We start from the raw sequence: 519746 nt of genomic DNA, 5'->3' as shown, positions 1-519746 counted from the left end.
AGACAGATTTCCTTTGCACCAGTTTTGATAAATCTCCACCACTGACCTTACGCTGCAGTTTTTCCGCTCACAAATTTGCGCTGAAACAATATGTGCAAAAGTATGTAGGTGCCCTAAAGTTGCTGTCACACGTTCAGGTTTTTTATGCAGTTTTTGAAGCCAAAACTAGAGCTTGTATTACACCTGCCAATTTTTCAGCAGATGAGCGATCATTTTGCAGCGTAAAGCTGCCGTCGATTGCCCGATGAACAAGCAAACGCTTGATCATCGGGCAATCCAAAGGAGGAGATCGCTGCATGTAATAGCCGCTGTCTCCTCAGCAAGCGAGCAGGCAACTGCCGGTAGGGAACGCTTCCCTTCCGACAATCATCTGCCACATCAGGCTGGCTAATACATCCTTAGGGCTCATGCACACAAACATATTGTTTTCCCCTGAGTCCATTCACTTCAATAGGTCCGCAAAAGAACGGAAATTACTCAGTATGCATTCCGTTTCCGTATGTCCGTTCCGCAAAAGAATAGAACATGTCCTATCATTGTCCACATTACGGACAAGGATAGTACTGTTCTATTAGGGGCCAACTGTTCTGTAAAATACGGAATGCACACTGCCGGTTATTCGTGTTTTGCAATTTATGGACCTCAAAACACCCAACGGTTGTGTGCATAAGCAGAGTGGATAAAAAACTGCGGAGAAGTTATATCTGTCCTGAAAGGGGTTGTGCCAAGTTTTTGAGTTATTCTCTATCCACAGGATAGGGGATAATTAACTGAGTGGGTTCCAAACACTAAGACCCCCACAATCCAGAGAATGGGGGTCCTGTTTCCCTAATCTGGTGGAAAAGCAGGTCAGTCACGCACCCTGCCGCTCTATTCATGTTCTATGGGACCACTGGGAATAGCCAAGTGCTGTATTAGAGAATAAATATCCAGGTGGCAGTAGGGCTCCTGTGGGTACAGCTTCTGAGGGAGCCAGTTTACTGCATCAGAATCTTCAACATTTACACCTGTTTCTGGGAATACCGGTAAGTATTAGTAAATTTGCCGGGGCCAGAGTCTGCGTCCCAGCATTGCCTTCGCTCTGCCCCCGTCCCATCCAACTGAAGAACATAGCGTAAAACTGGCCATGTGAGGAAGGGGTCACTGTTACATCCCCGAAACGCATATGGGCTATACCTTGCACCGGCATGCTGGCAAAGAATCTACCATTTTTTAAGGACATTTGTTTCAGACAGCATTATCCCGCAGAATAGGGATTTCACATGCAAAGACCTATATATGGATTGCGGTCTGCTGGTTACTTATTGCTGCTATTGAACACACATGCACTTTCCATTGCAGTATAGGAGGAATAGTATATACAAAGACCCACATAAAGATTGCGGTTTCTCTATGGTTGAATTTTAATTATTGATACTATTTGAATGCACCATTTGCTGCATATTCACTGCTGCTAATCTATTTTTTATGCTATTGTATATGTCGATTTATTTATCATTGATGCCACTCGTTATTCATGCTGCTATGTCACATTAGATATTGCTGCTATCTATCTTTTTTGCTGCTATGTTATATATTTTTAATAAATAATCAAATATTTTAAATATATATGTCCCGATTTTGGCTACATATTTAGAGTGCCTGGTCTATCTCTCTATTTTCTCATTCCTATTCAAGTGTGTAAAAGTGAATGGGATGGCTTGTAATTACACTACTCACCGGTGCGCTGTCGACGGTGAGCAGGTAAACAAACAAGTGAAGGTTGTGCTCGCGCGGAGTGCTGCCTTCCTTTCAACCAGCTAATCGGCAGGGGTTCTGGTTGTCGGACCCCCACTGATATGATATTGATGACCTATCCTGAGGATAGGTTTTCAATATTAAAATCCTAGAAAACCCCTATAATACTGGTCTGAGCACTACAGGGGGCATTATAATACAGGGAGCACTACTGGGGGGGGGCATTAACATACGCCAGAACACTATAAGGGGGCATTATAATACAGGGAGCACTATAAGGAGGCATCTGAGACAGGCCAAAGTGCTACAGGGGGGACTACAAGTTGGGCTTTAATATAGGCCAGAGCACTATAGGGGGCATTATAATACAGGGGACACTACAAGGGGGCATTAATACAGGCCAGAGCACTACAGGGGGCATTATAATATAGGAGGCACTACAAGGGGGCATAATAATGTAGGGGGAGTTATAACTTCAAGTGGGACTGCAGGATGGGCTTGATAAATACTGAAGATGCTATAGGGATCATATTAAATACTTTGGCCACAGCAGGCAATTATAACTACTGGGAACAGGGGGCTTTATTACTACTGTGGGCTCTATAGGGGTGCCTTACAGAGGGTCTTGTTACTACTGGGAGCACTATGGTGCCATTATTAGTACTGGTTTACTGTGGGGCATTATTATTAGGGACAACATGGAGGGTATTGATACTAATGGGGACACTTGTGGAGTGTTATCACTATTGGGGGTACTATAGGGGCCACTATTACTAATAAGGGCAGTCTGGGAGCACTAATACTATGCGTGGACAAGCTGTATGGTACTATCATTTTTGCACTATAGTATTTGTAGGCATTGGGAAACATAGTGGGCACAGTATTGGTGGAAGCAGCCGGATAACAATGTTGGAGCACCAGGAGGGGGCGGATGATGTAAAAGTGAGGAATCTAAGATGTTTGTGTGTCCAACTCATCAGAGATGAGACACGTCAGAAAGAAGTTGTCATGGCAGTCTGGTCCAAATGAAGACAATGAGGAAAGAGAACATCTACTGTACATTAGAAGAGTATAACTTTTACCATTTTTAATATAAATCCCCAGCACCAAAAATTAACCTGTTTGACCTATTGTTTCCATTAAATCAATATACTGTATCAATTACTGGTCCTAGATAATTAAGAAACTCATGTAAAATAAGTTTCACTCCCCTTCCAAATACACAAATAATCATCAATAAAGTGCTCCAAATAAATTAACCCCTTCTACAACTTACTGTCAATAAATAGAGACTAGCAAAACTGGGAGCAAATTTCAGGGGAATTAGGTAGTTTATAATAAATGGCAAGGGATTCAAGTTATGCAGATTAACCAAAGGGAAGCATACTAGGTGAGATGCCACCCAGTATTAATGTAACCCTGCCTCAACATATGCCCTGCTGCAGGACCCAAAATAAAGGGTACAGTACCTTGGTTGGATGATCTTTCATCAAGCAACACTAGGACTTTATTCTTTGTCCCTCTCAGCACTATCGTTGTTTTCCAGGTGTTCTCTTTGATTTTCCACTAGTGTATTTTAAATTCTCTTGCCCAGCTCTGTAAAGCACTTTTGTTTTGATGCTGCCAAGGCTTGCTGCCATGATTTCTCTCACTTCTCAAAGGAATAGCTTCTATTTTAGCTGCCTGCATGCTCATCTACTAAAAGGATAAGGTAGGGATGTAATTATACTCACAACCCAGCTTGAAAACTAAGATGTTTTGCTGATATTGAAGCAATGCTACCAGAGGAGAACACCTCCACATACTTTTTCTGATTGAAAAAGCTGCAATTTTTTTTGTCTGTCGGATCTGTACTGAAAAAAAACCAAATAAATATATATATATATATATATATATATTATGGTCGTGGCTACGGATACTGGCGCTAGTAGTGAACCCAGGAAACCTGAACGTACCATTAACTAAGTAGGCTTGGGTTGTGCCCATAGGTGTGAAACGTGGGTAGCCTATAAGGGGCCAAAAAGCAAGGCAAAACGTAGATTTAGTATTTTATTGAAGGGTACATGGTTTACAATGCCAGTTTGCGGAAAACAACTGATATTTCCTGATGCGGAATGGGAATGTACCTGGTGAAGCAAGATGACTCCCAACGTCCCATCTTCCGAATGATATGACTGGGAACGTTGTGCTTGGAGGCTGCGGAAGCCGCCCCGATCCGAAAACGAGTGACCTGAAATGGTTTTGGGATCGACACCTAGGCCGGCGACTAGAAGGCGAATGTGGGAAATGAATTGCGTGGTCGTGCAGGGCTTGGATTTGAAGGGTAGCAGCGGGCTGTCTGAGGAGGAATGACCCAAGGAGCTAATTAATTGGTTGAAAACCTGGACTGGGCACCATTTATTGAAGGACCTGAAGTACTTGACTGGGACTGGAGGCCCTGATTGCGACGTTTTGGTGGAAGGTAATAGCAGGATGAAATGGTCGTGACTCCAAGTTAACTGGCTCTTGATCAGACCCTTGGATTTTGGGGAGAAACCTGTGAATTCCCCTGGCCGCAAAAACCCATAGAAACCTAAATACATGGCCGCTTTTATGATGGTGCTGGGATGGAGCCCGAAAGCGTTGCTGTCTAGGGAATTGGAAAGCTTCCTGAACAGATCCCCTGAGACTGGTTGCCTGGTGGGAGTGCATGGCAGACTGCTTTTTTTGAATTCCCCTAAGGTCAGCCCTGATGGCGGGGGACGCGAATATCGCCTTACTACCGGGATGTTTGAGGGTGGAGTAGTATTGCACCCCTGCCATGTACAATCTCATGGAATTGTAGCCAAGTTTGAGGTGATGGTGACAATAAGCTAAAAAAAAGCCATCAAATAGGTGGTCCTATCTGTGCCGCTCCTAGGATTGAGACGTGAAAATTTTTGGAAGCTGTTACAACCGGTTTTATAGTTTTTAGCTGTGTTGGCTGATAGTGATTTTTGCATGAGGGATTTGGCGGATGAAATGATTTGCGCTAGTCCATGCGTGGTGTGTTGAACTCCGGAGGGGACAATCCTGCTGGATCCGCCTCTGGCATGACCTGAAACGGTTGAAATGAAAGCGTGACAGTGTGTCTGCCGCGGCGTTCTGGACACCCTGGAGTTTGCCCACTGCCTGCCCCAAACTTGTGCGGCCGCTACAATTGGGTAGATCTCAAGGAGGGGGGAGGATCTGAGGTACTCGCTGAGTGAAGAGATTTCGGGGGGCCAGTGGCCCGCGAACCACTGGGTGTTGTAGATGGCCAGGCAGCGGCGTCAGAAAAAATTGTGGGCGAAGAGGGACACCATTGAGGGACGAATTGGGAGATCCCATTCCAGCGGGTCAGGAAGGAATTCCACATGGCTAGATACACCATCACGTGTGCGTCCAGGACTATCGGGGAGTCCTGCTCTGCGGCAGTTGGTAGCAGATCCAATAGTCTGGATAAGAAGGCCTTGCCCTGGGGCATGATCCTGGCCGCGAAGTTCAGCATGCCTAGCAGGGATTGTAATTCCTGCTTTTCATCGAGAACTCCTCCGACGGAACCAGGGAGTTGAGGCTGGGGATGTGAGAACCATGAGGAGCTGAAAGGTCATAAATTAATCATTTTTTATTGGCAAATTTTTTGGTAACGATGCCAATAGGGTTTATCCTCCAGTAATCAAACAGAATGTTGGAGAAAGGCCCGATGAGAAAACCCTTCTCCAGTTCCGCCTGGACCAGAGGACCCACTGAAGCGGCATCGGAAACGGCGGACCTGAGGTTGGGGCCTTCCCAAGATGATTGAGGAAGGGCCACGAGACCAATGTGGAATCCTTCCTTGAAACCGTCGATGAGGAAGTAAACCTGGTGGAGATTGTGATGGTCACGGAGAAGTGCGGCTAGTAGGTCCACGTTGATCACGCCTAGTCACTTGTTCCTGGCCGATCTGTTTGGGCAAACCGACAGGGGGTGGGCCCTGAAACAAGTGGAGCAGACGTGGAGTGCTCTGCACTGGTTGTAGTTGCAGGTTGCAAAATTGTAGTTGTTGCATACCTATTTCCTAGGAAAACTATGGGTCGACCCAGCTTGTCGGTGCCCAAGTTGTGTCTAGGCTGGGACCCCGAGGACACAGACCTGGGCAGGGACGATGAAAGGCTGGGGTTTGGACACAAGTCTGAGGCATGCAGAATGGATTGGCATGATGCGCAAGCGGGGGCTTTAAGACTGGCGAAATGTTGGCAAAACAGCTCCATGTCCAGGGATGCCCAATTGGTGACCCGTTGGAACTGGGCGAGGGCCGCTCCATACTTGTGCCCCAGATCCGTGACCCTGTACAGGTACAAATCCAGCTCCTCGCACCTTTTGGGGAAGGCGGAGCAGATTATGTCCCTGAACAGGCTGAAGGCCAGGACGAATTCTGGAATGGACAGTTTCCTGTTCAATCGGGCATCCCTGGACCTGAGAACTATTGACACATTCTTGCAGGCTATGGTCCTATTCTCAACCGTGCCGTGGGTGGCAATAAGGATGGCGGCCAAATCGACGTCCTTCCCTTGCAAGATGTCTCGTTTGAGGGTGTCAGTCATGAAATGGGACGGGGCTACCTCAGGCAAGGCGGGAACCCTACCTGAGGATGTGGATTGGGACGTGGAAGCGACCGGGAGAGGAGGGGATACTGGGAGACGGATCTCTGGATTCTACTGCCGACAGCCTGGTCTGAATGTCCGATACAGAGGTGGCTAGGGTGTTGATGGTGGCGTGCAGCTGAGTCAATGACAACTGCATAGTTGACATTGACACCTGTTCTTCAGAGTGGGATGAATCGGACACCAGGAGTCGATAAAGCTCCGCCTTCCTGGCCGAAGCTGGGTAACGAATCCCTCGTTTGGTTAATTCGGCTATAATTTGGGGGATCGTCCAGCTCCGGAGTGACCCCATGCTGGCGTGGCTGGAAGCCAGGGAATCCGGAAGGGAAGCGGAGTCATCGATTTCGGAATGATGTGACATGTTGGGAAGCTGAAAGAGAGAGCAAGGTTTTTTTTGGGGGGGGGTTAGCAGAGACGTAGTCTCTGAAACGTTAGGTCCCTGACACCCGAGGAGGTGCGTTGCGTTTGCTGCCCCCAGATGGACGCTTGGAGCGACCTGAAAAAGAGGTGACTATGCTTGTACCCGGATAAATACAGGGAGTGCAGAATTATTAGGCAAATGAGTATTTTGACCACATCATCCTCTTTATGCATGTTGTCTTACTCCAAGCTGTATAGGCTCGAAAGCCTACTACCAATTAAGCATATTAGGTGATGTGCATCTCTGTAATGAGAAGGGGTGTGGTCTAATGACATCAACACCCTATATCAGGTGTGCATAATTATTAGGCAACTTCTTTTCCTTTGGCAAAATGGGTCAAAAGAAGGACTTGACAGGCTCAGAAAAGTCAAAAATTGTGAGATATCTTGCAGAGGGATGCAGCACTCTTAAAATTGCAAAGCTTCTGAAGCGTGATCATCGAACAATCAAGCGTTTCATTCAAAATAGTCAACAGGGTCGCAAGAAGCGTGTGGGAAAACCAAGGCGCAAAATAACTGCCCATGAACTGAGAAAAGTCAAGCGTGCAGCTGCCAAGATGCCACTTGCCACCAGTTTGGCCATATTTCAGAGCTGCAACATCACTGGAGTGCCCAAAAGCACAAGGTGTGCAATACTCAGAGACATGGCCAAGGTAAGAAAGGCTGAAAGACGACCACCACTGAACAAGACACATAAGCTGAAACATCAAGACTGGGCCAAGAAATATCTCAAGACTGATTTTTCTAAGGTTTTATGGACTGATGAAATGAGAGTGAGTCTTGATGGGCCAGATGGATGGGCCCGTGGCTGGATTGGTAAAGGGCAGAGAGCTCCAGTCCGACTCAGACGCCAGCAAGGTGGAGGTGGAGTACTGGTTTGGGCTGGTATCATCAAAGATGAGCTTGTGGGGCCTTTTCGGGTTGAGGATGGAGTCAAGCTCAACTCCCAGTCCTATTGCCAGTTTCTGGAAGACACCTTCTTCAAGCAGTGGTACAGGAAGAAGTCTGCATCCTTCAAGAAAAACATGATTTTCATGCAGGACAATGCTCCATCACACGCGTCCAAGTACTCCACAGCGTGGCTGGCAAGAAAGGGTATAAAAGAAGAAAATCTAATGACATGGCCTCCTTGTTCACCTGATCTGAACCCCATTGAGAACCTGTGGTCCATCATCAAATGTGAGATTTACAAGGAGGGAAAACAGTACATCTCTCTGAACAGTGTCTGGGAGGCTGTGGTTGCTGCTGCACGCAATGTTGATGGTGAACAGATCAAAACACTGACAGAATCCATGGATGGCAGGCTTTTGAGTGTCCTTGCAAAGAAAGGTGGCTATATTGGTCACTGATTTGTTTTTGTTTTGTTTTTGAATGTCAGAAATGTATATTTGTGAATGTTGAGATGTTATATTGGTTTCACTGGTAAAAATAAATAATTGAAATGGGTATATATTTGTTTTTTGTTAAGTTGCCTAATAATTATGCACAGTAATAGTCACCTGCACACACAGATATCCCCCTAAAATAGCTAAAATTAAAAACAAACTAAAAACTACTTCCAAAAATATTCAGCTTTGATATTAATGAGTTTTTTGGGTTCATTGAGAACATGGTTGTTGTTCAATAATAAAATTAATCCTCAAAAATCCAACTTGCCTAATAATTCTGCACTCCCTGTATAGATAAAGAGAGGATCAGTACCTGAAAATTCCACCTGGTCTACCGAGGCCTCAGGTCCTGATGGTTCTCGGCGGCGTAGACGAAATCGGGTCTTTGACTAAGATAAAAGTTTTAGCGGAGGGCCTATGGCCAGTGAGCAAGATTGTTAATGAAATGACCTGATGCCTGGGTAGACCGCTAGACGAACATGGATGAGGGACCGAAATTACCTGCATGACGTGGCAGGTGTGAAACCAAGAGTGACCGGGGTGTGACCAGAATATTAAAAACCAGGGCGTGCGTGAAACGGAGTGGCCTGATGGAAGGTGAGGATGAAATACATGGATGGAATGAGCCGAGATGTGGCTAGAGACGAAAATGGAGGGGGATTTGAGAAGATGGGACATGGCCTGAATAACGAAAACAGGTGTGAGACGTAAATTACAGACGTGGCATGAATAACGAAAACAGGCGTGAGACGTAAATGACGGACGTGGCCTGAATAACAAAGACAGGCGTGAAACGTAAATGACAGACGAGGCCTGAATAACGAAAACAGGTGAAAAACGTAACTGACAGACGTGGGTTAAATGACGAAAAACAGGCGTGATACATGACTGACAGACGTGAGACATGGAAGACAGAAAAGGGCTAATTGATATGGACAGGCATGATAATGTAAAGTTTTGGGTTTTTTTGTGACGTGGAGCGTAGACAGAAGTAGCCTGGATGATGAAAACAAGCGGGAGACGTAAATGACAGACGTGGCCAGAATAACGAAAACAGGCGTGAGACGTAAATGACAGACGTGGCCTGAAAATGAAAACAGGCGTGAGACGTAAATGACAGACATGGCCTGAATAACGAAAAACAGGCGTGAGACGTAGATGACAGACGTAGCCTGAGTAATAAAAACAGGCTGGGACGTAAGAGACACAGGAGATGTGGAATGAAAATTGGCATGGCAACGTGGACAAACGTGGCCGGATAACACAAATGGAGAGAGACGTGACTGACAAACGAAAGCTGTAGTATTGAAAACAGGCGTGGACGAGCAGATGTGTCCAGACCAGGGCCGGCTTTAATATTGATCGGACCCTGGGCAAAAATTGACTTGGGGCCCCCTGGATCCCGCCTTCCCACACCTTAGCAGGCAATCACGCCCTCCACCACAACACACACACACAAAAAATCCACACATCTGGTAGAGTACAGTGAATGACTGTAAATACTTCCAGTTCTGAAGACTCCAGCGGCTCAGGATCAGTGCTCTGGGCAGCTGGGCTCAGGCTGGAAGTGGGCACCGCTCTGCAGGAAGGAGACCAGGGCTCGGCTCACCCTAGTGTTACAGTGCACCCCAGCACCCCACAGTATGCAGTATAGCACCCTATAGTATACAGCACCACACAGTATGCAGTATAGCACCCCCCACTATATAGTACCCCACAGTATATAGTAGAGCAGTATAGCACCCCACAGTATACAACACCTCACAGTATAGCACCTCACCGTATACAGCACCCCAAACTATACACGATACAGCACCCCACACTATACAGTACAGCAGTATAGCACTCCACACTATACAGCACCCACAGTATACAGACCCCCACAGTATACAGTACAGCAGTATAGCACTCCACACTATACAGGCCCCCCCCCCACACTATACAGGTCCCCCCACAGTATACAGGCCTCCCACACTATAAAGGGCCCCCCACACTATAAAGGGCCCCCCACAGTATACAGGCCCCCACACAGTATACAGGACCCCCACAGTATACAACCCCCCACAGTATACAGGCCCCCACACAGTATACAGCACCCCACTATACAGTAGTATACAGTATATTAACATAACAGCCCCTGTCACCTTTTTCTGATGTAATCTTCACACAAAAAAGCTCCACAGTTAACTTCTGCAACACTCCTGGTAGGACCTGTGATGGCCTCATAGCCATGTGACCAGTAATATTGCTAGGTTACTGGTCACATGGTGATGATGTCATCTAAGGTCCTAGATCTCAGCTCTAACACAGTACGATGCCTGGACTCAGTGCCGGCAGGCATGGCATGGCAGCACCCCCTGTGTAGCTGACAGCCTGACACCCTGGGCAGTGGCTAGCAGGGCTCAAGAGGCAGCTGCCTTTGGCCCCCCAGGAGCAACTTGGCCCGGGGCAGCTGCCCCTTTTGCCCCTTGGTAAAGACAGCCCTGGTCCAGACTACCGTACCCAGAGTGCGCCGGAGACTGGTGAGAGTAATGCAAAAATACCAACCTGCTAATGAAGATTTTGACAGACAAAAAGGGTCAGGCAAATTTCGTAATAAAACGTTTGGCGTACAACGGCTCTGTCAGAAGGAACCAGAAGGTAGTTCTGTAACGTAAAACGGGAGACATTGCGGCCTTTATACAATGATTGTTTTGTTTTGTTTTTTTAATGGTTAAGAAAAAAATATTTAAAAAGGTATTTTTTTTATTAACTACATTAGAATTTTTTTTTATTTTTTTTTACATAGCTGGCCCCTGACATGAATGGACTGTGTTACTGTGAAAAAGTAAATGTACTCTAGTGACTTGGTCCTGCATGCCTGCCGGGGAGCTTGCGCGGAGCGGCGCCGCCTCATTTGTGGCAGGTGTCGTGAGAAGGGGGCGTGTACAAGGAGGAGCTGGCCCCGCCCCCCGCCACCGGGGATTGCAAGGACGCCGGAACAGTGGTGGAGGGGCCGATGCACGCTGTCTGCCGGGCCGGCCGGCCCCTGGAGTGCCTCGGGGCGAGGTGAGATTAGAGATGGGCGCTGGGCTTGGGATGGTGCAAAGCGGTGACCGGGTGGTGAAGGCGGGAGGCGCTGGGTGATGGAGGACGGGCGGTAGGAGGGACGCGGAGGCTGGTGCCGAACCACCCGCCCCTTGACAACGTTGGAAGCGACCGTGGCAACCGGGATGGGGCTGGACACGAGACATGCGGGCGGTACGCCGAGCCTGGCCGGCGGGTGCCGTAGCCGAAGCTGCCGGCACCGTGGCAGCATTGTATTATAGGGAACATTAGGGGGATGTAATCCACTTGAGGCCGGACGGCCTGCTGGATCAGACGAGGTGGTGAGGAAGAGGCGTAGAGGGGTGTCAGGCCGTACATACTTACCTGGCCGAAGCCTCGTACATGCAGGACTGGCGAAACGAAGTGCAATGCACGAAATAACGCCAGCGTTGGATGACCGTGGGAGGGGAGCTTATAAAGCCTAGGCCCCTCCCACAATCACAGGCTGCAACAGCCTTGACAATATATATATAAACCTTCATATGCCTCTGTATGAAATCACAGGAATAGAGCGGTAGAGTAGAGGACCATATACATTTTTCATGTCAGCTGCATGAAGTAGCTATTGCATAGATTATTTCAGACTATTTTTAACCTATTTATTTGTTGTTTTTTTTTGTAAACAGGCATGGCACAATCCATACTTAATAGAAGCATTATGGCATATCACTGGGATACTGTATAACATTCTGATTTGAAAGAACCAATCTCTGGGACCACCACTCATCTGAAAACAGAGGGAGTTCTTCACAGTGTTTCAGTGGTACTACCAGCTGCCCATGATTCCCCAGGCCACCCACCGTGTATGACTCCATTCAAGTAAACGGGCCTGTGTTGGAACACTGCTTAGCAGGTGGCTGGAATCATCACAGTGCTGAGAAACACTATTAACTACTACTACTAACTTCTACTTGAACCACTAGATACTACTGAGTTGTGTTAATATAAATATGTATATAAAATGTTTTGATATTAGGAGAAATAATGGCTGAGATGACACTTTGTTGACACTTCATATCCATGGAGAGCTGAGAAGTCTGACCCTTTCGCTTAAGTAACTGCTTTTTAATGGGTTTTAAGGACACATGCTATAAATTTACAAATACACATCTTTGGCCTTTGGCCCATTGCAAATGAAAGAGGAAACTATTATACGCCCACAGAGATAATTTGATACACATCTTAAGATATTAATAGCATATATACTGTCCGTTTTTTGCCATACATCGAGAGAGGTGGAAATATAGCATTAAAGGGATATTCCCATCACAGCCAAACATAGATTAGAAGGGGTAACCCTTTTATGCCACAGTCAGGAGTGAGTGGAGTTACACTGTTTCTGTAACTCCTGTAAAAATTGAATGGAAGCTAAGGAAACACGCTAGCACAATAAACTATGCTGTTTCCATAACTAAAGAGCTATTGAAAAAGCATGCCCCAACCCACTTGGCTGCTTCCTTAACTCCACCCCTGGCCACAGCATACAGGGATTTTTCAGATCTCAGACATATTTAGCTGGGAATGACCTTTTGTAACAAAAATGGAAATGTGAATCCTTTTGTCTATTGACTTGGAACTACTCCTAAGTTTGTTATTTAAGTATCTAACCCCTGGTATTCTCCCTTGAACCCCTATACAGGGACCTAGACTTAGATGCAGGAAAACTACTAGGTTACTACCTCTTAGAGTAGTCTCTATTCAGTGGTTGCTGACCCATAGGGGTCAGAGGAGACCGATGCAGAGCACCAAGGGATCAGGCAAAACCATAGTCTGGAAGCAGGCCAAGGTCAGGTCAGAGAGTGAGCTTTTATCCAGTAACCAGGCCAAAGTCAATACGAGAGTCAGTGAGAGGTCAGGTCAGACAGCAAAGGATCAAATCTGGTAATCAGGCATATATGGAACATGGGTGATCAGAATGTAGTATATCCCACCTTCACAGAGAACTAGCAAGCTAGGAACCCTATTGCCCCCATGGGACGATGCCTTATACACTCAATGGAAGTTTGCCATAGGCAGTGAGCACCTGGGGATGCATGCAATTTCCTTTTGGTCTCTTAAAGAGGTTGTCCACTTTTTACTATTCATGACCTACCCTGAGGATCGGTCATCAATATTAGATCAGCGGGAGTTCGACTCCCGACACCCCCACTGATCAGCTGTTTGAAGAGAAGGCAGCGCTGCCTTCTCTGCTCGGTTTACCTGCTCACTGCAGTAATTGCAGTGGTGAGCAGGTGTAGTTACAAGTATAGCGTCCCCGTTCACTTCTATGGGACGGCTCCGTCCTATTCACTTTAACAGACAGAGCAGTCCCATAGGGAGCAGCTGAGAAAGTTCATGGGCTGGCACTTTAAAGAGGTTGTCCGCTTCACAGGCTGCCCAGGCCTTGCACAACTTGGGCCACAGTGGAACAGCGCTCTGGCACACCCCTAATCAAATTAACATGAACACAACCAGAAAACCTAACAGGGTATTACTGTGGCACAGGTGTAACATGTAACTACTGTACTCCACTATGACCATATTCAGCAGCAAAGCTTATGATTTATTTTGGCACCCACTGATGTCACGGTACAGAGATAATACTTATAGTGATGCCATAGCACAGAGATAATTCACACAGTGATGTTACAATAATGGAATAATATGTACAATGAAGTCATAGTAAAGGGGTAATACTCACCATTGTATTATGCCACAAGAATAACTTACGTGTACTGTGTGCAGCATAGGAAAACAAATAATTATGTCATGTGTCGTTAAATGAACACATGAAGTAACAATTCAATAATTGTGCAAACAGTAATGCTGTAAAGAAGGGATAATGCACACAGTAGGATAGCCATGAGTCTCCACAGTAAAATGGGATGAAGCTGCATTCAGTTTTCCATTATTCATCATCAAATGCACCTTATGAGTAAAGATTGGCCTCCGTAGTTGTTGGCCCCTCTGCAGCTTCTATGTCTGCTACCCTAGTAGTTATTCCCGTGCGCTGTGGATTTTCATATAAATATAGGTTTATTGTTTTAACTAGAGATGAGCGAATTTTTAAAAAGTTCGATTCGGCTGATTCGACGAATTTAAAAAAAAATTTTGCTTTGTGACAAATTACTTTGTCAGAAACACATTTTTGGGTAAGTAGTGGGTGCAATGACAGGGAGCTGCGATAGCGCCGCCCCCGTCATTGTACCCCTCAAATGCCGCGTTCATACATGATCACGGCATCTGAGTGTAAAAATAGTGTAAAATGTAAAATTCAATCATACTTACTGACTCCATTTGCTTGCGACGGGCCAGCCTCCGCCATCTTGCTAGAATATCTGGCGCAAAATCTCGCACATCGCAAGATTGTTATCACGCCGGCACGGGATTTTGTTCAAGATCTTCAGTCAAGATGGCGGCTGGCGGCCCGTCGCGAGCAAATGGATGAGGTAAGTATAATTTTTTACGTTTTTTTACACTATTTTAGGTTACATACATTCGCTAACACGAAGCACGAGGAAATTCGGCTTCGAGGCGAATCGAATTTATCCTGACATTCGGATCAAATTCCACTTCATGGGATTCGATTTGCTCATCTCTAGTTTTCACTCTGTTTAACTGGGTTTGCACAACTGTACGTTGTATTTGGTGTACTTTTGGTGCAGATTTTTTTGTTCATTTGGTATCAAATCCACAGCTCTTAGGTGACTGTATTGTATCTCTGTAATTTGGATATATACAGTGTTCCTAGCTTAAATTATTTCCATACTATGGCATCTAGTGGAGCATGCTATAATATGGCTCTGCACAACTTGAAGGCTGTGAGTAGTTTTAATTTAGTTGTGTGAATTTGGCCTAATGTTACTTCTTACATAGTTGTTAAGGTTGGAAAAAGACAAATGTCCATCAGTCTATTGTAAATAGGCAGTTTTGCTACAGTTTTGTTTTCTTACGGGAACTGGTAAGAAAAAGAGTTGTTAACGTTTATGGGGAAAACCAGCAGAATCTGCCTGACAAAATGACAACAGATAAGACATGATACATGACATGCCCTAAACACAATTGCTCCAGAAATTTGGGATAAATGTGCCCCTATATGACTACAATTTTTTATTTATTTTTATTAGAGCCCATGATTCATAGGGGATGTTTAGTTTATGCTTTTTGCTGAAGGTAATCACCTCTGAGGATAGTAATGTAAAGTGTCATGTTTTTCTGGGAATAGATGCAGGCTGCATTTCCTCCTGTTTCAGATTTGATGTGGGAAACTGACAGAGTACACTGGTTCTTTAAACTATGAGACAGCTGCTGTTACACATCATGGTATGCATTGAATGAGGCGTGGGAATGCAAGGATTGAGAATTATTTCACTCACACAAGAGGTGACATTGACTCGGACAATTTCTTATAAGCTACTTCTCTGGTGTAGGTCTTTTTCTTATAATATCCTATTCATGGCCTTTTGATCTTACTGGTAATGATGTCAAGTGATTTAGGATCCACCACTGGACAGATACAGTTCACACGTGCCATCAGTGCTGCCTATAGTTGACGTGCTTATCTGTCACATCCTTTGTTCTTTGTTGTGTTTCACTAAGGTACATATGTCTTCATGTATCCAAAGCCTTATACAATACAAATATTCGTATTCTGAATATAGGACAGGAACGTTCTAGTCCAAGGAAATAGGCACATAGTGTATGTTAATGTACACTGTGGTCAGAAATAAACAGGCACAGGTAAGTGTTGCACATGGTGCTGAAGAAGGATGTCAGTAATGTTTGGAAGTTGTATTTAGATATTACTTGCTGTTATTAGATCACTGGGCAGTAAAATAGTATTATACTGTATTGAGCACTGGTATACTGGTATTTATAATGGTATTTAGTCTAGCACTACTAGGAAGTAGGAAGTATCTATATAAGGGGCTTTTTGCATTTTGTTTTTACTGTATGTCAAGCAAATAAGTTTGTAAAAAAAAAAAAAACGTATTAGGCTACTTTCACACTAGTGTTTTTACTGGATCCGGCAGGGTTTAGCAAAAACGCTTCCGTTACTGATAATAAAACCAGCTGCCTCCATTATGAACTGATCCGGTTGTATTATCTTTAACATTGCCAAGACGGATCCATCATGAACTCCATTGAAAGTCAATGGGGGACGGATCCGTTTTCTATTGTGGCAGAGAAAACCGATACATTCCCATTGACTTGCATTGGGAGTCATGCCAGATCCATCTTGCTCCACATCCCAGGACGGAAAGCGAACTACAACATGTTGCGGTTTGCTCTCTGGTATGGGAACGGAATGCATTTTGGAGCATTTCCGCTCTGTTCAGTTCAGTTTTGTCCCCATTAACAATGAATGGGGACAAAACTGAAGCATTTTTTTCCAGTATTTAGCCCCTATGACGGATCTCAAAACCGTAAAACTAAAACGCTAGTGTGATAGTACCCTTACTTGATGTACCCATAGACTATAGTTGGACAAACATAGTTCAAAAGTGCATACTTTTGGCTTAATTTGTCATTGATTACGTTTCTGTACAACTTTCTTTTTTCAGTAAAGAATAGCGTAGCATAGACCAGGCTTTTCTGTTCTATGTAGTGAATGAGAGATAGAAACATAAAAAGTGCGTTATGCTTCCACCTTTTTAAATCTAGAGTGCTGATCGATTTTGTAACAATTTATGAAAGGAACATAAAAATAGTCGAGAACCATAGCAAGTAGAACCTGCTATTTTTAAAATTTTCCCCAAGAGGCATGCACATTTTTTGGGAATATTGCACACTGAAATTTATGGCAACTGACCCGCTTCCAGGGAAATTTGTCCAAATGGAAGGAAGAAATGATAATATCAGGAATGTAATAACTATTCAATAACGCTTATCAGAACAGCATTTTAAAGCTAACCTGTCATGTAGAACATTTTGTCCTGTTTGTGACCACCATGTAATAGAGCAGGGGGAGCTGAGCAGATCGTTATATAGTTTAATGCAGAAAGATTCAGTTAAACCTGTCTTTTTTTGATCTAAACATCATCCTGTGTTAATAGCCAGTCTCACTCAATGATTGCGCAAATAGACTATTTGGACTACTAAGCCAAAATTTAGCACAGATTTAAAGGCTATAAAAACCTTCAGGAACAATAATTTTTTTATCACTGCATTTTATTTAATTTAGGCTAAACTCATGTTTTCAATTGCTCTTTATTATTTTTTTTCAACAGATTTTGCTGTACAGCCTTCACTTTCACTGTATTTGCAAACTATTGCTTTCTGTTTTACACTGGATCCATGAAGGAGCTGCTGTGATGACTCAATGTGTAGCCCTTATCTCTGAACTCCTGACAGCTCATAAACAGTCATTATGGCTATATTTGTATGAAATTGATAAAGGTATGACTTTTAATAAAGACCAAAACTATTTTTAGTCCAAAATGAGTAAAATGTTACAAGTTATACTAGATATTTTCTTATAAAACTATGTATCAGTCTGCTCAGCTCCCCCTATTCTAGAACATACTGTGATGTGAGCAATATAATTGACAATACAAATCCACTTCATGAGTTAATTAAATGGGATGATGCATTGAATTTAAATGGGTTTTCAAAGGTTTAATAAATTAGCTGAGAACAGAGGCAGCATAAACTCTAACTCACTGTACAAAAGTTATGCAGCCACTCTTGTCCCCACTGGGTCTACAGCAGTCATGTTCTGTTCATCATTCATATAACCGCTGCATCGAACCGATGGTCAAAAGTGCTTGAACTGCACCTCACTGCTGAGGTCAGTAATATAAAGCAATGACAAAGTGAAAACTGAATGTTTAAGTTCAAGCTACTGAAGGACATTCACAGAGTTGTCCCTAAACCACTCCTGTGTTGTCTTGGCTGTGCGCTTAGGGTCATTGTCTTGTTGGAAGGTTCAGAGCACTCTGGATCAGATGTTTATTAAGACTATCTCTGTACTTTGCTCCATTCAGCTTCCCCCAAACCCTAACCATTCTCCCTGTCCCTGCCGCTGAAAAACACCCCTGCAGCATGATGCTGTCACCGTAATGCTTTACTGTAGGGATGGTATTGGGCAGGTGATGATCAGTGCCTGGTTGGAATTGAGGCCAAAATATTCAATCTTGGTTTCATTGGATGTAAGAATCTTATTTCTCACAAACCCCAGGCATGCTTATAACAGTGCTTTTTTTCTGGCCACTCTGCCATAAATCCCAGATTGGTGGAGTGCTGCAGTGATGGTTGACCTTTTGGAAGTTTCTCCCATCTACACATAGGATCTTTGGAGCTCAGCCACAGTGACCATTGGGTTCTTGGTGACCTCTCTTGCCAATGCCCTTCTCCCCAGATTTCTTAGTTTGGGGTCATTACTTAGGTGGGTTTATTGCAAACTTCTTCCATTTATCTATGCCTCCACACAATACTATCTCTGAGCTCTACAGGCAGTTATTTCCTCCTCCTGCCTAGGTTTTTGTTCTGATATGCATTGTCAGCTGTGAGACCTTATATAGACAGGACTGTCTTTCTAAATCACGTCCAATCAACGGAATTTACCAAAGGCTCCAATCAAGTTGTAGAAACATCTCAAAGATGTTCAAGAGAAATGGGAGTCCGTCAGAGCTAAATTTCCAGTATCACAGCAAAGGCTTTGAATACGTATGTGTCCATACAAAATTTTAGTTTTTCCTTGTTAATAAATTTGCAAAAAATTCTAAATGCTCTTGCACTGTGTCCATTTTTTTTTTCTTTTGAAAACCCTGTTAATACTGACGCAATTATAGTGGAAGGTCGGCTAGTTTCCTACACCAAATAAATAGTTAATATGTTTTTACTGCAGCTAAGCAGTGAGCATAAAACATTGGCTTGATGTGTATATTGCGGAATCACTGGTCATGTAAACAGGAGCTGCAGATTAGAAACTGTACAATTTTAGAATAAACTGAACAGAGAAACCACGACAACCAATGAGCAACAAGATTTATCGTATTGACATCACGCACCTTCAGTTATTAAGCATTTACTATTCTAATAGATTTTGTCAGCCAAAACAGAGCTTCCTTCCAATAGGGGGAAATAAAAAATCCTTCTAACTTTTAGGCTACCTGCACATGTTGAGGAATATGCACCGTGTTTCCTTGCAGATTTTCGTGTGGGAAATGCACAGAGCAATAGAGTACCAGTAAAGTGTATGTATTAGATATCACTACACCTTGCTAGTTTTCTGTTTGCAAATTGACCTGCCGTGTGGATTTTGAAATCTGCAGCATGTCACTTGTTTGTGCTGTTCTTTTGAACAGATTTCAATGCAAGAGTGAGATCTGCTGTAAAACCGCATCAAGTCGCGTTTTTTTTTTTTTTACGAAAAGGTGTGTATTGTTGGCATAAGGTAGTGAAGCGGTTTATGATTTTCAGCCTCTAGTCACTGACTTTATGTTTTTCATATTACCTCCCCAGTTAAATAATTGAGTATAAAATTTGGAGTTGTTAGTATGAGTCAGATTATAATTGATGTAGAAGTTAATTATTACAGTACATCTGTGCTATAAAAAAGTGTTTTCCACAGATTTAAAGTTTTTTTTTCTGAGGATAGGTCAGCAATATCTAAGTCCTAGAAAACTATTGGACTACGTAATGAGACTTTGGGACAGATTTATCATTAGCTCAGGTCAGAATAATGGAGTGAAAAAGTCCCAAAAAAAAGTCCCAAACGCTAAAACTGCGCACAAATTTCTGCTGCACTATGCTCGCCAGTTTTCTGAAAGTGAATCTCTAGACAGATTTACTATTGGGACTATTTAAAAAGTTGCAATTTCACTCCAGTGAGGACCATGCTTATCTTATGAGACTTTTTAATAGAACGTGCGACTTTTTCGTAAAGATGTGCGACTTTTGTAAAGCTGCTTACTGACGGATAAACTGCTACCGTCAAACCACATTTATTACAGTCTAAAAGGGCCGATCATAAATCTGACTTGGCTAAAACTGACTTTAGCCATATGTTAAAGTAGAGTCAGCTGTCAGAGTCATGATAAATCTGGCCCTTTCTGTTTTGGAGTCAAAGTAGAAATGTGTTATTGGCCTGTCTGGTACGACTGTCATAGAACTATCAGGACCAATGGCTGGATACATAAGGATCTGATGCTACTAGGGTCAGGATATGAGGACATTCGGGGGGGTCATTGGTCTTAATAAGGCCCTGCGGTGGTCTGCCGAAGTTACATAGAGGTGCTCGCCTCTATATAACTTCAGCGGATCCACCTCTGCTTCTAAAGCCATGCCAGCTCTATGCCTAAAACGAGCGTAGAAAATGATGAATGAGACTGGCAATCTATTCCATAAATATGCCTAATATAGACCTAATTCTGGTTAGTAATTGACCCCCTCAGTGTCTGCAGTCACAGTGGAGAGGTGGCGCTAAGGCTGACCAGTGACTAGCCTTACTGTTTTTGCACCATCTTCCTCTTCTGTGCTTCCTGTGCTGGGCCTTGTGTGTGGTGTGATGAACTAGAAAGAGGTCCGATGAGTGGGTCCAATCCATGGACATGTCCACACTGTGCACTGACCTGACCTCACTCCGACCAATACAAATTCTGTTTGTTTTCATCATCTCTTATATTGTCATCATTACAAACGGTGAGGCATAGGTCCCACTGCACACTTGCCAGAATTGTGACACTCTCTGTGGGAAGAGCTAGCATATGGCCACACTTGGATTTCCAATGTATAAAATTTACATCTTTCTGAAATCTGCAGAGACAAATTGTGTGGATTTTACTGTGGAAATTTGCAGAATTGCCACAAATTTCTCCCTTTGCAATAGAAATCTGCTGTAGAAATCCATAGCATAGCAATGTACAGTCAGGTCCATAAATATTGGGACATCAACACAATTCTAAGATTTTTGGCTCTATACACTACCACAATGGATTTGAAATGAAATTAATAAAATGTGCTTTAACTGCAGACTGTCAGCTTTAATTTGAGGGTATTTACATTCAAATCAGGTGAACAGTGCCTTTTAGGCCTCATGCACACGACCGTTGTGTGCATCCGTGGCCGTTGTGCCGTTTTCAGTTTTTTTTCGTGGACCCATTGACCTGTCCTATTTTTTTGACGGACAACCGTTCACGGACCCATTCAAGTCAATGGGTCCGTGAAAAAACACGGATGCACACAAGATTGCCATCTGTGTCCGTGATCCGTAGGTTACTTTCATACAGACAGATCCGAAGATCCGTCTGCATAAAAGCTTTTTCAGAGCTGAGTTCACTTCGTGAAAACTCAGATCCGACAGTATATTCTAACACAGAGGCATTCCCATAGTGATGGGGACGCTTCTAGTTAGAATATACTACGAACTGTGTACATGACTGCCCCCTGCTGCCTGGCAGCACCCGATCTCTTACAGGGGGCTGTGATCCGTACAATTAACCCCTCAGATGCCGCACCTGAAGGGGTTAATTGTGCGTATAATAGCCCCCTGTAAGAGATCCGGGGCTGCCAGGCAGCAGTGGGCAGACCCCCTTCCTCCCCAGTTTCAATTTCATTGGTGGCCAGTGCGGCCCTCCCTCCTTTCCTCTATTGTATTTATATCACTGGTGGCCAGTGCGGCCCTCCCTCTACTGTATTTAACTCATTGGTGGCACAGTGTGCGGCCCTCCTCCCTCCCTTTATTGTATTTAACTCATTGGTGGCACAGTGTGCGGCCCCTCCTCCCTCTATTGTATTTAACTCATTGGTGGCACAGTGTGCAGCCCCCCCCTCTATTGTATTTAACTCATTGGTGGCACAGTGTGCGCCCCCCCCGACCCCCTATTGTATTAAACTCATTGGTGGCACAGTGTGCGGCCCCCCCCCCCCCTCCCGATTATTGGTGGCAGCGGAGAAGCATCATACTTACCTGCTAGCTGCTGCGCTGTCTGTGACCGGCCGGGAGCTCCGCCTATTGGTAAGTGACAAATCATTAAGCAATGCGCCGCACAGACCTGTCACTTACCAGTAGGAGGAGCTCCCGGCAGGTCACAGACATCGCAGCAGCCAGCAGGTAAGTATGATGCTTCTAATATTGCTAAGTAACCATGGCAACCAGGACTGCAGTAGCGTCCTGGTTGCCATGGTTACCGATCGGAGCTCCAGCGATTAAACTGGGACTCCGATCTGAACTCTCGGGGGGGGGGGGGGGGAGGCCGCACACTGTGCCACCAATGAGTTAAATACAACAGAGGGAGGGAGGGGAGCCGCACAATGGCCACCAATGAGTTAAATACAATAGAGGGAGGGAGGGGGGCCGCACACTGTGCCACCAATGAGTTAAATACAATAGAGGGAGGGAGGGCGGGCCGCACACTGTGCCACTAATGATAATACAATAGAGGGAGGGAGGGGGGGCCGGGGGGGTCGCACACTGGCCACCAATGATATTTAAATTGGGGAGGGATATGATACGCACAATTAACCCCTTCAGGTGCGGCACCTGAGGGGTTAATTGTGCGTATCATAGCCCCCTGTAAGAGATCGGGTGCTGCTAGGCAGCAGGGGGCAGTCATGTACACAGTTTGTAGTATATTCTAACTAGAAGCGTCCCCATCACCATGGGAACGCCTCTGTGTTAGAATATACTGTCGGATATGAGTTTTCACGATGTAACTCAAATCCGATGGTATATTCTAACATAGAGGCGTTCCCATGGTGATGGGGACGCTTCAAATTAAAATATACCATCGGATTGGAGAAAACTCCAATCCGATGGTATAAAAGGGACTCCTGACTTTACATTGAAAGTCAATGGGGACGGATCCATTTGCAATTGCACCATATTGTGTCAACGTCAAATGGATCCGTCCCCATTGACTTGCATTGTAATTCAGGACGGATCCATTTGGCTCCGCACGGCCAGGCGGACACCAAATGACTTTTTTTCATGTCCGCGGATCCTCCAAAAATCAAGGAAGACCCACGGACGAAAAAACGGTCACGGATCATGGACCAACTGGAACCCCGTTTTGTGGACCGTGAAAAAAATACTGTTGTGTGCATGAGGCCTTAGTCTAACTAACAATCCAGCAGATGTATGGGAAAGCACCTGCTAATTATATCAGCTGTGGATTGCATTAGCCCCCTTGCTGTGTATTAGGAGCTGTTCAGCCTGTCTAGCTGAAGTAGAAAAGCTGTGTCATCAGAATGACATTATGAAGTCGGATTGAACGGACAACCAATGATGGAACAGCCACGGTTATCTCCCACAAATCCCATGGAGGCCAATGCATAAAAGGGCAGCTGCCCCTGTCATCAGTGGCTATTCTACAGGACATCAGCCTAGGGACTACAGTTCCAGTTGGTAGACTTCAGAACTACTCTTCTACCCAACCTTGCGCCTTGGAGAGTCCAGGTTGGAGAGTCCAGGTTGGGACAATCAGGTCCCCTAGCCACATGCCTTGCTGTGCATGGCCAACTCCCTAAGCTTGCCGCTACCTCCTCTCAGTGGGTGCCCACCCAAAGTGGGGATGCTACTGGCTGGATTAGTTGGTCCCAGCCCCCCCGAAGTCCCGGAGGTTTAATCTCTAGCAAGTAAAAGGACGGGGGAATCGCTGTCACATGTGCAATCCTGTGTACTTGCTGGGACTGTACTATATGCTGCTGACTGTTGGTTATCTAATAAAGTCTTCCTGGAGTGTTCAACCCTCACCCTTTGTTGTCTGACTAGTGTTCCACCCACGGTAAAGGAGCACAGGCATTCATTGGTATGATCCCTGGACCCGCGCGGTCTTTATAAAGATAACCAGGCCGGAGGACGAGAGCACCCACTGACCCTCGTGTCTCCACAACGGCAAGCCCCAATAGACACTGTTACAGATATATTCTAACCTAGAAACATTGTTTCATTATTTCTGTGCTATAATATCATTGTATGTATTATCCCTGTGTTGAGATATTACTATGTGCATTATTCTCATGTTGTTACATCACTTTGTGTATCATTTCCATGAAATTGCAATGAGCCCCTGGGGAGCTGGTGCAGAAAATGGTAGTGGTATTGGCCCTGATGAGATGTGTCTCGTGTACTCCCTCAGACTGTCAATGTGTTAAGTGCAATGAAATGGTGCTGTGAAGGAATCAGGCAAAGGAGAAAAATCAAACATCTCATCCAGCAATAGTAGGTACAAGGTGCAGTTTCCGTAAATATTTAATTAAGTATGCTGGCTGGTTAGATGCCAATTAATCGCACTCAGAAATATGCTAGCTGACAAAGTCTTTCTCCTGATTCCTCTTTACTACGGCTATAGATTGGCACCTGTGGCTGTAGGTGTCCACTATGTAATGCAAGCTTTCAGGATTGCTTGAATTTGATTATGGTGACGGGTGTCTTAACTCATTCTCCCTTACCTTGCAATGAATTGAAAACTATTGGAATAATGAGAGTTTGTTTTGGAGTCAAAGTAGAAAAGTATTATGGGTTAAAAGGGTTATGGTGATGGGTATCTTAACTCGTTCTCCCTCATCTTGCAGTAGTGTCTGTAAAGTTGTGACTGCTGGTCACTCTGCTGTCTGTAATGCCATAGCTTTGATGGCTATCTGCAGCCCTTGGACCTTTCCTTCTCCCTGGAGCAGCGTTCCTCACAGACAAGCATATTTCTGGTCCTATGGCCCTATGGAGCAGGAGCTGATGACATGCTCCCAGTCTTCTTACTAGCTTAGTTAGCTCTCTCCTGACAGGAAGTAGGACCAGCCCACTCCTATCAAGAGGCGGGGAATGGAAAGGTTAGCTCCATTCCCAGTGCCACCCATACGCCATCTGCTGGTGTAACAGTGTATCACATAGAAAAACTTTACAGTAGCATTATAAAACAAACAATTTGCAGATACCCAATCTGGGTATTGCAAAATCACTGTAATTTAAATGCTGTAACCTCATAGAGTATATAAATATTGCTCTAAACACCAATATGCAGATTATCCTATTACTGTGACATCACTATGTACATTAGTCATGTGCTGTAACTTAATGGAGCTCCTTATGTCCTCACTGTGATATTACCAAGTATGTTATCTCCATGTTGCAACATCACTGTGTTCATTATCTTTCTGACCTGCAATATTGCTGAGTGGATTAACCCTTTACTCCGACATTGCTGTGAGTATTAACACTAGGCTGTGACATCAGTGTGTGCATTATCCTTGTAATATGACATCACTTTGTGCATTGTCCCTGTAAGCATAACTGGAAACCAAAATAATCAGAGTCATTTCATATTTTGAACTTATTGCAGAAGGTTATAGTGGAATAGGATCCCATTCCAAGATTTGTTATCCATAAGTTTCCATGCATGTGGCTCTACCATGAGTTTCGCACAACTAGTAATGCATTATATATTTAGTATAGGACCATCAGTGGGCCACAGCTAGTTAAGATAAATGGTTTTAGATTGATACTTTTCATCTTCTTTAATGATGTGCCTAAAACATCATCATCTTTTTCTACATAATAGGGTATTTTCTGGTGTAAGGACAGATGTAAAATTACTATGGTGATCAGAATTATACACATATGGATTTCATACAAAAGCCTGAAAAAAAAGTTCACTGAAGCCAAGATATGAAGTCACACATGCTTACTTAGCTTTTTTAAGGTCAGGAAAGAGAAAATAAATGATTTTGGCCTCCAGACAAGTCTCTAGGTAACTGCAGTAAGCAAATCATCTTCAATCCAGTTACTGCAGCGATTATGAGAGAGAAACTTAAAAGGCATTGTTTAGCTGTTCTCTGGCAAATGCCTTTCAGATTCACAATCTCTTATTCACTTCCTCAAAAATACCCTGTCTTCTTCCTATCACTTATCATCCATATACCCACCTGAGAAGAATGGACAACACAGTCTTCATTTCCCAGTATTCTTCTAGTTACCACCATCATCACAAATTTACTTCCGCTGTCAGGAGAAACCTTTTTTAACCCAACTACATCCAATGTCTTTTTTTTTTATTGTCTGAAGGAACTGAAGGAAATACCCATTAAGCTGGAACATTCTGTGCTAGTCTGAAAATAACTGATGTCATCATAAGAATTTAACAAATCATCTAATTACTATGTTAATTTCATGTGACTAATGAAAAACAACATTTTATAATGTCCGCGTGGGCCCTATCAACATTTATTGGATTTTTTTTTTTTTTTTTTTTTAGAATGGTGTTAAATTTCTCCAGGGGCATCACAGCCAATCAGTGGTTTAAAATAAAATAAAAAAAATAATCTCTAAATTCCTGCAAAACATAATTACATACATGTGTGCGGGAATTCCATTACTCAAAATGTCTTGTACAGTTAGGTGTCAAGATGAGAAGTCTCACTGAACTATCATACAGGGATAGGACATGGTTTTCAGAATATGCCCCATTGGTTTTGTGAGTTTCAACATGTCTAATGGTGAATCATTCATAAAATTTCCCACTGGTGCATTAAAGGAAAATGCTCCTATGCACTTTTGGGGGAATTTTTTAAATATTTCATTAAAAGAAGTTTCCATTTGGTCATTATTAAAAATGTTGTCCTCTTTGGTCTTAACAGTCTGCCGAGTCAGTGAGAACTTCTTTTTGGTTTTCACTGAAATCCATCAGAAATCTGCTCTGATGGCGAGATCTGTAGCCCTTATCTCTAAGCTCATAAACATTCATTTAAGCTAAATTATTATTAGGCTACTTTCACACTAGCGTTCGGCTGTCCGCTCGTGAGCTCCGTTTGAAGGGGCTCACGAGCGGACCCGAACGCTTCCGTCCAGCCCTGATGCAGTCTGAATGGATGCGGATCCGCTCAGACTGCATCAGTCTGGCGGCGTTCAGCCTCCGCTCCGCTCGCCTCCGCACGGACAGGCGGACAGCTGAACGCTGCTTGCAGCGTTCGGGTGTCCGCCTGGCCGTGCGGAGGCGTGCGGATCCGTCCAGACTTACAATGTAAGTCAATGGGGACGGATCCGTTTGAAGATGCCACAATATGGCTCAATCTTCAAGCGGATCCGTCCCCCATTGACTTTACATTGAAAGTCTGGACGGATCCGTCCGAGGCTATTTTCACACTTAGCTTTTATATGCCAAAATAATGCAGACGGATCCGTTCTGAACGGAGCCTCCGTCTGCATTATTATGATCGGATCCGTTCAGAACGGATCCGATCTAACGCTAGTGTGAAAGTAGCCTTAGTTTGATCACAATTTACCTTAACTGAATGCTTACGAGCCGTCAGGAGTTCAGAGAGGGCTACTGATAAGGCTGTCAGAGCAGCTTTCTGAAGGATTTTAGTGGGAACCGAAAGAACCGTCTGCAGAGTTGGTGAGAACTGAAGGCTACAGTGAAAAAAACTGATGACATTTTTTTAATAAAGACCAATTGGAAAAATACATTTTTAGCTCTAAAATATGTAGAATGCAATAATAAATAAATACCCCAAAGGTTTCCACAGACTTTAAAGAAACATTGATTTTTAAATCTTAAATTATATGCACCACCTACACTGACTAGTCCTGGTCACCATAGCATATACTTACCATTTCCTCTAAAGGCTCATTCACATTGAAATACTTCAGATCTGTGTGAATACATTATATTGCATCCATAGACTGCTATGGGCCAAGCTGTACCTGCATCTGCCTTTGATTTTATGCAGAGGCAGATGAAGAGTTTTTTCTAATGACTTAATATGAAATCTGTGTAAAACTGGTAAGTTCCATCAGATGCCATACTAGAGAGTTATTCTATTCTTCCAGAGAGGAATGTCCAGTATCTCACAGATCAACCGCATGGTGTCACATGGAATGTCGTACAGGCTCCATACTAGCAGTGCTGCCATATACACAGCCCTTAGTCTTCGTTTTAGCTGCAGGTTGATTTACCTCTAGTCCTTTACAAGAATATTTTCCAAGCAGGATCATTATACCTGAATGTGCACATGTATTTCCCCAGATTCTCTCAACTTTTTGAGCTTATTCAGTGGCGTAGGGATCGCCATAGCAACCATAGCACTGGGGGCCCGTGCGGGCCGCCTTCTGTTGACACACACTACACACAGGCAGTTTATTTTCAAGTTAGTTAAATATGATTCTTGTTTCAGTTCAGGGCCCCCTCACAGCAGCAGCGGCAGCAGACCAGGCCCCCTCGCTAATGTGATCTAATCTTACTGTCTCCTGAAGTGTCTGGGATTTGAACCCACAACCTCCAATGTATCAGTGGCAAAGCATTTACCCACACAGCCATAAAGGCTGCATTGCAACTGACTGAAAAAATATGAGACTTCTACTGTTATAGTTGGATAAGTGTACATCTATACACATGACAGCTGCCCCAACACACCCAGCACTGCTATATCACTGCTATATGACAGCTGTCCCAGCACACTCAGCTCTGCTATATCTCTATATATGACAGCTGCCCCAGCAAACCCAGCTCTACTACATCTATACACATGACAGCTGCCCAAACACACCCAGCCCTACTACATCTATACACCATGACAGCTGTCCCAGCACACTCAGCTCTACTATATCTCTATATATGACAACTTCCCCAGCAAACCCAGCTCTACTACATCTATACACCTGACAGCTGCCCAAACACAGCCAGCTCTGCTACATCTATACACATGACAGCTACCCCAGCACACTCAGCTCTGCTATATCTCTATATATCTATCTACTGTATAGCAATACTTAGAGATATATAGATGTAGCAGAGCTAGGTCTGCTGGGGCAGCTATCATATATAGAGATATAGCAGAGCTGAGTGTGCTGGGACAGCTGCCATATAGAGATATAGCAGTGCTGGATGTGTTTGGCAGCTGTCATGTGTATAGATGTAGCAGAGCTGGGTTTGCTGGGGCAGCGTGCATATATAGAGATATAGCAGAGCTGAGTGTGCTGGGACAGCTGTCATATAGAGCTATAGCAGTGGAGTTGTGTTTGGGCAGCTGTCATGTGTATAGATGTAGCAACGCTGGGTTTGCTGGGGCAGTTGTCATATATAGAGATATAGCAGAGCTGAGTGTGCTGGGGCAGCTGTCATATATAGAGATATAGCAGAGCTGAGTGTGCTGGGACAGCTGTGATATAGATATAGCAGTGCTGGGTGTGTTTGGGCAGCTGTCATGTGCATAGATATAGCAGAACTGAGTGTGCTGGGACAGCCGTCATATATAGAGATGTAGCAGAGCTGAGTATGCTGGGACAGCTGTCATATAGAGATATAGCAGTGCTGGGTGTGTTAGGGCAGCTGTCATGTGTATAGATGTACAGTTAGCCAGCTATAACAGTAGAAGTCTCAAGGTTCGAATCCCAGCAGAAACTTTTCTGAAATACAAGCACTGACTCCATATATGGACATACAGGGCGGGACACAGGAAGAGGCTGCATCGCATCGCTGACATGGAGGTAAGTAGAAGTGTTTTTTTTTTTTTTTTTTTTTAATACCAGACTGTTACTGCCATGGGGGGAGCGGGAGGCACTTCATACTGGCACATGGGGGGGAGGGGTTGGCACCTGATACTGGCACATGGGGGGGGGGAGAGGCACTTGATACTGGCACTTTTTTTGGGGGGGGGAGATGGCACTATGATACTGGGACATGGGGGGGAGGAGAGAGGCACTTGATACTGGCACGTGGGAGGTGGGTTTGGCACTTGATACTGGCACATGGGTGGGTTTGGCACTATGATACTGGCACATGGGGGGAGGAGAGAGGCACTTGATACTGGCATGTGGGTGGGGTTGGCACTTGATACTGGCACATGGGTGGGTTTGGCACTGTGATACTGGCACATGGGGGGAGAGGCACTTGATACTGGCACATGATGGGGGGCATCTATGGGGACACTTACTGGCACATTATTGGGGGGCATTATGGGGGGACACTAGGCCGGCAGCCTATCAGAGGCCGGACACTGAAGGGCATCTACTGGGGCACTATATATGGGGCATTTTATACTGGTACATTATGGGGGGCACTATGGGGGAATTTACTGGAGGCACTATATAGGGGTATTTTATACTGGGACATTATGGGGGCACTATGGGGACATTAGCTCAACTAGGGGCATTACAAGGGGGTATTTTTGCACTGTCACATTATAATGAGAATTATTACTACTGAGGGGCATTATGGTGGGCTTTATTACTCCCCCATGGTATGACCCCCTAGTAGCAGCACCGGCCTCTCCCTGCTCTGCTATCCCTCTGCCCCTTCTCCAAATCCTTATTATGAAATCTTTCTCATAAGGATAAAGCACATCATCAGCTCCGCCGAGCCCCCGGCCAAAGTGTTGAAGTGGCGTCCGAGATCCCCAAGGGCCAAGCCAAGTAACTGTAAGTTTTCATATGAAATATGTTTATGTTATACACATATAGCCTACACTGTGCCCCACAATATACAGTATACCGCTACACTGTGCCACACAATATACAGTATACCGCTATACTGTGCCAAAGGAGTGGGGTTTACACAGGAGGAGGGAGGTGCGAAGCGTGCTGGGGGGCCCCTTACAAATATTTGCTGTGGGGCCCAGTCACTTCTAGTTACGCCCCTGCTCATACACAAGGCAGTTATGTAGAAACTCCCCAACAATGCTTGTACACAGGCAAACATGAAGCAGCAAGGAAAGCCCTGTTTATTGTAACAATTTCTTATAACTAGGATTAGGTAAGTTACGTAGTACAATGTCATTATACTCCTTTTGCATAAAAAAAAAATCTAAGCAGCGTGACGTAAATTTATGCTTTCCATCTGTTTCTATGATTTAAACATTACAGTAGTAAACATTTATATATCAAAGGTGACATGTCTTTGAACAGGCACAGAAAGCTAACTTTGTCTCTTGTCTATATAATCACCCCTCCCCATAATAACACACCAGTCACAATCACATATCCCCCTATTTCTATGCTCATAACGACCCCTATTACTCAACTGCAACTTTGGAATAAGCAAGCCTCATCCTGCATGGTTCACAGCTAAACAACTGAAGCTTAATATGTTAGCTAAGTTATCTCATACTCAACATTGTCTCTCTTTCTCCGAGTTTAATGAGTTTAGTATGAGTCTAGTATTTATTTTTTCCCCAGAAATTCGCAGCTTCAGCAAAGACAACCACCACCAAAATACATGTATACAGTGCAAATGGGTGGTTCAAAAATGTAAACTGCTTACATCAGAGATTGCAAATTCTCCCCCATTATAGTCACCTTGCTGTGTTTTTATAGGTACTAAACTAAAATGTATCAATAGGATGGTTTTAGTGATAGTATGTAATAATCCTAGTAGTCTAGGGGTTAAACTACACTTATTGACTCATTACCAAGATATGCAATCACTGTATGATCTTTGTAGATCCAACATCATCTGGTACCCCATTGATCCTGAGAATGAAGGGGCTGCTGCACTGATTTTGCATAGCATTATACACTATTTTTCCTTCATCGAGGTGTCCCATCCACCCATTGTGTAGGGAACTACATTACAATCACTTTCATGTTAGTGGGGCCATGGTGTAGTTCCCTGAACACAGGGGCATAGTGGGGGGGGGGGGGACACGTGCCCCTAGAGCTGAGGAATGATGGCAGTTCATTTACAATGCTGGCGTATCTACTGTGAAGGGTGCACAATGTTGGCGTTACTACTGTGAGAGGGGCACAATTTGAGGATTTATGTGAAGGGGCACCTTGTGGGCATAACTATTGTGAGGGGTGCACGATGTGGGCATTTCTGTGAGTGAGGCACGATGTAGGCATTTCTACTGTGAGCAAGTCACAATGTGGGCATTTCTACTGTGAGGTGGCACAATGTGGGCATTACTACTGTGAGTGGGGCACAATGTTGGCATTACTACTGTGAAGAAACCACAATGTGGGCATTACTACTGTGAGGGGCACAGTATGGGCATTATTACTGTGAAGCTGCAAAATGTGGGCAAAACTACTGTGAGGGGGCACAATGTGGGCATTAGAGTGTGGTAGCACTAAGGGGAAAGCAATGTCCTAGATTACACAGTTATAACATTGGTCTTCCAGGCCAACACAGTGCCCCTTTTCGGGATTTAACAAAGACAGTTACCATCCCCTATTTATTATTCTTTTTGCTGTATCACCAGAGACCTTGTTCCAGATCCAGCAGACATCACGCCAACATGCCAGCGAAACCCTGGATGTAGTAGGAACAGTTGGTTCTTTGATTTATCACAAGGTGTACTGGTAACACGTGTACCCTATGACAGATTTTACCATGCCAGTTGGACTAGGTGAGTATAGTTATGCATTAGGCGGAGTTAGAGGTGTGGCTTATATGTTTGAGAAACCTTTAGAGCTATCTATATATCTACAAAAATTTGATCTAAGACTACATCAGCTGACTTTCCAACAAATCATAAAAGTAGATAGAGATAACAAAATCAAACAAATGATTCAAAAATATTGAGGAAAATGATCCAATATCACATGTCTGTGAGTGGCAAAAGTATATGAATCTTTGTCTTCAGTATCTGTTGTAACACCCTTGTGCAGCAATAACTGCAACAAATCATTTCCGTTAATTGTTGATTAGTCCTGCACATTAGCTTGGAGGAATTATAGCCCATTCCTACATTTAAAACAACTTAAACTCTGTCATATTGGTCCGTTTCTTCCCATGAACTGCTCACTTCAGTTCCTTTGACAACATTTCTATTGTCTTGACCATGACCCAAACTATATTGAGGTTTAGCTCACAGACACATGTCCTGACAAATTCCTTTAGAACTTGCTTGTATACAGGTAATTCAGAATTCATTGTTCTATCAAAGATGGCAAGCCATGCTGGCCCATACCAAGATATTAACACCACCCTGTATCACAGAGGAGCTTTTTATACTGGAATCTAGAGTTTTCCTTCCTCCAAACATAGAAAGTCACATTTAAACCATAAAAGTGCTTTTTTTGTTTTATCCATTCCACAAAACATTGTTCCAGTAGCCTTCTGGTGTGTCCAGGTGATCTTTAATAAACTGCAGTCAGGTAGCATTGTTCTTTTTTGGAGAGCAGTGGCTTTCTCCCTGCAATGCACACCATTTTTGTTCAGTGTCCTCCTCCTACTAGTGGACTCCCTACAGGAGATCAAAGGGCAAATCTCCTGCGAGAGTGTAGGGGTTGTCTACATGCTGGACTGCCCGTGTGGCCTCTGGTATGTAGGCAGAACATTGAGAAAACTTAAGGTGAGAGTGCAGGAGCACGTTAGAAATATTAAAAAGGTGCTTGAGACCCATAGTGTCTCAATGCACTTCAAGATGGCACACCAGAAGGACCCAAGTGGTCTGGCCTTTATGGGGGTTGAACAGTTTAAACCACATTGGTGTGGCGGTAACACTGCTATGCAGATCAATAGGTGGGAGGTAGAGTGGATTTATCAGATAGGTTCAATACAACAGAGAGGGAAGAATGTGGAGTTTGATTTCAAACCATGCCTCACATACATAAGTATGTCCTTACCGGGTGTAGTAATTATAAAGTCTGTACCGGCTGTAGACAGCATCGTAGATCTAGGACCTTTGGTAGTAAAGAGAAAAATCTAGGGTTGGCTGGAGGGGATCATGTGGTTTGTGACGTGGGTGGAATTTTGTGAATGAAAGAGGGTGGGTCCTATGATTTGTGAATTATGATTGGTCTATAAGATGCCTTGAATGAGGTCACGTGAGGGAAGCGTAAGATTGAATGAAGAGTAATCGTGGAGGTTTCTAAAGTAAATACAGCATATTTTTTTATGAGGAGAAGATGTGTATTATGTATTTATATTGGTGTTTTTTAGTTTATGTTATGGTTTTAAAGGCAATTTTGTAATGATTATAATATGATGTTTTATAGAGGTGGGGTGTGTACCTACCTGCGGGTTTAAAAGACCGCCCCCAGAATGGAATGGAATAGATGCCCTGGGCCCTGACAAAGCTTTTCGGAACGAAAACTGGGTCGGGTGTATGATCTTTTATATATTGCTCTTTATCATTTTAACCCTGTGAGTATAATAAACCCTTTCCATTGTCTACCTATGTGACGGTGCTTCACTATTGTTGCTACTTTGGTTTTTGACAGAAGTTTGGGAAGAGGAGGAGAAGGTGGCTTTCTGTGGCCAGAGTGCTTTCCTATATCTACTAACATCTGAATGAATCCTGAGTGAGGAAGTTTCTGTTCCGTAGAGCAGCGCGGTACAATTGAAAAACGCACCCTTTAATGTGAATTGGACCCACTTCCCGATTGGGACCTGCGATCCACTAAAGGCAACGTACTTAAGGCTATTATATATATATGAATTTGGGAGGGCTGGGAGTAAAAAATACAAAATAAAAAACTGAAAATCACCAGGACTTGAAAGAACTAAAAACTGTATCTGTGTGGCATCCAATCTCTCCTTGAAAGCCATTCTTAGGTGGGTTTCACATGAGTGAGTTCAATGCGTTCAACTTGCAGAGTGTGTCTGCAAGAGCTCCCATCTGACATAATGCTGTCAGTGTTATTCAATACATTCCAGAACTCTAAGGGTTACATAGCATTATAAATCTATAATATACTATGCGATCCTGTCAGTGCTACGTAGGTCAGGACGGGAGCTCTCTCAGACGCACGCTGCGAGTTCAACGCATTAAACTCGCTTTTGTGAAACCAGCCTTAGAAGTTGGCAACAATTAGCTAATTTGGGATTTCAATTGAATGTAAACATGTGTTGGTCATAAATACACAGTAAATGTTTTGGTTACGATGTCCCTACATGTCAAACACAGAAGTATACGATCTAGGAAGTTCAGTAGCACAAAACTGTATTATTACAGCTAAGGGCTCTTTCACATCTGCGTTCTTTTCTTCCGGCATAGAGTTCCGTCGTCGGGGCTATATGCCGGAAGAATCCTGATCAGTTTTATCCTAATGCATTCTGAATGGCGTGAAATCCGTTCAGGATGCATCAGGATGTCTTCAGTTCCGGACTGGAACGTTTTTTGGCCGGCGAAAATAACACAGCATGCTGCGCTTTTTGCTCCGGCCAAAAATCCTGAAGACTTGCCGCAAGGCCGGATCCGGAATTAATGCCTATTGAAAGGCATTAATCTGGATCCAACCTTAAGCTAAACGTTGTTTCGGCGCATTGCCGGATCCGACGTTTAGCTTTTTTAGAGTGGTTACCATGGCTGCAGGGACGCTAAAGTCCTGGCAGCCATGGTAAAGTGTAGTGGGGAGCGGGGGAGCAGCATACTTACCGTCCGTGCGGCTCCCGGGGCGCTCCAGAGTGACGTCAGGGCGCCCCAAGCGCATGGATCACGTGATCGCATGGCACGTCATCCATGCGCATGGGGCGCTCTGACGTCATTCTGGAGTGCCCCGGGAGCCGCACGAACTGTATGTATGCCGCTCCCCCGCTCCCCGCTCCTACTATGGCAACCAGGACTTTAATAGCGTCCTGGCTGCCATAGTAACACTGAAAGCATTTTGAAGACGGATCCGTCTTCAAATGCTTTCAGTATACTTGCGTTTTTCCGGATCCGGCGTGTAATTCCGGCAAGTGGAGTACATGCCGGATCCGGACAACGCAAGTGTGAAAGAGGCCTAAGTATATATATGTGGCAATGGCAACTACTAAAAGTACACGAACAAATAAAGTATATAGAGAAACCACTGATGTTAATGACAGATCTCTTACATCAGCATATTTCTGCAGAAGAATATAAGGCAACTGGTAAGATGGTGGTCTTATGAATATTATCCTATCTGCTTTCCTCAGCATAATTTTCATGTGGTACAGCTTATATAAACAAAATGGTGGCTTTTCTGTGAGATGTCATCATTGACCAAAGCCCCTATATGTACAGCCAAACACCAAATACCACCAGCATTATTTAGGGCATGCACATTCCGACACATCTGCTGTGCAACCCTAATTAGCTTTTTATGTGGCTGTGCGATCGGCCAGGACAGGACTCATTCCAATAAAGGAGCCAGGTGAAGCTCGCTGTTATTTTTGTGTGTGAATTAACACCAAGTGACTGTTCTGTTTTTTCTGTTTGAGCAACTGAGAAATAAATGCTCTTTTTTTTTCATTACCTGGACTCCATTTGCCTTTATACTGCACCCGCACCCTGTCTACCAGAGTAATTCCCCACAATATATATATATATATATATATATATGTTATATAGAGCAGTATACTAATGTGATAAGCACAAGGTATAACAGTGCAGTGTGTACTGATATATGTATTTAGTTACATATTAAGGTCACTATGTGAGGTACATGAGGTAATAGTGGTTGTAACTGTCTGCAGTACTATATAAAATATGAGTAAAAAATAGGGAATGGGTTGCAAATGAAGAGAAAGGAGGAGGACCTCCCTTTACTGCTCCATTCTAGTCTCACTGGAGAGCTCATCTTCCATGCTGTTGAAGGACCTTGGATGATGCTCTGATGTCCAGTTTTTTTTACTAGATATACAGGACCTGTGATGATGATGTAATAGACAGGTCCTATCAGATGCTTCTATCTAACCAGGGAACTACACCATGCTCTGTGCAGTTCCCTTACTAGATGTACAATACCTGTGATGATGATATCATCACAGGTCCTGGCAGATGCTCCTATCTAACCTAAGAACTACACCATTGTTTGTGCAGTTCGCATACTAGATGTACAGGACCTGTGATGACATCACAGGTCCTTTAGCTTTCTCCACTGATACTAGATACACTGTACTGGAGCTGGACGTAATAAGTGTAATTAGGGGGGTGAGCTTATCCTCCACTGTGGGCCCCTTTTCCCAACAGATCCGATAGCAGATGCGTGTTCTGCCTCTATTGGAGGTATGCCACTGGAGGGGTTAGATGAGACCAGTCCAGTCCATTCCTGTGAGCCAGTGTGTGAGTCAAAACCCTGGACCTGTGATGCCTAACCTCTGGCACTCTAGCTGTGGTAAAACTACGACTCCCAAGATGCTCCCTTGCTTGGCTGTTCTCAGAACTCCATAGAAGGGAATGGAGCATGCTGAGAGTTGTAGTTTCACCACAGCTGGAGTGCCGGAGGTTAGCCCTCACTGCCCTAGACGGTGAAATTAGCACATACTAGGTGTGGTAGCTGAAAGAAAAGCCAGCCCTGGATTAAGCAAGGTGAGGTGTAGAGAAAATTTCTTTGGAGTACTGCTGTCTGAAAACAAAAACAAAAAAAAACACAGAATCTCCATAGCCATGTGTCAAAGAATAAAGTCTTACAGTGCCTAGAAACACCACTGGTGCAGATTGGCTATCTGAATAAGAGAATATTGTGGGAGGGGGCCCATTCAGTAAGCAGCTTTACAAAAGTCGCACATCTTTACGAAAAAGTCGCACATCTTTACGAAAAAGTCGCACGTTCTATTAAAAAGTCTCATAAGATAAGCATGGTCCTCACTGGAGTGAAATTGCGACTTTTTTAATAGTCCCAATAGTAAATCTGTCTAGAGATTAATTTACATAAGAAAACTCGCCCACTTTCAGAAAACTGGCGAGCATAGTGCAGAGCAGAAAAAAGTCGCAAATTTGTGCGCAGTTTTAGCGTTTGGGACTTTTTTTTTTTTTTTTTTTACTTTTTCACTCCATTACTCTAAACTGAGCTAATGATAAATCTGGCCCTATGTGTTAAAGCCTTCTGTGATGGATTAAAAATCACTAAGAACTGTAGAAAGTCATAGTCTGCTATAGACTAAATAAATACACCAAATTCAAGGTGACACTGTGCAGTAAATTTTTTGGCAAAACTGCATATGCAAGAATGAAAAAACACTAATGTGGTCCAGGCTATATTCAAATGCAAAAATACAAGAAGCCAAAGGCTATAAAGATTCTGGTTTTGATCATTTAAAATGTAAATTTTAATTGAATATATTATAAATTCTATGCCCTAAGTGTGATTAAAACTACAATCACACTGCTACTAGATAATTATATATTTTTCATAAAGTATTTGTCCAAAGGTATTAGTAGTAGGTATGGCACTGTATTTTTGCCCATTGATGTATTGGCTTTATACATCAGTATGGCACTTTATCGATATTTATCAATCTTTCCTACTGATGTATAAAGACAATACAGCAGTGGGCAAAAATACAGTGCCATAACTACTACTAATACCTTCGGACAAATACTTTCTGAAAAATATATAATTATCTAGTAGCGGAGTGGTTGTAGTTTTAATCACACTTAGGCCTCATGCAGACGACCGTTTTTCGGGTCCGCATCCGAGCCGCAGTTTTTGCGGCTCGGGTGTGGACCCATTCACTTCAATGGGTCTACAAAAGATGCGGGTAGTACTCTGTGTGCTGTCCGCATCCATTGCACCGTTCCGTGGCCCCGCAAAAAAAATATAGCATTCCGTTTTGCGGACAAGAATAGGCATTTCTACAATGGGCCGCCCGTTCCGTTAATTGCAGAAGGCACACGGGCGGCTTCCGATTTGCGGACCGCAAAAAACTGCACGGTCGTGTGCATGAGGCCTTAGGGCACCGAATTTATAATATATTCAATTACAATTAAGTTTTAAATAGTGAAAAACAGAATTTTTATAGCCTTTAGCTAATTGCATTTTAAACTGCATATGGTAACTCACGTGTGAGGAAGACTATTTGTATTATATTGTGGAGTACATAGCTGTGTTGCCAGGAACATAAGGGGCAACAATTCCCCTGAAATGTGGAGATGAAGGGAAATGGTTACACATATAACAATAAGGACATTTGGATAATAATGGTATGACAACATTTCAGTGGCAATAACGGAATGTGATACTAATAATGAACTTTAAAGAATCATTCAGAGCCAACTTATTCCTATTGATGTAAATTGGAACAGGTTGGCTCCAAATGATCCTTTAAACTTGAAATTTAGTATCGCATTCCGTTATCGCCATGTTATCATATATTATCTGAAAGTCCTTATTGTTAGATTTGTTACCATTTCCCTTCATCTCCACATTTCAAGGGAAACGTTGCCCCCTTATGGTCCTTCCTGGCAACACAGCTAACTTCTGGAGATACGATTATATGTTTTTATATTATAAATTGGCAGGCTTATAAGCATAATGCCAATTCACTAACAGTTTCTAATCTCTATCATGACTCTTTCATATTATATTGAGCCACAAACAAATTGCAACGCCACACTTCGGTGAGAAAGTGGTAAATACAAACTTTACTAAAGGTAAAATACTACAATACAGTACATATATAATTATTTTAGACAGCAGCCATAACAAAATGGAGGACACAAAACCAAGGAAAAGGCTGAAGGGTCAGCACATACGGGACACTGCGAGTATTTTACCTTTAGTAAAGTTTGTATTTACCACTTTCTCACCGTAGTGTGGCGTTACAATTTGTGGCTCAGTTTACATGTTTTTTTCCCCTCTTTGTAGTATTAAAACTATTGATCCGGTTATCATTTTGGTGGCATTTCATATTATATTGTTTATTTATTTATTTATTTATTTATTTTTTACTATGGATTTTTTATTTTTTTTTGCAAAGACAGGCATCTTGCTACATTATTATTTTGTGTGTTAATTGCATCTGATTGCCAGAAGAAGCGCCGTTCACACCCTCTATATCATTTGGGCTCAAACCTAGTCTTTAAATCAGTGTATCTTCCATTTGCTTGTTATGTTGATTTGAATCTGACAAAGGGGCCTGTCTTGACCCAAAATGTGTTATTCTTATATCAATAAAATACTTTTTACAATGCTTTCCTCCTGAGCTTTCCATCTACAGATCTGCACAGTGCCTCCTGGATTCCATGATAGCTCAAGGGCCAGGCAATGGCAAAGCACTGAGGGAGGGACTGGCCACAGAAAGGAACAGAATTCGGGTGCAACAAGAATGAACCGCTGAAGCACTCATTGCACCAAAAACCTAGTTTGCATATTACGGAAAAGTATAACTCAGGAATAGAGCCTCAGATCAACAAAAGAAAAACAGCACTGCAATCATGTGAACTACAGCTATGTATCTCTGCAAATAGTCAGATAGGTAGGTTTCTGGTGACATACAGACAGAGAAGGCAAGAAGGGGGAGTCGTGGCCCTGTATGTGAAAGATAGCATAAAATCTAATTTGATACAAGTTAGCGAGAACAATTTAGAGTCAGTTTGGGTTACCTTGCAGCTTGATAATCATAAGGTAACTCGTGTAGGTGTGATATATAGACCACCTAGCCAAGTCAAAGAATTAGATGATCTACTAGTTGAGGAAATAGCTAAAATGACATTGAAGGGGGAAGTTATCATTATGGGAGACTTCAATCTTCCAGATGTAAACTGGAAAACCAAAATAGCTAGTACAGATATTCTAAATTCCCTACTGGGATTATCTCTACAGCAAGTAGTGGAGGAGCCAACCCGGAAGGAGGCCATTTTAGATTTAGTATTCACAAATGGGAATTTGGTATCTGATATTACTGTAGGGGAAAGCTTGGGATCTAGTGATCACCAGTCAGTGTGGTTTACTATAAGTACAGTGACTGAGTCACATCACACAAAAACAAAAGTTTTAGATTTTAGAAAAACGGACTTTTCTAAAATTAGATTAGTGATATACGAGTCCCTATCAGACTGGAACAGTTTCATTGGAGTCCAGGATAAATGGGACTACTTAAAAGTAGCACTATTGAAGGCAACAGAAAACTGCGTTAGGCTTGTCAGTAAAAGCAAAAAAAGGAAGAGACCACTGTGGTACTCAGCAGAAGTGGCCAAAATCATTAAAAACAAAAAGATAGCATTTAGGAATTATAAAAAAAAATAAAAAATGAGGATGACAGGCAAATTTATAAGATTAGGCAGAGAGAGGCCAAACAAGTTATAAGAGCTTCTAAAGCATAGGCAGAAGAGAAATTAGCTCAGTCAGGGAAAAAAGGCGATAAGGCATTCTTCAGATACATAAATGAAAAAAGGAAACTAAAACAAGGAATTACCAAATTAAAAACAAAAGAAAGAAGGTATATGGAAGAAGATAAAGAACTAGCTGACTGCCTCAATGAATATTGCTGTTCAGTTTATACAAAGGAAAATGAAGGAGAAGGACCTCAGGTAGGAAAGAAGACTAATAAATCGTTTGATGCATGTGTCTTTACAGAGGAAGAGGTTCTAAGTCAAATGTCTAAAATTAATACAAATAAGTCACAGGGGCCTGATGGGATAAACCCAAAGCTATTAAAAGAGCTCAGCAGTGAACTAGCAAAACCATTAACAGATTATTTTAGCCAATCACTGGCAACAGGAGTCGTCCCAGAAGATTGGAAATTAGCAAATGTTGAGCCCATTCACAAGAAAGGTAGCAGGGAGGAATCGGGCCAGTAAGCCTGACATCAATAGTGGGGAAATTAATGGAAACCATACTTAACCCCTTAAGGACGCCGGGAGTACCAGTACGCCCTATTTCCCAAGTCCTTAAGGACTCAGGGCGTAACGGTACGTCCTAAGTTTAAATAGTGATTGCGGCGCCCCAGGGGTTAATCTGAACAGGATGCCGGCTGAAATCATTCAGCCGGCATCCTGTCACAATGCCAGGGGGGGGTCATGTGACCCCCCCGTGTCGGCGAGTGCAGCATACCGCAGGTCAATTCCGACCTGCGGTTTGCTGCGCTTTTTGCAGTAGTGCCTAAAATAAAGATTCTAAACCCCCCCCCCCCCGCACCCCTGCATGATTTTATCCTGGTGGGTGGTGCAGGGGGGGGGGTGTTGTGGGCGGTGGGGGCGTTGCGGGAGGCTCCCCTTGAAAATTTGTTGGTGTACAGTGGTATACCAGAGTGTCAGCACATTGCTGACACTCTGGTATAAACGGCTGACATCTGTGCAGATGTCATCCGTTTAACCCTTTCCATACCGCGGTCCGAATGGAAAAGGTTAACTGTCAGGGTCAAGTAGCTCCCTCCCTCTCCCATCGGGGGACTGCTGTGCCTTTGCAGCCCCCCGGTGGAGAGGGAGAGAGCCCCCCGACAGCCCCGTGCTCACCCTTCCCCGTCTGCGAAGTTGTGGCAGACAGGGAAGGTTCCCATGGCAACAGGACGCCTTCTCAGGCGTCCTGCTGTCCATGGTGCTGAAAAGATCTATGCTAAAGACATAGATCTGTTCAGACTAAGTGTAAGTAAAATACAGTACAGTACAATATATATTGTACTGTACTGTATTATACAGACATCAGACCCACTGGATCTTCAAGAACCAAGTGGGTCTGGGTCAAAAATTTTAAAAAATAAGTGAAAAAAGTTAAGATAAAAAAAAACATTTATCACTGAATAAATAAAAAAAATACACTACACATATTAGGTATAGCCGCGTCCGTAACGACCTGATCTATAAAATGGTCATGTTAATTTCCCTGCACGGTGAACGCCATAAAAATAAAAAAATAAAAACTATGAAAAAATTGAAATTTTGCCCACCTTACTTCCCATAAAAGGTAATAAAAGTGATCAAAAAAGTTGCATGCACGCCAAAATAGTACCAATCAAACCGTCATCTCATCCCGCCAAAAATGAGACCCTACTCAAGATAATCGCCCAAAAACTGAAAAAACTATGGCTATGGAAACACTAAAACATGATTTTTTTTTGTTTCAAAAATGAAATCATTGTGTAAAACTTACATAAATAAAAAATAAAGTACACATTTTAGGTATCGCCGCGTCTGTATCGACTGGCTCTATAAAAATATCACATGACCTAACCCCTTCAGATGAAGTTAAAACGGTGTAAAAAAAAGCAATTTTTTGCCATCTTACGTCACAAAAAGTGTGATAACAAGTGATCAAAAATGCACCCCAAAATAGTGCCAATCAAACCGTCATCTCATCCTACAAAAAATTAGACCCTACTCAAGATAATCGCCCAAAAACTGAAAAAACTATGGCTCTTAGACTATGGAGACACTAAAACATTTTTTTGGGTTTTAAAAATTAAGTTATTGTATAAAAGTTACATAAATAAAAAAAATTGTATACATATTAGGTATCGCCGCGTCCGTGACAACCTGCTCTATAAAATTACCACATGATCTAACCTGTCAGATGAATGTTGTAAATAACAAAAAAAAAAGTGCCCAAAAATCTATTTCTGGTGACCTTGCCGCACAAAAAGTGTAATATAGAGCAACCAAAAATCATATGTACCCTAAACTAGTACCAACAATACTGCCACCCTATTCCGTACTTTCTAAAATGGGGTCACTTTTTTGGAGTTTCTACTCTAGGGGTGCAACAGGGGGGCTTCAAATGGGACATGGTGTCAAAAAAACCAGTCCAGCAAAATCTGCCTTCCAAAAACCGTATATCATTCCTTTCCTTCTGCGCCCTGCCGTGCGCCCGTACAGCAGTTTACGACCACATATGGGGTGTTTCTGTAAACTACAGAATCAGGGCCATAAATAATGAGTTTTGTTTGGCTGTTAACCCTTGCTTTGTAACTGGAAAAAAAATATTAAAATGGAAAATCTGCCAAAAAAGTGAAATTTTGAAATTGTATCTCTATTTTCCATTAAATCTTGTGCAACACCTAAACGGTTAACAAAGTTTGTAAAATCAGTTTTGAATACCTTGAGGGGTGTAGTTTCTTAGATGGGGTCACTTTTATGGAGTTTCTACCCTAGGGGTGCATCAGGGGGCTTCAAATGGGACATGGTGTCAAAAAAACAGTCCAGCAAAATCTGGCTTTCGAAAAACCATACGGCGCACCTTTCACTCTATGCCCCGCTGTGTGGCCGTACAGTAGTTTACAGCCACATATGGGGTGTTTCTGTAAACGGCAGAGTCAGGGCAATAAACATACAGTCTTGTTTGGCTGTTAACCCTTGCTTTGTTAGTGGAAAAAATGGGTTAAAATGGAAAATTAGGCAAAAAAAATGAAATTCTCAAATTTCATCCCCATTTGCCAATAACTCTTGTGCAACACCTAAAAGGTTAACAAAGTTTGTAAAATCAGTTTTGAATACCTTGAGGGGTGTAGTTTATAGAATGAGGTCATTTTTGGGCGGTTTCTATTATGTAAGCCTCGCAAAGTGACTTCAGACCTGAAGTGGTCCCTAAAAATTGGGTTTTTGTAAATTTCTGAAAAATGTCAAGATTTGCTTCTAAACTTCTAAGCCTTGTAACATCCCCAAAAAATAAAATATCATTCCCAAAATAATTCAAACATGAAGTAGACATATGGGGAATGTTAAGTCATCACAATTTTTGGGGGTATTACTATTCGCAAATTATTTTTTTTACTTCATTTTACCAGTGTCATGAAGTACAATATGTGATGAAAAAGCAATCTCAGAATGGCCTGGATAAGTCAAAGTGTTTTAAAGTTATCAGCACTTAAAGTGACACTGGTCAGATTTGCAAAAAATGGCCGTCCTGGAGGTGAAATAGGGCTGAGTCCTTAATGGGTTAAGGAGAGGATTGTGGAACATCTAAAATCCCATGGATTGAAAGATGAAAAACAGCATGGGTTTACTTCAGGGAGATCATGTCAAACTAATCTTATTGATTGGGTGACTAAAAAAATAGATGGAGGAGGTGCAGTAGACATCGCTTATCTAGACTTTAGTAAGGCTTTTGATACTGTCCCACATAGAAGGCTTATAAATAAAGTGCAGTCTTTGGGCTTGGACTCCCATATTGTTGAATGGATTAGGCAGTGGCTGAGGGACAGGCAACAGAGGATTGTAGTCAATGGAGTATATTCAGACCAAGGTCTTGTTACCAGTGGGGTACCTCAGGGATCTGTTCTGGGACCCATATTGTTTAATATCTTTATCAGCGAAATTGCAGAAGGCCTCGATGGTAAGGTGTGTCTTTTTGCTGATGACACAAAGATTTGTAACAGGCTTGATGTTCCTGGAGGGATACACCAAATGGAAAAGGACTTAGGAAAACTAGAGGAATGGTCAAAAATCTGGCAACTAAAATTTAATGTTGATAAGTGCAAGATAATGCACCTGGGACGTAAAAACCCAAGAGCAGAATATAAAATCAGTGATACAGTCCTAACCTCAGTATCTGAGGAACGGGATATAGGGGTCATTATTTCAGAAGACTTAAAGGTAGGCAGACAATGTCATAGAGCAGCAGGAAATGCTAGCAGAATGCTTGGGTGTATAGGGAGAGGAATTACCAGTAGAAAGAGGGAGGCGCTCATGCCGCTCTACAGAGCACTAGTGAGACCTCATTTGGAGTATTGTGCGCAGTACTGGAGACCATATCTCCAGAAGGATATTGATACTTTGGAGAGAGTTCAGAGAAGAGCTACTAAACTGGTACATGGATTGCAGGATAAAACTTACCAGGAAAGATTAAAGGACCTTAACATGTATAGCTTGGAAGAAAGACGAGACAGAGGGGATATGATAAAAACTTTTAAATACATAAAGGGAATCAACAAGAGGAGAGAATATTTAAAAGAAGAAAAACTGCGACAAGAGGACATAGTTTTAAATTAGAGGGGCAAAGGTTTAAAAGTAACATCAGGAAGTATTACTTTACTGAGAGAGTAGTGGATGCATGGAATAACCTTCCTGCAGAAGTGGTAGCTGCAAATACAGTGGAGGAGTTTAAGCATGCATGGGATAGGCATAAGGCCATCCTTCATATAAGATAGGGCCAGGGGCTATCCATAGTATTTAGTATATTGGGCAGACTAGATGGGCCAAATGGTTCTTATCTGCCGACACATTCTATGTTTCTATACGTCCTTTACACTAGTCTATGTCATTGAGCTTATCATTGAGCTGACTATGTGGTTTGGGATCTGAGGCTCAGAATTTTCTGGTGGGGGTCCATATGGGGTCACTTGTCTGGGCAAGCGGGTTGGTTTCAACTGTGGGGCATCTCCAAGGGGGTCTCTCCTAATCACTGTATGAATAAGATGACAAATTGTCACAACCAGACATCTGAGAAGCTCTGACAGATGCCTTTCAGAACCTCCTCCTTGAGCTTTTATTTGTTTTGGTTTTCAGTTCCTTATCTCGTTAGTCTCTCTCAGCTATCTTGTAGTTGGACTGATTGCATCCCTTTAAATTCCTCCCCATAATGCATTAGTGTGCGGTTTATACAACTTCCTGGAGTGTGTGTGCATGCTGATCCTATTTCCCAGTCTTCTACAAGATAAGTATTGTACATTCATTTGTGATTTTATGTTTGCTGGATCCCAGGTGACCCTGACTCCCTCCGTGTCTAGTGTAGGGAGCTGGTGGTCGTGTCCCCTCACTATTGTAGGGTGTTCAGGTGTTATATAGTCGAGGTACGTGGATATGCGATCATCCACCATTGGAGTGTTCGCATAGGCTGAGCAGAGTCAGGTAGAGTGCCAGGTCTTATGCAGGGGTCTCCCTTTTGTTCCTTAGTTTTGGATCCAGTGAATCATTTATTCATTTTGCATTGTCTTGTTTCCTGTACACCTTCCGTGACACAAGTACAGTAAAACAGAGTCTCACCACCAGATGACTGTGTGGAGGCAAGAAATGCAAATGTCTCAGCGCTTAGACAGGTGTAAAAGTTAGATGACTTGCAGTTATAACAAAAATTGGTGAGCTGGGTATAGACACAGAAAATTAGGTGTGTATATACAGCCATAAATTATACAGCTTATAGCAACATACAAAAACTAGAAAAGTATATAAAATATATTTCCTAAACTAGCAGACACTAAACCTAACCTACAACATGCAAGACTTTAGCTGGTAATGCCTACATTCTGCAACACATGCCCATCTTGCTTATTATGTCTTCGTTATATAGTGTTCTCCCCAATACTGTGAAGTAAAATCCTTTACTTCCATCCAAATAGAAAACATGGTTCAGATATTGTCATAATCACGGTCTCCTTATATCTCCCCTTCTACTATTACACTATGTTTAAAGGTTGAAAACCCCACCCTCCTTACCACAAATTGGCACTACAGGGTATATCAAAAGTAAAGGACTTAAAGGGGTTCTAGTTTGTTTTAACTGATGATCTATCCTCTGGATAGATCATCAGCATCTGATCGGTGGGGGTCCGACACCCGGGACCCTCGACGATCAGCTGATTGAGAAGGCAGCGGCGCTCCAGCAGCGCCGCAGCCTTCTCACTGTTTACCGCAGGCCCAGTGAAGTCACGAATAGTATCACTGGCCTGGGCGCGACTAAGCTCCATTCAAGTGAATGGAGCTTAGCCCCGCCCAGGCCAGTTGATACTAGTAGTGACGTCACTGGGCCAGCGGTAAACAGTGAGAAGGCCGCAGCGCTGCTGAGTTTGTGTGTTAACCCTGCTACATCCGTACATTTATATATCTGCCTCTTCTAACGCAAGACCTCCCCCGTGAACACAGGGGAGGTGTTATCGGTGACTGACGGCTATCTATGTATACACATTTATACAGATAATGATATAAAAAAGAACCTGTCACCACAAAATGCAGTGCAGTCTGCAGGCAGCATGTTATAGAGCAGGAGAAGCTGAGCAGATTTATCTGCCCTGACAAGCAAAAGGGTAACAATGTTTTGAACGTTTGACTTTCAGGCTCCATATCTCACCATCCATTACGGCTTTGAACGTGAGACTACCATCATTTTATAGACAACCATCTTGGCTATCTCATACATAAATTGGACTTGCAATAATTTAGCATACGATTAGTTATGCAGATTCTTGTCATGTAACTGCATTGTAACTGTTTTGCTCCTAAAATTCAAAATTGTTATTTTTATTACTTTGTTAGTATTTTATAAATCCACCTTTGTCTTTCAACACTGCCTGAATCCTTCTGGGCATGCGCTCAATCAGATTCAAGCATGTCGTGACCGAAATCTGTTCCCAGGTCTCTTCTACACGTTCCCAATGTTGGTGCATAGTGGTCAAGTCACTTGGGTAGGAATACAGCTTTTTCTTCAACTCTACTCACAAGTGTTCGATTGGGTTGTGGTCTGTGGACGCCAATCCAGCACTTCTACTTCATTGTCATTGAACCATTTCTTCACCAATCTCAACATTTGCTTCAGGTGGTTGTCCTGCGAACACTATGTTGTCCTTTTCATACCCATAGTACTCGAGTGTACAAAGTAATTCGTCTTGTAGGATACCTACATACAGCTCAGCATTGAGACCACCATTAATCTTGGTCAAGTATCCAATGCCTTTGACTGTGAAACAACCCTATATCATCAGGCTTCCTCCACTGAACTTGACGTTCCTTCAATTTCTCAATCTGTTAGCCCCCTTTTCACCCATCAGAGCCCAGTCTATTAACTTTCGTCTCATTGCTTCAAATCACCTGTTTCCAATATTCTACTGTCCACTGTTTGTACTTCAGCCCCATGGGCCATAGCCACAATGGTCTGGACCCTATTGACTTCCATGGAAGAGTTTTCTAGGAGTGCTCTGTGCATAGGTCATTGTACAAGGAAACAATAGATAAACTTTGACACTCGCCTATTAGGGGCATCCTGTCTTATCTATACACAGAGGTAATATCATTACAGGCAGGATTAGAATGACAGATAAGCTGGTAACTGTACTAAAGTGATCAGTACAGACTAAGAAATTAATCTTATTATTAGGCTTAGTTGCCAGTGCGAAAACTGCAAGATTTTGTTTTTTCTTTTTAAATATAGCTATTGACATGGAAAATTAAAAATATCCCTACTACCCAACATAAATTAACATCGACAGAGGGGGTATTTAAATATGGCTCCCGCTCACTGGTTGCCTGCCGTTTTAAACTACGATCCCACACATTTCATCTCTCAGATCTCATAGGCAAATATGACCTCAGCATCTGGGAGCACAAAAACTCAGGAGCGCGTAATCCCAGGTGTGTAATGGCTCCCCCTAGTGGGGATCAGGGGAGCCGGAGGATTTATGCGGCATTCTCAGACTTCCTGAATGATCTGAGGTTGCCGCAGATAGTTTCCTATGAAGACTCCATAGAAACAGAGTGAAATTAATTGCATTGGAGTCTATGAGAGAAACAATCTAATGATTGCTTGTTCAAGTTCTCTAGTATAACTTTGAAAAAGTGTAAAAGTATGAAAAAAGTTTTAAAAATATATTTTTTAATTCTATAAAAATTAAAATCACCCCTCTTTCCCCAAAATTTAAAATAAATCGCTGCGTGCAAAAACACCTATACTATTAAAATATTTAGCTTATATGGAAATGGTGTCATGCAAAAAACAAACAAAAAAACCAAAACATCAACATCGTAGATTTGCCACTTCAGTTGCCCCAAAAAAGTGAATAAAAAAATGATCAAAAAGCCATATACACGACATGGTATCAATAAAAACTACAGATCGGCCTGAAAATGAAAGTTATGGGGATCTTAATATGGCAATGCAAAGAAAAAAATATTTTTTCCCCCAAAGTTTTTATTTTTGTTTCGAATATTAAAATGCAATAAAAACTATATACAGTTGTGTTCAAAATTATTCAACCCCCAATGCTGTAAAGAGTTTTAGGGAATTTAGTGTACATTTGTAATTGTGTTCAGAATGAAATCTTACAAGGACTTTTTAACGAACCAAATGCAACTAAAATGACATCAATTGTTTTTGTAATACAGCATTAAATGTTTTTTTTTTGTGATTTCTTCATTGACGCAATTATTCAACCCCTTAAAGACTACCACTCTTAAGAACAGAGGTTCATTCAAGTGTTTTCGATCAGGTATTGAAAACACCTGTGGATGTCAAGGAGCAGCAATCAAGCATAATAAGCACCAATTAGGCAGATTTAAAAGGACTGTGGTACTCAGCTCCTTCTAGACATTTACTGGTGTGTTTACAAACATGGTGAAGTCAAGAGAATGGTCCAGGAAGACAAGAGAAGAGGTGATTTCTCTTCACAGGAAGGGCAATGGCTATAAGAAGATTGCAAAGATGTTAAACATACCAAGAGACACCATAGGAAGCATCATTTGCAAATTCAAGGCAAAGGGCACTGTTGAAACGCTACCTGGTCATGGCAGAAAGAAGATGCTGACTTCGACTGCTGTGAGCTACCTGAAGCACAAAGTGGAGAAAAGTCCCCGTGTGACTGCTGAGGAACGGAAAAAAGATTTGTCAGATGTGGGTACTGAAGTTTCAGCTCAGACAATAAGGCGCACACTGCGTAATGAAAGCCTCCATGCCAGAACTCCCAGACGCACCCCCTTGCTGTCTCCAAAGAATAAGAAGAGTCGACTGCAGTATGCCAAAAGTCATGTGGACAAACCACAAACGTTTTGGGATAGTGTTCTGTGGACTGATGAAACAAAATTAGAACTGTTTGGGCCCATGGATCAACGCTGTTTGGAGGAGGAAGAACAAGGCCTATGAAGAAAAGAACACCTTGCCTACTGTGAAGCATGGCGGGGGGGGGGGTCAATCATGCTTTGGGGCTGTTTTGCTTCTACAGGTACAGGGAAGCTTCAGCATGTGCAAGGTACCATGAATTCTCTTCAGTACCAGGAGATATTGGATGAAAATGTGATGCAGTCCGTCACAAACCTGAGGCTTGGGAGACGTTGGACCTTTCAACAGGACAATGATCCCAAGCATACCTCCAAGTCCACTAGAGCATGGTTGCAGATTAAAGGCTGGAACATTTTGAAGTGGCCATCGCAGTCACCAGACTTAAATCCGATTGAGAACCTCTGGTGGGACTTAAAGAAAGCAGTTGCAGCGCGCAAGACTAAGAATGTGACTGAACTGGAGGCTTTTGCCCATGAAGAATGGGCGAAGATACCCGTAGATCGCTGCAAGACACTTGTGTCAAGCTATGCTTCACGTTTAAAAGCTGTTATAACTGGAAAAGGATGTTGTACTAAGTACTAAGATTGAATGTCACTTGGGGGTTGAATAAAACTGATAATGATGTGAGCACAGAAAAGACATTTGTGGTTATTTGATTATAAATGTTATGTTATATTTGTCTGACTTACAAGTGCCTCTTTGATTTAATTGTAAACAAGATGACTGAAATGATCAAAATCAATGTCAAACTGGCCAAAACACTCAATTTCAGTGGGGGTTGAATAATTTTGAACACAACTGTAAATGTGGTATTCTTGTAACTATACTGACCCAGAGAATGAAGATTAGGTCAGTTTTAACGCATAGGAAACTCTGTATTGTGTTGTTTTTTTTATTTTTTATAATTACATCCCATTTTAAAATGCATTTCCAGCTTCCCACTATATTGGGAAACCTCAGGCACTCCAGCTGTTGTGAAACACAACTCCCAGCTCGTATACTTGCTTTGCTCTTCTAAGAACTCTCATAGATATAGAGTAGAGAATGCTGTAAAATGCAGGAAAATAAAAATGGTAATTGCAGATAATAGTCAAGAATCATGGTGACAGATTCCCTTTAAGAATTCAAAAGAGAAAGAATACCGAGATAAAAGCCGCACATCTATAAAAGTATCAAATTTATTGGAGACAAAGATTGGATTAAAAACATTGTATACAATTAATCTGGGCCATGTAAATAAATCATATAACATGCCCTACCTGACTCACCACAAATCTGTAAGCAAACCCCCACACATACAGATGAACAAAAGAATATAATGCATGTAATCCATCAACAATGAAATTAGTGGAAAACTGAATACTTATCATTAAAGATGACAAAGTGGAAAGTGGGGGTTTGCTTACAGATTTGTGGTGAGTCAGGTAGGCCATGTTATATGATTTATTTACATGGCCCAGATTCATTGCATACAATGTTTTTAATCCAATCTTTGTTGTGTCTGTTGTCCCCAATAAATTTGATACTTTTATAGATGTGCGGCTTTTATCTCGGTATTCTTTCTCTTTTGAATTCATATAGTGTGTTTTATACCGTGTGCCGGCACTCTTACTTTAATCTTGATGTGCCCCCGTTCTTTTTGATTATAGATTCCCTTTAAGACCACCCCCACGTACAACTACCAGCTATCTTTGTATACACAGGGAATGCTTTAAAGCACTGTGGGGGGATAAGCTCGGGATCGCCTTTGCTGGGGTCAAAGGACACTTGTCTGTTTCACACAATTCCAACCAGCCACCAAGGTAGAAGTTTTAAGCTGGCCTGGAGCCAGGTTTATTGAGCAGGTTGCACAAATAAAATAAAACAAAAGAAAAGTCTTGCCTGTCCGGCACTTACTAAACATTAGAGGTTCCTATCTATCCGCTGGTGGGCTTCTCCCAGCCAGCTCACAAAACAAGGCATCAGCAACCTAGTACTCACAGTTTGCTCACTCACACAGACATGCTTTCTGTGTCCCCAGGCAGAGAGACTGACTGACCTCCTGGCTCTGTTATATCCCCACCCTCAGTGCTGCTTAATTAATTACCTCACAGGTGAGATTCTTTCACCTGCTACTTACATAGGAGAGGAATCTAGGGGAAATATACCTCCCTTCCACTACCAATCCAGCATTGGTATCACAGCACCAATAAAATCCCCCCCCCCCCCAAAATTAAGTAAAAAAAAAAAAAAAAAAAACAACACCATTAAATGTATAAATTACAAGTTTTACTGAACCTTTTCCCACAAAACTATGTATCAACTTTTTTTGAGTGACTGTTTCCTTTTTATTTCCACTTCTTTCCATGTTCGTTAAAACCACTGAAGTGACATCCTCATCTCCTCCCCATTCCCATATAGCCCACAGGTGAACTTATGGTAGTCAGGTTTTACCCTGACTGCCTAATAAACCTAACCACACTTTTTGACAGTTCACTGATGCTAACCCTTGCATTAAACTATCCAGCTAGTTAACTAAGCTGCAGCAGACACCTATCTAAACTTACAAAACTAATATTATTATTTTTTAAACCAGCCAACATGCAAGAAAATCCAGGACTAAAAAATATGGTACTGTAGGATGATCATTAATCATAAATCTGGAGGCAAGGAGGAGGGAAGCTGTAAAGGTAGGTAGGTAGGTACAGGTAGAGGTTATATGTTACAGCTCAAAGACACTCACAATGACTTTCTGAACGCACATGAAATGTTTAGAGTGGGGGCAGGTGGAAATTATGGCATCACTGATCACTTAAATTGGTCAATAGTCACTGACTAACAAATTGCAGCAATTGTGGGGGGTTGGAACCATGGTAATTGGTCTCTTGGGGATGAGCTGTAATAGGATGCTGTCTAGGACAGCGGATATCTCAATTCCAACACAGCGGAAGGGTAAATGGCAGCATGTATAAAGAATCAATTGCTGCAATTGGTCTGTAGAAGGGGCGGATTGGCCATAGACCTTACAGGGAAATTTCCCGGTGGGCCGATGCCCAGGGATCTGCCTGGGCACTCCTCACAGCTGGCCAGTGGAAGTTTTTGGGGATGTATTTTGTGCTACTTGCAGTATTCTGTGATGGACTGTGGTATTTGGCTTTTTTGTGGTGGTATAATGTGCCACAATATGGTATTGCTGGCCCTGCCTTCCATCAATTTAGACCCGACTACTAAATGGGGTTTCTAGTCTGCTCCTGGTCCGTAGACACATGAGCCAGACTAGGACTGAAATTCAGCCTTGGCATTTTAAAATAGACAGTCCAACTTGCTGTGTGGTAAATGTGATATGTTTGTTCACCCTGAAACCAACCCATTCCCCCCAGTGCTAATGGCCGATTTGGATGGACATTACAGTGCTTTCAGTGCTCTCACTCATACTGGAGAATACAGCACTACAGATCTATTAGATCCAGTGATGTCCCCTCTGATGTACAGTCAGGTCCATAATTATTGGGACATCAACACAATTCTAAAATTTTTGGATCTATACACCACCACAATGGATTTGAAAAGAAACAAACAAGATGTGCTTTAACTGCCGACTGTCAGCTTTAATTTGTGGGTATTTACATCCAAATCCGGTGAACGGTGTAGGAATTACAACAGTTTGCATATGTGCCATCCATTTGTTAAGGGACCAAAAGTAATGGGACAATTGGCTTCTCAACGGTTCCATGGCCAGGTGTGTATTATTCCCTCATTATCCCAATTGCAATGAGCAGATAAAAGGTCCAGAGTTAATTTCAAGTGTGCTATTTGCACTTGGAATCTGTTGCTGTCAACTCTCAATGAGATCCAAAGAGCTGTCACTATCAGTGAAGCAAGCCATCATTAGGCTGAAAAAACAAAACAAACCCAGCAGAGAGATAGCAAAAACATTAGGCGTGGCCAAAACAACTGTTTGGAACATTTTTTAAAAGAAGGAACGCACCGGTGAGCTCAGCAACACCAAAAGCCCCGAAAACCACAGAAAACAACTGTGGTGGATGACCGAACAATTCTTTCCCTGGTGAAGAAAACACCCTTCACAACAGTTGGCCAGATCAAGAACACTCTCCAGGAGGTAGGTGTATGAGTGTCAAAGTCAACAATCAAGAGAAGACTTCAGAGTAAATACAGAGGGTTCACCACAAGATGTAAACCATTGGTGAGCCTCAGAAACAGGAAGGCCAGATTAGAGTTTGCCAAACGACATCTAAAAAAGCCTTCACAGTTCTGAACAACATCTTATGGACAGATGAGACCAAGATCAACTTGTACCAGAGTGATGGGAAGAGAAGAGTATGGAGAAGGAAAGGAACTGCTCATGATCCTAAGCATACCACCTCATCAGTGAAGCATGGTGGTCGTAGTGTCATGGCGTGGGCATGTATAGCTGCCAATGGAACTGGTTCTCTTGTATTTATTGATGATGTGACTGCTGACAAAAGCAGCAGGATGAATTCTGAAGTGTTTCGGGCAATATTATCTGCTCATATTCAGACAAATGCTTCAGAACTCATTGGACGACGCTTCACAGTGCAGATGGACAATGACCCAAAGCATACTGCAAAAGAACCAAAGAGTTTTTTAAGGGAAAGAAGTGGAATGTTCTGCAATGGCCAAGTCAATCGCCTGACCTGAATCCGATTGAGCATCCATTTAACTTGCTGAAGACAAAACTGAATGGAAAATGCCCCAAGAACAAGCAGGAACTGAAGACAGTTGCAGTAGAGGCCTGGCAGAGCATCACCAGGGATAAAACCCAGCATCTGGTGATGTCTATGCGTTCCAGACTTCAGGCTGTAATTGACTGCAAAGGATTTGCAACCAAGTATTTAAAAGTGAAAGTTTGATTTATGTTTATTATTTTGTCCCATTACTTTTGGTCCCTTAACAAGTGGGAGGCACATATGCAAACTGTTGTAATTCCTACACCGTTCACCTGATTTGGATGTAATTACCCTCAAGTTAAAGCTGACAGTCTGCAGTTAAAGCACATCTTGTTTGTTTCATTTTAAATCCATTGTGGTGGTGTATAGAGCCAAAAATGTTAGAATTGTGTCGTTGTCCCAATATTTATGAACCTGACTGTAGGTGTTCTCTTTCCTCCATTGGGAGCAGACCACCTTGATCTTTAAGTCATGTCTCTTCCCTTCTCTAACGCGCCTGCACGATCAACTGCAGGGGTCCGGCAGTGACTGATAGCTGGACCCCTGCTATATGTGCCGGCACCAGTGAAAACACAGATGCTGACACATTAACCCTAGATGTGCCATGGTCAGTGCTGACCACGGAAAGTGCGATGTCCGTGCAGGGAGGGAGCACCCATTGGGTCCCCGCAGTGCTGTGACGGGGACCCGATGGCTTAGACGGCAGCCCGATGCCCTCTTTAGGCATCGTGGCTGCCTTGCCTGTATGCCGGTGAGATCCAGCCCCCTGGATCTCACAGGCAAGCTGGCTGAAGTGCATTACAGTGGAAATACACTTACAGCCAATGCATTAAAATATAGAAGTATTGTAATGCATTGTACAGGGGATCAGAATCCCAAAAGTTGAAGTCTCATAGTGGAACAAAAAATAAAGTGGAACAAAAAATAAAGTGGAACAAAAAAGAATTAAAAGTTTTAAGAAAAAAAAAGCGTCCTTCTCCCAAAATAAAGTAAATGTTTTTAATAATAGGGAAAAAGAAAACTAGACATATTAGGTTTCGCCGAATCCGTATCGACCAGCTCTATAAAAATATAACATGATCCACCCTTTCAGGTGAACACCGAAAAAAAAAAAAGAAGGAGTTTCTGGACACCTTGCCAAAAAGTGTAGTACAAAGCGATCAAAAAGTCTTACGTACCCCAAAATGGTACCAATCAAACCGTCATCTCATCCCGCAAAAAAAGAGCCCAAAGACAATCGCCCAAAAAATGAAAACCAATGGCACCCGTAAACCAATCCATCAAAATCTGCGCTGCAAAAGCCATATGGCGCTCCTTCTATTCTGAATCCTGCCATGAGCCCCCACAGAAGTTTACCACCACATATGGGGTGTTGACCTATTCAGGAGAAAATGGGTAACAAATTATGGGGTGCTTTTTCTCCTGTTACCCCTTGTAAAAAAGAAAAATTTGGGCTAAAGCAACATTTTATGTCAAGTGTTTCCAAATTCCTAAAAAAAAGCTTAGAGGGTCAAAGTGCTCAGTACTACCCTAATATATTCTTTAAGGGGTGTAGTTTCCAAAATGGGGTCACTTTTTGACGGTTTCCACTGTAGGCGTACATCAGGGATTCTTCAAATACAAAATGGTGCTTAAAAACATTCTAGCAAAATCTGCCTCCAAAATCCATATGGCGCTGCTTTCCTTCTCACCACTGGCACATGTCCATAGAGCAGTTTACCACAACATATGGGGTATTTCTGTAAACTGCAGGATCAGAATAATGCATATTGAGGTTTATTTTGCTGTGTTGCAAGTACCAAAAAAGTGAAAATTAGAAATTTAACCTCCATTTTCCTTTAATTCTTGTGGAACACCTCAAGGGTTAACAAAGTTTGTAACATCAGTTTTAAATAATGTATAGTAGACATAAAGCAGACATATAGGGAATGTTGATTGATAACTATTTTATGAGGTATTACTATCTGTTTTAAAAGTAGAAAAATTCTAATTTAAAAGATTGTGAATTTTTCTACATTTTGGGTGAATTTGGGATTATTTTATAGATAAAGGTGAAATATATCGACTCAAATTTACCGCTATCATGAAGTACAATGTATCACGAGAAAATGGCTTAGATTAGTAAAAGCGTTCCAAAGTTAACAGCAAGGTAAGAAAAAAATGTAGAGACCACTTCCTGCTGACATATAGAGGAGTCTTCAGAATTAATAGATATTCCTTTTAGTTGACGTGTTTCAAGGGCGAAGGGTCCACTTTATCAGGACAATTTACAGAACCTAAGTTATTACCACATAAAGTGACTAATGTCAGATTTGCAAAAATCCGCCTGGGATTTAAGAAGAAAAGTGGCTCCGTAGTGAAAGGGTTAAAGGGCTTCTGTCACCCCACTAAACTGTATTTTTTTTTTTGTTTACTTATAATCCCTATACTGCGATTTCTGCATACATAATCTAATTAATCATTTTGGTTCAGTAGATTGTGTTAAAAACGTGCTTTTAAAATATGCTAATTACCTTGCTACCAGCAAGTAGGGCGGCTACTTGCTGGTAGCAGCCACATCCTCTGATCCTAAAGACGCCCCCTCCTCATGTTAATTGACAGGGCCAGGGAACGGGATCGTTCTCTGTTGGCCCTGTTTGCATTCAAAATCTCGCGCCTGCGCCGTACCTGTCTTCAATCAGCGCAGGCGCACTGAGAGGCGGCCGCTCGCTCGCTCCATCCTTAATGCACCTGCGCCGGGTGTAGATGTGACGTCATCGGCGCAGGCGCATTGAGGATGGAGCGGCCGAGCAAGTGTCCGCCTCTCAGAGCGCTTGCGCCGACTGAATTCCGTTACGGCACAGGCGCGAGATCTTGATAGCAGACAGGGCTAGCCGGAGGACGATCCTGTTCCATGGCCCTGTCAATCAACATGCGGAGGGTGCGTCTTTAGGATCGGAGGATGCGGCTGCTACCAGCAAGTAGCCGCCCTACTTGCTGGTAGCAAGGTAATTTGCATATTTTAAAAGCACGTTTTTAACACAATCTACTGAACCAAAATGATTAATTAGATTATGTATGCAGAAATCGCAGTATAGGGATTATAAGTAAACAAAAAAAATAAAACAGTTTAGTGGGGTGACAGAAGCCCTTTAACTGCCTCCGGACCGCCTAACACAGGATCACAGTCCGGAGGCGGCTCTCCCAGGCTCAGCGACGCAGGCGCGCGCGTTCACAGGAACTGCAGGTAAGCGAGCTGATCTACAGCCTGCCAGCGGCGATCGTTCGCTCGCAGGCTGTAGATGCGATTTTTTTAACCCCTATCAGGTATATTAGACGCTGTTTTGATAACAGCGTCTAATATACCTGCTACCTGGTCCTCTGTTGGTCCCTTTTGCTTGGATCGACCACCAGAGGACACAGGCAGCTCAGTAAAGTAGCACCAAGCACCACACTACACCCCCCCTGTCACTTATTAACCCCTGATCACCCCATATAGACTCCCTGATCACCCCCCTGTCAGGCTCCATTCAGATGTCCGTATGTGTTTTACGGATCCATGGATATGGATTGGATCCGCAAAACACATACGGACGTCTGAATGGAGCCTTACAGGGGGGTGATCAATGACAGAGGGGTGATCACTCCATATACACTCCCTGATCACCCCCCTGTAAGGTTCCATTCAGACGTCCGTATGTGTTTTACGGATCCACGCATCCATGGATCGGATCCTCAAAACACATACGGACGTCTGAATGGAGCCTTACAGGGGGGTGATCAATGACAGGGGGGTGATCACCCCATATACACTCTCTGATCACCCCCCTGTCATTGGCACAAGTTAGCGGAAATAGATTTTTTTTGTTTTTTCTTACAAAGTCTCATATTCCACTAACTTGTGTCAAAAAATAAAATCTCACATGAACTCACCATACCCCTCACGGAATCCAAATGCGTAAAATTTTGTAGACATTTATATTCCAGACTTCTCACGCTTTAGGGCCCCTAAAATGCCAGGGCAGTATAAATACCCCACATGTGACCCCATTTCGGAAAGAAGACACCCAAGGTATTCCGTGAGGGGCATATTGAGTCCATGAAAGATTTAAATTTTTGTCCCAAGTTAGCGGAAAGGGAGACTTTGTGAGAAAAAACAAAAATAAAAAATAAATTCCGCTAACTTGTGCCAAAATTTTTTTTTTTTCTATGAACTCACCATGCCCCTCTTGGAATACCTTGGGGTGTCTTCTTTCCAAAATGGGGTCACATGTGGGGTATTCATACTGCCCTGGCATTTTAGGGGCCCGAAAGCGTGAGAAGTCTGGGATCCAAATGTCTAAAAATGCCCTCCTAAAAGGAGTTTGGGCCCCTTTGCGCATCTAGGCTGCAAAAAAGTGTCACACATGTGGTATCGCCGTACTCAGAAGAAGTTGGGCAATGTGTTTTGGGGTGTCATTTTACATATACCCATGCTGGGTGAGATAAATATCTTGGTCAAATGCCAACTTTGTATAAGAAAATGGGAAAAGTTGTCTTTTGCCGAGATATTTCTCTCACCTAGCATGGGTATATGTAAAATGACACCCCAAAACACATTGCCCTACTTCTGAGTACGGCGGTACCACATGTGTGACACTTTTTTGAGGCCTAGGTAGGCAAATGGGCCCACATTCCAAAGAGAACCTTTTGGATTTCACAGGCCATTTTTTACAGATTTTGATTTCAAACTACTTCGCACGCATTCTGGCCCCTAAAATGCCAGGGCAGTATAACTACCCCACAAGTGACCCCATTTAGGAAAGAAGACACTCCAAGGTATTTTATGATGGGCATAGTGAGTTCATGGAAGTTTTTATTTTTTGTCACAAGTTAGTGGAATATGAGACTTTGTAAGGAAAAAAAAATTAATCATTTTCCACTAACTTGTGACAATAAAAATAAAAAGTTATATGAACTCACTATGCCCATCAGCGAATACCTTAGGGTGTCTACTTTCCTAAATGGGGTTATTTGTGGGGTTTTTCTACTGTCTGGGCATTATAGAACCTCAGGAAACATGACAGGTGCTCAGAAAGTCAGAGCTGCTTCAAAAAGCGGAAATTCACATTTTTGTACCATAGTTTGCAAACGCTATAACTTTTACCCAAACCATTTTTTTTTACCCAAACATTTTTTTTTTTTATCAAAGACATGTAGAACAGTAAATTTAGAGAAAAATATTATATATAGATGTAGTTTCTTTTGGAAAAATGTGAAAATGTCATTTTTTTGCAAACATTTCGATTAATAACAAAAAAAGTAAAAATGTCAGCAGCAATGAAATACCACCAAATGAAAGCTCTATTAGTGAGAAGAAAAGGAGGTAAAATTCATTTGGGTGGTAAGTTGCATGACCGAGCAATAAACGGTGAAAGTAGTTGTCACGACCCATGGTCATGGTCGTGACCGCAGGCAGTTGCCTGCGGTCTTGGTGTTGTTGTCAATCACAGGTGAGGGCTATAGTATGTTGCCTCACCTGTGGTTGCCGCTGGCAACATTGGGTATGTGGCAGCAGTGCAGCCTGAGCGGTGTTAGGCAGCTTGCTGCAGTAGGCATGCGGTTGCACCTGGCAACCTCTCCTTATAGGTGTGCCTTTTATCGGTGTGCCTGGGGTGTTATGTGTTGTGTGCACTTCCCCTTTAAGTTGATGTTTTCCCTTCCCTGGTGTTGGAAGGGTTAACTTCCTTCCTAGTGTGTGTGTCTGACTGTGGGTGTGGCTACTTGGCCCTAGATAGCCTCAGTGGAAGGCAGTAGTCAGAGAGGGTGCTTCAGCCATGCTTGCTGGAGACATCCTCCTGGTTACTTTACCATCTGCCAGTGGGGGCCACTCTGGTGGTCATAAACTTTATGTCTGGTGTTAGTTTATGGTTTATGTGTTATTGCAGCATATGGTTTACTGGGTTCTCGTGTGATGTCTGTTGTGTGCTGTGTCCTTGGTGTTGGTTGGGGATAACAGCACTTGCACGTGGGTTCCAGGTTGTGTGTCTGTGGCAGGTAAGTGTGGTACTAGTCTCACTTACCTGTCAATGCCATATGTCTGTTTGTTTTCCCTTTCGGTGTAGCTTGGCCAGTGAGACTCCTGTTCCTCCGTGTCTAGGAGGAACGGGTCGTCTTACCCTGCTCCTAGTCCAGGGCCACCCTGAGGGTGAGCGGGAATATCAGGTTCCGGAGTATGAGCCCTCCTACCTTCAGGGTTGGCTCATACGGATAGGAGACAGGGTCAGTATTAGGGATTGTATAGGAGGTGACCTGATCCCTGTCCTGGCCATGCTCTGACCGTCCATCTTCTGATACCGCACGGCTGAGGGTTTTCCCCATCCTCAGCCGTGACAGTAGTGTAGTGCAGAATTGTAAAAAGTGGTCTGGTCATTAAGGGTGTTGGGGGCTGAGGTGTCCTTCTGCATCAGACAGCACATAGAAATTAAACTCCTAAACAGATAGGTAAATCATTTAGTTACACTGCTGCTGCAAGGGCAAGATGTTATCTGCTAGTATTTAGTGTGACAGTATTAGTGTAGAGCTGAACCCGGACATGCCCATATTTTCACCCAGGCAGCCCCGCCCCCCCCCCCCCCGACAAGAGCATTTCATGCTCCAATGCTCTCCTTTGCCCAGAAGTGTGTTATAGTAAATAAAAAAGCCCTTGCAAGGGAGAGCATTGGAACATGAGCTGCTCCGATGCACAAGTCAGGGGGGCTGCCTGGGTGAAATTATGGGTATATCCGAGTTCAGCTCTGAACCCAGACAACCCCTTTAATCCAAAGTCACTTCGTTCAAATACTCGGAATAATACTGTACGGAGATCCGTCTCCATACAGTATAAGCATGTATGGGCTCCGATGAGGTACTATTCAGAACCGAAGCAGAGTTCAGTTTCAGGTTTTAAAGTGGTTGTCGTGAATAAATTTTGGCTCATCTGAGCCCATACATTCTAATCCTATATGGAGATGAATCTCTGTACAGCATTATTCCAAAGTTTTGAACAAAGCGACTTCGGATTAAGCATCCGAAGCTTGCGTCGCTCAACTCTAGACAGAAGAGCACTCCACTTGTGCAATGTGATACTCTCACTGAGTTACTACAGGGCTCTCTTTCTCTCGGACCACAGTATATAGTCTAAGTAAAAGAAAGAGGCAAGCAAGCCCAGTGCAAAATTTTAAAGAGCCAGTGCATAGAACATAAAGCAAGGAGTGACTTAAAAATAAAAATTCATAATATATTCACATATCGGCAGTTAGTATGTGAGGCAAAAAACTTGATGGTAGTGTCCTTTTAACCCCTTTACAAGCAGCACTGTACATGTCACTGGCTTTAAAGAGGGCGGCCACTCGCATGCGTTTTAAACAGCAGACACTGGAGGCTAACGTCTGCAATCAGCAATAATGCCAATGACAGTCTTTTAACCCCTCAGATGCCAAGGTCAAATATGACTAAGACATCTGCGAGCTACAAAACCCAGGAGTATGAGCTTTTGGGGCTGGAATGACTCCCTCTGAAGGAAACTATGTTTCTATGGGAACTATGTTTCTATGGGAACATAGCGAAATTCTCAGACTTAAATGCTAATGCATTAGGGTCTATGACAGAAGCGATCTGATAATTGCATGTTCAAGTTCAACATTTAAAAAGCGTAATTTTTTTTAAAGATATATATATATATATATATATATATATATATATAAAAAAAATTAAAATCACCCCCCTTTCTCCAAAATTCAAATAAAGAATAACTAATAAACACTAAAGACATCACCACATCCTAAAAACACCTATACTATTAAAGTATAAAAATATTTATCCCATACGACACATGGCATAATGAAAAAAACATCAAAATGGACGATTAGCAGTTTTTTTGTCATTTCATCTCACCAAAAATATTGAATGAAAAAGCAATCAGAATGTTATACACACCCCAAAATGGTATCAATACAAAGTACAGATTTCCCCACTATAAATTAGCCAGGAGGAGTAAAAAAAACAATAAGGATCAAAATCTGATGATGCAAACAATTTTTTATTTTTTTTTAAGTATTAAAAAAAATAAAAAAAATGGCTCCAGGAAAGCACATAGTAAAGAAACAAATTAAAAATAGGAAAATCGCCCAGAATATAAAGGGTAAAAAGAGGGAGATAAACAGAAACGTGTAGTGTATTGAAATTAGATACTAGATATGAACATACAGTGGAAGGCAACATTTTGGGCACCCCTGGTCAGAATGACTGTGAATAGTTAAGGAAGTTGACTATGAAATGATCTTCAAATAGCATACCATTGAAGATGAAATACACTTTACAACATTTAATCTATATTACTGTATTATTTGGGTTTTGTACAATTTTAGAGTCAAAAAAGGAAAGGAGTACCCTGCAAAAGTATGGAAACACAAAAAGAATTGAGTGCTCAGATAATTTTGACAGAGGACGCAGACCTTAAATAGCCTGTTAGGGTTAAGTCTTGTTCACAACCATCTTTAGGAAAGGCCATGTGATGCAAATTTCAAAGATTTATAAATACCCGGACTCCTTGTTCTAAAATCAGCAGCAGCTGCCTAAGACTCTGAAAATGAAATGGGTTGAGGCCCACAAAGCAGGAGAGAGCTATAAGAAGATAGGAAAGCGTTTTCAGGTTGCCATTTCCTCAGTTCAAAATGCAATTAAGCAATGACATTTAACAGGAACAATGGAGGTCAAGAGAAGGTCTGGAAAAATTTCATAGACAGCTGCTTGTAAGATTGATAAAATCACAACCCTCACTTGATTGCAAAAGACCTTCAGGAAGATTTAGCAGACTCTGGAGTTGTTGTATATTGTTCTACTGTTCAGTAACACCTGCACTAATATGGCCTACATGAAAACCTCTCCTGCATCCTCACAAAATTTAGCATCAGAGCAAAAGAACATCTAAACAACTTGATGTATTTTGAAAACAAGTCCTGTGGACCAATGAGGTTAAAACAGTACTCTTTTGGCCTCAATTAGCAAAGGTACGTTTGGAGATAAAAGGGCACAGAATTTCATGAAATGAACATCCAACCATTAAGCATGGTGTTGTTTCAATCATGCTATGGGTTTGTGTTGCAGCCAATGGCACAGGGAACATTTCACAGGTAGAGGGAAGACTGTATTCAATGAAATTCCACTTTAACACCAACTATAAAAAAAAGCTTAAGCTGAAAAGAGGATCCTTCTACAAAGGGATAATGATCCTAAATACACCTCAAAATCCACAATAGACTACTTCAACACATTGCAAGCTGAAGGTTTTACCATGGCCCTCACAGTCCCCTGATCTAAACAAAATCTGTGGAAAGACCTAAAAAAAGCGGTGCAGGAATCCTATAGAACCGGAAGTCTTTGGCAAGGAAAAATGAATGAAACAAGAATTGAAAGACTTTTTGTGATACTTGCCAAAGAGGGAACTTCTAGGTACTAACCATACAGGGTGCCCAAAGTTTTGCTTCGGGCAATTTTCCTTTTTTGTTATTTTGAAAATATAAAAGATGAAAATTAATAAAAATATTTTTAATTTAAAATACAAAGGGAATGTGTCTGAACTTCATGCCTTTTGGAGATCATTTAATCTTCAACTTGCTTAACTGTTCACAGTAACAGTAATTTTGACCGGGTGGCCAAACTTTTGCATGCCACTGTAGATAGGCATTTGGACCTGTTACAATGCATCATGTTCAGTGAAGCTTAGTTCCAGTTAACTGGATGTTAATTTGCAATCTAGATAATGACATATAAAATTCACACATTTGCCCCAACAGCCACTTTATGATCCAATAAGAGGTTGGTGTATGGCAGTGGGTACATGGATTGCGAGAATATTTTTTTATGAAAATATGAATACAATCACGTTATTGGACATCTTTAGCAATTCTATGTACAGCATGTACACGGACCCATTCCTTTTTATCTGTGTGGTCGTTCCGCAAATTATAGAACATGTTCTATTCTTGTCCAATTTGCAGACTATAGGCATTTCTATAATAGGAACCAGGGAAAGTTTTAGGATGCACACAGCCGGTATCCATTTTTTGCTGATCTATAAACTGCTGAACACAAAATACATACGGTCGTGTACATGAGGCCTTATTCTATACAAACCACACAAGGAAAACAGGAGTTCTATTTTTCATGGCCTACCCCCTGTGTCTATGTATACGTGTGTAAGTATTATAGATATATATTATAGACCTTTCAAGAATGGAGCTTCCCTGTATGGAAATTAGACACGTGACCCCCAGAGTGCAACTGAAGATCAATAGTAGCTAGAAAAAAAAGATACTGATCAAATCGTACGTTTGTGCGATTCACTTTTTTTTACATGGGAGATAATGGCTATGTACAGGGTTATCTTGAATTAAAAATATAAATGGCTCTTGAATTTTCATGTGGATTTTATTCATAGAACGGTCCGCATGGACAAATATTCCTGAATAACCTAGTAGAATCTGTGTCATACTACATTTATGTCTCTAATAAAGGTGTGTGTGTGTTTGAGTGTACACATACATGTATATACACACAAAATACTCTATAATACGGTAGAAATGTTTTGAGGGTGTGAGGGACACTGGCCTAGATGTCTCTGTTTCTACATAGTAACATAGTACATAAGGCCGAAAAAAGACATTTGTCCATCCAGTTCGGCCTGTTATCCTGCAAGTTGATCCAGAGGAAGGCAAAAAAAAAAAACCTGTGAGGTAGAAGCCAATTTTCCCCACTTTAGGGAAATAAAAAATTCCTTCCCGTCTCCAATCAGAATAACTCCCTGGATCAACGACCCCTCTCTAGAAGCTATAGCCTGTAATATTATTACGCTCCAGAAATACATCCAGGCCCCTCTTGAATTCCTTTATTGTACTCACAATCACCACCTCCTCAGGCAGAGCGTTCCATAGTCTCACTGCTCTTACCGTCAAGAATCCTTTTCTATGTTTGTGTACAAACCTCCTTTCCTCCAGACGCAAAGGATGTCCCCTCGTCACAGTCACGGGGATAAATAGATGATGGGAGAGATCTCTGTACTGACCCCTGATATATTTATACATGTTAATTAGATCTCTCCTTTTTTCTAAAGTGAATAACCCTAATTTTGATAATCTTTCAGGGTACTGTAGTTGCCCCATTCCAGTTATTACTTTAGTTGCCCTCCTCTGGACCTTCTCCAGCTCTGCTATGGCTACCTTGTTTACAGGAGCCCAGAACTGTACACAGTACTCCATGTTTGGTCTGACTAGAGATTTGTAAAGTGGTAGGACTATGTTCTTATCACAGGGATCTATGCCCCTTCTGATGCAACCCATTATCTTATTGGTCTTGGCAGCAGCTGCCTGACACTGGTTTTTGCTGCTTAGTTTGCTGTTTATTAAAATTCTTAGATCCTTTTCCATATCAGTGTTACCGAGTGTTTTACCATTTAGTATGTACGAGTGACTTGCATTATTCCTTCCAATGTGCATAACTTTACATTTGTCAGTGTTAAACATCATCTGCCACTTATATGCCCAAGCCTCCAATCTATCCAGATCCCTCTGTAGTAGTATACTGTTCTCATCAGTGTAAATTACTTTACACAGTTTAGTGTCATCTGTGAAAATTTATACTTTACTATGCAAGCCTTCTACAAGATCATTAATAAATATATTGAAGAGAATAGGGCCCAATACTGACCCCTGAGGTACCCCACTAGTGACAGTGACCCAATCTGAGTGTGTACCGTTAATAATCACCCTCTGTTTTCTATCATTAAGCCAGTTCCTTACCCACATACAGATGTTTTCTCCCAGTCCGAGCATTCTAATTTTATAGAAGTCCATATATACGACATCTATCAATTCGCCGCTGTCAAGTCTAGAACTTACCTCCTCCTAGAAACTGATTAAATTAGTTTGGCATGACCTATCCCTCACGAAGCCATGCTGATATGGCGTTATTTGCTTATTTCCGTTGAGATGCTCTACGATAGCATCTCTCAGAAAACCTTCAAACAGTTTACCCAGGCTCTGTTTTTGGCCCCTTTTTGAATATTGGCACCACATTTGCCATGCGCCAATCCTGTGGGACATTCCCTGTCAGTATAGAGTCTGGAAATATCAGAAATAAGGGTCTGGCTATGACATTACTTAATTCCTTTAGGATACGGGGGTGTATGCCATCCGGTCCTGGCGATTTGTCTATTTTAATCTTTTTAAGTCGCTGGTGTACTTGTTCCTGGGTCAGACAGGACACTTTTAATGGGGAATTTATTTTTACATTCTACATGTCATCTGACATTTTCCTCAGTGAATACATTGGAGAAAAAAATATTTAACAGCTTTGCCTTCTCCTCGTCGCTCTCTGCGACTCCCCCCTCATTACTCTTTAAAGGGCCGACACCTTCAGATTTATATTTTTTAACATTTATATAATTGAAGAACATTTTAGGGTTAGTTTTACTCTCTTTGGCAATGAATCTCTCGGTCTCTAGTTTGGCCGCTTTTATTTGTTTTTTACATGTTCTATTTTTTTCCTTAAAGTTTTTCAGTGCTTCCGTGCTACACTCCCGTTTTAGTGATTTATATGCTTTATTTTTGTTATTTATTGCTTTCTTTACAGCTCTATTTATCCACATTGGTTTCTTTGTTCCTTAACCTTTTATTCCCATACGGTATGTACCTCTCACAATGAGATTTTAGGAGGTTTTTAAAGATATCCCATTTTGTGGCTGTATTTTTATTTTTGAGGACTCTCCATAGCTGTAACTGAGAGCTAATAAAAACAATTTTTTTTACCTTTATTTCACTGGAGTCATCACTGTGATTGGCTCACTGTGATTGGTAGTCACTTTATCAAGACCCAACATCACTGGGTCTAGACTGGTGCTCTAAGAACATGAACTATTAGCAATCGCTCTTTACATAGGAATAACAAGTGAATGCCTGTCACAGTGATCACATGGCACAGACCCAATAGTTGCTAGACCTCATCAGTGATCTAAGAACCTGAGAAGATGCTGATGGCAGGTTCTTAGATCAAAACCAAACATGGCCCTCTAAACTCCTCTCTACTAAAGCGACACAAAAGGACCAGCACTGCTTAGAATCAAAACAAAGCAGGTGGTTGTTAAGGGGTTAGGTTAATCAGTGTGCATGAAGCGCAACCAAAACTGCAAGTCAGTGGGTGGCATCATTATCCTAAAAGCTTATAGAGAAGTTGATACAGTGGGAGGATCGGTCAATCAGCAGCACTCAATACGGTTCTTTATCATACAATAACTCGACAGTTGCATTTATTACTTCATTACTTTTTTTTATTTCTGTTTTCATGCAAAGGAGTAGGGTTGTAGCGGGTATCGAATTATCGATACCCAATCGATACTTTTGTACCAGTATCAATCCAATACCGGGATTTGACATTTACAGATACTAGGCCATAAATGATGATAACTCACCCATGAATACAAATATAGGTGGCGGATGCCGGTGACAGAATCACATAGCCGGCACCCGACCTCTATTACAGGGTGCTGTTAACCCCTCAGGTGTGGCACTGCATTTGTTTTAAAAGGTAACTTATCTTCATTGGTGGCGCAGTGCACCCTCCCACCCATTCTCCAAGTACTAAACAAATTGGCTCAGTGCGTCCCTCCCAATATTAAAGTGACTGGTGTCAGTGGCCACAGGGTCCCCTCCCCTCCTCCAAATTGGTGGTGCAGTGGCAGCTTCTGATCGGAGCCCCAGCAGTGTAATCATGGGGCTCCGATCAGTTACCATGGCATCCAGGAAGCTACTGAAGCCCTTGCTGCCGTGGTAAGCTCCCTGCTGCTGTGTGTACTATGCACAGGGCAGCAGGGAGATTGTAATAGATCTCTATTAGGGTGAATAGAACAAGGGATGAAAAGATCCCAGGTTCTACCCCCTAAGGAGGGAAATAGTTATTAAATAAAATAAAAAAGTTTAAAAAAACAAACACCAAAATATTAAGTTTAAATCACCCTCTTTACCAATTTTACATATAAAATATATAAGTAAATAAATAAATACACATATTACATATGGCCACGCCCCAAAAAAACAAAAACGCGCGATTCGATATTTTTTCGGTCACCTTGTCCCCCCCAAAAATAGGATCGGACTGTTTGACTATGGGCCGGACGTACCATAAAATGCGGAATGCACGCTTTTTTTTGGTGATTTTTTTTTTTTGGGTGTGGTATCAAATGGTATCGAGTATCGCAATACTATTTTATGGTATCGAAATAAAATCAAAAGTTTGACAATCATTTTAATTTTTAAAAAAAATCCACTTCATGTCATAACATTTTATTATTCAAAATTATTTCCAAAACTTAAAAAAGATTTAATTTAATAATAATTGTCTTTGAAAATTAAGACATCTTTTTCTACCAAATGAGTAGAGATGCAGCATTTCTTGTTTTGCTAGTTTACTATTAATAACCTAAATAATGTAAAATAAGACAAAGAAACAAGAGTCAGGAACTGAAACAGAACAAAACCTGAGAGTTTTAAACAAAACTTTTAAATACTTGTGCTTAACCAACATTATCTAAAATAATAAATGCACAGATACAGAAAATGTGAAGGTTTTCATTCATCCACGTAATGGTATATCAGCAATAATAAGTCAGAGCAACTGGACTGGTATTTTTTCTTTAAAGACAGAGGAAACAATGGTGTCCTATGACTTTAAGGCCGAATGCACACGGCCGTGAGCGGTCCGTGGTGACATGGACTGGATTCCTGCTGAGAGCAGGAGCGCATGGCATCATTGGTTGCTATGACGCCGTGCGCTTCCTGCTGCTGCTGCTGCAGTACAGTAGTGCACTGGTATAGATCATACCAGTGTATTACTGTACTGCAGCGGCAGCAGGAAGCGCACAGCGTCATAGCAACCAATGACGCTGTGCGCTCCTGCTCTCAGCAGGAATCAAGCCAGTGTCACCACGGACCGCTCACGGCCGTGTGCATTCGGCCTAAGTCTGTTTTCACATGCATATCTACTACAGATACTAGGAAAACATGGAGACCCTGCAGTGTAAGGGAACAGCAGTTGTGTGTCATTGATCTGTCAAAGTTTCCCTTACACAGAGCAGTGCAGTGAGACTCCATAAGATGCCTGTGTATAAGGGCTAATTCAGATGGCCGTATGTACAGGTCCGTATCTGTTCCGCAATTCTGAGGAACTGGTGCGGACTCGTTATTAAAATGCTGTCCGCATCCGTAGTTCCGTTCCACGGCCCCGCAAATAATATAGAGCTTGTCCTATTATTGTCCACAATAGTGGACAAGAATAGGCATTTCTATAAAGCGCTAGCCCTGTGCGTTGTACAAAATGTGAGAGGCACACAGCCGGTATCCGTGTTTTGCAGAACCGCAATTTGCAGACCGCAAAACATTCACGACCGTCTGAATGAGTCCAGTTGCTCTGACTTATAACCAATGAATTGGTACAGAAATACTATATGTGATAGTATTACAAAAATAAATGTATTTTTTTTTTCAATATTGCCACCAACAAAAAACAGTAGACATCACTGTTAGTGGCATATTGTAATGTAGTATAAATATGTAATTGCTAAATTATAACATAATAAAATATCTTCTGTAATAAAAGTATGGGCAAGTTGAATTTATTTCTTGCTTTCACAAATTCTAGATATGTACTTTACCTTTTATCAATTCCTGCATAACCTTTTAATAGCAGATTAGAACAGGCAAAGTAAAAACTTCAATACAGAAAAGTCTTTTGTACACAGTATACCAGCATGACCAGAATTAATTTTTTCACTGCATACATACTGACTTTCCATAGATGCTAGCCACTTGCAATGTAAGGCATCAGATTTACAAAACAATCTATACAAAAAAAAAGAAATCTGTTTCTAGATCTTTTCTACAAAAATACTGAATAGTTTATATTACAAAGTTGCCAGCTGAAACAGATGTCAGAAACAGGTCTAGCATTTTTCCTAAAACTGTCTCTCTTCAAAACGTAGTCAAATTTCCATTTCGGCTCTAATCTGTAAAGACAGAGAGGAGGGGGGTAAGAAGTGAAATAAACATTAAAGGAGTTTCCAAGGTCAGGAAAAAAAAAAATGTGCAAGGGGGAAGGAATTTCCATTAGATACCAAAGGAACAAATCTTACAAATCCCCTGCAGTTCCAGCACTGCTGCTCCAGTAAACCCTGCAGACCTCAGTTTATTTGGGTACCTGCCTGCCCATGTGACCTCCGAGTTCAAAACTGCACATTTAGATCAGATCAATAGATGAAGCACAGATCCCGGCCGTTTAAATCCTTTAGATGACGCAGTCAGTAGTGACCACAGCATCTAAGTGGTTTCAGAGGGAGGGGACTCCTTATGCTAGTCATCGGCACCGCTACAAACATCAACTCTTCCTGCCCATACACAAGACGATCGGCAGAAAAATAAAAATATGGCTTTCAGAAAATGCTTCAATAACCACCTCCCAACCGCCTAACGCAGGGATGCGTCCTGCGGGCGGTCGGGTTATTCCTCCTTCACGCATCTACGCATTTTTTTTTCCTGATCACTGCAAAAACACTGTAAAATCGCTGCGGCACTATAAAGATAACTTTTGAGGGCCAGGGCGAGTTCATAGAAGATTTTTTTTGGGGCACAAGTTCGCGGAAATAGATTTTATTTTGTTTTTTCTTACAAAGTCTCATATTCCACTAACTTGTGACAAAAAATAAAATCTTACATGAACTCACCATACCCCTCACGGAATCCAAATGCTTAAAGGGCTTCTGTCACCCCATTAAACCGTTTTTTTTTTTTTTCTTTACTAATAATCCCTACACTGCGGTCTCATCATACATAAGGTAATTAATGATTTTCGTTCAGTAGAATTTGTTAAAAATCGATTTTTGAAATATGTAAATTACCTTGCTACCAGCAGAGGGGGCGTCATTACCATCGGAGGACGCGGCTGCTACCAGCAAGTAGCCGCCCTACTTGCTGGTAGCAAGGTAATTTACATATTTCAAAAATCGATTTTTAACAAATTCTACTGAACGAAAATCATTAATTACCTTATGTATGATGAGATCGCAGTGTAGGGATTATTAGTAAAGAAAAAAAAAAAAAAACGGTTTAATGGGGTGACAGAAGCCCTTTAAAAATGCCCTGTGAAATCCTAAAGGTACTCATTGGAATTTGGGCCCCTTTGCGCATCTTGGCTGCAAAAAAGTGTCACACGTGGTATCGCCGTACTCAGGAGAAGTAGGGCAATGTGTTTTGGGGTGTATTTTTACATACACCCATGCTGGGTGAGAGAAATATCTCTGTAAATTGACAACTTTGTATACATTTTTTTTTAAAAGTTGTCATTTACAGAGATATTTCTCACACACAGTATGGGTATATGTAAAAATACACCCCAAAACACATTGCCCTACTTCTAGGCTGCAAAAAAGTGTCACACATGTGGTATCGCAGTACTCAGAAGAAGTAGGGCAATGTGTTTTGGGGTTTATTTTTACATATACCCATACTGTGTGTGAAATATCTCTGTAAATGACAACTTTTTGTATAAAAAAATGTAAAGTTGTCAATTTACAGAGATATTTCTCTCACCCAGCATGGGTATATGTAAAAATACACCCCAAAACACATTGCCCTACTTCTCCTGAGTACGGCGATACCACATGTGTGACACTTTTTTGGAGCCTAGGTTCGTAAAGGGGCCGAAAGTCCAATGAGTACCTTTAGGCTTTACAGGGTTGCTGACAATTTAGCCCTGCTCAAAATGCCAGAACAGTAAACACACCCCACAAATGACCCAATTTCGTAAGTAGACACCCCAAGGTATTCACTGAGGGGCACAGTGAGTCTGTGGGAGATTTTATTTTTTTTGCCAGACGTTAGCAGAAATGGAAACTTTATTTATTAAATTTTTTTCCTCAGAAAGTGTCATTTTCCGCTAACTTGTGAAAAAAAAATCATACATGAACTCACCATGCCCCTCCGCGAATACTTTGGGGTGTCTTCTTTCTAAAATGTGGTCATTTGGGGGGTATTTATACTATCCTAAACAAAACAAATCCTTACTACAAAACAAAAACAAATCAGTGACCAATATAGCCACCTTTCTTTGCAAGGACACTCAAAAGCCTGCCATCCATGGATTCTGTCAGTGTTTTGATCTGTTCACCATCAACATTGCGTGCAGCAGCAACCACAGCCTCCCAGACACTGTTCAGAGAGGTGTACTGTTTTCCCTCCTTGTAAATCTCACATTTGATGATGGACCACAGGTTCTCAATGGGGTTCAGATCAGGTGAACAAGGAGGCCATGTCATTAGATTTTCTTCTTTTATACCCTTTCTTGCCAGCCACGTTGTGGAGTACTTGGACGCGTGTGATGGAGCATTGTCCTGCATGAAAATCATGTTTTTCTTACCTTGCAGACTTCTTCCTGTACCACTGCTTGAAGAAGGTGTCTTCCAGAAACTGGCAGTAGGACTGGGAGTTGAGTTTGACTCCATCCTCAACCCAAAAAGGCCCCACAAGCTCATCTTTGATGATACCAGCCCAAACCAGTACTCCACCTCCACCTTGCTGGCGTCTGAGTCGGACTGGAGCTCTCTGCCCTTTACCAATCCAGCCATCTGGCCCATCAAGACTCACTCTCATTTCATCAGTCCATAAAACCTTAGAAAAATCAGTCTTGAGATATTTCTTGGCCCAGTCTTGACGTTTCAGCTTGTGTGTCTTGTTCAGTGGTGGTCGTCTTTCAGCCTTTCTTACCTTGGCCATGTCTCTGAGTATTGCACACCTTGTGCTTTTGGGCACTCCAGTGGTGTTGCAGCTCTGAAATATGGCCAAACTGGTGGCAAGTGGCATCTTGGCAGCTGCACGCTTGACTTTTCTCAGTTCATGGGCAGTTATTTTGCGCCTTGGTTTTTCCACACGCTTCTTGCGACCCTGTTGACTATTTTGAATGAAACGCTTGATTGTTCGATGATCACGCTTCAGAAGCTTTGCAATTTTAAGAGTGCTGCATCCCTCTGCAAGATATCTCACTATTTTTGACTTTTCTGAGCCTGTCAAGTCCTTCTTTTGACCCATTTTGCCAAAGGAAAGGAAGTTGCCTAATAATTATGCACACCTGATATAGGGTGTTGATGTCATTAGACCACACCCCTTCTCATTACAGAGATGCACATCACCTAATATGCTTAATTGGTAGTAGGCTTTCGAGCCTATACAGCTTGGAGTAAGACAACATGCATAAAGAGGATGATGTGGTCAAAATACTAATTTGCCTAATAATTCTGCACGTAGTGTATATATATATATATATATATATATATATATATTGTAAAAACAGACATTTTTGTCACCTTGCCTCACAAAAAGTATAATACCAAGTGATCAAAAATTACATATACGCCAAAATGGTACCAAATGAAAATGTCACCTTATCCTGCAAAAAATGAACCCCCACATAAGACAATCACTCAAAAAATAAAAACCAATGGTACCCGTAAAACAATCCATCACAACCTGCATTGCAAAAGCCATATGGCGCTCATTCCTTTCTGAGTCCTGCTATATGCCCCCACAGCAATTTATTACCACATTTGGGGTGTTGCCGTATTCAGGAGAAAATAGGTAACAAATTATGGGGTGCTTTTTCTCATGTTACCACTTGTGAAAATGAAAAATTTTGGGCTAAAGCAACATTTTATTGGAAGAAATGAAACTTTTCATTTCAACAGTAAGTGTTCCGCTTATGGGGTCAAAGTGCTCAGAACACCTTTTAATATATTCTTTGAGGTGTGTAGTTTCCAAAATGGGGTCACTTTTTGAGGGTTTCCATTGTAGGGGGTACGTCAGGGTCTCTTCAAATACATAATGGTGCCCAAAAACCATTCTAGCAAAATCTGTCTCCAAAAACCATATGGTGCTCCTTTCATTCTGACCACTGCCATGTGCCCCTACAGCAAATTACCACCACATACTGTATGGGGTATTTTTGTAAACTGCAGAATCAGACTAATGTACATTCAGGTTTATTTTGCTGTTAATCATTGCTGTGTTGCAAGAAAAACATTGATTAACAAAAAACAAAAACACCTTTGAAATATCACCTCCATTTTCCTTTAATTCTTGTGTGGAACACCTATTAAAGATTCCGGCGCCCCAGGGGTTAATCTGAACAGGATGCCGGCTGAAATCATTCAGCCAGCATCCTGTCACAGTGACGGGGGGTCATGTGACCCCCCCGTGTCGGCAATCGCAGCAAACCGCAGGTCAATTCAGACCTGCGGTTTGCTGCGCTTTTTGCAGTTTCTGATGCCCGCGGTCCGGAAGGCGGGCGGTTGCGGGAGGCGGGATCGCGATCCCCCGCCCGCCTCCCCTTGAAAATTTGTTGGCTTCAAGTGGGTATACCAGGGTGTCAGCACATTGCTGACACCCTGGTATAAAAGGCTGACATCTGTGCAGATGTCAGCCGTTTAACCCTTTCCATACCGCGGTCCGTATGGAAAAGGTTAACTGATGGAGAGGGAGAGAGCCCCCCGACAGCCCCCCTCAGCCATGTGCTTACCCTTCCCCGTCTGCGAAGTTGTGGCAGACGGGGAAGGTTCCCATGGCAACATATTGTACTGTACTGCATTATACAGACATCAGACCCACTGGATCTTCAAGAACCAAGTGGGTCTGGGTCAAAAAAAATTTAAAAAAAGTGAAAAAAGTTAAGATAAAAAAAACATTTATCACTGAATAAAAATTAAAAAAGTAAAATACACTACACATATTAGGTATCGCCGCGTCCATAATGACCTGATCTATAAAACGGTCATGTTACTTTCCCTGCACGGTGAACGCCATAAAAATAAAAAAATAAAAACTATTAGAGAAAATTGAAATTTTGCCCACCTTACTTCCCAAAAAAGGTAGTAAAAGTGATCAAAAAGTCGCATGTACGCCAAAATAGTACCAATCAAACCGTCATCTCATCCCGCAAAAAATGAGACCCTACTCAAGATAATCGCCCAAAAACTGAAAAAACTATGGCTTTTAGACTATGGAAACACTAAAACATGATTTTTTTTGTTTCAAAAATGAAATCATTGGGTAAAACTTACATAAATAAAAATAAAGTATACATATTAGGTATCGCCGCGTCCGTATCGACCGGCTCTATAAAAATATCACATGACCTAACCCCTCAGGTGACCACCGTAAAAAATAAAAACGGTGTAAAAAAAGCAATTTTTTGTCATCTTACGTCACAAAAAGTGTAATAGCAAGCGATCAAAAAGTCATATGCACCCCAAAATAGTGCCAATCAAACCGTCATCTCATCCCGCAAAAAATGAGACCCTACTCAAGACAATCGCCCAAAAACTGAAAAAAATATGACTCTTAGACTATGGAGACCCAAAACATTTTTGGGGTTTTAAAAATGAAGTTATTGTATAAAACGTACATAAATAAAAAAAAATTGTATACATATTAGGTATCGCCGCGTCCGTAACAACCTGCTCTATAAAATTACCACATGATCTAACCTGTCAGATGAATGTTGCAAATAACAAAAAAAGTGTCAAAAAAGCTATTTCTTGTTACCTTGCCGCACAAAAAGTGTAATATAGAGCAACCAAAAATCATATGTACCCTAAACTAGTACCAACAAAAGCTGCCACCCTATTCTGTACTTTCTAAAATGGGGTCACTTTTTTAGAGTTTCTACTCTAGGGGTGCAACAGGGGGGCTTCAAATGGGACATGGTGTCAAAAAAAACAGTCCAGCAAAATCTGCCTTCCAAAAACCTTATGGCATTCCTTTCCTTCTGCGCCCTGCCGTGTGCCCGTACAGCAGTTTACGACCACATATGGGGTGTTTCTGTAAACTACAGAATCAGGGCCATAAATAATGAGTTTTGCTTGGCTGTTAACCCTTGCTTTGTAACTGGAAAAAAAATATTAAAATGGAAAATCTGCCAAAAAAGTGAAATTTTGAAATTGTATCTCTATTTTCCATTAAATCTTGTGCAACACCTAAAGGGTTAACAAAGTTTGTAAAATCAGTTTTGAATACCTTGAGGGGTGTAGTTTCTCAGATGGGGTCACTTTCATGGAGTTTCTACTCTAGGGGTGCATCAGGGGGGCTTCAAATGGGACATGGTGTCAAAAAAACAGTCCAGCAAAATCTGGCTTCCAAAAACCATACGGCGAACCTTTCACTCTACTCCCCGCTGTGTGGCCGAACAGTAGTTTACGGCCACGTATGGGGTATTTCTGTAAACGGCAGAGTCAGGGCAATAAATATACAGTCTTGTTTGGCTGTTAATCCTTGCTTTGTTAGTGGAAAAAATGGGTTAAAATGGAAAATTAGGCAAAAAAATGAAATTCTCAAATTTCATCCCCATTTGCCAATAACTCTTGTGCAACACCTAAAGGGTTAACGAAGTTTGTAAAATGAATTTTGAATACCTTGAGTGGTGTAGTTTATAGAATGAGGTCATTTTTGGGCGGTTTCTATTATGTAAGCCTCGCAAAGTGACTTCAGACCTGTAGTGGTCCCTAAAAATTGTGTTTTTGTAAATTTCTGAAAAATTTCAAGATTTGCTTCTAAACTTCTAAGCCTTGTAACATCCCCAAAAAATAAAATATCATTCCCAAAATAATTCAAACATGAAATAGACATATGGGGAATGTTAAATCATCAACATTTTTGGGGGTATTACTATATATTACAGAAGTAGAGAAACTGAAACTTTGAAATTTGCAAATTTTTCCTAATTTTTGGTACACAGTAAAAATAAGTTTTATAACCTGCTTTCCTGGCGTTCAATCTGCCCAAGGGGCGGTGCTTCATATCAATTTGCGCCCAGCCAGCCTCGCCACAACTGCCGTTTGAAGCGCCGCCCAGCTCATCAATATTCACTGGCCATCTTCAGCGCATGCGCCCGGCACCCTCACTGGCCGGGATCGCATCGCGCGTCTGCTTTATGCGCATGCGCCGGGCACAGCGCATGCGCATAAAGCAGACGCGCGATGCGATCCCGGCCAGTGAGGGTGCCGGGCGCATGTGCTGAAGATGGCCGGGGACACTAGTACAGCGCTTCAGAGTAGCCGCCCAGCGAAGTGAATATTGATTAGCTTGGCGGCGCTTCAAACGGCAGTTGTGGCGAGGCTGGCTGGGCGCAAATTGATATGAAGCACCTCCCCTTGGGCAGATTGAACGCCAGGAAAGCAGGTTATAAAACTTCTTTTTACTGTATTTATGAGGTGGACAGGGGGGATACTTAGATGATTCTAATACCCTTTATAAGACCTATACTGTCATATATACCCCTAAATATGCTTTTTGGGCCTGTCAGTGTCCCTTTAAAGTGACACTGGTCAGATTTGCAAAAAATGGCCAAGTCCTTAAGGTGAAATAGGGCTGAGTCCTTAAGGGGTTAAAGGGGTGTAGTTTCTAAAATGGGGTCATTTATGGGTGATTTCCATTATATAAGCCTCTCAAAATCACTTTATAACTGAATTGGTGCTTAAAGCACCATAAAAGAAGAGAAATTCATATTTAGAAAATAGTGATTTTTTCTAAATAAATCTTTAATAAATAAAGGTTAAACATATTGACTTAAATTTATCACTACCATGAAGTACAATGTGTCCCGAGAAACCAATTTCAGAATGGCTTGGATAAGAAAAAGCTTTCCAAAGTTATCACAAAAAATGACAGATTAAAAAAAAAAACAGCCTGGAATTTAAGGTGAAAAGTGGATCGGTACTGAAGGTGTTAAGATTAACAACTACTTAAATAAAATAAAAATAAACTTCAACAAATACCTTTTGGGTCATTAGCTTTTCATGTGGAGGTTCTTCTTAATGTATCTTTTTTTGCTCGTTTTGAAGGAACAGGACAATCAGACATGCTGAGATAATCTATATAAGCTTCAGTTCTCTTGTTTTGATTTTTTGGGGTCATACCTAAGAAAACATTTTGGAAAAACAAAACAAAACAAATGCAACATATGTTAAAATTCTCATTTCTAAAAATACTATGCACTTTTCAGCAGCAATTACGGTATGTTTTCCGTTTGCTGCTTTTACCGTAACTGCACACCTTGGTAAAAGCTTTCTAGGAAGGGGATAAATCAATATTTTATATGCCACCTACAATGAAGTAAGTAGGAGTGCTATTACAGTCCCCACATCATTACTACAACCCCTTATTGTGGTTCCCTGAGTGGTGGTTGTATTGTTTCTCTGTTATACACTGTCTTTTCCCGATTGAGTGGAATACTGAACATGAGTTTTCATTAGAGATGAGCTTGTCGATTCTAAACAAATCAGATTTGTTATGAATTTCGCCTGCCAAACGAATCTGAACTATTATTTTTAAAATGTAAAATTTTACTGTGAAAACTGGCGGGAAAAAAGGAGGGAGGAAGAAGATGAAGGATCACATAAAACTGGGAAGAAGTGTGTGTAGGGGGGACATATAACCAAAATGGGGTCTGCACTACTCTTCTAGAGAAAAGACTTGGTAGTCAATTCAGCAGTTAAAGAAAAATCAGTACACTCCAATGAAACGCTGCAATTAAAGTGTCACTTTATTTGACAGAAAACATAAAAAAATTCTGATCCAGACATATACATATATATACACACACACACACACACACACACACACACACACACACACACACTTATATATAGTACAGGGTGGGCCATTTATATGGATATACCTTAATAAAATGCAAATGGTTGGTGATATTAACTTCCTGTGGCACATTAGTATATGTGAGGGGGGAAACTTTTCAAAATGGGTGTGAAGATACGAGATGTGCAGCACCTGAAACTACGGATGCTGGAAGCCTGTGCTAGCATTTCTCCTGCGGTGTTGCTATCAGTGTGTGAAGAGTGGGAGAAGAGGGTTGCATTGACAATCCAACACAATGGGCAGCACATTGAACACATTTTATAAGTGGTCAGAAACTTGTAAATAACTCATGAAAGAATAAAGTTACGTTAAAACCAAGCACACCATTGTTTTTCTTGTGAAATTCCCAATAACTTTGATGTGTCACATGACCCTCTTCCTATTGAAAAAACAAAAGTTGGATTCAAAATGGCCGACTTCAAAATGGCCGCCATGGTCACCACCTATCTTGAAAAGTTTCCCCCCTCACATATACTAATGTGCCACAAACAGGAAGTTAATATCACCAACCATTCCCACTTTATTAAGGTGTATCCATATAAATGTCCCACCCTGTAGATCTATCCACAGTATAGGTCATCGGACGGTTTGGCCCAACAGTACCTTCCTCAGCGGTGTAATCTGTGGTGTGAAAATGGCGTCTGGGGAGCATTCCCAGACGCCATCTCCACGCCACAGATTATACTTCTGAGGAAGGTACTGCTGGGCCAAAAACTATAAAAGTATATATATACTGTATATACCATACTGTAGATAAATCAACTATAAATATATACATGTCTGGATCAGAACTTTTAATGTTTTCTGTAAAATAAAGTGACACTTTAATTGCATCATATTATTGTAGTGTTACAGATTTTACAGCCGGGGGAACCCTACCCTGGGACCGATAGGCCATGGCAATAGCCGACCGAATCCACCGAGCTACGGTGACCTTGGAGCCGCCAGACCCTTACGAGGCCCCTCAGGAACCACGAAAAAAGGGAGTCCGAGCGGCGAAAGGGGGCAGTAACCGACAGGTACACCCGCAAAGCACGGATAACATCTAGGAGAATGGAGAGCACTCTCCTTGGGGTTCGCCGGGTAGGGGCAAAAGGAGGGCAGGACTATGTCCTAATTAAGGTGGAAGGCGGAGACCACCTTGGGAAAAAAAGAAGGGACTGGTCGCAGTACCACCTTATCCTTGTGGAAGACTAAAAAGGGGTCCTTAGAGGAAAGGGCGGCCAGTTCCGATACCCTCCTGATAAAGGTGATGGCCACCAAAAAGACCACCTTCCAGATGAGAAGACTCAGGGAAATTTCCCACAGGGGCTCAAAAGGAGCTGCCTGGAGGGAAGACAGAACCAGTTTCAGATCCCAGGGGGGCAGGGGAGGAACATACGGAGGGACCGAATGTGCCACCCCCTGTAGGAAGGTCCTTACCGGACCGAGCAAAGCCAGCGACCTCTGAAAGAAAATGGCCAGAGCGGAGACCTGACCCTTCAGAGAGCTCAGGGACATTCCCAACTCAAGGCCCGACTGGAGAAAGGAGGACCACTGGAATGGAGAAACGAAGGGGAAAAAACGCCTATCTTCTCCCAAAAGGTAAGAAAGGCCTTCCAGGTACGATAATATATCCGGGAGGAAGCTGGCTTCCTGGCCCTGATCATGGTCTTCTCGACGGAGTCTGAGAAGCCCCTCTTCTTCAAAATTGTGGTCTCAACAGCCACGGCGTTAAACAAAGTGGCTGTAAATTCTGGTGGAAGAGCGGTCCTTGAGACAGCAGGTCCTCCCTGAGAGGAAGAGGCCATGGAACGTCTGCCAGCATCCGGGAGACCTCCGAGAACCAGGCGCGGCGAGGCCAATCGGGGGCGATGAGGATGGTCAGGATTCCTTCTGCCGCCACCCTGCGAAGAACCTTAGGGAGTAGAGGCAGTGGTGGGAAGACATAGAGGAGTGCGAAGTCTTGCCACGGAGACACAAGAGCGTCCACCCCGTACTCCTCCGGATCCCGAGCTCGGGCCAGGAACGTGGGAACCTTGTTGTTGAGCCTGGACGCCATTAAGTCCACGTCCGGGCGGCCCCAACGGCGACAGACGTCCTCGAATACATCCGGATGCAGAGACCACTCTCCTGGATCCACCCTGTTGCGACTGAGAAAGTCCGCCGTCTAGTTTTCGACCCCTGGGATGTACACTGCAGACAGTATTGGAACATGAGCCTCCGCCCACTGGAGGATCCTTTTCACCTCCTGCATCACCGTCCGGCTGTGGGTCCCGCCGTGATGATTGATGTAAGCCACGGCTGTGGCATTGTCCGACTAAACCCTTACCGGGTGACCCGCCAGGAGAGGGGTACAATGAGACAGAGAGAGGAAAATTGCTCTGAGCTCCAGTATGTTGATCGGAAGGCGGGCTTCCGCCTCTGACCACACCCCCGAACCGTCCATGCCCGGAGAACGCCACCCCAACCCAGGAGACTGGTGTCGGTGGTGACAACTGACCAAGAGATTGGAAGCAAGGATCTCCCCGAAGTCAGATTCTGAGGGGACAGCCACCACGGGAGTTCCATGCGAACCCGAGGAGGTAGGCAGATCCGAAAGTCCAGACCCCACCATGTCCTGTCCCAGAAGGACAGGATCGCCTGCTGCAGAGGCCGAGTGTGAAACTGGGCAAAGGGGACTGCCTCGAAGGAGGCCACCATAAGCCCCAGAACCTGCATGCACTCCCGGATGGAGAGACACGTGGAGCGCAGAAGGCGAGACACCGACTCCCGTATCCGAGAGGACTCCGGAAGGAATACCCGGGCTGCAGTGTTGTCCATAATCATCCCCAGGAAGGTTACCCTCTGGGAAGGTTGGAGAGAGGACTTCGGGAAGTTGATCAGCCAGCCGAACTGTTGCAGAGTCTGAACAGTGATCCTGACGCTGTCTTCGGCCTTCTATCAGTATGTCGTCCAGGTAGGGCAACAGAGATATGCCCCTGGTACGAAGAAGCGCCATGAGCGGCGCCAAGATCTTTGTGAATACCCGAGGGGCTGTTACCAGCCCAAAGGGAAGGGCGACGAACTGATAATGACGGCTGCCAATGGCGAATCGCAGGAATCTGTGGTGAGATTCTGCGATAGGGACATGCAGATAGGCGTCCCAGATGTCCACCAATGCGAGGAACTCCCCTGGAAGAAGAGAAGCAATAACGGAGCTTAGGGATTTCATCTGGAACCTCCGCACCCGCAGGGACTTGTTTAGTAGCTTCAGGTCTAGGACCGGACGCACTGAACCTTCCGCTTGGATCTAGATTGGGGCAGGTGGGTGCTCTTGCCCCCCAAAGCGTCCGAGATAATCTCGTCCAGCTTAGCACCGAAGAGCCTGGAGCCCGCAAAGGGGAGGCTAGTGAGGGAACGCTTGGAGGAAGCGTCGGCGTCCCAGACCTTCAACCAGACCTCCCTGCGCTGCGTGACCGAGAGGGCCAAAACACGCGCAAAGAGAGTGCTAACGTCCAATGATGCCTCACAGAGGAATTTTGTCGACTGAGACATCTGTAGGACGAATTTCAAGGTGTCCGCAGAGGCATCCTGCTCCGCGAGGTCCTGATGGTGGCGCTGCAACCACACCGAAAGTGCCCTGGCTACCCAGGCCGAGGCGAATGCAGGCTGCAGGCCAGTGCCCGCCAGAGTGAATATGGCTTTGGAAATATAGTCCAAACACCTGTCAACAGAGTCCCGTAGGGAGGACCCATCCAGGACAGGTATTGCCGTGTTCTTAGCCAATCTGGCCACCGACAGGTTGACCTTAGGAGGTGAAGACCACTGCTGCACGTTTTCTGCCGGGAAAGGATAAAAAGTATCCATGCGCCTTGTGGCAGAAAACCAGTGATTAGGGCGCTCCCAGGCCTTAGAAAGGACCTCGGCAAACTCGCCATGAATGGGGAAAGTGACTGCCTCTGGTTTCCTGGAATGGAACAGGGGGAATTCCTGGCTACTAGAGGAAGGAGGTTCCCCCTGGATGTCAAAAGTGTCACGGACCGCCGTGACCAAGTCTGCCACCATGGTGGAGAGCTTAGGCGAGGGTTCCAGCTCCGTGTCCTCATCCGAGCTGGACCTCTCCCCTTCAGACCTGTAGTCCCTGCGAGGGGAAGAGGCTGAACACGCCTCCAGGCGAGGGGGAGAAGCAGAGTCATCCGAGGAGGGATGCTGCTGCGTACGCTGCCTCTTAACGGTCGAGCGTCCTCTGCGGGGGGCACCGGGAGGTGGAGCGGTGCTAAGCACAGGATCCATGGCCGCCATGCATTTCATAAAGGCCATGGAGGCACGCGAGACTTGGGCCGCCCGCCCTAGATATGGCCAAGGCCCAGGAGGGCTCCGAAGGGGGACTGGGCTGGTTTGGAGCAGAGGAGGGAGGAGGAGGATGATCCTGTCCCAAGGCAAGAGTCACAGCAGCCTGTGACCGATAGTGGCAAGCAGCATACCTTACATGGTCCTAGTGGGGCCCGAGTTGCCACCTTAGATTTTTGGGAGGCCCCAGGTTTTGGCATGATGGCGACAATCCCGGAGTCAGGGTCTCCTACCGTTTTGCAGAACGCTAAATCTGTCCTACCGCGACCTGTGAGGAGCAGCCACGCGTGGAGAAGCACTGAGGCAAAGCGGAATCGCCGGAGCTGATGCGATAGGCTCCGCCCCCAGGTCACGTCACAGATCGCGCGGGAAGTTTGAAAAAGGCAGACCCCGGCTCCGAAAATGGCGTCCACCCCCAGAGGGGGGTTAACAGGCCCTCCGAGCCAAACGGGGGAGAACTGAGGGGTGTGGCAGCCTGGCGCTGTGGAGTAAAAAGAGGAATAGCCACTGCCCCAAGAAGGAATCCCGCCTCCCTCTCAACCCAGCAGGTCCTCCCTGATCTACAGGCAAGCCCTAAGAAACCGTGTCACACAGGGAGCACGGGGGGGTTTGCAGGAGAGCCGCATGTACTTATCTGTGTCCTGCAGTCTTCACCCTCTGCTCCAGACCAGTAGGGTTCGCCTCTTCTGTCAGCTGGCACAAGGAGTGGCAGTGATCTGGATAGAGGGTAGGAGTAGGTGACCCTGGAATCTGGTAGGCCGCCGGAGCTGCAGGTCGAGCCCGGTTCCACTTATCTTCTGGGGGGGAAATGGAGGTGGCCGGGGACGTCCATTTGACCCCGGCGTTCGCTCCACTGAGAGACCAGGGACGCACCATGCGACCCTGCGGCCTCTATTGAGAAAAAAACCCAAACAGGAGTAGAAAAGAAACTACAGGGACAATCCTGCAGGAGCAGAAGTGTCACCTCCTTATCCAACACTAAGCTAAAACGGAGGTCCTCCTGTTGGAGCATGGGGGTATAGCTAGTGGAGGAGGAGCTGTTTTCTCTTATTTGCATAGTGTCTCCTCCTAGTAATGGCCTAAGCTATACCCATGGTCTGTGTCCCCCAATGGAATGGGCGAGAAAGAATTTTTTGTATAAAAAACAAAAACAAACAGCTTTTTTCCCTCAAATGTTTCAATTATTATACCCATGTTTTTAAACACATTGTAAATCACTGCAAGATACAGTTCAGTGTTACAGGAAAAGCAATACGGCAATAATCTCATTATTGACATGTGCTATTGTATATTATATTGCAAGAGACCATTACCATTCAGTATTATAGCAAAAGCAATAATGCATTATTATACACGTTATTTAATGTGTTGCACATTACTACAAGATATCGTTCAGTGTAGTAGTAAAAACAATACTGCCATTATTAGGCTAGGGCTACACGACGACATGTGTTGCACAACATTTTTTATAATGCTAGTCTGTGGTGTCGCACTGTGAAATACTGCGACAGTCGCAAAAACTGTTTTCATGTTCTTCTGCTTTCCACAACCACCTGATGATGATTGTCAGTTCTCCACTAGTGAAAAACTAAGGAGATAACTGACAATCATCAGCAGGTGGGTGTGAAAAGCAGGAGATCATAATAACTGTGACTCTTCTTACGTGAACATGACTCTTTTCAGGCCCAGGCTGATTCGATTACAAGCTGGCTCTCGGCAACCACATACTTTTAGCTCATGAGTGACACAACACTGACATCAGCATGTCTGTCACTATTTTAGGCTGCCATCATTAAGGGCAGGATAAAGTTGATGACAGGTTCCCTTTAACAAAAAATAAATGGCAGTTACACTTCAGTTAATAGTCATTAGGGGCTGGTGAACTGCAATTGCTTTCTCTTCATCAATATACAGTGGTCGCTCGAATTACAACATTCATTTATTCCAGGTTGACCACTGTAAGATGACATTTTTTCCAAATTGTAGCAGTTGGTTGTGAAGTCCACAAAATGTCAATCCAATATAAGAGAAAATGAACGTTAAAGAAAACTAAGCAGATTACCTGTATGTAAGGACATTGGCATTACAGTACATGTAGCACTGCACAGTTCGTTAGTCGAATTTCAGATATTTTATGACTACGGTATTTACCTGATTGAATGCATCTAGCATGTAACATAAGCTAAAAACTCTATCAAGAAACATATCTTTTTATAGGATCAATAACAGAGCAATTACCAAGTTTTTTTTCAATCTCCTGCAGAGATCTTTCTTTTTCCTCATACTCCTTTTTCTTCTGTTTCATATCTGGTGATTCCAAGCTTTTAATCTGCTTCTCAAGCTCTTCACTTACAGTCTGGGACCTTTTTACTGCATCACGATACTGCTTTAAGAGTTCTTTATGCAAAAGCAAAAATATATTAGCATTTACTGTAAAAGTGACTACTCTACAAAGATTTATACCGAAAATTGACACAAACGTGAAAAGAAATCCAACTGTCCTGAGTGTATGATACAAAATATGTACATGTTACTTGTTCACTATTGAAGCGGTTATTGACCAAATGAAAGATGTCCTTGAGGCCCCTTTCAGACGAGCGAGTCTCACGCATTGGACTTACAGCCATGAGTATGAGACAGCTCTTGCCCTGCCCTCCCAGCACTGCCGGGTCCGCATAGCATTATATTTATTTATGATGCTATGTAACCCTTACAGTTCTGGAATGTATTGGATAACCATCAATTCACAGGAGAGGGTAATGATGGCGGTACACGTTCAGTGGAATTATTCAATCTCAGCCTGATAGAACGTTAAATGTAAAAATAATAAACTCTTTATTTAAACTCAATCAAGGGGTATAGATAAAATCAGGCATACAGGAAATCAGAAGTGCGGAGAGGGATCAAGTAATAGACTATCCGAAACTCTGAGAGCCTGACTAATAACCTGTGTGTCAGGCTAACACCCAGTGTTGGAGCACACTGTTTGGCGTATAGCCTGTGCCAACAGGATAATGTAAACACTACACTCAGTACAGGCAGGGACTGACAATATTGATCTAATCCACTTAATAATTGCAATTGCTTTATGTATTATAGCAGTGGTGCCCAACCATTTTTCGTCTGAGGGCCGCAATAGACTTGGTATAAATTTCGCGGGCCGGAACCAGGTAGCTTTGCCAGAAAGAAATGCAAACGCTGTGAGGGGGCACGTGTGAGCATTACTACTGTGAAGAGGGCACATATCTGGCATAACTACTATGAGGTGGCACATATCAGGGTATAACTACTGTGAGGAGGGCACATATTAGGTCATAACTACTGTGAGGAGGGCACATATCAGGGTATAACTACTGTGAGGGGGCACATATCTGGGCATAACTACTGTGAGTAGGGCACATATCAGGGTATAACTACTGTGAGGAGGGTACATATCAGGGCATAACTACTGTGAGGGGGCACGAGTAAGCATTACTACTGAGGGGGCACATATCTGGGCATAACTACTGTGAAGAGGGCACATATCTGGGCATAACTACTGTGAGGGGGCACATATCTGGGCATAACTACTGTGAGGGGGCATGTGTGAGCATTACATCTGTGAATAGGGCACATATCTTGGCATTATAGCTGTGAGGGGGCACTTATCTGGGCATATATAGTCGATTGACATCGCTATGAAGAATTAATCTGGATGTATAAAGAAGGTCTGTACAGGAGAAGTAACACCAATTAGTGCTTCGATTACCAACACAGACTGCCATGTAGATTGGAAAAAGCATCTATAATGAGAGTTACCATCCCGTAAATAATGCGGGATGGTAACATCATTCAAAAAACACTCTGCGTAAATGACAACCAGAACATCTGGTTATGACAAAGTAATGGACCACGTCTACTAGCCCATGGTCTCTTAAATGAAGCAGGAGAATAAATCTGCCTCATTTAATCCCTTGGGATGTACCGTGTCCAATTTAAAAATCCATTTGGTTTCTTTGCGGAGCAATGGCACATCAATGTCCCCACTGCGAATGGATGTCACAATGTGCTCAATCCCCTGGACCCTCAGCACATCTGGATTGCCACCATGATGATCACAAACATGGCGTGCCACAGATGTGTCACACTTATTTTTTATGTCAAGTAGGTGTTCGCCAATAAGTCTCCGTAGTTTGCATCTGGTCTTACCCACTGTACACCACATTGGCAAGTCAAAAGATACACCACTCCCACTGATGTACATCTAATGAAGGATCTGATGGAAAATCTTTCCTTAGTCACTTGGCTAGTGAAGTATGTCCCCTTTATGATGTTACGACAAATGATGCATGCTCCACATGGAAAAGTCCCAGTTAGTGTATTTTTAAGCCATGTGTCAGGTGTTGGGTGTAGGTAAGCACTATGGACCAGACGATCGTGTATGTTAGAACTACGTCGATATGTGATGGGGGGACGGTCTGACACTAACTCGCCAATATCTGACTGCAAGATGGGCCAATGTCTCTGAAGGATCTCACGTACCCGTTGCTCTGCTTTATCATACGTGGCTATGATCCTTGGAGTGTTCTGACCCTGCGGCCTATGTTTGGGAACCAGTAGTTGGTCACGGCTAACACTCAGAGTGATGATATGCTCTTTTGAGTGTTTGCTAGGGATAACCCGTGCGCGTGAACCGTGTCCTCAGATCATTGGCAGCCACCTTGAAATCCCTAATTTCTGAGAAGTTTCTCCTAGCCCTCAGGTACTGGCCCTTAGGAATGCCACTCCTGAGGGCCAGGGAATGGCCACTATCCCACCTCAGTAGGCTATTAGTGGCAGTCTGCTTATGGAACAGATTAGTAGTGATCTTCCTATCTGTCCCCACAGCAACATTCAGGTCCAGAAATGTGATTACCCGCTCGTCAATTTCAGACGTAAAAAAATAGACCTAGCTGATTGTTGTTAAGTTCAGCTATGAATTGGGTGAACCAATCCTTGGTTCCCTTCCACAATATAAACACGTCGTCGATATATCTGATCCAGATTATTATCGACGACGTGTACTGCTCTATGGTATCACTGAAGACGACCTCTATTTCCCACCAGCCCAGGTAGAGATTTGCGTAGGTAGGGGCACAAGGACTGCCCATCGCAACTCCCCTGAGCTGGTAGAAAATTTGACGATTAAGAGGAATACATTGTGACTCAGGACAAAGTCCAATAGTTCCATTACAAAAGCATTGTGTCAGTTAAGGTGTTCACCCCTCTGTTGAAGGAAGGCCCGCACAGCTAAACAACCAGTATCATGTGGAATGGAGCTATACAAGGCCTCCACGTCTAAGCTAGCAAGCCAGATATCTTCAGCACATTGAATACCCTCCAGGCGCTATAGGACATCTATGGTGTCCCGGGCAAAGGATGGTAAACTTGCCACAAATGGCCTCAGTATCACGTCAATGTATGTACTAACATTGGCCGTGAGACTGCCAATACCGGACACAATGGGCCTGCCTTTCATCGGTGTGCTCTGTTTATGAAGCTTAGGTAAGCTGTAGAACACAGCCCGAACCGGAAACTTAGGTAGCAGAAAGTCCAATTCAGCTTTATTGATAAGCTTATCCCTCAGGGCTTCATTCAGATAGTTGTTTCCTAAAGATAGAAGTCGGATCAGAGGGGAGGCGTCTATATGTGGTGGTGTCTTGTAAAATTCTAAGGCACATGTCACAGTATGTTTCCTATATTGGATAACACTGACATAATGCTGTCATTGGTATACTACAACACATCCCAGAACTCTAAGGGTTACATAGCATCATAAAGCAATATAATGCTATGCGACCATGTCAGTGCTGGGAGGTCAGGACGGGAGCTGCTGCTCACTCACGCTCCGGAGCGTGACACTCGCTCGTCTGTAAGGGGCCTTAAGGTTATAAGCTTGTCTCTCTTACCTGACATCTGTGTGGCATATGTACATGGTAGTAAAGAAGCAAGTAGATTGAGGACAAGTATATTCTTTGTGAGACTGGGAACCCTCCTTTCTTATACGTGGGCACACTGTGGCACAGCGGCATTCAGATAGGACACCTATTTTATCCAAAATGCATGGTAAATGTGTATCTGCACTGAACGGTAAAGTGCTCATGGTGTTTCATTTTTATTTGAGAACCTGGCACTCACAAGTAGCACCATGTTTCCCATTTTAATGACAAACACATAATTATTTCACTTATTTCTCAAAGTCAACTTTCAAAAGCAATCAGCCATCAAACTGACTTAAACATACACACTGAAGAGTAGAAAGCGGTATCTTGTAGCAAAGCATTTGGGGGCAAAAACTGCAATCAAGAACTTTGTGTATTTTGAAATGAGTTTTCCATATTGCTTAGCCCCATCAGGGCCAAGCCAATTTTTACGGCAATGTTTTAATTTTTTTAATTCCCCACCTTCCAAGAGCTTTAACTTTTATGCATTTTCCACTGACAGCAAAATTAGGCCTTGTTTTTTGCAGAAGTTGTATTTTTGAAGGAAAACAGAAAGCAAGCATGAGACCGATGTTTTACATACTGGGTCCCAATGACCATAATCAGATCTGTCGGGTGTCCATTGTCCGAGGCCCAGTAAACATGGCATTAGCCCGGTAATTTACATGTTGTGGTGGGAAGGGGATATTAGAAGTGCCCAGTGATGGCACCAGGACCGGTGGCTGTTACATCACAACAATACCTGCTCCCCCCTCTCCCTGAAGTAAAAAGAACTCTGTGATCATTGGGAAAGGGTGACCATATATTTTTATCGTATACGTTGCACCGGATAGTTGAATAAAGGAAACACATTTTTTTCATCTGACTGGAGTGCCGTCCATTTTCTGGATTTACACATATAAATATATATATATATATATATATATGTGTATATATATATATATATATATATAAACATCAAAAGGATGAGGCAGCACTCCAGATAAAATGAAATGGTGGATCTTTTATTCCCTCTGCAACGTTTCAACCGTCTCAATGCGGTCTTTCTCAAGCATATCACAAGGTGTCATACAAGGGTATATATACCCACAATACATAGCAAGCAATTATAGTGCCAATTATTCCATATACAACATGATTAGTCCATACAAAATATAATAAAGTGCATAGAGCAATCTACAGTGAATCTATCAAATATTTTTTTTCCAGTTACAAAGCAAGGGTTAACAGCCAAACAAAACTCAACATTTATGGCCCTGATTCTGTAGTTTACAGAAACACCCCATATGTGGTCGTAAAAACTGCTGTACGGGCACACAGCAGGGCGCAGAAGGAAAGGAATGTCATACGTTTTTTGGAAGGCAGATTTTGCTGGACTGGTTTTTTGAAGCCCCCCTGATGCACACCTAGAGTAGAAACTCCAAAAAAAGTGACCCCATTTTAGAAACTACGGGATAGGGTGGAAGTTTTGTTGGTACTAGTTTAGGGTACATATGATTTTTGGTTGTTCTATATTACACTTTTTGTGAGGCAAGGTAACAAGAAATAGCTGTTTTGGCACTTTTTCTTTTTGTTATTTATAACATTCATCGGACAGGTTAGATCATGTGGTATTTTTATAGAGCCGGTTGTCACGGATGCGGCGATACCTAATATGTATCCAATTTTTTTTTATTTATGTAAGTTTTACACAATAATTTCATTATTTTTTAAAAATATCATGTTTTAGTGTCTCTATAGTCTGAGATCCATAGTTTTTTCAGTTTTTGGGCGATTATCTTGGGTAGGGTATGATTTTTTCAGGATGAGATGACTGCTTGATTGGCACTATTTTGGGGTGCATATGACTTTTTGATCGCTTTCTATTACACTTTTTGTAATGTAAGGTGACAAAACATTGTTTATTTAGCAGAGTTTTTATTTTTAATGGTGTTCATTTGAGTGGTTAGGTCATGTGATATTTTTATAGAGTCGGTCAATACGGACATGGCGATACCTAATATGTATACTTTTTTTATTTACAAGTTTTACACAATAATATCATTTTTGAAAGAAAAAAAAATCATGTTTTAGTGTCTCTATAGTTTTTTCAGTTTTTGGGCCATTATCTTGGGTAGGGTATTGATCGCTTGCTATTACACTTTTTGTTTATTTACCACAGTTTTTATTTTTTATGGTGTTCATCTGAGGGGTTAGGTCATGTGATATTTTTATAGAACCGGTCGATACGGATGCGGTGATATCTAATGGTACGGCTACGGTGATCAGAAATACACAGGGCGTACAGGTTCTTAAGTACCAGGACATCAGGGCCTACCTGTATGCCCTGTGTCCTGAAGAGGTTAAGGACCCTGGGAATTTCCATTTTTGTGGTTTCATTTTTCACTCCCCGCCTTCCCATAGTGCTAACTTTTTTATTTTTCCATTCACATAGCCTTAGGAGGGCTTATTTTTTGCGGGACAAGTTTTACTTTCTAACAGGGCTGTGGAGTCGGAGTCGAGGAGTCGGAGGCAATTTTGGGTACCTGGAGTTGGAGTCGGCAAAAAATGAACCGACTTCGACTCCTACTAGATTTAAATTGGAATAAATAAAAAAAGCAAGTTTAAATATCCCAAATCAGAAAAAGTTACAATTAATTACCGTAGTTTTCACCCTATAAGACGCACCTAGGTTTTTAAGGGGGGAAATAAGAAAAAAAGAAATTGAACCAAGAGGTGTGCCTTTGGTGGGTTTTGAACTAATGGTGGTCTGTGGATGACACTATTATGGGGGCATCTGTGGATGGCACTTTTATGGGGGCATCGGTGGATGGCACTGTTATCGGGGCATCTGTGGATGGCACTGTATGTGGGTATCTGTGGATGGCACTTTTATGGGGGCATCTGTGGATTGCACTGTTATTGGGGCATCTGTGGATGACAAAGTCCGCTATAGTATTGCTAAAGCTAGTAACTATAGCTATAACTTTTTTAATTATCTTTATTTCCCTTTTAGTTTTTTTTTATTATTTTTATCAAAAGGGTTGTGTCACTTCAGCAAATAACATTTATTATGTACAGAAAGTTAATACAAGGCACTTACTAATGTATTGTGGTAGTCCATATTGCTTCCTTCGCTAGCTGGATTAATTTTTTCATCACATTATACACTGCTTGTTTCCATGGTTGCCGCCACCACTACTGGATTGCAGGGAGGTCGTAACTAGGGATGAGCGAATCGACTTCGGATGAAACATCTGTAGTCGATTCGCATAATTTGTTAGAATACTGTAGGGAGTGAGTGCTCCATACAGTATTAGACTGTATTGGCACCTATGAGCCAAGGTTATTACTTTGCAAAGTCTTGCGAGACTTCAGGTAATAACTTCAGAAATTAATTTCTACTGTTAATAACCCTTTTACCGAACTCTGTTTCGATTCCAAATGGTCGATTCGCTCATCCCTAGTCATAACTATGAAAACGAGCAGTGTATAATGTGCTGGAAAAATTAATCAAATTAACAAACAAAGGAAGCAATATGGATAATCACAATACATTAGTAAGTGGCTTGAATTAACTTTCACTACATGATAAATGACACTTGCTAAATTGTTTAATTTTTTATTAAAAAATTAAAGTGAATTAACCCCTTCCTGCTACAGTTAGTTCACAGACTGCAGGCTCACTGGTAATTTTACAGCCAGCATGGTGTACTCACATATCAAGAAGAGCACTCCTATGCCTGTTTTTTTAGTTTAAATTGTGGTGGATTTCTGTACATAGCAATGTCATACAGGGAGACCACTTTACCTGATCTCCGGGATCCATACTGTGACCGCAGTTGTCTAATGACAGCACAGTCACAGCGTTTTGCAGAGCCTAGGCGCACTGGAAGATTGCTATGTAACCCAGCGCTTTTATACCTCAGGTTACAATTAAGAGCTTACCGCCGCAAGGTATATGAGCAAAAGATTAAAGCCAAATTGTCATTGAAACTGATAAAGAATAGACATTAATTTCGAGACAACTGGAAACCAATGTATATATGTATTTACACCTACAGTTTATACTACTTCACTTTGTACATTTCTGTTGATTATGTCCCAGGAGAGATCAGCACTAAACTACTCTGTTCACTGGATATGAACTTACTAAATGTAACTGAAACAGGCAAATTGTTGCAAAAAAAGGCTATCATTTTAATACAAACCTATTTCCGCGGAAACAGTTTCAAATTCACTGGGCCGTGGAGCTCCAAACACCATTTTGCCAAGCTGGCGTATAGAGGGTGCTTTATTTTGCACTCCACCAAACTTTCCATTGCCGCGGATTCTCTCTCCATCTCTAGTCAGCAGTGTTGGGCACTGACAAAACTGAACAAGCTAAAATGAAGAAATTAATTAAAAAGTAACATAGTAACATAGTTTGTTCTGCCCAGCAGGGTTAGACATTCATTACAGATCACGTCTGCCTCAGTCTTTGTAGTTTTGAAGTGTTTAGTGTGGTTATAGCACCATCTAGCGGTGTTAAGTTGTATTACACTTTGTTCTTCCTGTTACGAAGACTACTGCATTGTGTGTGGTGCACTGCATTGTGCGAGTGCAAAGCATTCTGGGAACGAGAAGTCTCCAGTCTCAAGGACACAGTACATAGCTGTCCTATCCATGTCTTTTTCTCAAATTCCACCATCCTTGCATAATCATATCTGGTGAGAGATCTACCTTTGTTTCAGGGACATGATATTGTGCAGAGCTGTTGAGCTAGTTGCAATTGTTACTCAGGGATTTGTTATTACTGTTAGCTAACCATGCAATCTTATGTACAGGCAGCCATTTTACCATGTGCCTTCGCTGATGATTGTAAATGTTATAGTACATGCTATGCTTTATACTTAATACATTCTATTTGTATTCTTGTAGTTTTACCATGTCATGTTAGTAGTAAATTTGATTCGATACTGAAAACTTGAAAAAATTATCTACTTCTAAATTTGAATTTCTATACTTTTAAGACAGTGATACCTGTAAAAAGTTATTAACATTCCCAATGTGTCTACATTATATTGGCATCATTTTCAAAATGTAATTTTATTTGTTAGGAGGATGTTAGAAGGCTAAGAAACCACTAATATATTTTTGAAAATTTTCTTGAAAATTTAAAAACCAACTTTAAGGACCAGTTCTGAAGTGACTGAGAGGCTTAAATAATAGAAACCAACCATAAATGACTCCAATATTAGAAACTACATCCCTCAAGGTATTCAAACTGGATTTTTTTTACAAACTTTGTTAATCCTTTCCACAATAATTAAAACAAAACAGAGGTGAAATTTAAAAGTTTCATTTTTTTGCAGATTTTCCATTTTAATCAATTTGTCCTGTAACACAGCAAGGGCTAAGAAAAAAACAAACCTCAATACTGATTACCTTGATTTCAGAAACACCCCATATGTGGTCATTAACTACTGTATGGACACATAGCAGGGCTCAGAAGAGAAGGAGCGCCACATGGCTTTTGAAGAGCAGATTTTGCTAGAATAGTTTTGTGGCACCATGTCATAATTGAAGAGACCCTGAGGCACCCCACAGTGGAAACCCTTCAAAAGATTACCCATTTTGAAATCTGCACCCCTCAAGGAATTTATTGATAGGTGTAGTAAGCACTTTGACCCCAGTGGCGTTTCATAGAATTTAGAAACCTATGGCCGTAAAAATGAAAAGTTTAATTTCTTCCAATAAAATGTAGATTTTGCCTCAAATTTTTCATTTTCACAAGGGGTAACAGGAGAAAAAGCCCCCCACAATTTTTTACCCATTTTCTCATGAATTCAGTAACATCCCATATGTGGTCATAAACTGTTGTATGGGCACATGGCAGGGCTCAGAAGAGAAGTGCCATATGGTTTTTGGAGGGCAGATTTTGCTGGAATAGTTTTTCAGGCTCATGTCACATTTGAGACCATGAGTGACCCCATTACGCTCCTCATGGAATTTATTTAGGGGTTCAGTGAGTTCTTTGAACCCCACAGGTGTTTCATGGCCATGAAATAAAAACTACATTGCATTTCAATTATATGTAGTTTTAGCCTGAAATGTTTCATTTTCACAAGTGATTATAGGAGCAAAAGCACCCCACATTTACTGCTATCTGGGGTTAGAAAGGAATAAGCACCATGTGCCCCTCAGGCCTAGTTTAGCGATTTATACAGCACTGGCCAACAGCAGCAGAGGCGCGGAGGTGAAATCAAATAAAAAGGTTGCCCCCCCCCAAGAAGTGGCTCTATTTTAAAAAAAACCTCCTAGCGATCCCTAAAAGCTTTCCCTAAACTGCTGTGCCCATGTGCACACCCTTAGGGTGGATATGCACATGCCCTTGTGCCTAAACCTAAACACTCTGGGCAAATTCTTGGCAGCAGGGAAAAGGAAAGAGGCAACCTGCTTCTTTAAATCAGGAGGAAGCAAGCGTCTCCCTAGAGGCATAGATAAAACACACAAAGGGAAATGAAGGAGAGGACTTATCTTGAGCAGAGCTGGAGCAGACGATCCACCACAAATCAAGAGCTCCCAGGAAAGAACTATACCCCGCACAGGCCACTGGGGAAGGAGGGATAAATAGCCTCACTAACAATGAAAACTGCAATTTTTCCATGCCATTTCAGTGCCCAATATGATGTGTCCAGTGGGTGCCAGTTTGAAAAGTAAGTCCTATTATTATGCTGTGCTTCCTGGTTTTAGAAACACCCTACATGTGGCCCTAATCTTTTGCTTGGACATACAACAGGGCTCAAAAGTAAAAGAGCACATTTTAGGGCCAATGTGGTGATTTGCAAGGCTAGTGCTGACAATTGTAGAGGCTTTGGGGTGAAATAATAAATGGCATCTGAAGAAGTGATCAAATATTGGAAACTTTATCCCTCAAGGTATTTATTAAGGGCTGCAGTGAGCATTTGCAAAAATGAATGCTTTGCGGACTGTGCAAAGTGAAACTTGCAGTCTTTCCTCAGATATGGTATTTCAATGCCCAATAAGTTGTGCCCAGTTGGTGCCAACCGGTGTGGTACACCACACTTCTTCAAATAAAAGGCAGGTTCTACTGGCTACAGAAATGCCATAAATGTGGATGTAAACTGTATGGACTGGCTTTTGAAGCACTGTTTTTGCTGGAACTAATTTTTTTGGGTGGTACAACACAATTGCAAAGACTCTAAAGTACCTGTACATTGGAAACCCCCAATAAGTGGCACAGTTTTGGAAACTATGGCCATCAAGGTATTTATAAAGGGGTGGAGTGAGCATTTTGACACCACAGGTGTTTTAGAGAAATTAATGAGCAGGGGCAGTGCAAAATGAAAATGCCAAGTTTTCCACAGTTATGGAATTCCAGCAAGTGTCATCTGAGTGTTACACCACACGACTTACATTATTAGGTAGGTTCTACTGGATATACTGCCATAAACGTGGACGTAACCTGCTGTTTGGGTACGCTGCAGTGTTCAAAAGGGAAAGACCACCTTTTGGTTTTGCAGCCTAGATTTTGATGAATTGGTTTATGGGCACCATGTTGCTTTCAAGCAGCCGCTGGGGGACTAGTACAGCCATTTTCTGACCATACAGTTTTTTCTTTTTCACTCAACAGTAGTATAAGGGCTTATTTTTTGCAGCATGATTGGTACAATTTTGAGGTACATACAACTTATAGATTGTAAGCTCTTGCCTCATAGATTGTAAGCTCTTGTTCTAATTAATGACTTGTCTGTTGCTATGCTATTTATGACTGTTTGTACATGAACTCCTGAATTGTAAAGCGCTGTGGAATATGTAGCTGCTGTACCTCAATCAGCTGACGCACTGTCATCCACGAAGATGAAATTAGGTCTGTGTTGTTCATGCAGAGGCACAATGACTGGATTAATTATGTTATTCAAGTAGTATAGGCTTGTCACTGTAACGCACCAAGTTGATTAGTTAGGATCTCAACTGCAGAGTCAATGGACATCAACTATTTACCACACTGCCTAAGTGCTGGCTGTGTGTTTTGTGGCTGCTCAATTTGAACCCCAGGCGGCTCTTTCAGTCTTAGGCGGAGAGGTTGGGGTTACCAAAATCATGTACCGCAATACACAAACGGATTAATTAATGGGGAGGAAGATCTCCTCTTAGTTGCAGAGGTCAGGAGGTATTTTTATAGCAATTCCTCAGGAATATATATTACTGCAATATCAACTCTCACCACCGGGTGGCAACAACTCTTCAGATTAGTATGTAACTGCAATATCAACTCTCACCACTGTGTGGCAGCAATTCTTCAGATTAGTATGTAACTGCAATATCAACTCTCACCACTGTGTGGCAGCAATTCTTCAGATTAGTATGTAACTGCAATATCAACTCTCACCACTGTGTGGCAGCAATTCTTCAGATTAGTATGTAACTGCAATATCAACTCTCACCACTGTGTGGCAGCAATTCTTCAGATTAGTATGTAACTTCCACATAACCAGCGGAGCCTGTTAGCAGGCATGTACTTGCGATTTAGGAATCCTCCAAGAGGAAGGCAGCAGTGTGGAAGTCCGTAGCAGATGGTGGTGAATCCTCCAAGAGGAAGGCAGCAGTGTGGAAGTCCGTAGCAGATGGTGGTGAGTCCTCCCTGAGCTGCAGGGTTCCAGACCCGCATCAACGATTCTGTCCTCTTGTGCAAATGGAGCTGACAGGGTGCGCACTCCATTAATGGAACACCCTGTACAGCCCCTGACTCCTATTTATTGGCCAGAGCGTGAGTGGGCGGCGCCATTAGACAGCCCAGCGGCAGGTGTGTTCCATCACAGTCACTGTACCATTCACAAAGTGTAGGGCAGTTTTGTACTGACTAGACAAACCTGCCCACACTGTAACACCAGTGTTGTCTGGTGACAACAGTGGCTGATGCATAGCGCTCTCCTTGACGTCTCCAACATCATTGGCGGACATCATTTCTGCTCAGCGTGAATTGACTCATCAGTGAACAGCACTGAGGCCCGCTGGTCCCTCGTCCAGCGTAGATGCTCCCTGGCCCATGCAAGATGATTACGCCTGTGGTCAGGTACCCTTGCAGGTCGTCTAGCATGCAGACCACGCTGATGTAAATAGTTTTGAATGGTTTGACGCAACACTTGGGTATCTCACCTCCCTTAAATGTGCCTGAAGTTGTGTGGCATTCCTCACCGGGTACTGCAATGCATTGCTCACAATGAAGCAGTCATCAGTGTTGGATGTGGCCAAAGGATGTCCACTTCTATGCCTTTCTTTAACTCTTCCAGTCTCTCTGTATCTCTGCTGCAACCTGCTGATGACACTCTGTGACACTCTAAGTTCAGTGGCCACTTCCATCTGATAACATCCTGCTTGAAGCCTCGCAATGGTGAAGTACCGATGATCAATAGTTAGGTGTTGTCTTGGTCTCATGATGGATGTCAAAATGTGAACAGCATGAGGAGGAGGACTGCTTAAATACCAATTCTAATTTAACCAGGAAATGTATTGGGCTATTCATGGATCAAACACCTGTTGTGAATTTTAAGCCGTTGAGCTCCTTGTTAGAGAAGAGCAAGTTGTGCAAAAAGTACTGAAACTTCGAACATGTGCATTCAATAGTTTATAGAAGGTCACATTAAGTTAACCTGTAAAGGTTAGAGTGCATTTTAGGTTCATCCTGAAATTTTCACCCACAAGCCAAATACCCCCAAAGTTTTTGTACTGTAATACATTATACCTGTCGGTTGTGGCTTGGCCTCACATAGGCCTCTTTCACACGGGCGTCGCGTGTGAGGGCCGGATGGGATGTGGGTGCGTCGCAGGAAAATACAGGATTTTTCCGTGCGAGTGCAAAATGCGTTTTGCATGCGCGTGAGAAAAATCGGCATGTATGGTACCCTGACCCCAACTTCTTCACAGAAGTTCGGTTTTGGGATCGGTGTTGTGTAAATTTTATTATTTTCCCTTATAACATGGTTATAAGGGAAAATAATAGCATTCTTAATACAGAATGCTAAGTAAATTAGGGATAGAGGGGTTAAAAAATAAAATAAAATAAAAATTAAATTAAACTCACCTCAACCACTTTTTCGCTCAGCCCGGCTTCCCCAGGACCTGGGAGAAAAGGACCTTTGGTGATGTCACTGCCCTCATCACATGGTCCGTCACATGAAGAAAGAAGAGAAGCCGGGCTGCGCGAACAAGTTGATGAGGTGAGTTCATTTTAATTTTTTAACCCCTCCATCCCTAATTTACTTAGCATTCTGTATTAGGAATGCTATTATTTTCCCTTATAACCATGTTATAAGGGAAAATAATAAAGATCGGGTCCCCATCCCGATCGTCACCTAGCAACCATGCGTGCAAATCGCACCGCACTCGCACTTGCTCGCGGATGCTTGCGATTTTCACGCAGCCCCATTCACTTCTATGGGGCCTGCGTTGCGTGAAAAACGCACAATATAGGGCATGCTTCGATTTTCACGCAACGCGTGAAAATCACCGCTCATGTGCACAGCCCCATAGAAATGAATGGGTCCGGATTTAGTGCGGGTGCAATGTGTTCACCTGACCACGGAAAACTCTCCTTGTGGCTGCCCCATACAGTGTAATGTCTCCCTGTGGACCCCATACAGTATAACGTCACCTTGTGGCTGTCCCCATACAGTATATCGTCTCCTTGTGGCTGTCCCCATACAGTGTAACGTCTCCTTGTGGCTGCCCACATACAGTGTAACGTCTCCTTGTGGCTGCCCGCATACAGTGTAACGTCTCCTTAGGGCTGCCCCCATACAGTGTAACGTCTCCTTGTGGCTGCCCCTATACAGTGTAACGGGGGGCACACGGTCGTATGCCATGTAGCCTTACCCCTAGGTAATTGAATCCCTTAAAGTGTGTAGTGCAAAAATGTTTTTGGAGAGAGGGCAGTTGTTTCTTAGGGTTTTACACATCAAGAGCTCTGCCAATGTGAAATGGTGCCTGAAAAACATTCTTAAAAACGGGGTCCCCAAAATCTACACCTTTATTTCTGAGGCTGGTATTTGATTCAAGTAGCTTACTAGGACAACATATGGGATATTTAAAAAAAACTGCAGATTTAGGGTAAAAGAGTTTTGTTTTTTAAAACTTGCTTCAGTTAAAAAAAATAGAGCAAAACTGAAAAAATGTTTTGAAAATGGGGTGACTTATGGGGTATTTCTAATATATAAGCAAGTCAAAGGCACTTTAGATCTAATTTGGCCACCCAAAAAGTAGGCTTTGGAAATTTCTTTAAAAATTTTTTGCTTAAGTTACCTTCTAACAACCACCAAAAAATAAAAGTACGCTTGAAAAATTATGCCAACATAAATTTGACATATTGTAAATGTTAAATGGTTTGTGCAGCCTGTTTAAATTGATGACCTATCCTGAGGATAGGTCATCAATATCTGATCGTCAGAGGTCTGACTGCTGGCACCCCTGCTGATCAGCTGTTTGAAGAAGAGGCAGCACTCCATTGTGAGCGCTGCTTCCTCTTCATTACACTACACGTCGTCTCCCCTGTAGTGGTGGCGTTGTGTAATTACAAGTACCCACTCTATTCAAGTGAATAGAGTGAGGGCTTGTAATTACACTGCGCATCCGAGATGACGGGCAGTGTAATGAAGAGAAAAAATGGAGTGCCGCCTCCTGCACAACCCCTTTAATTAACTTTAATTAAGGTCTAGAAAGCAGAGGAATTAAAATTTTTAAAACCGATAATTTAAAAAAAAAGTTCTATAAATTTTCTATATTTGTAGATTAAAAACAAAGTATATTAACCAAAATTTACCACTAACAAAGTATAATGTGTCAACAAAAAAAAAATGACACCTCTGGATAGGTCATCAATATCCGATTGGTGGGGTCAGACACTGTGGACCCCTGCCGATTACTGTTAGACAAGGAATCGGCGCTCAGTAGCACTGAGGCCTTCTCTCCGCTCACCAAACACAGCTCTGTACATTGTATAGCAGTTGTGCTTGGTATTGGAGCTCAGCCCCATTCACTTCAATGGGGCCGAGTTGTGCCTAGGCCGCGTGACCGATGATTGTGATGTCACATCGCCTAGGCTAAGGTGTGAGAAGGCCATGGTGCTACTGCGAGCGCAGATACTGTCTAAAAAACAGCTGATCTACCAAGCTCTCAGGACCCCACAGGATAGGTCATTATTATAAAAGTTTCAGAAAAACACCTTAAGCCAAATATAAATACGGCAATGAATTTGGTAATTACCTGTTTTCTGTAGTTGTTGGCTGCATCAAGGTTATCTAGAATTATTGTGTCACCTAAAAGCATTCCAAAGACTAACAAAAAAGGAAAAAATTACATGACAAACATTTAGAAAATGGTGAAACTTTCTCATATTAAAGGGAATCGCTTTTTTATGTCTAACATATTTTTAAAGAATTTTTGAATTTTCCATATTTTTAAATAAAAATAATAATAAAATCCTGCAATTTTTGCACTGACCACTATGTCTAATAACTGGCACAACCTACTGGTTTACTGCAGTTAACTCATTCTAATCCTGCCTGTAATTATATCATCTCAGTGTCTAGGTGCCCAGGCTGCTCTGCCTAGTTTTCACTTTACTCCTCCCCAGTCTCTGCCTTTGCCCGCCCTCCAAGTCTCTTGCCTCATCGAGAGGCAAAGGCAGAGGCTGGGGAAGAGTAAAGTGAAAAGAAGGCAGAGCAGCCTGGGCACCTAGACACTGAACGCGCCACTGGGCACTTGCAAGTGCTCATTTGCATATGAATTAAACTTCGTTTTTCCTGCTTGTGCAAGTCTAAAGAAAAGAACAAAGGTACCATAAGAATCCTGTATAGGTTTGCTACAGACCCATGTAAGCACTGTATATATGGCCATATGGAGGTGACAGACTCCCTTTAAGATGAACTGGATGAGAAGAAGGGAGTGCACGGCTCTTTTTCAAGCTTTGCTTTCTCTGAAATGCTGCAGCGTTTCAGAGTGAAAAATTGTTATTTGTCAAAAGGCAGCCTGTCGCTGTTTCATGCTGCCTGTGGTTAGTGCAGCATGAATCTGATGACCAGCTCCCTATAAGATAAATATTGGGGAAACACTACCATGAAAAGTATTTAAAATATAAACCTGATTTAAATGTTTTTGACCTTTACATAAGGGCAACAATAAGATGCCCATAGTCCTTCTGAAAAGCCTACACTGTATACATATGTATCCACCTCTAAGCTGACAAATCATAGGTCTCTACTAGTTTTCAGGACATAAACCAAAAAACCTCCAAACACTAACAACAAGCAGAGAAAGCATGAGAAATTGTGATAAAACAAGGAGAACAATATAAATGTATATGAATGTTTTCACATATATTTCCAGCATCCATAGAAAAAACATGTTTTTGGATTGCAAACTAAAGGCAGATTGACACACAAATGTCAGGCTAAAACAATCATTAATACAAACGATCAGTCGCAAATAATCAGTCTGCGTAAAGGTTCCACAGATCACCTGATGAACAACAAAAGCTCTTGTTCGTCTGGTGAAATGATCTTTTGTACAGACACCTCAATCATCATTTCTGGACAGCAGATTGTGCTACATATACCGTTATGTGCTGCCTACAAACAATGAATGTCTATGAGGACGAGTGACTGCAGCAGCTATGGCTCATCCCCATACAGTGGAGGTGATTGCTGCATGTAAATGTATCTTTTACCTCCACCGATAAGTTAATTAGGGTACTTTCACACTAGCGTTTTTCTTTTCCGGCGCTGAGTTCCGTCCTAGGGGCTCAAATCCAGAAAGGAACTGATCAGTTTTATCCTAATGCATCCTGAATGGATAGCAATCCGTTCAGGATGCATCAGGACATCTTCAGTGCAGTCTTTTTGACTGATCAGGCTTTTCAGAAAACCGTAGCATGTTGTATTTTTACCTCCGGCCAAAAATCCTGAACACTTTGACTGAACGCCTGATCAGGCCTTTTTCCCACTGACTTGCATTAACGCTGGATCCGGCGCTGTGTGTTCAGTCAAACCGGATCCGGCTTTTGCATGTTAAACTCGAAAAATGTGAAAAAAAAGTTAAAGCCCATAAATGGCGGATCCGTTTTTTCCAATGCATTTTTTCATTGTGAACAAAATCCTGATCAGGATTCAAATGTAATCCGTTTTCACGCGTTTTTCTGGATCCGGCGGGCAGTTCCGGTAGCGGATTTGAACGCCGGATTTAAACAACGCTAGTGTGAAAGTAGCCTTAAATCAAATTACTTCTGCATTTTTCTACTAGACTAGACTGCCTTCCTGAAGCTATAACATTTTTTTCTCTGCATTGCCATATTCTGAAATCCGTAACTTTTTTTTCAGTTACATCTATGGAGCTGTGTGAGGGCTCATTTTTTGTGGACTGACTTATAGTTTCTATTGATACCACTGTGAGGTGTGCATGACTTTTTGTTAATTTTTTGGGGTAGGAGGTGAAGCAACAAACAAACTGCAAATGGCAGTTGAAATGGCTGTTTTGATTTTCTTTTTTTACACTATATGGCATTTTTACTGGGCGTAAAATAGGGGCATATTAATGCTGGAGGCGCTGTAGGGGCCAGTGCTGTGGACCGCAAATTGCTGTCTGAAATCATTGGGCACCAACCGTGTACCCACCGTCTGCAGACATATTCACTTGAATGGGGTCCGCAATCCACATCCGATGATCCACACCGCCCAAAATTAGTGCATGGACAGAAAACGGAACAACTCCTTAGTGCTTACATTCTATACTACCATATCACCCGGATTGCGGACCCATTCAAGTGGCTGTTTGCGGGCCGCAATATGGGCACAGCTAGGTGCATGAGCCCTAAGGCTAGGACTACACGACAACATGTGTCATGCAACTTCTTGTCAATGAAGAGTAGCACAACTATTTTTATGATCGTCAATAGTGTCGCAAAAAAAATCCAAGATTTTTACTTGCAGCATGATGCATGTCGCAATGTAGTTGTTCCACCTTTTGTCGCTATGTAGCCCTAGCCTAAAACTAATTACCAGTCTCTCTTTCTCCACCTCCCTCACAAAGTCTGTCTACAACATGTTACAGTTTTTTTTATATGGTGCAGTCACACTGATTTTTGTGGCGATTAATCTTAATGCACTGTATGAATATACCCCAATATGCTCAGTGAGAAACTCAGGAATTTTATAGTCATAATTCTTTTCATACCACACAGATTCTGATCAGTTACAGACCATGCCATGGCCAGCTATAGAGGCAAATAAATACTTCTTTCTCCACTTATCAGACACCACACTACTCATAGGTCTGTCTGCATGCAATTATCCACAATTGCTCTGCCAGCCACAGGAGACAAAAGGCACAAGCCTAGCCCTCTAAGTCCCCTGAAAATGTTTTCTGCACTATGGGTGACAGATTAAATAGGGAAATATCAACACTCAAAGTTTGAGGTGATTATGTATTATGTTTGAATATATTTATAACTATATGTTACCTATTTCACATTGTTCCTTGTTTTCTGAGAATACCAGAAGGTCTCTTGCATAAACTGGATTGCCCGTAGCTTCAAAGCAACTTGCTCCATTACGTATGTGTGGTAAAGGCCTTTAAAGAAACAAATATTATGAGCTTTATTTTCAAGTAGAAAAAATATTGATATACACACAGAGGTGCACCTAGCCTTCCGGCTGCCTGAGACGAAGACTGAATTGGCCTGAGCGGCAAACACCAAATCATACCTTTTGTACCGTTAGAGACCAGCGGGTTGGCTAGAACGGACAGCATCATATGTGGCAAATATAGAACACGGCCACACACAGGTTCAGTTGAGAGTAGTCTTAACTAGACAAGCTTGTATTCAAAGTTACACATAGCTGCATCAACAATTGGTCACTGTTGTACAAGAATGCTGCTACATTTTTCACCAGCAGAACATTAATCACAGTCACACATGGTCGCAGCAATTCTTTTTTCTCCTACACATACAGCCAACTCTTTAACACCTCTCTTATAAGCACACTCTGTTGAGTCTGAGCATGTACTAGCCCCCATGCAGTCACCCCTGTGGTTGCAGTAAAGCTCAGTATCAAGTGGTCAGAGTAGCAATCGATACAGACTACAAATCTTCACCACCCTAAGGCCTCATGCACACGGCCGTTGTTTGGGTCCGCATCCGAGCCGCCGTTTTGGCGGCTCGGACGCGGACCCATTCTTTTCAATGGAGCCGCAAAAGATGCGGACAGCACTCTGTGTGGCTCCGTTCCGCAGCCCCGCTAAAAAATTGCGATTTGCGGACAAGAATAGGCATTTATATTGCCTTCCGTTTTTTGCGGATCCGCGGTTTGCGGACCGCAAAAAACGTCACTGTTGTGTGCATGAGACCTAACCTGTAGCTTCCTTTATGGTATAGCTCCCCAGCACCAGAGCTCCGTGGTGTAAAACAAAACTACATTACTGAACACCATCCGAAACAAAAGACAATTCCACCGTAAAACAATAATTATATGCTGAATAAATTTACACTCCTGTTCTTTATCAAAATTCCTATTCCTGGTCTTGCAGTCATATGTGCTAGTAGTAGCAAAGCATAAGAAATGATTTTACCTTCCCCAGCTTTGCAAACCTTTCCGATAGATTGAATCTAATGGTAGGACTTGTTGTTGACCCTTAGTCTCATCATAAATACGACGGGCAGCCTCAGTCGTCAGTGTAACCACACAGTCCATATCACTAACTAGGTGCCATGAAATTACAATTGCAGCTTGTTCATCTTCGATGCATGCCAAATGAGCAATCTAAATGGACAAAAGCAAAAAACAACTACAATTTACAAAATATTTTACACAAATATTGGTGAACTGTAAGAATGAATGTAAGACTTTGCTCCAAAATACCATTCAGAGATCTGTCAGTCTGAATATAGGTTTGGTGGATGCTGGAAAAAGATACCTACTGGAAAACATAGTGCCTACAGTAAATATTTGTTGGTGGACTGTTAATGGTATGGGGCAATTTTATTCTGGGTTTGGACAAGGCTCCTTATTTCCAGTGAAGAGTAAATAATGCTACAGCATACAGAGACACTGTAAACAACTGCACGCTTCCAACTTTGTGGGAACAGTTTAGAGTAGGCCCTTTCCAGCATGACTAGAAAGTGAGGTCCAAAAAGACATGGTGTGATGACGTTGGTGTGGCAGAACTTAAGTGGCCTTTAAAAAACCCATAATGCAAAATTACGTAACTGTACATCATTTGCATGTAAGAGACGTATGAAGCGGGCTCAAGAGCTTAGCCCGTTCCTTATGGGGCAGGAACCAGCTGTGTAATACAGTTGACAATCAGTCACAATGACTACGACAGGAGATGACTGGGGCCCTGTGGACACGGAAATTCATAGGAAGTCTTTAAGAATCACATAGACAGCAATAGTGTTCTATTGCACTCTATGGTACAATCAATCAAAAAATCGCATATTTAACAAGAAGACTAAAAATTGAAGCAAAATAAAAGTTTTTAAAAATATATAAGAAACAAAAAATATTAAAAATTCAAAGTCTCCTTTCCCAGTTTTAGTGTGAGACTTGTCTAATGTGGGAATCAATACTTTATTGAAGTCTCCTATGAGTATTAAAGCCAAAAATAAACAAAATTGGTATTGCTGCGTCCAAAAATGTCAGAACTATAAAAATAATTTTTACTTTAAAAGAAAAAATTTTTACAGATTAATTTGCTGTTTTTGGTGTCTGCTTTCGGTGTCCCTCCCCCCCCCCCCCAAAAAAATAAAACTAAAAATTTTATAAAAAGTTGCCAAAATTTTTAGATACCCTAAAATGGTAACAATACAAATTACAGCTTGCCCCACAAATAAACAAGGCCTCAAACAGCTGTGTAGAAGGAAATACTAAAATGTTATGGGTGTCAGAAAAATGACTCAGTGCTGACCTGACCTAAAGAAAAGAAAAATGTACGGCTTTTATTCTTTTTAAAGTAGCAAAACATATAGCGCCCCTGTAATCGTACTGACATGCAAAATACGGTTACCATGTCATTTGTGTGTTTCACGGTGGAATAATGTTATTTATGCCAAAAAATGAACGCTGCAAAATTTATTATGTAAAAACTCAGTGGCAATATTGCTGTTTTTTCACATCTCTCTCCCAGAAAGAGTTAATAAAAGTTAATCAGAAAGTTATGTGTAGCCCAAAATGGCACCATTAAAAACTACAACTTGTCCCGCAAAAAAAAACAAGCCCTCACACAGCTACAGTATCTCGCGAAAGTGAGTACACCCCTCACATTTTTGTAAATATTTTATTATATCTTTTAATGGGACAGCACTGAAGATATGACACTGATACAATGTAGTCAGTGTACAGCTTGTATAACAGTGTAAGGCTACTATCACACAAAATTTTGGGGTTTCCGTCTGTGAGATCCGTCAGAGGCTCTCACAAGCGGTCCAAAACGGATCAGTTTTGCCCTAATGCATTCTGAATGGAAAAGGATACGCTCAGAACGCATCAGTTTGCCTCTATTCCGTCTCCATTCCGCTCTGGAGGCGGACACCAAAACATTGCTTGCAGCGTTTTGCAGTCCGCTTGACCAAACTGAGCCAAATGGATCCGTCCTGGCGCACAATGTAAGTCAATGGGGACGGATCAGTTTTCTCTGACACAATCTGGTACAATAGAAAACGGATCCGTCTCCCATCGTGACAGATCCGCCCAAAACGCGAGTGTGAAAGTAGCCTAAATTTGCTGTGTCCTCAAAATAACTCAATACACAACCATTAATGTCCAAACCGCTTGCAACAAAAGTGAGTACACCCCCTAAGTGAAAATTGCCCAATTAGCCATTTTCCCTCCCCGGTGTGATGTGCCTCGTTAGTGTTAGAAGGTCTCGGGTGTGAATGGGGAGCAGATGTGTTAAGTTTGGTGTTATTACTCTCACACTCTCTCACTGGAAGTTCAACATGGCACCTCATGGCAAAGAAATCTCTGAGGATCTGAAAAAAAAAAGAATTGTTGGTCTACATAAAGATGGCCAGGGCAGTGACCCTTTTAGAGATTGAGTGCCCAGACTGCAACCCAAAACCCACTTATTTATCGCAAAGTGCCAACACGGCAATTTAACCTGAATACTACAGTACAGTATAGAATATCCTCCATGTACTATAATATCCTGCCAGCATTCAATGCTCTGCTTGTGCTGTTCATAGTGCGCCCTGTGCTGATAAATGTCAGGAAAAGGCTAAGGCTTATTGGTACACCATAGACGTTTTCCAGGGTGCGGGTGTGGGTGCCCACAGAGAGGGCTCTGCCATAGGTTCGCCATCACTGGCCTAGGTTATAAGAAGATCACCAACACCCTGAAACTGAGCTGCAGAACAGTGGCCAACACCATACAGCGGTTTAACAAAACAGGTTCCACTCAGAACAGGCCTCACCATGGTCGACCAAAGAATTGAGTGCACATGCTCAGCATCATATCCAGAGGTTGTCCTTTTAAAATAGACATATGAGTGCTTCCAGCATTGCAGCTGATGTTAAAGGGGTGAAGGGTCAGCCTGTCAGTGCTCAGACCTTACGCCACACACTGCATCAAATTGGTGTGCATGGCTGTAGTCCCAGAAGGAAGTCTCTTCTAAAGATGGTGCACAAGAAAGCCTGCAAACAGTTTGCCTAAGAAAAGCAGACTAAGGACATGGATTACTGGAACCATGTCCTGTGGTCTGATGAGACCAAGATAAACCTATTTGGTTCAGATGGTGTCAAGCGTGTGTGGCGGCAACCAGGTAAGAAGTACAAAAACAAGTGTGTCTTGCCTACAGTCAAGTATGGTGGTGGGAGTGTCATGGTTTGGGGCTGCATGAGTGCTGCCAGCTGTGGGGAGCTACAGTTCATTGAGGGAACAGTAAATGTATATTTTGAAAAGGAGCAGTAGTATTGAGCAAAAAAGAGGAATAAACAAAACCATCCTCTAGAGCATGAACCCCCCTATTGAAATAACAAAGTAGTCCAAAATGGACCAAAAGCACGCCACATATAAGCTAAACAGATAACTCTGTGTAAGGAGGTCATTAGGGTCTCATAGCTTTGCCAGGGCATACTAGGGCCAGTGCAGGACTAGACCCTATATTTACAAGGTGTGAGGCCAGTTGGAAGACAACATCTATAATTCCTGCAAAATTGAATTGTGATCTATACAACCTGTTACGGAATTTGATGCATATCCTGCCATGTCCATGAACTGATGTGATACTGGATGACAGATAAAGGCACGGCAGCAAGAGAACAGAGCCACTACACACCTACCCTGATCTAAAGCCACGTCCATACTCTATTGAACCAATGGACCCGTAAGAACCATTTATATCTTTTACCTACACACCTTACTTAGAGTTATCTGTTTAGCTTATATGTGGCGTGCTTTTGGTCCATTTTGGACTACTTTGTTGTTTCAATAGGGGGGGGATTGATGATCTAGAGGATGGTTTTGTTTATTCATCTTTTTAACTACTATAATATTAACAGCTTATTAACAGCTGAGTTTTATTCAATACTACTGTTCCCTTTCAAAATATACTTTAGTCAATTGCGGTAGACTGAGGGAGGTACATCTTGTACCCCCTCAGAGGGGCACATCTTTACAGATTTTTGGTTCTTTGTACAGGACATGGCTGGATTTCTGACTGCGGGTCTAGACAAGAATGTGTGGCTAACCAAAGCCAAAGTGTTTTTTATCTGAAAATACATTTATTCAGAAGAAATATACCCCAACATTGAATGGAGCTTTTTATAAACTGACTACACTGTATAAGGAACATATTATTACCTGGTGGGAGGTGCAAGGCCTGGAAAGTTACATCAAACAAGGCATTGTACCTTGTGGCCTGCAGTTTACTCTAACTCCAGCTAATCGCTGTAGAAATCCCGAACTTATGAAGAAACGGGAGAGGGAGGGCGACTAATAGCTCCCTCCGATTTATGCAGCTATTACTGGAGGAAAAGAGGATTACACTAGAGCAAGCAGAAAATACATTACATGAGCAAATAGGAATAACCAGGAAATTTAGTCAGGAACCCAAATTTTTTATTTTTTTTTTATTTCAAAAATTTATTGGGAAAACTATAAAACATTTACAATAGAAATTTTTACAATCTCTCAATTCTTAGTGACCCAACTAATTATATATAGATATAAATATATTCAACTCATCTTTTCGTTACATTTAGAAAACCCTCCCCTCCCTCCCCCCTAGTCTGTGGTGCGTCAAAGTAGGACCCCTATAAATGAAACAACTTGACCTCAGCTAGTCAATCCTCCAACCACCCCATATCCTATTCCACTGGTCCTCAATTTCCCTCCGTTTATATATAATTTTCTCATAGTTTTTTACCTTATCAGTTAAATTTATCCATGTATTTATGTCTGGAGTGGATCGGGCAAACCAGGTCCGACTGATCAAAACTCTAGCCAACATCAGTATTCTGCTCAGGAAGATCTTTTGATACTTGTGATTTTTTAGTTTGGAAAGATCATTAAGCACAAATACTTGTGGTTCAAAAGGAATTCGAATTTTTAGTTTATACATAATACAATTATTAATACTATTCCAGTAATTTATAAGTTCTGGACAGGTCCATATCATATGGAGAAAGTCCGCTCCTGCAGTGTCACATTTGGGGCAGTTGGACGTGTCTCTTAACCCGCATTTATTCATCCATAGGGGAGTAATATATAATCTGTGACAAATATAGAATTGTATTAGAACATGGTTGAAGTTCTGGGATAGTGAAACCAAATTCCCAAAAATATTCTCCCACCCTTCTATTTGTAAATTCGGACAATCCGCCTCCCACGCTTTTTGTCCTGGTGAGTGTGTATCACTAAACCGTGCCTTAAGTAATAACTTATATATATTTGAAATTTTTGTTCTAGAAGGTGTACCCCCTACCCAATCATTCAAAAAAGATAAATTATCTATATCCAACAGCCGCTTATCATCCAAACTGGATAGTACAGATCGCAATTGAAAGTACCTAAACCATGAAAGGTTTCTTATATTATGTGTCATTTCTATAAAAGATTTAATTTCTCTATCTTTAACTACCTGTGAAATATATAAAATTTTATTCTTCTGCCAAAATGTGTCAGCTGCAATTTCATCTAGCCTTTGTAAATACAAATTATGCCAGAGGGGCGTAAATGTAAGTGAACCCTTAACCTTCAACCATGTCCTAGTTGTAGCCCACACTTTCAGGAGTAGTTTTATAGTCTCTCTGTAGCCTTGCTCATAACTCTTCAATAGGCCAGATTCCAACAAGGTAAAAATATTATTGTGGGCATGGCTAGTTACCAACTTCCCCAGGAGTGTACTGTTCTCTGATTCATAGCACATCAATAACTGGGCTGCAATAAAGTACCCTTTAAAGTAGGGGAGATTTAAACCCCCACACTCCACTGATTTATACAAATATTCCAGCTTAATTCGAACTCGCTTTCTTCCCCATATTAAATCATTAATTATTCTTTCCATAAGTTTAAAATGTTTGTCTTGTATCCAAATAGGTGTATTCCTGAGCACATAAAGAAATTGTGGTAATATCACCATTTTAACTAGTGAAACTCGATCAGCTCTAGATAGGGGAAGTTTCAGCCAGATTCCTATTTTAGCTCTAATCTTTACCATTATGGGGATCAAATTAAGTTGTACAAAATTTTCGACCCGAGGCGATATAGTCAAACCCAAGTATTGAAAAGTATCAACAATATCTAACTGTGTGACAGGAACCTCTTTCTGTGGCAGGGGGTCTATTGGGAGCAGACTGGTCTTGGCCCAGTTTATAAGAAGACCAGACACCTCACCAAATACTTTAACCATTTGAATAATCCTAGGAAGAGTAATTTCCGTATGGTCTATAAAAAACAGAACATCATCTGCATATAATGAGATACGGTCTTGTGTTCCTAGCGTACCGAATCCTTTAACCTGATCATCCTGCCTGATGGCCATCGCAAGGGGTTCGATATAAATATCGAATAACAAGGGAGATAATGGGCAGCCCTGGCGGGTGCCTCTGTTTAAATCAATACTACTACTCAGAATTCCATTAAGACTCAATTTTGCCCTTGGAGATCTATACAGTAGCTTAAGAGTACGTATAAACCTTTCTCCAAAGCCCATCCTGGCAAGAACCTTCCAGAGGAAACGCCACTCCACCCTGTCAAAGGCCTTAGAGGCATCCAATGACAGGATGGAGCGGGCGGTCCCCCCAGGGGCCTGGATATTAGAAAAGAGCCGATGTAAATTATGATGTGTACCCTTATTTTGGATGAAACCGCTCTGATCCGGATGGACAATGGAGGAAATGACCCTAGAAAGCCTTGTAGCCAGGACCCTCGCAAGAAGCTTTACATCTGCATTGAGCAGTGAAATTGGTCTATAAGATTCTAAATCTAAAGGGTCCTTGCCTTTTTTTGGAATTAATATTATTGTAGCCTCCATCATTGAATCTGGCAGCATCCCATCCTCCATTGATTCAGCAAAGACCTCCAACAGTCTGGGAAGAATACAGTCCCCATATTTACTATAAAATTCATATGGAAGCCCGTCTGAACCAGGAGTGGAGTTAGCTGAACATAGTTTAATAGCTCCCTCAAGTTCCTGAATTGAGACCTCCAATTCTAGTGCTTTCTTTTGCGTCTCAGTAATAGTTGGAAATTTGATCCTGTCTAGATAGAAATCTATCTTATCATCTGTAATGTTGGGGTCAGCTTTATACAGATCAAGGAAGTAATCAAGAAAGGCCTTCTCCACCGGGCCCTGTCTGGTGACTATCCTACCATCACTCAATCGAACCTTATCTATATGTTTTTTGGGTTGTTGATTGGAGATTACTCTGGAGAGGAGTTTACCAGGTCGCCCTGACTCTGTAAAATATTTTTGCCCTTTAAAGAAAAGGTTCTGTTGGGCCTTATCCAATAAAAACTTAGCATATATTTGTGTGGCTCTTTGCATATTTTCCCTGTTCTTCTCCGTCTTGTTCATGTGAAAGGATTCTGTCGCCAACACTACATGTTTTTCTAGATTTTTCAGTTTTTTTCCATATTCCCTTCTAAGATTCTTGATATTACTAACCATCAATCCCCTCATATACGCCTTAAAGGTATCCCATACCACTTGAATTTTTGCTGAGCCATAGTTAATATCCCAGAATCGGCCTATTTCATTTCGAATTATTTCATGTGTCTTTATAACTGATAGCCAATAAGGATTTAGTCTAAAGGGAGGTTTTGGTGTATATCTTTCCTGAGATAAGCATAATTCAAGTAATAGTGGAGAGTGATCAGATATTGACCTTGTTTCATATTTCATTCGCTTTATCAGTTTCACATGTTTACTATTTATCAATACAAGATCTATTCTGGACAACAATTTACCTGCTTTACTAAAGCATGAAAAAACCCTTTTCCCCTGTCCCAGATGTTCCCAAGCATCCTCAAATCCAGCCTCCAGGCAAAACCGTGCCAGGGGAGACCCCTGGACCGGACTGTCACTCCTGGCACTCGTAGAGACCCTGTCACGTAGAGGATCGATGACACAGTTAAAGTCGCCAATAATCAATGTTGGACATTCTGGCCATTTATCCATGAATAATAAAAGAGAATTAAGAACCGAAAAGGAAAATGGCGGTGGGATATAGACAAAGGCCAAAATACATATCTTCCCCCCTAACCTACAATATAAAAAAATAAATCTCCCCTGTTGGTCGACAGAGGATGCCTCACAAACGAAATCAATAAGTCTATGTATCAACACCGTAACACCTCTCGAGTAATTGGAGAGGGTAGAATGATACGTGTGCGCAGCCCATCCCCTGTCGACCACTCTAGTGGTCTCCTCAGTGAGGTGGGTCTCTAACAGGCATACTATTGCTGGTAAATGGGCCTGAGTCAAGTCAAAAACCGCTTGTCTCTTACCTCTATCCCCCAGACCACGTATATTCCAAGCAATAATTCTAGTCAGCATCATCAACAATGGTTAAATGAAGAAACAGGAGAGAGGGAAAAAAATAATAATAATAGACTAAAAGAAGGGAAACCACACCTACTTTGACGCACCACAGGCCATTTTTTTTTTGTGACAAGTTCCTTTTGTCCGCCCCTCGTATTAACCCTCGGAGACCTCAGGAACTGGTCTATTTTTGTTGCTTCAACAGTTTTGGACCCGTGTTTCTGACTTGAGAGATCAGTCGAGCGCCTACTAGCTTTTGGGGCCATATCTTATTCCTGCTTTTTTTTTTCCCCTCTTTTTTCTTTCTTTCCCCTTGTTCCGCCTCTTTCTCTCCTTTTGAGTATATATCTCTTCTTCTTCGCTCTCCTTCTTTCCCTTCTCTTATTTTATTTATTTTTTTTTTTTCGCCCTTTATTTTTTTTTTTTCACTCCCTTCTTGTTTGTTCTTGTTTTTTTTTTTTTTTCGCCCTTTATTTTTTTTTCCCTTTTTTTTTCACTCCCTTCTTGTTTGTTCTTGTTTTCTTTTCCTCTTTTTCCCCTTTCTTCCCTTTTTTTTTTTTTATTTGTCCACTCTTCTTTATACTCTTTCTCCTCCTTTTTTTTTTTTTTTTTCCCCTTCTCCACCTTATGCTTTATATTCTATAGTTCACTTCTTTTATAATCATAGGCACCTCACTTTTTTTTTTTTTTTTCCCCAAAAATATTAACACCAGCAGCCTGTCAGAGTAGGGTCAATAGAATTAGTCCCAGCAGTATAGAGGAAAAAAGGGGAAAATAATTAAAAAAAATACTGGACAGAATCTAAAGGCACAAAACGGGGTTAAATATATCATGGACTTCATACAAGCCCCCTGAAGAGTCCTCCAGCAACTTATCGATCTCCACTCAGGGTTAGTTAGAGTCAGCAATCATAGGGAGGTTAGTCACCACGACATCAAAGAGGAGAGAGAACAAATCGAGAAAAGCTGAAAACACGAGGAGAGGGCCAGGTCATATACAATAACATGAGGAGAGAGGAAGGAGAATCGGCAGCAGTCCTAGGTATGATTCTTCAACTTGTCAGCTTGTCCAACAAACCATCGGGTAAGGGAAACACAGAGGTGTTACTCACACTGACACCAGGAGGGGAGCATCAGATCAACAGGGACCGGAGACGCACTCCACGGAAGAACTCCACATAGCGAACTGTTCGCGACGGCACGGAGGGTAGGAGAGGAGGAAGCGGCAGGAGCGGCAGGATCGGCAATAAGCAAAAAGCAGGCCCCACGTCCGAGCTCAGCAGTCGGTGGCAGTAGCGTAGTAGGCTGTAGACGAGAGGCAGTAGCGCTGTAGCGCGATAGCGCTTAACACACGGTCATAGAGAGGGTGCGGGGAAGGTTCGGCACGAGAACGCCAGCATGTTCAAAGCAGCGGGACAGCTGAGCCGGGGGGAGGCGGAGAGCGCGACGTCCTCTACGTCATCACGTCAATGCCAGGCAGGAACCCAAATTTAGTAACAAGGAAAACCATTTACAGAACACCATTGAACATTTTCAATATGACCTTAAGGAACGTAAGACACTATCACTGATAACAACTACCTAAAACGTAACTTTTATTAAAGATCATTAAACACGGATCCCTTAGAGGGGACCAATAAAACAAATGAACAAACACACAATAGAGCTATTCAAGGCTAGGTGGACAATGATTGCTGCTGGATGGAGGAGTGGGGCAACACGTACAGGTTCCTAGTGTCTGTCCCTAAATATCCCTCAGCATATCCTCTGCCCAGAGATGCACCTGGATGGTAGGAGCACTCTGTCCGCGTGCCTTTTCTACCTGTCCTTATAAAGCCCTTGCTTTACGTATAAATACACTATACGTAATCTACCAAGAAAAATTATACCTAGGTCTCAATCTACACTAGGTGTGATACATGCGAGATAAATGATTTAACAAGAACAGTATAGATATACAGTCCCTGATCAAAACGTGATGTTACACTACTTGTCCCGACGCGTTTCCCCTTCTTATTCAGAAGGGTTATCAGGGGACGCAAATATCCAACAATCTTTTGTCAAGGCATACGTGTCACAGATACGTGTCACAGACGGCACAGATGCACAGACAGAGACCGACCAAAATCAATAATGAAGCAAAACAAAAGTGGAGCACACACAAGCCAGCACTGGTCTATAAGAATGAACACAAAATGTGTGTAGCTACTATGTTAAAATAAACCGTACTGAATACCAGTGAATTACTTATCTGGTCATGAACTTCAGTTTCAGCTCACAGACCGGTGGTGCAGGGCTTGCGGTGCTCCAGGGGGCAAAAAAGATGTGGCTCCAATTAGTGCATTCACCCATACTGACTTTTAAACCCCAAAGAGGGGCGGTCCTGTGTTGTCATCAGCCTATCCTGAGCTACACATCTCGTCATGTGGTCAGGCTATCTGGGCAGGTAATGGGAATATTTTAACTCAATTTTTAGAGATCCTGTAGATAAGAGTTACAGAGTACAGGTGGCCCCAGTGTATGAACAATTAGTTGAGGGCTACCTGCATAATTCTGAAGAGATCAAGCATGTTATATAAATGGAACGCACGGCAACCTGGTTGCAGGGGGCGTGTCAAGATGGCTGTGCGTTACAACGCCGTCCCGGAAATATTTGCACTTCATCAGTTTCTTTTCTAACCTCCCCCGGATAAGGGATTGTAACACGTCGGCCGCTCATTTACAAAGGGTACAGTACTGGCGTACATACATATTGAGCGAAGCGCTCGCTGCCCAGAAAAGGGGGCGTGTCAGGGTGGCTTTGCGTTTCGGGGAACTTTAAAGATGGCCGTGCGTTCCATTGTACTGACGCGCACGTCACTGGATGTAGCACATCGGTGGGTGGAGATAGATGTACTAAGCCGACGGCTCATAGACACACTTGTATTCCAAAATGGCAAAAATCATTAAAGATAGAGTGGCCATGCGTTCCAGGCAAATGGTTGTGCGTTCCAATACATTAACATGCATGTCCATGATAATGAGATCCCGTCAGGAAACAAATCACAATATACCCTGCCCATTCGATGTACAAGTACGGGGCTTAGAGCGGACCATAAATTAACCCTCTTATTGCCACCTCCCTATTCCATATCTCCATTTTTAGATAAAGGTGGTTAGGGGGTTAACTAGTTACTAGGGGCAACCTTGGGGGGTAGTTCTACGAGTGCATACGGACACCATAGCGTCTTTGCCATGTGACAGATATGTGTGATAGAGAAGTGGCACTCAGGTAAAGAGTTAGGCCTCTTTCACACTTGCGTTGTCCGGATCCGGCGTGTACTCCACTTGCAGGAATTACACGCCGGATACGGAAAAACGCAAGTGAACTGAAAGCATTTGAAGACGGATCCGTCTTCAAAATGCTTTCAGTGTTACTATGGCAGCCAGGACGCTATTAAAGTCCTGGTTGCCATAGTAGTAGTGGGGAGCAGGGGAGCGGTATACTTACAGTCCGTGCGGCTCCCGGGGCGCTCCAGAATGACGTCAGAGCGCCCCATGCGCATGGATGACGTGCCATGCGATCACGTGATCCATGCGCTTGGGGCGCCCTGACGTCACTCTGGAGCGCCCCAGGAGCCGCACGGACTGTAAATATACTGCTCCCCCGCTCCCCACTACACTTTACCATGGCTGCCAGGACTTTAGCGTCCCGGCAGCCATGGTAACCATTCAGAAAAAGCTAAACGTCGGATCCGGCAACGACGTTTAGCTTAAGGCCGGATCCGGATCAATGCCTTTCAATGGGCATTAATTCCGGATCCGGCCTTGCGGCAAGTCTTCAGGATTTTTGGCCGGAGCAAAAAGCGCAGCATGCTGCGGTATTTTCTCCGGCCAAAAAACGTTCCGGTCCTGAACTGAAGACATCCTGATGCATCCTGAACGGATTTCTCTCCTCTCAGAATGCATTAGGATAAAACTGATCAGGATTCTTCCGGCATAGAGCCCCGACGACGGAACTCTATGCCGGAAGAAAAGAACACAGGTGTGAAAGAGCCCTAAGCCTTATAGTAATAGGTTGACACTTCATGTGTCGATGTCTATTTCTATCATTTACTGAGGACAGAAATTATGAATAAGGAAAAAAGGCCTATGGATCAAAGAATTGAACGAGTCACAGGAAACATGAAAAGGTTAGTTTCTCATTAAGCCCTCCCGGTGACTGGGAGCGGAACCTATAGATCCATTCGGTTTCTTTCTGAAGGATCCTACTGTCCCAGTCACCTTTTCTAGGAGATGGTCTTACCAGTTCTAGGGCTGAGAAACACAGGGACGTGGGTTCACCATTGTGAAACTCCCACATATGGTTTGCTATCGGGGTGTCTTTCTTCTTTTTGATATCGTTGATATGCTCCAGAATGCGTCTCCGGAATTCCCTGTAGGTTTTGCCCACATAGTCCCTGGGGCAGGTAGATTGTGCAAGGTATACCACCCCCTTGCTCCTACAATGTATAAAGTCTCTGATGTCATAGTTTTTCTTGGTGACGAACAGATATTAACTTTCGTATTTTTCACATAGCTACATGCCATACAGGACCCGCACCGGAACATGCTTAGTGGTTTGCGATCTAACCACGTGCCCCCAAGAGCTGGTCTCGTATAATGACTATGTACTAGATCAGTGATGGCGAACCTATGGCACGGGTGCCAGAGGCGGCACTCAGAGCCCTCTCTGTGGGCACCCGCACCCTGGAAAATGTCTATGGTGCATCAATATGCCTTAGACTTTTCCTGCTATTCATCAGCGCAGGGCGCACTATGAACGGCACGGGCAGCGCATTGAATGCAGGCAGGCTATTATAGCTAAATGATAAAGTACATGGAAGATATACTACATTGGTATTCAGATTAAATTGCTGTGTTGGCACTTTGCGATAAATAAGTGGGTTTTGGGTTGCGGTTTGGGCACTCGGTCTCTAAAAGGTTTGCCATCACTGTACTAGATGGTCATGGAGACACTTACTCCTTCTGAAGGTAATACTAGGGCATGGAGGGAGTACATCTGATACTCCAGGGTCCATCAGGAGAATTGGCCAGTACTTGCAAACGTAAGCACAGACAGTTTGCTACGGTTTTACAAGACTTTAGAGACTGTTGCACCATAGGGATAATATATCTAATGACTTGTGAAAGTAGTGTTAGATATGTAGGGAAAACGCGAAGAGAATTTCACCGCCGCATGGGTGAACACCTGAATGACATACTTAATAGGGAGACCCCAGTTGCTAGACACGTCCAGATGACCCATGAAGGGCTTACAACAGGCATTAAATTTAAGGGGATTGAACGTGTCAACAGGTCACCACGTGGCGGTAATTGGGAGAGATACATCCTACAGAGGGAGAGTTGGTGGATTTTTAAAATAAACACCTCCAATCCCCATGGTCTCAACGAGCAGCTCAATTTTGGTTGTTTTATTTGAGCTCTCTATATATCTTTGTTAATTGAGCAATAATATAGGGTACATACATGTAACTTTCCCTTCTTTTTGGAGTACCATAGTTTTTGTCTCTTTACTTGTCTTGATATGTCAGTCAGAAACCCAGCCAATAAATGTCCATTCTCTGCCTTTGAGTGTGAGTAAAGTAATCATACTACGCTTATTAATCTTGAGCCTATGATTAAACATATGGCTTACATTTGTTAAGAGGAGGTTATTGCTTTAACCTGTTTTTTGCCCCCTCCTCTCAAAAAAATCTATCATATAGGCAGGATTACACCCTGTGACTAGGGTGTTCCTGACCACGCTCCCCTGTGGTTTCTCACAATTGTAATGCGCACGCTCTGCATGACGTGGAGACGTGATATTTTGCAATCGCAATGCGCATGCTCCGGATTGTGCAATGACACAGTTTACGTTTCTCCTGATGATGTGGAGACACACCAGCGTCAGGCAACGCAATATTAGGCGGGATTGCCCAGCTGTTTTTAAATCATCAGTCTGATGTGGCCCATAAGCACTTACTGAAAATATAGTGTGCCAACGCTGGGAAACTGTGACGAGGAAGTGTCCCTGTCCTGGGATTGGTTAGGGCTGCCACAACCACGCTACCATCCCTGATATGGAGTAGGGACTATGACCTTGTCCCACTTATAACTACTTTTGGTGCGGTGACATCCGTTTCTTCCACTTTCCAGTGATATTAGGTAATGTGGTATTCTATATTATATGCATTTTTTGGGTCACGTTTCTAGCACCATAGTGGTATTACAACATTCATCTCCGTATATCACACTCCAGCCCAGTGTCCCCTGATGATTCTGGGGCTACAATTGGATGAAACGCGTCGGTCCACCAATTTATTTCCTTTGTTATTAGAGATTTTGTATTTTTTGTATAGTGGTAGAGTTGTCTAGAGTCCTGTAATAGGGAAAGGTTTCCGGACGGGGCCGCTCTTTTCAGGGCGATGACTCTGTATTAGGAGGTCATTAGGGTCTTATAGCTTTGCCAGGGCATACTAGGATCAGTGCAGGACTAGGTCCTTTATTTACAATTCTAAGGTGCAAGGCCAGTTGGAAGACAACATCTATAATTCCTGCAAGATTTTTAGGGAACCATGAATGCCAACATGTACTGTGACATACTGAAGCAGAGCATGAAGCCCTTTCTTCATAAACTGGCCCACAGGACAGTATTCCATGACTAATATTACAGTATAACATGACTCCAAACACACCTCCATGACGACCACTGCTTGCTAAAGAAACTGAGGGTAAAGATGCTGGACTGGCCAAGCATGTCTCCAGACCTAAACCCTATTGAGCATCTGTTGGGCATCCTCAAACGGAAGGTAGAGGAGCGCAAGGTCTCTAACATCCACCAGCAACTTGATGTCGTCATGGAGGAGTGGAAGAGGATTTCAGTGGCAACCTGTGAATCTCTAGTGAACTCTATGCCCAAGAGAGTTAAGATATAATTATATATAAAAATTTGTAACAAAATTTATATTTACAAAAATGTGAGGGGTGGGTGTACTTACTTTTGTGAGATACTGTATATAGATGGAAAAATAAAAAAGTTATAGCTCTTGGAAGGTGATGATAAAAAAAGGAAGAAAAACGCTTGGCCAAAACAGGTTGGTCACTAAGGTGTTACAGCTGCCAAAGGGGCCTCAATGCTCATAGTTTTGGAATGGAACTTGATGGTCATGTCCACATACTTTTTACCATATGATATATATGAAACCATAGACTTCAAAGGGGTTGGAACCTCACCTTTCCTAACACATCCTTTCTGCAATTTGAAAAAGAAGGCAGTAAACATTTCCGTCTAGGCTGATTAAACAAGGTCTCTGCTTGAGCCATCTTTTTATTTATGAGGTTATTAATGTGTTCTATCTGCAAGAATAAAGAAATACTGGTTATACAAAACATACATAACACTAAATTCTATATACAACTCCAAAAGTATACTTGAATTTGTTACCTGGTTTTTTACTGGCAAATCAATTTTATTTTTCTCTAATTCATTTTTCAGGATCCTTTCTTTACCCGTGGCCTCTTCCGACTGGCCTAATAAACAATTATACATTAAAATTAAATGTTATATCACATTGTCACTAAATCCGTTATTTGTCATTACCTGTAATGCAGACAATGCTTTCTCAAACTTGGAATCCAATACCCTTATAGAATACACATACAAAGGTCTTTAAAAATAAAAATAAAATTGTCTGGAAATATGGGAGAGAGGACAACAGCTGACCTTACCACTCAACAGCTGCTGGATTATTTTTCCAAAGTATGTATTCAACACTATGGATACATTCACACAGCTGAACGGTGCAGTAGACAGATACTCCATTACTGTGCCACAAAAACCCTGCTATTTTTCTTTATTTTAAATGGAAAAAACTGCATGGATAAGGTGCTATAGTAGTTTATACATATTGTGCCACCTGTTTGTATACATGTACGGTTAACTAAATTATGTGTATAATATAGTATAATTATCTATGTGTATTGCATATAATCATTATTTATTGTCAAAGTATGGCTGCAAATTTGTACGCTCTTATGTGCATGTCTATGCCTGTGAATACTCCTTGATGTGGATGAAATTTAGTCAATATAGAAAACATTATGTGGTTGAACAGGAGCATGAATGTTTTTTATGTCAGAGAAACATAAGAGTAAAACCATGCAAAAAGTAAACCATGCAGTCAGTTAACCATGGCTGTTCAGGGATTTTTTTAAAAGGGGTTCTACAGTTTGTTTAAACTGATGATCTATCCTCTGGATAGATCATCAGCATCTGATCGGCGGGCGTCCGACACCCGAGACCCCCGCCGATCAGATGCTGATGATCTAACAAGAGGATAGATCATAAGTTTAAACAAACTGTAGAACCCCTTTAAATCAGATGTAAAAAATAAGGCTACTTTCACACTGGCGTTTCTGGGTCTGCTTGTGAGATCCGTTTCAGGGCTCTCACAAGCGGCCCAAAACGGATCAGTTCGGCCCCAATGCATTCTGAATGGATAAGGATCCGTTCAGAATGCATCAATTTGGCTGCGTTTGGTCTCCGTTGCGTTTTTTAGACGGTCACTAAAACGCAGCTTGCAGCGTTTTGGTGACCGTCTGACTATGCGGAGCCAAACAGATCCATCCTGACTTACAATGTAAGTCAATGGGGACGGATCAGTTTTTCACTAACACAATATGGTGCAATTGAAAACGTATTCGTCCCTCATTGACTTTCAATGTAAGTCAAGACGGATCCGTTTTTGAATGAATAATGCAAACGGATCCGTTATAAACGGATACAAGCGTTTGCATTATTGGTGCGGATCCCTCTGTGCAGATACAAGACGGATCCGCACCAAACGCGAATGTGAAAGTAGCCTTATATACATGCCTTACTGATAACTCTTAGGACCTTCCCCATTAGAGGGGATCTTTGTGTTCCTTTGTGTGGGCTGATGTTTTGTCCACAGTGACTGTCCGTCCACTTGGTCCTTACAGCTCTATCCTGGAAATGGCTACAGTCATCTGATGCTTTATCATGATGGACAACACATCAGCACGCAACAAGGGACACAAGGAGCAGATGGGTATCTGATTTTCTATTCCTGGCATATATGGTTAGAGGATAAGAACATGAAAAAAAGTTCACATTTCTGCCCCTCATGACTCATGTCCATTTCTTGCCCCCCCCCCCTCCCCCATCATTTCACATTTCTGCCCCTCATTATTAATATCCATTTCTTGCCCCCCCCATGTGCCAATATCATAGTGCCATCCTCTCCCCCTGCCCCCTAATGTGCCAGTATGAAGTGCCTCTCTCCTCCCCCCTCCATGTGCCAGTATCATGGCGCCAATAGCCCCTACCCCATGGCAGTAAAGTAACAGTCCGGTATTTAAAAAAAAAAAAAAAACTTTTATACTTACCTCCATGTCAGCGATGCGATGCAGCCTCTTCCTCTGTTCCCAGCAGCCTCTAGTGTTGAAGATTTGGTGCTCGTGTTCTTATTTAGCCTGTCTTTCAGAAAAGTTTGTGATGGGATTCGAACCCATGACCTTCTGTATCAGAGGCAAAGCACTTACCCACACAGCTATGGAAGCTGTATAGCTAGTTACTTAAAAAAATAAAATAAAATAAGACTTCTACTGTAGATAACTTTGATACCTAGGGTACAACCATACACATGACAGTTGCCCCAACACACCCAGCTCTGCTACACTAGGTATCTACAGTAGAAGTCTTATATATATATATTTTTTTAAGTAACTGGCTATACAGCTGTCATTGCTGTGTGGGTAAATGCCTTGCCTCTGATGTGTAAAGATTGCGAGTTCGAATTCCAGGAGAAACTTTTCTGAAAGACATGCTAAATGAGATTTAAATACACCAGGGTCTCGTATCTCAGAGTGTAGCAGCCTGTCAGCTGCGTGCCGCTCTGTGACTGAGAGAGTGAGTGAGGGCGTCGGCACACAGGCTCAGCGAGGTAAATGTAAGTTAGCAAGTTAATTGTTTTCCGCGCCCTCAAGCAGCCGCTTGGGCTGCCTTATGACAGAGCCGGCCCTGTACACAAATAAGCTAAATCTGCACCATACATGTTTAAAAACTTACATTTCATTTCTTTGATCAGGTGATCTGTTGCATCAAAAAGGCCTTTAAAAACCTTAATTGATTCTGTTAAATTGTCTTTCTCCTTTGTAAGCTGTGCAATCTGCTGTTGCTTCTTAAAATCTTGAAAACAAAGTGAACAGTCATCATTCCCTTCAAGGACAATGAAGCCCTACACATTATTATACCATATAGGCTACTATTTACAAAAAAAAAAAAAAAAAAGGGGGCCACGTTGACACTTGTCTGTGGGTTGTGTCTGGTATCTCTGTTTCTAGGTAAAAAAAATGCAGACTCTTTCTTCTAATCTGGTACAACCCCTTATGACTTAAAGGCTCATGCACACGGCCATTGCTTGTTCTGTGTGACAGGTAACGCCACATTATTAACCACACCCACTTTTTTCAGTGGATTTGTATTTTGGTGTGAATCCTTTTTGGAGTGAATACTAAAATAGGCATGTGATTAATTTGGCACAATTCATTAACATGTAATTTAGGCAGAAATTTCAATATTTCTTTGGCGCAGATTGACTGATAAATCTCTCCAGATCTATTTATATGGACATTTAACCGAATTGTAGATATTCTACAATTACTTTATTGCCTTATGTTGTTGATCTTTTTTATTAGCAGCTGTAGCAAGAGCCCCACAAAGCTTGCTAGAATTGGGACCAGGACAGCATTTCTTTTATGCTTTATTTTTATTACTTTTAGGGCTCATGCACACAACCATATGTATTTTGCGGACCGCAAAAAACACGGATGACGTCCGTGTGCATTCCATATTTTGCGGAACGGAACAGCAGGCTCCTAATAGAACAGTACTATACTTGTCCGTAATAGGACATTTTCTATTTCTTTGCGGAACGGAAATACGGACATACGAAAATGGAATGCACAAGGAGCAACTTACGTTTTTTTGTGGACCCATGGACCCGGTTGGGAGGATAATATGGGCAGCAAGCTTTCTGAATACTTTGGAGGGGAGGATGGTGAACCTAAATGTAATTACTCTGTATGGGGTGTTGAGATATGGATGTGATTGGTGCATGGGAGTGAGCTCTGTCAGTCACTGTACTGTTGATGGGGGTCCCCCTCATATATTGTTCCCTTAGGTGGATTCAGAGGAGCAGTGCTATCACTTGAAACATCAAAATAAAATACACATGTGTTGGGCATCACTTCCAAAGACATTTAACTGTGTGAAGAAGACTGCTTTTGCAATGCTGTCAGTCTTTGAGAGGCTGTGCTTAAGCGAGCAGATCTTTTCACATATCTCAATCTCATCTACTTCCCCTCATGAAGCACGCTTACTGCAGACCATTCTGAGGTCTGTATCCAGCTCAAAGTCACCTTGTATGAACCACAGCTGGATTGGTTTTGCAAAGAAAGCCTGGAACAAGGGTGGCACTGAATGGCAAATTTAACTAATTATTTGGTTTATCTGACATTCAGTTTGTTAAAAGGAACCGGTCATGAACTTTATGCATAAAATAGTGACAGAAATGCTGATTTCAGCGGTGTGTCACTCATGAGCTAATAGTAAGTGGTTGCCGAGAACCAGCATCATAATCTTTGCAGCCCAGGCCTTGAAAAGAGTCAAATCTACCAGAGAAGAGTCATAGTTATTCATAATCTCCTGCACTCTCACCCATCTTCTGATGATTGGCAGTTCTCTCCTAGAGAGAAAGGGAGAAAACTAGGTAGAAGACTGTCAGTCACCAGCAGGTGGGCAGGAATTCATGAATAACCAGGACTCTTCTCAGGTGGCCGTGACTCTTTTCAAGGCCTTGTCTGCAATGATTGTGATGTTGGTTCTCGGCAACCACTTACTTTTAACTTATAAATAACAGATTGCTGAAATCAACTCACCTGTCTCTACTTTATTCTGCCTTTAGTATGGACAGCATAAAGGTGATGAAAGGTTCCCTTTAAATGACTTTCCTGTGAAGGGCACACCGAGTGCTTCAGCTCTTTTTAAACTGGCACATCCCACAAAAAAGATTACTGACCCTTGCCCTACTGGATTATGTCACTCCTTGGACTATTTGCACCCATTTATCCCATCAGGGAAACCAAAGGCCTGTGCTGTGAACGCTTTTTTTTCTTAGGATAGGTCATTCCTGCCAATCAGCTTCTTACACAAAGCAGAGAAACTACACAGCTCTGTCCATGTGCAGTAAAAATATAGTGAACTATATAAAAATGAAAAAGAAAAATTGTTTTTTGGGGTAGGCCATTGTTTTTAAACTTGATTAAACTTAAAAGGGTTATCAGAGTCTAAAAACGCCCCCCATATGCCCAGGCCCCTCACACTGACTATACGGGTACTTACCTGGCTCCCCTCGTCGCTCCTGGTCCTGGACAGCCTCCATTGCTTCACCCGCGATGCTAGGGAGGCTCGTCCCTGCCTGCCATTGGCTGCTCCCACACGAAGCAGCAGCGGCGGTGCGGGTACCAGGAGTAGCTCAGGGAGCTAGGTAAGTATATTCAATGTGAGGGGCCCGGACATATAGGGGACATTCTTTAGTCTTGGATAACCCCTTTAACACTTAAGGACCGGGCTCATTTTCACCTTCAGGACCAGGCCATTTTTTGCAAATCTGAAAAGTGTCACTTTTGTTTTTTCGGCAGATATTGTACTTCATGACAGTGGTAAAATGAAGTAAAAATAAATACATTTAAATTTATAAAAAAATACCAAATTTACCCCAATTTTTTTAAAAATAGCAAATTTCCAAGTTTCCATTTATCTACTTCTATAATACATAGTAATACCTACAAAAATAGTTATTACTTTACATTCCCCATATGTCTACTTCATGTTTGGATCATTTTGGGAATGACATTTTATTTTGTGGGGATGTTACAAGGCTTAGAAGTTTAGAAGCAAATCTATAAATGTTTTAGAAATTTTCAAAAACCCACTTTTCAAGGACCAGTTCAGGTCTGAAGTCACTTTGTGAGACTTACATAATAGAAACCACCCAAAAATGACCCAATTCTAGAAACTACACCCCTCAAGGTATTCAAAACTGATTTTACAAACTTTGTTAACCCATTAGGTGTTCCACAAGAATTAATGGAAAACAGAGATACAATTTCAAAATTTCACTTTTTTGGCAGATTTTCATTTTAATAATTTTTTTCCAGTTACAAAGCAAGGGTTAACAGCCAAACAAAACTCATTATTTATGGCCCTGATTCTGTCGTTTACAGAAACACCCCATATGTGGTCATAAACTGCTGTACGGGCACACGGCAGGGCGCAGAAGAAAAGGAATGCCATACAGTTTTTGGAAGGCAGATTTTGCTAGACTGTTTTTTTTGGACACCATGTCCCATTTGAAGCTGGAAGTTTTGTTAGTACTGGTTTAGGGTACATAACAGATTTTTGGTTGCTCTATATTATACTTTTTGTGAGGCAAGGTAACAAGAAATAGCTTTTTTGGCACCATTTTTTCTTTGTTATTTACAACATTCATCTGACAGGTTAGATCATGTAGTATTTTTATAGAGCAGGTTGTCATGGACGTGGCGATACCTAATATGTATACAATTATTTTATTTATATAAGTTTTACACAATGATTTCATTTTTGAAACAAAAAAAAATCATGTTTTAGTATTTCCATAATCTAAGAGCCATAGTTTTTTCAGTTTTTGGGCGATTATCTTGGGTAGGGTATGATTTTTGCGGGATGAGATGACGGTTTGATTGGCGCTATTTTGGGGTGCATATGACTTTTTGATCGCTTGCCATTACACTTTTTGTGATGTAAAGTGACAAAAAATTGTTTATTTAGCACAGTTTTTATTTTTTATGGTGTTAATTTGAGGGGTTAGGGCATGTGATATTATTATAGAGCTGGTCGATACGGACGCGGCGATACCGAATATGTATCCTTTTTTTTATTTATGTAAGTTTTACACAATATCATTTTTGAAACAAAAAAAAGTCATGTTATAGTGTCTCCATAGTCTGAGACCCATAGTTTTTTTATTTTTTGGGCCATTGTAGGGGCTCATTTTTTGCGGGATGAGGTGACGGTTTGATTGGTACTATTTTGGCGTACATGCGACTTTTTTGATCACTTTTATTACCTTTTTTGGGAAGTAAGGTGGGCAAAATTTCAATTTCCTCAAAGTTTTTATTTTTTTATTTTTATGGCGTTCCTTGCAGGGAAAGTAACATGACCGTTTTATAGATCAGGTCGTTACGGACGCGGCAATACCTAATATGTGTAGTGTATTTTTTTTTATTTTTTTATTCAGTGATGAATGTTTTTTTTTCTTTCCTTTTTTTTTTACATTTTTTTTACCCAAACCCACTTGGTTCTTGAAGATCCAGTGGGTCTGATGTCTGTATAATACAGTACACTATATAGTGTATTGTACTGTATTTTACTTACACTTTGAACAGATCTATGCCTTTAGCACAGATCTGTTCAGCACCATGGACAGCAGGATTCCTGAGAAGGCGTCCTGTTGCCATGGGAACCTTCCCCGTCTGCCACAACTGAGCAGACGGGGAAGGAGGGGAGCTCCCTCCCTCTGTCCCCCCATCCTGTCTGGGGGCTGCAAAGGCACAGGGACCGCAGGGATCAGAAACTGCAGAAAGCGCTGCAAACCGCAGGTCTGAATTGACCTGCGGTTTGCAGCGATCGCCGATACGGGGGACACAGGACCCCCCTAGGCATTGACCCTGGGTGCCTGGCTGTGTGTAACAGCCGGGGACTCAGCGCTGTCACCATGTCTGCAGACATGGTGACAGTATACTTGTCATGGAGAGCTAAGTAGCAGTGCTCCATGACGAGTATACTCGTCATAGGTCCTTAACGTGTTAAAGGCTATGTCCACCTTCGGGGGCAATTTTGGGCTAAATATAATTTTTATTTCAATTGGTCTTTATTAAAATTATTCAGTTGTTCTGTCCAAAGGGTTAACTATTTGTCTAGCTGTGTAAATGGTACTTTCACTTTGTGCCAGTCATTTAATAACCCTTATCTCTAAATCACTAGTAGCTCAAAAACACTTATTTAAGCCACATTCTTATGAGTAAGATAAGAATTGAGCTATAATGAGTGTTAATAATGTCAGAGATCACATATAAGGAGCAGTCAGCTTAGCTGCCTGACGGAACAGAGTAAAAAACACAGATCCTGCTGCTAGAGAACCAGAAAGCTGTACAGAGAAAGGGCTACAAAATTTTTAATAAAGACCAATTAAAATGATTTTTAGCTCAAAATGAATACAATGCAATAATAACAAAAAAATAGCCCCAAAAGTTTAACATAGCGTTTAATTGTACTTATTTTTGGGTGTCCCAGGGAAGCATTATTTTAGCACTGAAAGGCAAACTAATAAGGCATGCCAGGGAGCATTTTTAGGTCCCTGAGTGCCTAAATAAAACATTGCATCCTTGCCTTCTGCAACTTCGCCATGGTGGGCTGATTAGCTAACAGAGGGAGCCTTCTGCCCCTCTGTCAAACAGCTTAAATGCAGTGGTTACTGTTAGCCGGGCATCTAAAGGGTCAAATGATCAGAGAGCAAAAGACGTTCCTTGAACAGATGCTGTAACAACACTATACAGCAGTTGTTAAGGAGTTAGAAAAGCAAAGGGGAATGGATCTTAAATTTAAATGCTGCATTATACTGCATAATTTGCTTTTAGTACAAAGTTAAATGGGAAAAGATGACACACAAAATTAATTATTGCAACAAGGAACTGCCTGTAATCATGCAAGTGAATAGCTGTAAACAAGAATGAAGATTTTACATTACCATTGCAAAACATGAACGGGAGGTAATAGGGCTCTACATCCACTGGTTCCATGGTTTGGCAAACAAGTGAAAACATAATCTTATATTCTGTGCTGTCCGTTCCTGGGCTATGTTCAGCAAGAATTAGGCTCTGTAATTAAAAAAAATGTTACATTTCTACTAACATATGATATTAACATTTCAATAGATTTTTATAGCTTATGTCAAGCTCAGATCTGCAATGAAAGTATTTTTTTCTATTCATGTATAGCAACAGAGAAACAGAACTTGTGGATCTGGGATAAGCCTGAAATCACACTGGAGCCTGATGGTATATGCCTCCGTGCCACACAAGATAGGACAAGTCCTATCTTTGGCTACATCTTGCGGATCTTGGACCCATTTAAGTAACTGGGTCCGCATAACAATGCAAGGTGCACATGGCCGTTTGTCCATGTTTGCAGTCCGCAGAATGGACACAGCCGTCACAAGTTTGTGTGAATGCGTACTGACTGTAATAGAGTCCATTAGTTTCTGGTATGAATTCAGCCATTCTACCAGACAAAATACCACTGCAAGCAATGGTATTTTGTCCTTTTGCTAGAATCTGCAATGGAGGCTTCTGCTCAAGTATCTGCCACAGATGCAAAACTCTCCTTATATTTATATTTTTTTACTTTGGTGCTGTGAAAAAGTATTCACACTCTACCCAAGTCTTCCATATTTGCATATTTTTTACACTTAAATGTTTCAGATAATCAAACTACTCTATTAGACAAAAGAAAACTGCTGCTCAGCCCAACGTGGCCCTATGTGAAAATAATTGTCCCATAGCTACTAAATTAGGGGCTGTCATTGATGGAAGGTATGTGTCACCGAGGTTCCTGGCCTCAGTAGGTAAGAGCCGGAAGTTTTAAGTGTCAGCAGCAGCTAGTGCTGACTGACACTGTTGTTAGTATGGCTGTAAAGCCGATCCGGGACTGCTCTTACTGGGAGTAGCCAAAGTGCTGGGTGGGTGTCCTTTATAAAAACCCAGCCAGCAGTCTCAGCTGTGTGTATGGATGATCCTCCATCTGACAGGGAAGCTGTGGAGACTCTGTTTTGGGATCTGTGGTGCCGTGCTAAATGTTTGAAAGCCGCATGCTGGAAAACAGGCACCTAAAGCCTGCTGTGGGTGGCTGGGGGAAAAACTGCTGACCAGGTGAAAGTTTTGTTCTATAGACATTGCATGGTGTGAACAAACACCAAGACTGTGAACGGTCATTTTGTGTTTCCTTATGTGTGAATAAACACCGAACTGTTTAAGTTAAAGACTTTGTGATTGCCTGTCTATCAGAGCAAAACCCCACACCGCATTCTCACAATCAATGTTTAATCAGTGATTTCCTCAGTGATTGTAAGCCAAAACCAGGAGTGAAGTCTACACACAAATAAGGTATAATGGAAAGATTTGCACAGCTTCTGTGTTTTGGACTCACAACTGACTTTGGCTCACAATCACGGATGAAAATCACTGATCAAACAACGAACAAACACTGCCTGTGTGAAAGCGACTACAGTATTCATCATCAGTATTCCTTCAGTAATTAATCCGGATTTACATGCGTACGTACTCCTTCCTTCCATTTTTGACGCACCATTCATAAACTATAATGGGCGCATTTGGAAGCAAATATACACAAAACTAGGACACGCTGACAAATACTGACACTCCTACGACACAAATACTGCACTCCTACGATTAGCCCTATTCATTAACCCCTTGGCGACATTTGACGTATTAGTACATCACAGCAGGAAGTGATCACCCAAACTGATGTACTAGTATGTCATTATGATCGGCCGCCTAGCAGTGTTCCCGGGGATGTCACCAGAACTAATGAGTGGGCTTTAGGTCTGCCCTAGCTTGTGTGAAAGAGGCCGTAACCAAATTTAGTGGACAATTAGGTTCAATTTCACTAATCGCACCCAGATATGATTACTGCCAGACCTGTTGAGCCTAAACATCACTTATATAGGCTAAAATGTCTCAAAAAGCAGCACATGACGCCACGTTCTGAAGATTCAAATACAAATGTGAAACAAAATTGTTTATTTTAGCGGATCACCCCTTTTCTTGCTCTGGATAAAGGTGCTCTGGCTCTATGACTCACCCTGTCAAACCTGGTTATATGTATTATCACTGTAGAAAGGCACACTTCATTAGGAACAATCCAGAGACATCAAATGTATGTAATCCATATAATCATTTATTATATCTAATATAAACATATGACTGAAATGTAGATATATAAAAGTAAAAATAAAAACAAGGCACACACACTTAACCCCTTCTACCCCAGGCCAGTTTTCGCCCTTCTGCCCAGGCCATTTTTTTGCAAATCTGACATGTGTCACTTGTGGTAATATGTGGTAATAGCTTTGGAACACTTTTATTTATCCAAGCCATTCTGAGATTGTTTTCTCGTGACACTTGAGTCAATATAGTTCACCTTTATTTAGGAAAAAATCCCAAACTGACAAAAATTTTTTATTTTATTGGTACGCATATGCCTTTTTGATGGCTTGGTGTTGCACTTTATGTGGTCCTGGATTCTATAAATGATAATCAATAACACCAATGGTATTATTGTTTATCATTTATAGAATCAAGGACCCACTAAAATAACCCACTAACTAATATACCAATGGTATTATTGTTTATCATTTATAGAATCAAGGACCCACTAGAATGTGGAGATGAAGAGAGATCAAACAGATTTAGAAAAATATCATTACTAATATAAAGGTGAACCGGAAAACTAACGCATTTAGAACATAAATTAATTATATATGTGCACAATAATACCAAATATCTTCTGGAACAGATGATTTGTCTACATATCGCTGACAAATATGTGTTATTTTGAAAAGAAAGAGAGACAATAGTACCATATTTTGAATATACGTTTTTACTATATATTTTTGAACTATATTAGCGAAATACCAACATTGACATCCAATTAGGTTATAAGGATGATATGCAGTAGACAGGGACTATATACACAGTCCCCTATTGGATGCCTATGTGGAGACAAAGAGAGATCAAACAGATCTACCTCATATACAGCTAAGGCCTCTTTCACACTTGCATTGTCCGGATCCGGCGTGTATTCCACTTGCCGGAATTACACGCCGGCTCCGGAAAAACGCAAGTGTACTGAAAGCATTTGAAGACGGATCCGTCTTCAAAATGCTTTCAGTGTTACTATGGCAGCCAGGACGCTATTATAGAAGTAGTGGGGAGCGGGGGAGCAGTATACTTACAGTCCGTGCGGCTCCCGGGGCGCTCCAGAATGATGTCAGAGCGCCCCATGCGCATGGATCATGTGATCACGTCATCCATGCGCTTGGGGCGCCCTGACGTCACTCTGGAGCACCCCGGGAGCCGCGCGGATGGTAAGTATGCTGCTCCCCCGCTCCCCACTACACTTTACCATGGCTGCCAGGACTTTAGCACGTGTCTAGTCTTTTGCTTTGTTTTGTTTTGGGTGGGGTCATTGGTTTGAACGCCTCCGGACTGCCTAACGCAGGATCTCGTTCCAGAGGCGGCTCACTCAGGCACAGTCACGCATCTATGCGTCATCTCGCGCTCACAGCCGGCCCGCGGGCCGGCAAAAGTTACAGGACAAGTTCGTCAACAGCCTGCCAGCCAATGATCGTCGCTGGCAGGCTGATGATTTTCAAAAAAACGAATCAGAAGCCATCTAACACATTATATTTATAAATATAATGTGTTAAATGGCTGCTGTGCTCCTCTGCTGGTCCTTTTCATCGGTTGGTTCCAGCAGAGGAGCACAGTTCACAGTGAGTACACCCAACACAACACTTAGCCCCCGAATCACCCTCCATCACCCCAATTAACCTCTTGATCACCCCTGTCAATCACCTAGTGAAAAGGAAAAAAAGTGATCAGTGTAAACTGTCACTTTTTTTTTCTCACTGGTATTGACTGATAGTTTTAGGATAATTTAGGCCCCTTGGTTATGTAGTTAGCGATCGTTTAGCTCCCAGCCCACCACAGTCACTGATTCGCTGATTAGCGTATCGCTAATCAGCATTTGTACTGTTATAGTATCTGTAAGTGATCAGAACTGATCACAGTCAGATCTATAATAGTCACCTTAGCTCACCCTCCACCCAAAACGCAGTGGTTGCCCGATCAGGCCTGAGGAGGAGGAGGTTGAGGTCCCTAAAACCACCAGGCGTACCCGGCCCCGTGTTGCTAGACCACAGGTTGCGCAGGATCCGCTTCAAGGTCAGCAGAGTGGGGCTGGCGCTGTCGAATTACGTGGTGAGGCATACACCAGCAGCGCAGCCCATCCTGGACCTAGTACCAGCTCTGCCGTAGCACATGGTGAAGTGGCGAGCACCAGAAGGGCAGTTGAAGCTGGTACGGTGGCACGTGCAGTAGTTCCCCCGTCGCAGCCACCACACAGACAGGCCCGTAGAGCTCCTAGAGTCCCTGACATGCTGGCAAACCCTGATTGGCAGCCCCCAACTTCAGCCGCACCAGTAGTTCCCCCTTTCACCGCCCAGTCAGAGTTCGGGTTGAGACAGCTCAGATCGGTTCGGCACTTTGATTTTTTTAGCTGTTCTTGACTGCGGAGCTCTTGGACTTAGTCGTGGCAGAAACAAATCGGTATGCCACTCAATTTATATCCGCCAACCCGGGAAGCTTTAATGCCCAGTCTTTCCGGTGGAAACCCGTCCAGGTTTCCGAAATTAAAACTTTTCTGGGCCTTTCTGAGGGTAAAGATCAGACCCTGGAGCCGGTCGGTTGCCCTGACTACCTGGGGAGCAGTGGGAAGACAGTCTGGGACTTGGTGTCACCCATATTTGGCAAGGGGTACCATCTTTATGTGGAAAATTTTTACACAAGTGTGCCCCTCTTCAGGAATTTGTTCCTAGAACAGTTTGGCTGCTGTGGCACCGTGCGACCTAGTCGCCAGGGCTTCCCCCAATGGCTCATTACCACCCGTCTTGCAAGGGGGGAGGGGGCTGCCTTGTGTAACGAAGAACTGCTTGCGGTGAAATGGAGAGACAAGCGTGATGTTTACATGCTCTCCTCCATTCACGCAGACACGACAATACAAATTGAACGAGCAACCAGTGTCATTGAAAAGCCCCTCTCAGTCCACGACTATAATTCGCTCATGGGAGGGGTGGACTTCAATGACCAGATGTTGGCTCCTTATTTAGTGTCCCGCTGCACCAGACGCTGGTATAAGAAGGTGTATATTTGATTCAATTGGCTGTATATAATAGTTTTGTTCTCTACAGTAAGGCTGGGAGAACAAGATCCTTCCTCAAATTTCAGGAAGAGATAATCGAGAACCTCCTGTATCCAGGAGGTTCCGTGGCCCCATCCACCAGTGCAGTGAGCCGTCTACACGAGCGACATTTCCCTAATGTCGTTTCTGGTACCTCAACCCAAGCGTCACCCCCAAAAATTTTTTTGTGTCTGTAGCAGGAGTGGAATAAGGCCTGACACCCGCTATTTCTGTCCTGACTGCCCTGACCACCCTGACCTATGCTTAGGGGAGTGTTTCTGGAAGTACCACTCATAGGTACACTATTAGCATAGGAATTGCATCTCACAGGACAGGCACACAGGGCTATTAGGGCCTTTTCACACAGAGCTGCTGCAAACCTCTCCTTTCACCTTGGACAAAGTGCATATTGTACTTTGCCACATCTCTGGGCGATTTGCGCTTTGCACATTGTCCCATGGGGAAGGAGAGGTTTGTCCTATAAAAAAGGTAAAAAAAAAAAACAAAACAAAAAAAAAATCACCGGTAAGCAAAAAAGTTAATGTTCTGTTCAAAAAGTTAAATAAAGTTTATAAAAGTTAATGTTCTGTTCAAATGTTATTATAATGTTAATAAATTTATTGCGTTGCAGCCTGTTTTTTTCTTTTTTTTACCTTCTAGGTGGACCAACCGATGAACCAGCTGCAGCACTGATGTGCATTCTGACATAAGCATTGCACTGCTGTCAGATTACACAAAAGTCGGTGTATGCGGCGCTGCAAGACGAGATTTCTCCTCTGCAGTAAAAGATACGTTTGCCGAGGTTCATATGCTTTGGCAAACACTTTGTATATATAAAAAAAAAATCCCGGCAATGATTTATTCATCCACATTGATTGATTGAAATCGGGTTTGCCAGGGCATACGAGCTAAGTGGGTTTGGATGTTAGGCGGAGCTCCTATGTCCTGGCAGATGCCTTTCCCCTCCTTTTTTTTTTTGGGCAGAGATTTTTTCATCCACATTGATCGATGCGAATGAAGAAATCTGTGCCGTTCATTTTTTTCTTTCAGCCCAGAGGCTGAACGGAAAAAAAAATCTCATTACCCGTATGCTCAATATTAACCGTATGCTCAATATAAACTCCTAATGCTGGCCATACATGTAATGATTGCGGAGACCCTCAAATGCCAGTGCAGTACAAACACCCCACAAATGACCCCATTTTGGAAAGAAGACACCCCAAGGTATTCGTTGAGGGGCATATTGAGTCCATGAAAGATTGAAATTTTTGTCCCAAGTTAGCGGAAAGGGAGACTTTGTGAGAAAAAAAAATAATAATAAAAAAAAAAATTTCCACTAACTTGTGCCCAAAAAAAAAAAAATGTTCTATAAACTCGCCATGCTCTTTATGGAATAACATGGGGTGTCTTCTTTCCAAAATGGGGTATTTATCCACATGTGGGGTATTTATACTGCCCTGGCATTTTAGGGGCCCTAAAGCGTGAGAAGAAGTCTGGAATCCAAATGTCTAAAAATGCCCTCCTAAAATGAATTTGTGCCCCTTTGCGCCCCTAGGCTGCAAAAAAGTGTCACACATGTGGTATCGCCCTACTCAGGAGAAGTTGGGCAATGTGTTTTGGGGTGTCTTTTTACATATACCCATGCTGGGTGAGATAAATATCTCTGTCAAATGCCAACTTTGTATAAAGAAAATTGGAAAAGTTGTCTTTTAGAGAGATATTTCTCTCACCCAGCATGGGTATATGTAAAAAGACACCCCAAAACACATTGCCCAACTTTTCCTGAGTATGGCGATACCACATGTGTGACACTTTTTTGCAGCCTAGGTGGGCAAAGGGGCACAAATTCCAAAGAGCACCTTTAGGATTTAACAGGGCATTTTGTACACATTTTAATTTCAAACTACTTCTCACGCATTAGGGCCCCTAAAATGCCAGGGCAGTATAACTACCCCACAAGTGACCCCATTTAGGAAAGAAGACACCCTAAGGTATTTTGTGATGGGCATAGTGAGTTCATGGAAGTTTTTATTTTTTGTCACAAGTTAGTGGAATATGAGACTTTTTAAGAAAAAAAAAAAATATCATCATTTTCCGCTAACTTGTGACAAAAAATAAAAAGTTCCTATGAACTCACTATGCCCATGAGCGAATACCTTAGGGTGTCTACTTTCCAAAATGGGGTCATTTGAGGGGGTTTTCTACTGTCTGGGCATTGTAGAACCTCAGGAAACATGACAGGTGCTCAGAAAGTCAGAGCTGCTTAAAAATGCGGAAATTTACATTTTTGTACCATAGTTTGTAAACGCTATAACTTTTACCCAAACAATTTTTTGTTTTACCCAAACAATTTTTTTTTTATCAAAGACATGTAGAACAATAAATTTAGATAAAAATTTATATAGAAATGTAGTTTATTTGAAAAATTTTACAACTGAAAGTGAAAAATGTCATTTTTTTGCAATAAATTGGTAAATTTCGATTAATAACAAAAAATTTAAAAATGTCAGCAGCAATAAAATACCACCAAATGAAAGCTCTATTAGTCAGAAGAAAAGGAGGTAAAATTCATGTGGGTGGTAAGTTGTATGACCGAGCAATAAACTGTAAAAGTAGTGTAGTGCAGAATTGTAAAAAGTGGTCTGGTCATTAAGGGTGTTTAAGCTAGGGGAGCTGAGGTGGTTAAATTACCCCCACTCCCCGGGTTATAGCTTCTGTCTGTCTCTGTGAAAGCAAGGAAGGAAGGATTATCTGTTCCTGCTCAGAAAAGATAAGTTGTTTTTTTGTTATCTGGTGGTTTGCTGTCTAGGCTGTTAGAGAGACGCCTGTCCCCTCCTGGTTCTGAGGGAGCAGGCTGCCTCTATTCCCCTTTTACCATCTTAGGGATTTTTAGGGTATTTTCAGCCCAGGCACGAGGACACGTTATTCCCACCTTAAGGGTCTGAACGTGGGCATAGCAGTATAGGGAGAGCTGGTAGGGATTTGCCAGGAGGTGACCATTATCCTCAGCTTCTCGCCTAGAAACTTGTTTGTTTACTTTTCTGTGTATCTGATATCCTGTCCACCGTGACACCCTAGTAGTGATACGACGGACAGTAACGGCTCAGCGATATGTGCAGGACATCCTGTGGCAATATGTGTTGGTGTGTTATTTATTTTGTAAGTGAGCACTAAATTAAAAAAGTATATACCAAGAAAGTTGTTGGAATCAAATAAAACAATATATGTGTGAATGTAATGATGATTTATGTAAGTAATTACATTATTAGAGTGAAGGGATACATTTATTGGATGAAACTGTACAACTGAAAGAAAGCTCTAGTACCCAGTTGGGCCGCCTCTAGCCTGGATACAAGATGAGAAAGAGGTTCCATATGGTATCCTGTGGCACATTTGCTCACATTTGTTGTAGCTAGGCCTCTAGATTCTGCTCACTTGTGGGTCTCCGAAGTTGTTGTCCCATAAATGCTTGGTTTCTGATAAATCTGGCAAACGAGCAGGCCAAGGAAGGGAATAAAATCTGGCAGAGACATTTCTGGGCATCGCAATATCATGCAGGCATACATGTATTCTGACAGGCCACAAAGGGACACTCTAGCACTCGCTGTACATGTAACCTTGAATGTGACTGTAAGGGAGAACTCTGCTTCTAACCTATGCACTAGGCTACCAAGGAGTTAAGAAATTTACCCCCCAAAACATCTCGCACAGCCACAAACCATGCTGCCACCATCTGTTCGTTATGGGCAACGGAATGCCCAGGCACTAATACACAAGACTACGTTGTAGCATATGACAAGCAGACCTCTAGCACATTGGCCTTCAACGGCAACACAGCAAAGGGGTACTTTGAGGGTGGTAGGTATGTGTTAAAGATGTGTGAATTTTATTCTATACAGTATTTTGTATATCTAGGATTGTAATGAGTTAACTTGTTCTACTTCCAAGTGCCCACCCACCCCCCTCTTTGTTTCAAGACTGGAGAGGAGAGAGAGGGGGCAAAGAGCTATGCTGTGGGAAGTGTCTAATTTCTTATCTTTCTATAGGTGTCCCATAGAGTGTGGTGGAATGCGTAAGCCAATCATATGGCTTGATGATATGTATATATTATTCACTGCCTATAGAGAAGCACCTCTTTGAAGTGTCACATATGACGTAGGCAGTATTCTTGTTAGAATAAACTCCATTACAAAATGGCGATGGTAACCAGATGTTTACATTAGTTCACATTCCAAAGTAGGACCCAGTGCACAGAAGCCAGGGTGCTATCTCCTCTCTCTTATCTCTTCTTCCTTTTTGACCAATGAAACAATGTTTTAGCCTCAGTGAGGACTGCCCTCTTCTGAAGATGTATATATGCTTACCCCCATGTAATTAAAGTTAGAGATTGCTTTGACCAACTTCTGTGTCAGTGTTCAGTCTCTCAGCCACGTGTGGATGTTAACCCCCTGGGGGGGGGGGGTACATTGATTTGGAACACCAGATTGTATCTTAAATGCCCTAATTTAGGGTGGTTTTAACAAATGGCGACCACGAAGGGACTCTGAGCGAAAGTAGCATCAGACAGCTGACAAAACGGGCCCCTGAGCTTGACGAACGGCAGAGGGGAGAGGATTGCAACCTCAAAGAAAGGTGAGAAAACTTTTTATCTCATCTGCCGTTCTGCTATTTACTTCGTCATGCTCAGATAGCTCAGTCTGCTGTGAGGTGGTACCGATGTAAGTATAGTAGTCGGCTGTAATGCTGAAAGCTTGGAGTCTATTGAACCATTAGTCTGAAATCATAGATCACTCTGGTGTGTATATGTTTTGTGTGTGTCTGTGATTTATGTGAGGAGTGAGTTGAGCACAGACGGTAAAACCACAGACAAAGGGAGGGGACAGTAACCTCCTGGTTTGGAAGGAGGCGCTGTATCGCCGAAGTGTGGGACAAAGGAACTCCGGCTGACCTGACCAGGGAGATGCGTAGAGCCGTATGATCTTTTGATCTAATGGAAGACTGCGGAGACTACCTGACCTGACCCTAGGAAGATGGTAGAACCTCTCATGACCTTTTGATCTAGGGGAAGACTGCGGTGATATTCTCTACCTAACCTGACCCCAGGAAGACGCGACGGAGCCCGCCTGACCCCTGGTTTTGGGGAAGACATGCGGGGAGTCCCGGCTGACTAGTCAGACGTGATAGTCAGATTTGAGCAAACCAGAGGGGAGGGTGAATCCTTTGTCTGCGGAAGAAAGGGCTAAAGGTGCTGATCACGCCTCTGTTTTGTGTGTGTGACAGTCTGAAATACTGTTGTTTTGATATGGGTCAGTCCCAGTATTATGAAGGAGAAAATACAGCCCCTAGCTAGTAGCGAGGGAAGAACTGAAAGTTAAAATGTGAAAAAGAATGTTAGAGAAAGTGTAGACTCGGACTGAGGTTGCCCCCTGGCAACAGGGATGAAGATCTGTAAGAATCTGTGAAGTTAGAGCTTACAGACTGTGGGCATCAGAACTCCCGTGATTTTGAGGGGGGAGTTCTCAAAAATCTCCTCACATAAATCACAGACACACACAAAACATATACACACCAGAGTGATGTATGATTTCAGACTATTGGTTGAGTGAGTGAAGAAAACAGAGCAATGTCAGGATGTTAATTGATGGCATTAACAAGAAAGAAAGAAAGTGCCCCAGTGTCTGCAATCAGAACGGCGCTTGTGTTAAATGTTCCGAAACGAACCGGTTAAGTTTTGTTACCCTAATAATATGTGTGTGTTTAACTAGGGAATATCCTAGAGATTACAGCAGTAAAAGATGGTCAGTTAATGGATAGGTGTTGTATCCAGTGTGAGCTACAGAGACTCACTTCCCCCACCTTAACAGAAACATTCCTGAGATAAGGGGAGCAGGCGAAGGAAAAAGGGGGGAGGGAATGAGGGAATGATGCAGAGTAAGTGATGTGCAATATATTATACAAGACAAAGAATTGTTCAATAATTTTCTTTCTTCTTTCTTCTTTCCCAAGCAGTGTACTGTGGGAATCCAGCTTTTAACAAAATGACTGTATGATTATAACATGTATATTGTCTTACAGTGACAGACCATCAGCAATTCTGGGTGTGGTGTGGCTATCTGTTTCCAGGAAAGCTATGTTTGTCTGTGCTGCAAGTTTTGGGATGAAACAATGTGGGTTGGAAGACATAAATGATTCAGTGGAATGTGAATGGGTGTGGCTTTGAGTTGTGATTGAGGCGAATATGTGTAAAGACTGATTATGAGCTGTTAATGAAAATGAGTACATGAAAATATATATGAATGCGTATGGAGTACGGTATTTGTTTTTTAAATAATACGTGCATTGAGGATTTTATTTTATTTTTCTTGGAAGTTTTGGGGTTTTTATTGGTGCCAACAGCATTGATCAAGCTGTACATTTTTATTTATTTATTTTATTTTTAAATTAAAGTCAATGAAAAGTTTCTTATGGACCCTGTGTGTGTTCATGTCTGTATTGTCAGATGTTAAGTGTTGTGCTTCACATCAGAGCTCTGTTCTTATGGACAGCTGGCATACTAATGACAGAAAGAAGAAGGACCACAGCGTCCGACTGAAAGGGGTGGATGTTACAGATAACGACAGCCCTTGTGCCCATCCCCTAGTTATAAGACACTCCCATGGAAGATGAGAAGTCCTGTTTTGTTTTCCAGTCTATTAATTCCGCGATAGGGAAAATTGGATACTTCTGTAAGCCAAAATGCAGAGTAACATCAAGCGGCATTGGGTGGTTCAGTGGTGCCAACCATAGGTAGTGTTCCTTTGGCATTGCTTCAGCCCTGATGTCAAACGCCTCATTGAAGTGAGGGAAAAAGTAAGTCTGCCACCATATGATGGGCCTGCAGAGTCTGTGGGACCCAGATCCCAGAAGAGAGAGTGTTGTGGTGTGTATGGTACTCCTCGTCCACACCACACGAGAGGATTGTATTCTATGTTGACCATGCCCGGATCACTGTCTGTCCCCACAGACACCCATGTTTTTTTGTCATAAGGAGAACACAGACAGGTGAGGGGGGGGGGGGGGGGGGTTAGATCAAGATTAGGAAACAGGAAATCCAGTATCGGCTCTACTTTTATTTTATTTTTTTAGCAGATTCAGTCTGGCCCAATGATATCCCTCACTCTGGGTGATAAAGAAGTAGTCCCGTTTTTGATTGATACTGGAGCAGCCAAGACAGTTGTGCACAGCAAACATGGCCTCCCCTGATTTACTCTCCAAGGACACCAGCCTTTGGGTAGAAGTGGATGGGAAAGTAGTACGCTCCCTTTTTTTTTTCAACAGAAACCATCCATATTAGATTTGCCCCTAACCAAGATGCGCTTGCCCGTTTGCTGGTCAGTGGTAACGCCCCTTATTGCATCCTAGGTGCAGATTTGTTTGCAAAAGTACATGCTGGTATCTCACATCAGGAGGACGGCACTGTGAAGCTTACAGGTGCCCTCCACGACCAAGAACTTTGTTTGTTGGCCATTAGTGATAAAATTCCCTGGTCCATGTTTGTATCAGTACTCCCAGAAGCTGAGAAAAACAAACCACTCACCATTGGATGGTACATGACCTACATGCCGTTAATGAAGCCACAGTTTCTAACACCCACATCGTGCCCAACACACACAGATACCTTGTCGGCTCAGGTTCCCATTACCCCTACTCACTCCACTGTGATTGATTTGTCCTTTAGTCCCTACCGCCTCACAGATGAGGTGGTAGATGTTTTTTATGCCTAGAACTGGCAATTTTGTGTTCCCCCACACTGAGCCTATCAGATTATTACATTTAGATTGTATTGTTATGAAGTGAGTGGCCATGACTCAGCTGTCCTCACCCAACTGCATGGCCAGCAATAACGTCCCGTAGCATATTATTCAGTCAGACTTGATCCCGTGGCCAGAGGTGCCCCTGTCTGCATCAGAGCTTTAGTAGTTGTACTAGCTATGCTTGATGAAAGATCTGATATAGTTCTGAACCACAAAGTAATGGTGATATTACATCTATCCTCATGAACGTACAATCCAAATAATTGTTTTGTTGCCCATTATTGTTCCATTTTGTTGCCTGACAATGTTGCTCTCCAAAGGTGTAATACTTTGGACCCAGCCACCCTGTTGCCTCTGGACCAAGGGGGGAGGGAAGAGTTAGGGCACCGCACTTTAAACTTTTCTTCCAGATTCAGAGGAAGAGGCTCCTGACTGTTTGCAGATGATGTCACAAGAGGTAGTGGGATTTGGTAAATCAGCCATTAGGTAATCTAGATCATGTGCTCTTTGTGGATGGATCGATGTATGGCCAGGATGGCAGGTACTACACAGGTTAGGCAGTGGTGATTAAATGTGAACTACCACACATGTCTGCTCAGAAGTGGAGCTAAAAGACTCTGAAGATGGCTTGCAGATATGCAGATGGAAAAACAGCCACCATTTACACTGATTCCAGGTGTGCTTTGGGATAGCCCATGACTATGGGCCCATATGGAAAGCCAGAGACTCCTTGATCGCTTCAGGTAAACCCATCGAAAATGGGGAAGCAGTGAGGTCTCTGATGGAAGCCCTCTTGTCACTAACATGAGGGGTGATGATAGTAACGAAAGGCCACTGTAAACAGATGCAGAGGAGGCAAAGGGGAAAGCCACGGCAGATCAGGCGGCAAAGATGGCTGCCAAATTACCTAAGCAGACCCCTGTCTTAAGTGGCCACAGTTCAGGTTCCTGAAATAACTCCTCCTGTCTCCCGAAAGTTCTTAAGACCTTACAGAACCAGATGGGGAAGGAGGAAAGGGACTGGTGGATGAAAAAGGGGGGACTACAAATAAGAAGGGAAACTTTACCTTCCCAGGTCCCTCTACTCCACGATGGCACAGGCAACCCATGTCTCTGTCGGGATGTCTCCCAGGACATGAGTGCCACCCATGTTGTTGCCTGCGGCAACAGCCACAGTGTGTTTTGGGAAAACACAACTTAAAGGGGAAGTGTCCAAAACACAAAACACACTGTGGCTGTTGCCGCAGGCAACGACATGGGTGGCAACCGTGTCCTGGGAGTCAGCCCGAAGGCCGGGATACTGCCACCACCATGAACACACAACGACCAAACGTTGCCACGGGCAACCACAGTGAGGGGAAGATGTGAGTGCACACCACACATAACACAGAGTGCACACAGACATACCAAAGTGCATACATACGCGCACACAACTCCAAGGGAACCGCACACATAGCTGTTGTCCGCGGCAACTGCACTTGGGGCTAACAACATTATGCCTCCAGCTGCGGTTGACACTACAACCCAAACCGCGGGCAACTGTATGCGGCTCCCAAGGAGTCACGGCCATAAACATGGTCGTGACAGGCAATTCACAAAGAACCATTCTGGGAATGTGAACTTTTATACACAAAGTATGTTATAGTGGAACGATTTGTAACCCTGGGAGACCCTTATTGTGTGTGGGCCAGTATTATTCTGTTAAAAAAATATGGCCCCAGGATACCCTGCACATATTACTGAGCTGTTAGTGCCCCTTACATCATTATTAGGGGATCTGACTGTCATATAAAATGGGTCCTCAGATAACCACAACAGAAGTTGGGGCAGTGTGTTGCTCTACAGCAGGGGTGGCCAACCTTACAGATAAAAAAAGCAAAAAAACACAAAAAACTTATGACTACCAGGAGCCACAAGCTATACATTTACACACGAGTCACTGTATTTTTCGCCCTACAAGATGCACCTAGTTTTTAAAAAAGAAAAATTATTAGCAGAGAAAAAAAAGAAAAAATAGATCAGACTCCTAAATCAGATCCCCAAACCTCATCAGACCTCCAATGCTCGGATCAGACAACACAAATCAGACTCTCTCAGTGTCAGACCCTCAGTGCTCAGATCCCCCCCCATGCTCAGACCTAACCAATCCATGCTCAAACAAGACCCCCCATGCTCAGATCTGACCCCCCCATGCTCAGATCTGACCCCCCCTTCATGGTCAGATCAGGACCCTTCCCATGCTTATATCAGACCCCCATTGCCAAGATCAGAAACTCCCATGCTTAGATCAGACCCCCATGCTCAGTTCTATAATTTAAAAAAATCTCTTCCCTCTCCTGATCAGGCACTGGGCTCCTGCTCGGGAACCTGCTACTCTGCAGGTCTGACATGCTCTCCACTGTGACCTGATGAGCACAATGTCAGGTCATAGTGCGTATATCCACGTACTACGTTCTCACACTGTGTGCATCAGGACATAGTGGAGAGTGAGCTGAAGCTGCAAAGTAGCCCGATCAGGAAAAGAGAACTGAGCATGGGGTGGAGAGTGAGCCGGCCTGACTGCTTCCCGGCTCCACAGCTAGAGCCTCACGCGACTGGATTGATGTGCTGACCCCCAGGCTTCCATAATCAAACTTGACTGTCATGGGATCCCAACTAGAACGTGGATTTGTTGTTAAAGACAATTCAGTCTGCAGCAGTCCGGGTTTCTCCTTCACTACAACACTGCAAACAAACACAATGATGGTGGATGGCTGTCAATGGCAGGAAAAATAATGGGTGCTGTGACACCAAATTTTCTTCTGCTAAGGGCCTGGAAATGGTCTGGTGAAAGACAGGGGTGTGTAATTAAGGTGACACCTGTGTCTGGATGGTGGACAACAAAACTGTCACAGCTTGTTGGCGGATTAAAGGGGTTTTCAAGGATTTTAAAACTAATGACCTATCCTCAGTATAGGTCATTAGTATCTGATCGGTGGGGATCAGACACCCGGGACCCCTGCCGATCAGCTGTTTGAGAAGGCACCTATGTTCCTGTGAACGCCATGGCCCTCTCCGTGCTTACCAAGCACAGCGTTGTACATTGTATAGCGGCCATGCTTGGTATCGTGCTAAGCCCCATTGAAGTGAATGTAGCTGAGCGTGATACCAAGCACAGCCACTTTAGAAACAAAACGTAGAATCCTGCTCATTCTGGTAGCAAAGGGGAATACTTTATTGAAGCGATAAAACCTTCCTGTACAGGACAGTCTCGTCAATATACAATGTACAGCGCTGTGCTTGGTAAGCTGCAAGAAGCCCACAGCACTCACAGCGCCAGTGTCTTCTCAAACAGCTGATAGGTGGGGGTCCCGGGTGTTGGACCCCCACCAATCAGATACTGATGATATATCCTGAGGAGGGGTCATCAGTATCAAAATCCTGGAAACCCCTTTTAAACAATCATCTCTACTGGTGATCTGTGTGGGCTTTCTGGAGCCTAATCGCCATGTTTCGGTGCCCTCACGTAACCACTGCTCCCAACACTTCCTAAGAGGTGAGTCAGAACAGACTAGATGGCAGGCAATTCATCAAAACAACCATCATGCTTCTCTCCAATGATGCGTCACCTCTCAAAGTCTGTCAGCTGGGCAGATTGTCTTAAAATGCATTGTAGAGGCATGTTTAGCAGTCAATGATTTCTCACCAAGAGGTACACTACCCAAAAACAGCCTCTAAGATCCTTTTTTTTTTTAAATAGGACAATGGAATGACCTAGTATCTAATCAAAGCACACCTTTAATCACTTAGATATAACTAAGGCTACTTTCACACTTGCGTTCGGTGTGGATTTGTCTGGTATCTACACAGACGGATCCGCACCTATAATGCGAACGCTTGCATCCGTTCAGAACGGATGCGTCTGCATAACAGCTTTTTCAGAACTGAGTTTTCACATCATGAAAACTCAGATCCAACAGTATAAATGCATACCAAGTTTTACAGCAATCTGACATTTCTATCTGGGTGCATTATTTATGTTTTGCCAATAAACGTATACACACACATACATACAAGCATGCTGTATCACCACAAAAAGAAATGCAATCTGCAGACGGCATGTTATAGCGCAGGAGGTGCTGAACAAATTGATATATAGCTTTGTTGGAAAAAAATAATCTGCTTTTATATCTCTGCTCTTCACCATCGCGGCCTGCTAATGGCTGCTTCCACCCACCCCACCCACATGTTTTGATCTGTGCGATCAAAACATGTGGGTGGGAAAGCGCATACAATCGCGAAACGGCCATCGCCGTATTTTTACATGTGAATTTAATGTTGTCTGTCCCGCTGACCCATTTTTAAGCAATGGAAGAATAAAGAACGTTTTTTACATCCGAAAGTAAGTGCCGCAATTTTTCTTGTGCACTGGATTTTTGCATATGACTTTTTGATCGCTTGCCATTACACTTTTTGTGATATAAGGTGATAAAAAAATTACATTTTTTACACCGTTTTAATTTTTATTTTTTACGGTGTTCACCTGAGGGGTTAGTTCATGTGACATTTTCATACAGCAAGTTCTTACAGATGAGCAGATACCTAATATGTATACTTTTTTAAAATTTATTTACGTTTTACACAATAACAGCAGTTTCTCCATATTCTGAGTGCCAAATTTTTATTTTTTTTTGGGGGGCGATTGTCTTAGTTAGGGTTTCATTTTTTGCGGGATGAGATGATGGTTTGATTGGTACGATTTTGGGGTGTACTATGTTCTATCTTTTTCCGGAGCTGCGGACCAGAAGATCGGGGCCGCACTCCGGTAATGCGGATGCGGAGAGGACATAGTGTGCTCTCTGCATCCATTCCTGCCCCATTGAGAATGCATGGGTCCGCACCCGTTCCGGATATTGGACGTGTGAATGGACCCTTAGGTAGGGGCTCATTTTTTGCGGGATGAGGCGACGGTTAGATTGGTACTATTTTGGGGGCATACGCCTTTTTGATCGATTGGTGGTGCACTTTTAGTGATGTAAGATGACCAAAAAATATTTAGTTTTTTAGCACAGTTTTTATTTTATTGACGGTGTTCACCTGAGGGGTTAGATCATGTGATATTTTTAAAGAGTCGGTCGATACGGACGCGGTGATACCTAATATGTCTACTTTTCTTCCCCCCCCCCCCTATTTTTTACAATTTTTTTTACTTTATTTCGGGAAAAGGGCGTTTTTTTTTTTACTTGAAACTTTTTTGGGTAAAACGTTATTATTTTAACTTCTTTTTTCACTTTATTTTTTGTCCTACTATGGTAGTTCAACATTTCAGGGTCTGATCCCTGTTTCAATACAGCAGAATACATTTGTCAGTACACTGGAAGACGCTAACAGTTGCCTAGGAGACCCAGCCCCGTGGCTGGATTTCCTGGGCTTCCGTAGCTGGCAGTACTGATCCCTGTTCAAGGCATCGGGGCTGCCACAGCAATCATCGGGTCCCCGTCACTGCAGCACGGGGACCCGATAGGGATATACAAGCTACCGCAAACCCCCTGTATGCTGCGGTCAATGTGACCGTGGCATACAGGGGGTTAATCTGCCGGCATCTGTGTTTTCACTGATGCTGGCAGATACAGTAGGGGCCCGGCTGTCAGTATCAGCCGTGCCCCTGCTGCTGATCGCGGCAACGCTTTCTCCCTATGATGAGAATACTCGTCCTAGTGCGTTAAGTGCCTGCAAGTTAGGACGAGCATTATCGTCCAAGGTCCTAAACGTGTTAATATGGACTGTGTAAAAGTGCCATCAGAACGCATGCCGCAATAACATGCCGCAAGCAGATTTCATTACATTTAATAGTGACAGGTTTTCTTGAAATGCCATCAATCTCTTTCAATTACAGGCACTTTTGTAGATTTTTTAAAATTAAAAAATAAATGTCCAGCCCCAGGCTTAGATGTAACATGACAAATGGTCATCAATGTAATAAACAGTCTTATTTCTATAATGTAGCATTAAAGGCTATGTACATTTTAGGAGAATTTTTTTTATGATTGCGTATCACTCATTTTTGGATAAAAATCTTTTTTGGGGCCTTTATTAAAAATATTGAGTCATTCTGTCACAAAGGGTTAGCTGTTTTTCTAATTGTGTGAATCCTATTTTTATAAACCTTATCTCTAAACTACTGAGAGTTCATACACACTTATTTAAGCCACATTCTTATCAGTAAGAGTCCGCCTGCTCCTGTTCTGATGGAAAAGACAGAAAATCCAAAGGGTGCTACTAGAGCAAGTCAGCTCTGTACAGAAAAGATGACTCCATATTTTTTAATAAAGACCAACTAAAAAATAATTTTTAGCTCAAAATGAGTACAATGCAATAATATAATAAAAATTGCCCCCAAATGTGTACAGTCTGTAAATGGATTCTGTCAGCTACTTTTGGCATATAGTGCTTTTTACATGTGCTGATAGATCGCCACTAGCATGTCCTCAATATACATTTTCTATAGCTATGAATGCTTTTATTTAGTCAGAAAAATTATTTTATTTACATGCAAATGAGGTTAGTAAGGAGCCCAAGGGGCTTCTACCAATGTTTCAGGAGCCCAGCCACGCCCACTGTGAAGGTTCCCAGCATCTGGCCAGATCCTCCAAATCCCCTCCTTACTCCCCCAACGTCACACAGTTGAAAAGCTGTAAACTCGCGCATGTACGAGTATGCTGCATGTCAGCGCCGGCATGGTGTTCCTTCACTGTGCTGGCAGCAGACTCAAAGAAAGATCCGTGCATGCGCTAGCTGGCATGCGCGAGATTACAAAATAAAAATAAAACCATTCATAGCTTCGGAAAATGTATATTGCAGATGAGCTTGTGGCAATCTAGCAGCACATGTAACAACTGTATATGCTAAAACTAGCTGACAGAATCCCTTTAAAGGCTTTTTCTCAATCTTTTCTCATATACCGTATACCACTGTCCTATGATTGCTCATTTCCTAACATGTTATTATCCATATGGCCCCTATCTGAAAGGATAACTGTCATATTTTCATCAAAAAATCTATTTTAGCATATGCTACTGCTGCAGCAGCATTATGCATAAAGAAATCTTTTGTTTCTTCACTTACCACTGTTTTCCTTGAGTTTTGCCCTTAGTTACGGTTGTTTTGAATCCTACATTATGAGGATCTTCTCAAGATGGATCCTCTGCCAGTTCTCTGAGGCCAAAACTGCATTCCCTCAGGTCACATTCAAACTTGCTGTAGCCAGCAGTTTCCTGCCAGCCAATCAGATTGGATTGCTGAGAGACAGGCCTCCTCACTCTGAAGCCTAATGCAGGCATGCAGTGTGAAGGACCGCCCCTCTGTCTTCCTAGCCGGAGACCGATGAGCCATAGCAACGGTCTTTTAAGGGAGCAGTGGAAAGGGACAGGAGACATGAATGAAAGCTGTTATTATAAGGTAATTACAGATCTTTTGGCAATCATTGACTGACTAACTCAGGCAAACTAATAAATAAATAAACTAGCAAATAAAATAAAAATATGACAGTTATCCTTTAACTCCTTAACCTCCCTGGCGGTCTGATTATGTCAGGAATTTTGTACCAAAAGTGGTACAATTATTTGCATGGAAATTTGGTGTTATGTATTGTAGGCCTGCAATTCTTAGTAATTACTTACTAAACTAATTACTTACTTACTAAAGTTTGAAACACAAAATCATGAATTATAATCTAATTAATTTTATTCAATAATTTTATTCAAATTTATTCAATAATGTAATAAAGAATAATGAAATTTGTCAAACAAAGAAAATTCTATAAACATCCTGAGTGTGATACATTTTGAAACATGGGACTGCGCAAAGTCCGACGTCACAATCAGGACAATGGAACCTGGTTTCTTTTCAGACTTTCTTTCCATTGCCATCTCTCTTTGAGCAGCAAACCACGCACATCCTGGTAGGTGCTGCCTTTTTTGGAGTTGGCGGGATGTAGTCCATAAAGTTGCGACCAGTCAGGCATTCTGGGTTGACAACGTCAACAGCACGACGTCCAGGTCTGTTCACAGATACTGATGGCGTCTGGTGGTTGACAAAAATCCGCTCAACCACCTTCCATATAAAGTCAGAATGAACAAGAGGCTTGTCACTCTTTGCTCTGTACGGAATGTGGGCATTCCACAGGCATTGTTCCAGAAGATGCCTGAAGGTCTTCTTATAATATTTTTTTTGCTGTTTGCGCATAGCCGGATAAAATGTCATTGTCTGATCGGCTCTGTTGACACCTCCCATAGTGTAATTATAGTCTATCACGACTTGCGGCTTCAGCACATCTTTCCCACCTTTTGTGTGGACCATGGCAGTAGAGGTATTGTTCACAGTACTCATGAGACACACGTCCTTCTTGTAACGCCATCGCATTGCCATCATCTTACCCTTCTGCCAGGCAACCATTTCTCCGATTTTGAGTTTATTCTTGGAAAACATAGATGGCATATCACGTCGGTTAGGCCTAATGGTACCATATGCATCAGTCTTGTTTTGTAGCAAAACCTCATACAGTTCCGGAGACGTGTAGAAATTGTCCATGGTCACACAATATCCCTGGTTCAGCAATGGCTCCAGCAGTGTAAGGACAGATGATGTGGCCATCCCATAGCCGCTGTACCTGGGGTTAAACTTCGTGCCTTTACCGATGTGAAAATGACCGAGTTCCAGATGTACCCAGTGGATGACTCGCAGAGCATGTAGGATTTGATGCCAAACCGCGCTCTTTTGGATGCAATGTACTGTATCCAGCTTAGGCGTCCCTTGTAGGCCATCAAACTTTCGTCGACGCTGACATCCCTTTCTGGCACGAAGGTCCGCTGGAAATTGGTCACAATCATTTGCCATACCTCCCAGATTTTTTTTAGTTTGGGCGCAGGATGCGTGGCCTCATCAAATTCTTCGTTGTTCGTGAAGTGGAAATACTACATGATGAGGGAAAACCGGTATTCTGACATCACGGTGCCAAAAAATGGAGTGGCCAGTAACTTATTGGTGGTCCAGTATCATTTCTGGAGAGGTTTCCCAATCACCCCCTGAAGAATGATGAGTCCCAGAAACTGTCACATGTCCTCTTTGGTCACCGGTTCCCACTTTCTGCTTCTGGAAAACGTGGCATGCTGCGTAGCGGATTGCTGCTGTTGGTAGCGATTTGTCTCCGTGACAATTTTTTCAATTACCTCCCCAGTGAGGAATAATTGCAGGTATGCCAGAGGGTTGTCACGCTCAACATCTGCCTTCATCCCAGGTGATCCAGTGAACGGGAATCTTGGGGGGGGGCACTACCTGGTCCGTATCGCAGTCAATAGGGCACCAATTGCGCACATGGCTGAGGTCAGGTGCAGGATCATCGCCGTTGTCACTTTCTAGATCAGTGTCAGTGTCATACGACAAATCTCCCCACGACTCACTATCGCTCAGTTCTGCGAGCACCTCAGTGTCACTGTCACTCAACTGGTCAAAACACACTTTTGTAGTACAGTGGCGCTTTTTTGAAGCCATGTTATAAATTAACACAAATGGCAGGCAAGGGGCACTTTACAGTGATCAACTGTCAGATCTGAGGTGATACAGTGCAATCCTCTCAGATTACAATGTATTACCTCTTTTATGTGTGTGTGTCACTTTATAATTTTGAATTTGCCGCCCAGTTCCGCTCCCATGCGCCGCAGGTGCTCGCAGGGAACGGAACCAGGAAGTCAGATGCCGGCCGGCACTCTCTCTTGCGATCACAGCGGAGAGGGTAAGGGGACTCCGCTGACAACTTTTCAATGTTACCCCGAGCGTGACTCGGGGTTACCGCTCCTGGCAGCGAAAATTAACCCTGAGTCACGCTCGGGAATACCGCTAGGAAGGTTAAGGAGTCATTAGCAATACTGATGGATTATTCAGCAAATGCTGACCGAGTGAAGGTGTATGTGTAACACCCCAGAGTTGTGTTACTACACGCCTCTACCCCGCTACTATCTTCTAAGAGCCTTTATACAGATGTGATTTTGCTTATGTCCTCCAGAAATGTGCATATAAACCTATGTTAAATGTACCGTAATGGTTCATGTAATTATCCTGGTTACCAGCGGGTGGCAGCATCATTGGCAGATATAGTCTTAAACGGTTTCTGTCATCAGAAATAACGTTATGTAGCTGACTGACATTAGCGATGTGCTAATGTCAGCAGTACATAACAGCATGCTTTATATCTCCCTGTCTGCTGCCATTCTCTTAACACCTTAGGGACAGGGCTCATTTTCACCTTAAGGACCAGGCCATTTTTTGCAAATCTGACCAGTGTCACTTTATGTGGTGATAACTTTAAAACGCTTTTACTTATCCAAGCCATTCTGAGTTTTTCCTCACATATTGTACTCCATGACACTGGAAAAATTGAGTAAAAAAAATTACCAAATTTACCCAAAATTAGCAAATTTCCAAGTTTCACTTTCTCTACTTCTATAATACATAGTAATACCTACAAAAATAGTTATTACTTTACATTCCCCATATGTTTAATTCATGTTTGGATCATTTTGGTAATTACATTTTATTTTTTGGGGACATTACAAGGCTTAGAAGTTTAAAAGCAAATCGTGACATTTTTCAGAAATTTTCAAAAACCCACTTTTAAGGACCAGTCCAGGTCTGAAGTCCCTTTGTGAGACCCAAAATAACCCCATTCTAGAAACTACACCCCTCAAGGTATTAAAAACTGATTTTACAAACGTCGTTAACCCTTTAGGTGTTCCACAAGTGTTAATGGCTAATGGAGATAACATTTCAGAATTTCGATTTTTGGGCAATTTTTCCATTTTAATAAATTTTTTCCAGTAACAAAGCAAGGGTTAACAGCCAAACAAAACTCAATATTTATTGCCCTGATTCTGTAGTTTGCAAAAACACCCCATATGTGGCCGTAAACTACTGTACGGGCACACGGTATGTCGAGTATTTATTTCATATAAGATATGAAATCATAAAAATTATGATTTCATATTTTTATGAAATATGAAAAATTTAATTGGCAAACATATAAACGCCAGTTCTTTTATTGATGAGATCTAAAGTCAATTTGTGCAGCTAATGAAATAGGGTACAATTAATTATATAAAATATAATTTATTACAAATAAAAACAATAAAAATAGCATACAAATTAATACAAGGATAATATCAAAATTGAAGATAAAAAGAATAAACACGGATTAATACAGGAAGAATAACTGATCCACTGTGTCCTTATAACCAATCAAAGATATATATATATTAATATGATATTATACCCCACCCGGCAATCAGACTATGGAAATATAATTTCCCAGAGTTTTTCCTCTACTCAGATAATGTCTACTCTCCCATTAGCAATATGCACCTTTGCTAAGAGGATAACTAGCATTAGGGAGGTGTTCCCACAGTATGGTAACTCTTGACTATATGCCGAGAGGAATATCTTATTAATACCACAATCAGTAAGTATAAATATACATTACCGGGTCAAGGATGAACAGAGTTTTGGATGTGATCAGTTCTCCAAAAAACTTTTCCAGTATACAAAGTAAAATTAATCCAAGTGTCTTTGTGATAAATCCTTCTTATGGGCAATTTTCTCTGTGCCAATGTCTCTTTGTAGCAAGATTTTCTTGTGTTGTAGTTGTATTTTAGTTGTTGAAGTAAGTTGTTAGTTGAGGTCTTAGTTGAAGTTTTTTCTAACCTCTCACATGCATACTTTATACCCCATGTTATCTAAGAACTCATCCCTTTCTAGATTAGGGATTTCCAATCAGATAAGGTGGGTGTGACGTATGTTAATCATGGAGATGATGTCACTTTATTGGCATTCCTTAGAAACTTCTGCCCATCTACAACTTGATGGCACTATTGTATCATATAACAATTTTAAATATTTTAAGAATTAACACATATATATGGCTTCATTACACACTTCTTTTCCACCTTAAATCAATTAGGAGGGATTCTTCTTTGACACTTTGCTCAGACCGACTGGCAGTATTAGAAGTTTCCCTAATCCTTGAATTTACGCGGCAGATAAGAATACAATGGTCCTTAGAAAGTTTTACCCAGTTTGTGTATCTTAGCCATCCAAATGACTGGTTAATTATCATCTAAGATAATTAAGCTCTTCTCTAAAAGAAGATCCTCTTAGTAGAAAACCAGCTTATATGCTTCTACAGAATATACTCTCATTGATACATATGTAGCATAATACATATATAAACGGATACAATGATACATTATCAATAACTGGATATGATTATACAAACATTATATATATATCATTGGTTAAAATATACTAAATTATATGCAATCACACGTGAATATACTTTAGTCTGGTGATTATATGGAATAACGCTGCATACCAGTGTTTTAAGCAATAACCTCTCTTGACCCCGATACTTAAGATAGTTTACGTGAGACCCATTATATTCTTTAAGATACCACATCTGTTGGCCATAACTTTAAAACAATATACATTGCATGCCAGTGAGTTTCCGTACCAGTTAAACTTTTCCAACAGAGAGTTTGGCCTCTTAAAGGTATTGTGAATCTCCATTTTGGTTCTAATATTATCAGACCTTAATGTGCAGATATAAATATGCCCGACAGGTAGGGTGTAGAGGGAAAGGTGCGCCGTGTGGATTTTCAAAGGCAGATTTTGCTGGACTGGTTTATTTACACCATGTCCCATTTGAAGCCCCCCTGATGCACCCCTAGAGTAGAAACTCCATAAAAGTAACCCCATTTTGGAAACTACGGGATAAGGTGGCAGTTTTGATGGGACTATTTTTAGGGTACATATGATTTTTGGTTGCTCTATATTACATTTTTGTGAGGCAAGGTTACCAAAAATAGAAATTCTGAAATTTCATCTCCATTTGCCATAAACTGTTGAGGAACACCTAAAGGGTTAATAAGGTTTGTAAAATCAGTTTTGAATACCTTGAGGGTTGTAGTTTCTTAGATGGGGTCAATTTTATAGAGTTTCTACTCTAGGGGTGCATCAGGGGTTATTCAAATAGATATGGTGCCAAAAAACAAGGCCATCAAAATCTGTCTTCCAGAAACCATACGGCGTTCCTTTCCTTCTGCGCCCTGCCGTTTGGTCATACAGCAGTTTACGACCACATATGGGGTGTTTCTCTAAACTGCAGAATCAGGGTAATAAATACTAAGTTTTGTTTGGCTGTTAACCCTTGCTTTGTTACTGGAAATACAGATTAAAATCGAAAATTTGCCCAAAAAAAGCTATTTTGGCAGCGTTTTTTTTTTTTTGACCGTGTTCATCTGAGGGGTTAGGTCATGGGGTATTTTCATAGAGCAGATTCTTACGGACACGGCGATACCTAATATGGCAATTTTTTTAATTTATTTAGATTTTACAATATATTATCCATTTTAATATCCAACCAAACCATTTTAGTATCACTATAGTCTAAAAATCATTTTTTTTTTGTTTTTAGCCGATTATCTTAGGTAGGGGCTCATTTTTGGCGGGAGGACGGTTTTATAAGCACTATTTTGGGGGGGCATATGACTTTTTGATCGCTTGCTATTACACTTTTTGTGATGTAAGGTAACCAAAGAATACCTTTTTTATTTTTTTTATTTTTTTTACTGTGATCATCTGAGGGGTTAGGTCATGGGGTATTTTCATAGAGCAGATTCTTACGGACGCGGCGATACCTAATATGTCTACTATTTTTATTTATTTTAGTTTTACAAAATAATATTTTTGAAAAAAATAATTTTTTGTTTTAGTGTCTAAGTCTGAGAACCATAGTTTTTTTCCCGATTGTCAGTGGCTAAATTGGGGAAGGGGAATATAAATTTAGTACTCCATGGAAGTGTGGTACTCCTTGAAGCAACCAATAATGCAGAGGCCCGGATGATCGGGGCACGTGTCACACTGAGTGGTGGTGTCCTTCCGTATCCCCCTCCTGTGACACACTCTGCACTTTTTTGGGGACTGTCCCTTCTTTCCAGTATGGGGGACAACACCTGGAAAGTGTTGGCCAGGGACTATCCGGGCGCCTCTAGTTCCTGAGGAACTCTGGCCTGCCCTTTCACGGTCAGAAAAGATCAGGGCCTTGAGGACTGCCTCATAGAACTGCAGGAGTTCCCCTGTGTTGCCAGCGCTCCGACACAGCACAAAAGAGTTGTACAAGGCAACCTGTACCAAGCAGACCGCAACTTTTTTGTACCATGCCCGGGTTTTGCACATGCCATTATATGGCTTGAGGACTTGATCAGAGAGATCAACTCCTCCCAAATACCAATTGTAGTTGACGATACAATCAGGCTTGAGGACCGTTGCCGCGGTACCTCGCAAAGGGACAGGGGTGATGCCGTTTCTCTGAATTGTGGACAGTACAAGGACATCCCTCTTGTCCTTATATCTGACCAGTAACAGGTTTCCACTGGTAAGGGCACGGGTCTTACCCCTGGGGATAGGTACCTGGAGGGGGTGGGTAGGGAGGCCACGTTGATTTTTCAGCGCGGTCCCACAAGCGGACGTCACCAGAGACCCGAATAACCCGGAAACGCAGCAAACCGCAAGTCTAAATTGACCTGCGGTTTGCTGCGATCGTCGACACGGGGGAAAGGTGGGGTGGGGGGGGGAGTTCACAGGACGCCCCTAGGCATTGACCCAAGGTGCCTGCTCAATGATTCGAGCAGGCACCTTGTTCCGATCACTGCCCGTCGGTGATCGGAAATACGCAGGGCGTACAGGTACGCCCCTGTGTCCTTAAGTACCAGGACATCAGGGCGAACCTGTACGCCGTGTCCGTAACAGGTTAAAGGGGTTGTCTCATTTCAGCAAATGGAATTTATCATGTAGAGGAAGTTAATACAATACATTAGTAAATGCTTTGTACTAACTGTCTCTACATGATAAATGCCACTTGCTGAAGTGAGACAAACCCTTTAAGATAGCGATGCCAGTCAAGTAACCCTGTCATAGTATTAGTTGTCTTTTCCAGTGACGTTGCGTCCACCAGCTTCATGTTATTTCCTGGTTTTGGCTTCATCCCTGCCCATCTAATTTACTTGGGAGGGAAGTAGGCAACATCATCAGATCTCTTGCATTCTATAGCTCAAAAGATCTGATTATGCCACCTACTCCCTACCCATGTAAATTACCGTATTTTTCGCCGTATAAGACGCACTTTTTCTTCCCCCAAAATGGGGGAGAAATGCCCCTGCGTCTTATACGGCGAATGCAGTCAGTTTTACATCGCTGGCAGCGATGTAAAGAGAGCGAGGACTCGGGGAGGGACTGGGAGGAGGAGCTGGGGCCGGCAATAGCGGCGGGGCGGTGCAGTCACTGTACTAAAGGCCCGCCCCGCCGCTCCGGTGTACTAATAAAATATGTCATATTCAATGAATGGTTATTAAATATGCCCCTTTATGCTTAATAGTACCTTAAATCCTTAGCGCTTCAGTAGTATGCAGGCTGGGCGGGCGGCAGCGTAACTCCCTGATGTCACGTGCCTGCGCCGCCTACTTTATGAATGAAGCAGGCGGCGCAGGCAAGTGACGTCAGTGAGTGACGCGCCGGCTGCCCGGCCTGCCGGCATTGTACTGAAGCGCTTCGGATTTAAGGTACTTTTAGGAATAAAGAGGCATATTTAAAAACTATTAATTGAATAAGACATATGATATTAGTATACAGGAGCGGCGGGGGATCTGTGGATGGCACAGTTATGGGCTGGGAGGGTCTGTGGATGACACATGTATAACAGTGCCATCCACAGATCCCCCTGTAACAGTGAAAGCCACAGATCCCCCCATAACAGTGTCCGTCATCCACAGTTCCCCCCTAACAGTGTCCGTCATCCACAGTTCCCCCCTAACAGTGTCCGTCATCCACAGTTCCCCCCATAACAGTGTCCGTCATCCACAGTTCCCCCCATAACAGTGTCCGTCATCCACAGATCCCCCCATAAGTGTCAGTCATCCACAGATCCCCCCATAACAGTGTCAGTCATCCACAGATCCCCCCATAACAGTGTCCGTCATCTACAGATCCCCCCATAACAGTGTCCGTCATCCACAGATCCCCCCATAACAGTGTCCGTCATCCACAGATCCCCAGTAATAGTGCCATCCACAGACCACCTAGTTCCAAACCCACAGCACACCTTTTGGTTAAAAATATTTTTTTTCTTATTTTCCTCCCCAAAAACCTAGGTGCGTCTTATACGCCGGTGCGTCTTATACGGCGAAAAATACGGTAGATGGGCAGGAAAGCATCCAGGACCATGAAAAAACATGAAGATGCAGAATTAAGCCTGTGAAAACAAAGGGTTATGGACAGGGTCATTTGACTGCCATCGCAAAATGAAGATAGGAGGGACATACAGGTAATAACATTATATTAGGCTATAAATAATCACAGCACAGTTATATATATATGGGAAAATGTTGAGGAAAAACTGGAAAAACTCCTTGGGACAAGCACATAGAACACTAAACAGAAAAATTGTTCTCTATCACTTCCAAGTAACTGCTAATAATGCTGCTTCACAACTGTAAAGGGATTCTGTCACCTCGTTTTAGCCTATAGAGCTGCGGACATGCACGGCTAGATCGCCGTTAGCATGTCCACAATATACTTGTCCCTGTCTCTGTGTGCTTTTATTATGTTAAAAAAATGATTTTATGGATATGTAAATGAGCCTGGTAAGGAGCCCAAGGGGCTGTACTAACCTTCTTGCTCACAAAGTTAGATCGCCGTAATCTCGTGATGCGCAAGCTCGAGCATGCGCAGTTCCTTCCATGAGGCTGATGCCAGCACAGGGAAGGAACACTATGCCGGCACTGTGCATCGCAAGATTACGGCGATCTAACTGTGAGCAAGGAGGAGATTCGGAGGACGCAGGCGGTGCTGGGCTCCTTCACAGGGGGGCGTGACTGGGCTCCAAGAAGGTTAGGGCTCCTTACCCGGCTCATATACATATCTATAAAATAATTTTTTTAACACAATAAAAGCACACAGAGATACGGGACAGGTATATTGCGGACATGCTAGCAGGCAATCTAGCAGTGTATGTCCGCAGCTCTATAGGCTAAAACGAGGTGACATAATCCCTTTAATGGTTACAAGTAACAAATCAGAAGATAATGCTTTAAAAAAACTAACCACCATATAATCACTACAAGTATTGTTTTTTTCTTCCCATAACCGAATGTATGTATGTATTAGGCAGATTACTCACAGGGATGTCAGCAGATCCATTCTTAAAAGTGAACTCAAGGGTATCTGTATTTGACTGGAAACGTGGAATTTCCTTCTCGGTCTCCGAACTGCTTATTATCTGTGCAATGATCTTACCATTCAAATCAACACCTGCCAAGTTACTGTATTCATCCTAACAAGAAAATAAGTGAACATTTTAAGAATCTCCAAATAAATACATAAAGTACATTTCTATTGCAATAAAGTCTTAAACTGTATCCTCTTCATCAATATATTAAAACAGTACAATTATTTAACTGTGGCATTTGACTAATCAAAAATTCTGATAAGTCTTGAAGTTTTAGGGGATTTAGCCCCTTTTACCACCCTCCTGCCCAGGCCATTTTTTGCAAATCTGATGTGTCACTATATGTGGTAATAACTTTGGAACACCTTTACTTATACAAGACATTCTGTGATTTTTTGCTCATGGCACATTGTACTTAATGACATGCCTCTGCAAGACCCTGCACAGACTCACTCTATCCAATCAGTGCTTCCATTTTCAGACTGTGCAGGTACACCCCCCCAACTTGTTACCTCCCCTCTGTACCCTTACTGAAGGATAATAGCAATAAATTCATAACTTCTAGTAGAAATAAAAAAAGGAATGGAACAACATAGAGACATAAGAATAGATGCTTCAGCGATGTCAGCCATTTATACCAGAGTGTCAGCAATGTGCTGACACTCTGGTATACCACTGACCACCAATGAAAATTAAGCGGGAGGCGGGCAGGGGTTCGCGATCCCGCTGTCACAACCAGACAGCTGAGAAGCTCTGACAGAGGCCTTTCAGAACCTCCTCCTTGAATTTCTGTGTTGTGGTATTCAGCTCCTCCTCTCGTCAGCCTCTCTCAGCTGTCATGTGTTAATTGCTTCCCTTTAAATGCCTCCCCAGAATGCTTTTCTGGGCGGCTTATATTACTTCCTGGAGTGTGTGTGCACGCTGATCTGTCCTCCTGTTTGCTTCAAAGCTAAGTGTACCGTTATCTGTTAATATCTGTTTGCTGGATCCCAGGTGACCCTGACTCCCTCCGTGTCTTGTGTAGGGAGCCGGTGGTCGTGTCCCCTCACTATTGTAGGGTGCTCAGGGCTTTATAGTCAAGGTTCGTGGATATGCAAACCTCCACCATTCGGATCTTTGCATAGGCTGAGCAGCCAGGGAAAGTGCCAGGTCTTCTGCAGGGGTCTCCCTTGGTTCCTTAGTTTTTGGATCCAGCGAGTCGTTTATACATGTTGCTTTGCCTTGTTACCTGTACACATTCCGTGACATTATAAGCCGCCAAAACCGTCTTAAGCATGGATCCGGTTTCACTTTTGGCTGAACGCTTCCAGGGTCTTTCATTTGAGGTAGCTGACCTCCGTAAGACTCTTTCTCAGCTTCAAGTGACCGGTTCAGCTTGCGTTCATGGAGCTTGTTCTGAGCCTAAGATCTCGCTCCCGGATACGTTCTCCGGGGGTAGTGAGAATTTTGTGCGTTTTAGAGAGGCTTGCAAACTCCATTTTCGCCTTCTTCCCCATTCTTCTGGTGATGAGGAACGGAGGGTGGGGATCATTATATCGCTGCTCAGGGGTAACGCTCAGTCCTGGGCCTTTTCGCTGCCGGAGGGGGCACGGCCCCTCCGTTCAGTGGATGAATTCTTTTTAGCCCTGGGTCAGATATATGATGATCCGGATCGTATTGCTCTGGCGGAGTCTAGACTACGTCTCCTATGCCAGGGTAAACAATCCGCAGAAATATACTGCTCAGAATTTCGGAGTTGGGCAGCTGATACTGGTTGGAATGATGCTGCACTCCGAAGTCAATTTTGCCATGGTCTTTCAGAGGGATTGAAAGATGCATTTGCCTTTCATGAAAGGCCTATTTCTTTGGACTCTGCTATGTCTCAGGCCGTTCGTATTGACAGGCGTCTTAGAGAGAGAGGAGAGATCTCTCCTTCCTGTCATACTCGGTCCCAGGACTGTGCAGCGGTCCCATTCTCTGCGCAGGGGTCTCAGTCGCTGTCAGCCCCTTCTGAGCAGGAGCCCATGCAGCTGGGGTTGATTGCTTCTGACAATAGAAGATTCAGCCCGCATGGGAGGGTTTGTTTTTGTTGTGGAGGTATTAATCATTTGGCAAATATTTGTCCCTCTAGGAGATTCAGGCAGTTCTCTGGGTATAATAAAGAAACAAAGAGAAAAAAATCTTTGAAAAATGTTCCGTCTGTTACTATTGGCAGGATTGAGGCGGAGATTGAAGATTTTCCGTTTGCTTGTAGTTCCCGTTTTGTCCTGCCGGCTAGGGTGGCGCTAGAGAGCAAGAACATTTTTTGTGAGATTTTTGTGGATAGTGGAGCAGCGGTCAATCTCATTGATAATCACTTTGCGATAACTCATGGTTTCCAGGTGTGCGCTTTGAGAAAGGATATTCCTGTGTTTGCTATCGATTCCGCTCCACTTTCTCAGAAGTCATTAAAGGGCATAGTTCACAATATCCGTTTAATTGTGAGTGATGCTCATGTTGAGGATGTGTCATGTTTCGTCCTTAGCGGTTTGCCGACTCCTCTAGTGTTGGGGCTACCCTGGCTCACTAAACATAACCCCACCATTGATTGGCAAGCAAGGCAAATAAATGGTTGGAGTGACTTTTGCAGAGAGAATTGCCTCACGACATCTGTTTCTGAGGTTGCTACTAAGACTGTACCATCTTTTCTCTCTGAATTTTCGGATGTCTTCTCTGAGAGTGGAGTTCAGGATTTGCCCCCGCACAGGGAGTACGATTGCCCTATTAATCTCATCCCAGACGCCAAGCTGCCTAAATCTCGTTTATACAATCTTTCCCAACCTGAGAGGATCGCTATGCGTGCTTATATCTCTGAGAGTCTGAGAAAGGGACACATACGACCCTCAAAGTCACCTGTTGCCGCTGGTTTTTTCTTTGTTAAGAAAAAAGATGGTTCTTTAAGACCTTGTCTGGATTTCAGGGAGCTGAACAATATCACAATTCGTGACCCTTTTCCGCTTCCTCTGATCCCGGACCTGTTTAACCAGGTTGTTGGGGCTAAAGTCTTTTCCAAATTAGATTTAAGAGGGGCATACAACCTGGTCAGGGTCAGAGAAGGGGACGAATGGAAGACGGCCTTCAATACCCCTGAGGGCCATTTTGAGAATTTGGTTATGCCTTTTGGTTTGATGAATGCCCCAGCCGTTTTTCAGCATTTCGTGAACAGCATTTTTTATCATTTGATGGGAAAATTTGTATTGGTGTATTTGGATGACATTTTGATTTTTTCTCCTGATTTCAAAACTCATAAGGAACATTTACGTCAGGTCTTGCTCATCCTGCGGGAGAATAAATTATATGCGAAACTGGAAAAATGTGTGTTTGCGGTTCCAGAAATTCAATTTCTGGGGTTTCTTCTCTCCGCTTCTGGTTTTCGCATGGACCCCGAGAAGGTCCGCGCTGTGCTTGAGTGGGAGCTTCCTGAGAATCAAAAGGCGCTGATGCGTTTTTTGGGCTTTGCCAATTATTACAGGAAGTTCATTTTGAATTATTCTTCTATTGTTAAACCACTCACTGATATGACCAGAAAGGGGGTAGATTTTTCTTCTTGGTCAGTAGAGGCGCGTAAGGCTTTTTCTGATATCAAGGAGAGTTTTGCTTCCGCTCCCATCTTGGTGCAACCTGATGTTTCGTTACCCTTCATAGTTGAGGTTGATGCTTCTGAGGTGGGTGTGGGGGCGGTCTTGTCTCAGGGTTCCTCTCCTGCCAATTGGCGACCGTGTGCCTTTTTCTCAAGAAAACTCTCCTCCGCAGAGAGAAATTACGATGTGGGAGATAGGGAATTGTTGGCCATCAAGTTGGCTTTTGAGGAATGGCGCCATTGGCTAGAGGGAGCCAGACACCCTATTACCGTATTTACTGACCATAAAAATCTGGCCTACTTGGAGTCAGCCAAGCGTCTGAACCCGAGACAGGCCAGATGGTCGTTGTTCTTTTCTAGGTTTAATTTTGTTGTCACGTTCCGCCCTGGAGTTAAGAATGTGAAGGCAGATGCCCTGTCACGTTGTTTTCCGGGAGGCGGGAATTTTGAAGACCCGGGTCCCATTTTGGCTGAAGGTGTGGTGGTCTCTGCTCTTTTTCCTGAATTGGAGGCAGAGGTGCAGGCAGCCCAGTCAGAGGCTCCTGATCTTTGTCCTCCTGGGAGGTTGTTTGTGCCTCTCGCTTTAAGACACAAGATTTTTAAAGAACACCACGATACGGTCCTTGCTGGGCACCCGGGGGTAAGAGCCACACTGGATCTCATCGCTCGGAGATTCTGGTGGCCTGCGCTTCGTAAGTCGGTTGAGGGTTTTGTGGCAGCCTGCGAGACTTGCGCTCGTGCCAAAGTCCCTCATTCACGGCCATCAGGTCCTCTCCTTCCCTTACCCATTCCTTCCCGTCCTTGGACACATCTGTCCATGGACTTTATCACGGACCTGCCTCGTTCCTCGGGGAAGACTGTGATTCTGGTGGTGGTGGACCGTTTTAGCAAAATGGTGCATTTCATCCCTTTTCCTGGTTTGCCCAATGCTAAGACGCTGGCGCAGGCATTTGTTGATCACATTGTCAAATTGCACGGTATTCCTTCAGACATAGTCTCTGATAGGGGCACGCAGTTTGTTTCCAGATTCTGGAAGGCTTTCTGTTCTCGCTTGGGGGTTCGGTTGTCATTCTCTTCTGCTTTCCACCCGCAGTCGAATGGCCAGACAGAGCGCGTCAATCAGAATCTGGAGACATATCTGCGTTGTTTTGTGGCGGAGAATCAAGAGGATTGGTGTTCTTTTTTGTCCCTTGCTGAGTTTGCTTTAAATAACCGTCGTCAGGAGTCCTCTGATAAGTCACCATTTTTTGGTGCATATGGGTTTCATCCACAGTTTGGGACTTTCTCGGGAGAGGGGTCTTCTGGTTTACCTGATGAGGACAGATTCTCCTCGTCTTTGTCATCTATTTGGCAAAAGATTCAAGATAATCTAAAGAGCATGAGTGAGAGATATAAGCGTGTGGCTGATAAGAGACGTGTGCTTGGTCCGGACCTGAATGTTGGTGATCTGGTGTGGTTGTCTACCAAGAATATCAAATTGAAGGTTCCCTCCTGGAAGTTGGGTCCTAGGTTTATTGGGCCTTACAAAATCCTGTCTGTCATTAATCCTGTTGCATACCGTCTTGATCTTCCTCAGACTTGGAAGATCCATAATGTTTTTCATAAGTCCTTATTGAAACCTTATGTTCAACCCATTGTACCCTCGCCTTTGCCTCCTCCTCCGATTATGGTTGATGGGAATCTTGAATTTCAGGTATCTAGGATTGTGGATTCTCGTCTTGTCCGCGGTTCTCTTCAGTACCTTGTTCAGTGGGAGGGGTATGGTCCTGAGGAGAGGATGTGGGTCCCAGTGACGGACATTAAGGCCTCTCGTCTCATCAGGGCTTTCCATAGGTCCCATCCTGAGAAGGTGGGTTCTGAGTGTCCGGAGTCCACTAGTAGAGGGAGGGGTACTGTCACAACCAGACAGCTGAGAAGCTCTGACAGAGGCCTTTCAGAACCTCCTCCTTGAATTTCTGTGTTGTGGTATTCAGCTCCTCCTCTCGTCAGCCTCTCTCAGCTGTCATGTGTTAATTGCTTCCCTTTAAATGCCTCCCCAGAATGCTTTTCTGGGCGGCTTATATTACTTCCTGGAGTGTGTGTGCACGCTGATCTGTCCTCCTGTTTGCTTCAAAGCTAAGTGTACCGTTATCTGTTAATATCTGTTTGCTGGATCCCAGGTGACCCTGACTCCCTCCGTGTCTTGTGTAGGGAGCCGGTGGTCGTGTCCCCTCACTATTGTAGGGTGCTCAGGGCTTTATAGTCAAGGTTCGTGGATATGCAAACCTCCACCATTCGGATCTTTGCATAGGCTGAGCAGCCAGGGAAAGTGCCAGGTCTTCTGCAGGGGTCTCCCTTGGTTCCTTAGTTTTTGGATCCAGCGAGTCGTTTATACATGTTGCTTTGCCTTGTTACCTGTACACATTCCGTGACACCCGCCTCCCGCACCGCCCCGCAAACGCCCACAAACCGCGCCCCCCCCCTGCACCCCGCCGACATAAATGCATTCGGGGTGCGGGGGGTTAAAAAAATTAAACTTCGGCCATTTTTAAGTTTCTGATCCCTGCGGTCAGGGACCGCAGGTATCAGAAACTACATAAAGCGCTGCAAACCGTAAGTCTGAATTGACCTGCGGTTTGCAGCGATCGCCGATATGGGGGGGTCACAGGACCCCCCTCGGCATTGACCCTGGGTGCCTGGCTGTGTGTAACAGCCGGCACTCAGCGCTGTCACCATGTCTGCAGACATGGTGACAGTTTAATGCCAGGACGAGTATACTCGTCCTGGTGCGCTAAGTACCCTTGCTCCAGTACGAGTATACTCGTCCTAGGTCCTGAAGGTGTTAAATCCCAGGCCGATTTTTTCAAAGCTTTTTCTTATCCAAGCCATTCTGAGATTGTTTTCTCATGACACATTGTACTTCATGTTAGTGATAAATTTAAGTCAATATGTTTTACCTCTATTTATAAAAAAAAATCCCCAAATTTGAGAAAAAAATTTAAGTTTTCTAAATATGAATTTCTCAACTTTTATGGCATACAGCGATACCTCACAAAATACTTATTACTTTACATTTCCCATATGTCTGCTTTATGTTAGCATCAATTTGTAAAAGTCATTTAATTTTTTATGATGTTAGAAGGCTTAGCACAGTGGTGGCGAACCTATGGCACGGGTGCCAGAGGTGGCACTCAGAACCCTCTCTGTGGGCACCCCCAACCTGGAAAAAGTCTGTGGTGTACTAATATGCCTAAGATGTTTCCTGCCATTCATCAGCGCAGGGCTATTATAGCTAAATGATAAAGTACATGGAAGATATACTATACTGGTATTTAGGTTAAACTGCAGTGTTGGCACTTTGCGATAAATAAGTGGGTTTTGGGTTGCAGTTTGGGCACTCTGTCTGTAAAAGGTTCGCCATCACTGGCTTAGCATCAGCAAATTTTCATGAACATTTCCAAAACCATTTTTTTAAGCACCAATTCAGTTATAAAGTGATTTTAAAGAAAAAAAATAACATTTTGTTAACCCTTGAGGTGTTCCACAAGAAATAAAAGAAAATGGAGGTGAAATTTAAAAATTTCATTTTTTTGTAGATTCTTGCCATACAGCAAGGGTTAACAGCAAAATAAACCTCAATATACATTACTCTGATTCTGCAGCCCCTATATGAGGTGGTAAACTGCTGTAGGGGCACATAGTAGTGGTCAGAAGGAAAGGAGCGTCATATGGTTTTTGGAGGCAGATTTTGCTACAATGGTTTTTGGGAACCATTTTGTATGTGAAGAGACCCTGATGTACCCTACAGTAGAAACCCTCAAAAAGTGACCCCACTTTGGAAACTACACCCCTTAACCACCTCAGGACCGCCGAACGCAGGATTGCGTCCTGGTGGCGGCAGGGTTATTCCTCCTGGACGCGCTGATGCGTCTTCTCGCGAGACGCAAGATTTCGAGCATAGCCGGCATACACAAGTTCGTCACCAGCCTGCCAGCCAATGATCATCGCTGGCAGGCTGGTGACTTTTAAAAAATTTAATCAGAAGCCATTTAACACACTATATTTATAAATATAGTGTGTTAAATGGCTTCTGTGCTCTCTGTTGGGTCCTTTTCGTCGGTTGGTTCCAGCAGAGAGCACACATCACTGTAAGTACACAAAACACAACACATTTAGCCCCAGATCACCCCTACATCATCCCAATTAACCCCTTGATCACCCCTGTCAATCACTAGTGAAAGGGGAAAAAAGTGATCAGTGTAAACTGTCACATTTTTTTCCCATCAGTATTGACTGTTAGGTTTTAGGTTAGTTTAGGCCCCTTTGGTAGGTAGTTAGCGTCGGTTAGCGCCCAGCCTACCGCACCGCAGTTGCTGATTAGCGTATCGCTAATCAGCATTGGTACTTTTATAGTATCTATAAGTGATCAGAACTGATCACAGTCAGATCTATAATAGTATTAGTGTCCCCTTAGCTCGCCCTCCACCCAAAACGCAGTGTTTGCCCGATCAGGCCTGATCGGTCGCCTACACATGCCACGCCCGCCCCGCCGCAGTGAAAAATTTTTAATTTTTTTTTTATCACTGCACAATCACTTCACAAGCGCTGCGGCGATAAAAAAATCAGTTTTGATATTTTTTATCAATCGCAGCGGCTTACTGTACTTCGCTAGCCTCCCATTTGTAAGACGGGCTTGCTTTTTTTCTTGGGTAGTCTCAGGGAATACCCCCTAAATTTAGTTGACCAAATGGCAAGTAAGGAGTATTCTTCTGAAGAGGCCTACAGGCTTCTGACCCAGTCGGATGAGGAATGGGAACCCTCATCTGACGAATCCAGTGGGTCGAACCTGTAGAAAGCAGTGGCAGTCTGACCCAAAGTTCGGATGATGAGGTTGAGGTCCCTGATACCACCAGGCGTACCCGGCCCCATGTTGCTAGACCACAGGTTGCGCAGGATCCGCTTCAAGGACAGCAGAGTGGGGCTGGTGCTGTCGGATTACATGGTGAGGCATACACCAGCAGCGCAGCCCATCCTGGACCTAGTACCAGCTCTGCCGTAGAACATGGTGAAGTGGCGAGCACCAGAAGGGCAGTTGAAGCTGGTACGGTGGTACGTGCATTAGTTCCCCTGTTACAGCCAGCGCACAGACAGGCCCGTAGAGCCCCTAGAGTCCCTGAGGTGCTGGCAAACCCTGATTGGCAGCCCCCAACTTCAGCCGCACCAGTAGTTCCCCCTTTCACTGCCCAGTCTGGAGTTCGGGTTGAAACAGCTCAGATCGGATCGGCAGAGTTTTTTTTTCTGAGCTGTTCTTGACTGTGGAGCTCTTGGACTTAGTCGTGGCAGAAACAAACCGGTATGCCACTCAATTTATAGCCGCCAACCCGGGAAGCTTTTATGCCCAGTATTTCCGGTGGAAACCCGTCCAAGTTTCCGAATTTAAAACTTTTCTGGGCCTTCTCCTCAACATGGGCCTGACAAAAAAGCTTGAATTGCGGTCATATTGGTCCACAAACCCAATTTATCACATGCCCATGTTCTCTGCTGCCATGTCCAGGACACGATTTGAGACCATCCTGCGTTTCCTGCACTTTAGTGATAACAGCATCTCTCGTCCCAGAGGCCACCCAGCTTTTGACCGGCTCCACAAAATTCGGCCCCTCATAGACCACTTTAACACCAAATTTGCAGATTTGTATACCCCTGAGCAAAACATCTGCATAGACGAGTCCCTGAGGGTGAAGACCTGGAGCCGGTCGGTTGCCCTGTCTACCTGGGGAGCAGTGGGAAGACAGTCTGGGACTTGGTGTCAACCTTATTTGGCAAGGGGTACCATCTTTATGTGGACAATTTCTACACAAGTGTGCCCCTCTTCAGGCATTTGTTTCTAGAACAGATTGGCTGCTGTGGCACCGCGCGACCTAGTCGCCGGAGCTTCCCCCAACAGCTCGTTACCACCCGTCTTGCAAGGGGGGAGAGGGCTGCCTTGTGTAACGAAGAACTGCTCGCAGTGAAATGGGGAGATAAGCGTGACGTTTACATGCTCTCCTCCATTCACGCAGACACGACAATCGAAATTGAACGAGCAACTGGAGTCATTGAAAAGCCCCTCTGTGTCCACAACTATAATTCGCTCATGGGAGGGGTGGACTTCAATGACAAGATGTGGGCTCATTATTTACTCTCCCGCAGGACCAGACGCTGGTATAAGAAGGTGTCTGTATACCTTATTCAATTGGCGATGTACAATAGTTTTGTTCTCTACAGTAAGGCTGGGAGAACAGGATCCTTCCTCAAATTTCAGGAAGAGATCATCGAGAATCTCCTGTATCCAGGAGGTTCCGTGGCCCCAACCACCAGTGTAGTAAGACGTCTACACGAGCGACATTTCCCCAATGTCGTTGCTGGTACCTCAAACCAAGCGCCCCGAAAAAAATGTTGCGTCTGTAGCAGGAGTGGAATAAGGCGTGACACCCGCTATTTCTGTCCTGACTGCCCTGACCACCCTGTCCTATGCTTAGGGAAGTGTTTCCGGAAGGACCACACACAGGTACACTATTAGAATAGGGATTGCGTGACACAGGACAGGCACACAGGGCGCTTAGGGCCCTTTCACTCACAGCTGCTGCAAACCTCTCCTTTCACCTGGGACAAAGTGCATAATGTACCTCGCCACATCTCTGGGCGCTTTGCACATTGTCCCATGGGAAAGGAGAGGTTTGTCCTATAAAAGGTAAAAATAAAAAATAAAAAAAAATCACAGGTAAGCTAAAAAGTAAATGTTCCAAAAGTTCTATAAAGTTTCTAATGTTCTGTTTCAAATGTTATATAAAGTTAATGTTAATAAATTTATTGCGTTGCGGCTTGTTTTTTTGTTTTGTTTTTTTACCTTCTAGGTGGACCAACCGATCGACCAGCTGCAGCACTGATGTGCATTCTGACAGAAGCATTGCGCTGCTGTCAGATTACACAAAAGTCGGTGTATGTGGCGCTACAAGACAAGATTTCTCCTCTGCAGTAAAAAAGATACGTTTGCCGAGGCTTATGAGCTGAGGGGCGGTGTTCATATGCTTTGGCAAACATTTTTTATATAAAAAAAAAAAGAATAATTCCGGCAATGATTTATTCATCTACATCGATTGATGTGAATGGAGAAATAGGGTTTGCCAGGGTATACAAGCTAAGTGGGTTTGGATGTTGGGCGGAGCTCCTATGTCCTGGCACATTTTTTTGCAGAGATTTTTTCATCCACATTGATCGATGCGAATGAAGAAATCTGTGCCGGAAAAAAAATATCTCATTACCCGTATGCTCAATATAAGGAGAATAGCAGAAACTCCTAATGCTGGCCATACATGTAATGATTGCGGAGACCCTCAAATGCCAGGGCAGTACAAACACCCCACAAATGACCCCATTTGGGAAAGAAGACACCCCAAGGTATTCGCTGAGGGGCATATTGAGTCCATGAAAGATTGTACTTTTTGTCCCAAGTTAGCGGAAAGGGAGACTTTGTGAGACAAAAAAATAAATAAATAACAATTTCCGCTAACTTGTGCCAAAAAAATACAAATCTGGGGTGTCTTTTTACATATACCCATGCTGGGTTAGAGAAATATCTCTGTAAAATGACAACTTTGTATAAAAAAAAGGGAAAAGTTGTCTTTTAGAGAGATATTTCTCTCACCCAGCATGGGTATATGTAAAAAGACACCCCATTGCCCTACTTCTCCTGAGTACGGCGATACCACATGTGTGACACTTTTTTGCAGCCAAGATGCGCAAAGGGGCCCAAATTCCAATGAGTACTTTCAGGATTTCACAGGGCATTTTTACGCATTTGGATTCCAAACTACTTCTCACGCTTTAGGGCCCCTAAAATGCAAGGGCAGTATAAATACTGCACGTGACCCCATTTTGGAAAGAAGACACCCCAAGGTATTCCGTGAGGGGTATGGTGAGTTCATGTAAAATTTAATTTTTTGTCACAAGTTAGTGGAATATGAGACTTTTTTTTTTTATTATTACAATCAATTTCCGCTAACTTGTGACAAAAAATTAAAACTTCCATGGACTCACTATGCCCATCAGCGAATACCTTAGGGTGTCTACTTTCCGAAATGGGGTCATTTGTGGGGTGTTTCTACTGTCTGGGCATTGTAGAACCTCAGGAAACATGACAGGTGCGCAGAAAGTCAGAGCTGCTTCAAAATGCGGAAATTCACATTTTTGTACCATAGTTTGTAAACGCTATAACTTTTGCGCAAACCAATAGATAAACACTTATTGCATTTTTTTTATCAAAGACATGTAGAACAATACATTTAGAAATTGTTTTATATAGAAATGTAGTTTTATTTGAAAAAATTTACAACTGAAAGTGAAAAATGTATTTTTTTTGCAAAAATTTTGGTCAATTTCGATTAATATCAAAAAAAGTTAAAATGTCAGCAGCAGCAATGAAATACCACCAAATGAAAGCTCTATTAGTGAGAAGGAAAGGAGGTAAAATTCATTTGGGTGGTAAGTTGTATGACCGAGCAATAAACCGTGAAAGTAGTGTAGTGCGGAATTGTAAAAAGTGGTCTGGTCATTAAGGGGGTTTAAGCTAGGGGAGCTGAGGTGGTTAAAGAATATATTAAGGGGTGTACTGAGCACTTTGACCCCATAAGCGTTTTACGGAATTTGAAAACACTTGCAGGAAAGGCCTGCATAGGTCACGTGCTGTCTATCGTTCACATGACTGCTGCTGCCAATCACTGATCTCATGGTCACAATCGTTCATACAGGGTTAACTACTAGGTGCAGCAGTCACATGAACTATAACCGATAAGTGACCACTGTATGCTCAGATGACATCAGAGTGGTGGGACACAGGTGAATACATTTTCCTTATATTTTTTTTTCATCCTGGAGAATCTCTTCAGAAAAACTGTACCCGTTCTTCAGCAAATGTTTAAATACAAATAAAATAAAGCTTTACCACAGTCTTTAGCCATAAATTCTTGATTAAAGTGCGGTTGTCCTCATCTTTAACATTGGACACTGCTGGAGTGGCAGGGTTTGAGAGTGGAACCAATTTCACAGGCTTGTTGGCAACAACATCTATTAAAAACTAAAAATAAGAAGGCAAAATGTATGTAAGTAACAAATATTTTTAAGAGGTCTATGCCATAATGGAAAAGAGATCTGTGGACCTAAAGGGTTACAAACCTGTTCACTATAAAGTACAGGAGCCTTCTCACCCATATACATAAACTGGATACAGTACTTTTCAACACGCTCAGGTATCATTTTATCTCTGCAAAAAAAAAATATATATATATATATATAAATAGCTTAAATTTTATGGGCTCCTCTGACATAAAAAAAAATGTTTTTTTCAAGTTTGTGGATACAGAGTTTAAAAAAAAAGTTGCGAAAAATGAAGCGTCAGTATATGCAAATGAACCTCTAGGAGCAATGGGGATGTTACCATTACACCTAGAGCCTCTGTTCTGTCTGCAACTGCTGCGCCCTCTGAACTTTGACAGGGCCAGGTAGTATAAATGTCATCACTTCTGGCCCCGACTTCTCCCTAAAGTCCTGCACTGCACTGTGCACTTCAGTATCCAGCACAGGCATAGTACAGAAAAGAGGCTCGCCAGTAGTTCTCTTTCAAGCACTGAGACAGATGCTGAAGCACATGGCACAGCGCAAGAGTTTAGGAGCGGCAGGGGCAGGCAGTGTAAACGTGATCCCATCTGGCCCTGGTAATCAAAGTGCAGTGGATGTAGCAGTTGCAGAGAGCGCTGCGCCTTTAGGAATAACAGCGACGCCCCTGTTGATCCTAGAGGCTCATTTGCATATATTAAAACTTCATAGTTCTTAGCAATGCAGGCACATATGAACATGGGACCAACACAGATTCCTTCAGCTGTCAAACACACAAGCAAATGGACAGCCAGTTTCATAGGTACATATCTGCTGACACATGCCCTTTAAAGGGGTCTCCGGTAATGACATTTTACCCCACAAAGCAAAGGATTTATACTTACCTGCTCCCCGCCATCTTCTCTGTGTCCATCTTCCGGTCCCCACACTGTTTACATCCCCTGCAGCATTGGCATGGTCAAATGTTCTGCTGAAGCCAATGACTGGCTTCAGCGGTGACAAGAAGGTGACCATGCAGTGCTGTGGTGGATGTAAACAGTGCAGGGACTGGAATATGGACACAGAGGAGGCAGAGAGGAGGACCAAAGCGTCAGGGTGCAGGTAATTCTGAATCGCTAGCTGGGTGAGGCATTTTTACCTGTGAACTCCATTAAGGACGAGTAACATTTTTGTGTTCCAGTGGCCATAACTTTTTAAACATTTTTTATCTTAAATGTAGCTGTATGAAATCTTACATTTTGTGAGATGAGTTGCAGTTTTTAAAAGGAATCATTTTGGGGTACATATAATGTAAAAAATAACTTTCAGAATTTTTAGTGAGGGTAGAGATGAAAAAAATAGTTTTATGGGATTTATTTTTACATTGTTCATTGTGTGGTATAAATAAATAACAGCTTTATTCTGTGGGTCAGTACGACTACAAAGATGCCGAATTTCTATAGTTTGTATTATGTTGTATTAATTGGACAATAAATATTTTTTTTTTTTACCAAAATACCATATTTCTCGCTTTATAAGATGTACTTTCCCCCCCAAAAGTGGGGAAAATGTAATTGAGTCTTACTAAGTGAATACAAGTGAGCACTTCCATTATGGAAGCACTCATTAGAAAGCAGGAAGTAAGTGGTATGGTGACTGTAGCGCTGCTAGAGCTGGCTCTACTGCCTGGCGCTGCACTGTCCTGACTGCGTACAGCGCCAGGAAGTAGTATGAACGCTGTACAAACTCACTGTACAAAGTCACAGTGCAGCGCGGGCCCAGAGAAGGGATCGGTGAATGCAGGAGAATACCGAATCAGTGCTGTAGAGGTAACTTAATTTATTTTAACTCTGACAGGGTCTGATTTGAGGGCTGATATGGGGGTCTAAGCTGAGGCCTGATTAACATTGGGGGGCTAATTAGGAGTCTGATGAAAAAAAAGAAGTTATTTATTTTCCTCCTCTAAAACTAGGTGCGTCTTATCATCAGGAGCATCTTATAAAGCGAAAAATACAGTAACTTGTTTTGGTTGTCGCTGCATTCCAAGATGCATAACATTTTTAGTTTTTATGGTGTAAATTGGTAAGGGCTTGCTTTTTTGATGGATGATATGAAGTTTTCATTGGTAGAGTGATTTCTATTCTATACCAAAAACAGGCTTAAAAGACATAAGTCCATCAAGTTCAACCAAGGGATAGGTGGGGACATGAATCCCAGAAGGAAGTGAGACTCTACACGTTTTCATAAGCATTAATGTCATTCACTTTTAAGAATTAATCTATTTTAAAACTGTCCACTGTTCCTGCTGTGACCACGTCCTAGGGAGACTATTCCACAGTTCTTACAGTAAAGAAGCTTTGATGCTTCTGAAAACTGAACTTTTTCTTCTCCAATCAGAGGCAGCACCCCCTTGTCTTTTGAGGGCATTTTACATGGAACAGCTTTTCACCATAATTTTTGTATGGCCCATTAATATATTTGTATAGGTTAATCATGTCTCCCCTTAGACGTCTCTTCCAAAACTAAATAATGAGATTTTTGTGAACTCACCTGTAAAATCTCTTTCTCGCTTGATTCATTGGGGGACACAGGACCGTGGGTATAGCTTGCTGCTGCCACTAGGAGGCGACACTAGGCTGAAAACTGTTAGCTCCTCCCCTGCAGGCTATACCCCCTCTAGCCTGGAGAGAGCATTTCAGTTTGTGCTCCAGCAGTAGGAGAGACCAAATTAAAGTAAAAATCAACAGAAAACTGTACACTGTCATGAGACCGAATCAAACACAAGGTCCCAACAGACAAAACAGGAACCCCACTTGCCCCACAACAATATGTGGGTGGGTGCTGTGTCCACCAATGAATCAAGCGACAAAGAGATTTTACAGGTGAGTTCACAAAAATCGCATTTTCTCGCTCATATGATTGGGAGACACAGGACCGTGGGACGTCCTAAAGCAGTCCCCGGGGAGGGAAACAAAATTCTCCCAAACCAACTCGCTATGGAAGTCACTGAACTGCGGCCTGCAGAACCCTGCGGCCGAGAGAAGCATCCGCCGAGGCCAATGAATGCACCCAGTAAAATTTAGTAAAGGTGTGTAGAGAGAACCAAGTCGCTGCTTTACACAACTGAGACGCAGAAGCGTGGTGGAGGTGTGCCCAAGAAGCCCCGACTGCTCTGGTAGAGGGAGCCGTGATCCCGGGTGGCGGAACCTTGTCCCTGGAACGATAGGCCTCGGCAATGGCCGAGGGAATCCACCGAGCAATAGTCACCTTTGAAGCCGCCAAACCTTTACGAGGGTCTTCCGAGATAACGAACAGAGCGTCAGTGTGTCTAAAGGGGGCCACCACTGACACATAGATCTTCAAGGCCCGTACTACATCCAGACGATAGAGGGAGACCTCCCGCGGATGAGAAGGCTGAGGGCAAAACAATGTCCTCATTCACGAGAAAGGCAGAAACAACTTTTGGTAAAAAAGATGGCACTGGACGAAGAACCACCTTATCTTGGTGAAACACCAAAAAGGGTTCCTTGTAGGAGAGAGCTGCCAGTTCCGAAACCCGTCGAATAGAGGTAATGGCCACTAAAAAAGCCACTTTCCAGGAAAGTAGACGGACGGAAACTTCACTTAGAGGTTCGAACGGCACTGTCTGGAGTGCAACGAGAACCAGGTTCAGGTCCCAAGAATGTAATGGGGGCCGATATGGGGTAATGGTGTGAGCTACTCCTTGCAAGAAAGTCTTGACCGGACCTAGGACGGATAGAGTACGTTGAAAAAAAATTGACAGGTCCGAGACCTGCCCTTTGAGGGAACTGAGAGCCATGCCCAGGTCCAATCCTGAGTGAAGGAGCGCTAGAACTATCGGAAGGGAAAAACGCCTGGGAGGAAGATCTCGTTCCTCTCGGAAACGCAACAAGGATTTCCAGGTCCGGTAGTAAATCCTAGAAGAGGAAGGTTTCCTGCGTTTTAACAGAAAGGTTTCAACAGCCAAGCCGTTAAACGCAGCGTATCTAAACTCTGATGGAAGACTGGGCCCTGGGAGAGTAGATCGGTTCTGATTGGCAGAGGCCACGGAGCATCTCCTAGCAGAAGAATGAGTTCTGAGTACCAAGCTCGTCGAGGCCAGTTTGGGGCGATCAGGATCGTCTTGATGCCTTCCTTCCTGATTCTGCGTAGGATCCGAGGTAGAAGTGGTAACGGTGGAAACACGTAAAGAAACGCGAAGCTGTCCCAAGGCGCCACGAGAGCGTCCACGCCGTGTGCTGTTGGATCCCTTGCGCGAGAGAGGAAGCACAGGAGCTTGTGATTGAACCTGGACGCCATCAAGTCCACTTCCGGACGTCCCCACCTGAGACAGATGGCCTCGAACAACTGCGGATGCAAGGACCACTCCCCCTGGTCCACTGTAGTCCGGCTGAGAAAGTCTGCCGTCCAGTTGTCCATTCCCGGGATGAAGACTGCCGAAATCATCGGAACATGGGACTCCGCCCACTGCAAAATCTTTGCAGACTCCTGCATCACCAGAAGTGAGTCCCTCCTTGGTGGTTGATGTAGGCCACAGCTGTGGCATTGTCCGACTGCACCCTGATCGGACGACCCTGCAGTAGTGGATACCAATGGACAAGGGAGATATAAATGGCCCGGAGTTCCAGTATGTTGATGGGAAGTTTGGACTCCGATGGAGACAAAACACCCTGGACCGTCCGTGTGGCGAGAACTCCGCCCCAACCGCGAAGGCTGGCGTCTGTTGTAATGATCATCCATATCACTGGAAGGAAGGATTTCCCCGCCAACAGATGCGCAGACTCTGTCCACAAACCGAGAGCTGTACGTGTTTGGAGGGACAGCCGGATCCGGCGATCCAGAGAATCCGGGGATTTGTCCCAAGATGACAAAATGGCTAGTTGAAAACACCTCGTGTGAAATTGAGCAAAGGGAATGGCCTCAAAGGAGGCCACCACCATGCCCAGCACCTGCATGCAATTGCGGATAGACGTATTGCGGCGTTGGAGTAATATGCGTATAGATCTCTGAATGTCCACGCTCTTGTCCAATGGCAGGCGTACCACGGCTGCACCTGAGTCTAGTATCATGCCTAGAAACCTGATTTGTGTGATGGGAGATAAGCAGGATTTCCACCGAGTGACTATCCACCCGAAGCGGGACAGGGTACTCAAAGTGATCTGAAGACTCTCCTCGCATTGGGAGACCGTAGATGCTTTGATCAAGATATCGCCTAGATACGGGAGGAGAGTGATGCCCCTGGAGTACAGGAGACCCAGGAGGGCGGCAAGCACCATTGTGAACACTCTTGGAGCTGTCGCTAGGCCGAATGGCAGGGCGACAAACTGGTAGTGACATGAATGAATGGCAAAACAAAGAAAACATTGATGAGCGGGTGCGATGGGAACGTGTAAGTAGACGTCTTGGATGTCTATCGATGCCATGAGTTCCCCCTGTAACAAAGAGGCAATCACGGAGCGGAGTGACTCCATCTTGAACCGTTGAATGCGGAGGAAGAGATTCACTATCTTGAGGTCCAGCACTGGGCGAACATCGCCTTCCTTTTTGGGTACTACAAAAAGGTTTGAATAAAAATCCGTAAATCTTTTGTGTAAGGTGACCGGAATTATCACGCCCCGTATAAGAAGGGACTGGACTGCTTGGAAGAAAGCAGCCACCCAACCTGGATCCTTGGTCGGCTGGGAGAGGAAAAAACGGTTGGGTGGGATAGATTTGAATTCTATCTTACATCCTGATGTTACTACCTCTCGTGCCCAAGCGTCCGATATAGGAGTTCACCACATTTCCTGAAAAAGAAGGATGCTGAGGGTTATTTCCCGGGAGCGGAATGAGGCTGTTGCGCTCGCGGACACAATGCTGGCTGCGGTTTGAAGGATGGGCCTTTTTCGCTGGTCCTGATTGGGTGGCCTAGATGCAGGTGGGGCCGTCGGACGAGTGCCCGCAAACCTACGAAAGGACTGATAACGGGAAGATGTGACCCTAGGACGAAAGGAACGTTTCACCTTGGGTTGCAGTAAATGGGTGCTTTTTCCTCCTGTTGCTTCCGAAATAATATCATCTAGCCGGGCACAAAAAAGTCGAGACCTGGCAAAGGGAAGTCTTGAAAGAGAACGATTGGCAGACCAGACTTTAAGCCACAGTTCTCGGGGAATAGCTACCGCGAGAGCCGAGGAACGGGCGACCATCGTCCCTGCGTCCAGAGCCGCTTCGCAGAGGTACTTTCCTGCCTGCAAAATTTGTACCGCCAAGGACTGGAGTTCCACCAGAGGAAGATTGGTCGCAAGGTCTTGGTTCAAACGGAGGGCCCACTCTGAAACCGCCTTGGCTACCCATGCCGATGCGAAGATCGGGCGTAAGGCTGAACCACTGGCTGCAAAGACCGACTTCGATAGCAAGTCAATGCGCCGAACTACTGGGTCCTGGAGAGAGGAGCCATCCATCACCGGAATAGTCGTGTTCTTTGCGAGGCGAGCGACTGGTGGGTCTACCTACGGAGGTGAGGCCCATTTTTCCACACAATCAGTTGGAAAAGGGTAGAGCAAGTCTAACAGCTTTGGGACAATGAAGCGCAAACCTAGCTGGTCCTAAGCCTTTGCGACAACAACGGAAAAGTCATCGTGTACAGGGAAGGACTTAGGGGTCCCTGGTGGCTGGTGGAGGGGAGTTCCTCCTGAACTTGGAAAGTGTCCCGGATAGCTGAAATCAGACTATCTACCATAGACACAATCTTGGAAGACTGCTCCAGGTCCATCTCGGTATCTGAATCCACAATCTCACCATCTGATTGTGCGTCACCTAAAATGGAGGACGTCTGAGATCGGGAACCGGGAGGGGGAGGGGATGCAGAGGCGTCAGAAGAGAAATGACGACCTGATCTGGGACGCTTGCTAGTAAGCCTGCTCCTAGTTTGTGCGCCTTGCGAAGGTGAGGGCTGCGCTGTGGGTGATCTCTCTACCAAATGACCCAGTAATGAAAGGGTGGAATGGGAGACTTTGGAGAGGTCTTCTACTGCCCGGGACAGGGACCTTGCCCAGTCTTGAACTCCTGAGGGTTGTGACAATATGGATGGATGGCTCTGTGGGGCCGCCTGACATGCAGAGCATAGTGAGAGTGACTGTCCACGAGGAAATTTAACAGAATATGAAGTGCAGGCATAATAAGTGGTCCTGCAGGGTGCCTGGGGAGGGGTCTTGGTTGGGTCTGACATTGTGTGGCTTCTCTATGCTGGAGGGGGTAGCGACCATTAGAAGTCCCAGGTCCTGTGTCCTTGTGGCAAGGGAGAGCTGGAGAGGTCTTCCGGAGTGCCGCGGTGGGAAAATAGACTCCGCCCCCTTGCGGGGAAATAGACGGGAAGGGGTTAATATTATCGGCCGAAAATGGGCCTAATCCATTTCGGCCGATATTGGTACATATCGGCAGAAAATATGGTTGGTTATATACGTTCGGGCGGCCGGCCGGCGGCGCCCCTTATGCTGTGCCTCCTAAACGCTTGCCGCTCTAAAGAATCTCCGGCTCAGTGCTGCCGTGTCTGCTCTGTGCTACTGCTGTTGTTAGTGTAGCGTGGCCGAGCTCTGTTCGTTCCGCGGTACAGGAGCTTTTGTTTCCTGTACCCGGCCAGACTGACAGGAAATGGAGGGGGAGGGGGGGTGTAAAATGAGAGTGACAAGGGGGGGGGGGGTGTAAAATGAGAGTGACAAGGGAGGGGGGTAGAATGAGAGTGACAAGGGAGGGGGGGTAGAATGAGAGTGACAAGGGAGGGGGGGTAGAATGAGAGTGACAAGGGAGGGGGGGAATAGAATGAGAGTGACAAGGGGGGGTAGAATGAGAGTGACAAGGGAGGGGGTAGAATGAGAGTGACAAGGGGGGGTAGAATGAGAGTGACAAGGGAGGGGGTAGAATGAGAGTGACAAGGGGGGGGTAGAATGAGAGTGACAAGGGAGGGGGTAAAATGAGAGTGACAAGGGAGGGGGGGTAGAATAAGAGTGACAAGGGAGGGGGGAAATGAGAGTGACAAGGGAGGGGGGGGAAGAGAGTGACAAAGGAGGGAAGGGGAGAGTGACAAGGGAGGGGGAGAGTGACAAGGGAGGGGGAGAGTGACAAGGGAGGGGGAGAGTGACAAGGGAGGGGGAGAGTGACAAGGGAGGGGGGGGGGAGTGACTTTTTTTTTTCAAAATAACCACTTTGGGTGGCATTGTGTGTATAATATCTATGTATCTGTTTAACTTTATATTTTAATTCACTTTCCTTTTTTTTTACTTAAAAAAAGTATTTTAAAAGTATTTGGGCAAAAAGGCAGTTTCGGTTTCGGTTTTCGGTCAAGGGCATCCTGAATTTTCGGTTTCGGACTAGAATTTTCTTTCGGTGCATCCCTAAATATAGCGCCGGAAATGTTGCCTCAGGCGAAGCCTGGAGACTTAAGAAGTGGAGTGGGGAGGAAGAGTGCTGAAGAGGGAGAGATCGGACCACTCTCCTTGTAGTAGCAGAGCCGCTGCAGCCGCGATGCTGCCGACATTAACCCCCGCAGTGCCGTACCACCGCCGCTGAGGATCTGAGGACGCAGGATGGAGATCGCTACCCAGCAGACAGGGGTGAGGAGCTAAGGGAGGGAGAGAGGGGAGTAATCCTCACCTGTCTTCTGTGGACTTCGCCCTTAGATGTCGTCCAAGCAGGGCCACCCAACGACCGCTGGCAGAAGGCATCAGGGGTCCGGGCAGGATAGGGCTGGTGAGTAGGTGGCCCTATTGCTGGTGGGAAGCAGGGCTGCCCTGGTCCACTTGTCTTCTTGGGGGGGGGCAAGACGGTGGGACAACCGACACCGGCTAGCCTCCCAGGGAGACAGAGACGCCATGCGAATCTGTGCCCGTGAACCTAATAAAATAAAAGGGAGGTCTGCCTCCTTCGACACTAAGCTAAAAACTGTAATGCACTCTCCAGGCTGGAGGGGGTATAGCCTGCAGGGGAGGAGCTAACAGTTTTCAGCCTAGTTTCGCCTCCTAGTGGCAGCAGCAAGCTATACCCATGGTCTTGTGCCCCCCAATGATATGAGCGAGAAAAGTGTAATTCTTTTAATCTTTCGTCATAACTAAGACCCTCCATGCCCCTTATCAGTTTAGTTGCTCTTCTCTGTACTTTCTCCAGCTGTAGTGTGTCCTTTCTATGGACTGGTGTCCAGAACTGAACTGCATATTCCAGATGAGGCCGCACCAACGTAATATTACATCCCTGCCCCGCGAGTCCATGTCTCCGCTAATACATGAGAATATCCTGGTAGCCTTAGAAGCAGCTGATTGACATTGTATGCTGTTATTTAATCTTCAATCTACAAGGACACACAAATCCTTCCCTACAAGTGACTACCCCAGTGTTACATCCCCCAGGGGGCTGAATCTCACAGGCTTACAGGAAGGCAGCCATGATGTCAGCTCCCACCCTTCACAGACATCAGCAGTCAGCACCGCGGGGCATCTAGTGTTAATGCGCTGGCATCGGTGTTTTCACCGATGCCGGCGCATACAGCAGGGGTCCGGTTATCACTGACTGCTGGACTATGGCACTGGGATTCTAAATACAGTAGCCAGCGCCGTACATGTACGGCGCTGGTACTGTCCGGGTTAAATTGGAAGCTTTATTGATGCTTTTGTTTGTGGGGTACAAGTGTTTTGTGTGACTTTTTGGTGCCATGATCTGGACACTAGTAAATGTCTGGATGTGGCATCAATGAATGTCCTAATTAGACACAGTGGGTTGAATAGATGAGCAAGTGCTTATCTTCTCACTACGTTTCTGGGAAAAGACCATACATATTTGATAATAAGAGAGCAAGTTTGCTTTTGTTTCATGGTGGGGAGATTGATAACAAACACAGAAGTCCATGTCACTCTCTACCTGGAGACATGTACAGTTATCCAGTCTGTCAGTAAATCCCCCACTGGTCTCCCCTCTCCTGCTGCTATAACCCCTTAGAGACCACCCATACGCCTTTTTACGGCATTCACTAAGGGGCCTTAGGATGGGCCGCCACTTTTTTTACAGTGGCCCATTCTAAGCGCTGCACAGGTCCCTGGCTCTCAAATAAGAGCCGCGGACCTGCTCTAACACCCTGGACCGGAAGGAGTGCCGATCCGGGCTGTTTAACACTTTACATGTCGCGGGCAATGGCGCCCACCACATGTAAAGCGCTGACAGAAGGAGCGGACCCCCTCTGTCTACCATCGGCACCCCGCAAATGCGATCCGATGTGTGTGAAGTAGGGCTGCACGATAAATCGAAAAAATAATCGAATCGCTATAATCGCCAAATGCGATATGGCGATTTGGCCGACCCGAAAATGCTGCGATTATATATAAAAGGGGCCCCGCGCACATAACTACCTTTTGCATGTAAAGTGTTTTACTAGTGTGTGTGTGGGTGAAACAATCTCTCTCCTAACAGGTCCGGCCTCTGTACTCACTATGAATGCAATGCACTGCAGCGAGGTGGCCGGCCGGCGAGTGACTGACGTCACTTAATAACGCTCCTCCTACTTCAGGTCCCCCATAACAGCGTCCTCCACAGATCCCCCATATAACAGTGTCCTCCACAGATCCCCCATATAACAGCGCCCTCCACAGATCCCCCATATAACAGCGCCCTCCACAGATCCCCCATATAACAGCGCCCTCCACAGATCCCCCATATAACAGCGCCCTCCACAGATCCCCCATATAACAGCGTCCTCCACAGATCCCCCATATAACATTGCCCTCCACAGATCCCCCATATAACAGCGCCCTCCACAGATCCCCCATATAACAGCGTCCTCCACAGATCCCCCATATAACAGCGCCCTCCACAGATCCCCCATATAACAGCGGCCTCCACAGATCCCCCATATAACAGCGTCCTCCACAGATCCCCCATATAACAGCGTCCTCCACAGATCCCCCATATAACAGCGCCCTCCAAAGATCCCGCATATAACAGCGCCCTCCACAGATCCCCCATATAACAGCGCCCTCCACAGATCCCCCATATAACAGTGCCCTCCACAGATCCCCCCTATAACAGCGTCCTCCACAGATCCCCCATATAACAGCGTCCTCCACAGATCCCCCATATAACAGCACCCTCCACAGATCCCCCATATAACAGCACCCTCCACAGATCCCCCATATAACAGCGCCCTCCACAGATCCCCCACAACACAGCGTCATCCACAGATCCCCCATATAACAGCAACCTCCACAGATCCCCCATATAACAGCACCCTCCACAGATCCCCCATATAACAGCGTCCTACACAGATCCCCCATATAACAGCACCCTCCACAGATCCCCCACAACACAGCGTCATCCACAGATCCCCCACAACTCAGCGTCATCCACAGATCCCCATAACTATGTCATACCCAGCCGTGTCAGCGGCTCATATGGGAAAATCCAAGCAAATAGACCTCTAGCACAATTCCTTTAAAATATCGCATCGCATACCGTTATCACAATTTTTAGGGCCCTAATCGCAATCGCACAAAATTCCCATATCGTGCAGCCCTAGTGTGAAGGCTGGCTGGGGTCTCGTGTAGGTTCCAAACCAGCCTTGAGTAATTTCTAGCAGGCTGTTTTTTCCATTGAAAATAAGCTTTCCAATGAAAAAAAATATAAAAAAAAATAAATAACCCCCATATGTTTGGTATTGCCACGTCCGTAACGAACTGGACTACATAAATATCACGTTTATTATTCCCTTCCACGAACGCCATAAAAATATATTTTTTTTTATATGTACATGTAAATCGGGTCGGGAATGAGAGCTGCAGGTTTTTGCAGTTCTCACTGGGACATGTTTTCTAACAGCTGCATCAGCAATTTTAAAGCAGCTAACACAGCAAACCTGGTCTTGTGCATGTTATCTATAGAACACCGCATTTTTCAAAAGAAGCCAGAAAGAAAATATAATAATCTAAATAACAAAAAAGATAGTAGTGAAAAAACTTTGAAGCCTGCATTTAATATTTCTGTTGGAGATTGATTTAATAGTGAGATATGGTTTTTAAAAAAAGATCTTTTGTATCCTTTATAACTTAGTCTCCACTTCATATAATCGGTGTACTACCGCTACAACATCGCTGCCTATTTGTGGAAATAAACCGGAATGGTTTTACTCACTGTTTTGGACTAGTGCCGGGTTTGTTATATCACTCGTGGCGCCCCACGTGCTGACAATCCTCATAGGCTGCAGTGTAGTGCGATCTTAATTGCCGCAAGGTTTGTGAAGGTCTTTTTGCAGGATTCGGGATCCTCGGTGGTCGTATATAACTGTGCTGTCCTAGAGATCCCGTGGTGGTAAATTCCTTCTGCGCTGTATGTTTCAATTGCGCAGGGTTAATTCTCACCAGGGAAGAGGATCTCAGCAAGAGAAGACAGGTATCCAGCTTTTCTTTGAAAACGAATATTCACCGATCCCTTTCTTTAAGCGCTTTTGGTCCTCCGGTTCTGTGCTTTATCTCATGAGATTAATTACCATACGCGTTTCGGAGTGAACTACGACTCCTTCTTCAGTGGTTGAGTTTCCCATGGAAATGACCAGTCTTTATACACCTGAACAGGTGTGGTCTAGATTAATTGGCTTATGCTGTGTATAGGAAGTGACACGAGTTTCCTTTTTCGATCTCATGATGACGGGACATATATATTATTTAAAAGACGTTTATTTCTCAAGTTAAAAGTATATATTAAATCAGTGCATAAATATATATATCACCTTATACTAAAACTATACGATAAAATACATAAAAAATATATCGGTCTGAAAGTGACATAAATATGCCAAACAGGTCCATATTTATAAATAGAGTAGATAGAGTCTATGTACTATGTTTCGTGGTGTTAACAATGTAAGGCAGGGGTAGAGAGCTGAGTAAAAATGCGCACCGCTCGCTATGCGGTAAATCTGCGATTTTTATGCATTGCGGTGATTCTAAGAAATTTTTGCATTGCGATAAATAATCAGATTGCATTTTTACTCTAGTTCAATCATACAATCATGCACTGTTTCTAATTTTGTGTATAATAAATATAATAATAATTTTTAATAATTTTATATATCAAACAACTATGATTGTCTATATTCTTAAGAGGTAAAGGACAATATCTGCTTTATAATAAAAGACAGTCACATCCAAAAAGTTTTTTTCAAACGAATTTTACTCTTTTTCTCTTATATATGTATACATATATATATTCAGTTTGACGGAGGCATATTTCAAGAAGGGTATGGGAGTCCTCCACCGGGGGGGGGGAGACCCGGAAAGTCTTAGTAACTCACGGGTCCCTCCCTGGTGAAGAGTCCCCACCCCCACCCCCACTGCAACATGTCATAGGAACCCATATATTTCGATTTCGGCATTTAATCCAGCTGGTAACAGGGTATTGAAGTCAAATATATGTCTTGACTCAATCCTCGACATTCTTTTGATGTCATTTCCACCCCTTCAGTCTGTTTCTACTTTTTCAAGGGCTGAAAAGGTGAGTCCCTTTGGGTTTTGATTGTGTGCGGTTTTGAAATGATTCGACAAAGTATGTTTTTTATAACCCTTTCTTATATTTGAGATATGTTCAGCTATGCGGACTTTAAGTTGTCTTTTAGTTCTCCCCACATATTGTCTTTTGCAGGGGCATTGTATGATATAAATAACACTATTGGAATTACACGTGAGAAAATCTTTGATCGTGTGTTTGTGGGTATTTGTCATGGACTTTACTATAGATGTTTTTTTAGAAAACGTCGTATTTTTACAGCCCATACATTTACCGCACCGGAAAAAACCTGTAGTGTTTGTCCATTTTTGTATGGATGAGTCTACTTTATTTTTATTAGTTTTTGGAATTGTCGGTGCCACCATAAGTGCTAAATTTGGTGCTTTGGTGAAAGTGACCTGTGGAAATTGTGGAACTAAGTGACTTATTGTTTTATCTGTATTTATAAAGTGCCAGTGCTTATTAATTATATACCTCACTTTTATGATGGGTGTTGAAAGATAAAAAAAATCCTTGTGTTCTCATCTTTCTGTTCCTTTTTAGTTTTTATATAAAAAAACGACTTTCGATCCATTTGTCTAACTGTATCTAATGCTGTCTCCAGAATTTCTGTAGGGTATTGATTTTCTAAAAATTGATTTTTCAAAATTACTGCCTCCTCCTCAAAATCCTCTATTTTTGAGCAGTTTCTCCTAATTCGTCTAAACTGTCCTGTCGGTATGTTTAGGAGACATTGGGGTAGATGGCAGCTATTATACAAAATATAACTGTTCTTTGCGGTTGGCTTCCGATACGTATTACACACTAATTTATTCTCTTCTATTTTAATTTGCAGGTCCAGAAATTCCACTATCGTTTGGCTAGTCTTTCCTGCAAACCGTAAGTTACAATCATTTTTATTAATATCCTCCAAGAATTTGTCCAATGATTCCTGATCGCCTTTCCATATGAAGAGGACATCATCGATGTACCTCTTCCAGAGCACCAGGTCTGTCCCCAGCTTGGGGTCAATAATTTTTTGCTCCCAATTCGCCATAAATAAATTAGCGTAGCTGGGGGCAAACCTGGTGTCCATTGAAGTACCACATATCTGCAGGTATATATCTGAATTAAACCAAAAATAGTTATGGTCCAGGATGTATTGTGTGACCATCTGAAGATATTCAATCTGTTCTATGGGTAATTAGTTATTTTCTTGTAGTTGTTGGCCCATAGCTTCTATCCCTTGTTTATGATTTATCACTGTATATAGGGACTGTACATCTAATGTCCCTATAATCCATTCGAGGTTATACTGCAGTTTCTCTACCACTTGTATTGTGGAAGTTGTATCTTTTATGTAGGATTTAATTGTTTTAACTACCGGCTGTAACAATTTGTCTATATAATGTGACAGGTTTGCTGTAAGCGAGCCTATACCGGAAATTATTGGTCGTCCTGGCGGGTTAGTAGGGTCTTTGTGCAGTTTAGGAATGCAATAGAATACTGGTAATCTACATTGACTATTAGTAATGTAATGATATTCCTGTTGAAATAAAATACCCAATCTCTGGCCTTCTTCACATAGGTTTATCAATTGTTTTTGGAACTCTGCAGTGGGGTCAATACGTAAACGTTTGTACGTAGTTGTGCCCGACAGTTGTCTGATACACTCTTTATTGCAATTGTCCGTATCCCACACTACTATAGCTCCACCTTTATCTGCTGGACGTATTATTATTTTGTGATCTTTCTGTAGCTGTTTTATTGCCTGCATCTCTGCTTTTGATAGATTATTTTCTCTACTGTTACTTATTTTTATTTTCCTAATATCAAATTCCACTGCTTGTTTAAAAGCTATCATTTCCTCACTGATCTCTTGACGTGGATATTTTGCCGATTTACTTTTTACATCTGTGTGTACATATTTCCTTCCCTCTATTGGGTTCACTGCACTCATTATTGGGTTCTTGATGAAATATTTCTTTAGGCATAGCTTCCTAATATATTTTTCTATGCCTATTAGTGTATCAAATGTATTCAATTGATTTGAGGGTGCAAATTTAAGACCTTTATTTAGTAGTTTTATCTGTGAAGGGGTGAGAGTGATCGTGCTCAAGTTTACAATTGCGTCTGAATCCTTTAATTGTCGTGATTGTTGTATTTTCTTCTGTTTGAGTCCTCTACGTAATTTCCTTTTTCGTGTTTTTGTGGTTTGTATTGGTGTCTTTGTGTGTTCTGTGGCTCCTTGTGTCGTGTTCGTGATTGTGGAGTCTTGTATTGTTGATGTGTTTTGTGGTGATACTGGTCCCGACTGATATCCCTGTGTCTTAAATTGTATCGGTGTACTGGGGACTCTCTTTGTGTTGAGTGTGGCTGAGGTGATCGTCTTGGTGTTTTCTGTTGTGACCTTACTTTGTGATGGGGTGGTGTTTGGTCTAAAAAATGATTCTCTGCAAATATTTAATATCTGTTGGAGGTTGGTATACTGAATTCTCCTTGATCTACATTATGTACTATCTCTGTTTCTGTGGTTTGCTTTGTATAGTGACTATTCATCTTTTTTTGTTTGTTTTTTCGGCTCCTTTTTTGTATTTCGAATTTTCTTACTTTTTTTTTTAGAGATTATATCATATTCAATTCTGTCAATATTTTTTCAAATTCTTTCTTGCCATAATTTATATTCTTCATTTTTGGGTAAATTTGTTATGGTTGCTTTTAATTCTTCTATCTGGATTGTCAATTGCTCCAAAATCTGAGATCTCCGTTTTATGACCATTTCCATTAATATAATGGATTGCGTCTGCAGAAAATTATTCCTTTTAACACCCATTATAAAAAAGTGAGTTATATAATTAATAAGCACTGGCACTTTATAAATAAAGATAAAACAATAGGTCACTTAGTTCCACAATTTCCACAGGTCACTTTCACCAAAGCACCATATTTAGCACTTATAGTGGCACCGACAATTCCAAAAACTAATAAAAATAAAGTAGACTCATCCATACAAAAATGGACAAACACTACTGTTTTTTTCCGGTGCGGTAAATGTATGGGCTGTAAAAATACGACGTTCTCTAAAAAAAACATCTATAGTAAAGTCCACGACAAATACCCATGAACAAACGATCAAAGATTTTCTCAAGTGTAATTCCAATAGTGTTATTTATATCATACAATGCCCCTGCAAAAGACAATATGTGGGGAGAACTAAAAGACAACTTAAAGTCCGCATAGCTGAACATATCTCGAATATAAGAAAGGGTTATGAAAAACATACTTTGTTGAATCATTTCAAAACCGCACACAATCAAAACCCAAAGGGACTCACCTTTTCGGCCCTTGAAAAAGTAGAAACAGACTGGAGGGGTGGAAATCACATCAAAAGAATGTTGAGGATTGAGTCAAGACATATCTTTGACTTCAATACCCTGTTACCAGTTGGATTAAATGCCAAAATCGAAATATATGGGTTCCTATGACATGTTGCAGATTGGGGGGGGGGGGACTCTTCACCAGGGAGGGACCCGTGAGTTACTAAGACTTTCCGGGTCCCCCCGGTGGAGGACTCCCATACCCTTCCTGAAATATATGTCTCTTGACATATGCCTCCGTCAAACTGAATATATATATATTTTATTATAAAGCAGATATTGTCCTTTACCTCTTAAGAATATAGACAATTATAGTTGTTTGATATAATAATAATTTTACATATTTATTATACACAAAATTAGAAACAGTGCATGATTGTATGATTTAAATGTAGGTTGACACATGTTTGGCAGTATTAATATAGATAGAGAATTGAACTAGAGTAAAAATGCAATCTGATTATTTATCGCAATGCAAAAAATTCTCAGAATCACTGCAATGCATAAAAAGCGCAGAATTACCGCATAGCGAGCGGTGCGCATTTTTACTCAGCTCTCTACCCCTGCCTTACATTGTTAACACTACGAAACATAGTACATAGACTCTATCTACTCTATTTATAAATGTGGACCTGTTTGGCATATTTATGTCACTTTCAGACCGATATATTTTTAATGTATTTTTTATGTATTTTATCGTATAGTTTTAGTATAAGGTGATATATATATTTATGCACTGATTTAATATATACTTTTAACTTGAGAAATAAACGTCTTTTAAATAATATATATGTCCCGTCATCATGAGATCAAAAAAGGAAACTCAAGTCACTTCCTATACACAGCATAAGCCAATTAATCTAGACCACACCTGTTCAGGTGTATAAAGACTGGTCATTTCCATGGGAAACTCAACCACTGAAGAAGGAGTCGTAGTTCACTCCGAAATGCGTATGGTAATTAATCCCATTAGATAAAGCACAGAACCGGAGGACCAAAAGTGCTTAGAGAAAGGGATCGGTGAATATTCGTTTTCAAAGAGAAGCTGGATACCTGTCTTCTCTTGCTGAGATCCTCTTCCCTGGTGAGAATTAACCCTGCGCAATTGAAACATACAGCGCAGAAGGAATTTACCACCACGGGATCTCTAGGACAGCACAGCTATATACGACCACCGAGGATCCCGAATCCTGCAAAAAGACCTTCACAAACCTTGCGGCAATTATTTATTTCCACAAATAGGCAGCGATGTTGTAGCGGTACTACACCGATTATATGAAGTGGAGACTAAGTTATAAAGGATACAAAAGATCTTTTTTTTTAAAACCGTATCTCACTATTAAATCGATCTCCAACAGTTAAATGCTACCCACCGGGATATCAATTGGGTTAATTAACCCTTTGGAGAGACTGCATACTTTCACTTAAAAACTCTGTTTAAGTACAGAAAAGCACTGAATTTCACTAAATTATACTATTGTACTATGGATGTTTTATGAATTTTAAAGCAGTATTTTAGCTATGTATTTTAGCATGTTTGAATAAATATTATATGTCACAACGAATAAATAAATATATTGTTATACCAATTCTCCTTGTGGAACCAAGTGGTGGTGTGCCCTACTACCCTATACATTTTTTCTTAATCACTTTTAGAGGATTGGGTGAATCCTCTTTGTGGGAGCACCCATACCGTTCTTGATTAGTAGGTGAGCCTCTCTAAACCTCTAATTTTAAACTTAAGAATAGGACATGTTCTATTTTTTTTGCGTGGCTACGGAACGGACATACTGATGCAGACAGCACACGTTGTGCTGTCCGCATTTTTTGTGGACCCATTGAAATGAATGGGTCCGCATGCTATCCGCAAAAAAAACTGAATGGACACAGAAACAAACAACGTTCGTGTGCATGTAGCCTTATACTGCAAACATAACAAAGAAAAAAAAAACATATTTAAATGCAGCTTCCTGCAGTAATGTTATGGCTTATCAATAAATGAAGAAAATAGGAAAAAAGCACATTATCAATACCTGAAAAAGAAGCAGTCATTTTTGTCCCCATCTCTTGGTTTATTGCAGTTAAGCTCTTTTGCCTGAATAAAAGAAATACTGAGGCATGATTAAAGGTGTTTGTTCCAAGACAGTTGCCCAGTGAGAGATATACTTGGAAAAAAGCGACTCCAGTTAAAGTATCGTTAAAACAATAGGACCAATACATTTACCCAAGTTATTCTTCATTCATGTGAATGTGGTCAGTGATTTCCATCATTGATTGTGAGCCAAAACCAGGAGTGAAGCCTACATTGAGTAAGGTATGATGGAAAGATTTCTACTTCTGTGTGATTTTGATGTGCACCTGGTTTTGGCTCACAATCACTGATGGAAATCCTGATCAAACACTGCCCGTTTAAAAGTGGCCTAAGTATTAGTCACCTGGAAAATCTGCCACCTCTCAGACCTTCGACTATGGATGAGTGAATCGACTTCGGATGAAACATCCGAAGTCGATTCGAATAAAACTTCGTTCCAATACTGTATGGAGTAGGAGCTCTGATAAGCCGAAGATATTGCTTCGCGAAGTACCACTTGGAACCAAACCAGAGTTCGGGAAATGGTTTTTTACAGTACAAATTAATTTATGATTAACTTCGGCTCATCTGAGCCAATACATTCTAATACTGTATAGAGCGCTCACTGTTACTTTCCTACGAATGTCTGCAGTGGAGATGTGCCATGCAGAATTTCAAAGTAAAATATAGTCCACTGTGATGAGAGAGCCAGTGGGTATTTCATGTTGCCCATTGTTGGGGTAGCATAAAACGACTGACAGGTTCCCTTTAAAAATAGTATTGCCAAACAAAGCCTACACCATTTTCACCACAGCTCTTTACCACGTGACTATGCTTTCAACTTTATGAAATAGATACAGATGTCACATGGTTAGCACTCCTTTTTTCTGAGATTTCTGAGTTTGGTTATCTAATCTAAGCAAACAACTTCAATTGCTTTTCAATGGATTTTGTCTCAAGATAATGAAATGGGTTAAGAAATTTGAGTTAACAGCGGGAGTGCTAACCATGGTACATCTGGAGCTATAGTTGAAAAAATTGTGGAATTGGTGAATTGTACACTTTATTGAAGCATAGTAAATCCCACCAAAACCACTTTCTACTTTTGACAAAGACAAGTAAATGATTCTGGCTACCTTATGTACATGATGTGTATAATATTGAAGAGTTTATGAACTTATCTGCTCTTACAGTAGCTGGAGGTTTTCCACCAGTTGTTTGTGACTTCCAAATTTTCATGGAACAGCAAGCCGATTTAAGGTTCCTAATGGGATAGCCATCTTCAGAAAGAATGCTTACTACAAAGTCTAAACAGACAGATTAAATAGGTTTACATTAGTTTCATTCTCATCCTTTCAGTTGCTTCACTCTAAGATGGGTCCTTCTCCTTACAGTCAGACATGCTTGTGGAGGAGGAGGCGAAATAGCGAATAAGGATATTGATGGAGGAACTGTAGGGAATGTTAGATTTTTTTGTGTACTTTCTACCTTCATTTTCCTTAAATTCAGGTTCTTAAAGGAGTTGTCCAGGAAAAAGAAAATATGTATATTGGGCACAAAATCTAAACTTGCTAACATACTCTATTATGTAAGTTTCTGCAGCAATGTCCTGGTTTTAGCAGCTGTCTGCTGCTACCAGCAACTTTACTTTTGCACTGGACCCATCACAGAAAGGGCACTCTTTCCACCTCCCCAGCCCCGAGGCTGCCTGTCTCGGTTCAAAAGCCAAGCTAGTCCACTTCTCTGTTATAGCTGATTCAGAGTCAGAGGAGGGGCTGGCTCAGCTATTGAACTGAGGCAGACAGCCACCTGGCAGCACATTAACAACCATCTGACAACACAGAGAAGAGGGTACAGGGATGACTCCCTTCCAGTGTCAGAACCAATGTGGAGATGGACTGGTGGGACCAGGAGATGGGCAATAAAAACTGGAGAACAGAAAGAAGTGAAAGCAACCATACGGCATACAATAAATTACTTAACCAGTTAAAGGGGTTGTCCGGTCTTTTCTATTGATGACTTATCCTCAGGTTAGGTCATCAATATCAGAACGGTGGGGGTCCGATAACCAGCACTCCTGGTGATCAGCTGTATGAGGAGACGGCACACACAGTTTCCATGTGCTGTCTCCCTTCTCTCTTCCTGCTAGCTGCTGGAAGTCTATGGGACAGCAGCAGCGGACAGGAAGAGAGACGGGAGACTGCACGTGCGCACTGCGTGTGCCGTCTCCTGAAACAGCTGATCGGCGGGGGTGCGGAGTGTCAGACCCCCGCAGATCTGATATTGATGACCTATACTGAGGATAGGTCATCAATAGAAAAAGCCTGGACAACCCCTTTCAGTACCAAACCTTAGGGCCCACTGGAATTTTTTCATATACGTGTCAGTGCATTTTTAGAACCATAACTTTTTTTTTTTTTCTCCCACTGACACAACCGTATGAGCTGTAACAACATTTCTAAGTAGATATTATTTATTGACTGACTTTTATTAACTTTTTTGAGGGCTGTAATGGAAAAAAAAACTATTCTGCCATTGTTTTTTGCACTTCAAATTTATGACATTCACCATTACATCAGTGACTTTCACTGTGTGGCATAACTTCCAGGTTAATTTTATTCTACGGGTTAGTATGATTACGGTGATGCCATATATGTATAATATGTTTACTACTTTTGAAAGTTTTGTGACGAACATAGCCATAACATATTTATACATGTCTGCTTAACTTAAGAACACTTTTCATATAAAGAGAAAAATATTAATTTTTACTTTTTTTTTATGAACTTTAATAACTTTTAATTATAATATTCTAGCGCCATTAGGGCCTGCAAACTGTGGAACCACAAAATACGGATACCTTCCATGTGCTAGACGCATTTTTTCTCAGTCCAATTTATAGAAATATTTATTCTTGTTTGCAAAACGGACAAGAACAGAACATTTTCTATAATTTGCGGCATGGCCATACGCATGCGGACAGCACACAGATGATATCCGTGTGCTGTCCGTTTAAAAAAAAAATTTGGGGGGGCAGAACTACAGAAATCAATGGTTCCGTGTACGATCTGCAGAATGCAGAACAGACATGGACCAAAAAATATTGTTGTGTGCATTAGGCCTAACAGTGACAAGCTGTCTATTAGGCTGTGCTCATGGCATATAGTCATGGCAGGTCTGGGGGCCTTTGTTAAGTCCTCAGCTAGCATGTCAATGCATCAGCACCCCCCAAATGCGCTTGTGGGGGTGGGGTGATAGACAAAGAGGGACCCACTCTCTCTGTCTAACTGTCTAGATTCTGCATTCACTATTGACCATAGTACCTAGCCGGTTCACAAAGCTACCTCGTAGAGATGAGCGAAGTTCATATATTTTGAAATTCGCTCACACTTCGCTTGATGGTAAAAGCAGAATTGCGTTATGGATTCCATTACCACGGACCTTAACGCAATTCTATGACGGAATACATAACAGAATGCCTTTAGAAGCATTCCGTCATAATAGAAGTTTATGGGCTGCAAACCGGATTCGTCCCGTTTCTGTTATGCAGGGGAGTCCTCCCCTGGTCCGTAGTAACGGAATCCATAACGCAATTCTGCTTTTAACACCAAACGAAGAGTGAACAAATTTCATAACATCTCCACTACCTCCAATTCCTGCTTTTATAGCGGGAGCCAAGCTGTCAGCAGGTTCTGTGCTCCCACTACACCCACAATTACCAAGATGTAAATTTCACAAATACTGTAATTACTAGAACAGGTTATATTCACATAGGGCACAATTTCTGTGGAGAAACCAGCAGCCAATCAACACATTACTTATGTAGCTTTCGATGGAGATTTCACTTCTCTTTCTAACAGTGAAAAGTGCTGTGAAATCTGAAAGGTGATTTCACTTTTCAGTTCTTGACTACAAAAGGTACTGTTTAAAACAAAACGTTGAATAACCTATACACTTACCAGGAAAAACACTTCCAGCAGTAAAATCCACACCTTTTTCAAATTTTACAGAAACACTGGCTGGTTTTTCAGGATCAGGCACAACTTTTATCTTTATTGGAGAACTTTCCACATTATACTTATTATTCACAGCTTTACAGCGCAAAGAATATATACCCCTGAAATTAAGGCAAAATTGAACATTGTTAGTACTAAAAATGCAAAGTACTACTAGAATTTTAGTTCTGAAAAGAAATGAATTTCCAAGAAAGGAAATCTACACATGCAACATCATACAGTTTTTGGGGTAAATTCACATGCAGCAGCCTTGTTGCACAAATTTCTTTGAAATATCCTATTTACCTGAATACAGTTAACATAACTGCATGTGAATGCTGCAGAATCAATCCCATTAATATGTTTTTAAAGCTGATTTTCATGCAAACAATGGAAATAGCGGTTAATCTGAATTGCATCATTACTATACTTACTATGCATGAAAATTTGAAGTTCCTTGCGCACATTTTTTATCAAAATAATGTCAGGCCCATCTACCAATGACAAGGTGGCTTCTGTAGATGGATACCTAAAACTAACAGAAATCTCACTCCTGGACCTAACTAAGCCTAAAAAATTCTGGGCAGTTTACAAACCAGCTATGGTATATGTATACTCTGCTTAAAAACGCTCTAAAATTAGGCAGCCACCGTCGAACACACAGCAAGAGAGTTTAGACTGGCACATTCAAAGGCCTTATTCACACATCTGTGTTTGGTCAGTGATTTCTATCAGTGATTGTGAGCAAAAACCAAGTGCAGGTCAGAAACAGTGATGGCCAGTTCGCCCGCGAACACATGCGAGCTGCCATCTTAACTCACAAGTCCGACGAGGCACAGGTAAGGGTAAGTCCTTACCTGTGCCTGTACGCAAGGCGGTCTGAAATGAAATGCGGTCTCCGGGAGCAGGCAGTTCCGAGAACTGCCTCCGGGGGCTTTCATCGGGCTGTTCTCAGACCTGCCTGCACCCGGAGACCGCATTTCATTTCAGACCGGCTAGTGCACAGGCACAGGTAAGGACTTACCCGTGCCTCGCTGGACTTGTGAGTTAAGAGGGCAGCTCGCACGTGTTCGCGGGTGAACACGGCGAACTGGCCATCACTGGTCAGAAACACAGAACAGGTGTAAATCTTTTACTTATACCTTATCTCTGTGTAGGCACGACTCCTAGTTTTGGCTCACAGGCACTAATGGATCAAACACTGACTATGTGAATAAGGCCTCATGCACACGACTGTTGTGTGCATCCGCGTCCGTTCCGTCATTTTTCACAGTTTAGCGGAGGTCCCATTCATTTCTATTGAGCTGTGAAAAAAAAATGATAGTCCTCAATTTTTTCTCCGCGACCGTGATTCCAGTCCGTCAAAAAAATATAACCTGTCCTATTCTTGTCTGTGGAATCCATTCAAGTCAATGAGTCCGTAAAAAAAAAAAAAACGGATGCACAACTGGTATGTCGTGCGTGTCCTCTTCCGTGTCTGTTTTTTTCTACATTGGTGCAATAAAATTACACTTTTCATTAACCTTCCTTTTTTTTCCCGTCAGACAAAAAAAAAAAAAAAAAAAGAAGACACAAGGAAACACAACTGAAGCAAAATCGGACACGGACCACTGAAGCCAAATTACTGACAGTAAAAAAACACTGTCGTGTGCATGAGGCCTAAGGCCAAAGTGCAGTGCAGATCCCACTTTAGTCATTTCAATAGGCCAGTGACAGATAGACTGCCTGCGGCATATTATTCATGGGCTAAAAGCCTAACCTTATGTCCAATAATGAATCTAGGAAAAAAGGAAATAAAGTGCTTCCTTGTATAGTATTTCCAAGTAGGTGATTCTAGATCTTAAAGAGGACCTTTCACCAGAATAAAACTTCTAGAGTAACTATACAGGCATGTAGAGCAGCGCCCAGGGACCCCCCTGCACTTACTGTTATACCTGGGCGCCGCTCCGTTCTCCCGTTATTGCCTCCGGTATCTTTACAGTTAAGCTCCACCCAGTGGAACCTGTCGGCGCCTCCTTCTCCCATGCTGTAGCGCTGGCCAATCACAGCGCACAGCTCATAGCCTGAGAGGTTTATTTCTCTCTCAGGCTATGATCTGAGCGCTGCGATTGGCCAGCGCTACAGCATGGGAGAATGAGCCGACGGCAGGTTCCCCTGGGTGGAGCCTAACTATGAAGATACCGAAGGCAATACAGGGAGAACGGAGCAGCGCCCAGGGATAACAGTAAGTGCAGGGGGGTCCCTGGGCGCCGCTCTACATGTCTGTATAGTTAGTTTAGAAGTTTTATTCTGGTGAAAGGTCCTCTTTAATAAGCAATCTTGCCCACTTTATTCTACTGTGTAATGACACATATAGGAGGCAATTGGCCTGGGGAAACGTTTTTCCAGACAGCTATCTGGGATGGATGCAAGGAATTGAACTTCATGGAAAAAAGTACACTACCATTTTTGGAAATCCAGAAACAATGTAATCTGTGGATACTTTTCATCATTGAAGAGGTATATTTTATTAATTTCTTTATTTAGCGAATAGACAGTTATACAATTTTCCAATATACATGTAATAAAAATTTTACTCCCAGACTTTTATTATATTCGCACAATAGCCTTTCTCTAAAGAAAAAAAAATGGTACCGCCAATAATAGTCCTGTAAAATGAATCTGTAGATCTAAATAGGGCTAAAGATGGTATCAGTAATGTGACCCTCAAGCCTGTTATGCGACCTCTGGTATTCAGTTAACTGTCCAGATACTGTATCTAACAGGTGAATAGCAGATTACTGAGATGCAGCATATATGAATATAGTTAATACAGCACTACTGCCTACAGCAGTATTTCATGTGTCAGTATCTGTGTATCAGCACATCTGCATTCTCTCTTCTCACCAAGCACAGAGCAGTAGATTGTATAGCGGCTGTGCTTGTTATCGTACTCAGCCCCGTTCACTTCATGCCGAGTTGCAACTAGGCCACGTGACCGAGAAACGTTACATCACACATTCTAGGAAAAGCTGAGAGAAGGCCACAGTGCTACTGCGAGTGCCGCTGCCTTTTCAAACAGCTGATCGGCGATGGTCCCAGGTGTCAAACCCCCACAATCATATATTGATAACCCATCATCAGTTAGAAAACATCGGAAAAAACTTTTTAAGCGTTGGAAACTGTTCACCTGTCAAGAAATTAACTAGGCAGTTGAGGTAGGAAACAAAACCACAAATAGAGTTGTTTTCAGGCACAGATGGGAGGCATGATGCAAAAATTCAAAGGCCTAGCCGATTTACAAACAGAAGAGCATGGTTTGCTGAAGTGGAGGTGCATAAAATTTTGGCATAAGGAACCATGTCAAGCTAAAACTCATTAGCTTAGTACCTACAGAAGGAGCCAACAGTTTTTGCTTACGGTCAGCCTGACATTAAGCACATTTTGAAGAATAATTTTATGACTAAGGGAACTTTCACCATTGCGTTGCTGGATTCCGGCAGGCAGGCAGTTCCAATCTGCATGCAAACGGAAACCATTTGTAGGCGGATCCGGATCCGTCTCACAAATGTATTGCAATACTCATCCGGAAAAAATGATCCTGTATTTTTTTCACATTTTTGAAGGTCTGCGCATGCGCAGACCGGATGCGACTAATAAATGCCAATGGAAAAAAATGGCGGATCCAGCATTCCGGCAAGTGTTCAGGATTTTTGGCTGGAGAGAAAAAATGCAGCATGCTGCGTTTTTTTTCTCCGTCCAAATACCGTAAAAGGACTGAACTGAAGACATCCTGATGCATCCTGAACGGAAAGCTTTCCATTCAGATTGCATTAGGATAAAACTGATCCGTTTTTTTCCGGTATTGTGCCCCTAGGACAGAATTTAATACCGGAAAACTTTGATGCAAGTGTGAAAGTACCCTAACATTTCAACAATTCAATTTTTATATTAAAGTATCAGTTTTAAAGTATCCTTACTTAGGTGCAGTGAAAGTAAACAATCCCATATTCGCTTCACCTTTAGCATCAGTTTTATGCGGCTGAGGACCAGGACTCATCTACAAAATATTTGTTTTACAAAAAGTTAGGTAAGTGAACATACTATCAAGGCAATAAATAGTAATACAAGAGAACGGGACAGAGAGCAAGAGACAAAGTGAAAGTGTATTGGTAGGTTTTCTTGGGTTTCTTTCTGACCACTGTGTAGTACAAGTATGCTAGTAAAAGAAGCCTGTATGGATGGCTAGGCAAGTGCACTTAGTAGTTGCCAAATACCGTACGTATAAAGGTGAAAGACGTATGTACACATGCATAGCCATCTTTCCCTCTCATCCTGTTAGCAGGTACCATCAGCCAACTACATCTATTATAAAATGACAAATACTGCCTAGAAGCCTAAATGGTCACTAATCTTAACTTTGAAATAAATCAATAATACAAGTGCATATAAGACACTTTGTAATATATCTTATCATAGAAACACATCCTTAATCCTCTAGCAGTTCATTCCTGCTCCTACCTCCCCACTTCATAGACTTCCACGGACAGCATGTGTGTCTGTATTTCTCTGTACTGCCTTACCAATGCCTCTCCACAGACTTCTAAAGGTAGTTCGTAATCTGATCCTTTATTGAGCTGACAATCCATTGTGTCTCCTAAAGGGGTTGCTATAATATGCTAGAAATGGTCTCACTCCTGGAACCCACTCCTATTTCTTGAACAGAGCCCCATCTTGCATCACCAAGAAAGTTGCAGAGCCCGTGCATGAGCAGCCCTCTCCATTCACTTCCGAAAATAGCAGTGCATCTTCAGATGTCCCATATAAGTGAACGGATAGAGCTGTGCATGCACTGACGCTTTTTCATTCCTGGTGGTAAGAAACAGTGCCCAGTTCTAAATATAGAAGTGGTTCCCAGAGGTGGGACCCACACCTATCAGATATTTATGGCTTACCCTGTGGATATGTCATAAATTTCCAGATGGGAGAACCCCTTTAACAGGTCTAAGGCTATTTTCACACTTACGGCAGTGTGATCCGGCAAGCCGTTCCGTCGTCGGAACTGCCTGCCGGATCCGCCGATCTGGATATGACCGAAAGCATTTGTTAGACGCATCCGGATGCGGGTCCGTCTCACAAATGCATTGCAAGAACGGATCCGTCTCTCTGCTTGTCATGCGGACAGACGGATCCGTATTGTATCTTTTTTCACATTTTTACCAGTTTGCGCATGCGCAGACCGGAAGGACGGATCGGGCATTCCGGTATTTTGAATGCCGAATCCGGCACTAATACATCCCGATGGGGGAAAATGCCGGCAAGTCTTCAGTTTTTTTCACCGGAGATAAAACCGTAGCATGCTTCGGTTTTATCTTTTGCCTGATCAGTCAAAATAACTGAACTGAAGACATCCTGATGCATCCTGAACGGATTTCTCTACATTCAGAATGCATGGGGATGTGTCTGATCAGTTCTTTTCCAGTATAGAGCCCCTGTGACGGAAAATCTATGGCGGAAAAGAAAAATGCTAGTGTGAAAGTACCCTAACACAAAATATGCTACGGTTGCACATTAAAACCTTTGGGTCCTAGAACCCGTTAAAGAGAACCCGTCATCACAAAATGCAGTGCAATCTGCAGGCAGCATGTTATAGAGCAAAAGGAGGTGAGCAGATTGACATAGTTTGTTGGGAAATTATTTCAGTAAAACTTGTAATTTCTACATTTATACCTCTGCTTTGTCTGACTTCAGTTGTACACAGAAGCTTTTTTTTATTTTTGTATCAGTGACTGATAGCATGCCCTGTGTAAATGTGCATACATAGACAGCTATCAATCACTGATAATTTTTGCCTGGGGTTGGCATTAAAGGGAACCTGTCACCTCCCAAAACCATCCCAAGCCGCCAGCAGTGTGTTTCTGATGAAGCCTTTCTTCCTGAAGGCAGATACAGCAAAAGCACTGAAAACATTGTTTTATCCCCTGCCCGGTGCGCTTCTCCACACATGCTTGAAGTCATGGAGGCAGCGGCCTCCTTGCTTCAAGTCACGGTAACCACACCCCCTTTCCTGCCCCTTCGCTGTGACTGACCCCGCTTATGCACAAGAGTTCGGCTGCTTTTGCCGAACAGCCAGCTGTCAGTCACAGCAAAGGGGGCGCGGTTACCGTAACTTGAAGCAAGGAGGCCGCTTTGGGATGGTTTTGGGATGTGACAGGTTCCCTTTAAATTCATAAAGTGCAGAGATATAAATGTACAAATTAAAAGTTTTGTTGAATATTTTCCCAACAAATATCCGAATTTGTACACACACACACACACACACATATATATATATATATGTATATCTTACTATAAAGTGCCTGCGTCTTATAGTCCAAAGTCAGGGGAACCCAGCAGCTCTAGGCCCCCGTGAACGCTTCCTTAATGATCTGGCAGAGCTATCTGTAAATGATGTCATTATGGCAGATGTCTGAGTTGTTGAAGGTGACAGGATGATTAACTGTAATGGGAGCTAGGAGGAAACCATGTAAATCTACGATCACAAAACAGACCCTCCTTCTGACTGCTCACAGGTGTCAAAGTACAGATCAGTCAAGACAGGGTCTCGCTCCTCTAGCCCAGCAGCACAGTGTGCTTTCACTGTGTCCTCTGCAACTTCAGGGTTACTCCTCTAATACCAACATGAAAAAGGCCAATGATGCCAATTCTGGGCAGCACTTAAAGGGGTTGTCCGGGTTCAGAGCTGAACCCGGACATACCTCCATTTTCACCCAGGCAGCCCCCCTGACTTGAGCATCAAAGCAGTTCATGCTCCGATGCTCACCTTTGCCCTGCGCTAAATTGCGCAGGGCAAAGGCATTTTTTGGAGATGCAGTGACGTACCGGGCTGCCAGGAAGCCCAGTTTTAGCACTGCCCTAGCCAGTAAACCGGCTATGGCAACGCTAAAGCCCGCCCATGAGAGCCAGTGACGCCACCGAACACACTGCCGGGCGGTGTGCTATGATAAACAAAAGAGCCCGTGCCCTGCGCGATCTAGCACAGGGCAAGGGAGCGCATCGAAGCATGAGATGCTCTGATGCTAGCCTCAGGGGGGCTACAAATAAACCAGCAGTGTGAGGGTCACCTCCCAGTGCTGGCTGCTATGTCCCTCTCTTCAACCTTATTGTTTGTTTACTGCCATTTGATGCTCATCAGAAGGTTACTACTGAGCAGAACTTTGTCTCAATACAATACTAATAAATATACATATAAAACATATATATATATATATTTGTAAGTTGCCTTGTTATGTGCCTTTACCTACACCCACCGCCATGTGGTTCTGCCATTCCCCATGTATAATGAACTGCAATTGTCTTTTTTAACTATTTATCGTTGGGAGCAATTTTATATGCATTGCATATGCACAGTGATTTCGCACTTACTTTTGTACGGACACTTATGATATTGTTTTATTGTATTGTATCATTGATCAATTACACATGTTTTATGATGAAATGTAGTATTTTACTGTATATATAATGTCATTCACGCCGGCATGGGTTAACGCCAGCTTAATTTGTAAGCACTTTAATCTGATGATGTCACCTCCTTTCACTATATATATATTTTCATTTTGCATTGTTCACATTGCTTGAGAAAGGATACATGTTGGAGCTGAAACGTCGCGTCACTTATAGGTGAAAAAAAACTCCCTTTTTTTTACCACAATTTGGAGTGCTGCTCTACTTTTCAATTATATATATATATATATATATATATATATATATATATATATATGATGAAAAAATTGGACTGCACTCCAGACGGTTCCTTATGGTAAAACAAGTGAAGTTTATTCACACATGTGATAGCAGCAAAAGAGCGACGTTTCGGCTCAACATGAGCCTTTCTCAAGCCTTGAGAAAGGCTCATGTTGAGCCGAAACGTCGCTCTTTTGCTGCTATCACATGTGTGAATAAACTTCACTCGTTTTACCATAAGGAACCGTCTGGAGTGCAGTCCAATTTTTTCATCATATTGAAGTGGGTAATATCCAGTTGCCGTACTTGGACTTTGCACCCACCAACAAGGTGGTGCTGCCAGTTATTTTTGTCTGTATATATATATATAGATATATATATATATATATATATATGTCCATATATACATATATATATATATATGTGTATATGTATATATGGAAAAATATAGGTGAAGAAAAGTGGCTCCTTTATTACACCAAACAACGTTTCAGCTCACCTCAATCGAGCCTTTGTAAAAATAAACCAGACCTCAGATCAAACCCCCAATGTTAATAAGACCTATGCACAGGTCACAGCATCGCGTGCAGTGCTGGCAGACGAGGACCAGGGAGTGGTGAGCACAGAGCCAGGACCGAGAAGCAATGAAATTTTAATTTAGAAAATTGAAAATTTTTTCAGATATTTGGATTTTTTTAAAATAAATATAAAGGTAAAAAACATGATTGTCCCAAATTTACCACTAACATAAAATTGCACGTCTGATGTGCAAAGTAGGCTTGGTCAGATAGGTGAAAACTCACTCAGTCTGAAAGTGGTTAAAATGAAAGCTGTGCTGTGATTGCTTGCTAAGGGCAAAACAGACAGTTTTTCTTATAGACAGTTTTATAACATTGTGGATTACTGTATGTTTATGCAGTAAAATTTAAGCAGCAAGTTTTGGTTACCTGCTCAGTAGACAATCAATACCCAATTTAATCTGGTACCTTTAGAACATTGTCCTTCATCAATGTGACCTTCAAATTCGGCTCAGGAGATGGATTACCACACTCGTCATATAACTGGATAATTAGAGGCTTCTGAACCTTTTTTCCAGAGACCACTGTAATAGACTAATGTATTAAGTTATGTCAGAGATAACCAAATAAAACCTATAGATAAGTTACCTACTTGTATGAACACCTTACACGGGTTCTCCATGATCCCAAAAAAATTAGCTGAGGGTTGAAAAGTTATAAAAGAGACTCAATACTCATCTGCTCAATCCCCTGTGTTCCAAGGCTGCTGCTCCCAGTGATGGGGCAGTGATGATGTGCCCCATGTGACCACAACGGTCATGTGATCACTTCAATGCCAGTAAAAAAAATGTAGGGAACAGAGGCAGGCACTGAAATGAGCAGAGGAGTATTGTGCCCTATTTATTCATAACATTCTCAACACATTTTTTTTTTTTGGAGGGGGTGAGGGGTGTGTGTGTGTGGGGGGGGGGGGGGGGGGGTTGGCAGGGAGAGTGCTAACAAGCACATTGTTGCTTTAAAAATAAATAAATAAAAATACATGAAAATAACTAACCTCATTCCATTCTCCCAGACTAATTTGGGAAGGTGGCCCAGCAACAAGCCTCAGTCGCAAATAAGCTGAAAAACTTCTCCATGCAAAACATAACTCTATGTCCTCTAAAGGTCCGCCAACATAGAATGATATTCCTTTGACAATTATAGATTGAGTGCTTTCCTGCAAAATGGAAAAAGTCACAAACCAAACTAGGTAGTGATTTTCATCAGTGGTCCTCCAGTGATGTAGACAAACGCACATTAGATTCCAGATACCTGCTGTACTCATTATATGTATAAACGAGGGGCTAATAATGCTGCCTGATGTTATCAGCAGAAATCATACTCTGATATAAAGTCATGCAAAAAGGAAAACATTTAGTTGGAAAGCAAAACAAGTTCAGCACAATAACTGTAATTGTATTAGAGATAACAATAACATTTTAAGGACTCAGTATATAACAAGAAGAGAGGCAGACACACAATCATGTACCTATGTTAAATGAGCCGCTAGGCAAGATTAGAAAAGATTTAAAGGGCATCTGTCACCAGATTTGTACCTATGAAACTGGCTGACCTGTTACATGTGCACTTAGCAGCTAAAGGCATCTGTGTTGGTCCCATCTTCATATGTGACCACATTACTGAGACAAATTATGTTTAAATACATGCAATCCAGCCTCTAGAAGCATTGGGGACATTGCAGTTACTCCTAGAGACTCTGCTCTCTCTGCAACTACCACAACCTCTGTGCTATGATTGACAAGAACAGGTGTGATCACGTTTAAACTGCCTCTCCATGTCAAAGTGCAGAGGACGTGGCAATTTCAGAGAGAGCAACGCCCCTGTTGCTCCTAGAGGATCATTTGCATATACTAAAACATCATTTTCCTCAGCGATGTGGGCACATATGACCATGGGACCAACATAGATGCTTTCAGCTGCCAAGTGCACATGGAGCCAGTTTCATAGGTACAAGTCTCCTGACAGATGTCTTTTAAAACCTGTAATAGACAGCAACATAATTGGTCTGCCAAAATATGCATGGCTGTGCAATAAACACACCAAAAATTCCCAGACATCCATAAGAATCAGTACATGTATGACAGTTATGAAGCACACAAGGTAAGGGTGAGTTCCCACCACTGCTATATATTTCCATTGTTCTGCTCTGCTGGAAAAGGAAAACAATGAAAAAGGAGATTTTTGTATAACTTACCAGTTAAATCTCTTTCTCGCTCTTCCTTGGGGGACACAGACCTTGGGTATAGCTCAGCTCCCTAGGAGGCGTGACACTAAGTAAAACTGTTAAGCCCCTCCTCCATCAGCTATACCCTCAGCCTGGAGATAGAGGCTACCAGTTGCGTGTCCAAGTAGTGAAAGGATAACAACCAATAACGGAAACAACCAGCCAGCAACCCAACGGGGCGCCAGACCATAACCCTGTAACCAAACACAGAAGGGTGGGTGCTGTGTCCCCCAAGGAAGAGCGAGAAAGAGATTTAACTGGTAAGTTATACAAAAATCTCCTTTTCTCGCCCATTTTCCTTGGGGGACACAGACCTTGGGACGTTCAAGAGCAGTCCAAGAAGGGAGGGACCACAAACCCAAGGCGGAACACCACCAGAGCATCAGGAAACCGCTGCCTGCAAAACCAGGCGGCCCAAAGCAGCATCCGCTGATGCATGCGTATGCACCCTATAGAACTTTGTGAAAGTGTGCAGAGAGGACCAAGTGGCTGCTTTGCACAACTGTTCAGCCGAGGCCCGATGCCTCTGCGCCCAGGAAGCTCCGACTGCTCTGGTGGAATGAGCAGTGACGCCGAAAGGCGGAGGTCTGCCCTTGGCTCGATAAGCCTCAGACACCGCCAGTTTAATGAAACGGGCAATAGCCACCTTGGAGACCGCCAACCCTTTGCACGAACCCTCCGGAACCACAAACAGGGAGTCCGTGCGCCGAAAGGACCCGGTGACCTCCAAGTAAATCCTCAACGCCCTGACCACATCCAGACGGTGCAGTTCCCGTTCTCTGGGGTGGGAAGGAGAGGGACAGAGCGACGGAAGGACGATGTCCTCATTGATGTGAAAGGCGGAGACCACCTTTGGCAGGAAAGTCGGGACAGGCCGAAGCACAACCTTATCCTGGTGGAAGATCAGGAAAGGTTCGGAGCAAGAAAGAGCCGCTAACTCCGACACCCGTCGGAGAGACGTGACGGCCACAAGAAAGATGACCTTGCAGGACAGAAGGCGAAGGGAGACCTCCCGTAAAGGCTCGAAGGGGGCTGATTGGAGCGACGAGAGCACCACATTCAGGTCCCAGGAAGGAACTGGAGGGCGGTACGGCGGAACAGAGTGAGCCACCCCTTGTAAAAAGGTCTTAATTGGCCCTAGAGGGGCCAGGGGACGCTGGAGAAGAATAGACAGCGCCGAAATCTGACCCTTCAGAGAACTGAGGCACAGCCCCAGGTCCAGACCCGACTGGAGGAAGGACAGGATTGTGGGAAGAGAAAACCGGAGAGGTGGGATGCTCCGGGACTCACAGAACCCCAGATAGGACCTCCAAACCCGATAGTAGATCCTAGAGGATACGGGCTTACGAGCCCGGATCATGGTGCGGACTACGTCCGCGGAGAAACCCCGTCGCGTTAAGACGGCGGTCTCAATAGCCACGCCGTCAAACGTAGCGAGCCTAAATGCTCGTGGAAGATCGGTCCCTGAGAGAGAAGGTCTTCCCTGGAGGGCAGTGGCCACGGTGCGTCTGCCAACAGCAACATTAGGTCGGCGTACCAAGACCGGCGGGGCCAATCCGGGGCGATTAGAATCGCGGGGACGCCCTCTGCCGCGATCCTCCGAAGAACCCGTGGCAGGAGGGGAAAAGGAGGAAAGACGTACAGAAGGGAGAATTCGCGCCACGGAAGGACGAGCGCGTCGGCGCCGTATGCCTTCGGGTCCCGTGCCCTGGCCAGGTATAGGGGGACCTTGTGGTTGAATTTGGAGGCCATGAGGTCCACGTCGGGGCGACCCCAGCGAAGACAAAGGGCTTCAAACACCTCTGGGTGCAGGGACCATTCTCCCGGGTCGATGGTGGACCGGCTGAGGAAATCCGCCGCCCAGTTGTCCACCCCCGGGATGTAAATCGCAGATAAGGCCGGCACGTGCGTCTCCGCCCAGAGGAGAATGAGGGTCACCTCTTGCATCGCTGCAGCGCTGCGAGTGCCTCCCTGATGGTTTATGTATGCCACAGCCGTGGCATTGTCCGATTGGATCCGAACAGGGTGGCCCCTCAGCAGATGGGTCCAGTGTCTGAGGGACAGAAGAATCGCCCTCAGTTCCAGAATATTGATTGGAAGTCTGGACTCCGATAGAGACCAAACGCCCTGGACGGACCGGGGAGGGAAAACCCCCCCCCACCCCCGTAAGCTGGCATCTGTGGTAATCACCAGCCAGTTCAGTGGAAGGAAGGACTTCCCCCTTAGAGGGATATGCAACCACCAGCCGAGGGAAGCCCGAGCCAGGGGAGGCAGAAGAAAGGTCCTGTCCAGACTCCTCGGTGATTTGTCCCAGGCCGACAGAATTGCCCTCTGAAAGGTGCGGGATCGGAATTGTGCGAACGGCACCGCTTCGAAACAGGCAACCATCTTTCCCAATAACCGCATGCTGGATCTGAGGGAAGGGCGGTGATGACGGAGGAGACTGCGAACCGACCCGCGAAGGGCCAGACGCTTGTCCGACGGAAGGCGGACCTCCGCCAACTCTGTATCCAGGAGCATCCCCAGGAAGATCAGCCGTCTGGAGGGGGTAAGGGAAGATTTGGGGTGGTTGATAATCCAACCGAACCGCGTCAGGGTCTCCAGAGTGAGTTCCACACTGCGGGATGTCTGAGAGAAGGAGGGTGCCTTGACCAGGATGTCGTCCAAGTATGGGAGAAGAAAAACACTTCTTGAACGTAGAAGGGCCAAGACAGGGGCCAGGACCTTGGTGAACACTCGAGGAGCCGTCGCCAGACCAAAGGGAAGGGCGACGAATTGGAAGTGATCGTCCCCCACCGCGAAGCGCAGGAAGCGGTGATGACATGGAGCAACCGGAACGTGGAGGTATGCATCCTGAATGTCGATTGAGGCCATGAAATCCCCTCTTTCCAGGGAGGCCACTGCGGACCTGAGAGACTCCATCCGGAATCTCTGCAGTCGGAGAAAACGGTTCAGGCGTTTTAGGTCCAAGATCGGACGCACTGAGCCTTCCTTCTTGGGAACCACAAAGAGGTTCGAGTAGAACCCCCTGAACCTTTCCGTCGGAGGCACGGGGGCGACGACACCCTTGTCCATTAGAGAGTGAATGGCCGCGAAGAAGGCAGCCACTCGTACGGGATCTCGCGGAGGACGGGATCGGAAGAAACGGTCTGGCGGAATGGACGCAAATTCGATTTTGTATCCGCAAGATACAATCTCGAGCGCCCATGCGTCTGAGATGTGGGCCCGCCATACGTTCCTGAATAGGAGAAGGCGGCCCCCCACCCGGGTGGGTGGGGGCGCACCTTCAGGCAGAGGGCTGCTGGCCTGTGGGAGCCCGTGCAGGCTGGGACTTGCGCCAGGTAGGTTGCGTCCGAAAAAACGGCTTCTTGCGTCTATCCTGGGCTGGGCCAGAGGAAGAAGAACTGGCCGCGGGTCTAGACCCGGTGGGCTTGCGAAAGGGGGGCGCCCATTGGCCTGGACTGGGGGAGGTGAGTACTCTTCCCACCCGTGGCCTCTGATATAAGTTCGTCCAGACGGGTTCCGAACAGGCGGGAACCCGTGAATGGTAGGCCGGCCAAAGAGCGTTTGGAAGCGGCGTCCGCCGCCCAAACCTTCAGCCAGAGTTCCCTCCTGACAGAAACTGCCAGGGCAGAGGAACGGGCAATGAGGGCACCCGCATCAAGGGAGGCCTCACAGACGAATTTTCCGGCCTGAACAATTAGTTGGGCTAAGGAACGGAGGTCCTGAACAGGGACGTCCGACCCTAACTCCCGTTCCAGTTGCAAACCCCATTCAGAGACCGCTTTGCCAACCCAGGCGGAGGCAAAGACCGGTCTAAGGGCTGAACCAGAGGCAGTAAATATGGCCTTGGAGAGGGATTCCGTACGACGGTCCTCAACAGACTGGAGGGAAGATCCGTCCTGTACAGGAATAGTAGTGCTTTTGGACAGGCGAGCCACGGGAGGATCAACCTTAGGCGGGGATGTCCACGTGGTCACAGAATCCGCTGGAAAGGGATAACAAATGTCCAGCTTTTTGGGTGTAATAAAGCGGACGTTAGGCCGAGTCCAAGCCTTGGATACCACAGAAGAAAAATCAGCGTGTATGGGAAAAACCTTGGAGGCCTGTTTGGGGCGGAGAAAGGACACGCCAGCCTGTTCAGAGCTGGGGGGGTCATCGTGTAGCTGAAAGGTATCACGGATGCTAGTGACAAGATGCCCCACCGCGGACGCCAATTTGGACGGAAGCTCTGAGTCCATGTCCACGTCCGAATCCGCCAGTTCTCCCTCAGAAAGCGTATCCCTTTGAGAGGATAGACTTGACTGAGCTCGCACGCATGGCGGAGAGAGCGAAGCATCTGGAGAAGATGTGCGCTCAACCCTTGAACGTTTCTGAGTATGCCGGGCCCTGGAAGATTCGCTGGGAGGCAGGGAACCAGTGGGGGCGGCAGAAACGGTAGTCCCAGCGGGTGCGACAGGGATTGTGGCAGCCTGCGGGAGAGGCGGTCTATCCACGAGACGGCCCACTACGTGTGTAAGGCTTTCCACCGCCTGAGACAGAGACCTAGCCCAGTCAGGGGGTTCAGAGGCACCGGGGGGCGCAGCGGGAAGCGGGCCCTGCACCGGGGCCTGACATGCAAGGCAATGCGGCTCAGATTGCCCACGCGGAAAAAGTTCCTTACAGGCGGTACAGGCATGGTACCAGGGTTTGGGGGCACCTGTGAGATCTGTCATGCTGAAGTGTGGTTGTACTCTAATATAGAGACCACAAAGGGTTATAGCAGCTATTACCAGGAGGGTTAGGAGAGGGTTAACTGTCCTACCAGTGCCTCAGAAGAACGTCAGGAGATGGCCCAGATCAGCAGCAGCAGAGAAGCAGTGAACAGCAGTGAGCAGCAGAGAGCGCCCACAGAAGCCGAGCGATGTACACAGGAGGTTAGAGTCCCCCACCGTGTCCCAGCTTCCTGTCAGGAGTGAGGAAGCGCGGGAAACCTCAGCAGAAAGCACGGGGAACAAGCTCCGCCCCCTCCAGCGCTTGAAATGTCTCCTGTGAAGGAGAACGTAGCTCCGCCCCCAAAATGACGCGCGCGTAAGCCCCGCCCCCTGCCGGGACCGCTAAGCCCCGCCCCCCGGTCTCGGCGGGAAGGGGGAGAGAGAGAAGAGAAAAATGGAGTCAGCCCCGAATGAGGGGGGGGGGGGGGGGAGAGAAAGATAGCAGCGTGGGGGGGAACGGCGTGGGGGTGCTGAGGATGCTGCTGTGCTGCATTGTCCTGCAGATGAGCGCTCAGAATGAGCGACCACGGGTGCCCCCCTTACCCAGAGGGGTAGATGCTGCAGATAGGGACGGGGTATGGGCTGGAATAGCCATCTCACCGTCCGACGTCTTCACCCTCAGTCCTTTCCAGCAGGGTCGCCCCTTCAGCCACTGGCACCGCAGTGGCAGGAAGCTGGAAGAGGGGCTTGGCGTGCGGGCGACCCCCTAGCTGGCGGGATGTAGGGGAGCCATTGCTGCCCAGATCCTCCTATTGCTTCTGTGGGGGAGGCAGCAGTGCAGATAAGTTGGCACTGGCGCAGCTCAACCCCGGGAGAGCAGAGAGGTCTAATGCGTCTCTGGTATCCCTAGGAAAAAATAAAATAACAAAATTAGAAGAAAAAGTAAAAATAACAAGGAGAAAACAGCCCTGCAGTAGCAGGGAGTGTCTTGCCTCCTTGGACTCTAAGCTAAAACTGGTAGCCTCTATCTCCAGGCTGAGGGTATAGCTGATGGAGGAGGGGCTTAACAGTTTTACTTAGTGTCACGCCTCCTAGGGAGCTGAGCTATACCCAAGGTCTGTGTCCCCCAAGGAAAATGGGCGAGAAATAACAGACGTGACTCATAAGTGATAACATTATATCAACAATATGACGATAAATATGAAAATACAGACGTGGACAAAATTGTTGGTACCCTTTGGTCAATGAAAGAAAAAGTCACAATGGTCACAGAAATAACTTTAATCTGACAAAAGTAATAATAAATTAAAATTCTATAAATGTTAACCAATGAAAGTCAGACATTGTTTTTCAACCATGCTTCAACAGAATTATGTAAAAAAATAAACTCATGAAACAGGCATGGACAAAAATGATGGTACCCCTAGAAAACACAGAACATAATGTGACCAAAGGGACATGTTAATTCAAGGTGTGTCCACTAATTAGCATCACAGGTGTCTACAACCTTGTAATCAGCCATTGGGCCTATATATATGGCTCCAGGTAATCACTGTGTTGTTTGGTGATATGGTGTGTACCACACTCGACATGGACCAGAGGAAGCAAAGGAAAGAGCTGTCTCAAGAGATCAGAAAGAAAATTATAGACAAGCATGTTAAAGGTAAAGGCTATAAGACCATCTCCAAGCAACTAGATGTTCCTGTGAGTACAGTTGCACATATTATTCATAAGTTTAAGATCCATGGGACTGTAGCCAACCTCCCTGGACGTGGCCGCAGGAGGAAAATTGATGACAAATCTAAGAGACGGATAATCCGAATGGTAACAAAAGAGCCTAGAAAGACTTCTAAAGAGATTCAAGGTGAACTTCATGCTCAAGGAACATCAGTGTCAGATCGCACCATCCGTCGTTGTTTGAGCCAAAGTGGACTACATGGGAGACGACCAAGGAGGACACCATTGTTGAAAACGAATCATAAAAAAGCAAGACTGGAATATGCCAAACTACATGTTGACAAGCCACAAAGCTTCTGGGAGAATGTCCTGTGGACAGATGAGACAAAAATCGAAGTTTTTGCCAAGGCACATCAGCTGTATGTTCACAGACGAAAAAATGAAGCATATCAAGAAAAGAACACTGTCCCTACTGTGAAACATGGAGGAGGCTCTGTTATGTTCTGGGGCTGCTTTGCTGCGTCTGGCACAGGGTGTCTTGAATCTGTGCAGGGTACAATGAAATCTCAAGACTATCAAGGAATTCTAGAGAGAAATGTACTAGCCAGTGTCAGAAAGCTTGGTCTCAGTCGCAGGTCATGGGTCTTGCAACAGGACAATGACCCAAAACACACCGCTAAAAACACCCAAGAATGGCTAAGAGGAAAAAATTGGACTATTCTAAAGTGGCCTTCTATGAGCCCTGACCTCAATCCTATTGAGCATCTTTGGAAGGAGCTGAAACATGCAGTCTGGAAAAGGCACCCTTCAAACCGGACACAACTGGAGCAGTTTGCTCATGAGGAGTGGGCCAAAATACCTGCTGAGAGGTGCAGATGTCTCATTGACAGTTACAGGAAGCGTTTGATTGCAGTGATTGCCTCAAAAGGTTGCGCAACAAAATATTAAGTTAGGGGTACCATCATTTTTGTCCATGCCTGTTTCATGAGTTTATTTTTTTACATAATTCTGTTGAAGCATGGTTGAAAAACAATGTCTGACTTTCATTGGTTAACATTTATAGAATTTTAATTTATTATTACTTTTGTCAGATTAAAGTTATTTCTGTGACCATTGTGACTTTTTCTTTCATTGACCAAAGGGTACCAACAATTTTGTCCACGTCTGTATATAGTCAAGATGCTTAATAGCTCAAGTGATGAAACATAAACTGATGTGGCATCTGATGGAAAGTAATAATGGGCAGCTCACTAAAAGATTTATCTTGACGCATGATCATAGTCACTACAAACAAACCTGAAAGCTCTTTCTGATTTTTCCTTTGTCAAGATTTTTTCCCGAAACATGAAGGCCTTCAAGACATGAAGGCAACATTGTTTCCATCGGATTCCCAAACTGGTCCGTTACAATTAATTCTGTAAATTGTAAAAATAGGACACAATAGTAACAATATAGCAGAACACGGTCATTTAGCTCTATATCAAGAAAGACATTTTATTAAACATTATGTTCTATTTTCAAAGTGAGTACTGAGCCATTTTCCGTGGTCCTGCTCTAAAAAATCAGCACCCTGGAGCCTTGTTATCTGGAGGGGTGTATTCTATCCCTATTCTGCTTCTCTGCACTAACCAAAAGACTTCATTTTGGAAGAGTGCTTTTATAAGGCCTAGTTCACAGTTCAGTGATTTGATAAGTGAAATCAGAAGTGGGGCCTAGAGAGATAAGGTATAATGGGAAGATGTCCTCCTGTTCTGTGTCTGCACCTGGTTTCGGCTCACAATAACTGATGGAAATTACTGACCAAATCACTGAAATGTGAACTAGACCTAAGAAAACCCTGGACACATTTCTATAAGACTTCCTTCACAACTATTTTGAGTCCTTTATTTGGTGACACATTTCTCATATGTATTTTTTCCTGTGTTTTTCTCCTATATAGAACTCTATGAGAAAACGCCAGAAAAAAAAAGACATGCCTAGAGCATGGCAAAAACCTCCAAAATAGTAAAAATGCACAAATGAGACTAGAACAAAAAAAACAACTGCAAAAACCTGTACTGTTTTAATGCACTTAATAATTCCCTATTCACTTGCAGCTAACATCTGGCTGTTTTATTTGATACCACCTTATAAGCCACTTCTGCGCAGATGACAAAACCGTTTTTATGAGCCATGTCACTCGTGTTCTTACACAGCTTCCAATCTAATGATCAGTACAAATGGATAGAAAAAGATCTTTGGTCACCTATCCAGCCACTGTGCATTTTTTCTTTTACATTATAGAATCTCATGCCCTTTTTTTAATGGCAGCAAAAGGTATTCAGTATTTATATTTTGAACAAGTTCCTTACCAATTTCACCTTTTAGCTCTTCACCCATACGGATAATATTCTCTCCTTTCAAATTGCATTTCAAATGTTTTGGTTCATCAGGTATAGGCCTGAAAAAGTCACACACAATTTCACATTATTACACAATCAAGCATTATCTGATACCTGCACAGGCCAGGGATTCTCAAACCTTTCCTTCAGAAGCCTCACCAGCTTAGCCAAGTACTGTAGACATGTGAGCCTAACCAGCAGACATGTAGAAGTGTAACATTTATACATGTGGTAAAGTCAAAGAGACCTCACTTAATAGTGCAAACCACAAGGTCCCTAGTATGAACAATGGTTCCACATCATTATGAAGAAAGCCCCCGATGCAAGCTGAAGAATATACGTGCGCTCTTACAGACTACCTGGCCCTATGCTGATCTGCACAAGAGAATCTCTTCCAAAACAAAGTCATCTGGGACAGAAGCATCATGGGACAGCAGGACTGCACTTTAGAAACCTCTCAAGAGAAATATCAATTTGGTGCACCTCATCAAAGATGCTCCCCTCACAGTTTGAGAAGCAAAAATACTATCTGTATTCTTGTGTGAGAATAAGCTGTTCATTCTACAGAAACTGCTGTGGTTTGTACCACGGTAAAAGCGGTGGATTTTGACAGCATCAAAATCAGATATGTGAATGGGCTGTAACAGTCTGGAGCATCTTTTCCTAGGATTCAGGGTTTGCTCCCTGATAAGCTTACAGACTGGACATTATCAGGCTGTGAAAAGACACATTCGTCAAGAGAGCTGACTTTTCTTCAGTGGCAAAACTGTCACTGTCAGAACCGTTCTGGGTCTAGTTGGACCAGACATCAGGATCACAGGTCTGTTTTGTCATTTTCAGAAGCAGCAAGCTAAAGATGGTGCAACATGGTCTGTATATATATTTGCTGTCACCTACTGGCCAAGAGAAATAACAGTGCTGTAAGCTTCACACAAAACAAAGGCCTGAAAAGTGCCATTAAAAAGTTGTAGGTACAATAATATATTGCAACTTTCAAAAAATAAAAATAAATTGTCGCATCTGCCAATTTTCACCATCCTTGCCACTTTTCTGAAAGGGGACATGGCAAGGGGCGGGGAAGGGGGGCATGACCAGCTGCTGTGACAAATTTATCTTCATGTACGCCAGTTGTCTGACGTAAATTAAGCTAGAAATCTAAGGCAGCTCTAAACTGTTGTAGACTTCTGGTTTGGCACACAGACTGCAGGAGAATGCACCTAATTTATGATGAGGTGAGGTGTGCGCCTTGTCATAAATTAGGCACATCCTCTGGCAGCGCAGGGGATATCAAGACAGTCATTGAAAGTGCCAGTCTTGAAAAATCTCCCCCAAAATGTTCTGTGTCTAACTGCTTCTAGCCCGCCCGCTGACTATACACATCCAGGGCGTCCACACTTAGCTCTACACGGTCATATAAATAAAATTATAACAAAAAATACCACCACATGCCACACTGGAAGCTTCTAGCCCTGCCCCTGGCAATCATAAACTATATATCCCCCTATATCAAAATGACTATTACGAAAAGAAAAAGTATTTTAGTTGAACTTTATGCCATTAATAAAGAAATGACGTAAATGTGAAAAACCTGTTCAGTTTTACCATTTTTTTTTTAATTTTCGCGGGTTTAAAAATAAAAGCAGAAAAAATGCTAAAGTAAAAACTACAAAAATAAAGAATATAACACTGAAAAAAATTGTTTACATAAAAGCATGGGGGGGAAAAGTATGGCTTTCAAAGACGTGTGTACGCAAAATGGTAAATGTGCCTGGTCTTGAAATGGTTAAACAATAAATTCAAAGAATTTAATATAGTTGGGAGACCATGAAATGATAAGGGTATGTCCACATGGGACAGCTATGGTGTGGATTTGTGTACAGCAAATCAACAGTGCTTTACTGTACCAGCACAGCGGAGATTTAAGAAATCTCATCCACGGACTGCTGAAACAATCTGCAGAGTAAGGCCTCATGCACACGACCGTTGTGTGCATCCGTGTCCGTTGTTCCGTTTTCGGTGATTTTCTGCGGACCCATTTACTTTCAATGGGTCAGTTGAAAACTCAGAAGGTGCACCGTTTGTCATCCGCGTCCGTGATCCGTGTTTACCGTGATACCTGTCCTATTTTTTTGACAGACAATGGTTCACAGACCCATTCAAGTCACGGCCAAGCGGTCCTTAAAAAAAAACGGACACAGATTATGGAACCACGTTTTTCGGACCGTGAAAAAATACTGTTGTGTGCATGAGGCCTAAACTGAAGTGCAGTTCATGTCAACTTATGCTGCAGATCTCCACCACAGCTTTCATACTTCTTTACACATGCAGATTTTGCTGTATATTTTGCTGTGGAATCGTGGCAAAATATGCACTGAAATACAGTCCAGTGTGGCCGTACCCTCAAGTGACCTATATACTGCTCATATATTGTACAAATATTGTAATAATTGTAAAACATACTTTACAGTGAACGCACTCTCCAAAGAAACATTATCATCATGAAAAGTCACTTGGCAGTACTGAACGTTGGTGACGGAAGTAGACACTTCAATATCAGGTAACATTCCTTTCAGCAGTTTCTCCCTGGGAACTTTCGGGGTCCAATTAACCTGTTGACAGAGGAGGTCAGAAGGAAATATTAATTATGAACAGATATCAATGTAAAGATATAGCCAAATGCAGCTGATCCGTGCACCCCAATGGTGCATATTTTGGTACAGAATTCCTTGAGGAAATGCTGCTGATCTGCTGCAGTTTTCACCCTGTGCATTGCAAAGGATGAAATCCATGGCTGCAACATGCTGCATTGATATGATACACACTGCATTTCAAGTGATGTATAGATTTTGTTGGGAAAAAGGATGTGTAATGTGTGAAATGTGCTGTTACTGTAAACGCCATCGATTTTCTGCACAGAACTTTGGTGCTGGAAAAACTACAGTGTTAACACCAGAAGACCATGTCCCAAAGATAAAAATTAAGCACTCAAAATTGAGAAAATGGGAATACCCAGCAAGGCCACTACACAAGAGTATGCAGCGATAACAGTAGTCTTACACTGCCATAAGTGATTGGACAGCATCAGAGTGTGCTAATACCCAGATGTACCTTTAATTCATAAACTTCTCATGGGAGCGCTGCATTGTCTTAAAAAAGCTGATTGGTGGGGTTGCCGGGAGTCGGACCCCTGCCAATCTGATATTTAGACCTATCCTGAGGATAGTTCACCAATATCAGAAACTGGTCAACCCCTTTATGTATTAATCAGTAAAAGTCCAGCTAAACTCAAAGAAAAGTAAGAAATAACAAAAAAAAATTGAATAAGTGAATTAAAACTAAAAAACACCAACCTTGACTTTTTCTGCAAGTTCTGAAGTGATAATGATTTCTCTATCCCCCTCATCAAAAACTTGAAAAATAAGATTTTGCATGATGTCTCCTGCCATCCACTTGATCTCATCCTGGTGTTTAATGTGAATAGCTTTTTGACCCTCCACTTTAAGTATCTGGAGTTTAGCAATATTTCTACTTGGCTGCAGTTTAATACATTTTTCCACATGTTTTACATTCTTGCAACTCTATAACAAAGAGAACAGGACACAAAATTTAAAGTAGCACTTTATCTTTTAAAATTCTAAAATGTAAAACGGCGTACTGTCAAGTGAATGCCTTAGGCCTCGTTCACATCACTGCAGATAACTGAGCGTAACGGAACCTAAAGACCCCATAGACTATAATGGGGTCTGTTCGGTGTCCGCTCAGAACATGATTTTTGAGTGGAGACGAAAGTCCTGCATGCAAGACTTTCGTCTCCAGGTCAAAGTGGAGTAGGAGGTTGAGGATGTGGTGGACGTGGCGGTGTAGGTTTAGGCGGCAGTGGAGGAGGAAGCCAACACTGTTTTTGTTTTTTTCCCCCCTTTATTTATTTTTATATAAATTTGGGAAGACCCCAAAACATTGGGAAATAGAAAAGAGACTGCAAAGAGAAAGTGCTCTGGAGTATAACAATTGCTGGATGCGGCCGGTATACTTGTCTATTCTGCACAAGGTATGGGCAAGTTCTGTGGAATCCATGCCTGGTTAATTTTAATGAATGTGAGCTTGTCTACGTTGGCTGTGGACAGGCGGCTGCGCTCGTCTGTGATTACCCCTCCTGCCATGCTAAACACACATTCAGACAATACACTGACTGCAGGGCAGGCCAGCACCTCCATGGCATAAAGGGCAAGCTCAGGCCATGTGCCCAATTTGGAGATCCAGAAGTTGAAGGGGCAGACCCATCAGTCAGTACGTGTAGGCGTGTGCACACATACTGCTCCACCATGTTGCTGAAATGCTGCCTCCTGTTAATAGTAGTTCCGTATCAGCTGGTGGTGCTGGTTGTTGTGGCGTGCTGACAAAGCTTTTCCACATTTCGGCCATGCTAACCCTCCCTTCCGAGGTGCCGGCAGTGCCCCAGCTGCATTGGCGACTTCTTCCTCCTCCTCCGACTTGTGCTTATACTGAGCCCCAGATGTCAGGTGTGAATGCCATCAGCTACGCGTGTACCAGCGTGCGTTTGTACTCGCGCATCTACCTATTACGCTCCAGTGACGGAATTAAGGACAGCATGTAGTCCTTGTAGCTGGGATCCAGCAAGGTGGCCACCCAATAATCCGCACTGGTTAGAATATGGGCAAAACGGCAGTCGCTGCGCAGACACTGCAGCATGTAGTCGTTCATGTGTGCCAGGCTGCCAAGAGGCAACGACAACCTGTCCTCTGTGAGAGGTGTATCGTCTGTGTCCTCTGTATCCCACCAGCCACGCTTCATTGATGTCCATAAGCTGCTTTAGGTGCCACACTGCTGTGAACACGGTTCCTTCTCCTCATCATCCTACTCTTCCTTGTCCTGGCTGGACAGTTGTGTACCTGGCCTCTGTTGGTGTAGGAACCCACCCTCTGAGCCACTTGTGAATGACTTGCCTGATAACCATGGAAATGATCCCTCTTCCTCCTCCTCTTCCTCCTGTGCCACATCCTCTTCCATCATCACCGAAGTGCTTTTTCAAGGAGATAGAGAAGTGGGATAGTAACGCTGAGAACTGCGTCATCGGCACTTGCCATGTTGGCGGAGTACTCGAAACAGCGCAACACGGCACATGTCCCGCATGGAGGCCCACTCGTTGGTGGTGAAGCGGTGCTGTTCCGCAGAGCGACTCACCCGTGCGTGCTGCAGCTGAAACTCCACTATTATTCTGCAGCGCAGACAGGCGAGCAGCAGCAGGGTGAGAACGTCAAAAGCACGCACAGATGGCCCTCACTTTCTGTAGCACCTCTGACATATCAGGGTAATTTTTCAGGAATCTCTGCACCACCAAATTCAGCACATGCGCCAGGCAAGAGATGTGCATCAGTGCAGAGCTGCTACGAGATTTTCAGCCGAACCCGAACATCCACAGGTCCGTTCATCCTTATTCGTAATGTATTATGATTCTCCATATTGCCTCTTTGCAGGCTTGATTCATTTTTCCATCACATTATACACTGCTTGTATCCAGGGGTTACGGCCACCGCAGCAGCGCAGATACGAGGTGGCTGGGATAGGAGCTTCAGTGCATGTGCACTCCCAAAGTCTTGGCCTCCACAGAGCTTTTTCTTTTCCTATAGTATGCAAATATGGCCACCGCTGCTGGACTGCTGGGTGGCCGTACACCCTGTAAACAAGCACTGTATAATGCGACTGAAAAATGAATCAAGCCAGCATGGAGGAAATATGGCCAATCACAATACATTAGTAAGTGCCTTGTATTAACTTTATCTACATGATAAATGCCATTTGCTGACTTGAGACAAATCCCTTTAACAGAAAAGCCATCCCATAAATGTATGGAGGAGAAATAAAACAGACACAGCATGTGTAAGCTGTAACTTATATTCTGTTAAAATGACTCAGACGAAACTCCAATCTCTGTAATTTATGTAGTTTTACAACAGCTGGAGGGCCGTAGGTTGAGCATGCCTGCTGTAGGGTAAAGGACCTGTGATGACGTCATCACCATGTGACCACTAACATATGGATGTTACCGGTTACATGGTGATGACGTCATCACAGGTCCTTTATTCGACAGCATCCAGCACCGCGAGGAATGAAATTGCGCAATTTTTTGTCTCAATAGTAAATCTGTCTAGAGATTAATTTACATAAGAAAACACGCCCACTTTCAGAAAACTGGCGAGCATAGTGCAGAGCAGAAAAAAGTCGCTAATTTTTGCGCAGTTTTAGTGATTGCGCAAAAATTTGCGACTTTTTCACTCCATTATTCTGACTTGAGCTAATGATAAATCTGGCCCATAGAGTGTACCGCACTGTCCTTGTGCATGTTCTCTAGCAACTGATGTGAAGAAAAGCGGGTAATTGGGTAATCCTGGTATGAAACCGAACCCGAAGTCAAAGTATTGAGACTTCCATACCCGGTGTGAACTACTGCTGACACCATGTGAAAGAGCCCTGCTGCCCACAGGCATAAAAAACTGCAATACAGGAATATTTCTATATATTAGTTAAGTGATCAAAAGATCTTATGTCCACGTCTCTTAGTAGGGCTAAAATAAATGGAAAAAATTTTTTTATAAGCAGCACATCACAGGGACAAGTCTGACTCCTATTACATGGCACAAAAATATTGTGCTGTTTGGCTAACATGAATAATCAAATATAGAAAACTGATATAGTTATAAGTTTGCTGAATTTATGAGGGAAATATTCCCTCTGCCCTATGTGTGTCAGCCTGTGAGAAGGGCGGGGGAGCTATGAGTTTGCAGAATTATTTGATTGCTCCCTATTAACCACATAACAGTATTCTTTTGTGTCTTTGGGCTAATGGGACAGCAGACCTGTCCTTAAAATTTGTGGTCAATAAACAGGGCAGCACATTCAAGCGATGTATCTGCTTTAAAACATATTATGTCACAACATGTGGATCTAAGAAGCAGGAGCATTAATTACTAGGATTACTGTATAATCTGAATATACTTACAGGTATTTCAATTTTTGCTTTTAATTCCTGTGTTTTCTTTATATTTTGAATTTTAATAGGGGGCCCAGTTAGAATACCACTGCCGGTAGTGCTGCAATCCAACCGATAGACAGGAAGGTTCGGAGCCCCAATAAACTGTGATCAAAAGATAAGAGATACAATTAAAAACAAATAACTTAAAGGGGTAATTCTGGTTACATCAAATCATCCCTTATCCACAGGATAGGGACTAACTATTAAATTGTGGGGATCTGACCAAACATCTAAGCACTTGCACTCAGCTGTATCCTGCAGTCCTATAGAGATGAATGCATGCTCAACCTACCAATTCATTCATTTCTGAGGTCATCCGTTCTCAGGATTAGTGGGGGGGCCCAGCAGTCAGACCCCCACAGGATAAAGAATAACTTGATGTAACCGGGATACTCATTTAAGCAAACCAATGCATGCAACCAAGCCTGTGAAATGCCTACATGGGCAATACTTCTTATGGAACATAGACAACTAGAAACTGGTGAAGACTGATCATTTATTGGAGCATATGCTGCTTCTCTAAAATACAGTATATGGAATATACACATTTTACAAAAACTGGAGGAAAATATCTTACACTAGCTTCACTTCTGTGTACAGAAATCCAGCAGGCTGTTCCGGAACAGTCTGCCGCACCTCACCACCGTATACGGCATAGCCGGATCCCATTGACTATAATTCAGGGGTCAGCAACCTTTGGCACTCCAGCTGTTGTGAAACTACAGTTCCCAGCATGCTCCATTCACTTCTTTGGGAGCTCTGAGAAGAGCAGAGCAAGTATGCATGCTGGGAGTGGTAGTTTTGCAACAGCTGTAGTGCAGGAGGTTGCCTTCCCCTACCATAATGGGATCCAACGGGGATCTGGCATCTATGCAGGCTTTAGGCTGCATGATAAGCCATCTGTCACCAGGAAACTCACTGTTAAACCAAGTACAGTCAAGGGCAAAAGTTTTGAGAATTTACAAACATTTTGGTTTTCACAAAGTTTACTGCTTCAGCGTTTTTTTTTTTGTTAGATGTTCCTATGGTATACTGAGCATAAAACCTATCCATTTTAGAAGATTATTTTTTTTTACTTTTATTGACATACATCAAATGTATGCAGACTCAATATTTCCAGTGTTGATCCTTATTATTTAAGGCTTCTGTAATTCACCCTAGCCTGCTGGATATCAACTTATGATGGCAACCCATTCTTGACTAAACAGTGCTTGGAGATTCTCATAATTTCAGCATTTTAGTTTGTGCACCAGCTTTTTGAGGATTGACCAGAGGTTCTTATGGGATTGAGATCTGGAGAATTTCCAAGCCATAGACCTCAAATTTTGAGGTAAGGGTTCATGCACATTAATGTATTCTTTGTCCGTTCCGTTTCTTTTTGCGGCCTGTATGCAGAACTATTAATTTCAATGGGGCTGCAAAAAATGTAAAAGAACTCTGTGTGCATTCCGTGTCTGCATTTTAGTTCCGCAAAAAAAATAGCACATGTACTATTTTTGTCCGTTTTGCAGAAAAGGACAGGCATTGTTACAGTGGATTTGCCCCAAAAAAAAAAAATCACGGATGTCATCCGTTTTGATGGCGGATCTGTGTTTTGAGCGCCGCAAAATACATACGGTCGTGTGCATGAGCCTTAGCCATTTCACACAAACAAGTAATTAATCAACATTTAACCTACGCCTGTTTAGATTAGCATCATTTTGTTAACGTCCTTTTACTTTTTAGAATGTGAGAAGGTTTATGAGTTTAGCAACTATCTCAAAAATTTTCAAGGAAATTTCCAATACCTATTTTTCTTTACACATTAATTCAGCCGTTAATTGGCTTGGAGGGGCCTATACAATGGAACCCCCTTTAAAAGCTGCACCCATCAAATTATTCAAAAATATATTTACCAAACTAGTTAACCCTTTAGGTATTTCACAGGAATCAAACCAATGTGGAGATGAAATTTAAAAACTTTCAACTCATTTTTTATTTGAATCCATTTCTTCTTTAACACAGCAGGTTAACAACAAATAAGGCTCCTTTCACACCTGCGTTCAGGTGTCCGCTCGTGAGCTCCGTTTGAAGGGGCTCACGAGCGGCCCTGAACGCAGCCGTCTGGCCCTAATGCATTCTCAGTGGAGGCGGATTAACTGAGAATGCATCCGCCTGCCAGCGCTCAGCCTCCGCTCCGGTGTCCGCCTGGCCGTGTGGAGGCGAGCGGATCCGTTCCGACTTACAATGTAAGTCAATGGGGACGGATCCGCTTGAAGATGACACCATATGGCTCAATCTTCAAGCAAATCCGTCCCCCATTGACTTTCAATGTAAAGTCTGAACGGATCCGCTCAGGCTACTTTCACACTTAGAACATTTTTCTAAGTTCTAATGCAGACGGATCCGTTCTGAACGGAGCCACCATCTGCATTAATATGAGCGGATCCGTTCAGAACGGATCCGATCGAACGCTAGTGTGAAAGTAGCCTAAAACTCTAAATTTAAGACGCTGATTCTGGAGTGGTGGTATATTGATTGCACACAATCAATATATTATTTTTACACTGTTTTTGTGTGTACCAACGTCAGATGTCGAGAAGGGGTTAAGACATTTTAGGCTCTGTTCACAACATGCTTTTGGTTTACAGTTGGTGTATATGCCAAAAAAGTCTCCAGAAATTAGCCACTTTATACAAGTTAGGGAATTTAATGTGCAGTACATATTTTGTTGAAAAACACAAAAAGCATAGTAAGTACACCTGAAAAAAAGGTTATGCTGCCCATACCACAAAATGTTAATGCTCCCGTTTCAGTTATGCAGGAGAGATCTGTTTTGCAGGCCATAGACTTCTATTATGACGAAAGGAATAACGGTATGCCTCTAAAGGCATTCCGTCACAGAATTATGGTCCGTGGTAACGGAATCCATAACCAATTCACCTTTCACCGTTAAACGAAGCTTGAAAGAATTTCAAAATATGAAATTCGGTCATCTCTAACACTTACCTTACAATGAACAATCAGCTTAGGCTGAGTTACAGTATTGCCTACTTCGTCCAAGATTTCAATTTGAAATGGAAAAGGTGAACCATTTTCAATAATAAGATCATTGTTATCTGGGAACACTTTAAGTCGTTTGGGTGGCCCTACAAAAGAGAACTTGCCATTATCTCCTGCATTTAAATGGAATTCATGCAGTAGTATGTTTTTATACACTTTTTAGGCATAAATGGTACAAATTACAAAAGTATACCAGATCTCGGCTACATAGCCAGCACAAAGATGAGACAAATGTATTCAGAGGTGCCTGTTTGCCACATCTTACATTTTACTGTAGTTAAAAATTTTGCCATTTAGATAATAGAATCTTTCTATTATGAGTCTGCTGTAGTCAGGCAGAAATTTGCAGCATTATAAGTCGATATGATGTTGTGAGTTCGGTCAAAGGAGCAGCGTTTGTTCTGGGAAATGCAACTAACACTTGGGTGAAACTGGCCTAAGGGTGACTTGATCACAGATTAAGGCTACATTAACACGAGCGTATGTGTTTTGCAGTCCGCAAAAAAAAACTGATGATGTTCCGTATGGCATCCGTTTTTTTGCAGATCCATTGTAACAATGGCTATCCTTGTCAGCAAAATGGACAAGAATAGGACATGTTCTATCTTTTTTGCGGGGCTATGGAATAAAAATACGGATGAGGATAGCACTCTGTGTGCTGTATGCATTCTTTGCAGACCCATAGAAATGAATGGGTCTGCATCCTGTCCGCAAAAAAAAAAAACAGAACAGACACAGAAACAAAATATGTTTGTGTGAATGTAGCCTTAAGTCGCAAAAATTGGAAACAATAGAGCAGCATGTTGCATGGTATTTTCCAGTAAAATGTGGGCCGCCATTATGGAAACCTGATAAAACCCATTACAGTCAAAGGGGTCTGTCAGGCACAGTCAGTGTCGGTCACCTGACTGATCCAGTGCTGCCATTATTATCATTACTCTGTTTCTATAACAATATATAACAAATCCACCAGAGACTACTGTGATCTGCTGTCCACTCAAATGCTATAAACGTCTGTGATTAGAGTGAATAAGGAGGTCCTTATGAGCTTCTATTTCCAGAAATGTTCAGACACATTAAAAGTGATTGAAGTAAGAAAAATTTTAAGTGGCTCCTAAAGTGCGTGACAATTTTTTTTTACATTTTATATAAGGAAACAATGTATGGTAAAAATTCTGAGACATACGCACCGGGTAATAACTTGATCTTCGTAGTCTGACAGGCTTCTTTTAAACCAGGCAAAGTAACATTTAATGTAAAATTCTGTTGAGACAAATGCATGGGAGAAAGTAATCTAAAATGTGAGAAATCTGACCTTCAGATGCTTTTATGCATACAAAATGTGATACGATGTAACATAAAAAAATAATAATAATTAAAAAAATAAACAATAAAAAAAAACATAGGCGTATGATCACATTCAAATTAAAAATACAATAAGTATGACAGCACAGCCACAATCATTTCAGGAAATTAATGAACAGGTATTGTTACCTTGCCTTGGCAGCTCTTCACTTGTCCTCTAACAATCACTCCCTTAATAAATTCTGATGCTGTGCTTAACTCTTCATATTCAATCGTTAGACCACTAGATTCAACAAAAGAAAACAATTGTCCTACTTAAAGGAAATATATATTTTTTTTATTAAATATGTTTTATTAATTTATAATGCAAAAATTCATATCCATATTACAATTATAATATTATAAAATCCTACAGTCCGTAAATTTGTGATTTGCAACATGATTAAGAATAATTTCATACAAGTATCCATGCTTATGGAGACAACAAGAATACAAATGGAGATCTCACTTGCTGGGGGAAAAGCGGGATACGTCCGTCATCCACAGCCTAATAAGGCAAAACAAACACACAAAACATCCCACTTGACATATTGTTGTCTATACAGGGGAAAAAGGTCAGGGGCCCGCAGCCCGGGCGGCCACCAGGGAGCGAGCGCGCGCCCCGCGCTCTCTCCCCCGATCATGGGTAAGAAATTGACAGGATTGACAGCCATATAACCATTCATCCGATGCTCACATTAACCGTACGTAGTGGGCCTACTGCAATCTTTGATCGCAAGCATTTCATAAAACAAGTTTGGGGGTCCAGCAGTCTTCTATCGCAGTGGAAAAAGAACCTCTTACATCTTTTGCTGCCTCATCCCCATGTAGTTAAATTAGGAATTTAATGCCCGACTTAACCGTACCTCACATATATCCACATTAGTGTCTCACATATAAAGGGACTCAACTCGAGTATCACTCGGTGATCACCGGCATTTAGGGAAGATGTAAACATGAGCACTACCTAAAACCGGCTCTGTCCCGCTGAGAAAACACCTCTTGGTACCCATACAACGTGTGTCATATCACTGCCTGAAGTCGAGCCACATGTCTGACAGAGAGAGCCGCGTCCTAGGGCACACCCAGTCACCGGGCTGCCCAATATCCCGGGCCCCGGGTCCCCACCCATAACCGGCACGGTACTATGGTTCAATTAAAAATTTTAGCCATTGTTTAATGCCGGAAGGTCCCGCCATCCCCCAGCATTCCTAGAGATACTCCAGTACCCAAATGCAGCTTCACCTCCTTTACTATTTATGATTCATATAGAAAGGGCCGGACTAATAGGATCATCCCCAGCCCACCCCGCCAAGCCCCCCCCCCCCCCCACCTTGCAGGAAAAAAAATTAAAAATAAAAAAATAAAAAAATAACCCAGATTAATTATTTAGGCTTGTCCCAGTCTGCCCACAATTTGCCCCACTTTAGATAGGATCCTCTTTGTTTATACAAAATCCTCTCATAACTTTTCACTTTCTCAACCAAGCTTAACCAGTGGTTGCAGTCTGGAGCAGAAGAGCAAAACCATAATCTGGAAATGAGAAGCCTGGCCAAAAACATTACCTTGATCAATAGTTGGCGTTTTATAGGCTGGTAATTAACCTCTGATAAATCTCCCAGGACCCATATCCTGGGGGACAGAGGGACAACAATATTGAGTTTACGAGCCAAATTAATTTGGACCGATCTCCAATAGCTGCTCACCATTGGGAAGTCCCAAAACAAATGTAAATGATCTGCCTCGGAATCGCCACAGCGTGGGCAGTCAGAGGAGGCTCTAAGTCCTCTCCTATATAACCACATAGGTGTCACATATATTTTGTGCAAAATATTAAATTGTACAACAGTGTGATTAAAGTTGTGTGAAACGAATTTTAAACTTTCCCCTATATTCTCCCAATCTGGGGGACCCATCTCTAGAAGTACAGAAGACCAGGATCTTTGTCCTGGAGAAAGAACACCCAAAAAAAATTCTTTCATTAAGTGTCTATAACAATGTGATATTTTAATTCTCGTGACAGCTTTTTTACAGAGTAAATCATGTAAGAATTGCGGAGTATCTATAGTAAAAAGGTGACTATTCAAAGTACTAGAAAGTGCTGACCTCAATTGAAAGTATGCATACCAAGCCACCTCACCCAGGTTTGTTCTTTGCCTTAGCTCTGTCAGGGACAGGATTTGTCCGCCGCTGACCACCTGATATAAGTACTGAACATTCTTAGTCCTCCAATACTGGCAACAACCCAAATCCCTTAACTCCAAGAGCTTTGAGTTATGCCACAGTGGAGTACAAATAAGTGATGCCTTGACTCCACACCAGCTCCTTATAACTAACCACGTCTTTATAGCCATTCTGCAAAAAAGTGTATACCCAGTCTGTGGGTTTGATAAATAATCGGACTCCAGTACGGTAAAAAAAATCTGAAAAACCTGAGTCTTTCACCACTCTGTTGCAGAAATGGCTACTTTCCCAATCATTAAAAAAACAAAGTTGAGAGGCCACAAAATAGCCCTTAAAATAAGGGAGGTTAAGACCTCCCTGATTATAGGGCATGGAAAAATAGAGTGCCTTCAGTCTCACGCGCTTCCTCCCCCATAGTAGATCATTAAGCATCCGCTCTATCAATCTAAAATACTTGTCCGTGATCCATACAGGCGAGTTGCGCAGGACATAAAGAACCTGGGGCAGCACTACCATTTTTATTAGAGAGATTCTATCCGCTCTTGCGGGCAGGATTTTTTGCCATATCTTAATTTTGGCCCTCAGCTTTTTCAGAAGGGGAATCAAATTGAGTTGTAAGTATTCCTGAGGTTTGGCAGAGACTGAAATCCCCAGGTATTTTATTGAATCGGAAATTGTTAGCTGGTTGTCCCAGTCGCCTCGCAGCTCATCTATAGGGAGGAGAACAGTCTTCTCCCAATTAATCTGCAAACCAGACGGAGCAGAAAAAGAACCCACCAAATCCATTATTCGAGGAAGAGTGGTTTCTGTTTGATGGACAAAAACCAAGATGTCGTCTGCATAGAGGGATACACGATCATGCTTCCCCATTACACGAAGCCGGACACCTGCAAGTCTTGCCTAATACTAACTGCTAAGGGTTCAATATAAATGTTAAACAAGAGGGGGGAAAGAGGACATCCTTGACGGGTGCCTCTTCCTAGGGAAAAACTCTCAGTGATCGTATCATTAATCCTAATCCTGGCAGCTGGAGAGCCATATAGTAACTGCACCATCGACATAAATCTCGGACCAAATCCCATTTTTTTCATCACCTCCCAGAGAAAAATCCACTCCACCCTGTCGAAGGCTTTAGTAGCATCCAACGACAGGATGGAGCGGGAGCCGCACCCCGGAGACTGAATATTCATAAATAACCTATGCAAATTATGATGGGTGCCTCTCTTTGGCATAAAGCCGTTTTGATCTGGGTGGATAATGGTGGACATAACCCGTGAAAGCCTCCTAGCCAAAACTTTTGATAGTAGCTTAGCGTCAGTATTTAGTAAAGAAATTGGTCTATAGGAACTCATTTCTATAGGGTCTTTATCCTTTTTGGGAATTAGAACAATAAGAGCTTCCATCATAGAGCAAGGTAGACCCCCTCCCTGTATTGCTTGGGAAAAAAACCTCTAGTAGCTGGGGAAGAATCACATCGCTGTATTTACGGTAAACCTCGTATGGGAGGCCATCCATCCCTGGCGACGAGTTCCCCGAGATAGACCCCAAGGCCTCCTGGAGCGCCGAAAGAGACAACTCCTCTTCCAGATACTCTATTTGGGCTTCACTTAAAGTAGAAAGTGGAATCCTCTCCAAGAACTGCGTCGCCAGATCGGATGACAAGCCAAGAGAGGAGCTATATACACGAGAGAAATATTTTAAAAAAGCATCCCTAATTCCTTCTGGGTCTGTTATAATTTCCCCCACTGTGTTACGAATCGAGACAATAGATTGATTTTTCTTATCTTGTTGTGTAATTATCCTGGCTAAAAGCTTACCAGGGCGTCCGGACTCCGAAAAATATTTTAAGCCCTTAAAGAATACTCTATGGTTTGCTTTCTCTATTATATATTTCTCCAAAGAACGACTGGCCTTCTGCATCTCTTCCCTGTTATGCTCGGAAGGTTGGCTGGTAAATCGTTCAGTTGTGTCTGCAGCAGCCTTGACCAGTTCCTCCTCTTTTTTCTTAAATGTTCTCTTTGCTGCAGCAATCTCACTTATAAACACCCCCCTCAGATATGCTTTCAGGGCGTCCCATACTATATTGATGTCAGCAGAGGGGAAGTTCACCTCCCAAAAGGAGGATATCAATAGTTTAATAGACTGAGGGTTATCCATAATAGTAAGCCAGTATGGATTCAGCTTAAATCCTAGCCCCCTGTTATCCTTATTCTCCCCAATGCAAACCTCAACCAGTACGGGCGAGTGGTCCGAGACTGTTCTTACCCCATATCGTATCTTCCGGATATTACGCAAGTTGCTCTCATTAGTAAATGCTAAATCAATCCTAGACATTGCTCTACCACCCCGGCTAACACAAGAGTATACTCTCTTTCCTCCGCCAAGATGTTCCCATATATCCACCACTCCAACCTCCGAGCAAAACTGTGGCAACGGTGAATTACATAAATTCCTCCCTCGATCTACGTCTAATGTGAATCTGTCTCTGTTGGGGTCCATAACCGCATTGAAGTCCCCCATCAGGACTAACCGGCATTCTGGCCTCCTTTCAGAGAAAAGCATCAACTGAGTCAGTGGGTACATTGAAAAAGGCGGAGGTATATAGAAAAAGGCAAGAATATAACTATGCCCATGCAGCTTACCATGCAGAAAGATGAATCTGCCCTGATCATCTATGTAGGATTCTATAAGGATAAAATCCACAGAATTATGAATCAGAACTGAAACGCCCCTAGAGGAACTGCTAAAGGTGGAATGGTAAGATTGAGAATACCATCCCGTTGTCAAGCGGGACACAGTTTCTTTAGTGAGATGAGTTTCTACTAAGCAAATAATTGCTGGAAGGTATCTTTTTAATGCATCCATAATAGCTTGCCTTTTGACCCTTTCCCCGAGCCCTCTAACATTCCAAGTTACAATTCTAGTGGCCATCCTTCACTACTACGGAAACAGACACGGGACAAACAAAAGGAAAAAGAAAAAAAAACACCCCTACCTGCAAGGTGGGTTCCCTTTCCCCCCTCCCCTTTCCCCCCCATCCCCCCCTCTCTATTGATCCGCCCAATCAGCGAACCTCTAACCTCAAGCCAATCTCCCCCCCCCCGCTCCATCCCCCCTCCAACATTTCAATCATAATAATGCACGATTTCAAATATCCCTTTGCTCCATCCAATCCAGCGCTTGCTGTGGTGTTTCAAAAAAAAAAGAGAAGTCCCATTATGGATCACTCTTAGTTTCGCTGGATACTGTAGGGAATATTTAATCCCCTTTGATGCCAGACGTTTCTTTATCTCTATGAAATTTCTTCTTTTTTCCTGAGTCTGCCGAGCAAAATCAGGAAAAAAGAGCAACCTAGTGCCCTGGTACTCAACAGGAGTACATTCTCTTGCTCTTTTCAGTATCATATCTCTATCCATGGATGATAATAATTTCATTAAGATTGCTCGCGGTGGCCTCCCTGGAATAGGTTTCCCTCCTGGGATACGATGGACTCTTTCTATCTGAAACATGGAAGAAAAATAGTCACTGCCTAGGTTATGCAAGACCACATCTTTAAGTTGTTCCTCTAAGTGTCGGCCTTCCACTCCCTCTGGGAAACCAATTATGCGGACGTTGTTTCGCCTTGACCTATTTTCAAAGTCCTCTAGCTTATTATGTAGTGCTTGGTTTTCTGAAGCAAGAGACAAAGTTTTGGATTTTAACATGTTAATATCGGTTTGCAAAGAGTCCACTATTTTTTCCACATTAAGGACTCGCTCGCGGATCTTTACCAGGTTCTCTCTTATTACAGAAATGTCGCTCTGTACAGACCCTAATTGGATAGACATCTCTTGCACTAAAGTGCCATTGTGCTCTACGGCCGAGAGAATTTTATCCAGAACGAAAGGGTCATGTTCAGTTCGCATCTGAGCAGATAGGTCCTCCCCCCCTGCTTCCTGATCTACCTCCACTAAACCGTCCTCAGAAAATTCGTCGGTTTGGGGAGTTTTTGCGGATTTATTCAGATTAGCAGAGGACTTTGTTTTGGCTAAGTTCTTTTCATTTAGGAAGGGCGACTTCAAGAACTTATCAATTTTATTCTCTGGGGTCTTGGAGCCCAGCTTTGTTACAGTGGAGTCAATCGACCGTCGTTTTGGGGCCATTCTTTTTTCCTTCTTTTTCTTTTTTTTTTTTTTCCTTCCCGTCTCTCCTTTTTACCTCTTTTTACTCTCTTTTTTTTCTTTTTTTCTTTGCTTTAATTTGCACTCTTCTTTATATCCCCTTTACTTCTTTCCCCTCTGCTCCTATTCCTCCCTTTTTACTTCTCTTTATTGGCCCTTTCCTTTCTACTCTTATCCCTCTATTCACCCCTTTATCCCTCCCTCTCCACCACCGCACAGGGAGGGGGAACACCAAATTCCGGCTCTGTGCAGCCGGAAAACTTAATCAAGTAACAATAAAGCCACGATAGTTAGTTTCTCACGTGGCCCGACGAGGGAGGCGAGGATCCTCAGGATGACAAAAGATCCAGATGACAAGTGGCCACTTCAGGAAGGAGGAAACTGCAGGCAAACGGTTTTCAGATGAAGAAAAGTGAAAAAATCCCACCTATCACCAGCAGAGGGAGCTAGCAGCAAGCGAACCAGGAGGCTGGTGAACAGCTGAGCAGAGCGCGCCGATCCGGACACACGCCACACCGCAGAGGAGAGAAGGCAGCAGAAAAGGGAGACGGAAGATCCGGACGGGGGAAGACCCAGGAGCACGGAACACAGAAGAGCAGACCAGCGGCAGGGACCGGAGCCAGGGGCCAGAAGGGAGCGACGGGAGCCAGCAACCAGCAGCCAGATCGGTAAATAAATCGCAGGACCCCCGGCACTCCAGGACAACTAACGGCACTGGAACATGGCAGCACGCTGGGGCGGTCGGCGCTCAATCAGCGCTCTGGATCGGACGGAGCCGGGAGCATGGAGGGGAGGAGGCCAGCAGGAGAGAGTGAAACGTGACGTGTTCACGTCATCACGCTTCCCCTAAAGGAAATATTTAAAAGGTTAACTTTAATCCCTTAAGTTCCGGGCCCATTTTTGGTTTTGCATTTCTTTTTTCTTCCCCACATTCCAATAGCCATAACTTTTTTTATACTTTTCAGTTCATATAACCATATGAGGGCTTATTTTTTGCGGGATAAATTTAATTTTTTAAGGGCACCATTGGAAAATGGGAAAAAAATCTTTGTGTGGATAAATAAAAAAAATAAAAAAAAAAACATAAGGGCAGTCTCTAAAAATATGACTTTTTTTTTTCTGGGGCGCAATAAAAATACACATCTAAAAATCAAAATTTTCTTTGCATCACCATTTTCTGACAGCCATAACTTTTTTTATGGGAGGGAGGAAAGGTGACAAAAAATGGCGAATTGTGTGTTTTAAATTTTTTTTCCTGTTACGGTGTTTTCTGCACAGGAATTTTTGTTATATATTTGAATAGCTCAGACATTTTTGGATGCGACGATACCGGATTTTTACATTTTTTTATTGTTAATATAATTTTATATGTAAAATAGGGAAATTGGGGTGATTTAAACTTCTAATATGTTTTATATATTTTTTTACTTTTTTAAACTTTTTATTTATTAACCATTAGCTCCCTTAATGGGCTAGAACCTGTGATCTTTTGATCCCCCCATCCTATTCACTCTAATAGAGCTCTATTAGGGTGAATTGGATTTTTACATGCTCCCTGTTGCTCTGTGATTTGTGCACACAGCAGCAGGGAGATTACCATGGCAGCCAGGGCTTCACAAGCTACCATGGTAATCGATTGGAGCCTCGTGATTTTACTGCAGGGGCTCCGATCGGAAGGATGAGGGAACCGCATCCCTCTGCCTTATCTCACAGGTAAATTACAAGGTTCTGCGGGATCGCCCAATTGCGGCCAGGTGCTTGCTGTATAATACAACCGCCACCCACCACCACGTATGGAACGGGCTCACTGCAGTAGCCCACTCCATAAATTACCTCAACCACCGTAACGGTATGTCATGGTGGTTGAAGGGGTTAATGCATAAAATACAGACATTTCCAAAACAGGCCAAATAGTAAAAACAAGACAAAGTTTGTGTTATAAGGAGTGATTGTATAATGCAACTAAGGCTACATTCACATGACCGTATCCACTTTGTGGTCCACAAATCGCAGATCCACAAAATATGGATGCTGTTCGCATGGATCCCACACTTTTTGCTGGATTCATAGCAAAATTGGCTATTCTTGTCTGCAAAACAAACAAGAATAGGAAATGTTGCAGAGCCGCAAGGATACAAGCAACACTAAATTGACCTTGGTGAAATTGTGGTTTTTTAATTTATTTTTTATTTCACCCCACAAAGTTTGTTTTACTGCTTTCCAATACAAGAAGATATGGTAAATTAAACTGTGTCATTAAAAAATACAACTTGTATTGCAAAAAATAAGTCATCAAATGGCTATGTGAATGAAACATGTAAAAGGATATGGGTTTTGGAAGGTACAAAGGAAAAAACAAAAACACAAAACCAAACATTAGCCTGGTCCTTAAGAGGTTAAAAGCCACACCACATACATATACACTGTGTACATAAGATTTGGTAAAGGTCATTCACTTTGCTTGTACTGTATGACTCTGCAGATTTTCTGCATGAAAAACCACCCAGAAAAACTGCACGTAATCCGCATCATGTGTAGTTACCCTTAAGCCTCACGCACACGACCGTATGTATTTTGCAGTCCGCAAATGATGTCCTTGTGCATTCCGTATTTTGAGGAACGGAACAGCTGGCCCCTAATAGAACTGTCCGTAATGCGGACTATAATAGGGAATGTTCTATTTTTTAGCGGAACGGAAATAAAGTAACTATCGTTTTTTAGCGGACCCATTGAAATGAATGGTTCCGTATACGGTCTGCAAGACAAACGGAACGGACGAGGAAAGAAAATACGTTTGTGTGCATGAGCCCTTAATCTGTGAGGATATGGGTGCAGAAACATATTGACCATAGTCAAGATAAAGTCAAGTGATGGTTATCAATAGTTATGGACAATGGCTGCCATCAGTATTTTTTTACCCAGCAGCTGTGGAGTCTAAGCAAGAAATAGGTGAACAAATTAAATGAGTACTCAAGCCTAAAACATTTACCATCTGGATAGGTAATTAACGTTAGGCAGGTGGGCTCTAAATAATAGAACCTTCACTGCCCTAACATTTATCACCTATCTAGTGGAGAAATTCTTTTTTACACTATATATTTCAGGTACAGCTTTGCCGAGATAAAATACATTTTTATATTTATGTACATTATCTATTTGGAGCACCAAGGGGCTGGCCATAGTGCTAGAAGCACAGGAGCAATATGCCTGGTTTATAAGGGTTGATCATGCTGAGAGATGCTTGTTAAGGATATTTTGATCTATATATTAACAATGTTTGCATGGGGTTAGGACACAACATAATAAAACGTTCAGATATCTATGTAAATACTGTACCTTCCCTCCAAAACTGGCTTACTGTCCGCCGAAAGCAATGTAGAATGGCCAAACTCATCCTGAACATTTAACGGTATATCGAACGGTATTCCAACTTGAACTTGATCCAGGGGTCCAACCAAAAATTTAAATGGTTTGCCCTCTTAAAAAAAAAAAAGAAAGAAAGAAAATGGTATAATTTGGGCAAAGCAAAACTTTCAAGGTCCATTGCATGTTAAAGGGGTATTCCTGTTGTTAGAAGTTATCTCCTATCCACAGGACAGGGGATAACCATCAGATCCGTGGGGGTCTACCGCTGGGACCCCACCAATCACGAGAATGGGGGCCCTGTACACCCTGCAACCCCCCTGAAATTAATGGAGCGAAATATCGGGCATGCCCACTCCAATTATTTCTATGGGAATTCTGGAGGTAGTCAAGCACTGTACCCCAGAACAACCAAAATACCTCTTTAAGCTATTCCCTATCCTTTGAAAGGGGTTGTGCACCTCGTGAAGCAACAAAATCACTGAAAATAATATCTCACAGACAGTTGCTATAACAGAAATATCACTGAGGGCAACTTCCTAAAACTTAACTTTTAATCAATTTATCATAAAATATATCCAGTAAATCAGGTCCCTAAAGGACCAATATAGCCATAGTACAGCAATTAAATCGGAGAGCTATCACACAAGGACGGCTAGCTATTAGAGAAGACGGGTAGCGCAGATGGAACAGCACTTGATGGTAGGAGTATTCTGTCCACGTGCCTTGGCTAACCTGTCCTTATGCAGCCCTATAACTTATCTGATGCAATATACACAATCACATATCTGATACAATATATAAAGTCCCGACGCGTTTCCCTCTGTAATAAACAAGGTTTGTCAGGGGGCGAATGGTATCAGTCTAATAATGGGATACCAAAGTGTCAAAAAATACAAGAGATAGGTAACAAAAACTAGAGCGCCCCAAACCTGAAGTGGTCTGTGATGGGGTAAAAAGACAGTGGTTGGTCTCTGTTACAAATACACAATATGATACTCAATTAATTCAGAAATAATGCAGTTAACTTATCTGATAACGGTAGACGTGAACATCATCATCTCACAGATAAACATGCATGGTTGGAGGGCTCCAGGGGGCCAAAGATGCAGCTTTGTTGGACATGCTCTGCCTGCTGCTTTTTGAGAAATACGAAATTCAACACTTGCTCAGTTACAAACAAAAAGTATGATGTAAGGGACTTTGTGAACTGCAGGAGCAAGGGGGTTGTGTACCTCTGTCAGTGCACTTGCCCCCTGGACTACGTTGGGAAGACATTCAGGGAATTTCACCGACGCGTCTTAGAACACTTAAATGACATCAAGAAAAATAATAACACTTCGGTAGCTAACCATATCTGGGAATGTTATGGTGGGGATTTGAACTTACTGACATTCTCTGCATTGGAACTGGTGAGACCTTCTCCCAGAAAGGGTGACTGAGATCGTAGAATCCTCCAAAAAGAAGCAGAATGGATATACAGATTCCGATCCGTCGCCCAGGGGACTTAATGAGAGACTCACTTTTTCCTGCTTTATTTGGATCCCCGTGTTGTCCCATACCTATGGTCAGTCTCCTTTCTGCGTTTAGTGCTCCACCTCCCATGTCACATGGAAACAATTATCAACACAGGAAGTGTCATGTGATTATCTAATAAATGACTCGATATCTGTGCGTTTTTCTTTGAAACATCTTGCAATATCTTCCAAAGTAGTAACGGCCATCTGTCATTGGAGCACTCACTATTTTTTCACTGTATTGGATGTTTATGGTTTCTCCCCCCGTGTATGTCGTGAACACAGCATTAATACACAGCAAATACTGTGACACCTCCCCCTGAATAGTGGATCCGCGTCTGTTACAGAGCATATGTGTACTAGTTTTATGCCCTGTGATATGATGTGGTCCATATAGTCAGCCATATTTGGCATGCTGTCCCCTCTCTATGTATTCTGAGGGTTTTGGATTATGAACCTTTTGTTTTATGTTACCACAGTTTGTATAATTAAGAGATATAGGACCCCCCCCCCACACACACACACAATTGGTCTCTTTCTGTGTGGGGATGTGGTGCTGATGGGGTTAATTTTCATATATTCCTCCGCTCACGCCATGTCCTCACTGGTCATTTTGGATCCTGCATTCCACACCTAATATGGGTGGAACACACGGCCATCTTGGATGCGATCACGTGAGCATACCATGTGTTTGCAATATGTCTGTATCTCTAGCGAGATATTGTGGGATCTCATTGTGCAATATGCGATCCAGCACGTCACTTTTTCAATGGACTGTTTAGTCTGCCGCATGTGCAGATGCGCTCCACGTGGATATGGCGTGGAGCAAACCCTTATTACTCTGCTCTTCCAGTGAACTCACTGGGAGTGTAGGGGGCGAGAAGCTGGGGAGGAGCCAGGGGGATGACTTACCCAATAGCTGCACATACCAGGATCACGTGAGCTGGATGGGCAGTTTGTTAGTCTGAATCCACCTATGGGGCGTTAGTCTGCCCAAGATCCTACATTTAAAAGCGAGTACATTTCCTTGATCAAATGGAGCTGCATGTTTGGCCCCCTGGAGCCCTCTAAGCATGCATGCTGGTCTGTAAGAGGATGATGTTCACATCTACCGTTATCAGATAAGTTAACTGCATTATTTCTGAATTAATTGAGTATCATATTGTTTATCTGTAACAGAGACCAACCAGTCTCTTTACCACTGCAGGTTTGGGGCGCTCCAGTTTATGTTACCTATCTCTTGTATTTTTGGACACTTTGGTATCCCATTATTAGACTGATCCCGTCCCCTGACGAACCTTGTTTATTACAGGGGAAAAGCGTTGGGACTTTGTATATTGTATCAGATAAGGGATTGTGTATATTGTATCAGATAAGGGATTGTGTATATTGTATCAGATAAGGGATTGTGTATATTGTATCAGATAAGGGATTGTGTATATTGTATCAGATAAGGGATTGTGTATATTGTATCAGATACATTTCCAGAGCTGCATAAGAGGTTAGCCGCGGCACGTGGACAGAGTACTCCTATCATCAAGGTGTATCTCTGGGCTGAGCAGATTTTTCTAGGGTAAGCATAGGGGCAGGCATAGGTATCTCTTACGTGCTGTTCCGTCTGCACTACCCGTCTTCTCTAATAGCTAGCCGTCCTTGTGTGATAGCTCTCCGATTTAATTGCGGTACTACGGCTATATTGGTCCTGTAGGGACCCGATTTACTGGATATATTTTATGATAAATTGATTAAAAGTTAAGTTATAGGAAGTACCTCAAGAAGCCCCACAAAATTAATGTAGAGGCTGTTCCATTTCGGGGGTCTCCACGTGGTACAGGGCCCCAGTTTTTGTGATTGATGGGGGCGCTACAGCTATGGATAGGGGATAACATAATATAATTGTTATACCCCTTTAATGAGGACCTGCCACCACTCCTAACATGTCTGTTTTAGAAAAAAAAATGTGTTCCGAATAAAATGAAAATTTTGGAACATTTATACTTTAGTTTGTGCCATTTCTCTATTATTGCTGCCACTGTCAGACTGTCCAGGGACATACCCCCAAGGGGTCATACCCATTTGTACCTTTATTCTCTTCTAATAGGAATAATACAGGAACAACACAACATAAGTTATAAAAAAAGATGCTCCACAATTGTTATTATCCAAGCAGGCACTGGAGAGGTGTCAGGACTCCTCTGATGGAAAACTGAACACAGAACATGGACAAAAAGTAGCTCAGCATTTCCTCCATTCCTCCTACTTGTCATGTGTAAGGCTGCAGCAGGGCAAAATGAATAAGTCCCACCCACTTATCCGGCCACCAGCCAAAAATGGAACAGATCAGCAGTAGACTAATCCCTTAGTGACCAGCCTGTTTTCGGACTTACTGACCAAGCGTTTTCCTTCCTTTTTTCATCACCTTCCAAGAGCTATAACGTTTTTATTTTTCCATCTATGTAGATTTATGAGGGCTTAATCACTTAAGGGGGTTGTCCCACGAAAAATATTCTACAGTTTTTAAACCAGCACCTGCATCTGAATACTTTTGCAATTGCCTGTAATTAAAATTTTTGTATAGCTACTGGGTTATCAAATAAAATGTATCTGTATCGTGCCACTTAATTTCTTATTTCTTTGACCGGCTCATTAGGAAGGCTGCACATGCTCAGTTCCATCTTTCACCAAATACACTGATGGGTGAAAATATGGGTATGTCCGGGTTCAGATCTGAACCTGGACAACCCCTTTAACTCCAGGCACGTCTGGGATGGTCACTAACTCGATTTTTTGTATTCTGTAATGTGACTTTGTTTTACTAACGCTTAAAGCCTTTCAAGATAACACTGGCTACATCCATATGAGAGCTAGTGAAGACAGCAGCATCCTGGCCTCTGAAATTTAATGAAAATGGAGACTTCAGACTGAAACTTGTGGTTACCTAAATTTAAGAAAGGATTACCATAAAAATCGATTTTTATCTATGTGAGTGGTTTCCATAGCCTTAGAACCTTAGATAAAAATAGAAAAACATTTATGAAAGAAAAAAAAATACACACTGTGGGACCAATCTTTAGCAATTGTTTTAATCAGAATGGATACACCAACACAGAAAGCTACAGATGCACAGGAGCCACAGACACTTACCCACAATCTTAAACAAAATGTTTTTGGAAGGCAGGGGTTTTTCCCCATATTTGTCAGCATTACTTTCATTTAACACAACTTGAAGTTTCAGTGTATAATCACCAAGCTTCGCAATGTTCTCTGAAATAAAGACAAAGAAGAACCATTGGGGGAGATTTATGAAAACTGCTCTAAAAAAGCACTGTCTTTGCTGCCCACAGCAACCATCACAGTTTTTTGTCTTACAGTGCTCCTCGATGCTATAGGCAACAAAGACATTTTTCTTCTAGACACTTTTTATAAATATCCACTATTATGTTACACAAGAAAATCTACCGTATTTTTCGCCCTATAGGACGCACCGGCCCATAAGACGCACCTAGGTTTTTGGGGAGGAAAATAAGAAAAAAATTATTTTTAACCAAAAGGTGTGCTTTTGGTGGGTTTGGAACTAATGGTGGTCTGTGGGTGGCACTATTACTGGGGATCTGTGAAGGACACTGTTATGGGGGGATCTGTGGATGACGGACACTGTTATGGGGGGATCTGTGGATGACGGACACTGTTATGGGGGATCTGTGGATGACGGACACTGTTATGGGGGATCTGTGGATGACGGACACTGTTATGGGGGGATCTGTGGATGACGGACACTGTTATGGGGGGATCTGTGGATGACGGACACTGTTATGGGGGGATCTGTGGATGACGGACACTGTTATGGGGGGGATCTGTGGATGACGGACACTGTTATGGGGGGATCTGTGGATGACAGACACTGTTATGGGGGGGATCTGTGGATGACGGACACTGTTATGGGGGGGATCTGTGGATGACTGACACACTGTTACAGGGGGGATCTGTGGATGGCACTGTTACAGGGGGGGGGGATCTGTGGATGGCACTGTTACGGGGGGGATCTGTGGATGGCACTGTTACAGGGGGATCTGTGGGTGGCACTGTTACAGGGGGGGATCTGTGGGTGGCACTGTTATATATGTGCCATCCACAGACCCCCCCCACCCCATAACAGTGCCATCCACAGCCCCCCAGCCCATAACAGTGGCATCCACAGCCCCCCAGCCCATAACAGTGGCATCCACAGACCCCCCCCCTTAACTGTGCCATCCACTGATCAGCTCGAACATCCAAGCCCGCCCCCCCCCCGCCGCCCCCGCCCCCGCCACTGCCGCCCCCGCCACTGCCGCCCCCAGTATACGAATATTAAATGTCTTATTCAATTAAATTGTATTATATATGCCCCCTCACGCTTCTATTTCTAATCGTACCTTAAATCCTATTCCTAGGTGCTGTAATGCAGGCCGGGCGGCCGGCGCGTCACTCGCTGACGTCACTTGCCTGCGCCGCCTGCTTCATTCATAAAGTAGGCGGCGCAGGCAGGTGACATCAAGGAGTTACGCTGCCGCCCGCCCAGCCTGCATTACAGCATCTAGGAATAGGATTTAAGGTACGATTAGCAATATAGGAGTAAGGGGGCATATCTAATATATTTTAATTGAATAAAACATTTAATATTATTAACCGGAGCGGCGGGGCGGGGCTATAGTACATTGATTGCACCGCCCCGCCGCTATTCCCGGCCCCCAGCTCCTCCTCCCAGTCCCTCCCCCGGCCCCCGCTCACTGTACATCGCATCCAGCGATGTTAAATTGTCAGCATTTGCCCCATAAGACGCAGGGGCATTTCCCCCCGATTTTTTGGGGGGGAAAAGTGCGTCTTATGGGGCGAAAAATACGGTAATTTCAGTTACGTTATAATATGCATTAGGCAGCATTACTGCCTGCAACTACACCTTGATTGCGTAATAAGCCAGCACAAAACTAAAACTTTTTTTATATTGTTTACAGTGCTGGTTTAAGGGTTGAAACTGGGAATATAACCACAGATCCACAGTTAATCTGTTAGAAGGTCTGCCAGGTTGGCAGTTTTAACATTATTTTGTGGGATTTATTTTTACGGCATTCAATTTGCGGTATAAATAACATGATAATTTTATTATGTGGGTCACTAAAATTATCATGATGCCACATAGATTTTTTTAAATATTTTTTCTCTCTTATTAGGGCTGAAACGATTCATCGATTTAATCAATGTAATCAAGGCAAAAAAATCCTCGATGCAGTTTTTCATTTAAATCACATGACCACGGAGCGTGAGTGAAATTAAGCTTCTCATTCACCGCTCCATGGCCTCCCGTCGGCACCGCGCTGCAGGACCTTGCGTTCACACATCGTCAGCACGCTGGCTGATGCTGTGTGTGACGTTAGGTCCCCAGTGCATGCTGGCTGGGATGAAGACGCGTCTCCTGCGGACTCCGTGTGTCGGCGCACTCTGCACTGAAAGGTAAGTATAAAGTTAGCAGAGGCGGTGGGGCAGTAAATGGTGGCACCTGTGATTTGGCATGTGGAAATGGGGGCACCTGTGATTTGGCAAGGGGAAATGGGGGCACCTGTGATTTGGCATGGGCTGGGGAAAACGAGGGCACCTGTGATTTGGCATGGGCAAATGTGGGCAGCTGTGGTTTGGAATGTATAAAGTTATTGGCGGGGGGCACCTGTGATTTGGCATGTATAACGTTATTGGCGTTAGAGGGGTTAATGGGAGAACCTATGATTTGCCATGTATAAAAGTATTGGGGGGAGGGGTTAATGGGGGCACCTGTGATTAGGCACTCGGGGGGTTGATCTGGGGGAGTGGGGGACACGGTGGATGGCATAGAGGCACTTGGAAAGGGGGACATCTTGGCAATCTGGACTGAGGGGCTGATGGCAGTGCCATCATGGGGGCACTAGGGGACATGGCATGGAGGGGCTGCTGAACTGATGGCACTGGGAAAGGGGGACATTTTTATAAAGTAATACATTATTTTAAGAAGGTTTTTCTTATTAGATTACTCGATGAATCGAGAAATATAATCGTTAGAATACTTGATTACTAAAATATTTGTTTACTGCAGCCCTATCTCTTATACTGTAGGCTGTCAGATCATGTACTGCAGCCCTGTAAAGAGAGGGTTTTAATTGGTTCTTGCCTTTAACTTTATGTAACTGCTTAGTGATGTCTATACCTGGCAGCACTTCTGCAGTATGAGGTACAGTAACTGAACATGTGTATTAACCTTGAGGAGGGGCTAGAAGTGTAGAAAACACTAAGGCCTCTTTCACACGGGCGAGTTTTCCGCGCAGGTGCAATGAGTGAGGTGAACACATTGCACCAGCACTGAATCCGGACCCATTCATTTCTATGGGGCTGTGCACACGAGCAGTGATTTTCACGCATCACTTGTGCGTTGCGTGAAAATCGCAGCATGCTCTATATTGTGCGGTTTTTTACGCAACGCAGGCCTCATTGCGTGAAAATCGCAAGCATACGCAAGCAAGTGCGGATGCGGTGAGATTTTCACGCATGGTTGCTAGGTGAAGATCGGGATGGGGACCCGATCATTATTATTTTCCCTCATAACATGGTTATAAGGGGAAACAATAGCATTCTTAATACATAATGCTTAGTAAAATGCGTAGCGGATCTCCTCTTCTTTCTTTAAGGGCCTGGGTGAAGGACCTTTGATGACATCACTGCGCTCATCACATGGTCCATCACCATGGTGATGGACCATGTGATGAGCGCAGTGACGTCATCAAAGGTCCTTTACCCAGGTCCTGAAGAAAGAAGAGGAGATCCGCTAAGCGACCAAGTGGATGGGGTGAGTAAAATTTGTTTCTTATTTTTAACCCCTCAATGGACATTTTACTAAGCATTCTGTATTAAGAATACTATTATTTTCCCTTATAACCATGTTATAAGGGAAAATAATAAAATGTGAAGATGTCCGGGTTCGGGTCTGGGTACCAAACATGCAGTTTTTTCTCACGTGCATGCAAAACGCATTAAAATGCTTTGCACTCGCAGGGGAAAAAATGGCACAATTTCCCGCAACGCACCCACATCTTTTCCTGCACGTCACCCGCAACGCCACTGTGAAAGAGGTACTTTTACAGTAGCGTTATTAGAATCCGGCAGGCAGTTCCGTTCCGGGAATTCGTATGCAAACAAATATCTTTTTTTTCTGGATCCGTTAGACTTCTTCATTGAAAGACTTATTCATTAAAATACCGGATCCGTCTTTCCAGTATCATCCGGAATAATGGATCCAGTATAAAAAAAATTCAAAGCTAGAAAGAACTGCGCAAGCGCCGATCGGAAAACCAGGTCCGGCAATTTCCAGAACACTTGGTACAGGATCTGGCATTAATACATTTCAATAAAAATTAATGCCGGATCCGGCAAGTGCGGTAGTGTTCCGGGATTTTGTCCGGTCAAATACCATACAAGGGACGGAACGGAAGACATCCTGATGCATACTGAACGGATTACTTTCCATTCAGAATGCATTAGGACAAAACAGATGAGTTTTTTTCCGGTATTGAGACCAGATCTCAATACCAGAAAAGAATAACGCTAGTGTAAAAGTACCCTTAGTTTTGGAACAGAGAACGCAGCTCCATTGAAGACATTACTACGGTAAGATGCCTTGCTACCATCACCTCTCTTTGTATTATATGGGCCTTGGCCGAGTGCCATGTTGGGTGCTGGTTGATTAGTGCTCGGTCATTTGTTCGTACAACTCTTGATGACCCCCGCTCCTCTTTCAGACTGGGTTAGATCACAGACAGCTAAAGGGGAAAGAGTTGCCTTAACTCTTCATAGCTTAGGTAGCAACTAGATACATGGGCCTGGTCTTGCTAGAAAGCCGGCAATGTAAGTAACTGCATTGGGAGATATAGATGTTATTTAGGAGTAATTCTGCTGTAATTCTTCCTGTTTTAAAGCTTCGGTGTAAAAACAAGACCAGGCCAATATCTCTAGCTGCTACCCAGCTCGAGATATGAGGAGGTTAAACCAGCCCCTCCCTCCTCCTGACCCTGCTGCCTGAGCGCCGCTCATACTGAACTGTTTTTTCTCAAAGCCCTAGCAGAGCTCCTGAAATTTATGTTTAAGTAAAAACTTGTATTCCCATTGAAATAATTCTGGAGCTTCTTCTAATACAACGTTTGCGTTGTTAAACTGTAATTTCTTCTGGAAAGGTTACCAATTCCCTTGTGAATGGGGTATGTGTGAGACTGTATAGGAACACATCCTATTGACAGAGGCAACATCACGTTATCAATGTGTTCATAGATTTCCAGGAATCAAAACCAATTGGAATGTAGCCACACTTGGCTACACTCCAACAGTTGTGAGTTAAATGTATACCAAGAGTTCTTAGTATACAGAGCAAACGATGCATTTATGAGGAAAGAAAGGGTTTCTCTAAGACCAGAAACCCCTTTTCAGATGGCCAGGCAGGGTATAAATGTTAAGAATAAAAACCTGTGCTTCAGGTCCAGTGCAGAGTTCCCTTCTCCTCCACCTCCAGTCCCTACTGCACCAGAATTGTAACTTTTCAGGCTCAGTGTTAAATGCCATACCTACACATATCAGCACTGAGGTTACTGATTGGCCAGCAAAGGTGAAGTGCATGTAGATGCCATCTCACACTTCAGTTCCAGTGGAGGCCAGATAGATGGAGAAAGGAGTTCAATAGTGGACCCAGAGCACCAGCGACAGCTGAGATTTTTTTTTTTTAAACACTTGAATCTTGCCTGGCCATCTGAAAGGTGTTTGCAGACTCAGATTAGCCTTTTAAGAATTGATGACAAATACAAATATCAGTGGAACTGAAGCTCCTTGTTAAGAGACTAAGGCGCCATGCAGACGAGCGTGCCTTGATTAGGTCCGGATGCGCTGCGTCTGCGATCAGGGAAAATCGGGCGAGTAGGTAGGCAATTGCGTTCTGATGTTCAGTTTTTATCGCGAGGGTGCAATGCGTTTTGCACATGCGTGATAAAAAACTGACTGTGGTACCTTCACTGAAGTTCGGGTTTGGGTTAGGTGTTCTGTATATTTTAATATTTTCCCTTATAACATGGTTATAAGGGAAAATAATAGCATTCTGAATACAAAATGCTTACTAAAATGTAGATTGAGGTGTTAAAAAAAATAATAATAATTTACTTACCTGTTCCAATTGATCACGCAGGCGGCATCCTATTCTTGCTTCTTCTTTCAGGACCTGCAAAAGGACCTTTGGTGATGTAATCACGATCACCACGAGGTGAGCAAGGTGATGTCAGCGCAGGTCCTGCTGAATGAAGATAGAAATATTCTATCTTTATTCAGCAGGACCTGCGCTGACGTCGCCGCTCTCACCACGTGGTGAGCGCGATGACGTCACTGAAGGTCCTTTTTCAGCCAGGTCCTGCAAGAAGAAGAAAGAAGACGGGCCCGGCTGCGCGATTAAGTGGATGAGGTGAGTTACATTTTTTATTTAATTTTTTAACCCCACAATGGACCTTTTACTTAGCATTCTGAATTAAAGAATTCTATTATTTTCCATTCTAAGCATTTTATAATGGAAAACAATATAGTAAATGGGGTCCCGGGTAACTCATCCCTCGTCTCCTTAGCAACCATGCGTGAAAATCGCATTGCATCCGCACTTGCTTGCGATTTTCACGCATCCCCATTCATTTCTATGGGGCCTGCATTGCGTGAAAAACGCTGAATATAGAACATGCTGCGATTTTCATGCAGCGCACAAGTGATATGTGAAAATCACCGCTCATCTGAATAGCCCCATTGAAGTGAATGGGTCTGGATTCAGTACGGGTGCAATGCGTTCACCTCACGCATTGCACCCGTGTGGATTTCTCACCCTTGTGAAAGGAACCTAAGGCTGATAATAATTGGTGTGGACTAGCATCAGGATCTGCATACAGTTCACTTCTACTTGCTGGGCTGCAGTAGTACTTGCTGGTCTGTGCTTGTGCATGAAAAAACAGCATGTACAGGTGCTGGGCATCAAGTACAGGTGCAACCCTGCAATTAGTAGTGATTTGCATGCAGATTATGCTGTCTGGCCAGTCTAAAAGCCTTTTCAAACAGCTCTTCATAGGAACACTGATAAGTAGTGTTGAGCGAACTTGTGTTTTAAGTTCTGAGTCCAAAGTTTGAGTTATCGAAGAATTCCGTTATGGATTCCAAATTCCGTTATGGTCCGTGGTAGCTGAATCCATAACGGGATTCTTCGATAACCCAAACTTTGGACGCAGAACTTAAAACACAAGTTCGCTCAACGCTACTGATAAGTACTGCTAATAGTAACCTATGTATGCATGACCCGTTTATAAAAGAAAAAGACAAAAGTACTGCTAATAGTAACCTATGTATGCATGACCCGTTTATAAAAGAAAAAGGCAAATAATAATTATAGAGGTAAATACAGGGCAGTAACATAACAAATAGAGTAATGTGACAAAGTAGAATTAATCAAACTAGCAAAAGTGAGATTTTGGTTTAATAGGCTGAAAGATACAAGTTAGAAAAGTGGCTAGTACAAAACCTATTGCAATCTACATAGATATAGCTATAATAGAACATGTGTTGATGGTGCAACAGCATCTGCTGATCCTAGATCAGGGGGTTTAGACTGGTGACAGATACAGTTTCAATTAGTGATGAGCAAAGTAAGCTTAGGATGTTACCAGTCGGAACCAAAGCTGAATTTGGTTTCAAGTTTTAAAATGGTTTTTCACTGTAAAAATCAACTAACGAAGTTATTCAACGAAGTCACGTGCAACTTCATGAATAACTAACTTCGGCTCATCGGAGCCCATACATTTTAATACTTGTAACGGCACCCCGGGCAAAAATTGGGGTAAAAGCCGATTAAGAGATATTCCCTTTCCAGATGCAAAGGCAGCTACTAAAGACACCAATCTCCCGAACTGGAAACCATATGAATGCTGCATACAGCCGAATAGGAAAAACCATATGAAAGGTTTACGCTCCTAGCAGTCGAACTGGAACAGCATACAATAAATCCTCCCAAGAACGAGACAAGGCGTCGTGTGGAGGGTCAAGCAGTGGTCAGAATCTCTCTTTACTGAGGGCTACCCGTCCGTATTTATGCAGGTCCCCATCTGGTGGACACTCCCCTAGGGGGACCAGATGGAAGACTGTGACACAGGACAGATAAGCAGCAATTCAGGATACACAGACACAATACATCCCCACAATGCATCCTGGTTTCCTCCTCTCTGCCCTGGAGACAACCGAGGAGTAATTCAATTATCTCTCAGGACAAAGGGACATCGCCATTGTACACGTGGGGACAACAGGACAGAAATCACTATTCAAATATACAATGTCACAACCATTACAGTAAACATAGACATTTAACATATCCCCAGATAGCTCAGGTCTGAGTGCATATTATTAGGAGTAATTCCAATTATCTCTTAGGACAAAAGAGAAATTATTAGGTGAATGGCACTCAGACTACACAAATACACAAAGAAAATTCTTTCACATAGTCTTTCGTTATCCGAATGGGCTCCATGGCATAGCTATCTGGGGTATCACTGTTCAAATAGGGTAAGTACCAAATGACCCAGCTTTCATGTCTTTGCAGGGGAAAATGAAGCGTTTCAACATAGGACCATAGTCTAAAGAGAGCAGGCAGGCAACCAGGCTTCTCCAATGCAATGTGGCGAGATTGGTCTCGTCACATCACTGTATGGGGGCGGATCTCCATACAGCATTATTCGGAAGTTTTGAACAAAGCGACTTTGGATGAAGCAACCGAAGCTCGCTTCGCTCATCACTAGTTTCAATCTATGGAAAACATAATTCTAAAAGATATTCTTGTCCAATAGCTTACCCATTTTCTTAAACCAGTACGGCCATTTTCCTCCATGCTGACTTATATGGGAAATAATTTCTTTATCTCCACTTGGTGCTTCAATAAATGTGCAAAAACAAAATATCAGCATTGTAAAGCTTCAGATTAGTGTTAACTGTTAGGGTCCATTCACACGTCCGTATGTGTTTTGCGGATCCGCAAAACACGGACACCAGCAATGTGCGTTCCACATTTGGCGGACCGTACATCGCCGGCACTCTCATAGAAAATGCCTTTTCTTGTCCGCTATTGCGAAAAAGAATCGGACATGTTCTATTTTTTTGCGGAACGGAAGTGCGGATCCGGACAGCACATTCCGACCACATTGAAAATGAATGGGTCCGTACCTGTTCCGCAAAATTGCAGAAGGGATGCGGACCCATTTTGAGGACGTGTGAATGGACCTTTAAAGTGGCTTAAAATGTATTGTTATTACAGCAGTTTATGGTTATTGTGAACAGGGCTGGGACAAGGTATTTCGGTGTGTACCCCACCCACACATACACACACTTAAAACCAATTCAAAACAGCCAACAGGGCGAACAACAAAAAAAGTGCTCCACTAACATCATAATTAGGGATGAGCGAATCGACTTCAGAGGAAACATCCGAAGTTAATTCGCATAAAACTTTGTTTCAACACTTTGCTGCTGCAGATCATCATAATACACACCTCAATTGCTGCTAGACTATACTGATATGTGAACATACCGTAACACAGCCTAAGGTTACAGTACATACACAAGACCTAAATAAGACTGCCTCCTACCTATATTATTCAGAACCTATATGCTAATATACAGGGTGGCCCACAAAAATGTAGCCCGTCTCCAGCGATTGTATGATAAAATGAACGAGCAAGTGGATTGCGATTCAGCGGACCAGTACCTTGTATTCTGGGAATTTACGTGACCTGATAACTGAAACCAAACTTCGTCCATCATGAAGTACAGCAAAGGTCCAAATGTCTGTCAGCAATCATAGTCAGCAACCAAGTCCAGTAATTTACACATTTAGGTTTGTCAGACTCTTTTAGTTCCTGCACAAAGGTTATTAGGTACGGTTTCAGGTTCAGAGATTTCAGCCCTCGCTGACACGTTTGTGATACACCAACTTGCTGAGACAGTCTTCGAGTTAATTTTTGGGGCCCACTTGCAACCCGCTGCTGAATTTCATGCACATCTTCAGCCGTCCTGGTTGATGGAGGCCTCAGTTTCTTCATGTTTGCAACAGAGCCAGTTTGATGCCATTTCCAAACCAGACTCTAAATACAACGTTTAGCTGGCGGTTTTGTTCCTGGGAACCTGTCGGCAAAAGTCTCTTGTATTTTATTAATCAATCTGCTTTGTACATAGCCTTCCACAATCACTATTCCCTGTTCCAGGGAGAATACCATATTTCTGACACAATAGGCCGCTTTTATCAAACTGAATAATAAATCAGAAAAAATGAAAGCTGAGCTCTGATTGGTTGCTATGGACAAATAAGACAGATTTACTATTAGGCAGCTTGATTTGGAGACATTGGAGGTGGGCTACTTTTTGGTGGGCCACCCTTTATTATACCACAATGTAAGTATACACATGTATGTATCTAACATATCATTTTCTAACTCTGAATTACATACTGATATGGATTGCTGCTTAACCCTTTCACTACTGGAGTTTTTTTTGTTTTTTGTGTTTGTCATTTTTCTTCCCTATCTTCTTTGAGCCATAACTTTTTTTGTATTTCCGTTCACATAGCTGTATGAGAGCTTATTTTTTGCAGGACAAGTTATACTTTTTAATGCCACCATTAATTATGGTACAAAATGAAGTGGGAAGCGGAAAAAAAAAAAATCAAAATGTGGTGGAATTGGAAAAAAAAGCAATTCAGGGACAAGACTCATCTCAGGTTAATTTGCATATGTATCAAATCGTTGTTGTTTTTTCACACAATAAAAGCACACAGAGCTATGGGGACTGGGTATTGCGGATGTGCTAGCGGCCATCTAGCAACCTATGTCCTCAGCTCTATACCCAAAACCCAGGTGACAGTTTCCCTTTAAGTTAATATTTTACTCCCACATTTAACCAATAATAAAAGGCTATAGCCTTACTACAATCATGATCAAAAGTTTAAGACCACTTGAAAAATGGCAAAAAATTATATTTAGCATGGCTGGATCTTAACAAGGTTCCAAGTAGAGCTTCAACATGCAACAATAAGAAATGGGAGTGAGAAAAACATTTTTTGAGCATTCAGTTTAATGAAAACAACGAATTAACTGAAACAGGCTGTTTTTCAGCTGATCAAAAGTTTAGGACCACACCTCCAAAAAAAACTTAACACCCCCCCCCTCCCCCCCCAAAACAGAAATCCAACCTCCAAACATGAACTCGGTAATGAGTAGCTCCGCCGTTAATGTTTATCACTTCCAAAATTCGTTTTTGATGCACGCGTTTCCATGAGGTGAGTAGGAACATTTCTCCAAGTGGAGAAGACGGCCGCACGAAGGCCATCTACTGTTTGGAACTGTTGTCCATTTTTGTAAACTTCCCTTGCCATCCATCCACAAAGGTTTTCAATTGGATTTAGATCAGAGGAACACGCAGGATGGGCCAAAAGAGTGATGTTATTCTCCTGGAAGAAGTACCTTGTCCTGCGGGAATTGTGTACTGTAGCGTTTTCCTGTTGAAAAACCGAGTCATTACCACACAGACGAGGGCCCTGAGTCATGAGGAATGCTCTCTGTAACATCTGGATATAGCCAGCGGCCGTTTGACGCCCCTGCACTTCCTAAAGCTCCATTGTTCCACTGAAGGAAAAAGCATCCTAGACCATTATGGCGCCCCCTCCACTGTGGCGCGTAGAAAACAACTTAGGTGGGATCTGCTTGTCATGTCAGTAATGTTGGAAACCAGCAGGACCATCAAGGTTACATTTTTTCTCATCAGAGAATAAAACTTTCTTCCACCTTTGAATGTCCCATGTTTGGTGCTCTCTTGCAGAGTCCAAACAAGCAGTTCTGTGGCGTTCAAGGAGACGAGGTCTTTGAATACTTTTTTTGTTTTTGAAGCCCTTCAGTCTCAGATGCCGTCTGATGGTTATGGGGCTGCAGTCAGCACCAGTAAGGGCCTTAATTTGGGTCGATCGTCCAGTGTCTTGACGGATAGCCAATTGGATCCTCCGGCTCAGTGCTGATGAATTTTTTTTTGCGTCTACCATTTGACTTTTTTGTTCCATAACCCTTAGGATCATTTAAGAATTTAAGAAATTCAAAATGACTGTCTTACTGCGTCCCACCTCAGCAGCGATGGCGCGCTGTGAGAGACCCTGCTTATGCAGTTCAACAACCCGACCACGTTCAAAAAGGGAGAGTTTTTTTGCCTTTGCCATCACAACGTGTGACTACCTGACAGAAAATGACAATGAATCTTCATCTTTGCACAGATTTGGCCTTTTAAAGGCATGTGATCCTAAACTACTTTATTCGTTGTTTTCATTAAATTGAATGCTCAAAAAATGCTTTGTCACGCTCTCATTTCTTCTTGTTGCATGTTGAAGCTCTACTTGACTGTATATTGAGAATACACATTGCTGGTTTATTCACAGGCATGATATATGATTATAAAAATTCCAGTAATACATATTAGCTTTTTAAGTAGATAGATCAATATAGTAATATAGCCTTTTATTATATATTAAATAAGGGGGAGAGAAAAATAACTGAAGAAAAAAATCTAGAAATTTCTCCTGGGATGTGAACCTAGGACATCTACGTACATGCAAAGCTGCCCATTTACCTCCAGGCTACAGCATTATCATATTGAGAAGAGTGGTTTTCTATACTTAGAAACCTAATACATATTACTGCTTACTTTATAATCATATATAGTGCCTGTGAATAAATCAGTAACATGCATTAGCTTTCTAAGCATAGAAAACCACTATTCTAAACATGGTATGGCTATAGTAAGTATTGTATATGATATAAACATGCTAGGACACAACTCTCCGTTCAGAATGCTGATGTCTAGCCCTGTCAATCAAGGGGACAAGGGAAGTATGCTGAGCGGAGTGAGGTTACAAAAGCAGTGCTCCAAGGATTCTACCCCACGATGCTCTAACATGCTCATTTGCTTATGAATAAAAATTAAGATATATCTGCAGTTTAACATACAGACAAAAGAAAGGTATGATTTTAATCAGCAAGATCACACCTACCAGGGGTAGTTTGCCTGGTTTAACAAGGGTTCTTTAAAATACTTGTCAGAAACGCACCAAAAATTTAAAATCTGCACTTGTGTTTTAAAATCCATTTAAGATTTCATTTAAGATTTTCATTTGGATTTGATGCAGACTTCATCCTCTGCGACATGTGAACTTCTAAACATACTTACAATGCAACAGAACTTTCAATTCCACCAACAGCTTCTTTGAAGCGGCGTGACTTGTACCAGGAAGTTTTTGCATTGCTTCTCCTTTCTTGTTCAGAATTTCAACACGTAAAGTTCCTGGAAACATTCAAGAACAAAAGTAATAAAATATATCTAAGTCGAAGAAAAATAAACTACTTCACTGCACCTTAGCTATTTTTAAAGCCAGAAGTTTATTTGTAATAAAGTACTTGTAAGATGCATAAAACTCATCTACTGTAGACGTCTGTATCGTTCAAACCTTTCTAGAAATGTTAATGTCAACAGGTCCAGGAAAAATGGTGTCCCATAGGCGAGACGTGCACCTGTATGACATGTCTATGTTGGTAATACCCCCTATATCTTGTAGCACAACAAACATAGTCAACAGCTCAAGTGGTCAGTTTAAAATATACATGTACAAAGATGCACAAAAGGTTTGATATTTAACACTGCAACATGGATTGTAAGGCTGAAAAAAAGGCATCCATCCACCCAGTTCAGCCTGTTATCCTGCAAAGATGATCCAGAAGAAGGCAAAAAACCCTCATAAGGTAGATGGCAGAGTATACTGTCCTCTTTGTTAATTACTTTAAACAGTTTAATATTGTCAGCACAAAATGGATATTTTACTGTGCAAATTCTCTATAAGATCTTTAATAAATATAATATAGAATATGACCCAAATCTGACCCCTGTGGTACCCCACTAGTGATGGTAACCCAGTCTGAGTATGTACCATTTATAACCACCATTTGTTTTTTATCACTCAGCCAGTTACTTACCCACCTACACATATTTCGCCCCAGTCCAAGCATTCTGATTTTATTTGCTAACCTTTTATGTGGCCCAGTATCAAATGCTTTGTACAAGTTAAGCTATATGACTTCAATTTACTTACCCCAGTTGAGTCTTGAACTTACATCTTTATAGAAACTGATTAAATTTGTTTGACAGGTTCAATCCTTCAAAACCTGTGCCGATACAGCATTATATACTTATTTTCACACCATGTGTAGAGGGAAGTCAGGTGGGCGTATTTATATATGGATATATATATATGTATCTGGCCCTTAATTGATATGTGTATGTATGTACGTATGTATATGGGCCCCCATATATATATATATGTAGGCCTATAACTGCCTATAACTGCCCATGTATGCCCCAGGTTTATAATGAGTATATATGTGTACAGGGAGTGCAGAATTATTAGGCAAATGAGTATTTTGACCACATCATCCTCTTTATGCATGTTGTCTTACTCCAAGCTGTATAGGCTCGAAAGCCTACTACCAATTAAGCATATTAGGTGATGTGCATCTCTGTAATGAAAAGGGGTGTGGTCTAATGACATCAACACCCTATATCAGGTGTGCATAATTATTAGGCAACTTCCTTTCCTTTGGCAAAATGGGTCAAAAGAAGGACTTGACAGGCTCAGAAAAGTCAAAAATAGTGAGATATCTTGCAGAGGGATGCAGCACTCTTAAAATTGCAAATCTTCTGAAGCGTGATCATCGAACAATCAAGCGTTTCATTCAAAATAGTCAACAGGGACGCAAGAAGCGTGTGGAAAAACCAAGGCGCAAAATAACTGCCCATGAACTGAGAAAAGTCAAGCGTGCAGCTGCCAAGATGCCACTTGCCACCAGTTTGGCCATATTTCAGAGCTGCAACATCACTGGAGTGCCCAAAAGCACAAGGTGTGCAATACTCAGAGACATGGCCAAGGTAAGAAAGGCTGAAAGACGACCACCACTGAACAAGACACATAAGCTGAAACATCAAGACTGGGCCAAGAAATATCTCAAGACTGATTTTTCAAAGGTTTTATGGACTGATGAAATGAGAGTGAGTCTTGATGGGCCAGATGGATGGGCCCGTGGCTGGATTGGTAAAGGGCAGAGAGCTCCAGTCCGACTCAGACGCCAGCAAGGTGGAGGTGGAGTACTGGTTTGGGCTGGTATCATCAAAGATGAGCTTGTGGGGCCTTTTCGGGTTAAGGATGGAGTCAAGCTCAACTCCCAGTCCTACTGCCAGTTTCTGGAAGACACCTTCTTCAAGCAGTGGTACAGGAAGAAGTCTGCATCCTTCAAGAAAAACATGATTTTCATGCAGGACAATGCTCCATCACACGCGTCCAAGTACTCCACAGCGTGGCTGGCAAGAAAGGGTATAAAAGAAGAAAATCTAATGACATGGCCTCCTTGTTCACCTGATCTGAACCCCATTGAGAACCTGTGGTCCATCATCAAATGTGAGATTTACAAGGAGGGAAAACAGTACACCTCTCTGAACAGTGTCTAGGAGGCTGTGGTTGCTGCTGCACGCAATGTTGATGGTGAACAGATCAAAACACTGACAGAATCCATGGATGGCAGGCTTTTGAGTGTCCTTGCAAAGAAATGTGGCTATATTGGTCACTGATTTGTTTTTGTTTTGTTTTTGAAATTCAGAAATGTATATTTGTGAATGTTGAGATGTTATATTGGTTTCACTGGTAAAAATAAATAATTGAAATGGGTATATATTTGTTTTTTGTTAAGTTGCCTAATAATTATGCACAGTAATAGTCACCTGCACACACAGATATCCCCCTAAAATAGCTAAAACTAAAAACAAACTAAAAACTACTTCCAAAAATATTCAGCTTTGATATTAATGAGTTTTTTGGGTTCATTGCGAACATGGTTGTTGTTCAATAATAAAATTAATCCTCAAAAATACAACTTGCCTAATAATTCTGCACTCCCTGTATATAGATGCGCCCAAAGTATCTATATACATATATATATATATACTTAAATGCGGCCTAACCAGCCCCTTCCTAAATGCCAGTTCCTGCAGGGGTGGATATGTCTCCAGGTGGCTGGTGACTTCAAAGGCTAAGGGATCAATAGATCTGAGGCCTTTTGTTGAGTTTCCCCAGCTTATCAGCCAAGTTACTATGATCTTCCCCACCTTGTGTTTGTGACATGGCTGGGCGTGTGGTGCTGCTAGCCTCAGGGGGCCAACTGGCTGGCCTGAGTGCAGGCATACGTGGCAGTGACAATATGATGTGACATCCATGAGGAGGGGGGAGGTGAGCTGTTTCTGAGGCTGATATATGAGCCCCAAGCCAGGAACACGGGGTCTCTTGGAACTGGACTACAAAGAGAGACACATGGGAGAGAGCCGCTTCATCACGTGCCCCTGGAGAAGGCCTAGTAACCCTGGAAGGGCTAAGTATACCCCTGCAGCAGTGTTGAGGAAGGGTTGAGACACATGCATATATATATATATATATATATATATATTTATATATATACATATATGCATGCAAACACGTGCATGCATGCATGATATATATGCATGCATTAATGGTCACTTTATAGGATGATGTGCGCAGATGTTCCCAGCATCTGCGCACATCTGCCTTTGGTGGTCCACAGGGGCTCATAGTGGCCCCTGTGGGAAATATGTGGTCCCTGGAAGAAGTGCCGCCTTATAATGTAGGGGCTGTGCCCCCTTATAATATAAGATATGTGCCCCCTTATAATATGAGATATATGCCCCCATATCCATAGGCCCCAATATCTGTAACCAGGTGCATCAGTGTGACTGTGCCCCAAGCATTCACACTGATGCAATCTGGTTGATTGCATCAGAATGACCGGACGAAGGTCCGGTCATCGTGAGGACTACAAAGAACTCAGATTCAACAGAATCTGAGTCCTTTGTTGCAATTATCTCCAGCGCTGCTGGAGATAATTATACATGATAGACGGAAGGGAGAAACCTCCCCTCCTTCTATTATGCGCATTCCGGCAGCGCAATTACCATTGCGCTGGCCGGAATGCAGAGTGCTACAGGCGGGAGATCAAAGGCTTCTCCCGCCTGTTAGTACATGGCGCGGCCCCAATGTGCGCGTTCGGGGACGCGCGGGCTGGTGCAGTGACATCATATCACTGCGCCGGCCCACGTGTCTCCGATGGGCAGGCGCGTGCGTGCCACCTTGTGGGCGGTGCGGGCCGCCGGAGATAAATATCCGGCGGCCCCTGCACTCAGGCAGCGTAGAGCCGACGCTCTGAGAAGAGCCGTGCCGTGCCACCCCCCCCCCCCCCTGCCCCCCACAAGGAGACTATCCCGAACGAACGAGCAAGAATACCTTAAGTATCAACCCTATCCCACCAACGATCCCTGACCCCCTACCACTAACCCACCAACGATTTAACCCTTACACCTACATACCTACCCACAACCCCTACACCCCTGGTGACAACCCTTGCATATCCAAACCCCTACTCCCCTGAATAATCCCTGCCACACACCCCCTCACTGTACACTTGCATGGTATTAACCCCTGCATTGCTGTACAGCCCTGATCACCCCCATTGTTAACCCTTCCCTGATCTACTCAGCAACCCTAATAATTACTGTATTTGTGTCTGTGGCCTGCATACACCCCTGCAGTGCCATCGTTAACCCTCATCGTACCCCATAGGGACAGTAAGTAGTACTAGGTGGGTGGGCTGCTAATACTTGTGTGTGTGAACTGTATAGTTAGTTTATTGGTGGAATTTGGGAACGTGTAGTGTAGTTTAGTACTGTATATTTAGTGCTGTATTGTTAGTGTATTGCGTGCCACCTGATCGGACCAGAATTAAGTGCGATTAAGGGTGATTGGCAGCGGAGTGTGGACTGTGTTCTTGTGTTGTGGAGTGCTAAAGAGTCTAGGCAGGACTTATGCCATGGATTCTGCTGGCCTCCACAAAACAGGATGACAGGGGGAAATAAGCTTGAGTACACATGAGTGGACAGAGATACAGTGCCACCAATTATTAGATGGTGCTTCATCCACAGCTCCCCTCAGTAATCCTAACTTAGTAAGGTACCCATACTGATCTGTTGGTGTAGAGGGATGGGGAGACGCGGTAGGGTGTTCTCACACCAGTGTTGGGATAACAAGGGGTCCTGTGAGATGGAGGTCAATCCAATACCTTTCTCTACTCATGGATCAAAGGTATTGGAGCTGGGTTGGACAATTAACTGCACCGTGAGGGGAAATCCTCCAGGAGCGCCTGGTATTTTCTTCTATTCCAGGTGTTTGCTACGGAGCAGAGGAAAAATACCCAGATGACTGCTATCTGCCCTGACATTCTTGTGAGGCTCCAGAGGATCCCACTGGATTTTGTCAGTTTATCGACCCTTGTACAGGAGACAGAGAACTGTGCCACAATCCAGCGGGAACATTCTCATTGCGCTGGAGAAAGATTTGATTGTGTTCGGGTGGAAGAGCGATTACAGTACAGTTTCTTCTGGTTCTGGTCAACATCATCCACTTGAGACTGTGTCTAATGTACTGGAGGGCAAAGAGACTTGCGGACCGATCAAACCAGAACCAGACAGAACTTCACAAACTCAACCGCCGGAGGCTCAGGACTTAATCTCACCAAAGTCCTGGAGCCAAAAATCCAAGAGACATGACAGTTTGTGTGGGAGTCCAGGATGAAAAATCTAAAATTATCCTGAGACCCCATGGAGTGGGAAATTTTCCTATGAGGTTTTGGGATGTAAAATGTGCCATCCTGAGACCTCAGAATATTGTTTACAAATATCCTTGGGTTTAAGTGGGTTGGGGGGGGGGGGGGAACTGTGTATGTGTTTTGTGCGAATGGGGACAAGAGTAGGGCACACTAGGGACAGGCCCCCTCTGTTCGCCATTTGCCACCTTGAACCCAGGCACGGTGAAGTTCATAAGGGAAGGACTGGATGGGTAGTGTGGCAGAGTTATTTCCCACAGGTAGTATTTAGATACCATGACATCACCTTACTTAATGAAAAATCGGACCTGCCTTGTAAAGACCTACTTATCTGTCCATGGGAGAACCGAACTCATCCTTCATTCAAGACTGAAAAAGCGATGTCGGACCAAAGTCTTGCTTAAAGAAAGTTGGTGCTGATGTAAAATTGAGACTGTGAGGGTGAACTCGCTCCAGGTTCCTTGGGGGGTGGACGAAAACTGAAGATTGGCATTAATACCGAGAGACTGTGGGGGTGTGGACACTCCAAACTCATTGGGGGTGGCCAACACCGGAAGATGGTTCCCTGAAAGAGAAAGGTCTGATCTGTGAGGGTCAAGCCACTCCGGAAGTCAGGAAAAGACGACAGTAGGAGGGGCTGATACCGGAAGATGGAAGCAAAAGACGTCCAGAAAGTTCCTGCGAAAAGAAGAAGACGACGGTATATCCTGTGGATGGGGGAGGCTGGTTACGGTGAAGAGCAGGTCGGAATAGGTGATGTCTATGTACCTAAGAACCAAAGTGTACTCCAGTTCTTCCTGAATTATCACCAAGAGTGGGGTTAAGGGGGCAAATACATCCTAACCCTTCCCTCAAGTTATTGTCGTGTAATTCGACAACAGGTGGATTGTAGAGGGAAGTTAGGTTGGCGTATGTATATGGATATATATATGTACAGTACAGACCAGAAGTTTGGACACACCTTCTCATTCAAAGAGTTTTCTTTATTTTCATGACTATGAAAATTGTAGATTCACACTGAAGGCATCAAAACTATGAATTAACACATGTGGAATTATAATTCCACATGTGTTAATTCATAGTTTTGATGCCTTCAGTGTGAATCTACATAACAAAAAAGTGTCAAACAACTGAAAATATCTCATATTCTAGGTTCTTCAAAGTAGCCACCTTTTGCTTTGATTACTGCTTTGCACACTCTTGGCATTCTCTTGATGAGCTTCAAGAGGTAGTCACCTGAAATGGTTTTCACTTCACAGGTGTGCCCTGTCAGGTTTAATAAGTGGGATTTCTTGCCTTATAAATGGGGTTGGGACCATCAGTTGCGTTGTGGAGAAGTCAGGTGGATACACAGCTGATAGTCCTACTAAATAGACTGTTAAAATTTGTATTATGGCAAGAAAAAAGCAGCTAAGTAAAGAAAAACGAGTGGCCATCATTACTTTAAGAAATGAAGGTCAGTCAGTCCGAAAAATTGGGAAAACTTTGAAAGTGTCCCCAAGTGCAGTCACAAAAACCATCAAGCGCTACAAAGAAACTGGCTCACATGCGGACCGCCCCAGGAAAGGAAGACCAAGAGTCACCTCTGCTGCGGAGGATAAGTTCATCCGAGTCACCAGCCAATGAAATCGCAGGTTAACAGCAGCTCAGATTAGAGACCAGGTCAATGCCACACAGAGTTCTAGCAGCAGACACATCTCTAGAACAACTGTTAAGAGGAGACTGTGTGAATCAGGCCTTCATGGTAGAATATCTGCTAGGAAACCACTGCTAAGAATGAGAAGGTGTGTCCAAACTTTTGGTCTGTACTGTATCTGCCCCTTTATTGATATGTGTATGTATGTATATGGACCCCCTTTTATTGCCAATAGGGATATATATTCCCTGTATGGCTGTGTATATATTCCCTCTTATGTAGATGTATATATGGAGATGTGTGTATGCAGTGCATACATCTGTATATGTGTATCTGCCATGGCTCTCCCCCAGGTATATACAGGTCCTTCTCAAAAAATTAGCATATTGTGATAAAGTTCATTATTTTCTGTAATGTACTGATAAACATTAGACTTTCATATATTTTAGATTCATTACACACCAACTGAAGTAGTTCAAGCCTTTTATTGTTTTAATATTGATGATTTTGGCATACAGCTCATGAAAACCCAAAATTCCTATCTCAAAAAATTAGCATATCATGAAAAGGTTCTCTAAACGCGCTATTAACCTAATCATCTGAATCAACTAATTAACTCTAAACACTTGCAAAAGATTCCTGAGGCTTTTAAAAACTCCCAGCCTGGTTCATTACTCAAAACCGCAATCATGGGTAAGACTGCCGACCTGACTGCTGTCCAGAAGGCCATCATTGACACCCTCAAGCAAGAGGGTAAGACACAGAAAGAAATTTCTGAACGAATAGGCTGTTCCCAGAGTGCTGTATCAAGGCACCTCACTGGGAAGTCTGTGGGAAGGAAAAAGTCTGGCAGAAAACGCTGCACAACGAGAAGAGGTGACCGGACCCTGAGGAAGATTGTGGAGAAGGACCTTGGGGGACCTGCGGAAGCAGTGGACTGAGTCTGGAGTAGAAACATCCAGAGCCACCGTGTACAGGCGTGTGCAGGAAATGGGCTACAGGTGCCGCATTCCCCAGGTCAAGCCACTTTTGAACCAGAAACAGCGGCAGAAGCGCCTGACCTGGGCTACAGAGAAGCAGCACTGGACTGTTGCATGTCATTCGGAAATCAAGGTGCCAGAGTCTGGAGGAAGACTGGGGAGAGGGAAATGCCAAAATGCCTGAAGTCCAGTGTCAAGTCCCCACAGTCAGTGATGGTCTGGGGTGCCATGTCAGCTGCTGGTGTTGGTCCACTGTGTTTTATCAAGGGCAGGGTCAATGCAGCTATCTATCAGGAGATTTTGGAGCACTTCATGCTTCCATCTGCTGAAAAGCTTTATGGAGATGAAGATTTAATTTTTCAGCACGACCTGGCACCTGCTCACAGTGCCAAAACCACTGGTAAATGGTTTACTGACCATGGTATTACTGTGCTCAATTGGCCTGCCAACTCTCCTGACCTGAACCCCATAGAGAATCTGTGGGATATTGGGAAGAGAAAGTTAAGAGACACAAGACCCAACACTCTGGATGAGCTTAAGGCCGCTATGGAAGCATCCTGGGCCTCCATAACACCTCAGCAGTGCCACAGGCTGATTGCCTCCATGCCACGCCGCATTGAAGCAGTGATTTCTGCAAAAGGATTCACCACCAAGTATTGAGTGCATAACTGAACATAATTATTTGAAGGTTGACTTTTTTTTGTATTAAAAACACTTTTCTTTTATTGGTCGGATGAAATATGCTAATTTTTTGAGATAGGAAATTTGGGTTTTCATGAGCTGTATGCCAAAATCATCAATATTAAAACAATAAAAGGCTTGAACTACTTCAGTTGGTGTGTAATGAATCTAAAATATATGAAAGTCTAATGTTTATCAGTACATTACAGAAAATAATGAACTTTATCACAATATGCTAATTTTTTGAAAAGGACCTGTATATATATATATATATATATATATATATATATGTGGGCCTATAACTGCCCATGTATGCCCCAGGTTTATAATGAGTATATATGTGTATATAGATGCGCCCCAAGTATCTATATACATATATATACTTAAATGCGGCCTAACCAGCCCCCTCCTAAATGCCAGTTCCTGCTGGGGTGGATATATCTCCAGGTGGCTGGTGACTTCAAAGGCTAAGGGATCAATAGATCTGAGGCCTTTTGTTGAGTTTCCCCAGTTTATCAGCCTAGTTACTATGCTCTCCCCCACCTTGTGTTTGTGACATGGCTGGGCGTGTGGTGCTTCTAGCCTCAGAGAGCCAACTGGCTGGCCTGAGTGCAGGCATACGTCGCAGTCACACTATGATGTCACATCCCTGAGGAGGGGGGAGGTGAGCTGTTTCTAACGCTAATATATGAGCCCCAAGCCAGGAACACGGGGTCTCTTGGAACTGGACTACAAAGAGAGACACATGGGAGAGAGCAGCTTCATCACGTGCCCCTGGAGAAGGCATATGACGGCATCCTATACTGAGATGTACAGTTGATTTAAACCATCAATATTTTATCGATTTGTTCAATAATGTTATATTTATTATCAGCACTGAATCCGGACCCATTCATTTCTATGGGGCTGTGCACATGAGCGGTGATTTTTACGCATCACTTGTGCGATGCATGAAAATCGCAGCATGCACCTCTTTGTGCGTTTTTCAAGTAACGCAGGCCCCATAGAAATGAATGTGGTTGTGTGAAAATCGCAAGCATCCGCAAGCAAGTGCGGATGCAGTGCGATTTTCATGCACGGTTGCTAGGTGACGATCGGGATGGGGACCCGATCATTATTATTTTCCCTTATAACATGGTTAAAAGGTAAAATAATAGCATTCTGAATAGTAACTCACCTTAATCCGCTTGTTCGCGCAGCCGGCGTCTCTTCTGTCTTCATCTGTGAGGAAAAGGACATTTGATGACGTCCCTACGCTCATCACATGATCCATAACCATGGTGATGGATCAGGTGAATGACTATGTGATTAGCGCAGTGACGTCATCAAAGGTCCTATTTCTCAAAGAAAAAGACAGAAGAGATGCCGGCTGCGCGAACAAGTGGATTAACCACTTCAACCCCCCTAGCTGAAACACCCTTAATGACCAGGCCACTTTTTACACTTCTGCACTACACTACTTTCACCGTTTATTGCTCAGTCATGCAACTTACCACCCAAATTAATTTTACCTGCTTTCCTTCTCACTAATAGAGCTTTCATTTAGTGGTATTTCATTGCTGCTGACATTTTTACTTTTTTTTGTTATTAATCGAAATTTAACGATTTTTTTGCAAAAAAAATGACATTTTTCACTTTCAGTTGTAAAATTTTGCAAAAAAAAAACGACATCCATATATAAATGTTCCGCTAAATTTATTGTTCTACATGTCTTTGATAAAAAAAAAAAATGTTTGGGCAAAAAAAATGGTTTAGGTAAAAGTTATAGCGTTTACAAACTATGGTACAAAAATGTGAATTTCCGCTTTTTGAAGCAGCTCTGACTTTCTGAGCACATATCATGTTTCCTGAGGTTCTACAATGCCCAGACAGTACAAACACCCCACAAATGATCCCATTTCGGAAAGAAGACACCCTAAGGTATTCGCTGATGGGCATAGTGAGTTCATAGAACTTTTTATTTTTTGTCACAAGTTAGCGGAAAATGATGATCTATTTTTTTATTTTATTTTTTCTTACAAAGTCTCATATTCCACTAACTTGTGACAAAAAATAAAAACTTCCATGAACTCGCTATGCCCATCACAAAATACCTTGGGGTGTCTTCTTTCCAAAATGGGGTCACTTGTGGGGTAGTTATACTGCCCTGGAATTTTAGGGGCCCAGATGCGTGAGAAGAAGTTTGCAATCAAAATCTGTAAAAAATGACCGGTGAAATCCGAAAGGTGCTCTTTGGAATGTGTGCCCCTTTGCCCACCTAGGCTGCAAAAAAGTGTCACACATCTGGTATCGCTGTACTCAGGAGAAGTTAAAGAATGTGATTTGGGGTGTCATTTTACATATACCTATGCTGGGTGAGAGAAATATCTTGGCAAAAGAAGACATTTCCCTTTTTTTTTTTATACAAAGTTGGCATTTGACCAAGATATTTCTCTCACCCAGCATGGGTATATGTAAAATGACACCCCAAAACACATTCCCCACATGTGTGACACTTTTTTGCAGCCTAGATGCACAAAGGTGCCCAAATTCCTTTTAGGAGGGCATTTTTAGACATTTGGATCCCAGACTTCTTCTCACGCTTTAGGGCCCCAAAAAAGCCAGGGCAGTATAAATACCCCACATGTGACCCCACTTTGGAAAGAAGACACCCCAAGGTATTCAATGAGGGGCCTGGCGAGTTCATAGAAACTATTATTTTTTTGGGCATAAGTTAGCAGAATTTTTTTTTTAGTTTTTTTCTCACAAAGTCTCAATTTCCGCTAACTTGGGACAAAAATTTCGATCTTTCATGGACTCAATATGCCCCTCAGCGAATACCTTGGGGTGTCTTCTTTCCAAAATGGGGTAATTTGTGGGGTGTTTGTACTGCCCTGGCATTTGAGGGTCTCCGCAATCATTACATGTATGGCCAGCATTAGAAGTTTCTGCTATCCTCCTTATATAGAGCATACAGGTAATGAGATTTTTTTTTTCCGTTCAGCCTCTGGGCTGAAAGAAAAAAATGAACGGCACAGATTTCTTCATTCGCATCGATCAATGTGGATGAAAAAATCTCTGCCAAAAAATAAAAAGGAGGGGAAAGGCGTCTGCCAGGACATAGGAGCTCCGCCCAACATCCATACCCACTTAGCTCGTATGCCCTGGCAAACCCGATTTCTCCATTCACATCAATCGATGTGGATGAATAAATCATTGCCGGGATTTTTATTATTTTTTATATACAAAGTGTTTGCCAAAGCATATGAACACCGCCACCTCCTCAGCTCATATGCCTCGGCAAACGTATCTTTTACTGCAGAGGAGAAATCTCGTCTTGCAGCGCCGCATACACCGAATTGTGTGTAATCTGACAGCAATGCAATGCCTAGGTGTACCTGTGTGGTACTTCCGTAAACACTCTCCAAAGCATAGGGCAGGGTGGTCAGGGCAGAAATAGCCGGTGTCACGCCTTATTCCACTCCTGCTACAGACACAACATCTTTTTCGGGGTGAAGGTTGGGTTGAGGTACCAGGAACGACACTGGGGAAATGTCGCTCGTGTAGAAGGCTAACTACACTGGTGGATGGGGCCACGGAACCTCCTGGGTACAGGAGGTTCTCGATGATCTCTTCCTGAAATTTGAGGAAGGATCCTGTTCTCCCAGCCTTACTGTAGAGAACAAAACTATTATACAGAGCCAATTGAATTAAATATACAGACACCTTCTTATACCAGCGTCTGGTGCGTCGGGAAACTAAATACATAGACAACATCTGGTCATTGAAGTCCACCCCTCCCATGTGAAGGTTATAGTCGTGGACTGAGAGGGGCTTTTCAATGACACGGGTTGCTCGCTCAATTTGTATTGTCGTGTCTACGTGAATGGAGGAGAGCATGTAAACATCACGCTTGTCTCTCCATTTCACCGCAAGCAGTTCTTCATTACACAAGGCAGCCCTCTCCCCCCTTGCAAGACGGGTGGTAACGAGCCGTTGGGGGAAGCCCGCGCGACTAGTTCTAGAAACAAATGCCTGAAGAGGGCCACACTTGTGTAGAAATTGTCCACATAAAGATGGTACGCCTTGCCAAATAAGGGTGACACCAAGTCCCAGACTGTCTTCCCACTGCTCCCCAGGTAGTCAGGGCAACCGACCGGCTCCAGGGTCTGATCTTTTCCCTCATAGATCCGAAATTTGTGGGTATAGCCTGTGGCCCTTTCACAGAGCTTATACAATTTGACCCCATACCGGGCGCGCTTGCTTGGGATGTATTGTTTGAAGCCAAGGCGCCCGGTAAAATGTATTAGGGACTCGTCTATGCAGATGTTTTGCTCTGGGGTATACAAATCTGCAAATTTCTGGTTGAAGTGGTCTATGAGGGGCCGAATTTTGTAGAGCCGGTCAAAAGCTGGGTGGCCTCTGGGACGGGAGGTGGTGTTGTCGCTAAAGTGCTGGAAACGCAGGATGGCCTCAAATTGTGCCCTGGACATAGCAGCAGAAAACATGGGCATGTGATGAATTGGGTTCGTGGTCCAATATGACCGCAATTTATGCTTTTTGGTTAGACCCATATTGAGGAGAAGGTCCATAAAAAATTTAATTTCAGAAACTGGGACTGGTTTCCACCGGAAAGGCTGGGCATAATAGCTTCCCGGGTTGGCGGATATAAATTGTGTGGCATACCGGTTTGTTTCTGCCACAACTAAGTCCAAGAGCTCCGCAGTCAAGAACAGCTAAAAAAATCCCAGGGCCGAACCGATCTGAGCTGTCTCAACCCGAACTCCAGACTGGGCGGTGAAAGGGGGAACTACTGGTGCGGCTGAAGTTGGGGACTGCCAATCAGGATTTGCCAGCACCTCAGGGATTCTAGGGGGTCTACGGGCCCGTCTGTGCATGTGCCACCGTACCAGCTTCAACTGCCCTTCTGGTGCTCGCCACTTCACCATGTTGTACGGCAGTGCTGGTACTAGGTCCAGGGAGGGCTGCGCTGCTGGTGTATGCCTCACCACGTAATCCGACAGCGCCAGCCCCACTCTGCTGCCCTTGAAGCGGATCCTGCGCAACCTGTGGTCTAGCGACACGGGGCCGGGTACGCCTGGTGGTATCAGGGAACTCAACCTCCTCGTCCGAACTTTGGGTCAGACTGCCACTGCTTTCTACAGGTTCATATTCTGACCCGCTAGATTCATCAGATGAGGGTTCCCATTCCTCTTCCGACTGGGTCAGAAGCCTGTAGGCCTCTTCAGAAGAATACCCCCTGTTTGACATTTGGGCTACTAAATTTAGGGGTATTCCCTGAGACTACCCAAGAAAAAAAGCAAGCCTGTCTTACAAATGGGAGGCTAGCGAAGTACCGGAGGCCGCTGCGGTTGATAAAAAATATCAAAACAAAACAAAAAAATTATCGCCGGAGCGCGTGTAAAGTGATTGTGCAGTGATCAAAAAATAATAATTTTTTGTCACTGCGGTGGGGCGGGCGTGGGTGAACGCACGTGTGGGCGACCGATCAGGCCTGATCAGGCAAACACTGCGTTTTGGGTGGAGGGCGAACTAAGGTGACACTAATACAATTATAGATCTGACTGTGATCAGTTTTGATCACTTACAGATACTATAAAAGTACAAAAGCTGATTAGCGATACGCTAATCAGCGAATAAGTGACTGCGGTGCGGTGGGCTGGGCGCTAACCGATCGCTAAACTACCTAACCAAGGGGCCTAAACTATCCCTAAAACCTAACAGTCAATACCAGTGAAAAAAAAAGTGACAGTTTACACTGATCACTTTTTTCCTTTCACTAGTGATTGACAGGGGCGATCAAGGGGTGATCAAAGGGTTAATTGGGGTGCAGGGGGGTGATCTGGGGCTAAAGTGTAGTGTTTGGTGTACTCACTGTGAAGCCTGCTCCTCTGCTGGAACCAACCGACGAAAAGGACCAGCAGAGGAGCAGGGAAGCCATTTAACACATCATATTTACTAATATGATGTGTTAGATGGCTTGTGATTCGTTTTGTTAAAAATCGCCAGCTTGCCAGCAACGATAATTGGCTGGCAGGCTGGTGACGTGACCCCCCTCTAACTTTTGCTGGCCCGCGAGACGCGAGATGACGCGTATATGCGTGACTCTGCGCAGCGCTGCCGCCTCCGGACCGCGATCCTGCGTTAGGCGGTCTGGAGGCGGTTAAGGTGAGTTAAATTATTAATAATTTTTTTTTTTTTTAACCCCTCCAGCCCTATTTTACTATGCATTCTGTATTCAGAATGCTAATATTTTCCCGTATAACCATGTTATAAGGGGAAATAATACAATCTACACAACCTTGAACCCAAACCTGAAATTCTGTGAAGAAGTTCGGGTCTGGATACCACAGTCAGTTTTTTATCACGCGCGTGCAAAACACATTGCACCTGCGCAATAAAAACTGAACGGAACGCAATTGGGTACCTACTCGCGCGGGTTTGCTGCAATGCATCGGGACGCATCCGGACACGCTCGCGTGAAAGAGGCCTAAGTCCTCCTCCCATATTTGAGTCCCTGCTTATGTTTTAAATTGGGGTAAAACAAGAAACCTCTACCTTTGCCTCCTTTATGGAAGCTTCATCTCACCAACTTTCCATTATCTTTAGAGGTCTGACTGCGGTACTGATACCTTGACTTTTTTTGGCTGTTATTCTGCAAAAAACTTTTTTCTTCTCTGTTGGTGTGAGGGCTTTTTAACTTCTCTGAGTTCCTTTCCCGACAGAGAACAACCTCCACTGGTGCTGTCATGGAGGGCATCCTGGAAATATTTATTCTGCCCAATCGTTCTTTCCCCCAACATCATCCATTGTGGAAGAGTTGTGAGCGAACCATACACGCTAGAGTATATACAGTAATGTGTATGGAGGCCTGTAAACTGGTGTATGAAATGCCAGTCTTAGTAAATTATCACCAGTACTTCCAACATTTAAACAGAGTAACTTACCTATAACAGTTCCTGCAGGTTTTATATCATTTTCTTCCAAAGCATCCCCATCAGGCCATGAAATAGCCAATGTATCTGGCAACCTTACAAAAAGAAAAAAAAAAAGAAAATCACAGCTGATGTCAATACAACTCACATTTAAATCTATAAAATTGATGCAATTTGACCATGAAAAAAGGGAAGAATTTTTATTTTATTTTTTTAAACAAGAAATGCAAATAGGGAAAAGAAACGAAACCCAGTATTGTATTCAGGTAAGTTCAAATAAGTGTCATTAAAAAACGTACTTTGCCATTTCATCTTCTATGTACTTCCGTATAGATGATCGTGCTACAATACGGTCAATCTTGGAAATTGGTACGCATTTCATCTCGTCATATAGCTCTTTTGGTTCCTAAAATATAATGTTGAACTAAATGACATCATATAATACATTTGAGTCCCATGTCTTTGTCACAGTATCTAAAATAATTAGGCCTAAATGGAAGGCTACTGCAAACTATTTCAAACACATGCTTTGCATACTTACTATGGGTGTTTTAGGGTAAATTATTCCTTGATTAAGGAGCACAGGGCCGCATGTGTTTTGAGGTCCGTATATCTGCAAAATATGAATACTGGCCGTATACATCCAGCAATTTACGTGGGCCACATTGTACAAATGCATATTCTTGTCCGCAAAACGGACAAGTTCTATTTTTTTTGCAGGATGGACATACTGTGTTCTGTCTGCATTTTTTTGCAGCCCCAAATGAAATGAATGGGTCCACAACCAATTTGCAAATAATGAGGTGGAAAAGTAAAAAAAAAAATTAGATAATGGATGGTCTTATTTAAATTATTCTTTTAACCACTTTCCTACCACCATATAACTTTATACAGAGAGGAAAACATTTAAAATCAGCTAAGCTGTTTATTATTTTAGCCGATTCAAGATAAAGACAATTTTCACCATAGGAACCAAGACACATTTTACAAATCTGACATGTTTTACTTGTAGTGGCAGGTATCTCTTCCTCCAGTGTACAATTAATGATATGGTGATGGTAATTGCAAATATATACAGGGAGTGCAGAATTATTAGGCAAGTTGTATTTTTGAGGATTAATTTTATTATTGAACAACAACCATGTTCTCAATGAACCCAAAAAACTCATTAATATCAAAGCTGAATATTTTTGGAAGTAGTTTTTAGTTTGTTTTTAGTTTTAGCTATTTAGGGGGATATCTGTGTGTGCAGGTGACTATTACTGTGCATAATTATTAGGCAACTTAACAAAAAACTAATATATACCTATTTCAATTATTTATTTTTACCAGTGAAACCAATATAACATCTCAACATTCACAAATATACATTTCTGACATTCAAAAAAAAAACAAAAAACAAATCAGTGACCAATATAGCCACCTTTCTTTGCAAGGACACTCAAAAGCCTGCCATCCATGGATTCTGTCAGTGTTTTGATCTGTTCACCATCAACATTGCGTGCAGCAGCAACCACAGCCTCCCAGACACTGTTCAGAGAGGTGTACTGTTTTCCCTCCTTGTAAATCTCACATTTGATGATGGACCACAGGTTCTCAATGGGGTTCAGATCAGGTGAACAAGGAGGCCATGTCATTAGATTTTCTTCTTTTATACCCTTTCTTGCCAGCCACGCTGTGGAGTACTTGGACGCGTGTGATGGAGCATTGTCCTGCATGAAAATCATGTTTTTCTTGAAGGATGCAGACTTCTTCCTGTACCACTGCTTGAAGAAGGTGTCTTCCAGAAACTGGCAGTAGGACTGGGAGTTGAGCTTGACTCCATCCTCAACCCGAAAAGGCCCCACAAGCTCATCTTTGATGATACCAGCCCAAACCAGTACTCCACCTCCACCTTGCTGGCGTCTGAGTCGGACTGGAGCTCTCTGCCCTTTACCAATCCAGCCACGGGCCCATCCATCTGGCCCATCAAGACTCACTCTCATTTCATCAGTCCATAAAACCTTTGAAAAATCAGTCTTGAGATATTTCTTGGCCCAGTCTTGACGTTTCAGCTTATGTGTCTTGTTCAGTGGTGGTTGTCTTTCAGCCTTTCTTACCTTGGCCATGTCTCTGAGTATTGCACACCTTGTGCTTTTGGGCACTCCAGTGATGTTGCAGCTCTGAAATATGGCCAAACTGGTGGCAAGTGGCATCTTGGCAGCTGCACGCTTGACTTTTCTCAGTTCATGGGCAGTTATTTTGCGCCTTGGTTTTTCCACACGCTTCTTGCGACCCTGTTGACTATTTTGAATGAAACGCTTGATTGTTCGATGATCACGCTTCAGAAGCTTTGCAATTTTAAGAGTGCTGCATCCCTCTGCAAGATATCTCACTATTTTTGCCTTTTCTGAGCCTGTCAAGTCCTTCTTTTGACCCATTTTGCCAAAGGAAAGGAAGTTGCCTAATAATTATGCACACCTGATATAGGGTGTTGATGTCATTAGACCACACCCCTTCTCATTACAGGGATGCACATCACCTAATATGCTTAATTGGTAGTAGGCTTTCGAGCCTATACAGCTTGGAGTAAGACAACATGCATAAAGAGGATGATGTGGTCAAAATACTAATTTGCCTAATAATTCTGCACTCCCTGTACATTCCATCGCCGTATAAATCCGATGTACTTTATGAGCTACAAAAATATCTGAGGGAGAGGCAAGAATGTATATTGGTCGAGGTTGGGGATTACAACGCAATGATGGACTCTAAGTAGAGACAGAATGTCCAAGAGTAAGATAACGAAATGTAATATTAATTTGGCTAGGTGAATAACCGAGTTTGGCTGGGTGGATGTATGGCGACTATATAATCCTGATGATAAGGGTTTTTCCTATTATTCAAAGACACCAAACATGGTCAAGGATTGCTATGATCTTTGGTAACAGGAAATTGTTAGATAAAAATACATAAAAAAATATGTATAAAGTATGTAACTACGGTTATGACAGATCATTGTGCAATGATATTAGATATGGCGCCTTTGATTAAACAGCCTCTTGTGGTATTTAGATTTAACTCCCATTGGCTTAAACTCCTTAAGGCCTCATGCACACAACTGTTCCGTTTTTTGCAGTCCGCAAAACACGGAAGCCGCCCGCGTGCCTTCCGCAATTTGCGGATCGGAACAGGCGGCCCGTTGTAGAAATGCCTATTCTTGTCCGCAAAACAGACAAGAATAGGACATGTTTATTTTTTTTGCGGGGGTCCATGGAACGGAGCAACGGATGCGGACAGCATGCGGAGTGCTGTCCGCATCTTTTGCGGCCCCATTGAAGTGAATGGGTCCGCACCTGAGCCGCAAAAACTGCGGCTCGGATGCGGACCAGAACAACGGTCGTGTGCATGAGGCCTAAAGGTCAGGAATTTGTTAACAGAGATTCTGCTAATAAATATGTGGTCTGGGATGCAGCAAAAGCATTTTTGAGGGGAATATTATATAGCAAGTTAGTAACTGTAAAAAAACAGGCAAATAACAACATTGTGCTAGCAGAACAGAAGGTTAAAAGAACGTAAAAAAAAAACAATGTGTAGAAGACTCCTCAGAAAATTCAAGAAAATGGGAAGAAGAGCATACAAGAGTTAGGTATTTTGCTGAGGAGGAGAGAGTAGGTAAGCTTTAAGCAAACATAATAATAGAAAGGATAGGTGCTGTAAGAAGGAACAAGGAGCCGTCTTTGACGGAAGATACGTGTCACCGAGGTTCCTGGCCTCGGTGAGGTAAGAACCGGGTTTTTTCCTGAAGTGTCAGGTCTGTAGTGCAATCTGACACTTCAACTGTTAGAATGGCTGTAAAGCCAATCCGGGCCGGTTCTTATTGGGAGCAGCCAAAGAGCAGGGTGGGTGGCTGTTCCCCACGGTTCCAGGCCGGGTTTTGGCTGGAATATAAAAAACCCAGCCAGCATGTTCAGGTGGTGGATTATCCTCCATGACAGAGGAGCTGAGGAGTCTGTGGTTTGGAGACACTGAGTCATCTGTTTGTGTGAGCCATAGGCTGGGGAAACAGGCCACTAAAGACTGCTGCGGACTCTGGGTGAAGATCATCTGCTGACCAGGTGACGTCTTTTTGCACTGTGAACTTTGTGTGGTGTGAACAGGCACCAAAACTGAACACTTTCTTTTGGCTTGTTTTCTTGCTATGTGTGAATAAACACTGAACTTTGATTTAAACCTTGTTTTTGCCTCTGTACTGCGTCCGCTTACCCTGCCTACCAAAGCGAATCCCCACATTTGGTGTCTGATGCGGGCAAACGCAGTGAGGCAGGCCTGAAGGCCGAAAAGTTTTTGTTTATCCGGGCACAAGTGCATGTCCTCAGCAAGTATTGTTTGATCTCCCCGATGATCAGGCGGCCGACTACCCGACAGTAAAAGGTGAGATCCTGGCGAGACTCGGGGTGAATGTATTGGTCCGGGCCCAGAGGGTGCATCAGTGGGAATTTAACCCGGCTGAACCCGCTAGACCACAATATTATGATCTGCTGCACCGTTTGCAAAAATGGCTGCAGCCGGACCTGTTGACTCCCACTGCTATGTTGGATCGGCTGTTGGCGGATGTGTTTTGGAGGGCTTTGCCGTACCCTCTCCAGCACTGGATCGGCCAGGTGTCTCCGAATAATGCCCTGGAGATGGTCGACCTGGTGGAGCGCTATGAGGCCACCAGAAATCTACAGGGGGGTTCTTTTGGGAAGGGGCCAGTCAAACCCCGGAAAACTCCACCCCAGACCCGGCGGCCGGTGCCAGCTAGACCCGCCCGGGATGTACCCCCTGCCGACCCCAACCCGGTGGTCTGCTGGCGTTGTCAGGAGCCTGGACACATAAGGGCTGACTGTCCCCATCGGGGGGAACCCATGGACACCAACTATGGCTTCCGCCACTCATTATATGCCAGGATGTTGTGTGCCACAGGAACTTCAGAGACTATGGACAAAAGCCACCTGTGCCAGGTGGAAGTGGGGGGCACTCTGGCGGTGGCTCTGCTGGATTCAGGGAGCCTGGTGTCCCTGGTAAGAGCTGCCCTGGTGCGGCCGGCTGAGTATACTGGCCGAAGAGTCGGTGTTGTTTGCATACATGGGGACTTAAAGGAGTATCCCACCGCACTGGTCTCTCTGTCAATGGTGGCCGGCAGGTGGATGCATGAGGTGGCCGTCGCCACAAAGCTACCATATGACTTGATCATTGGGAGAGACTTCCCCGGGTTCCCGGCACTCTGGCCGGATACGAAAGTTACCCGGGAGACAGATGTACCCCTAGCAGAGTGGCCTGACTCAGGGGGGAGGCCAGAACCTTGGGAACCGGAGTCAGAAGGACCAGCTGTAGGGGTGACCGCCACTTCGGTGGAAGAGGGGGAGACAACCCCGTTAAGTGTGATGGTGGGAGACGTAGAGGATTTGCCGCCGGGTCCTGAGCTGGCAGACCTCAATGTCTCTAGGGATAATTTCGGTACAGCACAACACCAGGATCCGACTCTATCTCGAGCCTGGGAAAATGTGGTAGTAGTTGAGGGTGAGCCGCAACAACCGGGGGCCGAATCTATGTTCCCCCGTTTTGTGGTTCAACAGGAGATGCTGTACCGGGTAAATAAACTACGGGGTGAACATATTGAACAGCTGGTGGTGCCCCAGGCATATCGCAAGCTCGTGTTGAAATTAGCCCACCAACATGTTCTTGGGGGACACCTGGGCCAGCAGAAAACGCAGGACCGGATTTTACAGCGGTTTTACTGGCCCAGTGTGTTCAGAGAGGTAGAAGAGTTTTGCAAGTCTTGCCCAACCTGCCAGATAACCAGCCCCCAGCCACATTTCCGTAGTCCTCTGGTCCCTCTCCCGATTATTGAGGTTCCCTTCGAGCGGATCGCTATGGATCTTATAGGCCCAGTACCGAAGTCAGCTAGAGGGCACCAGCACATCCTGGTCATCCTCGACTACGCCACGCGGTACCCGGAGGCGGTGCCATTGCGTCATACGTCAGCCAAACTCATAGCTAAGGAGTTAATGGAAATGTTTTCTAGAGTGGGTCTGCCTAAGGAGGTTCTAACTGACCAAGGGACCCCATTTATGTCCAAGGTCCTGAGGGAACTCTGTAAGTTGCTCCAAATAAAACAGTTACGGACATCCGTGTATCATCCGCAAACGGATGGCCTGGTAGAGAGGTTTAACCAGACGTTAAAAAATATGCTGAAAAGAGTGGTGTCTAAGGATGGGAGGGACCGGGACCTTCATCTGCCCTATCTCATGTTCGCAGTGCGAGAAGTGCCCCAGGCCTCTACTGGGTTCTCGCCCTTCGAACTACTATACGGCAGACACCCTCGTGGTTTATTAGACGTCGCCAAAGAGGCGTGGGAACAACAAACCACACCGCACAAAAGTGTAGTTGAGTATGTCACCCAGATGCAGGGACGGATGGAAACAGTGTTACCTCTGGTTAGGGAGCATATGGAGGCAGCGCAGCGAGCCCAGAGTAGGGTCTATAATCGGCAGGCTCGGGTCCGAAACTTTAACCCGGGTGATCGGGTGTTGGTTCTGGTACCAACGGTAGATAGTAAGTTCCTAGCTAGGTGGCAGGGGCCCTACGAGGTACTAGAAAAAATTGGACCAGTAGATTACAAAGTACACCAGCCAGGGAGGCGAAAGCCGGAGCAGGTGTACCATGTGAATCTGCTCAAGCCGTGGAAGGAAAGGGAAACCTGTACGGAAGACAGCCCACGACCAGGGTTCCTAGGGGAAGCGGTTTTGGCCCCTCAGTCTGAAGCAGGGGAAGCGGATGTCACAGTGAAAATTGCTGACAGCCTCTCCTCTAAACAGGCTCAGGAAGCCAGGGAGTTCATTAGTCGGAATACGGATGTGTTCTCAGACCTCCCTGGACGCACGTCCGTAATCCGGCATGACATTGTCACTGAGCCTCAGGCGAAAGTCCGGTTAAAACCTTACCGGGTACCCGAGGCTAGGCGACAAGCCATCACGGAGGAAGTGCAGCTAATGCTCCAGCTGGGTGTCATCGAGGAGTCAAAAAGTGAGTGGGCCAGTCCGATAGTATTAATACCCAAGCCAGACGGGACATTGCGGTTTTGTAATGACTTCCGCAAACTTAATGAGGTGTCCAAGTTTGACGCGTATCCCATGCCCCGAGTGGATGAGCTTATTGAAAAGTTGGGCCAAGCCCGGTATTTTTCTGTGTTGGACCTCACCAAAGGGTACTGGCAGGTACCCTTGACGGAGGCTGCCAAAGAAAAAACGGCTTTCGTCACGCCAGAGGGGCTGTATCAGTACAAGGTATTACCCTTTGGTCTACATGGCGCTCCCGCCACGTTTCAAAGGTTAATGGATATTGTACTCCGTCCACATCGTCGATACGCTTCAGCGTACCTGGACGATATCGTTGTCCATAGCAACGACTGGGAAAGTCACTTACCTAAAGTCCAGGCTGTAGTGGACTCCCTTAGGAAGGCTGGCTTAACCGCTAACCCAAAAAAGTGCTCAATAGGGTTAGAAGAGACCAAGTACCTGGGGTATGTCATTGGGCGCGGAGTGATCAAACCTCAGGTGAACAAAATTGAGGCAATTAGGAATTGGCCCCGACCTGTCTCTACTCGGCAAGTAAAATCGTTCCTGGGTATGGTGGGGTACTATATGAGGTTTGTCCCCAATTTTGCTACAGTCGCCGCACCATTGACAGGCCTTTTGAAGGGACGCAAGTCAGTGACGGTCCACTGGAATGAGCAGGCGGAAAAGGCTTTCTCCGCTTTGAAGTCGGCCCTGTGTGGGTTCCCGGTTTTGGTGGCGCCCGACTTCAAAAGGGAGTTTATAGTGCATACCGATGCCTCTGAGGTAGGTCTCGGTGCTGTACTATCTCAAGATATTGACGGGGAGGAGCATCCCGTTGTCTTCCTCAGCCGGAAGCTCACCCCAGCCGAGACTAGGTACAGTATAGTGGAGAGAGAGTGCCTGGCCATCAAGTGGGCACTCGAGTCTCTCCGCTACTACCTTTTGGGGAGAAGGTTCCGTCTGGTGACCGACCACTCCCCTTTGAAATGGATGAGCCAGGCCAAAGAGAGGAATGCTCGGGTCACCAGGTGGTTCTTATCTTTGCAAAATTTTAAGTTTTCCGTGGAACACAGGGCAGGCAGGTTACAGGGAAACGCGGATGCCCTATCCCGCGTACACTGTCTGGCAAGTGTTCACCCCCTCAGGGTTGAACAAAGGGGGGAGGTATGTAAGAAGGAACAAGGAGCCGTCTTTGACGGAAGATACGTGTCACCGAGGTTCCTGGCCTCGGTGAGGTAAGAACCGGGTTTTTTCCTGAAGTGTCAGGTCTGTAGTGCAATCTGACACTTCAACTGTTAGAATGGCTGTAAAGCCAATCCGGGCCGGTTCTTATTGGGAGCAGCCAAAGAGCAGGGTGGGTGGCTGTTCCCCACGGTTCCAGGCCGGGTTTTGGCTGGAATATAAAAAACCCAGCCAGCATGTTCAGGTGGTGGATTATCCTCCATGACAGAGGAGCTGAGGAGTCTGTGGTTTGGAGACACTGAGTCATCTGTTTGTGTGAGCCATAGGCTGGGGAAACAGGCCACTAAAGACTGCTGCGGACTCTGGGTGAAGATCATCTGCTGACCAGGTGACGTCTTTTTGCACTGTGAACTTTGTGTGGTGTGAACAGGCACCAAAACTGAACACTTTCTTTTGGCTTGTTTTCTTGCTATGTGTGAATAAACACTGAACTTTGATTTAAACCTTGTTTTTGCCTCTGTACTGCGTCCGCTTAGGCTGCTTTCACACTAGCGTTCGGGTTTCCGTTCGTGAGCTCCGTTTGAAGGAGCTCACGAGCGGACCCGAACGCAGCCGTCCAGCCCTGATGCAGTCTGAATGGAGGCGGATCCGCTCAGACTGCATCAGTCTGGCGGCGTTCAGCCTCCGCTCCGCTCGCCTCCGCACGGACAGGCGGACAGCTGAACGCTGCTTGCAGCGTTCGGGTGTCCGCCTGGCCGTGCGGAGGCGTGCGGATCCGTCCAGACTTACAATGTAAGTCAATGGGGACGGATCCGTTTGAAGATGCCACAATGTGGCTCAATCTTCAAGCGGATCCGTCCCCCATTGACTTTACATTGAAAGTCTGGACGGATCCGTCCCAGGCTATTTTCACACTTAGCTTTTTTTAGCTAATATAATGCAGACGGATCCGTTCTGAACGGAGCCTCCGTCTGCATTATTATGGGCGGATCCGTTCAGAACGGATCCGCCCGAACGCTAGTGTGAAAGTAGCCTTACCCTGCCTACCAAAGCGAATCCCCACAGTGCAATACAGAATGTTAGGGGATATATAGTCAAGACTCCAGAACAGATTAGCAATGCATTTGGGGAATACTATTAAGAGTTGTATAAATCTAACATTTTGTATAAAAAAAAAGAGACCCGTGTCAATACTTGGGTGGTACCCTCTTTAGGTGGCTCACTGAAGAGCAGAAAAATTATTTGGATGAAAATATACGACTTGCTGTGAGCGCTTCAAACTCAACCAGTGATAAAAAGTCCCCGGGAGGGGATGGGTTACCATTTGAAATATATAAGGGGTTTAGTCAGGAGTTACTTCTGGAATTAATGGAGACCCTGATTTGAGGCAAAGACATAAAAAAAAACTGCCTGCTTTTATAGAGGAGGCAGTTATTGTTCTAATTGCCAAGACTGATAAGGACTTATTAAAGTTAGAGTCATATAGACCCATTTCTTTGTTAAATACTCTTCTAAAATGCTTTTATTCTGTTAAAGTAAAATAAATAACAAAAAGTATACATATTAGGTATTGCCTTGTCCGTAAGAACCTGCTCTATAAAAATACCACATGGCCTAACCCCTCAGGTCAACACTGTAAAAACAAAACAAACAAAAAAACTGTGCCAAAATAGCAATTTTTTCACCTTACATCACAAAAATTGCAACACCAAGCGATCAAAAAGGTGTAAGCCCCCCCAAAATAGTACCAATCAAACCAATCTGCAAAAAATGAGACCCTACCTAAGACAATCTGTCAAAAAATAAAAACGCTATTACTCTCAGACAATGGAAACACTAAAATATGATTTATAACATTTTTTTTGCTTCAAAACTTCTACTATTGGGCTAAAGTGAAACAAATAAAAAAAAGGATACATATTGGGTATCGCCGCATCCGTAAGAACCTGCTCTATAAAAATACTACATGACCTAACCCCTCAGATGAACACCGTAAAAAAAAACTAAAAACTGCCACACAAAAGTGTGTCTCCATAGTCAGAGCCATATTTTTATTTATTTTTTGGGCAATAGTCTCATGTAGGGTTAATTTTTTGCTGGATGAGGTTACGGTTTATTGGTACCATTTTGGCGTACATACGACTTTTCTGATCACTTTTATAACCTTTTTTGGGAATTGAGGTGAGCAAAATTTTCAATTTCATTATTTATTTATTTTTTTATGGCGTTCACCGTGCAGGGAAAGTAATAAGACCCTTTGATAGATCAGGTCGCTACGGACGCGGTGATTTAAAAAATGTGTAGTGTACTTTATTTTTTTGAATTTTTAGTCAGTGATAAATGTGCAGCTATAAAAAGAAATTATTATTTTTTTATTTTTACTTTTTTTCACTTTTTTATTTTATTGTTTTGACCCAGACCCACTTGGTTCTTGAAGATCCAGTGGATCTGATGCCTATATAATACACTACAGTACACTACATAGTGTACTGTAGTGTCTTGTGCCTTTAGCAGAAGCCTGATCTTAGGCTTACCATGGCAAGCCAGAAGCCTGTGAAGGCATCCGGTTGCCATGGTAACCATTAGCCGCTGCCACAACAGAGCAGCCGCTGATGGGTGAGGGAGGGGGGCCCCCTCCCTTTGTGATCCCGTCAAGTATCGGGTGTCTGCAAAGGCACAGCAGCCCCCGATGGCAGAGGGAGGGAGCGCTCTCCCTGTTAACCCCTTCCATACAGTGGCCCCTATGGACCGCGGCATGGAAGGGGTTAAACAGCTGACACAGATGTCTGCGGTTTCAAGCAGAGTGTCATCTGTGTCCAGATGTCAACAATGGGGTAAGAGGGAAGGGGATATTTCAAAATGGGTGCATTTTAAATAATAAAAGCCAATTGGAAAAATTATATAGGGCATTAGAGTTAACTTATTAAATATGATCTTACAGATGGGAATACCCCTTTAAGGACCACTTGAGTCATGAAGTCACTTTGTGGGGCTTACTTATTAGAAACCACCCAGAAATCCCCCCATTTCAGAAACGACACCCCTCAAGTTTCACGCCCTGCCCTGTGAGTGATCTGAGATCTGTCAGACTTGCTGCACGTGAATCTGACAGATTGCTTTATTGTGGTTTTGGGCGGAATCCCACCCCTCACAGGTTCTGCTCATTAGTTAGTTAGTGATGCTATTTATACCTGCCTCTCACTATAGCCCTTGAGGTTTATAGTTTCTCCTGAAGTTCTCTGCTGATGTTCGGTGGATCTCCTGCTCCCAGTTTGTCTTCAGTTAAGTCCTCCTTCCTTCCCTTCTGTTGTTTGTACTGGCTAGGCCTTAGGTAGATGCTGGTTCCTTCATCTCGTGCAAGGAACCGGTTGTCTTTTCGCCAGAGGGTTTATGTGAGTTGCAGCAGGGCTTAGGTTCGAGTGCATGAACACTTCTACCATCGAGATTTGTTCATTTTGGTAGCAGTCAGGGAAAGGCTCAGGGATTGTCAGGAGGTGACCTTTCCCTGTTCCCTAGCTGTGGGGCCTAGCCTGCTGTTTTGCTTCATTTTGTGGTATTTGGTTTGCTTCCCTTCCCTCACCTTCCGTGAGATCAAGCTATTCAAAACGTATTTTACAAACTTTGTTAACCCTTTAGGTGCCCCATGAGAATTAAAGGAAAATGGGAATGAAATATCAAAATTTCACTTTTTTTTTTTAGCAGATTTTAAATTTGAATCTATTTTTTCAGCAACACCTCAAGGGTTAACAGCCAAACAAAACTGAATCTATTACCCTGAATCTGGAGTTTATAGAAACACCCCATATGTGCTCAAAAACTGATGTATGGGCACACAGCAGGCTTCAGAATGGAAAGAGCACCATATGGCTTTAGGAGAGTGGATTTAGCTGGAATGTAATTGGGAGCTATGTCGCATATGAAGACACCCTGAGGTGGCCCTATAGTGGAAACCCCCAAAAAGTGACCTCATTTTAGAAACTACACCCCTCAAGGAATCATTCAAGGTGTGTAGTTTGCACTTTGAACTCAAAGGTCTTTCCTATAATTAGGAAAAACTTGGCAGTGAAAATGAAAAATTGCATTTTTAATCACAAAAAAGTTGCTTTACACCCAAATTTTTCACTTTCCCAAAGGGTAACAGGACAAAATGCATCCTACATTTTATTCCCCATTTCCTCCCGAATACGGCAACACCCCATATGTGCTCAAAAAAGGATTTTGATAACCTGAATTGGCAGACATGGATTTTAGGTGCCAAGTCGCATTTAAAAAAATTCCTAAGGTCTCCAGAAATTAAAAACCCCAAGAAGTGACCCCATTTTGGAAAGATCACCCCTGTACAAACATTTTAAGTAGTAGAAAGGGTACTTTTCAGCAAACAGGTGTCTCGCAGAAGGCAGAAACACTTGTTAAAGGATTTCAAAGCACACATTTGTAAAAATGAAAAATTACTAGCAGACCCCAATTTTTTACTTTCACAAGGGGTTAAAGGAGAAAAAGCACCCAAGTATGTGTTCCCCTTTTTCTCCCCATTCAGCAAACACCCCATATGTGCTTGTAGCCTGCTATATAGGCTCACAGCAGGCAAACAGCAAAATATGGATTTTGCTGGCAGCCCTGAATTGGCAGACATGGATTTTAGGTGCCATGTCACAAGTAAAAAAAATTCTGAGGTCCCCAGAAATCAAAACTGGCCCAAAAGTGACCCCATTTTGGAAAGAGCACCCCTATACAAACATTTTAAGGGGTGGAAAATGAACTTTTGATCTAACAGGTATTTCACAGAAATGAATATGTAGTGGTTGTTGAAAAGTGGATCTGTAAGCTATGTGGACTAAATGAGAGATATAAGGTGGTAAAACTACAGGGTACATCAAGGATGAAATTAAAATAATAATCCATGGATGAGTGGAAGATTTTAAAACACTCCTGCATGCACAGGTCAGGTTTTTCAGGGCAGGTTTCGCAGTGGTAAATAGTGTCTTTCTTCATTCCCCTATTGGAATATCTTTTTTGGGTCCTTCCCTTCCTTGCTGTCTGGGGGATTTGACCTGGAAAATGTTGCCCTGGTACGACACGGGCACCATGACTCCCAGAAGTACTGGGACCCTCCCTGACCTGGTTTTGAAAAAATAGTGCCTCTTAACTACCTCTTGGAACTGAAGGAAAGTTCCTCTGTGGCCTTCAGATTGAAATAGCACTTTCGCATTGCACATTGGCATCTGTATAATGTGTACGGCCAGCTTTTCGTACCACACTTTCGTTTTCGTGTGGCACTGTAGGGCTTCAGAAGTTGATTTGCCTCTCCCATGTATCTGTTTTAGTCCAGGATACAAACTTGTTTGGGGGTAGTGGTTGTGGTACCCTGTACAGGGGCAGGGGAGCTGGTGTTAGTGTGAATGGTGGTCAGTACAAGGATGTCCCTTTTGACCTTGTACTTAACCACCAGCATTTTCTCATGGAGGAGAAACGTACTTGCACCCATTCTTAGTGGTTGCCCTACCAGGGATCTAGGGAGACCTCTCTGATGTTTGCGCACTGTGCCACAAGCCACAGTACCTCTGGCAGTTAGAGACATGAATAGGGGTATGCTGGTATAATAGTTATCCAGCAGTGGGTGCAGTAAGTCCCACACAATTTTCCCACTAACTCCTAGGATGGGGGGGGGAGCATTCTGGGGATTCTATTCGGGAATCTCTACCTTCGTAAATGCGGAACTAGTGGGTGTACCCGGAGCTACTCTCACAAAGTTTGTATATCTTTATGCCATACCTTGCCAGTTTGCTAGGCAGGTAATGGTGGAATCTAATCCTCCCTTTGAAAATTAATAGGGACTCATCTACACAGACATTTTTCTCTGAGTTGTACACCTCAGCAAACTTGGTGTTAAAGTGGTCAGTGAAAGGCCTAACCTTGAACAGACGGTCAAATGTTGGGTCGTTTTGGGGTGGGAACTGTGCATTGTCGTAGTGTAGGAATTTCCTAATTGACTCAAATCGCTTCCAGGTCATGGTCTTACTATAAATTGGAGTTTGGTAGAAAATGTCCGAACTCCAATATTGTCTAACGTTTGGTTTCTTTACAACGCCCATATGCAGCACGAGTTCCCAAAACTTCATCATTTCTGCTGCGTTTACTGGGGTCCAACCTTGGGGTCTAACGTATGCCGATGTAGGGTTCTGATCAATGAATTGTTGGGCATATAAATTGGTTTCGGCCACCATTAAATTTACAAAATCTTCAGAGAAGAAGATTTTGAAAAAAAATCTAGTAAAGCCGCACAATCTATCTGTATTCTGGAGCTGCCCATAAAATCCGGAATTTGGGGCTGATAATCATCAGGGGGTGGGGTCCATATGGGGTCACTCTGGGGGGCTGCCTCTGTTGTTCTGGGGTGCCTTCTAGAGGATCCATTATCAGCGGATGATGATGATGAGGGGGTAGAGGAGTAGAGGAAAGTGGCAGACTCAGTATCCGAGGCAAGCAAGGCGCATGCCTCTTCAGCTGAGTATACTCGTTGGGACGGACGGGACATTTTTATTTTATTGGGGTGCAACGTGTGAAATGTGGAAACCTTTATTTTGTGTGAGCGGTGTGGATGTTGTGTTTTCACACATGAAGGGGCTTGTAATAAATTTCGAATATATAGAGAAAAGGAGTATAAAAAAAAGTACAAAACAAAATTTGCAGGATGCACGCACACACCCACAAAGATATTGAGTACAAAAATCTACACTAACACTACCTAAAATTGAATTCTATAAATATATGTATATGGAGATTTTTAATTAATTTTTTCGCGCACATAATATCTGTGTGCGTGCGTCCTGCACTGAGCTGAGCGGTCTGCTCAGTTTACTGTGCAGATTAATTTTTCTTCCGTATAGTTATATATAGATATAACTAACTATACAGAAAAAAAAATAATCTGCACAGTAAACTGAGCAGACCGATCAGAAAAATGGAAGTTTCTGATCAGCGTTCAGCAGGTGCAGGACGCACGCACACAGATATTATGTGCATGAAAAAAATCTACACTAACACTACCTAAAATTGATTTCTATTTAACAGTTTTACACAGAATACACACAAGCTGACGTTTGGTCACAGAAACTGCAGTATAAAAATTTACTGCAGATACAAAAAAAAAATACAAAAAAATAAAACACTATCTAAAATCATATATTCTAACTATTACAAAAAAAAAAAAAAAAAAAAAAGTTAATACACTATAGAGAAGCTCAACCAGCAAACTACTTGAGCTCAACCTACCAGTTACCAGCTGGCCGTAATCACACAAATGAATAATCTAATAAACGGCTGGCTCACAGTACTTTTGCATACAAATAACATTTATTATCACCACAATTATACTAACACATTTATTGTAAAATAAACATCATATCATTCCATGTATGTCATCAATCATTATTCATTCCAGCAACAGTAAACATAGAAAAATGCGGAGCTCATGCATATGATTAACCCCTTAACCCCTTAAGGACACAGCCTTTTTACACCTTAGGACCAGGCCATTTTTTGCAAATCTGACCAGTGTCACTTTAAGTGCTGATAACTTTAAAACGCTTTGACTTATCCAGGCCGTTCTGAGATTGTTTTTTCGTCACATATTGTACTTCATGACACTGGTGAAATGAAGTCAAAAAAATATTTTTTTTTGCACCAAAAAATACCTAATTTAACAAATTTTTGGAAAAATTAGCAAATTTCAAAGTTTCAGTTTCTCTACTTCTGTAATACATAGTAATACCCCCAAAAATTGTGATGACTTTACATTCCCCATATGTCTACTTTATGTTTGAATTGTTTTGGGAATGATATTTTATTTTTTGGGGATGTTATAAGGCTTAGAAGTTTAGAAGCAAATCTTGAAATTTTTCAGCAATTTACAAAAACGACATTTTTAGGGACCAGTTCAGGTCTGAAGTCACTTTGCGAGGCTTACATAATAGAAACCACCCAAAAATGACCCCATCTAAGAAACTACACCCCTCAAGGTATTCAAAACTGATTTTACATACGTTGTTAACCCTTTAGGTGTTGCACAAGAGTTATTGGCAAATGGGGATGAAATTTGAGAATTTCTTTTTTTTGTCAAATTTTTTATTTTAACCCATTTTTTCCACTAACAAAGCAAGGGTTAACAGCCAAACAAGACTGTATCTTTATTACCCTGACTCTGCCGTTTACAGAAACACCCAATATGTGGCCGTAAACTACTGTACGGCCACACAGCGGGGCATAGAGTGAAAGGTGCGCCGTTTGGTTTTTGGAGGGCTGATTTTTATGGACTGGTTTATTTACACCATGTCCCATTTGAAGACCCCTGATGCACCCCTAGAGTAGAAACTCCCTAAAAGTGACCCCATCTAAGAAACTACACCCCTCAAGGTATTCAAAACTGATTTTACATTCGTCGTTAACCCTTTAGGTGTTGCGCAAGAGTTATTGGCAAATGGGGATGAAATTTGCAAATTTCATTTTTTTGTCTAATTTTCCATTTTAACCCATTTTTTCCACTAACAAATCAAGGGTTAACAGCCAAACAAGACTGTATCTTTATTGCCCTGACTCTGCCGTTTACAGAAACACCCAATATGTGGCCGTAAACTACTGTACGGCCACACAGCGGGGCGTAGAGGGAAAGGTGCGCCGTTTGGTTTTTGGAGGGCTGATTTTTATGGACTGGTTTATTTACACCATGTCCCATTTGAAGCCCCCTGATGCACCCCTAGAGTAGAAACTCCCTAAAAGTGACCCCATTTTGAAAACTACGGGATAAGGTGGCATTTTTTTGGGGACTATTTTTAGGGTAAATATGATATTTGGTTGCTCTATATTACATTTTTGTGACGCAAGGTTACCAAAAATTGAAATTCTGAAATTTCATCTCCATTTGCCATTAACTGTTGAGGAACACCTAAAGGGTTAATGAAGTTTGTATAATCAGTTTTGAATACCTTGAGGGGTGTAGTTTCTTAGATGGGGTCAGTTTTGGGGAGTTTTTACTCTATGGTACATCAGGGGGGCTTCAAAAGGGACATGGTGTCAATAAAAAAGGCCATCAAAATCGGCCTTCCAGAAACCATGTCGGTCCTTTCCTTTTGCGGCCTCCCTTTTACTGATACAGCAGTTTACGACCACAAATGTGGTGTTTCTGTGAACTGCAGTATCAGGGTAATAAATATTAAGTTTTGTTTGGTTGTTAACCCTTGTTTTATTACCGGAAAAAACTGATTGAAATGGAAAAGTGCCAAAAATAGCGGTTTTGGCACTGTTTTTTTTTTGTTTTTTTTTTACTGTGTTAATCTGGGGGGTTAGGTAATGGGATATTTTTATAGAGGAGATTTTTACGGACGCGGCAATACCTAATAAGTCTACTTTTTTTTTACAATTATTTAGGTTTTTGACTATATTATCTTTTTTGATACAAATCTTTTTTTGGGTATCTCTAAAGTCTAAGGGTCATTTTTTTTTATTTTTTTTATCCAATTATCTCATGTGGGGACTCATTTTTTGCGGGATGAGCGGACGGTTTTATTGGCACTATTTTGGGGGCTATATGACTTTTTTATCGCTTGCTATTAAACTTTTTGTTATGTAAGGTGACAAAAAAAATTATTTTTTTGCACCTATTTATTTATTTTTTTGACCGTGTTAATCTGGGGGGTTGGGTCATGGGGTATTTTTATAGAGGAGATTCTTACGGACGCGGCAATACCTGATAAGTCAACTTTTTTACAATTATTTTGGTTTTAGACTATATTATCTTTTTTGATTCAAATTTTTTTGGGGGTATCTCTAAAGTCTAAGGGTCATTTTTGTAAAAAAAAAAATTATCCAATTATCTCATGTGGGGGCTCATTTTTTGTGGGATGAGCGGACGGCTTTATTGGCACTTTTTGGGGGGCTATATGACTTTTTGATCGCTTGCTATTAAACTTTTTATTATGTAAGGTGACAAAAAAAAACTTTTTTTGCACCTTTTTTTTTTTTTTTTCCTTGACCGTGTTAATCTGGGGGGTTAGGTCATGGGGTAGTTTTATAGAGGAGATTATTACCGACGCGGCGATACCTAATATGTCTACTTTTAATAAATTATTTTAGTTTTTTTTGGGTGTCTCAAGTCTGAGAACCAGTTTTTTTTATCCAATGTCAGTGCTAAATTGGGATATAAATTTAGTACTCCATGGAAGTGTGATACTCCCTGAAGCAACCGTCAATGCAGAGGCCCGGATGATCGGGGCAAGTGTCGCACTGAGTAGTTGTGTCCTTCCGTATCCCCCTCCTGCGACACACTCTGCACTTTTTTTGGGTTCGTCCCTTCTTTCCAGTATGGGGGACCACACCTGGAAAGTGTTGGCCAGGGACGATCCGGGCACCTACAGTTCCCGAGGTACTCCGGCCTGCTCTTTCCCGGTCCGAAAAGATCAGGGCCTTGAGGACTGCCTCATAGAACTGGAGGAATGTCCCTGTGCTGCCAGCGCTTCGGGATAGTACAAAAGAGTTGTACATGGCAACCTGCACCAAGTAGACCGCAACTTTTTTGTACCATGCCCGGGTTTTGCGCATGGCGTTATATGGCTTGAGGACTTGATCAGAGAGATCAACTCCTCCCATATACCGATTGTAAGCGACGATACAATCGGGCTTGAGGACCGTTGCCGCGGTACCTCGCACAGGGACAGGGGTGATGCCGTTACCATGAATTGTGGACAGCATAAGGACATCCCTCTTGTCCTTATACCTGACCAGCAACAGGTTTCCAGTGGTAAGGGCACGGGTCTCACCCCTGGGGATAGGTACCTGGAGGGGGTGGGCAGGGAGGCCGCGTTGATTTTTCCGCACGGTCCCACAAGCGGACGTGGATCTGGCGGCAAGGGACTGGAACAAGGGGATACTGGTATAAAAGTTATCCACGTAAAGGTGGTAACCCTTATCCAGCAGTGGGTACATAAGGTCCCACACAAGTTTCCCGGTAACACCCAGAGTGGGGGGACATTCTGGGGGTTGAATCCGGGAATCTCGCCCCTCGTACACACGAAATTTGTAAGTGTACCCTGAGGTACTCTCACAAATTTTGTATAGCTTCACGCCATACCTCGCCCGCTTGGAGGGCACATACTGGCGGAAAATGAGTCTCCCCTTGAACGCAATGAGAGACTCATCAACCGCGACCTCTCTTCCAGGTACATAGGCCTCCATGAATTTGGCCCCAAAGTGATCGATGACCGGCCGTATCTTGTACAGACGGTCATGGGCAGGATCACCTCGGGGGGGACATGCTGCATTATCGGAATAATGCAGACATTTCCGGATGGCCTCAAACCGGGAGCGTGTCATGGCTGTACTGTAAAGTGGGGCCTGGTATAGGACGTCCCCACTCCAGTACAGCCTGACACTGGGTTTTTTGACCAGGCCCATATGCAGCACGAGGCCCCAAAATGTCCTCATTTCGGCTGCACTGACCGGCGTCCAGCCACCGGGCCTGGCCAAAAAGGAGCCCGGGTGTTGAGCGACGAACTGTTGGGCGTACAGATTCGTCTGCTCCACCATCAGATTTACCAGTGGGTCACTGAAAAAATGACAAAAAAAGTCATATTCAGTGTAGCCCACTGTGGAAATCTGGATTCCTGATTGGCCTACAAAATCAGGAATCACAGGCTCGTATCGCTCTGGGCTACACCAGACAAGTTCACCGGCAGGGGGCTCCGGTGGATTTAACTGGTGGGCCGGGAAACCAGTACGAGCCCCAGAGCTGCTCGTACTAGTGTGGGCCACAGGGTCCCTAACATGGCGGTCCCCTTGCTCCGCCCGGCGGCGTCTCCGCCGCCTTGGGGGCTCATCATCATCGCTGGATGATGAGGAGGATGCGGATGACAACAGGAATGTGGGGTCATCCTCATCCTCACTGGGACTCTCGGAGTCAGAGGCAATCTGGGCGTATGCCTCCTCGGCCGAGAACGTCCGGCGGGCCATAGGGGAGTGTGTGTCTGCGTGTATATGTCCGTGTGTGTAACTCTTTATTTTGTGTGCGTGTGTGTGGGGGCACGGGTGTTCACGAACTCACCCTAAAACTAACAGAAAAAAAATAAAATAAACTAACTAAAAAAAAGGGCAAAAAATGTGGGGAAAAAAATTCAAAACCGCTGATCAACCGTCCGAAGTTGATCAGCGGTGGGGTGTGCGATGCGCTAACAGTGGCCGGACACTAAGTGCCGGCCACAGTCAGCGTACACGAAAAAAAAAAAATAATGCACCCCAAAAAAGGTGGGGGGGGGGCAGGGGGGGCAGGGGGGGGGGGGCAAGTGGCAGCACCCCTGGGGGGTCTAGGGTCACACAGCTGTGCTGTGGACCCCAGACACCCTAACTTAGGGTGATGCAATCAAAGTTCAAAAACTAACTTTCCCTTTTTTTTCCCTGCCTAAACCAAACTTTCCCTAGCTGTCCCTATGTACCTGATGGGGTCCTGGGGGGCACAGATCGGGTCCTGGGGGGCACAGATCGGGTCCTGGGGGGCACAGATCGGGGTGCAGGCAGCGGTGGCAGACACGTGCAGGCAGCTCCTCTCTCCTCCGGCTCCGGAACACAAAAGGAGGAGGAGAGGAGCGCCTGCCTCTTTTGAATCTGCCGCCGGACCGCCCACAGACCAATCAGAAAGCGATCCTGAGTGGTGATGTCACCATCACCACTCAGGATCGCTGGATGGTGATTGGTGGGGTGAAATCACACCACCATCACCATCCTGTTCCGGGTTATCGGGACTTCAGAGACCCGAATAACCCGGAAACGCAGAAAACCGCAGGTCTGAATTGACCTGCGGTTTTCTGCGATCGCATACATGGGGGGGTCACCGGACCCCCCGGCGCATTTGCTCCAAGTGCCTGCTCAATGATTTGAGCAGGCACGGGGTTCCGATCACCGCCCGCCGTGCGGCGGTGATCGAAAATGCACAGGGCGTACATGTACGCCCTGTGTCCTTAAGTACCAGGGCACAAGGGCGTACCTGTACGCCCTATGTCCTTAAGAGGTTAAGGACCCATGATGTACATGTACGTCATTTCTTTGCGGGACTTAAAGACCCATGATGTACATGTACTTCATGGGGATCGGGCGGGTGCAGGAGCTGCGCCCGCCTTATCAGCGGCAGGGGTCCGGCAGTCACTGATAGCTGGACCCCTGCTGCATGCGCCAGCATCGGTGAAATCACCGATGCCGGCGCATTAACCCTTCATGTGCAGTGGTCAGCGCTGACCGTGGCACATGCGATGTCGGGCGGGGATCGGCGCTGTCATCGGGTCCCCGTGCTGCTGTGACGGGGACCCAATGGCATGGAAGGCAGCCCGATGCCTTCCGGTGGAGAGCCTGTGAGATCCAGGCTGGATCTCACAGGCAGTAAGCTGTATGAGTAATACACACTGTATTACTCACACAGCCAATGCATTTAAATACAGAAGTATTGGAATGCATTGTAAAGGGGATCAGACCCACAAAAGTTGAAGTCCCAAAGTGGGAAAAAAAATTTGTGAAAAAATAAAGTTTCCCCCCCCTCAAAAAAATTTTAAGTAAAAAAGAAAAAAGTCACTTTCCACAAGTAAAGTACAAAAACGAAAATTGTAAAAAGAAAATAGGGGAAAAAAGAAAAGTAGACATATTAGGTATCGACCGGCTCTATAAACATATCACATGACCTGACCCCTCAGATGAACACCGTAAAAAAAAAAAACTGTGCTAAATAAACCATTTTTTTGTCACCTTACATCACTAAAAGTACAACACCAAGCGATCAAAAAGGCATATGCCCGCCAAAATACTACCAATCTGTCACCTCATCCCACAAAAAATTTGCCCCTACATAAGACAATCACCCCAAAAAATAAAAAAAATGTGGGTCACAATATGGAGACACTAAAACATAGTTTTTTTGTTTTAAAAATGCTTTTATTGTGTAAAACTTAAGTAAATAAAAAAGCATACATATTAGGTATTGCCGCGTCCGTAAGAACCTGCTCTATAAAAATATCACATGACCTAACCCCTCAAGTGAACACCGTAAATAAAAATAAAAAAGGAGTAAAAAAAGCTATTTTTTGTCACCTTACATCACAAAAAGTGTAATAGCAAGCGAGTAAAAAGTCATATGCACCCTATAATAGTACCAATCAAAGCGTCATCTCATCCCGAAAAAAAATGAGCCCGTACACAAGACAGTCGCCCAAAAAAATCTATAAAACTACTGCTTTCAGAATGTGGAGACACTAAAAGATCTTTTTTTTTTTTTATTTTTTTTTTTTATATTTATGTAAAACTGAAACAAACAACCAAAAAAAGTTGTCATATTTGGTTTTGTCTCGTCCGTGACAACCTGCTCTATAAAAATACCACATGATCTAACCTGTCAGATGAATGTTGTAAATAACAAAAAATAAAAACGGTGCCAAAACAGCTATTTCTTGTTACCTTGCCTCACAAAAAGTGTAATATAGAGCAACCAAAAATTATATGTACCCTAAAATAGTACCAACAAAACTGCCACCCTATCCCGTAGTTTTGAAAATGAGGTCACTTTTTTGGAGTTTCTACTCTAGGGGTGCATCAGGGGGGCTTTAAATGGGACATGGTGTCAAAAAAACTGTCCAGCAAAATTTGCCTTCCAAAAACCGTATGGCATTCCTTTCCTTTTGCGCCCTGCCGTGTGTCCGTACAGTAGTTTATGACCACATATGGGGTGTTTCTGTAAACTACAGAATCAGGGCCATAAATATTGAGTTTTGTTTGGCTGTTAACTATTGCTTTGTAACTGGAAAAAAATTATTAAAATAGAAAATCTGCCAAAAAAGTTAAATTTTATCTCTATTTTCCATTAATTCTTGAGGAACACCTAAAAGGTTAACAAAGTTTGTAAAATCAGTTTTGAATACCTTGAAGGTGTAGTTTGTAAAATGGGGTCATTTTGGGGTGTTTTTTTTATTATGTAAGCATCACAAAGTGACTTCATACCTGAACTGGTCCTGAAAAAGTGGGTTTTAGAAACTTTCTGAAACATTTCAAGATTTGCTTCTAAACCTTCTAACATCCCCAAAAAATAAAATGGCATTCACAAAATGATCCAAACATGAAGTAGACATATGGGAAATGTAAATCAATAGCTATTTTTGGAGGTATTACTATGTATTATAGAAGTAGAGAAATTGAAAGTTGGAAATTAGCTAATTTTTCCCAATTTCTGGTAAATTTGGAATTTTTTATAAATAAAAATTTATTTTTTGACTCCATTTTACCAGTGTCATGAAGTACAATATGTGACGAAAAAACTATTTTAGAATGGCCTGGATAAGTAAAAGCGTTTTAAAGTTATTCACACAAAGTGACACTGGTCAGATTTGCAAAAAAAAATGGCCTGGTCCTTAAGGGGTTAAAACTGTACTTAGAGTACTCCAATAATATACTATGGCTTCTAACGGTAATATATTACCACAGCGGTAAAAATGTATCTATAGTTATTAGTCTCCCTGGCAAAGTTAATACTTTGTATGGCTTTTGGTTCCTTCTATGTTATCACCAATATTCAATTTTGGCCGCAATGCTACATTACCAGTTGTTGGAACCCTCCTGGTTCAGCTTGTTATGTTCCTTTGACTGTGCTCGGCTCCGCTGACTTGCCAGCACTCAATTTTCCTCCCTTAGGAGCGCTCTGTTTGTCTGCGCACCCATTCTGCTATGTCTCTTATCATTGCGTACGCGGCTAGTTGACATGATGCAGTCCCGCCAGTACAGATCTCAAAACCAGGAGTAGACACAGCAAGATCTCGTGAGTGGACACAACAAGGTGCCAAAGGTAAATGCAGCAAGTGCTAGCCGTGCTAATTAGAACACAGTAGATATAGCCGGGTCTAGCTTGTACAATCGGCGGCACTGGTTGAATATAGCAGAGTCTGGCTTGTGATAACAAAGTGCAAAAAGGTCAATGCAGTAAGTGTTAGCTGTGCTGAGCTTGTTATGTTCCTTTGACTGTGCCCGGCGCCCGGCTGACTTGCCAGCACTCAATCTTCCTCCCTTAGGAGCGTTCTGTTTGTCTACGCGCCCCTACTGCTATGTCTCTTACCCTGGGTTCACACCTGAGCGTTTTACAGCGCGTTCAAACGCGCTGTAAAACGCTCAAGACATGAAATCCAATGCTTCCCTATGGGAATGGTTCACACCTGGGCGTTTTACAGCGCGTACGAACGCGCTGTAAAACGCCCGACGCTCAAACAAGTACTTGAGCTTCTTTGGGGCGTTTTGACGCGCGTTTGTGGCCATAGGACACTACAGTCAATGACACAAACGCGCGTCAAACGCGCGTTTACTATTACAAAAAACGCGCATAAGAACGCGCGACAAAAACGCGCGTAAAACGCGCGTTTGAGAAACGCTCAGGTGTGAACCCAGGGTAATAGTTGCGTGCGCGGCCAGCACGAAGTCCCACGTGCTAGTCTACACGATGTAGTCCCGCCAGTACAGACCTCAAAACCAGGAGTAGACACAGCAAGATCTCGGGAGTGGACACAACAAGGTGCCAAAGGTCAATGCAGCAAGTGCTAGCCGTGCTAATTAGAACACAGTAGATGTAGCAGAGTCCAGTTAGTGCTATCAGCGGCACTAGTTGAATATAGCAGTTTAGTCCGCTCTCTGGCTTGTGACAGCAAGGTGCAAGGAGTCAGTGCAACAAGTGCTAGATGTGCCAATTGGAACACAATAGATGTAGCAGAGTCCAACCTGTGCTAGCACCAGCACTAGCTCAATTTAGCAGAGTTTAACCCACTCTCTGGCTTGCGGTAACCAGCTATAATGGCACTAAATATAAACTGATATCCAATAGTGCACAGAGTCCTAAAAGCAGAGACAATTATAATACCACTTTGTTAAAGTGCAATAAACACTAGACGAGTTTCGGAACGCTTGTTCCTTCCTCAGTAGTAAAAAAGTTAAACCAAAAGCCATACAAAGTGTTAACTTTGCCAGGGAGACTAATAGTTATAGATACATTTTTACCGCCATAGTATATTATTGGAGTACTCCAAGTACATTTTTAATCATATGCGAGAGCTCTGCATTTTTCTATGTTTACTGTTGCTGGAGTGAATAATGATTGATTTCATACATGGAATGATATGTTTATTTTGCAATAAATGTGTTAGTATAATTGTGGTGATAATAATGGTATTTGTATGCGAAAGTACTGTGAGCCAGCAGTTTATTAGAAGAAGAAAAAAATCTGCACCCCAAAAATTAGCCCAGGCGCTGAAGAGTGAGTGGTTTATGGACTGATCAGCGCTTGGCGGTAACAGCTCGCACACCTGTGAAGGAGCCCAGCATCGCCTATGTCCTCCGAATCTCCTCCTTTCATCAACTATAGATTGCCGTAATCTCACGATGTGCGAGCTTGCGCATGCGCAGTGCCGGTATAGTGTTCCTTCCCTGTGCTGGCATCAGCCTCAGGGAAAGAACTGCGCATCGCGAGATTATGGCATTCTATAGTTGATGAAAGGAGGAAATTCGGAGGACATAGGCGGTGCTGGGCTCCTTCACAGGCGGGCGTGGCTGGGCACGGCTGGGCTCCAGGAAGGTTAGTACAGCCCCTTGGACACATACAAGACTAATTTATATATCCATAAAATCCTTTTTTAAAGAAATTAAAGCCACACAGCCCTATAGGACAGATATATTGCGGACATGCTAGCGGCGATCTAGCCATGCATGTCCGCAGCTCTATAGCACAAACATTGGTGCCAGAATCCCTTTAAATCTTCTATTTGAATAACCCCCATTTGTTAATACACTGGACCACTTTTTGGGTCACTCAGACTCAGCATTTATTGTCCAGCATCGGCCTGTGTAAGAGAACTGTAGATAGATGATAGTGACAACCAGTGAGATACATAAGGTAAAAAGAAAAATGGTGAGTAAAATGAGAAGGCGGGGAGGATGGGGGGTATTACATTTTGGGGTAGGTAAGGTCAAGCCTTATTTACACTTCTTTTAGTACCACATATGGGATCGGTCTCTAAACAACATTCAGGTGGAGTCTTATTCCATATATCCATAAGGGACATCAGTCTTCTAGAGAAACTGGAAAAACGGCTATTTCACCGCCAAGTGTTTCTGAGCCATCAGGAGTGCGGTGGCCACTGGTTGTACACCTCTGGGTTCACAGACTAAAAGTACTTTCCATACAATGTATCTCAGGTCAGGATTTCTCAGTGAAAAAATAATACATACCAAGGCAATTTGAACGTCTCCTCCTGTAGCATAAACATCACCATCATGGTTTCCATAAAGGAGAAACTTAACTATACGTCCATAAATGAGAGGTGATGTTTTGATTGTTTTTACCTGTTACCAAGAACAAATGTGGCATTAGTACACAAGATGATAAAATACTGCTGCTTGAAAGTGCACTTTTTATAGAATTTTTAAGTTATGTAAACATACAATGGAATATCAATGTACAGTGAGGAACAGAAGTATTTGAACACCCTGTGATTTTGCAAGTTCTCCCACTTAGAAACCTGTTACTGTGCCTTTAAAAAATCCACCTCTACTCCACTCATTAATCTAACTTAGTAGCACCTGTCTGAGCTCTTTAAAGACACCTGTCCACCCCACAGTCAGACAGATGCCAAATACTACCATGGGCAAGACCAAAGAGCTGTCAAGACACCAGAGCAGAGACAAAATTGTGGACCTCCACAAGGCTGTAAAGGAAAACGGGGCAATTGCCAAGCAGCTTGGTGAAAATAGATCAACTGTTGGAGCAATTGTTAGAAAATGGAAGAGGCTAAAGACGACTGGGGCTCCATGCAAGATCTCACCTCGTGGGGTATCACTGATGATAAGAAAGGTGAGGAATCAGCCCAGGACTACAAGGGAGGAGCTGGTCAATGACATGAAGAAAGTTGGGACCACAGTTTCAAAGGTCACTGTTGGTAGAACACTACGCCGTCATGGTTTCAAATCATGCATTGCACGGAAGGTTCCTCTGCTCAAGTCATCACATGTCCAGGCCCATCTGAAGTTTGCCAATGCCCATCTGAATGAGCCAGAGGACGCATGGGAGAAAGTCAAGTGGTCAGATGAGACCAAAGTAGAACTTTTTGGTCTAAACTTCACTCGTCATGTTGGGAGGAAAAAGAAGGATGAGTTGCATCCCGAGAACACCATCCCTACTGTGAAGCATGGGGGTAGTAACATCATGCTTGGGGGTGCTTGTCTGCAAAGGGGACAAGACAACTGCACTGTATTAAGAGAGCGCTGTCTCCACTAGCGGTACTCCCGCAAATCTATTACCACATTGCGCTTGACCTCCTTCCATCACCAGCGGCATTGGTCTGAAGAAGGCCACATGGCCGAAACGTAACATTTAAGCCGCAATAACTATACAATAAAAAGAAATCAAGATTACCGTAATTACGCTGTAATCTTTTTCTTCATTTACAATTGGGGCGGGAACCCTACTCCAAGCGAACCAGAACAGAGTGTGACAAAGTTGCAATAAGATTGATTTGCACTGTATTATTGTGAGATTTTGAGCAACAACCTCCTTCCCTCAGTCAGAGCATTGAAGATGGGTCATGGCTGGGTCTTCCAACATGACAACGACCTGAAGCACACAGTCAGGATAACCAAGGAATGGCTCCGTAAAAAGCATATCAAGGTTCTGGAGTGTCCTAGCCAGTCTCCAAACCTAAATCCAATAGAACATCTTTGGAGGAGGCTGAAACTCTGTGTTGCTCAGCGACAGCCTCGAAACCTGACAGATCTAAAGATCTGTGTGGAGGAGTGGGCCAAAATCCCTGTTGCAGCGTGTGCAAACCTGGTCAAGAACTACAGGAAACTTTTGACCTCTGTAGTTGCAAACAAAGGCTTCTGTACCAAATATTAACAGTGATTTTCTCAGGTGTTTAAATACTTATGTTCAGCAGTGCAAGACAAATACATTCTTTAAAAATCATACAATGTGATTTCCTGAATTGTTTATTTTTTTTAATTCTGTCTCTCACAGTGGGAATGCACCTACAATGTGAATTTCAGACCCGTTCATGATTTCTAAGTGAGAGAACTTGCAAAATCGCAGGATGTTCAAATACTTCTGTTCCTCACTGTATAAGAGGGGAAAAAATCCATTATATCCATTGCAGAAAGTAATCATATTATTGAGAGGGGCGTAAAGGATAGGGTTAGGATGGGGAAGGGAATGGGAGAAGAGAAGGTGTGACTCACTATCTCATTGTTTAGTATCGAAGACATTAACATATGTATACCAAGGATCCCAGATTCACTTAAAGGTGGCATGGGAATGGTTCACCCAACTGGAAATTTTCTCCATCCTGCTTATGTGATGCAATTTGTCACTCCAATGTTTTAACGAAGGCGGAGAAGTATCCAGCAAAGATAGAGGTATACTCACTTTAGCAGCAGTAACTAAATGCATCAACAGTGTGCAATGAGCGAGATAGAATTTATGCAGCCCCAGACCAAAACACACCATACTCAGGGTGAATAAGACTCTAAAATGACATACTGCATACATTTCCTCCATCTCTTTCACGTATGACTGGATCTGGGACCACCAAATATGCAGCAGAGTGCCCATTTTTTCCACGACACTGCCAGAATTGTTTTCTTACAACCTGGAATCCGCTGCTTGAAAGAGAGCCAGGCCCCGCTCCGGACAGCAGAGACACGGAGCATTAACATGATTGATAATGCTCTGTGCCTCTCTGACCTTTTTACTACATAATCACAGTGACAACTTTATGTAGTAAAAAGATCACAGAGAGGCACGGAGCATTATCAATCATGTTAATGCTCCATGTCTCTGCTGTCCGGAGCGGTGCCTGACTCTCTTTCAATCAGCGGATTCCACGCACAGAATCCGCTCGAGTGAAAGAGCCCTAAGAGTGTTTCAGAATTTCTGCAACCTTATCTGCACTTAATGTAAGTCTTGAGCCCAGGAAGTGATATAAGTAGGGGTATCAGGTGAGTAATTGTTCAGCAAAAAAAATAATATAATAATATATATTATATAATAATATAATTCAGTACACTAAAAAAGCTCACCAGCTGTCCAGCATTATAAGTCTTTCCATCCCACTCAATGGATGTATAGGTTGCCCAAGGAGTTTGCATACGCTTTGATATAATATCTTGTCGGGTAATTACACCTTTGAAACCAGAAAATTTTATTTGTTTGTCATAGTTTTCATGACATTCTTTTAACCACAAAGCAAATTCTCTGTCAATTTTTACTCTTTGTTCCTGTCAAAAGAAAAGAAAAAAAAAACATATATACACTCTTCAACGATGAAACTGCAAGCAGGAGAAGTAGTGGAATTATGTAAATCACAGGATCTATAGCCATATTAAAGATATGCAAATGATAAAAAAAATGTAAACACTTATTCCTTATAGAGTATGAATGCCACGTGCATAGATACACACACTTACAACACCTTGGCATGCTATCAATGAAGTTACTAATGTCTTCGGAATGTTCTGCCATGCTGAATGCACTTAGGCACTCAAATCATCAAGATCTTCTGCTAGACGGCCTTTTGCAATGCCCAACCAATGACATCGCAGATGTGCTCAATTGGAGACAAGTTCGGAGATGCTGCAGGCTATGGTAGCATGTTCAGGCCACGCAGCCTGCTCACAGTTGCACGAGCAACATGCAGCCTGGTGTTGCCCTATGAAAAACGGCTCCTGGGACACTTTGGAGAAATGGTCATAACACTGGTTCCATGAACAATTCAATGTAATGTTCAGCTGCTAGTGTACCTGAAATGAAGACTAGAGGGTCTGGCTATTGTACATTATGTCACTCCATACCATAATCCTGGGAGTAGGACTGGTGTGATATTCTCTTTTTTAAGGCCTCTTCATGGTGTTGACCACATGGTCTCAGAACAATCTCTGGCTATCACTGCTTCTGAGACAAGCGAGAGTCATCACATTGCCGTCTTGCTGTGCAACACGATACCCTTTGAGAGCAGTGGCATCAATGGAACACTTGTAGCTGGATGCCTTCTAAAGGTTTGTAAGGAAACTGTTTGCCACCCTAGACTTGATGGTTTCCCGTGGCTAAAAACTTTACTTTCAATGTGACTTTTATGCTCTCCCATATGCCAAAGATTGGAGCTAGGTGCTTGAAACTTTAATCATCTGCAGATCTTAGCAACACCTGCTACTTCCTTCTATTTGAATAACCTTACAGCTTGTCCTTCTTGGACAAGGAAGGAGTAGGGCTGTCACACAAAGCCTGGCACCAACACAATCACAAATACCATTACATTACAAAAGCACAAACATGAAGGAATAGTTCCTTTATTTGTGAGGAATGAAAGGCTATGAGAATTTTTTATGATTGCATTTTACTAATTTTTAACACATTTTATTTTTTTAAAATTGTCTTTATTACAAATTTTCAACAGTTTTTGTTCTACAGGTTTGAAGGGGCTGTGCGTGATCCTAATTAAAGTAATTTAATTGTATAAACCTAATTTAGTCTCCTACAGAGCATGACTGCACCGGTCAACTTTAATCTCCATGCTTCCGCTGCGCTTCAATGTTTACAACTCAAACTTCCAGGCTGTGGGTGTAGATGAGTAGCAGAAATACTTTCCATAATGCTGTGTGCTGTAAAACCAGCCAGAAATGTACCAGCCTTCTTCAACCCCTTGCTGTCTCCTCCCACACAGTTTCTATATGACAAGCACAGATTTTATGTGACACCTGCCCATTCCAAGATCACATAGGTCTGACATCACGACTAGAGTTGAGCGAACACCTAGATGTTAGGGTTTGAGAAGTTCGGCCGAACTTCCCGGAAATGTTCGGGTTTGGGATCCGAACCCCGCCCCGAACCCCATTGAAGTCAATGGGGACCCGATCTTTTCGGCACTAAAAAGGCTGTAAAATAGCCCAGGAAAGGGCTAGAGGGCTGCAAAAGGCAGCAAAATGTAGGTAAATCCCCTGCAAACAAATGTGGATAGGGAAATGAATTAAAATAAAAATAAAATAAATTAAAATTAACCAATATCAATTGGAGAGAGGTCTCATGGCAGAGAATCAGGCTTCATGTCACCCACCACTGGAACAGGCCACTGTCAGATATTTAGGCCCCGGCACCCAGACAGTGGAGAGAGGTCCTATTGCAGAGAATCAGGCTTCATGTCACCCACCACTGGAACAGGCCACTGTCAGATATTTTTAGGCCCCGGCACACAGACAGAGGAGAGAGGTCCCATAGCAGAGATTCAGGCTTCATGTCATAGCAGAGAATCAGGCTTCATGTCATAGCAGAGAATCAGGCTTCATGTCATAGCAGAGAATCAGGCTTCACGTCACCCACCACTGGAACAGGCCATTGTCAGATATTTTTAGGCCCCGTCACCCAGACAGAGGAGAGGTTCATTCAACTATGGGTTGCCCCGCAATATAATGGTAAAATGAAAATAAAAAAAGGATTGAATGAGGAAGTGCCCTGGAGTACAATAATATATGGTTAAGGGGAGGTAGTTATAAATGTCTAATCTGCACAAGGGATGGACAGGTCCTGTGGGATCCATGCTTGTTTCATTTTTATGAACGTCAGCTTGTCCACATTGGCTGTAGACAGGCGGCTGCGTTTGTCTGTAATGACGCCCCCTGCCGTGCTGAATACACGTTCAGACAAAACGCTGGCCGCCGGGCAGGCCAGCACCTCCAAGGCATAAAAGGCTAGCTCTGGTCACGTGGACAATTTGGAGACCCAGAAGTTGAATGGGGCCGAACCATCAGTCAGTACGTGGAGGGGTGCACACGTACTGTTCCACCATGTTAGTGAAATGTTGCCTCCTGCTAACACGTTGCGTATCAGGTGGTGGTGCAGTTAGCTGTGGCGTGGTGACAAAACTTTTCCACATCTCTGCCATGCTAACCCTGCCCTCAGAGGAGCTGGCCGTGACGCTGCATTGGCGACCTCTTGCTCCTCCTCTGCCTTCGCCTTGGGCTTCCACTTGTTCCCCTGTGACATTTGGGAATGCTCTCAGTAGCGTGTCTACCAACGTGCGCTTGTACTCGCACATCTTCCTATCACGCTCCAGCTAGTATTTAGGCCCTGGATGACAGGTATCCCTTTTCAGGACAGAATTAGACTTGGAAATGCACGGTAGCGTGTGAAGTTATTGAGGATGACCCTATCAGCACCTTCAATGTAATATACCCTTTTATGGATAGTTTTAAACTTGGCCTGCTACAGCGGGAAACCACTGATTTAGGGAATTGCTAATTTGGGAATTGTATTTCAACCCACTTGCCTCTTGGGGCAAGTAGTATGACGCTTGTTGATTGGCTGCTTTGCAGCCTTTCAAAAAGCACCAAGAAAGCGCAGAACACCGAACCCAGACTTTTATGAAAATGTTCGGGTTCGGGTCCGTGTCACGAACACCCCAAAATTCGGTACGAACCCGAACTATACAGTTCGGGTGCGCTCATTCCTAATCACGACCATTCAGTTGGGGATTGTGATGACAGAGAAAAATCCAGTTTCTACAGAGGGCGCTGTCACGTGACCACTCTCCCGATCTCCGGAGGGAGAAGAAAAAGTAGAACAAGTGCATTAGTAAGTTGCAAGCCCTGGCAGGGGAAACACAAGGAAAGGGAAAACGTTATACCCATATAACCCCTTTAAGTTTCAGTCTATCTGCAGAGTATTTTGTTTACAGTTTTACACTGAACTCATCCGGTTGCTGCTGTGAAGGCTCAATGTATAGCCCTCATGGGTTAGAAATCACTCATAGGATACAGAGGTAATACATGGCTAACCTGGAGTTGGAAAAATACAAAAATGGAAACAGTTACACCTTCTGTCTTAGTTATGACAGAAGACAAACCTATGATAAACGATTACATTAATTAAAAGGGGTTGTGCCACCATTAAATACATTTTACAGAAATGCTCAAGTTGAAAGATATTCTCTTGACTACATTGATTGCCTGCTAGTGTATAATCTGTATGGCACTGTGCACATCCACACACTGAGGTGGTCGCACATGCTCAGTTCAATTTTTCAACTGCCACCAGCAGTATCTGTTAGAATTTGTGTAAGTGACAGGGAGAGAGCTGCAGCAGAAAGGGAAAACCCCTGATAAAGGACACACACCCTGATCTGCCAACCTGAAATGAATCTAGCAAAGCAATGAGTGGGGGAGCTGTGGATCCATTTAAGGTACAGGGCTGGTTCTAACTTTCTTAGCAAGACATTGTCTATATGATATCTGATTTTAATATTTTTCATCATTCATGGCATAATCCCTTTAACTTTATTTAGCCTTTAGGAGGGGGACATGATCAATAAAGGCCTGTACAAAAAATATGGTGAAAGCTGTTGTTGTAAAATACGCTCAACAGACAATGGGGCACTGCCTCTGTCTGGAGAATAAGAGGCGACAAGCTTCTTTACCGTAAGAAATGTAAATCTGTTGAATAGTCTACCTCAGGAACTGGTGACAGCAGGAACAGCTAACACCTTCAAAAATAGTTTAGATGCTTTCTTAGAACAAAATAATATTAATGCTTATGCAAATGTGTAAAATTCGTTTTTTTCCTACCCCGACCCTTCAACAACATCCACCCCGCCCCCCCCCCATTCCTTGGTTGAACTGGACGGACATGTCTTTTTTTTTAATGGCACTAACTATACAACTGTGTGGAAGGGACTGTCGCCGTGCTGGTTCTGCATTAACCCGCAACAGTAGGAATAGAACTTATCTTGGAGCATGGTAAACCGTACAGGGAATCACCTCCCAACAAGAATAGGCAAAATATATAAAACCTCCTGAAGTCAAAAGTTCCTGATGAATCAGGAAGCAGGGGCCAAAAGTTGCAGACAACCCACAGAGTGGAGCAGCGCAGGCAGTATTAGAGCTGGCCCCAGTATTACATATCCATGTTTTACAGATCTGCAAAACAATGTTCACAGCTTGTGTCTAGAGTGGAATAATGTGTAATAATAATAATAGCAACACCATATAAACACCCTGAATGCCACTGTACTGGTTGCCTACCGTACATCAGAAACATTACAGAGAAAAATAAATAATGTGGTCCTCACTTACCTGTCCATTTGTCACTCTTGTAAAAATTGTGTTTTTATCTTGAAGTTTCAACCCCAGATCTAGGAAACTCAATTTGTTTGTGCTGACTTCAAACTTGTCATTGGTAAATAAAACTCCAGAGATCCTGTTATAACACTCAGTAGGCACAAGTCCTCTCTTTTTCGGTACTGCACACCAGTCAAATCTAAAGGAAATTACAAGAAAAGGAACATAAATCCCTTTATGCTCTATTTGCTTTTATTCTCAATCCATTATAGGTGGCAGAAACAAATGTGGAGGTGAACTGAATACACATCACAACAGCTTGTCATCCCGTTTTCATGGATGGAGGGTTTGGGTGATTTTGTTGTTTTGTGTTTTGGCAGAAAGTCAAGCCATATTTTATAGGGCATAACGGCAGGACAACCCCTTCAGACTTTTTAATGCCACAATGCTTTCTCTTTCTGACAGACATGCAGTAAAAACGTTAGACTACCTCTACTCCTTTCTTGCCATGACAGCAGACAAAATGCAGTAGACTGAATAGTTGTGGGTTTGCCATTGTAGATTTCTGTGTGGCAAATCCACAGCATTGTACCATGGATTGTAAAAAAACCTCATCCACGTGACACGTACAAAAACTGCAGTGTAAATTGACTTGCAGTGCAGACTTAAAATCTGCATGCCACACATGCAATTAGCAAAATTTGTCTTATCAACCAGAGTCCTACACCAGTAAGAGGCTGACCCTGCAGCTGAAGACACTACCCCTGCTGCCTGATTGACAGGGCCGGAAATCTGAGCCAGCCTTGACAATCTTGCGACTGCACCACTGCTTGGAGTAGCAGTGCAAGCGCAGAGGCTCTGCTTCCACTTTTGGAGCACCAACTTTTCAGGCTCCACTACCCAAAAGTATAGTGGCGCATGAAAAGTTGCGCTCCAGTAGCGGAAGCACAGACACAAAATTGTCAGGGCCAGCCCAGTTAACCGGCCCTGTCAATACACATTTTTATGAAAATAAATTAAACTAAAAAATACACAGGCAACACAAAGTTGAAGATGCAGCATTCATAACGATCTTTGCTAAAAATGTAGCGTTACATATTCTGCATGGTGAGGCCTAGTGCAGTATGTGAGCAGACGCTGCCATTTACTCTCCCGGACGAAACTCCTGAAAAATCCTAAAGCATTTGCCTAATACAAAGGCATTTGAACTCAGAGAACAACGATACTGCTTACCAGAGGTCGGGTAGAACAGGCAATACCAGTATGACGCGCCAGAATAAGAATGAGAAAACAGGGAAGGAGATCGGGACGGAAGTGCAGGCGAGACAAGATGGCGCAGAAGCAGGAGTGAGAGCAGCGGAGGTGGCGGCACGGCTGGAGCAATTCGTCAGAGTGAATCCCTAAAGGTACCCCTGTGACGAATCCCACACCTCGTGCCCGCTTGACGTCACCTACGTCGAGCTCACGAGACGTGGTATGGTCACGGGTTACCAATGCATGACGTTACGCCCTCCAGAGGAGCAGGTAAGGTCAGCTTGGTACAGTTTACACACACACCTCCTGTCCACACGGGCACAGAGAGGAAACAAGCTGAGAGAGCCTTTTCACTGCCGCAGTGAAAACAGCGCTGTCTCAGCCCGGGTATCTGCCACCAGCTTCTCGTTTGATAAAAGCCTGGTCCGCTAACGGGATTATATAGAGTGAGAAACCAACCCGCGGTAGCTTATAACTAGGACAAAACACGGATGTGGGTATTCGTGATCGAGATACAAGATAGCACAAGATTAAAATATATATTTAGTCGCCTTAAGGGCACACTAGATATAACACTATACACAGAAAATATATAGAGTGGTCTGAGGTTACAGATACAGGTTATATGGGTACAACAGTGTTAAGCAGAGCAAAAGTCAGTTACCGGGTAAGATGAAAGTTCCTTTGGGTTGTGAGGTGTTCTTTGCTGTAGTCACATGAAGGCCAGTGATCTCGGCTAGTTCCTGGGTCCCCCTAAACACATTACACGATGTGACCCTTCTTCAGAGAAAAGACACGCCCGCTTGCTGGCACAAGCCTTTTAACCTGTAGCCGACCCCTCACCTCCCGGCCTTTGGGAAGGGTCCACCCCCCTCTGCTAGACTGGCTGCAAATGGCCCACAAAACCCTTTAGGGTTCATAGCTCCAGTCCAGAAGGTCACGGGGAGATGGTTCTGGAACCAACAGATCCGGCCGAGTTCCGGCTACAACTAGTGTCCAAACATGGTACTGTTAGTTGGTTTCTGTGGGGAGGTATGTTTATCTCCCTTTCCGGGCATCCCACCCTCGTGGCCACTGGAACACAAACATGTATCCGGTTTGCGCCTGCGATGGCCGGGTGATTCATAATTCCTTATGAAATGTAGGTGCCAACATGTCTGGGAGGTAGCATTGATCCTGGCAAGGGCTGATACCTCCTGCTGGGGGGTTTTCCTGCAGGATCCGTGCTGTCTGTCTGGAGGTGTGAAATGTAACTGACCTGCTAGTCTGCTATCTGGCGGCGGCTTTGAAGCAGGGCCCCCCTGTGGAGCTTGATTTCCTCTGCAATCTTTCAGCAAATGGGGGGTGTGAGGACATGGCTGACATTAATATTAATCCATATTCCTCACAAATCCCATAAAACATGTGAAAACAGCGCAGAGAATGTAGAGAGCCTTGGGGCTTATAGTGAAACCACAACCAACATGGCGGCTGCTAGTGGATAAAGTAATACTGAACCTGTACAAAAGATAAACGAGCCTACCATTATGGATGTCTTTAAAGCTGTCACCAATTGCAGTAAATCGCTTGTTTCCCTCAATACTCAAATGGGGAGCTTGCAAGAAAATATGTCCTTCATCAAAAATGAAGATAAAGTATTTCCTATCAGAAAAGATCCAGTAAAAGTTGCCCATGATGTTTCCTATCTGCTCAGCAAGGCGGATGATTTAGAAAACAGGCTTCACAGAAATAACATGCGCCTTGTGGGAATACCAGAGAAAATAGAAGAAAATAATGCCGAGGTCTTTTTTGAGAAGTGGTTGACCACGAAATTTGGCAAAGATTTCTTGTCCAACATGTTCACCATTGAATGAGCTCATAGAGTGCCTTTCCGATCACCACCAGGGTCCCCTCTGAGACCGGTCCCGATTAAGCTTCTGCATTTTAAAGATAGGAACACCATTCTGCGTAAAGCAAGGAACCACGAGGATCTATTAATAGATGGCTGAAAAGTATTAATCTTTCCAGATTTTTCAGCGTAAATACAAAAAAAAAGGAGCAAAGTATATGGAAGTGAAACGGTGCCTGAGGGAACGTCAGCTACCATTTTCAATGTTGTACCCGTCTAAACTGAGAGTCGTGGCAGAAGGAAAGATAAACATCTTTGACACGAATAACGCTGTGGCGGATTGGCTGGAGTCTACAAATCCGTCTGCGGATCCTGAGTCTTTGTCTGGGTGAACCCCTGGCACAGAGAAGCTAAACATGACTAACTCCAATGTTGGGGGCAAAGATACTTTGGTCGATAAGTATATTAACGGGTACAATGAATAACAGTTTCTATAAGGAGGTGGATACAGGGAAAATGCATGTTATGTCATATAGTAATGCAATATACTATGCAGAATAGGATGCATATATGCTCTCTCAGTAAGAAAAGTCTGGGAGGAGAGTGAAATGAAAGTGGTATAGCCGGAAGTTTATGATTGCATCCTAGATATTATAAAAGATAACGTTGCTCACAGTTGCTGGGTATCTTGAAGTTTTACAGCCCTAATCCCCGTGTTCAAAAGGGGAATATGTTTATGTAGGTGTATTTTTGCATGTTCTGGGGTTCATGACCTTAAGGCTCCATTCACACGTCCGCAATTCCGTTCCGAATTTTGCAATTGCGGACAAGATTAGGCATTTTCTAATTTTCTATTACAGTGGCGGCGATGTGCGGTAAGCAAAATTCAGAACCTACATTGCCGGTGTCTGTGTTTTGCGGATCCGTAAAACACATACGGATCTGTGAATGGACCCTAATACTGTGACATCTGTCAGAAGTAGGTTAAAGCTGGCAAAAGATATGTGAATTGGGAGGCACACAGAGGATGTTATCATTAGGATTTGATCATTGGGGTTAACATAATAGCCAGGAATGTGAGGGGCCTCGGGGACGCATCCAAGAGATACGCTGTGTTTAACCTCTTCCGGACAAAATTAAAAGTTTCAAGTAAAAATAAACAAAAATGTCATTTTCCCCAAATAAAGTTAAAAGAAAATGGTAAAAAATAGGGGGGGGGGGGGGGGAAAGAATGTATACATATTAGGTATCGCCGCGTCCGTATCGACCGGCTCTATAAAAATATCACATGACTAACCCCTCAGATGAACACCGTAAAAAATAAAAACTGTGCTAAAAAAAATCATTTTTTTGGTCACCTTACATCACAAAAAGTCACAAAGCAATCAAAAAGTCATATGCACCCTCAAAAATTAAATCATTGTGTAAAACTTACATACATAAAAAAGTATACATATTAGGTATCGCCGCGAGCGTAATAACTTGCTATATAAAAATATCACATGACCTAACCCCTCAGGTAAATAACATTAAAAAATAAAAATAAAAACGGTGTAAAAAAAGCAATTCTTTGTCACCTTACATCACAAAAAGTGTAATAGCAATCGAACAAAAAGTCATACTCACCCCAAAATAGTACCAATCAAACCGTTATCTCAAAAATCATACCCTACCCAAGATAATCACCCAAAAACTGAAAAAACTATGGCTCTCACTATGGAAAACACTAAAACATGATTTTTTTTTGTGTAAAACTTACATAAAAAATAAATAAAAAATAAGTATACATATTAGGTATCGCCTGGTCTATAAAAATACCACATGATCTAACCTGTCAGATGAATGTTGTAAATAACAAAAAATAAAAACTGTGCCAAAACAGCTAATTCTTGTTACCTTGCCTCACAAAAAGTGTAATATAGAGCAACCAAAAAACGAGATTTTTGTATAACTTACCAGTAAAATCTCTTTCTCGCTCTTCCTTGGGGGACACAGGAAACCTTGGGTATAGCTCAACTCCCTAGGAGGCGTGACACTAAGTGAAAACTGTTAAGCCCCTCCTCCAGCAGCTATACCCTCAGCCTAGAGAGAAAGACTACCAGTTGCGTGTCCAAGTAGTGAAAAAAAGGCAATGACCAACCATGTATAACCAAACAAGTCAACTACCCGACAGGGGCAACCAAACCGAAACGGTAAGCCAGAACAATTGGGTGGGTGCTGTGTCCCCCAAGGAAGAGCGAGAAAGAGATTTTACTAGTAAGTTATACAAAAATCTTGTTTTCTCGCCCAATTCCTTGGGGGACACAGGAAACCTTGGGACGTTCAAGAGCAGTCCAAGAGGGGAGGGACTACAGCCCAAAGCGAAAGCCACCGGAGGTATCAAGAAACCGCCACCTGCAAGACCAGGCGGCCCAAAGCAGCATCGGTCGATGCATACGTGTTCACCCTGTAGAACTTGGTGAAGGTGTGCAAGGAAGACCAGGTGGCCGCCTTACAGAGTTGTTCAGCAGAAGCCCGATGCCTCTGAGTCCAAGAGGCACCAACCGCTCTAGTAGAATGAGCGGTAACACCAAAAGGCGTCTCCTTGCCCTTGGCGTGGTAAGCCTCAGCAATAGCCATCTTGATGAAGTGGGCAATAGACACCCTGGACGCCGCCAACCCCCTGCGCGGACCTTCCGGAACCACAAAGAGAGAGTCCGTGCGCCGAAAGGGTCCGATGACTTCTAGGTAAATCTTCAGGGCCCTAACAACATCCATGCGGTGAAGCTCCCGTTCTCGAGGATGAGAAGGAGACGGACAAAGGGAAGGGAGGACGATGTCCTCATTGAGGTGATGTCTCGGCGGACAGGAACTCAGATACACAGACAACCAAATACACAAGTGTCTAGGCTAGATGCTGGGGACAGGTCACCTCCTAGAACATCCCTGACTTCTCTCCCTATGCTGCTAAGCCCACATTCAGACCTTAGTGGTAGGAATGAAGTGTCCTCGTCCCTGGACTGCAAACACCCTAGAATCCCTGAGATGGTGAAAGGGGAGAAGGGGCAGAAGACACACAAATACCCTAGACCGCAAACAACACAAACATAAATCAAACTTATCTGAGCTGGAACAGACAATCCTTCCTTCCTTGAATCCAAGGCCAGACAATCTATAACCCACACGGCCCTCCGGGATTGAAGGCAATTTAAGCCAATTACCCCACCCAGAGCACCTGAAGGAAGGCGGATCCAGCATGATTCCAAAACAAACAAAAGGTTAGACACGTGCTGCCAATGTGACAGACCTCCGCACACCGTCTGAGCAGGGCATGACAGGTGAACGGCGGAGACCACCTTCGGGAGAAAGGAAGGAACCGGACGGAGAACCGCCTTATCCTGGTGGAAGACCAAAAGGGGTTCCGTGCAAGAAAGTGCCGCCAATTCAGACACCCGTCGAAGGGACGTGATGGCCACAAGGAAAATGACCTTGCAGGACAAGAAGCGAAGAGAGACCTTCCGTAACGGCTTGAAGGGAGAGGACTGGAGCGCCGAGAGCACAACATTAAGATCCCAGGGTGGAATGGGAGAACGATACGGGGGAACCGAGTGAGTGACCCCCTGGATAAAGGTCTTGACAGGTCCGAAAGGAACCAAAGGATGGAAAGTGCCGAGACCTGACCCTTCAACGAGCTGGGACCCAGACCCAGGTCCAGGCCAGACTGTAAGAAAGACAGGATCGTGGGAAGGGAAAAACGAAGAGGATGAACATTCAGATGTTCGCAAAAGCCTAGGTAAGACCGCCAAGTCCGGTAGTAAATCTTGGACTAGGGCTGCACGATATGGGAATTTTGTGTGATTGCGATTAGGGCCCTAAAAATTGCGATAACAGTATGCGATGCGATATTTTAAGGGAATTGTGCTAGCGGTCTATTGGATTTTCAAGGCAAAAGCACACACAAATTACTGATAATGCTGAAATGTAGTTATGCTTAACTGAAATGCACAGTGTTTTTCAAAATAAAACATCTTTTACTAAATTAAATAACATATTTGCATTACTGCAAAAGTACAAAATACAAAACTTGCTATTTTTTTAATAGCACTGCACAGAACAGACAAATAAAATACAATAAATAGAAGAACATTTCATTAAAATAACGACTTGCCTCTAGCCCCTCCCCCCTCACCTCACTGTAACTGGTGTATTGCCGGCCGAGCTGTGCAGCATAGCGGCCGGCGATACATCCGTGTCAACCACGTAAAAAGTCAACCATCGCTTTATATGACGCACTGCCATTTTCCCCCCACTTTTAGGGGGAAAAAAGTTTGTCTTATAAAGAGAAAAATATGGTAATACAATTGTAGCATTTTTGGGTCGGCCAATTGGCGATTGCGATATGGCGATTTATTGCGATTGCTTTGGAGATATATTGTGCAGGCCTCTCCTGGACGAGGCTGGCTTCTGTGCGCGGATCATGGTACGAACCACATCCGCCGAAAAACCCTGTCATTAAATGTAGCGACCCTAAATGCTGGTGGTAGATCGGCCCTTGAGAGAGAAAGTCTTCTCTTAGAGGCAGTGGCCAAGGCACGTCTCCCAGGAGCAGCCTTAGGTCGGCATACCAAGGCCGGCCAGGCCAATCCGGGAGGGGCGGAAACACGTACAGGAGAGACGCCGTATGCCCTCGGGTCCTTGGACCTGGACAGGAAGGTGGGGAGCTTGTGGTTGAACCTGGAGGCCATGAGATCCACATCCGGACGACCCCAATGGAGGCAAATGGACTCGAACACCTCAGGATGCAGAGACCACTCGTCCGGGTTTATCGTAGCCCGGCTGAGGAAATCCGCCGCCCAGTTGTCCACCCCCGGAATGTAAATTGCCGACAGGGCCGGAACATGAGTTTCCACCCAGCGAAGGATGTGAGACACTTCCCGCATCGCCACTGCGCTGCGAGTGCCCCCCTGATGATTTATGTACGCCACGGCCGTGATGTTGTCTGACTGGACCCGGACGGGACAGCCCCGAAGCAGGGGAGTCCAGTGCCAGAGCGATAGGAGAATAGCCCTCAGTTCCAGAATATTTATCGGCAGCTTGGACTACGATGAAGACCAAGTGCCCTGGACGGACCGGGGAGGAACCCCCCCCCCCCAACCCTGCAGGCTGGCGTCGGTGGTGACCACCAACCAGGTCATCGGCAGAAAGGATCTTCCCTGGAGGGGGGTCCATAACCACCAAAGGAGGGAGGCCTGAACGTGGGGGGGTAGGGGGAAGGGCCGGTCCAGACTCTCCTGGGACTTGTCCCAGGCAGACAGGATCGCTGTCTGGAAGATGCCGGAGTGATATTGCGGGAAAGGAATCGCTTCGAAGCAGGACACCATCTGTCCCAATACCCACATGCTGGACCGGAAGGACGGGCTGCGGTTGAGAAGAAGGGTCCGAACCGAACTGTGAAGGTTCAGACGCTTTTCCGGTGGGAGCCGAACCTCTGCCGTTTCTGTATCCAGCAGCATCCCCAGGAAGACGAGTTGTCTGGAAGGGGTAAGCGAAGACTTGGGGAGGTTGATAATCCAACCGAACCGCTCTAGGGTTTGCAGTGTGAGGTCCACGCTGGCGGACGTCTGGGAAAAGGAGGCGCCTTAATAAACAGATCGTCCAAGTAGGGAAGTAGAAAAACACCCCTGGAGCGGAGCAAGGCCAGGACAGGGGCCAAGATCTTGGTGAACACCCGAGGAGCAGTCGCCAGTCCAAAGGGGAGGGCGAGAAATTGATAGTGGTCGATCCCCACCGCAAAGCGAAGAAAACGCTGGTGACAGAGCAATCGGGATGTCGATAGACGACAGAAACTCCCCTTTTTCCAGAGCAGCCACCACGGATCGGAGGGACTCCATCCTGAACCGACGAAGACGGAGAAACCGGTTTAACCGTTTTAGGTCCAATATCGGTCTCACCGAGCCTTCCTTTTTGGGAACCACAAAAAGGTTTGAGTAGAACCCCTTGAATCGGTCCCTTAGAGGAACGGGAGTGATCACTTCTTTGTCCAGAAGGGTGCGAATGGCCTCGGAGAAGGAGGTCGGACACTGGGGGTCCCTCGGGACACGGGAGCGAAAGAAGCGGTTCGGAGGGAGGGACGCAAATTCGATTTTGTATCCGGATGACACAGCCTCGAGAGCCCAGGCGACGTGTGCCTGCCAGATGTCCTTGAAAAGGAGGCGGCAGCCCCCCACCCGGATGGAGGCGCACCTTCAGGCGGGGGTCTGCTTGGCCGAGGGGGGGGGGGGGCGAGCAGGCTGGGACTTTCGCCAGGAGGGTTGAGTCCGAAAAAGGGCTTTTTGCGTCTATCCTGGGAGGAAGTAGTGGACGGACCGGAGGCGGGTCAAAGGCCGGAGGACCGGCGGGAAGACCTAAAGCGAGAGAAACCAGGACGGCCTCGAGTGGCGCTCTTGGTCCTATGCTGGGGAAGATAGGTGCTCTTCCCCCCGTGGCTTCAGAAATGATCTTGTCCAAGCGGGTCCCGAATAAACGGGAACCCGCGAAGGGAAGGCCAGCAAGAGACCGTTTTGAAGCAGCGTCCACCGTCCAAACTTTTAGCCAAAGTTCTCTCCTGGCTGAGACCGCCAGAGCAGAGGAACAGGCAATGAGGGCACCCGCATCAAGGTAGGCCTCACAAATAAATTTCCCTGCATGAACAACGAGCTGGGCTAAAGAACGGAAGTCCTGAATGGAGACGTCCGAATTAAGTTCCTGGTCCAGCTAGGAAGCCTATTCCGAGACCGCCTTACCGGCCCAGGCTGAAGCAAAGACTGGTCTGAGGGCTGAACCTGAGGCGGCAAATATGGCCTTTGTAAGGGATTCCAGGCGACGGTCCTCAGTGGACTGAAGAGAGAAACCGTCCGCCACAGGAATGGCCGTGATTTTAGCCAAGCGGGCAACGGGAGGGTCGACCTTAGGTGGAGACGCCCAAGTGGAGATGCAATCCGCTAGGAAGGGATAACATATATCCAACTTCTTGGGGGGGGGGGGTAAAGCGGGCATCCGGGCGAGAACAAACCTTAGAACAAGAAGTCGGCGTGGAGGGGGAAAACCGTGGACGCCTGCTTGGGGCGGAAAAAGGACACACTGGCCTTATCAGTGCTGGGAGAGTCGTCGTGAATCTTAAAGGTGTCACGAATATTGGTGATTAGATGACCCACAGCAGAGGCTAGCTTGGACGGTAATGCTGAGTCCATGTCCCAATCCGAATCCACTAATTCTCCCTCAGAGGGCATGCCCTGTGAGGAGGAGGGGCCTGACTGACACCGTACCCTTGGAGGGGACAGGGACGCATCCGAGGAAGACGCACACTCCACTCTGGGGCACTTCTGGAGTTGTCGGGCCCTGGAGGCATCGCTAGAAGCAAGGGACCCAGACGGGTCGGCGGCAGTAGCGGACCCGGAGGGTACGACAGGGGGTGTAGCAGGCTGCGTGGCAGGCTGTGTCTCTACAAGGCGACCCACGACATGAGTGAGGCTTTTCACGGCCTGGGACAGGGATCTCGCCCAATCAGGTGGATCCAAGGAAACAGGGGGCGGCACGGCAGGTGGCGGACCCTGTATTGGGGCCTCGCATGCAGAGCAATGCGGGTCTGATTGCCCCTGTGGAAAGGGTGCTTCACAGGCAGTGCAGGCGTGATACCAGGGCCTAGAGGCCCCTGAGGGGTCTGACATGTTGGAAGAAAAAAATGGGGGAGGGGGGCTATCCAGGCTAGGGCTGCTGGCGCTGGGAAGGGTTAACCGCCCTACCAGACCGAGAACCTCAGAAGTGCTATAGCAGGAGGAGCAGGCAGCAGTGGCAGACGAGAGCTTCCACATGGCGCGGCAGCAGCGGTGGCTAGACTCTAGCGCTGAAAAGAGGCGGGAAGAGACGGGAGCGGGAAGCGAAGCTCCTCCCCCGCCGATACTCCGTTCGCGTGCGCGATTTGAATATAGGGAAGGAAAGAAGGGGCAGTCTGCAGCCTGTAATGAAAAAAAGGGCCGCGACTCCCCATGGCTCAGTTATAGCGATCCGAAGCTAGATTTCAGAGCCCTGTCGGCAAAAAAACGCAGCACGATGCCGGCCGCACTAGGAACCCTTGCGCTGCCGGGTGCCAGGTGCGCGCTCCTTACCGGCCCAGGCAAGCAATGCCTCACAAATGAATTCCCCTGAAGAGACGCCCGACCCGGCTGGGAAGGTTAGCCCAGGGGGAGAGCCTTCACATTGCGTTGGGGGGGAAGAAAAACGGAGCCCATGACATCCGGGTCCGCTCATGCACTGGGGTCCCTAGTACATGGGGCCCAGCGACGTCCACAGCATGCTTTTGGTCATAGGAGGAGGCAGTGGGGAAGCAGAGAGCCAGGAGGAGGGAGAGGGGGTGCTGGAACAGCCACTCTCACCATCCAGGAGTCTTTACCCTCTGTCCATTCCAGCAAGGTCGCTCCTTCAGCTCCTGGCACCGCAGTGGCAGGGAGCTGGAGAGGGGCTTGATGAGTGGGCGACCCATAAGCTGGCGGGATACAGGGGAGCTGGGCTGCCCTGGTCCTCCTTGTCTTCTGTGGGGGAGGCAGCAGTGCGGGTGACCGGCACTGGTGCAGCTCGACCCCGGGAGAAACAGAGAGGTCCAGGGGTCTCTGTTGTCCCTGTGAAAAACTAAAATAAAAAAAATAAGAATAAAGAAAAATGAAGGAGAAAAACAACCCTGCAAGCAGGGAGTGTCTTGCCTCCTTGGACACTAAGCAAAAACTGGTAGTCTCTCTCTCCAGGCTAAGGGTTTAGCTGCTGGAGGAGGGGCTTAACAGTTTTCACTTAGTGTCACGCCTCCTAGGGAGTTGAGCTATAACCAAAGTTTCCTGTGTCCCCAAAGGAATAGGCGAGAAATAATATGTACCCTAAAATAGTGCCAACAAAACTGCCACCCTATCCCGTAGTTTCTAAAATGGGGTCAATTTTTTTGAGTTTCTACTCCATCAGAGGGGCTTCAAATGGGACATGGTGTCAAAAAACCAGTTCAGCAAAATCTGCCTTCCAAAAACCGTATGGCATTCCTTTTCTTCTGCGCCCTGTCGTGTCCCCGTACAGCGGTTTACAACCACATATGGGGTGTTTCTGTAAACTACATAATCAGAGTCATAAATATTGAGTTTTGTTTGGCTGTTAACCCTTGCTTTGTAACTGGAAAAAAATTATTAAAATGGAAAATCTGCCAAAAAAGTGAAATCTCTATTTTCCATTAATTCGTGGAGGCAGGTATTCATGGAGGCAGCGTTTAATGATATTTGGAGAATCCATAACCCTAATTTAGACAGTTTTCATGCTACTCTAGCTCTCATAACACATTGCCCCCACATTGATTTAGCAATGGGTAATCAGCAGATAATGGGATTGGTACAATTTTTTTTATATATGCCCAGAAGTATTTCTGACAGGATTCTGTGGGAATAATAACAGAAATGACGGAATTCATGACCTTTAACATTGGAACGACATCTATAATGTCAGTTTGGGATTCCTTTAAAGCCTTTGTCAGGGGGCTATTTATTAAATGTATTCAAGGACACAAATCCAAAAGTAGAAAACTGATACAAGAGTTACAGTCTAGATTCACTAACACTGAATGTAAGTATGTAGAAAACCCCACAGAAGTGAATAGGTCCAATTGGATTGAGGACCAGAAGATCTATAAGGATCATCAGTTGGAGATAGAGGACCAAAAAAGGCTTTTCTGGAAACAGAAACATTTTGAGGAGGGAGACACATGTTGGCCACTATCATTAAGGCTCAGCAGGGTTCTTCCTATATAGGATGCATCCAGGACGTGACGGGTGATTTGGTAACTGAAAATCAAGATATTCTTAGGGTATTTAGTGAATACTATAAAAAAAAAAATATATATATATTGCACTAGGTTACAGTGTAGGGAAAGTGAGATTCAAAACTACCTCGCCTCAATTCAACTGTCAAGGCTGATTGAGGAACAGAAGGCAAGTCTTGAAGAACCTATAAGTTTGGAGGAACTTGAGGAAGCTATGAAGGGACTACCTAATAAGTAAGGCACCTGGGTCAGATGGCATACCAGGGGAATTCTTAAAAAAAAAATATAAGGACTTCTTGCTACCACAGCTATTAGCAGTCTTTGAACAGGCAAAACCACAGGGTAGGCTACCTGAATCTATGGAAGAGGCAATAATAGTAGTGTTACCTAAACCTGGTAAAGACCACACCCATCCGGAATCTTATAGGCCTATATCTCTGCTATGTACAGACATTAAGCTCTTGGGGTTAGTGAAAGTAATCCTTAGGACCCTTGCAGACGTGTGTGTCCGGATTAGGTACAGATGCGTTGCGTCTGCGATCAGGGAAAATCGTGCGAGCAGGTACGCAATTGCAGTCAGTTTTGACTGCGATTGCGTTCCGATGTTCAGTTTTTATTGCGCGTGTGCAATGCGTTTTGCACACGCGTGATAGAAAACTGACTGTGGTACCCAGACCCGAACCCGGACTTCTTCACTAAAGTTCGGGTTAGGTGTTCTGTATATTTTATTATTTTCCCTTATAACATGGTTATAAGGGAAAATAATAGCATTCTTAATACAGAATGCTTACTAAAATGTGGCTCACCTCATCCTGTTGTTCGCGCAGCTGGCATAGTCTTCTTTCAGGACCTGCTAAAAGACCTTTGATGACGTAATCGTGCTCACCACGTGACGTCAGCGCAGTTCCTTCTGAATGAAGATAGAAATTCTACCTGATACTGATATGTCTGTAAAATGCCGGATCAGTTTTTCCGGTGTCATCCGGAAAAACGTATCCGGTATTTATTTTTTTCACCTTTTTTTCAATCTCCACATGCGGAGAACGCAAGGGCGGCACTGATACATTCCTATGGGCAGAGGAACATCCTTTCATATTGCGCATGCGCCGGCCGGCTGTCTTTAGTTGGCCGGCGCATGCGCAATATGAAAATCTGTTCATCTGCCCATAATGGGCAGAGCAGTGCGCAGGTGCGGGCCAGTTCCCAGCCCGCCGTCCTCTGGTGCCGCTCGTGACGTCCGCCGGCTGGAGGTGTGTTTTTCTGGGCACATCGCCCAGTAACGCCGCCCCTGGGCACCTTCAGAAGGTAATTTGCATAAGTTTAAAAAGTGTTATTTTCATTATCTGGGCGAGGGACACATAAGACAAAGGTATGATCGTAATGAGGGTTAAAGAGTCTATAACCTGATCTGAGCGGTCTAAAACGCTCAGATTAGGTGAAAGACTCCCTTTAAATCTTAGGTCAGCCATAGAAAACTACCTGTTAAAGGGGTTGTGAAGTCAGTAATATTGATGACCTAACCAGTAGTGAAGCCGACTCAGTGATAAGGTATAATGGAAAGATCTTGCACCTGTTCTGTGATTTTGAAGTGTAAACTCAGCCTAAGGCTTGTTTCACACTTGCGTAAAACAGATCCGGCAGGCTGTTTCGGCGGAGAACAGCCTGTCAGATCTGATTCCCACCGACCCCCATTATAGTGAATGGGGCCAGACAGAATACAGGCAGTGTACAGCTTTGCCCGACAAGGTCTGATCCGACAGGTTGTTCCTGGCCAGAACAGCCTGCCGGATCTGTTTCACACAAGTGAACAAACAAGCCTAAGACAGCTCTTTAGCTCACTGCTTTAATAGCTGTGCTAATAGGGCAGCATCCATTTTATTTCCCCTGATGATTTCCCTCTAGACCTGGGTTGCACAACATTTTCCGATTGGGGGTCACATTGCCAGACCAATGACGAAGCCCAAAAATAAAACTTAAAGGGGTATTAACAACTAAAATACGGTATTTTTGGCATATTGAATACACGGTATATACCATTAATGTCTACTTACAGTTCCAGGACTCCCATATAAATGGGAGAAATACAAGAAAAATGCATGTGAGCAGCCACAAGACATAGACATACATGTCAATTACCAGATGGTTGGGGCCAAACAGAATGGTATTAAGAGCCGCAAGTGGCCCCTGGGGCCACAGGTTGTGCGTCCCTGCTTAGACAAAACAAGACATTATAAATAATAAATGTTATTTGGGAATATGTTTATAATAAAGTAATATTTTGGTATATTTAGTACTTTATTTAAGAACCCCTTAATAGGAAGTACAGGGAATCCCCATAAGACGCATTTTTTCCCCAAAAGTGGGGGGGGGGGGGGGAATGCCCCTGCATCTTTTCTGGTGAATACTAATGAGGGCTTCCATTATGGAAGCACTCATTAGTATCGGAGGACCGGGAAGCTGTGAAAGCTCTGTTTTCACTGCTTTCTGGTCCTCAGCTGTTGATTGTGCAGTGGCTGCGCACAGCGTAAGGGCGCTCTGTGACCTCACGCTGTGCGCACAAGTTCACAGCACAGCCGACGGCAGGATCGCGCTGTAGGTGAGGAGCGGTGGCATCCAGAGCAGGAGAGGTAAGGGTTTTATTTTATTTTATAAAACATGAGGCAATATGGGGCTGCAGGGGGCTGATCAGTGGCAATATGGGGCTGCTGGGGGATGATTTGAGGCAATATGGGTATGCTGGGGGCTGATATGGGGCAACATGGGGCTGCTAGGGGAGGATTTGAGGCAACTGGGGCTCCTGGGGGCTGATCTGCAGCAATATGGGGCTGCTGGGGGCTGATCTGAGGCAATGGGGGCTAACATGAGAGGCAATGGCGCTGAAGGCAATGGGGGCTGTTGGCTAATATGAGAGGCAATGGGGGCTACTAGGGGCTTATATGAGGCAAGGGGGCTGCTGGTGGCGAATATGAGAGGCAATGCGGGCTGATATGAGGCAATGGGGGCTGCTGAGGGCTGATATGAAACTGCTGGGGGCTGATGAGTGGCATATGGGGGCTGATGAGAGGCATGGGTCTCTTATCTGAGGTCTGATTGGGGATCATTCACATTGGGGTCTGATCTGAGGTCTGATTGGGGGTCTGATCTGAGGTCTTGGTGGGATCTTATTAACATTGGGGGTCCGATGGCTGGTCTGACCTGAGGTCTAATTAACCACTTCATCCCCGCTAGGTGAAACCCCCTTCATGACCAGAGCACTTTTTACACTTCGGCACTACACTACTTTCACCGTTTAGCGCTCGGTCATGCAACTTACCATACAAATGAATTTTACCTCCTTTTCTTCTCACTAATAGAGCTTTCATTTGGTGGTATTTCATTGCTGCTGACATTTTTACTTTTTTTGTTATTAATCAAAATGTAACGATTTTTTTGCAAAAAAATGAAATTTTTCACTTTCAGCTGTAAAATTTTGCAAAAAAAACGACATCCATATATAAATTTTTCGCCAAATTTATTGTTCTACATGTCTTTGATAAAAAAAAAATGTTTGGGCAAAAAAAAAAAAATGGTTTGGGTAAAAGTTATAGCATTTACCAACTATGGTACAAAAATTTGAATTTCCGCTTTTTGAAACAGCTCTGACTTTCTGAGCACCTGTCATGTTTCCTGAGGTTCTACAATGCCCAAACAGTAGAAAACCCCCACAAATGACCCCATTTCGGAAAGTAGACACCCTAAGGTATTCGCTGATGGGCATAGTGAGTTCATAGAACTTTTTATTTTTTGTCACAAGTTAGCGGAAAATGATGATGTTTTTTTTTTTTTTTTTTTCTTACAAAGTCTCATATTCCACTAACTTGCGACAAAAAATAAAAAATTCTAGGAACTCACCATGCCCCTCACAGAATACCTTGGGGTGTCTTCTTTCCAAAATGGGGTCACTTGTGGGGTAGTTATACTGCCCTGGCAATTTAGGGGCCCAAATGTGTGAGAAGAACTTTGCAATCAAAATGTGTAAAAAATGACGGGTGAAATCCAAAAGGTGCACTTTGGAATATGTACCCCTTTGCCCACCTTGGCAGCAAAAAAGTGTCACACATCTGGTATCGCCGTACTCAGGAGAAGTTGGGAATGTGTTTTGGGGTGTCATTTTACATATACCCATGCTGGGTGAGAAAAATATCTTGGTCAAATGCCAACTTTGTATAAAAAAATGGGAAAAGTTGTCTTTTGCCAAGATATTTCTCTCATCCAGCATGGGTATATGTAAAATGACACCCCAAAACACATTCCCCAACTTCTCCTGAGTACGGCGATACCAGATTTGTCACACTTTTTTGTTGCCAAGGTGGGCAAAGGGGCACATATTCCAAAGTGCACCTTTCAGATTTTGCAGGCCATTTTTTACACATTTTGATTGCAAGGTACTTCTCACACATTTGGGCCCCTAAATTGCCAGGGCAGTATAACTACGCCACAAGTGACCCCATTTTGGAAAGAAGACACCCCAAAGTATTCCGTGAGGGGCATGGCGAGTTCCTAGAATTTTTTATTTTTTTTCACAAGTTAGCGGAAAATGATGATTTTTTTTTTCTTTTTTCCTTACAAAGTCTCATATTCCACTAACTTGCGACAAAAAATAAAAAATTCTAGGAACTCGCCATGCCCCTCACAGAATACCTTGGGGTGTCTTCTTTCCAAAATGGGGTCACTTGTGGCGTAGTTATACTGCCCTGGCAATTTAGGGGCCCAAATGTGTGAGAAGTACTTTGCAATCAAAATGTGTAAAAAATGGCCTGCGAAATCCGAAAGGTGCACTTTGGAATATGTGCCCCTTTGCCCACCTTGGCTGCAAAAAAGTGTCACACATGTGGTATCGCCGTACTCAGGAGAAGTTGGGCAATGTGTTTTGGGGGGTCATTTTACATATACCCATGCTGGGTGAGAGAAATATCTTGGCAAAAGACAACTTTTCCCATTTTTTTTATACAAAGTTGGCATTTGACCAAGATATTTTTCTCACCCAGCATGGGTATATGTAAAATGACACCCCAAAACACATTCCCCAACTTCTCCTGAGTACGGCGATACCACATGTGTGACACTTTTTTGCAGCCTAGATGCGCAAAGGGGCCCAAATTCTTTTTAGGAGGGCATTTTTAGACATTTGGATCCCAGACTTCTTCTCACACTTTCGGGCCCCTAAAAAGCCAGGGCAGTATAAATACCCCACATGTGACCCCACTTTGGAAAGAAGACACCCCAAGGTATTCAATGAGGCGCATGGCGAGTTCCTAGAATTTTTTTTTTTTTGCATAAGTTAGCGGATATTGATTTTTTTTTGTTTTTTTCTCACAAAGTCTCACTTTCCGCTAACTTAGGACAAAAATTTCAATCTTTCATGGACTCAATATGCCCCTCACGGAATACCTTGGGGTGTCTTCTTTCCGAAATGGGGTCACATGTGGGGTATTTATACTGCCCTGGCTTTTTAGGGGCCCTAAAGCGTGAGAAGAAGTCTGGAATATAAATGTCTAAAAATGTTTACGCATTTGGATTCCGTGAGGGGTATAATGCGTCCATGTGAGATTTTATTTTTTGACACAAGTTAGTAGAATATGAGGGGGGGGGGGGGGGTGATCAATGACAGGGGGGTGATCAATGACAGGGGGGTGATCACCCATATAGACTCCCTGATCACCCCCCTGTCATTGATCACCCCCCTGTAAGGCTCCATTCAGACGTCCGCATGATTTTTTACGGATCCATGGATCCATGGATCGGATCCACAAAACACATGCGGACGTCTGAATGGAGCCTTACAGGGGGGTTATCAATGACAGGGGGTGATCAGGGTGATCACCCCCCTGTCATTGATCACCCCCCCTGTAAGGCTCCATTCAGACGTCCGCATGTGTTTTGTGGATCCGATCCATGTATCCATGGATCCGTAAAAATCATGCGGACGTCTGAATGGAGCCTTACAGGGGGGTGATCAATGACAGGGGGGTGATCAATGACAGGGGGTGATCAGGGAGTGTATATGGGTGATCACCCGCCTGTCATTGATCACCCCCCTGTAAGGCTCCATTCAGACGTCCGCATGATTTTTACGGATCCATGGATACATGGATCGGATCCACAAAACACATGCGGACGTCTGAATTGAGCCTTACAGGGGGGTTATCAATGACAGGGGGTGATCAGGGTGATCACCCCCCTGTCACTGATCACCCCCCCTGTAAGGCTCCATTCAGACATCCGCATGATTTTTTACGGATCCATGGATACATGGATCGGATCCACAAAACGCATGCGGACGTCTGAATGGAGCCTTACAGGGGGGTTATCAATGACAGGGGGTGATCAGGGTGATCACCCCCCTGTCACTGATCACCCCTCCTGTAAGGCTCCATTCAGACATCCGCATGATTTTTTACGGATCCATGGATACATGGATCGGATCCACAAAACGCATGCGGACGTCTGAATGGAGCCTTACAGGGGGGTTATCAATGACAGGGGATGATCAGGGTGATCACCCCCCTGTCAATGATCACCCCTCCTGTAAGGCTCCATTCAGACATCCGCATGATTTTTTACGGATCCATGGATACATGGATCGGATCCACAAAACACATGCGGACGTCTGAATGGAGCCTTACAGGGGGGTTATCAATGACAGGGGGTGATCAGGGTGATCACCCCCCTGTCACTGATCACCCCCCCTGTAAGGCTCCATTCAGACATCCGCATGTGTTTTGTGGATCCGATCCATGTATCCATGGATCCGTAAAAATCATGCGGACGTCTGAATGGAGCCTTACAGGGGGGTGATCAATGACAGGGGGGTGATCAATGACAGGGGGTGATCAGGGAGTGTATATGGGTGATCACCCGCCTGTCATTGATCACCCCCCTGTAAGGCTCCATTCAGACGTCCGCATGATTTTTACGGATCCATGGATACATGGATCGGATCCACAAAACACATGCGGACGTCTGAATGGAGCCTTACAGGGGGGTTATCAATGACAGGGGGGTGATCAGGGAGTGTATATGGGTGATCACCCACCTGTCATTGATCACCCCCTGTAAGGCTCCATTCAGACGTCCGCATGTGTTTTGCGGATCCGATCCATGTATCCATGGATCCGTAAAAATCATGCGGACGTCTGAATGGAGCCTTACAGGGGGGTGATCAATGACAGGGGGTGATCAGGGAGTGTATATGGGTGATCACCCGCCTGTCATTGATCACCCCCCTGTAAGGCTCCATTCAGACGTCCGTATGCTTTTTGCGGATCCGATCCATGTATCCGTGGATCCGTAAAAATCATACGGACGTCTGAACGGAGCCTGACAGGAGGGTGATCAATGACAGGGCGGTGATCAATGACAGGGGGGTGATCAGGGAGTTTATATGGGGTGATCATGGGTGATCAGGGGTTAATAAGTGACCGGGGGGGGGGGGGGTGTAGTGTAGTGTAGTGTGGTGTTTGGTGCGACTGTACTGACCTACCTGAGTCCTCTGGTGGTCGATCCTAACAAAAGGGACCACCAGAGGACCAGGTAGGAGGTATATTAGACGCTGTTATGAAAACAGCGTCTAATATACCTGTTAGGGGTTAAAAAATTCGGATCTCCAGCCTGCCAGCGAGCGATCGCCGCTGGCAGGCTGGAGATCCACTCGCTTACCTTCCGTTCCTGTGAGCGCGCGCGCCTGTGTGCGCGCGTTCACAGGAAATCTCGGCTCTCGCGGGAGGACGCGTATATGCGTCCACCCAGAAGAGCAGGGCCGCCGGCAGGACGCAATCCTGCGTACGGCGGTCCTGTAGTGGTTAAAAATATTTTTTCTTATTGTACTCCTCTAAAACCTAGAGGAGTCTTATGGGCCGATGCGTCTTATATTGCGAAAAATATGGTAAGTATAGCACCTTTCTGGAGGATAGGTCATCAATATTAATGGCTGCACAACCATTTTAAAATATAAAAGTATTTATCCACTAAAAACCCTAGCATAAATGAAAAATAAAATGCCCAAAATTGCCATTTTTCTCATCTCATCTCCTAAAAAAAATAAAAAGTGATAGTCATATGTACCCCAACATGATACCAATAATACTGCAGCTTGACCCGCACAGATTTTTTTTCTTTGCATCGTTAAATCCTGTGACCCCCAAACCTTTTTTATGCTTATTTCTACAGACCTATGTGAGGACACATTTTTTGAAGGGCAATCTGCCGTTTGACACCATCTTGTAGTGGGTATGACTTTTTGATCAATTTTTATTCCATTTTTTGGGAGGTTAAGTGACAAAAAAAAGGCGAATCTGCCATTTTGATTTTTTTTTCCGTTACTGCATTCAGTATACGGGATAAATATGTTTATATTTTAATAGTATGAGTGTTTTGAGACGCATCAGTGCCAATGATCTTAATTTTTTTTTTACACTTATGTTAATGTGTCATCCAAAAAAATTACCTATTGTTTAACCCCTCAAATACTGGACCTATTTTATTTATTTTTTTCTTCCCACGTTCCAATAGTCATAACTTTTAAAATGTTCTATTCATATAGCCATGTGAGGGCCCTTTTTGGGGGGGGATAAGTTGTGCATATATATATATATATATATATATATATTTATTATATTTTTTTTTTATAGTGTTTATTTATAGAAAGCATTTAAAATTTATGAACTTCTCCAAATCCCAAAGGGATACAAAAACAAAGTCAGCCGGACAACAAGTCCGTAATCCAGTACTCATACAAGGATCCCTAATCGGGAGATACATCAGAATAAATCAATGGCATTATGTTGCTAAACAAATGAGCAGTCCTGTATTCCATCATGGCATATTTACGAGTACAGGACCAGACAACCATTCACACACACATTCATAGATCCTGGAGTTCCAGAGCCCTGCACATAGGATCAGATAGTACCTTGCGCACCTAACCAAAGGCCCCAAATCTGATCAAACCTATTTGGAGTCCCCCTTGCTGCAAAAGTGAGTTTGTACATCTGCAGGTCAGCGTTTATCAGCTGGATCCAGGAACCAAGGGTGGGGATCTTTGGTGGTTTCCAATGCAAAAGGATTGTTTTCCTCCCATAGAACATAAGTAACCGGAGCAACATCCTTCCATATTTTGTAGGAACTATTTCTGTCACCAATCCCAACAGACAGACAATAGGAGAGAGTATTCCCGGGAGCCCCAGCTTTGAGGAGATAAATTCACAAATCTTAGTCCAGTACCTTCGCACAACAGGACAACACCAGACCATATGATATAAAGAACCTTTCGGCTCTCCACATCTGGTACAAGAGGGGTTTGAGAGCCTACACATATGATGCAGACGCACTGGAGTGAGATAAACCCTGTGTACCCATTTAAGTTGAATAAGCTGGTCACGGGCGTTTATTACCGTGTTCTTCCAGACAGAGCTCAGTTCCTCCAGATGAGACGCCTCCAGATCCGGGATATCAACCCTCCAATGCTCGAAGGAGCAACAGAGCGGCGAGTCCTGCATTTTCATAATTTGAACATAGAATGATGAAATAGGTTTATATGGTTGTTTCAACCGAGCCACAGATTCAATGGGGCCACATTTCAAACACAACGATAAGGATCTAAATTGGGCCTCACAGGCAGCTGGAGGTACCGATAAAAACATGTATGGGGCAATTTGTATTCCCTGCGAAAGCTCTCAAATGAACAGAAGAACCCATTCACATACAATTGAGTAAGGTACTTCACACCCCTTTGAGGCCAAAATTTATAATCAGGTAAGCAAATCAGCTCCTGTAGCTGCTTGTTGTGCCACAATGGTATATACGGGGACCAAGCATCGGCCCTTCACTCTCAATGTGCGTCACCACAAACTGCTTCCAAGCCATCACCACTGTAGCCATCACTTCAGTGTAATGCAGGACTGAAGTCACTCCTCCCCGATATACCCAGTTGGCCAACGTCTCATAAGAGTCCACAAGAGCCGCCTCTAACACCACTGCAGGATTATTGGCATCTGCCCTAATCCACCAAGAGGCATACACTAATTGGGCAGCAATGTAGTACAAATACATGTCTGGCAGTCTCAACTTCCCTTGATTATATAAGGCTTTCAAAGATTTCCTAGCAATGCGAGGGGATTGGTGTTTACACAGAAAAGGTGAAAAAATCTTATCCAGGGAATCAAAGTGGATATGGGGGATCTTTGTAGGAGCTGCTCTGTAAAGATATAGAAGTTTCAGAAACAAAGCCATTTTTATCAAATTTGTTCTACCTACGTATTAATGTCAGTGGCAAATTTCCCCAAGCTTCCAGTTTACGAGTAATATACTCCATAGTGGGGACTACATTGAGCCAATAGAACTGTGATGTATCTCTGTGTACCTTGATCCCCAAATAGACAAAACAGTCAACTACCTTCAAACGTGACAGGGGCGTTATATCTGCGGGATCCATCTCATCTACTTAGCAGAGACTAGATTTACTCCATTTAACCCTAAGGCCTGAGTATTTCCCAAATCCATCTATGGTATCCAAAAGTGCTTCCAAGGAGGAACCTGTATCAGCCAGATACACCAATACGTCATCAGCGTAAAGCAAAATCTTTTCCTGTATTCCGCTATAGACCATCCCTCAATCAGTCCCAATTCATTCACAAATTGAGTAAGGGGTTCCATAACTAGGGCAAATAACATAGGTGATAAGGGACACCCCTGCCTAGTACCTCTATGTAAGCCAAAGGGACGCGACAGGTACCCATTAACCCTAATCCTTGCCATAGGGGCCTGATATAGTAATTGTACCCACCTTATGAAAGACTGGGGGAAACCCACACAGCGTAATGTCTCCCACATAAAATTCCATTCAACCGAGTCGAATGCCTTTTCATTATCGAGGGACGCGATCGCGCGGGATCCCGCGTTATCATGTGAGACCTGTAAGTTGGTAAATAATCTTCTAAGATTAATATCAGTGGTCTTACCCGGCATGAAACCAGATTGACGGGATCAATCACTGACAAAATTACATCCCCGAGACGTCTAACGAGAAGTTTAGCTAGGATTTTTGCATCCACATTCAAAAGAGAGATTGGTCTATAGGAGCTGCACTGATCCGGAGGTTTCCCAGGTTTGCGTATTACAACAATAGTCGCCTCCATGAATGACGGAGGCAATCTGTTGCACTCAAAGGCGTAGTTAAAGAGTTTCAACAACCGCGCACTTTGTTTGTCCACATCCGTCTTGTACCATTCTAACGGGAAACCATCCGGACCAGGAGACTTCCCCACCATCATGTTCTCTATCGCTGCCCTGACTTCCTCCACCTCAATGGGAGCGTCCATAAAAGATGTATCCAAGTGAGAAAGTGACGTAAGCTGGACCCCTGAATATCACTAGCTGTATAGGACGTTTTAGAGGTATATAGGTCAGAATAATAACAGACAAATTGAGTACAAATATCACCTGGTTGGGAAAACTGAATTCCCTCTGCATTAGTAATGAGGGAGACCACTGTCTGAGGATTTTCTGTTTTTGCTAAATAAGCCAAAGCCCTCCTGTTTTTGTCCCCTTCCGAGAACACCACTTGTTTCTGTTACAATAGCTTCTTCTGAGTTCCAACAAATGAAGATGATATCTCCTCTGGGCCTCTTCCCACACCCCTCGGGTCTCTGGGCAACACTGCCTAAACAGTGGGATTAGTTGACCCCTCATTAGAAGTCCAATAATCTGTTGCCCCCTCTAGAGCTGCACAGGCCACAGGTAAGACCTCCAGCCATCTAGCATTGAGACGCCACTGCCTATCCGGGGGTGCCAGCGGCATAGCCAAGATCACGAGTAACGGGGCGTGGTCGGAGATACTCCATGGGAGGTATTCCACCTTGGTCAGCCACGGCAATAGCTCCCTGTTAACAAACACCAAATCTATACGGGACAAGGTATCAAAAGAAGCAGAGTGGCAGGAATATTGACGGTCACTTGGGTGAAGAGATCTCCATCCTTCAGTCAGAGCATGTGCATCAGCCCAATTGACAAGTGACCTATTATGCGAGACCTGGGGAAGGAGTCTATCTTCAATCGGATCCAACATCGCATTATAGTCACCCATCATGATTAGAGGGTCAATCGGCAAAGTCGATACCTTCCCCATAATGTCATCTAGTACTCCTCTCTGAAAGGGGGGATGTATACGTCCACCACTATGTAGTCTCTTCCCTGTATAGCAGCGTGTACAATAACATAGCGCCCAGATAAATCAGTCTGCACGGAATGTAGTTAATAAGGGATTGATTTAGATACCAGGACAGAGACTCCCCTAGCGTAATTACTATATACAGCATGGAATGATGATCCAACCCATAGGCGTTTCAATGCCAACAGCTTTTGGCCTCTCAAGAGAGTCTCCTACAATAAAACCATATCTGGGGAGAATTTCTTTAGGTAATTGAATACAAGAGATCTTTTCACTCTGTCATTAAGCCCCCTGACATTCCAGGAGATAAAATTACAGGTCGCCATCATGTTATAAAGCCAACCACATAAGTAGCAAAAAAAAACAGGACACCCAGGCCATTCACTCACCCATACACACCACAAAAACAGAAGACAAACATATGAAACATTTAGTAACCCCGAACAATAGCAATGTTAGGCATAACCCCCCACCCTGCCCAGACCACCTAAACCTATCTGAGCCTATCATCCCAAACTTAAAGCTAGCAAGTTCTTTGCTAAATCGGAGAGTCCCAGCAAATGAAAACTAAGCAGTCCCCAATTTTAAAATCTGAGAACATTAAAGTCTACAGTATGTGAAGATATTCAGGCTATCTTCAGCTCCCACAGATAACGTGGACATCCGTAAGGTGCTCAAGGGTAAAGAAACCCGGGGGGCCATGGATGCTCAGCATCTCCCGTCCGAAAAATTTAACAGAATCTCCATCCTGAATCCTTAAACGAGCTGGATACAACATAGCATAACGGAAGCCCTTTTCCCTCAGGCGAGCCCTCACCGTAGTAAATTGGCGTTGCAATTTATGGACCTCCGAAGAAAAGTCTGGGTAAAACGAGATCCTGGAGTTTTCAAATCTGATGTCCTGTGGTTGACGCGCCACCGCCAGGATAGTATCAAGGTCCTGATAATTCAGAACTCTCAATATGAAAGGGCGCACCGGAGCACCCGGCGGCAAGGGTTTGGTAGGTATTCTGTGTGCTCTCTCAACGAAAAAGGAGGTGGAAAGATCAATCGGATCCAGACATTTTTTAATAAGTTGCTCTGCAAAGACCTCAGGCGACTGGCCCTCAGCCCTCTCTGGTAGGCCCATAATACGTATGTTATTTCGCCTATTTTTATTTTCGGTGTCATCTACTTTCGCCTGCAAGGCCCTCACCTGCTGCTCCAGGGCCCCGACGTGATTTTCTCCCAAATGAGCCACGTCCTCCACTTTACCCAATCTCATGTCATGCCGAACACAGGTGAGGTCAGACTGTAGGTGGTCTATTTAAACTGTGAGAGTAGACTGACACTGCGTGTTAGCCGACATTATTTTACTCAAGTCGATTGCCTCTTAATCAGGAGGACCATCAAGACCCTTATCTTCCGTTTGACTAATGACATCCACCATTAATTTAGGAGGAAGGAGGCCACCAGAAACGCCCGTCTTGTGGCCCATGTATATAAGGCTTATGATAGAGCACCAAAAAAAGGTTGTCACCCCCCCAGTCCCCACATGGAACAGGTGGTCCCTAGGTTAAGTAGGCTTAGTCCATTATAAAGAACAGTCAAACAGGAACCTAGCAGATCCCAGACGCCCCAGTAGTAAGAAATAGAACAGTCTATGTGGTGCAGAGTCCCAACAATCTCCCTCTGTACCTGTGACGTCAATCAAGGCTTCATGCGATCATACAGCAATACGAAGGAGCAGAGGTATATTTAGGTTAGTTCGGGTAGGGACCCAGAATGTTAGTAACAGGGTCACCGCTCAGGCCCGCTGGTCCTCGACATGTCTTGAATCAGGAAGCAGGCAGCACAGCTTTTGCCGCTCACTGCTACAGCGCAGACAAGACCCGGCGTTTAGGCTCGATCCTGCTCTGGTACATGTATGACTGCTCCGATCACCAGAAGGCCGCGAGTCAGAGTCTCAGGATCACCACTGGGAGAGAGCCGGGGAAGCCGACTCACCATCAGACCAGCAGTCACAGGTCCGGAGGCACTGAACAGCAGACAAGCGCAAACAGCCAGAAGATCCGGGATCCAAGATGGCGATGGGGACACATGGATCAAAGCCAGGTAGGAGGCTTTACAGAGGTTGTAGACCCTAGATGGTAAGGACAGGACCCCAGGTCTCACAGACGACTCCTTTTCGCTTGCTGAGTGTAACTCCACTGTCCTAGATCAATCAAAAGCACGGATGGCCAGGATATTGAAGGGATTTTAGAGGAGCTGAAGCAAGAAGCGTCCTCACTCCATGACAGTTAGGCCACGCCCCCAAGTTGTATTTTTAATAGCATTTTTATTTACCACATCTTGTATCGGAAAACTGGAACAAAATTCTTTGTTAGGTGAAACTAAACTGAATGCGGTATGTGAGGCGTTAAATGACCGATTTCGGCATCACTTTTTTTTTGTAGCCAGGTGCCTGCTGTATTAAACAGCCATCATCTGTCGCATATGGGAGCGCAGCAGGCCACTCCATAATTCGCTCAGCCACAATGATGTATAGGTACATCACAGAGGCTGAAGGTGTTAAGTCAAGTTTTTTTATGTTAAACATTTTGAAAGACGTTTTGGTGATGTTACTTTTAATTTTCCATGTCAATATCTATATTTAAACAAAAAACATTAAATCCTGCAGTTTTTGCACTGGCCACTAAGCCTAATAATAGGAGCCCCTTCTTGGTCTGTAAAGATCACTTTACTGCAGTTATCTGCTAATCATTACAGGCAGGTTTAGAATGACAGATAGCACATTTATGTATAGTCGTGGCCAAAAGTTTTGAGAATGACACAAATATTAGTGTTCACAAAGTTTGCTGCTAAACTGCTTTTAGATCTTTGTTTCAGTTGTTTCTGTGATGTAGTGAAATATAATTACACGCACTTTATACGTTTCAAAGGTTTTTATCGACAATTACATGACATTTATGCAAAGAGTCAGTATTTGCAGTGTTGGCCCTTCTTTTTCAGGACCTCTGCAATTCGACTGGGCATGCTCTCAATCAACTTCTGGGCCAATTCCTGGCTGATAGCAACCCATTCTTTCATAATCACTTCTTGGAGTTTGTCAGAATTAGTGGATTTTTGTTTGTCCACCCGCCTCTTGAGGATTGACCAAAAGTTCTCAATGGGATTAAGATCTGGGGAGTTTCCAGGCCATGGACCCAAAATGTAAACGTTTTGGTCCCCGAGCCACTTAGTTATCACTTTTGCCTTATGGCACGGTGCTCCATCGTGCTGGAAAATGCATTGTTCTTCACCAAACTGTTGTTGGATTGTTGGAAGAAGTTGCTGTTGGAGGGTGTTTTGGTACCATTCTTTATTCATGGCTGTGTTTTTGGGCAAAATTGTGAGTGAGCCCACTCCCTTGGATGAGAAGCAACCCCACACATGAATGGTCTCAGGATGCTTTACTGTTGGCATGACACAGGACTGATGGTAGCGCTCACCTTTTCTTCTCCGGACAAGCCTTTTTCCTGATGCCCCAAACAATCGGAAAGAGGCTTCATCGGAGAATATGACCTCAGCAGTTCATTCACCATATTTTCTGCAGAAGATTAATGACCCTGATGGTTTTTTTTGGAGAAGTGGCTTCTTTGCTGCCCTTCTTGACACCAGGCCATCTTCCAAAAGTCTTCGCCTCACTGTGCGTGCAGATGCGCTCACACCTGCCTGCTGCCGTTCCTGAGAAAGCTCTGCACTGGTGGCACTCCGATCCCGCAGCTGAATCCTCTTTAGGAGACGATCCTGGCGCTTGCTGGACTTTCTTGGATGCCCTGAAGCCTTCTTAACAAGAATTGAACCTCTTTCCTTGAAGTTCTTTATGATCCTATAAAATGTGCATTGAGGTGCAATCTTAGTAGCCACAATATCCTTGCCTGTGAAGCCATTTTTATGCAACGCAATGATGGCTGCACGCATTTCTTTGCAGGTCACCATGGTTAACAATGGAAGAACAATGATTTCAAGCATCACCCTCCTTTTAACAGGTCAAGTCTGCCATTTTAACCCAATCAGCCTGACAAAATGATCTCCAGCCTTGTGCTCGTCAACATTCTCACCTGAGTTAACAAGACGATTACTGAAATGATCTCAGCAGGTCCTTTAATGACAGCAATGAAATGCAGTGGAAAGTTTTTTTGGGGATTAAGTTAATTTTCATGACAAAAAAGGACTATGCAATTCATCTGATCACTCTTCATAACATTCTGGAGTATATGCAAATTGCTATTATAAAAACTTAAGCAGCAATTTTTCCAATATTTATGTAATTCTGAAAATATTTGGCCACGACTGTATAGTTAACACCGGGTCCACCATTCACAATAGGTGATTGTCATTTGACTCCCTCCTTACATGTCACAGAGTATGCCAAGAAAACTCTACTATAAAAGTCAATGAGGTCCCCTACTGTCCATTGCATCTATGGCCCATGGTGGCTGCTCTAAAGCAATTCTCTAAATGCTTTTAAGAAAATCTTAGGCAAGATGGCCGCCCCATAATCATTTTCAGGAAATGGAATAAAAAAAGAAAATCTATAATCAGAAAATAAAAAAAGATTGAAGATTGCTACTTGATTTTAAAGGGCTTCTACCACCAGAAATACTGTTATGTAGCTGACTGACATTAGCGATGCGCTAATATCAGCACTACATAACAGTATGTTTCTAACATTTGTCCCTGCAGCTGTTTTGTAAAAAAAAAAAAAAACTTTTTTTATATGCTAATGAGCCTCTAGGTGCTATGTGGGCGTAAAATCAGCCCCTAGAGGCTCCGTCTACTCACGCTTTATCCCGTGCGCATCTGGGGCCGGATTCCTCACTGCGCCTGCGCCGACTACGTCACAGTAAGGAAGGCGGCATCAGGAGAGCAGCCTTCGCTCACTGGGGCTGCGCCGACGACAGAAGAGAACGGCGCAGGCGCGGGAATTCGTCAACGATTCGGTGGACCGTGGCATCAATCAAGAGGAGCTGGGCAGTCATAACAGGGGACCTGGGCGGGATAAAGCGTGAATAGACGGAGCCTCTAGGTGCTGATTTTACGCCCACATAGCACCTAGAGGCTCATTAGCATATAATAAAAGTGCTTATTCTACAAAAACAGCTGCAGGGACAAATGTTAGAAACATACTGTTATGTAGTGCTGACATTAGCGCATCGCTAATGTCAGTCAGCTAAATAACAGTATTTCTGGTGGTAGAAGCCCTTTAACTGGCAGGGAAAAAAAATCAGCAACACATTCCATTTAAACTCCCATACTGGATTTGATCAAATTAATTACAAGTCTTACTCTTGGACTGTAGTATAAGGAATAAGTCTTCCATTCCAGAAACATTCAAAAATTGGTCTCCTTCCTCTAGCTTCTTTTTCCACAATAATGCAGTCATCATCAATTTCATCAATGTCTTCATTACCTCCTAAAATATTGTAAGATAAAATTATGATACCATACTTTATATAACTTACAGTTATGCTTTATCTTTGTATATATAAACCCTTTCCCAACATCCAGCGTACATGTATGTTGGAGGTCAGGTCTTTAAAAATGGTGCCATCTCAGTAGCTGAGTGGGAACCATAGTTGCAGAGTTTGTTTTTCACAGCAGATACCCAGCTGCAGAGTCAGTGATTGGTGCTAACACCGATCACAGACTTTAAACCCCTAAGATGCCTTGCTCGACTGTGACAAAGGCATCTGAGCAGTCAACTGCCAAATTGCAGGAGCATTTGGTTGCTGTAACAGCCTCGGACCTTTTGAAGGATCTGAAGGCTGCCATAGCAAAACCCTACCAAGTTCAGAGTGTGTCGGGAAGGGGTTAAAAATAAAAACAATTAGACTTTTTTTGGGTTGCATCACACCACCCCACAAAAAATGAATAAAAAGTTATCAAAAACTCATACACAACCCAAAATGGCATAAATGAGAATGACAGATCAGACAACTCTGTAGTATATATTTATGGGTGAATAAAAAACCAGGCAAACCAACCACCATCATTTGCGGCAATAATAGAAGCAATAGGTGGGAGATGTGTCTCCCAATGAACTAAGCAAGAAAGATTTTACAGATGAGTTCACAAAAATCAGGTTTTCTCGCTTGTATCATTGCGTGACACAGGACCGTGGGACGTTCCAAAGCAGTCCACGGGGCGGGAAGAACACACCCTCATGAAAACTGCCTTGCGGAAGCTCAAGACACTGCTGCCTGCAAGACCTTGTGGCCCAGCGCAGCATCCGCTGATGCAAAAGTATGCACCTGGTAAAACTTGGTGAATGTGTGCAAGTAAGACCATGTCGCTGCCTTACACAACTGTGAAGCGAAAGCATGGTGTAACCGAGCCCAAGAAGTGCCCACCGCCCTGGTCGAGTGGGCCGTGACACCTAGGGGCGGTACCTTGCCCCACTTGACAATCGTCACTTCAGAGGCTGGCAAGCAATTGCGGGGGCCTTCAGGAACAAAAAATAGGGAGTCCGTACGGCGGAACAAACTAGAAATGGACAGGTAAATCCTGAGCCCGAACCACGTCCAGCTAATGGCGAGCCTGCTCCTTAGGATGTGAGGGAGAGGGGCAGAACGAAGGGAGGACAATGTCTTTGTTAACGTGGAAGGCAGAGACCACCTTCGGCTGAAAAGAAGGTACCGGGCGGAGCACCTTACAAGAGAGCTCTGCCAATTCCGACACGCACCTAATGGAGATGATTGCAACCAGGAAGGCAACCTTCCAGGAAAGAAGACGAAGGGAAACAGCGACTAGAGGCTCAAAAGGAGCAGAATGGAGGGAACCTAGGACCAGATTCATGTCCCAAGAGGGTAAAGATACGGCGGGACAGTGTGAGCCACCCCTTGTAGAAAAGGTCCTAACGTGCTAAAGGACGTTGGAACAAACTGACAGCGCCAACACTTAGCCCTTTAACCACTTCAGCCCCGCTAGCTGAAACCCCCTTAATGACCAGGCCACTTTTTACACTTCGGCACTACACTCCTTTCACCGTTTATCGCTCGGTCATGCAACTTACCACCCAAATGAATTTTACCTCCTTTTCTTCTCACTAATAGAGCTTTCATTTGGTGGTATTTTATTGCTGCTGACATTTTTACTTTTTTTGTTATTAATCGAAATGTAACGATTTTTTTGCAAAAAAATGACATTTTTCACTTTCAGCTGTAAAATTTTGCAAAAAAAATGACATCCATATATAAATTTTTCGCTAAATTTATAGTTCTACATGTCTTTGATAAAAAAAAAATGTTTGGGCAAAAAAAAAAATGGTTTGGGTAAAAGTTATAGCGTTTACAAACTATGGTACAAAAATGTGAATTTCCGCTTTTTGAAGCAGCTCTGACTTTCTGAGCACCTGTCATGATTCCTGAGGTTCTACAATGCCCAAACAGTAGAAAACCCCCACAAATGACCCCATTTCGGAAAGTAGACACCCTAAGGTATTCGCTGATGGGCATAGTGAGTTCATAGAACTTTTTATTTTTTGTCACAAGTTAGCGGAAAATGATGATGATTTTTTATTTTTATTTTTTTCTTACAAAGTCTCATATTCCACTAACTTGCGACAAAAAATAAAAAATTCTAGGAACTCGCCATGCCCCTCACGGAATACCTTGGGGTGTCTTCTTTCCAAAATGGGGTCACTTGTGGGGTAGTTATACTGCCCTGGCAATTTAGGGGCCCAAATGTGTGAGAAGAACTTTGCAATCGAAATGTGTAAAAAATGACCGGTGAAATCCGAAAGGTGCACTTTGGAATATGTGCCCCTTTGCCCACCTTGGCTGCAAAAAAAGTGTCACACATCTGGTATCGCCGTACTCAGGAGAAGTTGGGGAATGTGTTTTGGGGTGTCATTTTACATATACCCATGCTGGGTGAGAAAAATATCTTGGTCAAATGCCAACTTTGTATAAAAAAATTGGAAAAGTTGTCTTTTGCCAAGATATTTCTCTCACCCAGCATGGGTATATGTAAAATGACACCCCAAAACACATTCCCCAACTTCTCCTGAGTACGGCGATATCAGATGTGTGACACTTTTTTGATGCCAAGGTGGGCAAAGGGGCACATATTCCAAAGTGCACCTTTCGGATTTCACCGGTCATTTTTTTTACAGATTTTGATTGCAAAGTACTTCTCACACATATGGGCCCCTAAATTGCCAGGGCAGTATAACTACGCCACAAGTGACCCCATTTTGGAAAGAAGACACCCCAAGGTATTCCGTGAGGGGCATGGCGAGTTCCTAGAATTTTTTATTTTTTGTCGCAAGTTAGTGGAATATGAGACTTTGTAAGGAAAAAAGAAAAAAAAAATCATCATTTTCCGCTAACTTGTGACAAAAAATAAAAAATTCTAGGAACTCGCCGTGCCTCTCACGGAATACCTTGGGGTGTCTTCTTTCCAAAATGGGGTCACTTGTGGCGTAGTTATACTGCCCTGGCAATTTAGGGGCCCAAATGTGTAAGAAGTACCTTGCAATCAAAATGTGTAAAAAATGGCCTGCGAAATCCGAAAGGTGCACTTTGGAATATGTGCCCCTTTGCCCACCTTGGCTGCAAAAAAGTGTCACACATGTGGTATCGCCGTACTCAGGAGCAGTTGGGCAATGTGTTTTGGGGTGTCATTTTACATATACCCATGCTGGGTGAGAGAAATATCTTGGCAAAAGACAACTTTTCCCATTTTTTTATACAAAGTTGGCATTTGACCAAGATATTTTCTCCTGAGTACGTCGATACCACATGTGTGACACTTTTTTGCAGCCTAGATGCGCAAAGGGGCCCAAATTCCTTTTAGGAGGGCATTTTTAGACATTTGGATCCCAGACGACTTCTCACACTTTCGGGCCCCTAAAAAGCCAGGGCAGTATAAATACCCCACATGTGACCCCACTTTGGAAAGAAGACACCCCAAGCTATTCAATGAGGGGCATGGCGAGTTCCTAGAAATTTTTTTTTTTTTTGCATAAGTTAGCGGATATTGATTTTTTTTTGTTTTTTTTCTCACAAAGTCTCACTTTCCGCTAACTTAGGACAAGAATTTCAATCTTTCATGGACTCAATATACCCCTCACGGAATACCTTGGGGTGTCTTCTTTCCGAAATGGGGTCACACGTGGGGTATTTATACTGCCCTGGCTTTTTAGGGGCCCTAAAGCGTGAGAAGAAGTCTGGAATATAAATGTCTAAAAATGTTTACGCATTTGGATTCCGTGAGGGGTATGGTGAGTTAATGTGAGATTTTATTTTTTGACACAAGTTAGTAGAATATGAAACTTTGTAAGAAAAAACAAAAACAAAAACAAACAAAAAATTTCCGCTAACTTGTGCCCAAAAAAATGTCTGAATGGAGCCTTACAGGGGGGTGATCAATGACAGGGGGGTGATCAATGACAGGGGGGTGATCACCCATATAGACTCCCTGATCACCCCCCTGTCATTGATCACCCCCCTGTAAGGCTCCATTCAGACGTCCGTATAATTTTTACGGATCCATGGATCGGATCCGCAAAACACATGCGGACGTCTGAATGGAGCCTTACAGGGGGGTTATCAATGACAGGGGGTGATCAGGGTGATCACCCCCCTGTCACTGATCACCCCCCCTGTAAGGCTCCATTCAGACGTCCGCATGATTTTTACGGATCCATGGATACATGGATCGGATCCACAAAACACATGCGGACGTCTGAATGGAGCCTTACAGGGGGGTTATCAATGACAGGGGGTGATCAGGGTGATCACCCCCCTGTCACTGATCACCCCCCCTGTAAGGCTCCATTCAGACGTCCGCATGATTTTTACGGATCCATGGATACATGGATCGGATCCACAAAACACATGCGGACGTCTGAATGGAGCCTTACAGGGGGGTTATCGATGACAGGGGGTAATCAGGGTGATCACCCCCCTGTCACGGATCACCCCCCCTGTAAGGCTCCATTCAGACGTCCGCATGATTTTTACGGATCCATGGATACATGGATCGGATCCACAAAACACATGCGGACGTCTGAATGGAGCTTTACAGGGGGGTGATCAATGACAGGGGGGTGATCAGGGAGTGTATATGGGTGATCACCCGCCTGTCATTGATCACCCCCTGTAAGGCTCCATTCAGACGTCCGCATGTGTTTTGTGGATCCGATCCATGTATCCATGGATCCGTAAAAATCATGCGGACGTCTGAATGGAGCCTTACAGGGGGGTGATCAATGACAGGCGGGTGATCACCCATATACACTCCCTGATCACCCCCTGTCATTGATCACCCCCCTGTCATTGATCACCCCCCTGTAAGGCTCCATTCAGACGTCCGCATGATTTTTACGGATCCATGGATACATGGATCGGATCCACAAAACACATGCGGACGTCTGAATGGAGCTTTACAGGGGGGTGATCAATGACAGGGGGGTGATCAGGGAGTGTATATGGGTGATCACCCGCCTGTCATTGATCACCCCCTGTAAGGCTCCATTCAGACATCCGCATGTGTTTTGCGGATCCGATCCATGTATCCATGGATCCGTAAAAATCATGCGGACGTCTGAATGGAGCCTTACAGGGGGGTGATCAATGACAGGGGGGTGATCAATGACAGGGGGTGATCAGGGAGTGTATATGGGTGATCACCAGCCTGTCATTGATCACCCCCCTGTAAGGCTCCATTCAGACGTCCGCATGATTTTTACGGATCCATGGATACATGGATCGGATCCACAAAACACATGCGGACGTCTGAATGGAGCCTTACAGGGGGGTGATCAATGACAGGGGGGTGATCAATGACAGGGGGCGATCAGGGAGTGTATATGGGTGATCACCCGCCTGTCATTGATCACCCCCCTGTAAGGCTCCATTCAGACGTCCGCATGATTTTTATGGATCCATGGATCGGATCCACAAAACACATGCGGACGTCTGAATGGAGCCTTACAGGGGGGTGATCAATGACAGGGGGTGATCAGGGAGTGTATATGGGTGATCACCCGCCTGTCATTGATCACCCCCCTGTAAGGCTCCATTCAGACGTCCGCATGATTTTTATGGATCCATGGATCGGATCCACAAAACACATGCGGACGTCTGAATGGAGCCTTACAGGGGGGTGATCAATGACAGGGGGTAATCAGGGTGATCACCCCCCTGTCACTGATCACCCCCCCTGTAAGGCTCCATTCAGACGTCCGCATGATTTTTACGGATCCATGGATACATGGATCGGATCCACAAAACACATGCGGACGTCTGAATGGAGCCTTACAGGGGGGTGATCAATGACAGGGGGGTGATCAGGGAGTGTATATGGGTGATCACCCGCCTGTCATTGATCACCCCCTGTAAGGCTCCATTCAGATGTCCGCATGTGTTTTGCGGATCCGATCCATGGATCCGTAAAAATCATGCGGACGTCTGAATGGAGCCTTACAGGGGGGTGATCAATGACAGGGGGGTGATCAATGACAGGGGGGTGATCAGGGAGTGTATATGGGTGATCACCCGCCTGTCATTGATCACCCCCCTGTAAGGCTCCATTCAGACGTCCGTATGCTTTTTGCGGATCCGATCCATGTATCCGTGGATCCGTAAAAATCATACGGACGTCTGAACGAAGCCTGACAGGGGGGTGATCAATGACAGGGTGGTGATCAATGACAGGGGGGTGATCAGGGAGTTTATATGGGGTGATCATGGGTGATCAGGGGTTTATAAGGGGTTAATAAGTGACGGGGGGGGGGGGGTGTAGTGTAGTGTGGTGTTTGGTGCGACTGTACTGATCTACCTGAGTCCTCTGGTGGTCGATCCTAACAAAAGGGACCACCAGAGGACCAGGTAGGAGGTATATTAGACGCTGTTATGAAAACAGCGTCTAATATACCTGTTAGGGGTTAAAAAATTCGGATCTCCAGCCTGCCAGCGAGCGATCGCCGCTGGCAGGCTGGAGATCCACTCGCTTACCTTCCGTTCCTGTGAGCGCGCGCGCCTGTGTGCGCGCGTTCACAAGAAACCCCGGCCCTCGCGAGATGACGCGTATATGCGTCGTCGTGCGCAGGGCTGCCGCCTCCGGACCGCACATCTGCGTTAGGCGGTCCGGAGGCGGTTAAAGAACTAAGTGCAAGACCCAATTCCAGACTCTATTGCAGAAAGGAAAGGATGGTGGGAAGTAAGAAGCGCAGTGGAGGGAGGCCACGTTCAGCACAGAAGCGCAGAAAGGACTTCCAAGTTCTATAATAAATCTTGGAAGACGCTGGTTTCATGGCGTTAATAATGGTGTGGATGACTCTGTCAGGGAAACCACACTGCCTCAGAATGGCGGCTTCAACAGCCACGCCGTCAAACGTAGCGAGTCTAAACGCTGGTGGAAGACAGGACCCTGAGAGAAAAGATAGACTCTGAGCGGAAGAGGCCATGGCGTGTCTCCTAGAATGAGCATGATATCGATGTACCACTCGCGATGGGGCCTATCTGGAGCAATGAGAATCGTCTGAATGCCCTCCAACCCGATTCTGCGCAGGACTTGGATCAGGAGGGGAAGGGGAGGTAATACGTACAGTAGAGAGAACCCGTCCCATGGAGCCACCAGTGCATCTACGGTGCACGCTCGAAGATCTCTTGCTCGGGAGAAGAAGGCGGGAAGTTTGTTGTCTAGTCTGGACACCATCAAGTACACCTCTGGTCGGCCCCAACAGAGAGAAATTGAGTCGAACACTTCCGGCTGTAGCGACCACTCTCCCGGGTCCACGGTTGTCTGACTGAAGAAATCCGCCGTCCAATTCTCCACCCCCGGGATGTAGACTTCCGACTGCGCTGGTACATGAGTCTCCGCCTACTGCAGGATTTTCGCCAACTCCTTCATCACGGCTTGACTGCGGGTTCCCCCTTGGTGGTTGATAAATGGCCTGGAGCTCCAGGATGTTGATGGGCAGTTTTCACTTCGACTCAGACCATACGCCTTGGACTGTCCGGGGCGGGAAGACTCCGCCCTAACCCTGAAGACTGGCATCGGTGGTAATGACCGTCCATGAGATGGGGAGAAAGGACTTCCCCATCTCCAAGGTCGGGGCTGAGAGCCACCACCTGAGCGCCGAACGCACCCTTGGGAACAGGGCGATGTGACAGTCCAAGGACTCCGGTGACTTGTCCCAAGACAATAAAATTGTTCGTTGAAGGGGACGAGTGTGAAATTGTGCAAACGGGACTGCCTGGAAGGAAGCGACCATTGCACCCAAGACCCGCATGCAAAATCGGATCGATGGGAACCTACGACGGAGAAGACGGACCAACTTTAGAATTGCTAGCAGCTTGTCCAGAGGAAGGCGAACTAACGTTGCGTCCGCGTCGAGGATATTCCCAAGAAAGGTGATCAGCCTGGAAAGACTTCTGTAAATATACAGGCCATCCAAAGCATGTTAGGGTGTCGAGAGTGATACATAGACTGACCTCATTCTGACTGAAGGTCAGCGCCTTGACCAGGATGTCGTCCAGATATGGAATCAGGTTGATACACCTGGCACGAAGAAGGGCCAGGAGGGGAGCGAGCACTTTTGTGAAGACTCGGGAAGCTGTTGCCGAACAAAAGGGAAGGGCGACGTAGTGGTGGCCTACCGCGAAGCGGAGGAAGCGCTGATGTACCGGAGCAATGGGGACGTGTAAGTACGCTTCCTGGATGTCTATTCAGGAGAAGAATTCTCCCAGCTCCAGTGAAGCAACGACGGAGTGAAGGGACTCCATTCTGAACTGTTGAACCCGGAGAGACCGATTCAGCAGCTTGAGGTCCAGAACCAGATGAACGGACTCTTCTTTCTTGGGGACAACAAATAGGTTTGAATAAAATCCTGTGAAGTGTTCCTCCCGGGGAAATCACGCCCCGATCAAGGAGAGACTGAATTGCCTGAGAAAAGGCGACAGCCCAATCCGGATCTCTGGGGGGCTGGGACAGAAAGAAACAGTCTGGGGGAGGAGAAGCAAACTATCTTATAACCTGAGGTTACAATTCGAGCGTCCACGCGTCTGAAATATGGGCCCGCCAAATGTCCTAAAAAAGGAGAAGACGACCCCCCACCCATGAGGGTGGGGGCGCCCCTTCATGTAGAAGGCTGTTTATTGGTCGAGGGACGAGTGGGCTGTGCCCGTGGGCGCCAGGCTGGTTGAGGCCAAAAGAATGGCTTTTTTCGCTGGTCTTGCGTAGAGGACTTTTAAGGGGCCCCTGCCGCCGGATGAATAACCGAGATGCAGCGAAAGGAGTGAGTCCGGACATTTTAAAACTTAGAGCGAAACATGCGCTTAGATCTGCCCTGGAGGTGGGTACTTTTACTACCTGTGGCCTCAGAGATAATTTCATCCTAACGGGACCCGAATAAACGGGAGCCGGAAAAAGGGAGGCCTCTCAGGGAACGCTTTGATGACGAATCCGCTGCTCAGACCTTAAGCCACAGTTCACGCCGTAAGGCTACCACGAGAGCTGATGAGCGGGACACCAGTGCACTGGCGTCTAAGAAGGCCTCACAGAGATATTTCCCCGCCTGTGAGATTTGCAGGGCCAAAGACTGGAACTCCGTTAGAGGGAGGTCCGCCGCCAAGTCTTGATTTAACTTGAGGGCCCATTCTGAGACTGCCTTAGCCACCCAGGCGCTAGCTAAAATGGGTCGAAGTGCTGAGCCACTTGCTGCAAACGCCAACTTAGCAAAAGACTCCATTCAGCGATCTATGGGATCCTGGAGGGATGAGCAGTCAGCCACGGGAATGGCGGTGTGTTTGGCGAGGCGCACATATAGTGCATAATATGTGGTGGCTGGTGGTATGCGAGGGTTGCTGGTGGGTTCTGACATGGCTGCTGACCCAAACCAATAGCGGTCTCAAGGCTGGAGAGGGGGGTAACCGTCCTACCAGTTTGCAGGTGAGTGCAGGTCCAGTGATCTCAGTGGAGCTTGAGGGAGCCTGAACAGCGGGGGAAGCAAAGGGTCCTCCCACAGAGCCTCGGCGGGAAGCACAACCCCGTCCCCCTCGTCATAGCCGTAGGTGGCAACTTGCGGCCTACGTTTCCTGGGAAGTCGCTGTCTAAATTAGCTACCCGTGGCCGACCTAAATGCACTTCCGGTCGGCCGGGGGAGGGGGGGGGGGGGGGGGAAGGGACCCGGAGCGGGTGGCCGCCCGCTTGTTGGAAACGACCACGAGGACCCCACTGGTGACCTGATAGCGAGCCCAGAGAGGGCGCAACCTGAAACGCAGGTAAACACAAGAGAAGCCGGGGCCTAAAGTGCGGTGGTCGGCCAGCGCAGTGGTGGCCACCAGAGGAGCGAGGGATCCTCTGTAAGAGCTCCCCGTGGTGTTCTGAGGAAATAGCATCAGTTGTTCGGCCTACCCACTTAGTGGACGCCTGTGCTGAGACCCAGCAGGGGCCCATACTAGAATAAAAAGGATGGGAAGGGGGACACCCCCGTGGACCCTGAGAACGGCGAGACCCGGCGACAGAAGGGAGGGGGGAAAAATACTCACCCATTCCCGATTACTCACCCCATCTTCATCCTCTTCTCTTCACCCTCCCTTAACAGACCAGCAGGGTCACCTCCTCAGCAGCGGGCACCCGGTGGCAGGAGACTGGTATGGCGGGAGGGTCTTCACAGAACCAGGTGACCCTTTGGCTGGCAGGAAGCAGGGGAGCGGAGGCTGCCCTAGTCCACCTTTTTTTCTGTGGGGAGGGAAACAGACACCGGTCTTGCTCTCCTGCTAGGCAACTCTGCTTCCCATACCTAAAAAGGGAAGAAAGGAAAAATAACAAAAGGAAGCCGCCCTGCAAGCAGGGAGGTCTGCCTCCTACGACACTAAGCTAAAAAATGATATGCTCTCTTCAGGCTTGAGGGGGTATAGCCGGCAGGGGAGGTGTTATCACTTTTCAGCCTAGTGTTGCCTCCTAGTGGCAGCAGCAGCTATATCCACAGTCCTGGGTCCCGCCAATGATACGAGCGAGAAATTATCCTTTTCTACTTTATTACGTTTGGAGTGCTGCTCGCTTTTTTATTATATATATATATATATATATATATATATATGTATATATATACAGTACAGACCAAAAGTTTGGACACACCTTCTCATTCAAAGAGTTTTCTTTATTTTCATGACTATGAAAATTGTAGATTCACACTGAAGGCATCAAAACTATGAATTAACACATGTGGAATTATATACATAACAAGAAAGTGTGAAACAACTGAAAATATGTCATATTCTAGGTTCTTCAAAGTAGCCACCGTTTGCTTTGATTACTGCTTTGCACATTCTTGGCATTCTCTTGATGAGCTTCAAGAGGTAGTCACCTGAAATGGTTTTCACTTTACAGGTGTGCCCTGTCAGGTTTAATAAGTGGGATTTCTTGCCTTATAAATGGGGTTGAGACCATCAGTTGCGTTGTGGAGAAGTCAGGTGGATACACAGCTGATAGTCCTACTGAATAGACTGTTAGAATTTGTATTATGGCAAGAAAAAAGCAGCTAAGTAAAAAAAAAACAAGTGGCCATCATTACTTTAAGAAATTAAGGTCAGTCAGTCCAAAAAATTGGGAAAACTTTGAAAGTGTCCCCAAGTACAGTCACAAAAACCATCAAGCGCTACAAAGAAACTGGTTCACATGCGGACCACCCCAGGAAAGGAAGACCAAGAGTCACCTCTGCTGCGGAGGATAAGTTCATCCGAGTCACCAGCCTCAGAAATTGCAGGTTAACAGCAGATCAGATTAGAGACCAGGTCAATGCCACACAGAGTTCTAGCAGCAGACACATCTCTAGAACAACTGTTAAGAGGAGACTGCGTGAATCAGGCCTTCATGGTGGAATATCTGCTAGGAAACCACTGATAAGGACAGGCAACAAGCAGAAGAGGCTTGTTTGGGCTAAAGAACACAAGGAATGGACATTAGACCAGTGGAAATCTGTGCTTTGGTCTGATGAGTCCAAATTTGAGATCTTTGGTTCCAACCACCGTGTCTTTGTGCGACGCAGAAAAGGTGAACAGATGGACACTACATGCCTGGTTCCCACAGTGAACCATGGAGGAGGAGGGGTGATGGTGTGGGGGTGCTTTGCTGGTGACACTGTTGGAGATTTATTCAAAATTGAAGGCATACTGAACCAGCATGGCTACCACAGTATCTTGCAGCGGCATGCTATTCCATCCGGTTTGCGTTTAGTTGGACCACCATTTATTTTTCAACAGGACAATGACCCCAAACACACCTCCACAGTCAATGACCTGGCCTCCACAGTCACCGGACCTGAACCCAATCGAGATGGTTTTGGGTGAGCTGGACCGCAGAGTGAAGGCAAAAGGGCCAACAAGTGCTAAGCATCTCTGGGAACTCCTTCAAGACTTTTGGAAGACCATTTCAGGTGACTACCTCTTGAAGCTCATCAAGAGAATGCCAAGAGTGTGCAAAGCAGTAATCAAAGCAAAAGGCGGCTACTTTGAAGAACCTAGAATATGACATATTTTTAGTTGTTTCACACTTTTTTGTTATGTATATAATTCCACATGTGTTAATTCATAGTTTTGATGCCTTCAGTGTGAATCTACAATTTTCATAGTCATGAAAATGAAGAAAACTCTTTGAATGAGAAGGTGTGTCCAAACTTTTGGTCTGTACTATATATATATATATATATATATATATATATACACATACACATACATATACACACACACACACACACAAACGAACACACACACACAGTCAGGTCCATAAATATTGGGACAACGACAGAATTCTAACATTTTTGGCTCTATATACCACCACCATCTCTCTCTGATGGGTTTGTTTTGTTTTTTCAGCCTAATGATGGCTTGCTTCACTGATAGTGACAGCTCTTTGGATCTCATCTTGAGAGTTGACAGCAACAGATTACGAATGCACACTTGAAATGAACTCTGAACCTTTTAGCTGCTCATTGTAATTGGGATAATGAGGGAATAACACACACCTGGCCATAGAACAGCTGAGAATCCAATTGTCCCATTACTTTTCGACCCTTAACAAGTGGGAGGCACGTAAGCAAACTGTCGTAATTCCTACACCGTTCACCTGATTTGGATTTAAATACCCTCAAATTAAAGTAGACAGTCTGCAGTTAAAGCACATCTTGTTCGCTTCATTTCAAATCCATTGTGGTGGTGTATAAAGCCAAAAATGTTAGAATTGTGTTGATGTCTCAATATTTATACCTGACTGTATATAATGTTATGGAGGTCAGAATATAGTGATTAGAGATAAGCGAATCGGCTTTGGATGAAACATCCGAAGTCAATTCACATAAGGCCCCTTTCACACGAGGTGCAATACCATGACGTGAACGCATAGCACCCGCACTGAATCCTGGCCCATTCATTTCAATGGGTTTGTGTACATTAGCGTTTTGTTTTGTTTTTTCGGAAAAAACTGAACGCAATTGCAGACAAAACTGCCTGAACTTGAAACTGAACTCAAAATTTATTTACTTTACTCTAAACTGAACTCGAAACTTCACTGACTGAACTTGAAACTGAACTAAACTTGCAAAATGGTGAGAGTTTCACTGAACACACCATGAACGTATCCAGACCTAATCCGTCACGCTCGTGTGAAAGAGGCCTAAAACCTTTGTTCCAATACTGTAAGGAGCAGGAGTACTGTAAAAAAAAAAACATTGGAACCGAACCCAAGTTCGAGAAATGTTTTTTTTACAGTACAAATTAATTTATGAAGTTATTAAGTGAAGTCTCGCTCCTAATGGTGATGCAAAAGAAGAAATGTTTTTTTTTCAAAGATTTTATTTAAATGGAATGTGTTATCAGAAAATGACAAGTTTAAATCATATTTTTATACCAAAAAATTGTTTTGTTTTTTATATTTGTTTTTTGTATTTTTCCATTTCACTGTATTTAAAAGAAATGCATATAATCCTACAGTTTTCACAGTGACCACTAGGCCACTGAATATATTACAGCATCCTGTCTTGGTTGCAGCTAAATGACCCATAAACACAATGGACAGGGTGGGATCCCACTGACTTAACTGGGAGAGTTTAGGCATGTGCAGAGGTCAGGAGTGAGCGGATAAGCTGTGACTTCACCTACTGTGAATGGTGGATCCTGTGTTACCTATATAGGTGTTACTTGTCATTGTAATTCTGCCTGTGGTGATGTGGTAATAATGATAATAGCTACTAAAAAGTTACCTGTACAGAAGTGATCAACTATTATTAGACTTATGGGCCAGAGTGAAATTGCAGGATTATATACATTTTAAAATATAGATAGTGACATGGAAAAAGTAAAAATCACCAAAATAAAAAATAAAAAAAATGTGTAACATAAACATGTGATTTAAAGAATAGGTCATTTTCTGATCACACACTCTCTTTAAAGATGTTATCCATGAATTTAAATTGATGACCTATCCTCAGGATAGGTCATCAATATCAGATGGGACAGGGATCCACCTCCTGGGACCTCCGCCGACCAGCTGTTATGAAGAGGACGGGGGCTCCGTGGCCTCTTCCAAGACCTTGTGACATCACGTACATTGGTCACATGACCTAGTAGCAGCTTAGCCCCATTCAAGTGAATGGGGCTGAGCTGCAATACCAAGCACAGCCCTTGTACAATGTACAGCATTGTGCCTGGTAAGCTGTCGGGAGCCTGCTCCCTGAAACAGCTGATCGGCAGGAGTAACGAGTAACGGGACTCAGATCCCCGTCAATGAGTTAATGATGACGTAACCTGACGATAAGTCATCATTATCAATTCCTGCATACACAACTTTTGTCTTTGCTTCAAAAAATCTTCCTCTGAGTGGAAACCTAACGGACCCCATTATAGTCTATGGGATCTGTAGGCTCCGTTCGGCTCAGTTATGTGCTGAATTTGTCGTTTCCGTTCTTCTGCAGCAGAGAGCAAAAGAAGGGAGCAGAAGAACGAAAAAGCTGAAGGCTGATCCGAACTCAGCCTTACATTTATCACAGGGAGAAAATCATAAAAAATAATATTTTGAATGAAAAGAAATCTATTATGTGTTTACTGAAGTTCTCTTACACCAATGATTAGCAATAACAGACTCGCCTAATTTCAGCATGTTCTTTTATTAAATGATGAAAGTGTATGAAATAAAAATATTAACTTACTTGATAAGAAATACGGGTCCTCTGGGTAAGTTTCTTTGTCGTAAAGAAAAGGATGGTAGCGTATTATTCCTTCTACCACACCTTCTCTTTCAACCAAAGCTTTAAACTCAAAGCTATCAGCAGCAGAATTAATATACAAAGTCTGCATGTCATCATTGATCTCTCGAAGATTGAGAGCTTTAGGTACTTTGGCTTTTTCAAACATATAGACCTGTAAGGAAGTTTAAAGTTAAACTGTGCCTTCAGCTATAAAAGAAAAACAATTACATGGCCAGATCATGGAAAATAATTGTTACTCTAAATCATTGCATTAGTGTATTTAAAATTTTAGCTGTGGAAGGACCAGTTGTGGTAAGTGCTATAGGCTATAATAACAATGCAGTAGGAGAAAACTCGGGGTATTTATGAAGGCTTCTATTTATGAAGGCCAGTTTTGTAGACTGCATATGAAAATTTCCCTCAAACTGTCCTGGTTTGCATCCATGCTAATGTCTGCAATGCAGGGGCAAAGGTTGTAGGATTACATAGTGTCAGGTCCTGTACTACAGACAATAACTTGGATGCAGAGCAGAAAAAGTTGGGGGAGATTTCAAGACTGGCGCTGGTAGCAACAATCTTGATATCCCCTGTGCTGCCAGAAGATGCGCCTAATTTATGTTAAGGCAGGCCTAGTCATAAATTAGGCACATCCTGTGGCAGTCCATGCAACTAAACAGAAACGGCAACTCTGGGTTCATTTGTGCTGGAAAACTGGCATAAAAGAAGATAAAATTGTTGCTGCAGCTGGCTACACCCTTCTGGAAACGTGACGAGGGCAACATAAAAAACACCACTTACATACTAATCTTTAAGTTGCAAACAAGCAGTTTGTGGCTTCTTAACTCCACTTTTCTGGCACAGGGAGACGATGAATCTCCCCCTTTGTCTCCTACTGTCCAGATGAATGCAGCCCACAGTACTGTTACGTTTAAAAAGTCATATTTTAGGGATTCAAAGAAATAAAAAAAATGTGCATGGGTGTAAAATATTAACATAATAAACTTTACCTCGCCAACTATTTTCTTCTCTCTTAATGTATGCAAAACTGCACCAGGAGATGTCACAAGTCAATGACTGCAGCAGCCAATAACCTTTCACTACAGCAATATTTCATCCAGAATAACATCATATTCCATGGCAGGAGAATTGGTAATGTTAGGGTACTTTCACACTGGCGTTATTTTTTTCCGATATTGTAATCCGGTAAAGGGTCTCAATACCGGAAAAAAACGCATCAGTTTTTTCCTAATGCATTCTGAATGGAAAGCAATCCATTCAGCATGCATCAGGATGTCTTCCGTTCAGTCCGTTGTACGGTATTTGACTGGACAAAATACCGCAGCTTGCTGCAGTATATTTTCCGGCCAAAATCCCAGAACAATACCGGCATTAATTTCCATAGAGATGTATTAATGCCTGATCCGGTACAAAGTGTCCTGGAAATTGCTGCATCGCCGGATCCAGTTTTCCAGTCTGCGCATGCGCCAGGATATAGGAGGAGCTAGTTTCACTTTTGATCTTTGAAAAAATTTAAATACCAGATACGTTATTCCGGATGATACAGATCCGGTATATCACCGGATTCTAACAACGGTAGTATGATAGTAGCCTTAGACAATTCATTATTTTACTATTTTAACGTTTCAGAAATACCCTTAAAGGGGTTCTCCAGGAATTAAGAAAATGAAAATACTTAAATATTACTTTATTACAAATATAACCCCAAATACCTTTCATTAGTTATAATAGCTTGTTTTGTCTCAGGAGCAATTATTAGGAGAAATAAAATGGCTGCCATAATATTAGTGCACACAAAACCTGTCCTAATCACACAGCAGGACAAGTTACTTCACAACATTGAGCTAAAAAACGGCCTCAGCCTCCTCTCTACTTGTCTGGGTGATTTAATATGATCCTGAATACAGTTTAATATGATCTTGAGTTGAATCTCTGAAGGAATGCAGTTCATGAGGAGACATGAAGTACAGAGAGGAGGGTGGGGGGGTGGTAATGAGCAGCAGTACTTGTAGGCTGTCTCCATTACCACAGCCCCACATTACCACAGTCTGTCCTCTCTGTACTTCATGTCTCCTCATGAACTCCTTTCCTACAGAGATTCAGCTGAAGATTTTATCTGTATTCAGGATCATAATCCCTGACAAGTATAGCAAAGAGGAGGATGAGGCAGCTCTTTAGCTCAACTTATCATGTGTGATTAGGACAGATTTTGTTACCGATGAGCGAATCGACTTCGGATGAAACATTAGTTATGATGGCTTTGTTTTTTCCAGGGACCAATCATCAAGAGAAATAAAATTGCCGTCGTCCTATTAGTAGATACAAAATCTAGGGATGAGCGAATCGACTTTGGATGAAACATCCAAAGTCGATTCGCATAAAGTTTTGTTTCAATACAGTACGGAGTGAACGCTCTGTACAGTATTAGAATGTATTGAATCCGATGAGCCGAACGTAATAAGTTTATTACAATTCACAGAAATAATAGGTGATAAGGTGAAGCGTCCCTAATATTAATCACGGCGAGTGTGGGATTCGCTAAAATGTAACTTTTATTGAAATGTCAATAAAAACAGGGGAAGACAAACGTGACCTAAAAATCCCTAGCAAATATTAGGCAGGTGGGGTGGCCCTAACCAAAGTGCTCCACAAAAAAGTGGCATGTGGAAACCACCATGTGTATAATGTCGCCACCCCCACTCTGTAACCATGGATGTGAGAAAATGTGTCCCAGTATCAGATTGCCTCCATTAGCCTGGAATGGTAATCCAGGTCATTAAACAGGCGGATAAGGGGGGCAATATTGTGGTGCTAGATCAAGAGCAATATATCAGTATGTGTATGGACATTCTGAAAAACAGGGAATGTTATGGGATCTTGTCTAGAAATCCAATGGAAGAACATTCAAAACAACTTAAGGATGTTCTTAATTCAGCTTATGCTTCTCATCTGATAAGTAAGTCTGTATTGGATGTTTTACTACTTAACTACACTCATACTGCCTGCTTTTACTGTTTGCCCAAGGTGCATAAAGGACAGCATCCGCTGAGGGGAAGGCCAATTGTTTCGGGCACAAACGGCCTCACCCACCAGGTCAACACCTATGTGGACACTATCCTGCGACCATTTGTTTTGTCATTACCCTCCTACGTGAGGGGTTCCATGTAGATCGTGAATAAAATAGATGGCCTCAGCGTCGAGGATAATATCCTCCTTGCAAGTCTCGATGTTCTCGGAATTTGCATCACATAACCAATTTGTCATCAATCTGCTGGAGTTTATCTTACATCATAATGTGTTTTTATTCAATCGTCGCTTCTACCACCAGCTCAGGGGTGTGGCCATGGGCAGTCCCTGTGCCCTGTCTTATGCCAACCTATACCTGGGCTGGTGGGAGAGGGAGGTAGTTTTGGCGACGAGATGGTAGGCTGGGCAGGACACATCATAATGTGGGTTAGATAAATCGATGATGTATTGATCTTCTGGAATGGGACCATTCAGAAGTTCAATGAATTTGTGAGAGCCCCTCTCTAAAACGGAGGATGGCAAAATCCATACCAGTTTATATCGGAAAAATATGGCAACAAATACGTTATTACACGGGGATAGTTGCCATCCATATCCTTTGAAGAAAGGAATACCTAAAGGACAATTCCTCCGTATGTGTCACAACTAATTCCTCTCTCTTAGATTTCCAGACCAAGGCTGGTGATCTGACTAACAGGTTCATCAATCGTGGATACCCCCGTGGCATACTCACCTCCGCCTATCAGCATTCGGTATCCTGCACCCGTGAGGCATTATTAAATCCTCGGGAGCGAGATGAAAGCCAGGGGCAGGTCCGTCTAATTGCCACCTTTGATGGGGCTAGTGGTGCCATACGTGACATTATCACCAAGCACTGGGGGATTCTACAGATGGACCCTAATGTCGGTCACTTGAGGGGCCCCACACCCGCGATTACATTTCGGAGGGGCCGGAATCTTAAGGATCGCCTCTGCCACAGCCATTTTCAGTCTCCAGTCTCTTCTACATGGCTGGGAGACCCCCCAAGAGGGACGTTTTGCTGTGGCGGATGCATAGCCTGTGATTCCATCAAAAGGGGTCCTGAGTTTGGTAGGACAGTTACTGGCAAATTATACACCATCCGGACGTTTATTAACTGCCGATCCTCTGCCCTGGTTTATTTGGCCACATGTGTTTGTGGGTTCCAATAAGTGGGGAAGACGATTCAGGAGGTTCACCATCGTATAGGGGAGCATATTAATGATATCAAAAAGAAAGTGGACACTCCAGATCCTGTCATGTCAACACCTGTCACTCAGGGTATATCTGTTTTCAGGGGATAGAGATTGTCAGACCCTCTCCTAGAAAGAGCAACCTGGATGAGAGGGTCCGTCAAAAAAAAAAAAAAAAAAAAAAGGCCCAATGGACCGTTAAATTGGGAACCCTTCACCCTAACGGGATGAATGACCACATATCATACCTCAGTTTCATTGAATAGACTGCTGTACAAATGGGCGACAGTCATGTGATCAATGAGTGTTGACCTGGTGTATGCATCCCCCCGTTCAAACTTAATGTGCCTTATGGTGTGTATCAGTCAGCATGTGCTCTGTTTATCTATGTTTAGCATTATCAGGACCCCCTTATTCCTGTAAACTAAATATATAGGGTCATATATGCTTGTACCGGGACATATTGGCTCGTATACACACTTGGCACCTCATGAACATTTTTTTCTTTCCCCCGTGGTAACTAATGTTTCCTAGTTCTCCGTTTGCCAGGGTAGCATCAGCTGCGGGTGATTAGTTTCAATGTGATTCCCATCTCAGCTCTCCATAGTTGCACCTGGATTACCATTCCAGGCTAATGAAGGCAATCTGATACTGGGACGCATTTTCCCACATCCCTAATTGGTTACAGAGTGGGGGTGGCGACATTATACACATGGTGGTTTCCACATGCCACTTTTTTGTGGAGCACTTTGGTTAGTGCCACCCAACGTGCCTACTATTTGCTATTTGCTGTCACGGTGTTCATCCCCTGTTTTTATTGACATTTCAATAAAAGTTACATTTTAGTGAATCCCACACTTACCATGATTAATACGTTTATTATTAAAACCATCTACCGAACTCTGGTTCGGTTCCAAGGTAGCACTTGGAACCCGAACCAGAGTTTAGGAAATGTTTTTTTACAGTAGAAATCAATTTATGAAGTTATTATGTGATATCTCAGAGCCAACACATTCTAATACTGTACAGAGCACTCGCTTAGTACAGTATTGAAACAAAGTTTTATGCGAATCTACTTCGGATGTTTCATCCAAAGTCAATTCGTTCACCCCTATATTTTGTGTATGCACTAATAGGACGGCGGCTATTTTACGTCTCTTAGGTCCCTTTCACACGAGCGAGTTTTCCGCATGATTGCAATGCGTAAGATGAACGCATTACACCTGCACTGAATCCTGACCCATTCATTTCAATGGGGCTGTGTACATGAGCAATGTTTTCACGCATCACTTGTGCATTGCGTGAAAATTGCATCATGTGCTATATTCTGCGTTTTTCAAGCAACGCAGGCCCCATAGAAATGAATAGGGGTGTGTGAAAAGTGCGGATGCGGTACAATTTTCACGCATGGTTGCTTAGGAGATGTATGATCCGGGACTCCATTTACATTATTTTCCATTATTACATGGTTATAATGGAAATAATAGCATTCTTTAATACAGAATGCCAAGTCAAATGTCAATTCCGAGTTAAAAAATAAAAACATAACTTAAATAACAAGGTCCTTCTATCTTCATTCAGCAGGACCTGCACTGACGTCAACGCGCTCAACACCTGGTGAGTGCGATGACGTCAGCAAAGGTCCTTTTGCAGGTTTAACCCTCAATTGACATTATACTTAGCATTGGGTATTAACAACTTAACGCAAAACGCTGTGCATGAAGGGCGGGGGATGCATTGCCAGAATGCATTCTGCTGCACATGCACGGCGGGCTGATCGGGTGGGCACTGGAGCGGTGCGCGCCCGATCACTGCAGGGGTCCGGCAGTCCCTGGTAGCCGGGCCTCTGCTGAATCCACCGGCATTGCTGTAAAAGCCGATGCCAGCGGATTAACCCCTTCTATGCCGCGGTCCGCTACATAAAAGTGGTTTGCGGCGGGTGAGGGAGTGTATCGAGTCCCCGCACTGCTGTGGCTGGGACTCGATGTGTCTGAAGGCAGCCCGATGCCGTGTGCCCAACGCCTTGCACGGCATCGGGACCTGCCTTCTACGGGTGCCCAGGAGATCCAGCCTCAGGCTGGGTCTCCTAGTTAACCTGTTAGTGTATTACTCACTGTAGTACACGAACAGGCAATGCATTACAATACAGATGTATTGTAATGCATTTCAGAGGGGATCAGACCCCCAAAAGTTGAAGTCACAGAGTGGAACAGAAATAAAGTTTGAAAAAAAAGTTAAAAAACTGTTTTATGTAAAAAAAAAAAGTTTCAAGTTAAAAAAAGAAAGAAAAAAACCCACACATATTAGGTATCGCCACGTCTGTAACGACCGGCTCTATAAAAGGTAGTACATGATCCATCCCGTATGATAGACAACCTAAAAAATAAAAACTGTGTCAAAAAAGCCATTTTTGTCACCTTACATCACTAAAAGTGCAACAACAAGCGATCAAAAAGGCGAATGCCCCCCAAAATAGTACCAATCTAACCGTCACCTCATCCCGCAAAAAATGAGCCCCTACATAGGATAATCATCCAAAAAATTAATAAAAAATATGCCTCTCAGACTATGGAGACACTACAACATGATTTTTTTTTTGTTTCTAAAATGCTTTTATTGAGTTAAATGTAATTTTTTTTTTTAAAAAGTATACATATTAGGTATCGCCGTGTCTGTAACAACCAGCGCTATATAAATACCACATGACCTAACCCCTCATGTGACCACCATAAAAAAAAACAAAAAAAAAAACTATCAAACAGTCATCTGATCCCGCTAAAATGATAGCCTACCTAAGGGAATCGCCCAAAAGAAAAAATAAATATGGCAACACTAAGACATGATTTTTCTTTTTGTTTCAAAAATGATATTAGTATATAAAACTTAAATTAAAAAAAGTATACATATTATTGCCTCACAAAAAGTCTAATATAGAGTAACCAAAAATTATCTATACCCTAAAATACTACAAACAAAACTGCCACCTTATCCCGTAGTTTCCAAAATGGGGTCACTTTTTTGTAGTTTCTACTCTAGGGGTGCAACAGGGGGTCTTCAAATGTGACATGGCAAGTTAAAATTATCCCAGTAAAATATGCCCTCCAAAAATCATATGGCATTCCTTTCCTGCTGCGCCCTGTCGTGTGGCCATACAGCAGTTTTTGACCACATATGGTGTGTTTCTGTAAACTACAGAATCAGGGCAATAAATATTGAGTTTAGTTTGGCTGTTAATCCTTGCTTTGTTAGCGGAAAAAAATTATTAAGATGGAAGATCTGCCCAAAAAGTGAAATTCTGAAATTTTATATCCATTTTCAATTAATTCCTGTGGAACACCTAAAGGGTTACCAAAGTTTGTAAAATCAGTTTTGAATACCTTGAGGGGTGTAGTTTCTAAAATGGGGTCACTTTGTTGGAATTTCTACTCTAGGGGGTGCCTCAGGGGGGGCTTCAAATGGGACATGGTGTAAAAAAAAATTGAGATTTTTGTGAACTCACCTGTAAAATCTCTTTCTTGCTTAGGCTACTTTCACACTTGCGGCAGAGTGATCGATCCGTCAAGTAGTTCCATCGCCGGAACTGCCTGCCGGATCCGGCAAAAAACGTATGCCAACTGATGGCATTAGTAAGACTGATCAGTCTTAAAAATGCCTGATCAGTCAGAAAAATGCATTAAAATGACGGATCCGTCTTTCCAGTGTTATCCGGCAAAACGTATGCGGCATTTATTTTTTTCACCTTTTTTTCACCTTACTTTGAATGTTGAATCCGGCACTAATACATTCCTATGGAAATAAATGCCGGATCAAATACCGGCATTCAGGCAAGTCTTCAGTTTTTTTTCGCCGGAGATAAAAGCATAGCATACTGCGATTTAATCTTTTGCCTGATCAGTCAAAATGACTGAACTGAAGACATCCTTATGCATCCTGAACGGATTACTCTCCATTTAGAATGCATGGGGATATACATGATCAGTTCTTTTTCGTCATTGAGCCCTTTTGATAGAACTCAATGCCGGAAAAGAAAAACGCTAGTGTGAAAGTACCCTTAGTTCATTGGGGGACACAGTACTGTGGGTATAGCCGCTTGCTGCCACTAGGAGGCTCCCCTGCAGGCTATACCCCCTCCAGCCTGGAGAGAGCATGTCAGTTTGTGCCCAAGCAGTAGGAGCAGTAGAAACAAGTGCAAAGGAAAATAAAACGCAATAAACGCTGGCGCTGAATACCCGACCGGCAACCAACTAACACAACCAACAATAATAATAAATACTGGGTTGGTGCTGTGTCGCCCAATGAACTAAGCGAGAAAGAGATTTTAAAGGTGAGTTCACAAAATTCTCGTTTTCTCACTCGTATCATTGGGGGACACAGGATCGTGGGACGTCCCAAAGCAGTCCGCGGGGAGGGAAAAAAATAATAAAATCACACGCCCATGGAAAAAACGCCCTCGAGAATGCTTAATACACTGCTGCCTGCGAGACCTTGCGGCCCGGAGCAGCAACTGGAAATGCCTAGAAAAGCACCTGGTAAAACTTGGTGAACGTGTGCCAGGAAGACCAAGACGCTGCTTTATACAACTGTGAAGCTGATGCATGGTGGAGATGAACCCAAAAAGCGCCGAACGTCGGGTGTACCGTAACTTCGCTGGGCGGTGCCTTGCCACGGGAGCGGAATGCCTCAGCAATTGTCAAACAAATACACCTGGAAACGTCCCCTTGGAGGCCGTCGAGCCTTTACAAGGACCTCCAGGAATAACTAGGTAAGAGTCTGTACTGCGGAAAGAGCTGGTCATGGACAAGCAAACCTTCGAGCCCGAATCCCATGGCTGATGGAGCGCTCGGTCTCTAGATGCGAGGGAGAAGGAAAAAAGAAGGGAAAACAATGTCTTGGGCGAAGCACTGCCTTGAGTGGGTGCATGAGACGAAAAAAAGTATGTACAAGAAAGGCGCTACCAACTCGAAATTCGCCGGATGGATGAGCCCGCCCCCAGAAACGCCACCTTCCCAGGAAGAAAAGGGGGGAAGAAGATGTCGCAGAGAGGTCATGTTCCTCACTGAAACGCCACCTGGCACTAACCCTGGAAGAAGAACCAAAATCCCAGGACCGCAGGATCCTCCTCTGCTAAAGAGAAACTCTCTCTAGGAAGCTGGTTGATAAACCACAGAGAAAAACGCCAGAATCAGGCATGCCCAACCGCAGGCCAAAGAACCAATACATTGGAAGCAAAGCCGATGTGAAAATCACTGACGGTGGGAAGCCTTGTCAGCGACCATATATTGACAGTGTGGCAACGCTGCCTGACGGGGAAAATTGAACAAGGACCAAGATGAGAGAAATACTCCTGCCGGATGGAGTGCGAAGACGACGTCCAACGCCCCAATCGTACCCGAGAAACACTGGTCACATAGGAAAAAATAGTGATGGGATTCCAGAGCAGTACCACGCATGGCTACTGGCCAGGTAGACAGAAGGGGGAGGCAGGCACCTATTCAGCTAGAGGAGGAACAAGAAGTAGAAAGGGTGTTCCGTTCCAGGTGGCAAGGCGTGACAGCAACCCTGCTCTGCCTGGCGTGGCGAGTCTCGCAGTCTACCAACGGAATGGGCAGTGAGAAAGTATGACCACCATCGGACTGACATGACATAGTCATTACTCATGTCTTAAGAGAGGTAATTGTAGATACAGGTAGCACACCCAGGACCAAATGTAAAGGATTCACCCGTAGAAGGAGGGAAGTGTTAGGTGCCACAGCCCACCAGCCGGGTTCGAGAACATGGCTGGAAAGAGAGGGTCACAGAACCAATACCCTGTGCAAATGCAGACAAGGGGAAAGTAGTAACGTAGGAGCCACCAATGCTTGTTGGGTGGCCGTGAACCCTGAGCCACAGAGGGAAAAAGACGGAAGGAGAAAAAATAAAATAAAAAAAGAGGCTAGAGCTAAATCCAATACCCCATCTGAGACTGGCGCTATACAGAAGTAGCCACAGGACCTAGTGGCAGTGCCATACTTCGTCTAAAGAGGAAGCCATGCAAGAGGAGCCACAAGTCTATTGCTAGCACCATACTCCAGATGAGGAGGGGGCCACACAGCAGAGGCCACCAAATTCAGTGCTAGAAGAATCTGCCACCTGACGAAGGAGCTGTGCAGAAGGAACCATAGTATGTAGTGGCAATGCAAAGACCCCTCATACAGTAGTAGCCACAGCATGCCCCGCTAGTGCAAAGCTGAGGGGGAGGCCTGCGGCCATCCAGTAGAAGCCATGGTACCATACTGCCCCAGTTAAGTAGAGCTAACCTTAAACAATGCACCAGGGAAGGGCGCTGAACAGGAGCAACCGCCAAAGCAAGCATCAGGGTAGAACCCCTACCTGAGGGGGATGACCCACTGCAGCGAATACGAACTCTAGCACTAGCGTAAAAACTGCACCTGCTGAGGAGAACACGCTGTAGTAGCTAAACCAGAGTGCCAGAATAACTACTTTCCCAGATAAGGAGGAGTGGTGGATAGAGAATACAGAGTCAGCGCAACACTCGACTCGCTGGAACGTAATCACAATATTATGAGCAATGGCGTACGCACTACATATTGTTGAGGACAAATACCATGACCGACTGGAAAGGTGGAGGCCTGTGGAGATGGGGGTCTCTAGGACACAAAGTATTGCTGGGTAACCCCCTGAGAGGACAGAGGTTGTCATATTCATGCCCCAAACCAGCACCGAAAAGAAAAGAAGGATACAACATGGAAATAGCCACAGTATCCACTGGCAGCACCCATATACCACTAGATGAAGAGTACAGGGCAACAGCGGGTACCGACTCTTGCCACGCCCCACTTGTGAAAGAAGCTAAGGCATCTAGAGCCGTGGCGTAGTCGAATTGCAGCATCCCGAGATGCATAGTTATCCCCCTGTTAGCGGATCACTAGTGGAACGGGGTAATGCAACAAGAAGCATTGTGATGGCAATACGACTGATGAAATAGCATCCAGTGGTAGTGCAATACCCCACTTAAGGAAGAGGGTAGCGAGACAATCAGAACCGTATCCAACGGTAGTGTAATTACCCCACCAACAGAAGGGGGCAATGCCTACGGCAAGCACTGCACTCAATAGTAGTGCAATTACTCCACCTATGAAGGGGGGTAATGCATACGGCAAGTACTGTATCCCGAGGTAGTACAAGTTCACTACCTATGGAAGGGAGAAATGCACACGGCATGAACGGAATCCAATGGTAGAGAAATGATGTCGCTTATGGAATGGGGTAATGCATATGGCGAGTCATGTACCCGGTGGCAGTGCAATTACTCCACCTACAGTATGTAAGGGGGTAATGCATACTGTAAACACTGTAACCAGTGATAATGCCATAACGCTACCTATGGAAGAGGCTAATGCATACGGTACATACTGTACCCAGTGGAAATGCATTTCCGCCACCTACGGAAGGGGGAACGCCTACGGACAGAACCTCTCCAAGGAGGGAGAGTGCATCTGAGCGTGACCCTAGGGAGGAGGGGTGGGGGTGTGGAGGTGACCGAGGAGGAAATAATACCTGCTCTGGCCCACTTGTGCGCAGTTCTAACTCTCAAAATCTTGCCCATGGCAGTTGCATAGGGGTGGAATGTGAACTTCTAGAGGTCCATCCACCGGATTGCGCAGGCGGTGCTTTATCAACCAAACGACCCCGGAGGGTGGATTGGGAACTTCCAGAGATCCTCCACTGGATTTGCGAAGATGGAGAATTATCAACCAAACGACCCTGGAGGGCGGATTGGGAAACTATGAGAGGTCCTCCTCTGTCCGGGATAGGACACGGGCACAGTCTAGTACCACACAGACAGGGTGGTCCTGCGGTGATGAGGGCAGGACTTGTATGGATGCATATATTTTTTTTTTTATAAAACAGGTTCCGGTGCTAGGCGCAAACTCTTCCCACCTAGCTTCCCCCTCCCCTAAAACCCCTTATAAAAGAGGCAGGAAGGGGTTAAATTCTTCAACCTAAAAGCACATTGCACTGCAGATAGAAACCCCAGATAATCCGGTGCGGCCCTCAAAGAGGTGGCTGGCCAGGAAGGTGGCTGCCTGCTTTGAGGACCAGGGGACGGCCTTTTAGGGGAGGGGGAAGCTAGGCTGGAAGAGTTTGCGCCTAGCACCGGAACCTGGTGCTTGTTAACCCTATAGAACCCTTGAAAACGATTGCTGCCAAAGAGGGAAGGAGGGGGAAGAGGGTTAAACATACTTACCTAGTCTTGTGTACTCAACCCATCTTCCTCTTCACCCTCCCTAAGTGGACCCACAAGGTCACCTTTTCCAGCAGGGTCACCTCCTCAGCAGCTGGCACCGGAGTGGCAGGAGTCCAGTATAGCAAGAGGGTCTTTTTCTTTGACGGACCTAGGTGGCTCCTTGGCTGGCGGGAAGCAGGGGAGCTGGGCTGCCCTGGATTCTCTTTTTGAGGGGAGGTCGGGCGGTGAAGGAATCCGACACCGGTCCTGCTCCCCGGGACAACAGAGAGGCTGGGCAACTCTGTTTCCCAAACATAAAAGGGAAAAATAAAAAAATCAACAAAGGAAGCCGCCCTGCATAAGGCAGGGAGGTCTGCCTCCTACAGACACTAAGCTAAAAACAGACATGCTCTCTCCAGGTTGGAGGGGGTATAGCCTGCAGGGGAGGAGCTAAGTCTTTTTATAGTGTCACCTTCTAGTGGCAGCAAGCAGCTATACCCATGGTGCTGTGTCCCCCAATGATATGAGCAAGAAACCAGTCCATCAAAATCTGCCTTCTAAAAACCATATGGCATTACTTTCCTTCTGCGCACTGCCATGTGGCCATGCAGCAGTTTACGACCACATATGGGGTGTTTATGTAAACTACAGAATCAGGGCAAAAACTGTTGAGTTTTGTTTGGCTGTTAACCTTTGCTTTGTTAGCGGGAAGAAAAAAAAATAAGGAAAATCTGCCAAAAAAGTGAAATTCTGAAATTTCATCTCCATTTTCAATTAATTCTTGTGGAACACCTAAAGGGTTAACAGCGTTTGTAAAATCCGTTTTTAATACCTTGAGGGGTGTAGTTTCTAAAATGGGGTCATTTTTAGGTGGTTTCTATTATGTAAGCCTCACAAAGTGACCAGACCTGAACTGGTCCTTAAAAAGTGGGTTTTGGAAATTTTCAGAAAAAATTTCAAGATTTGCTTCTAAACTTATAGGCCTTCTAACGTCCCCAAAAAATAAAATGGCATTCACTAAATGATCCAAACATAAAATAGACATATGGTAAATGTAAAGTAATAACTATTATATAAGATATAATTCTGTTTTAAAAGCATAGAAACTGAAATTTGGAAAGTTGCGAATTTTTCAAAATTTTCGGTAAATGTGGTATTTTTTTTATAAATAAAAATGAAATATTTTGATTCAAATTTACCACTGTGGTGAAGTACAATGTCTGACGAGAAAACAATCTCAGAATAGCCTGGATAAGTAAAAGTGTTTTAAAGTTATCATCACATAAAGTGACATGTCAGATTTGCAAAAATCTGTCTGGTCCTTAAGGTGAAAAATGACCCGGTCCTTAAGGGGTTAAAGAATGTTATTATTTTCCATTATAACCATGTTATAATGGAAAATAATAAAATCTACAAAACACCAAACCCGAACTTCAATTAAGAAGTCCGGGTTCGGGTCTGGGTACCACATTCAGTTTCCCTGAGCGCGCCTGCATTGCATCCGGCCCTCACCCCTGACGCCCGTGTGAAGGGGGCCTTAATGATTGCAAGCCATCATAAACAAGCCATCATAACTAATGAAAGATATTTGGGAATATATTTATAATAAAGTCATATTTAAGCATTTTCGTTTTCTTACCCCTTTAAACACTTACAGACCACCTGCTGGCTATATACGTCTGGGTGGTCTGCATTTGACCCTCCATGGATGTTTCTGAATAAAATTAACATGATAATGTACGGGTTCATGTGCCCTCTGCCCAGTATTTATGAGATGAGTCTAATGGCAGTGTCCATGCACACAGTGCCATCAGTAGGATCATTTACTATGGTAGAGAACTGAAATAGTCAGTTCCCTGTGAGAAAACCCCTGAACATAATGTTGCACAGAACCATGGTTTCCTTAATTTGATTGGTTGCTGGGGAAACCTGTGACATCAGTAATGACATCACAGGAAGCAGAGATGTGATCTAAATGTTCTTTACATATATATATACAGAGATTGCTGGTAAAAGAAATCTATAGGCTGTTACAATGAGATCTGTATATGGGTGACAAGCTGTGAACACATACAGTGGATATAAAAATTCTACACACCACTGTTAAAATGTCAGGTTTCTGTGATGTAAAAAAAATGAGACAAAGATAAATCATTTCAGAACTTTTTCCACCTTTACTGTGACCTATAAACTGTACAACTCAATTGAAAAACAAACTGAAATCTTTTAGGTAGAGGGAAGAAAAAATATAAAAACAAAATAATATGGTTGCATAAGTGTGCACACCCTTAAACTTATACTTTGTTGAAGCACCTTTTGATTTTATTACAGCACTCAATCTTTTTGGGTATGTGTCTATCAGCATGGCACATTTTGACTTTACTCACTCTTCTTTGCAAAAACACTCAAAATCTGTCAGATTGTGAGGGCATCTTCTGTGCACAGCCCTCTTCAGATCACCCCACAGATTTTTTATTTGATTCAGGTCTGGGCCATTCCAATACTTTAATCTTCTTCTGGTGAAGACATTCCTTTGTTAATTTGGATGTATGCTTTGGGTCGGTGTCATGCTGAAAGATGAAGTTCCTCTTCATGTTCAGCTTTCTAGCAGAAGCCTGAAGGATTTGTGCCAATATTGACTGGTATTTGGAACTGTTCATAATTCCCTCTAGCTTAACTAAGGCCCCAGTTCCAGCTGAAGAAAAACATGCCCAAAGCATGATGCTGCCACCACCATGCTTCACTGCGGGTAAGGTGTTCTTTTGGTGATGTGCAGTGTTGTTTTTGCACCAAACATATTTTTGGGAATTATGGCCCAAAAATTCAACATTGGTTTTATGAGACCATAACACCTTTGCCCTCATGCTTTTGGGAAACTTCAATGTGTATTGCAGAATGTAGCCTGGCTTCAATGTTTTTCTTCGTAAGAAAAGGCTTTCGTCTTGCCACTCTACCCCATAGCCCAGACATATGAAGAATACGGGAGATTGTTGTCACATGTACCACACAGCCAGTACTTCCCAGATATTCCTGCAGCTCCTTTAATGTTGCTGTAGGCCCTTTGGTAGCCTCCCAGACCAGTTTTCTTCTCATCTTTTCATCAATTTTGGAGGGATGTCCAGTTCTTGGTAATGTCACTGTTGTGCCATATTTTCTCCACTTGATAATGACTGTGTTCACTGTGTTCCATGGTATATCTAATGGAAATTGTTTTGTACCCTTCTCCTGACTGATACCTTTTACCACTTCAGCCCCCCTAGCTTAAACCCCCTTAATGACCAGACCACTTTTTACAATTCTGCACTACACTACTTTCACGGTTTATTGCTCGGTCATACAACTTACCACAGAAAATAAATTTTACCTCCTTTTCTTCTCACTAATAGAGCTTTCATTTGGTGGCATTTCATTGCTGCTGACATTTTTACTTTTTTTGATATTAATCGAAATTTACCGAAATTTTTCCCAAAAAAATGACATTTTTCACTTTCGGTTGTAAAATGTTTCAAATAAAACTACATTTCTATATAAATTTTTCTCTACATTTATTGTTCTACATGTCTTTGATAAAAAAATTAAAAAAAATGCAATAAGTGTATATTCATTGGTTTGGGTAAAAGTTATAGCGTTTACAAACTATGGTACAAAAATGTGAATTTACGCACTTTGACTTTCTGAGCACCTGTCATGTTTCCTTGAGGTCCTACAATGCCCAGACAGTAGAAACACCCCACAAATGAACCCATTTCGGAAAGTAGACGCCCTAAGGTATTCGCTGATGGGCATAGTGAGTTCATGGATGTTTTTTGTCACAAGTTAGCGGAAAATGATTTTTTTATTTTTTTTATTTCTTACAAAGTCTCATATTCCACTAACTTGTGATACAAAATAAAAAATCTTTCCAAAATGGGGTCACTTGTGGGGTATTTATACTGCCCTGGCATTTTAGGGGCCCTAATGCGTGAGAAGAAGTCTGGAATATAAATGTCTAAAAAATTTTACGCAATTGGATTTTGTGAGGGGTATGGTGAGTTCATGTGAGATTTTATTTTTTGTCACAAGTTAGTGGAATATGAGACTTTGTAAAAAAAAAAAAAATTTCCGCTAACTTGTGCCCAAAAAAAACTAAAAAAACTTCTATGAACTCGCCATGCCCCTAAAAAAAGAAATCGCATCTACAGCCTGCCAGCGAATGATCGCTGCTGGTAGGCTGTAGATCCACTCGTTTACCTCCTGATCCTGTGAACGCGCACTCCTTTGTGCGCGCGTTCACAGGAAATCTCGCGTCTCGCGAGATGACGCGCCGATGCGTCAAGGAGGAACAAATCGACTGCCGCCAGAACGCATCCCTGCGTTAGGCGGTCCTGGGGTGGTTAACAATGATAGCTGAACTTTATCTGGGGTTAATCAGAGGCACTTTAAGTGATGGCAGCTGTATGTTGACTCCTATATAACATGATTTTGAAGGTGATTGTTTAATTCTGAAAACAGCTACATCCCTTGTCCCATATCTCTGAGTGGTTTTATTGAGTGTAAAAAATGATTTTATATATATATATATACACACACTCACCTAAAGAATTATTAGGAACACCTGTTCTATTTCTCATTAATGCAATTATCTAGTCAACCAATCACATGGCAGTTGCTTCAATGCATTTAGGGTTGTGGTCCTGGTCAAGACAATCTCCTGAACTCCAAACTGAATGTCAGAATGAGAAAGAAAGGTGATTTAAGCAATTTTTTGCGTGGCATGTTTGTTGGTGCCAGACGGGCGATCTGAGTATTTCACAATCTGCTCAGTTACTGGGATTTTCACGAACAACCATTTCTAGGGTTTACAAAGGATGGTGTGAAAAGGGAAAAACATCCAGTATGCGGCAGTCCGGTGGGCGAAAATGCCTTGTTGATGCTAGAGGTCAGAGGAGAATGGGCCGACTGATTCAAGCCGATAGAAGAGCAACGTTGACTGAAATAACCACTCGTTACAACTGAGGTATGCAGCAAAGCATTTGTGAAGCCACAACACGCACAACCTTGAGGCGGATGGGCTACAACAGCAGAAGACCCCACCAGGTACCACTCATCTCCACTACAAATAGGAAAAAGAGGCTACAATTTGCACGAGCTCACCAAAATTGGACTGTTGAAGACTGGAAAAATGTTGCCTGGTCTGATGAGACATTGAAATGGTAGAGTCCGAATTTGGCGTAAACAGAATGAGAACATGTATCCATCATCTGATGGCTACTTCCAGTAGGATAATGCACCAGGTCACAAAGCTCGAATCATTTCAAATTGGTTTCTTGAACATGACAATTAGTTCACTGTACTAAAATGGCCCCCACAGTCACAAGATCTCAACCCAATAGAGCATCTTTGGGATGTGGTGGAACGGGAGCTTCGTGCCCTGGATGTGCATCCCTCAAATCTCTATCAACTGCAAGATGCTATCCTATCAATATGGGCCAACATTTCTAAAGAATGCTATCAGCACCTTGTTGAATCAATGCCACGTAGAATTAAGGCAGTTCTGAAGGCAAAAGGGGGTCCAACACCGTATTAGTATGGTGTTCCTAATAATTCTTTAGGTGAGTGTATATATATATATATATATATATATATATATATATATATATAAATAAATCAGCCTGGTAAGGAGCCCAAGGGGCTGTACTAACCGTTCTGGAGCCTGGCTCCAGAACGGTTAGTACAGCCCCTTAGGCTCCATACCAGGCTGATTTACATATATATATAAAATCATTTTTACACTCAATAAAACCACTCAGAGATATGGGACAGGTATATTGCGGACATGCTAGCGGCGATCTAGCCGTGCATGTCCGCATCTCTATAGGGTAAAAAGAGTCGACAGAATACATGTTCTGAGAGCTATAGTATTTATATTTTTTGAGCGATTATCTTATGTAGGAATGAGGTGACTGTTTTACTGGTACCATTTTGTGGGACATACGCCTTTTCGATCCCTTGGTGTTGCACTTTTTGTGATGTAAGGTGAGAAAAATGGCTTCTTTTTTTACATTTTTATTTTTATGGTGTTTATTGGATGGGGTGGATCATGTGACGTGTCAAAATATCAACTATGTCTTTTTATTTTTTCTATTTTTAATTATTTTTTTATGTATTACTTAATTGGGGAAATATTTTTTTTACATGTGAAACCTTTTAATTTTTTTTTAATTTTTTAATTTTTTTTTTTTTTTTTTTTTTTTTTTTTTTACACTTTTGCGTGCCCCATAAGGTCATACAAAACCTCTGGGGGACATTTAACTTCACTTTTTTTTTTTTTTTCACTATAGATTTTTTTCAGTTACAGGGGGAATACAGCCCCCAAAGAGGCTGTACAACAGTATACAGCGCTGTACAGCCTCAGTGCAGGGCTGATCAAGGTCTGTGAAAGACCCGACAGCTCCTAAACTCTCACATGACCACCGGAGGGACAGGAAGTGCATAGAGCTTTCTGATCTGTATAAACAGCGCTCGTCGAACACTGTGTATACAGCGGTGGGCCATTTATATGGATACACCTTAATAAAATGGGAATGGTTGGGGATATTAACTTCCTGTTTGTGGCACATTAGTATATGTGAGTGGGGAAACTTTTCAAGATGGGTGGTGACCATGGCGGCCATTTTGAAGTCGGCCATTTTGAATCCAACTTTTGTTTTTTCAATAGGAAGAGGGTCATGTGACACATCAAACTTATTGGGAATTTCACAAGAAAAACAATGGTGTGCTTGGTTTTAACGTAACTTTATTCTTTCATGAGTTATTTACAAGTTTCTGACCACTTATAAAATGTGTTCAATGTGCTGCCCATTGTGTTGGATTGTCAATGCAACCCTCTTCTCCCACTCTTCACACACTGATAGCAATACCACAGGAGAAATGCTAGCACAGGCTTCCAGTATCCTTAGTTACAGGTGCTGCATATCTTGTATCTTCACAGCACAGACAATTGCCTTCAGATGACCCCAAAGATAAAAGTCTAAGGGGGTCAGATCGGGAGATCTTGGGGGCCATTCAACTGGCCCGCGACGACCAATCCACTGTTCATCTAGGAATGCTCGGACCTGACACCCATAATGTGGTGGTGCACCATCTTGCTGGAAAAACTCAGGGAACGTGCCAGCTTCAGTGCATAAAGAGGGAAACACATCATCATGTAGCAATTTTGCATATGCAGTGGTCTTGAGGTTTCCATTGATGAAGAATGGCCCCACTATCTTTGTACCCCATATACCACACCATACCATCAATTTTTTTGGTTCCAACAGTCTTGGAGGGATCTATCCAATGTGGGTTAGTGTCAGACCAATAGTGGTGGTTTTGTTTGTTAACTTCACCATTTACATAAAAGTTTGCCTTATCACTGAACAAAATCTTCTGCATAAACTGAGGGTCCTGTTCCAATTTTTGTTTTGCCCATTCTGCAAATTCAGTGCGCCGATCTGGGTCATCCTCGTTGAGATGCTGCAGTAGCTGGAGTTTGTAAGGGTGCCATTTGAAAGTAGCTAATATCTGCCAAAGGGATGTTCGACTAATGCCACTCTCCAGTGACATGCCGCGAGTGCTACGCTGTGGGCTCTTGCTGAATAAAGCTAGGACAGCCACTTCATTAGTGACAGATTTAATGCCTCCACATTTTGGAAAATCCAACACTGAACCAGTTTCACAAAACTTAGCAAGCAGTTTGCTAACTGCAGCATGGGAGATGGGTGGTCTCGTAGGCTGTCTTGCATTGAAATCTGCTGCAATGACCCGGTTACTGCGTTCACCAGACATCAACACAATTTCTATCCGCTCCGCATGTGTTAACCTCAGCGACATGTCAATGGCTGTAAACAAAGAGAAACTTCTAAATAACTCATGAAAAAATAAAGTTACGTTAAAACCAAGCAAGCCATTATTTTTCTTGTGAAATTCCCAATAAGTTTGATGTGTCACATGACCCCCTTCCTATTGAAAAAACTAAAGTTGGATTCAAAATGTCCGACTTCAAAATGGCCGCCACGGTCACCACCCATCTTGAAAAGTTTCCCCCCTCACATATACTAATGTGCCACAAACAGGAAGTTAATATCACCAACCATTCCCATTTTATTAAGGTGTATCCATATAAATGGCCCACCCTGTAGAAGGCAGGGACACCTCGGAACTGTCCCTGCCTTCTCTATGGGTTGCCCTGCTGTCACTGACAGCGGGCCCCCCGCTTGGTAGCTGCATGATTAGCGTGCAGCTGCCATCTCTGAATGGCCATTCAGAGATAAACGACCAGCCCAAGGACGTTTATAGTCAATGGGTGGTCATGAAATGGTTAAATAAAACAACCCCTTCGTGGGAATCCACCCTTTCACCAACCTGTTTTAGGTCTTTTTTTGTCCTGTAGGTCCTATTTCAGGGGGGCTAATGCTTCACCCCAAACCTCTCTTATGAAGGCTCTTGACACCGGGAGGCTTTCATACGGGTGATGCGAGTCTGCTGAATATTCTGCATGCAGCGGGGATTCCATACCCAGCGCCATCTTGGTTCCTGTTTTCGCAGCGAGGGATACTTTCTTGACAAATTTGTCCATCTCTCCATGATTACAGTTGGTCCTCTGAAGTCCTGGGATGTCTCTGGACTTATTTTTAGTAGATTTTGTTTGCAAAAATAAAGCTTTTGAAGCCCGCTTCCACTCAGCCCTTCGCACAGCTCACATAGATATGTGTAAAATAAATAACTAAAAAGTAATTTTTAATACAGTAAAAATTGAATAAAAATTGAAAAAATTAAAAAAAGCACCTTCCTCTTCTAAAATGGTACACACCTCTCTCAAGAAACATAAACAATTTCTGTTTTGCATGGGAGTCAGGTGCTCACACAATAGTGCATACCTGACAAGCAGAATATGTCTCTTTTTTTAATCAGAATTGGTTTTATTGATTTTCAATAAAGGTATTGACTATTAATTACGTCTCAGGAAGGCCATTTCAATGAAAGGTGAAATTAAAGTGATCTAATGACATCCCCCATTCAACATCATGTGTTAAGATATCTGGCCCAATAGAGAAAGTTAGAGCCGCAGAAACCAAACTCCCCTCCCCACCCAGCCCCTCCATATCGACAGGAATTTGTTGGGACATTTTCTCTTGACAAAGACTCCCCTTTCAAGGCGCAAAACTGTATTCAGCCTATTTATATACTCCTGTTTGTTAGGCGGATTACTTCTTATCCAGTATTTAGCAAGTAAAACCCTCGCCTGGAACAGCATTCTATGAATGCACAATTACAGTTTATCGTCTATTTCTGAAGATTCTAGAATACCCGATACACAGACTCTTGGATCATTAGGCAATCGTATCTGGATCGTAGCGGTTATGATTTCACGTATATCTTCCCAAAATCTCTTCAATTTTTGTTAGTTCCAAACCACATGAAGCAATGTTGTCATTTCTCCACAGCGAGGGCATGAGGAGTCTGGTCGAGCGCCTATTTTGAATAGAAATTTTGGGGTTCTATACACTCTGTGTATAAGATATAGCTGGGACAGCCTCTGGGATTCATTCAGTGTAAGACTAGTTGTTAAAGCCAGAACGTCAGTCCATTGTTCTTGAGATATTGTTCCTATATCCTCTTCCCATTTTCCTTTTACCACCATGGGAGTTGAGGAGGCATTGGCATCAAGTATAAATTTATATAGTCGTGAAATCAGACCTTTTGTGGACCTGCCCTCCAGTAGCTGTTTCACCACAGGAGGGGGGGTGACAACCACCATACCCTTCGGAAATTGTATATGACAAGCATGTCTAAGGCTACTTTCACACTAGCGTTCGGGCGGATCCGTTCTGAACGGATCCGCTCATAATAATGCAGACGGAGGCTCCGTTCAGAACGGATCCGTCTGCATTATTTTTAGCATAGAACAGCTAAGTGTGAAAATAGCCTAGTACGGATCCGTCCAGACTTTCAATGTAAAGTCAATGGGGGACGGATCCGCTTGAAGATTGAGCCACATTGTGGCATCTTCAAACGGATCCGTCCCCATTGACTTACATTGAAAGTCTGGACGGATCCGCACGCCTCCGCACGGCCAGCAGCGTTCAGCTGTCCGCCTGTCCGTGCGGAGGCGAGCGGAGCGGAGGCTGAACGCCGCCAGACTGATGCAGTCTGAGCGGATCCGCCTCCATTCAGACTGCATCAGGGCTGGACGGCTGCGTTCGGGTCCGCTCGTGAGCTCCTTCAAACGGAGCTCACGAGCGGACCAGCGAACGCTAGTGTGAAAGCAGCCTTAATTGTAGAAATTAAAAAAATGCAGTTTTGGGTAGGCCAAACTCTTCCTGAAGCTGAGTAAAAGATTTGAACAGTCCTTGAGATTGAATTTGGCCCAAAAATAGTATGCCCCTCTCCTCCTATGGGGAAAAGCCTTCTAGCCTGACTATCTCTGGCAATTGGGGATTCCGCCATAATGGTGTATTCTCGCTAAAACTTGTTAAATTTGCCAGTTCCTTGAATTTCGACCAGACTTTGGATATAAGTGAAATTGTGGGAAGTTTACAGCCTAGAGGGTGCTTTCTGCTTCATACTATGAGCAACTATCTCAGCCGAGGAGTCTAATTCACGTGTTCTAATCCAACCCCTAACATGTTGCAATTGTGCAGCTATAAAGTAGGACCACGTGTTCGGGAGGGACAAACCACCTTCTTCCTTACATTTTTGGAGTGTCTCTATTTGAATTCTCGGTTGCTTTTTTTCCCCCAAATCAGTGATCTAAAAATACCCTGAATTTTGTAGAATATCCTCTGTGGGACCTATACCGGGGAGTTATGTAATATACAGACGTGGACAAAATTGTTGGTACCCTTTGGTCAATGAAAGAAAAAGTCACAATGGTCACAGAAATAACTTTAATCTGACAAAAGTAATAATAAATTAAAATTCTATAAATGTTAACCAATGAAAGTCAGACATTGTTTTTCAACCATGCTTCAACAGAATTATGTAAAAAAATAAACTCATGAAACAGGCATGGACAAAAATGATGGTACCCCTAACTTAATATTTTGTTGCGCAACCTTTTGAGGCAATCACTGCAATCAAACGCTTCCTGTAACTGTCAATGAGACATCTGCACCTCTCAGCAGGTATTTTGGCCCACTCCTCATGAGCAAACTGCTCCAGTTGTGTCCGGTTTGAAGGGTGCCTTTTCCAGACTGCATGTTTCAGCTCCTTCCAAAGATGCTCAATAGGATTGAGGTCAGGGCTCATAGAAGGCCACTTTAGAATAGTCCAATTTTTTCCTCTTAGCCATTCTTGGGTGTTTTTAGCGGTGTGTTTTGGGTCATTGTCCTGTTGCAAGACCCATGACCTGCGACTGAGACCAAGCTTTCTGACACTGGCTAGTACATTTCTCTCTAGAATTCCTTGATAGTCTTGAGATTTCATTGTACCCTGCACAGATTCAAGACACCCTGTGCCAGACGCAGCAAAGCAGCCCCAGAACATAACAGAGCCTCCTCCATGTTTCACAGTAGGGACAGTGTTCTTTTCTTGATATGCTTCATTTTTTCGTCTGTGAACATACAGCTGATGTGCCTTGGCAAAAACTTCGATTTTTGTCTCATCTGTCCACAGGACATTCTCCCAGAAGCTTTGTGGCTTGTCAACATGTAGTTTGGCATATTCCAGTCTTGCTTTTTTATGATTCGTTTTCAACAATGGTGTCCTCCTTGGTCGTCTCCCATGTAGTCCACTTTGGCTCAAACAACGACGGATGGTGCGATCTGACACTGATGTTCCTTGAGCATGAAGTTCACCTTGAATCTCTTTAGAAGTCTTTCTAGGCTCTTTTGTTACCATTCGGATTATCCGTCTCTTAGATTTGTCATCAATTTTCCTCCTGCGGCCACGTCCAGGGAGGTTGGCTACAGTCCCATGGATCTTAAACTTATGAATAATATGTGCAACTGTACTCACAGGAACATCTAGTTGCTTGGAGATGGTCTTATAGCCTTTACCTTTAACATGCTTGTCTATAATTTTCTTTCTGATCTCTTGAGACAGCTCTTTCCTTTGCTTCCTCTGGTCCATGTCGAGTGTGGTACACACCATATCACCAAACAACACAGTGATTACCTGGAGCCATATATATAGGCCCAATGGCTGATTACAAGGTTGTAGACACCTGTGATGCTAATTAGTGGACACACCTTGAATTAACATGTCCCTTTGGTCACATTATGTTCTGTGTTTTCTAGGGGTACCATCATTTTTGTCCATGCCTGTTTCATGAGTTTATTTTTTTACATAATTCTGTTGAAGCATGGTTGAAAAACAATGTCTGACTTTCATTGGTTAACATTTATAGAATTTTAATTTATTATTACTTTTGTCAGATTAAAGTTATTTCTGTGACCATTGTGACTTTTTCTTTCATTGACCAAAGGGTACCAACAATTTTGTCCACGTCTGTATATAATAGTTGTGGCATGAATATCATTTTAATAAAATTGCAGCGGCCAATTACCGTAAGGGGCAGCTTACACCATACATTAGTTTTGACTTCAAATTTAGCGATTAGCTGATAAATTCAATTTTATGTATTCAGCTGGTACTGGTGATATCATTACAACTAAATATTTGAAGTGGGTGGTCAGTTGCAGGGGTATACGGGCGAGATCTAATTGTATTGGGGTGGGATCTAAAAGGAGAATTGTGGACTTGTCCCAGTTTATTTTAAGCCCAGAAAATGTCCCAAAATCAACAATCTCCTTCATTATTTGATCTATGGACTTCTGCAGGTCTCCCACATATAATAATAGATCATCTGTGTATAACAAGACCCTTTCTTCCCGGGGGTCTATTGGAAATCCCTTTCCAATGTGGAGAATTTCGTAGAAGGCAGGCCAGGGGCTCGATTGCTATTGCAAATAGGAGGGGGGACAAGGGGCAACACTGCCGTGTGCCTCTATGTAAAGGAAAATGTTTGGAGAGTCGCCCATTCGCCCTAATCCTTGCTAATGGGGAGTTATACAGTAATTTGACCCAGGAGATAAAACCCCGCCCAAATCCCATGGACTCCAAGACTTCCCACAGGTATTCCCATTCCACGCTGTCAAAAGCCTTGGCTGCGTCTAAGGAAATTATTGCACGGCATCCCCCCGTATTTAACGGTCTCTGAAGATTCAAAAACAGTCGACGGAGATTATTGGCCGTGCTTCTATCTGGCATAAATCCAGCCTGATCCTTATGTATTTAAAGGAGAAATTACCTTATTAAGCCGGTTGGCAAGTAATTTAGCTAGCAATTTTACATCAGTAGGTAGGAGAGAAATAGGTCTGTACGAGTCAGGTTTAACTGGGTCCTTATTGGGCTTTGGGATAACCACCACTATCGCCTCTCTTATAGAAGCAGGAAGCTTTCTGATTCGTAGGGCATCATTAAAAGGTCTCCAGGAGGTGTGGAAGGAGACAGTCCCTGTATTGTTTAAAGAATTCCCCCGGTAATCCCTCCGCTATTTCAAGTTCCTCCAGTGTAATGGGCTAATCCAGATATGCGGCCGATTGTAGGGATAATTTAGGGATAGATATTTGTCTAAGGTATTTTTCAATATCATCTCTTTCCATAAGCAATTTGGAGGAATATAAAACCTTATAAAAGTTGTGAAATGTATTTAGGATTACTGAACTTTCCACGGAAAGTTCTCCATCTGTGGTTCCGATTGCTGCTACTCTGGATGAACCCTCCTGTGACAGGACCACCCTAGCCAGCAGACTGCCCGTACTCTCTCCTGACTCAAAGTATTTTTGTTTGGTGAAGAACCGTTTATTGTCCGCTATATGTAGCAAATGATCTGTAAGTTTGGATTGCGCTTCTTTCCATAAGGCTGCAGTCTGTTGGGAGGGCGTACTTACATATACCTGTTCACTTCTTGTCACTTCCTGCTGTATAGCTTTAGTGAGTTCCCTAGTTTTAATTTTACGTCTATTAATTTTCTGGATATAAAGACCTCTCACGTACGCTTTCATGGTGTCCCAAACTATTCCCATTGGTGTTGACCCTATGTTAAAATGGAAAAGTTCCCTTATAATATTCTATCATGGGATCTTCCTCGTCTAACAAATGTATCCAAAAAGGGTTGAGTTTCCAGAGTGCTGGACCACAACGCCCCTTGTCGTTTTTAAATCTCAATTCTATGTGTATGAGAGAATGATCCGAGAGACACCGCGGTAAATATTCAATAACAGAGATATATGGCAATGCCTCCAGGGATCCAATGGGTAAATCTATTCTGGACAAAGAATTATGGGACGCAGAGAAGCAGGAGTACTGCCGTTCCTGAGGGGATCTAATTCTCCACAGGTCGTGCAGGTCCAGTTCTCTGAGTAACTTTGCCAATGTGGTTTCCCCAGCATGTGTTAGATCATTAGGTGGTGGGAATTTATCCAGAGAGGGGTCCAAATATTTATTAAAGTCACCCATCATCAGAACCGGCGCCTGGGGGCCCTGCACTATCCAGGTCATAACCTCTTATTACACCTGTGGAGTATGGCGGTGGTATATATATATGGCAATTAAAAGAAATTGTACCCCAAAAATAGAACAGTGCAGACATATCGGCCTTCAGTATCAATTTTGCTAGTGGCACTCAAAGGGAATGGCTCTATGAACCAGGATACTAACCCCCCCCCCTAGCGTGCGTAGAGAAAGTGGAATGAAAGGCCCGTGAGATCCATTGTTTATGAAGTAGCCTATGGGATTGTTTAGACAAGTGAGTCTCAGTGAGGCACACTATGGCTGGCTGGTACTTCTGGACAGCCATAAAAACCGCCTGACGTTTAGAGGGATCTCCCAGGCCTCTAACATTCCATGCCAAAACGTGAGTTTTATCCGCCATCATTCTGTAAAAAGCATAAGAGAAAGGGTGGTCCAGGCACCCATATAAAGCAATCACTGTATGGCATAAGAGTAATAACATATATTGTCTCTCTGTGGATCATAACCCCCAATAAACCGTGAACATAATAATTCCTATAGAGGAACAAACTTTTGATGGTCCCCAAACAAGACCTGAGGCAGAAGAAAGGTTCCTGTAACCGCAACATAGGAAGTGGTAACAAATCCGCATTTACGGACGAGATCTCAAAACTAGAGACCCGGGCGGCAATAAAAGAGGGCAGCAAGTAGCATAGTGACATAGTTAACTCCTGGCATATCAACAAAACAATTAACAATAGTACAGGTATGAACATTAGTCAGTGTTATTGGATAGCACCAAATTACTACTCCGGGGCACGGTAGCGATCGTGCAAGAAAAGGCTCATAACAAGCATTAAAGAGGACCTTTCACCTAAAAAAAAAAAATTAAACTAAGACCATAGCGTTACTTACATGCCCCCATGATTTCTTGATCGTTAATTCTTTTTTCATCCTGTGCCCCCGTTTGTCCGCTATGCCCCCCGGAATACTTCCCGCCGTCTATGCTAATGAGCCAGCCTCAAATGGGCTGGCTTTAAAAGTTCTCCCCGGCACGGAGCGCATCCAATCAGCGCGCTCCGCTCTTAGCCAGGGAGAAGACGCTCCAGTTCTCGCGAGACTTCAGAGAACCAGTTCTCTGAAGTCTCGCGAGAACTGGAGCGTCTTCTCCCTGGCTAAGAGCGGAGCGCGCTGATTGGATGCGCTCCGTGCCAGGGAGAAGATGAAAGGCACGCCGGGGAGAACTTTTAAAGCCAGCCCATTTGAGGCTGGCTCATTAGCATAGACGGCGGGAAGTATTCCGGGGGGCATAGCGGACAAACGGGGGCACAGAATGAAAAAAGAATTAACGATCAAGAAATCATGGGGGCATGTAAGTAACGCTATGGTCTTAGTTTAATTTTTTTTTTTAGGTGAAAGGTCCTCTTTAAACATTATACTTATCCGCCCGTCCCCAGAGTCTTCCATGAGGTCTCCGGAATAGTCCCAGGCATAGCATTTCCCACTCTATCAGTCGTTCTCATAGCTTTCAGAAGATAAGTATTCCAATTGTTCAACCCAGTGGCTGGCTTCCTCCAGGAATTCGAAAAAATGAGTCTTTACTTTAAACATTATCCGCAGCTTCGAGGGGTATAGCATGGAATATTGTATGTTTTGTGAGCGTAGTCGCTTTTTAACATCCAGGAACCGTGCTCGCCGTTTCTGTACCTCCGCTGAGAAGTCAGGAAATAAGGAGACTCTTTGTCCATCTATAAATAGATTCTGGTGTTCCCTTGCTTTGCAGAGAATGGCATCTCTATCTTGAAAGTTTCAAATCCTCATTAGCATTGGTCTAGGAGGAACTCCCGGTGGTGGTGGGCGAGACGGCACTCTGTGCGCACTCTCTATAGCAAAGAAGGGAGAAAGAGAGTCCTTTCCAAATATCTTTCTGAACCAGTCCTCAAAGAAATGGACAGCATTGGAGCCTTCGGATTTTTCAGGGACTCCCACTATGCGAAGTCCTCCGTTTTATTTATTAAAAGGGTGATATTATGGATTACTTTAGCCAGATCACGTTTCATAGGGGGGACTTGGTCTTCCAGGCAGGATATGCATCCCTCTACTTCAGCAATTCTCTCATTAACTTTCCTGATGTCCAGTCTAATAAGGGACACATTCTCTTGGAGGGACCCAATAGATGTATTAAGGGTCATCAAGGGTGTACTACACTGGTGCACGGCTGCATAAATGTCCTTAGTGGTAGGATCAGACAGCAGTGGAAGCATGGGGGCAGGGGGCTGCATTTGGGCGCCACATAGTGAATTATATTCGGTAGGGAGTCGCCCGTCACTTGTCTTCAGCTCCTCCACGTGGGATCCGCCATCTTGGGAGCAGGAGTCTCCCTCTGCATCATGAGCGGCCGCAGTCGCCGCTTGTGCCGCCAGGACTCCGGGCAAACTGTCCTCCAGTATGGGGGTCTCTTTAGAGGGGGGGGGACATGAGCATACTGTTCCAGGCGCTCCGCTACCTCCGCCACCTTAAGCGAAGCGGTCGCGCCATGCTGCTTCGCTGGGGTCGGTCCCGCCGCCTCCTTATCCTTCCTGCCCGAACTAGTCATGCTGGGCAGGGAAAGTGGGGAGATCTCCCTCAGTATTGTGATGGTGCTCGGCTGTTTAAATCACCGCAGCCACAGGATGAAGTCGGATTTAAGCAGGCGCTGCCCGGGAGCTCAAGCGCGCACGTTCTCCTACATAGTCGGCCAGGCCACACCCCCTGACAAGCAGAATATGTCTCAAACTAATAATAAGTAACAGCAAGCAATATTTTCACCTGATCTTCTTAATGTAATATGATGTGGCGGTTGATAACCCTCGACAGGTGAAGTATATTACTAAAGACGTAATGTTTTTTTTTTGTTAATGATGTAATATATAAGCTTATGTAACCCCCTCTTTTTTCACTTCTGTTTATTATGTGGATCACATTTGCTACTGTAATGGTGGTTAGTGAATGATTCTATGTAGCATAACATGCCTTTTTTTTTGTTGTGTACAGTATGTTACGACACCACTGACATGATAGTCTGTACCTTTTTACAGATGCATGGACTTAAAGGTAAAATACGTTTTTTTTAATTTTGGTGTTATAGTGATGCCATACTCTATACAATGTACACATCTGACATCGCTGATTATTGGAGAATTAAATAATTATTTTTGGGTAAGTATTATTTATTGAACAAACTACCTTAAAACATGAGAAAAGATTTAAAGAGGACCTTTCATGGGTCCAGACATGGCTGTGACATTCTCCTTTGAGATTGGATCGCGCTACAGCCAGGGAGCAGGAGACACCCATTGAGAAACAGGGCAGTCTCTTCCTCCCTGTACCGATGCTATTCATTAGAATACCAGGCGGGAAAACTGCAGTGGGGCACAGCGGGAAAACGTAGCGGTGCCCAGGAAAAAACTGTAAGCAATATTACATCAATGTACTATACCCTACATATCCTGGTACTTATTTCATAATGTCTGGACCCATGAAAGGGTCCTCTTTAAATTGCTCCTGCACAGAAATGTTTTGCTCTGGTTATGAGGGCTAAACACCCCTATAATAAAAGGGTTAAATAAATGAAAAATTATGGAGGGCTGTCGTTACATTACACATGTTATTCCAAACCCAAAACAGCGGCTGAAAAGAAGTATTATATAGCAATATAATGCCCAACAAATGTACTTATAAGGACAAATACCTCAATGTCAATGGGTATGGTTTTCGGTTTACCCAATACATTTCCTTTAGGCCCATGCATATAGTAATGATAGATATGTCTAGGAAGAAAAAACATTTGCTTTTACACAGAAGAAACAACTAAATGAAATACAGAAAGAGCTTTAACATTTACCAAAAAGTAAGATGGGCATTCCCTACTCACGCTAGCTGTGTAGCCCATAGATGAAGGAAATTTTTTAAATATTGTATATGTACGGGCTGAACACCAGTAACAATAACTGCAGTGAAGCTTTCTTTATCCTCCTCCTCCATGATGAGGTTACGCAGGTTCTTATCATCTTCTGTAACATGTGAAAAATCAGCGGGCTGCAAAAATAAAACAAAAATACGGTCTTACAAGATAAAACAAGCATATATTTTACAACTTAAAGGATATGTATTCCTTCATGGGCAATATTTGCATTTTGTTCTAAAAATAATTTTTTCAATTGTTTTTTATCAAAAATATTCAGTAGGTCATAAAGGGTTAACTGTTTGTCTAGCTGTGTGAATCCTACTTGTACTTTGTGCTGGTCATCTAATACACCTTATCTCTAAATTAGTGCTCAAACACAAGACCCTACTGGCTCAGTGCCTGAATTGCGGACCATAAATCGACTTGAATGGGTCCACGATCGGCAAGATATGCCTGAAGATAGGAATTCACCTATCTTTTGCGGAGCGGAGACACGGATCCTGTCATGCTTTTTCATCAGTGTACAGTCTTATCTGAAGATATTATAGTCTAAATATCGATGCTCATTGCCTTTAGGTGTAAAGTCAGACTGAACCAGAGTTTAAAATCTTTCTGAAGGATTGAAATAGGCCGAGATAAGTTCATGCTGAGTTCAGTTTGGGTAAAATGTTTGTAGCGGACACAGAATGTATTGTCTCTTTAAAATTATTTGTGAGCAGATGTGGTGTATCTGTTAATACAGACATGTGTCTGTGAGAGATAACCATTTAAATAACAATGTATTTTACGTCCTTACAAGGTCATTTAGGAAGTAAATGCCTTGGGGGAAACATTCGGTGTGCATTGTCCAATTCATGTATGCATAATTATGTTCTATATATTTCTGTGTGGTATATTTAGATTTGCAAAATATCTTAACCAATGATTTATATAATGTGTCATTTATGTGTAACAGTATATATATATATATATATATATATATATATTATATATTGCACCATATATGTGTAATTTAGAATATATATTTTATGCTGTGTGTATCTTACTGATTGAATATAGCCTTTTTAAGGTTTAGAAAGTATTGAAATTGTCTTCCTACTAATTGGATTTCATGAGGAGAGCTGAATGTTATTAGTTAGCCATGTGGACAAGTTAAATATATAAACCCGGATGCCAAGTAAAAAAGGCCCATTGTCCATTATCATGAATTTAAGAAGACAGTAGAAGGTAGCGACTCCAACATGTTTATTATGGGTAATTAAAATATCAGGAAGAAACCCGTATTACTGATGTATATTGGAGAGGTTAAGAAGGTCATGTGAACATATTATTAGGCATTTAGAATTAATGTTTGAAATGGTTATGTGGTACAACAGTGCCATCTAGAGGCAGATGGACAGCATCCCATTTAGCATATCACGGTTTAAGATGACATCATAGTAGTATTAACATACGTTTCACCCTCATCAATTGATTGGGAGATCATAATCCAGGAGGTGGTAACGTAAGATATCAGGGAGGATAAGTACTGCTGGATAGGAACATAGGGGGAGGAGATCAAACCATCAGACCAGATCATCAAATCATAAGGAACAGGGTCCTCACAAGAAAGAAAAGATCCATAAAAGGTAGCTAATCATAAGAAAGATATATCAGAAGAAACTTGAATTACATTTTGACTACTAGAGAACTCCTGAGAACTGGTCCCATCCGAGACCCTGTTCATCCTTGACTTGGTAACGTATGTTATATTTATTGCTTGTGATATTAATAAGATATTCCTCTCAGCATATAGTCAAGAGTTCCCATACTGTGGGAGCGTATAGTGTTAAACACCTCCCTAAATGCAAGTTGTCCTCTTAGCAAAGATGCATATTGCTAATGGGAGATTAGACATTGTCTGATTGAGGAAAAACTCTGGGAAATTATATTTCCATAGTCTGATTGCCGAGTGGGGTATATTATCATATTAATATCACATATACTTTTGATTGTCATAGGCTGAGACAGAGTCAAGGGACAACATATATTGTTCCTGTATTAATCTGTATTTTGTCATGTTATAGCCTGTTGGTAAACAGAAAATCCTGAGTTTCTCTTGATATATTAATTATTGGTCAGTTTGATAAAATATAGCATTTATATCTTATCATCGGTAACTTTAAATAATTCTGTGCTGGTGAGAAAGTGATAGTGGATTACACCACCATCTAGTGGTGTTTTGTTGGTACTGCGTCAATTTGTCTATCCATTTATCTTATGTCTGTTTTATATTGGATTTATATGCATTCTATAAATACATTTTATATTTTTGCATAATTGATTGCCCTATTTTTTATTTATTAATTGCATAAATTACATTTTGAATCTCAAGATAAAAGAAAAGGGTTTTATGTCCGCCTAGTGGATTTCCTGACTGATTTCCATATTTTATTGACATTTTATCTCTTATATAAGATATTTATATTTTATATAAAAGATATAGTTTGACAAACCGAAGCCCATGAAAGCACAAGGGTCCGTTTCGCCAAACCGCAAATGATAGAACATGTTCTATATTTGGCCGTATGTTGCAGATCGCAGACCCAGTTTAGTCAATGGGTCCACATCCGCAAACAGAGTGCACATGGTCGATGCCCATGCATTGCAGACCGCCATTATGCTCATGTGCATGAGCCCTTACTAAAAAGGTCATAAACACTTAAGGGCCCTTTACACAGGCCGTTTCTCGGCCAGAAGATCGCTAGCATTATTAACGATTATCTGACAGTTTAAAGGTGCCGCCAATTAACTAATGGGATAATCACATGATTCATGCTTTCACAAAAATTCTTGTTAGCCGATAGCAGATCATGCGGTTTAAACATAATCTGCTGCTGGTAAATAATGAGTCTGTATGGGGACAAGTGAAGGCATTAGAGATCACTCCTCCCCATACTGTGGAGGAGATTGCTGCATGTAAAAGTAGTGGTCTCCTTCTCGACAATCGCCTGCTAAATTGGCCCCTGTAAAGAGGCCTTTATTTAAGCCACATTCTTATCATTTTTCTTTATTTGTTTTATTGAAGTTTAACAAATTAGGTATGGTACATAGACATTCATCCGAGAGCATATAATAAACAAGTGACTTCATATTCCTATGATTAAGATAAGAATTGAGCTGTAATGAGTGTTCAGGAGGTCAGATATCAGAGGCAAGTAGCCTTCAGCTGAGCACAGAAACTGTAATAATACAGAGAAAAAAAATGTGGGGGGTTCAGCATGCACGCCAAGCACACTTTGCTTTAACCCCGTTATGTACACCAATGCCTCATTCAACATCCAGCATAAAGGCAGGGCAGAATGCTGGTTTGCAGAGTGTGATTGCATTTGTGTTTTTGCGTTTGTATCTGTATTTCGCCATAGCAATGTGCACCTGCAAACAGGGTTGTGCGGGCTAAACCCCCCACATTTTTTTTCTTTGTAGTATATATTGGAGGCGTGGCAATCTCCAAGCAGTCATGCACACCTGACAAGTTAGTCTGCCCTGGAGGCTGGTTTTAAAGTCAGTATAAAACTGAGTCTGCTTATATAGCACCTACCAGTAGCCATTTGGCTCCAGGAGAAGTATATGGTGGGCTCAGCATGCATGTTGGTACTTGTATCCCTGGATCCGATGAAAGCTGTAATGGCACCGGACGGGGTTAAAAGCAGCGTGTGCTTGGCGTGCATGCTGTACCTGCGCTCCCTGGACTTTGTGTGGCTGTCATGGCCCATAACAGGTAGGAACTAGTGTTAGGGACCACTCATGAAGGCGACCTTGACGTGGTGAGTGTAATAATACAGAGCCTGGTACTATAAAATCTCAAGGCTGTACAAAGAAAGACCAACTGAAAACATGATTTTTAGCTCAAAATGAGTACAATGCAATAATTTTAAAAAATGCCCCTAAAGGTGTACATACAGTGCCTTGCAAAAGGATTCACCCCCATTGACTTTTTTCGTGTTTTGTTAAATTACAGCCTTAAGTTAAATGTTTTTTTAATCGGAATTTTATGTGATGGATCATAACACAATAGTCTAAGTTGGTGAAGTGAGAAAAATATATAAATAAAACTATTGCTTAGAAATAGAAAACAGAAAATTGGCATGTGCGTATGTATTCATGCCCTTTGTTAGGAAGCCCATAAAATTCTCTGGTACTATCAATTACCTTCAGAAGTCACATAATTTTTGAGATGATGTCCACCTATGTGCAATCTAAGTGTCACATCATCTGTCATTACATATACACACCTTTTTTGAAAGGCCCCAGAGGCTGCAACACCTAAGCAAGAGGCATCACTAACCAAACACTGCCAAGAAGACTAAGAAACTCTCCAAACAAGTAAGGGACAATGTTGTTGAGAAGTACAAGTCTGGGTTAGGTTACAAACAAATATCCAAATCTTTGATGATCCCCAGGAGCACCATCAAATCTATCATAACCAAATGGAAAGAACACGGCACAACAGCAAACCTGCCAAGAGACGGTCGCTCACCAAAACCCACGGACCGGGCAAAGAAGGTATTAATCAGAGAGGCAGCACAGAGACCTAAGGTAACCCTGGAGGAGCTGCAGAGTTCCACAGCAGAGACTGGAGTATCTGTACATAGGACGACAATAAGCCGTACGCTCCATATTGTTGGGCTTCATGGCACAGTGGCCAGAAGAAAGCCATTACTTTCAGTTAAAAACAAAAAGGCACGATGTGAGTTTGCGAGAAGGCATGTGGGAGACTTCCAAAATGTATGGAGGAAGTTGCTCTAAAGACTAAAATTGAACTTTTCGGCTTTTAAAGAAAACGCTATGTCTGGCGCCCACCCAACACATGACATCACCCAAAGAACAGTGAGACTAGTGATGTCCGGTTCATGAACGAATCGTTCATTTGAATCGATTCAGTTCAGTGAACCGGAGGAGTCGATTCACCTGACTGATCCGATCCGTTTGAAACGGCTCAGCTCAGTCACACAGCACACAGACAATGCAGACAGAGCCGCTCACCTCACGCTGCCAGCAGGGAGCCTGAGGGAGGGACAGGGAGGAGCGTAATATGATCTTAGAGTGGAAGCTGGCTTCTGCCAGCCCCACCCCTCCCCGCCCACCAACCAATCACCAACCAGAGCTGAGGGGGCAAGGCAAGCACACCAACAGCTCTGAGTCGTCTGAGTCACACAAGTGCAGGGAGTAGTGGTGTCACTGGACACTGAGTAGTGGTGTCCTTCCGTATCCCCCTCCTGTGACACACTCTGCACTTTTTTGGGGTCCATCCCTTCTTTCCAGTATGGGGGACCACACCTGGAAAGTGTTGGCCTCCAGTTCCCAAGGTACTCCGGCCTGCTCTATCCCGGTCAGAAAAGATCAGGGCCTTGAGGATTGCCTCATAGAACTGAAGGAATTTCCCTGTGTTGCCAGCACTCCGGGACAGCACAAAAGAGTTGTACAAGGCAACCTGTACCAAGTAGAACGCAACTTTTTTGTACCATGCCCGGGTTTTGCGCATGGCATTATATGCCTTGAGGACTTGATCAGAGAGATCAACTCCTCCCATATACAGATTTTAGTAGACGATACAATCAGACTTGAGGACCGTTGACGCGATACCTCGAACAGGGGTGATGCCGTTACCATGAATTGTGGACAGTACAAGGACATCCTTCTTGTCGTTATATCTGACCAGCAACAGGTTTCCACTGGTAAGGGCACGGGTCGCACCCCTGGGGATAGGTACCTGGAGGGGTTAGGGAGGCAGCGTTGATTTTTCCGCACGGTCCCACAAGCGGACGTGAATCTGGCGGTGAGGGACTGGAACAAGGGGATACTAGTATAAAAGTTATCCACGTACAGGTGGTAACCATTATCTAGCAGTGGGTGCATAAGGTCCCACACAAGTTTCCCGCTAACACCCAGAGTGGGGGGACATTCTGGGGGTTGAATACAGGAATCTCTACACACAAAATTTGTAAGTGTACCCTGAGGTACTCTCACAAAGTTTGTACAGCTTCATGCCATACCTTGCCCGCTAAGAGGGAACATACTGGCGGAAAAGGAGTCTCCCCTTGAAAGCAACGAGAGACTCATCAACCGCGACCTCCTTTCCAGGTACATAGGCCTGTACAAATTTGGCACCAAAGTGATCAATGACTGGCCTGATTTTGTGCAGGCATTTCCAGATGGCCTCAAACCGGGAGCGTGTCATGGCCGTACTGTAAAGTGGGGTCTGGTAGAGGACGTCCCCACTCCAGTATTGCCTGACACTAGGTTTCTTGACAAGGCCCATGTGCAGCACGAGGCCCCAAAATGTCCTCATCTCGGCTGCACTGACCAGAGTCCAGCCACCGGGCCTAGCCAAAAAGGAGCTCGGGTGTTGAGTAGGGATCGACCGATATTGATTTTTTAGGGCCGATACCGATAATTTGTGAACTTTCAGGCCGATAGCCGATAATTTATACCGATATTCTGGGAATTTTCATTTTTGAAAAAATTCCCACAAATCTGCTGAAAATTAATGTTTATTGTTAATGTGTATTTTTTTTTGTAACTCTTTCTTTTTCATTTATATTTAATATTTTGGTGTTTTTTTTTTTTTTTTTTAACTAACTTTTAGCCCCCTTAGGGACTAGAACCCTTGTCCTATTCACCCTGATAGAGATCTATCAGGGTGAATAGGAGCTCACACTGTCCCTGCTGCTGTGTGCTTTGTGCACACAGCAGTATGGAGCTTATCATGGCAGCCAGGGCTTCAATAGCGTCCTGGCTGCCATGGTAACCGATCGGAGCCCCAGCATTACACTGCTGGGGCTCCGATCGGAGGAGCAAGGGAGAGGGAATCCTGTGGGGGGGGGCGCACTGCCACTGGGGTGGGGGGGCCCTATGCGCCACCACTGGGGGCTTGGGGGGGCGCACTGCGCCACCAATGTCTGATACTGGGGGGCTTGGGGGGGCGCACTGCGCCACCAATGAAGCTTAATCCCACATTTATTCATATACAGGAGGCAGGAGCTGGCTGCAGGATCACATAGCCGGCTCCCGACCTCTATGAGCTGTAGCTGCGATCTGCGGCACCTGAGGAGTTAACTACTGCAGATCGCAGCTACAGCTCATAGAGGCCGGGAGCCGGCTATGTGATCCTGCAGCTCCCGCCTCCTGTATATGAATGAATGATAGATTAATCTTCATTGGTGGAGCAGTGGCCATAGCTCCTCCCCTCCTCCTGTCCCCTGTCCTTACATTGGCGGCAGCGGCAGGAGCAGCACAGGGGGAGGAGACACTGCTCCTTCTCCCCTGTGCTGCTAAGGGGAACACGGAGAGCGCTGTCAGCAGCGCGATCTGTGTTCCCCATACACTATCGGAATATCGGCAAAATAGATGCCGATACCGATAGTGTTCAAAATCCTGAATATCGGCCGATAATATCGGTAAATCCGATAATCGGTCGATCCCTAGTGTTGAGCAACAAACTGTTGGGCGTACAGGTTTGTTTGCTCCACCATTAGATTTACAAAGTGGTCACTGAAAAAAAGACTAAAATAGTTGTATTCAGCGAAGCCCACTGTGGAAATCTGGATTCCTGGTTGGCCTACAAAATCAGGAATCACGAGCTCAAAATGCTCTGGGGTATACCAGACAAGTTCACCGACAGGGGGCTCCAGTGGACTTAACTGGTGGGCCGCAAAACTAGTACGAGCCCCAGAGCTGCTCGTACTAGGGTGGGCGACAGGGTCCCTAGCATGGCGGTCCCCTTGCTCCGCCTGGCGGCGTCTCCGCCGCCTTGGGGGCTCATCATCATCGCTAGATGATGAGGAGGACGCGGATGACAAAAGGAAAGTGGGTTCATCCTCGTCCTCACTGGGACTTTCGGAATCGGAGGCAAGCTGGGCGTATGCCTCCTCGGACAAGAACATCCGACGGAGTGTGTGTGCGTGATAAACTTTATTTGGTGTCCGTGTGTGTGGGGGCACGGGTGTTCGCAAACTAACCCTAAACTTAACAGACAAAAAAAATAAAAATAACTAAAAAGAAGGGCAAAAAAATTTGAAAAAAATTATTATTTTTTTAATTCTAAATCGCTGATCAACCGTCCGAAGTTGATCAGCGGTGGGCTGTGCGATACGCTAACAGTGGCCGGACACTAAGAGTGCCGGCCACAGTCAGCGTACGGACACAAAAAAAAATAAAAAATAACTGCTTGCGCCTCAAAAAAAGTTGGGTGAATATCCCTGCCTAACCTAATCTTTCCCTAACCTTTCCCTAAATATCTGGGTGGTGCTGGGGGTGCTGTGGCACAGATGGGGCTGCTAGGGTGCTGGCTGGAGATCCGTGCAGCTGGCGATCCACGTGCAGCGCTCCTCTCGCCTCGGCTCCCGGACACAAAAGGAGGAAGAGAGAAGCGCTGCGGTAATTTGAATGACCCGCCCGCCCAGCTGACCAATGAGAGCGATGCGATCCTGAGAGGTGATGTCACACCAGCGATCACCATCCTGTCCCGGGTTATCGGGTCCCCAGAGACCCGAATAACCCAGCAAACTGCAGGTCTGAATTGATCTGCGGTTTGCTGCGATCGCCTACACGGGAAGGGGGATGTCACAGGACCCCCCGGCGCATTGTCCCCAGGTGCCTGCTCAATGATTTGAGCAGGCACCGGGTTCCGTACATACCGGTACACCCTGTGTCCTTAAGTACCGGGACATCACGGACATCATGTCCGCAACAGGTTAAAGGGGTATTCTATATGGAACAGCAGGTTTAGCATGTTCAATGCCACTCCGTTAATTTCCAGCATTAGGACCTCCACTGATCTAATAGTTATGCCATACCGTGTGGACAGGGGATAAGTTAACAACTGGAATACCTCTTTAATCCAGGCAGCCAGAGACTTTTACACTATTCCTACCTTTCGGTTTCTTATGTAGCCACTGTAAATAGATTCCTTCTTCTTCTCTTTCTTCTCAAAATCATCTTTGGAAAGTAAAAATTCATGGATATCTTGGGAGTCTGATGTCTTTGTTATGATCTTAAACAAAATAACATCCATATTTACAACTGCAACAGATACTGTATGCTTATTACAAAGAAAGCAAATAAAACATTGAGAAACAGCTAAATTTACCACCAAAAAATATTGAAACCACCATTAGATTCTCCAAAGCCTAAAACATGATACACATGATCCCACAGTCTGACACTGGCATCACTAATTGTATAGTGTTAAACTGTGCATGGACACCCACCCCCAATTGGTAACACCCAGTGGTGCCTTTATTCATCATTTTTAGGAATAATACAAGAATGGTACAATGTGCAGTTACAAGAAAAGATGCTCCAGATCAGTTACCGAATGGCGAACGCAAGTAGTTACTACAAAAGACATGTGAGGAGATGTGATGGGTCTTCTTTAGACGACGGGTTGTGCACCTTTGGGGGGGGGGGGGGGGCGTTGGCAAATCTACCCCCCTTGTTTGGCAGACCTGCGAGGCCAAGCATACTTACCGGCTTCTACTTCTCTGCTTGGCTCGCAGGATGTAAACTTCTGTTTTGATGCTGCAGCAGCTCCCTTGCATCACGTGACCATTTGACATGACACAAGGGAAGCAGGTCATGAACTAATCGCAACTGACCACAACATCTGAGGAGTTAAACTGGAGTTATCTTCGATGCCAGTTGTTGAAGGTTGTTGGCTTCATATTGGAGCTGGCATATGCTGTGTACATTGTATAGCAGCTGCACTTGGGATCACAGCTCAGCCTCATTCACTTCAATCGGGCTGAGATGCGCCTAGGACATGTGACTGCTGAATGTGACATCACATGGCCTAGTAAAAGCTACTGCAAGCAAAAATCTTTTTTTTTTTTCAACTGGTCTTTGTTAAAAAAAAAATCTAACAGTTTTTCCTGTACAGCTTTGAGTTTCAGTGCATTTGCAGACTGCTGTATTCTGCTTTACAGTGAATCGATCAAGGTGCTCTTGATGGCTTGATCTGTAGCCTTCATCAGCAAACTGATAAGAATTTAGCTATAATGAATCTGTATAAGCAGCCAGGTAAGGACAGATAAAGGCTAGAGATCAAGCAGTCAGAGCTTGATGGATTCACTATAAGGCAGAATGGAATAGTCTGCAAATGCACTAAAACTAAAAAGCTGTAGAGTAAAAAAAACTTGACGTGAAAATTCTTTATAAAGACCAATTGAAAAAAGGAGATTTTTTGTATAACTTACCAGTTAAATCTCTTTCTCGCTCTTCCTTGGGGGACACAGACCTTGGGTATAGCTCAGCTCCCTAGGAGGCGTGACACTAAGTAAAACTGTTAAGCCCCTCCTCCATCAGCTATACCCTCAGCCTGGAGATAGAGGCTACCAGTTGCGTGTCCAAGTAGTGAAAGGATAACAACCAATAACGGAAACAACCAGCCAGCAACCCAACGGGGCGCCAGACCATAACCCTGTAACCAAACACAGAAGGGTGGGTGCTGTGTCCCCCAAGGAAGAGCGAGAAAGAGATTTAACTGGTAAGTTATACAAAAAATCTCCTTTTCTCGCCCATTTTCCTTGGGGGACACAGACCTTGGGACGTTCAAGAGCAGTCCAAGAAGGGAGGGACCACAAACCCAAGGCGGAACACCACCAGAGCATCAGGAAACCGCTGCCTGCAAAACCAGGCGGCCCAAAGCAGCATCCGCTGATGGATGCGTATGCACCCTATAGTGGCTGCTTTGCACAACTGTTCAGCCGAGGCCCGATGCCTCTGCGCCCAGGAAGCTCCGACTGCTCTGGTGGAATGAGCAGTGACGCCGAAAGGCGGAGGTCTGCCCTTGGCTCGATAAGCCTCAGACACCGCCAGTTTAATGAAACGGGCAATAGCCACCTTGGAGACCGCCAACCCTCTGCGCGAACCCTCCGGAACCACAAACAGGGAGTCCGTGCGCCGAAAGGACCCGGTGACCTCCAAGTAAATCCTCAACGCCCTGACCACATCCAGACGGTGCAGTTCCCGTTCTCTGGGGTGGGAAGGAGAGGGACAGAGCGACGGAAGGACGATGTCCTCATTGATGTGAAAGGCGGAGACCACCTTTGGCAGGAAAGTCGGGGGACAGGCCGAAGCACAACCTTATCCTGGTGGAAGATCAGGAAAGGTTCGGAGCAAGAAAGAGCCGCTAACTCCGACACCCGTCGGAGAGAAGTGACGGCCACAAGAAAGATGACCTTGCAGGACAGAAGGCGAAGGTAGACCTCCCGTAAAGGCTCGAAGGGGGCTGATTGGAGCGCCGAGAGCACCACATTCAGGTCCCAGGAAGGAACTGGAGGGCGGTACGGCGGAACAGAGTGAGCCACCCCTTGTAAGAAGGTCTTAATTGGCCCTAGAGGGGCCAGGGGACGCTGGAGAAGAATAGACAGCGCCGAAATCTGACCCTTCAGAGAACTGAGGCACAGCCCCAGGTCCAGACCCGACTGGAGGAAGGACAGGATTGTGGGAAGAGAAAACCGGAGAGGTGGGATGCTCCGGGACTCACAGAACCCCAGATAGGACCTCCAAACCCGATAGTAGATCCTAGAGGATACGGGCTTACGAGCCCGGATCATGGTGCGGACTACGTCCGCGGAGAAACCCCGTCGCGTTAAGACGGCGGTCTCAATAGCCACGCCGTCAAACGTAGCGAGCCTAAATGCTCGTGGAAGATCGGTCCCTGAGAGAGAAGGTCTTCCCTGGAGGGCAGTGGCCACGGTGCGTCTGCCAACAGCAACATTAGGTCGGCGTACCAAGACCGGCGGGGCCAATCCGGGGCGATTAGAATCGCGGGGACGCCCTCTGCCGCGATCCTCTGAAGAACCCGTGGCAGGAGGGGAAAAGGAGGAAAGACGTACAGAAGGGAGAATTCGCGCCACGGAAGGACGAGCGCGTCGGCGCCGTATGCCTTCGGGTCCCGTGCCCTGGCCAGGTATAGGGGGACCTTGTGGTTGAATTTGGAGGCCATGAGGTCCACGTCGGGGCGACCCCAGCGAAGACAAAGGGCTTCGAACACCTCTGGGTGCAGGGACCATTCTCCCGGGTCGATGGTGGACCGGCTGAGGAAATCCGCCGCCCAGTTGTCCACCCCCGGGATGTAAATCGCAGATAAGGCCGGCACGTGCGTCTCCGCCCAGAGGAGAATGAGGGTCACCTCTTGCATCGCTGCAGCGCTGCCTCCCTGATGGTTTATGTATGCCACAGCCGTGGCATTGTCCGATTGGATCCGAACAGGGTGGCCCCTCAGCAGATGGGTCCAGTGTCTGAGGGACAGAAGAATCGCCCTCAGTTCCAGAATATTGATTGGAAGTCTGGACTCCGATAGAGACCAAACGCCCTGGACGGACCGGGGAGGGAAACCCCCCCCCCCCCCACCCCCGTAAGCTGGCATCTGTGGTAATCACCAGCCAGTTCAGTGGAAGGAAGGACTTCCCCCTTAGAGGGATATGCAACCACCAGCCGAGGGAAGCCCGAGCCAGGGGAGGCAGAAGAAAGGTCCTGTCCAGACTCCTCGGTGATTTGTCCCAGGCCGACAGAATTGCCCTCTGAAAGGTGCGGGATCGGAATTGTGCGAACGGCACCGCTTTGAAACAGGCAACCATCTTTCCCAACAACCGCATGCTGGATCTGAGGGAAGGGCGGTGATGACGGAGGAGACTGCGAACCGACCCGCGAAGGGCCAGACGCTTGTCCGACGGAAGGCGGACCTCCGCCAACTCTGTATCCAGGAGCATCCCCAGGAAGATCAGCCGTCTGGAGGGGGTAAGGGAAGATTTGGGGTGGTTGATAATCCAACCGAACCGCGTCAGGGTCTCCAGAGTGAGTTCCACACTGCGGGATGTCTGAGAGAAGGAGGGTGCCTTGACCAGGATGTCGTCCAAGTATGGGAGAAGAAAAACACTTCTTGAACGTAGAAGGGCCAAGACAGGGGCCAGGACCTTGGTGAACACTCGAGGAGCCGTCGCCAGACCAAAGGGAAGGGCGACGAATTGGAAGTGATCGTCCCCCACCGCGAAGCGCAGGAAGCGGTGATGACATGGAGCAACCGGAACGTGGAGGTATGCATCCTGAATGTCGATTGAGGCCATGAAATCCCCTCTTTCCAGGGAGGCCACTGCGGACCTGAGAGACTCCATCCGGAATCTCTGCAGTCGGAGAAAACGGTTCAGGCGTTTTAGGTCCAAGATCGGACGCACTGAGCCTTCCTTCTTGGGAACCACAAAGAGGTTCGAGTAGAACCCCCTGAACCTTTCCGTCGGAGGCACGGGGGCGACGACACCCTTGTCCATTAGAGAGTGAATGGCCGCGAAGAAGGCGGCCACTCGTACGGGATCTCGCGGAGGACGGGATCGGAAGAAACGGTCTGGCGGAATGGACGCAAATTCGATTTTGTATCCGCAAGATACAATCTCGAGCGCCCATGCGTCTGAGATGTGGGCCCGCCATACGTTCCTGAATAGGAGAAGGCGGCCCCCCACCCGGGTGGGTGGGGGCGCACCTTCAGGCAGAGGGCTGCTGGCCTGTGGGAGCCCGTGCAGGCTGGGACTTGCGCCAGGTAGGTTGCGTCCGAAAAAACGGCTTCTTGCGTCTATCCTGGGCTGGGCCAGAGGAAGAAGAACTGGCCGCGGGTCTAGACCCGGTGGGCTTGCGAAAGGACCGAAAACGGGACGAACCAGCGCGACCACGGGGGGCGCCCATTGGCCTGGACTGGGGGAGGTGAGTACTCTTCCCACCCGTGGCCTCTGATATAAGTTCGTCCAGACGGGTTCCGAACAGGCGGGAACCCGTGAATGGTAGGCCGGCCAAAGAGCGTTTGGAAGCGGCGTCCGCCGCCCAAACCTTCAGCCAGAGTTCCCTCCTGACAGAAACTGCCAGGGCAGAGGAACGGGCAATGAGGGCACCCGCATCAAGGGAGGCCTCACAGACGAATTTTCCGGCCTGAACAATTAGTTGGGCTAAGGAACGGAGGTCCTGAACAGGGACGACCGACCCTAACTCCCGTTCCAGTTGCAAACCCCATTCAGAGACCGCTTTGCCAACCCAGGCGGAGGCAAAGACCGGTCTAAGGGCCGAACCAGAGGCAGTAAATATGGCCTTGGAGAGGGATTCCGTACGACGGTCCTCAACAGACTGGAGGGAAGATCCGTCCTGTACAGGAATAGTAGTGCTTTTGGACAGGCGAGCCACGGGAGGATCAACCTTAGGCGGGGATGTCCACGTGGTCACAGAATCCGCTGGAAAGGGATAACAAATGTCCAGCTTTTTGGGTGTAATAAAGCGGACGTTAGGCCGAGTCCAAGCCTTGGATACCACAGAAGAAAAATCAGCGTGTATGGGAAAAACCTTGGAGGCCTGTTTGGGGCGGAGAAAGGACACGCCGGCCTGTTCAGAGCTGGGGGGGTCATCGTGTAGCTGAAAGGTATCACGGATGCTAGTGACAAGATGCCCCACCGCAGACGCCAATTTGGACGGAAGCTCTGAGTCCATGTCCACCTCCGAATCCGCCAGTTCTCCCTCAGAAAGCGTATCCCTTTGAGAGGATAGACTTGACTGAGCTCGCACGCATGGCGGAGAGAGCGAAGCATCTGGAGAAGATGTGCGCTCAACCCTTGAACGTTTCTGAGTATGCCGGGCCCTGGAAGATTCGCTGCGAGGCAGGGAACCAGTGGGGGCGGCAGAAACGGTAGTCCCAGCGGGTGCGACAGGGATTGTGGCAGCCTGCGGGAGAGGCGGTCTATCCACGAGACGGCCCACTACGTGTGTAAGGCTTTCCACCGCCTGAGACAGAGACCTAGCCCAGTCAGGGGGTTCAGAGGCACCGGGGGGCGCAGCGGGAAGCGGGCCCTGCACCGGGGCCTGACATGCAAGGCAATGCGGCTCAGATTGCCCACGCGGAAAAAGTTCCTTACAGGCGGTACAGGCATGGTACCAGGGTTTGGGGGCACCTGTGGGATCTGACATGCTGAAGTGTGGTTGTACTCTAATATAGAGACCACAAAGGGTTATAGCAGCTATGACCAGGAGGGTTAGGAGAGGGTTAACTGTCCTACCAGTGCCTCAGAAGAACGTCAGGAGATGGCCCAGATCAGCAGCAGCAGAGAAGCAATGAACAGCAGTGAGCAGCAGAGAGCAGCAGAGAGAGCCCACAGAAGCCGAGCGATGTACACAGGAGGTTAGAGTCCCCCACCGTGTCCCAGCTTCCTGTCAGGAGTGAGGAAGCGCGGGGAAACCTCAGCAGAAAGCGCGGGGAACAAGCTCCGCCCCCTCCAGCGCTTGAAATGTCTCCTGTGAAGGAGAACGTAGCTCCGCCCCCAAAATGATGCGCGCGTAAGCCCCGCCCCCTGCCGGGACCGCTAAGCCCCGCCCCCCGGTCTCGGCGGGAAGGGGGAGAGAGAGAAGAGAAAAAATGGAGTCAGCCCCGAATGAGGGAGGGAGGGGGGGGGGGGGGGGAGAGAAAGATAGCAGCGTGGGGGGGAACGGCGTGGGGGTGCTGAGGATGCTGCTGTGCTGCATTGTCCTGCAGATGAGCGCTCAGAATGAGCGACCACGGGGGCCCCCCTTACCCAGAGGGGTAGATGCTGCAGATAGGGACGGGGTATGGGCTGGAATAGCCATCTCACCGTCCGACGTCTTCACCCTCAGTCCTTTCCAGCAGGGTCGCCCCTTCAGCCACTGGCACCGCAGTGGCAGGAAGCTGGAAGAGGGGCTTGGCGTGCGGGCGACCCCCTAGCTGGCGGGATGTAGGGGAGCCATTGCTGCCCAGATCCTCCTATTGCTTCTGTGGGGGAGGCAGCAGTGCAGATAAGTTGGCACTGGCGCAGCTCAACCCCGGGAGAGCAGAGAGGTCTAATGCGTCTCTGGTATCCCTAGGAAAAAATAAAATAACAAAATTAGAAGAAAAAGTAAAAATAACAAGGAGAAAACAGCCCTGCAGTAGCAGGGAGTGTCTTGCCTCCTTGGACACTAAGCTAAAACTGGTAGCCTCTATCTCCAGGCTGAGGGTATAGCTGATGGAGGAGGGGCTTAACAGTTTTACTTAGTGTCACGCCTCCTAGGGAGCTGAGCTATACCCAAGGTCTGTGTCCCCCAAGGAAAATGGGCGAGAAATGTATTGTTATCACAAAATGGTTAAATGATAACATTCAATTATTGTCCATTGCCTTTAAGTAAAGTTGAAGCTGATGTGCTCTGATGTATACCAGTCCAACATAAGCTTAAAGGAAACTATTACCATACAATTGGCTACTAAAATCTACAGGCACATCATTGAATAAGCTGATAAAACACGACAGACATGGTGTGAATTCAGTCTTATTTTAAAGCTCTTTCTTCCATGTCAACAGTAGGGTTTAGAAATGTGCTTATAATGAAATATACTTACACGAGTGGAATGACCCATAAAGAAAACTGCTTGCTTTCCTCCAACACCAAAGTAAGAGATATCGCTGTTTAGACTTCGTGCAACAGGCTGAGGGGGGACATAACTTGCATCCTCACTTACAAAACACAAAGACAAATGTCACATTCTTTGTGAGAGTCATAAGTAATTACAGTATAAGACGCTCTTAACAACTCGTTCTTTGGCTATTTTGCAGTTTAAGGTCATCAGCATTCTCAGACATATAGCTCTGATGCATGCCACTGTATAGGCATATGGTGGAATACATCATACATTAACTCCCATCAAAGATAATATATACCACACAATATATGTGTCCCTAAATAGGAAAGTGAAAAAAAAACTGGAAAAAAAGAAAAAAAGGGTATATTGACGTATACTGGTACAGCATATGCCAAACGGACATCTTTATTGTATAATTCTTAGGGTATGCTTCTGCATCTGACAGGGTTTGTTTCTGCAGCATGTGCATGAATCTACCGATCCTGAATGGAACAGTCACTGAGATTCTTGCAACAAATCTAACGCATGAGGAGATACCCTTATAATGATACAGGCACCCCCTTTCGCTGAGAAGGAACAGAAGGGAGCCCATTTTGTCAGGAAAGACCACAGATAATTTTTAATGCTACAAAGGCCTTATGCTGCTGAAGATTCACTACAGCTCAGTATATAAGGACAACTGGTCGACCAATCAACTGGCAAACCCTGTATTCAAAGAGGACACGGGTGGCATCCCTCAAATATTCATCAGCAGTCATTTTGTTAAAAAGCCTAGAGAAGACTGAGGGGAATAGTCAGTACAGCCGGAGCAAAAATCCAGATGTCATATTTCTGCCATTGATTATTTGTAAAACACACATGCAGATTTGCCATAAAGGATTCGTCCTATTAAGGCAACTTATCCGTATCCTGTCCATATGGTGTAAGTGTCTGATCAGCAGTAGTCTCCTGGGTAGGGCTCCCACAGATGAAAAGAACAGGAGTTTAATGGAGCAGCAGTGCACATGAGTAATCGCTTCTCCATTGAAACGGGTGGAGTACAGGCCCCATTCTCGCGATCAGCGGGGACTCCATCCAATCAGATACTTATTCCTTATCCTGTGGATAGGGGATAAGTTGTCTTAATGGAACAACCCACCTCCCTCACGCCTGATCAGCTTTTATCAGCTCCCGCTGGCCAGAGGCGGATAGCTCTGTTCATAGTGCAGTGTCTGTGCACTTGAATGAGAATTGAGCTGCAGTAGGTCACGAATAGTCTCTATACAATGGATCGAACTTTATGCTTCCAGCTGCTATCCTGAGAAGAGGTCATTAAAGATCTATAATGCCTTCCTATATGCCCGGACCCCTCACAGAGGTTGTACTTACCTTGCTCCCTGGCACCCACGTTGCTTCTGATGCTGGCACAGCCGTCGCTGCATCTCCCAGTTGCACAGATGAAAACATGGGGGTGGGGGGATGCAGCCAACAGCAGGCTGCGATGGGAACGAGTCTCATTGGCATTGCAGGTGTCGCTAGGGAGGCTCATTCCCATGTGATACTGGCTGCCCCTCTGACGCCGGATGTTTTCATCCGCATGGCGGGGATATGCAGCGGCGGTCGTGCCTGCATCAAAAGAGATGCGGGTATCGGGGAGCGAGGTAAGTACAACCTCTGTTAGGAGCCCGGGCATATGAGGGGGCATTATAGATCTTGGATAATCCCTTTAATATCTAGAAACAGGAAAACCCCTTTCATGATTTGCCTATGTTTATTTTACATAGTCCACATAATAAATAGGAGGTTGACACAATGATTTTTGCTCTGGATGTGCTGGAGAATCCACAAGAGGATTAGGCCTCTTGCACACAAAGTAAATCCCAGGAATAATCTGGTTGTTTAACCTTTTTCCTACGGCTGCACAACTTACTGTATATACATCGGAAGACCGCAGCTCATACAACAGACCAGGGCCGGCCTTTGGGGTGTGCGGGCTGTGCGGCCGCACAGGGCGCCATAGCAACAGGGGCGCCGGGCGGCCGACAGCCCGCAATGTAATATGGGCAGGCGAGGCGGCACTTCGGGCGGCGGGCGGCGCCCCTCATTCTGCGCCGCCTGAGTGGCTGAGGCTCTGCCTGCGCCTGCTGTGTGCTGTTAGTGTAGCGTGGCCGAGCTCTGTTCGATCCGCGGTACAGGAGCTTTTGTTTCCTGTACCCGGCCGGACTGACAGGAAGTGCTCACTTAGTGTGCACTTCCTGTCAGTCCGGCCGGGTACAGGAAACAAATGCTCCTGTACCGCGGATCGAACAGAGCTCGGCCACGCTACACTAGAGGTGGAAAAGAGAGTGGGAGGGGGGAGGAAATAATGAGAGTGATGGGGGGGGGGGGGAGAGGAAATAATGAGAGTGTCGGGGAGAAATAATGAGAGTGATGGGGGGGAGAAATAATGAGAGTGATGGGGGGGGGGAGAAATAATGAGAGTGATGGGGGGGGGGGAGAAATAATGAGAGTGATGGGGGGGGGGGGAGAAATAATGAGAGTGATGGGGGGGGGAGAGAAATAATGAGAGTGATGGGGGGGGGGGGGGAGAAATAATGAGAGTGATGGGGGGGGGGGGAGAAATAATGAGAGTGATGGGGGGGGGGAGAAATAATGAGAGTGATGGGGGGGGGGGAGAAATAATGAGAGTGATGGGGGGGGGGGGGGGAGAAATAATGAGAGTGATGGGGGGGGGGAGAAATAATGAGAGTGATGGGGGGGGGAGAAATAATGAGAGTGATGGGGGGGGGAGAAATAATGAGAGTGATGGGGGGGGGGAGAAATAATGAGAGTGATGGGGGGGGGAGAAATAATGAGAGTGATGGGGGGGGGGAGAAATAATGAGAGTGATGGGGGGGGGGGGAGAAATAATGAGAGTGATGGGGGGGGGGGGGAGAAATAATGAGAGTGATGGGGGGGGGGGAGAAATAATGAGAGTGATGGGGGGGGGGAGAAATAATGAGAGTGATGGGGGGGGGGAGAAATAATGAGAGTGATGGGGGGGGGAGAAAAATAATGAGAGTGATGGGGGGGGGGGAGAAAAATAATGAGAGTGATGGGGGGGGGAGACATAATGAGAGTGATGGGGGGGGGAGAAATAATGAGAGTGATGGGGGGGGGGGAGAAATAATGAGAGTGATGGGGGGGGGGGAGAAATAATGAGAGTGATGGGGGGGAGAAATAATGAGAGTGATGGGGGGGGGGAGAAATAATGAGAGTGATGGGGGGGGGGAGAAATAATGAGAGTGATGGGGGGGGGGGAGAAATAATGAGAGTGATGGGGGGGGAGAAATAATGAGAGTGATGGGGGGGAGAAATAATGAGAGTGATGGCGGGGGGGGGAGAAATAATGAGAGTGATGGGGGGGGGGAGAAATAATGAGAGTGATGGGGGGGGGGAGAAATAATGAGAGTGATGGGGGGGGGAGAAATAATGAGAGTGATGGCGGGGGGGGGAAATAATGAGAGTGATTGGGGGGGGAATAATGAGAGTGATGGCGGGGGGGGGGAAATAATGAGAGTGATTGGGGGGGGGGGGAATAATGAGAGTGACAATGGAGTCTCCAGAGCCAGACTGCAGCCAGAGTCCAGATCATCTTATTGTCCTGGTGGTAAGTAGACAATGCAATATGTTTATTATTTAATTGTTTAGTTATTAATACTACATTGGAAACTAATTTTCTCAGCTGGACACCGGCCGACATGCGCTGGGAGCCTCACCAGCGGTTAGGGTAGGGAAAAAGCACTGGCCCGTACGTACATTTTTCCCTTCCCTAACCGCTGGTGAGGCTCCCGGTGCATGCGCAGTGTCGGCCGGTGTTCAGCTGAAAACATCCATCCGATCACTGCGAATTGGCCCATAGTTTTTCCCTACCCTAACCGCCGGCGAGGCTCCTGGCGCATGCGCTGCTGTGAAATTTCCCTAACCTGTCGTTGTGCGCCTGCGCGATGCTGCACACCTCCTCACGTCATGTCCGGTGCGACCGGAAGTGACGAGGGTAGGGAAATCTCACGAACTAGGGAAGTATAACATTACACCGGCCTTTGGGGTGTAAGGGCTGGTAACTACTTGGTTGGATAGTCAGCCAGCCTATGCCATGATGCCAGCAACAAGCATTTTTTTTTTTTTTTTTGGGGGGGGGGGGCGCGCCACAAGGTTAGCTCGCACAGGGCGCCTGAACACCTAAGGCCGGCCCTGCAACAGACACTTGGGGCTTATCTCTGTAATTGGCAATAATGCTTACTGCAGACATTTATCCACTTACCCATCTGAGAGGTGAAATACTGGCTCCCTTGTGCAGCAATTGGGGAGCAGTCAGTTGAGAAAGCCTTGGTCTTACTGAAGAAACCAGGGATTTCAGAGTTGCAGTTCCTATGGAGGCCTGCAGGTGGCAAGGCTCCACAAGAACAAATTATTATAGATTTTTTTACAGCTACTGATCATATTGTGCACAACACACACAAACACCAAAAATAAAGGCAGTAATATCTAACCTGTATCCTTCAGATCCTCTTCTAAACTTTGACAATCTGTACACGGCCCAATTTTTAAGCTGGACTGAACTCATTCCTTTTCCATTATCTATAACTGCAATAGCTGGTTTTCCTTGGGATTCATCAAAAAGCTTTTTAAAAAGATAATACATTTAGAACAAAAAACACTTTAATAAAACCCCTTTTAGCAGGAAAGAGACATACAACAGCAAAGAAGCTTCTTACCAATCTTATCTGTATACTTCGAATGCCACAATTTTTTGCTGTTGCCGAAAGAGAATTATCGATTAACTCCGCAAGGGCAAAAGCTGTAAGTAAAACCAAAGTGAGCTATACAATAGTAAATTTGCACCTCACAAACAAGGTAAACATAAAAATATTACTATTTAAAACACGGTTATCTCCTCCTACCTGTTCTAATAGGTGTTCACATGAAGTGAAAAAAAGCAGATAAAGATTTATAAATTACAGGTTTTACTGAATCTTTTACCACAAAAATATATACTCGGCTTCTCCTACTTTATAACATGGTGCTTTCAGATTGCACTGCATTTTGTAGTGACAGGTCCTCTTTAAATAAGAGCCATAAATTCCTGCTGCTTAGCTAAAGCCAGAAGTGGGTCCAGCAGGAAAGAGAAGTGTTAGCCCTCATGCACACACCCGTTTTGTGCATTCGGGGACCACAATTTGCAGTCCCCAATGCAACTTGAATGGGTCCGTGATCTGTCCACACCACAAAAAAAATAGAACAAGTGAATGGGTCAGCATCTGTGATGCAGTAAGCACACGGCCAGTGCACACATATTGCGGACCCGCTGTTTGCAGGCTGCAATACAGGCAACGGCCGGCAACAGCCGTGTGCATGAGGCATTAGGGTAAGTTCACACTTGCGCTAGACTGATCCAGCAGGCTCTTCCAGCAGAGAATAGCCTGCAAGAGTTCACCGGACTTAGTGCAAGCCGAATACTGCTGTTCACGGCTGGACGCCGTTCACTGTAATGGGGTAATTGTCAGTTTTTGGACGGACAAAAACCATTGCAACAGTTTTTGTCCTGCCAAGAGCTGGCATTTCACCAGAAAGTAGCCGGATCCCATTATAGTCAATGAGATCCAGCGGTGATCAGAAGTATCCAGCAAGGCCAGATCCAGTAAACTCCAGCAGGCTGTTCTCTGCCGGAACAGCCTGCCAGATTTGTTAAACTCGACTGTGACCCTATCCTCTAACACTTCTCTTTCCTGCTGGACCCACTTCCTTATTTTTTTTTTTTTAAACTGCCAGAAAAAAAATCTGTGTGTGAATTCCACTCTAAAGGTGTTAGTGTTAACAAGGTGTTCCAACAGCGCCGCTCTGTTCCTCCCTGCCAGGCTTTGTTTTCCTGACTCCAGAGGTGCTGCTCCAGTATACCATGTGTAACCGCTGCAGAAGCTGGAAGGATTGGAGCAGTGTTGCTGAAACTGAGGGGGTTCAGAACAGTGAGTTTGTTTTTAATTATTCTAATAGCTTCCCTGCCATTTAAAAAAAGTTAATCTCAATATTAAAAGGGTATTCCCATCTGGACATTTCAGTCATATCACTAGGATATGCAATATAAGTCCAAAAGGGATGGGTCCTACTTCTGGAACCCACTTCTATCTCAAGTACAGGGCCCTGCCATGAATTGAGAGCAAACTGTGCATGCTTTGCCACCCCTTAATTTACAAATATGGGACTTCTAAAAATGAACGAGTGCTGCTTCAACTATTTTCAGAAGTCCCATAGCAGTTAAAGAGGACACCGCACATTTGCAGCAGGGCCCTGTTCTTGACATAGGAACGGGACCTGGAGGTGGAACTTGCACTTCTCAAACATTATGGCGCATCCTACTGATAGGCTGTAAGTGGCCAGATGGGACAGCCCCTTAAATACATTCTAAGTTATTATAAAAAATATGCAACAACAAACTTACGCAACGGGTTTTGTCCTTCACTAGCATAATATTCATACATTCCACTTTTTATCAGTGTATCATAATGAGGTAAAAAGTTAATTCTCTCTTGTGTTGATGAAGACAGGAGCTGATCAATTCTGTTAAGAATATACAAAGTGATGCCATCTTTAATGATCCCATCTGAAAAAAAAAAAAAAGGAAACATGTAGATAATGAAAACGGAAAATACATTCCTAAAAATATGAAAATAATGAAAGAAAAAAAACAGTAACTACAAATGACATAGAAATGATATAGAAAGAGCAGGTAACGGGTGAAATGGAGATCCCCATATGAACTCCAAGTATCTCATCAGGTTTCATTCTGTACACTATTTTACACATTTGAGCACTTCCGTCTTTGTATATAACTGTGGGCCTTATCCCATTAGTGACCAGCCTGTTTTTGGTCTTACTGACCAAGCAATTATTTATATCATCACCTTTAGTGTTGAGCAAAGTGAGTTTCTGAAGCTTCATCCAAAGTCGCTTCGTTCAAACCTTTGAAATAATACTGTACAGAGATCTGTCTCTGTAAAGTATTTGAATGTATGGGCTCCAATAAGCCTAAGTAAGTTAATCTTGTAGTTGATTTTTAAAGTGGAAAACCACTTTAAAATTTGAAGCCGAATTCTGTTTCAGTTCCGAAAGCGGGGAAAAAATTCCAAATGGAGTAAAATTTGGAAAAAAAAAGCAATTTCTCCACCATTTTATGGGTTTTGTCCCCACGGCGTTCCCTTTTCAGTTATGCAGGGAAGCCCTCTCCTGCATAACGGAAACCGGAAGGATATGTTATGCAGCCTATAGACTTCTATTATGACGGAATGAATAACGGAATGCCTCTAAAGGCATTCTGTTATGCATTCTATCATAGAATTGCGTTATTGTCTGTGGTAACGGAATCCATAACGCAATTCACCTTTTACCAGTAAACGAAGAGTGAACGAATTTCATAACTGGAAATTTGCTCATCTCTAATTACCATACTCCATACAGGAACTTTTTTTTTTTTAACTAACTTTTAGCCCCCTTAGGGACTAGAACCCTTGTCCTATTCACCCTGATAGAGATCTATCAGGGTGAATAGGAGCTCACACTGTCCCTGCTGCTGTGTGCTTTGTGCACACAGCAGCATGGAGCTTATCATGGCAGCCAGGGCTTCAATAGCGTCCTGGCTGCCATGGTAACCGATCGGAGCCCCAGCATTACACTGCTGGGGCTCCGATCGGAGGAGCAGGGGAGAGGGGATCCTGTGGGGGGGCGCACTGCGACTGGTGTGGGGGGGGGCCCTATGCGCCACCACTGCTTAATACTAGGGGGGCTTGGGGGGGAGGCGCACTGCGCCACCAATGTCTAATACTGGGGGGCTTGGGGGGGGCGCACTGCGCCACCAATGAAGCTTAATCTCTCATTTATTCATATACAGGAGGCGGGAGCTGGCTGCAGGATCACATAGCCGGCACCCGACCTCTATGAGCAGTAGCTGCGATCCGCGGCACCTGAGGAGTTAACTACCGCAGATCGCAGCTACAGCTCATAGAGGTCGGGAGCCGGCTATGTGATCCTGCAGCTCCCGCCTCCTGTATATGAATGAGAGATTAAGCTTCATTGGTGGAGCAGTGGCCATAGCTCCTCCCCTCCTCTTGTCCCCTGTCCTTTCATTGGCGGCAGCAGCAGCATCAGCACAGGGGGAGGGAGACACTGCTCCTTCTCCCCTGTGCTGCTGCTGAGGGAACACGGAGAGCGCTGTCAGCAGCGCGATCTGTGTTCCCCATACGCTATCGGAATATCAGCAAAATAAATGCCGATACCGATAGCGGTCAAAATCCTGAATATCGGCCGATAATATCGGTAAATCCGATAATCGGTCGATCCCTAAAAGAGACCCAGCATCTTAAAGTGAATTGCCTGCATCCCCATTGGCCGCATGGGTGTTTCACTGTTTAGATTCCGTAATGACACTTGATTACTGCATCTAAAGGCTTTAATGACCGCGATCGGCATAATCAGCCTGCCAACACATGCATCGGTGCCCCTCAATCTCATTTGTGGGGTGCTGAAGGATACAGAGGGAGTCCGCTTCCTCTGTAACTGCTTACATGCGACTTTTGCTTTCCCAATCACAGTGAATACTTAAAACATACATACACCTTTGGTGGAAATGTGTTATTATTGCATTGCACTCATTGTGAGCTAAAAATCATTTTTTCAATTGGTCTTTATTACCTGAACAGCTTTGAGTTTATCTACTTGCAGGATCTGTATTTTCTCTCTGCTCCATCAGGCAGGGAGCTGACGAGCGCCTTATCTCTGATTTCTAACCTTATAAACACTCATTAAAGTGTAACTGCCTTTTTTTTGCTAATGTGTAAGGACAGTGACAGAGAACATTTTTCTAATACTTTATTTAGGGAAGAAGTTTATTGATGGTAGAAAACTTGGGCTGGAAGCAGTGCTCTATCAAATGAGCATTGCTATGGGACATCTGTCTTCCATAAGCACAGTACTGTGCTGACTAGGGAGACAGGCTGTGCTGGGAGCTGCTGGGCCTCTGCCTGCCCTGCTCTCCCTCACTGGACAGGAGCCGAATATGTTTAAAGAAAATATATATAGGCTTTTTTTTTTTTTTATAAAATATGGACTTGTATACTATGTATATGCTTACTGGCCAGCGCTGTCAGTGAGCTGTCCCCGTGTACTCCCGGAGTGCTGAGTCCAGCCACCGGGAGCGATGCCTGTGTGAGCAGTAAGCGCTCACTACAGCCAAGGCAGCGGAAAGCTGTTATATAGTATATAGGGACAGTATACAGAAAAAAAATGATGTGATGTTAAAGGGGTAGTCAACTAACAGTATTAAACGTCTTTGTCACAAATTGATCAAAATCACAGATGCAATTGATGCTAAAATGAAAACAAAAACTCTTTATTAAGGATAGAGAAACCCCACTTAAATCCAAAGAAGAAGTAGCAGTGATGGAACTAATGCCTGCACACTCATTGTGAAGTCCCCAACTAATACACCCCCAAACGAGGGGCTATACAGATGTCCCTCGATATTAGTAACCTCAGGTGATAAGTAAGCAGGCAAGACGCACCAGCAACATCAACCAAGAGATAGCCCTGTGCCGCTCAAACTGAAGGTAGGCTGTTGTATCTCTGTCTAAGGTCATGATCATGCAGCCCACAGAGAAAGGGGAGCAAGCTTATACAAAGTAGCCTCACAACTCTGAAAACTTGCAACATTGGCACCCGCCTTTAGGAAGAAACCGCAACAAATAGTCTGTTGGTTTGGGAGAGCTGTCATCCAGTGGCTCTAAAACGGGGCATCCCTAAGGGCCACTGCTGCTGGTCTGCAGGATGGCCGTAACCATGGAAACGAGCAGCATATGTGATGGAAAATGAATCAAGCCAGCAAAGGAGGAAAGATGGACAACAATAATAAATTCATAGTGGCTTGTATTATGTTTATGTACATGATAAATATCACATACCTCCATTTCCACTTTTCACTAAGCAGTTAGGAGGACAATAAGAGGTAGGGGCAGCATTCTAGAAATCAATATACCAACCCTATTCTCTGTATTGGGTTTTTAGACAGCATAACTTTTGAACCCTTCTGACTGGGGCGAAATCACGCAGGGTACATGTGACTGGCCCAAGGTTTGTATGAAAGTGCAAAGAAAGGCTCTTGTCACCAGATTCTCTGTTGAAATCTCCATTACTCTGCCTCTGGCATACCAATGCATGTGCAGTCCGCAGATGAAGTCAACACAGGTAGCCCCTGCTTTATCCTTAGAAGCATGACATGGATGTCAGAAAGGATTCTGGTAACATCGGAGCCTCTTTGGAATATTACTCTCTGACAGCCTGGGACTGTGTGACTAATGATAAGCACGAGGCACCAGCCAGACTACCAGTAGGAGGTAATGTGCATACAACACACACATGAAAATAACCTTGTTTTTTTATTCTCTATTAGACAATGTAAGTAAAATCATAAAGAACTCCATCTGCCTTATATTGTGGATGTCCCTCAGGGCACCAAAACCGCTCTGAGCCATGGGGGCATGGACTCCACCAGACCCCTTTGGTATTTGGGACCAAAATTTTAGCAGCATGTTCTTTAAGTCCTGTAAGTTATGAGGTGGGGCCTCCAAATATCGAACCTGTTTATTCAGCAAATCTTATAGATGCTCAACTAGATTGAGATCTGGGGGATTTGAAGGCCAATTCAATACCATGAACTCTCATGTTCCTCAAACCATACCTGAGCAATTTTTGTGGCAGGGCACATTATCCTGCTAAAAGGGAGTCACTGCTATAAGTGTGTCAACTTATTAATAGGTACAGTACATACATAAGCACTTGGATATATTTATTTATTTTTTGACTAGCCAAGTTATTTTTATAGTCATGATAACAGTACATCCACTGAAGGCAATATATCAAGAATTACATTTAAGTCAGTTCTACTGTTGTGAAACAGAATTATTTTTTGAACTTTCAAAACTTAATAAAAAAAAGAATTTAAACAGTTCTACTTCAAGGGGTTATGTCACTTCAGACAATAGCGTTTTTCATGTAGACAAAGTTACTGCAAGGCACTTACTAATGTATTGTGACTGTCCATATTGCCTCCCTCAATGCCTTGATTCATTTTTCTATCGCTTATATACACTGCACATTTCCAGAGGTTACGACCACTGCTGCAGCCAGACGGGAGCTGCTGCGCATGCGTGCCTATGTGCACTCCCATGGTTCTGGCCTCCAGAAAGGCCGACTCTTTTTCCTATAGTGTGCAAGCACGGCCACCAGCCCATCACTGCTGGATTGCAGGGTGGTCATAACTGCTGAATACGAGCAGTGTATAATGCGACTGACAAATAAATCAAGTCAGCAAAGGAGGCAATATGGACAATCACAATACATTAGTAAGTGTCTTGTAGTAACATTCTCTACATGATAAATGTCATTTGCTGAAGTGAGACAACCCCTTTAAGTCTAGATTGCTGTATTTTTAACCAAATTTACCAAATGTTGCAGGTTGATTTTTGATCCATCTGTCCACAAATGCTTCTCCAGTTTTTACGCCATCCCCCTACTGGATGGGATTTTGTGACATTTTAAAAAGTCCCATTTTATAAATCTGGCTTAAAACTACTTGCATAGAGAACCATGCCCACTTTAAAAAGTGGAGAGAGAGGTGTATAATCATAGACACAAATGTTTCTTAACCACTTCCTGACTGCCCATTGACTATAAATGTCCTGGGCGGCCGGGTTTATCTGAGCAGACGTTTCTGAACGTCCTTTCAGAGATGGCGAACGGGGGGCCAGCTGTCAGCGACAGCAGGGCACCCCAGAGAGAAGACAGAGACCGTTCCTGGGTGTCCCATCTTTCTAGATTGCTGTATACACAGCGATAGCAAATTGTGGGGGGATATTCTGTTATCTTTTGTGAAAAAGAAAGTTTGGGCCTAAAGCGACATTTTCTTGCAAAAAAAAAAATATATATATATTTTTTTTTTTTTTCACACCCAAGTATTAAAAATTCCTTGGGTAATGTAGTTTACAAAATGTGGTCACTTTTTGGGGGTTTTCACTGTGGGGTCTCTCCAAATGCAACATAGTGTCAAAAGACCATTATACCAAAATCTGCCCTCCAAAAACATATAGACCTCTTTGCCTTCTATGCCCTGCCGTGTGCCCAAACAGCAGTATACGACCACATAAAATAAAACATGTCAGATATGAAAAAATAGGCCTGGTCAGGAAGGGGGATAAAGAAAAAAAAAGAAAAAAGACATGTGCCAAAACTTCCAACTTACTTACGCCATTTTTGTGCTAAAGTGTGAATATGGAGTCTCTGATCATCTGGACTTTACTGTGTCTGACAAAACTATCATGACATATGTAAGGATTGATGACATGTCTTAAATGTTTGTGCAAGATCTTGTCCATTGTCTGCCAAGGTTATCTTCTGATTCTGATTTATTGCGGACCTGAGAATTGGCCACGCCAAGGCCCGAAATAATAACAGACAAACAAGATATACACAGTGACCCTCATAGATTGCATAAGCTGGCTACATTCAACTAGGGGGTTGAAGCTCTTTGGTTAAACAGTATAAAAGTTGGAACTTTTCAGCAAAGCAGTGAAGTTCATCTACAGAAGGAAGTTTCAAATAGAAAAGTTTTCCTGACTGATGTGCCACTTTCAGATGATGTTAACTCAACGGGCGATGTAAGTTCTCTATTCTTCGTATTTACTTAACTTGCCAAAAGAAGGACATCATCTCTCTATATCTATATACTTATTGTTACATTTAATAAGTCATTATCAATGGTCATGTGAAGTGTAGTAGGGTATTTTCACCTTCATTTGAAGTTGCAGTTAAGAGTCTCTCTTTAAATAGTATCCGAAAGAGAATCCGAACCTAAAGCCTTAGGCTACTTTCACACTTGCATTTTTGCTGGATCCGGCAGGGTTCAGCAAAAACACTTCAGTTACTGATAATACAACTGTCTGCATCCGTTATGAACGGATCCGGTTGTATTATCTTTAACATAGCCAAGACAGAACCGTCATGAACACCACTGAAATGGAGGACGGTTCCGTTTTCTATTGAGTCAGAGTTAAATAGATCCGTCCCCATTGACTTGCATTGTGGGTCATGACCGTCTTGCTTCGCATCCCACAACGAAAATAAAACCGCAGCTTGCTGAGGATTGCTCTCCGGTAAGAGAACGCAACCAAACAGAGCAGAATGCATTTTGGAGTATTCCGTTCAGTTACGTTTTGTCCCCATTCTAAATGAATGGGGACAAAACGGAAGCGTTTTTCTCCGGTATTGAGATCTTATGACGGATCTCAAGACCAGAAAATAAAACCGCTAGTGTGAAAGTAGACTAACTCTTATCAGCAAAACAGGTGCAAAGCCAATGATAAAGTCCACTGAATATTTTGAACTGCAGATTGGATACTTACTAAAGTTAGAGTCAGTCACTTGTTTTCTATTTGTTGTTGAGATGACAAACGCTTCACTTGGTCTGATGCCAAAGGTCTAGTAAAGAAAAATAAAAAGTATAATACAAGCTATAGGAGTCTCCACCAGTGCAGCTCTATGGAATAATCAGGGTTCTTTATTTACTCTTTGCACATCTTTTCAAAGCTGCCTACAATGTCCAACAGGTTCTGAAACAACTACAGTATAAAACACAGTAAAATGCTTGGTTGAACTTGATAGACGTTTGTCTTTTTTCAACCGTATTAACTATATAACGATGTCCTAAAACATAAATATAAGTGACTGTTTAAAACTGATGTGCTGTCATGAAGTTACTCAGGCTGCTGATACAAAGCACATATTTTGACGGAAAATTACCTATTGTTCAAATCAAGTTTTTATATTAACCGTTCCTAACCATCGCCGTACATGTACAGCATGCAGATTAAGCGGGCACAGGAGCCCGCTGTTACTAACTGCTGTATCTGCCAGCATCAGACTTTTCAGTGATTAACCCCTACTTACCACTGCAAGGGTTTACAGAGGGAGAGAGAGCCCTCTCTTAATCCAGTGGCTCCACACAATGCGATCGTCAGGTGTTGATGGTTTCAAAGGCCTGCCAGCTACAGAGGTCTATGAGGTCAGCCTGGGGGGCAAATGGCAGCCAACCCAGGCACAGAGGCCATGAAGCAGCTCAGCCAAGTCCAAGCTCAGGCCTGCAAGAGCACAGCTACCCCGCGCGGAAATCAGGGGAGCCAGTCATTGACTGCAATAGCCTGGTTCTCTCTGAAGAAACCCATGCTATTGCAATTGTAGTTTCTATGGAGCCCTGGAGCAGGTGGCAGGGCTCCATAAGACCATAGCAAATCTGCAATGAATTTCAATTCACTGCAATGTAAGGGAGGAGAAATCAAATTGCTCCTTACTGTCACCTAGGGTGACATAAAGACAAAGTAAAAGTAAGTTTTAAAAAGTATAAAAAAATAAAGAAAATGTAAAAATTCAAATTCCCCCCTTCAAACTATCAAAATATAAACTTATACATTCAGTACAGTGAATTCCATAATAAAAAAAAAACTGCCAATTTGCATTTTTTTCATCCCTTCACCACCCCCCCTGAAAATTGAATAAAAAAATAATCAAAAAGTCACACACACAACAAAATGGCATCAATACAAACTACAGAGAAGTTATTGGGTCAGAATATGGTGATGAAAATTTGAAATTTCTTTTCAGTATTAAAGGGGTTTTGTTACTTCAACAAATGGCATTTATCATGTAGAGGAAGTTAATACAAGGCACTTACTAATTTATTGTGATTGTCCATATTGCTCCCTTTGCTGGCTAGACGCATCATTCCATCACATTATATACTGCTCGTTTCCATGGTTACGACCACCCTTCAATTCAACATCGGTGGTCGTGCTTGCACATTATAGGAAAACAGGCCGGCCAATGTGAGCTTTTTTCAATAGTGTACAAGCACGGCCACTACTGCTGGATTGCAGGGTGCTTGTAATGCAAACGAGCAGTGCATAATGTGATGGAAATATTTGTCTAGCCAGCAAAGGAAGCAATATGGACGATCACAATACATTAGTAAGTGGCTTGTATTAACTTTCTCTACATGATAAATGCCATTTGCTGAAGTGACACAACCCCTTTAACCACTTCAACCCCGCTAGCTGAAACCACCTTAACCGCCTAACGCAGATGTGCGGTCCGGAGGCGGCAGCGCTGCGCAGACTGACGCATATACGCGTCATCTCGCGAGACGCGAGATGACGCGCTTTGCTGGCCCGCGCATGCGCAGTTCGGGCCGGCATTTCGTCAAGGGGGGGTCGCGTCATCAGCTTGCCAGCCAATGATCGCGGCTGGCAAGCTGATGATTTAAAAAAAAAAAACAATCAGAGTGCCAGATAACAGATCATATTAGTAAATATGATCTGTTATATGGCTGCCCTGCTGGTCCTTTTCGTCGGTTGGATCCAGCAGAGGAGCAGGCTACACAGTAAGTACACCAACACTACATACTTAGCCCCAGATCACCCCCCTGAACCCCAATTAACCCTTTGATCACCCCTTTGATCGCCCTGTCAATCACTAGTGAAAGGAAAAAAGTGATCAGTGCAAACTGTCACTTTTTTTTTTTCACTGGTATTGACCGTTAGGTTAGGTATAGTTTAGGCCCCTTGGTTAGGTAGTTTAGGGATCGGTTAGCGCCCAGCCCACCGCACCGCAGTCACTGATTCGCTGATTAGCGTATCGCTAATCAGCATTTGTACTTTTATAGTATCTGGAAGTGATCAAAACTGATCACGGTCACATCTATAATTGTATTAGTGTCACTTTAGTTCTCCCTCCACCCAAAACGCAGTGTTTGCCCGATCAGGCCTGATCGGTCGCCCACACCCGCCCCACCGCAGTGACAAAAAAAATTTTTTTTTTTGATCACTGCACATTCACTTTACACGCACTGCGGCGATAAAATATTTTTTATCAACCGCAGCGGCCTCCGGTACTTCGCTAGCCTCCCCTTTGTAAGACAGGCTTGCTTTTTTTTTCTTGGGTAGTCTCAGGGGTGAATAAAGTGCTTTTCTTTTTACTAATTTTTGTGAGAGTGCTGCCATTATTTTTTATATTATATTGGAATTGTTGCCGGGTCCATTGGCCTGCACCTCCATATTTATATTTGGCCTGCTGTGCTGCCATTGTATAGTGTACTGCATTGTATTGTCATTCACAGCAAGCCTGATCAGGCTCCTGCCTTTAGAATTTGTGCTGCAACGCCGGCCATCAGGGGGGGCCTTGAGAGGGTGGGGGGGGGGGCGGGAGGGAAGGAGGGCCGCTGCGCCAGCCATCCTGAAGGAGAGGGGGCGGGTGTTATTCAACCATTCAAGCATCGGGCAGCTGCACCGTTCTGCCATCCTGAAGTGGTTGGGGGAGGAGAGAGAGAGAATGTGGAGCCAGGAGGAGTTAGAGAAAATCCATCAAATGACGAGATGAGAGCAGCCTGCTGTGCATAGGAAGCACAGCAGGCTGTTGAACCAAAACGAAAAAAGAAAAATAAATACAACCAATTGGAGAAATGAATTTCTCTACAAAATAAATTAGTGTATTAGTTAACCTGTTTGGGACATAGGGCGTACATGTACGCCCTGATGTCCTGGTACTTAAGTACACAGTGCGTACCTGTACATCCTATGTATTTCGCCACGCGGCGGACGGTGAGCGGAACAAGGTACCTGCTCAAATCATTGAGCAGGCACCTTGGTAAAATGCCCAGGGGGGTCCTGTGACCCCCCCCCCCCCCCCCCCCGTGTCGGCGATCGCAGCAAACCGCAGGTCAATTCAGACCTGCGGTTTGCGGCTTTAACAGGTTGCAGCAGGTGGCGGTGCCATCGGGCCCCGTGGGGCTGTAGGGGGGACCCGATGGCATAGAAAGCTGAACACCGTAAAAAATAAAAACTGTGCTAAATAAACCATTTTTTGAAACCTTACATCACAAAAAGTACAACAGTAAGCGTTTAAAAAGGCGTATGCCCACTAGGGCTGCACAATATGGGAATTTTGTGCGATTGCGATTAGGGCCCTAAAAATTGCGATAACGATATGCGATGCGATATTTTAAAGGGAATTGTGCTAGCGGTCTATTTGATTGGATTTTCCCATATGAGCCGCTGAAGCGGCTGGGTATGACATAGTTGTGGGGGATCTGTGGAGGACGCCGTTATGTGGGGGATCTGTGGAGGACGCCGTTATGTGGGGGATCTGTGGAGGACGCCGTTATGTGGGGGATCTGTGGAGGACGCCGTTATGTGGGGGATCTGTGGAGGACGCCGTTATGTGGGGGATCTGTGGAGGACGCCGTTATGTGGGGGATCTGTGGAGGACGCCGTTATGTGGGGGATCTGTGGAGGACGCCGTTATGTGGGGGATCTGTGGAGGACGCCGTTATGTGGGGGATCTGTGGAGGACGCCGTCATGGTGGATATGTGGAGGACGCCATCATGGTGGATATGTGGAGGACGCCGTTATGGGGGATCTGTGGAGGACGCATTTGGCGATTATTATTATTTTTTCGATATACAGTGCAGCCCTAATGCCCACCAAAATAGTACCAATCTAACCGTCACCTCATACCGCCAAAAATGAGCCCCAACCTAAGACAATCGGCCAAAAAATAAAAAAAACTATGGCTCAGAATATGGAGACAATAAAACGCAATTTTTTTTATATTAGGTATTGCCGCTTCTGTAATAACCTGCTCTATACAAATTTTACATGACCTAACCAGTCAAGTGAACACCGTTCAAAAATGAAATCATTGCGAAAAAACTTACATAAATAAAAAAAATTGTATACATATTAGGTATCGCCGCGTCCCTGACAACCTGCTCTATAAAAATACCACATGATCTAACCTGTCAGATGAATGTTGTAAATAACAAAAAAAAAAAAAAAAAAAACGGTGGTAAAACATTTCTTGTTACCTTGTCTCACAAAAAGTGTTATATAGAGCAACCAAAAATCATATGTACCCTAAACTAGTACCAACAAAACTGCCACCCTATCACGTAGTTTCTAAAATGGGGTCACTTTTTTGGAGTTTCTACTCTAGGGGTGCATCAAATGGGACATGGTGTCAAAAAAACAGTCCAGCAAAATCTGCCTTACAAAAACTGTATGGCATTCCTTTCCTTCTGTGCCCTGCCGTGTGCCTGTACAGCAGTTTACAACCACATATGGGGCGTTTCTGTAAACTACAGAATCAGGGCCATAAATATTGAGTTTTGTTTGGCTGTTAACCTTTGCTTTGTAACTGGAAAAAAATTGATTAAAATGGAAAATCTGCCAAAAAAGTGAAATTTTGAAGTTGTATCTCTATTTTCCATTAATTCTTGTAGAACACCTAAAGGGTTGACAAAGTTTGTAAAATCAGTTTTGAATACCTTGAGGGGTGTAGTTTCTAAAATGGGGTCACTTTTGGGAGTTTCTACTCTAAGGGTGCATCAGGGGGGCTTCAAATGGGACATGGTATAAAAAAAAAGTCCAGCAAAATCTGCCTTCCAAAAACCGTATGGCATTCCATTCCTTCTGCGCCCTGCCGTGTGCCCGTACAGCAGTTTACGACCACGTATGGGGTGTTTCTGTAAACTACAGAATCAAGGCCATAAATATTGAGTTTTGTTGGCCGTTAACCTTTGCTTTGTAACTGGAAAAAAAATATTAAAATGGAAAATCTGCCAAAAAAGTGAAATTATGAAATTGTATCTCTATTTTCCATTAATTCTTGTGGAACACCTAAAGGGTTAACAACGTTTGTAATATCAGTTTTGAATACCTTGAGGGGTTTAGTTTCTAGAATGGGGTCATTTGTGGGTGGTTTCTACTTCAGGCCTGAACTGGTCCTTAAAAAGCAGTTTTTTGAAAAACTGTGAAGAAAGGAGGAGATTCAGAGGACGCAGGCGGTGCTGGGCTCCTTCACAGGGGGGCATGGCTGGGTTCCAAGAATGTTAGTACAGCCCCTTAGGCATCTTACCAGGCTCATTTACATATCTCTAAAATCATTTTTTAAACACAATAAAAGGACACCGCTTTATGGGACATATTGAGGACATGCTAGCGGCAATCCAGCCGTGCATGTCCGCAGCTCTATAAGATAAAACGAGGTGACAGAATCCCTTTAAGTTTGAAGACTGCAATTGTTTAAAATCTTTCCTCACTTTGAAATGGCAGACCTGGATCTGTGCAGGAATTGTTTTGCTTTTATTTCAGGTTTCACTCTTCAGAGGTTTGGATGCTGTCTGATCTGTAGACAGCTCTCCATAATGTAGCAGGAAATTGCATTTTTGAAATCTGAGATTTGCAAATGAACTGTTAAACAAACTCAGGCTGAGAATGTTTCAATGCCACTGTCACAGAGGCCCCCTAGAAATGAAAGATGGGTTACTGCAGGTTCTGGTAGACTTAGAGTTGTGGATAGAAGACATGTCCCACAGTCTGTGGCTCTCCATAATTCATTTGCAGCACTTTCAGAGTGCAAGAGCAACATGGAGGATGGCTCAGGCACAGTGGATGAGGAACAATCATCTCCCATACCTAAAGTATGCAAGACTGCAGCCAAAGACAAAAATAAGAAGGTGAGGACTGATAGTAAGCAGCTGTTGGTGGGCGATTCTATCATAAGAGGTGTGAAGTTTGAGGAAAATGGTTTTGTGAGATGTCTCCCTAGTGCTACCGCTAGCAGGGACAGACTGCGTATCCTTAATATCTTTAGACAAGCAAAGCAGGAAAGGGAGGTGGATATTATTGTACATCTTGGGACAAATGATCTGGCTTGCAATGAGGTTTCAAAGGTGTAGGGAGCTTTTCACACACTTGGAAATTATATACGGAAGGTTGCATCAACTGTTTCATTCTCTGCAGTTTTGCCTGTGCATAACCTTCAGCATGACAGGAAGAAGCGCATTAAGGAATTCAATGTATGGCTTGGTGAATGGTGTCTGAACCAAGGGTTTGGCTTTCTGTCTCATGTTAGCTCTCGTTGGAATGGAAAAGAACTGTACAAGAAAGATGGTTTGCATCTTTCTCTCAAGGGAACGAATGTCCTCAGTGAACAGTTCAAAGTATTTGCTAAGGAGCATTTAAACTAGGAAAGGGGGGCAAAAGGGTGATAATCCAGCAGTCCGTCTGACCCCCTGGAACAATGCCAGAAGATGCCAGGTTCTTATCTGCCGACACATTCTATGTTTCTAATTCCTTCCAAATTTTCTGTAAATATTATATTTTTTAGTTTTAAAACAGAAACCATATCGACCAATATTTGACACTAAAAATAATGTACAATGTGACACAAAGAACATCTCCAGAACCACTTTTAAGTGTTCCAGAGATACTGTCCTCAATGAAACCTGTTAGATCTGAAAAATAGGGCTGCATCCTCGACCCCTTAGTAACCAGCCTGTTTTAAGCCTTAGTGACCAAGCAATTTGTTTTTTCATTGAGGCGTTCCAAGAGCTAGAACTATTTTTCCATCCATGTAGATGTATGAGGGCTTGTTTTTTGCAGTACAAGTTGTAGTTTTTAACCTCCTCCGGACCGCCTAACGCACGGATGCGTCCTGGAGGCGGTCGATTCATTCCTCCTGGACGCATCCGTGCGTCATCTCGCAAGACGCGAGATTTCGGTCTGAGCCGGCCCGCGCATGCGCATCGCGGGCCGGCAAAAGTTCAAGCACCATTTTGTCACCAGCCTGCCAGCCAATGATCGTTGCTGGCAGGCTGGCGATTTTTAAAATCTCTAATCAGAAGCCATCTAACACTTTATATTTGTAAATATAAGGTGTTAAATGGCTTCCCTGCTCCTCTGCTGGTCCTTTTCGTCGGTTGGTCTCAGCAGAGGAGCAGGCATCACAGTGAGTAGCACCAAAAACTACACCTTAGCCCCAGATCACCCAAATTAACCCCTTGATCACCCCTTCTTGCCCCTGTCAATCAGCTAGTGAAAGGGAAAAAAAGTGATCAGTGTAAACTGTCACTTTTTTTTTTCACTGGTATTGACTGTTAGGTTTTAGGATAGTTTAGGCCCCTTGGTTAGGTAGTTTAGCGATCGGTTAGCGCCCAGCCCACCGCACCGCAGTCACTTATTCGCTGATTAGCGTATCGCTAATCAGCATTTGTACTTTTATAGTATCTGGAAGTGATCAAAACTGATCACAGTCAGATCTATAATAGTATTAGTCTCACCTTAGCTCACCCTCCACCCAAAACGCAGTGTTTGCCCGATCAGGCCTGATCGGTCGCCCACACGTGCGTTCACCCACACCCGCCCCGCCGCAGTGACCAAAAATTTTTTTTTTTTATCACTGCACAATCACTTTACAAGCGCTGCGGCGATATTTTTTATCAATCGCAGCGGCCTCCGGTACTTCACTAGCCTCCCATTTGTAAGACAGGCTTGCTTTTTTTTCTTGGGTTGTCTTAGGGAATACCCCTAAATTTAGTAGTCCAAATGTCAAACAGGGGGTATTCTTCTGAAGAGGTCTACAGGCTTCTGACCCAGTCGGATGAGGAATGGGAACCCTCATCTGACGAATCTAGCGGGTCAGAATATGAACCTGTAGAAAGCAGTGGAAGTCTGACCCAAAGTTCGGACAAGGAGGTTGAGGTCCCTGATAGCACCAGGCGTACCCGGCCCCGTGTCGCTAGACCACAGGTTGCGCAGGATCCACCTCAAGGGCAGCAGAGTGGGGCTGGCGCTGTCGGATTACGTGGTGAGGCATACACCAGCAGCGCAGCCCATCCTGGACCTAGTACCAGCACTGCCGTACAACATGGTGAAGTGGCGAGCACCAGAAGGGCAGTTGAAGCTGGTATGGTGGCATGTGCAGTAGTTACCCCATCGCAGCCACCGCACAGACAGGCCCATAGAGCCCCTAGAATCCCTGAGGTGCTGGCAAACCCTGATTGGCAGTCCCCAACTTCAGCCGCACCTGTAGTTCCCCCTTTCACCGCCCAGTCCGGAGTTCGGGTTGAGAAAGTTCAGATCGGTTCGGCCCAGGGATTTTTTTTAGCTGTTCTTGACTGCGGAGCTCTTGGACTTAGTTGTGGCAGAAACAAATCGGTATGCCACTCAATTTATATCCGCCAACCCGGGAAGCTTTTATGCCCGCCTTTCCGGTGGAAACCAGTCCAAGTTTCCGAAATTAAAAAGTTATTATAAAGTTAATAAAATTTATTGCGGCCTGGTTTTTTCTTTTTTTACCTTCCAGGTGGACCAACCGATCGACTAGCTGCAGCACTGATGTGCATTCTGACAGAAGCATTGCGCTGCTGTCAGATTGCACAAAAGTCGGTGTATGCGGCGCTGCAAGACGAGATTTCTCCTCTGCAGTAAAAGATACGTTTGCCGAGGCATATGAGCTGAGGAGGCGGCGGTGTTCATATGCTTTGGCAAACACTTTGTTTATAAAAAATAAATAAAAAATCCCGGCAATGATTTATTCATCCACATCGATTTATGTGAATGGAGAAATCGGGTTTGCCAGGGCATACGAGCTAAGTGGGTATGGATGTTGGGCAGAGCTCCTATGTCCTGGCAGACGCCTTTCCCCTCCTTTTTATTTTTTGGCAGAGATTTTTTCATTCACATTGATCGATGCGAATAAAGAAATCTGTGCCGTTCATTTTTTCTTTCAGCCCAGAGGCTGAACGGGGAAAAAAAAATCTCATTACCTGTATGCTCAATATAAGGAGAACAGCAGAAACTCCTAATGCTGGCCATACATGTAATGATTGTGGAGACCCTCAAATGCCAGGGCAGTACAAACACCCCACAAATGACCCCATTTTGGAAAGAAGACACCCAAGGTATTCGCTGAGGGGCATATTGAGTCCATGAAAGATTGAAATTTTTGTCCCAAGTTAGCGGAAAGTGAGACTTTGTAAGAAAAAAAAGAAAAAATCAATTTCCGCTAACTTGTGCCCAAAAAAATTATATGAACTCGCCATGCCCCTCATTGAATACCTTGGGGTGTCTTCTTTCCAAAATGGGGTCACATGTGGGGTATTTATACTGCCCTGGCTTTTTAAGGGCCCTAAAGCGTGAGAAGAAGTCTGGGATCCAAATGTCTAAAAATGCCCTCCTAAAAGGAATTTGGGCACCTTTGCGCATCTAGGCTGCAAAAAAGTGTCACACATGTGGTATCTCCGTACTCAGGAGAAGTTGGGGAATGTGTTTTGGGGTGTCATTTTACATATACCCATGCTGGGTGAAATAAATATCTTGGTCAAATGCCAACTTTGTATAAAAAAATTGGAAAAGTTGTCTTTTGCCGAGATATTTCTCTCACCCAGCATGGGTATATATAAAAAGACACCCCAAAACACATTGCCCTACTTCTTCTGAGTACGGCGATACCACATGTGTGACACTTTTTTGCAGCCTAGGTGGGCAAGAGGGCCCACATTCCAAAGAGCACCTTTTGGATTTCACAGGCCATTTTTTACACATTTTGATTGCAAACTACTTTGCACGCATTTGGGCCCCTAAAATGCCAGGGCAGTATAACTACCCCACAAGTGACCCCATTTTGGAAATAAGACACCCCAAGGTATTTCATGATGGGCATAGTGAGTTCATGGAAGTTTTTATTTTTTGTCCCAAGTTAGTGGAATATGAGACTTTGTAAGGAAAATATTTTTTTTTTTTTAAAGTCATCATTTTCCGCTAACTTTGACAAAAAATAAAAAGTTCTATGAACTCACTATGCCCATCAGCAAATACCTTAGGGTGTCTAATTTCCGAAATGGGGTCATTTGTGGGGGTTTTCTACTGTCTGGGCATTGTAGAACCTCAGGAAACATGACAGGTGCTCAGAAAGTCAGAGCTGCTTCAAAAAGCAGAAATTCTTATTTTTGTACCATAGTTTGTAAATGCTATAACTTTTACCCAAACCATTTTTTTTTTTTTACCCAAACTTTTTTTTTTATCAAAGACACGTAGAACAATAAATTTAGCGAAAAATTTATATATGGATGTCGTGTTTTTTTTGCAAAATTTTACAACTGAAATTTCGTTAAATTTAGATTAATAACAAAAAAAGTAAAAATGTCAGCAGCAATGAAATACCACCAAATGAAAGCTCTATTAGTGAGAAGAAAAGGAGGTAAAATTAATTTGGGTGGTAAGTTGCATGACCAAGCAATACACGTTGAAAGTAGTGTAGTGCAGAAGTGTAAAAAGTGGCCTGGTCATTAAGGGTATTTAAGCTGAAGTGGTTAAAGGGCATCTGTCAGCAGATTTGTACCTATGAAACTGGCTGACCTGTAAGGCTACTTTCATACCTGCGTTAGGTGCGGATTCGTCTGGTATCTGCTAGGGATCGACCGATATTGATTTTTTAGGGCCGATACCGATAATTTGTGAACTTTCAGGCTGATAGACGATAATTTATACCGATATTCTGGGAATTTTCATTTTTGAAAAAAATATAAAAATTCCCACAAATCTGCTGAAAATTAATGTTTATTGTTAATGTGTATTTTTGGTAAATCTTTCTTTTTCATGTATATTTAATATTTTGGTGTTTTTATTTTTATTTTTGTAACTTTTATTTTTAAAACTAACTTTTAGCCCCCTTAGGGACTAGAACCCTTGTCCTATTCACCCTGATAGAGAGCTATCAGGGTGAATAGGAGCTCACACTGTCCCTGCTGCTGTGTGCTTTGTGCACACAGCAGCATGGAGCTTATCATGGCAGCCAGGGCTTCAATAGCGTCCTGGCTGCCATGGTAACTGATCGGAGCCCCAGCATTACACTGCTGGGGCTCCGATCGGAGGAGCAGGGGAGAGAGGATCCTGTGGTGGGGCGCACTGCGACTGGGGTGGGGGGGCGCACTGCGCCACGGCCACCACTGCTTAATACTGGGGGGAGGGGGGGCGCACTGCGCCACCAATGCTTAATACTGGGGGGGCTTGGGGGGGAGGCACACTGCGCCACCAATGCTTAATACTGGGGGTGGGAGGGTGGGGCGCACTGCGCCACCAATGAAGCTTAATCTCTAATTTATTCATATACAGGAGGCGGGAGCTGGCTGCAGGATCACATAGCCAGCTCCCGACCTCTATGAGCAGTAGCTGCGATCCGCGGCACCTGAGGAGTTAACTACCGCAGATCGCAGCTACAGCTCATAGAGGTCGGGAGCCGGCTATGTGATCCTGCAGCTCCCGCCTCCTGTATATGAATAAATGAGAGATTAAGCTTCATTGGTGGCGCAGTGGCCATAGCTCCTCCCCTCCTTTTGTCCCCTGTCCTTTCATTGGCGGCAGCAGCACAGGGGGAGGAGACACTGCTCCTTTTCCCCTGTGCTGCTGCTGAGGGAACACAGAGAGCGCTGTTAGCAGCGCGATCTGTGTTCCCCATACGCTATCGGAATATCGGCAAAATAAATGCCGATACCGATAGCGTTCAAAATCCTGAATATCGGACGATAATATCGGTAAATCCGATAATCGGTCGATCCCTAGTATCTGCACAGACGGATCCGCACCTATAAATGTAAATGATGGTATCCGTTCAGTACGGCTCCGTCTGCATAACTTAGTAAAAAAAAGTCTAAGTCTAAGTCAAACGGATCCGTCCTGACTTTACATTGAAAGTCAATGGGGGACGGATCCGTTTACAATTGCACCAATATTGTGTCAATGTAAACGGATCTGTCCCCATTGACTTACATTTCAAGTCAGGACGGATCCGTTTGGCTCCGCACCGACAGGCGGACACCAAAACGCTGCAATCAGTGTTTTGGTGTCCGCCTCCAGAGTGGAATGAAGGCGTTACGGAGCCAAACTGATGCATTCTGAATGGATCCGCATCCATTCAAAATGCATTGGGGCTAAACTGATCCGTTTGGGGCTGCTTGTCAGAGCCTTGAAACAGATCTCACAGGCGGACCCAGAAACGGCAGTGTGAAAGTAGCCTTACATGTGAACTTGGCAGCTGAAGACATCTGTGTTGGTCCCATGTTCATATGTGGCCGCATTGCTCAGAAGAATGATGTTTTAATATATGCAAATGAGCCTCTAGGAGCAACGAGGGCGTTACCATTGCAGAGAGAGCTGAGCCAATAGCTCCTAGAGGCTCATTTGTATATATTAAAAGTTCATTTAATATATGCGGGCACATATGAACATGGGACCAACACAGATGTCTTCAGCTGCCAAGCGCACATTTAACAGGTCAGCCAGTGTCATAGGTACAAATCTGCTGACAGATGCCCTTTAACCTGTTGGAGTCGGGAAGGAATTTTTTATTCTCCTAAAGTGGGAAAAATTGGCTTCTACCTCACAAGGTTTGTTTTGCCTTCCTCTGGATCAAATTGCAGGATAACAGGCCGAACTGGATGGACAAATGTCTTTTTTCGGCCTTATGTACTATGGTACTATGCACACCCCACCACTGATCAGCTTTGCATGGCTGATCAGCGAGTTAGAATTTTAATTTTTTTCACATTTTTTGCCCTTTTTTTTGTTATTTTTGATTTTTTTTGTCTGTTAGGTTTAGGGTAAGTTTGTGAACACCCGTGCCCCCACACACATGCACACCAAATAAAGTTTAACACGCACACACACATGGCCGCTGGATGTTCTCGGCCGAGGAGGCATACGCCCAGCTTGCCTCTGAGAGCCCCAGTGAGGACGAGGATGACCCTACTTTCCTTTTGTCATCCACGTCCTCCTCATCATCTAGCGATGATGATGAGACTCAAGGAGGCGGAGACGCCGCCAGGCGGAGCAAGGGGACCGCCATGCTAGGGGGCTCTGGGGCTCGTACTAGTTTTGCGGCTCACCAGATCAGTCCACCAGAGCCCCCGACCAGTGAACTTGTCTGGTGTACACCAGAGCATTTTGAGCCCGCGATTCCTGATTTTGTAGGCCAACCAGGAATCCAGATTTCCACAGTGGGCTTCACTGATATGACTATTTTAGTCTTTTTCAGTGACCACTTTGTAAATCTGATGGTAGAGCAGACGAACCTATACGCCCAACAGTTCGTTGCTTAACACCCGGGCTCCTTTTTGGCTAGGCCCGGTGGCTGGACTCCGGTCAGTGCAGCCGAGATGAGGACGTTTTGGGGCCTCGTGCTGCACATGGGTCTAGTCAAAAAACCTAGTGTCAGGCATTACTGGAGTGGGGACGTCCTCTACCAGACCCCACTTTGCAGTACGGCCATGACAAGTACCCGGTTAGAGGCCATCCGGAAATGCCTGCATTATGCAGATAATGCAGAATGTCGTCGTCCCCCAAGGTGATCCTGTCTATGACCGCCTGTACAAAGTCAGGCCGGTCATCGATCACTTTGGGGCCAAATTTGTGCAGGCCTATGTACCTGGAAGGGAGGTCGAAGTTGATGAGTCTCTCATTGCTTTCAAGTGGAGACTCATTTTCCGACAGTATATTCCCTCAAAGCGGGCAAAGTATGGCGTGAAGCTGTACAAACTTTGTGAGAGTACCTCAGGGTACACTTACAAGTTTTGTGTGTACAATGGGCGAGATTCCTGTATTCAACCCCCAGAATGTCCCCCCACTCTGGGTGCTAGCGGGAAACTTGTGTGGGAACTTCTGCACCCACTGCTAGATAAGGGTTACCACCTGTAAGTGGATAACTTTTATACTAGTATCCCCTTGTTCCAGTCCCTCGCCGCCAGATCCATGTCCGCATGTGGACCTACCCCCTCCAGGTACCTATCCCCAGGGGTGAGACCTGTGCCCTTAACAGTGGAAACCTGTTGCTTGTCAGATATAAGGACAAGAGGGATGTCCTTGTACTGTCCACAATTCATGGTAACGGCATCACCCCTGTCCCTGTGCGAGGTACCCCGGCAACGGTCCTCAAGCCTGATTGTATCGACTACAATCGGTATATGGGAGGAGTTGATCTCTCTGATCAAGTCCTCAAGCCATATAATGCCATGCGCAAAAAGGGCCTGATCTTTCCTGTGTGGTCCCCCATACTGGAAAGAAGGGACGGACCCCAAAAAGAGTGTGTCACAGGAGGGGGATACGGAAGGACACCACTACTCAGTGTGACACGTGCCCCGATCATCCGGGCCTCTGCATTGACGGTTGCTTCAGGGAGTACCACACTTCCATGGAGTACTAAATTTATATTCCCCTTCCCCAATTTAGCCACTGACAATCTGATAAAAAACTATGGTTCTAAGACTTGAGTCACTAAAACAAACAAAAAAAATTTCTAAAATATTTAGTAAAACTAAAATAAATTTAAAAAGTTGACATATTAGGTATCACCACGTCCGTAAGAATCTGCTCTATAAAAAATACCCCATGACCTAACCCCTCAGATGAACATGGTCAAAAAATATAATAAAAACGGTGCAAATAAAGCTATTTGTTTTGCCACTTTACATCACAAAAATTGTAATACCAAGCGATCAAAAAGTCATATGCCCCCCAAAATAATGCCAATAAAACCATCCTCTCATCCGGCAAAAAATGAGCCCCTACCTAAGATAATCGGCTAAAAAAAAAAAAAAAAAAAATAAATAATAACAGACTATATTTTTTAAAAAGTAGACATATTAGGTATCGCACCGTCCGTAAGTATCTGCTCTATAAAAATACCCCATGACCTAACCCCTCAGATGAACACGGTCAAAAAAATTAAATAAAAACGGTGCCAAAACTGAAATTTTTGGGCAAATTTTCCATTTTAATCCGTTTTTTTCCTGTAACAAAGCAAGGGTTAACAACAGCTAAACAAAACTTAATATTTATTACCCTGATTCTGCAGTTTACAGAAACACCCCATATGTGGTCGTAAACTGCTGTATGACCAAATGGCAGGGTGCAGAAGGAAAGGAACGCCGTATGGTTTCTGGAAGGTAGATTTTGATGGCCTTTTTTTTGGGCACCGTGTCCCATTTGAAGCTCCCCTGATGCACCCCTAGAGTAGAAATTCCATAAAACGACCCCATCTAAGGAACTACACCCCTCAAGGTATTTAAAATGGATTTTTACAAACTTAATTAACCCTTTAGGTGTTCCTCAACAGTTTATGGCAAATGGAGATGAAATTTAAGAATTTATATTTTTGGTAACCTTGCCTAACAAAAATGTAATATAGATAAATCATATTTACCCTAAAAAAAAGTCCCAACAAAACTGCCACCGTATCCCGTAGTTTCCAAAATGGGGTCACTTTTATGGAGTTTCTACTCTAGGGGTGCATCAGGGAGGCTTCAAATGGGACATGGTGTAAATAAACCAGTCCAGCAAAATCTGCCTTCCAAAAACCACATGGCGCACCTTTCCCTCTACGTCTACACCCTACTGGGTATCTGTGGATGACGCAGTGTTACGGGGGCATCATCTGTGGATGACGCAGTGTTACGGGGGCATCATCTGTGGATGACGCAGTGTTACGGGGGCATCTGTGGATGACACGTATGGGGGGGGGGGGGGAGTTGTGGATGACACATATGTAGCATCTGCTGCTCCTCAGCCTGGGGCTGGTCCACTCCCTCACCCTGCAGCCCCGATGAGTTGCTCTGGGATGGGGTCTCTCTCTTTTCCCGGGGATAGTGGTCAGAGGCCCGGGATAAACTTTGGGGGGCGCTGCAGAGCCTCCAGGAGGTGCGTGGATCAATGTGGGCTCCAAGGGGCCCAACTGGAGGAAACAGTGATGGAAAGAGCCGAGTGTCTGTAGATGGGGTAGCCCTCCCGTTACCGGCTCTGTACTAGTACTCACTATAAAAGTAGTGTAGCAGGCAGGCCGTCCGACAGCTTAACATCACTCACTGCATCACGCGCCTGCTCCTCCCTTTTTATTAATGAACCAGGCGCGTGACGATGTGAGTGACGTTATGCTGCCAGCCTGCCTGCTGGGCTACTTTGATAGTGAGTAGTGTACTAGTACAGTCATTTAATTTGTGGGCAGTGGCCAGTAGGGCTCAAGAGGCAGCTGCCTTGGGCCCCCAGGAGCAAACCTGTCACCTCCAAAAACCATCCTGGCTGTGACTGACAGCCTCATGCAGAGAGTTTGGCTGCCTTTGCCGATCAACCGGCTGTCAGTCACAGCGAAGGGGCAGTGAAGGGGGCGCAGTTATCTTGACTTGAAGCAAGGAGGCCACTGCCCCCTTGACTTCAAGCACGACTAGAGAAGCGCGCCGGCAGGGGATAAAATAAAAATTTCTGAGCTCTAGCCGCATCGGCCTTTATTAAGAGAATAATCGTTGTTAACACGCTGCTGGCTACTGTGTTTTTTTTTACGAAGGACAGCTGCCAATGTATAACATCTGTCTGCGGCATATTTATTTATTTATTTTTTTCATTATGACAAAAACTCTATGTGAACCCTGCCTTTTTAGGCCAGAAGAAATGTGTCCTAAGGGGTTAAAACTGGGCATGTTATGAACAGCAGTGCCACCCCTCACACACGGACCCTTCTGACAGGACTAGTCTGTATGCACAGTGACAGGAGGGGCCCTGCACCTCACGCCCTACCTCACAGATGTCTGCGCGGAACTCCTGATAACCCCCTCGGGTCCGCAGGCTCTTCTCCTCACACAACGACTGCTCCAAGCGGCGGTCAAACAAGAAAACAGTCAGAAGGGGACCCCCGCCATTGCCCTGCTCTGCCGCCATCTTTCTGGCTGCAATAAATGCTCACTAGTAGCGGGTCGGTACCGCACAGAACCTCAGCCCTGTTCTCGTCTAGTACGACAATCCCCGGGCACCAGGTTCAAACGTGGGCCCGTGATGTCACATCCGTGTACTCTAAGGCTTCTCAAGCAGTTCCGAGAGTGACGTGAGGGTGTGCGGCGCCTGCCCGGGACTCGCTAACAGTGACGACCGGACACTGCGGGTTCTGTGACAGAACCGAGCTTCGAGTCCACGCGTCAACGGCGGGAAATCTACAGCCCTCAGACAGCAGAGAGAACTGGAGCGCAGGCCAGCAGCCAATCAGATCGCTGCTTTCACCTTCCCTCACGCTGTAACATGCCTGCGGGCGGATTCCTCTGCAGCGGTTTTCATACTTGGGGCCTCATTACTTCTTTACCTCTGAGCTATAGCCTCCATTAATGCGGTGTAATAATATAAAATATGGCCATTGTACACCAGAAAAAGGAGTGTGTTTGAAGAAGAGGGAGGTTTAATGTGAACTATTGGCTGGACACCAGTGGTTTGTTCACATTTTGTTTTGCGGCACTTAAGGACCCTGCCATTTTTCACCTTAAGGACCAGGACATTTTTAGCAACTCTGAAGTGTCATATTATGTGGTAACAACTTTTTAAAACGCTTTTACTTATACGGGCCATTCTGAGATTGTTTTCTCGTCACATATTGTATTTCAAGAGAGTGGTAAAATGGAGTCAAATTATTATTTTTTTTAAATAAAAAAATACCAAATTTAGAAAAAATTTACAAATTTCAATTTTCCTACTTTTATAATAGATAATAATACCTTCAAAAATAGTAATTACTTTACATTCCCTATATGTCTACTTCATGTTTGAATTATTTTGAAAATTATATTTCATTTTTTTGGGACGTTAGAAGTTTAGAAGCAAATCTTAAAATTTTTAAGAACGTTTTCAAACCCTAATTTTTTCAGGACCAGTTCAGTTATAAAGTCACTTTCTGGGATTTGCGTATTAGAAACCACCCATAAATCACCCTATTTTAGAAACTACACTCCTCAAGCTGTTCAAAACTGATTTTACAAACTTTGTTAACCCTTTAGGTGCCCCCCCCCCCCCCACGAGAATTAAATGAAAATGGGAATGAAATTTCAAAGCAGATTTTACATTTTAATCTATTTTTTTTTTCTTCAACACATTAGGGGTTAACATCCAAACAAAACTCAAAATCTATTACCCTGAATCTGGAGTTTACAGAAACACCCCATGTATGCTCAGAAACACCCCATGTATGCTCAAAAATTGAAGTATGGCCGCACAGCAGGCTTCAGAGTGGAAGAAGCACCATATGGCTTTTGGAGAGCGGATTTAGCTGGAATGGTAATTGGGAGCTATGTCGCATATGAAGACAACCTGAGGTAGCCCTACAATGGAAACCCCAAAAAATTGACCCCATTCTGGAAACTACACCCCTCAAGGAATATTTCAAGGCGTGGAGTGAGCGCTTTGACCCATCAGGCGTTTCACAGAATTAGGAAATGCTTGGCTGTGAAAATGAAAATTTACAAAAAAAAATCCTGAAAAAGTTGCTTTACACCCAAATTTTTTACTTTCACAAGGGGTAACAGGACAAAATGCACCCCACATTTTGTTACCCATTTTACCCCAAACTGGCCAACACCCCATATGTGCTAAAAAAAAAAAAAAAGATATGTATGGCCGCACAGCATGCTTCAGAGTGGAAGAAGCACCATATGGCTTTTGGAGAGCGGATTTAGCTGGAATGGTAATTGGGAGCTATATCGAATATGAAGACACCCTGATGTGGCCCTATAGTGGAAACCCAAAAAAACTGACCCCATTCCGGAAACTACACCCCTCAAGGAATATTTCAAGGTGTGTAGTGAGCAGACAAGAATTGGCATGTCTACAATGGGCCGCCCGTTCCACAAATTGCGGAAGGCACATGGGCGGCTTCCGTTTTTGCGGACCACAAAAAAACGGCCCGATCGTGTGCATGAGGCCTTAGGAAACGCTTGGCTGTTTCCACATTTTTCACTGAAACAAGAGGTAACAGGACAAAATGCAACCCCCAATTTGTTACCCATTTTCCCCCGAAACCGCCAACAGGGCAGTTTGCTTAAAAAATTATGTATGGCCGCATGGCATGCTTCAGAGTGGAAGGAGCACCATATGGCAGTTAGGAGAGAGGATTTAGCTGGAATGGTAATTGGGAGCTATGTCACATATGAAGACACCCTGAAGTGGCCCTATAGTGGAAACCCCCAAAAGTGACCCCATTCCGGAAACAGCACCCCCGTACGAACATTTTAAGTGGTGGAAAGGGTACTTTTTAACAGGTGTCTCACAGAAGGCAGAAATACTAGAGAGAGGATTTCAAAGCACACATTTTTAAAAATGAAAAATTACTAGCAGACCCATATTTTTCACTTTCACAAGGGGTTAAAGGAAAAAATGCACCCCAGTATATGTTCCCCATTTTCTCCCCATTTTGCGAACGCCCCATATGTGCTCGTAGCCTGCTGTATTGGTGCACATCAGGCCTCTACAGGCAAAGTGCAAAATATGGTCTTTGCAGGACTGAATTGGCAGACATGGATTTTAGCTGCCATGTCGCATTAAAAATTTTCCTGAGGTTCCCAGAAATGAAAAACCCCAAGAAGTAACCCCCGGTATGAACATTTTAAGTGGTGGAAAGGGTACTTTTTAGCAAACAGGTGTCCCACAGAAAAGAATATGTAGTGGTTGTTGGAAAGTGGATATTCAAGTGAGGTGGACTAAATCAGATATAAAGTGGAAATATTACAGGGAGCATAAAAATGTGCATTCCATGGAAGAATGGTAGATTCTGAAGCAGTCCTGCATGCACAGGCCAGGTTTTTCAGGGCAGGTTTCGCATTGGTAACTGGTGTCTTTCCTTATCCCTCTTTTGTGATACACCCTGCATCTTTTTTGGGTCCTTCCCTTCCTTGCTGTCTGGGGGACTTGACCTGGAAAATGTTGCCCTGGTACGACACTGGCACCATGACTTCCTGAAGTACTGGAACCCTCCCCTGCCTGTGATTGAAAAATTAGGGCCTTGATTTCCACCTCTTGGAACTGAAGGAATGTTCCTCTGTGGCCTGAAGTTTGAAATAGGATGTACGCATTGCACATTGCCACCTGTACAATGTCTACGGCCAGCTTTTTGTACCACACTTTTGTTTTTCGTGTGGCACTGTAGGGTTTCATAAGTTGATATGCAAGATCCACCCCTCCCATGTGCCTGTTTTAATCAAGGATACAGTCTGGCTTTTTGACAGTGGTAGTGGTACCTCGTACAGCGGCAGGGGAGCTGGCGTTAGTGTGAATAGTGGTCAGTACAAGGACGTCCCTCTTGTCCTTGTACTTAAAGAGGACCTTTCATCTGGCAAAACATTGTGAACTAAGTGTCATGATCTGTACAGCGCGCCCAGGGCTCTCAATGCACTTACTATTATCCCTGGACACCGCTCCGTTCTGCCACTATGCCCTCCGGTATGTTCGGTCACTTAGTTATACCAGGAGGAGACTGCCCTTGTTCTCCTGGGCGTCTTCTTCTCCCAGGCTGTTTTCTTTTCTCCCAGGCTGTGAGCTCTGCGCTGCGATTGACCAGCGCTACAGCCTGGGAGAAGAAGACGCCCAGGAGAACAAGGGCAGTCTCCTCCTACTATAACCAAGTGACCGAACATACCGGAGGGCATAGCAGCAGAACGGAGCGGCGCCCATGGATAATACTAAGTGCAGTGAGATCCCTGGGCGCCGCCGTACAGATCATGACACTTAGTTCACAATGGTTGCCCGATAAAAGGTCCTCTTAAAAGGGAACCTGTCACCTCCTAAAAACATCCCAAGCTGGCAGCAGTACCTTTAGAGTAGCCAGCAGCATGTTTGTAACAATCCTTTTCTTCCTGCAGGTAGTTAAGCAGAAGCTGTAAAAACGATCTTTAATCTCCTGCCCAGCACGCTTTTCTAGTCAGGCTTGAAGTCACAGAGGCAGCGGCCTCCTTGCTTCAAGTCACGGTGTAACGGACCGTTTCAGCAGACAAGGGGTTAAGATCCGTTTAGGCGATATGCCCCTTTCTGAGAGACAGGCACAGCTACTGCAACACCAAACTCCTGAACTGGATACAAAACAGCACTCCAAACTGGAACCTCGCGAATAGCTGCTAGCAGACGAACAGGAAAAGCATACAATCAGCTTACACTCCTGGCAATCAGTCTCTAACAGCATACAGGGAGTCCCCCCAATAACGAGACAAGGCTCTGTGTTGAGGGTCAAGCAGTGGTCTGACTGTACTTCAAGTACAGCCTCTTTTATTCATAAAAAACAAACATAGTACTGCCCACAGGGTTTTGAAATCCAACCAATCAATATCTTACAACACACAAAATGCAAGTACAGCAACCAATCGTTCACGCCCCTAGAGGACCAGAAGGGAGACTGCAACACAGAACAGATACAACACATCCCCAAAATGCATCATGGTTTCCTCCTCTCTGCCCTAGAGACAACCGAGGAGTAATCCAATTATCTCTCAGGACAAAGGGAAATCGCAATACATATGTGGAGACAACAGGACAGACATCACCATTTAAACACACAATGGAACACACCCAGCATTTTCCTCCCCTCTGTCTATCCACCCAACTGTCTCCCAAGCTGACAAGTTACACAAACATATATACGCTTGGTTCTTTAAAGTGGTATACCCATATGCCCTAACATCATACGTACAGAAATTACCGTATATAGTGGCTGGGTTTGCCACAGGGCCATAATCCCGAGGCAAGAGGCTTTTAAACAGGCCTCTCCAAAACCCAGTGGCGAGGTTGGTTTCGCCACACACGGTAACCACGCCCCCTTGCCTGCCCCTTCGCTGTGACTGACAGCCGGCAGTTTGGCAAAGGCAGCCGAACTGTCTTGCATAAGTGTTTCAATCACATCAAGGGGGGCGTGGTTACCGTGACTTGTAGCAAGGAGGCCGCTGCCTCCGTGACTTCAAGCCTGACTAGAAAAGCGCGCCGGGCAGGGGATTAAAGATCGTTTTTGCAGCTTCTGCTCAGTGGCGGATTATAATAGGGACGTTCGGGTCGGCAGCCTTGGGCCCAGCGACGACCCGAATGCCCACATACTGCGGCGGGGCGCATAGCTCCCTGTCCCATTGCCAATCACCGCCATAGGCTTCAGGCCTAGTAGGCCTGAGGTCTATGCGGTAGTGAAATCCCTACGCAGGCGGGTGTGATGACGTCATCACGCACCTGTCCTGGGACGCAGCACTGTGACGTATACACGCCTGCCTCACCCCGACTTCCTCTGCGAGCAAGCGCCTGGCCCTGGACATTGGTGAGTATTTAGCTTTTCATTTTTTTTAATTTTTTTTTATTTCATGTGCCTACTTTGGGGGACACACAGGAGGACATATTAGTGAAGAGACATTGAGTACATCGGGGGGGCTGTGTGGGGCCAAATTATAATGGGAGGGACTACTATTTGGGGGCAAATTACTATATGGGGCAGTGTGGGGGCAAATTACTATGTGGGGCAGTGTGGGGGAAATTACTGCGTGGGAGCAGTGTGGGGGAAATTCCTATGTGGGGGCAGTGTAGGGGAAACTTGTGTGGGGGCAGTGAGGAGGAAATTGCTATGTGGGGGCAAATTTCTATATGGGGCAGTGTGGAGGAAATTGCTATGTGGGGGCAAATTTCTATATGGGGCAGTGTGGGAGAAATTACTATGTGGGGGCAGTGTGGGGGGAAATTGCTATATGGGGCAGTGTGGGAAAAATTGCTATGTGGGGAAACTACTATATGGGGACAGTGTGAGGAAATTGCTATGTGGGGCAGTGTGGTAGAAATTGCTATGTGGGGGCAAATGACTATATTGGGCAGTGTGGGGGAAATTGCTATGTGGAGGCAAATTACTATATTGGGCAGTGTGGGGGAAATTACTATGTGGGGGAAACTATTGTGTGGGGGGAAATTTCTATATGGGGCTATGTGGGGACAGTGTGGTGAAATGGCTATGTGGGGGTAAATTACTATATTGGGCAGTGTGGGGGAAATTACTACCGTATTTTTCGCCCTATAAGACACACTCCCCCCCCCCCCCCCCCCCAAAAAGTGGGCGGGAAATAGCAGTGCGTCTTCTGGGGCGAATGCTGCTGATTTTTGACATATTTTCAATGATACACCCGCCGCGCGTATCAGCTGTGAGGGAGGAGGGGCTGGGGGCCGGCATCTGCATTTATAATGACAGCAGGGCCCGTGCAGTGACTGTATTCTACTACACGGGCCCCACTCACTGTATAATCGTATCTGTATTCTGTAATAGTTAATTGTGTATATACTGGTAATCGCATAATCAGCGCTACTTACAACTACAAGCGCTCAGTAGGTAGTTGGGAGGAGGCAGGACGGGCGGGCGGCGCGTCACTCATTACGTCACGCGCCTGCGCCGCCCACTTTATGAATGAAGCAGGCGGCATGGGCGCATGACGTAGTGACTCACGCTGCCAGCGCCCGTCCTCCCGGCCTGCCTCCTCTCTGCTACCTACCAAGGGCTTGTAGTTCTAAGTAGCGCTGATTATGTGATTACCGGTATATACATAATTAACTATTACAGAATACAGATACGATTATACAGTGAGCGGGGCCGTGTAGTAGAATACAGTCACTGCACGGGCCCCGCTGTCATTATAAAATCAGATGCGACCCCTACCCCTTGTATTGAGGGTCTTTCACTACAGGGACACTGTTATGGAGGGGATCTGTGGATGACACATAACATAAGATGCTATATATGTGTCATCCACAGATCCCCCTCATAACAGTGTCATGCACAGATCCCCATAACAGTGCCATCCAGAGACCCCAATAAGATCCACCCACAGATCCCCCATAAGTGTCACCCACAGATCCCCCATAACAGTGCGTCACCCACAGATCCCCCATAACAGTGCGTCACCCACAGATCCCCCATAACAGTGCGTCACCCACAGATCCCTCATAACAGTTCACCATCCACAGATCCCCCATAACAGTGCGCCATCCACAGACCACAATTAGTTCAAAACCCACCAAAAGCACACCTATTGGTTCAAAATATTTTTTTTCTTATTTTCCTCTTATGGGCTGGTGCGTCTTATAGGGCGAAAAATACGGTATGTGGGGGCAGTGTGGCGGAAATTACTATGTAGGGGCAGTGTGGGGCAAATTACTATATGGTGCAAACTACTATATGGGGCAGTTTGGGGGGAAATTACTGTGTGGGGGCAGTGAGCAATGAATTGTTGGGCGTACAAATTGGTTTGGGCCACCATTAGATTTACAAAATCTTCAGAGAAGAAGATTTTGAAAAAATCTAGCTCAGTGAAGTCAACTCTCAAGATGAAATCCAAAGAGCTGTCACTATCAGTGAAGCAAGCCATCATTAGGCTGAAAAAACACCACAAACCCATCTGAGAGATAGCAGAAACATTAGGCGAGGCCAAAACAACGGAAACATTCTTAAAAAGAAGGAACGCAGCGGTGAGCTCAAAAGACCCAGAAGACCACGGAAAACAACTGTGGTGGATAAATTCTTTCCCTTGTAAGGAAAACACCCCTCACAACAATTGGCCAGATCAAGAACACTCTTCAGGAGGTAGGTGTATGTGTGTCATAGTAAACAATCAAGAGAAGTCTTTACCAGAGTTAATACAGAGGGTTCACCACAAGATGTAAACCATTGGTGAGCCTCAAAAACAGGAAGGCCAGATTAGAGTTTGCCAAACGACATCTAAAAAAGCCTTCACAGTTCTGGAACAACATCCTATGGACAGATGAGACCAAGATAAACTTGTACCAGAGTGATGGGAAGAGAAGAGTATGGAGAAGGAAAGGAACTGCTCATCATCCTAAGCATACCACCTCATCAGTGAAGCATGGTGGTGGTAGTGTGCGTGGGCATGTATGGCTGCCAATGGAACTGGTTCTCTGGTATTTATTGATGATGTGACTGCTGACAAAAGCAGCAGGATGAATTCTGAAGTGTTTCGGGCAATATTATCTGCTCATATTCAGCCAAATGCTTCAGAACTCATTGGACGGTGCTTTACAGTGCAGATAGACAATGACCTAAAGCATACTGCAAAAGCAACCAAAGAGTTTTTTAAGGAAAAAAAATGCAATTTTATGCAATGGACAAGTCAATCACCTGACCTGAATCCGACTGAGCATGCATTTCACTTGCTGAAAACAAAACTGAAGTGAAAATGCCCCAAGAACATGCAGGAACTGAAGACAGTTGCAGTAGAGGCCTGGCAGAACATCACCAGGGAATAAACCCAGCGTCTGGTGATGTCTATGCGTTCCAGACTTCCGGCTGTAATTGACTGCAAAGGATTTGCAACCAAGTATTAAAAAGTGAAAGTTTGATTTATGATTATTATTATATCCCATTACTTTTGGTTCCTTAACAAGTGGGAGGCACATATGCAAACTGTTGTAATTTCTATACCGTTCACCTGATTTGGATGTAAATACCCTCAAATTAAAGCTGACAGTCTGCAGTTAAAGCACATCTTGTTCGTTTCATTTCAAATCCATTCAGGTACTGTATAGAGCCAAAAATGTTAGAATTGTGTCGATGTCCCAATATTTATGGACCTGACTGTGTGTGTGTGTGTATATATATATATATATATATATATATATATATATTTAAGAAAAGAACGAAGGCAGCACTCAAAAATTGGTGAAAAAAAGTGGGTTATTTATTAACCCATGTGACGGCAATGTTTCAGCTCTCTCTATGGAGCCTTTGTCAAGCCATGTTATAATGTGCAAAATCAAGTGCTTATATAGCATACATAATTAAATATAGAGAAGACGTTATCAGCGCAGGCGCACTGAGGGAGTTCTGAGGAGACGAGCCTCCTCATCTCAGAGCACCTGCGCTGAATGAACAGAGGCGCGCGATTTTTGAAATACTGACAGGACCGGCCGGAGGAGGAGGAGATCACGGCTGGCCCTGTCAATCAACACGACGAGGGGGCGTTTTTTTTGCGGCAGCTACCAGCAAGTAGACGCCCTACTTGCTGGTAGAGACCGGATTTGCATATTATAAAACTTCGTTTTCTCAAGAAATGGCCGAATGAAAGTAAGTGACAACATTATATTCTCATATATAGCGCTATAAGGAATGTAACTAGCCCAAAAAAAAATTATGACTTTAGTGGGGTGACAGAAGCCCTTTAAGTGCAGGGAGCCGGTAGTCATGTCCCCTCACTATTATAGGGTTTTCAGGTGTCACATAGTATGAGGTACGTGGACATGGAATCGTCTACCATAAAGACCTTTGCATGGGCATAGCAGTCAGGGAGAGCTCTAGGGGTTTTATAGGGCTCACCCATATGCTCCTTAGTTTGGGATCAAGCCAGTCAGATGTTTATTTATAAGTTCCAGCTTTCTGCAACACCATCCGTGACACATATTCAGTGAAGCCCACTGTGGGAATCTGGATTCCTGGTTGGCTAACAAAGTCAGGAGTCAGGGGCTCAAAAGCCTCTGGGGTACATCAGACAAGTTCACTGGTGGACTTATCTGGTGGGCCAGAAAACTAGTACGAGCCCTAGGGCTTCTCATACTAGTGTGGGCCACAGGGTCCCTGGCGTGGGGGTCTCCTGGCTCTGCCTGGCGGCATCTCCGCCGCCTTGGGGGCTCATCATCATCACTAGATGATGCGGATGACAAGAGGAAAGTGGGGTCATCCTCGTCCTCACTAGGGTTCTCGGAGTTGGAAACAAGCAGGGCGTCCGGTGGTCCATAGGGGAGTGAGTGTGTGTGTGTATAAAACTTTATTTAGTGTGCGTGCATGTGTGTGGGGGGACGGGTGTTCACGTTCACTTATACGCTACCCTAACCCACCCTATACCTAACATAAAAAAAAAGATTTAAACTCTCTGATCAGCGGTGGGGTGGGCGACCACTCACACCACCAATCACCATCCTATTCCGGGTTATCGGATCACCAGAGACCCAAATGACCCGGAAATGCAGCAGACCGCAGTTCTGAATTGACCTGCATTTTTCTGCGATTGCCAGTACGGGGGGGGGGGGGGGGCTATGAGCTGTGCGCTGCGATTGGCCAGCAGTGCAGCAAGGGACACGCCTCCTACAAGAAAACAGTCAGAGGGAGCGCAGACACCGGAGCCTATACCGGGCGAACGGAGCGGCGCCCAGACTTACTAGTAAGTGCAGGGGGACCCCTGGGCGCCGCTCTGCCCACAGGTATAGTTAGTTTTTCGTTTGTAGAGTAGTGAAAGGTCCTCTTTAATGCTCCGTGCTTCTGCTGTCCGCATCGGGTCTTGGCTGTTATTCACGCAGCGGATGTCACGCCCTTACAGTAGCTGTAAGCCATTTATACTTGTTACCTAGAGGAATACATTTTTTTGTGCAATTACTCAATGTGGATTTAAAGCTCTCCCATTTATCCTCAGTATTATGTAACAGTAGCTTCTCCCAGTCTATGCTCCCATTTCATGCTGCCCTCAACCCAGGGAAATTAGCCTTTTTAAAATTCAATGTATTTGCTCTGCCTGACAGAGTTTGCTACTTATAGTTTAGGGGGAATATAATTATATTGTGGTTACTATTACCTAGTGTTTCTCGAACAATAACATTTCCAGATCCTCATTAGAAATTACTATCATTAGAAATTACCAGATCCAACAGAGCATTGCCCCTTGTAATATGAGTGCCTTGTATTAACTTCCTCTACATAATAGATGCCATTTGCCAAAGTAAGACAACACCTTAAGGACCCAGGACAAGAATGCTCGTCCTAAATGGCCGGTACTTTGCGCCCCAGGATGAGTCTCCTCGTCCTGTGGTCCTTCTTCCCCCCCAATGAGTGGTCCGGCAATCAGCAGCACGGATCCGGCTGTTACTGACAGCCGGATCCCTACTGCATCCACCAGCATCGGTGATAACGCTGATGCCGGTGGATTAACCCCTCATATGTTGCGGTCAGAGCTGACCGCGGCATATGGTAGGTTTGCGCTCTCTCTCCTTAGCCATCGGGTCCCCGCTCTGCGGTGGCGGGGACCCGATGATTGTCATGGCAGTCCCAAGCCATTCCAAGGCCTTGGGGCCTAGCATGTATGGAGACCTATGAGGCCTAGCCCCCAGGCTGGGTCTCGTAGGCAAACTATCAGTGTATTAGGGCTCATTCACATGAACGTGTGCTGCCTGTTGCCATATTGCGGACCCGCTATACACGGGCACTGTTCCGTATGCATTCCGCATCACAGATGCGGACCCATTCACTTCAATGGGTCCGCAAATCCGGAAATGCGGAACGGAAGCACGGAACAGAACACTACAAAGCACTACGGAGTGCTTTCTGGGGTTCCATTCCGTGCCTCTGCACCGCAAAAAGATAGAACTTGCTTATTCTTTTTGCGGAACGGACGGATCGTGGGTCTGCGATCCCCATGCGGCTGCCCCACGGACGGTGCCCATGCATTGCAGACCGCAATTTTCAGTCCACAGCACGGGCATGGGCTTCACACAATCGTGTGAACAAGCCCTTACACTGTGTAATACACTGATAGTCAATGCAATACAATACAGATGTATTGTGCTGCATTGAAACAGGGATCAGACCCTGTAATATTGAACTCCCATAGTAGGACAAAAATAAAAAATATTAAAAGTGAAATAAAATTTAAGTTTCAATAAAAAAAGCCCCTTTCCCATAAAAAGAGACATATAGGTATCACCGCATGCATAACAACCTGCTCTATAAAAATATCACATAATCCACCCGTCTGGTCAACACTGTAACATTTTTTATAAAAAACTGATTTTTATATCAATTTTTTGTCACCTTTTATCACAAAAAGTATAATACCAAGTGATCAAAAAGTAGTATGTACCCTAAAATTGTACTAATCAAACCGTCATCTCGCTCCGCAAAAATAAAAGCCCCTGCCTAAGACAATCGCACAGAAAATAATAAAAAAAATGCTTCTATTGTGTTAAATGTAAAAAAAAAAAAAAAAAGTGATCAAAAAATCATACGCACCCGAAAATTAAACCAATCAAACCGTCATCTCATCCCACAAAAAATTAGATCCTACCTAAGACAATCGCCCAAAAAATGTAAAAAAAATATGGCTCTCTTGGAATATGGAGACACTAAAACATGATTTTTTTTGTTTAAATTGTGTAAAAACGTAAATAAAGTATACATATTAGGTATCGCCACGTCCATAAGAACCTGCTGTATAAAAATATCATATGAACTAACCCCTCAGGTGAACACCATATTTTTTTTTTTTTAAGTTGTCATATTTGGTATTGTCACGTCCGTAAACGGACATGATCTAACCTGTCAGATGAACATTGTAAATAACAAAAAATAAAAACGGTGCCAAAACAACTATTTTTTGTTATCTTGCCTTACAAAAAGTGTAATATAGAGCAACCAAAAATCATATGTACCCTAAAATAGTACAAACAAAACTGCCACCTTATCCCGTATTTTCCAAAAGGGGGTCAAGGCAACTTGACCACTTCCTGACCGCCCTATAAACGTCATATGGGTGGTTGTTTATCTCTAAATGGACGTTCTAAAACGTCCGTTCAGAGATGGCAGCTGCACGCTAATAGTCCTGGCCTGGTGGTTATGTGACTGCTGGGGCCGGGAGAGTGCAGGAGCTGTTGGGTCTTTCACAGACCTCGATCAGCCCTGCACTGAGGCTGAACAGCATTGTATAGTGCTGTACTGCCTCTCTGGGGGCTATATTTCCCCTGTAACTGGGGCTACTTTGTCAGCCCCAGTTACAGGAGAAGTCAATAGTGAAAAAAAAATTAAAAAAAGGGGGATGTTAACCCCTTAAGGACCCAGCCATTTTCCATCTTAACCCCTTAAAGCCGTGCATGCGGGTGTGGACCCACTGCGCCACTTACTGGGTATACTCCGGAGGGGCGTAACTAAGCAGCTACCTGGTATTCACTAGAGCCCCTGATGATGGGGATAGCAAAACCTGTACCACTCTGTGCGTGATTTGAGGCTAGGACAGAGGTTCACCTTCCAGCAGGATAATGTCCCCAAACACACTGCTAAAGCAACTCTTGAGTAGTTTAAGGGGAAACATGTAAATGTGTTGGAATGGCCTAGTCAAAGCCCAGATCTCAATACAATAGAAAATCTGTGGTCAGGCTTAAAGATTGCTGTTCACAAGCTCAAACCATCCAATTGGAAGGAGCTGAATCAGTTTTGCAAGGAGGCAAAAATCCCAGTGATAGGATGTGGCAAGCTCATAGAGACTTATCCAAAGTGACTTGGAGCTGTGATTGCTGCAAAAGGTGGCTCTTCAAAGTACTGACTTTAGGGGGGTGAATAGTTATGCACATTGACCTTTTCTATTATTTTGTCCTATTTTTTGTATGCTTTACAATTAACCAATTTAAAAAAAGGTCTAAGTTGTGGGCATGTTCTACAAATTAAATGATGTAAATCCTCAAACAATCCATGTTAATTCCAGGGGGTGAGACAACAAAAAAAAGAACGAAGTGAAGGGGGGTGAATACTTTTGCAAAACATACAAAAGTTATTTTACGCATCTACCTGGGCATTTTTTGTCCCGGATTCTTTTTATAAACCGGTGCTGTTTTTGCTTCATGACTGACCTTTTTTTATAATGTCCAGACGGCGGTGTTTTACACCCGTTTGGCGCCAGAGCTCATAGGGCAGCTCCCGCACAACTCGCTACTTCTCGGCGTGGGACCAGGTGCGGTCATATCCCCGCCCCAACATCCGCTGCAAGATAAAAATGCAAGCATATAATCCAAATTTTTAACAATAATAGTATTGCTAATAATTTACTCAAGTAAACTGCAAAAAGTATTTAATGCTTTGAAGTGGAAATATTAGATTTAGGCCGCCTGCACACGGGCGTGTTTTTTCACAACTACGGACCATACAAACCCGTCCTGCAGAGTGGACGAGAACACGGCGTCATTGGTTGCTATGACGACGTGCACTTCTGGCCACCACTGCTGTACTGTGATACACTTGTATGATCTATACAAGTGTATTAATGTACAGCGGTGGCTACAAGAAGCGCACGGCGTAATAACGAGTTAGCAACCAATGACGCCGTGCGCTCGTCCACTCTGCAGGACAGCAGCCCGGGTTTTTACAGTCCGTAGTTGTGAAAAAACACGCGCGTGTGCATGCAGCCTTACTATTACGATTAGAAGATGGCATTGTATTACGACTGTATGTGGGTGGGGTCTGAGCTATCAGATATTGTCCAGCTAAGCAGAGATGTACCTGTCTAGTGAAGTGACGGTACGGTATGGGGTGTACAGCTGGTTCGCCTCCCCAGGATGCACCCTGGGTAACTCTAAATGGACCAGCAAATACTGGCGGTCTGACAAAGAAAGCTTTTCCTGAGTCCTGACCAACAGGATACAAACTATAATCTATAGACTCTGTGTATGTGTGCGGTATATAGTGTGTGTCTGCGTGTGTGCGGTATATAATGTGTGTGTGGAATATAGTGTGCGGCATGACAATGGATGTGCAATGTGAATGTTAAATATATTTCTATGCTTTCCATACAAATATGCTACTAACATAGTGGGTGTGATGTCACAGGAATAATTTTTTTGGTGCACTTAAGAAAAATTTGAATCGCAGAAGGTCTCACTGGCGATTTTTATTTATAACACTCTTTATACATATAAAGCGATTGTTCAGACATGCAGGTGAAATGTAATCAAATACACTACTTTAATGTAAGATTACTTACAGTCACCAGGAGTTCTTCCTCTTCGTTGCTGAACTTAGTTCCAACCATCGCATCCATCTAATTGCTAGTCGGTGCAAACGGATTAATACTTTGCCGAAATTTCGACGATAAAAAAAGAATGCTTGTCGATCGCAGATTCACTTAATACTTCTGGTATGTCAGTGTCCATGTTGTGGGACTATGTGTGCGCATCCACTAAGTATTTTGTGGCTGCAAATATGACCTGGAGGTTTTTCATGTTCTTCTGCGGTTTGCGAACATTTGAGCAAGTTCGAGCAATCACGTTCGCGAACCGTCCCATCAGATGTTCGTCCATCACTAGTGACAGCATTTCAAAGCACATTTGTTAAAATGAAAGATTACTAGCAGACCCCAATTTTTCACTTTCACAAGGGGTTAAAGGAGAAAATGCACCCAGCAGGGCTCTAGAGGCAAAGTGCAAAATATGGTTTTTGCAGGCATGAATAAACAGACATGGATTTTAGCTGCCATGTCTCATTAAAAAAATTCCTGAGGTCTCCAGAAATTAAAAACCCCAAGAAGTTACCCCATTATGGAAAGAGCACCCCCGTACTAACATTTTAAGGGGTGTAAAGGGCACTTTTGACCTAACAGTTGTCTCAGAGAAGACGGAAACACTTGTGACAGCATTTCAAATCACACATTTGTAAAAATGAAAAATTACAAGCAGACCCCAATTTGTTACTTTCACAAGGGGTTAAAGGAGAAAATGCACCCCAGTATATGTTCCCCATTTTCTCCCCTTTTTGCAAACATCCCATATGTGCTTGTAGCCTTCTGTATTGGCGCCCTGCAGTACTCCAGAGGCAAAGTGCAAAATATGTTTTTTGCAGGCCTACATAAACAGACATGGATTTTAGCTGCCATGTCGCATTACATTTTTTTCCTTAGGTCTCCAGAAATTAAAAACCCCAAGAAGTGACCCCATTTCAGAAACAGCGCCCCCTTACGAACATTTTAAGGGTGGAAAGGGCACTTTTGACCTCACAGAAAAGAATATGTAGTGGTTGTTGAAAACTGGATATGCAAGCGAGGTGGACTAAATCAGATATAAAGTGGAAATATTACAGGGAGCATAAAGGATGGAATGAAATTAATACTCCATGGATGAGTGGTATATTCTGAAACACTTCTGCAGGCACAGGCCAGGTTTTTCAGGGAAGGTTTCGCAGTGGTAAATGGTGTCTTTCCTTATGCCCCTTTTGGAACACACTCTGCATCTTTTTTGGGTCCTTCACTTCCTTGCTGTCTGGAGGACTTGACCTAGAAAATGTTGCCCTTGTGCAACATGGGCACCGTAACTTCCTGAAGTTCTGGGACCCTCCCCCGCCTGGGTTTGAAAAATTAGGGCCTTGATAACAACCTCTTGGAACTGAAGGAAAGTTTCTCTGTGGCCTACAGAATGAAATAGCATGTACACATTGCACATTGCCATCTGTATAATGTGTGCGGCCAGCTTTTTGTACCACACATTTTTTTTTGTGTGGCGCTGTAGGGCATCAGAAGTTGATCTGAAAGATCCACCCATCCCATGTGCTTGTTATAGTCCAGGATACAAACTGGTTTGGGACATTGGTAGTGGTACCTCGTACAGGAGCAGGGGAGCTGGCGTTAGTGTGAATGTTGGTCAGTACAAGGACTCCCCTCTTGTCCTTGTACTTAACCACCAGCATGTTATCCTGGAGGAAAGCCCTACTTTCACCCATTCTCAGTGGTTGCCCTACCAGGGATCTAGGGAGGCCTCTCTGATTTTTGCGTACTGTGCCGCAAGCCACAGTACCTCTGGCGGTACGGGACCTGAATAGGTGTATGCTGGTATAATAGTTATCCACATAGAGGTGGTAACCTTTATCCAGCAGTGGGTACAGTAAGTCCCACACAATCTTCCCACTAACTCCTAGGATGGGGGAGGGCATTCTGGGGGTTCTATCCAGGAATCTTTCGCTTCATAAACGCAGAACTTGTGGGTGTACCCGTAGCTATTCTCACAAAGTTTGTATAACTTTATGCTATACCTTGCCCGTTTGCTAGGCAGGTACTGGCGAAATCTAATCCTCCCTTTGAACAGTAATAGAGACTCATCTACACATACATTTTTATCGGGGTTGTACACTTCACCAAACTTTGTGCTGAAGTGGTCAATGACAGGCCTAACTTTGAACAGACGGCCAAATGTTGGCTCGTTTTGGGGTGGGCATTGTGCATTGTCATTGTAGTGTAGGAATTTTCAAATTGACTCAAATCGTTTCGGGGTCATGGTCTGACTGTAAATTGGACTCTGGTAGAAAATGTCCAAACTCCAATATTATCTAACGTTTGGCTTCTTTACTACGCCTGTATGCAGCACAAGTCTCCAGAATTTCGTCATCTCTGCTGCACTTACTGGGGTCCAACCTTGGGGTCTAGAGTATGGCATTGTGAGGTTCTGAGAAATAAATTGTTGGGCATATAAGTTGGTTTGGGTCACCATTAAATTTACAAAATCTTCAGAGAAGAAGATTTTGAAAAAATCTACTTCATTCATTGTAATAAAAATCATACTTCATTCATTGTAATAAATTTAAAAATAAATTTTGAAGAAAAGTAAAAAAAAAGAAAAGTTTTTTCTGCATAAAAAGTATTTTCACACAAAAAAAAAGTATTTTCTGCACTGAAAAGTCTTGCAGTGCAAACTGAGCAGACGCGATCAGTACCGGACACTACTGATCAGTGCTCAGTGGTTGCAAAAGGCACGTACGCAGATGGTGCGTTCGTGCAAAAACCTAAACTGATACTAATTAAAATCTATATATATCTCTAACTACAGTTCTTTTTTTCACACAAAAAAAGTTAAAAAATAAAAAATGTGCAGATGCTACTGAGCACACTACTGATCGGTGCTCTGCAGCACGCACACACACAGATCGTGCTTGTGTGCAAAAACTGTAGTATAAAAATTCACTACATTGCTCAGCAAAATTCACGCACACAGATGGTGTGTTCGTGCAAAAACCTAAACTCACGCTAACTGAAATCTATATATTGTAAGAAGGATCAAGGGGCTGTCATTGACGGAAGATACGTGTCACCGAGGTTCTTGGCCTCGGTGAGGTAAGAACCGGATTTTTCCCTGAAGTGTCTGTTTTGCAGTTGCAGTCTGACACTTCAGCTGTTAGTATGGCTGTAAAGCCGATCTAGGCCGGTTCTTATTGGGAGCAGCCAAAGAGCAGGGTGGGTGGCTGTTCCCCACGGTTCCAGGCCTGGTTTTGGCCTGGGATATAAAAACCCAGCCAGCACGTTTAGCAACACAGAAAGGCACAGAACCTCTCTGCATCCGGTCACCAGTTAGAATGGGTGCATGCAGAAAAGTTCTGCCTCTTCCTGTGTAGCTATAGTGCTGCCATTGGCTGGAGTCCCTGCATCACCTGCCACCTCCCCCTGACCCCCTCCCGACCCGCCCCGATGCCGATGACAGCTTCCTGCGCTGCAATGTGAGCAACACATTGATCGGCCAATCGCATCGCTTGGAGCTGTAGGGGGGCAGTGCAGAACCATGCTGCCCTTACCAGGCATGGCTGCCTGCCGGTAAGAGCCGGCATGATGCCGTGATTTTCCCCTAATCCTCCCCCAGAGCCTTGTGGACCTTGAGCCGTACATGTACGGTGCTGGTCCTTAAAGGGGTGTCTCACCTCCTTATTTACAGGCTCCCTTGCGGCTCTCGGGGCCTCGGTTCCCTGCTTGCTTGGGGGCGGAGCTGAAGGCACAGTGAGTAGGGCAGGTAGAATGAAACCCTGACTCTTCTTGTGCGTCCGCGCACCTTGTAATTCCAATGAGCTTGTAATAAAGCTCAGACGAGGTGGTCAGACCGGAAGTGACTGCACATGCACAATAATATGTGTGCACTCGCTCCCGTGAAACCCGACTACCAGATCAGCCGGCCGATAGAAACCATCCTAGGATTACAAGGAAGTGATTAAATGGTGATTACTGAGGTGAGACAACCCCTTTAAGTCAAGTCCGGCTGAGCCGTACATGTACGGCAGAGGTCCTTAAGGGGTTAAATGTCCCCCAGATGTCTCGTAAGACCTTATGGGGGACACAAAGTGTAAAATAAAAAAAATAAAGTGTTTTAAAAAATTTAAATATAAAAAGGTTTCGGCTTCCGGTTCCAGCGCCAACATGGACGGACGTGCTGAGTAGAGCTCCGCTTCTGCCTGCTCTGGAAAACCTCTGCTCTCCCACCTATCTAGCAAACGTGCTCGGTATAGTCGTAGATCTGGGCCCATAATCACCCGGACGTCTCCGGGCATCATATGGAAAGATTGTTAGTCAATATGGGGAGTAGAAATCGACAAAAGGGGCAACAGAGAACAACAAGAGCAGCGTCGGTGCCACGCAAGATGGTGGAGTATAAACCCTCCCCGCACATGGATCCTGAAAAGGCACTGCCATTACCACCTGAAGATGATCTTGTGGAAGATGAGGAGACATCGGGTGGAATAAGTGTGGATTACAAGAGGCTGGCACTCAAAGTGGCTGAGCGAATATTACCTGACTTACAGGAATCCCTCTCCAGTACAGTCTCGGCGTCCCTGGCGCAGCTAAGACAAGAAATATCTGATCATGGCCGGCGCCTAGAGGAAGTAGAGGAAAGAGTCGGCTCCCCCGAGGATGAACAAGCCAGCAACAAAATACTCCAATCTTCTGCAAGAGAGAACAAAAGGATAATTGAAAAATGGGTTAGTCGGGATTCCGTAATCTGTTCCACTAAACGATCTTATACACTTATGCGCACAGGATCTCCCTAACGCGCTAAATATATCATATACATGCAAGGTAGTGTCACGACCCTTGGTCATGGTCGTGACTCCTTGGGAGCCGCATGCAGTTATCCGCGGTCTGGTGTTGTCGCAACCGCAGCTGGGGGCACTTAGTGGTTTGCCTCAGGTGCGGTTGCCGCGAATAACAGGCATGCGTCCGGTTGCCCTTGGCAACGTGTTTTGGTGTGCACGTCCTTCGTCTGTGTTTATGTGCACTCCCTTTGTGTGTTTGTTGTGCACGAGATATTGGTGGTTGTATGCACTTGGACACCTCCCTTCACCTGCGGTGGTCCGCGGCAACGTCTGGTGTTGTGTGCATGTGGTGGCAGGGTCTCGGCCTGCTGGTTGTTCTTCAGGTCACGGCTGCCACGCATGCCGTTGCCAGCGGTAACAGGTGAGTGAGTGTGTGTGCTATTTCCCTTTAACCACTTAAGGACCACAGGTTTATACCCCCCTAGTGACCAGGCCCTTTTTTACAAATCGGCACTCCACAACTTTAGCGGTTTATTGCTCGGTCATGCAACTTACCACCCAAATGAATTTTACCTCCTTTTCTTCTCACTAATAGAGCTTTCATTTGGTGGTATTTCATTGCTGCTGACATTTTTACTTTTTTTGTTATTAATCAAAATTCAACGATTTTTTTGCAAAAAAATGTCATTTTTCACTTTCAGTTGTAAAATTTTGCAAAAAAAACGACATCCATATATAAATTTTTCGCTAAATTTATTGTTCTACATGTCTTTGATTAAAAAAAAATGTTTGGGTAAAAAAAAAATGGTTTGGGTAAAAGTTATAGCGTTTACAAACTATGGTACAAAAATGTGAATTTCCGCTTTTTGAAGCAGCTCTGACTTTCTGAGCACCTGTCATGTTTCCTGAGGTTCTACAATGCCCAAACAGTAGAAAAAACCCACAAATGACCCCATTTCGGAAAGTAAACACCCTGAGGTATTCGCTGATGGGCATAGTGAGTTCATAGAACTTTTTGTTTTTTGTCACAAGTTAGCGGAAAATGATGATTTATTATTATTATTTTTTTTTCTTACAAAGTCTCATATTCCACTAACTTGTGACAAAAAATAAAAACTTCCATGAACTCACTATGCCCATCACGAAATACCTTGGGGTGTCTTCTTTCCAAAATGGGGTCACTTGTGGGGTAGTTATACTGCCCTGGCAATTTAGGGGCCCAAATGTGTGAGAAGAACTTTGCAATCGAAATGTGTAAAAAATGACCGGTGAAATCCGAAAGGTGCTCTTTGGAATGTGTGCCCCTTTGCCCACCTAGGCTGCAAAAAAGTGTCACACATCTGGTATCGCCGTACTCAGGAGAAGTTGGGGAATGTGTTTTGGGGTGTCATTTTACATATACCCATGCTGGGTGAGAGAAATATCTTGGCAAAAGACAACTTTTCCCATTTTTTTATACACAGTTGGCATTTGACCAAGATATTTATATCACCCAGCATGGGTATATGTAAAATGACACCCCAAAACACATTGCCCAACTTCTCCTGAGTACGGAGATACCAGATGTGTGTCACTTTTTTGCAGCCTAGGTGGGCAAAGGGGCCCACATTCCAAAGAACACCTTTAGGATTTCACCGGCCATTTTTTACACATTTTGATCGCAAAGTACTTCGCACACATTAGGGCCCCTAAATTGCCAGGGCAGTATAACTACCCCACAAGTGACCCCATTTTGGAAAGAAGACACCCCAAGGTATTCCGTGAGGGGCATGGCGAGTTCCTGGAATTATTTTTTTTTTGTCACAAGTTAGTGGAATATGAGACTTTGTAAGGGAAAAAAAAAAAAAAAAAATCATCATTTTCCGCTAACTTGTGACAAAAAATAAAAAATTCTAGGAACTCGCCGTGTCCCTCACGGAATACCTTGGGGTGTCTTCTTTCCAAAATGGGGTCACTTGTGGGGTAGTTATACTGCCCTGGCAATTTAGGGGCCCAAATGTGTGGTAAGTAGTTTGAAATCAAAATGTGTAAAAAAGGACCTGTGAAATCTGAAAGGTGCTCTTTGGAATGTGTGCCCCTTTGCCCACCTAGGCGGCAAAAAAGTGACACACATCTGGTATCGCCGTACTCAGGAGAAGTTGGGGAATGTGTTTTGGGTGTCATTTTACATATACCCATGCTGGGTGAGAGAAATATCTCGGCAAAAGACAACTTTTCCCATTTTTTTATACAAAGTTGGCATTTGACCAAGATATTTATCTCACCCAGCATGGGTATATGTAAAATGACACCCCAAAACACATTCCCCAACTTCTCCTGAGTATGGCGATACCACATGTGTGACACTTTTTTGCAGCCTAGATGCGCAAAGCGGCCCAAATTCCTTTTAGGAGGGCATTTTTAGACATTTGGATCCCAGACTTCTTCTCACGCTTTCGGGCCCCTAACATGCCAGGGCAGTATAAATACCCCACATGTGACCCCATTTTGGAAAGAAGACACCCTAAGGTATTCCGTGAGGGGCATGGCGAGTTCCTATTTTTTTTTTTTTTGGCACAAGTTAGCGGAAATTGATTTTTTTTTGTATTTTCTCACAAAGTCTCCCTTTCTGCTAACTTGGGACAAAAATTTCAATCTTTCATGGACTCAATATGCCCCTCACGGAATACCTTGGGGTGTCTTCTTTCCAAAATGGGGTCACATGTGGGGTACTTATACTGCCCTGACATTTTAGGGGCCCTACAGCGTGAGAAGAAGTCTGGAATATAAATGTCTAAAAAAATTTACGCATTTGGATTCCGTGAGGGGTATGGTGCGTCCATGTGAGATTTCATTTTTTGACACAAGTTAGTGGAATATGAGACTTTGTAAGAAAAAACAAAAACAAACAAAAAATTTCCGCTAACTTGTGCCCAAAAAAATGTCTACATGGAGCCTTACAGGGGGTGATCAATGACAGGGGGGTGATCAGGGAATCTATATGGGGTGATCACCCCCCTGTCATTGATCACACCCCTGTCATTGATCACCCCCCTGTAAGGCTCCATTCAGACATCCGTATGATTTTTTACGGATCCACGGATACATGGATCGGATCCGCAAAACACATGCGGACGTCTGAATGGAGCCTTACAGGGGGGTGATCACCCATATAGACTCCCTGATCACCTTCGTCATTGATCACCCCCCTGTAAGGCTCCATTCAGACGTCCGTATGATTTTTTACGGATCCACGGATACATGGATCGGATCCGCAAAACACATGCGGACGTCTGAATGGAGCCTTACAGGGGGGTGATCACCCATATAGACTCCCTGATCACCTTCGTCATTGATCACCCCCCTGTAAGGCTCCATTCAGACGTCCGTATGATTTTTTACGGATCCACGGATACATGGATCGGATCCGCAAAACACATGCGGACGTCTGAATGGAGCCTTACATGGGGGTGATCAATGACAGAGGGGTGATCACCCATATAGACTCCCTGATCACCTTCGTCATTGATCACCCCCCTGTAAGGCTCCATTCAGACGTCCGTATGATTTTTTACGGATCTACGGATACATGGATCGGATCCGCAAAACACATGCGGACGTCTGAATGGAGCCTTACAGGGGGGTGATCAATGATAGAGGGGTGATCACCCATATAGACTCCCTGATCACCTTCGTCATTGATCACCCCCCTGTAAGGCTCCATTCAGACGTCCGTATGTGTTTTGCCTTACAGGGGGGTGATCAATGACAGGGGGTGATCAGGGAGTGTATATGGGGTGATCACCCCCCTGTCACTGATCACCCCCCTGTAAGGCTCCATTCAGACGTCCGTATGTGTTTTGCGGATCCGATCCATGTATCCGTGGATCCGTAAAAATCATACGGACGTCTGAATGGAGCCTTACAGGGGGGTGATCGATGACAGGGAAGTGATCAGGAAGTCTATATGCGTGATCACCCCCTTGTCATTGATCACCCCCCTGTAAGGCTCCATTCAGACGTCCGTATGCGTTTTGCGGATCCGATCCATGTATCCGTGGATCCGTAAAAATCATACGGACCTCTGAATGGAGCCTTACAGGGGGGTGATCAATGACAGGGGGGTGATCAATGACAGGGGGGTGATCAATGACAGGGGGGTAATCAGAGAGTCTATATGGGCTGATCAGTGGTTTATAAAGGGTTAATAAGTGACAGGGGGGGGTGTAGTGTAGTGGTGTTTGGTGCTACTTTAGTGAGCTGCCTGAGTCCTCTGGTGGTCGATCCTAACAAAAGGGACCACCAGAGGACCAGGTAGCAGGTATATTAGACGCTGTTATCAAAACAGCGTCTAATATGCCTGTTAGGGGTTAAAAAAATCACATCTCCAGCCTGCCAGCGAGCGATCGCCGCTGGCAGGCTGGAGATCCACTCGCTTACCTCCCGTTCCTGTGAACGCGCGCGTTCACAGGAAATCTCGGCTCACGCGAGATGACGCCTATTGGCGTTAGCGTAGCCTGGGAGAGCCGCCGCGATGACGCCTTTCGGCGTTAGCGTAGCGCTAAGTGGTTAAGTTGGTGTTTTCCCTTCTCTTCTGTGGTGTAGGAAGGGTTAACTCCCTTCCCAGTGTGTGTGAGTCACTGGGTGTGTCTGGCCGTTTGGGTGTGGCCACTTGGCCTATATAGCCTGAGTCTCTTGCAGGCTTCAGTAGGTTGCTCTCAGCCATGCTGGCTGGAGCAGCCTCCTGTCTCCTCCATCTGCCTGGTGAGGACCATCCTTCTGGTCATAAAACCTTGTTAGTAAAACCTTTGTTACCTTGTCTGATGTTATGTTTATGTGTATGTGGTTGCTGGCTTGTTGCACCTTATGGTTCCCTGGTTCCCTGTGTGGTGTATGGTGTGTGCTGTTGTCTTTTCTGTTGTTGTAGACAGACAGCACTTTTGCATGGGTTCCGGGCGGTGTGTTTGTGGCAGGTAGGTGAGGTTGTAGTTCCACATACCTGCCACTGCCATAAGTATTACCAGCTTGGCCTTTCTAGGCTCCTGTTCCTCCGTGTTCTGGAGGAACAGGTAGTCTATCCAGCTCCTAGCCTAGGGACCTGCGGAGGGATAGTAGGGACCCGAGGTTCCTGCACATGGGTCCTCCTACCTTAAAGGTCGGCCCATGCAGGTTAGGAGTTAGGGTCAGATCAGGGAGACTTTAGGAGGTGACCTGCTCCCTGATCCTGTGGTCCTGGCCTTGCAGCGACCAAACATCTACGGGTACCGCACGGCTGGGGGTTTCCCCCACCGCCAGCCGTGACAGGTAGAGAGAGCACATAGAGTGGGTCCAGCTTCTACATTATCCAAACACCACCAAAATTGCTCTCCTCTGTACGTGCCACTGGATCAAAGACCTAGAAATGTCATTGTCTATTATCTTGACTACTCAGAGAAGGCCTCTATCCTCCGGGCATATAAAAAACGCAAAGCCCCTCTAGAGCTACGGGGAAAAAAGACATTGCTTTTTGAAGATTTTTCGGCAGCTGTCACCAGAAATAGGCAGGAATTATCGTTTGTTTGCTTAGAACTGAATCGGGCTCAAGTCAGATTTGCACTAATCTACCCTGCGACACTTAAGATTTATAATAACGATGGAACTGTGCATACTTATCAAGACCCTCAAGAGGCAAAGAAAGCTCTACAAGACAGGAACATGAAAATTTGAACACAGTAAGAAGGACCTCACCGAGGTCTGATGTAGATGCCAATACAGCTTCAGATCCCAGAGAACAGAGCAAGAGACCGGGAACATCAGGGGACTCATGAAAGGCTGATGAAAAATGCTGTTTCTCTAATGTTTAAAAGAAAAGATGCGGGTAACGGTTTCTTAAATTCAAATACCCCGAGATTTTTTCATTGTAGAATGTGTCGTCTTACAGAGCTAAAAGAATGCAGTTCACCACAAGCTTAGCAGGTTATATTGGGAGAACTGCACCCATGTTGGGAAGAAGTGAAGTCCAAATCAGTTTTCATCTAAGTGATCTTAGGTAAAGGTTCTTAAACGGGTTTGTTAGTTATATTATGGGGGGTATGTTGTGGGAAACGGGATTGCACATCTCAGAAATATGGGCATATACAGTACAGACCAAAAGTTTGGACACACCTTCTCATTCAAAGAGTTTTCTTTATTTTCATGACTATGAAAATTGTAGATTCACACTGAAGGCATCAAAACTATGAATTAACACATGTGGAATTATATACATAACAAAAAAGTGTGAAACAACAGAAAATATGTCATATTCTAGGTTCTTCAAAGTAGCCACCTTTTGCTTTGATTACTGCTTTGCATACTCTTGGCATTCTCTTGATGAGCTTCAAGAGGTAGTCACCTGAAATGGTCTTCCAACAGTCTTGAAGGAGTTCCCAGAGATGCCTTCACTCTGCGGTCTAGCTTACCCCAAACCATCTTGATTGGGTTCAGGTCCGGTGACTGTGGAGGCCAGGTCATCTGGCGCAGCACCCCATCCCTCCCCTTCATGGTCAAATAGCCCTTACACAGCCTGGAGGTGTGTTTGGGGTCATTGTCCTGTTGAAAAATAAATGATGGTCCAACTAAACGCAAACCGGATGGAATAGCATGCCGCTGCAAGATGCTGTGGTAGCTATGCTGGTTCAGTATGCCTTCAATTTTGAATAAATCCCCAACAGTGTCACCAGCAAAGCACCCCCACACCATCACACCTCCTCCTCCATGCTTCACGGTGGGAACCAGGCATGTAGAGTCCATCCGTTCACCTTTTCTGCGTCGCACAAAGACAAGGTGGTTGGAACCAAAGATCTCAAATTTGGACTCATCAGACCAAAGCATAGATTTCCACTGGTCTAATGTCCATTCCTTGTGTTCTTTAGCCCAAACAAGTCTCTTCTGCTTGTTGCCTGTCCTTAGCAGTGGTTTCCTAGCAGATATTTTACCATGAAGGCCTGATTCACACAGTCTCCTTTTAACAGTTGTTCTAGAGATCTGTCTGCTGCTAGAACTCTGTGTGGCATTGACCTGGTCTCTAATCTCAGGGCCGTCTTTAATATTGATTGGACCCTGGGCAAACATTTACTTGGGCCCCCTGGATCCCGCCTTCCCACACCTTAGCATGCAATCACGCACACATCTGGTAGAGTACAGTGAATGACTGTAAATACTTCCAGTTCTGAAGACTCCAGCGGCTCAGGATCAGTGCTCTGGACAGCTGGGCTCAGGCTGAAAGTGGGCACCGCTCTGCAGGAAGGAGACCAGGGCTCGGCTCACCCTAGTGTTACAGTGCACCCCAGCACCCCACAGTATGCAATATAGCACCCTATAGTATACAGCACCACACACTATACAGTACCCCACAGTATATAGTAGAGCAGTATAGCAGCCCACAGTATACAGCACCTCACGGTATACAACACCTCACTGTATACAGCACCCCAAACTATACACGATACAGCCCCCCACACTATACTGCACCCACAGTATACAGCCCCCCACAGTATGCAGTACAGCACTATAGCCCCCCACACTATACAGGCCCCCCACAGTATACAGCCCACCACACAGTATACAGCCCACCACACAGTATACAGCCCCCCCACAGTATACAGCCCACCACACTATATATAGGCCATTACACAATATACAGCCCACCACACAATATACAGCCCACCACACAATATACAGCCCACCACACAGTATACAGCCCACCACACAGTATACAGCCGCCCCGGAGTATACAGCCCCCCCACAGTATACAGCCCACCACACAATATACAGCCCATTACACAATATACAGCCCACCACACAATATACAGCCCACCACACAATATACGGCCCACCACACAGTATACAGCCCACCACACAGAATACAGCCCCCCCCACAGTATACAGCCCACCAAACAGTATACAGCCCATTACACAATATACAGCCCACCACACAATATACAGCCCACCACACAGTATACAGCACCCCACTATACAGTAGTTTACAGTATATTAACATAACAGCCCCTGTCACCTTTTTCTGATGTAATCTTTACACAAAAAAGCTCCACAGTTAACTTCTGCAACACTCAGTAGGACCTGTGATGACCTCATAGCCATGTGACCAGTAGGTTATTGGTCACATGGTAATGATGTCATTAAGGTCCTAGATCACAACTCATTAAGGTCCTAGAATCCCTAGATCATTAACACAGTACGATCATGATGCCTGTGTAGCCGACAGCCTGCCACCCGGGGCAGTAGCTAGCAGGGCTCAAGAGGCAGCTGCCTTGGGCCCCCCAGGAGCAACTGGGCCCAGGGCAGCTGCCCCTTTTGCCCCTTTTGCCCCTTGGTAAAGACGGCCCTGTCTAATCTGAGCTGCTGTTAACCTGCGATTTCTGAGGCTGGTGACTCAGATGAACTTATCCTCCACAGCAGAGGTGACTCTTGGTCTTCCTTTCCTGGGACGGTCCGCATGTGAGCCAGTTTCTTTGTAGCGCTTGATGGTTTTTGTGACTGCACTTGGGGACACTTTCAAAGTTTTCCCAATTTTTCTGACTGACTGATCTTCATTTCTTAAACTAATGATGGCCACTCGTTTTTCTTTACTTAGCTGCTTTTTTCTTGCCATAATACAAATTCCAACAGTCTATTCAGTAGGACTATCAGCTGTGTATCCACCTGACTTCTCCACAACGCAACTGATGGTCCCAACCCCATTTATAAGGCAAGAAATCCCACTTATTAACCGCCTTCGGACCGCCTAACGCAGGATCGCGGTCCAGAGGAGGCTGTCTCAGGCAGAGTCACGCATTGGTGCGTCATCTCGCAAGACGCGAGATGACGCTCACAGCCGGCCCGCGCATGCGCATCGCGGGCTGGCAAAAGTTAGAGGAGTATTTCATCATCAGCCTGCCAGCCAATGATCGTGGCTGTCAGGCTGATGATTTTCAAAAAACCAAATCAGAAGCCAGTTAACACTTTATATTTATAAATATAAGGTGTTAAATGGCTGGTCCTTTTGGTTGGTTGGTTCCAGCAGAGGAGCAGACATCACAGTGAGTACACACAAAACACCACACATAGCCCCAGATCACCCCCCATCACCCCAATTAACCTCTTGATCACCCCTTGATCGCCCCTGTCAATCACCTAGTGAAAGGAAAAAAGTGATCAGTGTAAACTGTCACTTTTTTTTCCACTGGTATTGACGGTTAGGTTTTAGGATAGTTTAGGCCCCTTGGTTAGGTAGTTAGTGATCGTTTAGCGCCCAGCCCACCGCACCGCAGTCACTGATTCACTGATTAGCGTATCGCTAATCAGCATTTGTACTTTTATAGTATCTGTAAGTGATCAAAACTGATCACAGTCAGATCTATAATAGTATTAGTGTCACCTTAGTTCGCCCTCCACCCAAAACGCAGTGTTTGCCCGATCAGGCCTGATCGGTCGCCCACACGTGCGTTCACCCACGCCCGCCCCGCCGCAGTGATTAAAAATTTTTTAAGGGAAATTGTGGTTAGAATCCCTTTCCGTGCCCCAGATCTCACAGGATGATTTGGCAATATTGAATCAACCCATCACAGAAGATGAAGTCCAGAAAGTTATACGCCTGTCAAAAAATGGCAAGGCACCAGGCCCTGATGGGTTCACAAACGAATTCTATAAATTATTGGCCCCGAGATTATCTAAAATCCTTGTCACTGTGCCATCTTCATATCGTCCAATATCCCTCATAGACAACAACCTCACATTTTTGTCAAAGATATTGGCAGATAGGTTAGCTCCCTTTATGCCCAAAATTATAACGACCCATCAAGTAGGATTCATTCAAAATAGGTCAGCGGTGTATAACATTCGGAAGGTGTTGGCGGTACTTGATGTGATCAAAAGGAATCCACATGTCCATCCATCTCCAGCTCTATTAACTATAGATGTGGAAATAGCTTTTGACAATGTGAGCTGGAGATGGTTGAACGAAGTACTCAACACTATGGGATTTACGAGTCCATTTAGGACATATATCTCAACATTGTATTGCTCCCCTCTAGCGAGGATTTCCATTCTGGGTTTCTTGTCAAGGCCTTTTGTCACCACCAGATCTTTGAGAAGTTCTGATAGACGTCCTTCAGTACCTCCTGCATGATCTTCTTTTGTTTTGCTTTCATTTTGACATCTCTCCTCCCTCTCCCAGCTGTCATCTATTATCAGTGATTGCCTCCCTATATATCTCCTCCCCATACTGCCTCATCTTGCGGTTTATACAACTTCCTGGACTGTGCTGATGCTAGAAGCTGCTACTGCTGCATCCACAAGATAAGTCTGTTCCTTTATTTCTGTTTTCCTGTGGTCTTGATCCTAGGTGACCCTGACTTCCTCCGTATTTAGTGTAGGGAGCCGGTGGTCGTGTCCCCTCACTATTATAGGGTGTTCAGGTGTCATACAGTCGAGGAACGAGGGTATACAATTATCTACCATAGAGATTTTTGCATACGCTGAGCAGTAAGGGAGAGTGCTAGGGCTGTTACAGGGCTTACCCTCTTGTTCCTTAGTTTTGGATCAAGTCAGTCGGATCTTCATTTGTAGTAATATTGGAGATATGACACTCAATATCTGCAAGGTTTGCTCAAACAAGTCACTTTATTGATGCAATAACTTTTTTAAGAAATAATTAAAATGTCATACAAAGTACGTAATTTGTACAGAAATTAAATAACATAATGATAAAACGTCACAATTGACAGTATAAAAAATCACTTATAGTGTATATATACACACATCAGACAGCGAATGGGTGCTTGTCTGTAATCTGATTGAATGGATCCTGAAAGTTAAATTCCCAACACTAGAGCACTGAATATGTTATTGCTCAGTAGTTTTCAGTTGAGAAATTAATCGAATGTCACCATTAATTCGGTATAAAATAATCGCCGATTATCATTATTGTGGTGCAGTCGCAGGATTTTCGGATTTAGTTGTAAAAGTTATTCCGAATATACATATATCACAGTTCATGGAACTTATCGGATTAAAGTTCAGAAGTTGTTAGCTCTAGGTGGCGTCCCACCTTTTTTCAAGCTATTTAAATCCCTTACCTCCACTTCTCAATACGGTTTGTTCAGTCACCGTTTCCTCAGCGTCCCAAATATTCGATTTCTCCTTACTTGTAAATCAGAGTGTATCACTCTGAGGAGTTTTCGAGCTTGATGTAGGACGAGTTGGTCACTTAGGAGGTTATTGGTAAGGGAGGTGTAGCTTTAGATCTCCTTGCGTACGCCAAAAATGGTGGTAATGTGGGGTCCAGAGTCCTCCCAGACGCGTTTCGAAGTCCCAAGGGGTGCTGACTTCTTCCTCCACTGAGGAAGAAGTCAGCACCCCTTGGGACTTCGAAACGCGTCTGGAAGGACTCTGGACCCCACATTACCACCATTTTTGGCGTACGCAAGGAGATCTACAGCTACACCTCCCTTACCAATAACCTCCTAAGTGACCAACTCGTCCTACATCAAGCTCGAAAACTCCTCAGAGTGATACACTCTGATTTACAAGTAAGGAGAAATCGAATATTTGGGACGCTGAGGAAACGGTGACTGAACAAACCGTATTGAGAAGTGGAGGTAAGGGATTTAAATAGCTTGAAAAAAGGTGGGACGCCACCTAGAGCTAACAACTTCTGAACTTTAATCCGATAAGTTCCATGAACTGTGATATATGTATATTCGGAATAACTTCTACAACTAAATCCGAAAATCCTGCGACTGCACCACAATAATGATAATCGGCGATTATTTTATACCGAATTAATGGTGACATTCGATTATTTCTCAACTGAAAACTACTGAGCAATAACATATTCAGTGCTCTAGTGTTGGGAATTTAACTTTCTGAATCCATTCAATCAGATTACAGACAAGCACCCATTCGCTGTCTGATGTGTGTATATATACACTATAAGTGATTTTTTATACTGTCAATTGTGACGTTTTATCATTATGTTATTTAATTTCTGTACAAATTACGTACTTTGTATGACATTTTAATTATTTCTTAAAAAAGTTATTGCATCAATAAAGTGACTTGTTTGAGCAAACTTTCCAGATATTGAGTGCCATATCTCCAATATTACTTAAAATTTTTTACTTTCTGGTGTTTGGAGTTCACACCTAGATATTGAGCACCTCTCTATCCCACAGAGTAGTAGAGCCACTCCATTTTGCTAATCTTTGGATCTTCATTTGTGTCTTCTAGTTTTCTGCAACACCATCCGTGACACCTTTCCAGCTACAAAAGGGTACTAGGCAGGGTTGCCCTTTATCTCCCTTGTTGTTTAATTTGGCATTAGAACCGCTAACTAGGGCAATATCCTATAATGATCAGATTAAAGGCATAGCTGTGGGTCAGAAAGTGCTCAAACATGCTATATTTGCCGATGACTTATTGATTTTTATGGCACAACCGCAATCAGATATACCAATCTTGTTTGATCTCCTCACTCAATGTGGTCATATGTCAGGCTTTAAAGTTAGCATGTCTAAGGCCCCTTTCACACGGGTGAGTATTCCGCGCGGGTGCGATGCGTGAGTTGAACGCATTGCACCCGCACTGAATCCGGACCCAGTCATTTCTATGGGGCTGTTCACATGAGCGGTGATTTTCACGCATCACTTATGCGTTGCATGAAAATCGCAGCATGTTCTATATTCTGCGTTTTTCACGTAACGCAGGCCCCATAGAAATGAATGGGGTTGCGTGAAAATCGTAAGCATCCGCAAGCAAGTGCGGATGCAGTGCGATTTTCACGCATGGTTTCTAGTTGACAGTCTATTCACTGTATTATTTTCCCTTATAACATGGTTATAAGGGAAAATAATAGCATTCTGAATACAGAATGCATAGTATAATAGTGCCGGAGGGGTTGAAAATAAATAATATAATTAACTCACCTTCTCCTCTTGATCGCGTAGTTCCCGGTCTCTTCTTTACTTCTTTAATGATGAGCTGTGAGCTAAAGGACACGTGTTGTGACATCAGATCACATGCTCCATCACCACAGCTAGTAAAGAAGAGACTGGGAACTACGCGATCAAGAGGAGAAGGTGAGTTAATTTTATATATTTTTTTTAACCCCTCCAGCACTATTATACTATGCATTCTGTATTCAGAATGCTATTATTTTCCCTTATAACCATGTTATAAGGGAAAATAATACAATCTTCAGAACATCAATCTCAAGCCCGAACTTCTGTGAAGAAGTTCGGGTTTGGGTATCAAACATGCGTGATTTTTCTCACGCGAGTGCAAAACGCATTACAATGTTTTGCACTCGCGCGGAAAAATAGCGCGTGTTCCCGCAACGCACCCGCCTCTTATCCGGGCCAAAAATATGACGCCCGTGTGAAAGAGGCCTAAGTGTGAACGATTGGATCTATGACCACCTCAGAATGTAAATGTGAAGCTGTTGCAGAATCTCCCAGTTACGATAGCAACTCACTTTATCAAATATTTGGGTATTAAAATAGGGAAAACCCTGGAATCATTATATGCCTTAAATTATCCTCCTCTATTTAAAAAAGTTATTTCAGGACTAAAGTCCTGGTCGACATTGCCTATATCTTTCCTAGGGTGCTGTCATCTATTAAAGATGACGAGCTTCAGTAAACTTTTATAACCCATGCAAACACTGCCACTCCTCATAAAACATACTGATATCCAAGCTCTGTTAAAAGCCTTCCGCTCTTTTGTTTGGCAATCTCAGAGGAGTAGAATATCTTTTATGTACACTCGCTAGACATAAAACAAGAGGAGGGGTGAGCTTTCCGGATATTAGAAAATACAACTTGGCCAGCTTGATGAGACATAGTTTAGACTGGATGAATGACACATCCCATTATTCGGTTTCATTTATAGAATCAGAAATGGCTAAACCCTGGAGTCTAAACACTTTACTACACACAAAATATGCAATGCTACCTACTCAGGTAAATCACAGTGTCCTGTTACGTGACACGATAGCAGCCTGGAAGGCGGTTAGAAAGTTATTTAATCTGCCGTTCTTAACATCCAAAAAGATGAGATTGTGGAACCATCCAGAATTTAGGGCACTGTCGACAAATAAACAGTACCTTCAGTGGATACATTTGGGAATACTTGAAGTCCGTCATCTATGGAATCACACACACTGAGCGCAGATTTCATACCTTTCATACCATATATTTTCCTAGTCTGACTGTTCTAGATCAACTATTAGAGGGGTGGACTCTGATTAGGAAAATAGTATGAAGCGAGATATGGAGAGAATCGTATTATTATTTTTTTTTATAATTCTTTATTTCTTTTCAACAGACATACATTACATTCAGAGTGTTTACCTCTGAACATAAAACAGCACAATAAGTACAAGAAGAACAATTAAAAAATTACATAGGGGTATTAGACATATAATAATAAGACTCAGCACATACGAGCAGCCACAGTACATTAGCATAATCAAATAATCTTTTCATGTAACAAAGATGAGCTAGAAGACTGGAGTAGCAAGCGGCCCAACGTTCCCCCTCAGTTCACTATCTAAGTACCACTCAGTGAGTGTGAAAGGTTTCATAATTTGCTGTATTTCTTCATCAGACATACAATGAATAATAAATGGTTTCCGTTTTTGAAACAAACCTTTAGCCTGTCGTTATTTCGCATCCAAGGTATTCAATCTTTCCAAATGAAACACATTTTTTAATTGTTCTATTATGAACTGCAACTCCGGTGCAACTCCCTGTAGCCATTTTTGCCTGATACTTCGTTTTACTACCATACATATAGTAAGTACAGTTGGGTGGTCAATTTAATCTCCCATCCCCAGAACCTCCGGACCAAATCCCCCACCTCCTCCCACAATCGCCTGCTAGACGGGCATGTCCATATACCATGAAATAAGTCGGTGTATCCTGCACCACACTTCGGACAGTTTGTTATTCGGTCTGGTTTGGCTGGATCCGGGGGGGATATTAAAGCCATATATGGCCCTATGCATAAATCTAACCTGAGTGTCTCTCCACGACTCATTAATGACATGTCTCCTGACCTTTTCCCAGCCTTTCAATATCTTTTGTTCAATTTCGTCATCGCCTACCTGCTCAGCCCATTTACCAAAACTCTTGCTCCTATCACTTCTCCCGTCCTCTCTCCTCATGTCAGTATAGACCATAGAGATTGAGACCCTCCCACCCCCCAAATCCAGGATTTTATCTAAAATATTCCTGCGAACCTCCTTCTACACCAACACCAGCTAACTCATCACGGCCTCCTTTATCTGGGACCAATGAATAGTATGAAAGGACGTTAAAGAAAACTTTTCAATCAATTCCCCTCCCGTCAGCCACTAGGATCCGTGTCATGAAGTAGGTGTTTTACCTGCAAAATCCCCTTTAGTTTCCATTCCTCAAACAATCTATTTGTTCTACCATGCACAAATTCAGGATTGTTCCACAGAGGAAGATGTTTGGAGATCCTATAAGACAGCCAGTATTTTTTCCGTAGAATTCTCCTCGTAGCTATCGTATCTTTGAAAAGTAAAGACTGCTTGATCCACACAGGGATCACCTGCAGCCTCGCATGTAACAACGCCACCGTAGACCAGGGAGCGCAGAATTCCTGTTCTAATGCCAGAGCCGAATAATAGCTAGATCCATTAATCCAGTCACACACATGTCTTGCCATGCAGGCCAAATTATATCCCCTAATGTCGGGAAAGGCTATCCCTGCTTGTTCAATCTCCTTCATTAAAGAACGTAATGGTATCCTCGGCCTCTTCCCATGCCTCAAGAAGGTCATGAACGCTTTAGTTATCTTAGAGACATCCTTGTGCTTCAAAAATATGGGGATAGTCTGCATAGGATAGAGCAATTTAGAGACTGACATCATCTTAATAAGATGATTACGCCCCAATAACGTCAGCGGAAGATCATGCCATCTCTGCAGCTCCCTAACTATTTTAGCTATCAAGGGATCATAGTTAAGTCTATATACGGATTCAAGAGTAACCCCTACTTTTATACCTAGGTAAGTTATGTGAGAACAAGCTATTGGTATATCTCCCAGTCCACTCCCCGTCTCATGCTGCCTCCCACCCTTCAAGAAGAGGAACTCGCTCTTGGACCTATTAATTTTAAGTCCAGAAAGTGAGCCAAAGTCCTCCAATGCCTCAATAACCTCAAATAGCTCCTCCGAGTCTAACCATTGTGACAATGGTTCTATCGCCAAGTAAAACAAAAGGGGAGACAGGGGGCAGCCCTGCCTAGTTCCCTTTTGCAACAAGAAAGAGTCAGACAGGTAACCACTTGTACAGACCCTTGCCCTCGGTCTAAGATATAGACCATCTAGAAACGTTCAAGACGTCCCCTTCATGCCCACAGAGTCCAGGATAAGACCCAGCCATTTCCAGTTAATACTATCGAAGGCCTTTTCGGCATCTAAGGTGAAAATGGCTGGGTCCTGCCCCTGGTACTCCGGCGTCCCCGCCACTGAAAGGGCCAACAGTACCTTCCGTAAATTTGTAACTGCAGCATGACCTTTAATGAAATCCACTTGCACTGGGGAAATCAGAGCGGGAAGAACAGCGGCTAACCTGTTGGCTAGCAGTTTTGACAATATTTTAAGGTCATGATTTATCAATGAAATCGGCCTATAAGAGGTCAGACTTTCTGGGTCTTTACCAGCATTATGAAGTAATGTGATATGGGCCGTATTCATTCGTTCCGGCAGTTCACTCCCCTCAACCAGAGAAGAATAGACAGAAGTAAGGTACAGAACCACCTGGGCGTCTATAGCTTTATAAAAGTCAGACGTATACCTATTGGGGCCAGGGGCCTTACCAGATGGAAAAGATTTCATAATAGCCTGTATTTCCGCTGCCGTCAAGGGGGCGTTTAAGGTGCCCAACTGATCCTCTGTTAAAGCTGGCAAGGATATTCGTTCTAAAAAGGCCTTCCCCCCTTCTGTTCTATCACCAGCGTTTTGATAAAAATCTGCCATATATTGCCCAAACAACCTATTAATCTGCTGTGGTCTGTGCTCCTTAGTCCCATCACTGCCTGGATATGATTCAGTGGACTTCTCCCTCTGGCCAAGGAGGCCAGCAACTTCCCAGACTTGTTGCCAAATCTATGAAGTCGGGCATCCAGGTGGGTCCGCTTCGACAGTTCCCTATTGTCATCTACAAATTCCATCCACCAGCCCTTCAAAAGTTTCACAAACTCCTTGTCCTTTACCAAGTAGTTAGGAAACCTCCATATGAACTTACCTCCCCCCGAATACACATCTCTAAGATTCAGCAGGAGTGGAGAATGGTCTGAAATTACCATATCACCTATTGTAATGTCAGCCATTCTATGCAGAGTTACCGGTGACAAAAACAAATAATCAATTCTGGACCAGCTCTTGTGAGCATGAGAATAATGTGTGAATTCCATCCCCTGGGGATTGGAGAACCTCCATCCATCTCTGAGAGACAACGACTCAGCAAAGTCCCCCAAAGTGTACTGCTGACTGTGGCCACTGTCTGACCTCCTATCCTCCCGCGGGTTCATTACCACATTAAAATCTCCACCAACTATTTTAGCGTTATGGGTATCCTGCAGTATTTTGGTACATAACGAGTCAAAGAAGGCCTTGTGGCCCTGATTCGGTGGATATATATTGTACAGACTATAGTACCCAAAGGGACCTGAGATGTTGAGATTTACCATCCTCCCTACGTCGTCCACCACCTCCGAATGAACCACATGTGATAAGTGATGATTTATCAAAATTAAAACCCTCGCTTTCTTTTCTATAGCCGCGCAACCGTATACCGCCCCCACCCACAGCTTCCTCATCCTATGGAAGTCTGCTGTCGGCAAATGGGTCTCCTGCAACAGCGCTATGTCCGTTTTCAGTCTGCGTAAATGCCTGAGGACCTTCATGCGCTTTCACGTTCCACGACACTATCTTCATAAATTTATTGCTAGTAAGAGACCCACATGCCGACAGAAACCCCCCCACCGTCCGTCGGAGCCTGAAAACTATAATTTGAAGCACTGCCTCCCAGCCCAACAGTACTCCAGATTACATTAACAATTGGCTGCTCATATATTACCCCCAAACATTAAAAAAACTGTAACAGTGAACCAAGAAAAAAAAACTGTTAGCAAGGACTACGATTAGCTCAAGGACTTCCTTTTTTCTAGCATTAGACGCAGCACACCACCACCATTTAGATGCTAGAAACTATACTCTCCAGGAACTATTAAATGTCACTAAGGCCTTCCCTGTTACAAGCACCTGTAAAGAAAGCTGAGTTAGGAAGATAGGTCCAAAGTAAAGGGATGTAGCATAAAGTAGAAGTCATTGTCCTCCCATCTTCTTTGCAGATTTGGCCCCAAAAGATTTCTGAGACTTAGACATCCTCTGCGGCAAAGAGGCGGAATCCTGGGACAACCGGTGCCACCCATGGTTCTCAGCCAGCATACTTGTAGCCTGACGGTCAGCATCCGATTCAGCGGACTCCTGCCTGTGGTCTGTTTGATTCCGCAGATGCTCCTCAGCCTCCTTTGGATCCGTGAATTGCTTGGAGCCACCATCAGGGAGCTGCACTCGCAGAATAGCAGGGTAGGCCAGCTGAAATCTGATCCCATTTTTATAGAGGCTCGTGCACACAGCTCTCCATTTCCGCGCCACTTCTGCTGAATAATCAGCAAAAGGAAGAACCCTTTCAAAATCAATGGATCTCTCCTCGCACAATAAGCCCACAGAATGTCCTCCTTATCAGAGTAATCCAGATATTTACAAATCGCCTGTCTAGGCCTCTGGTCCACTTTAGTGCGGGTAGACATCGACTGATCCCTCCAAGGCCTTACTCTATGGGCTCTTTCCACCTTCCTTTTTCCACCCTGGAGACCCCGAGGCTGAGGCAGTTAAACCTCAAATACATGGTGGAGTTCAGTCATTGATACTGATTTGGGTACACCTACCGGGTGCAGATTACTGCGTCTAGACCTGTTTTCAAGGTCCTCCACACGGTCATTACGTTTTTCTGCCAACTGATAGAGATCTCGCATTTTTTGAGCAGTGTCCGCAGCCTCCTCCTCAATGCATGCCACCCATTGCTCTACCTCAGACACCCTGTGGTCTTGTAGTTCCACCTCCTCCTGCAGTTTGTTGAGTGCTGCATGCAGGGTAGATGATAGAGAGGCTATAATATCGGGGGCTAGCTGTTTTACCACTTCAGTGGCCAGCAATTTTATGTCGATCGCCTTACATGTGGTTTCAAAGAGATCCACCTGCGTATAATTGACCGGGGTCACCTACTCTTCGGACATGTTGCGCCTCGGTGAGGAGGGAGGGAGCGGTGCCATCTTGGGACAGACCTTGTCCATGCTCATGATGTCTATTGCCGACTGGGGAGTAGATTTCTGCCCGCTTCTCAGCAGGTAACGCTCCATGCAGTAGCCAGAGCAACACCCAGGTATCGGGGATCCTCCAGCTGTCCGTGGAGAAGCAGGACTAGCAGGTATGTTTAGCGGTGGAGCGGAGCACAAGTTCCAGCGCCTCTACATGCCCCCGCCGGAACCAGAAGTCGAGAATTGTATTTTAAAATAATTCATAGAGCTATATATGGTTTTTATTTATCTAGAAACCTTGCCAAACCTATAGTGGACAGAATAACACACTGTCCAAAGTGTAATTTGTCCAACACAGATATTACTCATGGCTTGCGGTCATGTACAAAGTCACAATCTTTTTGGCAGTCTTTTGTATTCATGATAGATGCCAAATTTCATACACAGATCCAACTGGATCCAGAACTTTTATTATTTTATGTAGGAGGGGAAAATACCCGTCCCATAGTCAAATATGCAATTCATGTGATGTTACTGGCTGCCAAAAGGTGTCTTTTAAAGCACTGGCTTAAACCGGATACACCAGTTATGAAAGAAGTCATTCCACATTCGGTGCATTGTTTGACTTTGGAACGTATAGAGGCTGTAGGGTGTAGGTCCAAAAAGACAACTCCTTTTTCCAGGAAATGGTGACCTTTTATAAATGCTTTCTTTACTGATCAGGAGATAGTAGAAACAATCTCCCCGTTTGCATATGCGGAATGGTTTGCCAAACTGGGGCATTCAGACCCATGGTATCAACTGTTTTCGAATCAGACAAATAACAAAAATTAGGAAACGAGTGTCTTAAAAAAAAAAAATGCAAATTTCACTTCTCAAGGAGTTTTTAGATGCAATTCACAATTCGTGAGAAGATGAGTTATATTAACTCCATGATGTCAAACAATTAAGAAACCATGACTCTGAGATGATGTAGGGTTGGGTGGGGGGAAGGGGGGAGGGTTCTATATCTTTATTGTTTGTAAAGATTTCATATACTTTTGTCAAAAGATGATATGATTGATGTTTATTATACGGAAAATACTAAAGAAAATATGTTTTAAAAAAATATATATAAAAAGGTTTCACATGTAAAACATTATTTTTTTAAATTCCCCAATGAAGTAATAAAAAAAAGTTAAAACTAGAATTTTTTTTAAAAAATTGACATATTTGGAATTGTCCGTTATGGCCAGCTGTATTATAAATATATCACATGATCCACCCCGTCCAATAAACACCATAAAAATAAAAAAAGTCAAAAAATGCCATTTTTGTCACCTTACATTACAAAAAGTGCAAGTGATCAAAAAGGCGAATGTCCCACAAAATGGTACTATTAAAACTGTCACCTTTTCCCACAAAAAATTAGTCCCTATATAAGAAAATCGCAATAAAAAACAGAACATGGAGACATTAAAACATCATTTTTTGTTTTAAAAATGCTATTATTGTGTTACAGTGAAATAAATTTAAAAAAGTTAACATGTTAGGTATCGCCGCATCTGTAACAACAAGCTCTATAAAAATATCACATGACCTAACCACTCACATGACCACCATAATAAAAATAAAATAAAAACAGTGCCAAAAAAGCTAATTTTCTCACCTTAGGCCTCTTTCACACTTGCGTTGTTAGGATCCGGCGTGCACTTCCATTGCCGGAATTGCCCGCCGGATCCGTAACACTGCAAGTGAACTGAAAGCATTTGAAGACTGATCTTCAAAATGCGTTCAGTGTTACTATGGCAGCCATAGTAGTAGTGGGGAGCGAGGGAGCAGTATACTTACCGCCCGTGCGGCTCCCGGGGCGCTCCAGAATGACGTCAGAGCGCCCCATGCGCATGGATGACGTGATCCATGCGATCACGTCATCCATGCTCGTGGGCGCCCTGACGTCACTCTCCCTGACATCACTCTGAAGCGCCCCGGGAGCCGCACGGACGGTAAGTATACTGCTCCTCCGCTCCCCACTACACTTTACCATGGCAAACAGGACTTTAGCGTCCTGGCAGCCATGGTAACCATTCAGAAAAAGCTAAACGTCGGATCCGGTAATGCGCCGAAATGACGTTTAGCTTAAGGCCGGATCCGGATTAATGCCTTTCAATGGGCATTAATTCCGGATCCAGCCTTGCGGCAAGTGTTCAGGATTTTTGGCCGGAGCAAAAAGCGCAGCATGCTGCGGTATTTTCTCCGGCCAAAAAACGTTTCGGTCCTGAACTGAAGACATCCTGATGCATCCTGAACGAATTTCTCTCCATTCAGAATGCATTGGGATAATCCTGATCAGGATTTTTCCGGCATAGAGCCCCGACGACGGAACTCTATGCCGGAAAAGAAATATGCAAGTGCGAAAGAGCCCTAATATCACATAAAGTGCAACACCAAGCGATCAAAAAGTCGAATGCCCCCCAAAATAGCACTAATCAAACTGTCTCCTCATCCCACAAAAAATGAGACCCTAACTAAGACAATCGGTCAAAAATAAAAAAGCTATGTCTCTCAGACTATAGAGACACTAAAACATCATTTTTTGGGTTTAAAAAATGCTATTACTGTGTAAAACTTAAATAAATAAGAAAAAGTATACATATTAGTAGTGATGGACGAACATCGGCCGGTTCGTGATCAAATGTTCGTGAACCGCGCGTTCTCTGCGGGTTTCATTCACTTTAATGGCAGGCGAAACTGAAAAACATTCAGGTCATTTTTGCAGCCACCAAATACTTAATAGAAGTGCACAAATAGTCCCACAACATGGACAGTGACATACCAGAGGGGGATCAATGGCAAAGATTACTACAAAAAATATGAATTTTAATCAGGGGCCATTTTTATGCGTCTTAAAGGGAAACTCTCAAAAATGTGCCCTGCTGGAGCAAGTGACTGTGGCTGGAGGTACATTAGGCGGTCACTGAATAACAATTTTACAGTAGGCCAGTGGCATACAGGCCCCAAAAATTAGGCATTGACCTGACAGAAAAGAACAAGTGTGATAGGTGGGATTAAGGCGGCTCGACTGTTCAGTAGAATGGCTGAGGTGCTGAACTGCTGGTTTTGACTCACCCAGTCAAAAAGGGAAGATTTAGAATAAAAAGGTAGCAGGCACACTCATAAATGGGATAAATATAATGGTCTTTATTTAGTTAAAATACTAAAATTGGGTAAATGTGTTAGGAAAAGAGGTGAGTGTGGTGGTCTGGACACTTGGTACAGGTGTCAGATGGGGGGTGGCTGGTATTAGGTGATCTAGGGATGAATCCGTGGGGAACAAGAGGTAGAGCCTTTTGTGGCTGGCTCAAATAAGTGGGATAGCTTTCCCAGTGTTTGTGAAAAAATATAGTGGTGTGAGATAAAAGGATAAAAAAACAGGTCACGCTGACAACATATACCTAAGTAAAAGGGCGCGCGCGCCTAGAGACCACGAGGGACGCCGACAGCCGAGGAAGCCAACTGCAAGCAACAACTGGTCGGAGCACTGAAGGAAGACATCTCCACGTGGCGGGTAAGTGATCTCTGTACCCAAGACAGTGCGGGACGCCGCACCGAGGTCCAGAGCACCAATTCCCCCACAGGAACCATACATATTTTTTCCAGGAATACAAGACCCCACAATATTTTAAGCGCTACTTATGGGACATTATGATATATACCTAATGTATAGTACCTTTCCATCATTTTAAATTTTTATCTCTAGCGCTACCTTGGGACCACCTGATGACGAACTACACCATATAAAACTACACATTTTTTCCATTTTATCCCATTTTTTCATTTTTATTTTTATTTTTCATTTTTTATTTTTTATTTTTATCCTTTTATCTCACACCACTATATTTTTTCACAAGCACTGGGAAAGCTATCCCACTTATTTGAGCCAGCCACAAAAGGCTCTACCTCTTGTTCCCCACGGATTCATCCCTAGATCACCTAATACCAGCCACCCCCCATCTGACACCTGTACCAAGTGTCCAGACCACCACACTCACCTCTTTTCCTAACACATTTACCCAATTTTAGTATTTTAACTAAATAAAGACCATTATATTTATCCCATTTATGAGTGGGCCTGCTACCTTTTTATTCTAGAAAAGAACAAGTGATTATGTGGCTGGAGGTATATTAGACGATCAGTGTATAACAATTTTACTGTAGACCAGTACAGGCCCCAAAAATTAGGCATTAACCTGACAGAAAAGAACAAGTGATTATGTGGCTGTAGGTATATTAGACGGTCAGTGGATAACAATTTTACTGTAGGGCAGTACAGGCCCCAAAAATTAGGCATTCACCTGACAGAAAAGAACTAGTGATTATGTGTCTGGAGGTACATTAGGCAGTCACTAGATAAAATTTTTACTGTAGGCCACTGGAGTAAAGGCCCCAAAAATTATGCATTCACCTGATAGAAAAGGCTTTTTATGCTGCTGTATATGCATAAGACAAGGACCATTCTTTGTTCTGGGTGGCGGATAAGTGTGGGCTGGCATGAGGAAATTCAATTACACGTGGTCGTCACAGGTGTTGAATGCCACATTCATTTTTAGAAATGTGAGGTAGTCCACACTTTCGTGAGCTAGACGACCAGGGGCAAGCCAACAGTTCTATGGCAAATTGTGCCAGCTCTGGCCACAGGTCAAGCCTGCACACCAAGGAGTTCCTCGCCTCTCAGAGCGTCCACATCGGCCGTTAACCCATTGTAGTCGGACAACTGTCGGTCTAGTTGTTCTAGAATGATCTCATATCTGAAGTGACCAACACATCTTCAAACCGCCCTCTTCTTGCAGGCGCGGTAGGATTGGTACTCGCACCTGCTTCGCTGTGGGTGGAAATTCCTCTGCCAGCGCCCGCAGCAGAAGAATGCAGCATCTCTTGTAGCAAGGCCTGGAAAAGCTGCATTCTGACAGCCCTCTGTGATGCTGGTAACATAGCTGCTATTTTGTGTTTGTACCGGGGGTCTAAGTATGTTGCCACCCAGTACTGGTCCTTTCCCTTTATTCTTTTTATACAGGGCTCCCTCTTCAAACACTGGAGCATGAAGCCCACATTTGCACTAAATTGGAAGCGGTGGAGCCCCCTGGCTCCTGCTCATCACCCAGGACAACGTCGTCCTCAGTCTCCTCCCCCAAGCCACAGACAATACCAGGGATCCCCGAAAAGTTTAAAGCCTGCTCTTCTTGCTCCTTCTCCTCCCCCTAGCCACCATCATCCTCTGACTCCTCTTCAGACTCCTGCTGACTTGTCTCAGATGGAGTAGACCCCCCTGGGAATTCACTCAGCATTGCGACCTCATCTTCTAGCTACTGCTCCTCAACGGCTTGATCAATGACATGACGTAATGCATGCTCCAGAAAGAAGGGGTAAGGTACGATGTCACTGATGGTGCCCTGGCTGCGACTGACCAGTTTGATGATCTCATCAAATGGCCGCAGAAGTCTGCATGCATCGCGCATGAGCAGCCACTGGCGCGGTGAAAAGAAACCAAGCTCCCCAGAACCTGTCCTGCTGCAGCGTTCGTACAGGTAGTCGTTAATGGCACGTTGCTGCTGGAGCAGCCTATCAAGCATATACAAGGTGGAGTTCCAGCGCATCGGGCTGTCACAAATCAGACGTCTGACAGGGCAGGTTGTGTCGCCGCTAAACGTCAGCAAGGCGAGCCATGGCCGTGTAAGATCTTCTAAAATGGCCAGAGATTTTCCTGGCCTGCCGCAATACATCCTGGACTCCAGGGTATTTGGCAACGAATCGCTGCACGACTAAGTTCAGGAAGTGTTCCATGCATGGCACGTGTGTTATTTTGCCCTGTTTCAGCGCGCTCAGCAGATTGGCACAGTTGTCGCACAACACTTTACCAACTGTCAAATTGAGCGGGGTTAGCCACGGATCGACCTGTGACCACAGAGCTGAAAGCAGTGCAGGACTGGTGTGGGTCTTGGCTTCCAGGCACAACAGCCGCAGCACTGCATGGCAATGTCTCACCTGGCACATCGAATAGGTTCTGGGGAGCTTGGGGGGATGCAGCGGAAGAGGTGGTAGCAGTGGAAAAGGTGGAGTCAGCTGAGGAGGAGACGGAGGATGGAGTAGGAGGAGAAGAGGCAGGCCTGCATGCAATCCGTGGCAGTAACACAAAATCCACATGGGTGCCACGGGTTACATGATTGACGGCCGTAAGAAGGTTCACCCAGTGGGCAGTAAAAGTTATGTACCTTCCCTGCCCGTGTTTGCTAGACCACATGCCTGTGGTCATATGTATCTTGGCACCGGCACTGTGTGCCAGAGATATATTCACTTGCCACTGAATGTGGCCATATAGCTCTGGGATGCCCTTCTGGGAGAAATATTTCCTTCTGGGGACATTACATTGCGGTGTGCCAATGGCCACAAATTTTCTAAAGGCCTCCGAATCCACCAGTTTACAGGGAGTGCAGAATTATTAGGCAAATGAGTATTTTGACCACATCATCCTCTTTATGCATGTTGTCTTACTCTAAGCTGTATAGGCTCGAAAGCCTACTACCAATTAAGCATATTAGGTGATGTGCATCTCTGTAATGAGAAAGGGTGTGGTCTAATGACATCAACACCCTATATCAGGTGTGCATAATTATTAAGCAACTTCCTTTCCTTTGGCAAAATGGGTCACAAGAAGGACTTGACAGGCTCAGAAAAGTCAAAAATAGTGAGATATCTTGCAGAGGGATCCAGCACTCCTAAAATTGCAAAGCTTCTGAAGCGTGATCATCGAACAATCAAGCGTTTCATTCAAAATAGTCAACAGGGTCGCAAGAAGCGTATGGAAAAACCAAGGCGCAAAATAACTGCCCATGAACTGAGAAAAGTCAAGCGTGCAGCTGCCAAGATGCCACTTGCCACCAATTTGGCCATATTTCAGAGCTGCAACATCACTGGAGTGCCCAAAAGCACAAGGTGTGCAATACTCAGAGACATGGCCATGGTAAGAAAGGCTGAAAGACGACCACCACTGAACAAGACACACAAGCTGAAACGTCAAGACTGGGCCAAGAAATATCTCAAGACTGATTTTTCTAAGGTTTTATGGACTGATGAAATGAGAGTGAGTCTTGATGGGCCAGATGGATGGGCCCGTGGCTGGATTGGTAAAGGGCAGAGAGCTCCAGTCCGACTCAGACACCAGCAAGGTGGAGGTGGAGTACTGGTTTGGGCTGGTATCATCAAAGATGAGCTTGTGGGGCCTTTTCGGGTTGAGGATGGAGTCAATCTGAACTCCCAGTCCTACTGCTAGTTTCTGGAAGACACCTTCTTCAAGCAGTGGTACAGGAAGAAGTCTGCATCCTTCAAGAAAAACATGATTTTCATGCAGGACAATGCTCCATCACACGCGTCCAAGTACTCCACAGCGTGGCTGGCAAGAAAGGGTATAAAAGAAGAAAATCTAATGACATGGCCTCCTTGTTCACCTGATCTGAACCCCATTGAGAACCTGTGGTCCATCATCAAATGTGAGATTTACAAGGAGGGAAAACAGTAGACCTCTCTAAACAGTGTCTGGGAGGCTGTGGTTGCTGCTGCACGCAATGTTGATGTGAACAGATCAAAACACTGACAGAATCCATGGATGGCAGGCTTTTGAGTGTCCTTGCAAAAAAAGGTGGTGTAACGGACCGTTTCAGCAGACAAGGGGTTAAGATCCGTTCAGGTGATATGCCCCTTTCCGAGATGCAGGCACAGCTACTGCAGAACACCAACCTCCCGAACTGGATACAAAATAGCACTCCAAACTGGAACCTCGCGAATAGCTGCCGGCAGACGAACAGGAAAAGCATTCAGTCGGCTTACACTCCTGGCAATCAGTCTCCAACAGCATACATGGAATCCCCCCAATAACGAGACAAGGCTCCGTGTTGAGGGTCAAGCAGTGCTCTGAAGTGCTGGCACACCCAGCCTGGTTTTTATTACAGTTTGTTGCAGATACAACACATCCCCACAATGCATCATGGTTTCCTCCCCTCTGTCCCGGAGACGACCGAAGACAATCCAATTATCTCTCAGGACAAAGGGGAGATCGCCAATACACATGTGGAGACAACAAGACAGACATCACCATTTAAACACACAATGGGACAATAGAAACACACCCACACAAAATCCTCCCCTCTGCCGATGATGACCATTGAACACAATGACGAATATAATTATCAAAGGCAGAGAAATACAGTTTTATAAAACATATCACAGGAACCCCAAAACATGCAATAACCCCATAACCAATATATCCTCGGAACCGGGGGATCTGGGTGAACCACATATCCAAAATTCACCCACATCCGTTCAGTAGTTTGGAAGATACAGTTACACTGAAAATTTACAAGTTATACAGAAAATAGTCACTAATAAATGTGTCCCCTGTTTGGTAGTTTCAAACTACTGAATGATGTCTCTGTGCACCAAATACAGGCAAGATAGCACCGTGTTGAAAAGTCAGAACAGTGTCTGTGAGTTAAAATGGCCACTATCTATTGTTCTCCCCATGTGCTCCATCCAAGCAAGTAAGGCAGATGATGCAATCCAGGGACAGAGGGCTCCGTCCCAAGTGCCTTAAGACCCAATAACTTAAGGGACCATAATCCCAGGGCAGGAGGCTGGTAAACAGCCCCTCCAAAACACCGTGGCGAGGTTGGTTTCGCCACAGGTGGCTATATTGATCACTGATTTGTTTTTGTTTTGTTTTTGAATGTCAGAAATGTATATTTGTGAATGTTGAGATGTTATATTGGTTTCACTGGTAAAAATAAATAATTGAAATGGGTATATATTTGTTTTTTGTTAAGTTGCCTAATAATTATGCACAGTAATAGTCACCTGCACACACAGATATCCCCCTAAAATAGCTAAAACTAAAAACAAACTAAAAACTACTTCCAAAAATATTCAGCTTTGATATTAATGAGTTTTTTGGGTTCATTGAGAACATGGTTGTTGTTCAATAATAAAATTAATCCTCAAAAATACAACTTGCCTAATAATTCTGCACTCCCTGTATATGGCAATAGTTGCTGCGCTAGCAGTTCTGACAAGCCAGTGGTCAGCCGTTGGGCAAGAGGGTTATCCGGCGTCATCAACTTTTTACGCTCGAACATTTAGTAACATAGTAACATAGTACATAAGGCTGAAAAAAGACATTTGTCCATCCAGTTCGGCCTGTTATCCTGCAAGTTGATCCAGAGGAAGGCAAAAAACAAAAAAAAAAAAAAAACCCTGTGAGGTAGAAGCCAATTTTCTCCACTTTAGGGGAATATAAAATTCCTTCCCGGCTCCAATTAGGCAATCAGAATAACTCCCTGGATCAATGACCCCCCTCTAGTAGCTATAGCCTGTAATATTATTAAGCTCCAGAAATATGTCCAGGCCCCTCTTGAATTCCTTTATTGTACTCACCATCACCACCTCCTCAGGCAGAGAGTTCCATAGTCTCACTGCTCTTACCGTAAAGAATCCTTTTCTATGTTTGTGTACAAACCTTCTTTCCTCCAGACGCAGAGGATGTCCCCTCGTCACAGTCACAGTCCTGGGGATAAATAGCTGATGGGATAGATCTCTGTACTGACCCCTGATATATTTATACATATTAATTAGATCTCCCCTCAGTCGTCTTTTTTCTAAAGTGAATAACCCTAATTTTGATAATCTTTCAGGGTACTGTAGTTGCCCCATTCCAGTTATTACTTTAGATGCCCTCCTCTGGACCTTCTCCAGCTCTGCTATGTCTGCCTTGTTTACAGGAGCCCAGAACTGTACACAGTACTCCATGTGTGGTCTGACTAGCGATTTGTAAAGTGGTAGGACTATGTTCTTATCACGGGAATCTATGCCCCTTCTGATGCAACCCATTATCTTGTTGGCCTTGGCAGCAGCTGCCTGACACTGGTTTTTGCAGCTTAGTTTGCTGTTTATTAAAATTCCTAGATCCTTTTCCATGTCAGTGTTACCGAGTGTTTTACCATTTAGTATGTACGGGTGACTTGCATTTTTCCTTCCCATGTGCATAACTTTACATTTATCAGTGTTAAACCTCATCTGCCAGTTATCTGCCCAAGCCTCCAATCTATCCAGATCCCTCTGTAGTAGTATACTGTTCTCATCAGTGTAAATTACTTTACACAGTTTAGTGTCATCTGCGAAAATTGATACTTTACTATGCAAGCCTTCTACAAGATCATTAATAAATATATTGAAGAGAATAGGGCCCAATACTGACCCCTGAGGTACCCCACTAGTGACAGTGACCCAATCTGAGTGTTTACCGTTAATAACCACCCTCTGTTTTCTATCACTGAGCCAGTTACTTACCCACATACAGATGTTTTCTCCCAGTCCGAGCATTCTCATTTTATATACTAACCTTTTATGTGGCACAGTGTCAAATGCTTTGGAGAAGTCCAGATATACGACATCCATTGATTCGCCGCTGTCAAGTCTAGAACTTACCTCCTCATAGAAACTGATTAAATTAGTCTGACATGACCGATCCCTCACGAAGCCATGCTGATATGGCGTTATTTGCTTATTTCTGTTGAGATGCTCTAATATAGCATCTCTCAGAAAACCTTCAAACAGTTTACCCACAACAGATGTTAAACTTACCGGCCTATAGTTTCCAGGCTCTGTTTTTGGCCCCTTTTTGAATATTGGCACCACATATGCCAAGCGCCAATCCTGTGGGACATTCCCTGTCAGTATAGAGTCTGCAAATATCAGAAATAAGGGTCTGGCTATGACATTACTTAATTCCTTTAGGATACGGGGGTGTATGTCATCCGGTCCTGGCGATTTGTCTATTTTAATCTTTTTAAGTCGCTGATGTGCTAATTCCTGGGTCAGACAGGACACTTTTAATGGGGAATTTATTTTTGCATTCTGCATGTCATCTGACAATTTATTTTCCTCAGTGAATACATTGGAGAAAAAAATATTTAACAGCTTTGCTTTCTCCTCATCACTCTCTGCGACTTCCCCCTCATTACTCTTTAAAGGGCCGACACCTTCAGATTTATACTTTTTAACATTTATATAATTGAAGAACATTTTAGGGTTAGTTTTACTCTCTTTGGCAATTAATCTCTCGGTCTCTAGTTTGGCCGCTTTTATTTGTTTTTTACATGTTCTATTTTTTTCCTTATAGTTTTTCAGTGCTTCCGTGCTGCCTTCCTGTTTCAGTGAATGATATGCTTTCTTTTTGTCATTTATTGCTTTCTTTACAGTTCTATTTATCCACATTGGTTTCTTTTTGTTCCTTAACCTTTTATTCCCATACGGTATGTACCTCTCACAATGAGATTTTAGGATGTTTTTAAAGATATCCCATTTTGTGGCTGTATTTTTATTTTTGAGGACTTTGTCCCAGTTAGTTTGGCCTACGGCCTCTCTTAGTTGGCTAAATTTAGCTTTTTTGAAGTTTGGTATTTTTGTTCCTCCCTGTAGAAACGCTCTTTTGAATGATAATTGGAAGGTTATTACTTTATGGTCACTATTTCTTAGGTGTCCCCCAACCTGCCTGTCTGTTGTTCTGTCGGGCCTATTGGTTAATACTAAGTCCAGTATGGCCGTCCCTCTAGTCGGGTCCTGAACCAGTTGGGAGAGGTAATTGTCTTTGGTTATTGCCAAGAACCTGTTTCCCTTATGAGATATATAAGTTTCAGTTTCCCAGTCTATATCTGGGTAGTTGAAGTCCACATAATAACCACCTCATTATGATTTGCCGCCTCGTCTTTGGGCCATGGAAGCCTGCCTTCTGCCAGGTAAACACGACAACGGCACGGTGGAATGTGAAGTGGTGGACAAATGGGAGGAGAGAGAGAAAGGAGAAGGAGAAGAGGCACAATGTGGAGCGCCGGGAATGTGGCTTTGTGGGTTCTGACAGCGTTGCTCCCACTGGGCTCGGTGATGGAAGGCCAGGTGCCTTCTTAACGCGGTCGTCCCTAGGTGAGTGTTGGGCTTACCGCGACTTATGCGTCGACAGCACAGGCTGCAGATGGCAACACTATTGTCAGCAGCTGACACGTTAAAAAAAAGCCCACACTGCGGAGCCAAGATGTGAACGTGCATGGTGGATGGATCCCTCCAGATATATTTGCAATCTGCTTTTTGCCTCCTGTGCACTGCGAGTTCTGCCTGCTTCTCCTCCTTCTCCTCCCTATCTGCTGCTCCGTCTCTCCCTCTGAACTCCCCTCCTCTTCCTCTCTTGTGGGCACCCACGTGACGTCCATCGACACATCATCATCGTCACTTTCGCCACCACATTAGAGATCTCAGAGTAGGCAGCAACAGCGTGGACCACCCTCCTTGGGCTGATCTGGGTACTGTTGTCAGAACGCTGGGTGGTGGCCGTTGCTACCTCCTCTTCCTCATCCAATGTCAAGAATGGCTGCGCATCAGTCAGATCTGGGAATGGATGGAAAAATAATTCCTGTCACTCGAGTGGAGGGGCTATGGTGTTGGTGGTGGTGTCTTTGGGGGTGCACACAGCAGAGAGTGAGGAGGGTGCAGATACAGAGGCTGAAGAGGGCGCAGAAGCGGAAGGCTGAGTGAGCCACTCTCACCAACTCTGGTGCGTCCTTTGATGTAATCGCACGCACCTTATCTAACTTCCCACTTAGGCTCCGACCTGGTGCACCTGCCCTACCCCTACAACCCCTGCGGAATGGCCTGCCTCTTCTTCTGTCTGTCATTTTCAAAATTACCCTGTGCCAAAGTCTCTAGAGAAGAGCAGTATTTGTGGAAGCTGGTATATCGCAGGCCTCAATCAGTATTTGGTGGAAGCTGGTATATTAAACCCCTTAATCAGTATATATATATTTTTAAAACATACTTTATTGTATTTTACCATGCCATCCAGACAAGAAAAAGATAAATGTTACATGTCCAGTATGTGACATAGAATAGCAGTTTTCAAATTTTCACATTTGTGATATTACATGGTGAGATTCAAAATACAATACAGACATAATGCTTATTGCAGTACATTCAGAACATAAATCCCTGAACTTACCCTCCCCCCCTTTGATGCCAATATGTGTCCTATCCTCATTACATAGAGAAAAGAAAATTCTCTTTTCCGACATCAATATATATATTCATAACTGATATAGCCCTCCCTTACCCTCCTAAACTATCCAGTCACTTACACCCAGTCTGTCTTATATTAACATTATTAATCTAATGGTATTTTGGAATGTTATTCTAACTTTCCTAATGTTCCCTTCAACTGTTCCGTCAAATACCAGGACGTTGATCTAAATGGTTCTATTACCTCCTTTATTTCTTCTTTGTCAAGAACTTTTGTTGTGAAACACCTCCACTTTTTCATAAGTCCTTTTATTTGACTCTCTTTTGCGTGTTCCTCCGCTAAAAACTCCATTCTCATGCACCATTTAATTTGGCTTATTATGTCACTTATGTGTGGAGTTGACAGTTTCAACCAATTTTGCAGTAGACACCTTTTTGCTGCTAATATACTTAGATGCATTATCTGCGTGATCTGTGTATTCTCTGGGTGATAATGAAATAGCAATAACTCCGGCAAAAGTGGAATCTTAGTCTTCAGTATATCCTCAGACCATTGTATGAAGGATTCCCAATAGGAGACCAACTGTGGGCACAACCAAAAACCATGATATAGGTTTGTATTGCTTATATTACACTTTGGACAATGAGTTATTCTACCCTGTTGTAAATTGTTCTGGGATGCATAAAAGCCATAGATTGCTTTATGTATTATCCTGAACTGGGTTTCTCGCCAGACTTCATTAGGAGTAGTTCTTTTGATCGCCATCCATCCCTGAATAATTTTGTCATGTAAATTGGTAACTAACATGGCTTTTTCCCACGTTTTAAAGGGATTGAATGGGGACCTTTCTGAATGGGTTTTTCGCATCCTAAAAGCCATATCTGAAAGTGATAAAGTTGGGTTATTTGTTTGTTTTAACAAGTCAAATTGGTTCGAAGGGAATTCTTGCGAAAAATCTCTCAACCGTTTCTTTAAAAAGTTCAAAACGTGTAAATATGCCAAATAATGTTTGGATGTGAGACCATATTTAGAGCACAGTTCTTGGAAAAGTAAGTACCTGTTTTCCCTTATATGCCACACATCACCCACCGTTTGTATCCCTTTATTCCTCCACTTGATAAATTGTTTCGGTTCCCCTCTGAAAACTCAGGGTGACCCCATAAAGACATATGTTTTGATATGAGGAAGGTTAAACTATATTTGTTTACGAACTGCCTTCCATGTTGCCATTGTGTCTTTTATCACTAGACTTTTCTTTATTAATGGGGGTAAATTAGCATAATTTGTGTGTAGTAAGGCCATTAATGACCAAGGGTGAGCTAATTGGGATTCTATATCGTAGTTTGAATAATGACTCGATTGTGATAGCCAATCCATACAATTACATAGGTTACTTGCCAAATTATATCTCCGAATGTCTGGGAAATTTATCCCTCCTTCATCCCTTCCTAATTGTAGTTTCTGCAATGATATTCTTGGTCGCCTCCCCTTCCATAAAAAATACCTAAATGTAATCTCCAAAGTTTTGATGTCTGAGTGCTTGAGCAGTAAAGGAATCATCTGCATGAGGTAAAGAAATCTGGAAAAGCTGGTCATCTTTATCAGGTGGCCCCTTCCCATAAATGACAACGGCAGATGTAACCATTTCTCTACATCTTGTTGTATCTTTTGAATCAGCGGGGGGTAATTTAGCTGGTATATAGATTCAGGAGTTTTCCCTATATTAATACCCAGATATTTTATATTTGATTTAGCTATTTTAACTGGAGAGTTTCTTATTTCCCTATCTAATACACGTTGTCCTTGAGTTAGGAATAGTAGTTCACTTTCAGTCGCGTTAATTTTAAATCCTGAGGCACGTCCAAATTCTGTCAGATGTTGTAAAAGGCTATTTATATCCCTCTGTGGATTTTCAAGAAATACCAGAAGGTCATCCGCAAATAGAGCATGTTTTATTACTTTCGATCCCACCTTAATCCCCTCAAAGTCTGGCGTTGTCTGCAGAAAACGTGAAAGAGGTTCTAGCGTTAGATTGAAGAGTAATGGCGATAAGGGGTACCCCTGTCTAGTTCCCTTAAACAGTGTAAAGCTAGGAGAAAGGAAACCAGGAGTATTAATTCTGGCTTTGGGGTTTGCGTATAACACAGACAAGTAATTCCTAAAACAACCCTTCAGACCAATTTTATCTAAAGCTCTTTCCATCCACCCCCAGCCCACATTATCAAACGCCTTCTCAGCATCAATTGTCAGTAGGGCAGAGTGTGAATGTGTTGCTGGTCTCATTTTCACCTCATCTAAGACTGCCAATACCCGTCTTATATTAGTAATAGCCGCTCTTCCTTTTACAAACCCCACCTGCATGGGCGAAATCAGTCTGGGGATTATGCCCGCCAGTCTATCTGCCATGATTTTCGAGAGTATTTTGATATCCATATTGATTAGGGAGATTGGTCTGTATGAGGAAGCCAAATAAGGATCTCTGCCTGGTTTCAACAGTAGTTTTATGTGTGCAGTGTTCGTTTTGCGGGGAGCGCAATTCCCTTCTAAATATCTATTATACACCCTTGTCAATAATGGTGTTATCCTCTCCCCTAGGATTTTATAAAATTCTTCCGAATATCCATCTGGTCCTGGGGTCTTTCCCAATGCCAAGTTAGCAATAACTCTCTGTATTTCCTGCTCTGATATTGGGGCATTCAGTGTACTTATCTTTTCTGGCGTAAATTGCGGCATCCGAATCTTTTCAAGCCATCTTTCCCCTATTTCAACATCTTCCTCACCTGCTTTATATAAGTTGCTATAGAACTCCTCCAATATTGAGTTTATGTCTTTGGGATTGTATTTTAAAGAGCCCGACTTGTCTCTTCCAAAGCCAAGATGGGAGTATTAGGAATATAACCTTTCGCTAATTTGGCCAGTAGTTTGCCTGCTTTATTCCCATACTTGTAGAGTTGTGCATTAGCGTGTGAGAGGAACATTTGCTCCTTTTTTTGAGGCCAAAATTCGTATTCTTGTTTTTCCTTTCTCCAGGTCTGCTCCGTTGCTGCTGAAGGCCTAGACGTGAATGCCGTGTAAGCTGCCCTCAAAGCCTTATTATGTACATCTAGCTGACCATCAATTTCTTTCTTTAGACACATATGATATAAGTCTGCCTCTTAACTGCCTCCGGACCGCCTGTCCCAGGCAGAGTGACGCATCGGCGCGTCATCTCGCGAGACTTCCTGTGAATGCGCGCACACAGGCGGGTGCGTTCACAGGAACTGCAGGTAAGCGAGCTGATCTACAGCCTGCCAGCGGTGATCGTTCGCTGGCAGGCTGTAGATGCGATTTTTTTAACCCCTAACCGGTATATTAGACGCTGTTTAATATACCTGCTACCTGGTCCTCTGGTGGTCCCTTTTGCTTGGATCGACCACCGGAGGACACAGGCAGCTCAGTAAAGTAGCACCAAGCACCACACTACACTACACCCCCCCCTGTCACTTATTAACCCCTTATTAACCCCTGATCACCCCATATAGACTCCCTGATCACCCCCCTGTCATTGATCACCCCCTGTAAGGCTCCATTCAGACGTCCGTATGTGTTTTGCGGATCCGATCCATGGATCCGTGGATCCGCAAAACACATACGGACCTCTGAATGGAGCCTTACAGGGGGGTGATCAGGAAGTCTATATGGTGATCACCCCCCTGTCATCACTCAATTTAGACATTTTTTGGGCACAAGTTAGCGGAAATTGTTTTTTTCTTACAAAGTATCATATTCCACTAACTTGTGTCAAAAAATTAAATCTCACATGAACTCACCATACCCCTCACGGAATCCAAATGCGTAAAATTTTTTAGACATTTATATTCCAGACTTCTTCTCACGCTTTAGGGCCCCTAAAATGCCAGGGCAGTATAAATACCCCACATGTGACCCCATTTCGGAAACAAGGCACCCCAAGGTATTCGCTGAGGGGCATATTGAGTCCATGAAAGATTTAACTTTTTGTCTTAAGTTATCGGAAAGGGAGACTTTGCGAGAAAAAAACAAAAAAAAAATCAATTTCCACTAACTTGTGCCCCCCCAAAAAATCTTCCATGAACTCGCCATGCCCCTCATTTGAATACCTTCGGGTGTCTTCTTTCCAAAAGGGTCACATGTGGGGTATTTATACTGCCCTGGCATTTTAGGGGCCCTAAAACGTGAGAATAAGAAGGGAATCCAAATGTCTAAAAATGCCCTCCTAAAAGGAATTTGGGCCCCTTTGAGCATGTAGGCTGCAAAAAAGTGTCACACATGTGGTATCGTCGTACTCAGGAGAAGTACGGCAATGTGTTTTGGGGTGTCTTTTTACATATACTCATGCTGGGTGAGATAAATATCTTGGTCAAATGCCAACTTTGTATAAAAAAATTGGAAAAGTTGTCTTTTGCCGTGATATTTCTCTCACCCAGCATGGGTATATGTAAAATGACACCCCAAAACACATTGCCCAACTTCTCCTGAGTACGGCGATACCACATGTGTGACACTTTTTTGCAGCCTAGGTGGGCAAAGGGGCACACATTCCAACTACTTCTCATGCATTAGGGCCCCTAAAATGCCAGGGCAGTATAACTACCCCACAAGTGACCCCATTTTGGAAAGAAGACACCCCAAGGTATTTCGTGATGGGCATAGTGAGTTCATGGAAGTTTTTATTTTTTGTCACAAGTTAGTGGAATATGAGACTTTGTAAGGAAAAAAATAAAAATAAAAATCATCATGTTCTGCTAACTTGTGACAACAAATAAAAAGTTCTATGAACTCACTATGCCCCCACAAGTGACCCCATTTTGGAAAGAAGACACCCCAAGGTATTTCGTGATGGGCATAGTGCATTCATGGAATTTTTTCATTTTTTGTCACAAGTTAGTGGAATATGAAACTTTGTAAGGACCCCATTTTGGAAAGAAGACACCCCAAGGTATTTCGTGATGGGCATAGTGAGTTCATGGAAGTTTTTATTTTTTGTCACAAGTTAGTGGAATATGAGACTTTGTAAGGAAAAAAAAATTTAAAAACAAAATCATCATGTTCCGCTAACTTGTGACGAAAAATAAAAAGTTCTATGAACTCACTATGCCCATCAGCGAATACCTTAGGGTGTCTACTTTCCAAAATGGGGTCATTTGTGGGGTTTTCTACTGTCTGGGCATTGTAGAACCTCAGGAAACATGACAGGTGCTCAGAAAGTCAGAGCTGCTTCAAAAAGCGGAAATTCACATTTTTGTACGATAGTTTGTAAACGCTATAACTTTTACCCAAACCATTTTTTTTTTACCCAAACATTTTTTTTTTATCAAAGACATGTAGAACAATAAATTTACAGAAAAATTTATATATAGATGTCTTTTATTTTTTTATGTTACAACTGAAAGTGAAAAATGTCATTTTTTTGCAAATATTTCAGCAATGAAATACCACCAAATGAAAGCTCTATTAGTGAGAAGAAAAGGAGGTAAAATTCATTTGGGTGGTAAGTTGCATGACCGAGCAATAAACGGTGAAAGTAGTGTAGTGCAGAATTGTAAAAAGTGGTCTGTCATTAGTCTGGTCATTAAGGGTGTTTAAGCTAGGGGGGCTGAGGTGGTTAATTAATACTACTTTACCTGCGTCCCATGTTAGCTGTGGGTCATCAGGAATATCATTTATTTCCCTATATTCATCCCACCACCCCATTATGAGTTTGTGAAACTCTTCTTTTCTATACAGATCTGAAGGGAACCGCCATATAAAATCTAAACCTCTTGGTATTGAGTCCTGTAAGAACATTGATATGGGGGCGTGGTCTGAAATCACCATGTCTTCTATAGTAGATGACATTATATAGTCTATACGGGACCATGATAAGTGTGCAGAAGAGTAATTTGTATATTCACGTCCTTATGGGTTCAGAATCCGCCAAGTGTCTACTAGATTTGATGCGGACATCAGGCTCTTTAGGGCTGAGGATTTGCGCTTTACTGGTAGACCAATCTTTCTGTCTGACCTCCTATCTTCTTCCCAGTCAGCTACTATGTTCATATCCCCCGCAACTATCTTTTCCTCTATTTGGTCAGCGACTAGCATCCTTGCTATTTTTTGAAAGAAGTGTTCACTAGTTTCGTTCGGACCATAAATGTTGTATTTACTGATTGTTTTAGATAGGGATTTTACACTGACCTGAACTACCCTCCCTTCATCGTCATTTGCGTAAGATGTCACATTATAATTCAGATTTTTCCTTACTAATATAAGAACCCCTGCCTTCCTACCTATTGATCTCGAACCATAAACCTCCCCCACCCATAGTTTTCTCATACGGATGAAGTCACTCTCCTCCAGGTGAGTTTCCTGGAGTAGAGCGATGTCAGCATGTAGCTTGTTAAAGTGTCGTAGAACCATCATTCGTTTCTGTGGGGAACGGAGCCCCTTAACATTCCAACATTCTTACCATATTGATGTAATTTCAAAAATGATCTCCCTTTAGGACTATTTCTTAGTGACTGGATCATGTTATTATCATGTTCTCTCCCCTTTAACGTTCTGTCCCTCCCACCCCACCTTAAAAAAAGAAATTGGTGAATTAACAAAACAGTAATATAACATAACCCAATTTTGGCGGGATTCTTTTGTAACCGCCAGAACTCATTCTCTTGGACTTCACTTCTTCCCGACATAATAGGGATGAATTTATGTATCTATCAAGTGCAAAGTATTATAACTTCTGGTTATATATCTCGATTCGCCTTTCCACCCATCATCTCTTTTCAGCATTTTCAAGGGGTCCTTTGTACAACTAACTAGACCCAACGTGACTAATACAATTCGATCCCATATCTAACATAATATAACCTAACAGCGTGAAACGTGTCATACTGTGTCGCTTGCTGCGCCGTTGATCTCCTACAGTTCATGTCACGCGTCTCATGGATGATCCCTGACGTTGATCTCTGGGTTGTTTTTCACTTTGTAGCTCCTCCACTGGTACAGTCCACTTTGGCGGGCTTTCTCTATGACCTAGGCTTTTCGAATTTTCTTCCCGCTCCATCACCGTCTGGAGAGTTTTTGCTTCTTCCGGACTTGCAAATAATTCGTAGCTCCCATCAGTGTGTATTTACTTCAGCGTCGCTGGGTATAGAAGTGCAAATTTCCTCTTTTGTTTAAATAACGTTGAGCATATTTGCGAGAAAGCCTTGCGACGTCTGGTGACTTCTGCTGAAAAGTCGCTGAATAATAAAATACGGTATCCTCTTATTTCAAGCTCTTTAGTCTTGTTCTTGTATAAGCGCAATAATTCTGCTTTCTCTGAGTAGTCCAAGTATCTGACAATGACTTGTCTGGGTCTCGGAATCCCTTTCGCATTACCCGCAGTGTTAGCTGAGTCCGTATTTTTGCGCAAGGGACCTACTCTATGGGCCCGCTCAGCCTTGCAGAAGATATTGAGTCCCAAAGCTTTAGGTATGTCATGCTCGCATATACGGATAAGATCTTTTCCTGCTATACTTTCTGGGAGACCCACGATTCTTAAGTTGTTTCTCCAGATCATCTATTTTCTCCCACAACTTCTTGTTCTCTTGAATTCCTTTTTGTAGTTGAGAATGGGAGGTATTAAAGTCCATCATGCAATGATTCTATGCGTTCAGTGTTACGTGTCACTTCGCTTTGTAGTGCTGCAAATGACGATGTCACCGTAGTGGACAACTCTTGTAAGTCTGGTAGTATGCGGTTAGCTACCTCAAGGGCCAGCTTTTTGTAGTCGATGTAAGTGGTGTCTTCACCTACTTCTACATGTGCCTGGGCTTGTTTGTCCAGTGTCTCGGGAGTTTCTTCGTTCGCTTCCCCCTCTGGTAAGTCCGCCATCTTGCATGCAGCATTGTCGGCTTTTCCCCCTTTAGTTTGCGCTTTTGCTTTGTTCTTACTCCCCATGGTAGTGAGGAAACGATCCATAGGACCCTCCGCTCCAGGTGGCAAGTGATTTTCCCGGATACTTCACCGGTATGGTGGGGATGGAAAATGATTTTAGATGGTGGGTGGTGGAGCGTCTCTTACTCGCCTCCTATCATGCCGGCGCCCGAACCAGAAGTCCTTAATCAGTATATTGTGGAAGCAGGTATATCGCACCCCTCAATCTGTATTTTGTGGAAGTAGGTATATAGAACCCCTTAATCAATATTTGGTGGAAGCAGGTATATCACACCCTTCAATCAGTATTTTGTGGAAGCAGGTATATCAAACCCCTAAATCAGTATTTTGCGGAAGCAGGTATATTGCAGGCCTCAATCAATATTTGGTGGAAGCAGGTATATCAATCCCCTCAATCAGTATTTTGTGGAAGCAGGGGTATCGCAAGCCTCAATCAGTATTTTGTGGAAACAGGTATATTGCACCCCTCAATCAGTATTTTTTGGAAACAGGTATATAGAACCCCTTAATCAATATTTGGTGGAAGCAGGTATATCACCCCCTTCAATCAGTATTTTGTGGAAGCAGGCATATCGCACCCCTCAATCAGTATTTTGTGGAAACAGGTATATAGAACCCCTTAATCAATATTTGGTGGAAGTAGGTATGGCGCACCCCTCAATCTGTATTTTGTAGAAGCAGGTATATCAAACCCCTTAATCAATATTTTGCGGAAGCAGGAATATCGCACCCCTAAATCAGTATTTTGTGGAAGCAGGTGTATCGCAGTGTCATGGTCTTACCTTCTGCTGTTCTCCTTCGTTTGACATGTGCTGGCGGCCATCTTGGTTTCTGGGTTTCTTGTAGCCTCCCACCCTGCGGCTTCTCCTTCCCACTGGGAGGAGCTGGATGCCTAGCTCATATATATAGGAGGTCTGTGGCTTCAGTTCCTTGCTTGGTCCTCCTGTGTGCACATGCTTCTAAGACTGCTGCTGCTTCTGGTTCCTGATCCTGGCCTCGTCTGACTACCCCGCTGGTTCCTGATCCTGGCTTCGTCTGACTACCCTTCTGGTTCCTGATCCTGGCTTAGTCTGACTACCCCTCTGGTTCCTGACCCCTGGCTCCGGTTTAGCCATCTGTTTGGACTTTTGCTTACAGCTTGATTTGCAATAAAGCCTTCTTATTTCCACGTATCTCTTGTTGTACGTCTGGTTCATGGTTCCTTGACATTAGGACCAAGCCATGAATTCTGACGGTACAGGGCCATCCTCGCTACCTACGCTGGTTGCCAGACTTGATCAGCAGGATCACCTGTTGGGTCGGTTCGCTGTGGCGTTGCAAACCCTGCTTGAACGCACGGCTCATTTCGCTTCCGTTGCCGATGGGTCGGTTGTCGCTCCTGGGCCCGCTCCTACTGCCGCTCCGGTTGTTGCGCCAGAGTCTACCCCGACACCTGTTGCTGCGCCTGCGGTGTCTCGGGGTATGACCGGTTCTGCCCCCCTTCCACAGCGCTTTGGGGGAGAGCCAACTCAGTGCCGAGGTTTCCTTAACCAGGTGGGCATTTATTTCGAGTTGCTGCCACATGCCTTTCCTACTGAGAGATCAAAGGTGGGCTTCTTGATCTCGCTGCTCTCGGACAAGGCCTTGGCCTGGGACAGCCCTTTATGGGAGAACAACAATCCGGTGGTTGCCGAGTTTTCCGGTTTTGTTGCTTCTCTTCGGAAGGTATCTGATGTGCCGGCTCGTGCTGCCTCTGCTGCGAAGCTCCTTATGTCCATCAAACAGGGTTCACGATCCGTAGCTGAATACGCCATTGAGTTTCGTACCCTGGCAGCAGAGGTGGGCTGGAATAATGAGGCTCTGGTCGCTGCTTTCTCTCATGGTCTCTCGGATGCCTTGAAGGATGAGGTTGCAGCTAAGGACCTACCAGTGGAGCTCGAGTCTCTTATTTCTTTCCTGATTTTGATTGACACCAGACTCAGGGAGAGACCTTCCTTTAAGGAGAGCCTGCGGAGGTCTTCTAACAGATTGGCGCCTACGTTTGCTGTCCCACCCGTGCCTCCCTCTCCTCCCACGCCTCCTGGGGATGACTTGTCTGGGGGTGAACCCATGCAGCTGGGGTTTGCTCGCCTGTCCGAGGGGGAGAGGGTACTCTGGAGACGCGAGGGCCGATGCATGTACTGTGGTCTCGGTGGGCATTTTCGGTTGGCATGTCCGAACCGTCCGGGAAACGCTCGCACCTGAGATCCTGTCGGGGGCAGATCTTGGGTGGAGTCTCCTCGTCCCCGGTTTCCCGTGTTGACAAACCACTGATCACTGTTGTCCTCTCCTGGGTCGGGGGCTCGGTGACGACCCAGGCGTTGGTGGACTCTGGTGCTGGTGGTTTGTTCATTGATAGTGTGTTCGCTGCCGCCAATTCCATTCCTCTGCAGCCTCGAGGTTCCCCACTGGCTCTTGAGGCGATAGACGGCAGACCCCTTCTGCCGCCACACGTGACTCATGAGACCCTTCCAGTGGGGATAGCCATTGGTGCCGTTCACAGAGAGTCAGTCTGTCTCCAGGTTATTTCGTCTCCACACTACTCGGTGGTCTTGGGGTACCCCTGGCTCCAGAAGCATAATCCGACTTTCGATTGGAGATCGGCCGAGATCCTCTCGTGGTCACCGCAGTGTGGGGCTAGTTGCATCCATGGGCCTGTCAAGTTGCTGTGTACTTCCTCGGACTCTCTGTTGCCTCCTGAATACGAAGAGTACCGGGATGTATTCGATAAGGTGCGCGTGGTTGCCCTACCTCCGCACCGCCCATACGATTGTGCCATAGAGTTACAATCTGGTGCCGTTCCTCCTCGTGGCAAGGTCTATCCACTGTCGGTAGCGGAGAATGAGGCCATGGAGGAGTACGTGAGGGAGGCGCTTTCACGCGGACACATCCGCAAATCCTCGTCCCCGGCAGGGGCTGGATTTTTCTTTGTGAAAAAGAAGGGCGGTGAGTTGAGGCCTTGCATCGATTACAGGGGTCTCAATCGCATCACGATCAAGAACGCTTACCCGATACCCTTGATTTCCGAGCTGTTCGATCGCCTCAAAGGGGCCACGGTCTTTACCAAACTCGACCTGAGGGCGGCATATAACCTGGTAAGGATCAAGGCGGGCGATGAGTGGAAGACCGCGTTTAACACCAGGACCGGTCATTATGAATCCTTGGTTATGCCCTTTGGGTTGTGCAATGCGCCCGCAGTCTTCCAGGAATTCATCAACGATGTTTTCCGTGACCTGTTGCAGCAGTGTGTGGTGGTCTATTTGGATGACATCTTGGTATATTCTGAATCCATGGAGGCCCACATTATGGATGTCAGACGAGTGTTGCAACGGTTACGAGAGAACAGGCTGTTCGGTAAGCTTGAGAAATGCGAATTTCACCGATCCCAGGTAACCTTCTTAGGTTACATAATTTCCGCTGAGGGGTTCTCCATGGATCCTGAGAAGGTTTCGGCTGTCTTACAGTGGCCCCAGCCCAGTGGTCTTCGTGCCCTGCAGCGCTTTTTGGGCTTCGCCAATTATTATCGGAAGTTCATCAGGGACTTTTCTATGCTAGCCAAGCCTCTCACGGATCTGACCAGGAAGGGCAGTAATTTCCAGGTCTGGCCGCTCGAGGCCATCCGAGCTTTTGAGGCTCTAAAGTCCGCCTTTGTGTCGGCCCCGATTCTGTCGCATCCCAACCCTGGGTTGCCCTTTGTCCTCGAGGTGGACGCGTCTGAGACGGGAGTAGGCGCCCTTCTGTCTCAGCGTAGAACACCAGAGGGTCCTCTGCTTCCTTGTGGGTTTTACTCCCGGAAACTGTCTTCCGCGGAGTGCAACTATCAGATTGGTGACAGGGAGTTATTGGCCATCGTGCAGGCCCTTAAAGAATGGAGGCACTTGCTCGAGGGTTCGGTGGTTCCGGTTCTCATCCTGACGGACCACAAGAATCTGACCTACCTTTCTGAGGCCAAGAGATTGACACCACGTCAGGCCAGATGGGCTCTGTTCTTGTCACGTTTTAATTACGTGGTCTCCTACCTACCCGGTTCCAAGAACATCAGAGCGGATGCCTTATCACGGCAGTACTCCGAGCTGTCCGGGGAGGAGTCGATTCCGACTTCGGTCATACCTCCGAATCAGATCCTGGCCGCAATTCGCACCAGCCTGACCTCTCCCCTGGGTGAGCAGATTTTGGCGGCTCAATCTGGTGCTCCCTCTGGGAGACCCAATGGCAGATGTTTTGTGCCTGAGGAGTTGCGCACACGGTTGTTGCGAACCTACCATAACTCCAAGGCCGCGGGGCATCCTGGAAAGAATCAGCTGTCCTGGGCTGTTTCACGTCTGTTCTGGTGGCCTTCTCTACGTTCCGACATCGCCGCATATGTAGCGGCATGCTCCGTTTGTGCCCAGAGTAAGTCCCCTCGGCACCTTCCGTTGGGCCTTTTGCAACCCATAGCCACCGGGGAGCGCCCATGGTCACACCTGGGGATGGATTTCATTGTGGACCTCCCTGCATCCCGAGGCCATACGGTCATTCTCATGATTGTGGATCGGTTTTCCAAAATGTGCCACTGTGTTCCTCTCAAGAAGTTACCCTCTGCACAAGAGTTGGCCATGATTTTCGCCAGGGAGGTCTTCCGGTTGCACGGTTTGCCCAAGGAGATTGTGTCGGATCGGGGGAGTCAGTTTGTGTCCAGGTTCTGGCGCGCCTTTTGCTCCCAGTTGGGGATTCATCTCTCTTTCTCCTCGGCCTACCACCCTCAGTCCAATGGGGCCGCAGAACGATCCAATCAGGCCTTGGAGCAATTCCTTCGTTGCTATGTCTCCGATCACCAAGACAATTGGGTTGACCTCCTGCCTTGGGCTGAGTTTGCCAGGAACACGGCGGTGAACTCTTCCTCTGGGACGTCTCCCTTCATGGCCAATTATGGGTTCCAACCTGCCGTGTTACCGGAGGTATTCTCTCCCCAGGATATTCCGGCGGTGGAGGATCACCTTTCCGTCCTACGTGCTTCTTGGGTACAGATCCAGAGGTCCCTTGAGGTATCTGCGCAGCGCCAGAGACTCCAGGCTGATCGCAGACGAGCGCCCGCTCCTTCCTACCAGGTCGGAGACCGTGTATGGTTGTCCACCCGCAACCTCAACCTTCGAGTGCCCACTCCCAAGCTGGCGCCTCGCTTTGTTGGTCCCTTCCGAGTGCTTCGCAGGGTAAACCCGGTAGCCTATGCCCTTGCGCTTCCTCCTGGCATGCGGATCTCCAACGTGTTTCATGTCTCCCTGTTGAAGCCATTGGTGTGTAATCGTTTCACTTCCTCGGTTCCTCGGCCTCGTCCGGTCCAAGTGGGCAATCGTGAGGAGTATGAGGTGAGCAATATCCTGGACTCACGCCTGGTCCGCGGTCGGTTGCAGTTTTTGGTCCATTGGCGTGGTTATGGTCCAGAGGAGCGTTCCTGGGTTCCCTCCGCAGATGTCCATGCTCCTGCCTTGCTCCGAGCCTTCCACGCACGCTTCCCTCAGAAACCGTTCCTTACTCCGCGGAGGAGGGGCCCTTGAGGGGGAGGTACTGTCATGGTCTTACCTTCTGCTGTTCTCCTTCGTTTGACATGTGCTGGCGGCCATCTTGGTTTCTGGGTTTCTTGTAGCCTCCCACCCTGCGGCTTCTCCTTCCCACTGGGAGGAGCTGGATGCCTAGCTCATATATATAGGAGGTCTGTGGCTTCAGTTCCTTGCTTGGTCCTCCTGTGTGCACATGCTTCTAAGACTGCTGCTGCTTCTGGTTCCTGATCCTGGCCTCGTCTGACTACCCCGCTGGTTCCTGATCCTGGCTTCGTCTGACTACCCTTCTGGTTCCTGATCCTGGCTTCGTCTGACTACCCCTCTGGTTCCTGACCCCTGGCTTCGCAAGACCCTGCTCCGGTTTAGCCATCCGTTTGGACTTTTGCTTACAGCTTGATTTGCAATAAAGCCTTCTTATTTCCACGTATCTCTTGTTGTACGTCTGGTTCATGGTTCCTTGACACGCAGGCCTCAATCAGTATTTGGTGGAAGCAGGTATATCACAACCCTCAATCAGTATTTTGTGGAAGCAGGTATATCAAACCCCTTAATCAGTATTTTGTGGAAGCAGGTGTATCGCAGGTCTCAATCAGTATTTGGGGGAAGCAGGTACATCACACCCCTCAATCAGTATTTTGTGGAAGCAGCTATATAGAACCCCTTAATCAATATTTGGTGGAAGCAGGTATATCACACCCCTCAATCAGTATTTTTTGGAAGCAGGTATATCGCACCCCTCAATCAGTATTTTGTGGAAGCAAGTATATAGAACCCCTTAATCAATATTTTGTGGAAGCAGGTATATCAAACCCCTTAATCTGTATTTTGCAGAAGCAGGAATATCGCACTCCTCAATCAGTATTTTGTGGAAGCAGGTGTATTGCAGGCCTCAATCAGTATTTGGTGGAAGCAGGTATATCACAACCCTCAATCAGTATTTTGTGGAAGCAGGTATATCAAACCCCTTAATCAGTATTTTGTGGAAGCAGGTGTATCGCAGGCTTTAATCAATATTTGGTGAAAGCAGATATATCGCACCCCTCAATGAGTATTTTGTGGAAGCAGCTATATAGAACCCCTAAATCAGTATTTCGTGGAAGCAGGTATATTGCAACCCTCAATACGTTTTTGGGGGGCAACAGGTATATCACACCCATTGCAAATAGTTGTTCTAATAGCGTTTGTCCATCTATATACCTTCGGTATCGCAGCAGAACCGCACATAACTGCTGCACAATACAAATGCACTATAATATACTTTCTATGTTAGAAAGTATATTATAAGTAAATCACACCCCTCAGTATATCACACCTATCTATAGCACACCAATACCAGTCCATAAAAGGACTTTTGTCGTCCTATTAGCTAGAGTTTGGTGTCCCTAACAGTCTGTCCCTGCTCCCCAAAGAAACCTCTCCCTACACTGGAAAAAACACAGAATGTAAAATGGCTGCCAGAGCGGGTTCTGTTATAGGGTGGGGGTGTGTCCATGTGCTGAAACGTCTCAATTGGCTGTCCCGTCCCACCTGATGGATGTGTCATGGGTCAATATTCAGCGCAATGCAAAAGAATATGGCGCATGCAAACCTCACCATATGTTCGCACGTTCGGCGAATCGCAAACGCGGAAAGTTCGCCGTCAAACGACCGCCGGGTGAACCGCAAGGCCATCTTTTCATATTAGGTATTGCCGCGTCCCTAACAACCTACTCTATAAAAATATCACATGACTTAACCCATCAGACGAACCTGTAAAATGAAATAAATATATAACTGCTAAAACAACCAATTTTTTGGTCACCTTGCCCCATAAAGTGTAATAATGAATGATCAAAAAATCATATGTACCCAGAAATTGTAATATGGCATTCAGAAAATGGAGACACAAAAACATAATTTTTTTTTCAAAAGTGCTTTATTATGTAAAACTGAAACAAAGAAAGTAGACATAGTGGATATCATTGTGCCCGTAACAATCTGCTCTATAAAAATAGCACATGATCTACCCTGTCAGATGAATGTTGTAAAAAATAAAAAAAAACATTTTTGGTTACCTTGCTTCTCAAAATACATAATATAGAGCAATTAAAAATAATATGTACTCCAAAATAGTACCAATAAAACTGGCACCTAGTTTTCAAAATGGGGTAAACTTTTGGGAGTTTCTACTGTAAGGGTGCATCAGACTTCAAATGGGACATGTCAATTTAGAGGACAAAAATAAAAATGTGGGATTTATGTAAACGAGGGGGTCCAAAAATGTGCCTTTTGATGTGCAATATCCTAATTTAAAAGGTTTTTCATTATTGATAAACATTTAGCTTGGTAAATTTGTGCTTTATTATAATGTATATTGAAATTTCCGAAAAAAGGGAATAAATTAATATAAACACAAAAATTTGCTCAAAAAGTTGTTTAATGAAGTAAAACTATTTTATTTATATTCTGTCTCTATTATCACACACTGAAAACACATTGTAAACATTTTCTAAAAGCTTCAACCATCAATATTCATCAAATCTTGCTTTGGTTTATTCCTAGACATCATTCTTGTGCTTGCTTCCTGGCCTCTATTAAATCCTTTTCATTTATACACTTTGCCAGAAGCCTCTGTTACTTGTTTCACACACCTCTCTATGGACTGTCCATGACATGGCCACTTTGGAACTTGCATTGGCTCTTGAAAAAACTTTCGTATTTCTGATATTTTGAGTTTACAAGTAAGTCGAGGTTCATATACTTTTTCTGACCAGGCTATCAGTTCCAAAAGTGAAGTTGCACTTGGATTTACTGCAGGTGTTTTCCTAGGCTGAACAGTTAGGTCTCCTGGTGTATCATCATCTTCATTCCTTAATTCAATTATCTTCTGGACCCCTGCTTTTCTTTCTTCTTGGTCTTCCGAGCATTAAAGTGTCAGAAGCATCATTTCACTAAATGCGAACCACGATGAACGTTGGATTGTTTGCAAAACAAAAAATTATCTGCTACTGCCTTTTTCTGGGATTTTAGGAGCTTCAATTGATAAATAATGTAGTGGGGTCCTTCCACCCAAGAGAATTTCGATCACGGGCATCCAGTATGGTTTTACGGCCTTGACCCTTACGCACAGAGATTGTTCCAGATTCTCTGAATCTTCGGATGATGTTATGCACAGTTGATGATGATAGATGCAAAGTCTTTGCAATTTTTCGCTGGGTAACACCTTTCTGATATTACTCCACTATCTTTCTGCGCAACATTGTGGGAATTGGTGATCCTCTACCCATCTTGGCTTCTGAGAGACACTGCCACTCTGAGAAGCTCTTTTTATACCCAATCATGTTGCCAATTGACCTAATTAGTGTTAATTGGTCTTCCAGCTCTTCGTTATGCTCAAATTTACTTTTTCCAGCCTCTTATTGCTACTTGTCCCAACTTTTTGGGGATTTGTTGACACCGTGAAAATTTGAATCAACGTATTTTTCCTTTAAAATTATACATTTACTCGGATTAAACGTTTGATCTGTCATCTAAGTTCTATTACAAATAAAATATTGACATTTGCCATCTCCACATGATTGCATTCAGTTTTTATTCACAATTTGTTTAGTGTCCCAACTTTTTGGGAATCCGGTTTGTATTATACTGACTTGTACTTGAAGTAGAAGGTACATCAGAATCATCACATGGTATTTGCAAAGGTTCTTCAGAATATTCATCTTCAACATCAGTTGGCTCTTCATCTTCTTTGGAGAAAAGAACTTCATTTGGTTGTAATGACTGTAATGGTAACTCTTCCTTCCTTTTCTGCTTATATTCAGAAATTCTTCTTACTTCATCTTCTTGCCTCTTCTGCTTTTTAATTTGTCTTCTGTGCTCAGGTAAATTTGGTAATCCAATTTGATGCTGTCCAACAGATCCAACCTTTCTTTGACCATTAATAAACACTAGTTCTTTGAGAGGGATCCTTATGTCCTTAGAACAAGAGCAGGAGATTTGCACTTCATGTTTACAGTCAGCACCACCTAGACATGGACCCTCAAATTCTGAACATAGCTTAATCTCACACTTGCAATTAAGGATGTCAAAGAGCTTGTCTAATGTTGCTATGAAAGTCTCTTTCACTTCCAGTTTGCCTCTGCCAAGTGATATGTTTTTAGCCTTTACTCAGTTTTCTTCTATCTTCAGGACTGTGACTCTCAAATTTAAAGTTGGCACCACAAAACAACTGTTTGCTAGCTCCCACTTTTCAAGCACTTTTGGATAAATATCCTTTGCAAGAGTGGCTGCTGGGTAATTTCTGACATTCTCTCCACTCTGCTTTCTTAGCAGAAAGCCATATCTTAGAACATTATGCAGAGTTGGGAGTTCAGAAGGCAGCATTTCTCGACCAGTTCCAATGAAGTTACTCATGTGAGTGGAAGTTGCCAGTCGTGTCTTCCTATTACTAGCTATGGTTTCGAATCAAGAAAATGTTACTATTTGTATGATAATATGATAACAATTTATAAAGTATGACATTAGTAAAAAAATTTAAACAGACACTCTGCTGCAAATGAGTATTGCTAGTTTAAAAACTATTACGAATGGCATAAACATTTTTTTTACATATTTTATAGTATAATATAAGTATAATTTACTTTTTAGAATTAGTGACTTTTAAAAATACCTTTATTAGTGATCATGTGGGTATAGGTATGTATATACCAACAGAGTGTGCTACAATTTCAAAAGAATTTATGTATATATATTTATTTTGACAGGGGAGTAGTGACCCCTACACAGTACATTTACTAGTGATACAAAAAGTCAGTAGGCTTAGACAGTTCGAGGATCAAGTCAAAACATAAAAAATAAAAAATAATAATAAGACAGGGTCTGAGGAAAGGGCAGGGCAGACACAATGCTTACCCTAAAAGGCCCTAAAAAGCTGCTCAGCCCAGGGTGACCCCCTGATGGTGGGGGTTCCCTGTCCCCAAACCTAAGACTAATCGAATCCCTAGGTTGACCCTAGCCAGGGAAAAATATATGGTATACAATAACCGTAATGACGATGAATCGGGAATGGAAGGTGGTTCAAATAGATGGGGTCACCACCTGCCCTTTCCGAAAATCAAAAATAAATATGTTATACAAACAGTATAAGGGTGGAAGGGGGTCCAGATACTGCGGAGATCACCATTCCACTCATCAGTACAATACGCACGTTTTAAAATATACACATCTTATTACACACACCACGACGCGTCACCTGGGCCCGAAACAGGCTACTGGGGGAGATATTGGCCAGCACTATTACCATGTATATCCCTTGTGGTTGTAATCATCATGCCCTCTGGTAATGCTGTATCTACGCCTTCCCTACTGAACATCTGTAGCTAAGTATTGCTCTATCTACACTATCGTCCCTATACCATAATCACATCTACATCTTAGTTGGACTCTGTCCAAATTTCTACCTACCTCCTGATGAGCCTGATTGTATACAGGCGAAACGCGTTGTGGTGTGTGTAATAAGATGTGTATATTTTAAAACGTGCGTATTGTACTGATGAGTGGAATGGTGATCTCCGCAGTATCTGGACCCCCTTCCACCCTTATACTGTTTGTATAACATATTTATTTTTGATTTTCGGAAAGGGCAGGTGGTGACCCCATCTATTTGAACCACCTTCCATTCCCGATTCATCGTCATTACGGTTATTGTATACCATATATTTTTCCCTGGTTAGGGTCAACCTAGGGATTCGATTAGTCTTAGGTTCGGGGACAGGGAACCCCCACCATCAGGGGGTCACCCTGGGCTGAGCAGCTTTTTAGGGCCTTTTAGGGTAAGCATTGTGTCTGCCCTGCCCTTTCCTCAGACCCTGTCTTATTATTATTTTTTATTTTTTATGTTTTGACTTGATCCTCGAACTGTCTAAGCCTACTGACTTTTTGTATCACTAGCAAATGTACTGTGTAGGGGTCACTACTCCCCTGTCAAAAGAAATATATATATATATATAAATTCTTTTGAAATTGTAGCACACTCTGTTGGTATATACATACCTATACCCACATGATCACTAATAAAGGTATTTTTAAAAGTCGCTAATTCTAAAAAGTAAATTATATAAACCCCCTGTGATAATAAAATCTAACAAAAATCTAATTATTAGGCAATTGTTATAATATAAGTATATTCTTAACCTTAGAGCAGAAGTACAGACAGAAATAATGAGAAGAAGGCACTTCTTGAAAGAAGACAGTTTGCTGCAAATTTTTCATAAAACGTCAAAATATCACAAAATTGAAGCAGCTATTTACCAAGCAAAACAATGTAATAGCCATTTCTTGTAAATATTATTGTGAATTGCTAACCAAAACACAACTTTTTGACCACCCTCATTTTTTGAAAAACAAAGTAAAAAAATTTGACACACCCTAATAGGACATGGCATCCCAAAATCAGCAAAATTCGCCTTCCAAAAAACTATCCTTTTCTTCTGCGCCATGCCGTGTGCCCTTACAACAGTATACGACAACATGTGGGGTGTGTATGTAAACCGCAGAATTAGGGTAATAGATATTAAGGTTTGTTTTTTTAGAAATTTAATCTCCATTTTACTTTAATTCTTGTGGAACACCTAAAGGGTTATTAAAGTTTGTAAAATCAGTTTTGAGTAACTTGAGGGGTGCAGTTTCTACAATGGGGTCATTAATGGGGGGTTTCCACTGTGTAAGCTCCACAAAGTGACTTCAGACCTTAACTGGTCCTTAAAAAGTGGGTTTTGGACATGTTCTTAAAAATTTTAGGAATTGCTTCTAAAATTCTAAGCCTTCTAATGTTCTAAAAAAATAAAATTACATTTACAAAATGATGCCAACAAAAAGTAGGCATATGGGGAATGTTAGGGAATGTTAAGTAATGAATATTTTATGAGGTATCACTTTCTGTTTTACAAAGTACAATTTTACAAAGTACAATTTCGTACGAAGGTACGCCGAAATGCGCGTTGGGGTAGCGCCACCCTGGGTTTCTTTGCACATGGTTCATTCCAGGTGAGCCCCTGCTTCCTGCTGCCCTCCTTAGTTTATCTGACCTTGTCATTTATTTGTACTTGGTCTTCAAATTGATTGGTCTGCATTATATTTCTATCTTTACCTATTTTTTGCATACCATTTACCATCTATAGGAGTGATATATGTTGATGGGTGTCTCACCTGGTATTGTCACTACCAGAGCTTTGAGACGTTCTCACAGCTCTGTTTCTCCACCCCTGTGATGATGTCACTACTAGAGCTTGGAGGAGTTCCCTCTGCCCTGTTTCTCCGCCCCTGTGATGAGGTCTTTACTTTCTGTTTCCTTTCTCCCAGCTGTCCCTCCTGTGTTTGATTTCGTTGCCTTTAAATCATCCCTCCTCCTTTGTAGAGGTGCGGATTATACTTTTCATTTGAGCTGTATCTCTCGCTTGAGTATCTGCACCTGTGTGATATCTTTTCACTGGATCTGTGTTCTGCTGAAGCAAGTACTTCAGATATTGTCTGCAGACTTTGGATCTGTTTTCACTGCAGCTGCAGCTCCTTCAGTTAAGTGTACATTCATTTGTGATTTTCTGTTTGCTGGATCCCAGGTGACCCTGACTCCCTCCGTGTCTAGTGTAGGGAGCTGGTGGTCGTGTCCCCTCACTATTGTAGGGTGTTCAGGTGTTATATAGTCGAGGATATGCGATCATCCACCATTGGGGTGTTCGCATAGGCTGAGCAGCTTAGGGAGAGCTTTTAGGGTCTGACAGGGGTCACCCTTTATCCTCCCTAGTTTGGGTCCGGTCAGTTGCTTTTCACTGTGTAGGCTCTTGTTGCTCACTTACAGCCGTGACATTATAATCCGCCAAACCGTCCTTTTTTGACATGGATCCGCTTTCTGACCTGGTTGACCGCATGCAGGGTCTTTCTTTGGAGGTAGCGGATCTCCGTCAATCTATGACTCAGCTTCAAGCATTGGGCTCTGCTCCGGCCCATGGAGTCTGTTGCGAGCCAGAGGTCTCACTTCCGGAAACGTTCTCCGGGGGCAGTGAGAATTTTGTTCGTTTCAGAGAGGCATGCAAACTCCATTTTTGCTTGTGTCCCCATTCCTCTGGTAATGAGGAACAGAGGGTGAGGATTGTCATCTCCCTGCTCAGGGGTAGTGCTCAGACTTGGGCTTTTTCATTGCCATTGGGGGATCCCTCCCTTCGATCCGTGGAAAGATTTTTTGTGGCTCTGGGGCAGATATATGATGACCCGGATTGTGTTGCTCTGGCCGAATCTAACTTACGTTTTTTATGCCAGAACAAACTGTCTGCGGAGCTTTATTGTTCTGAATTTCGGAGATGGGCAGCTGATTCAGGTTGGAATGATGCTGCACTCCGGAGTCAGTTCTCTCATGGTCTCTCAGAGAGATTGAAAGATGCGTTTGCTTTCCATGGGAGACCAACGTCCTTATAGTCTGCCATGTCATTGGCGGTACGCCTTGACAGGCCTCTAAGAGAAAGAAACGAGACCTTTCTGTTCAGTCATTTTCAGTCTTGGGGCAGTGGTGCGGACTCATTCAGTGTGCAGGGGCCTCATCCTCTCTCAGTTCCCTCTGTGGAGGAGCCCATGCAGCTAGGTCGACTTGCCCCTGATAAAGGAGGATTTAGTCCTCAGAGAATGGTGTGTTTTTGTTGTGGGGGCATAGGTCATTTGGCAAATGTTTGTCCGTCTAGGAAATTCTTGAACTGTACAAAGAGTTATAATAAGAGAAAAACCTCAAAAGGTAAATCATCAAACTCTGCTTCATCTGCTACTTTGGGCAAAGTTGATGTAGGAATTGATGCTTTTCCTCTGACCTGCAGTTCCCGTTTTCTCCTTTCTGCCAGGGTAGCGCTAGGGAGCAAAGTCATTTCTTGTGAAATTTTTGTCGATAGTGGAGCAGCCGTCAATCTTATTGATACTCAATTTGTAGCCATGCATGGTTTTCAGGTTTGCACATTAGAAAAGGATATACCTGTTTTTGCTATTGACTCTGCTCCACTCTCACAGAGATCCCTGAAGGGCATTGTTCACAATATCCGGTTAGCGGTAGGTGACACTCATGTGGAGGATATATCTTGTTTTGTCCTTAACAGATTGCCTTCTGCTCTAATTTTGGGGTTACCCTGGCTCACTAGACATAACCCCACTATTGATTGGCAAGGAAGGCAAATAAATGAGTGGAGTGGGTTTTGTAAAGAGAATTGTCTCACAGCGATTTTTGCAGAGGTGTCTACTAAAACGGTGCCATCATTTCTCTCTGATTTCTCGGACGTGTTTTCCGAGAGCGGTGTTCAGGAGCTACCTCCTCACCGGGAGTTTGACTGTCCCATTAACCTCATTCCCGGCGCCAAGCTGCCAAAAGCACGCCTCTACAATCTCTCACAACCGGAAAGAATCGCAATGCGAACTTATATCTCTGAGAGTCTCGATAAGGGGCATATTCGTCCCTCAAAATCACCTGTTGCCGCAGTTTTTTTTTTGTTAAAAAGAAAGATGGCTCTCTGAGACCTTGCCTAGATTTTAGGGAGCTGAACCGTATCACGATTCGCGATCCCTATCCCCTTCCTCTGATCCCGGACCTCTTCAACCAAATTGTTGGGGCCAAGGTTTTTTCCAAATTGGATTTGAGAGGCGCGTACAACCTAGTCAGGGTCAGAGAGGGGGATGAATGGAAAACGGCCTTTAATACCCCTAACGAGCATTTTGAGAATCTCGTTATGCCTTTCGGCCTGATGAATGCTCCGGCCGTCTTTCAGCATTTTGTTAACAGTATTTTCTACCATTTAATGGGGAAATTTGTATTGGTGTATCTTGATGATATTTTGATTTTTTTCCCCTGATGTTCAGACCCATCAGGATCATCTTTTTCAGGTTCTGCGGATTCTACGGGAGAATAAATTGTACGGCAAGCTGGAGAAATGTGTTTTTATGGTATCGGAGAATCAATTTCTGGGTTTTCTCCTCTCTGCTTCTGGTTTTCGCATGGATCCGGAGAAGGTCCGTGCTGTGCTGGAGTGGGAGCTTCCTGAGAATCAGAAGGCATTGATGCGCTTTCTGGGTTTTGCGAACTATTACAGAAAGTTCATTTTGAATTATTCCTCTGTTGTCAAACCCCTCACTGACATGACAAAAAAGGGGGTGGATTTTTCCTCTTGGTCGGAGGAGGCGCTTGCAGCTTTTTCTAAGATTAAATAGAGTTTTGCGTCTGCTCCCGTCTTGGTGCATCCCGATGTTTCCTTACCTTTTATTGTTGAGCTGGATGCTTCCGAGGTGGGTGTGGGTGCGGTTTTGTCCCAGGGCCCTTCTCCTGCCAAGTGGCGACCCTGTGCCTTTTTCTCTAAAAAACTCTTCCCGGCAGAGAGAAACTATGATGTGGGAGATAGGGAGTTGTTGGCCATCAAGTTGGCTTTCGAGGAATAGCGCCATTGGTTGGAGGGGGCCAGGCACCCTATCACCGTTTTTACCGACCATAAGAATCTGGCGTACTTGGAGTCGGCCAGGCGTATGAATCCGAGACAGGCCAGATGGTCTCTGTTCTTCTCCAGATTCAATTTTGTCGTTACATTCCGCCCTGGGATCAAAAATGTGAAGGCTGATGCTCTCTCTCGCTGTTTTCCGGGAGGAGGAAACTCGGAGGACCCGGGTCCCATTTTGGCGGAGGGGGTGGTTGTTTCTGCTCTGTATTCTGATTTGGAGGCCGAGGTCCAGGCTGCCCAGACTGAGGTACCTGCCCGTTGTCCTCCTGGGAAGTTGTTTGTGCCTCCTGAATTACGTCGCAAACTCTTCAAGGAGCATCATGATACTGTTCTTGCTGGTCACCCCGGGAGTAGAGTCACGGTAGATCTCATTGCTCTGAGATTTTGGTGGCCGGCTCTTCGTAAGTCGGTGGAGGGTTTTGTGGCTGCTTGTGAGACGTGCGCTCGCGCTAAGGTCCCTCGTTCACGGCCTTCAGGTCCCCTTCTCCCGTTACCCATACCTTCCCGTCCTTGGACATACCTCTCCATGGACTTTATCACGGATCTTCCTCGTTCCTCAGGGAAGTCAGTGATCCTGGTGGTGGACTGTTTTAGCAAGATGGCTCATTTCGTACCCTTCCCTGGTTTACCCAGTGCTAAAACGTTGGCGCAAGCTTTCGTCGACCATATTGTTAAATTGCATGGCATTCCCTCGGATATTGTTTCCGATAGAGGCACGCAGTTTGTGTCCAGATTCTGGAAAGCTTTCTGTTCTCGCCTGGGGGTTCGGCTGTCCTTCTCTTCTGCTTTTCAGCCGCAGTCGAATGGTCAAACTGAACGCGTCAACCAAAATCTGGAGACATATTTGCGCTGTTTTGTGGCAGAGAACCAGGAGGATTGGTGTTCATTTCTCCCTCTTGCTGAGTTTGCTCTGAACAACCGTCGTCAGGAATCTTCTGATAAGTCACCATTCTTTGGTGCATATGGGTTCCATCCGCAGTTTGGGACATTCTTGGGAGGGGCTCCCTCTGGTTTGCCTGAGGAGGAGAGATTTTCCTCATCTTTGTCTACCATTTGGCAAAAGATTCAGAGTACTCTTAGAAAGATGAGTGAGAGATATAAGTGTGTGGCTGATAAGAGACGTATGCCTGGTCCGGACCTGAATGTGGGTGATCTGGTGTGGTTGTCTGCAAGAAATATTAAACTGAAGGTTCCCTGCTGGAAATTGGGTCCCAAGTTTATTGGGCCTTATAAAATCTTGTCAGTCGTCAATCCTGTTGCCTTCCGTCTTGATCTTCCACGGGTTTGGAAGATACATAATGTATTTCAAAGGGCTCTTTTAAAACCATATGTCCAGCCCACGGTGCTCTCCTCTTTGCCTCCTCCTCCGATTTTGGTTGATGGCAATCTGGAGTTTGAGGTTTCCAGAATTGTGGACTCTTGCATTGTCCGCGGTTCTCTTCAGTACCTCGTTCATTGGAAGGGTTATGGTCCTGAGGAGAGGATGTGGGTTCCGGTGTCGGACATTAAAGCCACTCGCCCCATCAGGGCATTTCATAGGGCTCATCCTGAGAAGGTGGGTCCTGGGTGTCCGGAGTCCACCCGTAGAGGGGGGGGGGGGGGTACTGTCACTACCAGAGCTTTGAGACGTTCTCACAGCTCTGTTTCTCCACCCCTGTGATGATGTCACTACTAGAGCTTGGAGAAGTTCCCTCTGCCCTGTTTCTCCGCCCCTGTGATGAGGTCTTTACTTTCTGTTTCCTTCCTCCCAGCTGTCCCTCCTGTGTTTGATTTTGTTGCCTTTCAATCACCCCTCCTCCTTTGTAGAGGTGCGGATTATACTTTTCATTTGAGCTGTATCTCTCGCTTGAGTATCTGCACCTGTGTGATATCTTTTCACTGGATCTGTGTTCTGCTGAAGCAAGTACTTTGGATATTGTCTGCTGACTTTGGATCTGTTTTCACTGCAGCTCCTTCAGTTAAGTGTACATTCATTTGTGATTTTCTGTTTGCTGGATCCCAGGTGACCCTGACTCCCTCCGTGTCTAGTGTAGGGAGCCGGTGGTCATGCCCCCTCACTATTGTAGGGTGTTCAGGTATTAGATAGTCGAGGTACGAGGATATGCGATCATCCACCATTGGGGTGTTCGCATAGGCTGAGCAGCTTAGGGAGAGCTTTTAGGGTCTGACAGGGGTCACCCTTTATCCTCCTTAGTTTGGGTCCGGTCAGTTGCTTTTCACTGTGTAGGCTCTTGTTGCTCACTTACAGCCGTGACAGGTATTTCATTGTTTTACCATCTGTACATGGGTTAGATTATTTATCCAGCACTCATTCCCATGTTCTAACATATATATTGTACCATATTTATTTGATCCGTGTGCCTCCTTGCCAGGGTGGCGTTTTTCTATTTCTGTCCTCCGTTCTTATTTTATCATGTTTACGGCATCGCATTCATCAATTTTTTCTATTTATGCCATTTTAATCATGCTCCAATAAAATGTATTACTCTTTTGGTATTATGAGCTCCTTTTCCTCTGTTTCTGCTGTTAAACTCGGGAGCTTTTACCGAGTCATACTTTTGATGTGTCCTTTGGGGTTGTATTGGGTGGACACTGTCCTTTCGCCCTCCCCTGGGACACCCTGGGTCATTTTTTTGCTTTTCTGACAAGGTCCTTTAGGGGTTAAGTAAAAACTATCTAATGTAGTATCGCTATCTGCCCAAAGAAATTTTAATTTAGAAAATTGCTATTTTTTTTTCAAAATTTTCAGGAAATTGTATATATTTTTTATAATATAAAGGTAAAACATATTGACCCAAATTTACCCCTAACATCAAGTACGTATGTACCAGGCTCATGAGCTGGCCACGCTCCATACAGGGTGTGCTGGCTGTGTTATGCAGCTGACATCTACCTGCTGCAGGCAGGATCAGTGCGAACTCTGAACTTGGCTGTTTATCCCCTCACTCTGTCCTCCTGTGGGACTCCCCACAACAAAATCGCTGGGTCTGGATCAGATGTCACGGCAGCCGAGGGCTTTGTTAAGGCCTCCAGACCTGCTATGTTACACCACCTATAATATCCTGCCTCTAGCAAGATATAAAAGAGCTGGTAAAGGTGCTATTCACAGCAATACAGAGGTATTGATGAAGGCCATGTTCACACAGAAAAATACATGTTAGAAAAACACAATGGGGGGATTTAGCAAACTGGTGTAAAGTAGAACTGGCTTAGTTGCCCATAGCAACCAATCAGATTCCACCTTTCATTTTTCAAATGAGCTGTGAAAAATGAAAGGTGGAATCTGATTGGTTGCTATGGGCAACTAAGCCAGTTCTACTTTACTCCAGTTTGATAAATCTCCTGCCATTGTGTATTTGCCACAGGATCTGAGGAATAAGCACTGGCTCTCGTCTGACCACTAGGACCCTTACTGATCATGAGAACAACAGTCTGTAGTCCCCCAACTGAATTGAGCAGTAGTCGAGCCTGCACACCCTAGCTCCATTCATTCTAAAGGACTGCTGGAAAAGCCTGGCACTGTATGGACCAGTGGTGCATATGTTTGTCCACCTCTACATCCGTTTGGGGCTCTCATTCTCTTGATCTGTGCTTAATGGCGCAGTCACAGGACCGCACTGTGTTTTGCGGTCCGCAAATTGTGTGAGGGATGAAAATCCATTTTGTATGAACATGTCCTCCATCTTGTGTATATGGGAGATGGAGGTCAGTGTCTTGAATAAAGCTTACAGGGTTAATCTAAAACAAGGCATGAAAAGGTCAGCTCATGTGTGCACCCACATCCTCCGCCCCCACAGTTTTTTCTCTAGCAGAGCTATCTGTCTGTGTCTCAGGAAGTGAGAGAAGAGAAGAGAGAGGAATGGAAACATAGGTATGGTCTTATATGGTCTTGTATGGTCTTATGATTTATAGCTTGTAACCGCAAATGTCATGTTTGTCATGTGATGGTTTTTTCTCTGTTTCAAGCCTATATTATTGTGAGCTTGTCTTTGAATTAAAGAGAAATCTGATACAACTACATCCAATGTTTGTGTCATTATCCTGGGCGCTCGAATCCCTTTTAATTTGGATTCCAACAATTATAGGTATTTCCCTAACAAAATCTTGGCGCCCAACGTGGGGCTCAGCTAAAGGACACTTCATCTGGTCTCTGACAAATTGGGCGTTTCGGTCTGGGATTTGCAGATATAAGAAATAGCGCTAAAAGGTAAGAGACTTTATCTTACACTATATCTGTGTCTCCCTGAGTGGTTTGTCCGGTTCAAGGATCTGGTGATTGAATGTACGTATAAGTCCTTTTATAGTTGAGCCTATTTTTGGTAAGAACCTGAAAATGACTATGATTGTTGGATTTTGAGACCTAAGAGATGTGCAGTTTCAATTGGGAAGTCTTTGGTTTAGTTTTGGGACTTTTGGTATATGCCTTATTTGTTCTTTATTGTATGTGGGAAATCTTGGAGAATTACAGGAAGGGTAATCAAAGTCCTTGGACTCTAATGTCTGTTTTGTGAGGTTTTGATTGGTTAAGAAACTCAGTAACAAAATACACTAGTTAAAAATAGTTGGGAAATTCTGAGGAAACTGAGGGAAAATAGACGTCTGAATAATTGTTTAACTTTCTGTGGAAAAAGATTGACATACAAAATGGGGAACAATTTCAGTATACCAGAGGGTTACAAAGCAGCTAAGGGTACTTTTACAATTGCGGCAGAGAAATCCGGCATGCAGTTCCGTAGCATGCTGCGGTATTATCTCCATCCTGAACAGTCAAAAACACTGAACTTAAGACATACTGATGCATCCTGAACGGAATGCTCTCCATTCAGAATGCATTGGGATAAAACGTATCCGTTCTTTTCCGGTATAGAGCCCCTAGGATGGAACTCTATGCCGGAAAAGAAAAACGCTAGTGTGAAAGTATCCTAAGACTTTAGTCGAAGAGAGGGAAGGAAAAGAAGGTTTGAAAAATATTGACAAGGTGTTGAAGAAGGTAGGATTGAAGCATGGAAATTTGAATGTGGCTACTTGGAAAAGATTCAGAAGGACACATTGTGCTTGGATAAAGGATCATGGATGTGAAGAAGTAGTTAAAACCCGGGTTCAAGTGGCAGGGAAAGTTGAAACTGAGGGGTGGCGAGGAGAAGTAGTCAGAGGTTGACTGTTGTATATTCAGAAATCAAAAGAATGACGCTGACAAATGACCTCCCCCATATCCAACTGCCCCTAGACCTCCAAGAGGGAATACACCGGAGGGATGGACTTGTAGTGTCTGTGGCAATCAGAATCCAGACTGGGCCAATGCGTGCCGAGCATGTGGTGCCCCTCGACCCCACAGACCTGTAGGACTCTACCCTGTTCTGACTAAGACAAGACTCGTACCCAGACCCACAACGGGACAACAGGGGGTGACGGCAGGAGGACCTGATACAACCTCGGGACCACCCGGACAGGTCATTGGACCGACCAGCCGGAATCAGGAACCTAAAATTTCTTCACCCCAGTGTGACTGAGTACCACCCCTGGAGACTAACTCAGACTTTTGACCCGACTGCCCGACCCTCTTACGAGACCTATGCCTACTTCTAGGACATCAAATGGTGAATGACTATATGAACGAACACAGAAATGTCCACATGCATATTATGCCTAGAGACTGGGTCAAGACTTTACAGTCTTGGACTGAATTTGTCAGGTGTTTTACAGAATGGGCACGTACAAGGGAGGAAGAAATTTCTCGAAGTCTTAAAGACGTAGTACAGGGTCCTCAGGAGACTGTAGATACTTATGCTGCAGGACTAAGGACTATCTGGACCGACATGGGTTGGGATCAAGCTGGAAACATGGGAGAAAAACTGTTGACATGTGCATTCATGGAGGGGCTTCGACTAACCCTCCAGGCTAAGCTAAAAGCTTGTAAACCTGAATGGCGTGTGACCCCTTTAACCCAATTAATTGCTGCAGCTAAAGGGTTAGAACTAGACATGAAGAAAAACCCTTCTCCAGTTAAATACATGGGGCAGGGCACCGGTCCCAAACCCAAGCGGGATTTTAAATGTTACAATTGCGGCAAACCAGGTCACACGAAGAGCGATTGCAAGGCTCCCAGGAAACCTAGAGACAAAGGTGGCCAATTTATTTCACAATCACTATCGTCTCCAGACTAGGATACCGGTACCCCTGTGACAGTTCTGCCTGTAAAAGTAGAGTCCGTCGGCCCCCAAATAAATATCCCGGTCCCTAGGAAATAAAAAGGCAGTCCCATTCCTGGTCGACACGGGGGAAGCCAAAACATTTGTTGACGAGAACTTTTTAAAACCCTATCAACTCAGTCCTTACCACGTCCCAGCCATGGGTTTCACTGGGGAAACCATGTTTGTCCGTGAGTCTGAACCAGTCAAACTAAAAATCAAAGACAGTACTGTTATCACTCAAATTTTGGTAAAGGATGATCTCCCTGAACCTATTCTGGGAACTGATGTACTCCAAGTGCTCGGGATCAGTATCCATCTACACCCAGATGGGACTAGTCACGTAGACTTTGGGATCCCAGAAGAAGTTCTCTGCCCAATGATGGCTTCTATAACGGTGGCTGAATTAAACCTTCCTGATTGGACAGAGTCTGAAAAGAGTCTGCTCAGCCAGGTCCCCGAGAGCCTTTGGGCCACCTCAAAGATGGACATAGGCAAATTACCTGTGTCTTCTGTGATGGTGTCTCTAAAGCCCGGGTGTCAGCCCTCGCAAATTACCCATTGAGTCACACTAGCAGTGTCCAGTCAAATAGATGATTTTCTCAGAGCAGGTGTTCTCATCAAGACTGTGTCACCGGCAAACACTCCCCTATTTCCAGTGAAGAAGGCCGTTAAGGGTCAGCCAATCACATATCGAATGGTCCATGATCTTCAAGAGGTCAACATAGTCCTACAAACCCCAATAGAGCCTAATCCGTACACTCTGCTGTCCCAAGTTCCGTCCACAGCTACCTGTTTCACTGTGATTGACCTGGCAAATGCATTTTTCAGTGCACCTATGCATCCAGTATCTTTTTGCTTTCATTTTCAAGGGGAATCAGTATACATTTTTTACCCCAGGGGGCCCACCATGTACATTTAGGCCCTACAGTCTGCCCTAGCCAACTGGTCCCCTCCTGGAACTGTGGTATTATTGCAATATCCCGATTACTTACTTTTGTGTGCTGAAACGGAGACCAGCTGGCAAGCCGCCACTCTGTCACTCCTAATTTTTCTCCCCAAAAATGGGTGTAAAGCCTTTAGGCATAAACTGCAGTTTTGTAAAGACAAGGTGATATTTCTTGGAAAAGATACAGGTGCCCAAAGGAGCACAGAACTTGAGAGTATTTTTGGGTCTTGTCTCATACTGCCGTCCCTGGATACGGCACACAACTATGTTAATGCAGCCCCTCTATGACTGTTTGTCTTCTGATCCCTTTCATCTTACAGAAGAAGCTGTCAATAACTTTCATACTTTGAAACTGTGCATGCTGTCTGCCCCTGCTCCGGGCATTCTAAAATATGACAAACCTTTCTGTTTGTTTTGTTCTGAAATGCAGGGGCATAGCACTGCTGTACTGACTCAGAAACACAGAGATCAGCAACGCCCCATTGCCTACTTTTTTGCTCGCCTCGATCCTGTTGCCAGAGGCGCCCCCTTTTATGTCAGGGCAGTAGCGGCAGTGCAAGCAAGATTGAAAAAGCTTCTGAAATTGTTCTGGACTAACTGTCCAAACTCCTCATGACATTCAAGGCATTCTCACTCACATTCAACCAAAACATATCTCCATGGCCAGACAACAGAGACTACAGTGTGCACTCCTCATGCCTGCAAACATCTCATTCAAACGTTGTACTACTCTGAATCCTGCGACTCTGTTACCGATTACCGATTCAGAAATGGGGGAGGGATTTTTATCAGAACTTTTAACTGATCTTGTTGAACATGACCCTCATGATTGCGTACAATTAATGCAGCAGGAAACGTCTGGTTTTGAACACGTTCATGAAAAACCTCTTTCTAAATCTGACTTTTGTAGATGAAAGCCAGTTCATGGGAGAGAATGGCCGGTTCCATACTGGATATGCAGTGGTCACACAGCACGAAGTGGGAACAGCTGAACTACTCCCACCTCATATACCAGCACAAGAGGCAGAGTTGAAGGCACTCACTGAGGTGTATAAAATGTCCAAGGGGAAAAAGGTGAACATCTACACAGACTCAAGGTATGCTTTTGGTATTGCACATGACTATGGACCTATTTGGCTGGCCAGGGACTTCCTAACATCTGCAGGCCAGCCTATAAAGAATAAAAACTCTGTACTAGAACTTATGAACTCTCTGTTGTTACCAGAGGAAGTTGCCATCATCAAGGCACAACACGGTGGAGGCAAAAGGTAATGATCGAGCTGACAAAGCGGCCAAACAAGCCACACTACAGCCCGTAAGGACTTTCCCCACCCCGGTAAAAATCCTGAAGACTGAAGATGTGTCTGTAAGTATGCTCCAGAGAATGACTGGTCAAGCCCCTCCTGAGGAAAAAGAACTTTGGGCAAAGCATGGGGCCAAGGTTGATGAACAAGGAATCTGGAGAAACAAAGAAAGGACTTGTTTACCTTGTCCAATGTATCCTGCTATGGCACAGGGGGCACATGGGCCTACCCATCTGTCTAAAGGTGCTATGGTAAGTGTTGTAAATGCTGGTTGGATTGCACCAGGGTTTTCCACAGTAGCAGCTCAGTTTGTACAAGGGTGCATGATTTGTACATTGAATAAAACAAGTGGAGTATTGTATCAAAAAATATATCATTTATTATAGAATATAAAAAATGGGGAACAACGGAATGTTGTAATACAGTACACGGAGAAGCACAGAGTGAGTCAATGCAAAAAGACACCATGGAAATACGCAAAGTAATGCGCAATTGGGTACGGTCAAGTGTGAGGCAAAGCTAGGGCTCTGGGAAACCAGTGGGATACTACGTGTGCTGTTCACCCAATTAAGGGTATGGTACACCCAGTACCACAACCAGAAAGTAAACCCAGAGTCGTAGCTACATACACTAATGATGTAAACATCACCATCAACCCCATATAATCATAATAATGACCAACCTGGGGTGGAAGTGGATGTAGATGATACAATAAATGTACATAAATAGTACCATGCGTATACGCCTAAGTGCATGGGACCCGACAAGGACACGTACAAGGGAACCATACACAATATAAGTCAAGCTAAATGCAGACCGTACCTGAGGTCATGGTGAAAGTTGAAATGACAGACCCTGGGCGCGGGACCTCGACGCGCGTTTCACCTCACGGCTTCGTCAGGAGGTACTAACCAATGTGTAAGCAGGGTATATATAGGGCATGGTGGGGGAAGGGGCAATGGACTGCAATTACCTACATTCGACGCATCTGAGAACCACACAAACGGGCGCGGGAGGCTCCATGATAGGCGGCGTCATCACTCTGCGCATCCACATCCGCACACCGCGCATGCGCGTCGAAAGTAGCAGACGTATCGGAGCGCATCGTGATGACGTCGCCCAGCGCATGCGCGCCCCGCGACCCCCGTGGAACGCAGATGGACCGCAATCTGTGTCTCCCACAGAGGTAAAGGGATGAAGCTTGATCGCGCGATTGCCATAATATAGTTGAGAATACACCTGTCGTGTTGTCACCGGGCCCCATGCACAAAAGGACTTATATGTGAATGAAAAAAAATACAAGACATGATACCTAACAAGAAACATAAAGTAAATCAAAGAATGGTAACTAATAACGTTATCATTAATGTGGCTCTGCGTGTGTACTAATATTCACCAGAATAGTGTATATTTGAAAGACATACGGATCCATATAAGTAGGACCATAATGGTGCGGGCTATAAATTGCCCCTATAATTCATACATCATAGTGATGTTTATAAACATATTGTGAACTAAAAATTCGTGACAATAAAACCACATAGGTGACCACTATCGTGGCCATACAATTGATCTATAGTGCTGTGTATCAAAAAGGAGAAAGATCTTATCAGATAAAACTATTTTGGTTGATGAGGTACATACAGTCATCAATGTACATAGTCAAAAAATGGTAATGCACGCTAGCAGTACCAATGGAGCCATAGTGTGCCCCATGTACATAATGATGTAATCTCTCAATTAACATAAAAGTAGACCACAAATAAACATATAAAACTGCACAGTAAGTGCAATGAGGCAATTATTACAATAAAAAACAGTCGTCCACTGATATTCCTAAAATAAGACTGTATAGTGTAGACCCACTGTAATGGTGGTGGGGGCGCGCGGGGCGACACCCCGGGCAACAATCGGTAGCCCGCGGGGTCGCCACGGGCGCACCCAACCAACCACCCAGCAAAAATGACAGAAGGTGCATGAAAAAAGTCCTAAGTCGGGAAGGGGTGACTAGGGTGGCACCACCGGCGGAAAAAGGCCGCCGGCGGGGTCAACCGAGGCACCCCCCCTCCGCCAGGGCAGAGGGCAATGACCGGAGCAATATAAACAATGGCAGTAAGGGAACAAGGCGATCAAGACGGCACCGCAGGCATCGTTAAAACCGTATACGAGGCCTGACGGAACCCCCACAACCCCACAAGAGAAGAACGGGGCCACAATAGACGGAGCCCTACCCATATGTCAACAACAATTCCAATGTCGGACAGGGACTCCCCAAAGATAAAATCATATCACAGTAAAGACCTCATACTTGGGGTACTATATAGTGCCCCACAAAAATGGTAATAGATGTCATATAGTTATGTTGCTGGAGGGTCTTGACAAACGTCCTCTCCTGTGGTGGTCATGTCATCCTAATAGGTAGTTCTTATCCATCGTCATCAGTGCCACACAGGAATGAATAACATGATCTCGAAAAGAAAAAATTATAACAATATTATAGACAATACAATATAGTAAAAAACCAAAATAATAATATGTACCCTGCAATAAAATTCGCGCAATATTCATAGAAAGGAAGAAAAACTGATGGATTCATTGAGGCCGTATGGGGTGACGGTATCGAGGTTGACAATCCACCGGGTCTCTCTACGAAGTAGAGCCATTTTAATGTTACCACCTCTAGACCCTAGGTGAATTCTGTCAATACCCCTCACCGTCAACCCCCCTGGATCGGACCCGTGAAACCTGCGGAAATGTCGTGGAACCGCCTGCAGTGACTCCCAATCCTTCTCAGGAATTTCTGCCGCTGCTCGGATCTTACAGACATGTTCCAAGATCCGTATCTTCAGAGCTCTCTTTGTCATACCAACATAAGAGAGGTTGCACGGGCATGTGAGGAGGTATATCACAGCCACGGTATTACAATTAATGTAATGTACGATCTTAAAATCTTTTCGACCAGAGGAGTCACTGAAGGCGGTAGAACGAATCATAAACCTACAGGCGGCACATGCTCCACAAGAAAAAGACCCCCATTTGGGACCTTTACTGCCAAAAATACTCCCCTTGGGTGAGGGGACATAGAGGCTCTTAGTGAGGATATCACGTAGGTTGCGTGACCGCCTCCACGTGATCTGAGGATATGTAGGGAGACATACCGCCAGGTCACCGTCAGTGTGGAGAACCGGCCAGTGTCTCCTCAGGATATTCTGAATGTACCTCCATTTCGAATTGAAGGGGGTAATGAATCTCACACATGTATCCCGGTTATTTCTTTTATCAACTCTACTTACCAACAGGGAGTCTCTGGATGTTTTTTTAGCTCTTTCGTAGCCCCGCTGTATGATGTTATACTGGTACCCTCTTTCGAGGAATCGTTGTGTCAACACACCGGCTTGTTGTTCGAACTGCTTATCATTTGAGCAGATCCTGCGAGTTCTAAGAAACTGCCCTGTCGGTATTGCCCGGATCGTATTGGGATGGTGAGCAGAGGAGGCGTGGAGAAGGGCATTGACGGCAGTGGACTTTCTGAAAAGATCGGTGGACAAGTAACCATCAGACCCCTTAATAATCATTATGTCCAGAAATTCGACATTGCTGAGACTATATTTCCAGGTAAGTCTGATGTTCCGTGTATTCTGATTAAGACGAGCCAGGAAATTTTCTAAGGCCGGAATAGTGTCCTGCCACAGAAAGAACACGTCGTCTATATACCTAGACCATAGGAGTGCGGCATCATATCCTGGTGTTTCTTGGACAATTTCTCTCTCCCACAGCCCCAGGAACAGGTTGGCATAAGAGGGGGCGCAAGATGCCCCCATAGCTGTTCCCTGGAGCTGTAGGAAGAGGCGGTCCTTAAATAAAAAGTAGTTATGCGTGAGCATAAACTCTAACAATGTCAGGATGAATTCGATCATGCCATTGTCATAATCAGACATGGTAAGAAAGGATCTAGATGCTCGCACTCCCTGGTCATGGTATATAGACGTGTATAGCGACTCAATGTCGCATGTAACAAGGACCACGTCAGGGTCGACATGAATCCCGTTAAGTCGTCTCAGCATGTCGGTAGTATCCTTGATAAAAGAGGGGAGGGTTTCTACACTTTTCTGGAGGAAGAAGTCGATAAATTTACCTACATTGGTGCACAAGCTGCCGATTCCCGAGATAATAGGACGCCCAGGAGGGTGGGTACGGCTCTTGTGCACCTTGGGAAGCAAGTATAAGGTGGATTTGACCGGAAAGTCAACTCTCAACCCCTCCATCATTTTGGTCGAAATAATACATTGATCGCAGGCTTCTGCAAGAATGTCATCCAACTCGTTCTTATAAGATGTAGTGGGATCCTTCTCAATTCTGCGGTAGCATTCCTTGTTGTTAAGTTGCCTGAAGGCCTCTCTTTCGTACATCTGCACAGGCCATATCACGACATTACCCCCCTTATCGGCAGGTTTAATTACCACATCTTTTAATTCCTGAAGCTCCCGAAGTGCCTGTCTCTGTGGACGGGTCAGATTGTCTTTACCAATATATACATGGTCTATGTTTTTTTTCTTTTCGAGATCATGTTATTCATTCCTGTGTGGCACTGATGACGATGGATAAGAACTACCTATTAGGATGACATGACCACCACAGGAGAGGACGTTTGTCAAGACCCTCCAGCAACATAACTATATGACATCTATTACCATTTTTGTGGGGCACTATATAGTACCCCAAGTATGAGGTCTTTACTGTGATATGATTTTATCTTTGGGGAGTCCCTGTCCGACATTGGAATTGTCGTTGACATATGGGTAGGGCTCCGTCTATTGTGGCCCCGTTCTTCTCTTGTGGGGTTGTGGGGGTTCCGTCAGGCCTCGTATACGGTTTTAACGATGCCTGCGGTGCCGTCTTGATCGCCTTGTTCCCTTACTGCCATTGTTTATATTGCTCCGGTCATTGCCCTCTGCCCTGGCGGAGGGGGGGTGCCTCGGTTGACCCCGCCGGCGGCCTTTTTCCGCCGGTGGTGCCACCCTAGTCACCCCTTCCCGACTTAGGACTTTTTTCATGCACCTTCTGTCATTTTTGCTGGGTGGTTGGTTGGGTGTGCCCGTGGCGACCCCGCGGGCTACCGATTGTTGCCCGGGGTGTCGCCCCGCGCGCCCCCACCACCATTACAGTGGGTCTACACTATACAGTCTTATTTTAGGAATATCAGTGGACGACTGTTTTTTATTGTAATAATTGCCTCATTGCACTTAATGTGCAGTTTTATATGTTTATTTGTGGTCTACTTTTATGTTAATTGAGAGATTACATCATTATGTACATGGGGCACACTATGGCTCCATTGGTACTGCTAGCGTGCATTACCATTTTTTGACTATGTACATTGATGACTGTATGTACCTCATCAACCAAAATAGTTTTATCTGATAAGATCTTTCTCCTTTTTGATACACAGCACTATAGATCAATTGTATGGCCACGATAGTGGTCACCTATGTGGTTTTATTGTGAAGAAAAGGTCGGCACTCCTTCTGGTACGATTCTCAGAATTTTATTCGCCACTTATGGATAGAAGTGACGCGCGTTTCGGCACGTGCAAGTGCCTTTCTCAAACTCATGCAAATGGCAAATGGCAATGAAATGAGTACCAAGACATGTTTAAATAGCCCGCCCCTCATCACATGATCGAACTTCAGGTCATCTGATTCAAGCGTCATGTTGGCAAGGCAACCAAGGTATGTTTACTAACATCCGAAATACACACATGGATGCGATCCCTCTGTATCATCAGGGATCGCAAGTTCAGTTACACTGTGGAAACACATAAAGGATATGAAGACAAAAGTTCTCATTAATATGAATATAGACGGGTAATTACTCGCAAGTTCAATACATATATATTCTCATAGGAAACTGCTGACCGCGTATGTGGTTTTATTGTCACGAATTTTTAGTTCACAATATGTTTATAAACATCACTATGATGTATGAATTATAGGGGCAATTTATAGCCCGCACCATTATGGTCCTACTTATATGGATCCGTATGTCTTTCAAATATACACTATTCTGGTGAATATTAGTACACACGCAGAGCCACATTAATGATAACGTTATTAGTTACCATTCTTTGATTTACTTTATGTTTCTTGTTAGGTATCATGTCTTGTATTTTTTTTCATTCACATATAAGTCCTTTTGTGCATGGGGCCCGGTGACAACACGACAGGTGTATTCTCAACTATATTATGGCAATCGCGCGATCAAGCTTCATCCCTTTACCTCTGTGGGAGACACAGATTGCGGTCCATCTGCGTTCCACGGGGGTCGCGGGGCGCGCATGCGCTGGGCGACGTCATCACGATGCGCTC

At 44.0% G+C, this 519746-nt stretch overlaps 1 protein-coding gene across 1 annotated transcript; it reads right to left on the bottom strand.

The window, feature by feature from the left end:
* Positions 1 to 70125: 70125 nt before the first annotated feature.
* On the bottom strand, positions 70126 to 429601 carry SMCHD1 (structural maintenance of chromosomes flexible hinge domain containing 1). Its single transcript, XM_044293563.1, has 48 exons — positions 428742 to 429601; positions 411695 to 411770; positions 404689 to 404850; positions 402968 to 403050; positions 402743 to 402873; positions 398211 to 398325; positions 390723 to 390842; positions 381776 to 381939; positions 381593 to 381671; positions 350866 to 351076; positions 336000 to 336126; positions 305613 to 305796; positions 300573 to 300770; positions 297732 to 297845; positions 271485 to 271591; positions 271198 to 271280; positions 255414 to 255527; positions 251008 to 251085; positions 242247 to 242366; positions 237559 to 237700; positions 228029 to 228122; positions 227725 to 227797; positions 226481 to 226620; positions 223460 to 223594; positions 219792 to 220019; positions 218902 to 219050; positions 216412 to 216500; positions 215357 to 215475; positions 206460 to 206621; positions 205874 to 205999; positions 201125 to 201204; positions 197130 to 197287; positions 194362 to 194477; positions 193133 to 193194; positions 174289 to 174376; positions 174059 to 174190; positions 161454 to 161606; positions 131114 to 131243; positions 125332 to 125451; positions 122686 to 122771; positions 122475 to 122597; positions 106809 to 106999; positions 105700 to 105809; positions 102450 to 102520; positions 94397 to 94568; positions 86485 to 86643; positions 79059 to 79199; positions 70126 to 71249 (listed from the first exon to the last, which is right to left on the bottom strand). The coding sequence occupies exons 1-47, from the start codon at positions 428880 to 428882 to the stop codon at positions 79078 to 79080; spliced, it is 5937 nt and encodes a 1978-aa protein (XP_044149498.1). The 5' UTR covers positions 428883 to 429601; the 3' UTR covers positions 70126 to 71249; positions 79059 to 79077.
* Positions 429602 to 519746: the final 90145 nt, after the last annotated feature.

The sequence above is a fragment of the Bufo gargarizans genome, chromosome 5 (assembly GCF_014858855.1).
Source record: "Bufo gargarizans isolate SCDJY-AF-19 chromosome 5, ASM1485885v1, whole genome shotgun sequence".
NCBI lineage: Eukaryota > Metazoa > Chordata > Amphibia > Anura > Bufonidae > Bufo > Bufo gargarizans.
This window is presented reverse-complemented; position numbering and strand designations above follow the sequence as displayed.

Coding starts and splice junctions, on each gene's coding strand:
- SMCHD1 (XM_044293563.1), bottom strand. CDS start 428,882: ATGGCGGCAGAGCAGGGCAATGGCGGGGGTCCCCTTCTGACTGTTTTC. Junction 174,191..174,288: donor CTGTACTTTATAGTGAACAG/GTTTGTAACCCT, acceptor TCTTATTTTTAG/TTTTTAATAGATGTTGTTGC. Junction 79,200..86,484: donor GGAGATTGAAAAAAAACTTG/GTAATTGCTCTG, acceptor ATGTTTTCTTAG/GTATGACCCCAAAAAATCAA.